Source organism: Equus caballus, chromosome 22 (assembly GCF_041296265.1).
Source record: "Equus caballus isolate H_3958 breed thoroughbred chromosome 22, TB-T2T, whole genome shotgun sequence".
Classification (NCBI taxonomy): Eukaryota; Metazoa; Chordata; class Mammalia; order Perissodactyla; family Equidae; genus Equus; species Equus caballus.
In genome coordinates, this window is record NC_091705.1 from 49,101,256 (window position 1) to 49,574,252 (window position 472,997).

The 472,997-nt window shown below is 58.4% G+C and overlaps 12 protein-coding genes, 3 long non-coding RNA genes and 2 other non-coding genes across 71 annotated transcripts; 9 read left to right on the forward strand and 8 right to left on the reverse strand.

The window, feature by feature from the left end:
- Positions 1-1,467: 1,467 nt before the first annotated feature.
- On the reverse strand, positions 1,468-8,743 carry LOC138920171 (uncharacterized). 3 transcript variants are annotated; one of them, XR_011430900.1, is made up of 5 exons: positions 8,546-8,743; positions 4,337-4,391; positions 3,250-3,336; positions 2,030-2,121; positions 1,468-1,851 (listed from the first exon to the last, which is right to left on the reverse strand). It is a non-coding gene; the product is annotated as an uncharacterized lncRNA (long non-coding RNA). The 3 variants fall into 3 exon arrangements; XR_011430901.1 differs by having other exon boundaries at positions 3,250-3,333; positions 8,546-8,699; XR_011430902.1 differs by lacking the exon at positions 8,546-8,743 and adding an exon at positions 5,245-5,296.
- On the forward strand, positions 8,318-20,034 carry LSM14B (LSM family member 14B). 4 transcript variants are annotated; one of them, XM_023626854.2, is made up of 10 exons: positions 8,331-8,645; positions 10,187-10,350; positions 11,527-11,662; positions 12,470-12,586; positions 14,692-14,859; positions 15,074-15,151; positions 15,363-15,524; positions 15,877-16,027; positions 17,966-18,151; positions 18,828-20,034. In XM_023626854.2, exons 1-9 carry the CDS (start codon positions 8,519-8,521, stop codon positions 18,135-18,137), a joined length of 1,275 nt encoding a protein of 424 aa, XP_023482622.1. In that variant the 5' UTR covers positions 8,331-8,518; the 3' UTR covers positions 18,138-18,151; positions 18,828-20,034. The 4 variants fall into 4 exon arrangements, with proteins under 4 accessions (XP_023482623.1, XP_023482622.1, XP_023482624.1 ...); XM_023626855.2 differs by lacking the exon at positions 15,074-15,151 and having other exon boundaries at positions 8,318-8,645; XM_023626856.2 differs by lacking the exon at positions 12,470-12,586 and having other exon boundaries at positions 8,377-8,645.
- Positions 20,035-21,809: 1,775 nt separating this feature from the next.
- Positions 21,810-30,630, reverse strand: PSMA7 (proteasome 20S subunit alpha 7). The gene is made up of 7 exons (XM_023626859.2): positions 30,356-30,630; positions 27,543-27,669; positions 26,732-26,856; positions 25,952-26,074; positions 23,283-23,402; positions 22,484-22,546; positions 21,810-22,033 (listed from the first exon to the last, which is right to left on the reverse strand). Exons 1-7 carry the CDS (start codon positions 30,449-30,451, stop codon positions 21,941-21,943), a joined length of 747 nt encoding a protein of 248 aa, XP_023482627.1. The 5' UTR covers positions 30,452-30,630; the 3' UTR covers positions 21,810-21,940.
- Positions 30,631-30,824: 194 nt separating this feature from the next.
- Positions 30,825-63,629, forward strand: SS18L1 (SS18L1 subunit of BAF chromatin remodeling complex). Of its 5 annotated transcripts, XM_070247486.1 has the most exons (14): positions 30,888-31,020; positions 35,737-38,686; positions 41,196-41,428; positions 41,530-41,903; positions 44,957-45,033; positions 45,765-45,849; positions 47,198-47,342; positions 47,924-48,121; positions 49,236-49,400; positions 49,730-49,831; positions 50,801-50,893; positions 56,623-56,742; positions 59,894-60,021; positions 60,709-63,629. In XM_070247486.1, exons 5-14 carry the CDS (start codon positions 44,957-44,959, stop codon positions 60,733-60,735), a joined length of 1,140 nt encoding a protein of 379 aa, XP_070103587.1. In that variant the 5' UTR covers positions 30,888-31,020; positions 35,737-38,686; positions 41,196-41,428; positions 41,530-41,903; the 3' UTR covers positions 60,736-63,629. The 5 variants fall into 5 exon arrangements, with proteins under 5 accessions (XP_023482632.1, XP_023482628.1, XP_070103587.1 ...); XM_023626861.2 differs by lacking the exons at positions 41,196-41,428; positions 41,530-41,903; XM_070247485.1 differs by lacking the exon at positions 30,888-31,020 and having other exon boundaries at positions 38,159-38,686; positions 41,196-41,903.
- A 1,176-nt stretch (positions 63,630-64,805) lies between these two features.
- On the forward strand, positions 64,806-84,932 carry MTG2 (mitochondrial ribosome associated GTPase 2). Of its 13 annotated transcripts, none has more exons than XR_011430907.1 (9): positions 64,806-64,859; positions 67,463-67,562; positions 74,064-74,270; positions 75,872-76,019; positions 77,264-77,379; positions 78,212-78,430; positions 78,660-78,798; positions 79,559-82,686; positions 82,821-84,932. XR_011430907.1 is itself a non-coding variant. In XM_070247491.1 (9 exons), exons 3-9 carry the CDS (start codon positions 68,690-68,692, stop codon positions 79,951-79,953), a joined length of 1,272 nt encoding a protein of 423 aa, XP_070103592.1. In that variant the 5' UTR covers positions 64,833-64,859; positions 67,463-67,562; positions 68,674-68,689; the 3' UTR covers positions 79,954-84,932. The 13 variants fall into 13 exon arrangements, 11 of the variants coding, with proteins under 11 accessions (XP_023482634.2, XP_070103592.1, XP_005604896.2 ...); XR_011430906.1 differs by having other exon boundaries at positions 79,559-81,371; positions 82,563-84,932; XM_070247491.1 differs by adding an exon at positions 68,674-68,737 and having other exon boundaries at positions 64,833-64,859; positions 79,559-84,932.
- A 7,517-nt stretch (positions 84,933-92,449) lies between these two features.
- HRH3 (histamine receptor H3) lies at positions 92,450-96,913 on the reverse strand. Of its 4 annotated transcripts, none has more exons than XM_070247495.1 (4): positions 96,528-96,913; positions 95,319-95,485; positions 93,406-94,175; positions 92,450-92,609 (listed from the first exon to the last, which is right to left on the reverse strand). In XM_070247495.1, the coding sequence occupies exons 1-4, from the start codon at positions 96,769-96,771 to the stop codon at positions 92,588-92,590; spliced, it is 1,203 nt and encodes a 400-aa protein (XP_070103596.1). In that variant the 5' UTR covers positions 96,772-96,913; the 3' UTR covers positions 92,450-92,587. The 4 variants fall into 4 exon arrangements, with proteins under 4 accessions (XP_070103596.1, XP_070103595.1, XP_070103597.1 ...); XM_070247494.1 differs by having other exon boundaries at positions 93,250-94,175; positions 96,528-96,912; XM_070247496.1 differs by lacking the exon at positions 96,528-96,913 and adding an exon at positions 95,789-95,993 and having other exon boundaries at positions 93,250-94,175.
- Positions 96,914-109,471: 12,558 nt separating this feature from the next.
- OSBPL2 (oxysterol binding protein like 2) lies at positions 109,472-164,225 on the forward strand. 12 transcript variants are annotated; one of them, XR_011430563.1, is made up of 15 exons: positions 113,411-113,536; positions 133,726-133,891; positions 138,360-138,504; positions 141,092-141,167; positions 145,641-145,775; positions 146,341-146,438; positions 150,389-150,571; positions 152,631-152,738; positions 153,448-153,537; positions 155,337-155,463; positions 157,342-157,470; positions 159,160-159,283; positions 160,236-160,326; positions 162,860-163,190; positions 163,861-164,225. XR_011430563.1 is itself a non-coding variant. In XM_070246848.1 (15 exons), exons 3-15 carry the CDS (start codon positions 133,855-133,857, stop codon positions 162,960-162,962), a joined length of 1,410 nt encoding a protein of 469 aa, XP_070102949.1. In that variant the 5' UTR covers positions 115,827-116,479; positions 117,099-117,175; positions 133,726-133,854; the 3' UTR covers positions 162,963-164,225.
- Positions 164,226-167,891: 3,666 nt separating this feature from the next.
- On the reverse strand, positions 167,892-171,316 carry LOC138920176 (uncharacterized). Its single transcript, XR_011430920.1, has 2 exons — positions 170,693-171,316; positions 167,892-170,362 (listed from the first exon to the last, which is right to left on the reverse strand). It is a non-coding gene; the product is annotated as an uncharacterized lncRNA (long non-coding RNA).
- ADRM1 (ADRM1 26S proteasome ubiquitin receptor) lies at positions 171,210-178,201 on the forward strand. 6 transcript variants are annotated; one of them, XM_070246858.1, is made up of 10 exons: positions 171,210-171,656; positions 172,466-172,679; positions 173,383-173,499; positions 175,273-175,396; positions 175,843-175,929; positions 176,573-176,654; positions 176,878-176,999; positions 177,365-177,522; positions 177,692-177,794; positions 177,967-178,199. In XM_070246858.1, exons 2-10 carry the CDS (start codon positions 172,467-172,469, stop codon positions 178,071-178,073), a joined length of 1,113 nt encoding a protein of 370 aa, XP_070102959.1. In that variant the 5' UTR covers positions 171,210-171,656; position 172,466; the 3' UTR covers positions 178,074-178,199.
- A 216-nt stretch (positions 178,202-178,417) lies between these two features.
- LAMA5 (laminin subunit alpha 5) lies at positions 178,418-230,234 on the reverse strand. Of its 2 annotated transcripts, none has more exons than XR_002802991.2 (80): positions 229,835-230,234; positions 225,049-225,201; positions 215,147-215,264; positions 214,167-214,285; positions 213,899-214,069; positions 213,565-213,662; positions 209,105-209,220; positions 208,562-208,680; positions 208,306-208,396; positions 207,847-207,981; positions 207,602-207,661; positions 205,310-205,450; positions 205,090-205,227; positions 204,860-204,994; positions 204,642-204,776; positions 204,431-204,568; positions 203,853-203,896; positions 203,523-203,628; positions 203,331-203,383; positions 203,134-203,239; positions 202,549-202,648; positions 202,238-202,394; positions 201,974-202,112; positions 201,631-201,773; positions 201,440-201,546; positions 201,189-201,342; positions 200,498-200,658; positions 200,301-200,409; positions 198,417-198,514; positions 198,132-198,333; positions 197,845-197,971; positions 197,085-197,224; positions 196,270-196,385; positions 195,976-196,187; positions 195,363-195,567; positions 195,037-195,181; positions 194,683-194,823; positions 194,377-194,538; positions 194,010-194,111; positions 193,824-193,907; positions 192,495-192,725; positions 191,726-191,839; positions 191,362-191,489; positions 191,050-191,130; positions 190,753-190,967; positions 190,259-190,359; positions 189,927-190,107; positions 189,693-189,842; positions 189,026-189,177; positions 188,848-188,958; positions 188,488-188,599; positions 187,676-187,846; positions 187,303-187,499; positions 187,001-187,117; positions 186,705-186,859; positions 186,272-186,413; positions 186,070-186,172; positions 185,341-185,451; positions 184,274-184,453; positions 184,022-184,170; positions 183,773-183,943; positions 183,540-183,676; positions 183,296-183,449; positions 183,007-183,140; positions 182,768-182,930; positions 182,310-182,443; positions 182,083-182,231; positions 181,881-182,013; positions 181,662-181,805; positions 181,436-181,566; positions 181,134-181,304; positions 180,915-181,053; positions 180,680-180,825; positions 180,419-180,611; positions 180,179-180,343; positions 179,894-180,056; positions 179,641-179,774; positions 179,466-179,559; positions 179,137-179,256; positions 178,418-178,962 (listed from the first exon to the last, which is right to left on the reverse strand). XR_002802991.2 is itself a non-coding variant. In XM_023626870.2 (80 exons), the coding sequence occupies exons 1-80, from the start codon at positions 230,138-230,140 to the stop codon at positions 178,823-178,825; spliced, it is 11,091 nt and encodes a 3,696-aa protein (XP_023482638.2). In that variant the 5' UTR covers positions 230,141-230,230; the 3' UTR covers positions 178,418-178,822. The 2 variants fall into 2 exon arrangements, 1 of the variants encoding a protein (XP_023482638.2); XM_023626870.2 differs by having other exon boundaries at positions 182,321-182,443; positions 229,835-230,230.
- A 6,182-nt stretch (positions 230,235-236,416) lies between these two features.
- Positions 236,417-243,474, forward strand: LOC106782451 (uncharacterized). 2 transcript variants are annotated; one of them, XR_011430918.1, is made up of 5 exons: positions 236,417-236,750; positions 237,518-237,641; positions 240,452-240,544; positions 241,715-241,875; positions 242,495-243,474. It is a non-coding gene; the product is annotated as an uncharacterized lncRNA (long non-coding RNA). The 2 variants fall into 2 exon arrangements; XR_011430919.1 differs by lacking the exon at positions 241,715-241,875 and having other exon boundaries at positions 236,489-236,750; positions 242,495-243,428.
- A 4,641-nt stretch (positions 243,475-248,115) lies between these two features.
- On the forward strand, positions 248,116-249,452 carry RPS21 (ribosomal protein S21). Its single transcript, XM_023626888.2, has 6 exons — positions 248,116-248,344; positions 248,501-248,563; positions 248,646-248,709; positions 248,859-248,930; positions 249,248-249,303; positions 249,389-249,452. Exons 2-6 carry the CDS (start codon positions 248,514-248,516, stop codon positions 249,396-249,398), a joined length of 252 nt encoding a protein of 83 aa, XP_023482656.1. The 5' UTR covers positions 248,116-248,344; positions 248,501-248,513; the 3' UTR covers positions 249,399-249,452.
- A 122-nt stretch (positions 249,453-249,574) lies between these two features.
- Positions 249,575-266,162, reverse strand: CABLES2 (Cdk5 and Abl enzyme substrate 2). Of its 3 annotated transcripts, none has more exons than XM_070247506.1 (10): positions 265,701-266,162; positions 256,404-256,475; positions 256,230-256,295; positions 255,618-255,695; positions 254,839-254,947; positions 254,137-254,302; positions 253,577-253,680; positions 253,110-253,216; positions 252,113-252,317; positions 249,575-251,900 (listed from the first exon to the last, which is right to left on the reverse strand). In XM_070247506.1, exons 1-10 carry the CDS (start codon positions 266,141-266,143, stop codon positions 251,760-251,762), a joined length of 1,491 nt encoding a protein of 496 aa, XP_070103607.1. In that variant the 5' UTR covers positions 266,144-266,162; the 3' UTR covers positions 249,575-251,759. The 3 variants fall into 3 exon arrangements, with proteins under 3 accessions (XP_070103607.1, XP_070103606.1, XP_070103609.1); XM_070247505.1 differs by having other exon boundaries at positions 256,230-256,322; XM_070247508.1 differs by lacking the exon at positions 256,230-256,295.
- A 2,073-nt stretch (positions 266,163-268,235) lies between these two features.
- On the reverse strand, positions 268,236-286,716 carry RBBP8NL (RBBP8 N-terminal like). 8 transcript variants are annotated; one of them, XR_011430909.1, is made up of 15 exons: positions 286,579-286,716; positions 278,504-278,648; positions 277,409-277,451; positions 276,691-276,786; positions 275,941-276,053; positions 275,302-275,374; positions 274,645-274,775; positions 274,409-274,491; positions 273,961-274,136; positions 272,634-273,354; positions 272,238-272,370; positions 271,691-271,761; positions 271,450-271,594; positions 269,523-269,705; positions 268,236-269,458 (listed from the first exon to the last, which is right to left on the reverse strand). XR_011430909.1 is itself a non-coding variant. In XM_014735320.3 (14 exons), exons 2-14 carry the CDS (start codon positions 278,562-278,564, stop codon positions 269,575-269,577), a joined length of 1,977 nt encoding a protein of 658 aa, XP_014590806.1. In that variant the 5' UTR covers positions 278,565-278,648; positions 286,579-286,716; the 3' UTR covers positions 268,236-269,574. The 8 variants fall into 8 exon arrangements, 4 of the variants coding, with proteins under 4 accessions (XP_014590806.1, XP_014590807.1, XP_014590805.1 ...); XR_011430910.1 differs by adding an exon at positions 271,034-271,275 and having other exon boundaries at positions 268,236-269,705; XR_011430911.1 differs by lacking the exon at positions 271,450-271,594.
- Positions 286,717-320,951: 34,235 nt separating this feature from the next.
- GATA5 (GATA binding protein 5) lies at positions 320,952-333,430 on the reverse strand. 4 transcript variants are annotated; one of them, XM_070247500.1, is made up of 7 exons: positions 333,063-333,430; positions 332,099-332,663; positions 330,309-330,484; positions 323,182-323,307; positions 322,569-322,986; positions 322,119-322,246; positions 320,952-321,797 (listed from the first exon to the last, which is right to left on the reverse strand). In XM_070247500.1, the coding sequence occupies exons 2-7, from the start codon at positions 332,640-332,642 to the stop codon at positions 321,642-321,644; spliced, it is 1,548 nt and encodes a 515-aa protein (XP_070103601.1). In that variant the 5' UTR covers positions 332,643-332,663; positions 333,063-333,430; the 3' UTR covers positions 320,952-321,641. The 4 variants fall into 4 exon arrangements, with proteins under 4 accessions (XP_070103601.1, XP_023482653.1, XP_023482655.1 ...); XM_023626885.2 differs by having other exon boundaries at positions 322,569-322,656; positions 332,891-333,207; XM_023626887.2 differs by having other exon boundaries at positions 322,569-322,656; positions 333,063-333,206.
- A 71,267-nt stretch (positions 333,431-404,697) lies between these two features.
- MIR1-2 (microRNA mir-1-2) lies at positions 404,698-404,773 on the forward strand. The gene has a single exon (NR_032981.1). It is a non-coding gene; the product is annotated as a microRNA mir-1-2 (primary transcript).
- A 10,684-nt stretch (positions 404,774-415,457) lies between these two features.
- Positions 415,458-415,525, forward strand: MIR133A-2 (microRNA mir-133a-2). The gene has a single exon (NR_032984.1). It is a non-coding gene; the product is annotated as a microRNA mir-133a-2 (primary transcript).
- Positions 415,526-472,997: the final 57,472 nt, after the last annotated feature.

Consider the following 472,997-nt stretch of genomic DNA (forward strand, 5'->3'; position numbering starts at 1 on the left):
TAACTATAGAACCCACTTCAGAGGGCCGCTGGGAGAATCAGACAGGCCTGCGAGCCGCTTCGCACAATGCCCAGCACACGCTCAGCAACTCTGTATTTCAACTGCTGTTATTTTCCTTGGAACACTCACTTCGAGGTGTTTGCTGAATGGACCTTATTTTTCTTCTCAGAAATTAGAATGTGTGGGCTGCGAGTATGAGGGCAGGGACGGGAGCAGCAGGCCTGAAGACTGGGACTGGTAGGACCTGGGGGTTCTGGGCTGCATGCCAGCGTCCCAGGGGCCAGGGACTGGCTAAGATAAAAGGCGGGCTGCGGGTGCGGCAAGCCAAGCACAGCTTTTCCCAGGAGGGGGCTGCCAGCCCTGTCCCAGTGCCTATCAGGAAAGAATGCTCTATCTGCTCTGCTCATCTGAGCAGGAAAGTCTGCCCCAAGGGCAACTGCCGACAGAGATGGACACTTGGTGCTGAGGCACTCATCTGAGCAGGGAAATGACTCTCCTCCCTGAACGAGGGTCAGCACTGCTGAGCCACCCATGCCCTGTCCCCAGGTAACATCAAAGCAGGACTGGGCTCCCCTCACACGTTGCTGTGGGAATATAAAGTGGGGCAGCCACCTTGGAAAACAGTCTGGTAGCCTGTCACAAGTTAAACACAGAGGCACCACGTGAGCAAACAATCCTACTCCGCGGTATAAACCTGGAACAAATGAAAACAAATGTCCACACAAGCCCTCGTACACAAACGTGTACAGCATGATTCAGAGGAGCTGAAGAGTGGAACCCACGCAAACGTCCATCAACTGAGGAATACCTAAGCAACATCATACCACAGGATGTCATTCAGCCATAAAAAGAAACGAAGACACTGGGGCTGGCCTGGTGACGCAGTGGTTAAGTTTGCACACTCCACTTTGGTGGCCCAGGGTTCGTGGGTTTGGATCCTGGGCACAGACCTACACACTGCTCATCAAGCCATGCTGTGGCAGCATCCCAGATAGAAAATAGAGGAAGACGGGCACAGATGCTAGCTCAGGGACAATCTTCCTCAAGCAAAAAGAGGAAGATTGGCAACAGATGTTAGCTCAGGGACAATCTTCCTCAAGTAAAAAGAGGAAGATTGGCAACAGATGTTAGCTCAGGGACAATCTTCCTCACCAAAAAAAATAAAAATAAGAAAGAAAGAAAAAAAAGGAAACAAAGTACTGGTACGTGCTACAATGTGGACGAGCCTTGAAAACAGTTATAAACATATACTAAGTGAAAGAAGCCAGGCCCAAAAGACAACAGAGTGTCAGATTCCCTTGACATGAAATATCCACAACAGGAAAATCCATGGTGGTTGCCTAGGTCTCAGGGGAGACGCGGGTGCGGAGTGACTGCTAATGGGTACAGGGTTTTTGGGAGGGTGAGGAAAACGTTCTGGAATTACACAGTGGTGATGGTTGCACAACTTTGTGACTATACTGAACATCACTGAACGGTACACTTTATTTTCTTTTAATTTTGATCTGTACACTTTAAATGGGTAAATATTATGGTATGTGAGTAATACCTCAATAATGTTCTAAACAAACAAGGAGATTCAAGGCCCGAGTTCCGGTCCAGCGCAGCATGGAAAGAGGCAGACTCCGGAATGCTCCCCCGAGGTTCCGAGGTGCGGTGAAGGCCGTCTGAAAATGCTGCCCCAAACCCAGCTAGATTCCCAAGGCAAGTGTGGTTCTCACGGTCCAGTGCTTGGAAAGACAAATACGCACTCCTGTACGTCTGCGACTGCTTGTATGAACAACACTAGCCCCGGGACAGGTGTTTCAGGCGCCGTCCTCCCCATCCAGCTGCTGGGACCTGCTGGAAAAGCTGGAGGCAACCCTGGACTGGGAAACCGTCTTCTTGTAGGACAGCCCTCTTGTCAGCAACCCCACACGCTGCCCCTTCTGCTACACACGCCCCCGCCCGCCCGGCCTCTGTCATGGGCATGGCGGCAAATGTCTGCCTGGGACGTGTGAGGTGCTGGCAGGCTCCTAGTGCACATTACCTCTTGCCACCTGGTGACTTAATCCAGGCTTTGCCTTCAGGGTGGTTAGGGCAGCCACGGAAGCGAAAGTTTCTGGCATGAACAAGTCAGACCTTAACAAGAGAAAAAATACCCCTGTGTTTGAAAAGTGTACATGATAAGGCTGGGAGAATGCTTTTCATCTGCGCACCCCAGCCCTTTGCTGGGCGGTGAAAGTGTCTTAGCACACAGATGAGGAGCCCTGAAGTTGGCTCATGGAGGACTGTCAGGTAAGGAGAGGCTTTGGGAGCCTGCACTGTCTCTCCCGGCCTCGGCCACCACTTCTTTATTTATGTGACTTCATCCCTGGGGCTGTGGTTCTGCCAGGCCAGCACTCGTGTAGCATCAGGCAGGTGCCAAGACAAGTGCCCAGCCTTGGAGTTGACCTGGAGTTCACATCCTAGGATGCTCCCCAAGTAGGCCTCTGGGTTACCATGTCAACTCCTTAGGACGCATTCTGCGTCTTTTTGCATGGAGTCAAGAGAGGACAGAATGCAAGAGAGCCTTGAAGACGTAACTGCTTCCAACCCCCCCCCCCCACCGCCCCCACACCACCCCCGGTGCCAAGCCCCAGCCTCAGGACAGTTTACATCTGGGGACCTGCAGGGCATGCATTCCTTGAGTGCAGAACTCACTTCTGCTCTCTGTCTCCCAGGGCTGAGCAACGAGGGCCACAAGGCAGGGCGTCCAGGTCAGCAGCTGGCAGGCTTAGATCAGAACTGCAGCCCTGCCACTGGCTGGCGGTGTGACCCTGGCCGAGCACCTAGCCTGGGAGGGTCTCCTCACCTCTGAAGGTGTAGCATCACACTCCCAGGGCTGGGGAGGGAGGTTACGGAGAACGCATGGCCGGGCAGGCACTGGGGCTGGCACAGAGTGGGGCTCAGTAAACACTGGCCGCGGTGGCCACTTAGTAAGAGCATGATGAATTGGTCTCAGTGTTTACTTTCTATTCAAGTGTAACATACATGTGCACAAAAGTGCTCAGGTCACAAGTGTTCAGCCCAGGTAATTTTCACAAATGGAATGCATCTGTGTAGCCAACACCCATGGCTGGCCCCTGAAAGCCCCCAGGCCTCTTCCAGCCATCAGGCCCTGGGGGACCACCATCCTGATGTCTAACAGCCTGCGTGTGTTTTGCCTGTCTGTGACTCTCTGTGTCTCTTTCTCTCACCACCCTGTCTGTGCAGCCACAGTCTACTCACACGTGGTGTCCCAGAATCTTCCATCACGGCATATGCCTCCATGAGTGATCCATCTCCTGCAAGCAGTCATGGGGGTTTCCGATTCTGCTGTGAAAACGTTCCAGTACCGGTGAACAGATATACACATCGCCACTTGGTTCTTAGAACTCTCTTTTATTGATAGATGAAAACAGACCCAATGGAGCAAGGTGGTGCACTCAGGGGAATCACAGGACCCTACATCCCTCTTCCCCTTGCCCATGGCCTTGGTGACTTCCATTGTTTCCCTTCTCCCCTGGGGAACTGCCAGGAGGCAAGGCCCAGGTGGCCGGTAGATCGGCTGGGCAGACCCCCTGCCTGAGGTTCTGGCGGCTGCTGCAAGCTGTGCAGGACAAAGGATGTTGGTGTGCTCCCTGCCTGCAGGTTCTGTGCTATAACCCGAGGCCAGTGGTGGAAGAGCTCTTAGGATGAAGGGGGGCGGGGGGAAGCACCCCAGCTGCTGGCCTCCCCATCACTGTTGCCAACGGCACCCTGCCCCGGGAGAAGCCTGGTGGCACTGCTGGCAGTCCCATTCCACAGTGGCTGGAAGCACTGAGGGACTCACGGCCCAGGGTGGAGGGAACCAGGAGTAGCCCACGAGGTGTGCCTCTAGGCCGTCTGCTTCCCCATTCGATCCTCGCCTCCCCACGGCAACCTGCCTGCGCTGCCTCCCTCCCACCCCTGCTCTCAGCAGCCCACCCCTGCTGGTGTGGGGTGGGAGCCAACCCCAGTGCACCACCCCCACCAGAGGCAACTGGTCTGTGAAGCTGCTCCTTCCGTCAATCTCTCCAGCCTGGACACCTCTTCTTCCCTAAATGAAGGGGTGAGGGAGCCCCAGGCAGAGGGAAGAGGTGGGGAGGGCCTCCTGGGTTGGGTGAGGGTGGCCTTGTTTGTGGTCCTGAGGGCAGGGGACCCATAAGCTTTCTCAGTCCTTCCTGGTCCCTAACTCCCTTTTGGCTCTGTGAATGGCTCGCACACACTGGCTCTCGGCGAGCAGACGTTGCGATCCAGGATAAGACATAAAGTGGGTTCTTCCCATGCACTGGTCTGTCTGGCACAAGCCACTCACCTGCACTTTCCATCTTCATAGCATCTCTCTGAGGCAGGATCTTCATGCTAGAAAGCTAAGGTCAGAAAAGTGAGGAGAGGCCACAACCAGGAGGCACTGGGCCAGGATTCCAGCCAGGCCTGCTGGACCAGCCATGGGTGGTCAGCGAAGGCTAAGGGCCCTGGGAACGTGTCCTGCCAAGATGTTTACGAACTCTCAAAGCCCTGGGTAGCAGACGCCTAATTGTAACCAGGAGAGCAAACCAGCCTGTATGACGGCGAATTTTTCTGTTTCCAGGGCCTCTAAGCGTTTTCACTCTGCATTTCTGAGGGGTGGCTCCCGGGCCAGCCCTGTTAGAATCTGACACTTGGGGACCCAATGTCTGGGTCTGCCAGATTCCCACCCACTCTGCTCAGCTTTCCCATCTACCTAGACCTGGAAAGGTGGACTGAGGCTGCTTTATTGGGTCTGGATCCGAACACACTTCTCTTTTACTCCCCACAGCATGTCCCCATCACTCCACAGCTCCCCCAAACCTGAAAGCTTGTCTAGGGGGAGGGGAGAAGGGGCGGAGGAAGAGGCAGAGAGGAGGTGGAGACAGAAGAGGAAAGAAGGGGTGAAGATGCATGAAGTCACATGAGCACCCACTGATGCTCCCAGAGCCTCCAGGGAAAACAGCCCTGAAGGGCCCTGGGGGAGAGGAAATGGATTTCAACAGGATTCACAGAAAGCAGGTCAGACCTCGGGGAGAATTCCTGGCTGTGCAAGATCAACTCAGCTCTCCTTCCTGTCTTTGCTTCCTGGCCACACGTGTGGGTCAAGGGCCCTGAACACACCCTCCCTGGGCCTCCCAGCCTCTGTCCCTGCCTGGAAGACGTCCTAGTAAGTGACACCTTCAAAGCCAGCCCTGACCTCCCCACCCAGCCCACCTGCAATGCCTCAGCTCTCTCCTGGCTGCTCGCCCTCTGTAGGTGGGCGAGGGCTCTCTCCCAGTGGGGTGAGCATCTGGCCCTCTTGTGTGCCAGGTCCTGAAGGAGAGGAGAGGACAGGCACGTTCCCACACTTCAGACCACTCGATTTCTGCTTTATCTGTGGACCAGCTATCTACCATTAACACGTCTTTGAATCAACTCACCTGCTCTACTTAGTTCCTACTAAGCAGCGATGCCTGTGAAATCAACAGTCGTGCCAGTCACTCTCTCTCAGATGCACATTAGAGTCACCAAATTATTTTCTGTGGCAAGGTGCTCCTTACCTGCTGCAGGACACTGGCTGTGCGACCCCAGCTAGACTGGAGATGGAACCCAGGGCAGGGTCCCGTGTCCACATTTTCACACCTAGCCTTATTAGGGACTGCTTCACTATCCTTCATACACACTGAAGGCGCCTAGTAAGTGATCAGGGCTGCAGTGGAAACTTCACCAGCTGCCTCTGTGGTCCTCTGCACACCCAGTCTCCCATGCGTGGGCCCCTCTCAAAGCCCTTCTCAGGCATTGTCTTCTGGGGTCCTCATGCCCACCAGTGAGATGGGCAGGGTAGCCATAATCACCATTTGGCAAACAGAGAAACTGAGGCAGGGAGTCTGACCTGCCCAGGGTTTTCTAGCTTCTCAGCTCCTCTCTCCATATTCCTCAGCTCAAAAGTCTAAGGCTCAGTGGTTGCCGAGTGGGTGGGCACTATGAAGAGCTGTTTAGGGAGGTGCTGGATGGCTGCGCCCCTGGCTGGAAAACAAGCCACACCAATGGATGCCTGGGTCAAGTTTAGGTCCCACACAACCGCTCCCCTTCTCAGACCTTTCGCAAGCACCCTCCACTTCAGGCAGGACACCAAGGAATGAATGGCAGGGCCAGCATTCCTGGACCTGTGCACTGAGGGTATTTTTAGCCTTTGCCCTGCCTGGGCATTTGCACTGTGTCTAATGTTCTCAGGAAACCACCCAAATGCACACCCAGGAGCCTGGCGGGCTCTTAGAGTCTCTGGGAACTGCACCCTGCCCTGATCCTGCGGCTCAGGATCCAGCTCCCCCTTCCAAGATAGAATCAGCTCCTATTAGTGAAGAATGCATCCCCACCCACAACACACACAAAGGCTTGTGGCTCAGAAACCAGGAGGTGTGAGGCATAGAACCTGTGACCTTGGGGAATCACAGTCTGGACCTGGAAAGTCAGGGGAAGACCTCAGCTGTGCCAGGGGGACCATCAGGCCAGACGGTTGCTGAGGTGCTCAGGAGAGGTGGGGCAGCATCTACTCCAGACAGGTGCGCCCCTGGGGAAGGTGTGCTGTGCTAAGGGAGAGTCCTATTTCACTTCTAGGGGCAAGATGCCGCATCTTGGAGATCTCTCTTACTGGGGCTGGGCTAACTCTGGCTGTGCTGTCCCTGTTCTCCTCACCAGCGCGGTTTTCCAGGAGCCAAGAAGCAATTCTGGAATGTACAGGTAAATCTTCACAGGTAAAGTATAAAGGCTTTTCCATCTTCTCTTCTGCTTCTTCTTTGCTCCCTTTTCTCGAACTCATTACTCTTCTCTTCCTGGATGTTGCGGGGTGCTGGTGGGACCAGGGGGTTTCACAAAGGGCAGGAGCCTGCCACGTGCCTGGGGGGCACTGTCCTGTGCTGGGTCTCAGTTTCCTCCTTTGTGAGGCTGGGAGTCGCGACGCCTATCTTGCATGGCAGGTAGGTTGCTCTCCGCAGGGACTGTCACTTTTTTGTCTGGCACTCACGGTCAGAAATACATTTTACATATTGACCAAGTGCCCGCGTAAATAAATACACACGTGAAATAAATGCTTCACAGAGCGACACTTACTCACTGCATGGAATGATCTCTGGTATTTCCTATCTAATTGTTTCACTTTCGTCAAGTGCTAGTCCCCACCACGTTTTTTTCAGGACGCGGTATTGGTCCCTGATCTGATGTGCACGGTCAAGAGGGAGAGACAGAAAAAAAGCAAGCGCACAGGCGCACACATGATCACTACCGGAGCGAAGCGCGAAGCGCGGCGCAGGGAAGAGCGGGGTCTGAGCCAAGGGGAGAGGGGCGGGCCCATTTCTGCACTTCACAGCGAGGCCTCGGGCAAGGCGGCAGGCAGGCCAGGTCAGACCCGGCTTTGAGGCTCTGGTGGCGGGCTGGGATTTATTTTAAGGGACATGGAACGCCACCGCAGGTTTGGGGGAGGGGCAGGATTAAAGGAGAAGATGCGCTCAGCACGTTATATTTAGTGGCTGACGCGCCGGAAGGGCTCGTTACCCGCAGCTACCACTGCGCCCCACGCCCGGAGCGCGGCCCCAGCTTCGCCCCCCGGGGCAGGGATCCCCGGTCCCCGCCTTCACCACCTGGGGCAGGGACCCCAGTCCCTTTATCCCATCTTCACTCCTCGGAGCAGGGATCCCCGGTCCCCGCCTTCACCACCTGGGGCAGGAACCCCAGTCCCCCTATCCTGTCTTCACTCCTCGGGGCAGCGACCCCGGCCTCCGCCTTCGTCCCCCGGGGCAGGGACCCACGGTCCCCGCCTTCGCCCCGCGAGCAAGGATCCCAACCCGCCGGTGCTGGAGACGAAGAGAGTGAGGGCGGAACCTGGCCCGGCGGCCTCCCAGCCAGGGTGGACAAAGCTGTCCCGGAACGCTTCGGCAGAGGGGAAACTGAGGCCAGGGGACTGCGTCCGCAGGCTCGCAGAGCGGGGGCCTGGGGCGGGGCCGGCACGCGCGGCGGGCGGGGCCTGGCGCCCCGCCCCCTCCCGGCGCACGCGCCTCCCGCCCCGCCCCTCTGCTTTCTGGCCCCTCCCAGCCGGCGCACGCGCGCTCCGCCCCGCCCGCTTCCCACCCCTCCCCCAGGCCCGCCCGCCGGGTCTCGTGCTCCCAGCCCGCGCGGGGCCCGCCGGGAGCCGGCCGAGCAGAGGGGCGGAGGGCTGGGGAGGGCCTGCCCGGGCCGGCGGCGCGGCCATATTTAAAGGGAGGCCGGCGCGGCGAGCCAATGGGCGGCGAGCGTGCGGGGGCGGGGCGTGCGGCGGGAGGCCCCGGATGTGGCTGCGGCGGCCCCTCCTCCCCCGCGCTCCCCTCAGAGCCCCCGGCCGCGCGCCGCCGCCGCTCGCTTGCCGGTCCGCGCAGGCCTTCCGTCGGGCGGCGGTGAGGAGGCGCCGAGGCGGCGGGGCGGGCGGCGAGGCGACCGCGCGGAGGCGAGCGGGCGGGCCCGGCGGGCGGCCGCCGCCATGAGCGGCTCCTCGGGCACCCCGTACCTGGGCAGCAAGATCAGCCTCATCTCCAAGGCGCAGATCCGCTACGAGGGCATCCTCTACACCATCGACACGGACAACTCCACCGTGGCGCTCGCCAAAGGTAGCGGCCAACCGCCCGGCCCGGCGCCGCGCCCCGCCCGGCCCCAGCCCCGCGGGGGTCCGCCGGGCCGCGGCGGCGGTATTGTGCGCGGCCGGCCCGCCCAGCCGGGGGTGGGGGCGGGCCCGGCCCCCGCGGCGCCGCCCCTGCAGGTGGGGCCGGGGTCCCCGAGGGCGGCGGGCCGGCGGGAGGGGGGCGGCGCGGCGGGCCGGGCCCGGGGCTCCGGCAGGCGGGGGGCGAGCGCACGCGCCTCCCGCGCGCCCCTCTGGAGCCCATTAGGCAGCCGGGGCCGCCCCGCGCCTCCGCGCAGCCCGCCCTCCCCTCGGTCGGCGGCGGGCCCGCTCCGAGCGCCCGCTGCCCCGTCCGGATGCCCCGTCCGTGGGCTCGCCCTTTGGGGACAGGCGCTCCCCGTCGGCGCCGGCGCCCCCTTGAAGCCTCCGGGAGACTCCGAGGGAGACGGCGAGACGAGCCTCGCCTTTCTGAGCTTGTTGAGGCGGGAGGTGGCCCCAAAGTTTCTTTGTCTCCCTGCTCCTGGAAGATGGCGAGTGCGGTTCCCCGCCTCTGGGAAGGGGGTGCTCGGCGCGGCGGGGTCTGCAGGCGCCTGTGTGCGGGCCGGGCCTCGGTGGGCTGGGGGCGCCGCTCCCGCGCCCGATGTCAGGGGCCCAGGCCTTCGGGACAGGCATCCCAAATTCTGGAAGCAGCTGCTTTTAGAGCCTAGTGCTCCCGTAGTCGGGTGGACGGACCGCCCGGCCCCGGGAGACGGCTCAGCGTCGTGAGGTCTCGCGTTCACTTGTTCTCTTGGCACTTGACTCTTTGGCGTGAGATCCCAGTTGGAGAAACTGAGGCCCAGAGTCGTCCCTGGTTCTCAGCAGCAGCTGTGCTCAGATCAGCTGGAGGTTGCTTTAAGCCCAGCTCTGTCCCAGAGACTTAAGAAGGAGAGGCTTGGTTGGGCTCCTTGAACCCTGCCGGTCGGGGTTAGTTAGGGCCCCAAGCAGTTTCTGAGGTGGACACAGAAGCGGGTGGTGTGGGTCCAGGTTCGGGCCTCTTCTCCCATTGTTTCTGTAACGCTCCTCCCAGCCCGGTTGTGGGCAGGAGGGTGGGGATAACACAACCTATGGGCGTCTTTCCTACGAAAACGGGCTCCCCAGGGGTGATGTGTGGTGAGGTTTCAGCCGTAGGGCGGCTGTCGGGCTCTGATCTGCGGGTCGGATGCGAGGGGGGTTCTGCAGAGCAGAGCTTGGCCGCTGAGAGCGCCAGGCCTTCTGTGCTCGCACTTGAGAAGGTTGAGCTTCACGAGACTGCTGGCTCTGAAGCTGGCCCTTGTCGTCTTTGTGCCCTGGTACTTTTAGAAGCTTTGCCGACTGGGGTCTTTGGGTATTGTCCACTGACAATCAGGGGGTGGAGTAGTTGCTGAGATGTGGAACCGGGATGCTTTGCTGCGGGGCGCCTGTCTTGGAAGGCTTGGGAGCTGCCGCGCACGAGGACTGATGGAGTGCACTTGGCTGAGGATGGCAACTTAACGCCTCTTTTTCTCAACTTCTAAGTGAGGTCCTTTGGCACTGAAGACCGTCCCACCGATAGGCCTGCCCCCCCGAGAGAGGAAATTTATGAGTACATCATTTTCCGGGGAAGTGATATCAAAGATATTACTGTGTGTGAACCTCCGAAGGCTCAGCACACGCTCCCTCAGGACCCTGCTATCGTTCAAGTAAGTGCGTCGCTCCGCTGCTGTGTGGGCACTGTTTCTAAGAGCTGCTGTTTCCGAATGGAACTTGGTGTCCTCTGTTTGGCCAGAGTGCTCACCTCGAGGAATAGCCGTCTAGTGAAAAGTGGTTTAATTTTTGTCTAGGCTGTTGGTATTCTGTGAAAGGTCTTAGCTCCTGCAGCATGCAGTAGGGTGTGCTGTAGAGTGGGATTTGCCGTGTGTGTGTGTGTGTGTGTGTGTGTGTGTGTGTGTGTGTGTGAGAGAGAGAGAGAGAGAGAGAGAGAACGGGGTGGGTGCTTTTAGTCTTGCCAGGACCTGGGGTGCTTGGGGAGTCGTATTTGTCCTTAGTTTCTGCTTGGGTAAATCTGAAGCCCCAGTGACCTGGTGTGAGTGGCATAAAATGCTAGCAGGGACGGCAGGACTTGCTCTCAACACTGTCCAGGTGTTAAATTCCAGTGTTGGGGTCCACTAAATTTACAAGGCTTATGCTGCGTGCCTGCCTGCTGCGTCAGGGCATATATTGCCCAGGATTACCAAGGAGCCCAGGTTCACGTTTTCTTGATTTGTGAATTTAAATATTCACTGGCTCCTTTAGGGCTCCTACTGCAGGAGGCTCTGGGACTGAGCTCACTCCCAGGAAGGTAGGAGCATGCACAGTGGACTCTAGGGGCACAGAAGACCCCGGCCAGACTTCTGGAAGGTTGGGAGGGAGGGTCCTGGGATTCAGAAGAGGAAAGTACCTGAGCCAGGCCTTGAGAGACAAAGAGGCTTTTCAGGAGCACAGGGCCACAGAGAAGATGGGCGTCTGGGGAACTGTAAATAGTTCCACAGCCACACAGCTAGGCTTCTGCGCATTAGGGCCAAATCGAGGATGGCATTTCCATCCTCTCACAGAGCCTAGTTAGACTACCTGATGGCGGCAGTGGGGAGCCGTTAGCGGGTTAATTGAGTTGAGAGAGATTCGTTAGAATTACCTGGACAGGTGGAACTGGGAGAGAAATGTGGAAAAGGCAGCTTTGAGCTCCGTCAGACTTTCCTGGAGTCTTACCCCTCAGCGCCACCCACGCCTCCAGGAATACAGACGGAAAGGTCAGGCTGCCTTCCCTGAGTGAACAGGGCTCTCCAGGCAGGGTGACAGGGGACCTTGCCCCGCTCTCACCTGTGTGTTTCATTGCTCAGTCCTCCCTGGGCTCGGGGTCAGCGTCCTCCTTCCAGCCACACGTGCCTTACAGCCCCTTCAGAGGGATGCCGCCCTACAGCCAGCTGGCCGCCAGCTCCCTGCTTAGCCAGCAGTACGCCGCCTCCTTGGGTCTAGGTGAGTAACTGTTTCTGCCTGGTCAACTGCCTGTGCCGGGATCTCCCGGAAGTGGGCCAGAGACCCTGGTGGTGGGGACACTGTGCTTTTGTCATGTTTAGCTTGCAGCGCACCCTTAGTACATTACTCAGTGCAACTTTAACTCGTTAGAACGCTTAGTAACTACTTGATTGGGAGCGAGAGAGCAACGGTCTGAGTGTTGGAACAGATGAATCAAATCACAATTCATTTGAAGTGTCAGTCTGGGTCTGGGTGGAAATTGTGGTATTTCTACTTTAAAGAAGAAATAACTGATGTGTAATTACAGATGAGTTGTAACTGTTTTGCTCATTTGTAAGTCTGTAAATATAAAAGTTAAATAGAACACCCACATATTATATCCTTTACCATTCTGCTGTCGATGCCTTGCTCAAAAATTAAGTTTCCCCCAAGGTTGACTAACCCTGGAATAAGAGTCTCTTCTACATGAGTTAGAGTGAGAGGCTACTGGCCCTGGTCGCCGCTCTGCGATGTGTTCAAACTGTGGAGTTGGCAGGCGTCGCCTCCCTGCTCATGCTCCAGCTGTGGGCTGTGATCAGCCTGGACTGGTGCTGTGGGTCACTTCTAAAAATCATGTCATCTTGGTTGCTGCTCCTACTGTGGTGGTGCCCTTCTCAGCCTGCCTCCCTGTGTTTCTAGAATAGGTTTGTGTGAGCAAAGTGTTCTACAAGAGATTGCTTGGCTCTTTCCAAGCTTGCTAGACGCGAGTTTCTCATTACTCATTTGTGTACTTTTCTCTTTTGCTCTTTCTCCTTTGTCTTCCTTTAGAGAAGTTGGTAAGCCCTCCAGCCTCAGCCGCAGCTTCCAGCCCTAGCTCTTCTCCATCTCCACAGCCTGGCTCAGAGCTTGACATGTCCTCAGAGCCACACCAGCTCACTTCCAAGGGTAACAGCAGTCTGGAGAACTGCATGCTGTGTCGCAAGCCATCCTAAGAGCGAGGGGGTAAACCAGTAGACCAGAGTGATAGTAGCTGTAGCACATAATTTACGAAACCCGTGGATCAGTTAAGCTGCTGCTTTTTGGTTAAGCGTATAGTCTTACTAACTCCCACAGTTTTAAAGAAGGGATTAGGGAAAACCGACAGAGCACTTTGTTTATTCTCCCGGGGTTCGGGGTCTGTTTTGACTTGTACTGAGACAAGCACACGTGGGAAATGTCTCTGTGCAGAAAGCCATTTCCCTAGGGTTTCTGCTGGTATTAATGTGTTCTAGATTGCTGGGTAAGACTGCAGGGGAACACCCCTAAGTAACTCACTTGCTGCTCTGGGATCTGTGTGGCACATTCCTCACCCATCCAGGGTATTCAGAGTCAGAGATGTCAGGTATCTTCATAAAATGAAGCCCCTTTAAAATTGGGTGACTAGCCCGAGCTGTTGACCAGGTGAACAGTGTGGGCCTGATGACTGGCTTGTTAATACTGGGGCACCACTTCTCTGTCGGGCGGCAGCACCTGTGGGATTTCTTGACCTTCCATGCTGCTCTTCTTGTTTCACCAGAGGTCGGAAATTCAGCTGCATGAGTGAGGTAGAGCGCTGTGTGCTCCGCCCTCAGCATTGCAGAGACTCCGTCCAAGATAGTACCTGGGGCTTTCGTTATGGCCACACCTGTCAGGCTGTTACATTGCATGTGTTGCTTTCTGAATCTTCCATGGATGCCAGTGCAACCAAGTTGTAGAAGTAGCCATGTGTCTTCCCTACTTAAAAATTACACTAGATAGTTCGTCGTTCTTAGGACCATTTACATACAGTTGCTCGTAGGGCCAGATAGTTTCTTTTAACTGGTCTGAGTTTATAAACAGCAGATGAGCTAAAGATTCTCGCCCCATCCAGTTACAGTGTGAGCAGGAGGCACTCAGGAGTTGTCTTGCTCAGGAAGGGCGTGCTCGATGAAGTGATGGGCCAGAGAAGGTGGTCTAGGTCAGCACCCAGCGTAGAGGACGCTGGCAAGTACTAGCGTGCGAGGCCGTTCCGGTCGGCCCTGGGAGTATTTCTTTTGTTCTGATTACAAGGAATTTTTCACGGTAGTTTCTCCAATTTCTGTACCGTGTGAAAAAGGTGAAATAGCCCATCTTCATTTGTATTGGGCTGCCCCTCTGATAATAGTTACCCCATGGTTAGGGCTCATTTTTTCTGTCTCAGACCTCCGTGCACCTCACACCCGCTCCCAATTGCTCTTTTTAAACAGCACCCCAGATCCGGGAGAGTGGGAGAGGGGAGGGAGGGCAGGGACTGATACGCATGGCACAGCCCTCTTTCTCTTCCTGCTTCGGAGGACCATCTCGTGGGCCAGGACCTCCACTGAGGCCCGGTTTCTGAGCGTTCGTCTTCTCGCTCAGGGCTGGGCATGCAGTATTGTAGGAACAGACTTCAGCAGAACCCCATTCCCAAGGGCAGTCTGGGAGGCCTTCGTTTCTTTATGATGAGCTTTTACTCTTGAGAGGAGTACAGACTGTCATTTCTCTGTAGTTAGCTCTTATTCCTTCATCCTTTTTGGTTTTATTATGCCTTAGCAAAAATGACAGTGTTCTAGAATTTAACTTCAAAGACCCACCACTGCATTTTCTGGAAGATCCCTGACTGGGATGGTTCTTGTCCAGCAAGTACCAGAATGAAACAAATTCTCAGACTGAATTCACCAGCATCTTGGACCGTTGAGCCCCTTCGGGGTTAGAGCTTGTGTGGTTTTCGGAAAGCCATTTCTAGACCGCCTGGGAGGTGCTCCTTTGTAGCGGGGTGTTTTTCCCTCCTTGGGGTTCCCTTAGTCAAGGAGCCTGGGGCTCAGGGTTCCCTGAACTGAGTGGGCCTTGTTCCTGCCTGGACTAGCCACAGAAGGGATGGCCTAGGGTGGGGGGGCTTTGCCTGGGTTTGTGGACCCTCTCTAGGCAGTTACCTTCCTCTCCTGCTCTGATATGCCAACCAGAAGAGAAGTGTCTGGAGGGGTGAAGGCTTTCTCCTTTTTTCTGTTTAAATCCTCCTCCCCTCCCCAACTCAGGAACTGGTTTTCCGTCCGTCCCAGTTGGCAAGAGCCCCATGGTGGAGCAGGCTGTCCAGACTGGTTCTCTTGATAACTTGAACGCCAAAAAGCTGTTACCCGGCAAGGGCACCGCGGGGATGCAGCTCAACGGGCGCCCGGCCCAGCCAAGCAGCAAGACGGCCAGCGGTACTTACGCACTCGGTCCCCTGGAGTTGGCTCCATGTGCACACAGTGGCACACTGCTTTCTGGGGTTCTCTCGTTAATAAAAACCACCCCCAAACCCCATGTGCTTTTGCAGGGCTGGCCTGTGCCGCATGCCCCTGTGGTGGTGCTGCCCTGCTGCCGCCGCTGGGTTCTGCTTTGCAGGCGCTTGCCTCACTCTTCCCTTTTGCGCCTTAGATGTAGTTCAGCCGGCAGCTGTGCAAGCTCCAGGGCAGGTGAACGACGAGAACAGAAGACCTCAGAGGAGGCGATCAGGTAACAGCTGTTGCCAATGAGTTCTGGGGCCGGGACCCACGCAGGTGCGCACTGCTTGCTCCTCCCGCCTGCTTCTCCCTGGTGACGGGTTTCGGGGGGTGCTGGGCTCGGTGGCTGCCTGAGTGTGCTCTGTCTTCTCTTTGCTGTCTGTCTGCCCCAAGCCACGTCTGGTTGGTGGCTTACCAGCCATGGCTGTCCTCCCTCTCCGCAGGGAATAGACGCACGAGGAATCGCTCCAGAGGGCAAAACCGCCCGACTAACGCCAAGGAAAACACAATCAAGTTTGAAGGCGACTTTGATTTTGAGAGTGCAAATGCCCAGTTTAACCGAGAGGAGCTGGACAAAGAATTTAAGAAGAAACTGAATTTTAAAGGTCTGAGTTGTTTGTGAAAATTGCCCTCCCCCAAAAGGAGTATTCATAGAAGGAGGCAAGAAAGGACAGCTGGAGCATATGGGGGGCGTGGGGGTGTTGGCGAGTGTGGAAACCGCGGCATCTAGGGAATTACCACAATGAGGAGGAGTCTGGGGCTGTTGTGAAAACAGTGCTCGGGGAATGAGGAGCAGACGGCATGGCCCAGGGGTGGATGAGACTAGCAGTCGGAGTTAGAGGAGATTTCCCCTCAGCACAGAGCACCCCGGTGTGTTCCAGCAAGGCCTGAGGGCGCCCGGGTGGAGGGGCCCTTTCTTTCTGTCCTGGCACCTCAGTGTGTGCTGCTTCTCTGCAGATGACAGAGCTGAGAAAGGGGAGGAGAAGGACCCGGCAGTGGTGACCCAGAGTGACGAGGCCCCTGCTGAGGAAGACCACCTGGGGCCCAACTGCTACTATGACAAATCCAAGTCCTTCTTTGACAACATCTCCTCTGAACTCAAGACCAGGTCAGGGGCCCAGGGGGCTGGGCGCAGGCCTAGATGAGCTGGCAGGAAGACACCCACTCCGCCTTGGCACTCCAGGACTGGGGCGTGCTCTCTGGAGGAACGAACCTACATGTTAAGTTCAGGCCGAGTCTCTTAGGATCCTGCTTGGGTTTTTGCCATAATGGATACATCAGTCCTGGTGGCACCAGCAGTCGGTGACGACCTGGGAAGCTCTGGCAGTCACAGGCACCTGGGGGTTCTGACCAAGGTCCAGCCCCACTTTGCTCTTTGCTGCCACCTTCCTCTTTACGGCTGGGCTTGGCACCGCCCTCTCTAGCTGGTTGACTGTGTCAGCACTCACTTCTACACCACCTACCTCGGCCTGCTTCCTGGTCCCCAGCTGACCCTGGTGGCCTCAGGCCTTGCTACCTGAGGCACCTAGCCAGACCATTCTACTGCGGTGTTCTTTCCCCTGATTGCTTGAGGCTGGGGACCCTGTCGTGTGCTTGGTTTTTAGTACGCAACAGCTGGTGCTCAGATGTGAACAAGCTAGACAGTAAATGACATCTATGTTAACAGGGATGTATGGGAACTCAGATCCGCTTATTAAGCAAATGGAGGGCCAGATGTACAGAGCTGGGCATTTAGGAGACCGCAGAAAGGCTGGCAGATCCCTACTCTCCATGCTTACATTCTGGCAGGGGGAGATAGATCATGAAAAGACACATACATATATAAGATAAAAATGCATTGGGGAAGAGCAACCAGTGACGGGTGTGGGTGTGAGGGTAAGAGAGTGCTGAGGTCTTAGACGTGGTGGCGTTCAGATGACAGGGGCTAGATGAGAGGCTTTCCCAGACGGTGCTGGGGCGGAGGCAGGCAGTGTATCTGCCGTGAGACTGGAGCAGAGTCAACTGTGAGGCAGGGCGGAGTGATGAAAGTAAGGTGGGTCCCTGCAGGGTATTGTAGGTTACGGTGACAACTGGTTTTTATTCTGTGCGCTGGGGAGCTGTCAGAGGTTCGGAGCCGAGGAGTGACACTGTTTGACGTTTCTCCGCATCTCTGTTGACGGGGCTGAGAGTCGGCAAGCGGGGGAGCTGTGTGGCCACTTGGGAGGCTTTTGCAGTAGTGTGGCTGTCTTGGAGTGGGTGGGGGAGGGTGGTGGTGAAGGAGGGCAGCCTGGCTTCTGACCGTGCTTTAAAGGCGGAGCTGGCAGGGTTTGTGACTTGTGACAGGGTGTGAGGAGAGCCAGAACGACCGCCCAGGTTGGCCCGGACAGCGGAAGGGTGCAGTTTGTTTCTTTAAATGAGGGGGCCCATAGGGGCAGCAGAGCAGGAGCTCAGTGCTGGGTGTGTCGCATCTGAGCTGCCTGTGAACAACCCGCTAGCTGTGCCAGGCACACAGTTGGACACGGGGGTCCCCACTGCAGATAGAAGAGTGGGTGTCAGCAGCATGTTCGGGTAGCAGGAAGGCTGCTGGGCAGTGTGGAGTGTGGGTACTATGTCCCCACCCCCCAGAAAATGGGCATCATGTTCTTGGGGACCCGGTTCCATCTAGAGCCCAGTCCTCTCCTCACCTAGTAGAAACTTGTCTAGGATCATCTATGATCTGGCCACATCTTGGAACCTTCATAGGTGCTGGGGGCAGCAAGGGCTTCTGTTGTGGCACACTAGTGTCGTGCGTCACCATAGGTGACAAAGGCATGAGAGATGTATACTGAGCAGCCCAGTCTGGTGACAAGCACACCTGGTTGGAAATGTGGCTGGGCACACCTGCAGTCTGGGTCTCAGGCCCCAGCGTCCTCGCTGGGTCACCCCCTCTAATGGCTCCAGTAACACAGTAACCAACCGTCCCTCTTTCCGTCCTTCCTCCCGGGCTGTAGGAGGCTGAGGCCGGGCTCAGGAAGCTGAGAGTCAGTGCTTGCTGCAGTCAGTCTCACGCACCTTGTCTGTGGTTCAGTTCCAGGCGGACCACGTGGGCTGAAGAGAGGAAGCTCAACACGGAGACCTTTGGGGTGTCAGGAAGGTTTCTTCGTGGCCGTAGTTTCCGGGGTGGATTTCGAGGGGGCAGGGGCAATGGTACTACCCGTCGCAACCCAACTTCCCACAGAGCTGGGACTGGCAGGGTGTGAGGATGCAGCCAAAGGTGAGTGGGGAAGCTTCTGGATCCCTTGGTGGGAGGTCACTGGGACAGGAGCACCTGGGTAGGAAGCCTCTTCAGAAAGAACTTAGGAGTCAGGCAGTGGCTGGGTCTGGCTTCAGGAAGAGACGCCTCGAGGCATCAAGGCCAAACTGAGGCCTTGACCCTCTGAATCACCGGGGGCTCTTAGGGATGGCGGGACCAGAGCCAGCCCCAACCCAGGCCAACTGACCCTGAATCTCTGGGGAGGGGCCCAGCCCCAGGGTTGTCACAGTGAGGTTCTAGGTGCAGGAGGGCTGGGTGCTTGCAGTCAGCAAGTGGGGGATCGTGCGTGACAAGCCAGGGGCACGGCTCTGCGCTGACTCAGTCTGCATTTTTAACAAGGACCCTGGTGACTTGTGTGCCCATCAGGCTCTGGATGGTGTGCCCAGTGTTATGGGTGTGCCCAATGCCGACCTGCCCCTAGCCTGGTGGGTGGGACCTGGAGCTGCCTCCCTGTCCCCATTGTGGATTGTGATGGGAAAGTCTGGGAAGCCCTGGCCTGACATGGGGGTGGTGCAGAGGTCTAGCCACTTCTGTTCTTCAGCAGAGTCCACAGAGCCTGGCCTCTGCTGGGAATGAACTTAGGCCTAAACAAAACGTGCTGACTGCATTCACTTGGTGTCACGTCGTCTTCTCACAGGCTCCTGCTTGAAGCAGCACAGAAACGAAGCTGTGTCTACAAGGACATTGGAAAAGCTGCACTTCCTGGGGGAGACGTGGGTCACTGTTTACTGAATTTGGAAAATCCCATACTACTACTAATGTTTTGGACTTAACAGAACTTGGACCTGGTCTGAGTTAGAACCACTTGTTTTGGGGGAAGTATTCATGGGTAACCTCTCTGAGGTATCTTGGCCTATCTTTCCTCTTTAGTTGCGCACAGCCTAATTCTAAGGTTTTGGTATTTGGCAGAAAAGTTTCTAGAGAGAAAGCTTGATCCTCCCTTTGTGACTTTTTTTTGACAGCTTTGACTTTTAAAGTGGAACCAAATCTCATTTGGCAAATGCGGCAGCCCAGCATATCTCTGTAACCCAGCTGGCCCCTTGTGCTGCTGGCCTGGCACCCCCGCTGTTGCAGGTGGGGTCTCAGGAGCTGGGCAGAGCCAGCATGGTGGTGTGTGGGGGCGGGTGGGGATAGGGCAGGGAAAGTGGGGTGTCCCACAGATCATGTTGTATAAGCAAACCAGACAACCCTGACGTCCGGAGTCCAGAGTGGCAAGGTCAAGGTTGGGGGCTGGCGGGGTGGGGGGACACCTGGAGGCAGGGGAAGGGGCCCTGAACATGAACTAGGAGCTGTCACTTGGAGCCTGGCTTCCATAGGAATTAGGGTTGGGGGTCCAAGGCCAGGACAAGCTCCCCTGTGGCATCCGTCATTCCTTCTCTGTCCCTGCCAGCCCCAGACCCTGGCCAGTCAGTGTTGGACTCTGGCCGAACACTGTTCTGTTCGGTGTCTCATCCACTTGGAAATGAGCCAGTCTTTTTTGCAAGGTCTGTTGACCGAGAGCGTATTTCCTCTCAATTGTAAATAGTTCTGTGTTTTTGTTTTACAGGTGGGTGGAGGGAGGGTGGGGAATATAAATTGGTTGCATGAGTCAATAGGTCAGACCTTTAGTATAAGCATGCGTCCCTCTGATTGACAGGGCATTGTGTTGAACATAAGCACCTTGGTAACTAAACCCCTTCCAACAGCTATAAAGGTCTTAGTTCTGTATTGATTAAGTTACTGTAAAAGCTTGGGTTTATTTTTGTAGGACTTAATGGCTAAGAATTAGAACATAGCAGTGGGGCTGCTCTGTTGGAGTAATGTAAATTGGAATTATAAATAAACATGCAAACCTTTAAAACTTTCTTATCCGCTCTGAAAGTAAATAGTCCTGTTGATTTTGCTGGCAAATCACATCCTGTCTAACGTGCCCATCTGAAGGGGGCTGGGAGGACCTGGGGAACGTTTGGTGCTCTTCAGTGAGACTGACCTGGCTGGTCTGCGTAAAGGGCAGGGAGCCAGGCCTAAGTGTACCGTGGGCCACCCTCCTCGGATGAGTGGCCCTGCTTTCCAGACACTTTGGACACAAACTAGTTTTAAAAACTCAGTTCACAGATAAATGTGCTTTAGAAGTGGCCCCTTTGCTGCCTTAGTGCAGCTTCCAAGCTCCCCAGAACTCCCATGTTCTCAGTGCCTTCGAACCTGTTATGGGGCTGGACCCTAGGACCATGTGGAAAAGCAAGACCTGGTTGCTTTCAGACTTGAAGTGTCATTTCACTGTAATGGATTTCCAGGTGCCTTTTTTGTGCTGAGGAAGATTAGCCCTGAGCTAACATCTGTGCCAGTCTTCCTCCTTTTTTATGTGGGACACTGCCACAGCATAGCTGACAAGTGGTGTAAGTCCATGCCTAGGATCCAAACCCATGACCCAGGGCTGCCGAAGTGGAGTGTGCCTAACTTAACCACCATGCTACGGGCCCGGCCTCTCCACATCACTTTTTAAAAGCAGTCTCAGAGGATAAGGCCCCTCCAGTCAGCTGTTGTCACTTCTCCCTTCACTCAGGCCCAGAGCAGGACTGGGCAGCAGGCAGTCAGCCTGTAATGCTCGGCCCAGCCATCAGTTTCAGAACCCCAACAAATTCCTGGTAACCTTCCATCTTTTTGCAACTAATGTCCTTGACCAAAAAAAACTCTTGCATAGTGTACACACTGGGTGCAGGTAGCCAGGGCAGACTCTAAACTCGTTAGGTAACTTAGCAAACGTATTTTCTGCTAGAGAATCTACTCCGGTCAGTCTACCACCTGTGACTAACCTTGCTTTGAAAGTTTTATGCTGACAACCATCCTTACAATTAGACATTTTATGCTGAGGTTAAAATATATCTGGGCCTCTTTACTCCTTTTTTAGAGGAAAAATGTCTATGTGCCATTAAACAAGAGCTCAGAGCAAGAGAGGCTGCAGACAGGCAGAGAACAGAGCCTGGAGTCCTGATAGTTGGCAGGAGCAGCCAGCCCGAGGACCCAAAACCCTTTGTAAAACTGTGCAGGGAAAGGGGGTGGTGAGGACTTTTCTGTAAAGACAAACCTTAGGACAGTGACTTAAACTGCGGCTGGCCTGGAAGCTAACAGCACTCTTTCTGGCTAAAACACAAGAGCGGGGGGAGTGGCCGCCACCAAGTCTTAACGTTTTCATGTATTCTACCTTAAGTCTTAATCTACTAAATCCAGGAATATAGCTGCTGTTCTGCAAAATTCTGAGTTCAGGGCTTAAACTGAGTGCTGTCTGTGCTTGTGTCCTTCACATCATGTTAGACGACTTGAATGGGTGGCTGAGGAGCGAAAGTCAGTCCATCTGTTTAGAACCCCTAAAGGAAAGAACCCGAGTTTATACACCCATTTTGAGTGCCTGTCCACTGCAGCCGTGCACAGCACCCGTCGCACTTCGCACACTGCTTGGACTTGAAAGTCCTTCCACAAACGCCAAGGGAGGACTCCCTCCTCAGTTTGTGGCTTCTTGTCCTAGAGCCTGGCAATGAGCAGCAGAACGGAAGGCTCACACCAAGGAGAGCACCAGAGACCAGAAGTGAGGGAAGTTCTAAAGAGCTATCGTAATTACACCTAAAAGACGCACACACTTAAAAAAGTTAAAAAATATGGTAGTTTATTGTAGGACACTTGGACAGTACGGATAATGGAATGGAAATGCCTACACGTCATTTTGAAAATCATCCATGATTTGAATTAAAAATCAATACAAGCAAGATTTCGTTATCATGATGCTTTCTTTTGTTTCTTCTTTTCGTTTTCCTCTTTTTCTTTTTCAATTTCAGCAACATATTTCTCAATTTCTTCAGGATTTAAAATCTACCAAAGAAAAAGAATTTATGGTTAGTCCCCAAGCCAAACAAGGTGCCCAGAGCACCAGCACCCCATGTGGGGAGGGGAGCTCTTGGACTCTGGCCAGACTGCACCTCAGAGCGGCCGCTACAGTAAACAAGGCCACGTGTGCCTGATCCAGTTAACAACAGCCAGAGCCTATTAAAAAGCAGATTATCAAATCACTAAGTTTTCATAGGCGATTATTAAAAAGCAGAAGCAAATCTGCAGTTGCTGACAGCCCTTCAGTGTGTCGGGAGCACGCGTGAGCACCATCTTTAGCCATGGAGACGACACTGGAATGCTTTCCTTTTGGCTCATTTGTGGAGAGCCTCCTTCCCAGTGCTGAACCACAGCAGAAGGCCCCTAAGCTTGTACTGCCCCTGCTGATCGGGGAACTCTCCACAGGTAAAGACAGCAAACAGACTTGGCGATTACCTTGAGGGGTTGATCTCGCCTCATGACAGCAAGTTCGATGTTTTTGCCGCCGGACTGAACCACCTTGGAGGGAAGAGGAGAACATTAGATGCCTCTCCCACCTCGGGACCAAACAGGTCTCCAAGCACCACTCACGACAGTGTGTGCACCCGAGCCCAGCACTGCCACACGAGGAGAGGGGGCGAGAAGTCCCAGCACCCAAAGCTTTTGTCCTAACTGCACGTCATGTGCAGTCATCTGGGACACCTGCACCCCCTGCCTGTCTCCTGGCAGTCAGACTTGGGCCGAATCGCTGGTCCTTCTTGCACAGTAGCCGTGCTCACAACTCTCCCCTTTCCCACCACTGAGCTCCAACCTCTGGACTCCGGCCTGGCCCCCCAACTACCCCCTCAGCCTCTGGGGCTTCACCTGCAAGCACCTCCGTGGTCTTGACAAAGCCCAAGCCCTCGCCACTCCCGAGCATTACTCCCAGTTTTCTTTCCATCTCCCTGACTCCAGCAGCAGCTCGAGCCGCAGCCAGGTTGAGTGGTGGCTGTGAGCTGTTTGCTCTTGGGCAGCCGCTTATGCCTCTTGGTGCCTTGACTGCCTCAGTCGTATAAGGGAGCTGACAAAGTGCCGAGCGGTGCCCAGCACAGCAAGCCCTCAGGTATCCCAGCATTACTGTTGGTGCCCTTGCTCCCTCCTTCCTTGTTGCCCACACATCAGTCACCCAGTTCTGTGCTGTCCATTTTGCCGAGCCCAAGAACCACCACTCAGATGTGACTTCACCATCTTGCCCAGATTTCAAATGCAAACTTACTTCCAGAAGGGCCTTGATAACCAGCTTAATGGTCAGATCGTCTGTTTCAATGGCTTCGTCAGTATAATTCTTCTCCAGAAATTCACGCACTGACTTGGCACCCCGGCCTATGGCATTGGCCTGAAACAGAAACGTGTGTTACACAGTGCAGGGCATGACGATCCAGAGCCAGCCTGAGAAGACAGCCACCCATGCAGGCCAGCCAGCCACTGCCCCAGCCGCTCTCCCATGTGCAGTAGCAAGAGGCAGTCTGGAGGGAAGTGGGCCTGGGCCCCAGCCCTGCTCAATGGCTTGCTTTCACAAAGGGCTACTTGGAGTTGGTGTGATTCTTACCAAGGATGGGATTCTACTTGTATTTCATTATTGAAAGACACACAGGTAGTTTTACTTTAGGCCGTGTATCCTTTTTTTTTTTTTATTGAGTTATTGATAGGTTACAATCTTGTGAAATTTCAGTTGTACATTAATGTTTGTCAGTCATGTTGTAGGTGCACCACTTCACCCTTTGTGCCCACCCCCCACCCCACCTTTCCCCTGGTATCCACTAAACTCTTCTTAGTCCATAATTTTAAATTCCTCATATGAGTGGAGTCATACACAGATTATCCTTCTCTCGCTGGCTTATTTCACTGAACATAATTCCCTCAAGGTCCATCCATGTTATTGCAAATGGAATGATTTTGTTGTTTTGCAGCTGAGTAGTATTCCATTGTATATATGTACCACATCTTCTTTATCCATTCGTCTGTTGCTGGACACTTAGGTTGCTTCCACGTCTTGGCTATTGTAAATAATGCTGCAGTGAACATTGGGGTGCATAGGACTTCTGGGATTGCTGACTTCAAGCTCTTTGGATAAATACCCAGTAGTGGGATGGCTGGATCGTATGGTAGTTCTATTATTAATTTTTTGAGGAATCTCCATACTGTTTTCCATAGTGGCTGCACCAGTTTGCATTCCCACCAGCAGTGTATGAGGGTTCTTTTTTCTTCATAACCTCTCCAACATTTGTTGCTATTAGTTTTAGATATTTTTGTCATTCTAACGGGTGTAAGGTGATATCTTAGTGTAGTTTTGATTTGCATTTCCCTGATGATCAGGGATGATGAGCATCTTTTCATGTGCCTATTGGCCATCAGTATATCTTCTTTGGAGAAATGTCTGTTCATGTCTCCTGCCCGTTTTTTGATTGGGTTGTTTGATGTTTTGTTGTTGAGTTGCGAGAGTTCTTTATATATTATGGATATTAAGCCTTTGTCAGATATATGACTTGCAAATATTTTTTCCCAGTTAGTGGGTTGTTTTTTTGTTTCAATCCTGTTTTCATTTGCCTTGAAGAAGCTCTTTAATGTGATGAAGTCCCATTTGTTTATTCTTTCTATTGTTTCCCTTCTCTGAGAAGGCACGGTGTCCGAAAAGATCCTTTTAATACTGATGTCAAAGAGTGTACTGCCTATGTTTTCTTCCATGGTTTCAGGTCTCACCTTTAGGTCTTTAATCCATTTTGAGTTTATTCTGGTGAATGGTGAAAAAGAATGGTCAATTTTCATTGTTTTACATGTGGCTTTCCAGTTTTCCCAGCACCATTTGTTGAAAAGACTTTCTTTTCTCCATTGTATGCCCTCAGCTCCTTTGTCAAAGATAAGCTGTCCACAGATGTGTGGTTTTATTTCTGGGCTTTCAATTCTGTTCCATTGATCTGTGCATCTGTTTTTGTACCAGTACCATGCTGTTTTGATTACTGTAGCTTTGTAGTATGTTTTGAAGTCAGGGATTGTGATGCCTCCCGTTTTGTTCTTTTTTCTCAGGATTGCTTTAGAAATTCGGGGTCTTTTGTTGCCCCATACGAATTTTAGGGTTCTTTGTTCTAATTCTGTAAAGAATGTCATTGGGATTCTGATTGGGATGGCGTTGAATCTGTAGATTGCTTTAGGTAGAACGGACATTTTAACTATGTTTATTCTTCCAATCCATGTACATGGAATGTCTTTCCATCTTCTTATGTTGTCATCCAATTCTCTCAGAAAGGCCTTGTAATTTTCATTATATTGGTCCTTCACTTCCTTAGTTAAATTTGTTGCGATTGTGAATGGTATTGTATTCTTGAGTTCTTTTTCTGTTGGTTCATTACTGGAGTATAGAAATGCTACTGATTTATGCAAATTGATTTTATACCCTGCAACTTTGCTGTAGTTGTTGATTACTTCTAACAGTTTTCCAATGGATTCTTTGGGGTTTTCTATATCTAAGATCATGTCGTCTGCAAACAGCGAGAGTTTCACTTCTTCCCTCCCTATTTGGATTCCTTTTATTCCTTTTTCTGGCCTGATTGCTCTGGCCAGGACCTCCAGTACTATGTTAAATAAGAGTGGTGATAGAGGGCATCCTTGTCTCGTTCCTGTTTTCAGGGGGATGGGGTTCAGTTTTTGTCCATTGAGTATGATGTTGGCTATGGGTTTGTCGTATATGTAGGCCGTGTATTCTTACACCTCACTGTCCTTTGACTTTCTCCCAAACAGCAATGTTTAATGACTTCTTTGTGTCCATGTCAGCAGGAGCGTTGTGGAAGAAACAGGTGGTGTGTGTGTGCACGTGCATCTATAAGACTAGGCCCCAGTTCCTCCCAGTGGCCTCTAAAGCCCCAAGCCCCTCTGTTTTGTCAGACTCACCTTCCAAGCATGGTATGTGCCCGAGGGATCAGTCTGATAGAGTCTGGGGGTGCCATCAAAGTCAAAACCCACAATGAGGGCGGAGATGCCAAACGGCCTGCGCCCATTGCTCTGCGTGTAGCGCTGGCGGAAAAAGAAACACGTTAACACTGTCTTCGTAGCCCCAAAGGCCCCACAGAACCCACACTAAGTTACATCCATGTGACATTCTGAGCTCTGCTTTGAGTGGATGGATGAAAAGAAACTACTAAGACCACTCGCAGTTATTTTCAATTCAAATGATAAATGAAATCAGCCAATAGTTTTCAGCATTCCTCCTTTCTTTTCTGTATTTTCATTCTTGGAAAAAGACACTCCTATGACCAGAATTGCACCATGGAGCCCAAGTGAGGCTATGTGGAATTATTTTGATGACATATACACATTCTGGCTACAGTTGGGTTTAAAGACAACTAGCATCTCACTGGGGGACGGGGTTCAGCCCCCTTTCAACTGCTTGGTGGTGGCAAGATAAAAACTCTATCATTGCCCTCTAGAAACAGGAATTTGGACTGCGCCATGTCACCAAATGAGAACAGAACAATGCCGCCAAAATGGACAAGCTATAGTAAATTATACACGTCCAAGTAAGGATGGGACCGTGCACGGAACAGGTGCAGTTTTCTGAGTCCCCTAGTGACGCGGGCTAACATCCACGCGCAGTACCGTAGTAGGACACCTTCCGTGACAAAGCAGTGACTGCTCCTAGCAAGAGGTGGTCACGGGCAGGTGGGCACCCACCTGCTTCAGACTGGCAATGTAGCGGGTGATGTACTCCACGGTGACTGGGTCCTCCACAGTCAGCCGGTGGCTCTGGCACTCCACCCGGGCCCTGTTGATGACTATCCTCGCGTCGGCAGTGAGGCCTGCAACAATGGCAAAGAGGATCCCACCTGAGCCACACCTCATCCAGTCTAATCGCAGACAGCAGTACCCTTTGGCAAAGATTCCAAAACCAGTCCTGTGAAACCCAGCACTGAGGTCATTCTGAGTGACAACGGGGGAACGATCAGCTTCTGTGAGCTTCTCAGAGAAAGCTGGGTGTACAAGGAACAGCGTGTGTTGGACCGTATTTAAACACACTAATCCTTTGACAACGCAAGTGAATCTCCAGTTTAGGTGAAATGGGATCTTCCTAAACTGGACCTACCGAGGGAGGCAGCAGGTAAACCACGCGAGTGCTGAAGACACTGCACGCCCTGACAGCAGGCGCTGTCCAGCTCCCTCCACACCCTGGGCACAGTTAGCTGCTGAGAGCCGTACCCTTCTCTGGACTGACTACAGCCAGAGGCAACAACACAGCCCCCTCAACCTGGGGGTGTCTATTCATTTAGCCCCTGTGCTAATGATAGCACATGGGGAGCCACCTGGGGAGGAGAGACCCTCCCCACCAAACCATTGCCAAACCTTTTCTTAAAGGCCCCAATCTCTTCTTTTAAATGATTTCAGCTCACCCAGTTCACATGTCTCTCAATAACCCACCCATTAGGCTAACCTCCAAAGCTCAGGTCTTTGCCGAGCCACGGAGGGACAGCACCGGCCCCAGGCTCACCTGCGAATGCCATGCACACATTGTCATCCAGAGCACAGATCTTCCGCACGGTTCTTTCATCCTGCAGTTTGGCCACTGACTTCTTCTCCACACCAAGAACAACAATGTCTTTTCCTCGAACGCCAACCTTCAATAAAAATCAACAGCACTTAAAAAAGTGACATTAGGGGCCGGCCCAGTGGCGCAGCGGTTAAGTGCATACATTCCGCTTCAGCGGCCCGGGGTTCACCGGTTTGGACCCCAGGTGCTGACATGGTACCGCTTGGCAAGCCATGCTGTGGCAGGCGTCCCACATATAAAGTAGAGGAAGATAAGCATGGATGTTAGCTCAGGGCCAGTCTTCCTCAGCAAAAAGAGGAGGACTGGCAGCAGATGTTAGCTCAGGCCTAATATTCCTCAAAAAAAAAAAAGTGGCATTAGGGGCCAGCACAGTGGCGTAGTGGTTAATTTCACACCCTCCACTTCGGCCACAGAGGGTTCATGGGTTCAGATCCAGGGTGTGGACCTACGCACTGCTCATCAAGCCATGCTGTGGCCACATCTCACATATAAAACAGAGGAAGACTGGTATAGATGTTAGCTCAGCAACAATCTTCCTCAGGGCCAATCTTTCTCACCCCCCCCAGAGGGGTGCTCACCAGTCACAGAGCACTAAGAGCAGACATGAATACCCTAGGGATAGCAGTCCCCACACATCCCTCCCCCCACTCCTCAGACCACTGCTGTGGGCACCACACCCTGCAAACCATGGGTATTGACAGCAGAGCTAGCTCAGGTATCGTGACCTAGGTGCCTAGTCATGTGGCTTAAAATACTGATAGGTAGTTCCAATTATAATACAACTAAAAATTAACTACCATATAGTAAACGTGTATATGTATATTTATCAATCCAACCCAGTAAATCCAAGAGTCCAATGGATGGCGCCTTTAAGCCTGAGAGCCCAACATTCAAGCAGCGTTTCTGTAGTGGTGAAATTACACTACACCCTGCCCCGCTCTCTCCTGCACTATCGCACACCAGTGTGCACAGCTGTGGAGAAGGCCTGATTTGCCACCAGGTGGACAACTGTGTCAAGTATTACAGGTGTGAACTGCTCTCTGTTTATGGCTGACACCGTAGAGGCCCGAGGGATGTATTAGAAACAGGGAAAAATCACTAATGGCCAGTGAACTCCACAATCACGGCGGGAGCAGACAAATGGGACAATCGTTTGGAAAACCAACATCCCCTCTTTGTCTACAGCAGTTTCTCAGCCTCAGCACGGTGGCCACTCGGGCCTGCGAATTCTTTGATTAGAGTCAAAGAGGGCTGTGCCAAGCACTGTAAGGCGTTTAACGTCACCCCGGCCTCCAGCCCCAGCTGCCAGTAGTGCCTCTCCCCCATCCTGGACAAGGAAACATGTCTGCACACGTTGCCAACTGCCCCCTGGGGTGCACAATCACCCGGGGTTAAGAAGCGCTGGTCTGCAGTGTTTCAGATTTCAAGGAGCTTTCTCATATGCTGTCATACGTCATCTTCAAAATTCCCCGAGGGAAAGGCAGCCAGGCCCAGGGGTGCAAGGCAAAGCCAGCCACCCGGGCTGTCCCACGGTAGTCCTGCGGGTGGGAGGAGGGGGGCCAACGACCCTTCCAGTCTCTTTAAGCTGAGTTAGGGCACACGATGGATTTGGGGCCTTCGTTTCAAAACAGATCAAGAAAATGAGAAACAGTTCAAAATTCACAGAATCTTGTGTGCCTTCTCTCTGCCTGTCATACCTCTGAAATACCAGAAGATAAAAATTAAAACTATCGTACAGTGTGACCAACAAGCAAACTGACAGTGTCTCAAAGACACCATGAATTTAAATTTCAACCGGTGGTCGAAATGAGAGGTACAGGCGCCCAGGCAAGGGGACGATGGGACGGCGCACTGCCCAACGCAGTGGAGCGCTCAGAGCAGCGAGGCCCAGGAGGGAGCCCGTCAGCAGCCGCCCGCCCTGGGAGCGGCAGGCCGACACCGAGAACCTGCCCCGCTTTGTTCTCGAAGCCCACCTGACCTCGAGGACAGCCGCTCTCCCTGGTGGGGGACGGCCCCTAACCCGGAGCTGTCCGGGCGCAGTTCACCTAAGTCACGTGCTTGCTTAACATTCGCAGCCAGAGCAGCCAGCCGGGCCGCCCGGCGCCGCGCCCGCACCTCCGTTCGCCCGGGGCGCCTGAGCGCGGCCGCACCGAGCTCCCGGGGCCGGGGCAAAGGTGGCCCGCCAAGATGGCCGTCATCCCGGGCGCTCACACGCTCCGGAGACGCTGAAAGAAAGGAAGCTGGCTCTCTGATGCACCGCGGACGCAGGCCTCGCTGGTCTTCAAAGCACCCGGCACGAATCACCAGCAAACAGAGCCCACGCTCGCCCTGCGCGAAAACCCGTGTGACGAGCGCAAGCAGGCGCCAACACCCGTTCCCAAACGAGCCCGCTCCCTGTCTCCTCTAGGAACACCAACGCCCCGACCTCTCTGCGCTCAACTGGCGCCCCGGGGCGAACCCCGAAAGGCCAATCCAAGCAAAGCCGCCCCACAGCCCGGAGGAGGCCGTCCGCGCAGCCACTCGGGGGAAGCTCGCCGGCAAGGCGCACCCGGGCCCAGCCCGCCGGGAGCGAGGGCCACGCCAAGCCCCCCGACACCCCACTCTGTCCACAGCCGCGCCCACGACCGCTCAGGCCGTGCCCCGCGTCCCGGCCTCCCCCAGCTGAGACCCCGGCCGCCCCAGCCAGGCCCCCGGCAGGCCCGCTTCCGCCAGCCTCCGCGGGGGCGCGCAGGCCGGGCCGGCGGGCCGCTCACCGCGGTCGAGCCCTTCTTCACGGCCTCCTGCGCGTACTCCACTTGAAAGAGGTGGCCGTCGGGCGAGAAGACGGTGATGGCGCGGTCGTAGCTCATGCCGGCGGAGCGAGCGGCGCGGCGCGGCCGGACCGGGAAAAGCGCACACTCACCGCCGGCGCGGCCCGCGATTCACGACGCCGCTGCGCCCGCGCCGCGCGCCCGCCCGTCCCCGGCGCCGCCAATTGCGCCGCTGGCGTATGGCGGCGTCGGCGCGTCAGGCGGCGTCGGGCGGACGTGCGCGCGCCGGGGCGGGGCTAGGCCGAACCAACGGCGGCCGGACGCGGGGGGGAGGCGCGGCGGCGGCGGGCCGGGCGCGGGGCGCGGGGCGGCCGCTCGGGGGCGCCGCGCGAGGCTGCTCCTGGGGGGCGGGGGTCGCGCGGCGCAGCGGCGCGGCGGGACCGGGGGCGGCGTGTCGGCGGAGGGGCGGACGAGCCCACGGCGCGGCACCCCCCGCGCCCCCCGCCCCCCAGCGACTGCGGAGAATGAGCACCTCGGGCCGCGGAGCGCAGCCGGAGAAGGAACCCCGATGATCTCGGGCTGAGCCCGGGCCCGTGACCATGTCGGTGGCCTTCGCGTCCGCACGGCCGAGAGGCAAAGGGGAGGTCACACAGCAAACCATCCAGAAGGTGGGCCGGGGGCGCGGGCCGGGGCCGGGGGCCGCGTGGTGCGGGCGGGCGCGCGGGGCCGGGGCGCGGGCAGCCGGCGGGCGCGGGACGCGAACAAAGCCGGGGCGCCGCCGCCGACCGCGACCCCGGCGGGGCCCCGCGCGCGCTCTGCGGCCAGCCTGCGCCAGCTTGGTCGGGGGCGCGCGGGGGCCGCGGGCAGGGGCGCAGGGCGGCGGGGCCGGACGCCCGCGGGATGGTGTCCGAGAGGTGGTGTCCGCCGGGTGGTGTCCACGGGGTGGTGTTTGCTGAGTGGTGTCCGCGGGATGGTGCCCGAGCCGTGGTGTCCGCGGGGCCAGGCAGAGAACAGTCCCGGGCCGTGCCGGGCGCATTGGGGACCCACAGCCTTTGAGGCCGGGGGCGGCGGGATCAGGTGGCTGCGGGGACCCGCCTGGTTGGCGAAGGCGAAGGCGGTGGCGCAGCGCGGCGGGCGGCCCCTGGCCCCTGTGTGCAGCGCGGCGAGTGGAGGGAGCGCCGGGCGCACGGAGCGCCCGGGCCCTGGCTCAGCAGCCGGCCACGCCTGTCGCCTTGCTAAGGTGCTGGCACTCTAAGGCACCAAAGGGCGCGTCCCAAGTGTGGGACGGCGTTCCAGCAGCCCTGCAGCCCTTTAGGGAGCGCGCACCCCCTCGGGCTTGACCTGCTGGCCAAGCTTCCAGGCTCTTGTGCGCGAGCGAAGTTGCTTTTCCGCGTGACACCGGGCGGCCGCCTCCTCACCTAGCAGCAACTTTACAGCTTCTCTTTCCAGCCTTTCCCCGAGTTCTCTAAGTTTGGCCTTGTGGTTTTCTAGAGATAACTTTTACTTGGGTTTGGGGACACCTTTAACAAAAGTCTTAAGTTTGGGAATTGAGATTTTAAGTTTCCTGTGGTTTCTCTTTAGAAGACAAGTTCAGAAGAAGATCAGTGTTAGCCCGTCCCGTTTGAATTTTCTCGACGTGTTTGATAGCTGCGGTGATTTCTTTTCTAACCTCCGGATTCCTGGGGGGCTTGCCCTGGTTCCTATGAGCCTGTTTCCCCAGGGGCGTTCACTGTGACGACCTGCCTTGTGCTCGGCTCCTGTCTGTTCCGAGACTGCCTTTGCTGTGGCTGGTTTTGACACATGAGGTGTCTCAGGAAACTCAACAGGAAAGAGATGATTTGAGGAGCAGCAGACGTAGAGACTTAAAAGTGGGACCTTTTTTTGTTTAGTAAACATCATGTGGTGCTTACTGCATACCAGGTTCTGTTCTAAGGGCTTTGCAGATGTTAACTCATTTAATTCCTCGTGGTAGTTACTGTCGTCCCCATTGTGTAGATAAGGAAACTGAGGCACAGGGAGGCTGAGTGCCTTGCTGGTAAGTGGTGGTACCTGGAGTTAACCCAGACATCAGCTCCAGAGTCTGCTGTAAGCATGACACCTGGTTTGGGGACACCGGGCTAGGCTGAGCGTCAGGCGCTTGGTTCAGAGGCATTGGTGGGCCGTCCGAGGGGTCTCTTGGCACCGGGCCCTTTGGAGCTTAGGTGTGATGAGCACATCACTGTTCCCGAAGCCGCCTTTGGCTTCACGGTTATCCAGTTATTTGCACTTTGCACCCAGCCCCTACTAAAGCTCCCCAAATGTTAGAACATTGCCCCCAAACATCAGATCAGAAAGAGGGAGACCTGCGGCCGGCACCCCAGGGCAGAACACTGGCCTGCTGACCCTTCACAGCCGGTCGGTCCTCAGTTTAGCTGTCATCTGGTTTGATCTGGTGGGGCCAGCACTCCATGGACACGTCCTACTGTTCTCACAGTGAATACGCGTACTGAGGGCTCTTTTACTGGCGGTTTGAGAAGGGCGCGAGCTGTGTTGCACAGCCTGTGCTCGTGCTCAGAGCGTTGAGAAAAGCCAGGGGTGCCTCAGAAGCCTGCTTGATAGTGAGAGCAGGAAAGGTACACTGAGTCCTTAGAGTGTATCTAGGTAGGAATTTGTCAGACAAACGCCTACTCAGCCTTCGAGCCTCCGCTCGGATGTGCCCTCCTTCGTGCTCTCGGTGGCCATGCGGTGAGCGTAGCACCTTGATGCATTGCTTGGGCTCCCAAGTTTGCATGCCACTGATTTATTCTTTGCTGTGTCTCCAGCCTGGCACAATGCTCGGCTCAGTTAGTGCCCAGTACATCCTGGGGCCTCTGTGATGCTGGGTCTGTCAGGGGCAGTGTTTGGGAGAGGCAGATGGGTTCATTTCCTGGGGCTGTCGTAACAGATTACCCCGAACTGGGTGTTTTAAAATAGCAGAAATTTATTTTCTCACAGTTCTGGAGGCCAGAAGTCCAAAATCAAGGTGCTGTCAGGTTGGATGCTTCCTGGGGTTGTGGGGGAGGGTGTGTTCTGTGCTTTCTCCGAGACTCTAGTGGTCTGGCAGTCCCTGGTGTTGCTTGTCTTTTAGACGCATCACCCCAGTCTCTGCCCCTGTCTTCGTGTGTCTTCTCCTCTGTGCCTGTCTCTGTGTCCAAGTTTCCCTCTTGTCATAAGGACACCAGTCATAGGATGTAAGGCCCACCCTAACCCTGTATGACCTCATCTGAACCTGGTTCCATTTGCAAAGATCCTATTTCCAAATAAGGTCACATTGACAGGTACTGGGGTTAGGACTTGAACATACCGTTTTGAGGGACACAATTCAACCTGTGACAGAGGATGCATGGGGAGGGGTATTCCAGACAAGGAGAACCAAGGAGCAGAGGTGGGAAGGGTCTGGAAGAAGGAGGGAGTCACCGGTGGTCCTGCCTGTGGTCTGCATGGAGCAGGTACGGGGACCAGTGCTGGGAGGGCAGGGAGAGCCGGCCTGCCCTGGGAGCCTGGGCCGCATGCTGGGCGGTGGAGCCTGCGGTGGCCAAGCACAGTTTTAGTGTGGGCTGAGGCAGAGGTGGAACTGCACTTTGCTGAGACCCACAGGGGACGTGACTGTGCTGGGGACTCTGAGGTGGAGGTGGGTAGTGTGCCAGCAGAATCCAGTGGCCCTTGTACCTGGCTAGCTGGCCTGCAGGCTGCAACCTGCCGCGTGCCGCTGTCCCCTGGTTTGGGACCAGGGAATCCTGGCCACCCAGCTCTGTGCTCCCAACACCATTGGTGGGGGGGGGGGGGGGCGCTGCGGCCATCTCCGTGGACCGTGAGGCTGCGCTTGGGTACATTGGAGGGAGTCCCTGGGTGTTGGCTTTGGCTGGCGTGCTGTTGGTTCCTTGCTGCTTGGCACATTGTAGTTGCTTAATAAATGTAAGTTCTGTTGTTACTGTTTGTTGTTGGTATTCTTAATTTGCTTCCTTGGGTGGAGGGTGGGAATGGCGTCTCGTCCCTCTTACCCCCAGTACTTTGTGCCAGGAAGACGAGCTCGGTGGGAGTGGGCGGAGCTGATAGGCAGGTGGGCATCTGCGTGTAGTTTAGGAAAGTGAGACCAGTGAGGGTGGGTGCCGTGCTGGGTCCGAGAGCCAGGGAGTGGCCGAAGCCGGACCAGCCTCGCCGCACTGTCCTCCATGCCCAGGGGCAGGAGGGTGAGGAGCACAGGGGTGGGGGCTGGCCATCTGGGTGGGGGGTGGGTGCCCTCTTCTCTCTCAGGCCTGGAGCTCCTTGTCTTAAAGAACGTGGGCTGATTTGGGAAGGAAGGCAAATTGGCCATTTTAAAATTAAAGCTGTCTCTGCCACTGCAAATGGTTTGGGGGCCACTTGATCCTTTTAGGCAGTTATTACTGAAGGCGCCTTCTCCCCAGTGAGCAGAGGCCCCGGGGAAGGATCCCTAGGGATGGGAAGGGGCCGTGTACCCTCACTCCGGTCCTGGGGGCCAGCCCTGGGGAGGGGTGAGGACAGGCCCCCGCAGAGCGGCAGGAGACGCTGGGGCTGGGGTGCTGTGTGCCAGCTCTTGGTGGCTTCTTTGTCGACTTGTGTGTCTTGAAATGCTGACCAGTGAGGGCACCGCTCCGCAAGTCACTGGAGTGCCCTCGGACCTGAGCACTGCAGAGGCTCCAGCTGCAGCCCCTGCGGGCAGGGCAGCACGTCCTCCAGGAGGGAACAGCCACACCCAGGCCTCTGTCCCCTCTGCCCAGTAAAACCTGGCAAGAGCCCTCCTGCTGGACACTCCAAAGAAGGTGTGCTGCCTGCCTGCTGCCCAGCCCTCAGGAGCCCCTCCAGCCTGGAGGACCAGGAAGCTCTGGATAAGGCGTGGTGGCCACCCCGCATCCCTCTTACCCCTCTCCGTTCTAAAGCGGTCGCCTGCCTCGTCCAGCACCTGCGTCTGTCTTCCATGCAGTAGCTGTGTGTGTGGTCTGGTGGCAGGGAGAGGGGCAGCACTTGCTAACAGGGGTCCCCGTTGGTTCTCTCCTCTTGGCTCTGGCCCTATGCCCCCAACCTGTTCCCCGGCCAGGGGGTCAGGGCCTGGGCACCTGCTCCTCTGTGCTTGGAGTCAGAGACAGCTTCCCTGGGCCCCCGTGGCTGCGAGTGAAGAACTGCCATGCCCAACCGCACAGATGCAGGAGTGCGGGGGGCCTAGCACTGATGTCCCTAAGTCCTGCAGGACCCGGAGGGAGGGTGGGCTAGTCTTGACTGCCTGATCCATGCGTGCACCTCAAGCGCACCCTGCCGTGTGAATGGGACAAGAGTCAAGAGGGAGAAGGTACTAGATGTCTGTGCAGAGAGGGCTCCTGTAACGAGGTCTCCTTCTCCTTGGCCAACAGGTGGTTCCTGTGCAGAGTGCCAGTTGCTGTGGGCTCCTCATGTTTCTCTTCAGTTGGAGATCGCTGTGGGGTCAGGGGCCCTGGGGTCAAGGATGGGGACTCCATGGAGCTGGGGGGCTTCCTGGGCTCAAATTCTTGTTCTGCTGATAGCCAAGCGTAGCCTTCTGCGCCTCAGCTTCCTTGTTTTAAATGAGGGTGACGTGTGAGCTCACAGGTCATCTTCTGGTTAGACGATGTCGCCTGGCACAGGAAGGTGCTCAGCATTGTAACTGATCGTCTTCAGCCTCTGGATCAGACGTTTGGCCAGAATTTGTCAGTAGCATTCTGAAAGGGAGGTGAGGGTTCCATTCTGAGCTGCAGGAAGCCGTCTCCAGGTCCACAGTTGTGTGAAGCAGACAGTGTAGCTGTCTGGGTCCAGCCGTGGCGGGTTTAATGCAGTGCGCACCTCCCTCTCCAGTGCAGGAGCTCTCACAGGCGCAGAGTGGTTTTGCTGTGCTGTGGTCACACGTTTGTAAGTATCCCCAACACTGAAGACGAGAAATGACTCCTGCATGGCCTGAGGAAGATGAAAGTGTGTTTCCTGTTGCAGTAACGTTAAGTATGTTTCACAGTGTCCTGAGAGTTTTTTGGAAGTTGGATATGTGTGTCAAACACAGAGGTTGGACCATAGGCAGGCCCAGCTCCTCCCAAGGACACTGCATGTGTGTAAGGTTTGGGTTTTTGAAACCCACACACCTAATTCACATACTCTGCAGTTGGGTACATGCTCAGAGGGGTCGTTGGCTTCCATCAGCGCTTCTGGGCACTGGCTCAGCCTCTGGTGAAGCTTAACCAGCTGCCCAGGTAGCCAGGGCTCATCCCTCTGCACCTCAGGCTGCTCCCAGGAGTTCATCTGGCACCTGCGTCTGCCCCTGTGTGGGGCATGCATCGCGGCCACCTTGCAGAAGTGGAAGATGGGAGACCAACCGAATACCATATGGGATTTCTCTGGAGCTGAGGAAGCAGTGAGGTGGGATCTTTATGCACCCATACAGGACCATCTCCAAGACATCAGAGAGGAAAGGGCATGACGTAGACCAGTGGGAAGGGAACGTCTCCATGTGTTTGCACAGTGAGGGGGGATGCGTCCAGAAGGAGCAGGGGTTGGCTAGCTCTGGTGGCCTCGGGTGGGCGGCACGAGGCCCACCGCTCACTTGGGGCTACCTGAACTTCAGCACGCCCGTGAGCCTCTTCCCCTTTAGACAGAAAGCAACAAATCTTTGTTAATTAAAAGAACAGCCACAAGGCCATTGTGACGGATCTTTCTGCCCTGCCCATTGTGGGGTGACCTGAGCCCCCCGTGAGCAGTGATCCTCGAACTCCCAGATCTCTCTGTGCCCCCCTTCCAGGGCCACACCCGGCTTGTCATGGGGTCTGCTCACTCTTCAGAGATCCTCACCCACCTTTACCCAGTGGCCCCAGCCCCTGTCCCCTACTCTCTTTGTGGGCTCTGGGACCCCCAGTCCCTCCCCTTTCCCAGTCTCTGTCGTCCTTCCCCACCCAGTCAGGACTGCCCGTGTGGCCTGAGCAGTTCCAGGCCTGTCCCCTGTGCCAGCCCTGCCTCCTGGCCTACGTGTTCTCACTGTGGGATGTCCGTGGGAAGCGTGCCCCGGCCCTCCAAGCCTGTTGCTCGTCGATTCCCTCACAGCCAATCCCAAGCCTTTGTAAAGCCTGCGTGGTAGCTTGTTACGGAGACGGGAGTGACATCTCTCACCTCTGTGCCCCGTGTTCCTGCTCCCACGTGGACACTGGGCTTGGCCTCGTGACACTCTGACCACTGGGACATCAGCCAGCGTGACACAACAGAGGCTTGATAAGTGCTTGTGCACGGGGGCTGCCCCCTGGGAGCCCTGAGACCACCAGGATGACCACATGGAGAAAGAGGCACAGGCCCCCCAGCTTTCCCACAAGGTCAGCACCCCACCGACTCCAGTGGTGAGCCCACGTGAGACCAGCAGCAGACGCGCCCAGACAGCCCAGGATCATGAGAACTAGGAAATGGTTGTTTTAACCACAGCGTGTGGGCAGCTTTGTCATGCAGCAGCGTGAAACAGACGTGCCCACGTGCATCGTGACCTTGGTCCCGTCAGCCTCTGCAGTCAGCCCAGGCTGTGGTTGAGAAAGTCCCCCTCACTTCACTGGGCACAGGACTGCCATCTCCAGCTACCCCACGGTCGTCCGCTCTGGCACTCCACAGCCTCGTCTCCAGCTCCCGGCACTTGTCTCCGTTCCTGGTCGTGCCCTGCTCCACCATGCCTTTGCATGCACTGCGCCCTCTACCTGGGCTGCCCTTTCTCCCATCTTCACCTGTGCGCTTCTGGGCAGCTTTCGAGCTCCAGCTCGCATGTCATCTCCAGGTGCCTCCCAGGGCGCCTGCTGCCGAGATCACATTTGACACACTGCTGCCATATGGCGCCAAGCAGATGTGTGCTCACATTGGTCTCTGCCCAGCTCTGACCAACTGCTGCCACTCCACTGTGAGCAAGAGCGTGGTCTCGCCTGCTCCCTGTCATGCCCACCAAGGCCTCAGACGGGCCTTCAGAGGTGGGGAGCTCACTTCCACTCGCCAGCATGGCCCTTGATGCCCGCCTCTGGTTCCTCCAGGTGGTGGTGCCACCTTCACAGTTCTCTGTCCCCAGCGTCCTCTCCTCGGGAGGCCATGGGCCACACCTGGCATGTGGGTTTCAGCCCGCACACTTCACCAGTCTCAAACTCCCTTCTCTGTGACGTTTGCCTGCACGAGTCACCCCTGAACCTGTAGAAAACCAGTCTTCCCAAGAGAGCCGAGTGTGAGGGGCGTGCCTTCTGATGCAGGAAAATGCAAAACTGCTGGTGAGAAAGCCTAGGAGCCCGGTGTCGAGAGAAGACAGCAGTAGACACGGAGAACGAGATCTTTAATCCTCCAGTCGGCGTAAGTGGTTTCTTTATTTTTCAACTTTGTGTTACGGGCACGTTTTTAGACACACTCTAGGTAGAGAAGAGTCAGATGAGGCCTGGACCTGCCCAACTCAGGCACTCCCTGACTCCCTTCAGGCATCTTTAAAATCACTTTTTTGAACAATGACATGCCTATCTTAGAAATTGTCATAAATGCAAATGCGTAAAGGAAGTGAATTCTCTATCCATAATCTCTGACCTAGGGAGAGCCAGCGTTTCTCTCCTGTCACTTGGCTTCTTGTTGTTAGGTTAGATTTTATACTCCTCAAAGCCACGCTGCGCGTAGTCAGTTCTGTGGGGCTTGTGTTAAAAATGAGGAGTAATTCTTTCAGCCCACGCTCTGTTTCCTACTTCCCAGCAGCACCCTCATTACTAAACCAAGTGGCTGCTTCTTGAGCATTTTTAGTTTTACGCATTGTCTGTTTTCTTAGCTCCAGCTGCTGTAACGAAATATCATAGACTGCGGGGCTTAAACACACAGATTTATTTCTCACAGTTCTGGAAGCTGAAAGTCCGAGATCAAGGTACCAGGAGGTTCGATTCTTGGTGAGGACCTGCTTCTGGCTTGCAGGTGGCCACCTTCTCACTGTGACCTTCCATGGTGGAGAGGGGGAGAGGGCTCTGGTGTCTTCCTCTTCCTGTAAGGACACTGATCCCATCATGGGCGCTCCACCCTCCTGACCTCATCTAACCCTAATTACCTCCCAAAGGGCCCAGCTCCTAATGCCATCGTAGTGGAAGTTAGGCCTTCAACATAGGACTTTGGTGGGGGACACACATATTCAGGCTGGAACATGTGTTGGTCTCACCTGATGACCATGGAAAATGGGGATTTCACTCTTTCACACACCCTTCCTCACCACACGCCTGCACTCCCTGCTCCCTGTTCCCCCAGAGTGGCTTCCTCCTGCTTGGAATTAGATCCACATCTGGTGTTGACGTTGTCGTGCCTGTATAAATGGCCTTCCACGCAGGATCATATGGTCACTTTTCCTGCCCCGCCCTTTGTTTTCCCTGGAGTTGGTAATCTCTCCTTCTTTTTAATCACTTTTCACTGGTTTATCCCAGACTCTGTTCCAACCATGGAAACCGCCTCAGCACAGGTGTTCTGTCAGGTTCATTGTCTTGCGGCCACTCTTTTTGGGCCTCCTTAGTTCTCCCTCCACCATTGTCCCAGATTTTTTGGCTTCTCCTGTGTTGGGTCTCAGGTTTTCCCATTTTGATATTTGCTCCCTTGTTTTGGTGGACTGCATCCTTTTGTAAAGCTTCCTGAGAAAAGGTGTATGGGATGTGAAGCTTTAAAAAAATTCCCATATTCTCTTCATCCCGATTCCCCAAATTTTAACATATTGCCTCATTTGCTCTCTTCTCCTCTCCCGCCCCCCTGCCCTCTGCCTACGTCTTATCATGGCCTGAACCATTTGAGAGTGAGTTGCAGATATAATACCCCTTTACTCTCAAATACTCAAGCATGACTTTCCTTACAACAAAGACATTATAACCACAGTACAACGATTGAAATCAGGGAGCTGATATTGATACAGTACTGTTACCTGACCTGCAGACCTAATTTCGATTACCCATTTTGTCAATGTGTACTTTATAGCAAAAGAAATCTCCAAGTCACATAGGTTTAGTTTCCCATGTAAGGAACGGTTCTTTTGTCTTCTTTTTCTTTAAGATTTTGACATTTTTGAAGAATGTGGGTCATCTGGGTGGCAGACGCATTTTCCTAAATTGTGTTCAGCATGTATGTTCGTTTTACCCTCACATTTAGTCTGTGTTTTGGCTGACGAGAATTTGGGAGAGAAGTCTCCCTCGAGATCAGGTTATTGCACCTCAGGATGTCTCCTTCAGGGGTGGGTCATCTCTACTGAGGAATTCTCTCCCTCAGGATCGGATTATCTCCCCTATAGAAGACTCCCCTCAGGATCAAGTCATCATTCCACAGGAAGTCTCTCTCAGGATCAGATTCGCTCTCCTCAGGAAGTTTACCTTATGATCAGGTCATTGTTCCTACAGTCTCCCCTCAGAAGGTCTTCCCTTGGGCCAGCCCAGTGGCATAGCTGTTAAGTTTGCGCGCTGTGCCTCAGTAACCTGGGGTTTGCCATTTGAGATCCCAGGCGCAGGCCCATGCACACTTTTCAAGCCATGCTGTGGCGGAAGTCCCACATATAAAATAGAGGAAGATGGGCACAGATGTTAGCTCAGGGCCAGTCTTACTCAGCAAAAAAGGAGGGTTGGCGGCTGATGTTAGCTCAGGGCTAATCTTCAAAAAAGAAAGTCTTCCCTTGGTATTGGTCACCTTCTCACAAAGTCTACCTTGAGATATGGTCATGTTTCCTCTGGAAGTCTCCCTCAGGATCAAGTGATTGTATACACAGAAGACTCCTTTAGGATAAGATAATCTCTAGAAGTCTCCCTCAGGGCCAGGTCATCTCTCTTTAGGAAGTCTCCCTTGAGACCAGATCATTTCTCCACAGGAAGTCTCCCTTCAGGATCAGGTCATCACTCCTCAGGTGGTCTCCCTCAGGATCAAGTCATCTCTCCTCAGAAAGTCTCCCTTGAGATCCAGACATTTCTCCTGTGGAAGTTTCCCTCAGGATCGGGTCATCTCTCTTAAGGAAGTCTCCTCTCAGGATCGAGTCATATCTCTTCAGGAAGTTTCCCATCAGGATCAGATCTTCACTCCTGAGGAAGTTTCCCTCAGCATCAGGTCCTCTCTCCTCGGGAAGTCTCCCTCAGGACCAGGTCATTTCTCCTTAGGAAGTCTCCCCTCAGAATCAGTTCATTTCTCTACAGGAAGTCTTCCCTCAGGATCAGGTCATCACTCCTCAGGTGGTCTCCCTCAGGATCAAGTCATCTCTCCTCAAGAAGTCTCCCTTGAGATCAGGTCATCGCTCCTCAAGAAGTCTTTCCTCAGAATCAATCTTCTCTCCTCAGGAAGTCTCTCCTCAAGATCAGATCATATCTTATCAGGAAGTCTCTCCTGAGGATCAAGTCATCTCTCTTCAGGAAGTCTCCCTCAGGATTGAGTCATCTCTCGGGAAGTCCCTCTCAGGATCGGGTCATCACTCCTTAGGAAGTCTCCCCTCAGGATCTCTCCTCAAGAAGTCTCCCCTGAAGATCAGGTCATCTCTCCTCAGGAAGTCTCCCAGGATTGGGTCATCTCTCCTCAAGATTAGGATTAGGTAATTGCTCCACAGGAAGTCTCCTCTCAGGATCAAATTCTCTCTCCTCAGGAAGTCTCCCTCAGGATTGGGTCATTTGTCCTCAGGTGGTCTCCCTCAGGATCACGTCGTCTCTCCTCAGGTAGTCCTCCTCAGATCAGGTCGTCTCTCCTCAGGTAGTCCTCCTCAGATCAGGTCGTCTCTCCTCAGGAAGTCTCCCTTGAGATTAGGTTATTTTTCCTCTAGAAGTCTACCCTTGGGATCAGGTAACTGCTCCAGAGGAAGTCTCCCCTCAGCATTGGGTCAGCACTCCTCAGGAAGTCTCCCTCAGGATTGGGTCATTTGTCCTCAGGTGGTCTCCCTCAGGATCACGTCGTCTCTCCTCAGGTAGTCCTCCTCAGATCAGGTCATCTCTCTTCAGGAATGATTTTCTCCCTGTGTTTTCTATCTTTCTGGAAGTTATGGAAGAACTGTTTTTGGCCACTTGGATCGTTCTTCTAATTTCATTATGTTTTTTTCTACCTTGATCTTTCTGATATGCTTTCTAGGAATTTTCTTTAACTTTGTATTTCAACACTTCTGTTGTTTTTTTGCTTTGGTCAGTATATTGTAACTATCCAAGAGCTCTTTTTTGTTGTTGTTTTTAATAGCACCCTTTTTCTATGGATACGATAATGTATTATCTTTTGAAGATATTAGTAATAGTTGTGGGTTTTTTCTTCTTGTTTTTTAAGTTTCCTTCTTGCATAATGCTCATCTCCTCCAGCTTTCGGCCTCTGAGGCTGGTTTTGGTCTGTCTCAATTACAGGCTTCCCACGAACACTGGTGCGGCTCAGCTGTGCCCTCGTGTTTAGGACTAGGACACCGAGGGTAGGGGACACCGGGTGATGGGCCAACTTGGTCTTTGTCTTCACCTGAAGGTGTTCTCCTGCCTTCAGTGTTCTAGCGCTTTCCTCCCAGGCTGGTTGTTTTCCGTCGAGCCACCTTGCCCCTCTGCCCCGCGCCCCCTTCCCTGTCCCCGGCCAGGTAGCCGTGGGGAGGGCCCGGGATCTCAGCCTTCCCGAGCCCTGTGGGCTCTCGAGTGCGGCTCAGTGCCACATCCAGCCCCCTGGCGTCTGCCAGTTCAGTTCTCACTCATCCATTTGCTTTGCACTTCTAGAATCCAGCTGCTGCTGCTGCGCTCCATCGGTCACCACCTGCCGGGCCTGTGAGGGCTCGGAGCGCGGCACGCTTCCCGTCCGCCATCTTTCACCTGATGGGTCCTGGCCTGTTTTCTGCGTGCTTTAACTTAACTGAGATGATACTCTGTACCCTGCTTTTAAAAAAGCCTCCATCCTAACAGTGTAACATCTCATGCTTATAAAAACTACGAAAACGTTTCTATGGGCTGGCTGACATCTCACCAAACGGTCCCACCGTAATTTGCTTAATCCTGTCATTGACTGCTTAGCTTGCCCCCGTCTTTGAGCTGTTGTGAACAGTACTGAGACGGACATCTGTGTATAAAACGTTTTAGTGTGCAGCGTGTGTCCTTGGGAGAGAATTCTTGCCGTGGACTTCCAAGTCCAGGAGTTGAAGCCGTAAAGCCTTATATAAGGGTGGCTCTCGGAGGGATAGGGGGACCGTCGTTTGCAGTTGTTTCCTTTCTTAATTCATCTGGAGAAAGTCTCGATGTGCCAGTGGCACGAATGCCGGGTCCTGGTGTGTTGAATCGCCCTCATGCCCCGAGGTGAGCTCCAGGGGCAGCTCCTGGCCCACAGCGCCCCCTGGTGGTTTCCCCGTCCAGGGCCGGCTCCATGGCCAGGGTGAGAATTGCTGAACTTGGGGCGTCGTCTCCACAGTGGGGAGAAACGGGAAAGCATAGAGAGGAGGAAGCTGTAACGTAGAAACTGAGCAGGAGAAACCAACCCTGAAGTCGCAGAGGCCAGGCCGAGGGTGAAGCTGAGCCAGGGCAGTGGCTCTGCAGGGCTCGGGGTGGACTCCGCCCTGCCGTGTGGTGTGGCCCCACCCTCTGTGCCTTCCTCTCCTCTCTGTGGCCGAGTTTGGGCCCAGGGCTCCGAAGGAGTGGCACCCTGAGGTCAGAGCACCGTTACGGGCCCTCAGGGCAGTGTGCTGGGTCACCTGCACAGTGGCAGGTGGGTGGGCCCCTCCGCCTTCTTGGGGGCCTGCAGAGCTGAACCTGCCCGGGGGAACCTCCTGGGCCCAGATGAGTGGGCACAATTTGGTGGAGCCGAAAAGCACAGATTTTTCCTTTGGTAAGAGTTTCTGAGGAAAGGCCTTTTTATGGAAAGCAGCATTTGCGGTGGGCCCAATTCTGCCCCTCCCTGCAAAGCGGGGCGCTGCCCACATGGACAGGCAGTGCATGAGCCGGACGCTTCTCCACCTCTTCACGTCCACGTGGGGAATGGCTCACACTGTGTCCCCCTAGCCGTCCCCTGCTGACCAGACCCTGGGCCCACTGGGTAGGCCGGCCACGGCTGCCTGGTCTTGTGCTGTGTGCTGCCGGCGTGGCTTCTGCCGCAGCTCTCCTCGCAAGCCTTCCTGTGCTCCCGTCGGGCCTCCTCTCTCCTGCTTCTTCCATCACCTCATCCTGGGTCTCCCCTGGCCATCCCAGGTGGCCGTCCCAAAGAGGTGGCTCTCCAGGGATGTGAGCTGCCTCCCCCAAGAGTGCCCGTGATTGCGGATCTCACACCCTCCAGACCAGGGCTCGGGGTCCCGGCGTCCCTGCTGTCGACTCTTGGCTCCCCCTAGCTGGACAGATACACTGTGGTCAAGGGGCCAGAAAATTGGGTCCTGCAGGCTGTGGGTTTTCATTTGTGGGGTGAGAGAGGCTGGGAGCTGCCTGCGGGGTTGGAGTATTGACCCTGGCCCCCGAGGGCTGTGTGCTTAGCACAGTAGTGTGGAAAGTGCCTGGTCCCACTGGCTGAGGTTGCATGTGAGAGTGACAGTTTGTACATAGAGAGTGACAGGTACTGTCACACGGCTGGTGAGTGCCTCGAGCAGGTGCCCTCTGACCCCAGCAGGACTCTGGCAGGCGCGTGCGTGCCCCGCATTCACGTCTGCTTCTCCTGCAGATGCTGGACGAGAACCACCATCTGATCCAGTGCATCCTGGACCACCAGAGCAAGGGCAAGACAGCCGAGTGTGCCCAGTACGTGTCCCCACCCCCACCCCCAGTCTCCTTGGGTGGCGCTGAGTGGCTTCAGCGAGTCCAGCTGCAGAGGTCATCTAGGCCACTAAGAGTCACCCTTTGGAGGGTGGCCTACTCCCCCCAGGTCACTCCCCAAGGAGACGGGAAAGTTTGGGGGGCAGTGGAAGTGTGGGAGGAGAGGCCTGCTGGGGAAGCCAGAAGGCCCAGGCCAGACCGTGGTTGTGGATGCACCAGGGGGACAGAGAGCTCCTCTAGGTAGGACCTCATGTGACGCCTCCCAGGGCCAGACAGATAGGAGGTGCTCGAGCTGGCCGCCACCCCTCCCAGAGGTGTTCCTGTGTTAAACTGAGCTTTCCCATGTCCTGCGAGCACCTCTTCATGGGGCTGGGGTATCAAGTTATCTTGGTGTCAGAGTGAGCCTGAGGAGGGCTGGTCCCCTGGCATCCCCTCCTGCATCCCCCTCAGGCCCCTGCCTCCTCGTGACCCACCCCCACCTCCATTCTCTGAACAGATTGGGTGGCACCTCCCCCTTGGCTGCCACCTTGGGGTCTTTCCAGCATTTTGTCATCGAACGGGATCCCACTCCCTGCCTAGCCCCGTCCTGGCCCACAGGGTGCTCTGCTGCCTTCACAGTCCCCGGGGCTTGGCTGCGGGGCAAGGCTGTCCAGATAAACTACTGCTTCGGATGGGCCGCGGGCTCCACCGCCTCACTGTGTGCCCCTTGCCCGCAGGTACCAGCAGATCCTGCACCGGAACCTGGTCTACCTGGCCACGATCGCAGACTCCAACCAGAACATGCAGTCCCTGCTCCCCGCCGTGAGTGTCTGCGCGTGGGGGGACTCCCCACCATTGCCCACCACAGTCAGGCACAGCCTCAGACGGCCGGTGCAGGGAGCAGAGGGGACAGGAGCCTGAGACCGGGGCGGGGCGGGTCCTCACATCAGGTCAGGCGGACGTTTCTGAAGTGGACTGGCCAGAATCATGCCGTTGGCTTCTTTAGCAAAGGGAGATGAGTGACCCCAGAGGAGCCAGACCTAGAAATGGTGGGAAGCTGATCTGGGGACAAGGGGAAGTGGCACGGGGGTTTCTTGCTTTTCATTCTCAGCCCTTCTGAGTGATTTGAAAAGTTATGACCCATGAGCTTGCGCTACTTTGGTCCAACAACAAAACTTAAAAAAACTGCTTCAAATATTAATACAAACATTTTCTATTTGACTTTAAAACGCATTCTCCTCAAATTAAATTACTGCTGCAAAGGCAAGACCCGCGGCAGCCTCGGCCTCCTTCGAGGTGAGGGGCAGGCGCAGCCTCGAGGTGGACTGGTCTGTGTTGACCCTGCTAGGCGGGCAGTTTCCAGGCCTAACATGACGCAGGAAGGCTCACTTCCCAAGGCCCCTTGGTCCCCATCTTGAACACCAGGATGTGTTTTGCTAGTAAAAATGTTAAGCCAACTTTGATTGGGCTATCGAATTGGGTTCCTCACCCTTGAGGTACAGCAGATCCTGCTGGAAAGATCCTTTTCTTGGCCAGATGTTAACAGCGTCTGTGTCTAGACCTTCGGAGCTGCTGTTTGGCCTCGATCTGGGAGACGGGGATGCTGGGAGGGTACTTGCAGTCCCTGTGTCCCTGATATGTCCTGTGATGAGGGGTGGACGTAGGGGTGGACAGGAGAGGAGGGTGAGGACCCACACAGGAGGAGTGCCTGGGAATGCAGTACTGAGGCACAGGACCACCTGTGCAAAGGCCCTGGGGCTTTGGGAGCGGAGGGACACAGAGACGCCTGGCCAGCTGAGTTCGAGAGGGGTAGGGAGTGGTGTGGAGCAATGAGGTGGCTGCCGCCTTGTGGGCTGGTGAAGCAGTTCCCTGAATCCCAGGGAAGGGGGCCCAGCTTTGAAGCTCCAAGTGTATCTTGATAAGCTCGGTACTTGTTTAAGTTCTGAATGTTTACGCAGAACGCTTGGCGTAGCGTCTCTGTCTTGGCTTGAGCTACTTGGCCCGGTTGTCCTCGGTCACCCGGCCACGTGAGAGTGCCGTTGGTTAGACATCTGCCAGGCGGCTGTGAGATTCCCCACTACGTCCCTTTCCTGGCGAATCCTGTCTCGTGGCTTCTGCTGGTTGTTCTCTGTGTTAACCATGCTCCCCGTAACCTTCCTATCACCCGCAGCCGCCAACCCAGAACATGAACCTGGGCCCCGGAGCGCTGTCCCAGAGCGGCTCCAGCCAGGGCCTGCACTCCCAGGGCAGCCTCAGCGACGCCATCGGCACAGGCCTGCCCGCATCCTCCCTCTTGCAGGGCCAGATCGGCAATGGTGAGTGACCCTGAGCTCTTGCGGGCTGGGCCTTGGGTTTGGGGTTGGTTCTTGGCAATAAGGTCACCAGTGCAGGCTCCCGAGTGGGTGGCTGCCTCGTGAGGTACCCCGCGCCCTCAGGGCTCAGCTTGGGAGACCCCTCTCCTCCCAGGGGTCCTGGCCCCAGGTCGGCTGCCATGCCCAGGCGCACATGCACGGGGGTAACGTGCAGAGAGAATGACGCCCTCCTTCCGGATCTTTACTCTGCTTTGACACTAAGTATGGCCACTTCAGATCAAGGGGCGGGGATCCACATGGATTTTTGAACAGGAAAGGAAATGCTCTTGTCTTTGCATGAGAACTATTAATAGCCGTTGGGAACTGTTAGTAACAATATAACAATGAGTACATGACTCACCTTCTGCACTGTCAGCCTGTGTGTCTATTTCTTTATTAATCACTCCATCCGTAGGGGTATCAGCGTGGTCGGCCTCCCTCCCCACGATCACTTGCAGGAAACTCGTGTCCAGCAGCAAGGCCAGGCCTGCTGTCACTGGTGGTCTTAGAAGGGCTTAAGGCCCCTCTCCCCGTCCCTCCCACAGGTCCGAACCACGTGTCCATGCAGCAGACGGCACAGAGCACTCTGCCTACCACCTCCATGAGCATGTCGGGCAGCGGCCATGGCACGGGGCCTGGCTACAGTCACTCAGGACCCGCCTCGCAGAGTGTGCCCCTGCAGGGGCAAGGCGCCATTGGCAACTATGTGTCTCGGGCCAACATCAACATGCAGTCCAACCCAGGTACCTCCCCGCTGGGACCTGGGAGGCCCCCGCCCGACCCTGGGCCCGATAATGCATGTGGTCCTGAGGGGCTGCCCTCCTACTGGGCCCCGGGACACCCTCGCCCAACCCCGGGCCCGGGAATGCTCCTGCCCCTGGGACCCTCGGAGACGCGTGTGGGCTGTGCACACGGTCCTGAGGGGCTGCCCTCCCGCTGGGCCCTGGGCTGTGCTGGGGGGGAGAGGGCAAGTCCCAAGGGCTGCCCTCCTCCAGGAGCTTCCTGAAGGGAGGTCCGGCTTTGGGGGCTGCGCTGCCCCCTGTGGCCGCTTCGAGAAGGCTCTGAGGAGGGGCCGCACATGCCCTGCTCAGGGGACAGGATGGGGCTCCCACAGGTAGGGGGCTGCGTGGCCAGAGGCACAGACGTGGGAAGGATGAGGGGCCAGGACACTCGGTGGGCCAGCAGGAGCCCCAAGAGCTGGGCTTCCACTGCAGGGCCTGGGCCCTGGGCAGCTTCGGGTCCAGCTTGAGATGTCCCACGAGTGTCAGACACGCTGGTTTAGAACAGGAAAAGGGGACGTAACGTATCTTCTTGGTTTTCCTTATATTAATTACATACTGAAAATGATCATATTTTGGATATGTTGAGTCAAATAAAATGTATTACTAAAATAGATTTCACCTGTTTCTTTTTACTTTGCTGACTGGCTCACATCTCACCCTGTTGGGGGCCACTGCTCTAGAGGGTTCTGAGCAGGGGCGACCTGAGTGGACAGCAGGAGACCACGACCTGGCCTCAGAGGCCCGGGTCTCAGGGCAGGCAAGGGTAATGGGCTCCTCTGGGACCAGCCTGCGGAGTCAGGGATGGGGAGGAGAGGACCCTGTTCCTGCGTGCAGCGCCCTGCCCGGTGGTGCCTGCCAGCGTCTCCTGAATGTCGCACACTTTTAAGGAGTTAGCAGAAAGCTTCGCTGGTAGGAGGTGTGATGAGGCATCAAGGGGATGATCTCGTCGGGGAGCCGCAGGGGAACAGCGATGGCTCAGCCTGGGAGAGGGGTGCAGCCAGGGTCCGGGGTGGGGAGCGAGGATGCCCGCTCTGGGAGCTTCTTGGGGTTATTCGGGGTCTGTCATGTCGCCCAGTGTCCATGATGCACCAGCAGGCAGCCTCATCCCACTACAACTCGGCACAGGGCGGGAGCCAGCACTACCAGGGCCAGTCGTCCATCGCCATGATGGGCCAGAGCGGCCAGGGCAGCAGCATGATGGGGCAGCGGCCCATGGCACCCTACCGGCCCTCGCAGCAAGGTAACGCCCGTGCTGCCCTCCGAGCACACTTCTCCGCCGGGAATGGGGGTGCGAGGCCTCACACGCTCGTCCGGACTGAGCGAGGACCTCGGGGGTCCGGAGCCGGTGAGGGACTCGGGGAGTGAAGTGCGAGAACCATTGTGGCTCCCACAGGAGGCCGAGGGGGCAGTCGGCGCAGGCCTGGGGTGGGCTGTGGGGGCATGCCCCACCTCCTCGGGGAGGCGCGAGGGGTGTCTGAGTCGGTTTCCATTGAGGTTCTTGGGTCGGGGGGTCCTGACTGAAGTCAGACCGGCTCGGGCCCTGAGCTGACCCACGCGTGTCGTCCGCAGGCTCGTCCCAGCAGTACCTGGGCCAGGAGGAGTACTACGGCGAGCAGTACGGCCACGGCCAGGCTGCCGCGGAGCCCATGGGCCAGCAGTACTACCCCGACGGTGAGGGCAACGCTCACTGTGCCCCGGGCCCTCCCGGTTCAGACCTGTTGCCCCTGACGTCTGCCAGCCGGGCACCCAAAGCCCCCTTGCCTGAGCACGTGTGGGGGTGGGCGTGAGGGCTCGTCTCTGCTGAGAGAAGCTTCCAGCACACAGGGCCACTCACCTCCTCGGACCTCCTCGTCTCCGTTCTCGAGAGGCAACGGGTTTGAGGCTGGGGTGTGCATAGATGATGTTAACGTTCGAAAATATGGACACAAGGTTCCTCATGAAACTCCCCAGAAAGCGACAGCCCTGATCTGACTGTTCCCGTCTTGTAATGCTTGGTTATAATCGCTGCAGGTTGTTTTCCTTTGAATTGTCACCTTTCATTAAGTATGTTCACGTTGTGCAGCCGCCACCACCGTCTCTAAGTAGTCCCACGGTTTGTGGAGGTGGCATGTAAAGTGGTCATACAGGATGGGTGGGGTTTGGGGAGGAGGACACCCAGGCAGGGGACCCGTGTGAGCGAGGGCAAGTCAGGAGTGCATGACCAGGGCAGGAGGCTGGTGCTGGAGAGGCGGCCAAGACCAGTGCAGGGCAGGCCGTGCCCCACACCTGACAGTGACGGGGCATCGTGATGGTCACGTGCTCCCGATGGGGAACCTCTGCAGTGGGCAGCAGGATGGCATTCACGCAGCAACCTTGACAGCTCATGGCCACTCGTGCTTGTTGCGTACTGAGCACTGTGTGTCCTCTGTCGTCTGTCAGCCATCACTTAATCCTCGCACTCACCCCATGGAGCAGGTGGCGTCTGCATTCTAAAGGACAGAAACCGCTGTGCAGAGCTGGGAGCGAGCTCCTCCGCGGGCCTCGCGCTCAGCTGTTGGCTCTGCTGGCCCGGCGGTGTCACCATGCAGCTCATGCACTCTCTCCTGGGAGCTTGGTGGTCAGGGCTTCAGCTGACCGCAGGCCATCTCCGTCTGCTCACAGGGCATGGTGATTACGCCTACCAGCAGTCGTCCTACACGGAGCAGAGCTACGACCGGTCGTTCGAGGAGTCCACACAGCACTACTATGAGAGCGGTAAGAAGCAGGTGCTGCACGCTGCTCCATCAGCTCCCCTGGCTCTAGACTCTCGCTGTTGTCCGCGGGCACCGGTGCCTGCAGGTGTGAGTAGCGTGCGTGTGGGAGGTTGGAAGGATTGGGGCTGATGAGGGGAAGACATGCCCAGGCCAGGCAGCAGCACCTGACCGGCTTCATTGGGTGGGGCTGGGACATCTGTGAGGGGAGCCCTTCCCAGAGGGAGGCCATGCAGAACGAGGCTGCGGCCGGGGGCCACCATCCAGAGGGGATGTCCCAGGAAGAGGGGCTCACGTGTCCAGGTGACGTCACCCAGCAGCACAGCTCCCAGCCCTGCCCTGTCAGTAGGCCGCAGCTGCCAGTGAGGTTTCACCAGGTACCCCAAGCCAGCAGGCTCCAAGTGGCTAACACTCGGCTTGTTTGGTCCATTTGAAAAACAGCTGAACGGGTGAAAATTAGAGTTTGGCTCTGGCCAGCATTTGAGCTGCTAGGTCTCAGCCTGCCGCACAGAGAGGTAAGCCACCGTGGGGCCAGCACACGGGGCCACGTGGGGCTCCTCCACCAGCCCCGCTCCCCGCCACCTCCTGGGCCCCTGGGCAGCCTTCTCCACCAGAGGAGCTCTGCTCCCACCAGCAGTGCTGTGTCCGCGCGAGTCCTCGCGGGAAAGATGGCCCCAGGACTAGCTCGGGACGTGCTGTCAGCCATCTGCAGTTTGAAGTGCATGTTTTTGGACCCCTGTTTTGGGTTACGTATTCTTGCCTTCCATAGTTGATGAGAAGTTAGCTAACGCATTCAGTACCACTTGTTAAGGCAAACGTGGCAGATGGCACGTTTCTTCCTGGATCTGGAAGCATTTTGCTCCACCCTCATGTTAATTGATCCCCATGTGTGACTGCACATGTGTGTTACAGGGTGCAGGTCACCCCACAGCCGAGGGCATTGCCAGGTCTTGTATGGGCTGAGTGGCAGAGGGTGCTGTGCTTTGAGGAGCCTGGGGGCCATGTCATAAGTGGGCTGTGGCCCCAAGAGGATGAGGGTATTGAGTAGAAGAGATCAAGAGGTAGATTGAAGCCAATATAAAGAACTTTCCAGTAATTATCCCACGGGGGGATGAGGAACCTTGTGGGGCACAGGTGGCTGGTCCTGGGGTTGTTAATGGGAGGCATCTGGCAGGAGCTCTGTGGGGTCCATAGAATGAGAGTGCACTAACGTACAGAGGACCAGTGCCAGAAAAGGATCAGGGCATGGCCGACTGAGCCGGGGGTACACCAGGATGTGGGGCCCACAGAAGCAGGGGACACCGGTTCCCGTCTGGGCCCCTGTGGAGTGCTCCATGGAAGCCTCGCAGTCCTGTTCGCCGTGTTCGTCCTGCGTTTCCTCACTGTGAGGTTTGCAGTAGCAGACTAGACAGAGCTAGTGTCCGCTGTGACGTGTCCCAGGGGCACCGCGGCTGTGAAAGCAGCGGTGCTCCCTGGGGGCTGCTGTGGCAGATGCTCGCGGGTCATACCCAGTGCCAAGGCCAAATGCAGGGGATCCGAGTATCTGGGGTGCCGCCTTCCATGGAAAAGCAGAGGGAAACCAAGGCCGTGCTCGCATTTGCATGCACACGCACCGTAAACAAGCTCCGGGAGAACACCCTGCACACCGACAGGAGTGGCCGTGGGTGGGGAAGAGGCTGGGAAGGTGGTCCGCGCAGGTGTGGAGGTGGCTCCTTCCCCGACCCTCAAAGGTGGGCTGGTTTTCACGTTTCTGAAACACGTGAGCGCATCTGCCCATGCACGAGTTAAATCTAAGAGCATTACACGCGATTGGCTGTCATTTGAAATGAAAGAGCACCCTGAGCCTGTGGCCACCCAGGCCACAGCGCCACCTGCCGTCTTGGGCGTTTCTCAGGGTTTCGCCCGGTGGTCACCAGTGCGCCCGCCTGTGGGTGGGTGCTGGGAGCCGCAGGAGGGCTCCTCCGAAGACGGCCTCCTGGTGTCCTTGAGGCGCGTCGCTGCTCGACCGCTGTCGTTTCCGTGGACCACGTCGGAATCCATCGTCTGTTTGTCCCTCGTGGCCTTTTTGCAACCACGTTCTTGCCACATGTAAATAAGTAGAGCGGATTTACTGACCCAAACGCTGGCCCCTTCTTTCACAAATAGTTTCCTTCTTCATGGCCCCGTCACAGAATGTTGCAAGATTCTTCAAGAGATAGCTGAAAAGAAATGAAAAGGAAAAAAAATAGTAGTTGTATTTACTGGAAGTGGAGGGAAGGCCCTGCCGTCTGCCCTGTCGCTCTTCCGTGCCGTTCTGGAAAGAGCAGGGTCTGGGCTGTCCCGCTCTGCTGGTTCCCGGAATCCTCCTGAGGCTCGTTCAGCCTCTTCAGTGGAAGTCCTGCCGCCCTCCTCTCAGGCTTGGCCAAACAGGCCCCTTTTCACGGGGATTTGACGCGGTCGAGTGAACGATTTTCTGGGTGTGTGAGAGCTGAGGTCTGGTTCTCAGAGGTGTCCCCCTGACATTTATTACACACCTGCCGTGTGCCCTGTCATAGTCAGCCAGTGGCATATGAATTAGCTCCTTTAACTCTTGTCATATAAGGAGTAAAAAAGGCCATAAAAACACAAGAACATGCAGACTGACCAAAAACCCCGACACCCTGGAGAAAGCCCACCACATGTCTGATGGGTTTCTCTGGTGAGGTGAGCACAGTGCACGGAGCCTGCATCAGCCGGTGCCCCGTCTGCATCCTTGGGGCTGGGATGGCCCAGTGTGAGGAGGGAGCAGAAGTCAGAGCTCGCAGCCTTACCTTGGATGGTGAATGACTGGGAAGACCACCGGGTTTTCAGAGCCCACCTCAGAGAGGACTGCACATGGAGCTAAGGCACGTGCCGGTGCTCCGTGCTTTCTAACTGCACACTGAGTTCCCCAGCAGGGCTTCAAGCCTCTCCAGTGTGAACCAGCTCTCGGGAAAGCTGTTATTTTAAAAAATGCTGCCAGGATCCAGCTTTTAAATGCTTAGATTTTACAGCTCCTGGAAAAGTTATTTGTAACCAGAAAAATAAAGTAGAAATTGGGTCCTTTGGATACCAGTTCTCATAATCTGGCCTCTCATTGTCGCGCCTCTGCTTTCTTTTGTGTGTGTGTGTGTGTGTGTGTGTGAGTGTGTGAGGAAGGTTGGCCCTGAGCTAACATCTGTTGCCAATCTTCCTCTTTTCTCTTGAAGAAGATTGTTGCTGAGCTAACATCTATGCTGGTCTTCTTCTATTTTGTATGTGGCACGCCACCATAGCGTGGCTTCATGAGCGGTGTGTAGGTCAATGTCTGGGATCTGAACCCATGAACCGTGTGCCACCAAAGCGGAGCATGTGAACTTAACCACTACACCACCAGGCCAGCCTCGGCACCTCTGCTTTCTTATTTCTGGGACATGTTTTGGTGAAAACAGAACTACAGGGGTTGGCCCGTGGCCGAGTGGTTGAGTTCGCGTGCTCTGCTGCAGGCGGCCCAGTGTTTCGTTGGTTCGAATCCTGGGCGCAGACATGGCACTGCTCATCAAACCACGCTGAGGCAGCGTCCCACTAGAAGGACCCACAACGAAGAATATACAACTATGTACCGAGGGGCTTTGGGGAGAAAAAGGAAAAAAATAAAATCTTTAAAAAAAAACAAACAAAACAGAACTACAACTCTCTTTTGGGGGCCGAGCCGTTCACCTGCTGTCCAGTGAAGTAAATGCGGAGAAGCAAGCTCTCTGGGGCCCCACCTGCTGCTCCTGCTCTCCCTCTGCTGGAGGGTCAGGTCTGGGGCTGTGTCAGGACCCGGCACACTGCAAATGAAAGGCTGTGCACTTTGCATGGTTTTGAAGAGCAAAGCCCTGTTCAAAGGAACACGATGAAACTAGACTTAAATTGATCTTCTTATCAAGGTGTTTTGAAAACCATGAATGGAGTTTAATGTCCACATGAATCTAAAATGGTGTCTCCTGAGACCTCTGTTAGGAAGACTTTGTAGGAAGATTTCTGAGTGGTTAAGACCCCTTCTTAACTCCCGGTAATTATTTGGTAATACACTTATTGCTCTCCTAAATTGTTTTTCTTACAGTAAGCTCTCTTCCAAAATGAGGCTTTTAGCATGGGTGCTGGCTGGCTAGTTAGATTTTTAAAAATAAGAATTAAGGCATTTTCTCTGGAAAAATAAGTATAAATGTCCCTTGGAATTTACCACCATATAGATAAACAACAACATTTAGGTAACTAGCTGCTTTTTTTTTAATCCTCTGTGGCACTAGTTTCATAAAGTCAAAGGAAAGAGCCATTACGGGTCTGAGCTGGAACCGCCAACCCTGGCTTGCACATTTGCCAGTAAAATGAAGGCTCCTGGAAACTTCTGGGGTCCTTCAAACTGTGGGAAGATGTGGTCTTAGAGTCACCTGTCTCCTGGGAGCTCTGCGCTGAGTGCGAGGAGCGTCCTGTGGCGGGTGCTCACGAGCTGGCGGCCTCACTCGGCCTCACCTCTGTGTTGCCACACATGTCGCTGACAGGACTCCAAGGCCTTTCTCCGTGTCTCATGTCCGTAGCCTGGACACCCTCACACCAGCTCCGGGGCCCCCGACTCCCTGGGTTTGAGTCCTGGCTCCTGCGCTCCTGGTGCTGCGTAAATGGGAGTGTGGTGGTGCCTCTCACTGTCCAGCAAGTAGCGGAGTGTAAGCTGCTGGGGACGCACTGGCCTGTCGGAAGGTTCTAGATGTCACAGCTGAGTTCTCCCTGATAAGTGAGAAAATGCTTCTCAGTAATTGACCTACTTGGATATCCTCGAAATAGAGTTGTCGGAGTAAGTACCAAGAGGGGTGTGTGTGTGAGAAAACATACAGACATATAATTAATCTGTGCCGACTCTCAGTCCAAAACGTCCTCTGTGCCGCGCCTGCCTGTTGCCTCAGCTTCCACTAAAATGTTTGCAGCTGCCTGTGCACGTTCTCGTACCTTGTTCTTTTCCGTCACAACTGAAGCCACAGGTGACCAGCCACCTGAATGCGCTGCCTTCAGAGTCGCTGCCTCCGCGTGCTCCGTGGCTGCACTCGCCTCCCAGGGCTGTCGTAACGAGAGCCACGGGCAGGAGGCTTAGAGGAACAGAGATTCGTCCTCTGAGTTCTGGAGGCCAGAGCTCCAAAATCGGGTCGGCAGGGTCGGTTCCCCTGGAGCTCTGAGGGCGGATCTGTCCCAGGCCTCCTGCAGCTCTGGTGGCTCCAGCACCCTTGGTGTCCATGGCCTCTTTCATCCCATGGCCTTCTCCCCATGTCCGTGTCCAAACTTCCATCATCTTTGAAGGACACCTGTCACAGGACTAGGCCCACCATGATCCCGTACGACCTCCTCTTAACTCGTCAGCTAGGGCCCCCCACGGTCCCATATGACCTCTCCTTAACTCGTCACATCTGCCAAGACCTTATTTCCAAGCGAGGCCACGTGTAGGTCCCTGGGGTTAGGACTTCAACATCTCTTTTTGGGGGACGCAGTTCAACCTACAATACTGGTATTAGTCTTTGTCTTAGTTGTATTAACTGTTTCATTTGGTTATATATTTGTATTTTTATAAAATAAGAGAAAGTATAACAAAACACTTGAATTGTGAAAAAACAAAGATCTGAAGCAATGGCTTGTTCGAGGATTCCCAAGTGACCCGGGTCGTGCGTGACAGAACGTGCCGCCCTTGCTCTCTGGCAATGAGCTCACGACTCCTTCCCTCTGCAGGAAACTCCCAGTACAGCCAGCAGCAGGCGGGGTACCAGCAGGGCGCGGCGCAGCAGCAGACCTACCCCCAGCAGCAGTACCCCAGCCAGCAGGGCTACCCTGGGCAGCAGCAAGGATACGGTAAGGGCCCGCAGACCCCGCGCACCGTGGCGCTGTCGTGCAGCACGTAAGGCACTTGTGATTTTGGAGTAGTTTTAGATTTCCAGAAAAGCCGAGAGGGCAGTACAGACAGCTCCCCTGTTGTTAACCTCGTCCGTCGCTGTGGGACAATTGTCACAGTTCAGAAGCCAACACTGGGGCAGGCCGAGTGGTTAAGTTTGCGTGCTCCACTTTGGTGGCCCTGGGTTCACCTGTTCTGATCCTGGGCGCGGACATGGCACCACTCATCAGGCCATGCTGAGGCGGCCTCCCACACAGAGAAACTAGAATGACTTACAACTAGGATATACAACTATGTGCTGGGGCTTCAGGGAAACCAACAAGAGGGGAAGATTGGCAACAGATGTTAGCTCAGGACCAATCTTCTTGTAAAGAAGAGGGAAAAAAAAAAGAAACCAACGCTATACATTGCTGTGGTCTGAATTCAGTTTATTGAGGTCTCACTAGTTTTCCCCAAATGTCCTTTCCTCTCCCCAGCCCTGTCTGGGATCCTGCATGACATTTGGTCTCACATCTCCTTAGGCTCCCCTGGGCTGTGGCAGCTTCCTGGAAGTCCGTGTCTGTCTTGACCTTGACAGTTGGGAGGAGGGCCAGGCAGAGACTTTGTAGGGCGTCCCTCAGGTTGTGTTTGTCTCATGTTCTTCCTGGGGTGACGCTGGGTTTTGGAAAGAAGACCACAGAGTGAATCGCCCTTCTCATCACCTTGTGTCACATGACTTGCCTCTGGTGTTGACCTCGGACACTTGGGCAGGGGGGCACCTGCCAGCTCTCCCCACTGTCGAGTCACCTTCCCCGTTCTTTTTTATCTTTAAAGATTTTATTTTTTTCCTTTTTCTCCCCAAAACCCCCCGGTACCTAGTTGTATATTCTTCGTTGTGGGTCCTTCTAGTTGTGGCATGTGGGACACTGCCTCAGCATGGTTTGATGAGCAGTGCTGTGTCTGTGCCCAGGATTCGAACCAACGAAACACTGGGCCGCCTGCAGCGGAGCGCACGAACTTAACCACTGGGCCGGAGCCAGCCCCGCCTTCCCCCTTCTTTAATCTTCGGGAAGGCGCCACTGAATCCAGCCCACACTCGGGGCCGGGGGGGAGGTATCTACATAGACTGGAATTCTTCTGTAGGGAAGATCTGTCTCTTCTCCCCCTTTTATTTAGTTATTAATCATTTATTTATAGGAGTGTGTACTCATGGGTATTAATTTTATACATTGGATTCTAATCCAATATGAATTTATTTTGTTTTTCAAATTGTCCCGGCTTTGCCTCTTGGGAGCTCTTTCACTTGGCTCCTGTGTCCCTCCGACACACCCCCGTCCTTTTGTTTTTGAGCATTTCCTTATTTTCTGGGACCACAGTCTTTTCTCTGCCCGAGCCCTAGAAGCACCACTTCTCCAAGGAGCCCCGGTTCCTTTTATTGGAGAGTGAGCATATTAGAAACCGAGATCTGGGTGCAGGTGAGTATTTTCTGAGCCCGGTTTTACTTTACTTTGACCTGAGACTGTCCACGTGTGGGTCAGTCTGGCAGCAACGTCCAGAAGTGCTCACCCATCCGTCAGCTTTTGTTCACCCTGTGAGGATTGGCTAAAGTGAAGGGCCCAGCGGGTCTGCCATAGACCCAGCCTGTCAACAAGCATTGCTCTCAGGGCCCCTCGGACATCCCCCACGTGGGCATCCCAGGGGGAGCTTTGCAAGCATCGGTGGCAACAAAGGGAGAAATCCTGTCCGCTAGAGAAGATTAGCCAGCTGCAGACTCAGGCTTGCTGAGGTCGGGCTGCCCCCGCAGCGCAGAAGGCCCTGCCAGGATTGGAACCCTCGGATCTGCCCTGTCCTCTGGGGCCCTCGTCCCCCTGGGCAGGTCTCCCTGAGAGGGCGGGGCCCCAGCCCCTGGCCTGCAGGTTGTCTGCTGAGAGCCCAAGGCCCAGGCGGCTCTCCCCGAGTCCTGACCCACTCCGGAGACGACCCTAGGTGGCACTTCCAGGACCCAGGGTGCTTTCTGTGACACTGCTGTCACCCTGGGATGGCCTCACAAACTGTTACCATTTAAGATACCCAGTAAAAGGCGTCCTACCTGATGCGACCTGAACGAAGAGGCGATTAGGTTGTCCCAAGGGTGCGTGCAGCAAGGAGGCTGAAACCCATCCGTCCAGGCCTGGGACATCTCATTTTAACTTAAACACGAGCCTGCGTTCACCGCCCACCTGGAGCCAGGCTTCACCCTTCCACAAACCGCACACCCCTCGAAGTGCCCTGTCCAGCTTCGGCCTCCGAGGAAGCTCGTCCAAGCGTGTGGGTCTCTGCCTTCACTGTACCTCAGAACCACCTGGAAGCTTTTGAAAAGTAAGGTGCCAGGTGGGCCCACACATGACGGGGAGGTGGGGGTGGGTTTCTTATTAAGCTCACAGGTGATTCTGATACACAGTAAAGAAGGAAGACCACAAAGATTTTGTTCAACCTTTTACAACCATGACTAATTAAATAGCATTTTTTTTTTAAAGATTTTATTTTTTTCCTTTTTCTCCCCAAAGCCCCCTGGTACATAGTTGTATATTCTTAGTTGTGGGTCCTTCTAGTTGTGGCATGTGGGATGCCGCCTCAGCATGGTTTGATGAGCAGTGCCATGTCCGCGCCCAGGATTCGAACGGACGAGACACTGGGCCGCCTGCAGCGGAGCACGAGAACTCAACCACTCGGCCACGGGGCCGGCCCCTTAAATAGCATTTTTTGAAAAATTCCTCGGCTTTTAGCAATTCTTTTCCAAGCCTCCAGCTTTGTTTTCATAGGAATGATCACTGTCTCTCTTCGGCATTCGAGTTTTCACCAGTCGCTGTGACGTTTAACTCAGGTGTTGACAGCGCCCACTGTAACTGACGTAAACTGCTTCCAGGAAGCAGGCTCAGAGGTGCTGGAGGGCCGCCTCGAGCCTGGCGCGGTCGGGGTGCCGGCATGGCCTGCAGCCACACAGGACGGAGGTGGCAGTCGCTCGTGGTACTCGGTTGAGCACTTTCGCTGTACGGATTTCATGTTGCGGAAGAACAGGTGCTGTTGTTTCGGAGACTTGAGAGGATGGGGGCGTGTTGTGTTGGTCTCACGGTGCCTGCTGTGTGTTCTCAGGGCCTGCCCAGGGAGCCCCCTCCCAGTACTCCAGCTACCAGCAAGGACAGAGCCAGCAGTATGGAAGCTACAGAGCGTCTCAGACGGGCCCGTCCGCCCAGCAGCAGCGGCCTTACGGCTATGAGCAGGCAAGCTTTCTGGATGTTTCCAGATGCGCTGACCTGCCATGTCTGTTGAAACATAATGACGGTTTCTCTGATGGTCACGAGGAATAATGAGATGAAATAATTGGCTTCCAGGGTCCCTTCCAGAATGCTAATTCTCTGAGCCTGTAAAGTTTTTAAAAATTATCTCCACGTATCTTCTCACCTTGGTCAGACACAGCTGGCTGAGTGACTCTTCATTGGATCAGATGATCGACTCAGTGGCCCAGGGACCCCTCCCATCCTGCGGCCTGGCTGGACACGTTTTTTAATTCTGTCTTGAGATTTGTATTGCCTGCAGTTTATTACCTTGTCATCCCCCACGTGGGCAGTGACGCGAAGCCGTCAGCCTGTGTTGCATCTAACCCTGTTGTCAACCAGTCACCTCTGGGAGCTCGGTCCCCTGGGGGGACTGACGGGGTGGGGGTGGTCGTGGGCCTCGCAGACCCTCTGATCTAAATCACCAGCCACAAGCTTGGACAGATGGCTTTCAGAAAGCCAGTGACCTCCTGCTGTGTAGATGTGGTTGGAGGCTGTTTGCTTGCTTGCTTTTTATGCCCCTTCCAGCTCTTAGCCTGCGTGTTGGCCGGGGGTGGGGGTATGTCTTACCTTTGGGTGTGGACCCCTTTATCGTGACTGTCGAGGTATAATCTGTGTCTTGGTCTCTTGCAGGGCCAGTATGGAAATTACCAGCAGTAAGGGACAAGCATTCTTCTTGGAGCCTTGTGGTGGCCTGTCCATCCAGGGGTGGATGGGCCGGTGGCAGTTCTCATGAACTGTAACCCGTTGGTTGCCCCTCGTCCCACGCAGTGTCTGCACGTAAAGCGTGCACATGGCATGCTGGGTGTGATGCTGAGCGTGCACTGCTGGCGGGAGACAGCGCTTTGATGGTGTGACATATTTGGTGCTGTGTATAGTATTGTATGTCCATACAATGGAGAGCTTGTCCCTTTTTTGTCCCCCTGTTGATGTTTCTAGCTAACTTTAGGGGTTCTTTGGTCATCAGAGTGTTCTGTGCCCAGTGATGGGGCATATCTACAAGACGCCATTGTCCGTGTATTCATACAAACAGACCTTAGGTCTGACTCTCCTCGTGCAGTTGTAATGTGGGTCGTAACTTTATCTTTCACTGGCTACATCGCAGCTGGACCTGCGCGCACAGCCCCAGAGCGGCGGCCTTTCCTGGGCTCGATGGGGCTCTGGGAGGCATCTTCTGTGGTGCAGGTCAGTTTCTGTTACACACTGGAAAGGAAAAATGTGCTTCATTGGGAACGGCTGTGAACCGTCATTTCTGGAGCTCGCTCGTTGCCTGTGTTGCTCACCAGTTCTGTTTATCCAAAAGGTTGTGTGATTTTGTATTAAAAAGTAAAGAGGGATCAATGACTATGTTCCAAATAGGTATGAACCCAAGAAGGCAGTGTGATGAGCCTGACCCGGGAGAGCGGCACGACTGCGGGAAGGAGAGGGGGGCCTCTGAAATTGCTATGGCTTTGGCCCTGGTATATCTGACAGTCATTTCTGGGATCTGAATATTTAATGTGCCCAATTCGAAATTTATAATTTAAAATATTGTCCACATACTTGTCCAATACCAAATTGTCCAAACAGGACCTTTTGTTTATATTCTTTCTTCTAGGACCTATGTGTTCGGGATTCCAAGCAAGTGTTCCTTTTCTTTTAGGGACATCTGAAATTCACATCTCATTTTTGAAAAGGACCCCACTAACTTTACTGTGTTCTTCCTAATGAAAAGGAAAGGTTTTATATAGAGATTTGAATAATTTTTACATTCCTAGGACATTAAATCCCATTTAAATTCTGTGCAAACATTAAAGACAGCTCACTTGGAAAAGTACGGTCCAAGGAAAAATCCTACATTTCACCAATAAGTAATATGGACATTTTATCAACCTTGGATAATAATATCCATATTTACTATGAATCCTTTAAAAACATCTCTGGATAAATGGTGGCATATTTCCAAGACCAACCGAGAACATACAAAAAATATCCAATTCTTGATATATCAGGTCTACTGAAGATTATATATTTGTTTTGTTTAAAAAATTTAAAGTTCTTTATCCAGTGTTGAATGCTGTACAGTTTACAAGGCATTTTAATGGTTTTTTTTTTTTTTTTTTTTTTCTTAAATGAGTCCTAACAATCCACCCTGAGAAATTGGAGGCAAGTACTGTTCCCTTGTTACAGAGGAAGAACCGGGGCTCAGGCTGGAGGGCTGCCAGTTGAGGGCAGTCTCCCCTCTTCTGTGGAGACAGTCACACACACACTGGATAAAAGCATTTATTTTCTAAGCGTATGGGTTTTAAAAACCTTAACACTGGTAAAAGCTTAAAAATACCTATCTATATTAAATTACTGCGATGAGAGTTGTTAGTTGCTGAATGACACACAGTAGCAATTTCATTTAGGGAGTTGTCGCCCTTGGTTTTGTTCTCTTCTGTCCTGACAATTTCCATAAAACTAATTGCAAACTCATTCGGGGACTAAAATTTCCCACTGAAAACGTTAAACATTTTAGGTCACTGTGACAATGGTTGATTTTTATCCCTTGCCAGTCTGGGAATATGCCTTTTATGTGTTTTTTTTTAAGTGCTGTATCAATACTTTTCGAAAAAAAGGACACTTAAAAAACTTATCCCGAAACTTCAATCTGAAATGTCTTACATTAAGAATTTCTTGAATGTTGTGTATATATTTTAAAAAGCACTTTGTGAAATAGTTTGTACATTGATTTCCTAATTTATACATGATTTTTGGTGTTAATATATTTAATGATCGATAACAGAATGTTTATTTAATGTTGTCCATTTTTCTGTAATATTGTGGGGAAGAAGTGATGCCAACAGTCCTTTTTCACTAACTGTATTATATGTGCTCTTCTGTGATATGAATGTTTGCAGAAGCTTAGGCGAAAACGAATTGTTTGTGCAGTGTGGTGGGTGGCGCTTTGTTTTTATGACCACTTCTACAGAAGTCCAGTAAAGAGGCAAAGGAAGACTTGGAAATAGACGCTCAGCCTTCTTCCTATTGTCCCCGACACCCAGCAGGTTGTGAATCTGAAAAACGATGACCACAATTTTCAGAAGTGCTGACAAGTTCATATTGGTATGCGAAAGCTCATCACCCATTAGGGTTTATTGTTGAACCAACGGTATCTGTGGACTCAGCTGTTAAAAGTACTTAGAACTCACACTGAGAGTGAGAATGGATGGCGTTGAGACGGACAAGGTCTCCAGGACCTCGAGGGGAGCCTTAATATGCTCTTGCAGTTGGAGCCTAAGTGAGCCCCTGATTTTATCAGAGGTTTTGTGTATATAGGTCTGAATATCGGGCATCCATTCAAAGTTGCACAAAGAGGAAGACTGTTTCCGTTTCCGTTTGAAATGTTTGAGTCAAACTTCATTTCTATTTATTGAACAGGTCAAATTTGTCTTATTTGTGAGCACAGTACATTTTTTGAAAAACATCTTTATTGGTTCATTTTTTTTTTAAGTCAGAGTTTGGCGTCTAAATTGTTTATGCTTTTGGTGTAATCTATTAATAAACTGGTTCTTCAGAAATCATCCTAAAAAGAGAGTTTTTGTGAAGTGAATGACACACAGCCTGATTTGTACTTGGACCCTGCTGGCTGGCCTGCAGGCGCCGTGGACTCGGGTTGCAGGGAGCCTGATTCCTGGGCAGAGCGCAGCTGGTGGCGGGGGCCTGCGGGGGCTGTCCTGTGAGGACTGACGGCGACCCCGGCCTGGGACACTGTCGCAGTCACACCGTCGTGTCCCACGCGGACTCCCTCGGGCAGGACGCTGACCCCGGGACTGCCACACTGTCTCCTGTCCCACGCGGACTCCCTCGGGCAGGACGCTGACCCCCACCCCGGGACACTGCCACACTGTCCCCTGTCCCACGCGGACTCCCTCGGGCAGGACGCTGACCCCCACCCCGGGACACTGCCACACTGTCCCGTCCCACGCGGACTCCCTCGGACAGGACGCTGACCCCGGGACTGCCACACTGTCCCCTGTCCCACGGGGACTCCCTCGGGCAGGACGCTGACCCCCACCCCGGGACACTGCCACACTGTCCCCTGTCCCACGCGGACTCCCTCGGACAGGACGCTGACCCCGGGACTGCCACACTGTCCCCTGTCCCACGTGGACTCCCTCGGGCAGGACGCTGACCCCCACCCCGGGACACTGCCACACTGTCTCCTGTCCCACGCGGACTCCCTCGGACAGGACGCTGACCCCGGGACTGCCACACTGTCCCCTGTCCCACGTGGACTCCCTCGGGCAGGACGCTGACCCCCACCCCGGGACACTGCCACACTGTCCCCTGTCCCACGGGGACTCCCTCGGGCAGGACGCTGACCCCCACCCCGGGACACTGCCACACTGTCCCCTGTCCCACGCGGACTCCCTCGGGCGCCCCTCAGACGGCACCCCTGGGCGCGGACCCGCGGGGAGGCAGGAGGAGGGCTGGCGGAACCCGGGTCCTGAGGAGGCGGTGGACGGAGGCTGGAGCGGCCCCGCCGCCCGTCGCGCAGCCCGGCCCCGCGCTAGGTCTCTCCGTCTCGGCCTCAGCCCCGGCCCCCGCCCCCCGGAGGCGTCGTCAGCCCCCAGCCCCTCCCTCCAGAGAAGGCGCGCCCTCCCGGGGGCCAGCGGCACACCTCAGCCCGCGGCGGAGCCGGGACACTTTCTGCGCATGCGCGCTGGGGGTACCCTGCGCAGGCGCCGCCGGGACCGGTACCGGAAGTACTCCGCCCCGGGCGAGCCCGAGGTCCCGGAAGTGATGTGCCCCTGGAACAGGTTGAGTTAGGGAGTCGGGGCCGCGGCCTCGACGGACGGCCGAGGGGTGTCGGGTGCCTCTGCGGGGCTGAGCGTGCCGGGAGGAGGAGGGGCCCGGAAGCCGGCGGCAGCGGCGCCGACCGGGCGAGCCTGCGTCCTCCCGGTAGCGGGGGACGGGCGCTCGCCGGCTCCGCCGTGCGCGCTGCTCCGGGGGCCTCGGCGTGACCCGGGCGGTCCGCCGTCGGGTGCCCGGCGGAACCTTCCCGGAGCCGGGGGCGGGGCGGCGTGCGCGCTCCACCCGGGGCGTGCGGGGAGTCCTGCGACCGCGGTCGGTGCGCGCGTTGCGCCCTTCCGCGGGCCCGCCTTCACGGTGGCGGGAGCGGCGGCAGTGAGCCGCGAGCGTGTGCGCCTTCTGAGCAGCGTCCCGCCGAGCAGAGAGCCCGTCGTCGGCGCAGCTTTCGGGAGCCGCGCTGCCCCGCGGCCGCGTCGCCGGCCTGGGGCGAGTGTGCTGCGCGAGGCCGGGTCGCTGTCGCTTCCGCTGCTGCTCTGCGTCTGTGGCTGCGGACCCCGGGGACCTTGTTCGCAGGCCCGTGGTGACAGTGCAGGCGTGTGCTTTTCGCCGCGTCCCTGGAGCGCGTCCTCCTTCTGAGAAGGAGAGGGCCCTTCGTCCAAGAGGAACGGGCGAGGAGAAGTGCTTTTAATGCAAGTTCGGTGTCGGGCAGATACGTTTTAGCAGAGAGCATGTGGGTAGTTAAGCAGCAGAAGATCGATTCCTTTGAAAGTACCCTTGCCCTGGTTCCCTCGGAAGGTCGTGGCGAGCAGGCCTCAGTTTGGAGACCCCGCGGTAGAGCACAGATGCAGCCGTGTGCCCGAGGCCAGAGGACACTGTGACTTCGGGCAGGGGCCTTATCACCTCCCTGAGGCTCAGCCTCTGCTGCTTTTCGTAGACTTGAAAACCGGGAGGGCCAGGAGTCCGAGCCCTTATCGTGAGGGTGGTCTAAGGAGGGTTCGAAAGGCGCTGTGTAAAGGGGGCGCTAGGGAACCCACAGTGTTGGCCCTGTAACCTGGAGCTAGGGACGGTGGAGTTGCTTCTACCCCTAGACCCAGAGGATAAGGACAGGGGGCAGTTACCAGAACCAGAGGAGAGCAGTGTAGACAGGGCCTCCTTGACTGGAGGGGTGACCTTCCGTCTAGGGAACAGAGGAGAGCGGGGACATCAGCATCCCGCCTGCCTGCTCCTGCCAGTCTCTGCCAGAGGGCAGGGTAGCCAAGGGTAGTCACGCAGGGCAGGCTTTTGAAATGGCTGGATGGAATGTGGGTCTAGAAAAGCAAACAGAAGACATCCAACCTGCGGCACTGCCCCCTCATAGGTTTGTAAGGAATACACTTAAAAATGTCTGTAGGAGGTTGTTAACCTAAAAATAAAGAGCCAGAATGCGAGGCTGAGAGGCGTTTATTTCCAGATCAAAGAAGTGCAGTTAGGGTAGAAACCCAAATAGTGTCCTGATTACAGGAGACGGCCTCAGGGTTTCCATGGGAAAAGAAAGGAAGGTGAGGTGAGTTGTGTTAAGGAAGCGTTCACTGGTCCTGGACGAGGTCAGGCGGGGTTTGTACTTCACAGATGGGCTTGAGCTTGGGCATCAGGCAAAAGGCTAGACTTGTACCCCATTGGCTGGTTATCGATCCGGTCATCAACAAAGTCTGGTTTCATCGGTCCTTACAAACAGGATATTCTTGTCTTTACTGACTTCTTGGAATGTTTGGTCCAGTTTGGAAGATAAAGGAAACAAGGTGTGCGAGGCAGTTCCTCTGAAATGGCTGCTCTCTTTTAATATGGCTCCACTCATGTCATCTTTCACAAGGTTTAGAAGAGGTTCCTGGCAAATAACAACACAGACCAGTAGAACTGAGCTTAACGACAAAGTAATATTGTCTAGAGTGGAGGGAGCCCTTGGCTGTGTATTGAGCGCCTGTCCAGCATTTTTAAAGCCCAGTCCTTTAATCATAAAGTCCGTCCAACTTCGGACCCTAGGCTCTCACCACTGTCTGGCCTTTTGTGCTCTGCTAAGCTGGGCCCGGTAAATGGATGCTCCTAGGAGGACTATGAGTTCACTTTTCTGAGTTCCCGCTGCACCCTATAGACCAGAGCTGTAATAGAACTTTCTGTAATGCTGAAAATTTTCTAATCTGTGCTGTGTAATATAGTGCCCACTGGCCACATGTGGCTGTGAGCACTTGAAAGGTGGGTTAAGTGACTGAGAAACTGAAGTTTTACATTTAAAGAATGTTGAATAATGTAAGTTTATGTTATATAATTACATGCTACATTATTTAAGAGCAAGTTAAACAATAACCACATGTGGCTGGTGGTTACCATATTGGACAGCACAGGTGGAGCATTGGAAGGAGAATAAAAACCAGATAGGTGTGTGAAACACGGTTGAATTTGTTTGCCGGGCAAGAGAGATCTGCATTGCTCAGGTGCGTATTCAGGGGGTCTTTCCAAAGAAATTGAAAGGGCAGAAAGAGGAAGTCCTCCACATTAGGCAGAGTTCAGAGTTCAGAGTTCAGGTCTCTGGTTGGCTTTGCAGTTGATCCCCTTCTCTGCACTTGATCTCCTCCAGGTTGTGTGTCCCCACTGCCAACAAGCCTGGTTCCCATCGCCAGAGGGTGGATGGCATCACTCTCCAGCGGGCTTGGCCTTGGGTGTGCTTCTATGGATTGGTGAGTTGGTTTTTTCCCCTTTAACAACAAGTTTTCACACTCTGCTCCTACCCCTCCCATCTAATACCTCTGTGACCTTTCGTATTTCACTTCACCACTCTTTGCCTCAGTTTCCTCTTCTGGAAAGTGAAGATAACAAAAGTACTTTCTTTACAGAGTTGTTATAAGGACTAAGTGAGTGAATACTTGAAAAATACTTATCTTGCCAGGAGTGACATAGAGGTGTTAAATGTTTATTGTTTTTGTTTTTTTGGGGTTTTTTTAAAGATTTTATTTTTCCTTTTTCTCCCAAAGCCCCCCAGTACATAATTGTATGTTTTTGGTTGTGGGTCCTTCTAGTTGTGGCATGTGGGATGCCGCCTCAGCGTGGCCTGATGAGCGGTGCCACGTCCGCGCCCAGGATCTGAACTGACGAAACCCTGGACCGCTGAAGTGGAGCACAAACTTAACCACTCGGCCACAGGCCCAGCTCCTGGGCTGTCATTTTCTGTTTTTGTAAGGTCAGGGTTTGGTACTCAGGTTTCAGTGGCCTCATAATATGAGTTGAGTAATGACCGCACTTCTGTTTTCTGAAAAAGTTCATGTAGGATTGCTGTTATTTCTTCCTTGATTGTTTGATAGAATTTACCAGTAAAACAGTCTGAGTCTGGAGTCATCTTTTGAGGAATACTCTTTTGTAACAAGTTCGACTTCTTTAGTAGATACAGGGCTATTTGGATTTTCTGTTTCTTCTTGTGTTTCTTTGGTAAGTTGCGTTTTCAAGAAATTTGTCCATTTCACATAAGTTGTTAAAGTTTTTGGCAAAAACTTGTTCATGGTGTTCTCTTACCCTTTTAATGTCTATAGGATTTGTATTGATAACCTTTAAAATTCCTGACATTGATGATTTGTGTTCTCTTATTTTCTTGATCAGTCTGGCTAGAGGGTTGTCAATTCTGTTCGTCTTTTTAATGGGCCAGTTTTTTGGCTGTGGGATTTTTTCTATGGTCTGTCAGTTTTCTATTTTGTTAATTGCTGCTATTATTTCTTTTCTTCCACTTGCTTTGCTTTTCTGGCTTCTTGATTTGGAGCCTGAGGTCACTGATCTTGGATCTTTCTTCTTTACTGACAGAAGCACTTGGAGCTGTATGGGCCCCTGCTTTGCGGCTCTGCTTTGGCTGCACCCCGTAGGTTTGGTATGTTGTACTTTCATTATCATTCAGTTCAAAATATTTTCTGATTTCTCTTTTGATCTCGTTCTACCTATTGGATTATTTAGAAGAGTGTTGTTTCATTTCCAGATATTTGGGGTTTTCCTAGATATTTTCTGTTTATTGACTTCAATTCTGTTGTGGTTAGGGAATACACTCTATTTGATTTCTGTCCTTTGAAAGTTATTGAGATTTCTTTTATGACTCATGATGTGGTCTATCTTAGTGAACATTCCACGAGCACCTGACAATAATGTACGGTCTACAGTCGTCGGATGTACTGTTCTATAAATGTCAATTAGACCAATATTGTTGATAGTGTTTTCCAGGTTTTCTACATCTTTACAGTTTTTGATTGTTTTGTTTTCAAGTACTTGTTTTATTGCTTCCTGAGAGAATGGTATTAAAATGTCCTGCCGTCATTGTGGAATGGTCTGTTTCCCCCTTTCATTATGTCAAATTTTGCTTTATGTATTGGAAGCTCTTTTAGCCTCCTGCACACTCTGAGCTGTCAGGTGTTCCCGATGAACTATTCTTTTGTCCCTGGGAAGCGTCTTTCTCCGTCTTAGGTAACGCTCTTTTTCTGGAAGCGTCTTTCTCCGTCTTAGGTAACGCTCTTTTTCTGGAAGCGTCTTTCTCCGTCTTAGGTAACGCTCTTTTCTGGAAGCGTCTTTCTTCGTCTTAGGTAACGCTCTTTTTCTGGAAGCGTCTTTCTCCGTCTTAGGTAACGCTCTTTTTCTGGAAGCGTCTTTCTTCGTCTTAGGTAACGCTCTTTTTCTGGAAGCGTCTTTCTCCGTCTTAGGTAATGCTCTTTTTCTGGAAGCGTCTTTCTTCGTCTTAGGTAACGCTCTTTTTCTGGAAGCGTCTTTCTCCGTCTTAGGTAACGCTCTTTTCTGGAAGCGTCTTTCTTCGTCTTAGGTAACGCTCTTTTTCTGGAAGCGTCTTTCTCCGTCTTAGGTAACGCTCTTTTCTGGAAGCGTCTTTCTCCGTCTTAGGTAACGCTCTTTTTCTGGAAGCGTCTTTCTCCGTCTTAGGTAACGCTCTTTTCTGGAAGCGTCTTTCTTCGTCTTAGGTAATGCTCTTTTTCTGGAAGCGTCTTTCTCCGTCTTAGGTAACGCTCTTTTCTGGAAGCGTCTTTCTTCGTCTTAGGCAACGCTCTTTTTCTGGAAGCGTCTTTCTTCGTCTTAGGCAACGCTCTTTTTCTGGAAGCGTCTTTCTTCGTCTTAGGCAACGCTCTTTTTCTGGAAGCGTCTTTCTTCGTCTTAGGCAACGCTCTTTTTCTGGAAGCGTCTTTCTTCGTCTTAGGCAACGCTCTTTTTCTGGAAGCGTCTTTCTTCGTCTTAGGCAACGCTCTTTTTCTGGAAGCGTCTTTCTTCGTCTTAGGCAACGCTCTTTTTCTGGAAGCGTCTTTCTTCGTCTTAGGCAACGCTCTTTTTCTGGAAGCGTCTTTCTTCGTCTTAGGCAACGCTCTTTTTCTGGAAGCGTCTTTCTTCGTCTTAGGCAACGCTCTTTTTCTGGAAGCGTCTTTCTTCGTCTTAGGTAACGCTCTTTTTCTGGAAGTGTGTTTTATCTGAGTTATGTGTACGGTTAGGTTTAGGTACACTGTTTTATTGTTGGTTTTCTGTTCGTCCCTCTTTTTTGTTCTGTTTCCCCTTTTCTTTTGAATTGTTGGGGCAGGTTGTAGCAGTCCATTTCATCTACCTGTTGGCCGTTTGGCCGCACCTCTGTGTGGTGTCTTAGCGGTTGCTCTGGAGGTTACACTGCGCATACCCAGCTTTTCACAGTCAGCTTAGAGTTAGGGCTGTGCCCCATCGCAGAGACATGGAAACCTTGGGGTCGTGCAGGTCCTTTTAATCCCCTCCCTTCTCTGCTTTTTATGTTTTCATGAGTTGTACCTCTGCGTGCATGGAAACCCACTGGACAATATTATAAATAAGTTTTTCTTTCTACAATCATACATATTTAAAAACTCTTACAAGGAAAAAGATAGTCTTTTATAAAAATTTACCATTTCTGTTGTTCTCTCTTCATTCCTAAAGATGTGGGTTTCATCTGGTGTCATTTTCCTTCACCTCAAGAACATTCTTGAACATTTCTTGTAGAGCAGGTATATTGGTGACCAAGACTCCTCGTTTTCCACCATCGAGCATATCTTATTTCACCTGCCTTCCTGAAGGACGTTTTCACTGGGTGTGTTGCTTGGTGGGCAATTCTTTTCTTTCAGCACTTTAAAAATACCATTCCAAGGAGGCTGGCCCCGTGGCCGAGTGGTTAAGTTCCCGCACTCCGCTGCAGGCGGCCCACTGTTTCATTGGTTCGAATCCTGGGCGCGGACATGGCACTGCTCATCAAACCACGCTGAGGCGGCGTCCCACGTGCCACAACTAGAAGGACCCACAACGAAGAATATACAACTATGTACTGGGGGGCTTTGGGGAGAAAAAGGAAAAAAATAAAATCTTAAAAAAAAAAATAATACCATTCCAGGATGGCTTAATGCAGAGTGAGATCCTGGAACAGAAAAGGATATTCATGGGGAAACTGGTGAAATCTGAATGCCATCTGGGGTTTAATTAATAATAACGCACTAATGTTGGTTTCATGGTTTTGACACATGTACTTCAGTCACATAAAATGCTAATACAACGTTGGGGGGCTGGGTAAGAGGTGTATGGGAGCGTCTTTCACCTGTTCTGTGAATCGAAAATCATTCCAAAATAAAGGTTTATTTAAAAAATACATTTTGGGAAGATGACAAGAGGAGGGTGTCCTCATGGTGGGGCAGCCCAGCATGGGGAGGGGAGAGCACCTGTGTGGAGGGAGCGGGGATTTGGTTACTGTGGGCGCTGAGGAAATGAACAGATAAACATATTGAGGATAGTGGAAGGCAGGATTCTGGCAGTCAGAGAATGGGGTTGCAAAGACAGACAGAATTAGACTGAACCTCGTGGTGTTGACGGGATTGGACACATACATGTGAACTCATGGTTTGCTGCAGATGCTGCTCCGTCGCTAGGGGTGGACGGGGGTAGCAGTGACTACAGATGTGTCGTCTTTTCCCCAGCACTGTGCACTGAGGGAATCTATGAGCAGGGGCACCACAGTAGCCGTGAGCAAGCCCAGCGTGTAGACGGGCTTCTAATGCCGTTCTCCACTGAAAGGAACCAGGGCTCTTGGAGTAAAGGCTGATTTCAGGGTTGGCCAGGGAAAGTTCTAGGTGAGCCTGGAATATTTTGTGCCAGGAAACAGGAAGTGCTCAAAGGTCGAAGGGCACATGTCAAAAGAACAGTGAAGCCAGCTTGATGGGCTTCCACTGGCCAAACTGGAGACAATTTGAGCATCAAAGTAAATGATAGTAAGAGAATGTAGCTCATTGAATAGAATAGGAAACCATGAGCCCATAGAAATGAATAAACGGAAAGTTTGTGAGAAAGGGGATACGCACACAGTTTCAGAGCATCTTCCCCGAGGTCCTCACTGACCACAGTGGGGAAGGAGCGCCCTGTCGGTAGGGACACTGGCCAGGGACCTCCGGGGCTGGAGCTCAGAGCGCGTGTCAGTAAGGGACCCAGGAAACCCAGGCCTGTGGGAGGGGCGGGTGAGGCTGCAGCACTCTGTGACATTCCTGCCAATGATGCATCGCCCAAGTCTCGTCACGAGGGGACGGCAGTCAGACAGAAATTGAGGACATGCTTCAGAACACCTGGGCTGTGACCTTGCAAGGGTCAAGGGCACGAGAGTGAAGGAAAGGTTGAGGAACGTCCCAGGCCTAAGGAGGCTGGAGAGAGACGACAGCGAAACGCAGCACGTGATTCTGAAGTGGGCCCTTTTGCCGTGGAAGACGCTGTTGGACAGTTAGCTAAACTTGGGAGGTGTGAGCCTGGTGGTCGTGCAGCGTGGTTTCAGAGGTGGCCCTGGTTCTGTGGGGGCTGCCCTTGCCCACAGGGCGCGTGCTGGAGTGTTCCGGGTGTAGGTGTCAGGGCCGCAGCTTGTGCTTGAGTGATTCAGGAAGGAGAAGTCCTTGATACCGTGCTCCAGCTTTTCAGAGAGTTTTTGTGTTGCTGAGAGAGTGAGTCCCACCAAGAAAGTGTGTGTTCTGCAGGAGGAGGGAGGGGTGTGAGTGGGAGGCGCGCTTGAGGGACTTCTGAGGAGAAGGCAGGTTCTGTTTCCTCACCTGCTGTGTCAGGCGCATGCTGGCTTTGTCATTATTTCTTAAACGATACGTGTACATTTATGTCTCCTTCTCTGTGTATCTTTCGTACTTAAAAATGGGAGGAAAGCCTCATGAGTTACCTTTTAGGTGGCACACGTGTGCCCGCAGAGCAGGGATGTCTGGGAGTGGTGGCCATTTGGTCTCGCAGTGAAGGGCAGGGGTGTCACTCCTGGAGGGCCAGCTCTGACACTTCTTTCCCTTGACCCTCGGCACCTGCAGGGTGCGTGGTAGTCGCAGGCTGTTTCATGAACGAGTAGTGGCATAAACAGCCCATAGTGAAATGTAGCTCACGCTTCTGAGTCCGCACGTGGACCGCTGTTGTGTGTGCACGTGAAGTAACTCTCCCCATCCTCCCAACCCTGTCCATTTTCAGATGAGGAGACAGAGGTTGCACACGTTGGTGAAAGTTCCTGGGCGACACTGGGGACGAGGGGCAGGGGTGGCAGTTTGTTTCCAGAGTCTGCATGCCCTCCACGTTTAATATTCTCACCATGTTCCAGCTTGACCATTTTAAACTGCACAAGAGAACAAAATAGCATTTGAATAAATGGGTGTTTTTATTTTTAAGAAATTTTGATTTGAGACTTAGAGTTCCTTTTTAGTATTTTCGTTTAGCAGATATGGATGTCCTCCACGTTTTGAAAGTTTGCTGTATGCCACTTCGCTTTTACGAAAGCCCCATATCAGTATCTGTTTTCCTTAAGTGAAAGAAATCCAAAGAGGATTTTTGCTTTTACGATAGAAGGTGAAAAGCAAGAATAGCGTTTTCTCTTTCTGGCGTTTGGCTCACGAAAGGTCTCACAGGGACGCCTGTACTCCATGCGCCATGGAGGCGTCCATCCACTGTTGCAGGACATATAATGACCTAAGTCCTTTGCACACACATCTTGTCCCCGGGGAGTAAATAGGCTGACGAGGCAGATGAGCCTTCCTAACTTGGGGTGGAAAGTGGTGAATGACAAGAGTCATATTCCTCAGTTCATTTATTTGTTTCAAAAACATACACTGCGATTCCACCGTGTGCCAGGCACTGTTCTCTAGTTCCGGTGTGATGTTCTGGTTAAACCAGGTGTCTTACTTTGCCCATTTGACTTTTAGGGAGCCATGATTCCTTCGAGGCTTTTCTCAGCAAGACTGAGGTTGTTGGAGGGCATGGGGCGCTGGACTCCATCCACGCAAGCGGTCCTTGGGCCTGGCTGGCTCCTTCCACAGCATGCTTCTCCCCGGCTGCTCTCGGTCAGCTGTGCAGACGGTGCCAAGCATCAGGAACCCCGCAGAAAGAAACTGCTCTCTGAGAAGCAACTGGTGAGGCCCGTAAACCGAAGGAACTGCCTGCAGTGCCCTCTCACGAGGTAGAGGGCGCTCTTTGAGTTCTTATCCTTGTCTCTCTTTATCCTGATGGTGTCACTGGAGGGACGCTCAGAACATCCTGAGAGTGAGTAAGTGAGGTGAAGGCCTGTGTGCCTGATGTGTGCTGTCGTAAACGCTGCCCCGACCAGGCACGTAGCCCGGGTGCCCAGAGTGTTGACAGTGTTCTTCCCTTTGCCCGGAACGGGTGCGTGGTGCTTGTCGTTAGCCTGTGTGTCTGATGCCTGTAGCACGTAATTCTTAAGTATGTGTGAACATTTCTTAATTTAAAACATCTCAGGGGGAAATAGACCTTTAATTTTACAGTTCTTTAAGCCTTACAGGTTTTTTTATTTTCTGTTTATCAAAACCTTCTATTTAAAATATGAATGATCTTTAATTAAATTCAAAAAAATACGTGTTTATGACACACTTCATTTCCTCCTAAATGAGGGCTCCAGATAAACGTTGTTAGGCAAGCAGTGCTTCCTGTGGGAAGATGACTTGGGCAGTCTCTGTGCGCTGGGATGTCTCAGGCTTCCTCAGGGCTCGCTCTCCTCCCCAGACTGTGAGAACTGAGTCTCGGTTTATCTTCCTTACACTGCTCAGCACTTGTGTTTTTTTCCACCAAGTTGATTCTGATTATGCTGGCATACAGTGACATTGTACATTGAGTTTTTGAAATAGTAATTCATGATTTTTCCATGTGGTGGTGCCAGAGAATCTTAAAATATTTGTGTATTTTCTTAAAAAAAAAAAAAAAGATCTGCTAATGGAGTAGCGGATGGAGATGCAGCTGCTGGGCCCCGGCGGAGAGCCCGTGTGCACAGCACGGCTGTCCCGGCGCCCGGGCCGCAGCGGGGGGCTCCTCAGGGGGACCACTGGGCTCCGGTGGCACGCGGTCCTGCGCCCTGGCACCTGGAGAGCCGACCTTCGTGAAGTGTGAGCGAATGTGTGTCAAATGCTAACCCAGCTGGTTCTAATTCTTTAGCTGGATTGTACCTCTGTTGGGCACCTGGAGAAAACCTTCTCTGACATAAGGGGCTCTGTCTGCATCACTCCCTTTAAAATTTGAGCCCTGTGCAGTCAGCCTGCAGAAAACGCCCTTTCTCCGCAGTTGGAAGCCTGATAGTGGACCCTGGACTCTAACTCACTTTCATTCTTGCATCCTAAGGAACTAGAACTTTCCCTCAGTAAAGACCTGTTATTTCAATAATGTGTTTCTATTTGAAGAAAGCTGGAAGGACACTTTATTTAAGGAATATTGTCTAAATCACCCTTGTTTCCTTTAGGTTGGAAACGTTGCGTTCGTTGTCGAGCGTGTGTTCCACACTGACCGTCTTTTATGTCTGCGTGGTTCGCTCACCTTCGCCTACAGATAGCAGGGACTCGTGGGACCTGTTTCTTGTATTTGCATTTTAGGAGAGATTAGCAATGTTAAAATCATTAACTTTTCATTTTAAAGCCTGTTGTGTAGAAAAGTACATTTCAAAGGGCTGTTTGGTCCTTGAAGGGACTGCAGAGTTAATAACAACCCGGGCACACTGTGCTCTCTACAGAAAAGGCATTTTGTGGACCATCGCCGAGTGCTTGTCCGAGGGGGACGCGGAGGTGACGGGGTGAGCTGCTTCCACAGTGAGCCCCGGAAGGAGTTTGGAGGCCCCGATGGTGGCGACGGAGGCAACGGTGGCCACGTCATCCTGAGAGGCACGTGCCCGGGGAAGATGGCTGTGTCCACATGTCTTTGGGGCAGAAAGTTTCCACCTTCTTATCCTAACGGGAATTTAAATTCAAAAATTGATGTGTGGAAACCATTTTTATTAAATTATGTGGATGTTCACGTTTAAATCATACACCAAAACTCAACTTTGATAGTGTTTTTTCTTTAAATTTCAGGAACACAAAGATAGCTTAGGATCAGAGAGGCTCACAAGACAGTGCGATACGTGAGAGGGCACAGTCTGGCCACTGTCACAGTGAGTGCTGTGCTGTTGGTCACCTTCAAGTGCTCAGTAAACTGGTACTTAGCGAACATCCACACCATAATAGAGTAGCTGGTTATAAATTGATGATTGGCATTATGGGTAATTTTGAAGTTTTCAGAATAAGATTTTAGCTTTTACAAAAATCATGTTGTGTGGGGCTGCCCCAGTGGCATGGTGGTTAAATTCAGGCACTCTGGTTTGAAGGCCCGGGGTTCTCAGGGTCGGATCCCAGGCATGGACCTACACACTGCTTGTCAAGCCATGCTGTGGCAGCATCCCACATAAAATAGAGGAAGATGGGCACAGATGTTAGCTCAGGGCCAATCTTCCTCAGCAAAAAAAAAAAAAAAAAAAAATCATGTTGCTAGTTTAGTAACTCCTGCAACTTCATTCCATATTTCCGTATGCTTTTTTTTTTTTAATGAGGAAGATTGGCCCTGAGCTAACATCTGTTGCTAGCTTCCTCTATTTTATATCTAGGTTGCTGCCACAGCATGGCTTGACGAGTGGTATGTAGGTCCGCGCCCAGGATCCAAACCTGCAAACCCTGGACCACCGAAGCTGAGTGTGCAAAAGTAACCACTACACCACTGGGCCAGCCCCTTCATGTGCATTCTTTTTTTTTTTTTAAAGATTGGCACCTGAGCTAACAACTGTTCCCAATCTTCCCCCCCCACCCCCGAATCCCCCAGTACATAGTTGTCTATTTTAGTTGTGGGTCCTTCTAGTTGTGGCATGTGGGATGCTGCCTCAGCATGGCTTGATAAACGGTGCCATGTCCGCACCCAGGATCCAAACCAGGGAAACCTGGGCTGCCTAAGCGGAGTGCGTAAACTTAACCACTCGGCCACAGCGCCGGCCCCTCCATGTGCATCTTAATGTTCTTAAACTGAACAAAAGACAGCTAACAGTATGCAGGTGGGTCTGCTGCTAACACAAAGGAAGGTGAATTTCTTGCTCTCTTAGTTGACCAGCAAGTCAAGTCGCTGGCATCAGTCCTGTCGCGGTATCAGGGTTTTGATGGAGAAGACGGTGGCAGGAAAAACTGCTTTGGGCGAAACGGCGCTCTCCTCTACATCCGGGTAAGCTGAGGCTGAGAGCCTGCCCTGTCCCCCTTCTAGAACATCAGGCTCCTCAGGGCCTTGGTGTGGGCCAGAGGGGCCCCTCGCCTTGAAACGCACAGCCGTCCACCACGAAGCGGACCCGCGGACTGGGCCTGTCCTCATTCATACCATGTGCCTAGGTGGCCTGTCCAAAAATCATGAAATAATTATATTTCATTTATTTATTTATTTATTTTTAAGATTTTATTTTTTTTCCTTTTTCTCCCCAAAGCCCCCCGGTACATAGTTGTATATTCTTAGTTGTGGGTCCTTCTAGTTGTGGCATGTGGGACACCGCCTCAGCATGGTTTGATGAGCAGTGCCATGTCCGCGCCCAGGATTCGAACTGATGAAACACTGGGCCGCCTGCAGCGGAGCGCATGAACTTAACCACTCGGCCACGGGGCCGGCCCCAATAATTATATTTTGAAAAGACGGACCCCACAGGGTCCACTGTTCCTCTCGTCTCCAGACCCCAAGCCGCCCTCTGCACTGACCCTCTTGGGGCCTCTCCTCCGTGAGTGGAGTTGACTCTCCTTAGATTGTCTCCGCACTTTCCAGATACTTCAGTTCGCCCTCAGCGTTGAGAAACGCTGTTGGAAAAAGCTGTTTAGGTCGTTTGCAGGCAGTGTACCCAGCTGCATGGAATCCCTGTGAGGGCCGGGCCTCTCTGCTCCTGAGGAGCTCCACAAAGGGGGCTCTCGGCTGTGCCCCCCCACGCACCCCCCTTGAAAAGTAGATAAATACACGAGGTCCAGTCTGCTCCCCTCTTGTCTCTCTCTAAGCCTATAAATGCGTTGTTGTTTTCCAGGTCCCCCTGGGCACTTTAGTGAAGGAGGGACACGAAGTTGTGGCGGACCTGTCGCACCCGGGTGATGAGTACGTCGCCGCTCTTGGGGGAGCAGGAGGGAAGGGCAACCGCTTTTTCCTGGCCAACGATAACCGCGCCCCTGTGACTTGTACCCCTGGACAGCCCGGTCAGGAGCGAGTCCTCTTCCTGGAGCTCAAGACAGTGGCCCACGCTGGGATGGTGGGTGTCACCTGAAGTCCCAGGCTGGAGGAGGTGGCATTTTACACACACTGATTACAGAAAACCTGCTGTCCCTGATGGTGAAACATGCCACAGGCTAGTCAGTCAGCGTCCTCTTGACCCCCAGGAGCCTGTGCTCCCACTTGTCGTTGATTCCCAGTCCTGAAACTTCCTGGTCTTGGTCAGTTACAGACTCCGAGATGATGATAGAGGGTCTTCTTTCTTCCAGGTGGGATTCCCCAACGCAGGCAAGTCCTCGCTCCTCCGGGCCATTTCAAACGCGAAACCCACCGTGGCTTCCTACCCATTCACTACCTTAAACCCCCACGTTGGGATTGTTCACTATGAAGACCACCAACAAATAGCAGGTAGAACTTCCAGAATTCTCTCAAAGGCTTAGGTTTAAATGATATAATTCAGAACATTAATTATGTAACAAACATAGCTTCCTGTCTAAAATGTAGCATTGTTTTTCCTAATTTAAAGCTTCGTGGCTCTCTATCCAAAGTAGGCTTTAGGCCTGCGTCCCACCCTGTCCCAGGCGTCCGTGAGCAACATTGCAGGAATTTGAGTTTAAATTTCAAACCTAAGGAAATTACTCCTTCTCACGGTCTTCATTTCTCTTTCTTCCATGAGGAACTCGGCAGCCTCAGTCATGTAGACAGCATGTGATTTTAAAAGCTTTCCCTGTACCATTTTGAGAGAAGAAAACTTTTTTCCGGAAGATAATGTGCCCATTAAAAATAGTAAGCCTGCTGGTAATGTTATTTGTATAGCACTTTATATTACTGAGTACTCTATAATAATTTCTATTGGTAATCACATTATTAGTATATTACAGGAAGCCACTTTCCCATTTTTTTAATCACTTTTGAATCCAGAAAGACTGGAATGTGTTAAATATTCCTTATTAGATTGATCATCCTCATGCCTGTCACCCACATATTTCAAAGCATTTTGTGAACTGAAAGCTGCAGAGCCTTGGCTGGCAGTTGGCCTGAGGCGTCTCCAGGCAGTAAATTGAATGACTTCAGTTCCAAGGGGTTCCTTTAAGGAAGGTCTGAGAAGCAGGACATCAGGCCAGGCGGTAGGCCAGGCTCCCCACACCATGTGCTCTGTCTCCTGCAGTGGCCGACATCCCGGGCCTCGTGCGGGGCGCGCACCGGAACCGGGGCCTGGGCTGCGCCTTCCTCAGGCACGTCGAGCGCTGCCGCTTCCTCCTGTTCGTGGTGGATCTTTCGGTGCCAGAGCCCTGGACTCAGGTTGAGGACCTGAAATATGAGCTGGAGAAATACGAAGAAGGCCTGTCTGCGAGGCCCCACGCCATCGTCGCAAACAAGGTTGATCTCCCTGAGGCGAGAGCCCGTCTGCCCCGGCTGCAGGCTCGCCTGGGCCAGAAGGCCATCGCTCTGTCGGCCGCGACCGGGGAGAACCTGGAGGAGCTGCTGCTGCGCCTGAAGGGCCTCCACGAGGAGCACGCGGCCAACGAGCTGGCGCGCGGCCGGCAGCCGCTCAGGTGGTAGCGGTGCGCTGCTGCCCAGCAAAGACCTGACTCGGCGCCAAGAACGCAGCTTCCGCAGAGCTGGAGGTGTTCGTGCACCTGCCCTCCCCAGTCATCCCGGGCCCCCCCTCTGATGCGCCCCCTGCTCCTGGGGCCCCTTCAGTGGCGGACACTCGTGCCACCTGACAGTCTGCTCCCCAGTGCTTCCCACCCCCCGCAGCGGCATGCTGTTGCTGAGATGGGCTCGTTTGTGTTCATGAGTGCCCCTAGTTAGCAGGGCCCACGCTGCTGGCTGGCGTTATCAGATGCTGCGGAGCGTGCTCAGAGGACACATGGCAGCCGGCGCCCCAGGTGTGCTCTCGGGCTCCTGGGCACTAACCCACCCATGTCTGCGGCTGTCGCAGAGGTAGGCTCCGATCCAGAGCTGTCGCCACCCTGCAGAGCGGCTGTTCCTGTGGGGACGTGCTGTGCTGCGGGAGGGTGAGGGGACAGGAAGGCTTTGCAGGCACCGAGCCGTGGAAGGATGCCGGTGCAAAGCTCCTCTGGGTGCATTGCCGCCGTCAGGAAGGCGGTGAGGGCCGTGCCCCCTGTTCCAGACGCCGCGCCCTGCTCCCTCGGAGCCGAGGGCCGGGGGAGAGCCACGCCATTCGCGTCACGGCTGAGTGCACCCAATATCCAACCCCAGGATGCGCTGCCTGCCTCAGTCTGTGTGCAAGGGCGTTAGTAACTATGGCGGCGGGGCCCAGGTAGCTGTCCCCCACAGGTGGCCCGAGTGTAGAGAGAAAATGGCGGCGACATCTCCCGGGCGGCGGGCTGGATCTCCCCTCTCCTCCCGGTGGCAATCTGAGAGCACACGGGCCCTGGGCCAGCCTCTTACCATCCTGGCTGGCCCCTGGCAGTCAGTTCAGAGAGCCCTGTGGGACCGACTCCAGCACTCCTCAGGGGATGGCAGCCAGAGGACTGCCGTGCTGGGGAAGCCACCTCTTCGCTGTCATGTGGCTCAAGTCTTTGTGCTCAAGTGTTCCTTGGGAGCCGCACCCCCGCTCCTGGCATCCAGTGGCTGCAGATGGACCCCGTGAGGACAGCTCCACTGCTGCCAACTGGCTCATCCAACAAAATACTGTAGAACTTTGGTATCCCGCAAATAAAGGCTGATGCCTCTGACACGTCCCTGAGGGCCCTTAAGGGATGAAGTGGTCCCCAGGAGAAGGCCCTGGGCCCTTGGGGATCAGCCATGGGGTCCTGGGGTGGCCTGCCTGCTGGTGCGCTCAGGTTTCCTTTCTGCACGCGGGTCTGGGCGGAGCACAAGCCAGGCCCGAGCTTCGGGGAGCAGTTCAGTTCTGATCTCACTTCAAGTCTGCGGCTAGACTGGGAGTCCGTCCCTGAAGCTTTGTCCTAATGTCTCGGAGTCTAAGAGGCCCTTGCATCCTGGAACCAGAGGTGGGTCCTGCGTCCGTTGGCTCGCTCTTGGGCCACCCACTGTGTTCGTAGAGTAACGCCGGGTCTGAGCAGCATTAATTATCCATGGTCTTTCATCTTTGTCTCCCGGTGCTCTGTGGAGTGGACGCTCCAGATGCCTCCCTGAGGCTGACCCCATCACGGAACACTCGGATGGCAAGAGAGCTCTGGAGGCCAGTGTGTCTGTGCTATTCCCAGCTCTGACCCAGAGGAGGCTCCCAGTAGGTATTTGTGGAATGAATGAATGAGTGGAGGCTGATAGTTAGGTTTCTGGTTGGTTGAAAATGTTTCTGAAAGGTGAGTGGTGGGTGCTCAGACTCGCACTGAGAAGCAGCAGGGCCTGCCCTACCTCCCTCAGATCGCAGCTAACGCCAGGCTGCTGCTGCTTACCGTGCCCTCGAGAGCTGGTCTCTAAAAACTTCAGCTCTTTGGGGGCACCACCTGTTGATAGCGGCCCTGAGGACAGGACTTGGCTTTCTCACGTCCCCCTCCCTGCCACTGTCTGCCATGGCCATCCTGAGTGATCTAGGAACCGTATTGGGCCGCGGAGCATTTACTGTGGGGCAAGCCGCACAACTGTCCCTGCCTAGCCCTCATTTTTTGGGAAGACGACATCCGCCTCATTCACTTGCCTCGTTTTCTATTTCTGGATATTGTTTCTGTCCCCCCATCATTGGTTCCATCTCCCAGATGCTCCTGTGAGCCAGCTTCCTTTCTCCCTGGAGATTCCCTCTCTGGTGTCCCCCGGCCTCCTGTTCCCATGTGGACAGTGGGCTCAGTACCCTACAGGGACCCCGGGTGGGTGTGGGCCCTTCCCTCTGCTCCTCTCCCCTCTGCCTTTACTCTTGTTGATGGAGTCACTCTCTAGAGGCTCCCTCTGAGCATCTGCCTCTGGCTGTTCCCTGGCTACTGACGGCCTTTCTGGAAGCATTTGTGAAGATGGGGGCGCCTCAGCTTCCAGATGCAGACTTTCCTGAATTCCCCAGTGTTCAGCCCTAAGGCCTGGCCGCCTGAGTTCCAGAGCGCCTGTGTCCACTTGCTCCGGAGAGCAAACCTCCGGGCTCCTGCAGGGGTCCCAGAGGCACAGGAGGGGCCTGGAGTGCCTCACCCGCCCTCCCCTCGGCCACCCCACCGGCCTCTGGAAAGTTCTCTCTGCCCTCCCTTGTCTTTTAGAGGCTAATCCTTGGGCAGGAGAAAGTGGATGCTTACCTGTTTCCAGATGTGGTAAAGGCCTGAGAAACCGACGGGGACAGACATGCTCACTCTCCAAATCAGAAGCCCAGCTTAGAAAGCACGTGTGAGCAAGTGCAAGCTTGGACAGCCCAGTTGCATGATCGCAAATGGCCACAGTTCTGCGCTGCCTGTCCCCTGAGAGGTGGGTCTGTCCCCACCTTCAGCCTGGGGTAACCTGTGACCTGTCCTGACCTCTAGGATGCCTGGAAGGGTCTGCGTGGCCCCCGATGAGGCCTCGGATCCTGCCAGCACCCAGCATGTGACCAAGCCTGGGCTGGTCTGCTGACAAGTGACAGGCCCTGCTGAGGCAAAGACGACCTGTCCACTGCCCACCCACAGAATCAATAGCCACACCGTAGTTGCTTCCAGCCAGGTGTGTGGAATGGCTTGTGGGACTGGAGTTTGCGTTGTTATGCAGCTTAGGTGCAGAACGAGTCCTGGGGCTGGAGCTTCTCCATCCAGGTGCCTTGAGACACTGATCCCTCCAAGTGGCCTGGTTGGGTCTGGACCCCCTGGTACCCCCGCCTCAGCCCTCTCTGGACTTGATGGCCTTGGGCTCCTTGGCAGGCAGCCCTGGTGGAGTGGGGCCTAGGGGCCCACCCTGAGGCCCTGCAGCCCTCGAGTCCTCTTCAGAAGCCCAGCTCCATCTTGGCAAAGGGCCGGTGGTGCTGTGGGAGGAGCTAAGACGTCCACTTCAGTTTCATCGAATCTCTGTTAGTCTGCCCAGGCTACCGTAACAAAGTTCCACAAACTGGGGGGCTTAAAACAGGAGAACTTTATTCTCTCCCAGCCCTGGAGACCAGAAGGCCAACATCAACGTGTCCTGGGGTTGGATCCTTTCTGCTTCTTGCAGCTTCTGGTGTCCCTTGGCTTGTGGCTACATCACTCCAGTCTCTACCTGTTGTCACGTGGCTTCTCCTCTGTGTCCTTTCATCTTGTAGGACGCTGGTCATTGGGTTTAGGGTCCACCCGAAACCCAGGATGACCTCATTTTGAGATTTTTTTTTTCCTCCCCAAAGCCCCTGTCTCAGTTGCCATGCTGTGGTAGCAGCTCACGTAGAAGGATCTACAACTAGATGCATACAACTATGTGTGTGTCTAGTATGTGTCTAGGTAGTGTGGTTCCGTGATGGGAAGTGAACCCAGGCCAAAGCCGTGAGAGCGCCAAACTTTAACCTCTGGGCCATCGGGGCTGGCACTTGAGATCTTTAATTAATTCCATCAGCAAAGACTTTATTTCCAAATAAGGTCGTGGTCTGAGGTTCTGCTCTATGTGAATTTGGGGGGACACTTCAAATCAGTGCAGCACCCTTTTTCATTTTGATGATGTGTACACATTAGAAGCTGCCCAGGCATCTTCGTCTCTGCCACGTGACAGCCCACGTGGCTGATCCCTGTGCATCGTGGATCCTTCCTGCGTGCCCTCTGGGCCGCCCTCCCTGGGAGCAGAGCCCCTGGGCCTCACACAGCCTGGCCTGCTCGCCTGCTGCCCTCCCTCTCCCCCTGCCTCTACCTCTGCTCCAGCTGTTTCTTGGCCACAGTAAGGATACTCTCGGACTCCGAGCTTTTGTGCTGCTGCTCCCTGTGACCCAAATGCCCCTCACCAGGTACCTCATGAGACGCCCTCCAGTTGGGGGGCGCGTCTCTGACCACCCGGTCAAAGACAGTCCCATCCACGCGGGGCCCACCCTCGGCCTTGCCAGCCCCGTCTCACAGCTCATGTGGCCTCCTGGTGTGCATCGACTCCTGCTCCCACGTGGCCCCTCATTGGTCTGGGCTGTGTCCCAAGGCCAGGACGGCACCAGCACATGAGGCATAAGGACATATATCCTGGGTAGATGGTAGTTCAGATAAATACATATACATATGTTGGAATACATGCCAAAATATTTACTAATGGGGCACAACCAAACCCCGCTGAATGGAGAGCTCTGCTCAGCAGCAAAAAGGGGCAGACTGCTGAGAGCACCGCCGCAGGTCAGCACCGGGCCTCCATGCAGGTGGTGGTGTAGAGACGGGTGGGGTGGAGAAGAGAGCGGCGCTGGTCAGGGCTGGGCGGTGGGGAGGTGGCTGTGGCTCTGAAGGGCGGCCTGAGGGGTCATTGTGATGGAACTATGTGTCCTGACTGTCGCCACGTGAAGCTACATGTGATAAAATCTCACAGAACTTGGTGTTTAATAAGTAGTGAATTTCAGTTTGGGAAGATGAAGTTCTGGAGATGGATGGTGGTGATGGGTGCAAAACAGTGTGAATGTGCTTAATGCCACTGAGCTGTGCACTTAAAAATGATTAAAAGCTAAATTTTATGTACATTTGACCACACTAAAAAAAATTAATAGAACTAAACGCACACACACTCAAATGCGCGTACACATGCATGTCCACACACATGAGTGCAGCTGAGGTGGGAAGCCTGAGGTCCATGGCCTGCACAGAGGTCAACGTCTGGCGTGATCCTGCACGACAGTTCTGCAACTGTGCCCACTGGGGACACTGGTGATGGGCACGTGGGCTCTGTTATTTCCTACAACTGCATGTGAACCCACAGCAGTCTCAGAAGGAAAAGGGAAGCGAAGACACTGGTGAGGCCGCTGTTCTCTGACAAGCCCCGTGGAGACCCAGGGAACAGGCTGGCATCGTCCCCTCCACGTCCCCAGAGCTGTGCCTGGCACTCTTGATTACCGTTTATTGAAAGAATGCACACATGAGGTTAGATGAACACATAAACAAGTCCGTGTGCGGCCCACACACCCCTCGGCGTTAGGCCTCTGCAGAGAATGTCCTTCCCAGAAGCCAGGGTGTCCCGTCCGTGGGCCCCACGAGGGTCAACGAGTCCACGCTGAGTGGCCTGGGAGTGGGCCAGAACTGTCTGCCATTAATGTTCATGTTCGCATTCTCGTTGTCCGGCTGCCTCTGATGGTCTCACCCAAGGCCTCCTCCGAAACAGGCCGCACTGGTGTTCGAGAAAGGCTCAACTGGGCAGAGGGGACCTCGGGCCGCCTGGCTCAGCGTAGACTGAGGGCAACACAGGCTGGGGGGAGTCTGGGTGACCTCACTACCATGCACGCCTGGAGACCCCACGGTCCACAGGCTCCCAAACTTGTGGGTGCCAGGGATGGGGGCGTCTGGGTGGTCTCTTTCTGTCTTGCAATCATTTAGTTCCTTACAGAAAGAATCTTCCTTTACAAAAAGTCCATGGGCACCGGGCGGGTCGATATTTTCCACAGTGCCAGGAAACACTGATTTCTGCAATGGCCCTGGTTCAGGCAGGTCGCCCAACCCAGGCCACTATACCTTCCATTCAGCACTGGGGTACTGGCAGCAGTGCCCACGGTGCGGGGGGGTGGGGGCTGTGTCCTCGCTCCTGGTTTCCCTCATCTGTACAGTGGGCCAGGCCACAGGCAGCTGCCCCTGCAGCCCCCCACCCACCTGCCCAGTCCTAGTCATTCTGGTCCTTTCCAAAGAGATAGGTGGCTCCCTGGAGCTGAGCCCCTCTCCCACCACCCCTCCCCCGCAGTGTCCTTGTCTGGAAGAAGGACAGGGAGGGTCATGAGATCTGCTGATTTGAATCTCAGACTCAACAAAGAATGCAGCACAGGAACCCACTTACACTGAAACTGTTTCTGTGCCTCTGACAGCCAGATTGCTCGGGGCTCCTGTCTTCATCTGACGGCCCCAAGTGGAGGGCTGAAGCCAGGTGAAGGTTGTGGAGACACAAAGCTGGGTGGAATTAATTATCTTCCGTGATGCGCAGCCTGGAGGGAGGGCTGGGGCGCTGGGCCAGTGCGGGGAGAGGAGGTCCAGGGCTGGAGGGCAGGATGGGCACCCCCACCTCCCTGACAAAGGATCCTGCCTTCTTCCATCCCCTGGAGGGCAGCCCTGGCGGGCAGGGGCCTCACCCTCCTTGGGGTCAACCCTGGGGAAGGGGGGCTTCTGGCCAATAGTAGCAAGGGCTGTGGCAGGGCTGCCTGCTGGGACAGCCTGAAGGTGGCACTCACCTGCCCAGACCCTGGCCTCCGTGCTGCCCGCCCTGGCCCGGGCCTGTCAAGCTCGCACTCCATCGTCCAGCCGTGGGCGGGGGAAGGCTCCCTCCATGTCCCTCAGCGAGGTCCCCTCCAGCCTGAGGGACAGTCCCACAGCTCACGAAGGCCGGGGAGGCCCCAAGGCAGGGAGGGGTGGTCAGAAAGCTCCCCCAGTAGCCCGCACCCCACCCCAAAAGCATGTACTCTGAGACACTTCCCCACCCCACCTAGGCCAGGGCAGCCCCAGGCTGGTCACTGCCGACCACCTGCCTCCTGGTGTACTTGGGGTGGCCCCAGCAGCAGCTACCCCCTCCCTAAGACAGCGGAGGCCTTCCCAAGTGACTCTGAGGAGCCTCCCTGGGCCTGCCCCAGTGCCACTGGCTCACTGGGACACTGAGGGGTGTCTGGGGTCCGTAGCTGATTAAAGGTAGCATCTTGAAGGGCATAGTTCTGGTCCCAGGAAACATCTGTGTGGCCCCAATAGGTCCCCATGGCCCAGTGGCCCTCAGAGCTGCTGTCCCACCACGGGGGCTCCATGCAGGAGATCAGACCAAGGGGCTCCGACCTCCAGCTGGGCAGACCTGGAATCCTTGATGAAGCCCTCGTCTGGCTCAGTGTCCAGCAGGTAGCAGGAGCTCCAGAAAGTTTGCTGACACCATCCATCCCCAGGCCTCCACCCACCCAGTGTGTCTTCCTATCTGAAATGCCTGCATTAGAATTTGACTTGTTTGAACTTAAAGATTGTCACGTGTTAAAATGTAAATGTCCACCTCTCCCTGTGACAGTCAGTCCATCACACTTTAGTATGAATTAATGGATTGGAGGGACTGGGATGAAGGGCAGATGATTTCTAGGACAGAGCAGGACAGAACAGAACCTCAGCTGACAAAGGAAGCTGGTAGGCCCTGAGGGGCACCAGGGAGGGGCCAGTGAGGAAACAGCCCGCCTACCTGCCCGCCTCGTGGATTCTCAGAAATCTGTGGTTCTGCCAAGCCGGGGGACCAGCCCAGGAAGGAGAGAAGAGGGCAGGCTCTTCCCTATCCACTGAGCCGCCCCAACGTCTACACCTCAGCTCCGAACCAGAGTTTGCTGGACTCTTTAAAGATCAGCCAGCATTTAAAGTGGAAACATTTAAAGATCATCAAATTTGTCATGGTTGAATTTGGAGACTGGTGTGACTTTGGAGTGTCACAGATGCGTTTTTAGCCCAGTGCAGTTCCCACGGCGTCCCCCACCCTCCTCCTCTCACTACATCTGAGGCCGTCTCCTCCTTCCTCCCTTCTCCGCTTTCTCTCTCCTCTCTCTTTTGAAGGACATCTTTGTGGCCCTCCGAGATTTGTGTCTGACGAACTTCAGCACGCCACCTCTGGACACAACGCCTGCTTCCCTGGGGGCAGGATGCTGAGTGCTGCCAGCAACACCTGGTTTAATGGATAGAGAATCTAAGGCCAGGGGCCGGCCCCGCGGTGGAGTGGTTGAGTTCAGTGCACTTCAGTGCGCTTCGGTGGCCCAGGTTCACAGGTTCCAATCCTGGGCACAGACCTACACCACTGCCATGCTGTGGGGACGTCCTACGTGTGAAGTGGAGGAGGATTGGCACAGATGTTAGCTCAGGGCTGATCTTCCTCAGCACAAAAAAGGAAAAAGAAAAAAAGAATATAAGGCCAAAGCAGAGTGCCTAGTTGAGGTCCCCACCTGACGCCCTGTGGGGACAGGAAGGATGTTACAGGCACATGGGTTCGGCCTCCTGACCTTTCTACCATCAGATCCAGATGTGTTAAAAGATTGCTTTTCTACCAAAAACCATTACAAACAACTAATTATTATTTCCTAAATAATTAACTCACTTCCCTGTTTTTTGTGCATCAAAGAGAGACCTCCCATGGGCAGGAGTGATCTGTTGCCCCCCCAAAGACAGAGGGATGTCAGCTTGGGCCAAGTATTGCTGGGCAGGACGTTTCCTATCACATTACAAAACCTCATCTTGTACCAACTTTAGGAAGGAAGGGGTATTTGGTGACTCATGAAACACAAAGGTCTGGGGCTAGCTTCAGGCAAGGCTGGATCCAGGTATTCAGACAATGGCTCCAGGAAGCTGTCAGTGTGGCTTGGCTTTGCCTTGGCTGCACCAGGGGTGCTCCCTCCACAGAGCAGCCTTGGTGAGGACAGTGTTGGAGGCCACCAGGCCCGCCACCCCAGCTGAAGGGGAACATCTGTGTCCCAAGGTCTCAGCCAAAGTCCCAGGACTGCGGCTTTCTGGCTGGGCTGGGGACATGCACCACCCCAATACTCCTGACTCAGCAGAGGCAACTTTTCCCAACTCCTTGTGCATGGCACAGGGGAGAAGGTACAGTCGGTGCTCAATATGAGCTTCGTGTTAAGATCAACAGAGCCGAGATCGGGCTCTGAGGCTCAGAGGAGCTCTTCCCAATGCGCCCCCAGGACAGATCTCCCCACTGTGCTCTCCATCCTGGGGGCACAGACATGGTCCCCTAGGAAGGGTGGTGGGGACCAGCTCACGCATGGCTGTCCCCCATGGGGCCCAGGGGAGAACCCAGTGGCCTGAGAAGATGGAGTCCTGGCCCCACTGACAGCTGAGTGTGGGATGTGGGTCGAGTCATCCAGCCTCTGGAGCCCCGGTTCTCATGTCTGCAGGATGGAGAGTGTGAGCATCCCTGTGGGGTGGCTATGAGGACATAGGAGCTCCAGGAAATGTTGGTGGGAGGGTTCTTTGCGCCCCAAGCCCAGCCGCGAGTGTCAGGATGGCACGGGGAGGTAATGGCCAGACGGCCTCGTGCCTCCCCCACATCTTGAGGCTCCAGAAGATGGAGCCATCCTTGTCCTGGCCCGGGCTCCCCAAAGGAAGCGTTGAATAACTTGGCCTTTTGCAGAAGGATGAGGAGCTGCCCGCTGGGCACCCTGAGAATGTAGGGCCTTCATCCCAGGTTGAGAAGGACCCTCACTCAGCATGTGCCCAGAACCTGTTCCTAGTGGGCACCTCCAGGGCCAGCACCGGGGCAGGCAGGGCGGCTGGACACACACACAGCCAGTGCCAGCCTGAGGGGCCCAGTTGAGAGGACCCTGTGGGCCCCTGCTGACCTTGAGACCCTATTTCTTGAGGGCTGGGCCTCAGTCCCGCCACACAGGAGGGCTGACAGGTGGCCCTGATGGGAGCCAGGCTGTCCACGTGCACCCAGGGCAGAACCCTACATCCCGGGCATTGCCGAGGTCCTGAGGGACACCTCCTCCCCAACCTGGTGCCCCTGCAGCCTCTGCACCTTTCCCAGCACCCACTGTTAGGTCCGGGCCAACCGCACAGCCCAGCTGGACCAACACTTATAGGCAGGCTGCCCAGACTACGCCCGTCCTGGGGCCTAGGGCTCCCTCCCTCCATGCCTCATTGTCCTCAGAAGCAGGGCCCCAGGGGCATCCCCTGCCCACCCCTAACCCTCCCTGCCTTGGGGCTCTGCCCCTCTGCCCCCTTCGCCATGTGATCTTCCTCCAGTCCCCCCCCGGCGTGGCCCCTACAGCCTCTCGGGGTGCCCCGCCACCAGGCTCAATGAATGTTTGTAGAATGAATGAATGAATGAAATGCCACCTCCTCAGACAAGCCGGTCTCCTGGCTTATGAGCCGGCTACCCCCTCCCCTGGGTCCTCTGCCCATTGACCTGCCCCGCAGTCTCAGCCCCTTTGGGAATGGCCCTGCTCATCGTCAGTCATTTGTTTATCTGCCTCCCGGCAGACCTGCACCGAGCACAGCACCTGGCACACAGTAGGTGCTCAATAAACCGCCGCGGCTATGGGTGTGGGTGAACGTCTCGGGGGGCGGCGGCTGCCAGCTTTGTCTCTCCTCCCGGCGTGTCTGCTTCTAGGAGAAAGGCCCCTTGGCGTGTTTGTTTGCTGCAGGACGCGGCCCAATAGACTCCGTGTCTTTCTTCTCTCCTCCTCCATCCCCTGAGCAGGAGCTCGGAGAGCAGCCGTTTCCAGAGATTGAAGGCAAAATTGCTTGGAAGCCTGCGTTTTTATCCCCCAATTTGTAGCCATTTAGCAGGGCCGGGCGGAGGGGCAGCGGGGGCCCCGGCTGTGCTGTAGGCACGGAGGCGCCGCTGAGCCCCGATGGCTGTTTGTCCTTCCCCAGCCAGCTCCGTGCTGCGGGGACAGACGTGCTGGGGGGCCAGGCAGGGCTGCGCGGGCAGCACCCTGGGGCCTCCAGGGCCTCGAGCTCTGGGCCCCGCAGACAATGGTGTCTGCTGTCCCTGCCACCACCTTCCCCTGCTGTCCCTACTCCAACCTCTGCTTGTGACAGCACCCAGCTCCTGGGGGGGAGCCCCCAGGGCCGGGAAGAGAGTCCTGCTTGACCAGAGGGGTGCCTGGTAGCGGGAGAGAGCGGAGGGGAAGGGCTGCCCGCCTAGGACCCTGGAGGAAGCTGTCTGGGCGCCTGGGGAAAGGAGGGGCAGGGACAGCTGCGGGGCGAGCGGTCTGCGGGAGAGTGGTTTCAACACTGCTGTGAACAGCTTCTCCCTCGGCAGTGGTGATCTGAGTCGGCGCTGACCTCGTCTCGCTGCTGCCGACCAGACCCACGGCACCGGGCCATACGAGGGGGACAGGGGACCGGCAAGGGTCTCTCTCTGCCCTGGGAAGAGAGGCTGTGGTCAGAAGGACTGCGGAAGTGGGGCCAACACGGTGGGGAGAGAATGAGAGGCTGTGTCCATGAGGTCAGGAAGGAGGGCCCTCGTGGCTGGAAAGGAGGGGAGGCTTCCTGGAGGAGGCAGCATTTGACCCACCTGAGTTTGTATCTACCCTAAATTGGGGTGGTCTTGCCCCGTGCTGAGTGGACTCTGAGTCCCTGGAGTGAGGGCCAGGGTCTGCCCTGTGCGTGGAGCCCTGAGGCCTGATTGCTCATTGGGCCCATGCTCACCTGGCATCATCCTCGTCTGCTCCTTCTCCTCGTCCCCATCTGTCCCCCTCAGTCCTGCCTCCAGGCCTTTGCCCAGGACAGTTCCTCTACCAGAGGTGCCTCCCCTCCCTCAGACATGCCCTCCCTTCCACCCCTGGAGTTCAGCTCCAGCACCCACGCCCCCTGGAAGCTCCCCAGGTGGAAGATCGCGGCCAAGAAAGACAAGAACCCCTGTCCCGGGTGAGGAGGCTGCATCAGGTGGGGGCTGTGGGTCGTATTCTCAAGGCTTGAGTGAGCCCCTTCTCAGCACCATGCCAGCCTCCTGAGCAGGTGGCACATGGGTCCCGTGGGTGGGGGCACCGCTGGGACACATGTCCCTTTTGGGATTAAACCCTGGTATATGGGAGGGTGGGTCCTGCCTCCCCACCACAGTCCCTCCACTGGAAGGGAGAACTGAGGCCGGCGGAGGGGCAGGCTTGCCCCTCACACCCATCTGGGTGGTCCCGTGTCTCCCTGGGGCCCCAACTGATGCACCAGAGCTCGGCCCATCCACCACGAAATCCTCAGGAATCAGCACCAATAAAAAAATACACTTTACTGTGGACCTCAGTGTCTGCAGGGGCCGCGCAGCAGGCGCGCAAGGAGCAGAGCATGCAGAGCGCCAGCCAGGTGCACAGGACGTGGCGAAGCGGCCCCTCCACTCGGAGGCCCCAGCCCCTGATCTCCTTTGACCTCTCCTTCAAGCCTCAGGACCCTCAGGGCACAGCTGGCTCCCTCCTACCCGTCAACCCCAGGGAACTCTGGGTGAGCAGACAGACGGGAGGGGCAGCCTTCTGGGGGAGCAGGCGTCCGGCGCTCCGGCGGTTCTCAGAGCTGCCAGTCAGGGCCCAGCAGCCCGAGCCCGGGGGCGGGGTGGGCAGAAGCAGCTGGCGCAGCTCAGCCGGAAGCGGGAGGAAGGAGGGCGTGGGAGCCCACACCTGCCAATCCAGCCCTGAGCTCCTCAGCAATTTTGTCTCTCTTGATTAAACATCCAAGGAACATCGAGTTCACGGATGTGTTGTCTTCTTCCTGAAACACCCAGAATGGAAAAGCAGAGAACGGCTGCGAGGTTCCTGGGGCACTTGGCACTTTGGGGCAGAGAGAGTTGGAGGGAAGCGGGATGAAGGAGCTGGGCCCCTGGGTTAAGCAGGGGACAGGTAGCAGCAAAGCCTGCGGCCCAGGCTTGTCTGGGCAGGTGGATGGTGGGCAGGTGTGTGCACGTGCAGGGGCAAACCACTGGAGCAGGAGGCCTGGAGCACACCACGCGCTTGCTTTGGGAAGAACATCGGGCAGTAATTGTGCGAAGGGTGGACACCACTGGCCATCGCACTGTCTGTATGGGGTGGACAACGTGGCTGGGGCCCCTGGATTGTCCCTCCTGGGGTGGAGCTAGGATTTGGGTGGCAGGACCAGCCACCCATGTTTTGGTTCAGGAAGTGAGGGCCCCTCTGGCCAGCCTGCCAGGCAGCCTCCATTGCAGGCAGCTGGTCTAAGAGAGGTTGCCATGGCATTTAGGATGGACCCAAGACAAGGCGTGCCTCACACCTGGGGGGCAGCCAGGTGAGGGCAGCGTGGCCTGGCTGCCTAGGAAACAAAGGCCTCGAGGGGGAGTGGCAGTGGGTGGGCCCTGCCCCAAGATGTCCCAGGTGCCCGCAAAGGGCCAGCTCACTTCCAGCAGTGCTCCAGAGAGCTGTGGGGCTGGATCTTGAGCTTCTGGGGGCAGAGCAGCTTGGTGAAAGCTCGGCGGAAGCTGTAGTGGCACAGCGGGTAGAGGACAGGGTTGACGGCCGAGTTGGCCCATAGCAGCCAGAAGGACGTCTCGTACCAGTAGTCAGGGATGCAGTGGCCATGGCAGGCGGCCCGGATGATCATGAGGAGTGTGTACGGGGCCCAGCAGAGCCCGAAGATGCTCACAATGACGGCCAGTGACTTGGCCACCTTCTTGTCCCTCGACAGCCGGAAGCGCTGGGTGATGCTCTGGGACACCATCTTCATGCGCTTCTCCAGCGACGCTGAGGACGCCGAGGGCTTGGAGCCCCTCTTGAGCGAGCGTGGCCGCTCGGTGCCTCGCGAGGAGCTGCCCGAGCTGGAGGTGGGCGAGGCCGCGGCACCCCCACCGCTGCCACCCCCGAGGGCCATCTCCCCAGCCTCGGCGCCAGGGGCCGCCTCGCCAACCCCCACCCCGTACCTGTGCAGCGGCAGGGCCTCCCCACGCCCCTTCTGCCAGCAGCCCCAGCAGCCTGGCACCGCCGGCGGTGGGGAGGGCTGGGCCTCGGGAGGGGGCTCCGGGCCGGCTGCCTCGCGGGCCCCGTCCAGCCGGACGCGGGTACGCCTCTGGATGTTCAGGTAGATGCTGAGGTTAAAGAAGGTAACGCTGAGGAAGGGTGTGAAGAACTCGAGGGTGGAGGCCGTGATGAGGAAGTACCAGTTGTAGAAGAACTCGGCATAGCAGTGGCCCTCGGGGATGGAGCTGCCACCGGACAGATACTCCCAGCTCAGGATGGCCGGCCCGTACAGCAGGAAGGCCAGCACCCACACCAGCACCATTTTCTGCACCGCCCGCCGCGTGTCGCCCTGCTGGGCCCGATAGGAGACCTGCGGTGAGAGACGCTGGGTCAGGAGGGAAGGGACTGAGCCCAGGCCAGTGGGGTGCTGCCAGTGTAGTAGAATATTGGCCTGGGAGCTCCCCTGCAGCCTCTAGGCCTCTGTGCATGGCCTTCTTTCCCAGTGATGCTTTTTGCTTCTCCTCCCCACCGCCCCCTTCCCTCTGCCCCACACATCCTGGCCTGGCTGATGTCCTGTCACATTCTCTTATAGCCTCGGAACCTCCTCCAGACCAATCTGAAGGCTAACTTGTGCCAGGCTGCCTGTTTAGCACTGCCACCAGCTGTGCGCTCCCGGGGGGGTCTTGTCATGGTTCCCCATCTGCTGAGTATCTGCCATGTGCCAGGCCCTGTGCTTGGCACCTTTTGGATATCATCTCACTTAATCCTCACAACAGCTCCATCATTATCCTCACTTTCCCTATGGCTCAGGGAGGGAGGGAGAGACCACAGGAGGATCCATTCAAGGCAGCAGAGCTGGGGTTTGGCCCAGGTCTGTCTGACCCTGAATTTATGCTCTCTGCATTCTGTGCCACAGCCCCTCTAGACTGGGACACATGTGCACCCCCACCAGAGGTCCCTGGAGTGCCCGATAAGCCATCAAAGAGAAGATGAGAATACAAAGGAGAGACCTCTGCTCCAGTGCAGCCAGCGTGTGCCTGCACGGCACTGACGCAGGAAGCTCAGGCAGTCCAGGGTCCCTAACTCATGGTGGCCACTCACAGCAAGGGAAGCTTGTGAAGCCAAGCACCAAGGGCTGTCTTCCCGGGGTCCACACATGAGCACACACACACACACACCCCTGTAGGGGCTACCATCAAGGGCCTCTGACCCAGATCCTCCCTCAGCTCCAGGGACTTCGGACATGCCCCAGCACGGAGCCTGAAGTGACCCCCACCTTCCTTTAGGAACATCTGATGCCGGGTCCAGACTGCGCAGACAGTGCGTCCCAGGAACAAATGGCTACCGAATGGGCAGCTGGCCATAGAGTGCCTGGGGTGTCCGGTATGAGGCCACCCGGGACCAAGCCCACTCGGCACTGCCCACAACCAGGAAGGGGCCAACCTCTTCCTGGTGCCTCCTGTGGCCCTCCTTCCCCGAGGAGTGAACGCGGGCACCCACACCCCGGACTCACGGCACGAGTGACTGACAGGAAGCGATCATAGCTGATCAGCACGATGTTGAAGACGGAGGAGGTGCAGAGCAGGTAGTCCACTACCAGCCACAGCTTGCAGAGGCCCCGGCCAAAGGGCCAGCGGCCTGTCAGCACATAGGGCACGTAGAGCGGGATGCAGAAGGCTCCTGAGGCAGAGAAGGGCATGGTGGGCCATGGCCGGAAAGGGGCGTGGGGTCAGATCCACCACAGTGGGGAGACGAGCAGGACCCGGGAGTCACACCGTGGCCACCTTCCTGGGGCCAGCAGCCCTCACCTTACCCACCCCTCCACCCCATCTCCTAGGCACACCCTCTACCCTGCAGCTGGCCTTCAACCCCTGCCAAGCCCCTAGCCCCATTGGTATCCCCTGGACTTGGGGGCAAGGGGGAAGGTCCAGTCATGAGCACCTCTGGGCACAATGACGGAGACCCTGAGCCTTGATTCAGTACCTTCCAGGCTCTGTTCAGCCTTCCCAGCCCCAAAAGGGCAGATGAAGGAGAATCGCCTCCCCTCCTGCAGCATGCTGGACCCCAGCCCCTCTCCTGGCCTTTGGACAGCTCTTCCTCGTCAGCTCAGAAAGGGAGAAAGCTTTTCTCCTGACTCAAAAGCTGCCTGGCCACCGCTTGCCAGCCACTCCCACCGCCAACCCCGGCTCCAAGAGCGGGCAGACGCACCTCGCAGCCCCAACAGGTGTCTGGCGCTCCAGCCCCCTCCGCGCCCCGCCCCCCAGCTGGCCCCAGCGCACGGACACGTGAGAGCGCGCTCCTAGAAGCGTCTCCCCACGCTCTCGCCGTCTTCTCCCCGTCCCCTCCCCCAAACACGGCTCTAAAACCCCCCTCCGCCTCCTCTCCCCCAAACCTCCCCCCAGCGCCCTCTGCGCGTCCTGAGTCCCCGCCGCCTTTGTTTGGCTACAACGCAGGAGCCAGCGCTGCACCCGGAGCCGCTGCGCCTTCCGCCTCGCCGAGCGCCCGCCAGCTTGGGCCCCTTTCCTGGGGCATCCCTCCCCAGTCCCAGGCCCATGGCCAGGGAGGCAAAGAACTTCGCCCGCGCCCACCGGCGCCTCCTCCCCAGGCCAGGCCCCCTGGCGGGGCGTGTGCCCCAGCAAAAGGCACCCTAGGTCCGCGCTCCAATCCCCACTGGCTGGACCAGTGGGCGCTCCTGGCTCAGGGAGGGCCTGGGGGGCTTTACCCACGAGAAAGTCGGAGATGGCGAGGTTGAGCAGAAAGAAGTTGTTCTGGGTGCGGAGGCTCGAGTCAGCCACGAAGGCGAGCATGACCAGCGCGTTGCCCAGCACCGTGGCCACGATGAGCAGCGCCATGAGCGCGGCCAGCACCGCGGTCCAGGCGGCGGAGAAGCCGCGCGCCCCGCCCGCCGCCTCTCCCGCCAGCGCCCCCGACGCGTTCAGCGGCCCGTCGGGCGGCGAGCGCTCCATGGCCCCGCCGGCTCACGCGGCGCCGGAGCGCGGCGTAGGGCGCGGACCGCCAGCCAGGCGGCCGGGAGGGGCCCCGGCTCGGGAGCCTGGTCTTTGCGGGCTCTCAGCCCGGCCGGGTTCCCCGGAGGGTGCCCAGCGCATGGTCCGCGGGCGCGGAGGCCGGGGCCGGGGCCGGGGCGGGCGGCGCCGAGGCGGCCCGGGCCGGTATCCGAGCCGAATGGGGCCAGAGGCACGACCGCTGCAGCCCGAGCGGACCCGGAGCGGAGCCCGAGCCCTTGCTGCCGCCAGAGCGTCGGTGCGCCCCGAAAGCAGCGCGTAGCCGAGTGCGCCCGCCGCCCAGCCCGCCGCCCCCCGCGCCCCGCGCAGCGCCCCCGCCATTGGCTGCCGCCCTCGCCCCGCCCCCGCCCCGCCCGGCGCCGGCAGCACCACGGACAGCGCCGCGTGCCCGCCCGGCCGCTGGAGCTCCAGCCCGGTGCGCACGGCGGCTGGCGGGCAGCCCGGCCCGGGCGGGGCGGGCGCCGGGGCTGGGGGCTCGCCCGCGGTCGGCGGCGCCCACACACAGGAGCGGGCCTCTGGGTCGCTCGGCTTGTCCGGTGCCCTCGGGCCCGGTGACCCCTGGCAGGCCCTCGTCGGGAGCCAGGGCGCCTCTGAGACTCGGAGTGGGGGTGGGAGGAAACACCTGCACCTGCGCTCAGGGAACTTGCCCCGCTGGACCCCTCCTAGTCTTATGTTTCGGGCAAGCAGGTCTTGGGGGGAAGGAACGTCACAAGAAGAAAGGATGGGAGGGGTCTCCCAGAGCGAGTGCGCTGGCCAGGGGCCCACTCCATCCCCCATATGCGTGGGATTCTGGGTCTCAGTCTCCCCGTGGGCAAGGCCCAGCGCAGGGGCCAGGGTGACCTGCAAGGCACAGGCAGATGTGGAGTTACATAAGGGAAGATGGGGAGCCAGCAGACCCAGCTAGGAGGGGAGCACGCCCACCGGGGGCTCAGGCGGCTCCAGGTTGAGGAGGGAGCAGGCAACGGCTCAGAGCCTGGCCATGAGTCCCCCCCAGCGGACAGCATGGTGGGGCAGTCGCTCCTGCAGGGACAGACGAGGTCACTGTGCTCGAGGCACAGCCCAGGTGGCAGCAGCAGTGTTAGTGCCTGAGGGAAGGTATGGAGGAGATGAGGTGGGGGAGGGAGAGCCCCCTCCCCCAGACGCGTGCGCAGGTAGACAGGGTCAAGGACAGATTCAGCTGGAGACACTCACAGCAAGACAGACAGACACACCCACACACAGACACACAGACACCTACAGACCAGGGAAACAGCCACCCAGCGGCAGGCTGGGGATCCACACACGGCAGTTAGACACACACATCAGACAGCAGACAGGGAGGGAACAATGCCCGAGGGAGAGGGAAGCAGTGGCTCTCTGCCCTGTCGCCAGTAGCCCACATCTGCAGAAGCCTCAGAGGGAACAGGAATGTGCGCGTCTGCATGTGGGGGTGGGGGCTGCGAGGCTGTCCTAGGGGAGGGGAGGGGTCACAGGTGGCCCCCCAGGCAGTGGCATGCACGAGCGCCCCCACACTTACAGCAGCTGTCTGATCATGCCAGGACCCACCCCTGCCCCTAGCCACAAGAGGTGCTGCGCAAACTTTGGGGAGTGGGGGCTGGGCGCCCTCTACCCCCTCCTCAGGTTTGGCTGCAGGGAGGAGACCCTGGGGCCTGCCCCAGCAGACCTACTCTTCTTGGCTTCTCACAGCCTGTGCTGAGGAGGGTGTGGGGCTCCAGCTCACCCTCCCTGCAGCTCTTTCTGAGCGCCTGCTACACTCCTCCCCTCAGTCAGTAAGCCCTGCTCCTCTTGCTGGCTCCCCAGCTTCCCCTCACTGCACCCAACGTGCCCGGTGGGCAGGGCTGTGCCAGGACCAGGCAGCTACCTGATGATGAGGCAAGCTGAGGTGGAGAGTTCCCAGAGGGGCAGCGCGATGCTACTCCCATTGACCCAGCTTTCCTGTGCCTTTGGTGCTGGGTCAGGACTCATTGACCCTGTGCCTAGCCAGCAGCTCCCTGTTGAGCGACCCCACCAGGCCCAGCTCCTCCTCAACCACCCTGAGGCCAGCTCTGGCCAGACAGTGCTGTGCAGGTGCCCCCCTGGCCCAGGCCTTGGGAGATGGAGCAGATGGTGGTTCAGAGGTGGGCTCTGACTCTTTCACTCTCTGACTGGGAGCCCTCTCCCCAGCCTCGGTATCCCCACCTTGGATTGGAGACTATGTGCTCACAGTTGTCCTTGTGGCTATCAGTGATCCGGGGGTTTCCCCTGTGGTCTCTCGCCCCACAGCTGGAGGGAGAGATGGACTCAGTTTGGACCTGGGCACAAGGGGCCCAGCTGTGCGACTCAGAGGAGTGACCGAGTTTCTCTGAGTGTGGAGGTCTTCCTCTGTGAATGGAGGCCACCAAGAGAGGGAGGGCCAGGACTGGCCCAGAGGTTTGAAGATGACCATGGCCAAGGCTGGTGAGCACCTGCTATCTGCACTTACCTGCATGACCACATCAGCCCCCTCCATGGCCCCTACAAGGAGGGCAGGACCAGTAGCGCCTGTCCAGAGCGGAGAGGCCACCTACCTGCCCCAGGTCATACAAGGCCAGATGCCCCTCTCTCTCTGTTTTTTTTTTTTTAGGAAGATTAACCCTGAGTTAACTGCTGCCAAGCCTCCTCTTTTTGCTGAGGAAGACTGGCCCTGAGCCAACATCCGTGCCCATCTTCCTCTACTTTGTATGTGGGACACCTGCCACAGCATGGCTTGCCAAGTGGTGCCATGTCTGCACCCAGGATCCGAACAACGGGCCGCCAAAGCGGAACGTGTGCACTTAACTGCTGCACCACTGGGCTGGCCCCAAGGCCCCTCTCTTAATGTCCACACTCCTGGTCCCGAGGTCAAGGGCCCTGAAGCCAGTAAGCGTACTAACCCTTGGAGTCTTGACCTTGGCTAGACAGGAGCCTGGTGTCCTCTGGGATGGACCTAACTTGGCAAGGCAATTCAGAGTGAATGAGGCAGGTCCCCATATGACAGTCCACAGGGCATCTTGCCTGAGGGTTCTGACCCAAAGAGAGGGTATCTAGGCCCAAGGATGGCCAGGAACCCTCCAAGACCCTGGGAAAGGCTAGCTAAGGGTTGGGGGACAAGGTCAAGCTCCTACTCTTCGCTCACCCGGACCCCCTCAGAGAGAGTGGCCTGGGACTCTGGTTTCTCCATTTGTCAAAACAGCCAGCAGCTGGGGTGCAAGATGTCTAGTCCAACAAGGAGGCCACTGGGCAAGTGCCCCATTCATACAAACCCTAGCCAGATTCACAAACCCACAACCCCTGCAAACCCCTCCCCTAGGAGATGGCTCACCCACTGCCAGATGGATGGATTGGTTCATTCATCCGCCTAGCAAGGTTTTAGTGAGCACACAAATTCAGGTACTCCACTAAGTCGTTCTAACGGAGGGAGGCAAGCATAATGTGGAAAGTAAGTAACGCATATGTCAGAGGTTACAAGTGCTCGGTAGACAAACGAAGCAAGGCGGGGACGGAGAGGGCCAGGGCCCCGGCCAGGGGGCCGTGGGGTGTGAGTGGGGGCGCTGAGTGACAGCCCCGGTGGCAGTGCCTTTGGGGTCTGCTGCTGTGTTGGAGCTGAGATGAGGGCCACATCTTCCTGATGGGCAGAGCTTCAAGCACCTGATTGTGCCCTTCGTGTGGACGGGAAAGTGGCCCAGTTGAGAATATCTGAAGATTCAGGGGCAGTGGCCAATGTCCTGGTGGTCTGGAAGGAACAAGACTGGATGTGGAGACAAGGGGCTCCGGGCTGGACCATATGGATGGACATGTGACTGTGGCACCATCATGAAGGGTTTGTATCACACACAGACACCCACCAGGAAGCACCCACTAGAAAGAAGTGACAGCAAGCCCCTGTCGTGGGCCCCCCAGAACTGGCATGACAGCACAGATGAAGTGGTCTCTCTAGAGGCCATGCGTGGACCAAGAGCATGGACCCACCTGCCAACGCCGATCTGGCTACTGCCACCTCTGAGGTCTGACCCGCCACCAAGAGAGGCCAACACTGAGCACCCAACATGGCACATTCCCCGAGGAGAACAGATCGCCACCTGGTGGTGAGTTGACCACCTTGGGCCCTGTCCTTACTGGAGGGTCCTCACACACCTGCTCAGGTGTGGGCTTCCCTTCTCTGCCCACAGAGCCTGCACCACAATCCGGGGCCCCATGGAGGCCTGCTCCAGGGGCGTGGAATCCTGCACAGCACACCACTCAACCAGAGGCCCGCTTCCCGAGACGGACCTTCTAATTGCACTGCCCGCCACACCATCCCAGAGCGGCTTGCGTCACAGGCTGCAGGAACAGCCTTCCAAAGGGACACTCGTGTGGGATGCTGCCTGGGAGGAAGGGTGCCATCCTACGAGTTGCAGTATCTGAATCAGAGACCTTATATGACACTGCATTCCCAAAAAGAACAGCAGTCCGGGATCCCAGGTGGAGGCTGGCGTGGCCCCACTGGCACCCCTCCCAGTGACCCACTGGGGAATTTGAGCCTCTGCCACCCTGGGCTCTGCAGGGTTAGAGGTTCCCCTCCTCAAGGGACACTCTTACCAGGGGACATGGGGAGGGTCCTGGTGAGCTCGGCTACAGCTGCCTCCCGAGCACCGCACTGTGAGCCACTTGGGCCCAGGGAGCAGCAGGAGGAGGACAAGGAATGGTCCCCTCAGGGCCAATGGCCTGATCAGGGGAGGAGGTGGGGCTGCTGGCACTCAAAGTGCAGGGGACACAGTTGGAATTCACGGCCCTCTTGGTGCCACGGTGCCCCCTGCAGGACTGGGACCGTGAACGGACAGTGCAGCTACCCCAGCCCAAGAAGGAACAGGAATGGGGGCTCAGACCCTCATGCCCCCAGGAAGGCCCCCAAGACCTGCAGGGGCGACAGCAGAGGTGGGTGTAGGCTGGAGAGTGGAGGAGGGAGGGGCTGAGCGCCCGCTGAGGCCCCGAGATCAGCAGCAGCCACGGGGCTCATCTGCCTGCCCCCCACTAAGTCTCCCCCGGAAGAGAAGCCAGAGGGAGGAGCCCCCACGTTCACGGGGGAGAGAACCTGCTGCACCAGGAGGTGTGCTGCTCAGGGGTCCCTCGGAGAGGACTTGCCGTGAGGAGGGCAGCGTGAGAGCCCCTAGCTGCCGTGCCGCTGCAGTGCAGCTGCTCTGCAGGCCTCTCCCACCGTGGCTGAGCGAGGTCTCGGCCCTGCCATCGCCATCCTGTGGGACTCCCCAGCGAGGTCTCTGCTCTGGGGCTCCTGTGGGGCGGCTGAGATGTTCTCAGTGGTGCACTGCAGTCTGCACCCCTTCCTTCCTCCTCTCCCTGTACAGGGGTCAGACCTGCACCTCAGTCTGAAGGCTCTTCACCTGCTCTCTCTCCCTTTATCTTTCACAAGAGTCCCCAGTAAGCTCTTGACCTTGAACACTGTCTTGGCATCTGTTTCCTGGAGAACACAAGCTGACACAGGCCAGGTTCCGATTTTGAAAGGGCAGACAGGAAGTCTCCACTGAGAAGAGGACACTTTTGTTTCTTTTCTCCCCAAAGCCCCCCAGGTCATAGTTGTATATTCTAGCTGTAGGTCCTTCTGGCTCTGCTGTGTGGGACGCTGCCTCAGCACAGCCTGATGAGCAGTGCTAGGTCCACGCCCAGGATCCAAACCAGCAAAACCCTGGGCTGCCAAGGGGAGTACCCGAACTTAACCACTTGGCCATGGGGCTGGTCCCAGAAGAGGACTCTTGAGCCAAGACCTACAGAAGGGAGGAGCGGGGAGGCAGCCAGTGGGTGTCTGGAGGGAACAGCATTCTAGGCAGAGGGGACCACAGGGGCAGAGGACAGGAGGGGAGAGCGTATCTGTGGCTGGAGCACAGAGAGGGGAGGGGAGGGTGTTGGGAGAGGACAGAAGTGATCCTCTCACCATGGCAAGGATGCTGAGAGGGAGCCCCAGGAGGGTCCTGAGAGGTGCTGTGATAGGACCCCTGGCTTCACTGCAGAGTGGTCTCCGGCAGGGTGAGGGCAGAGCCAGGAGACCAGTGGCGAGGCGTTTGCAATGCCCCAGGGGAGGGTGATGGTGGCTGAGCGGTGGCAGGGCCTGGTGGGAGACTTGGCCAGATTGCGGGTGTCTTTCAAAGATGACATGAAGTGTGTGAGACAGACAGATGTCCAGGCTGGCTACAGGGTTTTGGCTCAAACATCTCGGAGGATGGCGTGACACGAATGAGCCGGAGGTCTGCGGGAGGAGCGAGTTGGGGAAGGGGGGACACTCTGATTTCAGTGCGTTGAGGCTGAACTGCCATTGGACGTTCTGGAGCCCGAAGGCCCCGCCCCAGCCCGCCCACCTCCCTCTGGGTCTGGGGCCAGAGGAGCTCTGGGCTGGAGAGACAAAATCGGTGTCGCCAGCGTCGGACCAGCAGGACACATCCCGTGTGCCCTGTGCTGTCACGGGGCAGCAGGCTCTGCCTCCAGCCGCCCTAAACTGTCCTAGAAAAATCTTTCTACTTCAACCAACCGCCTGCCCAGCGCTGTCGCCCGCAGAGCTCTGCCCTGCTGTGCAGGGACCTGGCCCACTAACGAGAAATGATGAGGGGAGCGGGGCTGCCGTGGGCCAGCTGCAGGGCAATTGTCCTGCTAGTTACGCCAAGGCCATTTGCCAGAGCGCTTGTCGGGATTTTGGGTTCGGAGCTGTGACTCCTCTTCAGAGGAGCTGCTGTTTGCTTTCTTTCTTCCTGCAGGCGCTCATTTGAATATGGGAACGCAGACTTTCTTTTTTTGTTCCTTGCCTTTTTTTTCCTGGTGACATTCTGAGCCAGTTCTGGGTGCGTCCTGATGAGCTCGGGGCCTGGGTAGGATCAGAATGGCTCCCGAGGCCCCTGATTTGGAATAAAAGCTGAGTCTGATTTCCCTGCCTTTAGGGACAGAGCTGATTTGGGCCCAGGGCCCAGGTGGCAGGAAGGAGAGAGGGGACAGGAGAACCAGAGATATAGTTGCTGTAGTTTGGCTGCAAATGACAAAAAAACTCAAAAAGCCCTAAAGAAAAGGAGTATTTATTGTTGCTCATGGCTGAAAAGTCCAGGGGGTGGGTTTCAGACACAGCTGCATCCAGGAGCTCAAAGAACGGCTACTTCTTTCCATCTGTCTTTTCCTCGCGTCCACCTCATTCCCAGCAGGGAATGTCTCCCTAATATCTCTCCCTGCAGCTCTAGGCTGCTCTCCTATGCTCTCATCTACCCCCCTACTCCCTAGGAGGAAGAGGGGCTGCCATCAAACCCCAGAACTAACCCCATTGGGTCTGACACCGACAGCAGTGCCTGAGCTTGCAGCAGCGAGGGCCTACATCATTCAGACCCCACCCCGTGGAGGGTAGAGGTGAATGGAGGGGCAAGAGTAGCGGGCAGGCAAAGCCACAGTCATCACCTGCAGCTGCCCCTGGGGGTCCCATGGGGTCCTCTGTCCCTTCCCCCAACAGTGCTTTGTGGACAGTGCCCAAGGAGCCCAGGCACGCTGGGGGGACAGCGGGCCTGGGCACAGAGAGCTTGGCGGGATGACCCCTGAGAGGAAGCCTGTGGGTGGGGGTCAGTCGGGAGCAGCTGGGACTGTAGAGATGGCCTTCTCCTTGGGCATCTGTGTGTCCCACTGCCTGGTGCTGGGAGCACAGGGCGCAGAGTGAGAAGTGAGGTTGAGTGGAGCGAGCAAGAGCACGAGGGAGTGAGGGGGCGACTGTCCCCACTTCAGACCCACAGACCATGGAGAGCCTGGGCAAGAGGCTCTGGAGGCCACCCCAGGGCCGGCCTGTAACAAGGAGGCCCGCAGCCTGCCTAGCCTGCACCCTGCTCGCCTGGAGCCAGCGCAGCCTACGTGGGGCAGGGCTGCCCCATCCCACGGCCTGGGCAGTGGCCTCTGGGCGTCAGCCCCTCCTGCCTCGTCCTTGCTGGGAGACTCCCCCTGGGGCCTTGGTCTCCACGCAAGGGGAGGCGAGAGGCTCAGGGCAGGGAACAGCATGTGCAAAGGCTCAGAGGCTGGAGAGAGCACAGAGCGTTTGTAGAGCTCCCAGGATCGGCCAATACGTATTTGCTGAAATGAATCTGTGCAGGTTCTCTCCATGTGAAAAAAACGAATCAGCAAGAGAGAAAACAGAAAAGGGGGGAGAAAGGGGGACTTTCTCTGCTGGATCTTCCCCAGAATGCTGGGGGCGGGCTGGTGGGGGATCTCAGGGTGGCTAGAGGGTTCTGAAGCCAAATCCAAGGGTGCTTGGCGGGCCTCCCGTGCTGTGACCCAGCAGTGCCACATGTCAGCGGGGCCTGCACACTCCGTGACCCCCAGCCAGTGCTGCTCCGGGGCCTTCGGACCAGGGCTCACCCCAAGCAGACCCTGGACAGCAACTGTCAGAACCCTGGCCGTCGTTGGGCCTGGCCAGATATGGGCAGACGGCGTGCTGACCGAGGACCCAGCCCTGGGGCTTGTGGCGGGGGGCAAGGAGGGAGAGCACGGGCCCAGTGTGTGGCGGAGGGGCTGGTGCCCAGCTCTGCCCAGCCCAGCCCTCCCCCAGAGCTGCAGCTGTGCCCTGGCTGGAGCTCCCTGCCGCGGCCTCGACCCCTCCCTGCCCTCAGCCTTGGCTGCGGGGCAGGGGCCTGAGCCGTGCCTTTGTCTGGACTCCTGGCTGCAGCTGGCCCATTGCTGGCTGCCATCCACCTGCCTGTGGAGGTCCCCCAGTGGGACGAGTCCCTGTTCTTCACCATCTGCCCAGCAGCGCCACCATCACAGCACGTTGGAGCCTGAACGCAGCATCTCGGCTGACCGTCTCCCAGCCTCCTCCTCCCTTTGGGGTTCCTGCTCCCTGCTGGGACTTTCCCGCGGTGACCAGGTTGGGTGGCTGCAGGATGAACTGGGCCTGGTGATCCCATTCCACAGATCCCAGGGGGTTGAAGGCTGGGCTGGCCAGGCTGCGGGCAGCGGACTCCACACTTGGGCTAGTTTGCCTGCCCTGTGGACAGCGCAGCCAAGGTCAGCACAGGGCCCATAGGGTGTTCTGTCTGGGGCAGGGAACAGGGTGGCCATGCAGGTCTGACTGCTGCGCAGGCCACTCCCCCTGTTCCCCCTGCTGCCCTGCTGTGCTCTGGAGATGAGGCTGAGAGGCCCACAGCCCCCACCCCGGCCCTCGTTAGGGCCCCCAAGGCTCAGCCTCGGCCCTGGAACCACAGCCCTGCCCACCTCCTTCTCGTCCCAGGCACACGCCCCTCACCCCCACGCCCCTGCCCTCTCCCTTCATGCTCAGCCCCATCGGGCACCTTCCCCGTGTCCTGCACACCACCCTCACCTCCCAGAAGTCCTCAGGGTGAGTCCGGGTCTCCTTGACCTTGCCTGTGCTGGTCTCAGAGCCACCAACACAGGGACGAGGAGGGTGCATGCATGTGCGTGTGCATGGGCGTGTGTCACAGTCCCCGGGGAAATGAGCAACGCCCTGACCCTGCGGAGCCCTGGGCCCCTGCTCCTCCCGAGGCAGCCTGCAGGGGAGTGCAGGGGGGCCAGGAGGAGGGTTCAGGCTGGGAGCTGCTTCCTGCACCAGGAGACAGCACCGGGCCTCTGTTTAATCCCAGAGTCCCCCGGGGCCAGGGCGGCTCCTCAGGGAGCCGGAGCCTGTGAGGAAAATAATGAAGAGCCAACTGTCTCAGTGCTGGGACCCTGGACCAATTAATGAACGCGTCCCCGAGGCCTTGAGGGAGGAAAGAGTGGGCCTGGGGCGACTCCCAGGAGCAGGGCGAGTTGTACATGTGTGTATGTTTACGTACGAGTGTGTCTGCCTGTGTGTGTGTCTGTGAATATGTATGTGCATGTCTATGTGTGCGTGTGTGCACGTAGGTCTGACCCTGCATCTGAGTGTCCTTATGTCTGTGGGTCTGCGTGTGTGTGTGTGTCCGGTTGCATGTGTATGTGTCTGTAGGCGTGTTTCTGACTCCAGCCAAGGGGAGAAATGTCCCCTCCCTCCGCAGGTGGCCCTGACTGTAGGACCAGGTCCTGGGCCAGGACAGGCATCAAGAGATTGCTCTAGAGTCAGCCCTCCCTTAGGTCTGGGCACGAGTCTTGGTCACTCATGGCCACTCACTGGCCGCACACTCTCACACGCAGCCTGGAAACAAGCTGTCCCTCCCTGGCAGCCCCCTGGCTGTGTGGGTGCCACCAGGGTGGGGAGGGGTGGGGAGCTCTGCAGGTGGAAAGGCCAGTGGGCGGGGCTGGGGTAGCTTGGACGTGGCACCTCCTCCGTCTTGCCCTGGGGGCTGAGGAGGCCACGTAGCTTTCCTTAGGACCCCCAGGGCCAGGAGGCTTGACGGCTACGCATCTACAGCTGGGAAACTGGCTTGACCAGGGGCTTGATCAAGGCTGGGAGCAGAAAGTGGCAGCCCTGGGTTTTGACTAAGGACGATGGAATCCCAGCCCCAGCCCCAGCCCCAGCCCAGAGCCCTGACTTCTGCAGGGGCACAGAGGGGCCACCTGGGTCTCCCCACGGCCCTGGGGGAAGGGGTGCTTGCCAACCCAGTGGAGCCCTCTGCCCTCTCCCAGCCCCTGCCCTTCCCCCTCCCCCGCCCTTTCCCTCACACCCTGCCAGACCTCAGTTGGTTCACCTCTTCTTGGCATTGCATAATCCTCTCGCATTTTCTAAATTTGCTCAGCTGATTCATGCAGAGCTGGAAACGCCCATGTGACAAGTAATGAGGTCACTGGAGGCTCTCCCGTCCCTGGGCTCAATTTTCCCATCTGTACAGTGGTGAAATCCTGGATAAGCCAGCAGCTAAAAGCTCTCTGGAGGAAACATCTGAGGCTCCTTGGAGTCTGTTCTTGAGTGACTCACCTGTGCGCCATCCAGAAGCGGGGGTCCCAGCCTGTGATGGCCTGGTGGAGAGAGGAAGAGTCCAGAGGCCTGTCCTGACAGGTGGCTGTCCTCCCCACACGTGGAGAAGTGGGCATGGAAACCTTGGCTCAGCAGGGCATGGATCTGACAGTCTGCTGGCAGTGTATCTCCTTCAGGCTTGGCTGGATCCAGGACCCCGACTGCTCTCGTCAGAGCCTGTGTCTCCCAGCCCTGCTCTCCTCTCAGGCAGCCACTCCGCTTGGCATGGTACCTCCAGACTGACATCCCACAGCTCACAGCCTCAAGAGCAGATGCAGGGCTCAAGCCCACAGCCTGACTGATTATCCCAAAGTGATGCGGTGATGTCCCAGTTTCCAGTCACATGCTGCTGAGGGCTAGAGGTGGGGTCAGCCTGTGGGTAGAAGGCCCCACAGGAGGATTCTGGACTGTTCCTAGAAGATGGGGTGGATGCTGGGCAGAGCACGAGATGCTCATCGCAGGGGCCAGGCCTGTGCCCTCCCGCCTCCAAGCCCATCCCACAGGGCCCCCCTCCAAGCTGCGTTCATACACCTCGCCTTCTCTGGGCTCACCAAGCCCTGGAGAAACTGAGGCTCGGAGACACCCTCCTTTAGCAAGTGGCAGGTCCTGGACTTGTGTGGGGCTGCAGGCTCCATCCCACCCCAGCTATCTGCCCAGACCATGCCCCCACCCCCACCAGAATCCAGGGGCGTTTATGGAGCATCTACTACATGCAGTGTGGCCAGGAGCCCAGATGGCAGCGCTGTTCCTGAGGTCAGGGAGCAGGAGGAGGTGCCAGGCTGGCTTTGTCTCCAGGGGTGCCTCAGGGAGGACTGGCCCCGAGCGTCCCCCGAGCCCTGGGCCATGGGACTTTTGGGCAGACTTCCAGGCCTGGGGCCTCTGATCACCCCTTCTTCTCTTCTCCAGAACAAACCTGGCAGGCTCACCCAGCCTGCCACCCTGCCCGGAGGGGATGGGGCTACCCAGACGGTGCTGGCGACTCCTGAAGCCCTGGAACTGGAGAGGCCGCACCCTTGGGCCCCGAGTCCTGTACTGAACTCTCCTCAGTCAGGTCAGCTCAGAATTTGTGAGTCCCAGTGCAAAATGAAAACATGCACCCCCTCCCCTGAAATTGGGGATTTCAAGACGGCAGCAGCGGAGCAGTAGGTGCAGCAGGGAGCCCCATGCGACTGCACAGGTTGCACACCTGCGAGCGCGGAGCACGCTCCAGCCTGTGGGGGCCAACTCGCACCCCCACCGCTGTGAGCCATGAGGGCAGGCCTGGGGTGTGCCTGGCCCACTGCTGTGACCTGGGGCCTGGCACAAGATTGCTAGCTGTCCTTTCTTCTCCCTTCCCCTGCCCTCCTCTCCCGAGGATGGAATGCGGGGAGCACACCTATCCCCAGAAGAACCCCAGACGCCCGTCTGTCTCCTACCCAAGCCCCCCAACCCCACCTGCAGGAGCAGGAGTGCTGTTGCCAGGAACGGGGGCAGGGCTGCTGCGGCCAGCCCCGTCCTCGCTCGCCTTGGCTGCTCCCGGGAAGAGGAAGGGATCACACTGCCCCCAGCCGCCCCATCCCTACTCCCCAGGCATGTTTAAACTTTGCGCCCCCCACCCCCGTGCCTGGCAGCTCCCCGGCACCGCAGCCTGGCCAGCGGCTCCGGCAAGTTAAATTTAACGCAGCCCAAGCTGTCTTTCCTCTCGAGTGCACCCGCCCCACTGGTCCCCTGCGCACAGATGCGCCTACATCTCTCCCGCCCCACGTGAGCCCCTGGAAAGTGGGGGGTGGAGTGGGGTGCGTGGAGAAGGACCAGAGCTCTCTCCCCACTTTCCCTGGGGTCCCCGTGGCCCCCTGGGCCCATGCTGCTCACGGCGGCACCCCAGCGCCTGGCACTGGACCAGCAGGGCAGCAGATGCCCAGGAGGTGCTGTGGGAAGAAACCACCGGCCAGCAGCCAGGGCACAGCCCGGAAGAGAGAACGCACAGCGCCCCAGCATCCAGGAACAGGACGCTGAGGCTGCCCGGCCCTGTGATGGGGCACGTAGTGGGGGCACAGGCCGTAGGGGGCAGGGGGCAGGGACTGTGAGCTGAGCTCTGCCTCATGTCTGCCACTGCCCCCTCCTCCCAGGCAGCACTGTGAGCCCTCACGTCATGAGGTGTCCATGTCGCTGGGCCTGCCCTGGCCAAAGCTAGAGGAGACCTGAGGGCCACAGGCAGCCTGGCCACAAGGCTCCGGGTGGTCTCAGCCGTCTCTCTCTGGAAAGGCCAGCAGACACGTCCTCTGACCAGTGGCCACCCGTCATCTTCTCCCCTGAGTCATCTGTTCTTTTTTTTTTTTTCAGGAAGATTAGCCCTGAGCTAACTACTGCCAGTCCTCCTCTTTTTTGCTGAAGAAGCCTGGCCCTGAGCTAACACCGTGCCCATCTTCCTCTGCTTTATACATGGGACGCCTACCATAGCATGGCGTGCCAAGTGGTGCCATGTCTGCACCTGGGATCCAAACCGGCGAACCCCGGGCCCCCGAGAAGTGGAACGTGTGAACTTAACCGCTGCACCACCGGGCTGCCCCAAGTCATCTGTTCTATTCAGACTGGCCATCCACTCAGCTAAGATGCTGCTGTGCCCCCGAGAGTGGCCTGGGGTGAAGTTCTGGCCAGTGCGACGTGGGTAGAAGTGCCTGGTGCATCTCAGGGCCAGATCCTCAGCGGGAGACGACTTACCTGTGGGCCAGCGCGTCTGCCTTTCCTGTTTCCTTTCTTCCTTCCTCCTGGTCGAATATGATTGGCGTGCCAGCAGCCATCTTGGGCCAAGAGGTGACACTGAGGATGGCAGCCAGCACTAGAAAAGTGATACAATAAGGTAGGAACTGGGTCGCTGAGGATGCTGGTGCCCTGCCAGCCCTGGCGAGCCTGGGCTTGTGTCACAGGAGAGAGAAGAACATTTCCATGTTGTTGATACCTCTGTTATTCTGGGTTTTCTCATAGAAGTAGCTCTAATAGTCCTGAAGGGCAGAGCCAAGTTGGCCCAAAGTCCCCCCAGGAGGTAGGATGCCATGCCAGGGCCCTACGGGACATCCCATAGAGGAAGGTCCCCAGTCCCAATAAATCCTGCATCTGCCCCGGCCCCGTCCGTACCCTGGGGCCCCACGTGGACCAGAAGGGACAGGGCCCTGGGAAGCCTGCATTGGAAAGGACACTCGTTGGCTTTGTTTAAACAGCTCTCCCAAACCCACTTGATGTGGAACCGCTTCCTTCAGAAACACCTAATAACAGCCAGAAAGACCTTGGGATTCGACGGCACCTGGTTTGGGAAACTCTTCAGTTAAACTCTTGGGACATTTAACAGAGACAATGACGGTGCAGAGCATACAGCAAGGGCTCTGTAAATGCTGCTGAAGCTGGACATGGGCCCTGTCGCCTCTGTGAGCGTCCAGGGCTGCCTCCCGCACCACCCATTCTGCCTGCCCTTCCTCTCTGCTCCTGTGGGTCAGCTTGCTCCTGCCTGCTCCTTCACTGGGCAGATGACATCCTCCGGCAGGGCGTGGGGCAGGGCTGGGGCAGGGGTGGGGGGCTGTGAGTCAAGCGGAGGCGACCCCAGAAGAGCTGGCTGGGAAAGCTTCAGGAGTGAGGAAGCCACAGGGTAAAAAGTTTATAAGAGGAATACATTTTTTCCTTTCGGCAGAATTTAACGGGTGCAGATTGCTCAGGTCCCAAAGCCACAGGAAAAAAAAAGAAAAAGCCCTTTGCCGCTGCTATTGATAACTTGTCTCTCTTCACGTGGTGGGTTCAAAACTAAAAATACTCTCTCCGAAGACGGGGAAGCCGAGCGCTGTCACGTTGCAGGGGAGATCTGCCAGTTGCGTGGGGAAGGATCAGCTGGGCCATGTGCGGGCCAGGGTCGGCCTTGGAGGCCAGCTGCCCTCTGGCTGCCCAAGCTGCACCCAGATAGAAGATTCCCCAGCATCCTAAGAAGGGAGCAGAGAAACACCTCTCCAAAGGCCTGAGGGGCATCAGGGAAAGGAATGTGCCTCAGGTGGGCCTGCCCCGGGGTAAAGGTCAGGTCGGCAAGACTGGGCACGAAGCATTCTTGGATGCCAGCCCTGTTGGAGCTAAGGAGGCTGCTCTGGCCGCAGACAGAGATGGCGACATCAGCCCAGGCCCAGAAACCCACTGAGCAGGTAAGGGTGAATTTGGGGAAAGAGAAGTGGGCTGTGGGCAGGGCTGGTGCCACTGTGCAGTGTGGCCCTGGGCAAGCTGCTCTGCTTTCTGAGCCTCAGTTTCCCCATCTGAAGGGGGAGCAATAGTCTCTGTTCCTCCTTCTCATGGTGACATGGAAGGAAGGAGGGTGATGCACGTGAATGTGCTTCCTGAGGGCAAAGCAAGGGCACATGTTTGCACGCTGCTGGGACCTCCAGACCCCAGCACACCAGGCTTCGTGCCCACAGGGTCTGCTGGCTGCTGATGGGAGGCAGGGCCGCCCGGGAGGCTCCTGGGCCATCATATCAACAGATTCTGACTCAGAAGGAGTTGGGACCCCAATCATCCTGGCTTCGGGTAGGGGGAAGGTCACAGATAGATGTGACTGTGGGGTTCACTCTTGGGGTCAGCCTGATCTGAGAGCAGTTCCAGTGGGGGCAGACACCCTGAAAGCTATTTACTAGCCCAGCACTTCTCAAACTCTACAAAAGCACACACAGATGGAGCCCTGGGGTCCTGAGAACCAAGCCAGGCCTGAGTGCCCAGGATGCAGGGAGGACCCTATGATGGCCCCCCACCATGGGGCGGGAGGTCTGGGCAGGGCTCTGCCTTCCTGACAAGCTCCTAGGCTGTGCCAGGCTGCTGGTCTGCAAGCCCGCACTGTGCCTGGGCCCTTCCTTGCTGCAGGCCCAGGCCGAGACTCTTCACCTGCCTGAGGCTCAGTCTGCTCATCTGTAAAGTGGGAATGATGACACATGGTATCTACTTGATTGGCTGTTGCAAACACGAAACTGAATGAAGCATGTAAACCACAGGTCACTAGATAATGTCAGCTGTCACCATCATCGCCAGCATTATTGCGTGGCCCCAAACCCTCTTTTTCTCCTTTTCTGCGCCCATCTTCCATCCCATTCCTGGAGACTTTTGCCTCTGGAATTGGCCTCCTGACCAAGATAAGATCATGAAAAATGCTTCTGAGCTGGTCGCAAGGCACCCTGATTCCAGCCACCAGCAGAGGGGGGATTCCTGCCCAATCCCACCCATGGGGACCAGGAAGGAGGAAGCAGCAGCTGACTCTTGGAGCCCAGTTTACTGCATCTGTTAAAAGGGGTAAATGGACATCCCGGCTGCAGGGCTCATCCAGGATCAGATCCCACTCCCAAGGCCAAGGCAGAGATGGCCACACTCAGCCCTGGGGTGGTCCGTGGGCAGACGGGAGGCTCATTTGACACCAGCCTCTATTCTGGCCCGAGCTCTCTGATGCTGCAATCACCCCCAGAGTTCATGGTCAAGGACTGGTGGGTAGGTTAAACCCCTCAGGGGTGTGTCCTTTGCCTGGTGGTCAGTCTTAGAGACTTGGCAGGGAAGGTGGTGGGTTTCTGTCCTGTGCTGGACTCTGGCAAGGTCCAAAGGGAAGCTTCAGAGCGTCTCCGTAGCAACTAGTCTGGTCCTTGTCCTGGCTTGGGGGCCTGCATTCCACACCATCCCTTGCCCGCTGGAGAACCCGTCTTCTGAAGTAACCATGGCAACCCCTTTGTTTCTGAGGTCTGGCCCCGCCTCCCTCCTGACTTTTCTCTCCAGCAGAGGCTGGGAGGCCTCCTCGGTCCCTGCACATCTCCGTGCCAGCTGGCAGTGGGCCCACCAGTGAGTTGGGGCCAGCCCCTGACATGGGGGACGACCGGCTTTCTGGGCCCAGAAATGCAGCCTGGGCCCCACCCCCACCACAGAGGCCCCATCCACTCACTCATGCCCCCATATTTACGGGGGCACGAGGGTCTGTATGGGGGCTACAGAGGCAGCTAAGGCCTACCCCTGCCATCAAAGCACCTGTAGTAGTCCCCCTGGGGCAACCTGTGTGTCAGTCCCTCCAACCCTTTCTGGAAATGGGGAAACATGTTCTGAGGAGGGAGTGCAGAGGCTCAAGTGAGTCTGGCTTTGTGGAAGAGGTGGCAATGAGCGGGACCTGCAGAATGCACCCTATAGACGCTGGTAATTTATTCTTTTGGTTCCACTGCAAACTGGCCTAAGCAGAAAAAAAAATTACAGTAGCTCATATAACCGAAAAGTTTAGGATAGAGCTTGCTTAAGGTTCAGCTGGTTCCAGGTGACCCAGGAGTATTTTCTCTTGCTTTCCTCTGGATTGGCTTCATTCCCAGGTGCCCCCTCTCCTCATGGTGGCAAGATGCCCACCAGTAGCCCCAGACTGACATCTCTCTGTCACCCAGCCCAGTTCTGGGGAGGTCTGTAGGCAGATGGGAGAGTCATTTGACCTCAGCCTTTCCTCTGGTCTGAGTTCTCTGACTTTGGCCCAGCAGAAGTCCCAGGGCTGACCCTCACTGGCCAGGACAGTGTCACCTGCTCACGCCTGAACCAATCACTGTGACTCGGAGCAGCCAGCCTGGTTAAGTTACTCTACCCACCCCAAACCAGACCCGTGATTCAAATGAGACGAAGGTGGGAGAAACCTGGTTTGCAAAGGAAAATCTGGGTGCTCATAGGCTCAGAGAGGTTAGTTAACTTGCCCAGGGCCACAGACCTGGTAAGGATGCAAGCTCCAGGTCTGACGCCAGAGCTTCTGGGTTTAACCATGGCGTCACTACAGGTCAGTGGGAGCCCCCAAGGGTTTTAAACAGCAGATCGAACAGTCAGGGATGCAGCCGCGCGGGTTTTGTTGAGCAGGGAAGAGCATGCCAAGGAGGAGGGGGAGCGCCCTACAAGATATCTGAGCTGAGGGGGGCAGCTTTGGGAGGACGACTTCCGCCTGCGCTGGTCCAAAGGGGCTGGGAGCAGCGAGCGCAGAGCCAGCAGCCCGCGACCGGCGGCGCCAGGACCACCTGACTCGGTGTTTGTAAACTCAGCTCGCCCAGCCACGCCCCTTCCTCTCTCCTGTCTGCTCCTCCAGGGTCGATATCTGCATAACCCCGCCTCCATTATTCGATTGGCCATTGGAGTTGTCACTCCCAAGTGTGGGCGGGACTCCAGAGGGGCGGAGGAAAGTACAGCTCCGGCGACGTGATTAGCATAGTCCCGCCTCCCGGGGCGGCCCTCGGGACGGGCGCTGATTGGGCGGGCGGAGACCGACGAGGCGGCGCGGGGCGCGGTGAGTGGCGGGCCCCGGCTGTCAGTCGGCAGCGCGGCCGGCCGCACTTCCGCCTCGGTGTCAGTGGGTCGCGGGCCTGCGGGGCGGGGGCGGGGCGGTCAGCGAGCCTCGGCCGGCGCCGGTGGGACCGCGGTCAGGTGAGTGACCCCGGCCCGGCCCGGCCCCCGCGTCGCCGGGGAGCGGCGGCCGGCTTCAGGCAGGCGGGAGGGACGGCGGGCGGGCTTGGGCCGCGGGCGGGCCGGGAGGCCGGGCCGGGGGGAGCCGGAGCCGGAGCCCCGCGCCCACCGCCCGCCGGCTAGGCCCCACCGGGCCCCGACCCCCGGCCCGGCCCGGCCCCGATCCCCGGCCCGGCCCAGGCCGCGTCCCGGGCCCGCGGAAACTTGGGAGGAAAGTTGGCGGCCGGCGGCGGGGAGGCGGGATGGCGGGCCCGGGTCCAGGCGGCCGCCGAGACCCCGCGTCGCCGGGCAACTGCGGCCCCGGCCTGCCGGCCCCAGCCTGTGCCCGGAAGTAGGTTTGCGTGACCTCGGAGGCGGGGCGGCCCGCCACCCCTCTGAGCGGTCAGGGGCCGGCGAGGGTGGGCTCGATGGGCGGGGGGCGTGCGGACCCCTGGCTTCTCCTGTGAGTTTAGGGTCGCCGGCCCGCGTCAGCCGGGAAGAAAGGGCCTGGTGTGAAAAGTCAGTCTCCCACTCGTGGTCCAGCCCCTCCCCTGCCAGAGGTGACCACCTGTGGGTTTATCCCGTCCTGGGAGGGTTTGTGCGGGTGTGCACCCCCCCACCCCTGCTTTGTTTTTAATTTGTCAGCCTTAGCTGACTGCGCTGCTGTTGAGAGCTCTTTACCAAACACCTGTGTTGGCCACATCGATGTGTAATCTGATTTAAAAGGTGCCTTCTTTCTCCACGGGAGTCAGTGTTAGACTTTTGTAACTTTCTAAGCCCAGATCCAGACTGTTGGGTAATCACAAATCACAGAGTCTTCCCACTTGATGCTGGAGGAGAGCCTGGGGTGGGAGGATGCTCCTGGCACTCCTGGGTGGGAGGGTCGCCCCAAGAGCTGTGCTTATGTCCGCGGGGTTTTTATCCTGAACATCTGTGTGGGACAAGCTCTGGACTGGGAGCCAGCAGCCTTTGCATTCGTCCCTTTTCTGGGACTGCCCTTGCGTCTCGAGATGTGGTCCCCCGCAGCTGGGTTCAGCAGACATCTCTGGGATGCCCACTCTGTGCCTGGCTGAGAGCTGCATGGCCTCTCTAACCGCCTGGAGGTGTTGAGCAGACGCAGCTCAAGAGTGGCCGTGTCCTGGGGCCCGGGCAGCGCCCGCCGTGCGTGAAGCTGAGGGCCCTTCCTGCTGTCGGGGGCTGGGCGCGGTTCTGCCTCTCTCCTAGTCTCCATTCTTCCTCCGGGACGTGTCCGGTTACCTGGCAGGGCCGATCAGAGGAGCAGATGAAACGATTGTCTCCAGCAGTCCCTGGCGCGTAGTAGGTGCCTCAATGGTTAGTTCCTTTTCCCCTTGTTGAGGACAGGAACCTCATCGGCTGCACTTCCTCCTTGTCCGACAGTGTGTAGCATGGTGGTGTTATTTAAAACGTGACGATGAGTAAATGGATGACTGAATCTCCTTAGTAGGATTTACCTTGCCTGTTTGCCTCAGGTGTCCTGTTAATAACAGCTCTTACCTAAAGTGATGATAGTATGTAACAATTGTTGTTCCAGGACTGCGATAAGTGCATGATATTCACTTTATTCATGTGCTCCTCAAGAACCTGCGAGGCTGGTACTAACATTGTCCTTACTTATTCATGAGGAAGTTGAGGAACAGAGAGGCTAAGTAACTTACTCTGAATCACACAGTAGTGAGTTTTAGAGCAGGGATTTGAGCCCAGGCAGTCTGGTTCTGGAGTTCACACCCTTGAACACCTCCCCTTACTATCTGTCAACCCAGCATGTTTGTTTACAGTGTCCCCGTAGCATGTTTCTCTAGAACATTGTAATTGTGCTGCATTACTGTGTGTCAGAACTTTGTTTCTCACAGCATATATAACTAATAGATTTTCATTTTTTGTGAGCACAAGTGTTTATAAAGCCATTTTATTTCTTCTAAAATAAACTAAGTTTCCATCTGGCTATCTGAGATTTTGCCACCTGCCGCCCAGTTCCTTGGGGACGTCGATGTTCGCTGTGTGAAAAGGGTGAGTTGGAGGAGCAGATGACGATGGATCACAGAGCTTCAAGTACCAGGTTGTACTGTTTTTTTTGAGGAAGATTAGCCCTGAGCTAACATCTGCCATCAGTCGTCCTCTTTTTGCTGAGGAAGATTGTCCCTGCTCTAATATGTGTGCCCATCTTCCTCTACTTTATGTGTAGGACACTGCCTCAGCATGGCTTGAAGAGCGGTACCATGTCCGCACCTGGGATCTGAACTGGCGAACCTCGGGCTGCCAAAGTGGAATGTGCGAGCTTAACCCCTGCGCCACTGGGCTGGCCTCTGGGTTGTAGGTTTTTTTTGTTGTTGTTTTGTCTTTTTTTTTTTTGAGGAAGATTAGCCCTGAGCTAACATCTGCAGCCAGTCCTGCTCTTTTTGCTGAGGAAGACTGGCCCTGAGCTAACATCCCTGCCCATCTTCCTCCATTTTATATGTGGGACGCCTACCACAGCATGGCTTGATATGCGGTGCCGTGTCCGCACCCGGGATCCGAACTGGTGAACCCCGGGCTGCTCAAGCGGAACTTGCACACTTACCCCCTGCGCCACCAGGCCGGCCCCCGGGTTGTAGTTTTGAATTCAGTTCTGAGCAAACCTACTGCAGGTGGCTGTGCAGGGCGCTTAGGGCGTCCCTTTCCTCCTCCAGTGCCGTCAGAGGGGTCAGACTCTTGTTTTGTGTAACATTTTGATGAGTGTTATTTTAATGTTTAAAAAGTGCCACTTGACTTTCCTCCTAGTGTCTCTGATCCGTGCTCTCCAGGAAATGCCAGCGAATGAGTCTTGGATGTGTACTTAAAACTTGCTTGACTCTAACAATTTTATTACATTCAGCTTATTACAAAAGTGACATTTCTTTTTTTGGTGGGGGAACTTTTTGAAACATTTTATGCAGTCTTCTCCTGTCTTCACGGCAGGAGTTAGCTGTCTCTTGCAAATGGTTTCTTAGGATTCCTGTGAGAAGCCCAGGCCTCCTTTTCTCCTAGGAGTTTGGCTGTGGCAGACGTAGGGCTTACGTCTTTGAGCAGAAGCGGTGGTGATGATCTTCAAGGTGGCTAAGTGTTCCGCTGAGAAGCTTTCTGAAGGCGGCCTGGCCTGGGAGTTTGTGGGGGAAGCACAGGCTGAGACCATTCAGGTTCTGGCCCTGTCACTCTCGAACTCTGATGGGAGGAAAGTTACTTGTCCGCTCTTGCCTCCAGGGTCTTTGCCTGTAAAATGGGTCATTGTGAGGAGTATATGTGACACTGTGGCGGAGAGTGTCTGGCGCTGTGATAGGTGCTCAGTACACATTCGGTCTCCAACCTGAGAGCATTGAAATTGACCCCAGCTGACGGTGACAGACACACACAAATGCAGTTTAGAGCTAGTGAAGCCAGGGGAACTTGGTTGGACAGATTTGCCTTCTATTGAAATGAGTTACAGTAACGCTTTTAAATTATGACTATTCACGTGATGTTTCGCTCAGTGATGGACCACATATACGACGCTGGTCCCGTAAGGTTGGTACCGTCCAGCCTAGGCGTGTAGTAGGCTGTACCATCTAAGTTTGTGGAAGTCACTCTATTTCAGAAACAGGGAGTTTTGGAGACTTTCTCCTGATGTTTGTGTGTCTTTCTCTTTTTGTCAGTGGAACACTCGCGGGCTTTATTTTGAGAAGCAAACTGCGGGCTCGGTGCTGCCTTAGCTCGTCCCTGGCTCTGTAGCCTTGGGGCCTGAAGAATGGGGGGCAGCGGGAAGGGCACGCACCTGTTGAGGGCTTACAGAGCCTGGCACTCTCTCCTGGGCATCATGCCCCCATGCCTCCCCGCCTGTTCAGGAAACCCCCGAGTCCCTGGGTGCTGGGCTTCATGTCAGCAGTGGCAGTGGTCTGGGCTGCTCTTGTTTGGGCAGACCTGTCTGACCCCTGAGCTCATGCCTTTACCAGAGGGGCAGGGACCACCAGCCTTGAAAGGTGCCCAGAGAATCGCTTGTTCCAGGCTGGTGCTGGGGAGTTCTTAGGGGAGAGCATGGCGTGAGAACCATCTGTAGGGAAGTCGTGCTGAATCCAGATTCTAGAAAGGATGGTGAGAGCTGTCAGCCGAGGGAAAGCTGTGTGTTTTCCTAGCAAAGGAAGGCTGATTGGAGGCTGGAGGTGAGAAAAGATCACCCGTAATCTGACACCTCATGCCTCTGAGCTTGGCTGGAAAGTGACTATTGCCTTAAAGCCAGTTTGACTATGATTTGATGTCTAAACCGGGAAACTGGAGAGTGAAAAGGAGCACCATGAAGAATGGCAGCAGGGGCAGACGTAAACGGGGCACGGAGTCACCCTGTCGGCCACTGCGAGGGAGGAGAAGCTCCAGAGCCATTCTGCTCCTGTAAGGCAGGCGCCGAGGAGCCTGTGGGAAATGCAACAGGAGAGGGAGCGGGGCAGGGGTGAGGAGGGAGAGGGTAGGAGGGCTCCCTGTGCCGGGGATGGGTCGGCTCCCTTAGCGTTGTAGCTTCTGTCTCTGAGGTAGCATGCTTTGGGTTGAATGCTGGTGCTTGTCAGGGTAGAAGGCTCCTTGATTAACGTCACAGGGTTTTCAAACCTGGCTCCTCTTCAGGAAAACCTGGGAACTTTGTAAAAAGTGCAGGTTTAAGGCCCAGGCTGAGATCTGCCGGATCCGGGCTTCCAGGAGAGGGGCCCTGGGACGCTCCCGTGATTCCAGTGTGGCTGGTGTGCTTGCCAGCTTTTGAGACCCACTGTGGGGTCATAACCCTGTTTTGGATCAAGGACCTCTTTGAGAACTTAATGAAGAGTCTGAGTCATCTTCCTGGGGACAAATAATGAGCGCAAACAGAATTTTGCAATTTTTTCCTTTCTATTTCTTTTTCTCTTTTTATTGAGGGGAGGATTAGAAATTCGTGAATTTCCCTGACCTTGGTTTAAACACCCACTCCCATTAGTGCCTAGGAAGTATAGTTGGGAGTGACCAGGGCAGACCTGATGATAGATTTCTCAGCAAGTGAAACCAGTTAGGGGCTGAGTAGGTCACACCTGGGCAAGAGATGACAAGGAAGGACCTGGAATGGGAGAGGGAAGCAGGTGAGAGGGCGAGAATGACAAACTGGACTCTGCACAGTGATGGAGATGGCATCTGAAGCATCCTGCCCAACTGCATAGACGCCTCAGGTGGGGCGCTGTGGGGGGGCAGCAGACCTCCTCCGAGGTGGTGGGGGTGGGGGACGCCCTGCAGGACGGCAGCAGTCTCCCTTCCCTGCTTGCTGCTCCTCCGCCATCCCCAGTCCTTCCTAGGCCGCAGGTGCCCCCGTGCCGTCCTGGGCCCTGGCTTCTGCTCGTTGGAGGTGGACGAGCAGCAGGGGGCGGCCCTGCCAATCCCTGCCTTCCCGCTGCCGCTCACGGCACGCTGCGAGGTGCCTCCCTTGTGGCCGTGGCTGCTGGTGGTTTTCTGTGAGCTTGGGCCATACACAGCACCCTGTCCAGAGCTTTCTCACCCCTTCTCTCTGGCTGCACTTGAACTGCTTTTTGCTGTGTCACAGAATGATGAGGTTGATAAGCGCAGGCATGTTTGTATGAAAGAGCTGACATGCATCTTGTGTCTGTTTGGAAATACTCTGTGCTGGATTATGAGATCATGTTCTTCAAAGTGTGTGATATATTTTTGGCACTCACTATTGAATAATCAGTTTGATCAAGTGGAGGCAAGGGACTAGAGGGAGTTTGTCATGGACTGTGGGGCTCTAGGCTCCCACTTGCCGAGGCGTGGCCTGAGTCCCCACAGGAAGTGCGGCTCCACAGTTGCTCCTGGGGCCAGGCTGGTTTACCCTCTGCTGCCTTTCACGGCCACCCTGTTGACTTGGAGAGTGGTAAACAGTCAGCGATTAATGCAGTTGTTTACGTAGCAGGATAGGTTGGTTTATCTTTCTCAAGTCTAGAAGCTTTCTGTTTCTGGTGTGAACTCCTAACGCAAATGCAGTCCTTGTGTGACGACCAGTAAGCTGGCTTGGCTGGTGTGGGTGTAACGCCGGGCCTTGAAGGTCAGGGCTGCCGCCTGCGTGCTGCCGGTTTATTAGGATGAAGAGTTACGAAGTTCTGCATAGTATCAAGTAGCTGATTTTGTGATGCAGCCCAAACTAAGGAAAAGCACGCAGACCTGGAGAAGGAGCCGAGACGCCGTCAGAGCTACGCAGGCGGAAACACGCAGCTTTCTCGTTTTGCCTTCAAGACAGCGCTCTACTGGAACTTCCAGTGCAGCTGGACTTAGCTGTGTTCTGCTCAAGTCTAAGGAACTAGTGTCCCAAAGGTCACTCTCAGTTCCTTTCCATTGTCACTGAGGCACGGAGGTGTCTGCAGACGGCGGGCTGGAGACGGACGGCGAGCACACTGACCTTTCTAGAAGGCTTTGTGGATAGAATAGGACTTGTCTGATTCTGCCACTGAGCTTTTACACTTACAGGAACATTAAGGCTTGATCTTTCCTCACCAATTAGCAAAAACCATGTTTCTGTGAGTACGAGCTGAGAAATCCAAGGTGGTTTTGGAAATAAGAATAAAGAGCAGGCTTGGCCTGACGATCTTGACTGTGTTGCGTGCAGCGGGTTGGTTTTTGGAAGGCAGCTGTGGGTCGGGCCAGCTCTGCTGCTCCCGCCCCTCCTCGCCTACGCCTGGATTTGTGAATGGAGACCCGGAACACCTGCCTGCTCTGACTCCTGCTGCCTTTCCGCGTCCTCCTTCTGTTTGGCGGGGCCATCGGAGCTTTCTAGGGCCACCGGGTGGTCAGTGTGCAGGCGCCCTGTGGTGTCTCAGCCCAGCGAGGCCCTGGAATGCCCTGTCCTGGATGGACGCCACCCGCCCCATGCGCTGGTTTAAGTGGAAGGGGCGCAGTTAGTTAGCATTATGTAAGAGTGGGCCTTCACCTGCTCTCGCACGCTAGCCGCATTCCAGGTGCTGAGGCCTGCGGCCGGTGGCTGCTGTGCTGGACAGGGCCCCGCAGAGCGAGCATTTCTGATGTGGCTGGAGGCTCTGGAGCCTGCCCGGGGTGAACCTTTGTTTCCATTAGTTTTTGTTTTTTACAAAAGAAAGAAACTGAGAACAGTGGCATAGTGGGCGTCAGTAGGGCCAGGGTCTTTAGGCGTCCAGGTGACAGGTGGGCTTCCTTTGCAAAGTGAACATCTGAAGACTAAAACGCTAGAAGATCAGTGACCACAAAGGCATCGTGGCCAGCACAGTGGCTTTGCTGCAGTGGAGACGGGTGAGGTCTCCAGAGGCCCAAGGACTAGGTGGCTCTGGGCTCGCCTCAATCCAGGGTTTTCCTTAGGGTGCGTTAACATCACCAAGCAGCCTTGCCTTTACTGTACCCTATTTAATTTTCCCATCTCCGTCCTCTGTTCTTTAATTCCTGGTAGTGGCTAATTGTGTCCATCATGTGTTAAACTTCACGGCTTTCTCGCTCAGAAGGGACACTTGTTAACCATGCTTGGTGGGCACCCCAGGGAACAGCCCGTGTGCTCTGGTGGCATTTAAGCATCACTGTAGTGTCTTTCCAGGGGTCTGACAGGCCAGCCTTGGAGGATGCGGCCAGGCTGCTCCCTTGCCAGGCTGCTCCTGAGGGAGAGGCCCCGTGGGGACATGACAGTGCTTCGGTTTGCTCTGTCATTGGCCTTAGGCTCACTGCTGTTCTCTGCACTGTGGACGGGCTTCCTGGATGTGTGTGGCCTTGACCCTAAGGGTTGCAGGGCAGTGCAAGCCTTACAGGTGAACCGTGCTCTTGAAGGGTGCGGTGGTGGTGTGCCCGGCATGCCGCAATCACGACACGCCTACTTTGCCGTGTGGCCGCTGCTCTCTCCGTTATGTTTCTGACTTGTTCTTGAAGGAAACCCAATTTTACGCATCCAGTGGCTTGAGCCGGAGTCCAATTAGTGAAGCTCGCCTCTCAGCTTAGGCCCTCACGAGGTCTGCGGTTCGTCTGGGGACGCCTGCTCTGTGTTCACCCTCTGAGTGTGACCACTTTTGGGGAGGACCAGGCCTCATGGAATCCTTTCCCTGTGGATTTCCCTGGTCAGTTCTTCCTCAGCCCCTGCCTCAGTTTCCAAATCCGTTTCCTTCCCTGAGCCGCTGCCCCTCGTAGCTCTGCAGTTCCCTGATCTCACCTGCCACGTTGCCTTTCCCTGTGGGAATGAGCTACAGAGTTGATGCTGCATTAATTGGAACTGTCAGGAGGAGAAACATTCTCCAAAGCTGCAGTGTTCGATGGGCTTTTGGGGTCCTTTCTAAGAAAGAATCCTATCTTTGGTAATAATGAGAACTTGACTGTTGCAGCGTAATGCTACTTAAGCTTAGCACCTAGTGCATTTGAGCTCTGTGCATAATTGTTTACTTCTTGTTTGTACTGCTTGCTAACGTAGTTTTTCCAATTCAAAAAACTGTGGTAAAATATACATATCATAAAATTTACCATCTTAACGACTTTTTCTTTTGCTGAGGAAGATTAGCCCTAAGCTAACATCTGTTACCAATCTTCCTCTTTTTTTGCTTGAGGAAGATTAGCTTTGAGGTAATATTTGTGCCAGTCCTCCACTTTATAGGTGGGTCACTCCCACAGCATGGCTGATGAGTGCTGTAGGTCCGTGCTAAAGATCAGACCCGTGAACTGGGGCCACCAAAGTGGAGTGCACTGAAAACCACTACGCCACAGGGTCAGCCCCCATCTTAACCGTTTTCAAGTATGCAGTTCAGTGTATTAAATACGTTGACAGTGTTGTGCACCCATCACCACCGTCTGCCTCCAGAACTCTTCTCATCTTTCCAAACGGAAACTCTGGCCCCAATAAACACTAACTCTCCCCTGCCCCAGCCCTGGCACCCACTGTTCTGCTTTCTGTCTCTGTGAATCTGACTTCTCTAGGGACCTCCTGTGAGTGGATTCACACAGCATTTGTCTTTTTGTGACTGGCTTATTTCATGGAGCATACTGTCCTCAAGTTTCATCCGTGTTTTAGCAGTTGTCAGAATTTCCTTCCTTTTTAAGGCTGAGTAATACTCCATCGTATGGATGGACCACATTTGGCTTATCCATTCATCTGTCAGCGGACACTTGGGCTGCTTCCGTGATTCAGCTGTTGTGAATGATGCTGCTGTGAACATGGGTGCACAAATGTCTCTTCAAGATCTTCCTTTCAGGTTTTTGGGTATATACCCAGAAGTAGAATTGCTGGATCATATGGTGATTCTATTTTTTTTGTTTTGTTTTGTTTTGTTTTGTTTTTGGAGGAAGATTAGCCCTCAGCTAACTACTGCCAGTCCTCCTCTTTTTGCTGAGGAAGCCTGGCTCTGAGCTAACATCCGTGCCCATCTTCCTCTAGTTTATACGTGGGATGCCTACCACAGCATGGCTGCCAAGCAGTGCCATGTCCGCACCCGGGATCCGAACCAGCGAACCCCGGGCCGCTGAGAAGCGGAACGTGCGAACTTAACCGCTGCGCCACCGGGCCGGCCCCTGGTGATTCTATTTTTAATTTTTAACACCATACTGTTTTCTGCAGTAGCTGCAGCATTTCGCATTCTTATCAACAGTACAGAGGTCCCTGTTTCTCCACATCCTCGCTGATGCTTGTTTGCTTTTTTGATAGGAGCCATCCTAATGGGTGTGAGGTGGTATCTCGTTGTAGCTTTGATTTTCTTTTCCTTGATGATTAATGATGTTGAGCATCTTTTTATGTGCTTATCGGCTATTTGTATATCTTCTTTGGAGAAATGTCTATTCAAGTCTTTTTCCTATTTTTGAATCAGGTTCCTTGTTTTTTTATGTTGTTGAGTTTTAGAAGTTCTCTATATATTCTGGATATTAATGCCATATCAGATGTATGGTTTGCAAATATTTTCTCCCATTCTATGGGTTGCCTTTTTAGTCTGTGGATAGTGTGTTTTGAGTTACAAATTTTTAAAATTTTCATAAAGTCCAGTATGTCTAATTTTTTCTTTTGCTGCTTGTACCTTTGATGATGTATCCAAGAAATAATTGCCAAATCCAGAGTCGTGAGGCATTTGCCCTGTGTTTTCTTCTAAGAGTGTTAGTTTTAGGTCTTACATTTAGGTCCTTGATCCATTTTGAGTTAATTCTTGTAGTAGATGATGTGAGGTAAGGGTCCAAATTCATTTGCATGTGGATGTCCAGTTTTCCCAGCACCATTTGTTGCAAAGATAGTCCTTTGTCCCTTGAGTGATCTTGACATTTTGGTCAAAAATCATTTGACCATATATGCGAGGGTTTGTCCCTGGGCTCTCTCTTCTGTCCGTTGGTCTCTGTGTCTTTGTGCCGTCACCACAGTGTTTTCATTCCTGTGGCTTTGTAGTAAGTTTTGAAATCAGGAAGTGTGAGCCCTCCAGCTTAGTTCTCCTTTGTCAAGATTGTTTTGGTTATTCGGGGTCCCTTGAGATTCCATATGAATTTTAGCATGGAGTTTTCTATTTGTGCAAAAAACGTCATTGGGATTTTGATAGGGATTGTATTGAATCTGTAGATCGCTTTGGGTAATATTGACATCTTAACAATATTGATCTTCCAATCCATGAACATGGGATGTGTTTCCATTTATTATGTCTTGTTTACTTTCTTTCAGCAGTTTTTAGTTTTCATAGTACAAGTCTCTGACCTCCTTGGTTAATTCCTAGATTTTTTATTCTTTTTATTTTTTATTTTTTTATTTTTTTCCTTTCCAATTTTTTTTTTAATTTTTTTAATTTTTTTTAAAGATTTTATTTTTTCCTTTTTCTCCCCAAAGCCCCCCGGTACATAGTTGTGTATTCTTCGTTGTGGGTCCTTCTAGTTGTGGCATGTGGGACGCTGCCTCAGCGTGGTCTGACGAGCAGTGCCATGTCCGCGCCCAGGATTCGAACCGACGAAACACTGGGCCGCCTGCAGCGGAGCGCGTGAACTTAACCACTCGGCCACGGGGCCAGCCCCTCTTTTTATTTTTTTTTAAATACTTTTTTGGTGAGGAAGAGTGGCCCTCAGCTAACATCTGTTGTCAGTTATCCTCTTTTTCGTCCTCAAAGCCCCAGCACATAGTTGTATATCCTAGTTGTAAGTCATTCTAGTTCTTCTAGTGGGACGCCACCACAGCATGGCTTGGGGAGTGGTCTGTAGGTCCGTGCCCAGGATCTGAACCAGCAAATCTTGTGCCACCGAAGCTGAGTGTGGTACACAAACTTAAGCACTCAGCCGTGGAGCTGGCCCTGAGTATTTTATTCTTTTTGATGCTATTGTAAATGGAATTGTTTTCAGATTGTTTATTGTGAACGTATAGAAATGCAACTGATTTTTGTTTGTTGAGTTTGTATTCTGCTACCTTGCTGAATTTGTTAGTTCTAACAGTTTTTTTTGTGGAATCTTTAGGGTTTTCTCTGTATAAGATCATATCATCTACAAACATAATTTTACTTCTTTTCCAATTTGGATGCCTTTTCTTTCTTTCTGTCTTTTTTTTTTTTTTTTTTTTGCCTAATTACCCTGGCTAGAACTTCCAGTACTATAATGAATAAAATTGATGAAAGTGGGCATCCTTGCCCTGCTCCTGATCTTAGAGCAAAAGCTTTCAGTCTTTAACCATTGAGCATGATATTCCCTGTGGGTTTTTCATATATGGCTCTTATTATGTCGTGGTAGTGTCCTTCTATTGCTAGTCTGTCAAGTGTTTTTATCATAAAATTGTGTTGAGTTTTGTCACACGATTTTTCTGCATCAATTGAGATGACCTGTGTGTTTTTTTTCCTTCATTCCATTAATGTGATATATTACATTGATCGGTTTTTGTATGTTGAACCATCTTTGCATTCTAGGAATAAATCCCATTTGGTCATGGTGTATAATCCTTTTAATGTGTTGCTGAATGTGTTTTAATGTGTTTGATTTGCTAGTGTTTTGTTGACGGTTTTTGCATCAGCGTTCGTAAGGGATGTTGCTCTGTCGTTTCTTTCCTTGTAGTGTCTTTGTTTAGCCTTGGTATCAGGATCATGATGGCTTCACAGAATGAGGTAGGAAGTGTTCTCTCCTCTTCAAGTTTTTGGAAAAGTTTGAGAAGAATTGTTGTTAGTTCTTCTTTAAGTGTTTGGTAGAATTCACCAGAGAAACCATCATCAGGTCCTGGGCTTTTCTTTGTCAAGAGGTTTTTTTTATTTTATTTTATTTTTTTTATTAACCATGTTTCTGTGTTGTATTTATTTTATTTATTTTTTCAGTTTTTTAAATTGAGATCATAATAGTTTATAACGTTGTGAGATTTCACTTGTGCATTATTATTTGTCAGTTGCTTTGTGAATGTGCCCCTTTACCCCTCTGCTCACTGTCAACCCCCTTCCCCCTGGTAACCTCTAATCTGTTCTCTTTGTCCATGTGTTTGTTCATCTTCCACATATGAGTGAAATCATATGGTGTTTGTCTTTCTCTGTCTAGCTTATTTCACTTAACAGAATACCCTCAAGGTCCATCCATGTGGTTGTGAATGGGATAATTTTGCCTTTTTTATGGCTGAGTAGTATTCCATTGTATACATATATCACATCTTCTTTTGTCTGTTCATCCGTAGAAGGGCACTTGAGCTGCCTCCACACCTTGGCTATTGTGAATGATGCTGTGATGAACACAGTGGGGCATGAGTCTCTGTGAAGTGCTGATCTCAGGTTCTTTGGATGAATACCCAGTTGTGGGATCATAGCTGGGTCGTATGGTATTTGTATTTTTAGTTTTTTGAGAAATCTCCATACCGTTTTCCATAGTAGCTTCACCAGTTTGCATTCCCACCAGCAGTGGATGAGGGTTCCCTTTTCTCCACATCCTCTCCAACGTTTGTAATTTTTTTGTCTTGTTGATTATAGCCATTCTGACGGGTGTGAGGTGATATTGTTGAGAGGTTTTTGGTTACTGATTCAACCTCCGTACTTGTGTTGGTCTGTTCAGATTTTCTATTTTTTTGTGATTTACTCTTGGGAAGTTTTGTGTTTTAGGAATTTGTTTCATTTCCTCCAGGTTATCCAGTATTTTGATGTACAGATGTTCATAGTACTGTCTCATAATCCTTTTTATTTCTGTGGAATCAGTAGTAATGTCTCCACTTTCATTTTTGATTTTAGTAATTTGAATATTCTCTTTTGTCTTAGTCCATTTAGGTAAAGATTAGTCAATTTTATTGTTCTTTTCAAAGAACTAGCTTTTGGCTTCATTGATTTTTCTCTCTTTTTCTATTCTCTATTTCATTTATCTCTGCTCTATTCTTTATCCTTTCCTTCCTTCTACTAGCTGTGGTATTTGTTTGTTTTCTTTTTCCACTTCCTTAAATTGTAAAGTCAGGTTGTTGATATGAGATCTTTCTTATTTTTTAATGTAAATGTTGGTAGCTATCAATTTCCCGCTTAGCGTGGCTTTCACTGCATCCTCTAAGTTTTGTTATGTTGTGTTTTCATTCATTTCTAAGTGTTTTCTAATTTCCCTTGTGATTTTTTTTGTTGATTGATTGGTTAAGAGCCTATTATTTAATTTCCACAATTTTGTGAATTTCCCAGTTTCACTTCTGTTACTGGTTTCTAACTCATCCCCTTGTGGTCAGAGAAGATGCTTTGTATGACATCTGTCTTTTTAAATCTATTGAGACATAATTTGTGGCCTAACATGTGATCTATCCTGGAGAATGTCCCACGTGCCCTTGAGAAGAACGTATGTGCTGTGGTTGTTGAGTGTGTTCTGTGTGTGTTTGTTAGACCCACTGGTGGTGTGTGTGGTTCGAATCCTCTGTTTCCTTACTTATCTTCTGTCTGCTTGTGGTTTGCTAATGTACTTTTAAATTATTAAATAGAATTTATATTGTTTTGAGCAGTTTAAATTCAGAATTGATATTTAACCTCCAAAGTGGGTTTAGGATTTTCATATTATTAGTGAACTTTTCATACTTTATGAAGATCACATCTAGGCTGTTTTGCCCAGTTTTTATAGAGAAGAGATATAACACACAATTTGACCCTTTAGCAAGTTGACGATGCAGGTTAACCCCCTGGTGCCCAGGCTTTTAGCCAGTCACTTATTCCTAAATGACTAGATCTGTTTTTTTAAAGAAAGATGTAAAGACGGATTTGTAAGACTTGAGTGCAAGTACTCATACAAGTGGTGGGGGGCATTTTGCGTTTTCAGCCAAGGTCCTGGAAGTATGGGATGACTCAGAGTGGGCACCTTAAAGAGAGCTGGATGGGGCTCTTTTCAAGGGAGTGGGCATTTTGTGGGAAACAAGAAGGAACAGTGGGTGTCCTGGGCTGGTGTCCCCCTGAAGAGTCTGGGAGCGAGCATTCACTGCAGCCTCCAGGGGGCTCCTGTAGCAATGGTACCCTGCTGGGAGGAGGAAACCCCATACGGAGGGAGTAAGCCCCCTGTCTCCCTCACCCCTTCCCTGGGTGGGGCTGGCTCAGCCCCTTGGAGTTGCCCCCGGGACCAAAGGTGGTGGAGAAGGACAGCAAGGGGACAGGAGGCAAGTGACCATGTCCAGCACAAGCTCCATTTTCTGGGTAAAAAAATCTCTAGTTAGAAAAGGGAGCAGTTGACCAGAAAGAGCTAATTAAAAAGAAGAAAAGAAGGCCTTTGCTGAAATACTGTCTTCATGGATTGTTTTCTGATTGCGCAATAAAATCTACATGAAGAAGAGCATGTTCGGGAAATCCTAAATGCTGCCTTTTGGTGGATGCTGTTTGCCACTTGGCCTGTGCATTCCTCCACTGTGGTGGAGTGCTGAACGACGAAGCCTGATGCTCCCTCACTGTCGCGGCCTGCTTCCCCGGGAGGGCTGTCCGCACCCGCCCTGCGTGCCCCTCTGAGGGGTGTGTTGGCTGGGCTTGGGCGTGGGCACCTGCTGTCCAGGGTCGGAGATGACTCAGCCCGTGGGCTGACCATGAAGGTGCTGCAGAGCTTCTGGGCAGATGGGGTCCCCGTGTCGGGGAGAGGTCAAGTGGATGGGCAGACATGAGGAAGGACTGAGGACCCGTCCAGGGCTGGGCACTCCTCAACCACATGGGCACCTCCACTGCCGGTGAGCCTGAGGCCCAGCTGTGGCCTAGCTCCAGGGTCACTCCCTTGGGGATCCACCCCCTGAGGCCTGGCACCCGGTGGCTCTTGGCAGATGTTTGCTGAATGAATGAATGAGAGCACTGTTGTTTTGTGTTGATAGTCTGTAGCAGCGGGTAGTTTTTACTTAGTCGAATGAAGAAGATAAAATGCGTGGTGGCTGTTATGGCAGTTTTTTGAGGAATCACCGTGAGATCGTGTTAGATTTGATTATTGAACTTGCAAAATGTGAGCAAGTCTGATGGCTGCTGTGAAAGTGTCGGCGGTGACCTCGTGGAGCGCTTGCGTGGTGTTTGTGGGAAGGGCCTCCCCAGGCGGGGCTCCGGTCCTGAGTGGGGTGGTTGGACCACACTGTCCATGTGGCCGGAGTGCAGCGCTGCTGGTCACATCACTGTCACCATTGTCAGCCAAGCCTGTGTCTTCAGTGTTTGTCCAACGTAACCTCTTAAACCTTCATTTTAAAGACTTTCATACGTTTTGATTGATTGCCTATTAACATTAGGACATTTCTTATGGGTGATAAAGCATATAAAAAGGGAGACCGCCATGGCTTTTAGCACGCCTGTCATTATGGGAGGTTTTAAATGTACAGAAAGCAGACAGAATAGCATAAGGATCCCCTGTGTGCCCAAGCCCAGCTTCAAAAGTTTACCAGCTGACAGCCCGTCTTGTACCAGGAATTACCCTCACCCACTCCTCCCAGCTTATTTTGAAGAAAATCCCAGACATGACGTCATTTCATCCCTGCATATTTCAATGTGTAACTCTAAAAGATAAGACATCTTTTAAAAAATGCTATTATGACACCTATACCTTTTTTCGTTTTTTTGGTGAGGAAGTTTTGCCCTGAGCTAACATCTGTTGCCAATCTTCCTCATTTTTTTTTTTTTTTTTTATGGTGAGGAAGTTTCTCCCTGAGCTAACATCTGTGCTAGTCTTCCTCTATTTTGTATGTGGGATGCCGCCACAGCATGGCTGATGAGTGGAATAGGTCTGTGCCTGGATCTGAACCTGTGAACCTGGGCCACTGAAGTGGAACAGATGGAACTTTTAACCACTTAGCCACAAGGCTGTCCCCCACCTATATCTTTTTTGAGGAATAGTTGACATACAATAAATTGCACATATTTAAAGTGTACAATAAGTTTTGACATATGTATATACCCATGAAACTCAGTCAAGATATTTAAATATCCCTTCACCTCTCTGTCACTCTCTTTTTTTCTTTCTAATTTATTCGTTGAAGAAACCAGGTTTATCCTGTCTGGATTCCGCTGATTGTCCCCAGAAGTCATTTGACTTATAGTTCACATGACTGTGTGTACCACTCGTGAAACCGCCAGCTCGGCCCACGTCGTGACTGCTTCCACCTCCCCAGCACTCTTTCTTTTTCTCTCCTTTTGTGATTTATTGGTCGAAGAAACTAGATTTGTCCTGTAGACTCTCCCAGAGTCCCCATGGTGGAATTTAGCATGTTCCTCTGTTTCTTTTTTTTTTTTTTTTAGGAAGATTAGCCCTGAGTTAACATCTGCTGCCAATCCTCCTCTTTTTGCTGAGGAAGACTGGCCCTGAGCTAACATCTGTGCCCATCTTCCTCTACTTTATATGTGGGACGCCTGCCACAGCATGGCTTGACAAGTGGTGCCATGTTCGCACCCGGGATCCGAACTGGTGAACCCTGGGCCGCCAAAGTGGAACGTGCGAACTTAACTGCTGTGCCACTGGGCCGGCCCCTGTTCTCTCTTTCTTAAGTTGGTAGTTAAAGCTGGAGGCTGGGCCGGATTTTGCCTTGCTGTTCTTGGCAAGACCGCTTGTGAGGTGGTGGCATGCTCCTCCTCTGGGAGGCACGTGACGTGTCTGGTTCTAGGATGGTGGCAGCCGTTGGGGGTCGGTGCGCAGACGCAGGAGCTCCTCCGTGCGCAGCGATGCTTCCTCACCGACTGCTGGAGTCTTGCTTGAAGTGACACCCCACGCCTCTGCCATTTGGCCGCACAGTGCTGCAGAGAGCCTGCGTGGGAAAGGCAGGATGAAGCCTTCGTGCTTTCCCCTGGTTTACTAGTTTTAAAAGAGTGTGTTGGCATCATCCAGTGGCGAGCAGTTAATTTATTTTTCAGCATCTTTATGAACTTGAGGACTTATATGTTGGGTGTGTGCACTCTATTGCAGTTTATTGGTGCTCAGATTGTCCCATTGTTGCAGTGGGAGCTGTGTGGGTTCATCCTGAGTCTTTGACATGACTCAGTGGTCATTCTGCTTGTAGAGGGGTCCCAGTCCTGATTCAGCCATTTCTCCTCCAGGGAACTCTGGTTCCCCGATGTTGCAGATGGGACCTGTAGTATCAGAGAAGAATTAGAAGTATATAATAACAACTTCTCTGACTTACAAAGGAAAACAAATCATGGACTAGTGAGTGAGGCTTTGTATGGGTGTTTCCAGAAGCTGCACAGGTGCCCGGTTCTGCCGGGCTGCTTGGGAAGGTGGGAAAGATAGAGGAAACTCTGCAAGGACCTTTCAGGGAAGGAGGGATGGTATAACCTGATGCCAGTTTGTTTTCTAATTAGAAGCTCATGTCTGCACAGGACAGAGCCCAGACATGAGCCATGTTGGAGGGGTCACCAAGCACCTTACAGCCGTTCTGAGGACAGAGGGCGTGCCCCTCCCTTGGGACCGCCTGCTCCCTCATTGCTCTCAGAACTAGGAGGCGAGCTGGACCCATCTTTCCATTACTAGCACAGTTAAACACAGGACTCTGCTCATTGTCAGAAAAAGTCCAACCTTTTGGGACAAAGCTGACCTTTTTCTTGGCTCTCTTGCCATTTATGAAATACTGCTCTTCATGATGGGAGAAGTTAATATGCACAAATTCTACTCAGATGTTGAGCTAAAATGGTTTTGAGAGAATCGAAGTCGATTTGAGTCGATGCTGGTGGCAGCCAGCTTATGCGGCAGTCTTAGTGCCGTAGAATTGGAAATGGGCTCAGGTTGATGGGAAACAAACGTTTTCTTGCAATCTTGCGTTTATTTATAACCACTTGTTCTAGCTTCTGATAAAGATTTGCAGTGACCTTTGGCAAAACGTCCTGAGATGTCTTTGAGCCCCTGGTGTGTGAACCACCTCACTGAAGCTAACCTGCCTCTCGAACTGTCCACATGACTTTCCCCAAATTAACCATTTTGTCATTTTCTTATTCAGCTGTAGATAATGATTTTTAAAAATAACTCTTCAAATAATGATTACTTATTGATCTGTTATTCATTGATGGACATTTATATTATGAATGTTTTTTCTCATTTATATTTTTAGAAATCATGCATTTGTTTGGAGATCATTTATTTTATTTCTTTACTTAGATGTAATTGAGATTGATTTCAAGAGTGGTGAGTATTTAAAAAATATCTCTAAACGGTAAAACTTTTGAAAGCTAATAAGTATGCCAAAATGTTTTTTGTCCCTTTAGATCTCCAGTGCCTGTTGGATTTTTACCAGAAAGTTCCTAGAGTGAGGTTGCTTACGCTGCCGATGTAGACGCGGTACAATGATTCAGTAGAGGCCGCGATCAGGCGCGAGGGAGCCTGGCTGCTGAAGGATGAACGGTGAGGAGGAGTTCTTTGATGCCGTCACAGGTGAGTGGAAAGAGAGGTGGTTCAGAGGCTGTGATGTGAGCGCGGGACCCACGGATGCAGGCGTCGCATTCAGCCTTTGGGTTGTGAGGATGGCTCAGGAAAGCCACGCAGGAGAGAGACACGACATGTTCCCAGGCCCTGACTTTTAGTAGATTTGGGGACAAACTCAGCTTTGGACCACAGGAGATAACAAGAAAGAACAACTGGGTTTTTAGTCTTTTTTCAAAAGAGTTGCCCTGGGTGTAAATATTTTTATTTGCATCCTAAGTGACATAGTCAGTATTCTTATATTATTTATACCCAATGATCAAAAAATTATTGTCTTATCACTATATCTTGTTTTGCGTTGTTTAATGTATACCAAAAAATAGGCAATTTATTTGCTTTTATAACACCTTTTACTGTCTTAAAGTTCAGTTATTTTTCGCTCTCACATGGCCACTTTAAGCCGTGGTGCACAGCCTCTAGTTGGAGAGACGAAGCGCGTGTTGTTGGGCGTGTGTGTATACAGGGTGGGGGCAGGCTGGGGGAGGGTGGGCTTGGCGGGGTCGGTGCACGTCTGCTTAGAGCAGCCCCTCCTCCCCCGCCCTGGGAGGGAGCCCCGAGCCCCGGAAGGAGCAGCGTAAGAACCACAGGAGGCCCGGAAATTCTTGAAGTTCAAGATGGCCATTCCTTCTCTGCCCTCCATCCCTCCTCGGCAACATTTGGAATATCATATTTTTACCCGTTGAGGACTATTATTGGTGGAAAGGATCTTCAAGAGACTAATCTAGTCCATCCTCTCCTTCTTAGGTATAGGAATATAAAAATAACTTTGAGGGGCTGGCCCCGTGGCCGAGTGGTTAAGTTCGCGCGCTCCGCTCCAGGCGGCCCAGTGTTTCGTTGGTTCGAATCCTGGGCGCGGCCATGGCACTGCTCATCAAACCACGCTGAGGCAGCATCCCACATGCCACAACTAGAAGGACCCACAATGAAGAATATACAACTATATACCGGGGGGCTTTGGGGAGAAAAAGGAAAAAAATAAAATCTTAAAAAAAAAATAATAATTTTGAAATATTCCTACGGGCAAGGTTTTTAGTGATGATCTTTCCAAGTGCAGTCAGAGGGGCCACTTCTGTAGTTATTGCCAAAATGACATGGTGCCCAACATGATGAAGGGTCTTTCCTGATGGCTGTAACTATCCCCCTGGACAGGCTTTGCTGTCCCTGTTAGAACTCCGCCTCACGGCCCCGTCTGAGCGCTCTCAGAGGCAGTCATCCTCCACCAGCCGTGCTGTCCTCCCCAGCGGAGAGGCCTAGCAGGCTGGTGGACTGGCAGCCCAAGACTGTTGACTCACTCTTGCCCAAACCCGTGGAGGAGGAGGCACCCTGCTCCTTACGGTTTTCAAAGGCTGACGTGTTGAGTTGCCTCCACAGTTCAGAGCTCCTGTCATCCTGGAGATGAGCTCCTCGGAGACACATCGGTGTTTGTCCACCTGCACACGTGTCAGTAATCGTTTGCAGGTGAATTCCCACTGAGTGGAGTGGTTGTCAAGAATCACGCCCTCGGGCCACCTGGCCCTTGCAGAGTGACCACTCCTGTCACCAAGAGAGCCTGGCCTCAGAGTGTCCGTCCCTTCTAGGAGTCTTGTGTGAAGTTCCCTTTCCCCTGGAACCAGTGTAGCTGACATTCCTGAACATTCTGAACTTTCCCAGAGATGTTTGCCCAGAGAGGACTTGAGCTCTAGGTGGAGCAGTGCTGCTGGACTCCGTCTCCGCCTCTTGGCCCAGCAGCACTTCTCTGCATGTCCCTGATGTGGAGGTGGAAGAGGCGGGTGGCTAGGTGAAAATAAGTTCTCACCTCAGTCCTTTGGTTCCAAAACAAAGAATAGAGAGAAGAAAAATGTTGTCTCCCAATGCAGTGATATACCCATGTAAGATGCAAAATCCTGACTACTTCCCTGTCTGTACCGTTGATCTTACTTTGTAACTCAAATTTGAAAAGTATTCAAACCCAGCAGTTATCACCTGCATGGCTTCAACAGGCAATTACTTCCTCCAAGAAACAGTGCCATTAAGGTGAAAGGTTGTAAAGTACATGAAAAATATGTGCAGGTTAAGAACCTCAAAAAGTCACAGACTGACCTGTTAAAAGTAGGTATCTCTGAGAGACCAGGTTACAGGTGATTTCAAGTTTCCCCTTTGCATCTCTGTATTTTCTCTTTCCCCAGTGAGTACTCTTTGTACATTAAAATGTTTAACCTGTTTATAGAGCACTGGCTCACTTGAGACAAGCCTGCAGTGATGGGTTGCCTTGTTTTCCTGGACACCCGTTCAGGTTCTCATTTACGTGAATGTTCTACTTAGTGCTGTAGGCCTGCAGTCTCAGCCTTGCGGGGGTCCCTGGAGACAGGGCGCCAGCACAGGGCCTGCAGGACAGAGTTTCCTCAAGGAGGGAATACTTCCAAGCTACCTTTAACTGGGGATTAAGCAGGTGTTGCTTTTGGGGGAGATAGCAAGAATTAGAGGTGACAGGCTATTTCAGAAAATATTGGTCATGTAAGATATTCATTTTTTTTAATTGAGTTCATAATAGTTTACATCATTGTGAGATTTCAGTTGTACATTACTTCTTGTCTGTCACCACGTAAGTGCTCCCCTTCACTCCCTATACCCTCCCCCTAGTTCCCTTCCCCTGTTCACCACTGAACTGCTTTCTTTGTCCATGTGTTTGTTCATGTTCCATATATGAGTGAAATCATATGATGTTTGTCTTTCTCAGTCTGGCTTATTTCACTTAGCATAATTCCCTCCAGGTGCATCCATGTTGTTGCAAATGGGATGAATTTGTCTTTTTTATGGCTGAGTAGTATTCCATTGTGTATATAAACCATATCATCTTTATCCAATCATCAGTCGATGGGCACTTGGGCTGCTTCCATGACTTGGCTATTGTGAATAGTGCTGCAATGAACATAGGGGTGCATATGTTACTTTGGATCGTTGATTTCAGGTTGTTTGGATAGATACCCAGTAGTGGGATGGCTGGGTCATATGGCAGTTCTGTTTTTAGTTTTTCAAGGAGTCTTCATACTGTTTTCCATAGTGGCTGCACCAGTTTGCATTCCCACCAGCAGTGTATGAGGGTTCCCTTCTCTCCACACCCTCTCCAACATTTGTTAGTTTTAGTCTTAGTGATTATAGCCATTTTAATGGGTGTAAGATGGTATCTCAGTGTAGTTTTGATATGCATGTCCCTGATGATTAGTGATTTTGAACATCTTTTCATGTGTTTATTGGCCATCTGTATATCTTCTTTGGAAAAGTGTTCATAGAAGAGGTTCATTTTTAATATATCCTTTCAAAATTGCTGTGTAATAAATCTCAATACTACATTTTGTGACTCTCATCAATATAGAAGAAGATGAGTGAAGATATTTTTGCTTATTCTCAGGGAAGTTTAGCAGCAGATTTGTTTACGTTTTGGGTGTGACAACAATTACCTGTCTAGCCTTACACCCTGGGCCTCCCCTTCCTCTCTGTGAAATGAGGGGCTGTTGTGGGACCCTAAGCTCCTTGTGAGCACTGTGTCCTCCCTGAAATGGTCAGGGTCATCGCCGCGTGCCAGCAGTCCAGGAAACCCCTCCCCTGGCTGCGCGGACTCAGCCTGCAGCTGCAGCTGCTGCTCTAGCTTGCTCTGGGGCAGGACTTGAGTATTTCAGTGATTGTGCTGGCTGAAGTGAAAGGACACATGTTTTCTTTTTTTCCCCAGTCTCATGGTCCTTCGGGAGAAGGCCCATCTGGTGGAGAAGGGTCACAGCCCAATGTGGTTTGACTCTTCTTCGGGGAACTGAGTGGACCAAGAGAACATACACCTGTCTTTCACACAAGCCCTAAATTTCTGTGCAGTTTTCCGTTTCCGTGGGGTGGTCTCTAAGTTCGCAGTGGTCGTTGGCTGTCTCAGTCGCCGTCCGTTGCTTCAGTAGATTGGGGCGGCGCGTCTGCGTGCTGCAGTGGTCTCGTTCCTTAGAAACTCCAGCGGCGGGTTGTACTTTGGAACAAAACGCAGAGCATGACCACAGACCTTGTGCAAAGACGGAACACACTGCGGCTTTGAGATGGGTTTGAAAGTTGTAGAGGTGGCCCGCTCAAAGGGTAGGAGTCGTGACTAACATGGTAAACAGGTGTCTTCTGGTGCCTAAAGCTGACCCTCAGGTCAGCACACAGGCTACACCAGGCGTGTGAGGAACCTGGGATGTTTGAAATTCACGTCCCAGTGGCTGTTGTCACCGGGGAAGCACCCAGAGTGTTCCTGCCTCCTCTGCCTCCACCTTCAGTCTTGAGAAGCAGAGTTAATGATCCCGAAACATCGCGGTCAGAGTCGCTTTAGAGCTTCAGGGGTGGTGCTCGCGCTGTCGGGAGTCTGGGAGAAGGCTTTTGGGTGCTCACATCCTGTGAAGATCACCATTCTGCTTGTCTTGTGCAGGCTTTGATTCTGATAACTCTTCTGGGGAATTTTCAGAGGCAAATCAGAGAGTCACTGGAGTGATTCATGTGGACACCAGCAAAAGTAATGGCATTGGAAAAGTTGGGGAGAGACCCCCTCAAGAGAATGGACTTCAAAAGCACAGGTATGTTTTCCCACATACATATTTTAGAATCTCCCGGGGTGTCTGTGGTCACCCCTAAGTCTGCTGCAGGGCACCCATTCAGCTCTCACGCGTCCTGAGCTGGGGGAGCATCCCTCCCGTTGTCACCTGGCCTGGCTCCTCATCAGGCACTCATCCAGTGCCCTGCTCCGCCAAAGCTTTCAGACTCAAGGCGTCTCTCCTTGGCTCCTGGAGCTCAGAGATGGCACTTCTTCGACTGCTAATTCCTGTCATCTGTAAAATGACAAGGATAGTCGTCCCTGCCCCAGTGTGGCTGGGAGGACTGAGCATGAGGGGCCACTGAGCACTGTGCACAGGACCCAGAGGGGTCGCTTCACTGTCAGACCCTCCTGATTCCTCGCTGACCTGCCTGCATTCTGTAGCGACATGTTGACCTCTCACCCCTGTGAATTTAGGGTTGTCTAGTGCAGCAAGACCACATTCCATTCTCTTCCCACCAACATTTCATTGTCATGCAGGTAGCTTCTGGTGACAGTGACCTAAGTCCTCACCAACAGAGGTGAGGACACAGGCAGAACAAGCCGTGAGTGGGGAGAGGCCCTGTGCGATGGTGGCAGTGGGCAGGCAGGCCTCTGGTCCCCCATGCTGATGTGCGTGTTGGTACAGGGAGCCCTCCGGCTGCCCCCTAGACCTCTGCTCCAGGCTCTAGACCCAGATGCCTCCCTGCTGTCTCCACCTGGAGGATTCAGGGCCCCACGCCCACCTGTGTGTGTTCGCCCGTTTGCTCGGCAGGTGTCGGAGCACCCCCTGTGTGGTCAGACAGCCTGTCCAGGAGCAGGTCGGGCTGCCCCTGACCAGACCTCTGCCGCCATCCCCTCCTCAGCTCTGACACGCTGGCCTCTTGAAACATCTCGGACCCCTTCAGCCCCCCAGCCTTCTGCCACATCCCAGTCCGGCCCACCACCGTTTCTTCTGTGCCCCCTGCAGTTGCCTCTGCACTGCCTCTGCATCCCCCCTACTTTTCCTCATGCTGTGGGCAGAGTTGGTTTTTCAAAGGACAGATCTGATCAGGCCCCCTCCACCCCAGCTTAAATGTCCACGTGGTCCTGAGGAATTGCTGATCCCATGCCCCTTTCCTCTCAGAGCCATCACCGTTTGGTCAATGAACATAAGGTCACCCTTCTCTTAGGATGAGGGCCAGCATCCTCAGCTCTTGCCTCAGGGCCGGGTCCTGCTTATTCCTCCCGCTCCAGCTCCCTCTCCCCATTGTCTCCGGTCGCAGCCACAGGGGCCTCTTTTGGGCCCTCAGGTGTACCCAGCCTTCCCCATGCGAGGGCACTGTCTGCCCTGCTTCCCGGGCCTGGGGCCCTCTCCTCTGCCTTTATCTCTTTAGTTCCTACTATTCCCTTCTACCTCCGTGTGAGGTCATCCTTGGGGCTCTTTCCTGACCTGCCATGGAGCCATGCTCCCGCCTCGCAGTATGTGCCTGCCACGCCGTGGCCGCTGACCGAGTTCTCTGGACGCCCACATGAGAGCTAGTGGGGTGGGCCGAATGGGAGCTGCTGGCTGCCTGGCATGTGGTGCTCGTAAATGTTAGTTTTCTTTCCCATTTTGTCTCCAGCTGCCATGTTCTCCACTCTCTCTTGCCGCCTTAAATAAACAGTATGCCCTGACCCAGCTCCCCTAACATGACATCCTTGAGGGAGAGCCCAGGGTCCTGACTGGGCAAGAACACGCGCTGTCATCGTTCCAAAGACCGGGTACCAGAGTGGAGGTGGCAGGTCAAGGCTGTCTGTTGCGAGTGCAGAAACTCCCAGAGCAGCTTACACAGACCGGACTCAGGGCAGAGCGCTGGCGTGTCTTCCGAGGGCCCGGGCAGCGCCACCCCACAGTCCCCACACCGCAGCCCCTTGCCCACGTGCTGTGTCTTCAGTGTGCATGCGTCCAACATGCTCCCCCCAAATCTGGGTTTACATCCTGCTCAGGCGCCCCTCCCTCCCGGGTGGAGACAGTGTCTCATCCCAGCCCCAGATTCCCAGGGGGAGACCAAGGGCCCCCGCTCCGGGGTCCCTGTCCATTCAGCTGTGAATAGGGTCACATTGCAGACATGACTGCCCGGGGCTCCCCATGGAGCTGGCGGGAAGACAGCCTGCAGAGGAATGTACTTCAGGAAAACACACGCATGTTTAAAAGGGGCTTGACAGCTGGTTCCTGAGAAGGTTTTCTTAATCTGGTCCTCTCTTGGTGGCCTCGTGGCCGGGCTCTGTCCGTGGTTCTGCTGTGGCTCTTGGCAGTAGGCCCCAGCTGCCCTCGGGGCGTGGTGACCGTTCTCCTCCTCTGGCACCCGATCTTTGGCTCTGTGGAAGGAAAGTCGGCCATGCGGTTATGCTGGTTTCCCAGGAGACCCTCCAAAAAAATCCATGTGGAAACCTTTCTTTGGGACTTAAACAGCAATCTAGTCTTTTTTATTCCCAGGCATGCCAGAATAGAGAAATGCTAATGTTTTGGTAGAAAATTAAAGAAAAAATGGTCATTGAGCAGAATCATCAGTCATGAGTGAATCTCCTGTTGTGAGTAAACACATGTTACTCTGGTTGCCTCCTTACAGGACGTCATTACCTGCCCCAATGTTTACCAGAAGCGACTTCAGTGTGTGGAGCATATTAAAAAAATGCATTGGCTTGGTAAGTTCAGATGGACTCATTTTGAAGCATGGAACTTAAACATTTTTAATTCCTGTGAATTTATTGCACTGCTGGTCGTTTAAGAAAATGCACTCTGCATATTTATAAACATAAGAAAGATAATAAAACAAGAAAGGAACAAATATGTATAGGGAAGAGGTGAAAAAAAGTTGAATTATTTATAGACAGTAGAAAAACAATTCTAGAGGTTAAACTCTTGACATAAGAAATGTCACATGGGGCCAGCCCCATGGCTGAGTGGTTAAGTTGACATGCTCCACTTTGGTGGCCTGGGGTTTACCAATTTGGATCCTGGGTGCAGACCTATGCACCGCTCGTCAAGCCATGTTGTGGTGGCATCCCACATAGAAGAATTAAGATGACTACAACTAGGATATACAACTATGTATTGGGGCTTTGGGGAGGGGAAAAAAGGAAGATTGGCAACAGATGTTAGCTCAGGGCCAATCTTCCTCACCAAAAAAAAAAGAAATGTCACATGGGCTTACATTTACCTTGGTGTTCTATGATATGCTCATGGTTAGTTGGCTTGAAATCATCTACGTGAATTGGGGGGGCCTTCATTCAGTGAGGTTCCTGGCTGCACGCTGACAGTGAGTCACGGGCAGGCCTGCAGGAGCCAAGGCTCCATCTTCCCAGCCCACCCACTCTGGGCTGCAGGCAGAGCTCAGGTGCCCAGAATTTGTAACACAAAAAATAGTTGGGTAATTAGTGTCCAGAAGCCATAGGTGTTCCCTTTTCTGGTCTTTCTTGACCGTGAGAATCCTAGCCGCGCCTTCTCAGGAGGGTGGAGCGCTCCCAGGAGCAGTCTGGTGCGCGCTCGCTCAGACTCAAGCGAAATGATCTGAAAAGTGCCCTCCACTGTTGCTCAGATGTTCTTCACCCGCGTCCTTCCAACGCCGTTTATTTTTCGCCCTTATCCATTTCAGTCCTTTTTTCCAGAGGAAACTCCATCTGTTTTTCAACTTTTTGTTCTGAAGTAATTTCAGAGTATAGAAAGTTGCAGCACAGTCTGTGCGTCCTATCTTCCCTTCTCCAGCTTCCGTGATCGGCATCTCACACAGTAGCCCAAGTGCAGTGCTCGGCGTGGAACCCGTGGGACACTGCTCTCAGCTGAGCCACGCCTGACTTGGCTTCCCCAGGTTTTCGGCTGAGGTCCTCTCCTGGGAGGGCAGCACTTAGAACTAAGACCTGGGCACTAGACACCCTCATTGCTGTGGGGTGTCACTGCTCCAGGCCTCGCAGGCAGAGGCCCGTGCTGACCCTGCTTGCACACATGCAGGCTTCTGCACATGTCTCTCTGGTACCTTTTAAAATAATATGTTTGGGATTGTTTTCCTTTAGCAGTGTTATCTCCTACTTTTTTGTGAGCAGTTCAGGTCTGGACAAAAGTGTGTTCCTGGGGATATATGATGAACTTCACAAACTACTTGATCTTGACACTTCAGAAGTCTAATGCCAAAACCGTCCATCCAACAAAGTGACATCATTACATTGCATTCCCTAAAGAATTGACTGTAGGATGGATTCAGCTTAAAGCTGGATAGAAACTCAGGGTTGGCGTGTTCTCCAAACCGCTGGGCGGAAGGTCATCCTGGGTCACTCTGCACCACTTCACAGCTTTGCCTCTTGAAATCCACTCTCTTTAGACTCACCTCCAGAGACGTGACACACCTCTCCTTTTACTACTTCTTAGCTCACTAAAACAACAGCAACAAACTGGTTAGCATGGACAATTCAGACACATACAGAAGCAGACAGAAGTGTGTAATGACACCGCCCCACCCCCCGCACCCACAGTGCCAGTCAGGGCTGCTTGTGTCTCCTCTGCACCTCTACTCCTTCCCTCCTCCCCTGGTATCTTGAAGCAAATTCCAGACGTCTTTTCCTTTGTAAATATTTCTTATATATCATTAAAAGATAGACTCTTTTTAGCACACCACGATACTGTTATCTTACTTTTAAAATAACGTAATTCTTTAGTATCATCAAACATCCACTCTGTGTTCAAATTTCCAGTCATTGTCTTGTTTGTGTTTTGTGGTCTCTGTGTGTACCCTTCCATCAGGAGACCTTTTTGTTGCTTTGCTTGTGCATTTAGGAGCTTGATGCTCAGTGTCCACGTCCATTCATTCATTAGGAGCTGCAGACTGGAGCCAGGCCAGGACTTTCCCTCTTCCTTTATGGCCTGGGACGTTCCCTTCCGCTGCCGTGAGTGCAGTTTGTGTAAGAAAGTCAGGGTCAGTGAGTGATTCTTTCTCTTTATCAAAGTTTCAAATAGTGTATTTGGTTCACTAGCATCACCTAGCATGACCAGGATGACCAACTAGCTTTTTTTTTTTTTTAACTCATGGAGTTAACCCATTTGACTTGTTTCGGTCCACAAGTTGTTCCATCTTTGACTGGTGATGGCCTCTTCAAGTTGGCCCTTAATCCTTTACAAAAGATGCTTCCAGTTCATCTCATCTTGGCCACTTGTCCTGGGAGAGAGAGCTCAGGCCATGGTTGGGTCCCAGAGGAGCTACCAGATTGGTCTTGCTAGGTCTTTCCAGGGGAGAGTTAGGAACTGTGTTTTTGTTTGTTTCAATGACGCTTCATATTTGGGATGACAGGATTTATCTAACCTCTTCTATCTTATGTCTGTGTCTCTTTTTCTCCCACACCAACAATCTCAGTTTTTAACAACACTGGAGGCGATCGATTTAGGCTAGCATGTAATTAATGACTCACTTGCCTTATCTCACATACCAGTGGTTCTGGAGAACAGGATCAGCTCCGCTGCCAGCGGCAGGGTTGCTGGAACAGTACCAGTTTGCTGGCTCTCAGTCTTTTTGTGCTTAGGGCGTATTTCAAATCACTGTGTTTTAAAACCACTTGGAGAGGTTCTTCTCTGTGATGTGCCCCAAGGGGGTCGTGTGGGTTCATTTGTTTCGTTGTTTTGATGTTTGGAGATTGCTTTTCTAAATTTAATTCTGTTTTAAAATTGTAAGTCCGAAGTCACATCTCTCAAGGTATATTCCAAGAATTCAGTTCCTGTCCCTGTCCCCTCCCTGCAGCTCCCTTTCCCTGGAGGTGACCATTACAAATGTCCTGGTCTTTCCGCGTGTTCTCAAGGTGACTGCACTGTCTCCTCCCCATCTCTTTAGATGAGCGATCTGAAGGCTTTTCTCCTCGGTTTGTGCTCCACAATGCAGCCGGAGCGCCTGCAGACAGTGTCCATAGAGCCCTGCTCGCTCTCTGGTCGCTGCTCTGTGCCGCCTCCCGTGGCTGCCCGCCGTCTACTAACTAGGGCCCTGTGGGGCGCCGGTGGCTCATTTCTGGCCTTCCACTGTGTGTTTGCTGGAGGACTATGGGTAGACTCCTGGAACGGCACTGCTGACTGAAGGATAAGTGTGTGTGCGGTTTTGCTAATGGGGCCAAACCCCCGCTAGGGCTGCGCCATTTTGCATTCCCACTGCAGGAGTGGGGACCTGTCTCCCCACAGCCTCTCCGAGAGGTGAGTGTCAAAGCTTTAGAGTTTCCTCACTTGAGCAGGTGAGCAGTGGAATCGCCACATAGTTTTATTTCCTTTCTCCTGACATGAGCAAGGCCAGCACCTTTCGTTCTTTCCCTCCTCTCCCCTCCTCCCCTCCCTCTGGCCCACCTCCCCCGCCTCACGCCCCTTCCTCTCCTCTGCTGCTCTAGGCCCCTCACACTCTGGTTCTTCCCGTCCTGCCCTGCTCAGCTGTACTTCTTCCTGGAAGGGCCCCTGCCTTATCTAAGTGTCAGAATCTCCTCCCTAGACACCAGCTCACAGAGTGCCCTTGCGGGCACTTGGCCCTTAGTGTCCCTCTTAGCATCTTGCTGGCTTCTCCCCACTGCACTGTGAGCTGCGCTGCTCACTGTGCCCATGCAGTGCCTGAGAGCGGGCGCCTGAGGCTCTTTTGCTGATTTGAAAGGCCTTTGAGCAAAGCCACACAGAGCCACGGTGTGGGAGATCTCACCTGTCAGGCTGAGGAGTTTCACGCTACCTTGGAGGTGATTGGAAGCAGTGACTATTTTGAATGATGCTTTGGGGCCACGGATCTGGAAGTTGCGTGAAGGGCGGGCACACTGGAGTTGGGGGTGGGCCCTTGAGGTGGCCAGTCTGGGAGCTCCTCTTGCAATCCTTGCTGTCTCCGTGTGCAATATGGGTCCAGAATGGGGCAATGGGCATGGAGAAGTAGAGGGACTCGGGGACCATCGTGTGGGAAGGCCTGTCCAGGCTCGTGACGGAAGTGGAGCTTGCTGGGTGCGGTGGGAGGGCCAGGTGGCTTTACTTTCCAGGCCACAGCTTGCCCATGGGGCGTTTAAAGATCTTGTCCAGCGCAGGTGACTGAGGCTCCAAGAAGTGGTCCTCAGAGCAGGGGCAGTGTGGGGCTCTGGTTTCTGGGGGAAGCCTACCAGTAAGGTAACGAGTCTGGCTCCCCCTAGGAGCTGTCCAAGATCACGATGCCCATTGCCTTCAACGAGCCTCTGAGTTTCCTGCAGCGGATCACGGAGTACATGGAGCATGTGTACCTCATTCACAAAGCCTCCCGCCAGCCCCAGCCCCTGGAGAGGATGCAGGTGGGTGGTGGGCTCCTTTCACGGGGCGCCAGGCCCCACGCTTGGTTGGGTGCCAGGCCATAGTTTTTAATGAATGTGACACCATTTGACTGGCCACGTCATGGTGGGGACCTGGCATCTTACCGGTGGGACATCTGGGAGAAGGGCCAGCACAGCTCACACTGGCTTTCGGGTGCTGTCCAGCCCAGTAGCTGAGCCCTTTGTCCTGGGCATGTTCACACCGGTGTGTGACATCGGGAGTCGCAGCCGCTCCGTCCACTGCCGTGTGTGTGTGTGTGTGTGTGTGTGTGTGTGTGTGTGTGTTGGAGAGAAAGCGTGAGTGTGACAGACCGACAGACCGACCTTGCCACAGAGCCTGCAAGGAGGGCCCAGGCGGGGGGCAGCAAGCAGCACAGAGTTCCTGCTTTCTGTGGCTTTGGGGAAGTGGTGGGGTGATGAATGGCATTTCTCCGGAAGTTCTGTAATCTCAAAACATGTTACAAGTGGCAGACTGAAATGTCACCCAGGAGTAAATAATGATGCAGAGGAGCTGAGCACCGGCTCACCGCCCTCTGCCTGTTTCTAGTCCGTAGCTGCCTTTGCGGTTTCAGCTGTGGCTTCCCAGTGGGAGAGGACCGGCAAGCCATTCAATCCACTCTTGGGAGAGACGTACGAATTGATCAGGTAGGGGACAAGGCCTTTGTAAGTATCTTGTATGTGGGAGTCTTCTGGTGAGCTTGGTTCTTTCATGGTGTCGATTTCTCCACTCTGAGAAGGGGCCATTTGAATAGGACTTGACTGAAGGGCTTGGGATACTGTAGGTGAGAAGATATTTCTCATACGAGGGATGTCGTGTTAATAACATAACAAACCCTAATGTTGTAAAACAGTTGAAAATAGAATAATGTACTCGATTCGGGAACAGAGATACAATGTATGTGAAAGTGCTGTGCAGAAGGGTAGGATTGTTGGTTTTGAACTAAAATGGAAATAGGCACCAAGTAAAACTAGCTCATTTTACCAGAGCATCTTAGTGAATGTTATGTGGAGAGCAGAGAAATCTAAAGGGAAGAGCAACTGCCAAGAGGGCTTTTCGTCTGCAGCCGCCCACTGACCACTGCACAGCCTCGTGCAGGGTCTTAGGAGTGGCCGATGGTGCTGGAGATGGAGAGTGGGCCAGAGCACAGCTTCTTTTAAATGTGACTGGAATTCCTTCTGCTGGAGTTTCTTCTAGGCAGCCTCAGCAGTGCCTCCTGCTCCCCTGTCCTGCCCCCCAGCTTCCCTCCTGGTCCTTGAGCCCAGCACAGACACTTGAGGCTGGACCAGAGGGGAGGCCACCTTCCGCTGGTTCTGGTGGGGGCCCTGGGAGGGCTAGGCGGGGCCCTCGTGGCGTTCTCTCCATGGAGCTCAGTGCCTCCGGGGCTGTGCAGTTGTTCAGAGGACGTATCTCTGGGCCAGTCCACCCAGACCGACAAGTGAGGGTCAGGAGACAGCAGCACTGTACTTTCTCAGTCATCAGATCAGCCACGCTGCAGGAGTGGAGTACCCAGCTTGGGCCAGGGTGCCAGGAGCATAAATGTGCGTGGCACCTCTGTGGGGCCACTTGGTGACTTCTAGAATAACTTTTTTTTCTGGTGAGGAAGATTGGTCCTGAGCTAACATCTGTTGCCAATCTTCCTCTTTTTGCTTGAGAGAGATGGTCCCTGAGCTAACGTCTGTGCCTATCTTCCTCTATTTTGTATGTGGGACACCACCACAGCATGGCTGACAAGCAGTGTCTAGGTCCATGCCTGGGATCCGAACCTGAGAACCCTGGGCTGCTGAAGCAGAGTGCACGAACTTAACCACTACACCACCGGGCCGGCCCCAAGAATAACTTATTCCACCTACCCTTGGGTCCTGTTGAGAGTCTATTGGAATATTTTATTAAATAAAATTTGTTTTTAATTGCAAGAGCATTCTCTTTTTAGAAAATGTATGTAAAATTGAGAAAAGTGAAAGAGACAAGTCCGACATAATCTCGTAAAAGACAATCAGTGTTAACATTTTGGTAGATTTCCTTGTGTGAGTGTGTGTGTGTTTACATAATGTGATAATGTTAATTTGTATCCTTTTTCATTTAATATTATGCCATATTTCTCCATGATATTACAGACATTTTCTAAATTACAGTATTTCCATTGATGCTGAGACACACTTCTCATGTTTTACATTTCTGCATGTCATAGTTTAATTTACAGCATTTTTTCTTTCATAAAATAAAATAATGGCGTATCGTGTGATCAGTGGCATCTTGGATTCAAAGAAGTATAGTTTCTTTGAAATATCAGATTTAGTTCTCGGGCCCTTTATTACATATGCATTATTAATGATTAAGAGTTTTTTCAATGGTGAGTAAATGATTGTGGGATTTGGGATGTTGATCGGCTTAAAATAGGCACTGTTCAGATGTGTGAAGAGTTTAAAATGTATGTGCCAGTGGATGTGTGTGTCAGCACTGGTTTCAGACTATTTGGGGAGGAAATGTCATCTTTAGTAATGCAGGCAGGCCTGCACCTCTGCCTATAAATCACTTGTTGTAGTTGAAAAGCCACATAAATGTCCCAGTTTCCAAGTGTCATCTGTTTCTGCCTGGTCCTGGACGGTTCAGGCAGGTGTGGGGCACCATCCTGATGTTTAGTGTGGCTTTGGTGTGCCTGGCACTGAGTGGTTGAGCCGCGGTTCTGCAATCTCATTACCTCCAAGAGAGCTGCAGGAGTCAGGGGACAGCGTGATGTGTGCTGCCGTGGGCTTCTTGTAGATGACAGAGGGGTCAGCAGGTGACCTTGGGTTATGGTGTATCACAGCAGGAGGGACTGCTTCTCCAATTTAGAAATGAGGAAACTGAGGCCCAGATGAGAGAAAGTCTTGCCTGGAGAGTCACTCTTAAGGGAGTGTTTTGTTTTGAATTCCTGTAGAGTATTCTTCCTTTTCTAGATTTCTCTTTAGGAATAGTTTCCTCCCTCCAGTCAGCATGTTTTGGTGTCAGTGTTCGAAGTTCTAACCTTATCTAGCTGTTAGATTATTATTGGCATTTTAGTTTATTAAAAAGCACCATTAAACTATCTTGAAAAGATGGGGCCGGCCCCGTGGCCGAGTGGTTAAGTTCGTGCGCTCCCCTTGGCAGCCCAGGGTTTCTCTGGTTTGGATCCTGGGCGCGGACACGGCACTGCTCATCAGGCTGTGCTGAGGCAGCGTCCCAAATAGCACAGCCAGAGGCACTCACAACTAGAATGTACAACTATGCACTGGGGGGCTTTGGGGGGAAGAAGAAGAAGAAGAAGGAAAAAAAAGATTGTCAACAGATGTTAGCTCAGGTGCCAGTCTTTAAAAAACAAAACAACAACAAAAAATATCTTGAAAAGAGAAATCAAAGCATAATATGAAAAGAGTTCTAGACAATGGGAAATGAGCAATATGGATTAAGAGAATACGAACAACCCAAGATGCTGAATACAGTGTGACACACCTAATTGTTAGTCTTTTTCAGGAACTTAATTCAGGGGTTGTACTAAAGTTTCTTAGACTGATAGAAAAAACTAACATTCTTTCTAAACTTCAACATACTTGGTTTGTCATATCTCAATTTCCAGGTCGTACTTCTGCCGGTGTCTGCTGTATGCGATGCAGCTAAGACCTGAGCACTCTCCTGCTTGAGGAGCAAAAAACTAAACCAAGTCATTCACCAGTGTCTTTTCATCCTTACAGATTGCTCTTGGATAGCTAAAAATAACACTTTCTTTTCTTAGACAAGTATTCATTTTCTAAATTACATACTTTGGTAGGCAACCTTTTAAAATCTAATTTTTCAGCTTTCCTTCCTCTGTAATGATTGGAAATTCTGATTTCAGTTAAGTTAGTAATTATGTGGTTTAGCTTTTATAATTTTTAGTGACTACAACTGTAGGTGTATTCACAGTTCCGGAACAATTAAAAACTGACGTTTTTTTATTGAAAAAGAGAATGTACTAAAAATCCTATTTCCTGGCCAGGAATATCTTGGGGCGTAAGACATTCCATCACAAAAATTCCAGGAGTCTTAGAAGAAGGCTAGAAAGGAACGCCCTTTGGAAAGGCTATAAAGTTATCATTCTTGGTTCTGGGCACTGGGCGTCTCTCAAGGACTAAGATGACAGCTTGGTATCAGGGGCCTCTAAGTCACTGGTTGTAAGAGATGCTTTGAGACCTGTGTGTGCTCTGGGTGGTCCTTTGGAGGGTGTGAGCAGAGGGTTAGGGTGGAAGGCTTCTCCACTGTTACTTGTTCTGTGTGGTGTTCAGATTTGCCCTGGAGACACAATTTTTGTGTCTGTGTGTCTGTGTGGTCAGTGTTAGGCCAAGTGTGACATCAGAGCAAGTATTGGATATTTCTGCCCCATGTGGCAGCATGGAGCGGCTCCCATTTCCCAACCCCTCACCCGGACAGGAAGGCAGGATCGGCCCTACAGCTCCTCCAGGCGTGGGAGCACTGTCACCTGCAGAGCTGTGGGCTCCACCGAGAGGGCTGTTGAGCCGACTGTTACTGCGTTTTGCTGTCACTAATGTGGCCTTTCTCCGTCCCCTGCTCCCCTTCTTTTCTCTTTTGTCTTTGTACCTAGGGAAGATTTAGGATTCAGATTTATATCGGAGCAGGTCAGCCACCACCCCCCCATTAGTGCGTTTTATTCCGAAGGCCTCAGTCAGGACTTCCTGTTTCATGGCTCCATCTACCCGAAGCTGAAGTTCTGGGGGAAGAGCGTGGAGGCTGAGCCACGGGGCACCATCACGCTGGAGCTTCTCAAGTAAGTGGAGGAGTCTCGCCCGAGCCCTGCCTCTGAAAAACCCAAGTGAGTGCTGCTTATCTGAAAGGAAATCCATCTTTGTTAGGTGGGAACAATATGATCTTCCTCCTAGTGGAAGGGTCAGGCCCTTTTCTACTAAGTCAGGCAGACTTTCCAACAGCAGAAACTTCTTCACTTAAGAGCTCCCAACTCCCGAGACCCCTTGGACGCCTCACCCGGGCTGGGGCGTCACTTGGAAGAGTGCATCTCCTTGCTGTTGGAGCTCCCCATTTCTTCCCACGTGATCCTGATGTGCTTTGGTCACTGATGGTAGTGGTTATCTCTTGCTGTGTAACAGCCCCAAACTTAGCAGCTTAAGACAACTGCTGTTTGCTTTCTTGCGTAGTTTCTGCGGGCTGGGAATCGAGAGCTGTATTGCTGGTGGTTCTGGCTCAGGGCCCCATGAGATTGTAGGCAGGCTGTGGGCCAGGCTGCGTCCCGAAGGCGGCTGGGGCGGAGCATCTGCCACCAAACTCGCGTCCCTGGCACTTGGGAGGAGGCCTCAGTTCCTTGCCACTCGGCCCCTCCAAAAGGCTGCTCACAACATGGCGCTGGCATCCCTCAGAGCCAGGGACCCACAGGGAGAGAGCCACCAAGACAAAAGCCAGTGTCTTTTATGACCTAATCTCAGAAGTGACCCCTTGGGGCCGGCCCCATGGCCGAGTGGTTGGGTTCATGCGCTCCGCTGCGGCGGCCCAGGGTTTCACTGGTTCGAATCCTGTGTGTGGACGTGTCACCATTCACCAAGCCATGCTGAGGTGGCATCCCACATGCCACAACTAGAAGGACCCACAACTAAAAATACACAACTATGTACCGGGGGACTTTGGGGAGAAAAAAAGGAAAAATAAAATCTTTAAAAGAAAAAAAAGAAGTGACCCCTACCTTACCCCCGACACACATGTGCCGTTGGTCACACAGCCCGGCCCTGGCTGAGTGTGGGAGAGGGTGATATAGGATTTGAATTCCAGGAGGTGAGGAACATTGAGGGGGCCGTCTGTGAGGCTATCCACCCACCTGTTGAATGTAAATCTAGTGCTCCCCAATGTGGTGTTGATGGGAGACACCTCAGAGCACAGACTGAGTCCTAGCAAACCCGCGGTAACCGGCGTCCAGGCTGTGGCATGCCGCCGCGCGTCTGAGCTCTGAGTCTTGCTGACTGCAGCCTGCTGTAGCGAAGCATTGGATGCAATGTTTGCTTCTCGTTGGCCCAGCCTGGCTGGTTGCCAGAGAACCATGAGGACCTGGAGGAGTATACGCCCCCGCCCCCCCCCCCCCCCCCCACTGCATCTTGGGGCTGACGAGGCCACCAGGCCCAGTGAGGGCAACCCCTTTCTGGGAAACGTGCCTGTCTTGCAGTGATCTTGCTTTCTTGGGGCGAGGCGTGTAGAATTGAAAAGTTGCAAACCTTGTTAATTAATGCGTTTGGGTTTCACCTGGGAAATTCCAGGAATTCCAAATATTTGTCATGAGCTACTTCTGCATTGTGCTGCTTTTTGCCCTTAACTGTGGTTCTTGATGCAGCCTCCCTTGAGACGCAGGTCTGGCCGCAGGTCTGGCCGTCTGATGCCTTCACGTTTCTGAAGGTTCTTTTCCTCTTTGATAAGGCCATTTGGGGAGGATGAGGCATAAAAGGAAAGGTGTTTGGAGTGTTGTTCTGGGCCGCTCCCCAGCCCACCAGGGCCTCCTGCTCAGGAGCGCGCAGTTCCCTCAGGCTGTTTGCTGGAATGGCTTTTCTATTGACAGCTTCACAGGAAAGCCGTTTCTCTTTGTCTCAGTCTTCTTTTATTGCTTATTAACTTGTCTTGACATTTAAGTAGAAAGCTTTGTTGATGCTACAAAGGAAAGAAGAAATAAATTTCAAACGAATGCTAAATAGCCATGTTCAAGGGAGTTCAAAGCACTCTTGTACTCGTGTACGAGTTTTAAGGCAATTAGGGTTAATTCTGTCTGGTGGTGTGCGTTTGGGGCTGCGCCGTGTCTTGTTGGCCTCTGACTTCTTGTTTCTGGCATCTCGCAGACATGACGAAGCTTACACCTGGACCAACCCTACCTGCTGCGTCCACAACGTGATTATTGGGAAGCTCTGGATAGAGCAGTACGGAACGGTGGAAATTTTAAACCACAGGTAGCAGCACCTGATGTTTGTGTGACAGTCAGAGACTGGGGGTGGCGGACAAGACAAACCATGCGGGGTCCGGAAGCGCTCACTGCGTGCCTCCGGGCCTGGTCTCCCTCTGCTGTTGAGTTTCTGAGGGTTTGCCCTGCGCCCCCTTCCTAGTCCCTCCTTCCCTTGGCTTTCAGACAGGCCTCACTGACGGGAGACCCCATGCCCAGTGGTGGTTGGATCTGATTCTGGTCAGCGTTGAAGTCATGGTTAATGCTCCGTGTTGATACTGCTTTTGTCTTTAGTTACAATAGTTTATTTTGAAATGTTAAACTACACCAAAGACAGGTGTGATTCCGAGGTGGAAATGTAGCGGCCATCCTCAAACTCTGTCCACTGTCCAGTCTGTCCTGCCTCATTCCTGGAAGTTCATGGCTGACTGGCTCTGTTAACATTTTGTTGAGATATAATTTGCATATTATAAAATCCACCATTTAAAGTGGACGCTTAATGATTTTTAGTAAATTTGCTAAATGGTGCAATCATCGCCACAAGGCAGCGTTCGAACATTTCCATCAGCCCAGAAAGCCCCCTCCGTGCCATTTGTAGTCACTCCCTGAGGCCGCCCCCAGCCCCGGGCAGCGTCTAGTCCGTTTTCTCTGTCTCTCCATTTGCCTTTTCTGGACATTTTGTGTCATACAACACGAGCCTGTGTTTGTTTTTCCTGCAGAACTGGAGATAAGTGTGTGCTTCACTTCAGACCATGTGGATTGTTTGGAAAAGAACTTCACAAAGTGGAAGGGCACATTCAAGACAGAAGGTAGATCCACGGACGATGTGTTCATGGTGCGCCCATACGGCCTGTGCCTTGCCAGAAATGTTGTTATGCCAGTGACATCTGTTCACAGTAGAAAAATTATGACTCTCTTGTTTAGAAAAAACATTTTGTTATTGAGCATAAAAGGAGATAAATGCTGTGTTTTCAGTGTAATTTCTAGGGTGGAGAGTGAGTGGAGCCCATCTCACCCTCTCCTGAGGGTAGAAGATCTGGTCTGTTTTCCTTTAATACAATGGACATGAGGAAATTAGGCACTTTCGCTGAGAGAGGGTACTGCAGTTTTACAGAGATAACTGAGATTTTAAACATTTACACGTGTATCTCCTCTCTCCCGGCAGCCACTGCATGTTGTCAGGCAGAAGTTGAACATCAGCTTGTATGAGCATCCTCATCGTGTGACTGGCTCATTCCAGTCTACACATTAGGGACTTTGAAAGTTTTTGTGACCAGAGATGTGGTCAGTAGTGTTTTAACAAGTTTTCTGGGTTCTTTTCCGCCTTGGGATTAGTTACCTTACATTTTGGGTCTCAAATGTCTTGTTTGTTTTTCTTTCAGTAAGGAATTTGGGTATATAATGTCAAGAGAGTCCTTCCAACCCCTAAAATCCGTACATTTTCAAGTGGAAACACGTTGCCGGGGTAAAGCACTGGGTGCTTTTGCTGCATCCCACGCTGTTGGGTACCTGGCTACTCCCACCACTTTGCCTGTTGGAATAAGTTGGGGCTCAGCGTGCGGCTTTGCCGGACAGCAGTCCTCTTACCGGGAGGGCGTTGGCCCGCGCCGTGAGCAGCCTCTGCCTGGCGGAAACAACCCAGAGCGAGAGAGACCGTGGTCGGCTCGTTTACAGAAACAGGCTGTAGGAGTGGAGTCCGAGCCACATGACACCGAGGCCACACTCACCAGCTCTCAGTGAGCACGAGCAAACCCTCTTCTGATGTTTGTGGCTTTCCATCCCAAATTCAAGTGAGCTCTTTCCTGATGCTCTGCCGCTTGGAGACAGAGTGTGTCTGTCAAGCTGTCTCTGCTGAGTGAGGACTGGCTGTGTCCCCCAGCTGGTCCCTGCCTGCCAGCTCGCCAGGCTGAGCCTCTAACACACAGGTGCCCTCCCGGGATGTCACATGCCTGGCAGAGCAGCACTTCCAGGGAGGGTGTGGCCACTGTGTGTGCTCTCCTCCCAAGGAAGATGCAAAAAAAAAACGGCCTGGCACTGTTGGCATTGTTCCTTTTGGAATCAGGCAGAGAGCTCTGGTGGATGACTGGAAAGATCTCCAGAGGTTATTAAATGAAAAATGCAGGTGGTTAATGATACGGGGTGTCCGATTTATGGTTATAAAGAAAAAGCAAACAGTATTCCCCGAATGTGGGAAGGGTTGTTCATGTAATTATGGAAAAAGGGCTGAAGGACCTTCAGTACATAAAAACTGAACGTATTTAAGGAACAGTAATCAGATAGGCACGTAGGGTTTTAAATTTAAATATACATACACTCTTTTTCTTTGCTTCTTGTCTCCCACTGCCCTGTCGTCCACCCTTAGGTTTTGTATCTTCGTTTTCTCTGCGGTTGTGGTATAAGGAGTATGAATAGTCTCAAGTGGCATGAGGAGAGATCCTAAAATGCACATTTTCATCTTTGGATTTATATCTGGAGATATCCTAAAATTTGTAAGAAGATGTGCCAGAACAGGAATTTATTCCATAGTCAAAATTAAGGTGCTGCATGTTTGAATGGATGGTTTATAATTGCTATTAACTTGGTTTTTAAAAATTCCCTTTGACTGCAGCAAAAAGAAGCTCTTTATGATCTACGGCAAATGGACGGAGTGTCTGTGGGGCATAGACCCTGTTGCGTATGAGTCCTTCAAGAAGCAGGAGAGGAGAGGTGACCACCTGAGAAAGGGGAGGCCCATGGTAAGGTGCTGCCCGCATGGGCACCCTGGGGGCAGAGCCCTGATGGTGCGCTGGCTCCAGCCCTGCTGGAGATGAGCTCAGGGCATGAGCTGGCCTCCCGCTCGCCTGTGGGTGCTGTGGGCCTTCGTGGCCCAGCTGGAAAAGATGAATGTGCAGAATCCATCAACATGAAGCTGCTCGTGTGGCTGGCGTCTGCATTGCTGGGGGAGTTTACTGCTTTCCAGTTGGGCGGAGGCTGCTGTGATGGACCGCGGGCTCCAGGATTCCTGCTCCTGTGGCATCCAGCACCTACCCTGAGCCTGGCAGAATCAGGGCGCACCTCCATTTCTTCCTGGAAACGCCACGTTCTGGATGCTTCTTAATAAATCTCCTGTCTCCCTGCGCCTTGTTAGCTGAGACCTAGTGAAACAAGTGAGCGCCATTCCCGCATCTTCAGCTCTGGGTACCAGACGATGTACTCAACAGCAGGAGAGGCTGAGGAAGGATGCGCTCCTCTGGAGCTTTGGAGTGCTGACTATCTTAGGACTAGTTGTTCTTGTTTTTGTAATCGAGGTGACATTGGTTTATAACATTACATGGGAATAGTTATTCTTGAGCTTAAAACTAGAAGTGGTAGTTCAAAAGAGGTATCGTATTTTTCTAGATAATAAACTAGAATATACCAAGCCTGAGCTGTTCAATATTTAACAAAAGTGTTCAGCCTCCTCTAGGACTTTTTAGTGTTTTTATATTGTGATATTTCATGTATGCTGTTAGACATCTTTTCTAATAATGCTCTTTTACTTAAAAAAAAGTAAAGTTCCACTTGAAGACCGTACAGACTTAGAATGCTAAACCCAGGGGCCGGCCCGGTGGCGCAGCGGTTAAGTGCGCATGTTCCACTTTGACAGCCCAGGGTTCGCCGGTTCGGATCCCGAGTGCAGACATGGTAACCGGTTGGCAAGCCATGCTGTGGTAGGCGTCCCACATATAAAGTAGAGGAAGACGGACACGAATGTTAGCTCAGGGCCAGGCTTCCTCAGCAAAAAGAGGAGGATTGGCAGCAGATGTTGGCTCAGGGCTAATCGTCCTCAAAAACAAAAAAAAAAGTTAAATCCATTTAGTGATGTCTTTAATGTGTTAGCTTAGCTTTGTTGTTCCTTGCGAGAGAGTTTTATATGACTAGTTATCCCCGAGCTGTGTCTTTATTTAGCTTCTGGCACCAAACCATGGAGCCTACAGCCGGCGCTAATGAGCCCTGGTGTGGTCTAGTGAAGGAATCTTCACACCGTGTTTGTCATATTTTAAGTGAATAACCACTTTCTGCTTTCTCCAGGTCCCACTGATTTTGGAAAATAAGTGTGGCAGTTGTATCTTTTTATTAAGATGTGATGTTCAGTTGGAGTTTAGTCTAGAAATGCTCAGATACCATGAAGTCACCAGATGTGAAGCACTTGATGGCCAGCAGAAATGCGGCACGTGGGAAGGTCTCTCATCCAGAAGTACGCCAGTTAGGAGAGTCCCCCTTACCTTGAACGGCTCGCGCTGTTTTAGAAGGTTGCCACATCTAATTGTGATCAGACTCAGGAGAGCATCTTCTTCTGCTGTGTTGCTTCTTCCCAAAGGAAAGCAATGCCATGCTGCTGACTTCCCACCCTCTCTTTGGGGAGCCCCAGTGCAGGGAGCCCCTGCAAAGAGAAGGCGAACACTCTGGAAGCAGGAGACCCGATCCTCGCCTTAAACTGAGGGAGGGCCAGATCGTAGACTGGGGAGGAGGTGGTATCTTCTCCTTTGCTAGAGAGGCCATCTCGCTCAGCTCAGGGGCTCAGCAGCTGGTCTGACAGGTGCTCTGAGAGCAGCTCTCGCTCTGGGCTGACCGTCAGGTGTTCTGTGTTTCAGGACAACGGCTCTGAGAAGGCTGATGGCGACGTGGTGGATGCCGTGCCTGAGGTTCAGGAGACGGTGCAGGTCATTCCAGGCAGCAAACTGCTCTGGAGGGTCAACACCCGGCCCCCCAACTCTGCCCAGGTCCGTGCTCCCCCACCCCGACACCCACCTCTTCACAAATCTGGGTTTCTCTGCAGCCCCTGCCCCTGGCCAGGCCACCCAGCTGTTCCCTGGCCCTGAGTCCACACCAGCTGCCTCAGTCCATTGTCCCAAAGCAGATGGAGGGATCCTCTGTTGCTTAATCGGACTGTGCTTCTGCAGCATGAGCCCCTGAGGGCTTCCTGCCCCCCGAGCCACATCCAGTGTAGCCTCAAAGCTCTCCAGCCACTGCAGCTTACTGAAGGGATTTCCAAACCAGTTCAAAGAGGTTATTTTTCAGACTTGTGAATTTAGATGCTTAAATGCATTTTGATATTTATTGTTGAAAATTGCACTTACAATTTGTATTACATATAATTTTATTATATTACTTACAATAATGTATAATATATAAAACAGTTACATAATAACGTAATATATTTAATCTATTCAAAGTATTTATATATAAAATATACAACATATTGTAAAATTTTTATTATATTATCATACCCTATAAACATAGCAGAACATGTGTCAAATAAAGAAACATTCGCAAATAAGTACCTTACCTCAACACAGCCGCTATTATCATTTTAGTAGAGTGTAAAATAGTATAATGTAATAGGAAAAAAAGCGTATGTTTTTTTCATGGAATTCCTTTTAAAAAGAACACTTGTTCCTCCATGCTTCGGTCAGTGAGTATTTATTGAGTTCCCTGGCCTACCAGGCCTCGGGTGGGCCTAGGTCACTCGGTGGAGCAGAGATCAGGGTAGGCAGGACCCCTGGCCCGCAGGGAGGCCGCAGCTGGCAGTGGCTGCACACCCGCATGACATGTGTGCGTTCAGAGGTGCTGGGGAAACTGGGCAGCGCAAGGGGACTCGGGGTGCTGGCATCGGCGTGATGAGGGTGTGAGTGGGGCTCCTTGGGATGGGGAGATGTTCAAGCAGGGACCTGAGGGAGACGGGGTTGAGCTGTGTGGCATGTGGGGCCATGTTCAGGCAGAGGGAACAGCCAGGGAAGGGCCCCCAGGGGCAGGCTGGCATGAGGGCAGCCAGGCCCAGGGGGCTGTGGGAGTGAGGGTAGAGGAGTAGGGGGCCAGGGCAGGAGTGCCAATGACCCCACTTTTACCATGTGTGACATAGGACACCATGGGGACTGGGTAGGCCTCTATGGCTGCTTGTTGAGGTAGGTGGTGGCTGGGCAAGAGCAGAAGAGGGGGCCTGGTAGGCAAGTCCTGAGGTCCAGGCTGCCGGGGAGGCAGCGGGGAGGCAGGAGGGAAGGCAGGGCTGCAGAGGCCCAGGAGGCTATGGGTGCAGCAGACGTGGACAGCAGACCCGGCGACCGTCTCAGATGTGCTAAGTTTGAAATTTCTCTCAGACATCCCAGAGTTGTTGAGTAGACAGATGTGCAAGTCGGAAGTCAGGGTGAGGGGAGAGTGCCCAGGACTGAGGCCTGGGGTGGCCCCCATAGGGGTGGGGAGGAGGAGCCCCAGGGGACACAGCGGGAAGTGTGCCTTAGGGCAGGGAAGGAGCCCCCTGCCCCTGGGTGACCTTGACGGGAGCATCTCCAGTGAGCAGGTGACACTCAGTTGCCTTGAACGGGTTTAGAGGGAGCATCTGTGGCTTCAAGTTCTGACTGGTGTACAGAAAAGAATGCCATTTATAGTAACATTTTCCGTGCCTGTTGTTCCAGATGTATAATTTCACCAGTTTTACGGTTAGTCTCAATGAGCTGGAGACGGGCATGGAGAAGATCCTGGCTCCCACGGACTGCCGCCTGCGCCCGGACATCCGAGGCATGGAGAACGGCAACATGGGTGCGTGCCTCTGCGAGCCTGGGCGGGGCCTTAGGCCAGGTGCCGAGCCCTGGCTCATGGAATGCTGTCCCCTTTAAGTAAAGAAGTGTTAGATCTTCTAGAACAGTGCTTCTCAAACTTTGTGGTGAAAGATTTCTTAAAATTTCAAGCCTGTTGCAGACCAGTCCTTTTGCAAATACTACAAAAATTAAAACACTAGAAAAATGAAATGAAAAAGAACACATACAAAATACATATCCCCAACTTTTAAATTATTAGGCTCAACAGACAATAGGTTACATTTCAAACACCGGATGTGTTCATTAACAGTCCTCACGTCAGTGTGGGGAGCCGCGCATCCTCGGCTGGAGGGGCTGAGGCCCAGGCTCCGTGCCGGAGTGCGCACGCCGTGGACTAGCGTGGTGCAGAGCAGCGCTAAGGTTGCAGTGGGCAGTGGGCCTGCTTCCTGCCCTTTCACTTACTGCCCTAGGTCAAGTGAAAGACGTAACATGTGCCGCTGCCTCCCGCTGTCCCTGGGCTCTGTTTCAGTGGTGTTTGATAGAGAAAGCCCTCGGAGGAGGGCCGACAGCAGGGTGGGGTGGGGAGGGCCGCACGAGCTTCACGCTTGCGCTCCACTGGTGCTGTTCTAGAACACCGCTGCTGCGCCCCTGCCCTGCCGCGCTCCTCTGCGTGGCCAGGTAGACGCGTCCTGCCTCCCGCCCGTGGCCATGCTGAGGTCTGGGCATTGCTGTGCGCTTGGCAGCCGAGCCTCAGCTCTCATGACTGGTTTGGTTTCCTGATAATGAGATTTACTGTCCGTGATTTTCTAACCAAAGTGTGACTTCTCACCTCAGATTGGGGTGCAAGGGGTGTTCCAGCCTCTGCTTTCTGTAGCCCTCCCCTCTACTTGACATAAACTGGAAGCTTCAGTGTCAGCTCTGATTCCTTACCCAGCCCTCTCTGCTTGGCCTAGACCTGGCGAGCCAGGAGAAGGAGCGGCTGGAGGAGAAGCAGAGGGAAGCCCGGAGGGAGCGAGCCAAAGAGGAGGCGGAGTGGCAGACGAGGTGGGACCCTGCGGCGGCTGAGGGGACAGCGGGGAGGGCCACACACACCAGGAACAGTGAGGAGAGTCCACACACACCTGGAGACAGGGAGGAGGGCCACACACACACCTGGAGACAGCGAGGAGGGCCCCACACACACCTGGGGACAGCGAGGAGGGCCACACACACACCTGGGGACAGGGGGGAGGGCCACACACACACCTGGGGACAGCGAGGAGGGCCACACACACACACCTGGGGACAGCGAGGAGGGTCACACACACACCTGGGGACAGCGAGGAGGGCCACACACACACCTGGGGACAGGGGGGAGGGCCACACACACACCTGGGGACAGCGAGGAGGGTCACACACACACCTGGGGACAGCGAGGAGGGCCACACACACACCTGGGGACAGGGGGGAGGGCCACACACACACCTGGGGACAGCGAGGAGGGCCACACACACACCTGGGGACAGGGGGGAGGGCCACACACACACCTGGGGACAGGGAGGAGGGTCACACGCACACCTGGGGGACAGTGAGGAGGGCCACACACACACCTGGGGACAGGGAGGAGGGTCACACGCACACCTGGGGACAGGGAGGAGGGTCACACACACACCTGGGGGACAGCGAGGAGGGCCACACACACATCTGGGGACGGGGGGAGGGCCACACACAAACCTGGGGACAGCGAGGAGGGCCACACACAAACCTGGGGACAGCGAGGAGGGCCACACACACACCTGGGGACAGGGGGGAGGGCCACACACACCTGGAGACAGGGAGGAGGGCCACACACACTGGGGGACGGTGAGGAGGGCCCCACACGTGTAGCCTAAATGAAGCCATTACTGAAGGAATGACATCGCTCACAAGGGCGATGCTGTGTGAGAAGGGGGCGTTGGGAGCCACCCTGGGCACGCACTGCTGCCTGCCTCCTGCCCTCCTCCGTCATGCTCCGCGTGTCGAAGCGGGGCCCGAGAGGCCGTGGGCCGGCCACGTTGGGAAGAGAGCCGCCCGTACCTCTTCTCCCCATACCCTGCAAGAGGGCTCAGCATGAGAATGGGGAGTTGCAGCACTGTGTGAGGGGGGTGCACACGCGTGTGTTTGCACACACCTCACCCAGACCGAGCAGAATCTAAGAGAGGAATTAGAGGACACCGGCTGTGAGGCCCTAGTCCTCTTTTCTTACTGAAGCGTCTTTTAAATTAGTCGTCGTTTGTATGTTCTTCCATATCATATGTGAAAGTAATCCATTTAGTAAGGAGTCAATTAGGTAGTGTAATACTTAAGCTATACTATAATTTAAAAATATATATGTAGGGGGCCAGCCTGGTGGCACAGCGGTTAAGTGCGCACGTTCTGCTTCTCAGCAGCCCGGGGTTCACTGGTTCGGAATCCGGATGCGGACATGGCACCGCTTGGCAGCCATGCTGGTAGGCGTCCCACATGTAAAGTAGAAGAAGATGGGCAAGGATGTTAGCTCAGGGCCAGTCTTCCTCAGCAAAAAGAGGAGAATTGGCAGTAGTTAGCTCAGGGCTAATCTTCCTCAAAAAAAAAAAAAGAAAGAAAGAAATATTTATATAAGTTAAACTTTTAGTCTTACAAAACTTTTTTGGTGGTTTTGAGCTGTTTAATCAGCATATTTTTCCTCTCAAGCTGGACACTTTATAGTGATGGTTTCCAAAGCCTAGTGACAGTCGCCTCTCATGACTATGTGACTGATGTTTTAAAACCAATTCTTGATGCTTGGGCCTCCAATTTCACTTGATATTATACTTTTAATAATGTGATATTTAGAATTTGCTTTATTCCATCAAAAGACAGAGTAAAAATAGTTAACATTCTTTCATTTCTTTTTTTAAAGTAGTCAATTTTGAAAATAAGATTATGTTCTGAGAAGATAATTACTTCTTTTTGAGTTCCCCAAAATACGCTCCATGGTGAATTGCAAGGGTCCTCAGTCGTTTCATGTCATAAAACAGAAATGCTCCTGTCGCTGTTCAGAGTGAAGCCGCAGGTAGCAGCAGGCGCTCCGGGCGTTCGGGGAGCCAGGGGGACCTGGTGAGCAGGGACCGCCTTCAGCTTACAGGCCCAGTGGCTGAAATGTGCTGCAGGTGGAGGCCACCGTTAGCTTCCCTTTGCCCATAATCTCTCCCCTCTTTCCCAGTTAAACTAACAAGCAAACCTGGTCTGCTTTACAAGGAAGAAAATGAGAGCAGTGTGACTGTCCTGGCCCTCAGAGGCGCAGGGGTTCAGGACACAGTGGCTGGCCTCAGGTAGAGGCCCAGCATGAGTGTGTGCTGTTAAATCCTTGAGGTTTTGTTGGGAAGTGAAGCTGACATCGGTGGATGTTTGTAGGCGAGAGCGTTTGAGTTAAATGTGATTAATAGTTCTCAATTGAAGGTGTTTCCCTGAGCTGCATTTTCAAACCACGTGTTGACGTGGTGATGCCTGGTGAGAGGGACACATCCTGAGCCAAGGAAAGGGCGACAGCTGTGCTGTGTGTCCGTGTCCAGCGCCCCTGACCCCCTCTGTGTTACAGGTGGTTTCACCAGGGCAGTAACCCCTACACGGGGACCCCCGACTGGTTATACACAGGGGGCTACTTTGAGCGGGACTTCTCAGGCTGCCCAGATATCTACTGAGGGACCGGTTTGGCCCCAGGACCTGGAGACCGAGAGGCTGGACGCCGTCAAGTGGCTGCTTGGAGCTTCAGTCTTGGCAGAAACCAGCTTTTCGAAGGACCCTGTTCATGGAGACGGCACCATCCCCGGTCGAGGACTTAGTTCTAATTAACGTTTGATTGCCAAACATTTTACTACTGTTGCAGTCTCTTCACAAGGCTTCGCTTGGAATCATCATGTTTCCTTCAGGTTTGAAAAGGAAAATTCTTTACAGTTCCCTTTTATGTGATGGAAATTAGCTGGGGCTTCTTTAGCTTATAGCACCCCCTTAATTACAAAACTTATAACTAAAGGAAGTAACAGAAAAGGTCTGTATTCCTCCTTATAATGCAGTGGCAAAGGGTCTGAAAGCATTTTAAATTTGAACCAGTAACAGGAAAAGATGGATCTTGAAAACAGTCCTGCAAAGAGCTTTATACAGGCCAGGAATTGCTGTCTAAATTATGGTAATAAAAAGTGAAGATTCGCAAAGCATCCGATTGAATGAAAGGAGGAGTTGTCAGATTCTGTGTTTTTTACCAATCTTCAATAATGTAAAGGTTACTTTTAAAATATTTAAGTTAAAACTACTTGAATAGTATTTTGCTGAAGAGCAAGATATGCATTAATCACCAATTGTATTCTGTCCAAAATGAAGCGTTACCATGACAACCCAGGGTGGCCAGAAATGTTGAGAGTTGCTGACAGAAAGTCCCCAACTGCTCCCAACCTTGAAGGGAACTCCACCTCTGGCCATCTGCTCTTCTTGTCACCAGGGCTTCATTGTCACTGCGGGCCAAGCCCATGTCACAAAGTGAGAGTCATTTCTTAAAATATTTCACCTGTACCCACAGCACTCCTGTGTTTTTGTTTTTCCCAGCATGCATGTTTAAAATACAAGTGAATCTCATCGGTGTGCACTGTGGGAGGAGCAGAAGCAGAATCTACTTACAGTGATGTAATTAAAGTTATTTAACAAAAAAATAGGTGTATGTCCATCTCAACATACATCTTTATCAAGTGATTCTTTTCTTTCTGTAGAAATGTCAACCCATAGATCATGCTAGAGCTCTTTGGATCAAAGACAGTCTGCTGTGCGTGCACGCACACATGCGCACGCACACTCATGCACACACGCGCGCACACACAATTGTATGGAGTGGTGGGTTCTCGATGAGAGGGTGTCGTCATTGTGTGTCTGCGCTACAAAAATCACATTTGTAATTAAAACACTTTTAAAAGCGACTGCTTGTTTCGAAGGCTTGATTTTGTAGCTTTGGAAACTGGAAGCCATGGTGTCATGGTCGAATCCAAGAGTGTCTGCTTGACAGAGTCCTGAACGGAGCCACCAGCGGCATGCGGAGGCATTGAAGACCGAGGATTTGACCTTATGCAGCAGGAGACCTTGAACTATCTGATGGGTGGGATGGAGACTGCGCGTGCCTCTGGCGGAGGGCCCTGGGCACCAGGCTCGGCTGTGAGGGCACGTTCTCCAGGAAGTGGGTGGGCTGAGAATGTGGGAAGAGGAGACTCTAGGACACACTTGGACTGTGTTCAGGGCGGTTTAACAGCTTCTCAGGGGTGGGTCTGCCTCTCACCGCCTCCTGGTTGGCCAACAAGGTTTGCGTTTGTAAGCCTTCTGAGGTCAGGTCTCAGGGGCTCCTCTACCCCGCGGTGTGGCCCCCTGCCAGCTGGTTCCTGTGCGTGTGCACCCAGTTCAGGAATTGAAGGGACAGGACGGCTGACCCCACGGCACAGCAAGTTTACAAGGTGATTTTCATTTTGCTTACAATTTTTTAACTGCTCTGCTTGCAAATGCTAACACTTAAGAAAGCTACCGCCTCAGCTTTCACCCTGATACTGTCAAGTGTTGGATGTTTGTCTCAAATAGGGAGTGTTCAGACCAGTGTGTTTGACCCCTGTGGCCCGAGGTGGCTTCTCAGTGGTTGAACATTTGTGTGATTGTGGCTTTAACGTAAGGACCCAGGTGCTTTTTAGAGTAATCTTGTAACTTAGAATATCCTTATGGAAGGAGAGTAGAGCACACTTTCCCCAAAGAACCATATGTTTTGATTTTGCTCCCCTTTAAAGTTAGGGTTCAGTGACGTGTCCATTGACTGAGTGCATGTTTATCGAGAGCCGTGGGAGGTTAGCCATGAGCAGACAGACCAACATCTCAGAGCATGTTTTATGTCAAATATAGATGAGTGGTATGGGCACACTGGTGCTGACTAGATTTACAGGCCGCCTAGAGTTGGGGATGGATGGTCATGTCTGGGTCACTGTCAGTCAGCACACGTCTGTCCTGGGATTGGCCCTGCTCTCCCAGGTGGGGTCAAGGGTCAGGGCACTGCCAGCTCCCACAGGCTTCTCGCCTGGGTGTGGTTCCTGGTCATGAGAAGGTAGTAGAGAACAAGGTCCTGGTCCCTTCTGAGCACCCCAGCATTTTGCCACTTGAGGCTGCCACAAGTCAGAGCCCCCCGAGTACTGCTTGTCTCCTTAAGGGTGTAAATGAAATGAAAATGCCAAAAGGCACCTCTGCCTCTTTATAGACACATATGCTCTCAGCAGGCAAGGGACCTCGTGTCATCATAGCCCTCCACGGTGAAATGGAAAGCCGAAGTGGCCTCAGGCAGGGCCCCTCTGAGGAGCAGCTCTGATGGTTTTCTTGGCCACCGTCTCCCTTTCACACTCTATCCCCAAAGCTCAGAGTCCTGTGCTCATGGAAGGATCAGCCTACGAATCTGCCAGACTCACAGTCTGGTGCAGGGAAGTGACTGGAGAAGCCCCAAGTGCAGCCCTCGTGGCCTCTGGGCGCCCTGGGAGGCCCAGGGCTGATGCGCTGCCCCTCGCTCAGATGAGCTTAGAGCTTTCTGAGGAGGAGGTGTTTACTTTGAATGCGGAGGACATGCCATCTGCTTGCTGTGTCCTTGTCGGAACACAAGGTCAGGAAATCAGAACAGGACAAGAGAGACACAAGGAGGCTCCCCAAGAGCCAGGCAGCCCTAAAAAGGAGGTTCCTCTCAGGACACCTGCTCTTGGGGAAAAAGTGCTCCCCAATGGACTTAGAGGTGACTTAGAGGTTTTACCAGTGTCACGTGTCCATGAGGAACGATGAAATGGAGACAGAGTTAGAAATGCTAATAAGCTTCCAAAATCCAGAAGCCCCAGGGGCTCTGATCCTGTTGACCTTGGTTAGAAGTTCGGGGTGGGGGGGAGGTGGAGAGTTGCATCCCACGTGGAACAATGGGACTCAGAGGAGCGTTCAGTCAGTGGAAAGTTCTCACAACTCCTGGCTCCTCCTGTCTCGACGTTGAGACTTTCAGACGTCTTCCAGAGGACTTTCCTGTGTCCAAAGTGGGTGCAAAGATTGGGCTCCCCGACAAAAGAGACATGCAGACGTGCAGCACGCCAAGTGGCTTCCCTCACTGCCGTCTGCCTTTCAGTTTATGTTCTCAGAGGGTTGTGCATTTCAGGTGTCTCTTGGTATGAGTTCCCTGGGCAGCCAGTCCTTCCCTCGATACACTGCTCCTCTGCCTCTGAGAACCAAGCTGTCCTGGGCCACATGTTTAGTGAAGGGGTGCTTGGTCCCTGCAGAAGGTGACAGCACAGGCCCGGCTCCTTCCTCCATCACTGGCTGGTCTTCAACACTGTTCATCCTGTGAGTGTACAAAACCATCAGGCCAGACAACACGCTAGTGAGGTGGGTTTATTTTTATAATATGTAATAACTGTCAATACCCATCTATATAAACAGAAGCAACTATTTTTGGATTTTTTTTGGAGAACTGGTACAGATCTCTGAAGATAAATATTAAACCCTAGCTCTGAATAAAGATTCTTTGAAAGTGGGTGTAGTTGACATTTGTTTTGCACTGAACAATTTTTCACTGTCTCAGCTGCTCTGGCCTCTCTGGAAAGGGCTGCAGATCAGCTCCAGATGAGTCCTCGTGCCCGGCTGTCAGATGTTGGGACTGTGTGTTGTGTAGGATTGACCCAGCAAATGGATTGTTTCAGAAAACTGCTTGTCATAGCAGGAGGGGCATTCAGGGACACCTGTGACGCCACTGGATGGGCACACTTGATGGAGGAAGGGGTCTGGGTTCTCTCAGCAGCGGGGAGCTTTGGTTCACCGTCTCTCTTCTCTCTTGGGGATTGGAGCCCATTGCTGGAAGCAAAAAATGCCCAGAACACAGTGTTAGTTTGACTCAAGGGTCCCTGCTGCCCACCCGCTGCCCTAGGTGCGTTCCAGGAGGGCGAGCTCAGGGGAGGCAGTGTCCCAGCAGCCACAGCGGCCCTGGGCAGAGGGACAGATGGCCCGCCCACGAGATTTTAATGCTCTTGGAATGCCCAGGTGCATGGATGTGGGGCTCCACCATGGGCCACCATGTCTGATGATGGGGACCAGAGAGCCCTCAGCCCTGCGAAAGCCCAGGCCTGGTGTCGGAGGTGCTTAAGCCCCATGATTACCATCCAGTCCAACCCACAAGGAGGAGAAGAAGGTTCAGGAAGGTGGGCTTGCCCAAGGTTTCCCTTCACAGCAGGAAGTGAAGGAAGTGGGGTTTGAATCCTTCCCTACAGTGTGGTTCACCCTTGTGTGCAGCTGACAGATACATACTGTCATGTCACCACCAACACAATCAACATAATATAGCCAAGTGATAAGGGTACCAAGACCATTCAGTGGTGCCGGGAGAACTGGAAACCCACGTGCAAAAGAGTGAAGTTGGACCCTTACCTCATACCACATACAAAAATTAACTCAAAATGGATCAAGGACCCAAATGTAAGGCCTAAAACTATAAACTCATAGACGAAAACATAGGACAAAAGCTTCACCACAATGGGTTTGGCACTTGTTTCTTGGATGTGTCACCAAAGACTCAGGCAACAAAAGAAAAAACAGACAAATTGGACTTCATGAAAATTTTAAAATTTTGTGCATCAGACAGTATCATCAGTAAAAAGGCAACCCACAGAATGCGAGAAAATACTTGCAAATCATACATCTGATTAAGATTAATATCCAAAAAACAGCAAAAAGAAGCAACCTGATCCAAGAATAGGCAAAAGGCTTGAATAGACATTTCTCCAAAGAAGATAAACAAATGCCCAATAAGCACGTGAAAAGATGCTCAGCATCACTAAACATCAGGGAAATGCAAAGCAAAGCTACGAGAGACCACCTCACACCCATTAGGATGGCTCCTATCAAAAGAACAGAAAATAGCAAGTGTTGGTGAGGATGTGGAGAAGTTGGAACCCTTGTGCACTGTTGGTGGGAATGTAAAATGGTACAGCCACTGTGGAAAACAGTGTGGCACTTCCTCAAAAAAATTAAAAGTAGAATTACCATAGGATCCAGCAATTCCATTTCTGTATATTTACCCAAAAGAAAGCAGTGTCTCAAAGAAATATTATGTACGTGTTCAGAGCAGCATCATTCACAATAGCTGAATCATTGAAGCAGCCCAAGTGTCCGCTGACAGATGAATGGATAAGCCAAATGTGGTCCATCCATACGATGGAGTATTACTCAGTCATAAAAAGGAAATTCTGACACTTGCTACAACATGGATGAACCTTGAGGACGTTATGCTCAGTGAAATAAGCCAGACACAAAAGGAGAAATACTGTATGATTCCACTTACATGAGGTCTCTAGAGGAGTCAAATTCATAGAGACAGGAAGTAGAATGGTGGGGGCCGAGGCTGGGGGCTGGGGAGTTGGTGTTTAATGGGGACAAGTTTCAGTTTTACAAAATAAAAAGTCTGAAGATGGATGGTGGGGATGGTTTTACAACATTATAAATGCATTTACTGCCACTGAACTCTACACTTAAAAAATGATTAAGATGGTAAATATTATGTGTATTTTACCAGAATTTTAAAAAATGGAAAAACAGTTATCATTGGTTGCCAGAGGTTAAGGAAGAGGGAGGGATGACCAGGCAGAGCAGAGGGTTTTTAGGGCAGTGAAACGGCTCTGTGTGATGCTCTAATGATGGACCCATGTCATTAGGTGTCGTCCAACACCAGCAGTGAACCCTAAGGTCAGTGTGGACTCTGGGTGATATGATGTGTCCCTGTAGCTCATGGGGTGTAACAAACGCACAACTGGTGTGTGTGGAGGGGTATGTGGAAGCTCTCTGTACTTCCTGCTCAGTTTTGGTGTGAACTTAAAATTGCTCTAAAAAGAGAAAGTCTAGGGGCCAGCCCGGTGGTGTAGTGGTGAAGTTTGTGCATTTGCTTCGGCAGCCTGGGGTTCACAGGTTCAGATCCTGGGTGCAGACCTACACACCACTCATGAAGCCATGCTGTGGTGGCGTCCCACGTACAGAGTAGAGGAAGATGGGCACAGATGTTAGCTCAGGGCCAATCTTCCTCACCAAAAACAACAACAACAAAGGACAGTCTATTATTTTTAAAAAAGAAAGAAAACAAGAAAAACCACCTGCCAAACCGTTTTCTCAGATGGCTGTGCCAATTTGTATTCTCCACCTCAAGGACGCCCCAGCACTCAGTATTGTCAAGTGTTCTTGGAGAAAGGAGAAAACCTTTTTTTACCCATTCTAATCGAAGTGTTTTATTTGCATTTCCCTTATGAATAGTGATGTGGACCATCTTTTCCTGTATGTCTTGCCATCTGTATGCCTCTTTGGTGAAATGTCTGGGTGCGTCCTTCGCCCACTTTCTTGTTGCACCCGCCCTTGGGCCCTGCAGTCGCTGCACGCCCCTGCCTTTCACCGAGGCCTCAAGGCTCAGCAAGAGCTGCTGGGCTTGCTTTTCCTGCTGGGGCGTGTGGCTGTCAGGTGCACTTCTGCCAGTGAGGGCTGGCAGGTCCCCCACAGCTGCCCCTCGCAGCGCGTGCAGCACATTCAGCATCCACGTGGCCCACAGCTGCGGCGGGCATGCGGAGTGGCCTCCACGGTGCCCGGCCACCTGTAGCTTGTTTCCTCACTGTAGGTTTTTCACAGAAAGTATTGAAAGTGTAAAGCTTTCTCTGAGCCATCCCAGGACACAGGCTGTCTGGCTGCAGGAGAGGAGGCGCTGGGTGGGGCCCGGTGAGGCTGCTGCCTGAGGCAAGCGCCGCTTTCAGGTTCTGGAAAGTTGGTTTCCCTGTGCAGTCTGGGGGCAGCTTGTGGCCTTTTCACGACTGAACGAGTGTCACCTGCCTGCTGGCCCCTCTGCAGGGAGCCAGATTGGATTTTCTCTCCGTTTTCTCTCCTGGTTTCCCAGAGCAGTGGTCGGCCAGGCTGTGGTGACACCGTCACGGTGACGACAGTGCTTCATGTCCGCTGTCCTCACCTCTGGTCTTGGGGCCCTGTGGACTCTCAGCAGTGACCGAGGACCCCCTAGAGCTTTTGTGTACGTGGGTTCTATCTGTTCATATTTACCGTATGAGAAATTAAAATGAAATTACAAATACTTATTAACTAATTAGAAAATAGCAAACCTATTACTTATTAACATAACATTTTAAATGAAAAACAGCTATATTTTCGGAAACAAAAAAATTAGGGAATCTTTAGATCACAAGACAATGGATACAGAAGTTGTATTTTCATACATAAGAATATTGTACAGGGGCTAAAATGAAGGGCCTAAAGCTACGTGTATCGACATGAATCTTTAAAACAACGTTCAATAAAAAACACTTGTCATTTTTATACTTTCTATAGAAAGCTTAAATCAGATTTTACATGCGCATACAAAGGTCGTAACACATCAGGCGGGCGTGGAGGTGGCACCGCGATTCCGGCGATTCCGACGATTCCGACGGCCTTGCCTTTGGAGGGTCCCCGGGCGCCTTGGCTGCCGAGCCCGGAGCGTCGGTGGCCGCGCAGGGAGGGCGGTGGAGGCTCCTTCTCGGGCCTGCGACGGCTGCTCTGGCTCCGGGGGCAGCTGCCTTCACTGACCGCGCACGCCAGCCTCTGCCAACTCCACGCACACGGAGTGGGGGCGACCATCTTGGCACTGTTCTCAGGAGGGGTCCGGGGACCCCTAGCAGGACCACTACCCAAGCCCCCGCGCTGTGCGCTGCAGGCGTCCCCAGGACACCACCGCCGTCCGGCGGGCGCCGCGGCCCACGCACCGTGTCCCGGGCTGTGGTCGGTCGCGTTCTCTCCACTCGGGGACGCGCAGCCGACCCTCCCCCGCGTCGGCCTCCTAAGAGGCCCCTCCCCGCCCGGTGACTGTTTCCCCTACGTCTCGGGACCTGGCGTCCCGCACTGACAGGGAACCTGAGGGACCCTGCCTCGCGCCCCGCAGGTGTCCCCGCCCGGCCCGGCCCGGCCCGGCCCGGCCCGGCCCGCTGTCCCGCGCTGTCGGGGGCCCAACGTCCGCCGCCAGGCCCGCCGTTTCCGGTCCCGCCGCCAGGGGCCGCCGCCGCGCCCCTATGACACAGCAACAATAGGGGCCGCTCTGGCCCGCGCGCCGGCCGGCGCTTCCGCCGGAACAGAGCCGCCGGCGCGGGGGCGGGCGCAGCGGGCGATGGACGGCCGCACTCTCCAGTCGCTCCCCGGCCAGCGGCGGACCTGTGCGTGACGGCGCCCAATCGGCGGCGAGAGCGGCGGGTGGGGCGGGGCGAGCGGGGCTTCCGGCGGGGCCCGGCAGGCGCCGAGGAGGAAGAGCGAGTCCGGACGGCGCTTCTCGGCCGAGTCTCGGCGCGGGCCAGGTGCGCGGGCCTCCGGGGGCGGGGACGGCCGCGGGGGGCGCCGGGGGCGGGGCCTGCGCCGTCGGCAGCCCCCGAGCCGGGCGCCAGGTCCGCGGAGCCGGCGGCTGGAGGGGCCGGGGGACCGGGGGGCCGTGCGCGGGGCGGGGGCCTTCGGGGCGCTGGGGGCCGTGCGCGGTGTCTGTCGGCTCCCCCGGCCGCAGCCCGGGCCTCGGCCCAGCGCGAAGCGGAGGGCGCTGGGCTGGAAGGCCTGCGAGGCGGAGGCCGGGCCGCCCCGCGCAGAGGGTCCTGGGGCGGCCGGGGGCTGGCCGCGGCTGCCCGGGCTCGGTTTGCGTTTCGAGGGCGCACACCTGCCGGGCGTGCCCGGCGGGAACTAGGTATCATGCCCAAGACTCGTCTCCCGTCTGGCGTGTGAGCGACGGCTCCGCCCAGCGCAAGTTTTTAAGTTCTTGGGAGCCCCAGACTGAAAAACAGTTTGTGAGTCCAGAAGGTGGTGTGGCCGGGGTACGAGCCGTGTGCGGTGGTGCGGTGTGGATGCAGAGCTTGATTTCGTTCTTGAAGGAACTTGAGAAGCAGCCGCAGGGCGGCCCTCGGGGCCGGCTCCGTGCGCGGGTGCCGTCGGGCGCCGAGGCCTGGCCCGAGCGGTTTTCGCAGCGGGCCTGGCAGCCTCCGCGCGGCTCCCTGGCTCCCGGCGCACCCGGGGCCCGGAGGTTCAGAGAGCGGAGCCTTGGCTCTGTCGGGGCCGGCCCGGCATCTGAGGAGGGGGTTCGGATCCCCACCGTGGTGACTGGGTCTGCCTGTCCCTCTTTCAGGATGACGACTTCGGGCGCTCTGTTTCCAAGCCTCGTCCCAGGCTCCCGTGGGTCCTCCAACAAGTATTTGGTGGAGTTTCGGGCGGGAAAAATGTCATTAAAAGGAACTACCGTCACCCCAGATAAGCGGAAAGGGCTCGTGTACATTCAGCAGACGGATGACTCCCTCATCCACTTCTGCTGGAAAGACAGGACATCTGGGAACGTGGAAGACGTAAGTGTGTTAGCGCCGCACCTCGAGGACGCCCGCCTGGCCATCACAGCAGTGCGACCTTAGGGAATGCCCAGCTGCCAGCACTGCCCTCTGGGCAGACAGCAGCTGGTGCCCAGTTCGGAGTGCGTTGGTGGGATATGTGGGAATCTCTGGTTTGGAGCCCTCATCAGCTGTTTTGCTTTGCTTATGGGTCTTCCTGGTCTCAACAACCGCATAGATTTCTCCTGTCGCTGTATATACTTTCAACTTTGAGGATTAGCTGCCTAGAATTGGGGAAGCCGTGTAAAACTCCTGAGCTTTATCACAGTCCTCCAGAAAGCTTTCCTAGCCGTCATTTCGTTTAGTGTTCTTTGTTAGGTTTGAGAGCAGGTCCAAGTTGACTTTTTAGTCATCTTGGAATGTTGTTCGCAAAACATCTTTTTTAAAAAACTAACTCCTTCAAGAGCTGAAAGCCCGCCTTCCCTGTTGAGCGCCGAGCCCCTGTCCCGGCCCTCACGCCCTTCCTGGAGTGCCTCTGACCTGGCTTATCCACCCTGCGCAGAGCCTGCTGGGGAGGGTGTGGTGACTTGCTGGTCTGTGTCCTGTGTCCTCTCGGCCCCGCCCCCACTGACACAGGGTCCAGCGTGTGTCCGGGGGGGGGGTCCCGGGACTGCGAGTGTGTATTTCTGTGAAGCTGACTCTGTTCTTCCGTGGCTCCCTGTAGGACCTGATTATCTTCCCCGACGACTGTGAGTTCAAGCGTGTGCCGCAGTGCCCCAGCGGGAGGGTCTACGTGCTCAAGTTTAAGGCGGGCTCCAAACGGCTCTTCTTTTGGATGCAGGTGCGTGGAGGCTTTGCACCTCTTCGTTTCTCACTGTCATCCAATTAAGGTTAGAAACTTGCCTGACGGATGGTAGAATTCGCTTTCACGGACCCGCTGATGCTGACCACACGTGCTTGTCATGGCACCCAGGCTTCCAGGGCATTGCTGTTCGGTGGGGGCCTTGGGAGGAGGGGCCTCTTCCGGAGGCTGTGTGCTCGCGGCTCGGCTCCGGGGCCCTTTTGAGGTGTGGAGTTCCCCGGCAGACAAATGAGTGATTTCCAGGCTGGGCCCCGGCTCTGTGCATTGACGGGCACATGGCCTCAGGTTTGCTTGTCTCCCAGTGCCCCCTCAAGCGTCACAGGGACCCCCGAGCAGAAGCACGGGTGACCATGTGTAGTCTCCCTATGGTGTTTTCACAGAAGTGGAGTGTCCTCGCCAAGGCCTTCTGAGCCTTTGCCTGCATTGTGTGCTTGGGGGGGTCTCTGGTTGTTGGCGCCCTGAGCTTTCTCATCCCTCAGTGCACCCGAGTCAGGAAGCTGCCATTCCTTCCTCGTTTTGCCATTGGCCTCGTTTCTGTCTCCTCTGTCACAGGCAGTATTGTAAAGAATGACCTTATGCCAAGCCTCTTTCCAGTGTGTGTGAGGATAACCGTATCTTCACATCCACATGTGGGAGGCCAGCCCCGTGGCCGAGTGGTTAAGTTCACGCACGCCGCTTCAGTGGCCCAGGGTTTTGCTGCTTCGGATCCTGGGCAGGGACCTAGCACTACGTGCCCCAACCCGAGGGACCCACAGCTGGAATATGCAACTGTGTACTGGGGGCCTTTGGGGAGAAGGAAAAAAAACGCACATGTGGACTTGCTCCTGCGGTGGTATGCATGCGTTTGCAGTGTGACATGTCTCTGTGTCTGGCCCCCGGAGGCTGAGCCTGCCTCCCCCGGCCGCCCCTCAGCACTTGCTAGGACAGGGCAGGAAGGCTGTCTTCTTGGTGACGGATGGCCTGGATCGCAGCGGCTTACCTCTGCCGAGTGGGGTGAAAGCGGCGTGGACGATGAGTGAGTGACTGTTGCGGCTGTGTTCCAGGACTTTATTTGCAGACCGGGGTCGGGGGCTGTGGTTTGCCAACCGCTGGCGTAGAGCTTGTTGCTACACTGTTTTACCGGGAAATGTCAGACTTTCACCACACACTGCCCTTTCTGTTCCTCCTGAGTTTGCTCATCTAACGGCTTTCCTCCCTCTGCCCTGAGGTGGGCCTGTGTGTCTTGTCCGCCTGCAGGCCCACAGCGCATGCTAGGTGACTGTTGGATGAATGAGTCGTGGGTGCCTTCTCTCGCGGTTCTAGGGGTGCTTACCGAGTGATGCTGCCTGATGACCCCTCCACACCCAGGTGCTCATTGTCCGGTGCTGCCATGGGCTTTATCACGTTCCTGACAAACACCAGAGGGCTGTGGGCCAGGGCTGGTCCCGGGCAGTGCGGTGGTAGAAGGCTTATCTCATTGCATTCTGCGCGTTGAAGGAAGGCTCTGGGCTCGTAGGCTGCTGAGTGAAGACGCAGGCCCTGGAGGACCGCAGGCGACCCCTGTGTGTGTTGAGTGTCCTTAGTGCTTCCGTTTCCCCGCCTGTGAAACGGACATCGTTGCGTGTCAGACTTCTGTCGACCCTGCTGGGTCCTCTCCATGGTGCTGTGTGACTGTGGACAGGTGACTTCACCTGTCTGGGCCTCAGGTCCCTCGTCTGTAAGCAGGTCAGTGGGCGGGCTGCTGAGCTGTGGCTGTTGTATCCTCCCCTACAGGAGCCCAAAACGGATCAGGATGAGGAGCATTGCCGGAAAGTCAACGAGTATCTGAACAACCCCCCGATGCCCGGAGCGCTGGGGGCGAGTGGGAGTGGAGGCCACGAGCTCTCTGCACTGGGCGGTAATGGTCACCTTCTGGGCTGTGCTCTGAGGTCAGCGGAGACGCCCGTGATTTGGACCCCTGGTGGTGCAGGCAGCTTGTTCTTAAGTGGAGATGGCAGGTTCCAAGTTAGAAGACCCTCCACTCCCGTCTTCACCTGATGAGACGGTGTAGGCTCCACCCCACGGGCCCGTATCAGACGACACTGACTACAGTCCAGGGGCACTTGAGCTGGGGGCTAGCCCCCCAGGGCTGTCGCAGTGGGGGAGTCAGCGTGCACGCTCTTTCTCAGCTGGAGGCCCTCCCAAGGCCCTTGAGCAGTGGGGGCCGTCTGAGAGCGCCTTCTACGGCGCTGTGGGTCTTGCCCAGGCCACAGGCGCACCCTGTGTCTGAGCGCTTTCCATGGCGCTAGGGTTCTCAGCCAGGCCGCAGGCGCGCCCCGTGTCTGAGCGCCTTCTGTCTTCCAGGTGAGGGCGGCCTGCAGAGCCTGCTGGGGAACATGAGCCACAGCCAGCTCATGCAGCTCATCGGACCCGCCGGCCTCGGAGGACTGGGTAATGCCCGCTGGCCCTGCGGCCTCGAGTATACGTTGGACAGCCCTCAGCTTGTTTCCTTTAAGCTTCTACCTGACCTTGTCTGAGTGACGTCCGTGGATGTGTGTTCTCTGTGCCTGCTTCCCTGGGGAAGGGCCTGTTTCCCTTATAGTTTGAGCTGGGAGCAAGGTGGGCAAGGCCTTCCAGGGCCCCAGGGAGGACCCAGCTCCATACCTTAGGGGAGCACCGCTGGCTGAGGAGTGGGGCCTGAGAACGTGCACTCGGGGCTCCTGCCTAGGGTTCCCTGGTCCCCCTTTGGTCAGTGTGCCCGCTGCCATCTCCTGCCGGGCTCTGGTAGGTGTGTTTCTTAGACAGAGGAAACACTGGCTACCTTGAACTGCATTTGGATTGCGTGTTAGCTGGAACCTAAGTGTGCTGATAGTGGAATGGAATGGAACAGAAGTGATCTGACTTGATGGGATAAGCTTCCAGAATCCTCCAGCCTGAGTGTTTGCTCCCCCTCAGCCCCCAGGCCTGCTGCGGTCATCATCTTCCCTAGCTTGTCCCTTGGCTTTAGTGCAGGACGTTTCTGCTCCTTAGGAGGGGGAGGTGGGCTCTCCAGGTGGGCATGGTGCCTGAGCTCCTGTCTCCTTGCTCCTCGTAGGTGGGCTGGGGGCCCTGACTGGGCCAGGCCTGGCCAGCTTGCTGGGGAGCGGAGGGCCTCCGGCGAGCAGCTCTTCATCCAGGTGAGCCTCAGCCCTGCCCCCAGAGCACACTCGGGCCCCAGCACCATGTCTGCTCCTTCAAGGAGCCTGGATGGAGGAGGTGCAGGACACAGTAGGCACCCAGGGAGGGTCCTTGTCATGGTCCAGACTCTTCCCGGGTTCTTGGCAGTGCAAGGACCTGGGCAGAACCAACCAGTGTGTCGTGGGCGTGTGGCCACTCCAGTGCTGCCCTCACTCTTCCCAGCTCCCGGAGCCAGTCAGCAGCGGTCACCCCATCCTCCACCGCCTCTTCCGCTCGCGCCACCCCAGCCCCTTCTGCTCCAGCAGCTGCCTCGGTGACCAGCCCAAGTCCCGCGCCCAGTTCAGGTAATGGAACCAGCACCGCAGCCAGCCCAACCCAGCCCATCCAGCTGAGCGACCTCCAGAGCATTCTAGCCACTATGAACGTGCCGGCCGGGCCAGGAGGTGGCCAGCAAGGTAACGGTGCTCCTCGGCTCCAGGCTGGGGGGTGAAGGTGCCTGCTGCCCCCTGCCCACTCACTCACTGCCTTTCCGAGGCACGGGGCTGAGCACATCCCTTCGCCGAGCTGCTGCTTTGCGCGTGCGTCACCTCTGCCCCCTCACCTCGCCACGCCCAGCAGTCTCACGCTCGGAGCGTCACTTGTCACTCTTCCCACGTGGGCGTCTGGGCCGGCCCCAAGCCGCTGATGGCCACGTGCTTGTCTACCCTAGTTGACCTGGCCAGTGTGCTGACACCTGAGATCATGGCACCTATCCTCGCCAACGCGGACGTCCAGGAGCGCCTGCTGCCCTACCTGCCCTCTGGGGAGTCGCTGCCGCAGACCGCAGAGGAGATCCAGAACACGCTGACCTCGCCCCAGTTCCAGCAGGTAGATTCTGGCCTGGGTGCCCCTGCCGTGTGCCCAGCAGAGGGTGCTCTGCCTGCCCTCCTCGGCTGTCCCCATGCATCCCTGCACCTGCCGCTGGCCCTGGCGCTCCCCCCAGTGCCCCCTGTGCCTCCGCTGTGCCTGTGCTCAGACCTCTGGCCCTTCCTTTCAGGCTCTGGGCATGTTCAGTGCAGCCTTGGCCTCAGGGCAGCTGGGTCCCCTCATGTGCCAGTTTGGCCTCCCTGCGGAGGCTGTGGAGGCAGCCAACAAGGGTGGTAAGTACCTGCTGCTCTGCCTCTTGGCCAGAGTTCATTGTCCTCCTTGTAGTTAAGAGGAAAAGCTCCCCGTTAGCAGAGCTCGGGCTGGTTTTCATTTCCCATCCCCTCTGGTCAGCAGTCCTGGGCCAGCGTCTAGGAAGGTGGCCTCATGCTTTTAAATGCATTTTAGATGTGGAAGCATTTGCCAAAGCTATGCAGAACAGTGCCAGATCCGAGCAGAAGGAGGGCGACGGGGAGGACAAGAAGGACGAAGAGGAAGACATGAGCTTAGACTAAATTATTTGCTGTCTTTTAAGGGGTCGGGGCTCTTGGCTGTGCGATTTCAGTAGTGGCGTTTGTGATCTGTCACGCACCCTCACACCTCTGTTCCAACTTGCTGAGAAATAAAAGGCTTTTCTTCTATACGCCAGCTCTGGTTTTTCTTGTGGGCCCAGGACCAAGTGTCATGGCCCCACCCCTTGTTCTGGCTGGATGGGAGCTGCCCCTCTGCGGGACATTCTAGGGAGGTGACACACCAGGGGCTGTTCCGCCTGAGAGCTGCGCTCTGCCCGGGCCGCCATAGCCAGTTGTAGACCCGTCTCAACCGCTTTAATCTTTTCAAATTTAAAGTCGACACTCAATTGAACAGAAGTTACTTTTTTAATTTTTGTTTTAAGCAGTAGGGACCAGCGATTTACAGATCTCCCGTGCTATTAAAAATGGGTGGAAGGGAAATCTCATAATTAAGCTGAAAGATAAAAAGTATAAAAACCCCATTTTACCCTTTCATTTGAAAAGTCAGGCATAACTTAAACCATGTCCAGAAAAAAGATTTAAAACCCGTAGACTTTAGGACCTAGATAAATATACACGAACTTCCTCTGTGAAACGGGCTGAGGGCAGTGTTGTCAGTAAGCTGCGTGGAGGGGCCTGGGGGTCTGAGAGGCAGGACCCTGCCTGCCCATGGGCTCCAGGCCTGGGGGCCCTTGGAGACCCTCCTGCGTGGCTGCTGGAGCTGTGGCCAGGGTCCTAGAGAGGCAGCTGTGCTATGTGGCTGGGCAGCCGCTCGCCCCCACTACCCCCTGGACACCAGCAGAGTGAGGCAAAGTGACGGGGGCCCGGTTCACCACCAGATTCCTCATGCAGCCACGGTAGGCGGGCAGCCCAGCGTGTGCGTCCATAGGCTCTGGGGGCCAGGGGAAGAGGGAGGGAAGACAGGTTGGAGCAGAGACCGATGTCCCACTGGCACCCTCCCCCAGCTGTCCCAACTCTGGAGGGTATGATGAGAGCAGGGTGACCCCAGTGCCTGGTCCCCGAGCAGCAGTTTCCTCCTGCACCCCAAGGCGGCGGCCATGCTCACCAGGCAGACCCCCAAGGTGCAGAGGTGCCAGGGCGTCAGCCGAGGTTGCCAGCATGGGGCCCAGGGTGTGGTTGCTCTGCCTGTCCACCTCCAGCCGGAGCATGTTCCCATCTTTGGTCACTGTGGGGCACAGGCTCCTTGTGGCCGGGCTTGGAGAGGCCCCTCTCAACAGCCACGGGGCCAGGGCTGTTCATGTTGCTTGGCCTCTCTCAAGTTCCCCTGCCCAGGGGTCTGCAGCTGCCCCCTCCTGAGACCCTCCCAGGCACTCTGCTCTGCAGGAGGAGGAACTCGGGAGTGTCTCTGGCTGTGGGAGACGGGGCACAGCTCACCTGCCAGTCGGTGCCACTGCCCGTCACACACCACGGCTGGGTGTGTCACCACTGTGGAGAACTCGCCTGCACCATCGTCCGCCCGCAGCAGGACCTGGGGGGAGGCGGGGGCCAGGTCAGGAGGGCCCTTCCAACCCGAATCCCGCCCTGTGGCTGCAGCCCCTACTCAGCTTACCTGCTTCTCCAACACCTGCAGCTGCAGGTAGGGGGGCGCCTGCACCTGGCCCAGGTGGAAGACGAGGCCGCTAGCCGCCTGCGGCCGCACCTCCAGCTCCAGGCCCACATTGGGCAGTGTGGCCCCCAGGGTGTCTGCGGGGAAGGGCTGTGAGGGGAGGAAGGCCCAGCCCCAGGCTCCTCCTTCCTGGGTGTCACTTCCACCCACCCCGACCTGGGACACGTGGGAGTAGGGACACCAGCGCCTGACAGACCTAGAGTGACGACTCCCCCACTTCCTGCGAAGAACAGGCCCTTCTCCAGGGGGCCCGAGAAGCAGGGCGTGACTCCCACCATCTGTGTGGGGGCCCCCAGAGGCTGCCCGTCCAACTTCAGTCCCTTCACACAACCGCTGAACCTGGAGCTGATGATGGCCACCTGTGGAGATGCAGATGGGGGGACGTGGGCTCAGGTCTTGGGTGCCGAGGAGAGCGGACAGCTTCCAGCTGGGCAGGGGGCTGGAGATGGGGTCAGAAAGGCCAGGGCGAGGTGGTTCTCACTGGAAGTTTGCGGCTGCGGCCGCCATCAGGGAGGCCGCCCACGAACAGAGTGTGGGGCCGGGGGCCCTCTACACCCTGATGCTGCTGGCTGGGCCCCTCCTGGCCCTGGGCCCGGACCCTGTCTGTCACCAGCTGAATCCGAGTCTTCTCCCATCGCACGGACACCTAGGGGTGCAAAGAGCCAGGTGAGGGCGGAAGCTCCTGGGGCCCTGTCTGTGTCCTCTCCCCTCAGCCCCTCACCTTGTGCCACCGGCCAGCCCGTGAACGCTGGCGGCTCTGGACACGGAGCCGGGGCCCAGGGCCTTCCGTCTGAGCAACAAAGTGTCCGTGGCTCAGGAAGAGAGCCAGGGAGGGGCTACTGGCCGTCAGGGGGGCAGCGAAGAGCAGGAGCCCTTGGGGAGTGTGAGGGCGGACAAGCATCCTGAGGTGGGACCTGGAAACAGAGTAGGGATGTCAGCCTGGGCGCCCCCTCCACACCCACCCCACCCGGCCCGGCCTTACCAGTCCCCGGGAGGTGCCGGGACGTGTGCAAACTCCAGGTAACTGAGCAGAGGACCCCCAAACTGGTAGGCATCTCGGATGGTCCTGAAGGGCCCAGGTGGCATACAGGCAAGGTCCTGGGTGGGCTGCCGGCTGCGGCGGGAGGCCTAGGGGTGGGATGGGGATGCAGGAATGCTTTGGGGCCGCCTTCTACCTGCCCCAGTTCCGCCCACACACCACCCCTCAGGCACCCCACCTTCCGAGCTGCTGCAGCCCGCAGTCCTCGCGGTGCCTGCCTCCAGGTCTGGGTGTGAGGGGCTGGGGCGCAGCCTGAGCTCACGTTGACGCCACCCACGTTCTCCTGCAGGTCAAACACACGCTGTGGCCCCAGGAGCCTGCAAAGGGCCACAGTGGGCAGTCAGCTGGATGCATGGTGGCGGGTCAGCACCAGCCCCACAACACCTGCCCTGCTCACCGCTGCACAAAAACGTTGCTGATGCAGCCGCTGAAGTTTTGGATGGTGTCAGACTCTGGCAAGCCTCCCAGGAGGAGCCGAGGGGGCCCCTCAGGCTGGGGATGGGGCCGGGGCAGTGGCCCACGGTGGGGCTTCATCTGCTGAAGCTGATCGTCCACATAGAGCCAGACCCTGGAGAGCAGAGCAGTGTTTCCTCCGCCTGCCCTCACGCACCTGCTGCAAGGCACCCCCCAAGGGCCCCCGCTCTGCTGCAAACCCCATTCCTGGAGACAGCAGTGAGAGGCCAGGCAGGTTGGACTCACCCTGTGGTGTTGCTGTAGAAAGCTACGTAATGGGGGGCACCATTGGCAAAGCGCCCTCGTGTTTTCACCTCGGTCCTCATAAGCCGGAGTGTCACGTGGCCCTGCTGCAGGGACACCTCGCACGGCCCATCCTGGGGACAGGTGGGAGGTCAGGGGGCGGGCAGGTGGCTAGACTCGGGAGGGACAAGTGGGATGGACAGTCAGACTCGGGGCGGGGCAGACACACCGGGGACGCTCGATGGTAGAGCAGACCGCTGTCCCTGGTGCTGCGGAAGCCAAAGCCGGAGTAGACATCACCCGTGAGGGGCGAGACATCGGGGAGCGCCAGGGGCAGGAAGCCGTGGCCATGGAGAGTCACAGCCCGTTCCACCTGCAGGGAGGGTGCCCATGAGGACCCACAGCACCAGCCCGGCGAGGGCACTGCGGGCCGGGGGTGGGGGCTTACCAGCAGGTCTGTTGTGCAGCCGGAGCTGACGCCCGTCGTGTTCAGCCTCTTGAGATCCACGTACTTGCCCAGAGCTTTGATGCCCTTGACACAGCCACGGATGGAGCCTCCGGAAGGGAACAGCAGCTGCAGGCTGCAGGGACAAACGTCAGGGGGCTGCCTCCTCCAAGCCCCTCGCCCACGCCCAGCCCCACCTGCTCACCTTGGGGGTAGCTGGTCGGGTGGCACACCCCCCAGGTAGTAGGCGTCGGCCAGCTCCAGCACGTTCTCCTGCTCCACGCTGAACACGGTAGCCCTCTCCACGCGCACCAGCACGCGCTTGCGGCTGCCCCCGAGCAGGAACACCTGGATCTGGAAGGCACCGGCGTGGGGGCTGCAGGGTAAGCCATGTCCCTGCCAGCTGTCCCCGACCCCAAGACCCTCCTCGACCTGGGCCTTACTGCCTTGCTGGCTGTGGTCAGGGGCGGTGGGGGTTGCAGCGGGACAGCCTCCTTCAGGCCTGTGCCAAAGTCATAGAGGAGCAGGAGGCTGCCTTCCCTCACAGCCAGGCACAGGAACTGGTCCTGGGGGGGGCAGGGTCAGCACAGGGTCAGGGACGGGGTGGGAGGGGTGGGGGTATGGGTAGATGGTGGGGCAGCGGGCAGGCAGGTGGGGTGGGGGCGTTGGGCAGGTGGGTGGTGGTGGGGATGCAGGCAGATGGGAGGCAGCGGGCAGGTAAGTGGGGGTGGCAGGGAGGCGGGTGGGAGTGGCACTGGTGGGCAGGTGGGTGGTGGGGGGGATGCAGGCAGATGGGAGGCAGCGGGCAGGTAAGTGGGGGTGGCAGGGAGGCGGGTGGGGGTGGCACTGGTGGGAAGGTGGGGGCGGGGGGCGGCTGCGGGCAGGCATGCCTGGTGCTGCAGGAAGAAGATGATGCCGCTGGAGGACACGAGCCGCAGCTCCTGGTCAAAGCGCTTGGTGTGGCTGATCTGACTCTCCACGCTGATGCGGGCAAAGCCAGAGCCGTCCAGGTAGGAGCCGTCTGTGAGCCACGGGTCCCCAGTTGACTTGGAGCTGCCGGTCAGAGGTCACGGGGTCAGCTGAGGGCAAGGTGAGTTGGGGCAAGGGTCGGGCCCCAGGCTGCGCGTACCGGGCACAGGGCTTATCCACAGCTGTGTCGAGCCGGAAGGTCTTCTCGAAGTTGTAGAGACTGACCACCTCCTCGTTGAGTGTGTCCATCTCAATGCAGCCCCGGTAGCCAGGGAGGCGCAGGGGTCCGGGGGGCTGTGGGCACAGCACAGTCAGGGCACCTTTCCACCCAGGACAGACCCAAGGGGAAGAACTCAGACTGCAGTGGGACGGACTGAAGCCAGACACCAAGCAGGACTTGCTGGGACAATAGCATGGGGCAGCTGCTGCGCAGGCCAGGGCAGGCTCACCGTGAAGTTGCTGGGGTAGCCCCCCACGTAGAAGACAAAGTCGTCAGGCTGCAGGCTGAGCAGCCCCTCGGCCCCAGGGGCCACTGTGTCACCCTTGGTCTCATGGACCATCTGATTCTCCACTGTGACAGACATGTGGCCAAACTGGAGGGTCCTGAGGGCAGAGGCAAGGGCGTGAGAAATGGACATGGGGCCACACCAGGCCCACCAGGGGGGCACAGCGCACGGGGGCTGGGCCACCCACCTGTCGATGCTGACAGCTGCAAACTGCTCCCCAATGTCCTCGTCGATGCTGAGGGCTGCAGGGCCTGCCCCCCCCAGGCGGTACACCCAGTGCACCTTCTGGTCACGCAGAGCCACACCCATGTAGTCACCTGCAGCCTGTGGCAGTGGGACACTCGGTGGGACAGGGACCAGCATGGCCCACCCCCTCCAACCTGCTGCCCGCTCCACCCACCCACCAAGCCTGCCTGGTACCTGGCGGCTGCCCATGTACAGCACAAAGTGGTCCCCAGCGGCCTGGCCACGCGCTGGCTCCGGGCTCTGCAGATAGAACTTGAGGGAGGTATAGGCAGCGAGGTCTGAGAGGTCCCGGGGGGTACGCAGCTGCACCCCCGAGCGCCCGTTGAACTTCATGGACACTTTGACCTGCGTGGGGTGCACAGTCCATCAGCGTCTATCACGTGGTCTCCCAGCCACCTACCTGCCCCTGGCACTCGTACCCACCTTGCTGGCAGCTCCTCGGGCCTGAGCAATGAGCTCCCGCACACGGCCGATGCTGGCAGACAGGGCCAAGCTGGCATTGTGCGTCCCACGGTTTTCCAGGAGGCTCAGCTTGGCCAGCAGCTGTGGCAACGTCTTCTCCAGGGTGGTCACTGCAGGGAGGGGAATGGAAGAGAGGAGGTGACCCTGAGAGCCTTGTCTCCCCTGCCCCTGGCCTCCCCCCGCCATCAGGGGCACCGTGCCCTAGGGGCCCACCTGAGCGGCCTGCGTCAAGCACCGCCTGGCCCAGGTCCTGGCTCTGCAGGCCTCCAAACTGGCCCTGCCACTGCTCCAGGGTCTGCTGCATGTCCCGAAGCCGGGACTGCACGCGGGCCGCCGTGTCCTGGGCTTCGAAGGCCACAGCCTTGGCATTGGCAATCTTCTTGCTGGTCTCATCTGTGGCGGGGAGTGCACAGGCTCAGTGAGGGGCAGGTGAGGACCATCCTGGCCTCAGCTCCCATCTGGGGAGCCCACTAAGTCCCCCATAGCCAGGACCAGCAACAGCGACACCACCCCCCACGGTTCTTGTGAGAACCTCGGAGCAGTGGACACCCACCCTCCATCCCTTGCTGATGGCCCCTCCTGTGTGTAGCCTATTGGGCCAGAGCCTGGTCACCCTGACACCTCCCCATGTCAGCTCAGCCCCATCTCCCCACAGCCACCCCTACCCTGGGCCACCATCTCTTGTGGGACCCTGCCCAAATCCCTGGGCCCCACGTCCAGGCTGGGATGCTCTACTCTCAAGGGGTCGTCGGGCAGCCACACAGATGCCTGCAAAGCTGGCTCAGATGCCTCCCCCTCCCCCGGGGTCCCCCTGCTCCCCAAGGCCGTCCCCTGAGCCCTTGGCTCCAGCCACACTGGCCTCTTTGCTCCCACCTTCACCTCTGCGCTCACCCACCAATTGTACCTTCCCCCGGACACCCCCAATGTCCCCAACCTCTGGGGTAAAACATCCCCCAACACGCTCCCATGCCAGCCCCTGGTTATTTCTCTCCAGAGCACTTCCTGTCCCTTGCAATTTTTACTTGCCACTTGGGGCTACTTTGTGTGGTGTCTGTCTCCTGACCAGAAGCAGGTCCCCAAGGCCAGGGCCGCCCACTATGGGAGCCCCCTCAACCACCCTGGCCACCATTCTGGATGGTACAGGTGTGAAGATGTCCCTGCTCACAGAGCACAACGGGACAGCACTGACTGTAGTGATGTCTGCATGGGGCAGGTGTCCATTCACTCTGAGGAATGTGAGATAGCAGTGAGGCTCAGGGCAGGCACAAGGCCTGACCTACCCGTGTCCATGGCCAGCATGGCCTGCACCTCCTGGATCTGGGCTACCAGCTGCTCCTTTTTGGCCTGGGCGTCGCGGAGCTGGGTCCCGGTGCCGTGGAGGGTGGCCTGCGCTGTGGGGGAGGCAGCCTCAGCCCCAAGGAGCCCCCGCCCTCATCACACAGGTGCAGCCCACTTTGGCCCTCCTGACCACGGAGGACCAAGGCTGACTTGCACACAGACAGACGGAGACATCCAGACACGAGGGCCCTCGGCTCGGGGAAGCATGGGAACACCCCGAGTCTTGAGGCAGCCTCCCAGTCCCACAGCAAATGTAGTTATTCCCATCTCATGGATGAAACGATGGAGGCTCAGAAAAGCCAAGCCATTGCCACGGCCTGCCAGTGCTCCAAGGTCCTAGTGGCAGAAGGTGCACGCCCACCACCTCCCCCTGCTTTCTCACGCTCACCACCCTCCAGCCAGGACAGCAGGAAAACTGTCAGCTGGTCCCATGTTCTCTTCCCTGGGGGACCTCCACAGTCCCAGGGCCCTGTCACAAGGCCAGGGTGAGTGGTGGGCCTTTCTTTGCAGGGCTCCCAGGGGGTGGACACGCCAAGGTGGTGGGAAGCAGGATTTCCACACGGGGCAGCCGCTACCCTGACTCACAACGTGACAACTCACAAACCCCCACACACATGGCTGGAGGCTGAGGACCCCGCAGAGCCCGGACACCAGACGGACCCGGCACTCACCGCGGCCCAGCCTCCACTGCTCCCTGAGGACGGCCTCCTCCAGGGCACTGCTATTGGCCCGCAGCTGCTGGGCACGGGGCGCCAGGCCCTGCTGCACCACCATCTGCAGACACCAGGACAGGAGGCAGTTCACACCCACCCGGAAGGAGCTGTAGGGGGTCAGGGGCTCCTGGCAGGGCCTCAGGGAAAGTCAGGGCCTCACCGCCCACGTGTGGCTCGATTGCTGCAGCGCCTGGCCGGCGGCACCCTCGGCAGCCTGCACGGCTTGCAGGATGCTGCTGTAGGCGTTGGCGGCCTCGATGGCTCGCTGGATGAAGCCGTCCTGGTTGACTCCGCGGATGATGCTGTCGGGGGAGGCAGGGGAGAATCAAAGGGCATGTGGGGGCCAGACATCCTCAGGCCAGCACGCGGGCCTCCTGCCATCACAGCTGCTCGGCCAGCCTGCCTGCTGGCTCCAGCCTCCTGCCTTTTCCCTGCCGTCTGTGGCATGTGCCTTCCCTGCTCCCTGCCTCCAGTCTGAGCCTGGGCTCCTCTCTCTGGGAGCCCTCCCAGACCAGCTGTGCCCCTCCAGACCCTGACTGCCCCGGCAGGGACCTGGGCTGTGTCCCTAGGGCACTCCTCTTTGGGCCCCACACCTGGACAGGTTGAGCGCCAGTTGGTCCAGCTGCCACGCGTGGGCCTCGGCGGCTTCCACCAGAGCCACCTTGCTGCTCGCCGGAGAGAAGGCCTGCATCTTCTCAAGCAGCGGGGTCCAGGCCCCGTCCAGTCCGGCAGCGAGGTGCTCGCACTCCTGGCGGGGGATGGGCTTAGGTGGGACCCTCCTCCCGATGCCCTCCTCACTCCCCCTGATCCGGGACCCCAGGCACCATGCTCTGCACGCAGTGGAGTGTCCATACCTGCCTGGTGTGCGGTCCTGGGAGGGGGTACTTACCTCCTTGGCCTGGTCTATGCCATGCAGAAGCTCAGAGAGCCGGGCCAGGGTGTCACGGGCAGCCTGCAGAGTGGCCCTCAGGGTGGCACTGTCCTGGGACAGCTCCTGTTTCCGTTGCTGGAGGTGATGGGGATTGAGGAGGGGGTGAGAGAAACAAAGAGGTCTGACAGGGTAAAGATGGAGTGCAGGGTTGCCGGAGAGGAGTATGAAAGAGAAGGGGAGAGGTGGGAAAGAAGGAGGGGAAGGGAGAGGTGGGAAAGGGGGAGGGAAGGGGAGGGGACGGGAGGGGTGGGACTCCTTACCAGGGCCTCCTCCAGGCGTTCCTGGTTGCGGCTGTTGAGCTCCTCAGCCTCCCGTGTGGTGCCCACGGCCCGGTTCAGGGCCTCTCGCAGGTCCATGAGGCCGGCCTCATGCTGGGCCAGCTGGTCTTGGGTGCGTGCAGCCAGCGCCTGGTTCCCCTCCCAGAGGCTGGTCAGCTGCTCCTGCACGCGGGCCAGCACTGGCCAAAACCCAGTATGGGGACAGTTGCTTGGGCAGTGACCCTGGTGCTCGCCTGGCCCCCATCTACCCCCCAAAGCTGATGTGACACAACTCCATGCTGACCTCAGCCCCAGGGCTCCCAGCCGAGTCACCACTCCTCCCTGTCCCTGCCCTGCTGGGGCTGACACCACTCACATCTCTGGGCCTCGCCCAGCTCGGCCTCAGCTGCTGCCCGAGGGGCCCCCAGGTCTCGGGCCCGCATCTCCCGGAGCAGCCGCTCCACCTCGGCCACTGTCCGGCGCAGCTGCTCACCCGACGGGGCCGAGTCGTTGGCTGGTGACAGTCGAGCCGTCTGGGACTCGAGCTCTGTGGGGGTGGGGGTTGTCAGGGCCGGGCAGACCTCTGCCCACTAGCTCCCAAGCCCAAGACCCCCACCCAAGCATCTCCAGACCACCAGTACATAACCCAGCATGCCCTGGATGCCTCCCAGAGCCCCGGGCTCAAGGCCACAGCTGTGCTCGGCCTCCAGCCTGGCTCGGCCCTCTCGCCCACAGCCCCCCACTTCCCACAGGCCCACTGCCGTCTGCTGCCTGCTCCCTTGGCCTCCTTGCCTGGCCAACCCCTCCTCCTAGCCCAGTGCTCAGTTGAAATTTCACTTCTTCCCAGACCCCTGGGCTGGGCCAGGTGCCCCCTTCTTGCTAACACATCTTAGTTTGTAATTAAGGTGTTCACCAGTTGGTTTTCCCAGGAGGTGAGGTGCCCGCGAGGGGATCGCTGGCCTGTCTCACAGAGCCACCTACTCTCTTGCTCTGGCCACACCTGCCACCTCTCTTACCTCCCCACTCTGCCCTGCTGTTGACTCAGCCGAGGCCATACCTCCCTCTCTAAACGTCCACACCCTGCCAATTCTTCAAGGCCAAGCCCCCCGGAGGCAGCCCCCCTACTCTAAGCCCCGAACGCCATTTTGCTCGGCCCCTATCCCCCTGCCTGGCTGAGCCAGCCCCTACCTCTCAGGGCGCTGTCCACAGCCCGGATGGCCGCCAGCAGGGTCTGCACCCGGCCCAGCGAGGCCTCAGTGCTGTCCAGCAGTTGGCTGGCCCGAGCCTGGGCCCCTGTGGCCTGTGGACGCAGTGCCCCATCAGCCCACAGCCTCTGATGATGAGAGGAAGGCCGGGGGCATGGGGAGGGGCCTCGGGCCTGAGCTGAGGGTCAGGGGTGACAGTGGGTGGTCTGGAGCCCAGGAAGAGGGGCCTCAGGAGGTGGAGTCTACCAAGGGGGAGAGGCCCAGGGGGAGGGGTTTGCTTGAGAACCATCCCAGGGGGCTCTGGGGGAGGAGACTCCAGGGCAGGGGTCCCCAGTGGTCCTGCCTGGCCGTCCAGCCTCTGTGTGTCCTGCCCAAGGCTTGAGCTCTGTCGCTCCAGCGCCTCCAGCCTCTGCGTTGTCTCATGGCGGGGGCCCAGGGGGCTCTGCAGCTGGCTCTGTGGGGAGGGGAAGGTGAGGGCCTGTAACTGGGGAGAGAGGCTGGGGGGCCGGGCCGAGAGGTACCTGCAGGTCAGCGATGGAGGCGTTCAGCCTGTGCAGCCGGGCCCAGGCCGCAGAGCTGGCATTGACCCCGTGCAGCTGCTCCCGGATGGCAGGGAGGAGGGCACCGGCCCGCTCCAGGTCGTCCAGGAGCAGGACCACACAGTGGTCACACACTGCAGACAGCACAGGTGGGTCAGTGCAGGGTGTGGGGTGGGCGTCGGGTGGGCATGGGACCAGGGAGGGAGTCGTGGGATCCACACAGTGGGGATAGGTCTGCCAGGGGTCATGGGGCTGACATGGGGGTTCTGCACTGGGCTGAAGGTGACAAGGTTGGTGGGAGTCAGAGGTCAGTGTGGGGATCAGGAGGTTAACAGGGAACTGGGCAGGTGCCAGGAGGTCAGCACAAGGTCGAGGTGAATACACAGTTGGGTAGGGTCCAGAGTGGTGGGTGTCAGAGAGTGGGAGTGAGGTCAGCACGGAGTCTTGGGGTCAATGTAAAGGCAGATGTAGGGTCCCTTGGAAAACTGAAAGAGTTGGGATCACAGGGCTCCCCTGGAAGTCAGGGTTAACGTGGGGGTCACCAGCGCAGTGCAGGCTGGCACTCGCACTCCCTCACAGGGAGTTGGGAGAGCTGGGGTGAGACGGGGGTGGTCAGCTGGGGCACAGGTGGGGTGGAGTGGGGGCCTACCTTCACAGTGGACACCATGGCCCCCAGGCCTGCCTGGCACAGGCACCTGGTGCTGGTGGCTACAAGTGTCACAGCGCTCGCCACTGAGCCCTGGGGGGCACGTGCAGCGACCAGTGTGCAGGTCACAGTGGCCCCCTCGGCACTGGCAGCCTGGGGTGGGAGGGGTGGGGTGAGTGGCTGGCGGTGGGCCCCAGGTGCCTGCCATCCCGCAGTGCCCCACCTGCCCACACTCACGCCTGCAGCCTTGCTCGGGGAGCCCCCAGTGGCCAGGGGCACACTCGCGGCACTGGAGACCCCCAGTCCCTGGTCGGCAGTGACACTGTCCACTCTGGGGGTGGCACTCGGAGCCCTCGGCGGCTGGTCCACAGGCGCACGGGCGGCAGCCCCTGCAGCCCGCAAAGCCGAAGTGTCCTTCCTGCCAGTACATGCTGCAATCACAGCTCTGCCCAGCCTGGAGGCTCTGCCCCAACACATCAAGGCCCCGCCACACAGCGAGGCCCCAACCCCTCCAGCCTGGAGGCCCCGCCCCCACACAGCGAGGCCCCGCCCCTCCCAAGCAGCCCTACCTGACAGCGGTCACAGCTTGGCCCTGTCACACCTGCCTTGCACAGGCACTGCCCGCTTTGGGGGTCGCAGGCCTCAGTCCCACATGGGGAACAGTCACACCCTATAGAAAAGGGACTGTGACAATAGTCCTGACCCCCATTTCGGCCTCTTCCCCCTCCCCAAAGAAGTCCTTACTGAGCTCACACTCCGCAGGGATCTCCATCCTGCCCCAAAGAAGCCCCAGCCCCTCACTTTGCACCACCTCCCCAGGTTCACCCCTGTCCAGACCACACAGCGGCCTGTGCACTGTCCCACCTTGCCCTCCTCCCCTGCAGCCCACACTCGGCCAGAGGGGCCTGCCAGAGTCCTCCCTCAGGGGAAGCCAGACTCCCAAAGTGGCCCTTGGCCTGACCACGGTGTCCCTGCTGGGCCGGGTAGGGAACACAGCCTCATCCCAGAGGACAACAGCAGCCCCCACTGGTCAACCCGCCCCTCAAACCGCCCCGCTGCCTACGGCTGCAGTTGCCGGGCAGCAAGGCGTTGCCGTAGAAGCCAGGGGCGCAGCTCTCGCAGCGGGGCCCAGTGGTGTGGCGGAGGCAGCCGCGGCAGGTGCCCGTCAAGGGGTCACAGTCGCTGAAGAGCATGTTGGGGTCACCGTTGCCGCTGCAGTCACAGGGCTGGCATGAGCTGCCCAGCACCAGTGGGTTCCCAAAGAAGCCGGGTGCGCACCTGGGGCGAGAGCAGGGTCAGTGATCTGTGCCCACACACACATTCTCTGCAGGCCCAAGCTCTCAGCACCCCGCCTGCTCACCGCTCACAGGAAGCCCCCGCATAGCCGGGTTTGCAGAGACACTGGGTGCGGCCGCCTCGCAGGATGCAGCCCACGGCAAAACTGCAAAGTTGGAGGCAGGCATTACACACCTGCGTGATCTGGCTGAGCAGCCTGTGTACTCAGCCTGGGCCAGGTGTCAGGGGTCCCCACCTCGTGGGCCCACCCCAGGTGCCCTGGCCTCCACAGAAGGCACTGCTGACCCAACCAGGTAGGGGATGGGGGCGTTCTAAAACAGGGCTGTCAGGGCGTGTGGCCACCAGTTGGGACCCTGGAGGAGCTGGCCCAGCTTACTTGTTGGAAGGCACTGACAGGGGGCAGGGGCAGCTGACACAGGGGGCTGCAGGGTCCTCTGACCCACTGCGCACAAAGCCAGCCTGGCACTGCTCACAGTGGTCACCTTCAGTGTTGTGCTGGCAGCCCTGGGGCAAGGGGACAAATCAGCAAGGATGGTGGAGGCCCCACTCCCCACCAGCAGGGTACACTCAGCTGCCCCCAACCCTGCCAGGGACTCTATGCGCAAGGCTGGCTGGGGCCCCGCCCAGGGCACCTCCCTTCCCCCAGACCTCAGCGTAACAGAACTACTGACCCAAAGGCCCCGGTCTTCCCTAGTTTGTGCCTTTGGCGGCTGCCCTCCCCCGACCAGGGCCCCACTCACCACGCAGACGCCCGAGCCAGGAAGGCAACGGTCTGAGTGGCCATGGCATTGACAAGGGACACAGCGACCCAAGAAGAGACCTTTGACGTCCCGATAATAGCCGGGGGCACATTCCTGTGGGACAGCATGGGACATCAGCGCTCAGGAAGGAGGCAGGGCCAGCCCGACGTGGGGGCAGAACAAGAACCATGCTCACAGATCAGACCCTCAGGGATCCTGGCCCTGGCCCTGACCGCTTGGAGGCACGAAGTCACAGCCTGTAAAACCACACAGACGCCCTGGCTCAGGGGACACCCCCCTCCTAAGTGGGCCGGGGCCTTCTTTTTCCTCCGAACACCCCTTCCAAGTGGGTGGGTGTGCAACCACAAGCTGCCTCGGACAGGTTAGCAGGTGGACGGATGCCCAACGGGCGAATGCTCAGCGGAGGGTGGTGTGGTGGACGAGGCCTGGGTGGACCAGGAGACGGGGCAGACTGGAGAGTGAGTGGATAAAGAGCAGCTGCATGCACAGACGGCTGGGCACCGAGACGGCGTGACAGCGGATTAGTGGCCAGATGAGCAAGGGGGCTGGCGCGGCCTGCGGCAGGAAGGCAGGGCTGCTGGGAAGGCGATGCCAGCGGTTAGGATCCGAGATGGAGGCGAGGGAGATGCGGAGAGAGGACAAGAGCAGACGCTGGGCTCTGAGCACGGCCGGGCCAGGCGTGCGTGGGTGGGGGCAGGCTGGCTGGTGGGCAGCAGCCCCATGGCCGGTCCCTGTGCCCATGCCTCACCTGGCAGGAGTCCCCACGGTAGCTGGCAGGGCACATGCACAGCTCCACGTTGCTGGCTGGAGGCCCCCCGCCCAGCTCGCTGGCCACCTCGAGCGCCACCCTGCGCAGGGAGACGGCCGAGGAGATCTGTGAGAAGAGGGCACGGATCTGCAGCTGCTCCAGGCCGGCCAGCACCATCATGAGCTCCTCGCGCGACACGGCACTGTGGGTCTCCGCATGCCGGAAGTTCCCCTGCGGGGCACGGCAAGACCTCAGCGGGCCGCACGCAACAGGGCAAAGCAGGAGCCCGGAGGAGGCCTCCCCTCCTGCAGCGGCGGGGCACTCAGATCACGGGGCAGGAAGGGTGGCACGCAGAGCTAGAAAACCCGTCACCATGGGGACACCAGGACCTGGACCCTCCCTCACGCCATGTACAAACCCAGATATGGCAAGAGTTCAAACACACAAGGAAGACAGTTGAAGCTTTGAGAAAAAAAGTATACGTGAGTATTCCTGATCTCGGAGAGGCAGATACTTTTTTAAACAAGACACAAACACACTAACTGTGAAGGAAGGATTGATAAATCTGAGTGTGTCAAATTTAAGAGCTTCCATTCATCAGAAGACGTCTTAGAGAAAGATAGACATGAGCCACAAACGCAGGGGAAGACATTGCCACTCTGATGTTGGACACAGGGTGAGTGTCAAGAATAACACAGAACTGAGGCTGGCCCGGTGGCATGGTCGTTGGGTTTGCACACTCCACTTTGGCGCCCTGGGGTTCACCAGTTTGGATCCCAGGAGTGGACATACACACCACTCAACAAGCCATGCTGAGGTGGTATCCCACACATAAAATAGAGGAAGATGGGCACGGACGTTAGCTCAGGGCCAGTCTTCTATAAGCAAAAAGAGGGAGACTGGTAACAGATGTTAGCTCAGGGCCAATCTTCCTCACCAAAAAAACAAAAAAGAAAAGAATAACACAGAACTACCCTAAAAAGATGAGAAAAGACCACAGCCAAAAGAGAAACCGGCAAAAGACATGAACAGGCAGCTCAGAGGGAACCACAGTCCTCTGAGCATCCAAGGGGCTGCTCACCCACTGGGGATCAGGGTTCCCAAGCCAGCACGTGGCCCGGGAGCATTGTGCCTGGGAGCATTTCCCCCAGTAGCCAGGAAGAAGGTGCCACGATTCAAGCGTGGGAGAGGAGTGCCCTGCCCCATCCCGCTCCCAGGCCCCACTCTCCACCAGGGAGAGCAGGCACAGCAGCCCGGCGCCCCTTCTGGCCTTCCCTGCACCATGCAGGGTCCAGGAGGGACCTGGGCACCCAGGCCAGCCCTACTCACCTCCACCAGCTGCAGCTGCCCACGGTGAACGTGGCCGGGCGCCGGGTACACCGGCTCCAGGAATGTGATGCTCATCTGGTTGCCCTGGGGAGGCACATGGCCAGGTGAGCGCCAGCAACCAGGCTGCCCACTGTGCAGGCTCGACTGTGCCCGCCTGCCCCCTGCAGTGACCCCCCCGTCCACCACCTGCAGCAGCACATCCGGCCTGCTCTCCGTGGGGATGAACACGTCCCCCCGCTGGGTCTCCGAGTGCACTTCATAGCGGAGGATCCCGCCGTAGGATGACACCTGCAGGTCACACAAAGGATGAGGCCTGGCCAGACCCTGTCCACAGGCCCAGAGCTGACGACAGTGGTCTTAGGCACCCCTGGGGCACGGGGCTGGGCCTGGGCACTTTCTCTGGCTGCCTCCACCACCACAGGCCTCTAGGGGGCCCTGGACACCCTCAGGGAGCCCCCATCCCTCCCTGGACAGAGGCAACCTCACTGCCACCCTCCCAGGCCTCCGGGAGGTCCCAGACACCTCGCAGTGGGGGCCCAATGGGCATGCTCACCCGGTCCCCGAGGTAGGAGGGTGGGGCCTGCCAGTACAGCTCGGGGAAGGCCTCAGGCACGTGCCGCAGGTCAGCGTGGAGCAGTTCCGCCTCTGCCCGCAGCTCGTGGGGCACTACCTGCCGGTCAGTGCTCAGCAGCGCCCAGCCCTCCATGTCCACGTACTGTGGGGCACCCACGTAGGGCAGGTGGATGAGTACCCTTCCACATCACGAGGCCCTCTCCCACATCCCAGACACGCTGGCTGGGGAGCATGATGTCCTCTCCCCAAGGCGCTGCCCTCAGTCCCAGGCCCCCTGCCTGCACACCTCCCAGCGGCCGTGGGCCGAGCTCCTGCAGCGCTCCGTGGCCCCAAAGCAGAAGCAGCGGGTGCAACCTTTGGGGTTGGCGGCATCGAGGGAGAAGGTCCCAAGGCGGCACTGGTCACACCTCGGGCCCTGCACGTTCTCCTAGGGGCAGGAGGGCAGGGCAGGTCATTCGGCCAGGTGCTGGGGCCCCTGATCCCCCTTGGCTCCCTGTGACCCCCAGCTCGCTGACGGACTGACTCTCCCAAAAGCTCCTAGGAAGCCCCAACCGCCCCGAGGAGATGAATTCCAGGTGACGAGCCAGGAGGAGAGGGAGGGTGGGGGTGGCAGGTCCCTGGCCCCCTGTGGGCCCCTCACCTTGCAGTAGCACTGGCCTGTGAGGGGGTCGCACACGCCAGGGGCAGAGCCTGCTGTGTGGCAGTCACAAGGGTGGCAGGCGGGGTAGCCGTGGAAGCCGGGGGCACAAGTGTCACAGCGGCGCCCGGCCACGTTGGGTCTGCACCTGCCAGTGGGTGTTCAGGAGCTGGCTGGGCCTCCCCTCCTCCCCAGCCCCCGTGTTGAATGAGAGACCCCCAAGATCTGAAGGAGTGGGCACTGCTGGACCCGAGGAGCCTGGTGGGGGCCATGTGGCTCAGGACCTGGGACTGCCCCACAGCCATGGGGACACCCGCCCAGGCTCTCACTTGCACTGGCCGCTGTCCGTGTCACAGGTGGGGTCCGTGAGCTCCTGGACGCCAGGCCCCGAGCAGTTACACTCCTCACAGCCGACCAGGGGGTGGCAGCCGAAGGTCTGGGGCTGGCAGATGATGCAGTCGGGTGGGACGGTGCGGGGAGGGCAGGTGCACTGGCCTGTGAGCTCGTCACAGAGGCGGCCGCTGCAGTCGCAGGCTGTGGGGAACATGCACAGGGCTGGCAGACCCCTCTGCCCAGCTGGGTGGCCCCGGCCTGCAACCCTGGGGGTGTGGCACCAGGGGGCGAAGCCAGGGACGCTCCACCCCACCCCCTACCCAGTTCCACCCACCTCCAAGTCCCGGGCCTCAGGCGGCTCCTCTGAGAAGGGGTCAGCCACCCAGAATTGCCATCTAGTCCCTAGAACGTTCCGGACAACCCTGCAAAGCCCAGGCCACAAGCTGCCCAAGTCCCACAGTTAGGAGGCGAAAAGCTGGCCTGCCAGGCTCCAGAATGTTCTCTGGACCACTGTGCCCACGCTTCTTGGTGAGCCCCCCTCCACCAGGAAGCCCCCTCAGCCTCGGGCACTACGCCCCTCGCTGGCACTCCCATGGATGCGCTACTCACGCCTGCAGTTGGGGAAGCCCCAGTAGCCAGTGGCGCAGCGGGAGCAGTCGCGGCCGATGACGTAGGCGCGGCAAGGACACTGGCCCCCGAAGGGCTCACACGTGGGGCTCGTGGCACCCACTTCGTGGCAGCCACAGGGCCGAGCCCCGTTGTTGTAGAAGAGAGAGAGCGAGGTGGCGGCGTTGCGGCAGAACGGGGACGAGCTGGTGGGGCTGCAGCAAGGGGCAGTGGTGAGGCCGGCTCCCGGTCCGGGCTCCCAGCCCTGCCCTCGGCCTTGCCCCGAGCCCGGCCCACCTGATGTGGTAACCGTGGATGGCACAGTGGCTGATGAAGTCGTAGGATTTGTCCAGGGGCTCCTCCCGGAGGTAGCTGGGGCTGTAGGCGTCCTCAGGGACCACTAACACGTACTCCTAGGGCATCAAGGCCTGGTCACCTCCCCGTAGCCCCGAAGAGGGCACGTGACGGGGAGCATGCCAGAGCCTGCTGTAGGAGCACAGCACCAGAGGGTCCCTGTGACTGGCCAGGGTCTGGCCGGGCAGCTCGGACAGTGGCGCAGCATCCCAGCCAGGCCCAGAGCACACCCGGACCGCTCAGAAAGGAGGTCACCTCCACAGCCTGACAGAAGCTCGGGAGCGTGAGGAGGCAGTACCAACAAGGAGGTGCCCGGCCTCCTGGGGTCCCTCTCAACCCTGCCTCCTGGACCCACTTTTGCCCTCCCTCGCCCTCCTTCAGGCCCTCTCTCCTCCACAAAGGCTACCCTGGCCAGCAGGACCCTAGGGAGCTGGTGGGCAACATCTCGGCTCTTGGGCTCTCTCTGGAGCTTCAGGTGGTAGGCCTAGAAGTCCCCAGAGGTTGCTGTCCCCTAGCACTGGCATGGGGCTGGGCCGAGGCAGGCAGGGGACATACCCTGGCTGAGTGACCAACGGTGGTGTGACAGGTGTGAGGACGGCTGGTCCCGGAGCAGGTTCAGGACATTCCCACGCAGGGACACCAGCCCCACGCTGGGTCCCGGAATGTCCACATGCAGGGACACCAGCCCCACACAGAACATCAGCCCCATGCCAGGCCCTGGGATGTCCCCACAAAGAGATACCAGCCTCAGGACTCACCAGCCAGAGCCACCGGCCCTCGGGCACACGCACAGTCACAGTGAGCTCACTGTCGGTCACATCCAGGACAGCCTGGTCCTCACACACCACCAGGGTGCGGCAGCCGTAGCCATGCGGGCAGAAGCTGGCGTTGGCATGGCCTGGAGCAGGAAGAAAAGGCAGGTCAGCACCCCCACCTACCACCCCTGGCCCATGGCTTCATCCCGGCCCTGGGCACTCCTGGAACCACCAGAAGGAGGGGGTGCCCATGGGGCAGAGCCCTCCCCACCAAGGAGCGTACACCTGTGACACGTGACACGGACATATGACTCGCCTGCAGAGGCCCGCCTGGCTGGGCCCACTAAACACAGGCCCCTGAGCTTGGCTGAGCAGGAACAAAACAGACACACACGTAGGAACGCGCGTGCCATCAACCAGTGGTCCCTAGCAAACCCTCAATCGCCCGTGCGTGTGATGGGCGAATCCTGATTCAGGTACGAGGAGCAGAACCTGAGGGGGCAGGGAGGCTGGGGCTGCCGCCTGCAGGGGACCCCGGGGCACCTCATTGGAGAACTGACGGCAGGATGGGGATGTGTGGACCTGTCATTCACAGCCAGGTAATGGGCACTGTGCTGTGACCCACGCAGGCCACGCATGGAACCAGCACACTATCTGTCCATGTCGTGTGTGGTGACCACACAATGGGGCCATGTGGATAAGACCCCCAACAGTCTCCTTGTCTGGGGGTCTGTCCCCTCCACCACCCGCCACAGCCACTCACCCTGCCAGACACGGCCCCCGTTGATGAGGACCTCCACGGCGAAGGTGGGATGGGCCGGCTGGTAGCCGTGCAACAGGAAGGCATAGCGGCCCAGGGCGGGCACCTGGGTGGTGAAGACCACCGTGCCCTGCAGGTAGAGGCTCCAGTGAGTGTGGTGTGGGGACGCTGCAGGGGGAGCTGAGCCAGCCCCCACTGCCACCTGGACCGCCTGCCAAGGGCAGCCAACAGCAGGGGGCCTGAGTGCCGGCCTGGCCCACAGCCCCATCCCTCGTGGCCCGGGCCCTCACCTGAGGGTGGCGCAGCAGGGTGGGCTCCACATCGGGGTCCACGGCGGTGGGGGGTCGAGGCTGGGGCCCAGACGGGGGTGCACCTGGTGTGAGCTCCTGCGAGCGGGTCAGCGGGAGGCCGGGAGGCAGTGGCAGCACCTGGCAGTCCCTGAGGACGATGGGCTGGGGCGGCTTCGGGAAGCGGGAGGGCAGGCAGGCAACACTGGCAAGGGAGCACAGGGGAGAGTCCTGGTGATCCGGCCAGTGTGCCCTGCCGGCCCCCCCGCCCCCTCCCAGCCCCACTACCTGCTGGGGCCGAAGGTGCCGTGGCTGCTGACGCAGTGGACCCGGGGCTCCAGGAACTCCAAGGTGAACGCCTGCACAGGCACCAGGGTGACGCTGTGCTGCGGGCAGAGGGCAGGGGTGGACGTGGAGGTGCTGGTGGAGCCCCATCCACGCCCCGGCGAACACCGAGTCCTGCTCTTTGCATCAAGTCCCTGTCCCCACTCTGGCAGCCCCTCCTCTGTCTGCATAAACCCCAGCCCTCAACCGCGGCTTCTGGGGCTCAGAGCACTTCCTGCGCGGCTCTCGCCCTGGCTGCCCCACCTCTCCGCTGTCCACCCCCTTGCTGTCTGCAGTCATTCAAGTGCACGTTGACTGCCTGCCTCCCCACAGCTCCAGGGATGGGACCCGGCAAAGGCCAGCACTCAGTAAGCCCAGTTCACCGGCAGGCGTCTCTGCCCCAGGCTGTCCACTGCGGTGTAGGTACACATGTGACAAATACAACACAACACGAGACATCGCAGCGCGTCTAGAAAACCCTACAGCGAAGACAAGAAACACTGCACAGACTCAGTGACCCCACAGATCCATCTCCAACACGGAGTTGGCGAAAGACGCAGCACAAAAGAGGAACCCAGGTGTCCCAGTTACAGAAAGTTCCGGAGCAAGCAAACTAAGCAGTGTGGTCAGCGCGGGGAGGTGTGACCCCAGGGGCCTGAGGGCCGTCGGTGGGCAGTGTTGCTTCCTGGCTTGGGTGCTGGGGCCGGGAGAAATGCGCTGGCCTGTGTGCTGTGGGTCCTTTCCCATGTACACGAAACAGCAAGTTTAAAACACCCTTGTCCCCAGTGGCAGAGCCGTGGGCGAGGGCAGACTGTGGTGTCATGCATCGACCACTCAGGAGAAAGCAACGTGGTCCATGCTATTAGCAACATGGCAGAAACACTGACTCTGGAGAGTGGAGTTGGAAAGATGTGGGGACAGGAAGGGGGTTGGGAGGTGGGCCAAGGGGTAAAGGGCACATGTATGTGGTGATGGGTGAAAGCCAGACTGTTGGTGGTGAACACGACGCAGTCTATGCAGAAGCTGATAAATAACAATGTGCACCTGAAATCACACAATATATAAACCATTACGCCCTCAATAAAATGATTGAAAAAAACATCAAAAAAAGAGAAAAAGGAAAATGCAGGATGAGGGGGTGACTGTATTACAAGCCTCTCATTGATGATTGATACTTCAGTAAAAATGCGTGCGTGTATTACCCACGTGAACTTTTCAAAGGCCAAGGGAAACGTAATGACTGTAAGAGGTTCTGTGAGAGCAGACATCATCCGTTCTGTTACTTGCAGAATAAATTTTTACGCTTGGTTCTGTGCATCAGAATAACGACGACTATTGCACAGGATTTAGTGATTACAAAACAGGTTTGCAGGTATCTGGTCTGTGATTTACTGCTCACAACTCCGTGAGGTTGGTACAGAAGCAAATCACCATGACGCTGGTGAACTTAAGCTTCAGGACCCGGTGAGCAGGCTCCCTCCTAACCCAGGGGAGGGGTGCTGTTCACATACGGACATGTTTTTGCAAATTATACCAAAAAAGCGGTCTTTGGTTAAGGTCACTTTCATTCCACTCCAGCTCCAGTGCATCGTACTTCCCCTTCCACGGCTGCCATGGCTGTGAGCACTACTTCTAAATAAATAGACATTTTGTGCTCACAGGGAAAAAACCCTGCAGGTAAGGGGTGTTCTAGAAAACTCAGGACCAGGAGCTGTGGGTGGGGCTGGTGACGGGGACCTGGGCTCCCTGCACTCTTCTCCCTACCTCTGAACGTGCTTAAGATCAGATAGGAGACCTGACCCCACGGGAGGTCGTGGGGACCGTGCAGGTCAAGGGGCAGGACCTTACCAGGAAGAAGCGCGCCTGCTCAGCTGTGAGCCGGATGCTGGCCTCTGTGTCCAGATGGAAGAACACCAGGTGGTGCTGGGCGTCCAGGACAGCACCTCGGCACAGGGTGCTGGGGCCGGGCAGGGGTGGTCAGTGGGTGGGGCAGCCCTGGGGCCCAAGCCCTCCTCTCCAGCCCCCTAGCCCCCGACCCCATGCACCTGTATGGACAGGGGTGGAGGGTGAGTGCCCCCTGCTGAGGGGCCCGCTGGGGAGTGTGCACCGCCACGCCCACCTCCTGGCGGGTGTCTTCATTGGCGTAGTCCACCACCAGGGCATAGTCGCCTGGCTGCGGCACCACCACCTGCAGCTGGACATCCACCTGGGGGGACAGGACAGTCAGAGGCCCCGCCCCAGCCCCCACCTGGAGAACAGGACTCCATGTGCTCCCTGGACATGGCTCTTCCCACTGTCCTCCCTCAGAGCCTCCTCCCGCTGGTCTGAGGGCCTGTGCACCTGCTGTCCCGGCTGCCTGGGCCACTCCTCCCAGGACACTGCCTCAGCCGCCACCTTGCAACCTCTGCTCACTCCGAGCCTCCCCTGCCCACCTGAGGCCCACTGGCCTCACCGCTGCTGAGTGCCCAGAGGTCTGGCCCGAGTCTTGGAGTGAATAAAAGACCCAACACCTGTTTGTGATCAGCAGAGGGCTGGAGCCGTCAATACCATTTACAGACAAGGCCCGAGGGTGTCCTGACTCCCGGTCAAACCCACGGCCTCGCCCGCATCTCTCTTGCCCTGCACCTGTGTCCTGTCACTGCAACACGGACCCCTATTTCCCAGGCCAAGGGTACACCTCCCCACAGGTCTTGACCCCACTCGGCCGCCCCTCTGTGGGGCCCCAGAGACACTCACGTCACTGCCTAGGCAGGCGGCCAGCAGCGGGTGGGAGGGGCTGAGCTGCTCCGTGGGGCAGGGCCGAGGAAGGCTGTTGTCATGACGACAGAGGGCTTCGGGCCCAGCGGCCGAGGGGAAGCCGTCCAGGGGCAGGTGGGTGTACAGGAGGCAGCTGCCAAGGGGGACATGGTCTGTGGTCAGCAGGGGCAGGCGGCCTGAGCACAGTGAGGGTCGGGCCCCACGCCCCCGCCCATCGGGCCGACCCTCACTTCTCTGCAGAGCGCTGGTCAGTGGGCCGGAACGTGCAGGCCTCGGTCACCCGCAGCTGCAGGAGGGCCGCCTCGTAGTACGCGCTAGGCAGCAGGACCACATAGTCCTGGGGCAGAGCGGGCAGTGGGTACCATGGCCCTAACCACCGCCCCGCCCCGCCCCACCCCGCCCTGCTCAGCCCCTGCCTCACCAGGAGCACCCCTGTGGCCTCCACGAGCAGGGCCCAGGTGCCAGGGTTCAGCACAAAGGGCTCCCCAAAGCCTCTCCGGGGCACGGTGACGAAGGCAGGCTCCGTGCTGGGCGGGAAGGCCACCGGCTGGCTCTGCTCTGTGCCTGGGAGCAAGGACGGTGAGACTCCCGGACACAGCCCACCAGCCAGCCCAGGCCGCACGTTGCCCAGGGCCAGCGGACAGGCTAACCTCCCCACCCTCGTGCGGGCCCAGGGCAGGGCTGGGGCTGGGTGGGATTGAGGCGTGAGTGGGGGCAGGGGGAGGGCGGGCGGGAGGGGCAGGGGCACCCCCGCCAACACTCACAGTTGGTGCAGGTGGCAAACTTGCCCTCCTCTTGCACAGACACCCGCCCACTCACACTTGTGGGCCCACGGTTGACGTATCGGAAGACCAGCCGGAAGAGGTCAGGGGAGCTCACGTTCAGCCTCGCCACGATCCTGGGCTGTGGGGAGGTGTGGAAAATCAGGGTCTCCCCTCCCTGGCCATTCTCAGCCTGGTCCTGGGACCGCAGGGGCCTGCCCACCAGCTCAAGCCCCGAGCCGGGGGCTGGGGCTGTGCCACACCCACCTGGATGGGCGTCATCTGCGCATAGCCCCTCCAGCTGAAGTTCTCGAACTCCAGGGGGTTGAAGCCGAAGCGTATGGCGTGGCCCTCAGGCGTGGCTGCCTCCTCCAGCTCCAGGCGCAGGTGGTGCAGGTCGGGGAGGTAGTGGTCCCGCGCTGGCCTGGCCACAGCAGGGGTGGTCAGGGGCAGCCGCCATCCTGGCTGGGCAGGGCAGGCACTGGCCCTGCACAGCCCACCATGGTCCCCAGGGAGCAGCCCAGTGGACAAGCCGCCTCCCCGAGCCCCTTGCCCCTGCCTTGTCGGGGGGCACCCACTCGCTGCAGGTGAGGCCCTGGGTGTTGGGGCGACACCGGCAGGCGCCTGTCCTCGGTTCACAGCCCTGGCCCAGCGCACCACCAACATCACAGCGGCAGCCTGCAGTGGGAGGGAGTGAGGTCAACGCGGCCCAGCCCCCTTGCCTTAGTGCTCCTCCCACAGCCCCCTGGCTCAGGAGCCTGCTCCGGCCTCAGAGACAGGCCCCTGGGGCTCTGTCCACCCTCTGCCGAGAGCAACCGGGCCTGAGAAGGCACCTTCTGTCTAGCACTCGAGGCTGCCTGGGGCTCTGGACACCAGAGGCTCTGAGTCCAGGCTCGGGGGCAAGGGACCTGGGATTGACTAGCGACGTCCACCAGGGGTGCGGGTTGGAGGGCAGGAGGATTGAGGGCAGAGATGGTAGTGCCCCCTCTCTCCCACACCCCGCACAGGCCTGGCCAGGCATCCAGAAGCAGCTCAATGAGTGACAGTCCAACATCTGGGCCTCCCCGTGCCCAGGCCCTGGCTGGGGCCCTCGCCCCACCGGTCCCATCCTGGCTCAGCCTCCTCCGCGACACAGTCAGAGGCGCGAGTGAGCAAGGACCTACTGCGGCAGCCGAAGTAGTCAGCCCGGTCCAGCCCGAAGAAGCCATCCTTGCACGCCGCGCAGGTCTGGCCACACACGTGGGGCTTGCAGAAGCACTGGCCGCTGCCCTGGGGACCGAGGGAGAAGGTGGGACCAGGCAGGGGAGGGTCTCGACACGCCGGCCCCCACAGCCCCCAGCACCTCGGCCCTCAGACTCACCAGCTGGCACTCGGCAACTCCACCCAGTGTGCCCCTGGGGTCACAGCTGCAGCCTGGGGGGACGGGGGCAGGGCAAGCTTGAGATGGGGGAGGGGCAGGAGGGCCTGGACTCCATCCTGCTCAGGATTGTGAGGCCAGCCCTCACCTCCCAGGGCCCCCAGCACCCCCAATACCCACTCCAGGCACACTCACGGGTACAGCCTTCAGGGGTGCTTGGACTCAGCCCCCAGAACCCGGGTTTACAGCGATCGCAGCTTGGTCCCTCCACATGAGCCCGGCACATACAGGGGGCCTGTGCCTGGGAGAAGATGAGACTGAGGGTCAGAGTGGGTCCCTGTCCTCTTGCCCACAACCCTAAGCCCTGGAGCCCTGCCCTGTCTCTGGCATGCTCCTGGAGTACGGACAGAGGACTACTGGGGAGGAGGTGGGCCCTGAGGCTGCTGTGACAACTGAGCAGCAGAAGGAAGCAATGGTCTCACTGGGCCGCACCCATCCCCCCAGCGAGGGCTGACCAGGGCTTACCTCAGGAACGGCTGGGGCCAGGCCAGCAGGGTGGCAGGAGCCAGCTGTGGAGACACCCGGACCATGGTCATTCCTTGGTCCCCGACCCCAATGGCCAGCGGCTTGCCCAGGACCAGCCAGGACTCACAGCTCCATGGGAGCCAGCACACACACCTCCCACACATATGAACAAGCGTGAAAACCTGTGCTTCTGTGCTGTGGTCCCCACAACATGGGTTATGAACATGCAACCAGCACACAGAGCATGTGAACACGTGTGAACATGCACCATGACGAACAGCCACACAAGCACATGTGTGCACAAAGCACGTGAACACACGGATACACGTATAGCACGTGAACACAAATAAGTGAACACACACATCCAAGAACACCCACATAAAAATGTGCGTGGACACTCACGCAGCACACGAACACACACACACACACACACATTCACAGACTGCAGCGTGTGAAGCACCACATGAGCACACGTGTGGGCAAGCAGAGCACGCGAACAGTCACGGGAACACCCAGCACACAAAAGTGCGCATGTGAACAACACACCCAGCACACGACACATGCTGCACCAGCCTCACCTTCACAGTAGGGGAAGTTGTAAGCACCGGGCACACATGTGTCACACCGCAGCCCCGTCACACGGGGCCGGCAGCTGCACTGCCCGCTGCGAGGGTCGCAGGATGCATGTAGGGAGCCGTCGGCATTGCAGTGGCAGGCTGGGGAGGAGGATGGGTGTGGGCACATGGTGCGGACACAGCCGCCCTCCCGGCCTCCCACAAGGGCACTCACGGGCACAGTCGGGGAAGCCGTGGAAGCCGGGGCTGCACTCCTGGCAGGTGGTCCCCATATAGCCAGGGCGGCAGTGGCATACGCCACCCACTCCACAGAGCTGGTCCAGGGCACCCCGGGGGTCACAGGCACAGGCTGCAGGGGACACAGAGTCAGGCTCTGGATGCCTACGGGTGGCCTCCTGCCCCACTTAGGCTCCACCTGGGCCCTTTGCTCACCACGGCAGTCGGGGTAGCCATGGTGGCCAGGCCGGCAGCGGTCACAGTGAGGGCCATCAAACTCAGGTCGGCATAGGCAGCGGCCAGCCTCGTCACAGCCCTCGGGCAGGGTCCCTGAAGGGCTGCAGCCGCACACTGTGGAGTGGAAAAGTGCCCAGGGGGCCCTGAGCTGGGCAGCCCAAGCCTGGGCCCCACACCCAGCTGTGCCCACTGGGGGAGGCCTCACTCACACCGGCAGAGAGGGAAGTGGAAGTAGCCGGGGGCACAGCGGTCACAGGCAGCCCCTTCGAAGCCAGTCCGGCACTGGCACTGGCCCGAGTCGCGGTCACAGTCACCATCTGCCACACCGGGGCTGGAACACCGGCATGCTGCAGGGAGGGGTGGCATACTTGTCAGAGAGGGGCCAGGCTCTCAGTGTCCATGCAAGGACAGGGACAGGGCTGGACTCACGCTGGCAGCCCGGGCCGTAGAACCCTGGGGCACAGAGCTCGCAGTGGGTGCCCTGGAAGTTGGGTTTGCATACACAGCGTCCCACCCTTGGGTCCTTCCGGCAGGCATTGCCCTGGGTCCCGGCGGCACTGCAGTCACAGTCTGAAGTGGGGGAAGAGGAGGGGAGTCTCAGATGCCCTGCAGACCCGAGCCCTCCCTGCTGGGAAACCTCCTCAAACTCATCTCCTTACACTTATACTATGTTCCTACAAAACTGAAAGACAGTAGAAATCCCAAGAAGGGAGAGCCGACGCTTTGAGAAAACAGTGGTGTGCGTGAAATCAGGACAACTGTAAACACATATGACTAGTTGTTTATAACATTGATACCAAGTCAACTGCAGGCATTAACACAACCAGAGAAAAACGTAAGAACAAAACATAACAAGGCAAAGAGAAAACTCTAGTCTTTATAAATAATTCTGGGGGTCGGGAAGAAGGAAGAAAAAGTGTGCTAAATGTCTTAACTTATGCATGAAAACAGGGTCATAAATGCTATGCAATTTTTGTAACTGATACAATATGATGACTTGATATTTATCAAAAATGTAAGAATAACCATGGGACTGACCAGAAGATAGAAACAGAACTTGCAAACCCCGAGGAGGAAACGCAAACCAACCAACCCAAGCACCTTTTGTTGCTCAATCTGGCAACAGGCTGGAAGGGAAAAATGTACAGGAAGGGAGAAATGATACAATAAAGGCAGGAGCAAGCCCTACCGACAGCAGCCATAGTCTCTGTCCCTTTCATGAGATAAAACCCAAAGGTGTCAGTTTCACTCTAGAAGGAAAACCCAGAAATTATCAGACTACTAAATCTGAGCAAGATGCAATAAAACTAGGACTGAACCATCAAAAAAAGGACAGAAAGGAAATCTAACCACCCGGAGTTAGGAACACTCTTCTAAATAACTCGGGTGGAAAGGAACATGGAAACTGAAATGACACATTGTTTAGAAAGGAACAGTAATGACAACTCAGCATATCAACCCTATGGGGCCCCCCTAGCCAAAGCTACACCCTGAGGCAGATTAAGAGCTTTTTAACTCAGTGTTTCTCAACCTCGGCACCACTGACATTCTGGGCTGGGTAACTCTTTATTGTGGGGGTGGGGGCTATCCTGTGCACTGCAGGATGTTTAACAGTATCCCTGACCTGGCCCCGCTAGAAAAACACAAAATATCCCGAATAGCCAAAGCAATCCTGAGAAAAAAAGAACCAAGCTGGAGGCATCACACTCCCTGACTTCTAAATATACTGCAAAGCTACAGTAGTCAAAACAGCACAGTACTGGCAGAAGAACAGACACACAGACCAATGGAACAGAACTGAGAGCCCAGAAATGAAACCACACAGCTACAAACAACGAAATACCAAATGCACTCAGACCTCCACCACCACCAATTAGAAAGCACACCATTATTTTATGTCCTGTGATGAAAGGAAAACACCTGCCAATCAGACTATGATGTGCCACCAACCAAAAGATACATCCCAACCCCAGAAGCAGGCAAAAGGGAGAAATGCATCTCTGAACCGAGGAGAGTATCTTTAGCCAATCAAGCTGACGATAAGAATAAACGTTACTTCCTAGGGACAACAATGACCTGACTGATGTGTGTGAATGCTGCTAAGGTAACTCCAGGCTGGTAGAGTACTTTATTTTAAGGGAGCTACTTGGTGAGCTACAGACAAATGCCCCAGACGTGCACATCTAGCCTGGGCAGAACCTTCTAGGAAATTGTCCTACGGAAATAATTAAGAATTTATGGAAAGCTTTAGCCGCAAGGATGTTTATGTAGCACTATCTAGAAAAAAATCTGGAAAGAACCTAAATTTCCAACAACTGGGGGTTGGTTAAGTAACAGCTACATCTGTCCGAGCCACAGAGACCAGGAAATGACATGTTTACAGGACTGTGGTGGGTGAAGACGCAAGTACAAAACAGTGTGCACAGTAAACGTCAATGTTGGTCATGGCCAAGTGTGCACGCGCATGGCGAGGCTCCCGCGGTGGGCAGAGGGACTATCTGGAAGCGGGATGATTCTGGATAACTTTTTCTTCAACCTTATGCTTACTTATATTTTTGAAGGTTTTTTAGCTTGAATATGAACTATTTGCATAAAAATAAAAGAACCCAAAATAAGGTAAGATGAAAATCCTCCCTCTCTGCAGGGCCTTCGTGGGGCCCCCTCCTGCCCCACTGCTTCACTGGGGCCCAGGGCAGGGCGGGGGCCTTGGGGGCCACTTACTCACGATCTGTCCGGCCGGCAGCACCTGTTCCCCGGTGTCGTTGGGGAAGGAGGCCACCGCTGAGGGGAGGAGACACACGCGTCAGCCAGGCCGGGCCACCCTGGGTGTCTCCGACAGCTGGAGATGCAGACCCGACAAAAGGCCCCCCCTGGGGTCCCCCCACCCCAGGGTTCCGGGGCCCAGCAGGCAGTGATGCTCGGGCGCTCGGAGCCCCAGGCCCCCGCCCCCAGGCCGGCGTCCTCACGGTGGCAGAGCGGGAAGCCGGTGAAGCCCTCGGCACACGCGTCGCACCGCTCCCCCGTGAAGTTCGGCCGGCAGTAGCAGCGGCCCGTCAGGTCCTCACACGTCCCATCGGTGAAGTCCGACTCGCAGTTGCAGCCTGGGTGGGGCGGAAGCGGGAGGTCCTGAGACCCCAAGCCCAGGGCTCTCAGGCCCCGGGGGGGCTGGTCTAGGAAGGGGCAGTCTTTGCCTACCAGTCTGAGTAGGGGGATGAGAGCTGTGGCCAGGACTCCCAAAGCAGTGCAAGGGCCCCGGGGCCACAGGGAGCCTGAGGCCCTGGGACACCCCTACCTGCACAGACCCTGTTCCCAGGATGTCCCTGCCTGGGCAGAACCCCAAGACCTAGGATGTCCCTGCCCTAGGACACCCCTACCCGGGCAGACCTTGCTCCCCTGGAAACCCCACCCAGGCCGATCGCACTCACGGCGGCAGGCGTATGGTGAGTCAAGGGGCTGGTCTGGGGCGCGGTAGAAGCCGGGCAGGCAGCGTTCACAGTTGATGCCGGTGGTGTGATGCTGGGGGTGCAGGGCCGCTGAGTCCAGGGACACTCCACCCCCGGCCCCAGGTGACCCAACCGCACCCTCAGCCCCACGCCTGCCCTCCTGCACAGGGCCCCACCCACGCCGAGCGCCTCAGTCTCCCGAGCCCCCAATGCAGGCCTGGCAGCAGCCCGGCCCCACCTGGCAGTCGATGCACACGCCCCCACCCTGGTAGACGTTGTCCTGGTTCTGGCTGGCATTGCGCCGGTCCACCTCGGGGTCGTAGTAGCAGTCGTGGGCATGGCTGTGGCAGTTGCAGGCTGGAGAGAAGGGGGATTAGCTGTCAGACGGCCCTCCATCACCCGGCCTGGCTGGGACTGCTGGGACCCCCAGGGCACGTCCCACAAATCAAAGATGACCCCAGGTGTGGCCTGGCTCAGACAGCAGAACGTGCCATGTTGCCTCAGTGTGCCAACAACACACACGTGCATAAGTGTGTATACACGTGTGTGTCAGTGTGTGAGTGAGTGCATTGTGAGCACTGTGCAAGTGTGTGTGTGAACACATGCGGGGGCATGCGTTGTGCATGCATATGCATTTGAGTGTACATGTGAACATGTGGGTGAGCATTGTGTGTGCATGTGAGTGCTGTCAGCGTTAGGTAAGCACCTGCGCATGTGAGTGCATGTGAGAATGTTGTGCAAGAGTGTGTGTGTGAGAGTGTGTACGTGGGGGGACACTCACACTGGCACTCGTTGGCATTGTCAGTGGTGGCAGGCTTCCATGGCTGCTGGTTGAAGCCAGGGCAGCAGCGGTCACAGGAGCCCCCACATGTGTTGTGCTGGCAGGCGCACTGCAGCCTGTGGGGGACACAGGGCACAAGAAGGGCTCAGCCCCACGGTGGACCCAGAGGGACCCAAGGAAGCAGAGGCAGTAGGGGCTAGGTAGGGCCTTTGTGGAGGATGGGAGCTGGGGAAGGGGTATGTGTTGGTGGGTGGGGCCTGGGGCAGGGTAGTGAGTGGTCAGTAGTCCCTGCCTGCAGGTCAGCCTGGAGCCCTGGGTCCTTCGAGATCAAGCTATGCCCTCCCCACCAGGGCTAGGACCCACGGCCAAGCTCACAGCCTTCATGGGCCAGCTCTGAGGTTCAGGTCTCGCCCAGCAGGCAGCCCTGAGCTCAGCCAGACGCCCCCATACGTCCAGGGCACCTCCCAGAGGCAAGTGGCCAAGAATTGCTTCCTCTTCCAGCCATGGGTGGACACGAGTCAGAGGGCTGGAACCCTGCCTGCTGTCCTGGAGAGCAGCTCCTGTTGGCTCAGTGGGCAGGGGGACAGCTGGTCACAGCTGAGGACTGAGCCACCTACCGCACAGGACAACCGTGCCAAAGCCCCACCTCTCGGCACACACCTCCACAACTCAGCTGAGGTGGGGCAGGGATCACAGCCCCGTCCCGGGCTGTTTGCTCCGTGGCCCAGGCCAGCGCCACGGCTGCAGCGCTGCGCGTGTCCTGAGCAGCACCCCAGATGCCAGTCCAGGAAGACAAGACCCGAACTTCAAATCATGTGAGCCCAGCCCGTCCCCCACGAGGGTCCACAAGGCCTTGGAGTCACCCCGGTGCCTGACAGAGTCCAGGGACATGTAGGGTCCTCAGGAGGAGAGGACACAGGAACAGCCTGCCACGGCAGGTAACTGCGGGAAGCCCGTCTGCATTCACCCGGCTCCGAGGACCTGCAGCCAGGGGCCTGTGTTTGATTTTTCAATAATCTACATGGTCAAGGCACCTCTAAACCAAGAAAGTAACATAAAGAGCGGTGCCGGGCTAGAGATGCCCGGGGGTGTTTGGTGAAAGCCATCACAAAACCAATCTGGAGGGAGTCTTCCCAAGGCAGGGCCCACGGCACCGCACGGATGACGCCCAGCCGAAGAACTCGCAGGGGAACAGCACAGGAGCGTCAGCCAGCGCGGCCACAGCAAGACTCGACCCCAGAACTTCCCTTAACGGAGCAATCACATAGAAACCAGAAAAGAAGGCTGTGTAAAGATTGTAACTGAAGGAATCTGAAACAAAACAACGCAATGCTATGAAAAATAGGCACATGTTGACCAAAGACCAATCAAAATTTCTGTAAAGGAAAATAAAATCATTGAAACGAAAGACCGAATAGAAGGGCTACAGAGAAGGTCAGACACAGCTGAAGAGAGGGTCGGTGAGCCGGAGGGACCGTCCCGAAAGCAGCTCAGAAGAGAGGACGGAATACGAGAAGTTCTGAGACAGAAGGAAACCTTGAGAAGGTCCCGTCTGTGTAAGGAGAATTCCAGAAAGAGAAAAGAGGCAGGTGGCGGGACAGCCAACAGTCAGAGAGCCAAGGGCCAAGAACGGTCTTGAGTTAATGAAGACACCTATTCTCAGATTCAAACAGCTTGAGTCCTGAGCAACAGAATGCATGTCCACTCCTTGACACCAGAGTGAATCTGCAGAGAATCAAGAGAAGATCATGGAAACATCCAGAAGAGGCAGACACTGGTGCAGGTGACGGTGGCCTCTCCCAACCATCAAGAGACGCCAGAGACAGTGAGATGAGCTCTCCAAAGTGCTGAGAGACACGGCGCCAACCAGGAATTCTGCAGTCAGCTCCATTATCACCCCAGAGGAAGCGAAACGGCCATTTCCAGACGACGACTAACAGACTCCCGTGGAAAGAACAGCTGAAGATGCATTTCAGGAGAAGGAAACCGAGTTCCTGGGTGCAAAGAGAACACGGGACTGGGGAGACAAGTGGGCAGCTCCACAGGCAGTGGCGATGGAGCTCCGCTGGGCAGAACCCCGCGTGGGGCCAGGGCACTCGGGCCATGTCATCAGGGAGATGGCAGAAGAGCTGGTTAACTCTGGATTCAGTTAAGTCAGGTATGCCTGACAGTAAACAGGAGGAGGAAAGGAATGCAACAGGGTCACCAACTGAATGTCCCCCCCAAAGTTACATGTGAAACCTACCCCCCAGGTGACGGTCGCTGTGTGGAGGTGGGGCCTTTGGGAGGTGATTAGGTGATGGGGTGGAGCCTCATGAACACTATTAGTGTCCTTATACAGGGACCCCAGAGAGCTTTCTTCCCCCCTCCGCCACGTGAGGACACAGCAAGAAGCTGTCATCTGTGAACCAGGGAGCAGGTCCTCACCAGCCTCCAGAACTGTGAGAAGGAAATGTCCGTTTATAAGCCATCCATGCTACGGAACGGACTCAGGTACCAACAGAAACAAAACGTGTAACTTTCAAATCAAGGGAAAGGGTGAGAATGAACGAGAGGTTCAGTACAGAGCCGGGCAGGTTGTCAGCACTCAAAATGATGGGGTTGATAATGGAGGTGGGAGAGAGGGTACAGGTGGGGTTGGAAGCACAGCTGACGGTGGAGGAGGTGATGGTGATGGTAGGAGTGGTGACAGTGCTACAGGTAGGGGTGTTGGAGCTGGTGGTGATGGTGGTGGAGGTTGAGGTGAGGGTGATGATAGTGGAGGTAAAGGGGCAGAGACAAGCCAGCTGGAGGGGCAGAGGTAGTGGGAGATGGGTGCAGTGAGAACCTGGCAGGTTGATTATTTCGGGACATTGGTGTGTGAGAGCGTTGGTGCTGTGGTTCTGGGGAAGATGCCCAGTCCACATCATCACTCGTGCCCTGCAGGGTGAGCTGAGCTCATTCCACCCCCACGTGCAGGTGAGTCAGGTGGACGCGACGCCTTCCCAGCAGGTGAGGGCAGGCCCGCTTCTCCTCCGAGGCCAATCTGGCTGCCTAGCAGGCTCCCCTCCCAGCTCTCACGAGTTCCCACTTGGCACTTAATTTCCCAGAGCAATCAGCGGCCCCTGAGCTCGGCGCCTGATGCTGTGGGCAGGAGCCTGGCCCGGGCTGCACTGAGGCTGGAGGGCCAGGTGGGTCCTGAGGGCCTGCGGGAGGGAAGCAGCCGGCCTGAGCCCCCCAGCTAGGGGGACTGCACCCCTCCCTCCTTCAGACCCACTGGCCACACCTGAAGAGGTCTGGGTTTGCCTCTTGGTGCAGCTTTGACCGTGAGAACAGGGGTGAGCTTCTGTGCTGTCTGGGCTTCACTTGCCTCCCCTATAAACTGGGGTGTGGACAGAGCGATAAAACCCCAGCGGAAGGCACGGAGCAGGTCCAAAATCCAAGCGCATGAAGTGGGGGGCTGCACAATTTCAAGGTGATGGAAGTAGCTGGGGGAGATTGCCAGCTCCCCGCTGGGGGTGCCCAGGAACCTTGTCCCGGGCTCCCCATGGCAGGTCCTGCTGTGCCTCTCTCTGTGCACCCCCGTACCTGCTTCATGAGCCCACAGCACTCAGCCCTGTAGGACCACTGCGCTGGATACAGGTCTGCAAGCTCCCTGTCTTCCCAGAACAGGTGCTCCTGGGTGGGACCGTGTCCCCAGTGCAGGAGCAGAGCCCAGCATATGTTAGCTGAACACACAGTTGCTGACAGAAGGTAGGAAGGAGGAACGAATGAAGGAAGGAACCACCGCCAGGGCTGGTGCAAGGCAGGAAGAGGACAGCCCTGGCCTAGTGCCAGGCTCCAGCTGTTAATTTGGTGAACACTCATGGCCGAATTAGGGTGCCTGGAGCCACTCAGGCACACAACATCTACAGGCAGCCTGTTACAGATGCAGACTCCTGGGATCTGGACCCTCTCTGGAGGCCTCAGCTGCCCCGAGCTGGGTGAGCACAGCGCATGTCAGACAGGGCTCTCTGGGTGACTCCTTGTCCTGGGCTGTGGCCCCTGACTACAGTGGAGGGCAAAGGTCGGGGGGGGGGTGGGCAGCAGGGACTGTGTCGTTGTGGCCTGAGGGCAGGTGGGGGAGCACCCCACCCACCCCAGAGGACAGAGACAGGCAGCCTCAGGCCCATCACCTCCCTCTCTCACTCCCCTCCATAGGGCCCTGGGCTTCTCCTGAGGCGAGAGGGGCAGCTGGTTCAGGGGTCCAAACAAGAACCCCACCTCTGCTGGCAGCAGGACAAACAGGCCCAACCTAGGCACAGGGCACCTCAGGGAGGCTCCCCATGGCACTGCCTTCCCCTCACTGTGCACATGGGGAAACTGAGGCCACAAGTGGTAGCTGGTGCAGGACACACGGGGACAGGGACATGGTGGGCAATGGAACTCCTCCCTGGGTTGGGCAAGGGATGAGGGGGATGGGCAGGGACCGACGGCCTCACCTGAAGGGGTCTGTGGGGTCTTTGGCATCACAGACATCTGCGTGACCATGGCAGACACAGCGGCCGCCGATGCTGATGTCCTTGATGCTGTAATAGTACTGTACCCACGGCATGAGCACCGTGGCCCACCACACCAGCCCGGCCCAGCACCTGGCCCGCCCACGCCACCCAGACCACCCCACGCTGCCCACACCAGCCCACCCACGCTGCCTGGACCACCCCACCCCAGCGGCCCAGACCACCCCACGCTGCCCACACCAGCCCGGCCTAGCCGCCTGGCCCACCCACACTGCCCACACCAGCCTGGCCTGGCCCACCCAGCCCGCGTGCTCACCCGGCGGGTCACGGTGGGGTCGCGCAGCGCCTTGCCCATGAGGTGGCCCAGCAGCGTGTTGGTGCGCAGGAAGCGCAGGCGGATGTTGGTGGCTTTGGTGAAGTCGCGCAGCAGGGGTGAGTAGGAGAAGTTGGTGGCTCCCGGCCGCCCGTTCACTAGGGACACTACGATCTGCAGACAAGGCGGAGGGTCAGGCCGGGGCCTGGTCGCCACGATCAGACCGGCCAGGACCCCGCGGGCTGCCCCCCAGCCCCACTCTGGGGCCCACCTCGCCGTTCTCCAGTGGCACTATCCGGGAGTACTCCGTGGTGCAGATGACATCGTCGTCCCGCGTGACACGCTCCAGCGTCCGCGGCCCGAATCGCTCCAGGCAGTCCCTCTTGGAGGCTGCAGGAAGTGGACCAGAAGGTGAGGGCACGGGCCCCCAGGAAAGCCCTGGGACCCCGGGCCCGACGGCCATGCCCCTGCGTGTCTGGACTTCCTGAGCCTCACGGCCTCGCTGTGGGGCAGGAAGGCTGCGCCCACCTCGATGGCCACCGCCAGCCCCACACGGTTCTGCCAAAGAGTGGTGCTCTGGCTGACCGAGGAGCCTTCTTGGGAGGGCTTGGTGGGGACCCACACCGGCCTCTGCCCCTGCCCCAAGCCCAGGGGCTCTGAATTCGCCCACTGTGCGACCTGACCCCTCCGGGCCTTTGCTGTGCCTGTCCCTCTCTCTGTAGTGAATGTCCCCCTGGATGGCCCCCCCATCCCTGTCCTCAGGGTTCCGTTCTAGGCTGTCCTTTAGAGGACTACCATGTCCCCACTTTAGGGCCATGGAGTTTTGGGGGGACATGTGACCCATGCCTGCCCAATCGGAGCATCCCCACCAACATGACTGGTTGGGGTGGCACATGACATGGCCGGCCGGTGAGCATGGGTGCAGGGCCCCCATGCTCTCCTGACCAGGAAGCTAAACAGGCCGCCTTTGTCACCTCAGGAGCTGCTGGAGCATGAAGCCAGTCCAGAGGGAGCCGAGAGATGGCACGAAGGATTCCTGGCACCACCAGCCCCTGGACTCAGCTGTGGCCCATGTCAGGGGTGGGAGCCACTAAACCCCACCTGCCTTCAGGAACCTGCACCCAACAGGCCTGATGCATGCAGGAGCCAGGTGTGAGGGCAGGCCTGCTTTCCAGAGACCTTGAGAGAGCATGAAATGGCAGCCCACCCCAGGGGACACTCCTGGCAAGCCCCTGGCTCTGGGAGACTCACAGGCAAAGAACTGCCACGGCTGGTAGGTGTGGCCGAAGTCCGTGGACCGCTCCAGCACCCAGAGGTCTGGCCGAGGGGAGTTGGCAAACTTGATGAGCACATACGCCACATGGAAAACCTGTGGGGCAGCGAGGGTATTGACGCCCGAGGCCCTTCATGCTGCTTGGGCCTGGGCACACACACCCGGAGGGCCACCCTACCCTGGGAGATGGGGCTCCCTTTTCTCACAGTGGACACCTGTGGGTTTGCCTGCAAGGGCCAGATGCACCCGGGCGACAGGGCCAGCTGGCCCAGGGAGCAGCCTCTGGGCTTGCAGACCAGCCTGTGGCCACTTAGGCCTGACCGGGGACACAGAGATGAATGGTGGGAAGCCGTGGTTTCTGAAGGGCTCCCCTCCTGGGCCTGGGAGCTCAGGCCACCTGCCTGCCCATCCCTGCCCCAGGAGGTCAGAGAGCCACACTGGTCCTGTGGGCTCTGAGGCTGTAGTCAGGCTGGGTGGGGACTGGGGCCAGATGGGGCACACAGTAGGGGACAGCCTGTTTACAGGGCCCAGGCAGTGGGGCTGGGCAAGGTGAAGACCAGACCTCATCCTACCGTCCCCAAAGCTCTGGTGGTCGGCCTGGACAGGTGGCTAGACAGCGTCCCTAGCTCCCAAGTGAGCCTGGCCTCCTCACACAGCTGGCAGGTGAACCCCCTCCTGGGACAGGGGACCTTGTCTCTTCACCCTTGTCACTCCCTCATCATTCTCAGAGCCAACTCAGGACCTGCCCCCTTCGCCTGCTGACCAGTGCATGGCCAGTGAAGACCCCGGGGGCAGGTGGCATGGAGCAGCTTGGGCCTAGCCCCTGCCATTGTCAGGAGGCCCCAACAGGGGAGACAGATTGGAATGCGGGCCCTCTCTGGGCCGGGCTGAGGAGACCCTGCCAGCTCAGGAGTTGGAGGCTGGAACTTCGCTGGGCCCTGAGTGTGTCAGGGCAGCACCTGGCCAGGGGGAGGGTGAAGCTGCTCCTCCAGTGGCACCCAGAACCCCCAACCCCCTGCCAGGAGGCCCAGGCCCGCCTCTCCTGCTCTCTTCTGTGTCTTGGCCGGACCTCACTCCCAGGGAGGTGCCCACGCTTCGCTTCTCATCTCTTCCTAGCCAGAGGTCAGCATCTGTGGATGTCCCCATGTCCTGGACCCCTGGGGGCTTGGTGGGGCACCTCCCTGGCTGTCTGCCCTCCTGCCCTGCAGCCTTGGGCCCCTAGCCCCACCTGGGACATCCCAAACAGGGCACTTTAGACACCTCCTCGGGGAAGCCCTCCTGCCTGCAGCCCATCCTTACTGGCCCAAGGGCCCCGGACATGCAGAAACGTGGGAGGGTAGTTAGGTACCCCTTTTAAAAGGCAATTGTTGCGCGGACGCTGGAGGGCTCTCCTAGGCTGGGGAGCTGGGGTCTCACTGCCAAAGCTATTCCTCATACAGCTTGAGACAGACGTCCCCGTGTCAGTGCCTGGAACCCCTACCCCAGGCCATAGCCCCCAGGAAAGGGCTCTGGGTCCACTGAGAACAGCCCACAGGCTCAGGCAGAAGCAGCTGCCCAGCCCGTGGCCTCAGTGATGAGACTGGGCCACCGAGACCCCCGAGAGGGTGGGCACCTCAGCAGGCTCCACTCTTACACACACCTGAGAGTAACCCTGCCCACACACCTCTGGGGGCAAGCCCCTGGCGCCCACCCCAGCCTTGGTCACCCCTACATGCTGACCATAGTTTCCAGGCCTCACAGCTCTGAGGCCACTGAGCCCTTCCCTTCCCCCTCCCCGTGCTCGGCCTGAGGCCAAGGGAACGACAAAGCCAGACGACCATTTACCAGGCTGGGCTCTGTGTGGGGTATGTTTGGACTCCAAGGAGACCTGGGCAGGGCAGGCGGGGGGACAGGGACACCCCAGTCTGCACAGGAGGGCCAGCCACTCAAGAGGAGTTGGGGGCCTGAGACGAAGGGCAGAGACACACTAGTGAACATGCCACACGTGGAGGGTGCCATGCCCGACTCGAGGGCCTGGGATGAGCCCACTCCCCCCACCCCAGGCCCACTCGGGGGGGTGCCCCCAGGTGAGCTTTGAACTGCCCACTGGCCTTGAGGGTGATGTCATAGCCCAGGCCACCCACTGCACCCTCAGCGGGACCTTGCCCAGCCCAAGGGAGCAGGTCCCCTTCCAGCGTTGGGTGCTCTGGATTTCTGCCCCAGACCAGCAGGGCTCCTGCCGGCCAGCTAGGCCCTGGAGACTACGGGCGCTACAGGGGAGAGCGGGAGTCCCCTCCAGGGCTGCATGAGGCACAGTCACCCGCTAGCCCTTGTCAGCCTGAAGCTGCTGTGGTGACCCCACAGAAGGATGAAGGAGGGACCGTGGACCCCTTGTGGCCCCAGCTCTCAGGAGGCACAGGTTGCTAAGAATCCAGGCAGGGGGTAGGGTCCCAGGACCCCGAGACACACCCATTCTGAGTCCTGCCCTTCCCAGAAGGCCTGGCGTTTGTAGGGACAGGCCCAAGTGAAGCCAGGAGAGGCCTTTCCCGGGGGTTGGGGGGGGGCACAGGCCTATTCACTCACTGCCAGGCTCTGAGGTCATCTTGCATCTCACTCCGCCCAGTCGAGGGAGGGGCTCAAGCCTCTGGGGGGATGGATGTACACCCAGCCTGGCACCTTGGCCAACCCTCAGGCATTCCCGGAACCCTGGTGGGGCAGGGGGAGCCTGGGCGGCCTGGGTGTGCATGAGACACAAACGCAGGCTGCTCTTGGGGGCCAGCAGCACGGCCCTTACCAAAGGCCCCCGAGATTAAAATCTCCCGGCAAGTCCCCGGGGACCCACCCCCGCCTTTCCCTGAGCGAGGCCACCAGGCTGCACCCTCCGCTGGCCAGCTCTGTCCCTCCCCCAGGTCGGCGGGCCGGTCGCATTTTTCCCAGCTGAGAGCACTTGCACAAATATTGACTTCGACGACACTGATCAGGCAGGACAAGGGCAGCATGAGACTTCCACCCCCACACCCGGCACGCTGGGATGCGCTAATGAAAGACCCTGCCTCTGTCTGTCTGTCCACCTGGTCATCCGTCTGTCATACGGGCCCCAGACAGCTGTCCCTGAGGCCCTGGCCCAGGCTGGCGAGGAAGGAAGGTGTGTGCTCAGCGCTCCCCATCTACCCTCAATCTGGTCCCAGCTCCCAGGGCCACACAGCTGCCCTGGGCACGACCCGGGGTGGGTGCAGACCCCTGCCCTCGCTGGACACAGCCTTCCCCCAGCCCCACCCACTCTGCTCCACTGCCAAGTTGGGCTGACCTTTCCTGCTGCTACAGAGTCTGTGCAGAAGGAAAAAAATGTCTTTTAAAGCAAAAGCCACAAAGGCCTCGGAGCTATTTTTAACAATCTGGCTATTTTGGGGCCGGCACGTCTCCAGGACAGCAGCCGGACCTGCCTCTTGGCCACCGCCCCCGGCCCCCACACCCAGCCTGACCGGAGGGCCAGGGCTCCCCAGGAGGGGACGTGCCCCCATGATCAGTCTGCCAGGGTGCCAAGAGCCCAGAGAGCACGGGTCGGGCAGGAGCCCAGGGGGGGTTCCAGGCTCCAGGAGCCGTGTGGCCCTGGGTGGTCACTTCCCCTCCCTGGGCACAGGGCAGTGGGAAGATAAACAGCATAGGTGTGGGTGACTTGGTGCCTTTCAAGATGGTGCGATGGTTCTGAGAGCCCTGGAAGCAGCAAGCAGAAGCTAGCAGCCACCGGGCAGGGACGCTGCAGAGGGCACCAACACCACACCACACACCCTGATGTCCACAGGCAGAGTCGGGAGGGGAGGGCACAGGGGACAGGGCTGCGGTCTAGACAGCAGGAGGACAGCTCGAGAGGAAAACTGGTGTTCAGACCCCCCGGGGTCTCTGTAGCCCCTGACATGGGGGAAGAGGGTGACTCCTGGGCTCAGGCACCCACGTCACTAAGACAGGGCCACAGCTGGAACCCCCGGGAGTACACGGTGGTCAGGGCCAGCATACCAACCTCTGCCCAGGCCCTTCTCAGGCCCCTGGCCTGGGGGAGGAGGGGGCCCAGCCCCCACCCTCTCGGCCTGGCAGTGTGAATCACCGGGCAGTCTCTGACTCAGCCCTGGCCCCACAGGAAGCAAGACCCATGCCGATTCCTGGGGACGGGCCCGGGGCCCAGGCTGTGGCTGGGTGGAGGCAGGAAGCCCCTCCTAGACCAGGCATCCGGGCTAGCTCCCTGACCATTCCCCTTGGAGCGAGCCCCGGGGCACCCAGACCTCCTGGACCCCCCAGACTGCTGGGCCGGCCTTCGGGGCCATTGCACTAAATCTGCCTGGCCCAGCCCCCCCAGGTTTGCCCTCTCCTCAATGTGCCCACCCTCTCGGCAGAGACCCCATCTGGAAACCTCCATAAAGACAATCACCCCAGCAGGGGCTGGCTGGGCCAGGCCAGGGCAGGGCAGGTGTGTCTACTCAGGCCCCCAACTGAGCAAATAAACACAGGCATCCACACAACGAGATCAGGGATGCTGAAAACAGGCCACAAGTGGACCCGGCTCCCAGAGAGACAGCGAATGGAAAAGCCACTGCTGGAAAAAAGAAAGCATGGCAATGCAGAGAGAACAGGCAGAGGCCCCAGCGACCCCACTCTGCTGGGCGGGGTGCCCAACTGCAGAGCAGAGTGGCGGGACTCACAGGGAATGGGTAGGGGTAGAAGGGCCCCTGCCAGGTGTGCAGGAGCTCACCAACCAGAGTGGAGGGCAAATGCCTCGTGTGGCCCAGACCCTCGACAGAGCCGGGTCTGGGAGGGATTCCGAGGCCCCAACCACCCAGGGGCAATCTTGGTCCCCCTGCCTTGAAGGGGGGTTTCCAGGTTCTGCCCAGCGCTCCCTGGCCCTGTCCCCCCACCCCTACAGCCCAGCCCAGGTCAGGCCAGATGGTCTGGGCCCTGGGCCACAGGAAGTAGAGTTTTATCCCAAGGGGACCCCGAAACCCAAACAGTTTAGTCTCCAGTGAGCGGTACTGCAGGAGGCCAACGCTGTGCAGTTTGTTTAAAAACAGATGGAAAACAGGAGCCTCCAGGGCCTGAGGGGTCCAGTGTGAGGTGGCGGGGGTATCTGTGTGTGCCCAGAGACAAGTGTGCCAGGATGGCCACGAGCAGCCACTGAGGGCAAGGATGGCAGTGGCAGGATGCACAGGGCTGAGGATGGGCAGCCCCTCTGAGCAAAAGACCAGCAGAGGGAGGGTCTCGTCAGTTCTCGTGAGGAGAGCCGGGCCTGTATGGCAGGAGGGGGCCTACCCCAGGGATGCCACCAGGACCCTCACGCTGTCCTCCCCCCCCCGCACCTGTCCTGGCCACTGGGCTCTGTAACCTGAGCCTGGCCAGCCTCAGCCCCATTTCCTGCCGCTTCCCTCAAACAACCCCGCTGACCCGCACGGACGCTGGCCACATGGCTGGGCGCCCAGTCGGGCCTAGAGAGCCAGGCCAGCAGCACGGCCTCGTAACCCAGCAGGCCAGTGTGCACGTCAGGACCAGAAGGCCTGCCCAGAGAGCCCCGAGCCGGCCAGCCTCCGAGGGCGTGCCGCCCGGCACTGGGGTAGGCAGAGCTGCACAGGGAGCCCAACAGCCAAGGCAGCCGGGATGTCCTGGGGCCCTTCCAAGGCACAGGCGCTCGCACCCCCATGGACACAGGAGGAAACTGAGCCTGGGAGGCATGGGAGGCAGACGGCCCAGCCATGTCCAAGCCCAGCGTCTCCTTCAGATACCAGCACCAGGGCCTGGTCACTCCACACGGTGCTGTTTCCCCATGTGCCCGGGGAGGACTCACCTCCAAGGGTCAGTGTTTTACTGGGGCTTTGCTCCTTGGCACCCCCATCTTGGGGGGGAGCTGGCAGCCTCCCTACCTCTCCCCTGTCCCCCAGGGAGGGCACAGACGCCTCACCCTGGCACTTCGAGGCCCCCAATCAACACTTTTGGCCTCACACACAACCACCTCAGCCTACACCCCGACGCCAGCCCCTGGTCCCCCTCTGCACCCCCCACCTGGCCCTCTAGTCTGCTCTCCTCCAGCCCTGGGCCTCTCAGGACTGGGACAAAGGGCCAACCTGCCCCACCACAGGGCACATGACGAGAAAACAGCCAGGAGGGGATCAGCATTCCCCACCTGAAGCCGCCTGTGGGGAATGTGGGCCAGGCGGGCAGGTAAAGGGAGGGGTCTGCTGGGGAGAGGCCCTCCCCCAGGGCCAGGCCACCAGGGAGATGTCTGAGAGGGAGGGGGACATCTGGCCAGCCCCAACGCACCCTGCCCAGCTCCCTAAGGCCAGTGGGCTAATGTGGGACAGGGCCTGCGACCCTGTGGCAGAGCCCCTGGTGGGGCAGGGCACTTCAGTCAGGACCCACCCTGCCGCGTGGTCTGAGCTGGGGTGGTGAGAAACCAAGCCCACCCTGCCCTGGGTGCGGGGAAGGGGAAGCCCGAGGCCGGCAGGAAGCCCCTGGGGAAGACAGGAGATAAACAAGAACCCCATGGCCCTGGGGAGGACCCCTGGGCGGGTCACCAGTGGGACTCAGTCACCAGCTGTGGAGTCTTCCCGTGCCCCAGCCCGAAGAGAAGCCCCTCCGAGGTCGGCACCCACCAAGGCCCAGACCAATGAGTTGGTCCTCTCAGGTCTGAGGATTCCTGGCCGAGGCCCACACAGAAAGCAGGGCAGGGAGCCAAGGCCTGGCCTCTCCGTGCCCTTCCCAGCCAGGCCTTTGCTCCTGGAGCCTTGGTTTCTCCATCTGAAAAATGGGAAGGGAGAGGGTCCAATGGCCCCCCACCTTACCCTGGGATGGGAAAGATCAGAACAAGATGAGGTGTGGCCTGAGGAAAGGAAGAGCTGGCTCATGGAGGACCCACAGGGCTCGATGGCCCCCAGACGGACAGATGGACACACACTGCAGGGAGCAGGCCCACTAGCCCTAGCTCCCCCCGCCAGGCGCGAGATGGAGGCTGTGATGCAGCCCACCCGCCCCCTTTCTCAGTCCTCCCGGGGCAGGAAGGCCTCCTGTGCCCAGTGCCAGCTGCCCCCACCCCTCTTCCCAGGGCATCCGCTCCAGATCCCAGAACAAAGGCCACTGGCAGCTCGCGCAGGGGGAGTGCCCAGACCCATGGCTTCAGCTGGGCTTCCTGACAGAAGCCCCAGCCCCACCCCAGGATGCACGCCTCGAAGGACTGCCGGGCCCCAACGTGGGAGAGCCCCAGTCGGGATCCCAGCCTCCTGCTTGGCCCATCCCCCCATCTGCACCGGGGAGGGTGCGCGGAGGGTCCTGTCCTGGGGACATCCCGGTCTGACTGTGTGCAGCCGCTCCTGTCACCAGAGCTGGGGGGACTTGAGGGCCAGACCCCAGGGTCCCTGCGAGGGCCAGTCAGACATACTCCAGGCCCACTCCTCCCAATGCTTCTCCCTAGGGGTCCGGCCCTGGCCACTGCCCCTCCAGAGTCCTCACCTTCCTCTTTCCACCCTACATAGGGCTCCTCCACCCCAAGACTGGGCACTGATGGCAGGACCCAGTCTCTGTCCCTGACCCCACAGGCAGCGGCACCCAAGGGACCCTGGGCCTGCCGGGCACCTCAGGGAGGAAGGGGCAGTGTGCTTCCTTTTTCTGAAAGATGAGGCGGTGAACTCGGTAATTTCCTCTGGAGTTCTGCTGAGGCTCATCCCCGGGAGAGAGACTCCTCTCACCCACAGAGCTGGAAACCCGCCCCCTGCCCCGACTCCAGAGCACATGGGTAGGCAGTCCCTGTCCTCCCCCGCCCCCCACAACCAGAGCTGGCAGCCCCTTCGCCTGAACCAAGACAGGGGCTTGGTGGATTCATCTGCTGAAGGGAGGAAGGAGGGAGAGAGTGGGGAGGGAGAAAAGGAAGGAGAGAGCCAGGGAGGAGGAGGAGGAGGGAGAGAGGGAAAGGCAGACGGGCAGAGGGAAGGGCAGGTGGGTGGGTCAGCCTGCCCCAGGCAGCTGGAAATGGCCCCTTTCCCCGTTGTGTCATTTTACAGTTGGGGAAACCGAGGCTTGGAGAGGCAAGATGTGCGTGGTGAAACCCTCTGCCTGGCCCGGGACTGGCTACAGAGCAGACGCGCTGCTGCCTGATGTCTCCAGCCTGTTTCACAGACAGAGAAACTGAGGCTCAGGGGGCAACAGAGCCAGGAGTGGGCAGAGCCACAGGGCATGGGGCGGAGTGACATCCAAGTGCCTCCCTGGCCCCACCCAGTGCACCTTGAGCGGGCACCGTGCCCATCTGCTCTGCGGCCCCCTGGGGTTGCCAGGGAGACTGGGCCATTGTGTGTCCACTTAGGGCCCTTGCTCCTCCCCCAGACTGCCCAGGCCTGTCCCTGGGAGGGAGGAGGAGGAGGGGGAGGGGGAAGAAAGAACCCACCAGCTCTGCACAAGTTCTCGCTGACCGACCCCAGGCGGGGCTGGGCTCCACTTCCCCTCCCACCTTCCTGTGGGCACCCCTACGCCGGTGCCCGAGAGAGGGGTCCCCAGGGTCACTTAGGGTCTCGGAGGTCCCTCCCACTCCCAGGTACAGGAGAGCAGAGACATGGTGAAAACCCAGGGAGGGGAGGGAAATGGGCTGAGCCCCACCCACACCTGGGCCAGGTGACTACCAGCCCTGACTCTCAGGCAGGGAGCCCATGGTGGGCAGCCTGCTCCCCAGCCCACCCCTCCCCTGCCCCTCCCCCCTACTCTGGCTGCTTCTCCCTAGGGCATAACAGCTAATCCAGGCCCGGAAATTCCGGGCCACTTGTTGGGACTTGAACCCACTCCCTCACAGCCCACCCACCCACTGGGCCAAGCCTGCGGGCCTCCAGGCCAGGGGCAGGAGGTGCTGGACACTGTACCCCGAACCTGTCCCCAGCACCCACCCTTCCAGCCAGGCTCACAGGAGACACTTCTCCCTGTCTCTTCTAACAGCCTCAGGATTGGAGGGCAGGAGGCTCAGCAAGGAGTAGAGACCCACCGGGTCACAGCCTGAGATGGTGGCCAAGCCGCCTGGACTCAGACCTCTGGACTCACAGTCCCGTGCTCCGTCCTCGCCCCTGCCAACAGCGTAGGGGTCTGACAGGATCGCCTCTAGCCCCAGCTCTCAGGCAGACCCACGGCTGGCTGCTTCCAGGCTCAGCCTCATCTACCTGCCCCCTCCCCGCCCCATCCCAGGAGGCAATGGGACCGTGGGCCTGTTTCACAGGCCAGGACACCAAGGCCAGGCGCCTGGGCGGTCACACCAGGAGTGGGACACAGCTTGAGTTGGACCCAGCCCAGCTCCACCGAGGGGGCTCACTTGTCACTGGGAAACGTCCGCCCCTCCACCCCCCAAAGACCTGCACAGCAGCCTCGAAGGCCAAGGTGAGCCCTGAGCCAGGGCCTGAGTGCTCAGGCACACCTGACCCCGAGGTGGCCTCCACTGCAGCACAGGTATCCCAGGAATGTCCACTTCCTGGCCTCCTCCACATTCCTGGGGCCCCTCCCACAGCCGCTAGCCAGAGCCTGGCTCCCTGCGGAGGAATTCCTCTGAGTAAACACCAGGCCGTGGCCGGGGCGCAGCATCTCAGGCCTGAGGGGCACGCAGCATCTCAAGCCCACCTCCATGCTGCCCTCTCAGCACCCTCACCCAACTCCCCCTGTCACCTTTGTGAGCCCCCACGCCCCCTGGCGCTCTTTCCCCGTGCGCCAGGGGTACCGGAAGAACAAAGAGAAGGGCCCGCTGCCATGTCCGTGCTGGGCCCGCCACCAGCAGCCCATGTGCGCCCAGCCTCCCGGCCCCGCGCCCACTCCGGCTGAGACCTCACGGTCTGTGCCCCGGGGTGGGCTCTCTCCAGAGACACAGGGGTGGGGGCTGCAGCGGGCCAGAGAAGGACCCTACCTGGCCCAGGTCCAAGGTGACGTTGACCTCATTGTACTCCAGGCCGCGGGACAGTGGCGGGCTCTGCCACCAGCGCTCCGTGCCGTCGATGGCGTTGCTCACGGGGTGTGCCCTGTTGCTGTTTGCAGCTGTGCAGATGTCGCAGTACTGGCCCTGCGGCAGAGGGGGCAGTCAGACGGCCAAGAAGTACTGGGACCTCTGGACCCTCCAGTCACCCTCTCACCCCATTGCACCGGCCTCCACCCCCAACCTGTGGGCCCTCGTCCACCATTCACTCATTCAATGGGCAAACACCCACTGAGCACCTTGACTCAGGGGAAATGGCTCTTGTGAGAGATGGTCACACACCCATCACAGAGGCCACAGGAGAGCAGGGAGGGAGAGAGGCACCCGCTTCCGGTAGGGAAATCAAGGCGGGCCTCTCTAGGGAAGTGGCATCTGAGGCCTACACTGTAAGAGGGGTATGCTCCAGACAGAGGGGCTGCCTGTGTAAAGGCCCTGGGGCAGGAAGAGCCAAGGAGTAAACAACAAGAGTTGAGGGGGAAAAGGGTCCAGTGGAGGGACAAGTCACATACCCCTTATAGACGGAAGCCCTGGGATCATCTGGAGGCGAGGGGTCTAAGTGGCCAGGATGATCAGGAGAACCAGTTCCCTCCCTGCCTGCACCAGCCTGTTCCCCACTCTCCCCCTGCCAGACTCTCGTGCAGAGCTGTCAGGATTAGGGTCTCCAGAGAGACGGAATTAAGCCATTCCGGCGTCCTGAGGGGACAGGCCCCAGTGGAGGCATGTGGGCAGCTGGCAGGCGAGGCCTGGGCCTTCTGGCTCTGCCACTTCCGAGCCCTGGGACCAAGCCAAGCCCCGGCAGCCGCTGAGCCTCACTGTCCCCATCCGAAGAGTGGGGGTAACGCTGGCACCTGCCTCAGCCGCCGAAGGATTAACGGATCCCACATGGGGCCCGGCAGCTGCTTCTGTCACGGTCCAGCCACCTGCCGGGGGCCTGTCCTCTGGGGGGCAAGGGAGGCCCCTGGCAAGGGCCTGGCCCGCTGTCCATTGGAGAGGAGCAGGTGCTGGGAGCTGGGGGTGGGGCTGGGGACAGAGCTGGGCCCTGGCAGAGTGCAGGCCCAGCCCCCCACCCCGAGGAAACCAGACCTGCTGTCCCGCCACACAAAGGCAGCCCTCTGGGACTTGGCATTGATTGAGGCCTGGAGGCCGCGTCTGGGAAATGTGGCCGCCCCCCCCACCCCAGCCTCCCAGGGGGCCAGACCTCCTCCTAGGAGTTGGAGGTGGGAGCGTGGGAGCTTCCCTGCCCCTACTCCCAGGCTGGGCAGCATAGAGAGCCCCCAGGCCTCCACGGACACATGGCGTGCCCCTGCCACCCCTGGACGCATCTGTCCCAGGCTTCCACCATGCGCTCAGAGGGTGAGATCAGCAGGCAGAACACCCGGGCACCCGGCCAGGGGCCCCCAGGACCCTTGTGCTGGGTGCTCCAGGTCACCCCATCTCAGGCCTTGTTCCCACTTGGGGCCTTTGCACCCTCATCTCTTGTGCTGTCTCAGCTAAGCTGTCACCTCCTCAGCAGGGCCCACAAGCCCCAGACCACCCAAGACGCTGACCTGACAACCTGCCCATGCATCACCCTGCTTTATTTATCCTGCGTGAGACTGGGAACTGTCTGCCTTGTTTGCTGCCCCCCTGGCGGAGGGCTCAGCGGTGGGGGCGCCACACCTGCCTTGCTCTTAACTGCAGTCCCGGAGCCCACCACCCAGGGCCACCATAGGCTGGAGGCAAGGAGGACACCCAGAAAAAGCGGCATGATCTGTGGGCCATACTGCCAAGCTCAAATGGTGACCCCCAAACTGGAACCTGGGGCTCTGGCTGCCTGGTCCTGCGGGAGCTCCTGGCGAGTGACAGAGGCAGGGGCTCAGGGAGGTCACTGAAGTCACCGTGCACGTGGGTGCAGCTCATCAGGGGCCTGGCACAGTGGGGGTGGCCACGAAGCTTCCCAGAGGAGGTGAGCAAGACCATCTGGCTGGGTGGCAGGCCTTCTAGAGAAGGCTGCCCGTGGTCAAGACCCTCCCAGGGCCAGGAGCACCATGGGGATGCTGGGTCAAGGGTTGAGGGAGCCCAGGGAAGTTTCTGCTCAGCCCACCCAGAGAGGCAAGGAGAGGCGATTCTTGTCCCCACGTGGCCACCGTGGGGGCCACTCAGTGACCCAGCCTCTCAGCCTGGCTCTGGCTCGCAGTGGACGGGGCTGGGGAAACCAGGCGCCCTCCACCCCTCCGCTCAGAGGGTCCTGCCAGGAACAGAGCGAGGAAGCAGGGAGCCGTGATAAGGACTTCCCCTCCCAGTGAGTCACCACGGCGCAGCCGAGCCCCCAGCTTCCCTTGCAGAGTCAGGGCCAGCCCCGAGTTCCGCTGATGGCCACCTGGGGCTGTGAGGGCCCGGGGCCCAAGACGCCCTCTGCCTGCTCCCACTGCCCACACAGCTGCCTTGCCCGGGCCCAGCTGGGACGCCCCGGGCCAGCTTCTGTCCATCTCCTCCAGCGGCCCCTGGGAGCTGCGGCCTGCAGCCATGGCCCGTGTCCTCTGTGAGCCGCCCCCTATGCTGGCACGAGACGAGGCTCTTGGGATGGAGAGAAGGGGGGCTTCATCTCCTTGGCATCTCCTCCACCTGTCCGCTCAGCTCCAGACAGGGCCACGGGCCAGGCCAGGGAGAACAGACCTTGGCCTGAGCAGAGGCCGGCACTCCTGCAGGTCCCGGGCCCAGGTGATAAGTGCCAGAGGCCCTCAGAGGGAAGCTCTCGCCTCTCTCCTCTGAAACAGTGAGCTGGGCGAGCAGGTGACCGTGCTCATTCCTGGCCGCTGCCTCGCACACAATGTCCTGGCCACTGCCATTGCCAAGCGGTCACTGTGTTTAGCACAGCTTCCCAGGCTCCTCGAGCCAAGCTCCTAACTTCAGGGGAGGCGGGCCCTCACACCGTGCCCGTTTTCCAGACAAGGAGCCTGAGGCTGCAGGGAAGCCACACAGCACGGAGAGGCAGCAGAGAGGGGTTTGCAGGCCATGGTTCCCAGGCCGCTCCTTTAGCACCACGAGGGGTGATACACGGCCCCTCCCTGCAGGGGTCCAGGCAGCTGCCCCTCCCCAAGGGCCTGGGGTCCTGGGCCAGGCAGCACGGGTGGGCCACAAGGAGGAGTGGTCCGAGGCGTGGAGGTGGTCTGGAGCCTCTTCTGCCCACAGGGCGGAATCCCAACTGAGCAGTGAGGAGGGGTGGCGGGGGCTCAGCCAGGCCCTCGGGGCAGCTTTGGAGACCCCCATTCAGGCTCCTTGCCTCAACCCCGCCCCTTTGACATCAACCGGATGCATCGAACCCAGCCGGTAGCAGGGACCCTGGTTCCCACCCTCACCCCAGCCATAGCCTGGTCTGGCTGTGCACCTTTCCAGGCCTTAATTTCCCCATCTGAAATGCTGGCTGGAGCTCCTGTCTCAGCTGTGCTGGGCTTAGAGGAGGGCCTTCAGGAGAGCCCAGGAGCCCGAGGGACACCTCTGTCCCAGGATGGCTGCTGCACCACGGATCCCTCTCAGCTCTTCCCTCCACTGCACGGCCAAGGAGCCAGGTGGGCAGGCAGTGAAGGGGGCCCAGCTGAGGCTCCTTCATTCTTCACCCACCCCAGCTAACCCAGTCTCCAACTACCCTCCTCCCCTCCCCCAGCTTCTCCTACCAGGAAGGTGGCAAGTCCCTGGAGGAGGCAGCTCAAATTACAGCGGCCTTGGGGCCCCCAGACTCTCCCTAAGGTTTAGCAGGGGTGGGAAGATGGGCCTAGCATGGGGTGTCAGGGAGCACCTGGAGAAGACCTCACCTGCCTACCCCCCCAACCCACAACTGACCCCAGGAGGCCTTGCCCACCAAGGAGCCTCACTGGACCCCAGCCCCCAAACTAAGTCCCACAATCTCAACCGCCAGCTTCCTTGGTCAGGTGTCCATGCGTGAGGCCACCTAACCCACTCCCCGCCTACAGGCTCATGGCTCAGGAGGGCATGCCTGCCAGAGGGTCTTCCGGGACAGAAGCCACATCTCTCCAGGGAGACTGAAGGCCACGGACCCCACCTACTGTGGTGCAGAGACACTGCCCCAGATTGCAGCTCGGTGTGCCCATCCCCAGTTAAAGATCCGCTTTGCCGCCCCCTCCTTGAGGGTCCCACTGAGTCCCTAGACCCTCTTTGCCGCGGGCAGCGAGAGCCTCCTCTGTTTGGCTCCAAACGCGAGGACCCCAGGTTCCTCTCGCCCCATCCCCGTCCCATCCCGACGCCAGCAGGTTCCAGCCTGTCCCGGGGGGAGGCGGAGCGGTCCGCCCCCTCCCCACAGGCAGCAGGCGGCGGAGGCCAAGCCCCGCCCTTGCCGGGATCCCGGGACTTGGAGCCGCCAGGGATTGGGCACCCGCCCCCCTCCCGCCCCCCTCCCGCCCCGCCACCGCCGCCGAACTCGACCGGCGCCCGGCCGCCCCCGGGTCCATGCCGGGGATGCCGCGTCCCGCCTTCCCGCAGAGACGCGCAGGTATCTGTCCGAGCCAGAGTAGCCAAGTTGGGGTCCCTTCCTCCCCCAAAATGCGGAACCCGGGCGCGCGGAGCTCCGGCCCGCACCTGGGCTTTCCCGGCCCGTGGCGCTCCCCGCCGAGTCGGGCTGGGGTCCCTGAGTCCGAGCTCGATCCGTCCCCGGCGCCGGCGTCCTCGGGAGTGTCCCCCCTACCCCCCCAGCCCGGCGGCGACCCTGCCCCCGGCCCGCGCTCACCTGGATGGTCTGGTTGGGATCCCCGCCGGCCACGGGGCCCCCCACCAGCTTGCAGTAGAGGTCCTCGGTGGGGCGCGGGACCCCGCGCGCCGGGGCCTCCTCGCCGCAGGTGGCCGAGGCGGCGATGCGGGCGCCCTCGGCCAGGTTGAAGTAGGGCGGGTGCAGGCTGAAGCCGTCGCCCGCCGTCTCCTGCGCCCGCGCCGCGCCCAGCAGCGCCAGCCCGGCCAGCAGCAGCCGCGCGGGGCCCCGGGGGCCGCCCGCGCACCGTGCGCTCCCCGCGAAGTGCCGCGCGCCCGGCTTCGCCATCGTCCAGCTCGGGCCGCGCTCCCGGCGCTCCAGGGACGGCAGGCGCGGCGGGAGCCCGGCGGGTGTGCTGCTCGGCGGCGGCCCGGCTCGCTCCGCCCGCGAACGTCAGGCCCCGCCCCGGCCCGCCCGGGCGCCCGAGCCCCGCGCCCCGGGGAGGGCAGGGGGGAGGGCGGGGGAAGGGCGGCCGGCGGCCTTAACCCTTCGGACCCCGGCTCGGCCGGCCTCCCGGAAGGGGCACCTGCTGGCCCTGGGCCAGGCCGTGGGAACGCGGCGCCGCCAGGCGCCCCATGGCGTGGCTCCTAGTCCCGGGGGCACCGTCGCGCCTCCCGGAGCCCCTGGCCCCTGGCGCCCCGGGCCAGTTCTTCCCAAACGGCTCCGCTCTTTGTTTCCCTAACTTCGGGCACCTCTCGGCGGCCGAGCGCCCCCGGCGGCTCGGGCGCAGGCGCAGCGGCCAAAGTCGGGCACGCTCGCCCCGGGTCCAACCCAGGCATCTTTCCCATCAACCGGCCAGCCCGTGCCTCCTCGCAATCCCAGGAGCAGATCGGCGTCCCCAACGACCGCTGCTGGGGATCCTGGACACTTGGGTCCCCCGGGCTTGAGGGAGTTACCTCTGGAGACCCAGCGCAGCCTCACCCTGTCTCCCCTGCCGGTTTTGGGTTTTTCTCACCTCATATTGCCCCTCATCTGCCCCATCCCACAGATGTGCCAGAAAGTACACTCTGCCAACAGTGAGTGGGTGGTCGTGGGTGGGGGCCCTGGAGGGAATCAGACCAGCAGAGGGACAGGGAGACCCCGACTGGGGACCCCAGGCTTCCCTGGGGCAACCGGGCATGTCAACCCCTCCTAGCTCCTGCCTGCCCATGTTTGGTTTAAAAATCCTGTAAAATAGGGAAACCCATCAGGAGGGACTGGCTCCCGGTGCCCACTCATGGGGCTCTGTATGGCAAGGGGAGGGTGCTCACAGCCCCATGGGTGCCAGGAGGATTGGTGTGACAGAGGAGGTCAGCTGGGGGTGGGGGGTGGCAGGTGTGAGCCTGCCCCAGTGCCAGGGGCTGCCCCGCTTTGGGCACTATGGTCCAGCAACTTCATCTGCCGCGGAAACCCTCCCGCTCAGGTCCCCTCCCCGGTGCAGCGCAGGGACTCGAGGCCACCGGGAAATAGGACAGGACCTAGAGGCCTGAGCTCAGGGTTGTGTCCCAGCTGTTTCTGCATTTGGGTGGCTGTGGCCACTGGGCCTCCTCCCTCCCGCTCCTGGCCCACATCAGCCTCCAGGGAAGCCCTGAAGCACTGGGGGTGGGGCCGCAGCTGCCGGGCTGGCAGATCCCTCATTGTCTGAGCCAGGCCAGCCGGGGTGTCTGTCCCACGTGGGACCCCCTGGACAGTCCTGGGGTGCCGAGTTAAGTGCGTGGAGCCACAGCCAGCTGGTCCTGGCCGGGGTCCTTCACCAGCAGCTGTTCCCAGAAGGTTTCACGACAGTCCACATCTTCCAGGCTGCCCCTGGCCTCCTGCAAATCCTGGATCCCAAGGGGCTGGGCGGCCCCTTCTCTTCGGGTTGGGAAATAAGCAGGGGGGATGACCCTTCCTTCCCTCCTCCCCAGTTCTGTAACTTCACTTAGTTCTTCCACCTGGGGAGGGTGAGAAGAGGCGTTCCCTCTGCAGGAGATCTGAGTGGGGGAGGGGCCAGCCCAGAGGGTGGGCGGGAACCAGGACGATCCTGAGAACCAGTGCAGACAGGCGAGCTGCCGAGTTAATTTATGAGCCCTTGCTAGGGACAGCTGGAGAGCCGCCTGTGGGCAGTAGCAGGGCTCCCAGGTGGGAGATCTGACCTGCCCTGCCCCGCCCTCCCTCCTGCCCAGAGGTCCCCACATCACACACATCACAGGGCTGCACGCTGGCCCCTGGCAGCCTAGGGGCAGGGGACCGGGAACCTGCCCACCACCCCAAAGTTCTGCTTCCGGATATCCCTGGAGGGGCCCACAGGCAGAGGTCGGGGGAGCCCTCAGAGCCCCCTAGCGGCCAGGCCTCTGCTGACCGAGGGCACAGAGCAGGCGAGTGGGGAGGGGCGGCTCTCCAAGAATGCGCTGAGTCAGCCGAAGCACCCAGTACAGGGAGGGTTAATCCGGGCTAGCTGCTTCCCGGCAGACAGCTGCCCCAGGACAGGACAACTGGTGGCCAGGAGGGGGCAGGGCGAAGTGGGCAGAGGAGAATGTGGTGAAAGGAGCTGGGTGAGGTGCCCACTGACCCTACCCTGTGCCGGCTCGGGCTGGGGCAGGAGCTGGGGCAGCAGGGAGGATGGAGGGCTTGTCCCAGCCAGGCAACACACAGGCCTCTTGAGGGGCTCCAGGGGAGAGGGGCAGGGCAGGGGAGGGAGGCCCGTCTCTGCCCCCTCCACTCCTGCTGCCCATGCCATATAGCCAGCAAGTCATCCCCAATCAGACTGGCAAGTGTGTCTCCCAAGGCCACCCAGCCACCTTTCCTACTTACAAATGGGGAAACTGAGGCCAAAAGGTCCCGGGGTCAGTCGAGCACACAGTTAGCAAGGGGGAGGGGGCTGGTCAGTCATTCACTTCCTCCCCCACATTCACTGGGCACCAGTCCCTAATGCTGTGCCCCCTTTCTGGTTTGTCAGGCCACCCCAGGTTCTGTCCTGAATCCACAGGGGAGGGACACCCAGTCCTGGGCGGTGCCCATGGAAGGAGTCAGCTCCCTGAGGGAGGGACCTATCCTCGGTCCTACCAGACTCTGCCCAGCCCCCACAGGACGACCCCAGATCCAGAGCCCGTCTTCACCCAGCCGCAGGCAATGGGAGCTCTGGGACCTGGGAGATCGCAGACAGTGGGCAGCCGGAGCCGGGGAGGGGTGTTCCTGGCCCTGGTCAGGAGGCCGGCAGACTCCCCCTCAGCCCTGGGACGTGGCCCTTAGCACAGCCCTCCCCCCCTCCAGCATTCTCAGGAGCCCCCGCTCAGCCCATCCGTGGGGCAGCTGTGGGGACCAACAGGCCAGGCCCCGGGCGCACCTGCCTCAGCCGGAGCCTGCCTCTCTGGGAAGCAGCTGCACGGGGCGCCCACTGGCTCCACACTCGGGCCTCGTCATCGCGGTCACAATCAGTAACAGATGATTGTGCTGGACGTCCTGTCCCCAGAGCCCAGCTCTCCTGCTGAGCCCTGCACCCTTGGGAGAAGCTGCACATTGGGGCAGGAGCCGTGCAGCCTGTGTGAGGAGGAGGGGCCCTGCTGCTCCAGTCGGGCGGGCGGAGAGGCGCGTGGCTTTGGGCTCCGTTACAGAGAATGTTTGTTTCGGCAGGAAGAGGGTTTGGGGAGAGGCTGGCACGGTGGGTTGGAATAGTGGAGGCCACATTCCCTTCCTCGGGGCTGCCCTGATGCCCTTCCAGGGAACCCAGCTGGCGAGAACGTCTACCCTGGCCGTGGGGCAGAGGGGTCGGGAGCAGGCGGCAGGCCTGATTCTGGTGGCCGCTGTCAGCCACGGTGGAGCCCAGTTTTGTGGGAGGAAGATGCAGACCAGCTGGGCGCCCTGAGGACTCACAGCTGGGAGAAGGCGTCACTGGGAGGTGGTGAGCCCAGCAGGACAGGGGAGAGGTCCTGGCCTCTCTTGTCACTGCTTGGAGTACCTGAGAGCTTGGGGGGCTGGAGACCAGTGGGCAGAGGACAGCCGTCAAGGAATGGGGGCCCAGGGCCCGAGGACTGGCAGGGGACCCAGAGCAGCAGCTGGACCCCTCCCCTAGGCCAGGAGTACCTCTTTCTGCTTCCTCCAACCCCCAAGGGCTGTGGGCTACTACCCTCAGAAGGATGGGGCCAGGGGAGAGTCCCGGCATCTCTGGCTGGAGGAGAGTCTGGGGACAGGCCCCTTGTTGTTGCTCTGAAAGGAGTGGTCCCTTCTTCTCCACGCCTGTGGCTCCAGCTGGACCACCACTGGGCTCTTCCCGGCCTCCAGGACACATGGCTCTGGGAAACTTCTGAGGCCGCCAGACTCTGCATTGACCCCAACCAGCAACAGATGGTTTGACCCACGCACTGCCCAGCCAAGCACCTCCTCTGGGAGCCTTCTGAGCCTGGAGTTGCAGGAGGGTCCCCATCTGGCTGCTGTATGCCCAGCTCAACGGCTGTGCCTACCACACTCCTGACCATCGGGTGGCCTGATGGGGGGTGGTCCACACACCAAAGAGGGTGCAGACAGGCTTAGGTGTGCCCAGGTGCCAGGAGACCTGGGCAGGCCAGCCCCTCAGGTCCTGGGCTCTCCCCAGAGGTCTCCCCCACTTGGCTTGCCTTCTTCACAACTAATGCCCTGGACAGGCAGGCCTGGCCCTATGAAAAACACATGAACCCAGGATGCTCAGAAATGTGGGACTCCGGGGCTAGCCTGCTGGCGTAGTGGTTAAGTTTGTGCACTCCGCTTCAGTGGACCGAGGTTCACAGGTTCGGATCCCAGGTGTGGACCTACATATCACTCATCAAGCCGTGCTGTCGCGGTGTCCCACATACAAAACTAGAGGAAGATTGGCACAGATGTTAGCTCAAGGTCAATCATCCTTACCAAAAAACCAAAACCAAAAACAAAAAAAACAGGGCTTCGTCATGCTGCAAGGGGTGGTCAGCGTGACGTCAATGGGTGCAGCATCTCCAGCTGAGTGTAGGGGGGCCTCCTCCGCAGGCTGACATTGGGACACCTGGCTTTGTGAAGTGCACCATGAGCTGGAAGGAATCGGAAGGGTCACCATTGTCAGAGGCTGTCCCTTGTGGGCAAGAACCCTTATGATAACAGCTCTAGGTGCCGAGTGCCTGCTGGGTGCTGGGTGCTGGGCCCTGGGCCAGCACACGAGCCTCAGACAGGGGTTCTGCTTGTCTTGGGATAAAAGCCAGACCCCTCACTGCAGCCTGGCAGGCCCTGCGGAGCCAGGCGCCTCCAGCTGTGCCATCTGTCTGGTCAGTCCATGCCCAGCAGGTCCTGCAGCCTTCCCCTCTCTCTCACTCGGGACTTCGGCCTTGTTGCTTCAACCCTGGACACAATAGAGTCCCTGCCCCTCTGTCTGACCACCTCCCTCCCGCCCCGGGAGGGCCCCCCAGCCACCACCCCAGAGAACCAGCAGGTGTTCCCCTGTCTGATTTCATTTTGTTAAATTAAATCCGAGCTGTGTCCTGCCTGGCCGCCCTGCCGTGTCTCCAGGCCTGGCAAAAAGTGGGTGCCCAGAGTGTGCCTGCTGCATGAAGGAATGGCCTCTCCATGTACCTCCGCGAGCCCAGCCAGGCTGTGACTTTGGGGGCATTCAGAGGAAGCCCAAGGTTCCCAGGAAGAACTCGTCATTGCTGTGCCCCAGTGGCCCGTTCCTGTCCCCTCCTGCACCCTGTCCGGCCTGGGTCCTGTGAGCGGAAGGAGGGGCTCGCCTGGGAGAAGCAGCCCCTGCTGTGGGGAGTGAAGGGAGGGGCTGCTGTCCGGTCCAGCCCAGGTATCTGCATCCTTGAAAGACATCGTCCCCCCCCCCGGCTCACTTGAGGCCCCTCCCTGGACCCAGCCTTTGGCCTGAGGACAAGATTCTGCAATGAATGGCCAGCCCCAGCCTCAGAGGAGGGACTGGACAGGGCAGAGACCCTGGGAACTGGGGAGGGGCCGGGACCTCCCTGGAGATCCAGCCATCTCCAGCGTCATCATCATTGTCATCGTCATAGTGTGGGAGAGCAGAGGATGGGGCTGCTCCAGTAATGAGGTTCCTCTTAGGACCCCAGCCCCAGATACCTCCCTCCAGAGGGGGCCCCATTAGGGCCCCCCCAGCACCTTGCTGGGTGTGAAGTTGGGGATCTAGAGCTCCTGATCCCATATCTGTGGGGAGCACATGGGATGTCCTCAGAAGGAGGTGACGACCAAGTTGATGTGTCCACCGCACCTCACGGTCACCCTAGGTGCTGGCATCTCTGTAGGGTCATTCTTTATCCTATTTGACCTTTGCCTGCCGGGGCTCCCCCACCCCCATCCTCACCACCTCCCGGCTCCATGCCCCAGACTGGGCAGCCCTGGGGGAAACAGGTGAGAGGTAGGGGCTCCCCAGCACAAAGGGAGGGACCCCAGCCCCAGCCCTGGGGTTCTGGCTTGCCCCTGCCCTCCCCCCTCCAGGACGAGGCTCCAGCAGGCCCCTTCCCCCTCTCCGTCCTTGGGGGCCTGGCCAAGCTCTGGTTCCCATGGGGGCGGGGCAGGGGTGAGGGCTCTGCAGCTTCTCCAAGAGGTGCCCACAGACGGCCTTATATGGCCAGGAGGCCTCGCAGCCGAGGAGGAATCTGATCCCCTGGGCAGGGACCCGGGGCTGTGCCCTGGGCAGGGCCAGAGCTGCCGTGAGCTGACAGCCTCCCATGGCCCCTAAACCCCAGCCTTCTGGGCCCACGGTCCCTTAAAGGGAGCCAGCTTAGCTAGCCCCCCTTGGCAACTTTGGGACATGTGGCTGGGGACCCTGTGACGAAGGGATTCACCTGCCATTCCCCACGGGTCCCCTCACCGCAGTGGGATGGGCAGGCCCCCTGAACCCTGCTGGGTCTGCCTCGGGGGAAGAGCAGCCGTTTGAGGTCAGCCTTCCCCTCCCAGCACCACATGGACAGACACTCATCAGGTGTGGCCCTCTCCCTGCCCAGACGGGCCGAGTCCCACAGCCCTGCCCTGTGCCTTGACCAGCAAGACCACTGGCCCTCAGCAAGTCGCCTCCCCTCCTGGGCCAGCTCGGCCCCCACCTTGGAGCAGCACCCGGTCCCCAAGCCAGGCCTGGGGGTGTGACCTGGCCCTGGGCTCTTACTGGGTCTTGACCCCCCAGCCCCCGCCTCACCCTCCTAAGCTATCATGGCCCCACTGCTCTCTCTTCTGACTCCCTCCCTCTTTGGGTTTCTCATTTTCTGAATGTTCCCTCTCTGTGTGTGTTTCTCTTTGTCTCTATCCCTTTGTCTCTCACTGTCTCTCTGTCTCTTTGTCTATCTGTCTCTCTGCATCTCTATCTCTGTCTCCCCCCCACCGCAGCCCTAGGTCTGCCAAGCTCAGCTACTAGGGCAGCCTGAGCCCTCCCGCCCCCACGTCCGGCTTCAGAGTGCCACTATCTTTGGGGGCCTGTGGAGAAGGGATTTGTTTCTGACAAGGGGCAGCAGTGGTGGTGACAGGGCCACTTCCTGCCCGCCTGCCTGGGAAGCTCTAGCTGCAGGGTCTGGGTGGCCCTTGCAGGCTGGCTGGGGATAGGCCGGCTGGCAAGGACGCAGCTCCCCTGGGGCCCCTGAGCTGACAGACCCTCAGCCCTGTGGTCACCACATGCCCTGGGACACAGTGGTATCCACCTCATCCAGGGGCAAGGAAGTGCCGTATCCCACCCTCACGTGCAAGCCCACCTTCCGGCAGGTTGGGGCGCCCTGGGCCGAGGGCAGAGGAAGACAAGAGGTGACAGACCCACTATGCGCTTGGGCACAGCCACTCCTCAAGCCAGCTATGAGAGGCGGGGACTCCTGTCACTCCCACTGTCCAGGTGAGTAGACTGAGGGGAGACACACAGCGACTGTGCCGCCCTCTGTGCCTACCCTGAACGCCAGGTTCCACGTGCTCAGCCCGCATGTCCCAAGGACGCTGTGGGGGCTCCTGGCCCTGCCACGTGTCTGCGCTTTGCAGGTGGGCTCTCACATGACTTCAGGGAATCATTGTTCCCGTTTCACAGAGGGGAAACTGAGGCTCGGGGAGGTGCTGTGACCCAGGAAGGGGCCAGTGAGGCGCGTGCCTGCAGCGTTGACAACTGTCTGTCCAGGACGTGCTCTGAAGGGGATGCAGTGGGAGGGCGAGGGCTGCCAGGCTGACCGGACCCTAGTCCGTCCCACTGTGGTTCAGACCAGCATGTCCTCTGGGCTGGCAGGAGCTGCCGCCTCTCCCCCAGCACCGAGCAGGAAGGGACTGGGCAGGGTGTGCGGGGAGCCCTGGTCCAGACGAGGCCCAGGGCCCGAGCCCCCCTGCCCTGTGGCCCCTGGCTGTGACAAGGGGGCCCTCCTCTGCCGCACGGCCTGTTGTCTCAGGTGGTTTTCACAGACAAGTCACCGTGTGGCCCCTGCTGGAAACCCTTCAGCCCTTCCCTCTACCGGGAAGCTCTGGCTCTCCCGCAGCCTCCAAGGCCCTCGGCCTGCCCCTGCCTCACGGCCCCGCCTCGAGCCGCCCCTCGGAGCCCCCAGGGCTCCAGCCTCACTGGCCTCCTTACAAAACGCTAAGAGCCGCCTGCGCAGCCCCACTGGGCCTTTGCACAAGCCACACCTCCCACCAAGAATGCTTCTCCTACCCGCTTGCAGCCTGCCCTTCCCATCCCAGCTCCAGGGGCTCCCTAGGCCCCCAGTCTGCTGTATATTCTTCCTCCATTTATTCAACAGCTATTTAAAAATTTTATTTATTTCATTTACTTTTATTATTTTATTATTTATTTTGCATCCAGAGCCCTGTGCTGAGCAGGTGCTGGATGATAGTGGCTGGATGCCGGGACACCTGTGCCCCATCACCTTCACACTGGCCTGGAGGCCCCGTGGGAGGCGGGGGCGTAGGCCAAGGGAGTGGGGGCTCGGCGCCCGACCGGGTGCTCCTCTCATGTGGCCTGAGGTCCCTGGTGCAGTCCTTGCCCTGCAGTCACTGAGCAGAAGAAAAACACCAGACACTAACAAGTGGGCGAGGCTGCGGGGAAGTTGGGGCCTCCTGTGCTCCTAGTGGGGTGCAAATGGCAGAGTCATGTGGACGCCAGCATGACGCTTCCTCAAAGATTAAACAGAGTCACCATGTGACCAGTACTTCCACTCCTGCGAACATGCCCAAGAGAGATGTAAACACATGCCCACACACGAAACCTTCCACACGAGCATTCCTGGCAGCACTATTCAGAACACCCAAAGGTGTAGACAGCCCCCTGTCATCGGTGGGTGAGTGGGCGGGTGAGTGTGGTGGGTCCAGCCACATAGTGGAATATTAGTTAGCCATAAACAGGCCCGGGTCTGGATTCGAGCCTTGGGGGGCGGCCCCCTTAAGGAGGCTGCCCAGGGACCAGGAGCGGGCAGCATGGGGTGCGCCTCAGTTACTGGCCCTGGGTGTTGTGAGGGAGGCTCAGCTGGGCCCAGAGCGACGTTGGCAGGGTCGTGGACACAGAGCGGGGCCACGGAGGCTCAGCTTAGGTGGGCGTGGGTGCCTGCCGGGCATCAGGTGGAGACGGTGGAGGCAGGGTTAGCTCAGGGCGCTGTGGACCACCCACCCAGCCCCCTGACACCGCCAGCTGGTCCCGTGCTTCGGGTGACTGGGAGGCATGGGCTGCAGTAAACCCAAGATACCCAACCCTAAACAGGAGACTGACTCAGCCTGGAGCCAAGAGCCACAGGGCCCTGACTGCGGAGAGGAAGACGGCGGGCCTCTCCCGCCCTGTCTTCATCACCATGTGGGTCAGCCTGCAGGCCTGCCCCTCTGAGCCCTGGCTGTGAAATCCACCCGGGCACGGGCCTCATCCCTGCCCGTCCCACAGGTGCCTGATTGGGGCCTTCCCCAGGGTCACCATTGCTTCAGATGCAAGTGACATCCCAGCCCCTCCCATCCTGTCGCCCCAATTTCTAAAAGGAGGGCTCAGGAGTACCAAAAAGCAGAGGGGAAGGCCTGTGGGGATTCCACCCCCGCGCCCCGCTGGGCCCCTCTCCTGCTGGGCCCGGAAGCCTCCAGCTCATCTGGTTGTCTGGGAAGTGAGGGGTGGGCCGCCCTGCAGGATGAGGTAGGGGTGGTGGGTGGGCTCAGCTCCAGGCCTCTGTGTGCCTCAAGCTTCAACACGTCCAAAACACTAGTCCTGCAGCTGTTCTGCGGAGACCATTGCTGGGGGCTGTTAACCCAGAGACTGGGGAGCCTCCCGCCAGGCCACTGTTGGCAGCATCTACCGGGAGCACAGTCTCCTTCTCCAAAGGGGTCTGGGGGTCTGTACCTGGTCCCCTCCAGGTCTCCCGCTCAGATCCTGGGGAGTGGTAGAGAGGGAGGCGAGACTGGGAGTTGAGAGCTGCCTCCGCTCCCACCTCCATCCATCCCTGGCTTGCTGTGTGACCTCAGGTCAGGGCCACAACCTGCCTGGATCCCTGAGCAAATGGCTGATTGTGTTCCCTGCCTTGTCTCCACTATCTGACCTGGACCCTTTGGCCCCAGCCGCTCTGCGCCGCCATGCCACCCTGTGCCACACACCCAGGGGGTCATTGGAGGGCTGCCGTTTCTGGTGCCCTGGTGCCTGGTGCTGGGCAAGCGCCTAAGCTGCTTTGCCTAATGTGATGCTCAAGAAACCCCATTTTACAGATGGGGAGACCGAGGATCAGAGGGGCTGTGTGTGACTCTGCGTTTCCTGGCTCTATGACCACGAGGCACTGGGGATACCGCCCACGCCGGCTGGTGAGTCCTGACTGCCTCTGCAAGGTGCTCAGAAGGGTTGCTCCTGGCTGGATGTGCGCCCACATGCTCTCTAGCAAAGCCGACCCGAGCGTCCTCAGCAAGGCCCCATGGCCCAGCCCCAGGGAGCCAATCGGGACAGAGCCTGCACAGAGGTTATCTGGGTCCCGCAGGAGGCTGGCGCAGACTGCCTTCCGGGCCTCCCCTATCTCCAGCAGGAATGCACCGAGCCCCCCACCCCCTGCCCACCCAGGGGGAGGAATGTGGCAGAGGCTGCTGGGAGCTGGGAGTCTGGGAGGAGGAGCGAGTCGGGAGGCCTCTGCCTTCTGGAATTCCCCAGGCCTGGCACCAGATCCCTGCCTGCCTCTCCCTGCCCCCCCAGGGCCTGGCGCTCTCCACCTCCTCTCCTAGGGCTGCAGGGGCACTGGATGACTGGGGTGAGGGATGGCACCTCTCAGGGCTAGTTACTGCATGACAATGTCCCCTCCTCGGAGAGGCCTTCCCTGACCACCCAACCTACACAGCCCCTTCAGCTGGGCCATTGCCCTTCAGAACTCTAGACCAGGCACCGTTGGCATTTGGGGCTGGATGTCTCCCCGCGGGGCTCTCCTGGGCACTGTGGGGGTGTTGAGCAGCATCCCTGGCCTCCACTCATCAGCAGCCAGTAGCACCCTCCCCTCCCCCAGTTGTGACAGCCCGGCATCACTGCGTGCCCCGGGGGGAACCGCCCCTGCGTGAGACCCATTGCCCTAGAGCCTCCTGAGATGAGATGCTCATTGTCCTCTTCCCAGGCCGTAAGCTCCCTGGGGACAGGGGCCATCTGTCTGGCACACTGCAGGTCCCAGTGCCCACTCTGGGGCCCAGGAGAGCCTCTGGCCCCACACAGCACCTGCCCACAGCCACCTGCATGAGGTCATAGCAGGCGGAGGGGCGCTGGCACCTCCTGGCCAGGCCATGCTGGACATCCCAGGTTTCAGAGTGCCAGAGCGCCTGCAGAGCCTGCCGGGGAGGGGAAAAGCTGCCCAGAGCTGAGAGGAGCTTGAGGGCTGGGCCAGGCTGAGCGAGACAAGCCCAGCCAGGCCCACTCACCTGGGGCAGGAATTTGGATTCCATCACTTTCCACCTAGGCTTTCACGGCCAAACAAACCTTTGCCTCCGGGCATGTTTCTGCAGCTGCTGACACGCCCAGGTGGCCTCGTTCTCAGACAGCCAGGTGGGGCCCAGAGAGCAGGCCCTGCTACCGCCCAAGAGTCCTGGTCCATCCCAGGCCCCCAGCTGGGCATCACCAGGGCACAGACGGCAGATGAGGGACCCGCAGACTGCTGCTTCCGCAGGTGCCTGTGTCTGAAATCCCACCTTTAACCCTCCTCAGGCTCAGCACCGGGGGCTCCTCTCCTCCAGCACAAAGGCCCCGTCCTGGCCGTGCTGTGTCTCACCCCTCCACCCCTGGCGCCCTAGTTCCGTGACTCTGGGGGAGGGACTTTTTCTCCCTCGGCCTTGGTTTCCTGCTCTGTAAAATGGGCTCATAACTGTACCTCCTCACAGTGCTGCTATGGGGTCTCTGTAGGGCCTCAGCCAGGCTCCAGGCTGGTGGTCACGACCCTCCTGGGGAGGCTGTGGCTCTCAGGCTCAGTTCACAGGCAGGAAGAGCGAGCCGGCTGAAGAAGCGCCAAGCTGGGACCTCTGTGGCTCCTTGCTCATGGCTGTGCGGCTGGCCCTGGGGATGCCGGTTCCTGTGGAGATCTGTGTTGGGGGGCTCCATCACGGTGCCAGTGGCTGCTTGCTGACCCACACATGCTGCCCATTCCTCCAAGGGCAGGAAGAGCCGGGGTCTGAGAACCGGTCCAAGGTCTCCTCCCAGACAGACAGGCAGACAGATGGACCGTCAGCCTTGTTTCCACTGGGAAGAAAAGCAGCCGAGGGGTGGGTGTAAGAGCGGTCTTTTCTCCCCAGGTGGTCTGCCCGCCCCAGGTGTGGACTCCATGTGCCTTTCTTACAAGGCTCCTCGCTGACCCTCGTCTGCTGAACCCTCACCTCCTCCCAAGGAGTCAGGGAGACTGGTGTGAACCTCCTGATGGGGAAACTGAGGCTCTGAGAGGCAAAGGGTCAGGGAGTGGAGGGTGTGCTGGAAAACAGGCCTGTCTCGTTTCCAGGTCCTTGCCTTAATACCGTGTTGTCCTACCTGGAGATGGAGGGGCCTGGGGTCAGAGGGCAGCTTGGGGACCTGGCCCTGGGGGTGGAGGGGCCTGCTGCCTGTGCTCTGCAGCCCTCGCCCTTTGAGCCTGGACGGCACCCGGTTTGGCTGGAATGTGCTGGCCTCTGGCCAGCATGGCAAGCTCTCGATGTGTCCGCTAGGACACACCAGCTGGATGCTGTGTGCGCCTGGAATGGAAGTGCCTCCTTTCCTGTCACTTGGCTTGGTCTTCTGTAGCCATTCCCCACGGGAGGGGTGGGGCCAGAAGAGGGGACGTTCTTAGGTTTCTGACCTCTTGGTGTTTCTCTGCCGGTATGGCCGGGCGGAGGAGTCACTGTCACTCGGCCCTCCAGGTGGACTCGGTGCACAGGCCAGGCCCTGAGTGCCTGGTTCAGGCCCCTGCCCCGGCTCCAGGGCACCTTCGCCTGTTACCTGGGAAGGGGTCTGCAGGAGCCTACTGGGAGCCAGCTGGGAAGGGGCCTGGCCCACCTGGATTCTGTCCAGGGCAGCGTGGTCAGCAGGAGCCTGCCCGCCTGGGTGAAGACAGACGTAAAATCCAGGGGGTGGAACACTTAGGGCTTGTGCTCTTATCACGTGTGGGTTAGATCTCAAGGAAAAAAATCTAACAAAATAAAATAAAGTAAAATATCTGATAAAGTAAAATAAGATGAAATAAAGTGAAATAAATAAAAATAGTAAAGTAATACGAAATAAAGTAAAATAAAATGAAATAAACACAATGGCACGGGATGCTGGCCCTGCGCCCCCAGGCTCCCCCAGGCTCCCTGGGGCTACCACAGCCTGTGAGCAATGAGGCCAAAGGACCCACGCTCCGCTCAGTTAGGCCTGACCTACATGTCGGGGCTGCATGCCTGCCGTGACCTCCCTTGATCCTCGCTGAGACCGAGGAGGGCCAGTGACTGCCACTGTCCCTCTGAGACTGGAGGGTGATCCCGAGTCACGCTGGGAGCTGGTGGCCAGGACCTGCTCGGTGGCTCCCTGAAGCCTGCGAGCTCCCCCCACCCACAAACTCCTCTGAGGCAAGGATTCTGTCATGAGCCAGGACATCTCCCAAGAATGAAAGGCCAGCAAGAGAGGCCGTGGCCACAGCTTCTGGCCAGGTCTGCCTCGGGAGAAGGCCTGTCCCTTGGCCCTGACCTGCAGCTCACCCCAGGACCCCGCCCAGGCTCGGAAGGAGGGTTTCCTGGTTCGAGGCTGGTTCCCTTTCATACACAATACATTTCAGGCTGGTCTGGCCCAGAAACAGCTGCTCTGGGAGGAAGGGGTGGCTCCCTGAAGGCCACACTGTACCAGCCCAGGAATCAAATCTAGCCACGTGACCTGGGCCACAACATAATAACAACGATAATGACGGTGATAATGGCGATGATGATGATGGTGGTGGGGATGATAACGAAGGTGATGATGATGATGGTGATGAAGGTGATGATGGTGTAATGATGATGAAGATGACGATGGTTTGAGTGAAGGTGATGATGGTGGTGGTGGAGATGATGATGATGGTGATGGTGGAGATGATGGTGGTGGTGATGGTGGAGATGATGATGGTGATGGTGGAGATGATGATGATGGTGATGGTGGAGATGATGATGATGATGATGGTGGAGATGATGATGGTGGTGATGGTGGAGATGATGATGGTGGTGATGGTGGAGATGATGATGGTGGTGATGGAGATAATGACAGTGATGGTGATGACGATGACAAAAGTGATAATGATAAGGACGGGGGTGTAAGGATGATGAAGTTGAAGGTGATGGTGATGGTGGTGGTGGTGGTGAGCACTGGCATGCTGAGGGCCCCCTGAGTGCCACACCCACTCTGAGCACTACATATGTTAACTCGTTGAAGGCATACAACCCCCGCCCGGTGGGGTGGCTCTATTACCATTGTCCCCACTTTACAGCCAGGAGGAGGAAGCAGCTAAGTAATGTGTCCAAGGTCACACAGCCAAGAGGCAGAGAGAGACTGCAAACTTGGCCATAATCCTGATGTGATATTGGCCGTGAAGGTTACCCAGAGCACTTGGGGATGGAGTGGGGGCAGGAACAGTAAACACTAGGGCACTCAGGGACCTGACGGACCACTCTGCTGAACAGCTGCTGCTCTGTTGAACAGCCCGGGGGTGGCCCTGAGATCTGCACAAAGGACTCAGCATGACAGTGTCTTCAAGTGCCACCTCCTCCTGCTCCCCTCCATTCGTCCCTCCCCCCCTCTGGCCCTGTCCCAACCTGAAGACTCCACAGGAAGCTCAGTAAACAATTTACCCCATAGGCGAGGGGCTAGGGGTCTGAGAGAGGTGTCTCAGACCCCTTCAGCCAGCAGGGAAGCGGGCAGGGAGCAGACAGGTGAGCCAGGCCCCTCGCAGGGCTGCCTGCAGGGCCAGGCATGGCTCTCGGGCACCTCACAGTGGCTGCTAGGGACAGTGCAAGCAGAATGTAGGCACATCTCCCCCGCCAGCTCCTGAAATCTGGTAGCCTGCCACCCCAGCCTGAGCGGCCGTCCCCTCCCTACAAATGCCAGGAGGCCCCGCTGATGAGAGGCCCACCTCAGCCCCCTTCAGGGGCCACTCGCTCCTGTTGGTGGGATCTGAGACTTTGGACAGCAGGATTTCTTAAAGAGAGGTTCATCCAGATTTCCTGGGCCCAAGGGTGAAGGGCACTGAGTTTCCTTTTGAAGAACTTGGCCTTGGGACCCGGCCCCAAGGGAGAGGAGACTGTGACACCTTGTGTGTTCATGTGTGTGCCTACATGTGCGCATGTCTTCTAGTCTTAACTTTCTCTGTGTGGTAAGCCATTTCTAGGTGTACAGTTTGGTGGTGTTAAAGACGTTAATTACATCCTACCATCACTGCCATCCATCTCCAGAACCTTTCCATCTTGTAAAACGGAAGCTCTATGCCCACTAAACACTAACTCCCCCGCCCCCTCCCCAAGACAATGGCAACCACCATTCTACTCTCTGATTTTGGTTACTCCAGGTACTGCAGATAAGTGGAATTAGAAAGTGTTTGTGTTTTTGTGATTGGTTTATTTCACTCAGCATAATGTCCTCAAGGTTTATCCATATCGTAGCATGTGTCAGGATTTCTTTCCTTTTTAAGGCTGAATAACACTCCATTGTATGTACATGCCACATTTTGTTTATTTGTTCATCCATCCACGGACACTTGGGTTGCTTCCACCACTTGGCTATTGTGAATAATGGAGCAATGAACCCAGGTGTGTAGATGTCTCTTTCAGACTCTGCTTTCAATTTTCCTGGGCATATACCCAGAAGTGGAATTGCTGGATCATATAGCAATTCTATTAACTTTTTGAGGAAGCACCATAATGTTTTCCACAGTGGCTGTACCATCTAACTCCCCGACAGCGCACAAGGATTCTGATTTCTGCACATCCTCACCAACACTTATTTTCTGTTTTTCTGATGGGTGTGAGGTGGCCTCATTGCAGCTTTGACTTGCATTTCCCTGATGATCACTGATGCTGAGCATCTTCTCATGTGCATACTGGCCATTTGTTTACCTTTGGAGAAACGTCTGTTCAAGTTCTTTGCTTGCTTTTAAATCAAGTTGCTTGTTTTTTTGTTGTTGTTGACTTTTAGAAGTTTTCTGCACATTCTCGATATTAACCCCTTGTTAAATGTATGACTTGAAAAATTCTTTCCCATTCTGTGGGTTGCCTTTTTACTCTGTGGATAGTGTCTTTTGATTCACAAATTTTAAAAATTTTCATGAAGTCCCACTTATCTCTTTTTGTTGTCCTTGCATGTATCTTTGGTCTCATATCAAAGAAATCGTTGCCAAATCCAATGTTATGAAGCTTTAGTCCTATGTTTTCTTCTAAGAGTTCTATAGTTTTAGGTTCTACGGTTAGGTCTTTGATCCATTTTGAGTAAGTTTTTGTCTATGGTGTGAGGTAAGTGTCCAGGTTCATTCTTTTGCATGTGTGTATCCAGTTTTCCCAGCACTATTTGTTGAAGACAATCCTTTCTCCCTTAAACGGTCTTGACACCCTGTCAACAATCACTTGACCATATACACAAAGGTTTATTTCTGGGCTCTCTTCTCTGCTGACTTCTCCAAGAAGACCCTCTGCAGACCTCTTTGCCACTGTCTCCTTTCTGGTACTCTAGTGGCCTCTATCTCCTGCCCTCCAGCTACAGAGACTCTTGATGACCAGGCCCAGCTGGGCTGACTCACACAGAGATGCAGACAGGCCAGCTGTGCAGATCCCCAACCACAAACATAAACACATCATGTCTGTGCACATGCTGCGGGTCCTGGAAAGAGCACGCACCTCTCAGGGCCTGCACGAACACTGAGTGACCTTCTTGTGAGGCGCTGGCCTCAGTGACCTCATTCCTAATGCCCCGCTGCTGGAGACCTGTGGAAGCAAGAGCAGACACGCTGCCCACATGAACACTGGCCTCCAGGCACAAGGGGATCTGCAGCCTAGCTCCCACCAGGCCCAGGCATTACACCCTCCCAGAGCTGTAACGAGGTTGGCAGCGACTCAAACAGGGTGCTGTGCAGCCCCCACAGGGCGAGTAGACACAGCTGGGAAGAGCCCTCAACTGTGCGGCCTGACATAGACCTGGGTCAGGGAAGCGGGGTGGAGCCAACGCTTGGAGTAAAGGGGTGGTCGAATCTCCGAGGCTCTGGCCTCTGGGGCTCAGCTTCAGGCAGCCCCTATGGAGGAGGCGCGGTGTACGCGGTCTCCAGCCATCCTGGAGGGGTCTTCCGTCTCATCGGGGAGACGCAGTCCCGGGCGGATGTTCTGGCGGAGGGACCGCGGGGCAGGGGCTCCCGGAGCAGCCCTGCAGCCGGGTTTGTTTCCCGCTAGCGGACCCTTGCAGCAGGAGGGGCCCGGCACAGCCCTTCTCAGTGGCAGCGGCCTGCGGAGCGATGGAGTGGGGTGACTGCGAGAGCGGCGAGAGGGGTCCCCGGGAGGGTCGAATGGGGCAGGGCTCGGGGTGCGGCCCGGTTCTGCCACCACCGGGGGCTGGCGTCGCGCACCGCCCGCCGCGGCTGCCTCCCCCGCGCTCTCGCGGCCAACGACGGCCTTTCGTGCTCGTCTCCGCGTCACCCCGCGCCCCCCGGGTGCGTCCCGGGAGCGTGGGCACCGCTGCCATCGGAAACAACCGCTGTCACCGCTCCGAGAGGCGGCCCGGGACTGACGGGGGAGAGGGGACCCAGCGGCGGTCCCCGCACCGCGGGGACGTCACGAGCAGGCGCAGGAGCGCAGGGGTCGCTGCCCGGGGCTGAGCGGGGGCGCGGGCAGCGGCCGTGCGGGGGGACGCGGCCCACGGGGCCCTCCCGAGAGCGCGCCGCCCGCCACCCCATCTGGGACCGTCACCCTGGGGCCCTGGGCGCGACCCCGGGCAGCGAGCGCACGCGGCACGCAGGCCCCGCCCCCGCACGCCGGAAGCGGAAGTGCGCCACGGCGCCCCGAGCTCTCTGCGCAGACTCGTCGCGGCGCCCCGGGACCCGGAAACACTCGCCGAGGCCCCGCCCCGCCCGCCAATAGCGCTGCCGGGGCCGCGGCGTTTCCTTTCTGCGCTCGCGCTCGGCGTGGTGGCACCAGGTTGGGGCGCGGGCGGGCGCGAGGCGGGATCGGGGCGGGGTCGGGGGTCTGGGCGCGCGGGGCTGGGGTCGGGGGCCGAGGTCGGGTCTGAGGTCCGGGGTCCGGGCCCGGGCGCACGGACACCCCGTCCTCACGGCGCCCCGCGGGCTCCCGCAGACGCGCCCTCGACATGCAGAACGACGCCGGCGAGTTCGTGGACCTGTACGTGCCGCGGAAATGGTGAGGCCCCCGCCCGCGCTCGCCACCCGCGACCCCGTCCTCCCCCCAGCCCCCCGCCCCGCTCACTGCGCTCCCCCCGCAGCTCCGCCAGCAACCGCATCATCGGCGCCAAGGACCACGCGTCCATCCAGATGAACGTGGCCGAGGTGAGCCGGGGAGGCCGTCCAGGGGGAGGAGGCTCCGCGCGGAGGGAGCGAGGTCGGGGCAGCCCGGGATGGGCGGATGGTTCCCTAACGCTGGGTTTAAGGCTGCAGGCGCTCGGGTGCCATCTTTGTGACCCCCGTTCTGTTTATAGGTTGACAAGGTGACAGGCAGGTTCAACGGTCAGTTTAAGACCTACGCCATCTGCGGGGCCATCCGCAGGATGGTGAGTGTGGCCTGGCTTTGCTCTGGGGGCCTGCGAGTGGGGAGTGGAGGGGCGTCATCCTCCTGGTCCTCAGGCCCTCAGGCCCGAGCGTTTGTGGGCAGGTAGACTGCTGGCCGCCTCCTCCTCCGGGGGCGGGGGAAGGGCGCTGGGGCCTCTACCTGGGGGCTTCCCAGTTATCACGGCCCCGTGTCCAGTCAGGCTCAGGCCGTGGGGCTGGGCGAGGCTGCCCGCGCTGTGCTGTCAGCCCACTTGTTCAGTCGGGATGGCGATGTGGCTGGACAGTGCAGGGGAGATAGTCCCAACCTCCGTTTTTCTAGGGCGAGTCAGATGACTCCATTCTCCGACTGGCCAAGGCCGACGGCATCGTCTCAAAGTAAGAAGAGGGCTCCCCGTGTGGACACAGAGGCCTAGGGCTTTCCAGAGGGAAGGGTTTCCCATTGTCTTTCCTTTTGTTCTAGGAACTTCTGACTGGAGAGGATCACGCATGTGGAATACTTGTCATAAATAAACAGTGAAAACCCACCCGTGTTGGTTCGTTCTCTGCCTGAAGGCATGCGTCCCTGGGCTCTGGAGGGTCAGGGCCCACACTGTGCTGTGTGTGGTTGATGAGGGGCTGGTCAGTTGAAAGGAAACAACTTACGAAGTATGTTGCAAAACCACATTTTACTTCAAAGCACAAATCCGTTACCATTTGCAAACACATTGGTGACACGTGACTGGACGGTAAGGTCAGATAGTCGCTTAACACACGTTTACATCCAGAGCTACTGGGTGCTGAGAGAGTGGCACCAGACCCTTGAACACACCTCAGAGCTCTGGGCTTGTAGAGGATGCCGGGTCAGGCTGAAGTTTGCCTTAAATACTAGCTTTGCTGCAGTGACTTGAGTACCACACAGTGGCAGCTCTTGGCGTTAAAAAGGACACACTGAGGGGAGGGTACAGATGAGTTTGGTAAACAACTAAATCTTACCACATAAATATGCAAACTTAAATTACCGTATCAGCCGTTCTTCTAACGTCCGTATATAGAAATTCCCACGGAGATGTGCCCTTCGAGGCTAAGTTGTAAACCAGAACATAGACTTTGGAAGTCAGTGCCTTACAGGGCTTGTGATGGGGGTATCCTTGAGATGCTGGGCTGGCAGGACAGGGTGCTTCCCAGAGGAAAGCTGCCCGGGGCTAGCAGCTTCCAGCCCCCTCCCACGGCGGGGGGGCGGCGGGCAGGTGGGGTCAGGGCCATCTTGGAGAGGACGGGGAGGCACTGCAATAAATAAGGTAGGAATGTGGACTTGGGCTTCGACCTCCATCCTGCAGTCTCCCGCAGCCTGGGCAAGTGGACAAGGGAGAAGGAGCAGCACGCGGGTGCGGGGAGCAGGCCTGCAGGTGGCACGCCTCCAGGGGGCCCAGGCTGAGTGCTGGTGGTCGACGGCTGTGACGGGCAAAACTGGCCTTCCTGCAAAGCACCAGTCCACACGGACAGACTACGGGCTGGGGCTATCCCCAGCCCCTCCAGTGATGGGTTAAAGGACAGCAGTAGGGAAGCAGCGTAATGGCCAGCCAACATGGTCACTTTTGAGACCAGCTGACCCATGAAGGAAAAAACAGTCCTCTGTTCTCCAGTGCTGCTGCTGGGGCCGCAAGTGGAGAACTGGACACAGACCTGGGAGAGGTGAGAAGGGGCCTGCTGACACCGGGCACAGAGCTGCACAAAAAGACCATGACTGCTCCTTGGGGTCTGCTCAGTGGGACTGGCTGCAGGGCAGGACAGCTGCTACCTCCTGCCAGGAAGAAAAAGGCATCAACGCTGACCCTTTGAGGGGCGGGGCTGTGGAGTGGTCTCCCCGCTTGAGGATCACGTGTGGTTTCAAGTCACAACTTCAGCAGACCCCGTTCAGCCAATTTTTGTTCCTTCAAAATAAAAACAACTCACAGGACCAAATCCTAAACAACAATGAATACACTGTTTTCCCCCATCACACTTGCTCAGGAAGATCAAGAGCCAAGAGCCAGTGGTCATCCTGAAGGTCTAGTGTCACAGGCAAGCAGACTTTTCCTGGTGAGCGGGCAAGCATGGGCCCCCGGGGGTGGGCTTGTGTCTGGGCCGAGGCCGGTGGGGTGCGACACTCGTGCACCCGGACTTCACAGTGACGTGATGCTTGGAAGAACAGAGGTCCGAGAGTGAAAATGGACATCAAACCAACCATGAGTCTGCCCTTGCTGGCTTAACCTGAGGCCAGAGCTCTGCTTGTGGACGTGGGGTCGAGTGGAAAACCCGGAGGGGCTCTGCTGGGCTGGGAGGGAGCCAGGCCATGGGGGTGGGGTGTGCCCCACAGCGCTGCGTTTGCACATCCAAAATCCGAAACAGCCCAGGTGAACCTTCAGTGCGTCCACTTCCGTGGCCTCGGTGTGTTCACTGAGCTCTGGAAGCCGTCCCTGCTGTGGCGCCAGTGCAGTGGCTGCAAGGCTGCACAAACCAGGTGATGCCAGGAGAGAGGCCAGTCAGGGCTCACCCCCACGCTTTCAAGTCACAGGTCCTCTGGCCACAGCAGGCTCAGGCACGTGAGAAGGAAGAAACAGGAACAAAACCCCACAGCTGCTTCATGAAATGCAGGAAGGTTCTCAGAATACCGTGGCGGCATGGTGCCTTCTGGAATGAAAGCAGGATCCCTCCAGGGGAGCGAGGGTGTGAGGGCTGCACAGCAGCCTCACTAGGCGGGTGCAGCAAGGGGGCCGGGACACGCATTCAGGGGCTGGGATACCCCCTGGCCCACAAACGCACACGGGGCCGCCGTGGCTTGGAGCGCGTCCCCTGAGCGGCGACCGCTGCGGCTAGAACTGCTGCGTGAGGCGTCTGTAGTGAGGTAACACCTGGTTTTCTGGGAGATAGAGAGCGAGCTCCAAGGCCACAAGCACCGTGAACTCGAAGCCAATGAGATCCCGTCTGTTGAAGCGAAACCTTTCTTCTAACTTCTGTGTTGAGGAAGAGAGAGAAGTTAAGCACAGCCCTCCTCCACTCCCACCTAGGTGAGCAGCTAGGGCGTGGGCAGCAGGCCCCGCTCCAGCTTAGCTGGCAGTTGGATGACCACCCTCCCCTCGGGGGTGCCCAGCCTAGGGCCAGGGGTTCCCGGAGCCAACGGGGCACTGTGGTCAGGCAGGGAGGCCGGGCGGAACCACGGACTCACGTCGATGAGCTGCTTCACTTCGTTCTTGCGGAGGTCGCTGCTGATCTTGGCGGCGAGCAGCACGCACGCCCCCGCGCACAGCTTGCGGTTCTGCTTGTTGAGCTTGCCCTGCAGGACGAGCTTCTCAAAGTACACATAGGCCATGGACACCGTCACAGGCTCCAGGCTGCACTCCTCGGAGAGGTTCCGCATCTCCCGTTTCAAACTGCGGGTTTACACGGAAGCCAAATGCTCGTGGGCTGGGGAAGCAGCCACCCTCTCCCTGCCCTAGAGGTGTGCCTTTGGGCCATTAGAAAAGCACCATTTCCTCCAGGCTGGCGCAGCCCAGCACTAGGGCCCACAGCATGGTGGGCCAGCAGCAGGCTGGTCTTGGCGTCCACTAGCCCCTTGGTGGGGGCTCTGTAGCACCCCTCAACTGTACCAGGTGGCCCACAGAGTGCCTACTCTCCTGTGGCACCCAGGTTTGGGAGGAAACATCCAGTCCAAAGGCCCTGAGGCAGGAGCATGCTGAGGCGGTGTTTGGACTGTCAGATAAGCCCCCATTGCTGCTGGGGGATGGTTAGTGGCAGGGGATAGACAGGACCCCAGCAAAGAGCAGTGATGGGGAGCCCCAGCTGGGACCAGCTGCCTGGGCTCAGGGCAGCTCCACCACTTACCTGCCCCAGGACCCTGGGCAAGCCACCTCGGCCCTCGACTTCCTCACCTATTGAAGGGGATGCCTGCAGTGCCCGCCTCACGGGCTGCCTCAGCATAGTGATGAGGCTCAGCGGGCATGACAAGTGCAGGCCTGACCCATGGTGGGGGAGCTGGCTGCTGGTAGTGGTCACATGGCAGGAAGTGGGTGGGCTCGGGGGGGCGCACCTGGACTTGTCAAGCTTAGGAATCTACCAGAAACAGGAGAGGAGAGACCAACAGGGCCTCACAAGATGACACACGTCAGCAGTGGGCTTAGGAAGACCCCGTGGCAGCCCAGAGACATCGCCCGGGCCCTCCTCACCTCCTAATTTTGCTCAGCGTCAGCTTGATGTGCGGGAACTTCTCCCGGAAGGTCTCATTCATGTCCTTCTTGAGGTCAGAGGGCTTCACGTACTCTATCACCGTGGTCTGCAACAGAGAAGGGCGGCAGGTGGGACATTTCACACTGGGTCTGCAGATGTGAGTGCCTAGTGGCTTCAGAGACGCTGGGTCTGTGCAAACGGCACACCTCAGGATAAGGGCACCAGAGCCGGGGACGTGGGTCGGGAGACCCAGGCTGCCAAGCCCGTGGGCCGAGGGCCAGCGCTGACCCCTGGCAGTGTGGCTGGCGCTGCTCCCTGGCCTGCCGCATGTCCCCCACCTCCCCTGAGGGGCTGCTGGTGTCCCGGGGGTGGGGGTGGCAGCCCTGCCCCGGGCTTGCCCACAGCCCCACCCAAGCCCCGAGAGGCAGGACCATGTGGGCGTGTCGCCCGCGTGGCCACTCCATACCATGTACGACGCGAAGATGAGGACCCGCTTGTGCTTGCCGCAGGGCCACTGCGGGTCGTCCAGGAGGTTGGGGTTGTACTCCAGAGCATCCCCCACGTCGGCCCCTGCAGGCAGAGGCAGCGCAGACGCCGTGAGCCCCGGCTCTGGTCAGCCGGCCCCTGCCAACCTGAGCCTCGGTCAGAAGGCGCCTGGCACCGGGCGCATCATCATGAAACAAGGTGGGTGACACTCCTGGGGTCCAGGAGGGGCTCTGGTCATGGGTCCTGTCCCCGAAGGCTGGGTGGGAGGAAGGATGTCCTGACAAGGAGGCCCTCTGCCCCTGGAGCCATCTGTGGACATGAGTTCTCTCCACCACCCGCTCAGGCGGAGCGCTGGTGCCTGCTTCATCACGAGTCCCTCGTCTCCCTCGAGGCCGCGCCCTGCCCCACCCCCCACGCCCGGCCCCCTGGACTGAGGCCTGCGGGCTTGAACGTGACTCATTGGTCTGCCTGCCACATAGTGTCCCTGGCCCAGCCGGGGTGGCCGCCTGCTCTGCACCTGCTTAGGGCACGTGGGGTTACCTAGTTCCGGGCCGGCTGCTGCTGCCTTGGCAGGGGCAGGTTTGTATCTTGACCCAGGCAGAGCCCGGGGGACGCTGGGCCGGGACTGGGGCAGCAGGCCATGGCCATCAGTCTTGTGTGTGACCAGGGCATTGGTGGGGTACAGGAACTTGGCATAAGACACAACCTGGAAAGACAAGCGCGTCAGGGCTCAGGCCTGCTTGTTTCCAGGCCCCACAGCCCTGTCCCTCTGCTTTACCCCTTCCTGCTGCTGGAGCATTGCACACAAATGCTCCCCTTACGTGGACACAAAGGGACGAAGGAACCGCACAGCTCAAGCTGCTGAGGGATAATGCTCCAGGGGAGCCCTAGCTGGGTGCTGCTCACTCACTTGAAGTTAGTGTTCTCAGTAACAGGAACATTTTGGAACTCTGTCCTCGCCATCCCTTACTTGGGATATGCAGGACAGGACCTTTCTTCCTGCCTCTGAAGCCCCCTGGCCTCTGACCACCAGTGCAGAAGGCACCCAGGACACCCCCACAACTCAGGTCGTTCCTTGTTTCCCGGGGCTGAGCGAGACCCTCGGGCCCATTCTCACAGGGCTGTGTGGCCTTGCACCTTGCACTTTATAAGATGAAAGTGAAACACGACTTCATGTCTATTTCCTTCATCAATGCGAGTTCTGTGCCCCCAGCCCCGACCGTGTGTGGCACCGACTCTTGCCTTTCCATCTGCTCCCAGCTCAACACCTTCCAGCTCAAAGACCATCTCAGAAGGAACGGAAACGCCGCCAGACGGATGCCTCTGCTTCTGGCTGTCCACCCTCAGGTCACTGCAGCACACGGATGGGAGAAAGCTGCTGGGCCCTCGGCCTGCCCCTCCTGCAGGAGGGGAGCAGAGCCTCCGGGCTGGCAGCTCGCCCCCTCGGCACCTGCCATGGCCCGAGGCTGAGGACATGTGCTGTGGCTGGGAGGACAGCAGCGCCAGCATCACAGAGGACGCGGTGACGACTCCTGTGCTAAGGACCGTCTGGTCTCGCTCCTTCCTAGTCCCAGACACTTCCCGTTGAAACGCCCTGGTGGCCGGCAGCGATGTGGCCCCACAGCATGGACCCAGGCTCTGCCTCAAGCCTGCCTTCTGGCCGTGTGCCCTCTGCCTGACGGTCAACCCTTGGCCGGCTTTCCCTACACCATCTGATGTCAGGTCACACGGCACCGACCCTGCCCTCCTTCTTCCCAGAGGGACACACGGGACACAGCTGCCTGGACTGGTCACAAGGACGCAGAGCAGTGTTCCCACGAGGACAAATGTCCCAGGCACCTACATTTAGGCAGCTCAAACAAAATGACGGTGTGGACACACTCCCTCTGGAGAACCAGGACCGGAAGGGCCTTCAGAGCTCGTGAGAAGCTTCAGTGGAAGCTGCTGACCGCTGTGAGGCTGCCAAGCCGGGGAAGGCCAGCCCACACCTCCCTGCACCGGGCGTGGACCAGGTCACTCACCTGACCCGCAGGCCTTCTCCATAGGGCAGGACCGAGAAGGCTGCACACAGGGACCGCTTGGCACAGATCAGGACAATCCTGCGAGGAGGGCAGGGGGTCAAAACAGGGTGACAGTGTTTCCAGGGAAGACCCCTTCCTGCCTGGACCCAGGTGAAGGGAACTGCCCCAGGTGTCCAGGGGACTCTCAGGGCAAGGGGCCCCGTGCCACAGTCAGTCAGCCTGGCCACCCCAGCTCTCATTGGTTCCCTCCAGGTGCTTAATAAGGGAGTCCTGTTGGCGAGCCTGTCCCCTCCACGTGATGGGTGCACGGGAAGGGTCTGGCCTGCTCCATGCAGGCAGGGTGGAGGCCAGAGCTGGGGGTCATAGTTCACCCAGGAGAGGCCAGGCTTTGGAGGGCACCGGAGGCAGAGGCACGTGCCCAGAGGACTGTCTCATTCAGAGGGCGCATCCTCTGCCATCCTGGAGGGGTGGGAGTCTAATGGCATCAGAAAGTACCCAGTTACACACTGTGAGACAAAGAGACCTGGGAGGTGCCTCGCGTGGGAGCAGCAGGAAGGACAGCCGTCCTCCCGTCGGGGCGGTCCCGCGCCTGCGGCCGCCGCCCACTGATACCTGCTATTCCTGGTGTCATACTGCCTCATGTTCTTGATGAAGTGAGTCTTCTTCAGGCCTTTGTGTCTGGGGGACCCAGATATGTGTTTGGTTCTGCAAGGTGACAAACAGGTCACTCCTCCCTCCCCAGGACCCTCTCTGCCCCCCAGGCGAGTGGTGGCCAGGGACCCGTACCTTTGGACGGAGGCACATCCCACTGCATCTTCCAGAAACTCAAGGGAGCAGCGCTGGGAGGCAACTCTCCTTCTGTGAAGGAGACAGCGCGGGGCTCAGAACACAGCCGGGGGAGGCTACCTTTGAGGGCGCTGCCCAGGGCTGGAGCAGCGCTGCTGTGGGGAAGGGCCCCTCATGGACCCAGGGCTGCGCTCGGTCACTCCTGCTGCTTGGGCACTGTGCTCCTCTCCTCTCTTCTCCCCCTAGGCCACGGGCCGGGCCCTGGGCTGAGCTTTGGCAGGGCCACCCAAGGACCAGAGCTTGCCAGAAGAAAATGAGGGGCACCGTGCTGGGAGGGGTGGCCGGCCACACCCTGGTCTGCCTGCTGCCTGGGGGAGCTCAGCCCGGTGGTGCTAAGAGCCCTCTCAGGCCCAGGATCGGTGGGGTGGCCCGGCTCACCTGTGGCGGGCTGCAGGCAGAAAGAGGTCCTCTGCAGGTTTGAGGGACCTGGCGGAAGCCCCTGGAAGGGGGTGTGGTGGACTGGACTGGGGTCCCTTTGTGGCTCTGCAGGGCAGCTCCTCGGACAGGCACGAGTCCTGCCAACCCTACCCATGACCTCACGGCGCTGCGGCCGTGGGAGGTACCCTGCCTGGTGCTATTGCCAGTGCTGACAGACCGGTCCGCATGCCCACATGGGCCCCGTGCACCCCGATGGCACCCTGCCCCTCCCCCAGCAGGAGCAGGCAGAGGGGGCGTCCTGGGGACACGCGGGAGCACTCAGAGCGCGACTCAGGCCTCTCACTTGTGCCTGGCTGCTGTGCTGCCTGCCTGCACACGAGCTCCTGCCTCCCGCCACAGGGCCCTTGCAGGGCTGCTCCCTGTCTGGAACACTCTTTTCCCGGCTTTTCTGGTGGTACCTCCTCCTCAACTTCAAGCTCAGCTCACTCTCTCTGGGGCAGCCGCAGCCCTGGTGCCCATCCGCTACCCTCTGACCGCGTGTCAGGGCAGTGCCTGTCACCCAGCAGGGAAGACAGCACATTGGAGTGCTCGCTTGGCACTCAGCACCCCTGTGAGCATCCAGCTGAGGGATTTGCCAGACCCCTTACACCGAAGCCCCTCCTCTGGACAGTCCCAGGTCTGGCGGCCAGATTCTCCTTGGAGCAAAGCCCTGTCCAGTGACAGGGAGAAGAAGCTTTCTGGACCCGCTGCTTAGTGCCAAGCACGTCTACTAGGCCTGACTGGTCCGGCATCAGCGCCGAGGAGGGTGTGAATAAACGGCGATCTCCCTACAGAAGCTGGCGGTAGGAGGGCCATGAGCCCGCTGGGCCCAAGCAGCAGGCCCCACGGGGCTGGGGAGATGGAGTCAGACTCCTCAGGAGGCACACACGTGGCCTCGGGTCAGGCCTGCGGCTGGAGCCCAGAGGCCCTCAGACTTTCTGGGCGGTCAGGGAGCAGTGGAGCTCAACCTGCCAGATAGGAGTGGGTTCTCAGTGACCGCAGGTGACCAATGATCAGTGCTTGATGACAATAGTCTTCTGAGTGTGACGATGGCACTGTGGTTGTTCTAGAGACACACACGGAGGTGTTTACAGAGAAGACGACCTGTTTGGGTCTGGGTGAAACCCACCCTGAGTGGGGGCCTCAGCAGTACCCAGCATGTACTGGGGAGCTCGGGAAGGCAGCTTCCCATCCCGAGTTGGGGCCTTCCCAAGCGTGAGGGCTCAGAGACCCTGCGTGGGCTGCACCCCCACCCCCAGGTCAGGCTCACGGACCCAGGTTATTGGCACCAGGGCCACCACTGTGGTCACTGGTCGACCTCCTAGTCGTCACGAGGGTTGATGTTTACATTTCACCAATAAGAACCTCATGACAAAGCCACGGCGGCGGGGCTGCCGTCCCTACACCTGCCCAACAGGGAGGCTCCAGAGGGCAGGTCCTGCGCTCAGATGGGCTGGGCATGCACCAAGTGCCTCGCATGTCAACAGCAGCCGTTTCATTAAGAGAGAGAGAGCCGAGTCTGGCTCCTGGGGAGGGGCGGAGAGGAGGGCTCGTCCCCAGAAGGCCACTTTTGGGAGCTGCTGCCTGCCTGGGCACAACATTTTCCTCGTGGCATCTCAAGGGATCCCCTCCCAGCAGGAGCCCTGGTTACGGATGAGGCCTGGCACCTCCCTGGGTGGGGCCAGCCTGGAGTCCAGGTCACTAAGATCAGTGCATCCTCCAGGAGCTGGGGCGAGGGACAAAGTCACTGTCACATGGGGGGACAACTGTGCCAGCGAAGGTGTTGCAGCTACCACCTCACGCCAACACACAACTAAAAATGGCAGCACAGAGAGGCTCGGCACCTGCTTGAGGTGACATAGCCAGGGAAGTCCTGGGGGGGGTCCCAAGGCTGTCACCTTGATGCCAGAGTCCATATTCCCTTTTTTCTTATTTTTTTTAAAGATTGGCACCTGAGCTAACAACTGTTGCCAATCTTCTTCTCTTTTTTCTTTCCTGCTTTTTTCTCCCCAAATCCCCCCAGTATATAGTTGTATATTTTAGTTGTGGGTCCTTCTAGTTGTGGCACGTGGGACGCCACCTCAACATGGCCTAATGAGCGATGCCATGTCCACACCCAGGATCCGAACCCTGGGCCGCCAAAGCGGAGTGTGCGAACTTAACCACTCGGCCACGGGGCCGGCCCCAGAGTCCACATGCTATTTAAGTCTTTTACAAGACAAAGGCAACAGGAGCTTGTTGAAAAGAAACTGGAATTGAACACTGAAGTCTAGTAAAATCCTGGGTGCCCCACAGCGGCCATCTCCAGAGAGGCATGCCCACCTGCCCCCTGCTTGTGACGGGCCAGAGGGGAGCACCCGGGGGTGAATGTGCAGGACGAATCAGCTAAGGGGCCAGGCTGGGACAACAGGGCGGGAAGGGCTGCGGGGAGGAGGGCACCAGGGCCTCTGTAGGCAGGCGTGCTGCCTGCTCAAGGGGCAGGAGGAGGGGCGAGTGGGCAGACACCCAGCATTCTCAGAGGCCTGGAGGGGGGGCCAGGTGAGTGCTGACCCTGTGGTGGGGGATGAGGCTGGCCCTGCCTGTCCAGTGAGGATGCACAGCAGGATCCATGCCGGGAAAGCAGCCAGCCCAGGTTGAGACAGGACCGTCCCTGGAAAGCTGTCTGTTCTGTTGCAGAGAGCTGGCTCAGAGGCCCCACGGAGCAGCCCCATGTGGCTCTCTCCAGCTCATTTCCTCAGGTAATTTCCCTGGTGAGGCTGTGGCTCCCGCAAGCTGTGAGCTCATTCACAGGGCTCAGGCCAGCAGCAGTTTCCACGAGGCTCCTGGCCCTGGGGCAACAGCAACATGCTACCAACCAGCCTGGCCTCGGAGCAGCACCCAGCGGAGTCCAGCTCGTTCCTCCCGCTAGTGCCGGGTTCCTGCGGGAACCGTGCCGTCCATCTCATACTTTAAAATCTGTTCCTGTCGGGTTTCACAGAGCCGGGTCTCCGTGGTTTTCTTCTCTTTCCTTTGTCGGAGGCATTTTACATTGAACTCAACCCTCACAACAACTCAACAAGATGGGCAGTATTACCACCCTCAGTTCATAGGTGGGGAAACTGAGGCACAGATCTGGCGAGCAACTTGCCTGAGATCACACAGCTGGGACGAGGTGGAGCTGAGACCTGACCCCGGCCAACGGCCTGCGTGCTAACCTGCTGCAGCCCTGCCTTTGCCCAGGTTCTGCCGCCTGCCCTGGTGCCACCCCCGCCCCACCCGTCAGGTGAGCTGGCATCCAGGCCCCTTCCGCGCGCTTTCCTCAGTGCTCCTCTGCTCCGTGGAAGTCTGGCCTCCACAGGGCACGTGCCAGAGACGAGTGTGCTGGCTGCTCCCCAGCTCGGGCAGAGTTGTGGGCTGGCGGCTGTGGGCACTCTGGGAATGAGAGCTGACGGACAGGAGAGGGGCAGTCTGCGGCACTCCCTGGGTGCTGAGGTGACCGAGCCTCAGGCATGCCCCCAGCGGCCAGTCTGCACATTTCCCAGAAAGCAAAGCAAACAGAAAAGCCAGCCATCGAGCACGAGGCCTAGGGCCCCAACCATCGGGCAGGGCCTGCCCTTCCCAGGACACGGACCAGCGCCCAGCACCCCGTTCAAGAGAAACTGCGGCCACTTGTGCCCTGGCAGCGGCTTCCTCGCGAGGCACGTGGAGGCCGGCAGCCCCAAGGTGAGGCCCCCACAGCCTCGCACACGGCCCAGCAGGACAGCACCACCAGGCATGGACCTGCTCTGGGCTCCCATCCCGAGCTGCTCGGGACCACGGAGAGAAGTCGGAACCTTGTGTCGGGGGAACTGGCTGAGGAGCCCCTCTCGGGGTGCGGATGCGCTGTCCCCGAGCTGTGGTGGGTCCCTGGCGTGTGTTCCTGAGTAAATGCAGCCACTGTGCTTCACACATGCATTTCACACCTCCATCCAAAAACTGCTAAAGGCAAACAAACTGCCAAGAATGAGTCTGGGCTCTCTGCTCCCTCGGCTGATGCCCTGCCCGGGACGCTGATGTTCGGGCAAACATGAGACACCCCCGAGCCCAGGAAGCCCTCCCTGCTTGGCCGCCTTCAAGTCACACAGGATGGCATCCACTCGTGCGTCGTGCCCCCACAAGTGGCAGCAACTGGCCCCAGGTTGCCTGCATTTGACTCTTTTGAGAAGAAGGGGTCCGGGGCATGGGGGGCTGCCCAGAGGGCAGAGGCGACTGCCGCATTTAGCAGGGGCCTGCTCGCCCCTCCGGCTCACTTTCAGAATTGCCTCTTTACCAAGAGGTGGCCAACACCTGCCCCCAGACACCTGCTAGGCAGGAAGAGAAATTCTATTTATCACACAGGGTTTCTAGCATCTGATAAACTTCCTTTACTTTGTAACTAAGAAACGTCCAGCCAGGAAAGGGCTCCTGTCTGAGGTCTGAAGACCACTCAGCAGGGGCCATGTGAAGGGGCTGCTGTCCGTGGGACCAGACGGTCTGTCTGAGAACAGGCCAGGCCCCCTGAAGAGGCCACTCTTCTAAGTCCAGCGGCCAACAGGTGCCAGCACCAGCCACTTTGACACTTTGGCCCCAGGACAGCGAGGGCCAGTCCACGGCTCCACCCACGCCTGAATGCAGCACTTGGCACCCCGAAGGCCCTCAGTGCATACCTGCCCGACAGAGTGGCCAGCCCTGGGTACCCTATCTCACCAAGTCCCTGCCAGGCCAAGCAAAACTCCCAAATTCCAGCCAACCCCTCAGCGAGACCCACAGCTTCCCCAAGTGATGGGACCCGACATGGCGGCCCTGGGGCCAGGCCTCGGTCTTGGCAAGGCCTCTGGGCTGCCACAGGGCCACGTGCCTCCAGGCTCCAACCTCGGCGACCACCTCCAGCTGTTTTCCAGCCAGAGAACAAGAAACCCCAAAATCAGAGATGTAAACAAATTGCCAGATGCTACACTGAAATTGGTTTAATTTGGACAGATGCTTGGCAGCTTCCTGCCAAGATGGCAACTAAAATCCCAGCCCCTTTCTCAGAACCATCCTGAGCGAACGCTCCAGAATCGTGAGGGTTTCTGCTCCCAGCTCACCTTCCTCCTCATCGGTACCGTGAACACTAACGAGGGCTGCTGTGGGGTGAACTGTGTGCCCCAAAAAGATATTTTGAAGTCCTAACCCGACACCTGTGACTACGACCGTACTTGGAAATAGGGTTTTTGCAGATGTGATCAAGAAGGTGAGGCCTTTAGGGTGGGCCCTAACCCAGTGCTCCTATAAGGGTCCTTATAGGAGATGAAAACCCTGGGTGAAGACAGAGACACACGGAGGAGCAGTCACAGGAAGACGGAGGCAGAGACTGGAGTGATGATGTGGCCACAAGCTCAGGGGGCCTGGGGCCACCAGAAGCTGGGAGAGGCGGGACGGATCCTCTCCTGGCCCCCGAGAGCACGGCCCTGCCCACACCCTGACCTCAGGCTTGTCCCCTCTGAGACGGCGAGGAAGCCCGCTGCTGTGCCGCTGCCCAGGTGGTGGTGCTTTGATACAGCAGCCCTGGGCCTCGGAGGAGTGAGGAGAGGAGCACCAGGTGGCAGTGAGGGTGCTGCTCCCGGCCCAGCTAGAGAAGCCGAGGCCGGCCTGCTCGTGAGTGTTAAGTGAGCACAGTGTTGAAATGAAAAGAGAACTGGGTTAGAACTTCCACGAGGAAAATAAAGATTCTGATGATTCGCTCGCTGGCTTAGCAGAAAAAGCCACATCAGACTGAGCCCCGAGTATGAACCACCATTCCCCGCCGTGGGCTGAGCCACGAGGAGCCCTGCCAACCTGGCTGGAACAAGAGTCCCCGCTCGCCTGGCCCTGGCCAGCGCTACACCATGCTGAGCCCTCGACATTCATCTGACCTCACAACAGCCCCTCGGGCAGGGAGTGCTGAACGCAAACCTGTCTCACAGGGGAGCAAACTGAGGCTTAGAGAGGCCCGGGCACCTGCTCAAAGTCACCGTGCTCCTGAGTGGTGGAGCTAGGATTCCAACCAGACCTGTTCCCAGAGCACGGCTCAAAGACCCCACCCAGGAAGCCGACACTGGGGAGAGAGCCTCAGAACTTCAACTCCTAAAATCAAACAGCCCTCAGAGCCCAAAGCCCGCAGCCGGCAGCCCCTCTGCCAGGCCAGCCTCGCCGCAGGCACTCAGCAGCGACTCTGCAGCCCTGTCTCCAGGCCTGGGGAGCACAGAGGGAAAGGGACGGTCCTCATCCTGGGGGCTTGCTGTGGGCCCCCATCTGTCAGGGAGTGGCAGTGACTCCCAGACACAAGGGCAGGGCCCTGAGCGCAGAGCTCGCCTCCAGGAGGGACAGCTTCTGCACGGGCAGGTGTGGCCCTGAAGGGCGGGAAGGACATCTCAACGGGGACTTGCAGGCCAAGTAGGAGGGAGGGGCAGAAGAGGGCCTGGCATGGGCCAGGGAAGGGTGGAGGGACACAGGGCCGTGGTGGGTGCAGCAGGAAGGGCAAAGGGCACCCTGACTCACATCGCACCCCACGCTGTCCCAGCGCCCTCCCCCTTCAGAAACAGACAGCTCGGAGCATCACTGAGCACCGTGCCATGCTGGACTCCTGCTTACAGGGGCTCCCCTGCAGCATCCACGCTCTGGAAGTCCTCCCGCTAGCACAGCTCGGCGGGCAGGCTGCTGGCCTGTCCTGTTCACAGGGTCTGGCCCACAACAGGGGCGCCTGAACCGTTTGCTGAAGGCACAGCCTAAAACAACACGTGGTCTGCCCAGGACTCACACATGCAGCCGGACAGAAGATGGAGACTCCGCGTCAGACTGCAGGACCAGGACCACGAGAGGAGAGCAAAGCCACACCCACAAAGCACGGGCCTGGCTGCAGGTGAGCCGCCTTTCCTCTGAGCCCTGTCGAGACCCCACGAGTCCTTGCACACAGAGGGGCCTTGCCACTCCACCCTGGAGAGTCATGGAATGACTGAACAAGACCCAGTGTGACCCGGGACGTCCTCGGGGCTGACTGCCGCCAGGAGACACGACCACTTCACGGGAGAGTCTGCCAGCCAAGGACAAGCAGGCTTTAGGGCTCTGTTTTTAAAATGGGCTGATTTCCACGAAGAAAATAGTTTTTTCTTAACATTACTCTCCTCTTGGATAAGCAGTTCCACCTGCCCAGGCGTGCCGGGGGCACGGTGTCCAGCTGCCACATTCAGGCCAAACTATCCTCTGCCCCACTCAGCCCCCTAACGGTTCCCAGAGCCTTGTCCAGGCTTGTTTGTGGAAGGGGTCAGGTCCACAGGCCTCCTCTGGGCCAGCCTGGGAAGCAGCCGCCTCCCTACGGCTGGAAACACCTGCATCTATGGAGAGTGACAGCCAACCTTGGGCCACTCAGAACTCGGAACATAAAGTCAAACCCGGACAACAAAGCGCTGTAATCTGGACTCAACCCTCGCAACCAAAGACCCGCAGAAGAACTTCGACACCTTGACCCGCCTGAAGGCCGGGGCGTGAGGTGACTACGTCTGCGCAGCCGTGATGGCCTTCAGGTAAGGAGAGTCACCTCTGGACACGAGGGATCAGCGGCCGGCTTCAGCCTTGGCCCCCCATGCAGGGCACGGAGCCACAGGCTCTGCCCTCAGCCCCTTCCGCACACCTCCAGGGCCGGCCTCAGTGCACGCGCCCCGCGGCTCTGTCCTGCAGACAAAGGGCTAAGCAGTGGCCTTTGACAAGGGACTTCCAGGAGCAGCCAGTCCTGGCTCCCGGGCCCAGGAACCAGTTGCTCCTCAGGGTGAGGGTGGGGGCTAGCCCCAGGGTCTGAAGGGAGGGGCCAAGGAGGCAGGGTCACCTGGGAGCCAGCGCTCAAGAATACGGAAGCTGCCGCTCTGCAGGTGGATGTGGAAGGGTCTCTGGGAGAAGAAAGTGGGGCATCTGGCAGCCAGCAGCTATCTGGGCAGGGGGCACAGCCTGGAGGGCAGAGCTCAGCGGTGGGGGACTGCTCTGAGGGGCTGAGGGATTCCCAGAAGTGGAATCAGGGCAGGGGAGAAACCGCAATCGGGGACGGGACAGGCTGACAGACATGGACGCTGAGCTCAGAGGGGAGCGGGGGCCAGCAAGGAGGTAATGGGGGGACCAGTGACCAGCAGCTGCGGTGTAATGGGCTGGGAGGTCCAGTCTGGTGCAGAAAACTCTGAGACTAGATGTCACAGTGCAGGGAAGACCCCTGGCCCACACAGAGGCGTCATCCAGCTCAGCAAATACAGGGGGACATTTAAGAGATGTTTGGGAGTCCTTGCGTCCAGGGGACTGAAATAAAGCAGGCTGGGGAGGGGGTGTGTCTAGAGCTGACAGGGCTGTGTCTGGGGGCTGACAGGGGCTGAGGGAACCCTGAAACCCACATTCAGGAGACTGATAAGGTTGAGAGGACCCTGATCCCATACCCAGGGGCTGGCAGAATTAAGGGGACCATGACCCCTATATCTGGGGACCCACAGGGCCTGAAGAAACCCTAACATCAACGTCCAGGGGGTTGAAAGCCCCAGACAACCCCTGACCCCGACATCTTAGGCTGATGGGACCCAGGCACGACTCCCCTCCCTGGGCTGGCAGGGTCCAGGACACTCCAGCGCTGTGTCTGGGGCTCCCAGGCGACCAGCGTCAGCCCCCGATCCCCAAGTCCTGCGCTCACCGGCCGCTGCAGCGCTGTGTCATGTGGGGCCCCAGGGCCCCCCGATGCCCAAGCCCTGTGCAGATGGGCCGGGCCGCCCGCCCCGGCCCGCGCTGCGGCTCCCAGGTCACCCGCCCCCGCGCTGCCCGGCCGGCCGCACTCACCTCTGGCGCTGCCCGTCCAGGCCCAGGCCCAGGCCGAGGCCCAGGCCGGCGGGGGGCGCGGGCGCGGGGCTGAGCAGGCCCTGGGGCGCCGACGGCCGGCCCGCGGGCGCGGGCAGCACGGCGGGCGGCGGGGCGCCGCGGGCGGGCGTGGGCTCGGGGCCCGCGGGCGGCGGCGGCGGCGCGGGCGGCTCGCGGGCCTCGGCGGGCGGCGGCGGCGGCGGGGGCTTCTCGCCGCCCGGGCCCAGGCTCGGGGGCCGCCCGTCCAGGGAGATGTTGTTGAGGAAGAAGAGCGCGGCCTGGCGTCGCCGCGAGTCCCCGCGCCTCCGCAGCGCCTGCGGCGGGGCCCTGGCGGCGGGGCCGGGGCCGGGGCCGGCGGGCGGCGGGGCCCTGGCGGCGGCGCCGGGGGCCGGGCCCGGGGCTCCACCCGCCGCGGCCGCGGCCATCCTCCGACTGCGCCGCCGGTCCCGCCGCCGCCGCCGCCCGCGCGCGCGCCCGCGCCCGCGCCCGCTGCCCATTGGCCGAGGCGCGCACACATGCAAATACATCGCCGTCGCGCTCGCCCGTTGGCCAGAGCCGCGCCGCGGGCGGGCGGGGCGCGGGGGTGGCTCTGCTGGGTCCTAGAGGCGGTCCCGAGGGAGCCCTTGGCCGGCCGCCCGCCCGCCCTCCCGCCCACTGGGGCGCCCCGCGAGGCCCGGCCTGGGGCGGGCGATGGCGGCGCCGTGGTTCGAGTCCCTGCCTCGGAAGCCGCAGCCGCGGGGTGCCGGCGCCTTGTTCCCCTTGCTGGGCTGCGGCGTTCGTGCTCAGCCTCGGTGGAGCCTGCTTCCCTCTCGGGGGGGTGTGTCTGTGGGGGGGTTGGTGCAGGGGCTGAAGCTGGGCCGGCTGCCGTCTAGTGCCTGCCCCCCGAGAGCCCCACGGCTCCCCGGCATGGCCAGCGGTGCCACCTGGTCTCCCTCATTGACTGAAGGAGGGACGGAGGGTCTGAGGGGAGCAGGCACCTGTCTGCTGTTGGGGGCGGTCCGGGCCTTCAGCCCCAGGCAGAGTCTTGCACTTCCCTCAGCAGCAAAGTGACCTTGAGCCTGGTGGTGTGTGGGCCTCATTTTCTCTTCTGCACCCGGGTGACTTCACAGCCAGTGTCATGCTCAGGTGCTGCCTTCTGGAGCGCCCAGGAGCCCGCCTGTGTCTTGGGAGGCAGGGTCCTGCAGCCACCTCTGTGCCACTCACCTGCTCTGTCCAACTTTCTGCCTGGGTTTATTTGTCCTTAAGGTGGTGACAGTGGTTTTGACCTCAGGGTATTGTCAGGTTAAGGGGCTCCAGGTGCTTGCCGTTTGGTTAGCCCATAGGGCTCAGTAAATGCACCTGAGTGTATCACGCATGGCACATTTTTCCAGCGTTTCTTCTGTGCCAGGTGCTGGGCTGGGGTTGGTGGAAGTGGACACAGCCCTGGCCGGCAGGCAGAGCTCCTCTTTGAGCTGAGGAGGTGGGCATCGACGTGCATCAAGGAAATGGGTGAGAGTTTCTGGTCTCAGGTGGCATGAAGACAGTCATCATTGTGATGTCCGTTAGGCCCTCATGCATGGCCCGTTCCCCGTGCAGGCCCCTTACCCATCTCCCACCTTGGCCGTGTTTCCTCCTACCAACCTTTGTTTGCCACCACGGGTAGGCTGTCCAATGCCCAGTCTGTCCTCTTTCCTTTTCCCTCTGCCCTTCCAAAGTGGCCTTCACAACCTCTCCCTCACCTGGGAGGGAAAGTGGGCAGTTTTCTGTTGGGTAGAATGTGGGGTTTGACCAAGTGTGTGATGGGGACTGAGTGTGCACCGTCAGGTGTTCCTGGGGAGTGGCATTTCTGAGAAATGGAAGGAAAACTACGCATTGAAGGCCCCTCTCAGGGAGTCCTGGTGCCCGCTGATGCTGGGGGTGGGGTGGGTGGGGGTGCTGGGACTGGAGTAGCTAAGAGTGTGGGCTCCAGATTCAGGCTCCTCTGCCACCTGCCAGCTGGGTGACCTCGGGTGAGTTACTTACCCTCCCTGAGCTTCAGGTTCTCTGCCTGTACAGTGGGGGTGCTAACCGTGTGCTTCGTGAGTTTCCTGTAAGGGAGGAGTCTGACCAGGACTACAAGTGCTGAGCATGGCATGGGGCACGATGGGCCCTCCGTCCTGGCCAGCTGTGACTGTTAGAAGGACCCCCGACAGGTGAGGGGAGACTGACAAACTGGGAGCTAACAGTTAAGCTGATGTCAGATGGGGAAAATAAAAAGGGAGCAATGGGAGGATGGAGTGATGGAGGGATGTTACCCCTTTAATTGCCCCTCAGCTCCAAATCCGTGCTTGTCTGCTGTGCCGTGATGGAGCTGGCCCTGTAGATGATTCTCTTTTGCCACCTGGCACTCTGTTCAGCTTTGAGGGTGCTGAAGGGACTCTGGGAGGAACGCGGTCTCCTTCCAGGTCCTGTTGCACTCTCTCCTGGGCTCTGCCCTGTGTGGATTCTCCTCCACCCAGGGTGCCCATGAGCCACCCTCAGCCTGCAAGTCAATGTGAATGCAGTACACAGGTTCTGTTTTATTTGATTTCAGAAAAATCAAAGCAACTGTTAACAGCTGGGAAGTTTTACATGCACACACACCCCTACACTTATCTCTTGGGAATTTAGTCCCTCTGGCCCCTCGAGCCAGCAGGCAGACAGGCTGCAGTGAGCAAGCGGGGGAGCATTGCTCTCCTTAGTCAGGCCTGCACTCCCAGTTTGCTCCAGGCCTCACCCAGCCCAGTCATTGCCCCATGTCCTACCTTTGCCCTGCAAGGGGCAGTTCTCAAACTTCATGTCCAGGGGAATTGCCCCTGGGAGCTTCTTAAAATACAGATTCCCAGGCTCAAGTGGGTCTGGGGTGGGGTCCAGGAACCTGTTTACATTCCTCCCACGGAGGCACTTGAGACATGCCCTCCTAAAGTGTCAGAATATCCCCAAGTGCTGAGGGTAGATTCTGGGTGAGCTGCCATGTGGTCATGCAGATGGCTAACTGGTCAGTGGCAGACGTGCGGCTGAGGACTCAGGAGTGTCAGTGAGGAGGGGGCTCTGTGTGTGGTCCCATGTGCTGGTGCTCATTTTCTGTTCTGTTGCCCCCCCAAGTCCCTCCTCGGGGGCACCCTGGTCCCTGTAACTCTGCAAATGGGGCTGGTTTTGATCCTGTCCTCCTGCAACGGAGTGACCTCCCCGTCTCTGGACGCATTCAAGAGCCTCTCGAGTTACCTGCCCAGGCAGGTGGAGGCCCGGCTGACCCCCGACCCTGCCAACTGCATACGCCATCCTTCTTTACAGCTTTGTCTCCTGAGCACCCTGGGGACCCTCTCCACTGCACCACTGCCCTCCAGCCTCCCCTGCACTTGCCACCCAGTGCCTGTGTGTGGGATTCCACGAGGGGGCGCCCGAGACTGCCTCTCGGAGCTCCATGCCCCATTAGGAAAGGGGGGGCCAGGCGTGCAGGGCCCGGGGAGTCTGCGATGCCAGAGGAAACTGGGGCAGTAGGAGTTAGGGGGCACAGCCTGGGAGGGGCTGCCTGTGCACAGCGGAGGTGAGGGCTGGGCTGGAGCCTGAGCGATTTCTGCCTCCCATGCCTCCCGGACCCCCACTCTCCCCAAGGGAGCAGATGTTGGGGTGAGGGTAGGACGGCAGGGTTATTTCTGAGGTGGATTAAGATGGAGGGGTTTGAAAGACAAGACAAAGACCCCCTCTCGGCCTTCCCAGCCCCTCTGCACATGGGCCAGGACCTAGTCCCCTCGCCTGTGCTAGGCTGCTGCTGAGCTGGTGGTGTGGGCTGTCCTGGCCATGGGCAGTCAGGTGGGGAGTGCATTTGGGCAGGCTGTGGTACCCCGGGCACAGCCTGCTAGGTCTCCTCCCAGCTGCTGTTGCTGGGTGAGGGGCTGCTGTCCTCTGGGTCCCTCAGGCCCCTGGGCTCCTCGGCCGCCATCAGGGGCTCCCCTGGGTTCCTTCTCCCTCGGGACAGCTTCTTGGAGGCTGTGGGAAGCAGACAGAGGTTAGGCTGGGAGGCACAGCAGTGGCCTTCTGTATCCTCCCTTGCAGTGACACTGGGTTCCCCTACTCCCCAGGGCCTCGTGGACAGTCTCTGGGCATGGGCAGTTGTCACTCAGAGCCCACACTGGCAGAATCCACTTGTTCCTGACAGAAGCAGACAGCAGAGCAGTGGTGGCCTGACGGAGGGTGAGCCGTGGGAACTTGGTGGAAGGGTGGACCCACCCCCCAGGGTGTGACCCTGGAGGTGGCCTGGCCCTAGTGTCTCCTTCACTGGCTTGCAGAGGGCCTGGGACATTCTGGATAAACTGAACTTCTGGTGAAATGCTCTCAGAATCCCTGAGACACTGGCTGGGTGCCCCCAGGAGACTAGCCTTGGGCTGGGGCCACAAGGGAGGGGCATCCGGTCCCTGGGACCTGCCAAGATACTGGGCCCCAGGTCTGTCTCTGATGCAGAACGAGCTCTGGTTCTGGGTCAGACAGGTCAGCTTGGAGTCCTGACCCCATGTACCAGCTCTGTGACCTTGGGCAAGTTACCTCACCTCTCTGCATCTCAGTTCCCCGTCTCTGAAACAGAGACGATGCATCATTGGGCAGGGGCAGGAGGCCCAAAGGCAGTAACGACTGGATGCCACCTGGCACTTCTCCGGGGGGCACAAGACACAAGGGTGCTGTCCCTGGCGCTGAGCCGAGGGCACCCTCTCTGGCACATAGCGGTGCTGGCCACAAGCTGAGCAAGGGCCTCATGCTCACTGATCACCAGTGTGGGTGTTGCTGGGTGTGGGTGCCTGCTGCGGAGCCCCTGTCCTGGCCTGGTGGGAGGCTCGGGGGGTGGGCCCTGCTCAGGGTGGAGGGTGGGAGCAGACACCCATGCACCCCTACGGACTGTGCCCACCAGGACAGGTTCTGAATGTGCCCAGCAGGAAGTGCCTGGCAATCAGACAGGTATGCAGGCCTCCACCACTCCCCAGAGCAAACAGGGGCCGCTGTCACCTTCCCAGCAACAATGGCACATTGTGGTGCTCACAGCCCAGCCCACCGCATCGTGAGCCTGCTTGGACAAACACCAGGGCAGCAGCCATTATTAGCTCAGGCGTTCGAAAGCTCTCGCGGGCATCTGGAGGCCCCGCGGAGCTGCCTGTGTGGCCAGAGCAGGAAGTGGGAGGTCATCCTGACACCCTCAGTCTGGGGTCCACTGCTCTGCTGGCCCTGTTGGGAGGAGCCACAGCTCCACCCTTGGCAAACACTGAGCAGCTCCCAATTCCCCTGGGGAACAACCCCCCCCCCCCCAACACACACACAGAGGGCTGCACCCTCTACCGCTGCTCCTCATTGAAGGTGGATGAGAGGGTCCAGGAGTCGCTGCCCGGGTGGGCCCGGGAGAGGAGTGGGGCTCAGGACGGCCAGGCCTGGGGCTGCTTGTGGCCAGGATGCCCTTCTCCTCCGTGAGGACGAAGACCGTGGTCATGACTTTGTCCCACTGGACTCTCGTACTAGCTCTGGTATCGCCCCCTCCTTTCCGGGGGAAACTGAGGCTCAGGTTGAAGGCACCAGCCTGGCTATGCAGTGAGGAGGGAGTGGACTCAGGATCCACACAGGCCCGACCCTGGGGCCCTCCGCTTAGGGGGCCTGCTCTGGGAGAGGTTCAGGGGCTGGTTTCTCGCTTCCAAGTGGCTAGAAAGGTGGGGTGGGGTGTTGGTGCTGTGCCCCCCGCCCCCAGCTGCTGTACCTTCGCCCCACAGGTCTGCTGGGTCTGAGTCCAGGGCCTGCTTCCTCTTCTGCTGCAGGCCCTGCCTGCGTTCCTTGGAGCAGAAGCACATGGGGCCTTCCTCTGGCATGCTCGGCGTGGCCCCCCCCTCGGAGCTCAGGCCCACCTCGGGGAGCAGGGACATGGTCAGTGCCAGGACCCTCCCTCCAAGCCTGGGTAGCCCTCTAGACGGCCCCACCCGAACATGTGGCCGGGGACCCACCTCTCTGTCTGAGGTGTCTGGCTTATCCTGGTCGTCTGCCTCTGGCCGCTGTGCTTCAGCCTGGCTGAGCCCTGCGGGACGCAGGGTACAAGGCAGGTCAGGCTGGGGGCCCAGGAGTCTAGCGGAAGCACAGGCCTCTCTAGCCTGCCACACTAGGACAAGTGGCAACAACTCTGAAGACGAGGAAACTGAGGTACAGAGGGACCGAGTAACCCACCCTAGGGTCGAACCCGGGTCCAGTGTCTCCAGTGCCTGGTACAATGACCCCACCAGCAGGGTGTCTCCTGGCTTGGTTGCTGTGTGACGGGGAGCTCACTACCCGCCCTGAAGCCCTAATTGCTAGGATGCTGTTCCCTTCACTGCCTATGGTCAGCAACGTGCCCACCCTGGGCCCTCAAGTCCGTTCTGGGTCTGCAGGGTATGACCAGTGAGGCCCATGGGCTGAGCTGGACCCTGGGACAGGTCCCCCCCCAGCTGACGTTGACCACTGCACCTCCCTCCCCACTACGGCACCACTTCCTGGGTTCTCGTGACCTGGGGCACTCACCTTTATCTGGGTGGCCATCAGCATCAGGCGTCTGCAGGCAGGAGGGCAGTTTTAGCCTCCCTCTGGCCTCATCTCCCATCCGGCCTGAAGAGGGCAGGCTGGGCTGGGGCCCTGGGAGAGGATGTGGGGGGTCCTGGGGGCAGCAAGCAAGTGGCTGGAGTTCATTTGAGGTGACTGCCCTGCCCCCCAACCCAGCCTGGGGCAAAGTCTGTGGGACTCTGGCTGGGGCCGCAGCTGGAGGGTCAGCCAACTCCTCTCTAGTGTGAATCAGGCAGCCAGGCTTTGTCACTGGGAACTGGCTTGGTGGAGCAGAGGGAAGAGGGCAGCCTGGGACCTGGCTGGATGCTGGCCTGGGGTGGGGGCTCATGGAGGCCAAGAAGAGGGTCGGGCCCTTACCAAGGGTGTGGGGTGCTCTCCTGGGTCTGGTGCTCTGGGTTCCTTAGTGCCATTGCTGAGTCCCTGGGGCCCAGACTGGACAGGTGGCTCCGCTCCCTGGGGCAGCGTGGGGCTGGGCGTGTGGGCAGTTGGGCTGAGCGACCCCAGCTGGCCAGTGGGTTTGGAGGCATCCCTGCCCCGGCCCCTCTCTGAGAGGTCCAGGGGCTTGTCTGGGACATAGTCCTGTGGGGCTATGGCGTCCTTCCTCCTAGGACTGCCCGGGGCTGTGGGCTGTGTGTGCTGCCCTCTGAGCAGGGCTGCCCCAGCTGCCTTGCCCTCAGGGCCCTGGGGGACCTCGGAGTCAGAGCCCGCTGATGGGGAAGGTGGTGTCCTGCCTGGGGTGCGCAGGCCCCTCAGCCTGGCACCACCCACCCGCCCCCGTGCCCGCAACTGCTGGGCCAGGAGCAGATGCAGTGCCCCCTCTAGCCGCGGGTCCCTGACATCCACCAGGGTGCCCGGCAGGCCCAGGAGGCTGGCCGGCTCCTCCCAGGCCTCTGCCTCCCCGGCCTTCAGGCCTTGGGGCCAGGGTCCACCGGGGGCTGTGGCAGAGGCCTGGGGGCTGCTGTGGGGCCTCCGAAGGTGCAGGGACAGGTGGTGGTTCAGGAGGCAGAGGCGGTCAGCCTGGAGGCAGCGCTTCAGGGACTCATAGGTCATGGTGGAGGGCTGGGAAGCCCGCAGGAGGCTGTGAGGGGAGGAGAAGCCCAGTGGCCATGGCCCGTTTCCTGTTAGCCCCATTTCACTTGTGGGGAGCGGGGCCCAGAGAGTTGAGGGGAGCAGCCCTGGGTCACAGGGTGGGTAGAGGAGAGGGGTGGGCTCTGGGACCCCAGCTCTGGAGGCCAAGCCGTGTGGGTAGTCGTGGACCTGATCAGAGGTGACCTGGAGCACCGAGAAGGGTCCTGCACAGTGAGGCCTCTCCCCCTTCTGGGCATCAGCTACCTGCCCCATCACCTTGAGCCACCTGGCCCAACTGTGTGTCCACCTCAACCCCACCCACGCTCCTCTCAGACACCCAAAGTGGTCTTACACCACCATGAGAGGCTTGGTGTGGGGCCCATCTCCTTCCCCCATGTCCCTCCACCCAGTCCTGGCCATTCAGGAGATGTCCACCTGGGAACTTTGCTCTGGGCAGGGTGTCCGGGAGAGTGAAGCCAAGGAAGGTCAGGGGCTGCTGGTGGGAGAATCAGAGGGGCTCCCTGGGCCACGAATCCTTCCCGAAAGGTGGGACAGAGTTGGAGACTGGGTGCTCAGCTGAGGTCCCTCCTGGTGGTGGCAGTGGGCGGGGCCTCACCTGTCCAGGGGGAGGCTGTTCTCGTAAGGTGGGCAAGGTGGGCTGGGTGGGCTACATCTGGCAGGTGGCAGTGGGGGTGTCTCGTTGGCAGAGCCCTGGTCAGCAGAGCAGGCCCGGGACCCCGGCCGCACCACGGCAATGGTCCCATGCAGCTGGTTGGAGATGCGCTGGGGGCTCTGCACAGAGTGGATGGGTCAGCCTGGGTGAGGCCAGCTGCTGCCCTCTGCCCTGGCTCTCTGTGCAACCTTGGGCAGGTCACCCACCCACTCTGAGCCTCGCCTCCACCCATGTTGAATGGAGCTCAGTGGTCCCTGCCTGGCATAGAGGACAGGCACATGCCATGTGGGGCTGGCAGGCAGTGCCTGGCACACAGCAGGGCTGGCAGCTGCCAGCTTCCTGCCCAGAGCTGCCTGGTAGAGAGGAGTGGGTTTGGGTCCCTCGCCCTCACCATGTCTGGGGCCCGTGGCTCAGGCAGGTTGGCCCCCGGGGAGATTTTGGCCACTGGAGACGTCCCGTACCCCAGAGACTTTTCTGTGGGAGGAGAAGCAGTGGGCAGGACAGGTTGGGAGGCGCTCCGAGGGGTGGGCAGCTCCGCCCCACGGCCACAGACCCCACCGTCCTGTGGTGCCCGGGCCTCCTGGCTTCTCCCGTCCCCTGTGGCACCTTTTCCCCATGGACCCAGACCTAGGTGGTCGTCCTCGGCCTCCTTGTGGCCTCCTGGTGGCTTCTCAGTGACGGCCTTCTGGGTGCCCAGGGAGGGGAGCCGCAGGGGTGAGGGGGGATCCGAGGCGCCTTCCGTGCCCTGGGATTTGGGCCTGTCTCCGGAAAGGAGGCAAAGGCAGGGAGGGTGAGGGAGGGTAGTGCCCCCAGAGATGATCAGAGAGGCCCGGGCGCCCTTCTGGGGGCCAAGCCACCTCTCTGGAGACGTCCGGGTGACCTGGAAGGACAGCTCTCCTGACGCTGCCTGCAGTTGCTCCACCTCACAGTGCAGGGTGGAGCAGATCCCCGCTGGCTCCTCTCACAGAGGTGTCTCCAGCAGAGCCTCAAGGTTGGAGCCGCAGTGCGTGCTGGGGACCCGCTCCATTTCTAGGGTGTCCCCTGGGGCTCCTGTCCGTGTACAGGGTGGCTGTGCTTACAGACCATGGGAGGTTGGAATTCTGTTCTGTGGTGACGGCCTGTGGGACCCCTACCCCAGTGCTGGGCCTGGGTCCGGCACGGTGTTCCTCGCCCCTCCCTCTTGCGCTGTGTGCCCTGGTGTCCTGCAGACTGTGCTGGGCGCCTGCTGAGGGCAGGGTATTGGGGATCGCGGGTGTTCCGCCCCCTGGTGCCTTCCCCACTCACCCAGGGCCCTGGAGCCGCTTCACCTCCTCCTTCAAGGCCTCATTCTCCTCCTGCAGCCGGCTCAGCTCGTTGGCTGCAAAAGGCACTGATGAGCGAAGGGCCAGGGAGGGGAGACACAGCCCCAGGGAAGCCCCCTCCCTGTCCTCCCCAGCGGTGACATGGGCACTGGCGCCAGCCTGGCACACAGTAGGTGCCCCGTGAAGCTCCGCGTGAGCAGACGACTAGATGTTATTGAGTGAACAGCGCCAGCCTTGAGGCTGTGAAAAGTGATGGGACCCCCCAAGCTTGTCCCTGGGCATCCCCCAAGGGAAGGGGGCTTGTCCTCCTCCTTAGTAGGACCAGTAGGACCTCAGGACTCTGCGGGACCCCTCCTCATCACAGAGAGGAGGGAGCTGAGGCCCTGAGAGGGCAGGGACACCTCCACCCAGGTGACTGGGAGTAGGGACATGCATGGGTCAGCTGGGGGCCTTGTACCATTTGTCTGTAAATTGGGGTGTGGGGTTGCCCCCCAGATGGCCTAGGCCGGGATTGCCTTCTCCCCTTTCCCTGCAACCCCATGTCAGCCTGAGCAGGCTCTGGGGGTCACTGGTCCTCCACAGGAGGGGACACTGAGGCGCCGGGGGCCCAGGGAGGGCTCACTGAGGATGAAGACATGCTGCAGGTTCTGGAGAAGTGAGTTCTCAAACTCCTGCTGCTTCTTCCTAGCCAGCTCCTGGGTGACCATGCAGCGGTCGCACAGGCCGGCCCGCAGCCTGCAGGGCAGGGGGCAAGAGGCCACTCTGAGGAGGCGGGTGGAGGCCCACAGGGGGCTGGGACCCTCATCGCCTCGCTCCTAGGATGTCCCCTGCCTTTCCCAATCTGTGTTCCGTGGGAGCCCTGCCACATCCCCTGCCCTGCCGGCTAAGCATTCCATGTTTTCTTGGGTTCGGGAAGGAACCTTGAAAATGCAGTTTACTTAAGGCTCTGAGAGGTCCTGCAGTGAAGAAACCTCCCTGGGTTAGTTACCCCAGAGCTTCCCAAACTCATTCTTCATGGAATCCTTCTCATCTTTGCTTCCCCCTGCCGCCCCATCACGAGCGGGGCTGTTAGGGGGCCCTCTCCTGGCTCACCTGTTCCCCTGCCCCCATCACGAGCGGGGCTGTTTGGTGGCCCTCTTCCTGCTCACCTGTTCCCCTGCCCCCATCACGAGCGGGGCTGTTTGGTGGCCCTCTCCCTGCTCACCTGTTCCCCTGCCCCCATCACGAGCGGGGCTGTTTGGTGGCCCTCTCCCTGCTCACCTGTTCCCCTGCCCCCATCACGAGCGGGGCTGTTTGGTGGCCCTCTCCCTGCTCACCCGTTCCCCTGCCCCCATCACGAGCGGGGCTGTTTGGTGGCCCTCTCCCTGCTCACCTGTTCTCCAGCACCCGCACGTTCTCCTTCAGTGCCTTCTGCTGCTCCCTGAGCTGGTGGTTCTTGGCACAGAGCTCCTCCACCCTCTGGGCGTCCCTGTGGGGGAAAACAGTCGAGGGGGCGTCCTGCTCTGCCTGGGGAGCCCCATGTTGCCCGCGCCCCAGTGGCCTCTCCCACTGCCCTGGCATTGTCCTGGGCTGGGTCTTCTGGGTGCGCCCTGCTGCGGGACCGCCTTATAAAGTGGGGCCTCCCGAGGGCAGTGCTGAACCCGGCGCGCCCAAGTGCAGGTGCTTGTGGCCACCTTGGGGACTTCTGTCCTGTCCAGGTGCCACTTGTAGCGCTACAGAACTGAAGCCCCGTGTGTGACATGGGGACGCAGGGAGCCCACCCCTTGGGTCTTGAGGGCTCAGATGAGGTTCCTGTCTGTGATCACAGGTCCCGGAGGGTCCTGGAGTGGACATGGGTTGCCCAGCCCCCGTGAGGCTCCCTGTGCCCTCAGGTGGGCCTGGAGCTTCCAGTTCCAGCTCCAGCAGCTACTCGAGGCATGACTGTGGACCAGTAACTGCCCCCAATGCCCTGCCCACGCTGAGCCTCAGTTTCCCCTTCTGCATCACGGACAGTGGCAGTGCCCTGGGCTGCGGGGGCCTGAAGTGAGTGACTAGGGAGCCGCAGTCCTTTTCATCTGTTTCCTGCTGGGTTAGAGCCCGGCCTGACTCACCGGCACCTCTCTGAGTTCAGTTCCAGAAGCTTGTTCTGCAGGCCTGGAGGAGCGAGGAAGCGAGGGGAGGGTCAGGCCCAGACACTGCCCCCTCCTTCAGCAGAGCCCAGGGCACCTCCTGTCCCTGGGTGTCAAACAGGGACCTCTCCAGACCCCCACGCCTGCCCAGGTCCCCTCACTGACTCCCCTGAGGCCGCCCCACATGGTGGGTTCCCGGTCTGTGCTCGCTGTCATCTTCTGCCAGTCTCGTGGCTGCCTGGGACCCCTGGTCCGGGCCCAGTGTCTCCCTCCCCTGGGGTCTCTGGCTCTAGGGTCTGTCTGGAGGTTGGTAGGGACCCTGATACTGGCAATGACCAGCCACCTGGCCAAGTACCAGGAGGGGCGTTTTTTGGGGGGGATGCAACTAGTGTTGAAATAGAACAGGCTCTTGGGGGGAGAGCCCAGCAGACCCCCTCCTTGCTACCTCACCGTGGTCCATCTTGGCCTGCTATCCCAAGAGCCCCCACCTCTGGGTTGCTGGGGAGGTGACCCAGGCCCTCTGGGCCCTCAGGGTGTGTGTGAGTGCTCATTACACACACGGGAAAGGTCACAGAAGTGCAGAGGAGCACGGGACAGCCCTGTCGCCAGTGTGGGAATGGGACAGGTGTGCAGGCTGGGGCGACCTTGGCCTGGGTGTCCTGGGGGAAGCAAGGGGATTTCAGCTCAGTGCCCTGGAATGCTCCATACAGGCTCCCCAAGCCACAAGTTCCCATTCCTGGAGGCGGGCGACCTCCCTTCTGGGGATGCCGAGGCCCCCGTGGGCAAGGGCCCGTCTGGACCAGAGCCCCTCGGCTTTCTGCGGTCTGGTCCAGCTTTGTATATCTGCTCTGCCGTGGGCCTCCCTTTGGGAGGACCCCTCTCTGGGGCCACGCCTGGGGTGCTGGTCTGCAGCCAGGCACCTGGGCACTTTCAGCTTTGGGCTCTGGGTTGAGACTCCCCTGCTGGGCCTGGAAGGGGCGGTCCCCAGGTTTGGCAGGATTGGAGGCAGCCTGCGGGAGTGCCTGGCCAGGCCCTTAGACCCGCCGTCGATGGAGACTGTGCAGACCCCGCACTCACCCAGGACCTCGTTCTCATGGATGTCCCTCAGCCTGTTTAGAGACTCCACGAAGCTCTCCATGGCTCCCCAGGGCCCCGGCCCAGGCTCCTCTCTGCTCAGGGTGTGGGACAGCCCCTCGGCCTCTACCAGCCCTCTGCTTCTAGCCTGTGGAGGAGGAAGGCGGGAGAGGGTCACGCTGGCTCAGGAAGGGCCTGGAGGCTGCAGGGTCCAGTCAGGGGCCACTGCCCAGAGAGGAGGTGAGCGCCTGTCCCCGTGGGTGTGGGAGCAGAACCACCGCCATGGTGGGGCAGAGTCCCGTCCTCTGGGCCACCCCATGCCACCCCCACTGGGTCACGTCCACGCCGGAGGGGAACTTGGTGGGGGACAGCAGGGATGGGGCATTTTCTCTCAATCTCAATTCCCTAATCCAGTTCTCCCAGCAGAGCAGGTCCCCAAAGGCGCCGGCTCTTGCTTGGTGCTGGTGTCATGACGGCACAAGGCATGCGTGTTCACGAGGCCCCAGACTGGAGACACTCAGGCCACCCATGGCGGCAGGTCAGTAAGCCATGGCACATTCACCCATGGGAAGGACCGGGTACATGAATGGGTACATGGTGGGGGCCGGAGGCCAGAGGGTCTCTCCCATCCAGGAGCTGGCGACCACGCGCACTGCCTCGGTGGAAACTCACCCAGTCGCCCCTCATGGTCTGGGCCCTTTTCTGTGCCTCCCACAGAATGTTTTCTAAAATGAACAATGTGGGGCTGAGAGCCCAAGCTGGGTGCTGGATAGACCTTGCCTGCCGTGTGCCCTGTGAGTGCTAGCCTCTCTGAGCTGCTCTTGCTTCCTTTGGGTGGCGGCCAAGGCACCCGTGTCTGGGCACCTGTGAGCATCCTGTGGGGTCCTGCAGGGTCCAGCTTGGAGCCAGGTATGAGGCTGGGGCTCCGCCCAGCAGCAGCTTCCTCACCGTGGTGCCAGGTGCCAGCCTCTGCCAGGCAAGAGCCCCTCAATCCTTGCGTCAGACCCCTGTGGCAGCCATGAACAGGCAGCGAGGCCACCAGTGCCCACCGCCCATCCGCCTTGTGGGAACTTCTGTTACCATCCTTGCTGGAGAGGCAGGATGCAGAGTTCGGGGTGGATGGTGCCCACCCACTGGCGGAGCTGAGGGTGGGACCCGCACCTCGCAGAGCCAGGTCATCACCTAGTCTCCCGCCATCATCGCCATCACGGTGCTCCTCTCTCCAGGACCCTCCTTACAGAGGTCCCGCCCTGATGCAGCCCTGGTCCCTTCACACAGGTCAGAATTAAAGGGACAGGGCCTGGGGCCCAGGCACTCTCGTCCTCACACCCTTCCAGGCCTCTCTGAGCCCCCACCAGCCTGGAGAGGTCCCGGGCTGGGAGCAGCAAGCTCATGGGGCTGTGGCTGCCTCCTCCCCTTTCCCCTATCCCTCATTCCCCCTCCTCCCTCTCTCCTTCCTCCACTCCTCTTCCTTCCCCTCCCTCTGTGGTCACAGATTGGCCCCAGGCCTGGGAGGCTGGGCAGCAGGTCGGGAGGCTTGGCCAGGCCTGGCCTGCAGTGGCTCTGGGTGCACATTACACGCTCTGTGAACCCATTAGCCGGTTGCAACACACAGAGCCCTTCTGGGGAAGTCTCTTCCAGCTCCTTCTGTGAGGGGAGGGGCACTGTGAGCAGAGGCTGCCCAGCTGCTGGACCAAGCTCTGGCCTCCACAGCTCAGACCTCTGCACGGGGCTCCCATTCACTCTGTCAGGCTGTGCCCTCTCTCGGGCTGGGCAGTGTGCATGTGTGCGTGCATAAGCGTGCTGGGTGCATGTGTGTGAGCACTGTGCGTACATGTGGTGCATGTGTGCTGTGTGTGCTTCATGTGCATGTGTGCAGTGTGCTATGTGTGCACTGCATGTGCAGTGTGTGTGTGCTGTGTGTGTGGTGCAGGTGTGCTGTGTGTGCTTCATGTGCATGTGTGCAGTGTGTGTGTGCTATGTGTGCACTGCATGTGCAGTGTGTGTGTGCTATGTGTAAGTGTGTGTGCTGTGTGTGTGGTGCAGCTCTGTGTGTGTGCACTGAATGTGCAGTGTGTGTGTGCTGTGTGTGCATGTGTGCTCTGTGTGCACTGCATGTGCAGTGTGCGCTGTGTGTGCATGTGTGCTGTGTGTATGTGTGTGTACTGTGTGTGCCTGTATGCTCTGTGTGCACTGCATGTACAGTGTGTGTGCTGTGTGTGCATGTGTGCTGTGTGTATGTGTGTGTGCTGGGGGTACTGAAGCCCCAGCTCCTTGTCCCTGGCCCACCTCAGGTCTGAGAAATCATGTGTGTTCATTTTGACTCTGGCTTGCATTTACTGAGGCTGAGCCCAGCCCATCCATCACCAGCCCAGGGTGCTGCCAGCCCTGTCGTACATATGAGGGGACCCATGCTCTGAGCATCAGCTCTGCACCCTGAATCTCATACAGAAGAGACTGGTTCCGTCCCCATCCACTTGGGGCCAGAGCCATCCTCTTTCCCTCAGGGTCTCACCTCCGAGCCAGGGGGCAGTGGCCTCTCCTGGTCCTCAGCCCGAGGATCCCGGGGCCTGCTGGACTCCAAAAACAGACAGCCGGGCTCCTGGCACTCGCGACTTTTCTCTGGCATCGCACTCTGACCCGTCAGCAGCAACTTAGCTTTGCTTTTTCATACGGCCAGAATCTCACCTTTCCTCCTCCACCATGCCCCTGGGCCCAAGCCACCACTGGACCGCTGGTGCATCACCTGGGCTACTGCATCAGGCTCCCTGCCACCACCCTGCCCCACCAGGAGGCATTTCTCTGGGCCCTTGATACCTCTGCTCAAAACCCGCCCTCGGCCCCATCACACGAGGCTCCTGCCTTATCCTCAGCACGGACTCACGAAGGGGAGACAGTGTCATTTGCATTTCAAAGGTTGCCCTGAGGACACACTCGGGAATGTTCACAGCAACGATCAACCTGGAAGCCCCCAAATGCTGGCTGCCAAGTGTTCCAAGGCAGGAGGAATGACTGCTCCTGCCATTGCAGTGTGATGCCGCACAGCGGGAGCCAGGCTGTTGCAGGCTTCGAGCACGGTGAGCGCAGAAGAGGCGCAACTGCTCTGAGCTCTCGGAAGGTGGGGTGGTGGGCTCTGGGAGGGGCATCTCTGACTGAGGGGAGCAGGCCCTGTGACCCAAGAGAAGCCAGGGGCCAGAGCAAGCACATCGCTGGAGCTGTCCAAAGGGAGACTAACAGTGGAGCTTGGCTCTCAGCCGGCTCCTTGCACCTGGGGTCAAGCATCAGAGCACCGGAGAAGCTGAGACTTCTGGATGTGGGACTGGGCCTGGCTGGAGGAGAGCGTGGTCCTGTGTCCCGCGGTGGCCCTGGGAGCCGGTGGGCAGGGCCAGCTGGGGTGTGGTGGAGGGTGGACCCATGAGAAGGTGGGGCTCTTCAAACTTGTTTCGCAGACCTGCTTGGGCTCCGGGACACCCCCAGTGCTGGCCGGGGGTGTGGGGGTGACTGCTTTGGCTCTGTGTCAGGTGAGAGGGCTCTGGGAACGAAGGGGGCTTGGGAGGATCCCCCACCTCACAGCCGGAAGCAGAAGCTCACCCGATGAGGGATGTCCTTGCAGTTTGGAGACAAGACGCCGAATTCCAGTCACTTTCACGACAGCCCGCACCACACTGCAAGGAGCCCACTCTCCAGATGGGGAAACTGAGGCCCAGAGAGATGGTGTCCTCTGCCCTGGCCACCCAGTGGGAAGTGGGAGTTGGTCTTTGAACTCGCTCAGGAGCAGCAGATGCTGCGTCCTCGCCCTGCGTGGACCAGGGATGAGCTCACCAGTGGCCCTGCTATGCTGGCTTTGCCGATCCTTATCTTGCAGCAGGGGCCCTGGGAGGTGAGAGGGTGAGCTGGGGCCTCTGGGGGCTCAGGCCACTGGCCGGTCCAGTAAGGAGGGCTGGGGAGGGGCGGAGCCACAGCACCTGAAATTCCACCCAGACTCGCCTGACAGGTAGCTCCTCTCCCCACAGCACCTGCCGTGGGCCTTGGGCTGGGCTGACGCCCATAAAGGAGCCACCCAACGGAGGCTGGGCTGCCCGTGGGCCCAGGAGAGGCCTGTGAGTGCTCTGGGTCCCGGCGAGAGGCAGACACCGTTCTGGATGACGTCACTGTGGTTAGCAGGGGCCAGGGGCTCCCTCCGCTGGGCCCTGTGCTTCCCACCCCCACCCCCGCCCCCAGGGTCCTCTCTGTGCCCCAAACTGCCCCACAGGCCCTGACTGGTTATTCTTCTCAGGGTCCCTGGATGACAGCAGGAGACACCCTCTCCTGCTGGGCAGGAGGGACAGCACGGATCCAGGCCCTGGGGCAGGACCGTGCGGGTGACTGGAAGCAGAACTGGGAGGGCTGCGTCCTGCAGGGAGCCCCCTGTTTCCTGCGGAGGCCCGGGGCCACCCAGCCCATGGGTGACAGTGCTGTGGGGATGGTGTGACGTCCCAGGGTGAGCAGGTGACAGAAATGCTTTTGGACAAGACAAAGCAGACAGAGTCTGCCTCCTGGGGCAGACCCTGTCCCAGCCTCCAGCCTCCTGGAGTGTAGGGAGGGTCTGGGGGAGGCGGGGGAGGTGGAGGCAAGCAGGTCCCCACCCAGGGTGAAGTCTGAAAGCTCTGGGGCTTTTGGGAAGAAGTTGGTGGCTATGAGTGGAATGAAGCGGGATGAACCCGGGACGTAAAGGGTTTACGGCCTCCTGCCGGGGGGTCAGAGGGCCTGCCCTCCCCAGGAGGCCAGGTCTGCTTTTGCCAGGAGTGCCGAGGGCAGCTGGGGGGCTGAGGGTTCAGGGAATTCTGAAGGTGGGATGGGCTGTCCTCAGGCCTGGGTGCTTCCGGGCACAGCTGCCAGGGCTGAGGTGGGGGCTGCAGTGGGGCTGGGATGGAGGAGCAAGTCTGTGGGGTCAGGGGCTGGGCGGCTGCTGCGGGACCTTGGGGGGGGCCTGTGCACAGGAGAGGGTGGCCTGAGGTGCCTGTGAGGGAGGGGCGGGAGCAGAGACCCTTGGCTCCTTAGGGCCCCAGGCAGGCCCAGGGGCTCCCCACCCCACCCACTCTGGAGGCCCAGGCCTGAAGGTCTCTGCTGGAGCTGAGCCCCTGGAAGGAGCAGGTGGGAGGGAAGGGCAGGTGGGTCAGCCCTGCCGATGACCGTCTGCCTGCCACTCACACTGGGCAGGGAGTCAGCCTGGGCAGAGGGCTGAAGGCATGGGTGTCCGAGCCCACAGCCCCGGTGTTCGTCCTGTCTTCCCTTTACCTTCTGTGCAACCTTGGGCAAGTTGCTTCACCTCTCTGAGCCTCAGTTTCCTCATCTGTGGGGTAATACTACCCACCCCCCATGTCAGGTTGTTGTGAGGCTGCTACCAAGTAACAAGCGACGCCTGACTGGGTGATGCCTGTCCGGGTGACACATGTCCAGGTGATGCCTGTCGAGGTGATGCATGTTTGGGTGACACATGTCCAGGTGATGCCTGTCCTCATGATGCCTGTCCGGGTGACATCTGTCCGAGTGACACCTGTCCGGGTGATGCCTGTCTGCATGATGCCTATTCAGATGACGCATGTCCGGGTAACACAAATGCATCTCTGGGTAATGCATGCCCAGGTGACGTCTGTCTGGGTGCTGCACCCTCAGCCCAGAACCTGGCCGCTTGAGTGCTCAGTTAGCTGCAGATGGAGATCCATTGCCTGCAGTCCGCCTCCTAGTGCCTCCCTCACAAGAGACCCCCAGGGGGCTAGCAGTGCTGCTTACAGGAGCCTTTCCTCTCTTGGACAAATTCAGGTCCCCTTGTCACAAAGACCCTTTGCAGGAGGATAAGAACCTCCAACCCCCAACCCAAGTTTAGGGCAGTGGTCTCGGCTCCCAACAGTGATGGCACATATTAGCATCTTTGTACAGTTGTTCACTGTGTGGACACTTCGAGTCCACTGAGTCTTGGTGGCTGTGCCCAGGGCAGATGCCATCCAGCCCCTATGCACAGGGAGGTCACCCAGGCCCCAGCTGTGGTCTCCGGCCTGGGCTGGGCACCATCTGGCTGAGCAGCAGACTGCAGTGGTGTGGCTTCTTGCTCTGCTCCTGGGCTCCTCTGGTGCCTAAGCATGTGGCAGTGGGCGTAGGGCTCCTCACCCCTGACCACGTTCCCTTGTTGAGGCCACCCCTGCTCCAGCAGGCCCCTCGGGCGCGGGAATTCTGAGCTTGACCCTGACTTTGCTCCTTCTCTGCCATCAGTCTGTCTGTCTATCCACCTACCCACTAAACACTAATGACGACACGGCAGTAACAATAGCAGCGGCTGCTACTTCCCATGTGACCGCTCTGCTCCAAGCACCGCGCCAGGCCCTGTGCACTTGCAGGGGCATAGCATCAACTGCAGGGGCACCACCCCGATCCCAAAGCTTCTCTGAGGAAGCTGCACAAGGACAGGTTGCCTGCACCTCACCCTGCCGTTCCCCAAGGGACCCGCCGCCTCCTGCCTCCTGCCCGGCCTGCACAGGTCCAGGTGCACCATCAGAGCCCATAAAATGTTCTCAGCACGAGTGTTTACGGAACACCTACTGAGTGCCCAGGCTTGGCGCGCACATGTGACTGGAGCCCGCGCGGCCCTCCGAGGAGGTGCTGACTGTCCCATCCACAGATGCAGGCATTGAGGCTCGGAGCAGAGAAGGGGCCCCAGTGTCCCTAACCCCTCTGTGCGGCCTCTGTGGTGCTGGGCAGAGCCTTGGTGTCCCTGTCCATAATGTAGATGTGGGCGGTGTGCCCTGACCCCGGCTCCTGGAGGCAGGGGGCTCTGTGCCTCCTTGGGCTGTCGGGACTCCTCGGATGTGGTGGGTACTCCAGTGACCTATCGACAGGTGGTCAGGGGCCAGCCTGTGAGGCCCCACGTGCCAGGCACCCAAGGGGAGCCTCACATGCAGTGACTCACTGGGCCTCACGCTCGCCATGGAACGGCCACAGTGACCCCTACTTGATGGATGAGGAACCTGGGGCTCAGAGTGATGTCATCTGTCCACGATCACCAGCTCACGAGGGGCACAGCCAGGGCAGAAACTAGGGACCTCCTGGGCCAGTTCATGGTGGCCGGTTGCATCTAGAGAGGTGTCACTGCCAGGGAGGTTGCTAACATCCGCCAGCCACATAGACCTATAATACACGTGCACACATGTGTGATGCCCACACTCACATATGGACGCAGCAGTACCCCAACAACATCCTAACACACGTTAGTGCACACTCCAACACACAAACACCAGACGCACGCCACCCTCAGCCAGCTCCCCTGCTGTGCACACGGCACCGCACCAGCTCAGGGAGACCTGCACATGCATGTGCACGCATTCACATGTGCACACATAGTTGTGTATCCCACGTGGACACATGCACAGAGGAACAGGCAGGCGCTTGCTCGCTTGCTCGCTGGGCGGGCTGAGGTGTCGCATTGCGGCTCAGGTAACAGTGGACCCTGCAACACGACTCCTTGAGGACGGGGCGGCCACTGCAGCCCGCTGTACCTTCCCTGGCTGCTGGCTGCCTCCCTGAGGCCTGTCTGGGGGAGGCCGAGCAGGTCCTGTGTCCTCCAGGAGCTGTTTGTCACTGCCTCCCAGGGGACACTGAGCCAGGGGCAGTGGAGTGTCCCACAGCACCCAGCACCCAGCTGTGGGCGGCGGCGCTGTGCACTGCTCCTCACCCCCCGGCTGCCCCCCTCTACCCTGTGAGGATCGAGGCAGGTCCAGGATGGAGTGCCTGGCCACCAGCCCATTCCTGGCGCCCCCAGATCCTCACCAGACGACGCAGACTTCCTGGTGCAGTGGTGCCAGGCCCAGCCTTGCCTCTGCGCCCAGCCCCTCTGCCCAGAATGCCCACTGAGCCCCCTCCCCCGCTCGGCCCCGGATCAGGAGCCCCAGAGCAGGTGGCTGCACTCCTCACGCCGGCCCCACCGGCCCCCTCCTCCTGCCCAGCAAGCAGGGGCTGGGCCTCTGGCTGCCATGGCAAGCACCCCCACAGTGACCCCAGCCTCCAGAGGACAGCTGAGGCTCCCAGCCCGGTCCCCGGGTACTCACATGGCCCCTCACCCGCGTCGACCTCCACGACCTCCGTGCTGAGCCAGACGCTCCTGCTCGCCCAAGAGAGATAGAAGCCAGCAGTGTGTGAACTTGCAGAGGCAACAAGACACAATTTTAGCCAAACCTGCTTGACAGGTTTTCGATTCTCCCAGCCAGGAGCAGAAAGGAGGCAGAGACTGCCCAAAGCTGCCCAGCGGGTTCTGCCATTGCACAGAAAGTGGCAAAACGGGTTGGGTCTGAACCCACATAGACAGGGGATTGTTTCCCCCGTAATTACCTCGTGGCCTGTGCCTCTGGCTGGAGCTGGGCAGTGAACAAGGAGAAGCCAGGGCCTCGGACATGAAGGACCTGGCAGAGGGCTGCGGGGGTGTGGGGACATGAAGGGCGTGGGCAAGAGCGAGCAGACCTGCTGGTCTTGTCACCTTGGGGCAGAGGTGGCAGCAGGGGCCCCTGGCCCAGAGCATCCCCTCCTGCCTCATGTCCAGGCTCACCACGGGCTGACCTTTCTGGCCTCGGGGTCCCTGTCTGTAAACTGGGCATCATGAGTGCGGGCCTGTCTCTATCAGAGCTCAGTAGACGGAAATCCAGAATTGAGGTTGGAGGTGGGGTCTGGGAGACACCCTGCCCAGGACTCCCCCCTCCGCCCCTCCTGGAGTAGAGCGGGGTGGGGGGCAGCCCAGGTGGGCGGACATCTCCCTGTCTCAGAGGAGGCTGGGGGTGCCCAGGGGGCTGGACCTAGGGGTGCTGCTGAGGGTGCGGGAGGAGCCAGGTGCTGTGGTTTCCGTGTCTGTCCTCTGCACGGCCACAGTGGCTGCACTCATGCAGAAAAGAGCTGGCCTCTGAGGGCTGCAGCTGCCCCACAGACCCCTCCACACGCGCCCCACCCTGTGCTGCCCTGCCCTGACCGCCCCACGCCCCCTCACCCCGACCCCCTAAGCATCCCACCCCACGCCCCCTCCCCACATCTCCTTCCTCAGTTCTGCAGAGGAGCGCTGGGCCTCCGGGGAGTCCACGAGGCTCTCCCCCAAGGGCGCCCAGGGGAACCTGAGGGAATGCTCAGGACTCAGAGGAGAGGACCTGGGCTCCAGGCCAGCAGCCCTGGTGGTGAGGTCCCAGGAGGCACTTCCTGCTCCCTGCTGGACTGGCCCTGGGCTCTCGGGAGGGGGTAGCGGTCAGCCAAGGCCACCCCAGGTCCGGCCAGGCCCTAGAGCTTTGTGGTTGCCTCCTGCGCGAGGCCCGCTGCCGGCCCCTCCTCTCTGGGCCCTTGGTGAGGAGTCTGTGTGCTGTCGGGTGTGTGTTTGCATGTGTACCGTGTGAGGGAGTGGACGCAGCGAGGGCAGGCACAGTGTGATGTGTGGGGACCGTGTGTGTGTGTGTGACTTTGAATGCAGGTCCGTGGATTGCCTCTCAGCTTGTGTGTGTTCACCTGCATGTGTGCCCATGATTGGGCGTGTTTTTGTTGTGTGTGGCTGGGTGTACCGTGGGCATGATGGGAGTCAGAGATACGTGTATGCACTGTTGTGGCTTTGCATGTGTGTGTCAACAGGTGTCCCATGGGAGGGCAGAAGCAGGGGCAGCGTCAGACCCTCCCCCCAGCAGTGCTGACCCTCAAACCGGCCAGGACTGGCCTACCTGTGTCCTGCTCCCCCTCCCCCCACCTCAGCCAGGTTGGAATCCTGACTCTGCCCCTTGAGAGCTGGGCCACCTTGGGCCAGTCACCCAACCTCTCTGTGCCAGGGCCTCATCTGTAAAGTGGGCTTTGTGACAGCAGCTGGGCCAGCGTCTGCCCCAGGAGGTGCCCACAGTGTTGGTCAGCTGACAGTCAGGGTCTCTGACTGGATCCTGTTAGAAATTGAACAAAACCTGTAAGCTTCTTAAGGGTAAATGTCTCTGCCCCACAGCCCAGCAACCCCGCGATGCTCACAGCGCTGCCTTCACACTCGCCTGGCCCGTGCCTGGGTGGGTGAGTGGATCAACAATGGGGGGCCACCCACCTTGGTGGTCAGGAGGAGATCTCCTCACCTGTGGGGTGAGGGCACCGCTCAGCGGGGGACACTGGCCGACTCCACAGACAGGACATGGGAAGGACTGTCTGGCCCACGACAGCCAGAGGCAGGTCAGAGGTTGCCTGGGTCTGGGATAGGGGTGGACAGATGGGCAGAAGAAACTTTCTGGGGCAACAGCAAGTTCTCTTTTTTTAAGATTTTATTTTTTTCCTTTTTCTCCCCAAAGCCCCCCGGTACATAGTTGTATATTCTTCGTTGTGGGTCCTTCTAGTTGTGGCATGTGGGACGCTGCCTCAGCGTGGTTTGATGAGCAGTGCCATGTCCGTGCCCAGGATTCGAACCAATGAAACACTGGGCCTCCTGCAGCAGAGCGCGTGAACTTAACCACTTAAGCCACAGGGCCTGCCCCGCAACAGCAAGTTCTATATCTTGGTTGTGGTGGTTGTTACAGGGGAGTTCTAACTTGGCAAAGCTCATCAACTGTACACGTGAAAAACATAAGCTTTGTTTTATGCAAACTATACCGCAATAGAGTTGTTTTTTAACTTGGTAGCTTTGTTAGAGCAGTTTTAGGTTCACAGCAAATTTTAGAGGGAGGCACAGAGATTTCCCATTACCCTCTGCCCTCCATAGGCACAACCTCCCCGTTATCAACACCCCCACCAGGCAGGTGCATCTGTCACAACTGATGAAGTCGGACTCCATCGTGGGGCAGAGGGGGTGAAGCCACAAGGCTGGAGAGTGTGTGCAGGGGCGGGGTGGCCCATGAGGTCAGAACAGGAACTGGGCAGTCAGGGAGGGTGACATGGCCCCTTCCAAGCCCACATCTCCCCCACTCCATTGGACTGGGTGTCGGGAGCCCTGGATCCTGAGCTCAGCTGCTTCTGATCCACTGAGAGACTCTGGTTCGGGCCTCAGTTTCCCCAGCCATCTGACTGGCCATCACCAAGGTCCTGCCCTAGAAGCCTGGATTCCCTCAGCTGACACGAATGTCCCAGCCACCCAAAGACGCAGAAAACGCCCTGTGGAATGGCACAGCTGAGCTGGGCATTCCCGTGATGTCTGGGGGTGCACTTCCTGGTGTGCTGGTTGGAGGGGCCAGCATGAGAGCCGGAGCTGGCCAGGAGCTGGAGGCCTGGGCAGGTGGGCCACGGTGCAGGCTGTGCCTGTGGCCGGGTCTGGGGACAGGTGGCACCACTGGCCCAGCCATCAGCTTCAAGGAACACCAGGCAAAGATTCCCTGGCTCTGGGAGCTGTGGGCGGAAGGCGAGAGGAAAGAGAAGGTCAAGTGCAGCTCCCCTTTGTGCCTCCAGCCTCCGCGGCCCTCTTGCCTGGCCCTTCATGTCTGAGGCCCCAGATTCTCCTTGTTAGCTGGCCGGCTCCAGCCAGAGGCAGAGGCCACGAGGTAATTATGGGGAAACAATCCCCTGTCTATGTGCTTTCAGACCCCACCCCAGGGGAGGGTCTGGGGTGTGGTTGGTTCCCCAGGCGAGGGTCTGGGGTGCAGCGGGTTCCCCAGGAGAGAGGCTGGGGTGCGGTGGTGGGCCCTCCTGTTTAGGAGACTTGGCTGTCAGAATCAGGCACACAGCAGGTGGTCTCGTGCCTTAGTTTACTCATCTGTAACCCAAAGACAAAGACGTGAGGACTGAATGAGATTATATTTTGGCATCATGCATTCATTCATTCGCTCCACGTTTGTCGAAGTCTCTCGGAGCAGGTGCTGGAGATGCAACGTACTAAACAGACAGCCCCGCCCCTCAGGCTCACAGTAAACACGCTGAACGACACCACAGACCCTCACGTCAGCACCCAGCAAACCAGGGCCAGGTTTCAGAGCTCAGGGCTGCTCCACGGCCCCTGTTCCTCAGTTGGAGACGGAGGCCAGAGTGGGCGGGGCGGCCCCTGCCGGGGGCTGCAGAGCATCGGGGCAGCTCCCAGAGCCCAGCCCACCGGGCCCCCAGCCTGCTTCCCGGACAGCTGGAGCAGAATGCCAGCGGGGCGAGGCAGCTCCTGGGCTTTTATCGGGGTGCTGGCAGGGCTGGGAGATAAGGCTTCAAAGGCATCTGCAAAGCACCTTTGGAAGCCGGCCGTCCCGCCTGCTGTTTGTGTCACTGGACTGATACATGGGGGTGTGGGCAGCGGCCAGGCCAGGCCAGCACTGCAGCCCCGGCCCCTAGATAAATGGGTCACCTATTAATATGGCCCTGTGTGGGGGGCTCTGCAGGGGCTGGGCTGCCTTCTGTGATGTCCGGGGCCCCTGTCCCCACCCGCCCTGCAGATAGGCTCCTGATGAGACGGCTGGGGGAGGGAGCTTCCTGGTGGCAGTGGGCTGTGTGCCAGCCTGGACCAATGGTGGCTGGCAGGGAGGGGAGCAGCTACGGGCCTGGCCTGGGCAGCTGGGAATGGGCGGCACCCACAACACCCCCTCCATGTGGCCTCAACACTTGGCGCCCTATGTTTAGAATTACTTTTTGATAACACAAGAACTGCAAGGATGACCCCCCTTGCAAAGCACTAAACATTACAAATAAGGCCAAAGTCTCGTTTTATTGTCACCTCCCACCCCTCCCCATGGGAGTCTCTGCTGGGCTGTGTTCCTGCCAGATCTTTCTCTGTGTAACCACCAACTGCGCATTTTAACTGTCTTAAAGTGTACAGTTTGGTTGCATTTGGTACATTCACAAATTTGTGCAATGATGACTGCTGATTCCAGAACATTTCATCACCCTGAAAGGAAACCCCCTGTTATTAGCTGTGGCTCCCTCAGCCCCCGGAACAGCTAAACTGCTTCCTCTCTCTATGGATTTGCCTGTTCTGGACGTTTCATATAAGTGGGATCCTTCAATATGTAATCTTTTGTGTCTGGCTTTGTTCACTGAGCGTAGTATGTTTGAGGTTCATCCATGTTGCAGCCTGTGTCAGTGCTTGATTTCTTTTGAAGGCTGAGTACTATTCCGTTGCATGGATAGACCACACTGTGTTTATCCTTCATCTGTCAGTGGTCATTTGAATTGTTTCCACCTTCTGGCTACTGTGAATAGTGCTGCTATGAACATTTATGTACAAGATTTTGGTTGAACATCTATTTTCAGTTCTCTTGGGTATATACCTAGGGGTGGAAATGACGGGTCATATGGTAACTCTATGTTTAACTTTTTAAGAAACTGCCAAAGGCTTCAGGATTAAAAAAAACTCTTCAGGTGATTTAGTTGTGCAGCTAATGAGAACCACTGACAGTCTTCAGCTCAGCACGTCCTGCACACCCTCGCGGTGGAGGCGTCTGGAGTCCTTGCTAAAAACAATCATTCAGGTATCTATTGTAGTGTCAAGGAATGAAAGATGATAGGTAGACAGATAGATGGATAGATGGATAGCTGGGTAGACAGGTAGATAGGTAGGTGGATGGATAGATGGATGGAGAGATAGATGGATAGGTAGATAGATGGCTAGATGGATGGATGGATGGATGGATGGATGGATAGATAGACAGGTAGATAGATAGATAGATAGATAGATAGATAGATAGATAGATAGATAGATAGATAGATAGATAGATAGTTAATTAGATAGATGGGTGGGTAGATAGATGAATAGATAGATGAGTGGATTGACCAACGTCCAGGCCCTGCCCTGGAGACTAGGGGTCAGCAAGTCGGAGGTGAAGCTTGGGAATCTACTGTGAGCAAGCTCTCAGGCAGGGTACCATCAGGCTGGTCTTAGAAGCCCTGTCCTGCTCATTCCTTTGACAGCTCCACGGCATCTCTCAGTATGGACAGCCTCGCTGTCCTTGGCCATTCCCCGCCCACAGACGTTCAAGCTGCTTCCATTTCTGGTTTTGGTTTTTGCCTACGACAAACTGCTGCAGGGCCATCCTCCTTGAGCATGGGCACAACTGATTCTTGCAGAAAGATGAGAAGTGGAATTGCTGAGGAGGACTCCACGCTGGCATGCTCCCCAGGCCTAGCAGGCCTGCGTGCCCAGCTCTGAGCTGGGCTGTGGGGGAGACCGAGGCAAACGCGCCAGCCTGGCCTGCAGGGGTCTGGAGGGGAGAGAGCAAGGGGCTGGGTCAGGAGGAGAGGAGGGTCTCTACCAGGTTTGGGATCGGGGCGAGGATAGAGGGCGCAAAATTTAAGATGGCACCAAAAACTCAGTAATCGAGAGAAATAACGTCTATTTTCAGGTTTTACTTTAATTGAAATTTTAACTGAGATAATTGTAGAATCACATGCAGCTGTGAGAAAAAATACTGGGAGATCCCGTGTGCCCTTTACACAAAGATGTCACCCCATCCCGTGGTGGCATGTTACCTGCTCTTGTATTTGTGTGTGTTTGTGTGTGTGTGCATGTGTGTGCGTGCGCACGCTAAGTTCTACACAAGTTGGTTTTATCTCCTCTGTGGGTTCCGGGACCCCTCACCAAAGGCGAGATGGAGAATGTTCCCATCATCCTTCTCTGAGCTTTCTCGTGTTCTTTTAGAACCGCACCCCCCTCTCCAGCCCCCTCCCTGAGCCCCGGCATCTGCTGACCTGTTCTCCATTTCTAAAATGTGTCATTCCAAAAGGACTCTGTGCGTGGGGTCATATGGCACGTGAACTTTAGGATTGGCTTTTTACTCAGCGTGACGCCCTGAGGTGTTCCCACATTGCCGCGTGTTCGTTCAATAGTTTCTTCCTTTTCATGGCTGAGCAGGGCTCCACGGTGTGGACGGGCTGCAGTGCGTCTGTTTGTCCCCTGGAGGATGTCCCGGCAGATGCTGGCTTTGGGTGACCACACACTAAATGGCGGCCAGTGTTTGGGTACAGGTCTCTGCGAACACAGTCTTCGTTTCTCTGGGATAAACGCCCCACATGCAATTGCTGGGTCACATGGTGGCGGCATGTTTAGTTTTTAAAGAAATTGCCAATATTTTAACGCAGCATTTTAAAGGATCAAAATTAATAAAAAGAAATCATGATGAACAAAATATCAATGTTTTAAATAAAGACGGGCCTCGGGTGAGGGGAGCGAGGCACTCGCTCTCGGGGTTGCGTGTGCAAGGGGTGGAGCCCTGAGGCAGGCCCGGGCAGCGAGGCCATGGGCACAGGCCTGTTTCCTAATCTGTGGAGGGGGCCGACCGTCTCCCCACCTCGTCAGATGCTCTAAAGATGGAGTATCTTAGAGACACGGCCAAGGACAGGGCCGGGGGGTGGTCCTCTCAATGGGACCTTCACTGTCCTCTGCCTGCCGTCAACGGCTCCCTGGGCCAACCTTCTGCTTTTCCAGCCCGATCAGCCAGTGGCCTCCTTGGAGCCTTGGGGTCTGATTCCTCCTGAATGGGCCCACTGCTGCCCACCCAATGGGAACTCTCTGAGGCCAGCTTTCCCCCTTCATCTAGCCAACTCCCAGACATCCTTGAGGTCTTGGCCCAATCATCACCTCCTCAGGGCAGCCTCCCTTGACTGCAGATCAGATCAGGCCCTTCTCCCACATGCTTGCCTGGTGCAGGTCTCCGTAGCGACTGCCTATTGGTTATTGGGGTAACTTCAGAATGACGTCTCTTAGTCCTGCACCTGGCATGTGGTGGGTGCTCCACAAACATTTCTTAAGTGAATGTGTGAACAGGAGGATCCCGAGGACATTCCAACCCCAGCAGATTTTGTCTGCTATTGAAGAAAAAATATAAGAAAATCGGAAGGACAAGCGGACAGGACACATGCATCCATAAGGAAAGGACCCTGAGGACCCAGCGCGGTGAAATGGGTAAAGCCCCACATCCGGGCATCTCGGGGCAACGTTTCCAAGCACCTGGAATCAGGAGGCAATTCTGGAAGCTTCCAGAAAGAAAGGAAAAGTTCCTAGGCGGGGGCTCAAGACTCAGCATACCTTCAGTCTCCTCAGTGACTCTGGAGGCGGCGGGCAGCAGAGCAGTCTTTGCATTCCCAGGACCACGATTTCCACCCAGAAGTATCTACCCAGTGGCTCATCGGTCAGGCATGAGGAGGGAACCAATGCACAAGGCAACCTTCCTGTGTTCTAGCAAGTGGGGCGTCAGCCAAGAGAGTGCACGGCAGGGCTGCAGGAGAGAGGGGTCCCCACCTAGGACAGAGGCAAAGGTGTAGGGAGATGGTGCCCAGGTATGGGGGCCAGCAGGTGCCGGGGGGGCAGCCAGGTGGCCCAGGGGTGGTCTCCAAGATGGACTCAAATGGATTGAGAAGAGATGTATAAAATTGCTGGCAGTTTTGGGAATTATTTGCTGGTAAGAAGATAGAAAGAAAAAAAAAGACAAACATTAACTCCAGGGTGTTCAAAAAGTTGTGAACAAAGGGGAAAAAAATCTTAGTACATTACAGAGATCATCTCTGAACAGTGCTGGTATTGGTTTTTAGAAAGACTTCATTCTTTTAGAGTAGTTTTGGGTTTACAAAGGAAGAGGAAGGTAGAGAGACTTCCCATATATTCCTGCCCCCACACATGCAGAGTCTCCCCATTATCAACATCACTCACCAGAGTGGTTCATTTTTTACCAAGGGTGAACCTGCACTGACACATCACAATTGCCCCAAGTCCACAGCTTCCCTTAGGGTTCACTCCTGGTGGTGTACATTCTGCGGGCGTGGACGAACGTAGGATGGCAGGTGTCCACCATCACAGTGTCACACAGAATCGGTTCATTGCCCTGAAAATCCTCTGTGCACTTATTCATTCCTCCCTCCCAATCCTCGGAACCACTAATCCTTTCACTGTCTCTGTAGTTTTGCCTTTTCCAGAATGTCCTGTAGTTGGAATCATACCACGTGTAGCCTTTCCCATTAACTTCTTTCACTTAGTAACAGGCATTGAGTTTCCTCCTTGTCTTTCACGGCCTGACTACTCATTTCTTTTCAGCACTAAGTAATATTCCACTGTCTGGATGGACCACAGTTTATTTATCCATTCACCTACTGAAGCATGTCTTGGTTGTTCCTGAGTTTTGGCGACCAGGAATAAAGCTACTGTAAACATTTGTGTGCAGGTTTTGTGTGGACATAAGTTTTCAACTCCTTTGGGTAAATACCAAGGAGCATGATTGCTGGGTTGTATGGTAAGAGTATGTTCAGTTTTGTCAGAAACCACCAAACCATCTTCCAAGCTGCTGCACCGTTTTGCGTTTCATCCAGCCATGAGTGAGATCTCCTGTTGCTCCACGTCCCCACCAGCATTTGGTGTTGTCAGGGTTTTGGGTTTTGGTCCTTCTAATAGGTGTGCAGTCGTGTCTCATTGTTTTAGTTTGTGCTTCCCTGATGACGTATGGTGTGGAGCATCTTTTCATATGCTTATTTGCCATCTGTCTTTCTTCTTTGGTGAGGTGTCTGTTAAGGTCGTTGACCCATTTTTTAATCAGGTTGTTTGTTTTCTTATTGTTGAGTTTTAAGAGTTCTTTATATATTTTGGATAACAATCCTTTATCAGATATTTCTTTTGCAAATATTTTCTCCCAGTCTGCGGCTTGTCTTCTCATTCTCTTGACAATGTCTTTTGTAGAGCAAAAAGTTTTTAATTTTACTGAAGTCCAGCTTATCAATTATTTCTCTCATGGATTGTGTCTTTGGTGTTGTACCTAGAAAATCATCGCCAAACCCCAGGTCATGTAGGTTTTCTCCTATGTTATCCTCTAGGAGTTTTATAGTTTTCATTTTGTGCTTAGGTCCGTGACCCATTTTGAGTTAATTTTTGCAAAGGGTGTGGGTCTGGGCCTAGGTTCAATCTTTTGCGTGCGTGTCCAGTTGTCCCAGCACCACTTCTTGAAGAGACTGTCTTTGCCCCATTGTATTGCCTTTGCTCCTTTCTCAAAGGTCAGCTGACTGTATTTATGGGGCTCTGTCTCTGGACCTCCTTTTCTGTTGCGTTAATCTGTCTCTTCTTTCACCAGTACCACTCTGTCTTGATTACGTGCTTTACGGAGAGTCTTGAAGTCGGGGAGCGTCAGTGCTCCGACATTGTCTTTCCCCTTCAGTGTTGTGTGGGCTCTTCTGGGTCTTTTGGCTCTCCACATGAACTTTAGAGTCAATTTGTCCATATCCAGAAAATAGCTTGCTGGGGTCTTGATTGGGACTGCACTGGGTCTCCCACACCTTCCGGAAACAGCCTTCGCTGGCTCTGGGGTGGGCCCTGGGGAGGGGAAGAGGGGCCTGGGGCTGTCTCCCACCTCTGCAGTCTCAGCTTCCTTTTTGCAGTGATGGAGGCTACCGGGGTGTGGGGAGTAGATGAGAGAACTGCCGTGGGGTACGCCTGGGACGAGCCGGGCCGCCTGAGTCCTCCCGGCACACTCTTTATTTTATCTTATTTTTAAAAATTTTTATTTATTCATTTTTTGGTGAGGAAGACTGTCACTGAGCTAACATCTGTGCCAATCATCCTCTATTTTACGTGGGGTGCTGCCACAGCGTGGCTTAATGAGCAGTGCTGGGTCTGTGCCCAGCATGTGAACCTGTGAACCCCTGACTGCTGAAGCCGAGCCTTTGGACTTAGCCACTGCGCCACCGGCCGGCTCCCAATGGGTTCTCGAGACTGTTTTCTTTGTTGCCATTTTGGGATCAGTGGTGGGGGAGGGCCAGGCCTGTCAGCCTGCCTGCCAGGCGGGATGTGGGCTTAGGGGTGTGGGGCTGTCAGCAAAGGCTGTTTCGCCCCTGGGCACGGTGTCCTGGTCACTTGGGCAGGGACACTCACCTCGAGACACCTCCCAGAGCCAGGCCAGCAGTTCTGAGCCTCCTCGCCGGACTCCAGGAAGCTGAAAACTTGTTTTTCTGCTTACTTGTCCCGGACATAAGCAGCCCGGATGGACGGTGGCAGCGCTCCCAGACCCTGCGTGTCTGCGAGGAATGGCCTCCGGCTTCCTCGAGCTGTGGGGAATTCATACGAGTGTGTAATGGGGGCTGTAAATTGCTGCCAGTGGGGATAACGCGATCCATGATGTTAGGAGAGGAGGACGGCAGGGAGGTGTCCGTGACGGGGTGACCAAGCCCTGAGCTGGGCTGTCTGTTGGCACATCACAGATAATAAAGCTGCATCTTCCTTGGGCGCACGGGAGAGACTGTCAAACCAAGACGTTGTAAGTGATGCCTCGTGGCCAGGAGTGCGATGTCGGAAAGCAACAGTCCATACACCACGGATCCCGCACACATCATAAAGATACAGTAATGGTACATGAGTCTTTAACGAAATACTAATATTGTTGTTTCATGAGAAACAAGAGTTGAAAATATTAAAAGACAGAATTTGATGGCCTGAAAAAAAGTTAAATAATGAGGACCTGGGAAGAGATATTGGAATGTCTGCCATTGCTGGTCTCAGCGTCCTGGAGGGACAACGTGGGGAGGTGGCCGCCTGCTTTTTGTTGATGCGGCTGGCTGCTGGCAGCCCCTCTGTGAGTCTGCGGGCAGCTAGGAGCCTCCTCCTCGGGGAGGGGCTAGAAGGCAGAGTTACAAGAAGAGGGGCATTGGGGTAGTCTGAACAGTCGCAGGCTCAGGAGTGGGGGCTTTGCAGCGCGTCCTGGGCCGGGGGCACAGCAGCAGCAAGCTGGCCTCCAACAAGCCCGGGTCCTCCTGCTCCAGGATGGGCTGGATGCTCTGAAGATTTGCTTTCATCCCAGTCTTTGCAGGAAGTCTAGAAATTCTTCTGGCTACTGCGTGCTCCTGGTCAGATGATGATGCACTGTGGTGCAAGATTTAAATCTTCATTTTATCGATTGAACATCTTGAATGGCCCATTGAAAATGAGCAAATTAAGGGGCCACAGAAGGTACTATGGATGCCTAGGGGGCCAAGGCGGCCTTCCTGGCAGTCCCCCAGCCCTTGGCTGGGATCTTGTTCACCCTGGGGCTACCTGTGGTGGGCGCTGAAGAGCGCTGGAGGACCACTGATGGGGTTTGTCTGAGTGAGTTGTCTCCTTGTCTGGCTGTGGCTGTCTCTCCATGGCTTTGCTCCACACCAGGGCCTGCCGGTGGATGGAGTGCGTGAGGTCTGTTTGCAGCTCTCTGGGCCACGGGGAAGGCTGTCCTCGTGTGTGCCCGGGGACACTGCACATCCAGGGTTAGGATCTTCCAAATCTTTCCTCAGTTTTAAAAATTTATTTTCATTATTTTAAAATGCTTTTTCTTAAGGAGAAATTCTCATGATCTAAAATTAACCATTTTAAAGTGAACAATTCAGTGACATTTAGTACATTCGCAATGTTTTGAACTACCACTCCTACGTAGTTCCAAGATATTTCTGTCACCCCACCACCTGTCTGCTTTCTGTCTCTGTGGATTCACCTGTTCGGGCATCTCACGCGATGGAGCCCTGCAGTGTGCGGTCTTTCTGTCTGCCTGCTTTCACTTGGCGTGTTTTCGAGGTTCACCCGCGTTGTGGGGTCAGCGCTTCACTCCTTTTAATGGCTGAGTCATACCCACTGTGTGGATGGACCACAGACGGCTTATTCGTGCATCTGTCGGTGGACACGGGGCCGGCCCACCTTACGGCCGTGGTGAGTGCTCAGAAGCTCGTGTCTGAGTTCCTCGTTGCAATTCTTCTGAGTACTTTGCTCACATGGAGACACGGTTCTCCCCAGTTGCTGGACGTCTTGCTGAATAATAACTTTCGTCGAGCGTTGACCTCGCGACGGGTGTTTTGCTCAACATTCACGTGATTGCACATGGTCTGAAGCCTTTGGCTTGACGAGTTTTGATGAATGTGTACAGCCGTGTGACTCCCCGGTCACCGTATAGGACGACCCCCTAACCTGGCAGCCTCCGTCCTGCCTCCTTCTGGGGCATCTTACCCTCTCCTGTCCCTAGACGCTGTTACTGCTCTGCTGTGTGTCCTGCCTCGAGGGGTGAATGTGGTCTCACAGCGTTCCATACGGAGGGAGCCACGCGGAGCCTCTTCAGGTCAGAGCAATGTGTTTGAGGCCCATCCATGCTGTTGCTTTCCCAGCCTTCGTTCCTTCTTCTCGCTGAGCAGAATTCCCTCGTGCGGATGGACCACACTTGTTCGTCCTCTCACCTGGCTGCACCCACCTCAGCCTTTGGGAGCAGCGGGTCTTGGCCCCTGCGCCCTCCTTGGCATTTGCGCAATGAGTAATGCATTTGAAATGACGGCAAGTGGTGTTGACACCTTTCCGTCCAGTTGAAAAGGGTGACCAGGGAGGGCAGAAACCATGGTGGTCTTCTTGCCCTAGATGCCTTTCCTGAGCTGTGCCTGGCCTCTGATCCGGGAGCTGGCACCTGGTGGGGGAGGAGGCACCTGGTGGGGGAGCAGGCACCTGGTGGGGGAGCAGGCGCCTGGTGGGGGAGCAGGCACCTGGTGGGGGAGGAGGCACCTGGTGGGGGAGCAGGCACCTGGTGGGGGAGCAGGCACCTGGTGGGGGAGCAGGCACCTGGCAGCAGCAGGGAAGCAGGCGGGAACTGAGGGACCTTACTGGCACCACCAGCTGGACCCCTTGCCCTCCAGGCCTGAGCTCACTCTCCAGGGAGAGTCTCCACCAGGCTCAGCACTTATCACGAGCACTGGGGAGGAAGCCAGGGGTCCACCTCATCCAGTGGGATTATAGGTGGGCTCTTCAAAGTCCAGGGAGATAAGGTACCCCCTCCGAGACTGGGGCGGGGGCCAGCCCAGTGGCAGAGGCCCTGTGACCCTTCAGTGACGACCCCGCCCTGCAGGGTGGAAGGGCCCCCTGGCCTTCGGCTTTATCAGAGGAGGAGGGTGGACGCCTCCCTCCTTGAGCTTGACGCTGGCGGGTCGCGAGGTGGTCTGGGAGACAGTTCCCGGTCCTTGAGAGACTGTGGGAGCCCCCAGAGCAGGGGTGGGCCGTCTGCTGCCCAGCGGGCTGGGGAGGCGTGGGCCGCGCTCTGGGACCCTCCCTTGTGGGGAGGCGCGGCCTGGGCTGATTCCCGAGGCCTGTGTGGTCCCTTACATCCTATGTTGCTTTCCCAAACACGCACAGCTACATAAACGGTGATAACACTTCATAAACATTTTTCTAACATGCGGAATGTTTGACATGAATTTCAGCTATTTTAGAACTAATAAACAATTGTCAATGTCATGGCCGACACGGAGCAGAAGCCGCAGCGCTTTATGGAAGATCAAAGACACGGGCAAAGATCTTCAGAGAAAAAAGAGGACAGGGAAGAAACCATCCTGGGTCTTCTGAGCGAGCTCCAGGCTCGGGGAGTCTGCAGGAGGCACTGGGCTGGCCGGGCGGGAAGGGGCCCTCGGAGTCCAGCAGCACAGGGCCCCTTCCTGCGGCATGGGATCCCTCGGGCCTAGCGGACATGGCTCTTGGCTCGGCGGAGATGTTTCTTGGGACTCGCAGCTGGCGTCTGTGTCTGTCCCAGCAAGGGCCACCTGGGGCAGGGTCTGTGTCAGTCTCTGAGCACCAGCAAGCTGCCAGGAGCCTTGCCAGGTGCCTGCCCGGCCTTGGAGCTCATGGCTGGCACCAGGGAGCTGGCCAGTGGAGGCCGTGCCCCTGCCCCAGAGTGCCAGACCACGTGCCTCAGAAGATGTGTGTCGTCCACAGTCCTAGACATTGGGACACCTGAGTGCTCGTCCCAATCGGCCACCAGCCCAGCGGATCTGGGGCTGCCTGCTCTGGGTCTTCCTGTGTGTCACTCATCACTGACGCTGCCCTGGGACTGGGAGCTGGTGGGGGAGCTGTCAGTGATGCCCAGAGGACCCTGGACCAGCATGAGGCCCCTGCAGGGCAGCCACATCCCTGGAGCTCAGAGCCCAGGCACATGAAGGGGCACGTGGAACATGCAGGAGCGGGCACTTGGGGGGTGCCCAGGAACATGGAGACCCCACATTTATGGGGGCGACACAATAGAGACAGGTATATTCCCCATTTTCATGTGAGCCCTGGGGAGATGGCGCCAGACCTCTCTCACCCTCTACGCCCGCGCAGCCCAGGGCTGGGAGGAACGAATGAATGAATTTATGAATGAATGCACAAATGAGGGCAGGAGGCCTTGGCTCTGCCACCTGGCCGCTGGTCCTCAGCCACTCCGCTGACCACCGCTCTCCCTGCAGAGCAGCGGGTTCAGAGGGGCATCCCCTACCGTGGGCCTCAGAAACGCGTCATTGCCCCAAATGTTCACCCACACCGCCCGTGGCCAGCCCTGGGCTGAGTCCTTCCAGCTCGGTGCGCTGCTTCAATCCTGTCTCTGTTGTAGTTCTCAGCGGCCAGTGAGAGGAAGTCTTGGTGTCACAGCCACCCACCATGTGCACAGCTTGTCTCCCTGCAGTCCGTTCCAGCACCGCAGCAGAAGACCACGGCCCTTGTCTGCCCGAATCCTGCCGGGCTGCGCTTCACCCAGAGAAGAAGCGGGTCCCTGCCTTGGCCCCTCAGCCTCTGTGCTCTCCTGTCCCCCTCTCCTCTCGCTCCCTCCTTGACAGGCAGGCTGCTGCCTTAGGGTCTTTGTACCTGCTGATCTGCTTTTCTCCACATCTCCCTTCGTTGTGCATTTTCTGTCCTGCCCCAGCTCGAATATCTCTCCAGGAGGGGAGCGGCTCTGCCTCTGCAAAACCCAACGGGACTGCATCTGTCGTGGAGTGAACTGTGTCCCCTGAAGGAAACACTGAAGCCCTGACCCCAGACTGCGAGTGTGGCCTCAGATGCGGTCACTGGGTTGGGCCCTGGTCCAATGGCTGGTGTGCTTATAGGACGATGCGCATGTGAAGACCGGCTCAGGAGGAGGCCATGTGATGGTGGAGGAAGAGACTAGGGTGAGGTGTCTGCAAGCCAAGGATTGCCCGCAACGCCCGATGCTGGAAGAGGCAGGAGAGACCCTCCTCCGGAGCCTTCAGAGGGAGCCTGGCCCTGTCCACACCCTGATCTCAGACTTCTGGCCTCCAGACTGTGGGAGGCTAGATCTCTGGGGTTGCAGTCCCCCGTTGGTGGTACTTTGTCACAGCTGCCCCAGGACCTGATACAATTAGTAAATATCTCTGAGCGAAGGAACAACTGAGGAAAGGCAGAATTCCTCTAATGTGCTTTCAGCGACGGTCTGCCAGCGACGGTCCAGGGGCTTCCCATGTCTTATTCCCTCTACACAGATTGTGTGTCCCCAACGCCTGGCTGGGTCCCCCGACCCCCAGTCCTACAGACCACAGACTCCTTGGGCCATGCCGACTCAGGGCAGCCAGGGCTTCCTAGGCTGCACAGCCCAGGCCCTTTGACCCTCCCCTCCCGGAGAAGGGGGTCTCTGCTGCTCCCCTCTAGCCCGGGGCAGGTGAACCAAGGGGCAGGTGGGGTGAGGATGGAGGGGGGAGCCAGCTGGACCATTGCCAGAATTCAGCGGCTGGGGCTGAGGCACAGACCCTCAGATCCAGCGTTCATGATTACCAGGAGGGTGACAAACCCAGTGTGGCTCGGAGGTTTCAGAGAGAATGTTCTGGTAAGTGCATCCTCTTCTTTGGCCTTCTGGCAGCAGCTGTCCCTGTGACTGGGTGGGGGAGCCTGGCTAGTCATCCCTGGCCCAGTCCTGCTGGCTGGCTGGTGGTCCCTGAGAGTCTGGGAGCCGGGCTGGCAGAGGCCCAGAAGGGAGGCACTGGGCTACTGGGAGGGGCTGGGCCCCCCCAAGGCTCACCTTCCTCTCCATGGCCCCCCAGATTCAGTAACCCCCAGGGGAAGTAACAGAGGCCGATGCAGCCTACACACACTGCATACGCGCCTGCTGTATGCAGCGCTTTACCTGGAGGAGAGTGGAGAGCGAGGTAGGGGTGAGCCCTGTGGACGGTGGTCAGGGGTACGCTGTGGTGCGGGGGCCTTGGGCACATCGCTCCCAGCCCTGGGCCTCTGTGCCATGTGTGTGGAATGGGGCTGCTGGGATGTCGATGGGAAACCTGGGGTCGCAGGCCCGTGCCACCACCATCAACTCCCCCCTCCACGACCTCCTCTGCACGTCAGCCCCTCAGCCCCAGAACGCAGACCTGGGAAGCAGTGCTGGGACAAAGGCCTCACTTAGCACCTTGGTTTTTGACATGAAGGCTTGAGAGCCCTAGGGGGGTTCTGAACTCTGCGGTAACCAGCAGCACTGTAATAATTGGAGGCACAGAGAGGTTAAGTGACTTGCCCAAGGCCACACAGCTAGGATGTGCAGAGCAGCAGCCGGGGGTGGGGGACTCAGATTTTCCGATGAGAACACTAGATCCAGGGCTGTTGGGAGGCCCGGCTGGTAAGGGGAGGGGGACCCTTACCCCCTCCTGGGTCTGCCTCTTTGAGGGGTGGTCAGCCGGCCATGGTGGGGAGAGGAAGAGGAGAACGTGCTGGGGAGCTTCCGGCCAGGAGCCAGTTCAATGTGTTCCCGTCTGGTATGGCTTAGGTCCTTGCTCCTGACCAGCCTGCCCCTCCCTCCCTGATGACATGTTACGTGTAGGTGAGGGGTCTGTCCATCTGGGTCTCTCCCTTGGTTGTTTGAGGGATCCGTGGGGCCAGGGCCGGTGGTCTGTGCTCAGACTGTCCAGTTGTGGGCCCTGTTGGCAAGGCCCGCGCTGGGCCCTGGATGGCAGGACGTGTGGACTGAACGTGGGGACAGAGCAGGTGCTTCTCGGGGTTGCCAGGGGCCCTCCCGTGTTCCTCCTTCGACGTGGCTCGGGCACCCTGCATGGCCCATCGTCAGCCCAGCGTGGGTGGTGAAAACAGGCTGAGGAACCCCTGGCCTACTTCCTGGAGGGCACTACCCCCTCCATTCAGAGGGAACATGTTGAACTGGCTCCTGGCCGGAAGCTCCCCGGCACGTTCTCCTCCTCCTCTCCCCACCATGGCCGGCTGACCACCCCTCAAAGAGGCAGACCCAGGAGGGGGTAAGGGCCCCCCTCTCCTTACCAGCCGGGCCTCCCAACAGCCCTGGATCTAGTGTTCTCATCGGAAAATCTGAGTCCCCCGCCCCCCGCTGCTGGCTCCCGACCAGGCCCCTTCCTTGCCCAGGGGCATCAGCTGACACCTCTGCCTGGTGGCAGAGCCTGGCACGACCCCCACCCTGCCTGGGTGGCTGGACCGCTCTAGGGCTGCCAGGAGGCAGATGGAAAACCCACCCCATCTGTCACTGATGGGGGGCTGTGTCTGTGGGCCTGGGGGTTCTGTATGCGAAGGCCTCATCTCCAAATACTGGCTCAACCTTCCTCTTTGGGGTGGAAACTAAGCACAGGAGGCTGGCTGGGGTTTGGGATCAGCAAGGTCACTGTCCCACCTCCCCACTGAGTGTCAAGGAGGGGACCAAGTGGGGGCCCCAGGCTCACCCCTCCCCTCCTCCTCTTCCATACCTCCAGGAAGGGGGGCAGGAGGAGGCGGCTCCCTGCCCACAGGTCTTGTCCCACCTGCACCTTGGAGCCAGGTGTGGCCCACACGCCCCTAACCACACCCTGCCCTCCCACACAGGCACGGACCATGGCCTGAGGCCAGCTTGGGTCACTGCATGTGCAGCCACGTGGTCACTCATTTGTTTAGCAAATACATACAGGTGTCCACAGTGTGCCTCACCCTCTCTTTGGTTTGAGGATGAAAATAGGGAATAAGAGTGACTGGGGGGCTGGCCCGGTGATACAATGGTTAATTTGCACGTTCTGCTTCAGCAGCCCAGGGTTCACCGGTTCCAACTCTGGGTAAGGACCTACGCACTGCTTGTCAAGCTATACTGTGGCAGGCGTCCTACATATAAAGTAGAGGAAGATGGGCATGGATGTTAGCTCAGGGCCAGTCTTCCTCAGCAAAAAAGAGGAGGATGGTTGGCAGATGTTAGCTCAGGGCTAGTTTTCCTCAAAAAAAAAGAAAAAAAAGAGTGACGGGACCCAGCCCTGTGGAACCATCTGTACCTGTGCTGTCCAGCACGGTGGCCCCGAGTCAAACGTGGCTGCTGAGGACGGGTTCAGTCGAGCTGCACAGTCCGTGTGAATCCATACCAGGTTGCTGAGACCCAGCTCGAGCACAAGGACGGGAAGGCTGTGTTCGTGCGTCCTGTGGCGAGAACGTGCGGACACGACGACATTTTGGACCCCTCGGGTAGAATGTATTATTGAGATAAATTGCACCTCTTTCTTTCTTTTTTCTTGATGGGGCCACGAGCACCTGCAAACCACACATGTGGCTCGAGTTATATTTCTACTGGACAGCGCCGGCCTGGATGGCAGGCAGACACGCAGCAAGGAGACATGTGACGAGGGCACTTCAGATGCCAGTGATGGCCTGACGGACGTCAGCAGGTGAGGCCCTGGGAGTGCCGCTCCTGTTCCTCAGACGCAGAGCGGGGCCTGCAGCTCTGCCCCACACACCCTGCCCGGCCTGCACCAACCCCCTCGACGGGTGGGCAGAGCCCTGGACCCACCTCCCCCGAGTGCGGGACCACTGCCTTCCAGTCTCTGGGCCTCGGTTTCCTTGTCTGTGGGGTGGGGACAAAGACACTGTCTGGCCCCCTCACTGCCTGCCGTGCAGCGCAGGAGGCCACGGTTGTGAGGTTCATGTGTTTCGCTGCTGTGGCAGGGCGAGGTCCTCTCTCCCGGGTGGACGCCCGGGGCGGGGGGTGGAGCGGGAAGGTGCAGAGAGGCCTGGTGTGAGGGTGGGTGTGAGCGTCCCGGGGCAGCCTCGGCAGCACACGGATGGGGCTTAAACAAGAGGAATTTGCTCTCCCCAAGTTCTGGAGGCCAGAAGTCCGAGACCAGGCTGTCGGCAGGGTCGGATGCTTCTGAGGGCCGTGGGGGAGACTCTGCCCGGCCTGTCTCCAGCTTCTGCCGACTTCTGCTCCCATCTTCACATGGCCTCTCCCTGTGAGTGCGTCTGTGTCCCAGTGTCCCTTTCTTATAAGGACATCGGTCATACTGATGAGGGTCCACCCTAAAGATCTCACCTGAACCAATTACATCTGCAAAACCTTATTTCCAACAAAGTTGACATTCTGAGATACTGAAGTTAGGACTCCAATGTAAATTTTAGGGGGCCCCATTCAGTCCACACACCTGGTGTCGGGGGAGGAATTAGCAGCCCCCAGCTCTGGACCTGGTGTGCAGGCAGCCCTGAACCTGACTAGTGCCGGAGGCTGGTAAAGAAAGGGGCTGGGAGCCCCAGGGTCAGGAGGACTCTGTGCTGGGGACACCTGGTCCTGAACAATCTTTTATGCCCTTGGTTCCCACAGGCTTTACTCCAAGTCCCTGGGAGCCTGTCAGGTCAGCTTCCTGGAAGCAGAGCTGAGCTGGGACCCCTGTGCATGACCCACTGGGAGGGGTCTCAGGAGAAGGGCTGGTGGGATGAAGGATGGGGCAGGGGAAGCCGAGCAAGGAGGTGGTCCCTGCTGGAGACAGGCCTCAGCCTGACCCTGGGGGTGGGGGCTCTGGATCAGGAAGTGGTCCACCCCACCCACTGACAAGGGGCAAGTGCCCTGTGCCCCGCGTCCCGCCTGTCATTGGCTGTGACTGCGTTGGCTATGTGCACATAGGTTAGCATCCCCTGCAGACGGTTTTCCACCGGGCCCAGTGTTCCCACCTGGTGCCCGCCTGCCTGAGCCCAGTGGCCTTGGCAAATCCCAGCACCCACCATCTCCTGCCACTGGGTGCCAGCTGCAGCCTGAGCCCTCCTTTCAGCAGAATGCTGCCCTTTGGTTTATGGCTGTTTTTCTTTTTTCTGGGACCTTTGCACTGGGATCCCCATGCACCTCACATGTGACAGACATCCCCAGGGCCATTAACCCCTGGCTGTCCCACCCAGGGCGCTGGGATGTAGGCCACCACCTCTTGACCACTCGACTGCTCTTAACTGACCCCCCCCAAGGCTTGGCCTACAGGGCTGGGTCCTGGGTCTTGGGGCAAGACTGAGACCCCCACGTGGGGATCCTTTCTCAGTCTGTGTAGACAACTCGGGGTGGAAATGAGCTGTTAGCTGGGATGGTGGGGACTGGCCTGTGAGCAGGCACTGCCTGGGCGGGGCAACACTCCAGGGCCCCAGCTGTGGTATGTCCCAGCATCGTGGAGGGCAGCCTGCTCTGGAGGGTGGGCCTATGTGGTCTAGACCCTGCAGCCCCCATGGCTCCTGAGGTGACCCCAACCACCATCCCAGGCCAGTCAGCTGGACGAGGCCGGAGTGTGCCCAAGGAGGCAGGTGGCCTCCGAATTCCCGCGGCTGGGCTGCTGCACAAGCTAACGTGGGCCTGTGGGACTGAGCACGCCTGATTTTGTGCTGGGCCGTGGGGTGCAGGGCGGCCAAGCCAGCAGCCTACAGGAGCCCAGTGGGGACAATCTGAGTTGGGGGCAGCCTGCCCAGTCCCACTGCAGACACTGTGTGCAACCTCTCCCCTGTCCCAGGGCGCCTCCCACCCAGGGTCGCTTGCACCCACTTCTCCCTGAGGCTTCGTCCTGGGAGGAGCTATGGACTCCTGACCGCGAGGACAGCGGCCCCATCCCCACTAGGGGGTTAAGGGGACAGACTGCCCTGGGAGGGACCCAGTGACCCCAAGGTCAGTCCTGAGCCCGACTGGCCTGGTCACTGCTTCAGTGACCTCCTTCCAAACCTGAGGTCAACAGTGGGCCCTGCCCAGGCAGCTGAGGGCTGAGACCTCTGTCGGGAGACCTCCCTGGGGCTGTTGCTGAAGCTAATGCCTTGCTCCTGCCGGGGGCAAGTTGCTCCCGTTCTGAGATGGGGACGGCCCTCCTCAGCGTTTTGTGGTCTCTGAGACTCTGAGATGCTGCTGTGTAGACCTTCCTGCCGCCCCTGCCAGCGCCACCTTCCACCAAGTCCATCCCCCAGGAACGCCAGGGCGTGGGGCACTCGAGGCCTTGCTCTTCCCGCCCGGGACCCAGGGCATTCTGCGTGGCTGAGGTCGGGGCCCCATTTGGCTGGCGCCATCCTGGGTGCACACTCCCTGTCCAGGGGGCACCCGGGATCCACTGGTGGACCTGGGACGTGTCTCACCTGGGCCGCGGGGGCCTGGGTGGTGATATTCTGAGCAGGGGCCAGTGGGGGCAGCAGGACTCTCCCAGGCTCCCCAGAGTCCTCGTAGCCTCCCTGAGGACTGCCACGGGGCCCCGACCTTCCACCCTGCAGAGAAAACGCTGGGGGCCACGTTTGGGGAAGGCGGCCTTCCTGTGCTGGGACCCCATCATTCAGGATCTGCCGTGAAACAGGAGAGACAGAGACAGGCAGAGATAGACAGAGAGAGAAAGAGAGAGATTGGGAGAGATACAGAGATAGAGAGACAAGGACAGAGACAGAGAAAGAGAGAGTCACACAGAGAGACAGAGACAGAGATAGACAGAGAGAAAGAACGAGAGAGAGAGAGAGATACAGACAGAGATAGACGAGGACAGAGACAGAGAAAGAGAGACACAGAGAGAGACAGAGATAGAGATAGACAGAAACAATGAGAGAGAGAGAGACAGACACACAGAGAGAGATAAGGACAGAGAGAGACAGGCAGAGATAGACAGAAACAGAGAGAGAGACAGAAAGAGAGAATGAGAGAGATACAGGGTTAGGGAGACAAGGGCAGAGACAGAGAAAGAGAGAGAGACACAGAGAGACAGAGACAGAGACAGGAGAGAGAGAGGAGCAGAGACCTGAGCTCCTTTGGGGAACAGAGGTGCAGATTAATTTGCCCCATAATTGTGCCCCTCTGGGTGCCCCAGTGAGAAAGCAGAGTGGGTCCTAACCCAGCGTGTCAGCCCCGGGATGTTTCCTGGGGCTTAGAATCCCCAGCCCCCCTCCCCACTCCCCTGGCTGTCTCAGAAGCCCCTCTCCAAGGCCCTTACCATGCCTGGAGCAGGAGAAGGGGGAAGCTGCCCGGGCCTCCATCTAATTTCACCCTTACTGCTGCCATCTGGGGGTTGACCTCTTATACCTCCACTTTTCAAAGAAGAAAACTGAGGCTCAGAGAGGTTCAGTGACTTGCCTGAGGTCACACAGCATTTACTGGCAGGGCAGGACACTGGGCGGAGCCTCTATCCCAAATTGCCTGCTTGGGATGCCCACTTGTGTCCACGAGCCAGGCTCCTTGCTCTGGTCTCTTGTTCAATGGAGGGCTCTCGGGAGGGGTGGGAGCTGGGGGTCACGGGACCATTCTCCAAGGCAAAGGACCTCCTCCAAGCAGCGGTCATTGTCAGGGAGAGCCTGGCCTGACCTCTTGGGCGTGGGAAAGGCAGCGAGGGAGGCGGGCTGGGCAGGAAGGCCCCTTGCAGTGGTGCCTTCCGGGCAGATCTGGATGTGGCAGTGGCTGCAGAGGCTGCTGGGAGACCCCCAGCCTGCAGCCAGGAGCGGGCAGGGAGCCTCTTAATTGCTTTGATTGCTCCTCAGAGGCAGAGCTGCAACCTTTCACCTTTCTCTGTGGTCAGCCGGGTGGTCAGGTCACCCGCTGGCTGCACTCACCCCTCCAGGGCAGTCCGGTGCCATGGGCAGTGACCACAGGGCCTCACGGGCACCTGGCTTCCGCCTGGCTGCCCGTCACTGGACAGGCACCCTTGATGGTGCCTGAGGACACTCCAGAGGGGACTTCACTGTCCCAACGCCCCAATGGCATCCTCTTGAGCCCCTGCGCTGTTCCAGGCCCTGTGCGGGGCCTGTAGGGCCGTGACGAACACAGGACTCATGGGACCCATCTCGGGGCTGGGACTTGGGACGGCCACAAACTACATGATGCAAATAACCAGGTGGTTGTGAGCGAGAGCAGCTCTGGGAGAGACACGGGGGCCCGGGCAGATGCACAACAACCTGGGCCTGGAGGCGACGGATGGGCCGCGGGGTGAGGGTGAAAGCCAGGTGAGAGAGGTGCGGAGCAGACAGGAGCCAGGTGGGAGTGTGGGGCGGGAGGTGGGTGACGAAGCCTGATGGGGGACTGCGTGGGAGCAGGCAGGCAGAGCCTGGAGGGGGGTGAATGTGAACCTTGCTGAGACCCCAGCAAGCCACAGGGCCCTTGCACGGAGGGATGGGGCTGGGGTCAGGGCAGAGGCCAGAGTGGGTCATGAAGGTGAGAGGAGGCTGCAGCTGCACGGTCACCAGTGGCCAGAGGGGACCACTGGAACCCCAATTAGGAGACAGACCCAGGACCCCCTGAGGTTGTTTGGGGACGTTAAGGATGACCCTGAGATCCCAGGGAAGCACATGGTGGTCCTGCTGCCTGATTCGGGGCTGGCGATGGGGGAAGTCTGGGGCACGATGGCAGTGGCTGTCCATGGCCTCGTGGCCAGGATGCCGGTGGTCCAGGCATCGTCCAGCCGGCTGCTGACCCCGGACCCCCCCCCCCCCCCGCCCCCCAAGGGCTCTGGGGAGAGACTGCTTTTTTCATTTTTCCTTTTTTTGGCTGTAGCTAGATTTAACTGTAAAGAGCAATAAATTACAAATCTGGAAAAACATCCCTTGTCCCCACAAAGGACACGGCTGTGAGCAGATGACTAACGGCTCTGAATTAACATCATTTAGTATTTATAACTTCCGCCGGACAGAACTTACAGATGTTCCTGGGAAATCCTGCCTGCCCACGGGGTATTTTTAGAGCCCATTGTCTGTCCTGACAGGTTCTTCCAGAGGTGTCTCGGCTGAGGAGGGGGCGTGCGATTCGTCTGGGTCTCAAGGGATGCTGGGGCGCCAGCGCGCTCTCTGCAGGACTGGAGTGGGCCCTGGGCCCCAGGGCGCTGGTACTTCCATCCGTCGAAGCCCATCCACGATTCCACCCAGGACTGGTTCTTGGTGGAACGCCTGCTGTGCCCATCCCTGAGCTGGGTGGGGTGGAGACGGGCGTGGGGGCAGGTTCGAGGAGCCCCTGCCTTGTCGGGGAGCCAACACGTGTGTGAGCACCCTGGGGAGGCCGGGGAGCAGCTGAGGCTCCAGGAGGGGCTGGGCAGGTGAGGTGGGGGTGAGAACGGAGGAGAGGGGCAGCACGGGGGCGATGGAGCAGGCCAGGGGTCCCGAGGATCTGTGAGCAGCCTCCCCTCCTCCTAGATCCCTTTGGGGGTCAGCAGGGAGGATGCAGGAAAGGCTCCTTCTCCTCTGCCCTGGGGCCGGGCCACAACCGAGCTGTTCTCCCTGCTGGCGTCGGCCGGCCCCTGGGTGGGAGAGAAAGCTGGGAGAAGGCTGTGGGTTTTGGCCTGTGTCTTCTCCGGTGGCAGAGCCACTGCGTGGTCCTTGTAAAACCCTTCAAGGACACGGGGAGGATAAAGAGGAAAGGTGGCTGAGGCTCTCTGGGGCCAGACGGATGGCATGAGCATGGCTACCACGGGCCCTCACAGCCAGCACACGAGCTCCCTGCAGACGGGAGGCTGAGTGCTCGCTCGCCCCACCCCTGGCCCCTCAACCCCTTTAGGGGCAGCTGGGACTCCACGAGGCCCCAGTGACTCCTGAACCAGAGTCATGAAGCCCCAGGTGCCCGGCCTCCGCCTCGATGGCTGTCGCCTGTCCTGGCTGCCAGCTCCGCCCCTGAGCTGCAGATCACTGTGTGGTCACGAGTCACAGGTTTGCGGAGCCGGCTCCTGGCCACCCTCCAGGCACGGTTCTGAATTCTCTACAGGCCCCACAAAGGGGCCGGGCACCCTAAGAGTCTCTTGGCCTTGGATGCATAGACCACTTTGTGTGAGTGTTTTATGTCCTCTCGTTCATAAAATAAACAGGAGATTGATCTGCAAGTGGCTGTGAACTCTTGCAGGCGCTCTGCAGAGTTCTGGGACCACGGCGCAGGAAATGCTCACTCGGAACCCGACTGAGGGCAGCTGCTGTCGAGGGATGCGCAGGCAGGAAGCGCAGGGTCCTCATATTTTAGTTAGGAAGCTCAGCGGGGCTAGGCCGAGCGCCTTGAATCTTCCACCAGAAAATCCTGGCGGAGCTTTGGAAGAGGCTGCTCGCCCGGTTGGAGGAGCTGCCATTCGTCAGCGGATGGCACATGCTCCTCAGAGTGCTGTTGATTTAAGGGCCTCGGTATTAAGGGTTTTCTGTGTTTAGTTTAACAGCTTCAGAGAAACTCATTACACTCTCCCTGACCGCCGGGCGGTGATTTCAGGAAGCAGCGACTCTCGGCTCTCGGCTCTGGGCTCTGTGCTGGGGACTCGGGGGCTCATGGTGGGGGCCACTGTCACCGCAGCCCCCGCCCCTATCCTTCTGGAACCCAGGCTGAGGGTTACTGAAGGAAGGGCCCCCAAAGCCATTGATCTCGCCCAATCCTACTCCCCCGTGTCTGGGATGGACTTCCCAGGCTTGGCTGAGAAAATCATGCCTCTCATCACGACGCCAGCCCAGGGTCAGGCTGCCCCATGGCCCCCAGACCACCTTTGTCCCTTTCCCCCGAGGGTGGGAGGTGGGCCAGTGGGCACCAGGTTCGGTCTGAGGACCATTGCCCATCCTCCAGGGGGACGCCACCCCAAATCATCTAAGCCCAGTTCCACGGTTTCTTAGGCGGGTCAAGGCAGCGCTTGGTCCCAGGGCTGACAGGACACATTTCGCCAGCCTCAAGCTGGCCAGGGGCCTCGGGTGACCTTTGAGCTCTTCCTGGGCATCAGGGGCTAGGAGATAGCCCCCCTCCCTGAGGGTGGCACATCCATCAGGGCCCGGTGGGGAGGTTGGGGGTTCCGGGCTGGCCAGTCCCTGCACTGCGGGGCCCCTCCCTCACTCCTCCCACCACCAGCATCCCCTGGTTTTGAATCGCTGGAGGGAGACTCCTGTTTGAGGAATGTGGCGGGTCCAGCCCGGGTCAGCCGTCCTGACCTACCCAGCATGAAGGTGTTTCAGTGTTTCCTTCAAAATCTTTAGAGAAACTCCTTCCCTGCCTTCCCTGCCGCCTGGGACAGACTGCGAGGGACCCTCCTCCTGCCACCTGCCTGTCCGTCTTCCACTGTGAGGACCAACCAAGCCAGCCCCACGTGCCGCCGGAGGGGTGGGTACCCTTCACTCTGTCCCAATGTCACCCCTAGGGCCTGTCTGGGGGCTTGGTCCAGCAAGTATCACAGGGTGGGAAGGGACACAAGGCCTAGGACAGGCCACCAGGACAGGGAGGGCTGTGGCTGTCAGACATGGGGGGGTGTGAGGTCAGGGGTCGAAGTCACTATTTGACCTCTCTCTGTCTCTCTGAGTCTGTGTCCATCCCTGTCTCTCTCGGTCTCTGTCCCTCCGTGTCTGTATCCATCCCTGTCTCTCTTGGTTTCTGTCTCTCTGAGTCTGTGTCCATCCCTGTCTCTCTTGGTTTCTGTCTCTCTGAGTCTGTGTCTATCCCTGTCTCTCTTGGTCTCTGTCTCTGTGTCCATCTCTGTCTCTCTTGGTCTCTGTGTCTCCATGTCTGTGTCCATCCCTGTTTCTCTTGGTCTCTCTGTGTCTGTGTCCATCCCTGTCTCTCTCGGTCTCTGTCCCTCCGTGTCTGTATCCATCCCTGTCTCTCTTGGTTTCTGTCTCTCTGTCTCCATCTGTCTTGGTCTCTCCACCCCCTGCCTACCCCACTCATGGCCTCTTCCCTGCCTCCCTGCACTGACAGAAGGCCTCACCCTCCCTGTTCACGCACACTGCCTTCTGTGGGTTCAACTTGACCTGCCCTATTCCTGGCCACTAGCTTCTATCCAAGGTCAAGATCAATGGGCCTTGCCCATGGCTGTTCTGAAGTCCTCTGCATATTAAAAATCAAAGAAATACCAGAACAGGGCTTGAAAATTGTGTAATCTCTAAAATGTTTATGTTGAACAACTTGGCACATCTTACACACACGAGACACGACTTAGAAATAATGAGTTCAGGGGTCAGAAACGAAGCCCTGGGAGAGCATTAGGGCCTCCTGCCCCTCCCCCTCCCAGAGTCATTTCCAAATTTCTGGGAACCAGAATCCTGCGGACTTAGCCTGGCCAGTGTCCACCGGCCTTCTCCGGGGAGGCCTGCATTGCTGCGTGGCCACACTGGGCGTGCACAGCTCTGAAGGCCCCTCGAGTGGCCCCCAGCTCCTGCACATGGGTGTCCAGGTGTGGGAACAGCCAGTGGCGCAGCAGCGCCTCCAGCCCCGCCTGGCCCCAGACCCAGGGCAGGCGCTAGGCGCTCGGCTGGTGGACCTGGGGGGGGGCCTCAGAGGGAGGAGGCAGGTGTCTGGGGGGAGGAGGCAGCAGCCACATGCCCCGAGCCCACTACTGCGTGGTGCCCACCGTAAGGGCAGGCAGACCCTTGGGCTCCTGCACGCACAGGGTCACGCTGCTGTGGAGGGCGAAAGCTGACGGCCACGCCCTGGCCCAGGATAGCCTCAGAGCCGGACCTCAGGCGCGCTCCTGTGGGGTGGGGCAGGGCTGGGACCCGCCTGAGATGGCACCGGCTGCTTCCTCCTCTCCCGGCTCCCTCCTGACATCTAGGAGCATGGCCTCCATGAATCACCCACACAATGCCTCCTCGGGAACGTGCTTCTGGGGACCATATCTCACCCAGGCCCCTCTGGGGACCCCACCTCACCCAGGCCCCCCTGGGACCCCACCTCACTCAGGTCCCCCTGGGATCCCACCCAACCAAGCTGGCCCTGGGGGCCCTACCTCACTCAGGACCCCCTGGAGACCCCACCTCACCCAGGACCCCCTGGAGACCCCACCTCACCCAGGCCCCCTTGAGGACTCACCTCATCCCCTTTGTCCGCATCCCTGGCTGTCCTCAGCAGGACTGAGAGCACCACAGTGTGGCAAAGGACAGACAGAAGCCCACCGCGCCACACTGGAAGGACGGCCTTCAGAGGGATGGGCAGTCCTGGGAGGGCTGGTCAGCCCGCCCTCCGTAAGCCAGCAGGGCCAGGTGCGTGGTGCATTCGTGGATCGATCCCCGAATGCTGAGTGTTGGCCGGGCACTCAGCTCATTGCTGGGACACGTGGTGAGCGGGACGGACGAGGACCCTGCACTCAGGGGACTTGTTTCTAGTGGGCGAGGCAGAAGGAACAAGGGAACCTCCAGTCCTGTGGTTATAGGTGGTCGAAGGCAACAGGACTCTGGACAGAAGCACGGGGGGGCTTGCCGGGAGCCGGGGACCGGGGCCAGGGCCTCTCCCAGTGGGGCCTTCAAGCTGAGGCAGACAGAGGAGAAGTGACCAGCTGGCAGAAGAGGCGCTGCTGCCCCAGGGGGAGGGCAGAAGCCCGGGGCGCGGGCCTGGCTGGGCCCCGCCTGCCGCCCCGCCTCTCCGAGGCAAGCAGCAGGGACAGTGAGCTGCATCTGCCTCACCGGAGGCCCCGGGGAGGGACTGTGTGGGTTCTGGCCTGGCCTCCAGGGTGGCCAGGTCTTCCAGGGGGCCCCAGGTGGTCCCCACCTGTCCTGGAGCCCCCCAACTCCTCCTCCCACTCAGCCTCCTGTCAGGCTCCCTCAAGGCCCACCCTGTGTGAGGAGGCAGTGCCGCTGGTGGGCAGAGCTGGCAGTGGAGGCCCCGTGGTGGGTGCCTTTGTCATCTCCTGCCCGGTTATAAAAGCTGACTCAGGGAAGGTTTAGGGAAAACAATCTCAGAACAGGTTGTAATCATCAAACACGCTTAGGAACGCTGGTCTTTGAAAGCTCCTACACACTTTCTGTCAGTCGCTTAACTGATCCCCTCCCGTTGGGCATCTAGGTTGTTTCCATGGTGCGAGGGCAGCTGGGCAGCCGTGATGGCTCTGCCTGAGGGAGACCTGTGGATTTCAACCTCCTAGCACTGCCAGAGGAAGGCAGTGTGGGGGAGGCGGCATCAGAGGGCCTTCACCCTTGAGTACCACATCACCCATTAGGTGCACAGGAGGAAGGGCATTGCACTCAGAGGGAACAGCACATGCAAAGACCCAGAGGTGCAATGCGCTGGATATTGGCAAGTGTTCCCTGTACCCAAGAGTGGATGTAGGTGCTGGCGAAGGGGCGCCCTGAGGCCACGGGGCGATCATGGCGGGGGGGAGCTGCGCAGCTGTGGGGTGGTACCTGGACCGGAATGTTTGGAAGCAAAGGAGAAACAGGCCCAGTTCTGAATCATGGAAAGTCCGAGCTCCGGGCCAAGTTGGGGGAGGGGTGTGTGTGTGGGGGGGCTGTGGCAGCAATGGGAGGGGGTGGGTGTAGAGGAGGGCCCCAACTGAGGCTTTTCCAGGGACCAGGGGGAGCAGGGCCTTGCAGCAAGGGGGCAAAGTTCTCGGGGGTGTGGCATCCAGGCAGGGAGGCCCCGGCGATGCTCTGAGCAGGAGCCAAGCTTCACCTTGGCCTGCTGGCTGGTTGGGTAGCAGGGAAGGAAGGCCGTTGGCCAGGGAAGGAAAAGTCCAGATTCCTCAGCGCGTCCTGCCCCAGAGTCCAGTGCGGAGGCCTAGTCTGGCCTCCCACCCCCTCAACCCTCCTCCCTCCCCCAGTCCCCGGCGCGGCCAGACGCCGTCCACCAGTGGTGCCGAGAGCCCTTTATCAGATAATAAATAAGGCGGCTGGAGCCGTCCGTGTCAACATGTTGGCGGGCTCGCAGGGCATTGCAAGGGGGGCTGCCCACCAGGGTCCACGTGGCCGTCGAGGGCCAGCCGCCCCCACCCCGGCACCAGTGGGACTATGGGCTCAGCTGGCCCCCTCCTCTCTGGGGCTGGTGCAGCCCCACCGAGGTGCACGTAGGGGAGGAGGGCAGCCCGGGGCCCACAGCCACACAGCCCCAGTCTGTCTGGCCTCTCGTCTGCCAAAGGGGGTCCACACGGGGGCCGGGCCCCGCGGGAGCCTCACCACCCCCTTCCTGAGGGCCTGTCCACATGCTCTGGAGAATGGGACCCTGTGAACAGTTGGCGGGCTTATGGCAAAGTCGGGTGGGGAGGGGCTGTGAAGACCTCACCCCTCCCAAGACGGCCGCCTCCTGTGTTTGGTGGCAGAATGGCCTGTCTTTGATGATGGTGACAGCAGCAGCTGGTCTTCTCTAAGGAGTGTCCTTTTTTGGTCAAATAAAAAATTGGGACCCAGTGAGGCTTCCCCCAGGGAGCAATTTTCCTTCTTAATAAGCACCTTACTTTTCCAGAGGACCGCCTCAGGGCATTTGCACTCGTTTTGCAAGAGCCATCCTTGGAGGCAGCAGAGGGGAAACTAACTCTTAGCCCCAGCCCCACCCTGGAAGCTCCCAGGTCCCGGAGTGGCTGCATGCGGTGGCCCTAGGCTGCCCCGTCCCGTTGAGCTGGTACGGGTGGCTCGTGGAGCCAGTGGCAGTGACGTTCCACCGAAGGGGCCCCAGGGGATCAGTGTGCTCCCTGGGGTGTGCAGCGAACGCCCCCTGACTGCGGGGTGAGCCGGAGCCCCCGGTGTCACTGACTCTGACTCGTCCTTGGGGACGCACGTTGGGGCTGGCTTCTGCTTCAAGGAGCAAGCCCTGCAGGACTGTCCTGGGGATGCTTCCGGCCTCACGGCTCTGCCTGGAGCGAAGCAGCGAATTAAGGGCTTTAGGGAGGCGGGAGAAGGGTGCTCTGTAAACTGTTCTGGTTCAAGAAACCCCCACTGCGGGGACCCTGGGCGGCTCCCCTTTTCCTATGCCCCGTGTGCTTAATTTTCGTCTTCCCTGGCTGGGGCTTCTCCCTTCCCCAGGCGCCCAGGAGGGAGCCGGGCCGGGCGCAGTGGACAGTTTCTGTGGGCGGAGGGGACAGTGTGGATCGAGGTTCCCCCCTCGTGCTCTGCTGTAGGTGCGCACAGCCTGGCAGTGCAGACCAAGTGGCCATTCTTTCTGTTCTGTCGTCCTGATAAGTGGCCTGGGGCTGCCCACGCCTGCCAGGTTCCCCGGAGCATCCGGCTGTTGACCGGGCAGAGCTGCGGGGCAAGCTGGCGGGAGGAAGAGCTGCAGGAAGGGGGGTGCCGGAGGCTATATTAAGGCTCTGGATCCTGACAGCTTCCGGGCCCCAAAGGGGCACTCGGGGAGACGGCCTTAAATAGCAGCAAGGCCCCTGCCCAGAGGAGGGGCCCCCGGACTCCCTCATCCTGGGCGCGTCCTTCAAAGAGACTGAGGGAAGAGATCACTTCTTCCTTCCCTTTTTGACAAATCCCCCCTTTCCCTCGGTGACCCCTCTTCATGGACAGGGCACCAGCCCCTCCTCTCCATCCATGGGGACCCAGCCCGTCCTGCCCATCCCACTGTCGACACCTCCGGGAAGCCTCCTTGGGTTGGTCATGGCCGAGACCACCTCCACATACTGGGGACTCCCAGGGCCCAGGCCACTGCACATGGTGTGGATTATAGACTTGGCCACAGGCCCGTGGCACCCTTCCTCACCTACAGATGGGGAAACTGAGGCAAAGACAGCAGCTCCTGGGCTCCCAGTTGCCAGCGCTGCAATGAGCGGCTCTGCTGTCCCCTCCACGCCTGGGCCCCCACCTGGGCCCCACTGTGGCCTGGTGCCTTGTGTCACCTCTCTGAGCCTCGTGTCACCTCTCAGTGCCTTGGTTTCTCTCGTCAGGCAAGAAGAAGAATGGTGCCCGACCCCTAAGAGGGGGAGGTCAAGGGTCATGCTAGGCAGCGCAGAGCACAGTGCCTGGCCCGGAGGAGTGGTCTCCTGCTGCGACCACGACATCCCTGTGTGGCCTGTGGTCCTCGCCGAGGCTGTCTGCTGCCTCCTCCCGTCGGGCTGCTGCCCCTTGCGCCCTTGCCAGAGCCGGGGCGGGGGGGGGGGGAAGGCGGCAGGGGGGAAGGCGGGGGGGGGCGCCTCGACACTCATTTCTCCCACTTTCATGACTTGGGTCTCCCACTTGGGGACCCGACACTCTGTCATGAGCCCTGAGCGGGGAGAGGAGGCTGGAAAGGAGGTGGGAAGGGAATGCCATCCTCTCCAGCTGGGCGACCCCTTAACCTCTCTGTGCCTGTTTCCTCCCCTGTGAATGTGCTCCCGGGAAAGGCAGCCCGAGGCCTGTGGGCATGGAGATGAGACGGCACAAGCCCTTCCCCATGACAGCCGGCTCATGCTCGGGCCACGCCCTGGCCTGCCAGGTGCGTCCACCCACGGACACAGTCCCTCGGGTGCTGCCATTCTGTTCCCATTTCTCTCGCTCCAGTCTACTTGTTGAAAGTGCTGGTTGTGACCTGCCAGACAGTCCCTGGTCCCCAGCGGTTTCCTCTGCAGCCTGACCCAGTGATGTGGTTCCCGATGTGGCCTCCGCAGGGACCCCTGGATGCTGGTGAGCATGCAGGTTCTGGGGCCCCAGCCCAGTCACTGATCTGGCCCCAGGCCTGAGACTGCTTTTTAACTGGCCCCTGGGAACCCCCAGATCGGGGCAGTCCCTGCTGCAGCCCTCTGTGTGGGAGAGTGGGGACCCCCGTTTCACAGATGGGGACCAAGGCACTGAGGCTGGTGACTTCCTGTGGACACCCAGATGGTGAGAGCCGGCAGCACCTGGCCTGCCCGGGGGGCCTGATTCATACCTCATGCCCCTGCATCCCCGGGGTTCACCCCAACGCTGCCCGGATGCCTGCTGTGCCCCAGTCAGAAGTTTGAGACCCACACAGGGACACAGGAGCTGCCATTGCTCCAAACCTCGGCTCACTCCATCCCTCCACCCTAGGCCAGAGGGGCAGTAAGTGGCAGGGCAGGGACTCAAACCCCAGTCCGCCTGATCCCGAAGCAACGACTTCTCAGTGTGGGCGCCCACGCTGACCCTCGCCCTGCCGCACCCAGTGTGCCTCTCCCTGCTCACAGGTGACCTCGAAGGCACTCAGTGTTTACGGGCCTCATTAAGTCCTACAGATGCCCTTGAGGGCTCCCGATGTGACTCAGAGCTGCCAGCAAGGCCCAGGAGACCAGCCCCCGGGGAACAGGTCTCTGAAAGGAGACAGCCTGGATGATGTCGGCCTGGCAGGCAGGGGCGGGGCTGGGAAACCCCGCAGGAGATGGGGGAGAGGGAAGCAGCATCAAGGTCTTTAGTTTACCTTCTCTCTTACGGTGTCATCTATGTTTAAAAAAAGACATGACAGCATCTCATGTAAACTGGGCTGGTTAGACCTTGAGGTACAACTTCAGAATGAATGGACACATCCCGGCAGAAGCGTTAAACAGGGTGGTGTGACGGTGGCCGGCTCACGTTGGCTCACGATATTTAACAGACTTCTGAATCAAACCGGGAGTTAGCTGGGGGCGGCAGAGGGCAGGGGGCTTTCAATCGGAAGTCTTCACACTGGAAAAATTTTTTTTTCCAGGTTTCTGGCTTCCTTGGAAAAATCAGGTCTTGTTAGTGAAAGGCAGGGCATGCCCCAATCCCCTCCACTCCCTATCGCTTCCCTGACCATTCAGGTCCCTTGGGCAGAGCTGCCTCCAGCTACAATGACCAACTAATTTATCATCCAACCTGTAAGCGGAGGACTTTCGTAAAAGAAAGAAGGTGTCATTAATAATTCTGCTGGGACAACAGACCAGACTGCGATGGTCCTAGGTAAGCCAGGACACGTGGCCACCCCAACATCAGCCACCATGCGGGCCTGATGCTTTACTCTGCCCAAGAAAAACGGTCACAATACACAGATTCACTTAGAACAAGGCCCTTTACTGCCCCCTCTGGGAAAACCGTCCAAATAAATACACAAGTCCACGATGACTATGATGTGACCGGCTTCCCCTTGGGCTGGCGTCCTGGTACAGTGCATGACCTGCACATCTGTCCCTGGTATCCTGTGCTCCGAGAAGGGCAAGTTCTCCGAGCCATGGTTCTATCCATCAAATGTGGGAAGTGAAGGACAGACCCCGAGGCCTCAGGAGGTCCCACATCCGGCTGCTCCCCTCATTCTGTTGCCTGCCCGGCCTCAGTCATTTCACTTGTGATCCTGGTTTCACAAAAGGAGGCTGGGTTTTTTTCCAACTGCTGCATCTGTAAACGTGACGATGGGCTGTGCTGACAACAGAATTCAAGTTGGCGGTGGGTGCCCTGGGTCAGCCTTGGCTGGAGGGGCCAGAGTGGCTCAGAGCCTCGGACAGCGTTTGGGGGGGTCCCTTGCTGTCTGAGGGTGGGGGGTGCTCGAGCGCTTTCCCCACCAGCCTTCCTCCTGCTCCGGGGCCCAACTGCCCTCTGCACAGAAGGCCTCCCGGCCGCCGTGTGCAGAGACGCCCAGCACCTCGACGTCCCGCTGGCTCCAGTCTCTTCTGGCAGGTGGGCCTGGTGGTCTCTGCTGCGCTGGAGCAGAGCAGGCAGCGAGGCGGTCCGAGGGGGCCTGGGGACCTAGGCCAAGGCCAGCGCACACCAGGCCTCCTGGCGCAGGGCCCCGCCGAGGCTGGCCTGGGGGCCCAGGGCTGCCGAAGGGAAGGCAAAGTCCTCGGGCTCAAACTTGAACTCCAAGTGGCTGGGGGCCAGGGGGTCGTCCGCCTGGCTGGGGGCCTGCAGGGAGGACAGGGCTGCGTGAGGACGTGGGAGTGGCCGGCGGCCTCGCTGGAGCTCGGGAGCCTCATGACTAGGTGCCCTGTCTGAAGGGGCCTCCCCAGCCTCTGCAACGGCGGGGGGACCCTTCGTGAGGCCTGATGTGATGACGCACGCACAGCTTCTGCCACAGGTCAGCTCTAGGCACCAACGACCAGAGTGCCCAGCCCGGAGCTCCTGGGACAGGCCTGCGGGGGCTCTGACCTGGCTTGGGGGTCAGGGTTCCCCGAGGAGGTGCCAGGAGCCAGCTCTGGCCATCCCAGCCCACCCCATCTGCCTTACCTGGGAGGCGACGCTGGGCCCAGGGCATGAAGGGGACGCCAGGCTGGGCTCAGGTTTCAAAGTGGCCGCTGAGCTCTCAGGGTCAGGGACAGAGGACAGCGGGGAGGATGTGGTGTTCCCTGTGGACCCTGAGAGGGAAGGTGGGGTGTTACAGAAGTTTCCAGATCTGGCCACACAGGTCGCACAGCGAGTAAGGGGGGCTAGGTGTGGCCTCCTCGACTGGACCTCCTGCCCCACGTTGGGTGAGCTTGCCCCACCCCCGCCCCGCCCCAACCAGAGCCACCCAGGGCACAGTCGGGGTGTTTGTACTTCGGGAGAACAACGCTTGAGCCAGTCACGTAAATCTCTAATGGTGGAACATGACACACTCGCAGTGACTTCACAGGGAGCATGTGCGCCCCACGCGCGGGGCTGGGCTCCCTCCCGCGTCCTGGCGGGTCTGCCGTGCACCTGCGGAGCCCTTGGTCTTGGCCACGTTCTTAGGCCTCCGTTTCCGCGTCTGGATGCTTTCCTTCTTCATCGCCAGGGGCCGCGGCACCTGGCAGGGGTGGCAGGGGTGGGTGGCTGGTCCCTGTCCTCGCTCACGACGGGGCCTCTGCACAGCCACCTGCCCTGATCTGAGCCCTGCTGAGCCAGTCGCTCCTGCAGCCGACCGCGTCTTCACTGCCCTGTTTGGTGAGCTGCCCACCCACTTGGTGCTTTCCTCCAGGAGGGGCGGGGAGCAGCTGTCCAGCCCAATCTCCCACTGACCCAGTGGGGCCAGGAGGGCTCTGGGGGTGCACACAGCCAAGACCAGGGTGTCCAGCCTCTGCCCCCAGCCGAAGCACTGTGAGCGAGCCGCAGCGACGCTGTGAGCCTCTGTACCCATCTGCACGACGGGTGCGACAGTGACAGCAGGGGTTCGGTCCCACCATCAGTGAGGCCCCGGGTGACACATTCAGCCCAGGGCCAGCCCCAATGCCATCCCTGCTTCACTCCTCCCAGACCCCTGGTCTCTCAAGGTAGGGAGGCCATCAAGGGACCCCAAACAGAGGGCAGCCCCCCACCCTGCCCGCGCACTCACCCCGTGCAGCTTCATGTAGAGGCCGCAGGCGTTGCACACCGGCTCGCCGTCGGCGTTGCGCCGCCACAGTGTGGTGGTGGTCGTGTGGCAGTTGGTGCAGCAGAGGCCGGCCCGGCGGGAGGAGGACTGCGGGCGGGAGGCGGGTGTGAGCCTTGGGCTGGGGCTGGGGCCCTGGGGCTGCTCGGCCCGGCGCAGTTAGCGCCAGTGGAGCGGGAGGGACGGAAGCTGGAAACTGGACTGATGGGCGGCCAGGTCCCCGACCTCGTGGGGCTGGTGAGAAGCTGTTGGGGTGCTAGGCCGTGAGGCCTGCCCGAGACAGCGACAGCCTTGGTTCCTCGGAGCTTTGGCTCAACGCCCAGGAACCCTGATGCAGGTAGCTTCATCTTTCTAAGAAGGGCCTCGGTTTTCCCATCAGGAAAATGGGGATGATGACAGACCCACCACAGGCCTCTTGTGGGGTCAGGATCACATGAAAGCCCAGCACAGAAATGCAGCTGTTTTTTTTCTGTCATCTCTTTTTAGCCACCAACGCTGAGCCTTAACCCCATCCTTCTATGGTGCAGCAGAACTCACAGGGGCCACAGGGCCCCCCTCCGGAGGTCGGGCCCCAGGCTGAAGGTTCAGGGGCCTGCTGGTCCCTCTGGGCATGTGCTCGGCTCAACAACTCTCCATGGCTCCCCATTGCCCACTGGACTGAGAGTACCCACAACTCCCCTTGCTGCTCACTGCACCTCAGGTCAGAGCAAGACTGGACCCATCCAGAACCCTCCAGAGGCCCCGACATTCCAGAGGCCTGCCTCCCTCTCAGGCCTCCCAGCTGAGCTGATCTCAGGTTCATATCCGACCGGGGACCCCAAACCTCCCTGCACTTGGGGGCCTGGCGTGGCCCAGACACGTGAGCTCCAGGGATCCTGAGAGTGGGTCGTCTGAGGCTCAGGAATCTGGACCAGGTTAGGGCGCTGGAGGGGTTCCGCCGAGCTGGCTGGTTGGGGAGTCACTGTTGAAGGCCTGGTGGGGGCCCTTCCACCCACTCAGGAGCCCTTCCACCCGCTCAGGGGCCCAGTGCCTCTCTGTCAGGCACAGGTTCTGCTGACTCACATGTCAGTGTTTGGATGGGGTCCTGGTCACGTGCAGGCTGGGAGCCCCCGCTCTATGCTGGGCACAGGCCCCCAGGCCCCTGGACCCAAAGCCCTCCCCTGCAGTACAGCCTGCTGGGGCGGTCCCTCCCCGGCCCTGCTCCCGGGCCGCGGCCTTGGGGTGCTGCTCCCTCCTCACCCCCAGCCCCTGCCCCCAGACGCCGCTGAACCTGTCCAGACCTTTCCTCCGTGTGCACAGTCCCTGCCTGGTCCAGGTCCCCGGACCCCTCGCCCGGGCCACAGTGATGCAGGGTCACTAACCCATCCTGCCCACCGTAGCCAGGGTCACACCAAGTCACATTTGCTACGGTGTTCCAGCGCTGCCTCCGACAACGAGGACAGAAGGCCACAAAGACGCCATGCTCAAACTCATCCCAAGGACGCCTGTTCTCTCGTCAGTCTCCTCCAGCCCAGGACTGAGCTACAGGGCGACCAAAATGGAGACAGCCAAACGGAGCTGCCAAAGGAGCCCATCCTGCATTACAGGTGGGCAGATGGGACCTGCCTCAGTTTCCCCATCTGTCAGCGGCCTCTAGGGTCCTTTCTGCTGGGGTGACCAAGTGTGGCCAGCCTTGCCGACTGTCTCCTGCCCGCCCCCTTTCCCCAGGCTGTGGTGAGCCGGTCAAGGGCACAGGCCTGCCCCCTGAGAATGGCTTGGGAGGGGGGCCTGTCTGAAGCCCTCTGCACCAGCCCTTCCTGTGAAAACTCCAGAAGTGGAAGCCTGCCACCCTCCCCTCCCCCAGGCTGCAGGCACTGACAGGCTGCAGAGAATTCTGCCCTGTTTAATCTAAGGCTCGGCCTTGTCTCCAGGCAGGACTCTGCCCCAGACTTGGGACAAAAGGACCAAAGACAAGGGAGGGACGAGGGCGTGGAGGCTCCAGAGGGAAGCAGGGCCCGACTCTGGCCCAGCTGGGGAGACCCATCCTTGGGAGGATGGCTGCCAGGCTGTGCTGGGCCTGCGGTCCAGCCTCTCAGGAATCTCAGCGGTCTCCCTGGGGGCGCCTGGGGGTGGGACTGATGCACTGGCTGGAGTGGAGAGAGCTGGTGCGAGGCCCCAGCAGACCCGGAAGGAAGTGGTGGCTGCAGCCCTGGGGCAGATGGCGGGGCATGCTCTGAGGAGGAACACTGGACCTGGAGTCAATCAGGACCCCAGCCTGAGTCTCTCCCCAGGAAGCCCGTGGCGACATCCTGACCTTGTCGAAGAAGCAGCTGCTTTTGCCCGCCAGACAAGATTTGAGTCTCCCCTCCTTCCCTCCTATCTGCCTCTTGAGTGCCAGGAGCTGTGCGCACAGCCGGTGCCCCTTGCCTCCCTGAGCCCATGGTCCAGCGTGAGGCAGGTCTCCTCCCAGCCCTGCCACCTGTCCTGGCCCAGGACCCCTGAGTCCCCCAGGCCATCCACCTTCCTAAGGTGGGAGGAGGCCTTGGGATCCTCGCCAGGCCGGCCAGGTTTAGGAACAAGCCAGGGTGTCCAGCCAGATGTGAGCTTTGGGTAAGCAACAAACACTGTGTGTCAGCATGCCCCACGCGACGTGTGGGACAGACTTATATTAACATGCTATTTGCTGTTGACCTGAAATTCACATTTAACCATGCGTCTTGTATTTCATCGGGTGACCCTAACCTACCCTCCACCATGGTCCTCACCTCCCACTGTGTCTTCAGACTAAGGGGGGGCCCATGGCCTGAGCCCCCTCGCCTCCCAGACCCAGCCGGGGCCTTCAGGAGCTTTTACCAACCTTCGCTCCCTTAGAGTTTACATTGCCATCCCATGTTCCAGAAGAACTTCAGCATCATTGAACTGCAGGACTCAGACAAGAGCATGCCAGCTCCTCGGGCCTCCAGGCCACTTCCTACTGCAGGAGCCCCTCCTACAGAAACAGTCCCGTGAGGCAGAAAGACACCCTCGCAACGACACGAACGTCGGCGTTTTTTCAACAGCACGCCTGGGGGGGTGCACACACATGGGCACGCCGGCAGACACATGCACACCCCCAAACGCCCCCCTAGTCGCCTGTGCATTGCGGAACCCCCAGAGCTGTGCACACGGACAGTGCAGCCGCCTTGGAGACGTGGTTGCCGAGAGAGACGGCAGCAGGTGCAACCTGTGCAGAATACATGTGTGTGAGAAACAGGCCCCAGGAGTGCAAGGGAAGAATCTGGAAGCCACGTTTGAATCTTTTTACAGTGAGCATAAATTAAAATTAAGAAATTGGAGGGGGCTGGCTCCGTGGCCCAGCAGTTAAGTTTAGGGCACCTGGCTTTGGTGGCCTGGGTTCGGTTCTGGGCGTGGACCTATACCACTCGTTGGTGGCCATGCTGTGGCCACACAAAATACAAAATAGAGGAGGATTGGGGGCCGGCCCCATGGTCCAGTGGTTAAATTCCCGAGCTCCGCTTCAGCGGCCCAGGGTTTCACCGTTTTCACTGGGCAGGGACATGACACCGCTCAGCAGGCCATGCTGAGGGGGCGTCCCACATGCCACAACTAGAAGGACCCACAACTAAAAATGTACAACTATGTACAGAGGGCTTTGGGGACAAAAAGGAAAAATAAAATCTTTAAAAACAACAACAAAGCAAAATAGAGGCGGAGTGGCACAGATGTTAGCTCAGGGTGAATCTTCCGCAGCAAAAAAAAAAAAAAAAAAAGGGAAATTAAAATTAAGAAAATGTACAAAAAAGAATGACGGTAAAACACTTCCACACTGCTCGCCCATTACCTTCTCCTGTCCCCTCATGAGAATGCATTTTACACACGGGACAGCGAGGCTCAGAGTTGCTGAGGGGCAGAGGGCCAGTGGTGGTCCAGGGGTGGACAGAACTGCCACCCTCAGCTGAAGGCACTTTGGGGACACGTCCCCAGTGCTGCCCACACCCCCGCGGATGCCCAGAGCCTCCATCTGTGGTTCCTCACTGTCCAGACAAGGAGCCAGGCCCGGCCACTCTGAGGCCCCTCGCCACCAGGCCTCTCTGGCTGCATTCTGTTTTTCTTTTTTGGTCTGTCCTTTTCAAAAGAAGTTAAACTTCAAAGGCTGCTCTGGCAGCAGAGCAGCCCTGAGCTCCAGGCCCTGAGAGCATCTGAGAGATCCAAAGGAATCCGGGAAGGCTGCGGTGGGCAGCAGGGAGCCTGGGGCGCGCTGGCAGGGAGAGGGGAAGGGAGCGGGGCAGGGCCGCACACCCCAGACACTGGGAGAGAGCACTGCCGTTGGGCAGAGCAGTGAGAAACGGCTCTGATTTCAAAGGGGTCCTCCGGAGAGGCTCTTGGAAGTGGAGACAAGGGGACAGTTAACCTGATAATGCCCGAGTATCCCTTGCTGCTCAGGACAAACTGAGATGGGAGAGTCCGTGAGGCAGGGTTGTGCCGGAAGGAACACCCGGGGTCTGTGAGTGCTCCAAACCTCCGTCAAGGCCCCCTCTGCTTGGTGAAGGACGCTGGGCCCCACATGGCACTGGCCACTTCCCGGAGCTGGCGCCAGAGCCAGCTTCTGCCAAAGGGCTTTTGGTCTGCTGACCTTGGCCACTGGGCTCTGATATTTGGGGGCCAGGCCATGTGGGGCTCGAAGAGCATCTGGCCGTAAGAGATGGCCGAGGAGCAGGCACACAGACACCACTGAACCACCAGGATTATCCACCGGCTCGGCCACACTGCCGGCACTCAGCTCAAAGGTGCAGCTCCCTAGGCCTGTGACTAACGGCGCACTCGAGCTGCAAAGGGCCACAAAGGGCAGCATGGGCACCTGTTACTGTCACATTCCTGTACTCTGGGTGACAAGCTTCTAGCATTTGATAATCATTTAAAAGAAGGTTCCTCCTGGGGAGGCCTCCTGGGCCATCAGTTCTGGCCACACACGAGGGAGAGTGGGGCAAGTCTGGGCAACGGGCCTCGCTCCCCCATGGCGGGGAAGCCTGTGAGCTGAGCTCTGGGGGCAGGACTCAGAATCCCGGGGTTTCCACAGACAGCCTGGCTCTGCCAGGACGGGCAAAGGGCAAGCGGTGGGGCTGCCCTCCCTGAGTGCCAGGCGGGAACCCCCAAGCAAGTCAGAGGAGACACCAAGGGTCCTGCTCGAGGAGAGACAGGGAGTGGAGGGGCCCTGTGAACACCCCTGACCCCAGTCCCACGCGGCATACACTCCTGGGTGTGTTCCATACTCAGGTCTGCATGCATCTGGACATGGGGTGACCAGGCTGTCCGCCCTCTGGGGCCTGTGGCCCTGGGGAGATGAACAGGCACACAGGGAGCCCTCACCCTGCAAGGCAACCTCAAAGCTACTTGTCCCCCAGACCAGGAAACGGAGGCCTCTCCAGGCCAAGCGCCATCCACAGAGCTGGCCGAGGCCAGTCAAGCACTATGTACGAGCTTCTAACTCGATCTGTACAACACGGCATGAGGAAAGTTCCGGAATTCATCTCGCAGAAGACCCCGGACAGGGGCAGAGGGCTCAGCGTGAGTGGGGAGCACATGGGAGCCTGAGGGGGACAGTTCTGGTCGCAATGCGGGGTCGCCACCTGTAGGCTGTGAGCCCAGGGAAGTTGCTCAGCGTCTCTGAGCCCCAGATGGTCATCTGGCTGTTGTGAAGGTAAACATGGTGGCCCCTGCCTGCCCACCCCCCAAGTCAGGAATTTCCTGCTGGGAGGTGAGCCCAGCAAGGCGAGCGGTGGGGGACAGAGGCAGGGAGATTCCACACCTCCCTCTCCTGTTCAGCAGTGTGCCCTGTTCAGTAGTCATCACAGGGGCAGAGAGGACACTGGGGGAGACCATGTGGACTGTGAGGGTCCCTCTCCTTGAGAGGCACGGTGTGGGTGCAGCGAGCTTGAGGGGCCTTCAGAGCCCTAAATTCCAGGCCAGATCAGAGGAGGAAACACAGCAGCTGCTCTCAAACTGCCGGACGGGGTCAGTCCGCTTCCACCTGGCCAGTCTGGGGCCTCAGAGGGTAGGGCCCAGGTGCTGCCACAGCCGGGCTTCAGGTTTGGAGGGAAGACCTGCAGCGGGGCGCCCGGCTGCCCAAAACAGCAACCTTGGCAAGTGCTGGGCCACCCCACAGCGTCAGCCAGGGACCAGCCCGCGCCCAGGGCCAGATGCATCAGAAAGGGCCAGAACCAGCCAGCTGGCCCTGACAGGACTCACTCATCCCAGCTGTAGACTAGGGAGCTCTGAACCCCCAGAAACACACCGCTGCCCAGACCCCGACCTGGGAGCCACTGCGGCCTCGTTAACTTTATTCTGCTGGCAGAGCATCAGGCCTACCTCTTGTTTACAAAATTACTCAAACATCAGCGTTCGGCTGTGAAACGGTATACAGCAAAGTCACTTTAAACCTTTTACGCAGCTTTTGGGGGCTCTGCCTGCACCGGCGGGGGTCCGGCTCCCAGGCCCCACTCCCTACCCAGCCACAGCCAGAAGGAACCAAAAGTGAAAACAAGTTTTGCCCTGGAACAGCCACAGACCTGGTTTGGTCTCCGTCCCCACCTCCCAGTGGAAAGTGTAGAAACTGCTCTGCCAAGGGCAGTGGGCCCAGAGCCCCTCCACTGCAGGATTTCAACAACCTCCAGCCAAGCGGCCACGGCCACGCTGCAGCCGCCTCCCAGCCGCCTTCCCCTCCAGCACCAGCCCGGGGGCCGCGTCACCTCCCGACCCGCCACCCAGCCAGGCAGAAGCCCTGGTCACCCTCGGAGCCGCAGAGCTGAGCCCCGGCGGGCCGTGGACCCCCACGGTCACGTCCTGCCCAACCGGGTCCCAGCAGAGCTCGCTGGGCAGCAGAGCCCTTCCCGGGAGACCCCCGCACACCCCGCGGCCGCGCAGCTCCCAGAGCGGCGAGCCGGCAGCGGCGGGGAGGGCGCTGTCACCGGGGCCCGGCCTTCCCAGCTCCCCAGAGGGCTCCGGGCTGCGAGGGGCTGCGGCCGGCAGGCCCCTGCGCGTCCCCCGCCTCCCCGCCGCGCGCGCCGCCAGCCTGGCCCGACCCACCGGACCGGACCCGGCGCGGCCGCACTCACCAGGCGCTTCTGGGGGCGCACGAGCGGCCGGTTGACGCCGTTCATCTTGTGGTAGAGGCCGCAGGCGTTGCACAGGTAGTGGCCGGTGCCGTCGCGGCGCCACAGCGGCGTGGACAGCGCCCCGCAGTTGACGCACTCGCGACCCTCGCCGGGGAACTCCTCCAGGAAGTCGGACACTGCGGGGACACGCAGTTCGTGGGCCGAGGCTCTGCCCTCCTGGCTGGCAGGCGGGCGGCCGCTGCGGGCTTTCCTTTTTTTTTTGGTACCTTAAATTTGTTTTAAAATGTATTTTATCTAATTTTATTTTTAATTTTTTTTAAGACTTTACTTTTGTTTTTTCTCCCCAAAGCCCCCAGTACATAGTTATCTATTTTTAGTTGCGGGTTCTTCTAGTTGTGGCGTGGGGGAGGCCGCCTCGGCAGGGCCTGATGAGCTGTGCCATGTCCGCGCCCAGGATTCGAACTGGCGAAACCCTGCGCCGCCCCGAAGCAGAGCGCGCGAACTTAACCGCTCCGCCACGGGCCGAGCCCCCTGTTTTTAATTTTAAATTTACATTAAGTTCGTGCCGGACTTAAGACACTCGTCAGAGCTGCTTTCATAAGGTGGCGGGAGGGTTAGTAAACAAATCTCAGGGCGACAACAGGGACTCGCCCTCCTCTGAACCGGGTCCAGCACTGGCGTCCGTAATTTTGATCTCTGGGAGGCAGGGGCGTCCACGCCGGCAGAGGGAGGGGGCCGAAGGGCCTTGTCCTCTGCAAAGCGGGACTGTCCGGAGGGGCGACAGTGGTGAGGCTGAAACGGATCCTACAAGGACTATGGGGCCTGGCCCGTCAGCTTTGCTGCGGTCATACGTAACCTTCCTCCTCCCTCGGAAGGCAGCGCACTTCGGCCTCCACCGAGCCCTGGGCCGGCGCGCACGGGGGCGCGCGGCGGGCGAGGTCCCCTGGTGCCCTCCAGGCTGGGCCAGGCGCCGGCGACGCGCAGGCGGCCCGGGCGCCGGGTTGGGGCGGGGCGGGGATCAATCATCGCCCGGCCGGGGGCGGGCGCCAGGCGCGGGGTTGCCCTGGGCGGCCGGGGCCAAGGGGACCCCGCTTCCTGCGCCGAGGAGCCGGCGAAGGCCAAAAGGCCGCTCCGGAGCGGCGGCGACGCCTCCACCCGCCCAGGAGAGATGGCCCGAGGGCGTCTCTGCGGGCCCCAAACACAGAGCCGTGGCCCTCGGCTTTGGGCCGCCGGGTGAGAACGCGTCCGACTACTCAGAAAGCGGGCAGAGCGAATCGCCGCTTTACAGGCCTGGAATCCGATTATCCAAACTGAAACCCCGGGGAGCGACTGAAACCAGGTCTCAAATTAGAATATGTAAACATTCTAGAACAGAGATCAATGTGGCAGCTTACTTAAATAAACCAGTATTTTGAAATTCATAAAAATCATTTCCAAAACTTTCATAAAAACGTTTAAGAAGTAGGCTCTAAATTGGCAAGATCCAGAATGTCGGGTTCGGATGAATGAAAGGGCGAAGTGCACACACCTTCTTAGCAACGTGTAAAAAAGAATTTAGGCCCCAGTGTTTTTCACCCGGGGCGGCTGGGGTTGTGGCAGACGCCGTATTCCGCCCAGGTGAACGAGTCCCCAGGCTTCTGGGCCTGCCTCACGCTGGTGGCCGATCTGGCCGGGAAAGCTCTGACGTTTGGGGGAGAGGGGGAGCATTTCGTACAGCGCGGGTTCGCACCTGGGTACAGCCAGCACCCAGGACCCAAGTCCGTGGAGACACCTCCCAGCCCTGCACTCACCGAAGGTGGCTCTGCGGCCCGCAAGGCCAGCCGGGCGGCCCGGGAGGCCGTGCAGAACGCTGCTGTCGAAGGGTCCGGAGGTCCAGGACGGGGCGACCTCGGTGCTCACGTACGCCGGGTACGCGGTGGGGTACGCGGCGCCCACGGGCCGCCCGAGCGGGGCCGGATACTGCTCTCGAGCCAGCACTGCGCCCTGGTAGGCGCTGCTGTCCCGGCTCCCGACGCCGCCACCGCCGCCAGGGCCCGGCGGGCTGTGCGTGAAAGGGAACGTGGTGGCCCCGGGAGGCTGAGCGGCCGGCGGGTGCGGGCTGCCGGAGCCGAAGGCTGACGAGTCTGCCGCGGCCGCCTGCGCCCAGTTGGGGTGCGCGGCGAGCGCCGGGGGCTGCGGGCCCGGCTCACACGCCGGCAGGTAAGGCAGCATGGAGGGGACGCGCGCCGGCGGCACGAACACCGGGGAGCCGGCGCCCGGTGCGTGCAGAAAGGCGCCCGAGTCGGCGTAGGCGGCCTGGCCGGGGCTCGGGGCCAGCGCCAGGCTCTGGTACATCTTCCCGGGCGCGGCCTTGACCTGCAGGAAAGGGGGACCGGCGTCGAGGTCACCGCGGCTGTGCGCCCCGGCCAGCGCCCGCGCTCGTGCCCGGCAGGTGCTGCCGCTCGGTCCGCGCGCCCCATTCCCCAACCGGGTTGTTCTTGGGGCGGGTCCTGGAACCCGCCGGGGCAGAACGGCGCGGGGCGGGGGCGGCCTCGAGCGGCCCGTGGGGCATCCCCCGCGCAGCCGCAACTCGGAGAACTCACCTTCTCCACTGCCCCGGCGTCGGAGGTGCCCGGGTGGGCTCGGCGGGGGCTGAGAAGGAGCGGCCTAGCACGTCCGCAGGGCGCAGGGCCTGGGCGCGGGGGCGCGCCGCGCTGGGAGAAGGCGCCGGGCCGGGGAGGGGCGCGCGGCGACAGGCGCAACTGGGGCACTCACCGGCTGGTCGTCAGGACCGGAGGGCGCAGCGGTCGCGGGGGGCCGGCGACAGCCGACAGTCGGGAGGGAGACTGGGAGCCGGGGGCCGCGCTGTTCCTCAGGGAACCCCGGGCGCTGCGGCAGCCCCTCCGCGCCGCCCCGCCCCGCCCCGGCCCGCCCCGCCGCGCCGCCCCTTCCCTCCCGGCGCCCTCCCTTCCCTCCCCGCGGGGTCAGCGCTGGGGCTGCGGCCGTGGCGCCACGTGACCCGAGCAGGCCCGGCTCGCGGGGCTCGGCGGGAAAGGCAACGGGGATGCAAGGCTTGGGGCACCAGGAGCTGAGTACCGGCCGGCGCTCGGTGGGGCCCCGGGTTACTCGGGGCTTAGAGGCTTTTTAAAATTTGTTCGTGGGATTCGAGGATTCCCACCCCTCCCTCTTCACCAGCCCCGGGCTCCCGCCAAGGCTGGCCTAGAGTCCTGTTCCGTGTCTGAGGCCGAGTCCGAGACCCCGGCCGCTCCCCTCACGGACACGCCGTGGTGAGGCCCCCTCATTGCGCCCCTGGACTCGAGGCTCAGCGCAGGGTTCCGTCTTCCATGGGGATCCCAGAGTCCGTGTCCCTGGACTCGAACCGGGTGTACGACGGCCACTGCATGCGCGAAGTCCAGCGGGAGTCCCACAGTTTCCTGCATTTCTGACCAAGCAGGGCAACTTCGGCGCGCGTTCCCAGCTGGGGGGCGCGGGCGCGATAGGCAGGCGCCTTCTGGATGCATTCCCCTTCCGTACGCAAGGCCCCAGCCCAGCTCCTCGCCCCCACCCCGAGGTGGGACTTTCACTTCGCCCTGGGGGACCGTTGAAGAGTCCCCTCCTGGCACCAGAAATGCAGGATGGGTGGGAGGCTACCTGGGTCATAGAGGTTTCCCCTGGCACTCCCTGGGTGGACCCGTTGGCGGCAGCGCTGGGGTAGGGCAGGCCTCCGGCTCAGCTTGGCTGACGGACGAGGGCGGTCGGTCCAAGCCTCCCGCTAGGGCCGCGCTCTCCCAGGGGACAGCTCAGAGCAGGCGCCGAGCGAGCGACACTGGCTGGGCGGCAGCTGGGCTCACCAGACGGCCTTTAGGACCATGAATGTTTTTCTTTGCAGAACAGAGCCCTCCGCTCGCCTCGGTCGGCCCAGGGTGCAGAGGGCACTGACTGGGGCCAGGGGCCCTCCGCGGTGGACTGCGCTTTTAGCCTGCAGTGGCGCGGCCTGGCACTCACTTCTCTCCATGCGCTCTCCTCCTCCCGCCTGCGAAGGGGATTCCAGGTGTACACCGAGGCACCCAGGCTTGACCTGGCCGGACTGCCCAGGGAAGAATGTCCTGGAAGGTAGCAGCATGGTCCCCCTCACGGCCCTGGGCCGGGGACCCCATAGAAAGTCCCCAAAACGGGCTCTGGACTCTTCACCAGCCTTGGCACAGCAGAAGGCTGCGACCGGGAAGCGTGCGCCATTGGGAGGGGAGAAGGCGGCCTTCAGTGCCCGCTTTACCCTCCGCCCTCCCCCCATCCCATGCCCCACACTCGCCCACCACCCCCACCGCATCCGCTCCCACCCGCAGGGCCCCGGGTCCACGCTGCCAGGGTGGGGTCCGGTGGTTCCACTCTCCCCTGACGCGGCTACCCTGGGGATCCGAACCCGGCCCCTCCTCTCCCCACCCCCCTGTCCAGACTCGCCAGTGGATCTCGGTCTCTCTCCTCTTTGCCAGTGGGCCCCATGAGAGCGGGGAGGAGACCCCGTGCCGGTTCGGGTCGTGGAAACTCTCTGTGCCGGGGGCCATGCGCTGCGCTAGGTCCACCTCGGCTGCGCAGAGGGCAGGAAAGCGAAGCTGGTTGAACCCGCGGCCCTGTGACCCTCAGAGGCTAGAAAGTTTGATGATTCTGGGAAAATGCCCCACCAGCACTGGGGATGGAGAGAGTGAAAAAGGGGACACTTTACTTGCTGGGGGTTGAGATCTCTCCCCCCGCCAAATAGATCCAGAGAAAAGGAAAGATCCACTGCAAACCCGGGATCCTGCTGGGGCCGTGGGGGGCCGGGGGGGTGGGGGGAGGACTTGTATTTTTTATTTGGAATAAAAATCCAGTCCAGTCCTTGTGCAGCAAACACCAACATGGGGGTGGGGGGGAAGGTAGTGCTGTGTGTTCCCTTTGACGTTTCCATTTAATTCTCACACCAATCTTATGAGATAGATGATATTATTTTTATTACCATTACAAATGGGGAAACAAGGCACAGAGAGGTTAGCTCTCTTGCCAAAAGTCACACAGCTAGTAATTAAACAAGGTAATTAAAACAGCGAAGAATGCAAAATATACATAAGGAGGCAATCCCTGGTCACTTTTTCTGTATTAACAAACCCCTAAAGCAGACATGGTTATTTTTACAATTGAAAAGCTAAGACCGTTTCCCAAGGAGAATGTTGGAGTGGGGTGGGGGCTGGCAGAAGCTGCCTCTGAGACCCTGGACTCTGGAAAGAAGCAGCGTGACTTGACTCTTTAAAGGCTCCTCCGAGGCTGGAGCCCATGCTGGGTGGTCCCATGTGACTCCCTCCCCCATCCCCTGGCTGTGCCGCCCCTCGCTGCCCCCTCTGAGCTCGTCGCCCTGGCGCAGTAGAGGCAGAGGTCCCAGCCCGTCAGGCTGACACCCTGCTGGCCCTCTGCAGCCTGGGCACAGTGATGGGTGGGGGGGCTCCGGGCGTCTGTGCCAGCCTCTGCGCCCTCCTCACTGGTCCCTTTTACTTGAACCAAAAAGAGAGGTGTCTCAGCCCAAATGACAAAGCTGAGGTCCCCTCCCCCACCTTGCCTAGCCTCCCCTGCCCCCGCGAGTCACCTCTGATGCTAAAGGACCCTCTCGTCCTTCTGTGCAGCTGTCCCTGCCAGGCTCCCAGGGTCCCTCGGGAAGGAGCCAGGTGCCCCAGCCCACCAGAGCCTCACTCCCCCACTAGTCCATCAGCCGCAGGCTGGCCTCTCCCCCAGGCCTTTCCCATGCTGCTCCCCAGCGTGGGGGCCCTTCCTTTGCCCTCTTTTCTACCTGCTGAACTCCTACACATCCCTCAAGGTCCAGCTTTCAAGTCCCCTTCTGTCTGTGGCCTTCCCTGATAAGTTGCTGTCTCCCTTCCCTTGTACCTCCTCGTGTTTTGTGGTCAGATGGCCGTGTGTCCTGTTCCGCCCCTCAGCATACTTGGAGCCCCGAGGAAAGCTGTGGGGGCGGCAGGTCAGAGCGTGAACCTGAAGCAGTCAGACTTTCTTCTGGGTGCCGCTTTGCCTTCTCGAGGCTGTGTGACCTTGGGTGAGTCACTTTTCTCTCTGTGCCTCGGCTCACCTGTAAAGTGGGGGTGACATTGGTGCCTGACCCTCACAGTGGCTTTTGGGAGGAATTAGTGGGACCAGATACTGCAGCATCCGCCCAGGGACGGGCACAGAGCGGGCACTTGACAGGCGTTGGACAAACGCTTCAGGGAAACCAGCTGAGGGGAGCCGAGCGCTGGGCCCAGGGGCTCAGCTGCAGCTGTGTGGAGGCTGTGGAGTTGTTTGCGGGGCCCTGGGAGGCATGGGAGGGATCTCTGTCCCAGAGGTCAGCCCTGGGTGACTCCCTGCCCTGGTCCCCAGGTGTACCTCTCTGGGGACTTGGCCAGGGCTGGCCAGGGGGTCGCAGCTCCAAAGTGGGGACCCCACCTGCAGTGAGATGAGAGGGTTGGCCTTTGAACCTCCGGTGACCAGGCAGAGCTGAGTTACACAGTTCCAGGAATGAGGGGCTGCAGGCTGGGGCCTTGGGGAAGGGGATGTCCAGGGCCTGAGTGGCCAGGGGCTGGGGACCAGGGTGGGGGCCTCCAGCAGGGCTCTGGGTTCACTGGTCCAGCAGCCGCCTTGTCCCAGCCCCAGAGCTTGGGAACTGCTAACTCAGACACATTATCAATGGAAAAGAAAACAGTCTCCATTGTTTGAGGGGAGATGGGGAGTCAGGGCCTCGGACCAGCTCCCAGGAGGGACCCAGGCCTCTCCTCGGGCGCCTCAGGTGCAGCCCCAGGGGTGTCAGCCCGCTCCCAGGGATCGCCCCAGGCAGGGTCCTTGCCATGCACGCAGCTACTTGTGGTCCACTTGGGGCTCCCTTCTCTGGTTGAGGCAGTCACGTGTCCAGCCTGGGAGAGGGGTGGGTGCCAGGAAGTAGCCCCTCAGGACAGGGTCACCGGAAGGAGTGGGCCTGGGCCAGGCCCTCCCCACTCCCCCGGGGACCTGCCCCTCCTGCAAGTGTGGGGGCTCAGGGAATGAGGCCTGGATGGGGCCTCCGGACGGGGAGGGGCTGAGAGGTCAGACCCGCTGCTGGGGCCCCTGTGGAGGTCTGCGTCCTCCCCAGTTATTCAGGTAAGCCCCACGCCCCCTCCCCAGGGTGGGGAAGGTCAGTTCAAAGTCCCCTTTCGTGCTGCCACCCAAGGCCCCTCTTCCCCCAGGCTCCACCAGGGCAGGGCTGTGCCCTGTCTTTGCTGACCCCGAGCCTTGGAGCATCTTCAAGACCTGCTGCCCCTCAGGGGGATGAGTCCGTGTGGAGGATTCTTCTCCAACACGGATGACTCTGAGCACCTGAAGTTCCAGAACTGCAGAGCTCCCCCGTAGCAAGGGAGGTCAGGAGGTGAGACTCTTCAGGTATGCCTGGGAGGGGCTTGGGGAGCCTGGGTGCTGCATCTGGGGGTGCCGCAGGTGTCACAGTCCGTCAAGGACACATCTGGGGTGTTGTGTGCGCCCTCTCTTGCAGGTACCGTCAAGCTTGAGCCTGATGCTGGCCTCAGGCCGCCTGTCCCTGTGGCCCAAGCTATCCAGCTGAGCCCAGAGCCGGAGCAAGGCACAGCGACTGCCCAGGGGGCAGGGGCCGCAGGGCCGGTCACCATGCCATATCTGTGCCTTGGCCCACCACCCCCCCGGGTTGTGGTTGCTTTTGTTACCGTCATCGTCACCACCCTTGTTTGGCGTTTCCCGAGTGTCCCCCATGTGTCTGGCTGGGCCTGGGGACGTGTGTGTTTTAGCTCCTTTAAAGCTCACAGCCAGCTAGTGAGGTGGGGCGGCCCTCATGCCCATTTCACAGGGGGCAGAACCAAGGCCTGGACAGAAGGGACTTGTCCGAGGGCCGGGGCCAGGCACAGGCTGAGGCAGGATTTGAACCCAGCTCCCGACAACTCTCGGGCCGTGCTCTGCTCCCTCTGCCGGCCCCTGCTGTCCATGGGTCCTTGCCCCCGCCCAGCCCAAAACTGGGCTCTTCCCCTCCCAGCACCAGCAACCCTTAGAGATCAGCTTAGGTGGGCTTCACATCAGCAGTGACACAAGCTCCTGTGGACCAGGGGACGCCGGGCCTTGTAAACAGCCTGCACTGGGGATGACCCAGCGGGGCCGAGTCGGCTGCGGGGACGAGGGGAGCCGGAAGTGGGAAGAGAGCTCCCCGGCCACCGGATCACGTTTGTAACCCAATCTGGTTTCAAAGCCCCTTCCTGAGGTCTCTCTGCATTAAACTTGGCAGGCACTGGCCGGCCAGGTCACCAGACGGCCCACTCAGAGAGGGGTCCTCTGGGGAAGGACTCAGGGCAAGTTTGTTTTTGGGGAGTCGTAATCATGCTCCAGGCGCGTCAATCTGTCCTGTCGGCGGGAGCGAGCAGTGTGACTGCAGCCTTGGCAGATGTCCTGTCACGTGATGGGGTATTTATGACCGACTTCCAGGCCAAGGACATCCCCCAAAAGGCGCGTCCGCAGGGATGGCGTGCTGGAGCAGCGGTGCCGGAGCGGGGAGAGGGGGCCGGTGGGGCGGGAGGCTGCACAGCACCTGGCTGATCACGGGGGAGGGAGAGGGATGCAGGGTCTCCAGCTCCCCCCTAGCCTGAGCTTGAGTAGGATGGACAGATGGACGGATGGATGGCTGCACAAGGCAGCCCCTCGTGTCTATAAGCTGTAAATTACTTCACCGCGCATGACATCAGGCTGGATGTCTGGTAACAGGGCTGAGCCTCAGGTAATAAACCAGCCTGACACTGATGCTGGCCTGCGTGATGGGGCTGCCCCGTCAGATCATGAACGAAATCATGTGGCTCCTGGGCCCTCTGTGGCTGCGGGTCCCTGACTTTGCCAGAGAAGATAAAAATGAAAACCGCATGTCACTCCGTAGAAGTACAGTGCTCAAGTTGGAGCGGTGGCCCCGTGGCTCCCCAGCCAGAGGGCTTCCCCACCTGCAGAAAACGTCTCTCACTGGTCCTTCCCTGGATCATGGTTTTGTCCCCAAGCAGCTCAGGATGCAGGGTGGCTGTTGACTCCCCTGCCTCGTTTTTTGTATGAAGTCCCCCTAAAGGCTCATCCCCTCTTGGGGGGCAGGACCGCAGACGCTCCCCTCCACGTGGCTGCCCGACGGCACTGGAAATGACAGAGCGTTGACAGCACACACTTAGGAAGAAAGCATCCAGGGTGGTTGGAGCCTCAGGAATTCTGTCTGTAAGACACTAACCCGCACGTCTGTCGGTCTAAGTGCAGTCGCTCGGTTGCTCCTCCCTGACGGTTTCCTGTGGGCCCGTGAGTGAGGCCCAGCCCGGATGAGGGATGTATGGCCCTTGCCTGCCCTGTGCAGCCCACAGTGGTGGTGAGTGGGCTCTGTGTGACACCCATTGGTGACACGGACAGTCTTGGTCTGTGAGGGTGGCCAGGAAACTGGTGCACTCCACTTCTTGGGGAAGGTCCTTTGCAGCAGCCCCTGGGCCATAGATGGGGTTTCCTGGGAAACAGGAGGCCTGCACCGTGTTCCTGCAGGCACGTGAGGTCCAGTGTGGACCGTGGGTGCCACAGGGCTGGTGTCCACGCCACGGCGCCCTTTGCTGGTGTGCTCAGCCGGCGCCTGGAGCCCTCACTCCCTTCCGCAGGCTCAGAGGCTCAGAGTAGGGCACTAACGGGCCTCACCAAGGCTGCACGGTGGGAGGTGCCAGGGTCGAGGCCTCACGGCGTCCCTGCAAAAGACCACCACCCATCAGCTCTGGTGAAGGCTCCTGTGTGCCAGGTGCTGCGGCCACCTGGAGGGCCAGGGCTGTGCGTGTGTGCACGGCCACCTGGAGGGCCGGGGCTGTGCGTGTGTGCACGGCCACCTGGAGGGCCGGGGTTGTGCGTGTGTGCACAGAGTGTGTTGCTGTGGCCACCTGGAGGGTCAGGGTTGTGCGTGTGTGCACAGAGTGTGTTGCTGCGGCCACCTGGAGGGCCAGGGTTGTGCGTGTGTGCACGGCCACCTGGAGGGCCAGGGTTGTGCGTGTGTGCACAGAGTGTGTTGCTGCGGCCACCTGGAGGGTCAGGGTTGTGCGTGTGTGCACAGCCACCTGGAGGGCCAGGGTTGTGCGTGTGTGCACAGAGTGTGTTGCTGCAGCCACCTGGAGGGTCAGGGCTATGCGTGTGTGCACAGAGTGTGTTGCGGCCACCTGGAGGGCCAGGGTTGTGCGTGTGTGCACAGAGTGTGTTGCTGCGGCCACCTGGAGGGTCAGGGTTCTGCGTGTGTGCACAGCCACCTGGAGGGCCAGGGTTGTGCGTGTGTGCACAGAGTGTGTTGCTGCGGCCACCTGGAGGGCCAGGGTTGTGCGTGTGTGCACAGAGTGTGTTGCTGCGGCCACCTGGAGGGCCAGGGTTGTGCGTGTGTGCACAGAGTGTGTTGCTGCGGCCACCTGGAGGGCCAGGGTTGTGCGTGTGTGCACAGAGTGTGTTGCTGCGGCCACCTGGAGGGCCAGGGTTGTGCGTGTGTGCACAGAGTGTGTTGCTGCGGCCACCTGGAGGGTCAGGGTTGTGCGTGTGTGCACAGAGTGTGTTCCTGGGGAGATGGCCGCCACCTCCCGAAAGGTGGAGTCTGCAGGAGGCCTCAGGAAAAGGCCCAGGGTGGGGAGCCCCTGCCCCAGCTGCTGCGTGGTGATGCCCTCAACAAGCCCCCAAACAGAAACATGCTTGCACATACAGGCACACATGCTCACACTGTGCACACTCATGTACACTTGCACAGGTAGGCACACGTGCTCACACTGTGTGCACTCACATACTTGCACATGCAGGCATACTTGCACACCTCACACACACACACATGCACATGCAGGCACACCTGTGCACACTCACTCACACACACGTGCTTGCGTATTTCCTTCTTTGTTGGCCGAAAGCCTTTTATGGCGACCCCAGGAGATGCGACAACCTCCAGACACAGAAACCACCTCGCTTGTCCCCCCATCTTTTCCTTCCCCCCCATCCCTTCCTTCCCACTCCCTCCCGTTTCCAAAGTGACGTCAGCTGGGGGGCCTGGAAAAATCCACATGTGGTCCTTTATCCCCGCCAGTGGGCCAGTGGGACCTGCTCTTGGGGTGAGAAAGCCCATTGTCTCCATTTCCTACTTAGTTAACATCCCGATAGCACTGCTGCTCAGGGGCCGCTGGAGGAGACCTCGGCCCAGAAGCTTGTGACCGACAGTGACAAGGGCCGGAGCACCTCCCCCTCCTGCCGCCAGCCTGGCGGGTGGAAGGACCTTCGGGGAGGGGCAGAGTGTGTGGGGATGGCTCCCAGGGAGGATGGGAGGGGCCACCGTTTTCTCTCCCCTGTCCCCTGCCCCTCCTGCCTGGTCCACCTCATCACACCCCAGGCGAGGCAGCTCCCCCCAAGCATTCCTGGGGGCTGAGCTCTCCCCATCTCACCTCATTCCACCCTCAGCCCGACCCTGCAAGAGGGCAACCGGAGGTCTGTTGCTGGAACTTCCCTCCACGGGAGAGAACTGTGGTGTATCCAGCAGCATGGAGGGTGTTGAGGGAGAGAGCAGAGCCTTCCCAGGGTCAGCTACCCCAGGGTCGAGGCCGCATAGCCAGGAGGGTGTACAACCCAGGGCTCCTCCCAAGAGGATGCCCAGCTCCTCCTGCCCCCTTCCGAGGAGTGACCAGCCGCCCCACTGGGGGCCCGAGGAGGGGCTGCCTCCAGCCTTGGCCTTGCTCCCCTCCTGGTCCCTATGGGACAGGGGATCAGCCCGTGCTTGCCCCCTGGCTCTGCCTCCTGGACAGCAGCAAAGACACAGGAACCCCTGCTCGATGGATCGACAGCTCAGAGCTGGCTGGATGGAGAGAAAGCCATGGACTGGGTGCTGGACTGAGGGAAAGGCAGCTCCCAGGACACAGCAGCCCTCAAGCCCCTGGGGGTCCCAGTGAGAAGGCATTGTGGGGGCTGGTGGGGAGGCCCCCAAATGGGAAACAGAGCAAAGATGGCCAGGGTAACAAATGGAAATACAGGCCCCCCAGTTAAGCCTGAACATCGGATAAGCAACAAGAATGTTTCATATTGGTCTGTCTCCTGCAGTATCTGGGCACACTTATGCTAAGAACATACTCATGGTTCATCGGAAGCTCACCTTCAAGTGGGTGGCCTGTGTTCTGTTTGGCAACCCTAAGAAGTTGGGGGCCCCAGCACAGAAGGCTCTACCCCTCCGAGGCCAGGATGGCTGGGGGTCCCTTGGGCCACCTCCTCCTTGGCCTTCAGGGTATAAATTACCACTCCCTCCCAGTTGATCCAGGCAGACGAGAGGTGGGTTGGGCCCTGGGGTCCTGCCATCCATCCTTACAGGCAGATGAGAGGTGGGGTGAGCCCCGGGTCCTGCCATCTGTCTTTACAGGCAGACGAGAGGTGGGGTGGCCCTGGGTCCTGCCATCCGTCCTTACAGAAGCGCTGCCACGGTGGTGGGGAGATGGATGGGTGGGGGTGGTGGGGGGGGGTGCCAAGTCTGGATCAGGCTGCGCCCCATAAATTACCCCTCTCGAAGCTTGAAGCTGCTCCAGCCTCAGCTCCCAGTGCAGGACCAAGGCCCCCGATTGGTCTGTGCCCCACAGTGGGGAGTCCTGGCCGCATTGGAGGCAGTCCGAGGGCTCAATTCAGATCACGCTGGGGATGGGTCGGTGAGAAACCCACCACTGGGTGCACACGATCTGTTTTGCTAGTTTGCAGTTTGCCACTGTCCATCTGAATGAAGTTTCCAGAATATCCCCATCAATATCCCTTCTTAGATAGGAGCAGGTTGGGCTGGTAGGGCCTCGAGCCAAAGGGCCTTCTGGCTCTCTCGGTGAGCTGCCTGGTGCCACACTCCCCCGGCCGCACCCCAGTCCGTGACTTCATCCACTTGCACCCCCCGGGGGTCCGAGAGGACAGACTCACCTGAGGATGCAGACAGGGCTGGGGGGTGACCCTTGGCCCCAGATGTAACTAGATGCCGCTGATTTATTGTGGGACCTGGACTTATTTCTCACTTTCGACTCCAGGTGCTGGGGGCTGAGGGGGTCAGCTGGGCAGGACAGGGCTGGGCAGGGCAGGACTAGACCCTATGTGACCCGGCCTGGCTGCTCAGGTGGGGGCCACCTCCTCAGGGTCTCAGGGCAGGCTCCCTGTGGAGGCCCCTGCAGTGGAGAGCAGGGGGCCCCCCGCACGGCAGTGCAATCCCGGGAGGCAGCACAGGGCCTGGTCTGCGCCTGGGGCACCCGGCCCTCTCTCTCTTGCCCCATCTCCCTGGAGCGCTTTCTGTGCGTGCTCTCATCTTCAAAAAATCCCCTTTCTTTTTTTCTCTCCTTCCCTCTCTCTCGCCGCCCCCCCCACCCCCACCCCCATCACTCTTTTGGCCCCAGCTCCTTCACTGCTTCTCTCTGCTCCTGACCCTTCAGCAGTGGCCCTAGATGGACCCTGGGGAGCGTGTGCCTCCTGCCCTGGCCCTCCACTCTCCGCTCCTGTCTCCCCGTTGTCCTCCTGAGGAGGCCCCCCGTGAGGTGTCTGGTCACCCCATCGCAGGGTCTGACCTGGGCTGGGGGTCTCTGGGGCTGTGAGGATGCAGTGCTAGGTCTGCCTCGGGCTCTTCCTACCGCCCAGGAGTCGCGCTCCTGCTCCCCCCCCACCCCCCACTGTCCCAGGAGCGACCCTCCCACTCCTCTGTCAGCAGGATGGCAGGACGATGGGGCTTCCAGGCCAAGAGCAGAACTTTATCGAGTTCCAATTGCATCTGCTCAATGTACAGACTTCAGGGTGTGTCAAAAGCCATCAGCCCCACTCCTGCTGGCGGGAGAGGACGGCGATGAGGATCCAGGGACCTTAAAAGCGTTCTGAAAGCGCCGAAAAGTCTGGATAGAAAAAGGGTGATTGACAGGCTGGGACCATACACGCCTTTTATCTTCATCTTTCAAGTTTTCCGCATTTGCCATGTTTTCCACAATGAACAAGCAGGTAAATATAAATGCAACGGGAAATAAGTAACACCTTATGGAGTTTTCCTGAAGATGCTCCAGTGATTACAGGAAGACACGTTTGGGGAGAGCGAGTGCAGGGTGCTGAGCCAGGCTAGCTCCGATCTCGGGGTTTGCAGGAACGACACGTGAGCTCCACCTCAGCGGAGAGGGGCCCTCTGCTCCCCGAGACGGTGGCTGGAGAGGAGCCCCATGCTCTCCTCAGTGACCCTGTCTGAGCACTGTCGCTTGAGGCCCAGGCGTGGGTGCACTTCTGAGGGTCTGTGCAGTTCTTGCCACAGCCCTGGGGTCCGGGAGCAAGGGTGCAAAGGGCCGAGCTTATGCGCGCACACACTCGCTCACAGCACACACACGCACACCCGCATGTACACCTGCAATGTGTGTGCACACAGATGCCCTGAAGGCAAGCGCTTCTTTCTTCCTCTCTGCTTGGCCACCCACCCCTGGCTGGAAGCAGCTGAGCTGGTCCCAAGTCCTCTGATCCAGTCTGGCTGGTCCTTTCTCAGTCAGGCACGGCCAGGCCCAGAGCAGGAGGAGGCAAGTGGCCTGGAGAGCCCGTCACCCCTAGGCAGGCAGTCTGCTGGGACACTGACCTCCAGATGGGCCACCTGGACCCACTTGAGCTCTCTGACTCGGCCCCGGAGGAGGCTCCTGGGCTGCGAGAGGACTTAAGCAGTAGGTGGGTCTGGCTTTAGCAGAAACCTCCCTCCTGGCAGGTGGAGGCCCTGCATTCTCCCATGACCTGGAGCCGGGGCCAGGCCTACTGGCACCTCTGAGGGGCCTCATGCAGCACCAGCCATGTCCCGCCGGTCCAGGGGCTTGGTGGGCAGCAGTGGGGGTACAAGCAGGCTCCCACCTGGGACTTTGGAGCAGTAGTGAGCCGCGCCCTTCCTGCCAGGGGCCCGGCCTGCAAATAGCACTTCCCAGAGCCCCAGGAGACTTGCCTGTGTGTGGCTGTGTTTGGGGGATGCTGCAGGGCACAGTTTCCAGATGGGAGTTGTGTATCACCTTGGAGGGGCGCCTCTGTGCCTTGAGTCCTGTTCCTGGGAAGAGGGGCAGTTTTGTCTCAGGGTTGGGGTCCCAGGATACCTCCTCCTGAGAGCTGGGTTAGTGGATGGCCTCCTGGGGCAGCTCTGGGACCTGGAGGCCGGCTGGTCTATCCTGGAATGTAGAGTCACAGCTGGCTCTGTCACTTATGGGCTGCGTCCCCTTTGTCAGGTTGTGGGGTTTCTGAGCCTCAGTTTCCTGATCTGCAGTGGGGGCGTTGTCAGAAAATGGGACAATGCCCACCAGGAGCACTGGCCAGCATGGAAGGGAGCTAGGAAGTGACACCACTGTTTGAAAAGTCCCCAGCCCTGGCTGGCTTGCTCTTACTGCTGTCCTGGCCACCAGAGCGGGAGGGAGGCCTCACAGATCAGCAGTGCCCCGTCGACTCCCCCGATGAGACCCAGTTCCTGGGTCCGACGCTGCCCAGGGCTCACCGGGGAGGCACCCAGCTGGGCTGGGCTGTCCGACCTCAGCTAATGACCCCTCAGTCAGGAGGGCGGGGCCTGCAGGCTGATGGACACCCCTCCAGGCTGACCCCAGGACGGCCGCCCGGCAGGCTGCCCGGCTCCAGCCCCGACTCAAGCCCGTCCCAGGCTGCGCCTGCCTCCGAGCCGCCCGCCCAGAGATCGCCAGCCCCATTCCTCATGTGCAAAGAATTTCCCTTGCCGACGCCGCTGCAGCTGGAACATTTCTCCAGATGGATGTTCCAGGGAAACCAGCGTCTCCCGTCTCCTGCAGCAGACGCGTCTGGCGTCCTGGGCCCCGGAACCCCCTGCCCTGGCTTGGCTTCCTTTGGAGAGAAGATAAGGGGCTGCTGGCATCTGTGGGCTGGCGGACCCGCCCAGCAATGCTGACAGGGAGGCGCCAGAGGCAGCTGGCCGCAGACCCCGGGGCAGCTCCCACCCCTCCTCCTCCCCCAGAGGCTGCAGAGAGAAGCCCCGGGGGCCAAGGCCTGCATCTGGCGGGAGCCTGGGGCTGTCTGTACCTGGTGGCCGGCTCCAGCCAGCCCAGGGGCCAAGTGCTGGGAGGGGTGCCTGGCACATAGGTGCACTCATTCCTGGGGGGCCACCTTCATTCCTCAGAGGCCATACTTATTCCTGGGGGGCCACTTTGATTCCTGGGGCCTCCCTCTTTCCTGGGGAGATTCATTCATTCCTGGGGGGCTACCTTCGTTCTGGGGGAGCCACACTCTTTCCTGGGGGGCCGCACTCATTCCTGGGGGGTCACCCTCATTCCTGGGGGCCACCGTCTCCTGGTCAGAGCCTGCTGGAGCTGGACATGGCCAAGGAGGAGCAGGTGTGTTGTCTCCCATCTCCTTCACCAAGTTTGCGATGGGCCAGGCCTGGGGACACAGCAGTGAGCTGGCAGACATGGCGCGCCCTCCTGAGTGTGTGGGGGGCAGACACGGAAAAGCAGCCGGTGATGTGGGTGCTCCCACCAGGGTGGGGCCGTGCACAGAGGTCCAGGGAGTGCCGACAGAGGCTGGAGAGGAGCCCCCCTGCCCGGCACCTCTGGGCACAGCTGTGCATGCTATCCGGGACTCCTTCCTGTCTGAGAACATCGAGAACAGAGGCTGCAAACGGGCAGCCATGTGGGCTTGCCCACCATGTTTTAAAAACGTGAAAAATTTATATAAAAACACAGATTTTTTTCTCTTGAAAAAAAATCACAGCCTGCTGTGACCATGCTGGGCACGTTTCCACCAGGCAACACTCCTCCTTTAGAAAAGGCAGGGGTCTTGCCAGCTGCCGCAGACTGCAACTCTCCCTATTATCTCTCCAGTTCCCTGCATGGTCCCTTTGTGGCCAGCCCCTGGCTCAGCATTATCTCACTGAAGGACCAGGAAGCTCACTCAACACAGACCCGGGAGACTGGACGCTCGTCACTGACTTGCTGATTGGTCTGAACAGGACCCTGGACCTCCCCCAGCCTTGGTTTCTGCATCTGTAGGAGGCATGAATACCTGTGTCAAGGGGGGTTTCTGAAGCTCTCGGAAAACAGCAGCCTTGCCAGTGCTCAGTCCCTGGGGCTCACAGCCAGGCATGAGTCCCTGTGTGCACCCAGCTGCCCCTCGGACGGAGAGTTGTGCCACGTCGCTCCTTTCCTTCTGTGCTGCTACAGGGACGGGCACGACACACCCCGTCTGAGAGTGCCCAGGTCAGCGTGACCTTGGACCTTGCAGCGTTTTCTCAATCAGCATTTGCCCAGAGCAGAGCCTCTCTCGTGGTGGAGAGGGGTTCGTGGGAGCTTCTATACCAAGAGGCTGTCCCAAACTTGGCAGGCTTAGGGTCGACTTGGAGAGCCCTTGGACTTGAGGGGACAGATCTTGGGGTCACCCTCTCTGGGCCTTAAAAGGTTTGGACGTATGGAAGATGTGGAGCAGGTTTCTCAGAGCAAGATGGTGGGGCTTCACAGGCACCCTTGAGAAGGGCTCTGGGGTTAAAAGAGCCAGGATGAAGTGAAGATAAAAGGGCTTGAAAAGATGACATTTGGGAGGACTTCCTCCCCTTATCCTTCGTATGCTAATGAGCATTGTGATGGACCTGAGAGAGAGCTTGAAGATGGCACTGTCCAGAGGTCCTGACCAGGGGACCCTCTTTAAGGAGTATTTCCCAGGATTAATGTTCCCCAAATGCTCCTTCAGCAATGCTGGACTAAGCAATAAGACACGTGCAACACTCCTGCTGTCACTCACCTCGAGCATGGCTGCAACACCCACTGTGGGGGGACCAGACCTCATCTCTCTGTCTTCTCTGTGGGTCCCTCAGGGGAGATGGGAAGACGTGCTCACTTAGGCAGCAGCCCCACAGGGACCTGCCCTGGCTGAGGAGGTTGTGTCTCACAGCAGGAGGGTGGAAGGAGCGGGGTCCCTCACCTCTGGCACCTTTTCTGGGTGGGGCAGGGCCTGCCACTGGCCTCAGGTGGAAGGATGTGCTGGGTCTCTGTGTTTGGCCTCGGGGCAGCTCCTTCTGGTTTCTCCCCAAAGGCTTTCACACGTTCCCCACTTACGGGGCTGATAAGTCACGCACCACAGCTGGCAGGGAGGCAAATATCTTTCCTGGAGATAAGCCTGTGGAGTCAGGGACAAGGAGCAGCAAAGGCTGAGGGGCCGCACAGCACGGAGGGCGGGGGGGGGGGGGGGGTGTGCCCAGCCCTGCTGCGGCATTTTCCTCTGTTGGTTCTGCCTGGCGTCTGATAAACGTGCTTGCTCTGGCCGGAGCCTTCCCGGGGGGCTTATCTGGCTGAGTGATCCTCTGACCTTGGCTGGAGAACACCAGCACCTCCCTCTCCACCCCCAGCCGGGCCCCCGTGGGCAGTTGGGGAGGAGGTGGAAGGAGATGGGGGTGGAGCAAATTCCCCTCTTTCCCCTGTCACCTTTGTCAACTGAAGTTGGGATCAGAGGGGGCTGAGGAGGCCCCTCTGGGAAGAGACATTTTGCCTGGGGGCACCGGTCCTGTCCACACTGGTCCCCCAGCTCCCTGCTCCCAACTCACTACAACCTCACTGCTGGGGACACCCCCCCCTCCCGCCCCGTGGCTGCAGAACCTCATCTCCAGCTGTCCCCAAGCTCCAGACTGGGGTCTGGAGCTCCTTTGCTTCTGGGAAGGGGTCAGCCTGCCTGGATCCACAGAAGGACAAGCTGGTATGCCTCCTATGTCACGGATAGGGAAACTGAGTCCAGAGAGGGGATGGACTGGCCCCAGTTTGCATGAGGAGGTACAGCTGTCTCCAGCCTCCTGACCCCCGGCCTTGAGCTCTGTCCCCTGCACCACCCGGGGCCTTACCAGGGGTGTCCCAGGGTCAGCGCCAGGCTGGCCCTCCCTTCTCAGAACTGAGAATGAGGTGGAAGTCGCAGCCCTGGGAGAAGTAAAACACAAGCTTGGGCCGAGGGACACTGCTCCACAGATGCCTTCCTCCCGCCCTCGGGGGCAGGGGACATCCTGTCGCTGTCCACTTCCCGGCTGTGTCCCTGACCTGCACTGCCCCTGTGGCCACTGACCAGTTGACCAGGAGACTTTGAGGTCATCAGGCAATGAGTCTGGGACTGCAGCCCACTGTTTAGAGCATACATATGCTGTTTCCAGTCTCAAAAAGGGGCCACCTGTTTGTCCAGGGCCGGTCAGGGCACCCCATGAGCCTTAGTGTCCTCATCTAAGAAGCAGGGGTGATGAGGCCCACCTCACAGGGAGCTGGGGCAGATGAGCTCAATTGTCCTGGCTCCTCCCCCTCGTCATCATCATCGTCATTATCATCAAACCCTGAGAGTCCAATGGGCACAGCTCCCTCGTCAGTCCTGGAAACACCCCTGCCCAGAGGCCCTATTTCCCCGTTGTACAGCCGGAGGCCAATATAGGGTTCAGCCGGGTCGGCTTGACCCCCAGCCAGGAGCTTGTCCACTGTAGAAATATATCTATTGGCCTTGAAGCAGAGAGGGCATTTGGGCAGGGCTTTGAGATATAAATAGGAGTTTACTGAATGAGGTGAGAGGAAAGGGCTTTCAGTGCAGAGGGAACAGATGGGGGTGGTAGGAAGGGTCTTGAGGCACATGGAGAGAGACTGCTATAAGTGAATGGCTGGGACTGGGGTGGGGCGGTGGGAGGGAACCTGGAGGTGGGGCGGGCCAGGCGGAGGAATTGTGATGTAACTGGAAGATGGCAGGAGCCAAAGCAGGAAGAATCAGTTCTTTTTTTAAAATTTATTTATTTTTTGGTCAAAGCACAGCCGTCCCCGGGATTTCCTTCTGGCCTTTCTTTCTGAATTGCAAAGTAACTCGTGTTCACAGCCACGGTTTAGACAGTGCAGCGTTTCTGGAAGAAAAGCCATGATCTTTCATCTCCTGCCGCCTCCCAGGCCCCAGAAACCCCAGGGTCCGCTCTCCCTCCGGACTTGCCCGCCCTTTATGCAAAAGCACACAGACGGCAGTCTTTAGAAAGGTGCTCATCTGATTGGTTTCGAACAAATCTGAGATTTTCCTTCTGTTAGTTTCGTTTTTTTTCCTGAACAATATATGTGGACGCTTCCACGTGAGCATGTGGTTTTTAACAGCTGACAGTATTGGGGTGGACCGTGAGACGGCGTGTCCAGGTTTCTTCCTCTGTCCGTGTAAGCTGCTGTGCCGAGCAGCCTGCTGGCATCAACTTGGGGACCTTGTAAACACCCAGAAGTGGGCTCGCTGGGACGGCTCTGAGGACGTGCTATTTTAATAAATGCCGCCGGGTCCCAATCCAGAAGTGCTGAAGGACGTGGCGGCCTTGCTCCTGAGGGCCTGTCGCTCCGCTTGCCACCCGCAAGTCCAGGGGAACTCCCTGCCTCCGGGGTGGGTGCAGAGGCGACTTCGGACTGTTCTCCTTTCATCTCCCGACCATGAGGGATGGAGCTGGGCGTCTCTCACAGTCCCGGCCCATGGGGTTCACCTGGGCCTTTCTGGATGCCGAGCCCCGGGCTCTGCCCAGCGTGGGTGGTGGGCTTCCGGCCCCACCAGCCCCACTGAGCACCTAGGGCAGATGCCCTGGCCCAGCGAGCAAGCAGGTCTGGACTTTGAGCCGGGCCTGTGGCGCCTGGGACAGGGCGTTGCCCGGCCCCGACCTTCGGCAGCACCCCGGCCTGCACAGGGGGCAGAGGGCTTCCTTGGCGGTTGGGGCGCCCCGGGCGGTGGTGCATGGCACGGCCTGTCACCGCCAGTGACTCACGGCTCACCCAGCCATAAAGTCGGGATGACGGGCTCAGCTGTGCTCCCTGGAGTCCTTGCACCATCGCGCCCCCTTCTCCTTGCAGCCCCAGGCAGCCGAGCTCCTTCCCTGCAGGGCGCCTGGGACCATCACACGGACCCACTCATCCTCCTGGTTGCCACCACTGGGGAAACTGAGGCCCAGGGTGGGGAGCAGTGTGGCATGAGGAACTGACGTGGTTGAGGTGTCCCCATTTCACAGGGTGGGGGCAGGAGGGGAGCCCAGTGTGGGGTGCCGAGCTCAGGGCCAGACATCCAGCCCACCGGTGCTTCTCCTGGAGGGAACGGCTCTCTCTGCTGCAGCCAGGGCCCTGGGTCCCACTCCAGATCCCCCTCCACACTCCTGGGGGCCGAGGGGACAGAGCCCAGAATGTGGATTGGGAACTAGTGACCAACACCAGTCACTTCCTCCTGCTGGCCGCTCAGCTGCTCTGTGCCTCAGTTTCCTCTTCTGCAGGTGGGGCTTCTAGTAGTGTCTTGCTCATTGGCCTGTGGGTCAAGCGGTGTGATAGGATCATTATTTATGGGGTGCCTGTGTGACACCCTGGGGACCCCAGTCCTGGGCTGACGTCGGGGTCTTCTGGGCCCAGGCAGCGGGTGATGCGAGCTGCCCGCCATGTGGAGCCTTTGCAGGACCCCTCCATGCCCTTCCCGGGGTCTGAATTGGGCTGAGGGCTGAGCATCCTTGGGGTTCAGAGTTGGCCTGGCCCGGCGAGGCATGAGGGATACACGAACCCGCCCACCTGCCGGTCCAGTCCGCAGTCACGTGGGCAGGTGGTGCCCCCTGCCGGCCACTCCCCCTTCCCCACCCAGCTCTCTGCTCCGCCCTCCTGAGGGGCGATTTGAATGCATCCGCCCTCCCCTCTCTCTGTCCTTCTTTCCCTCTCTCTCTTCCTTCCTCGAATGTCACTCTAATCTTTGCCAGGCGTCCTCAAGGCCTTGTCTCCCCCTTTTCTCTGTGCTGGCCCTTCTGAGCGTTCCTTCCTTCAGGAAGTGCTCCTGGGGCCTTTCCTCCCTCTGAGCTCCACCCACAGGAGCCTCTGCTCTGGCTCCACCCCAGGCACCTGTGAGGGGTCTTGCTGAGGTGTGGGTGGGAGTTCTCTCCCCGCATGACCTTGACCCTGAGGCTGGAGCTCTGAGCTGGTTCCCTTCCTTGGCAAATGTGAGTGTGTCAACCAGACGGGCTTCCCAGGGCAGTGGGCTTCCGGGCCAGACCCCACAAGGCCCTGCAGACCCCAGGAAGGAGTGGGAGGCCCTGGCCTCCTCTGCCCAGGTTGTCCACGCAGCCTGGGAGCTTCTCCTTGGCGCCTGTGAAGGCCAGTGCAGCCCTGGAGCCACACGGGGCCAGACAGACCAGAGCCCCTGCCCGCCCGCCTTCCCGCAGTGCCAGCCCAGCTGCGTCTGCTGGGAGATCCCAGGCCCGGATGGTTTACAGCTGTCGTGGGAGGTCGTCCAGGAGCTGCTGATTGCAGGAGTGTGGGGCTCAGGGGGGCAAGCTGAGGGTGGCGTCTCCCCTGCCCCCAGAGAGGCCCAGCCAGGCCCACATCCCAGCTTCCTGGGGGGACTGATGCGGCCTGGAGGGTCCACAGCAGTGAGGGTTTGGGGGGGTGCGGAGCCCCTGCCTGTTCTGGCAGGACGGTAATGGGATGCCTGGTCCGGGGCCCAGTGGAGAGTCTGGCTTCTTAAGAAGCGGCTGCTGCATGGTCTTGATGCGACTCCTGAAGCCCACATGCCTGGGCCCGGGGAGGGGGTTGGAGGGACAGCCCTTCGCCAGGCTCCACAGACCCCGCGAGCCTGCCACCTCGCCCACTGCTTCCTGCGGCAACTCCCCAGATTCCCTCCTCAGCTCTGGGCTTCCTGTGCCTTTGCCGATGGGATCCCTGGGCAGGGTCCGGGCTGGTCCCCCTGGGTGCGATGCCCAGTGCTTAGCACACAGCAGGTGCTCAGTAAGTGCACGCTGAATAAGAGGCGTTCCTATGGAGGGAGGCCTCCTCAAGGAGCCTCCATGGCAGCTTTGCCCGGCCCAGCCCTATGCCTCCTCCAGGCAGGCTTCTGTGACTGCTCTCACTCCAGCTCCCAGTGGCCAGGGACACTGCCTCTCGAAGGCTGGGGCGGCCCCTCCCTGCCCCTTGCCCACAGCAGGTGCCCGCTGAGCCTGGTCGAGAAGGACAAGGACATCCTGGGAGCAGAGCTCCTCAGCCCCCAGCAGCCCAGCACAGAGCTGACTAGGCCACGGATCCTCTGCAGGGGACCCCAGGAGGCTGAGGCCTTGGGGAGGGCCCGTGTCTCTGAGGTGGACGGGGGGAGTGGGTTGTGTGAGGACCCCTGAGAGCTCAGGCCAGGACTCCGCACATGGTGGGAGCTCGAGGAACGTGAGCTGTTGCGGCTGCACTGGAACCCGGCCCAGCTCTCCGGATCCTCTCTGCAGGCTTTACAGACGGGGAAACTGAGGCCTGGGGGGCAAGCACCCAGGCTCACGGCTGGTGGAGGCCAGCGTGGGGGCAGAAGTCCAGGCCCGCTCTTGGCTCGCCCCCCCGCACTTCCCTGCTAGGGCCCCGGCCTGTTCAGCTCCCCCCACCCCAGGACTTTGGTGTCAGGACTGGGCTGCAGAGACAGGGAGGGGCAGCGGCCTGGCGTCTGGAGCTTACCGAGGGCCCTGTGGGTGCTGGTCAGACACAGCATCAAGGAGCCGCTGGGGCCGCCCCAAACACCCAGCCCCCTTGATTCGGTGCTGAGGGGGCCGCAGAGACATGGGTGCCAGCCTCCCAGGGGCGAACATGTTGGGGGCCGGTGGGCGGCAGTCTGGATGGGCGTGTTAGTGTCCACCTCACAGACAGGGAAACGGAGGACACACCAGTTCTCCAGTGTGGCCCTGGCTCTGGCCTTCGGTGCGGATGAAGAGTCAGGGTGGGGCCTGGTCCTCCTGCAGGCTAGGGAGATGCGGCCAGCGTGCAAACCGCCTGGCTAAATATAGCTGTGGAACTTCCCGGAAGAGAGTATTCCAAGTGTCCCACAGTTAATGCCCGACAGCGCACAGGGTCTGCTGAGAAGGCGAGCCTGCCCTGTGGGTCCAGCCGGGAGGGCAGGAGGGTTGCTGCCCGGCTGCGGAGGGCTCAGCCACAAGCCCCGCCCCAGGGTGGTCCGAGGTGGGGCGGTGGTGTGGGGTACGCACTCGGGTTCCTGGTGGATGTGCAGAGAGGAGAGAAGCCAGCGAGCATGTCCTCGGTCCCCGTAGGTGGCCAGACCATGGCTGAGGTTGGGGTGGATATGGGATTCCCATGCTCTGGAATCTTCTGCAGCCCCTGCAGAGAGTGCTGTGGCCTCTTTGTGCTGGTAGAGCTGTCTGTGCCAGGTGTTGCCTCCTCCCGGAAGCCCTCCTTGTCTATGCTGGCCTGGATAGCCCCCTCCTAGCCCTGGCCAATCTGTCAGGAGAAGGGACCTTGCCATTTCCCGAGCAGACGGTGCACCGCCGAGGGCAGGCCCCTTTCCGCCTCCTCCTGCCTGCCCCGGAGAGGCCCTGGATGTGTGCTGACTACCTGATGGGTGGCACATGGACAGGAGCCTCTGGGAGATGGGGTGGCTGTGCAGGGACCACTGATAGCGACCAGCGAGGCTTCCGGTCCAGCTCAGGCCTGGGGGTCCCCCAGCCCCTCAGGAGGTGATTCTCGCCTCTGCCCACGAAGGCCACTGGTCCTGCCTGATGCTCCTCTCTCCCAGGTGGGCAGGCTGCTCCACCCCCTCTCATCCAAGGTCCGGGGCAGTGGGGCCCCTGCGTCCTGGGGCTGCCCGTCCTCTGCTCACTCCCCTCCCACCTGCAGGAGGGCGTGGTGACAGGTGTCTCCATGGCCCGGCCTCTGTCCTGTGGCTGTGGGAATGACGTCGGTCAGCAGCCATGATTTCTGTAAATGGGGGCTGAATGGACACGGCCGGACCGGCTCGGGGACGCAGAGGCGCCCTGCACATCTGAAGGGCTGCGGCTGGCCCGAGGCTTGGCCCATCCCTGGGAGCAGGCCTTCCTCAGGAGGGCAGTGAATCCCCTGCTACACCTGCGCTCTGGGCGCCCACCGTGATGGTGGCCTCGCCGGGCTGGAGGCTCAGGGACGGACTGGCTGAGTGGCCGACCCCCTCAGGTTCAAAACCAAGGAGATTTGCCCCAGTTCTGGATGACCCCACCCAGCACCCTATTCCTGCGGGCCCCAGGTCTGTCCTGGCTGGGAGTGTCCCCCTGAAGCCGGAGGTCCCGCGGGCAGGCGGGTGGCAGGCGCCCCCTGGTGGCCGCACAGGGCAGGGGTGTGGCTGGGAGGCCCAGCGTCGCCAGCCCCAGGGGCCGGGAGGGACTCCAGCCTCAAGCAAACCCGAGCTGGAACCACCTCACTGGACGCGCACCAGCACCCAGACCCGCAAAGATGCAGCTTCTTCGTCGTCGTCTTCTTTGTTTTAAGGAAGATTAGCCCTGAGCTAACATCTGCTGCCAATCCTCCTCTTTGTGCTGAGGAAGACTGGCCCTGAGCTCACATCCTTGCCCATCTTCCTCTACTTTATACGTGGGACTCCTACCACAGCATGGCTTTTGCCACGTAGAGCCATGTCCGCACCCGGGATCCGAACTGGAGAACCCCAGGCAGCCGAAGCGGAACGTGTGCACTTAACCGCTGCGCCACTGGCCCGGCCCCAGCAGCTTCTTCTGAAGTGTGTTCAGAAAATGGATGGGCCCCGCAATTCTCATTTCTTGCTGCAGAATTAAATCCAGGCAAAACCACAGCATGTGTAGACACAAACGTCCATTTACTTTACAGGAAACAGGGAGTAGAAATTGTGGGTGCAGCTACCTCGGTGAGGGGTGGGGGCACTCAGGGAGGAGGGCTAGAGCTGCCCCACTGCCTCGCTCCTGCTGCCTCTGCTGCCTTGGGGGGATGGTGGGTCCTGGGCCCCCCCTCAGTGTGAGAGCAGGGGTTTGCTGAGGGGCCTGCAGGCTCCGTGCCTGGTTCCTGCAGTTGATGCTGAGCCCTGCCTCTGCGGAAGTGTTTGCAAGGCTAGGCCCCTGGGACGAGCAGCCTGTGCTGCCCGCTGCGGGTCCCGAGGAGGACCTTGTAGGATTCAATACTTGGGGAATGGGCCTGCCAGACAGCGGAACTGACCTGAAGTCACAGTCGCTGAGACAGTTGGGTATAGAATTGGGAGGCTCAACAGAATGGAAAGAGAGAGCCCCAGCCACTCGCCCGACACGGGGCAACAGTGGGACTCAAGAGACACGCCGAATGTGGACCAAAGTGCATGAGAAATAACGACGTGCGTGGGAGCCCCTCCTGGGCCCATCACCCTCTCTCTCATTGGTGCCGCTCTGTCCTGAAGTTCCAGCCTGGGGGACAGTCCTGGGCTGTAAGGACAGCATGGAGGGGTCCCGCGCACCGCTCACCCAGCCTCCCCCTGTGGCCACACCCTCTGTAACTGTGGTGCACAAGCACCGGGAGCCAGCCCGGCACGCACGTGTGCCCAGTTTGCTGCCATTTATCCCACATGTGGCTTCGTGTAACCGCGCTCAGGATCCAGGACTGTCTGGGGCCACAAAGGTCTCCCTTGCACCACCCTGGTTGTCATGCCCGCCTCCCTCCCTGCCATCCGGCCTTGGCCACCGCCGAGCTGTTCTCCATCTCCGCAGCCTTGCCCTCTCAGCGCCTCCAGGAGCAGGGGTGAGTCAGTCACCAAGGCATCTCCACCACCCTGGGCCTCAGAGCGGGACCCCCAGACAGAGCCGGGCACTGCGGGCCTGAGGCCTGGGAGCTCTGCTGCAAAGCTGGGCACAGGGCTCCTGGGCACGACCCCCCGCCCCTTGCCACATGTGGAGAAAAGCCATGGATGTTGCTCAGGGCCGCAGGGCTGGGGAAGCGCCCCATCAGGGGTCCGAGGGCAGCTTCATCTTTATCCCACTGCAGGGGCGGGAGGACGGTGCTGGCAGGCTAGCCCCTGCTCTGGTGACTGGGCAAGGACAGGCTCTGCAAGGAACTTGCCGACAGAGCTGGGACGTCCTGTACGAAGGGTCAGCCTGGCCTGGGGTCAGTGGGTCCCATCCCAGGGCTAGGGCTGCCCACATAGCCTTGCTGGGGGCAACGGGAAGGCCACCTCCTCCCCCAGTGCTCAGGGCCTGGGAGGTCTTATGCAGCCTGCATTCCGATTTTCAGAGACCTAAATGCCAGGCAAGGAGTGACAGGCCAGGATGGGGGCAGGCTCCTGTGGCCTCAAAGCCATGCTGTTCCACCTGCTGGGTCAGCCCTGCTCCCCTGGGGTGATCCCACCCAAGGTCGACCCTCCGCCGTGGCTGTTAGGATCACAGGAATCCCCGAGGGGCCAGGGCCCAGGACCCTGAATTCGGCATGAGCTGTGTATATGAGGTGGGGGCTCTCCGAGGGGTCAGCCTTTGCTGGCCACTTTCCTGATGTCCCCTCGAAAATCTGCTGTGTGGTCTTGGGCAGGGCCTCAAATTCTCATCCACAGAATGGAGAGACGGTCGGGACAAAGAAATGGGTCACATGTGGTCCCCGCGCCCCAGGGGAGAGGTGTCCACCAGAGCTGTGATGAGTGATGGGGAGGAGAGCACGTACCTTTGTTCATTCATTCATTCATTCATTCACTCCACAAGCGTTCCCTGAGCTCTTACCACGAGGTGGGCACAGGCCAGAGCTTGGGGATAGAAGATGACCTGTCCACAGGGCCAGCCACAGCCCGATGGGCAAGACGCCATGTGTAGACACAAATGCACGTCTCGCTCAAGCCGAGATAAGCTCTGAAGGCAGGAGGTGAGTCCCCAGGCTGACGGAGGAGAGCTGAGCAGGAGTGAGCTGGGAAGAGGAGGAACAGCATTGGGCAGAGGGAACAGCACATGAGCTGCTCAGAGTGGCCGGCACAGTGCCCTGCAGAGAGTGGGGGGTCCCAGCAGCGAGGGAAGGAACCCCAGAGCCTGCCCTCCTGGCCTGGTGCCCATCATACCGAGTGCCCCTCATTGTCCTCCTCACCCAAGGGCCCACCGTCCCCTGCTTGACCCAACTATTCCACACTGACCGCCCACGCCTGCCTCCTGCTGTTTCTCCTGAGACACATGCGGGGGCACCGGAGAGGAACTGTTTCTTTCAGCAAGGTATTTTTGTGGGATACGTAAATTCATCTCATGGTGAGAATGAAGGGAGAAAGGGCGTGGAAACCCGTGGCCGGGAGGTGTGTGTCCCTTCCTGGGCCTGACGTGAGTGCCATCTGTCTCCCCGCGGGAGGTGGCGGCCCTGCGCTGGAAGCCAGGATCCGGGGGAAGTGACAGGGCTGTTTGTCTGGATGCCCAAACCAGCTTTGAAACACACTTTATCTCTGTTTAAGGCAATGAGACTAGAATTGTGGATTATCAGTTGCTGTTGGCCCAGGGGACACAAGGGGTGGTGTCCGAGGACAGTTGGGGTCGACAGGGGGAGGGACCGGGGCCTCAGGGAAGAGGCTGGGGGCCCAGGGTCCCTGTCTCCAGCCGGGCTCCAGGGGGCTGCGTGTTCTCAGATGTGGCCTCTCCTCCCCTGGGAACGGGATTTGCTGGCACAAAACCATTTTGAGTTTTTCCTTCCATCTCTGCGGAATGTTCCAGGCACTGCCACCCATGCAAAATCCCACTGCATGTGTCCCATTAAAGCCACCTGGGGACCCTTGGGGAGATTTGGGGACATAGGTTCACGCTAAGCTGCCCAGGTCAGGCCCAGAGGACAGAGCACCTCACAGCACTTCTCAGCAACAGCACTGGGGCGAGCCCACACACTGTGATGGCCCCGATGAGGCCCTGCATGTAGATTTTGGCCGTGATGGCCTCTGGGCAGTGGGCGTCCTCCTCGTCCCCTGCGAGCTCCCGGTACGAGGGGTGAGCTGGTGTCAGCTTCCAGGACAAGGGGTCCTGGGGATGCCCGGCTTGTGCAAAGGCCCTGGGGAGGAGGGGTCCAGAGGAGGGACATGGTGCTGAGGGGTGGGTGAGAGGGCACAGGGCCAGAGGTGGGGCCAGCCGGGGGCTACTGGTGTGACCTTGGGAGTAGCCGCAGTGGCCACGGCAGCATGTCTCCCATCCCATGTCCCATGACTGGGGACCACCTCTGAGCCCTCTGCCTTCTCCTGGGTCCGGACAGTCTCCACAGCCCCTGCCCCCCGACCCCTCCTCCTCTCGTGATATCCAGGAAGGGTCTGAAAGTTGCCCCAACCCTAGTCCCTGCCACCTGGGTCACTGCCCCGGCACGCAGCCCCTGCCTGGGGGTGGACCCAGGTGAGGGGGCAGAAGGCCCCGGGTGCTGCCAGGAGGGGTGGGGGGTCCAGGACAGATGGAGCTGGGCGGTCTTGGGAGAAGGAAGGGAAGGGCAGGTGTTGGGGGGGGCGTCCTGGTCTCCCCTCCCCCATGTCCTTTCACCTCTCCAAGTGTGTTCGGGGACCCATCATGAGTCAGGCAGGTGGAGCAGGGGGCAGGAATCTGCACCGTCGTCACGCTCTGAGTATATTGATGCGGCCCAGGGCTGAGACCCCTGCCTCGGCCACAGGGCACCAACGAGGAGTACACACTGCCCCCCAGCTCCCCACTGAGCAGCCCCTGAGAATCAAGGAGACCCACATGAAGGCTGAGGTGACCTCTATCCCCTCGGGATGCAGCCATTGAGGACGCTCTGCTGGCAGATGAGGACTCCAGACCCTTAGGCCACAAACGGAAGGGAGGGATGTGGAGGGCTTTGGGTGCCCCCACCCCAGGAAGAGACCTCTAGATCACCAGAGGGGAGTTTTCTGGAAGCCAAGGAACAGCCCTGCAATGTCTGCCCCATGGGGGGAGGCAGGGCAGTGGCCTGGGCGTCCCAGGGCTGTATGTGCAGACGTGGCCCAGAGCACCGGACCCTCGTGCATGCGGGACCCAGACAGGCTGTGAGGGGTGGGCTTGGCAGGCAGGGGGCCTGGTGCTGTCTCGAGGCTCGAGGTCCACAGAGCAGGGAGAGGTGAGGAGAGGCGGCTGCCTCAGGACCTCCAGGAAGGCGGATCTATAATTTTCAGTCAATTATCAAGACAACCCCAGGCAGGGAGAGCATCTCTTCAAGAAGCGGTGGGCTGGGGTCCTTCAGGGGTTGGACACATCCCCCTGCAGCTCCAACTCTGGGGTTGGGGGCTCCAACACTTTCTAAGCCTCGCTCATCTCCGTAGAGACAAGGGGCCCCCCGACCTGTTGGGTACACCGATTTATTTTTTTCGTCACCCCGTATTGGTGGCAGGTGACACTGGTCTGCCTCTTGTGGCCGTGATATTAATTTACCTTTAAAAATAGATTTATTTAAGGATGCAGAAGAAACTGGGGTCGGCGGCCGCCCCTGGGAGCTTGGTGCTGCTGACGCCTCTGCAGATTGCCAGATTTATGCCGTGCGCATGGGCCGCCTGGTCAAGAGCAGAGGGCTGAGAACGAAACCCGATCAAAACTGATGGTGAGAAACGCGTTCGTCCCAGTGAGAACGGAGGTTGATTTAGAGAAAAATGCTAAGTGAGCAGGAGCACAGGGCACTCAGCTGGGCCGGGGCATGGAGGTGGCGCAGAGACGGACTTGGGGGACCTGGGCTGACAGTTGATTGGGACGGTCCGGCCCGGCACCAAGGCCGGCCCACCCCTCCATCGAGGCCCAGACTCGGAGGGTCAGCGGGCGGGGCAGCATCTCCACTTTACAAGGACGTTCTTGGGAAAATAAATTTAAGTGATTCCGGTATTCTCATGTTAACATGATTTAAGAGTGTTTTATGGGAGAAAACACTGTTTTGTTCATGCAGATGACATCTGGGTTTGTCCGGAGGCCTGGGAGGGGGTCAAGTTCAGAGTCAGGTCACACTGGCACTCCCGCAGTGAGTGACCTCGAGCTCCAGTGTTGACCCACATTTGATCTCTGGTCTGGAGCCTGCGGCTGGCCTGTCATTTCCTTGAGAAAACGTCCCTGCCACCTGGTGGGGTCCTCTCCGCGGGGACCGTGGTGCGGGACTGTGCCACAAGGGGGCGCCCCGAGGTCTTGTCTCTGATGCAGGTGTGCGAGCGTGAGTGTGTGGGCGTGTCTGTGAGTGTGAGAGTGTGCATCTGCACGTGGCCGTGTGTGTCCATGTGTGTGCATGTGCGTGAGCAGGTGTCTGCATGTGGATGTGTGTTCACGTGCATGTGAGTGATTGTGTGTCTGTGTCTGGACATGTGTGTCCACACGCGTGTGTGTGTGCATTCTGAACCCCTGCCTGCCCCATCACCACACATCCCTATCCTCCACCTCCTCTGCGCTGCTGTTGGGACCCCCAGGGCAGCCCCGCATGATTCCTGTCTGCCCTCTGGGTGGCGGCTCCCTGGGCAGGGGCCCGAATCTTTCCCGCCAGGCAGTCGCTGCCATTTCCCAACCCTCCAAGCTTGGTGGGGTTGGGCCCCTCCTGCACCCCTAATTCGCCCTCCGAGGGGCACGTGGGCACTTGGGCTCGGGCCTGCCTGTCTTGGTGGGACGTGGTGGGCCCTGCTCTGAGCCAGTGTGTGCCGCAGGGTCGTCCCTGAGCACCTGCCGGGCGTGTGCTGTCACCGGCCAAGGCTCATGGCCCAGGGCACACAGCCTTGACCCCAGGCCCCCAAGGAGGTGAAGCTAACACTCATTCCCGAGCCAAGAGGGAGGCCTGAGGCACCTCGGCAGAGGCATGCGGGGGCTGGGGGTCAGTACCTGTGGTCTTCAAGCTCGGGAGCATGCTTGTTGCGTGGACTTCACGGACCTACTTGGAGTGACCCAGAGGGCAACGCTGGGCAGCCCTTGAGGGCGGGGGAGGGCGATTCAGGTGGATCGTTTTCAGGGAGGCAGAGCACACGCTGGAACATTCCAGCAAAGGTCGAGAGGCTGCTCCTGGTGGGTGGCTCCCAAGTCTCTGAGCCCTCTGCCCCTCCCTGGGGCACGCATGGGGCTTGCAGAGCGCACGGCCCCCACAGAGCCTCAAGGGGCCGCTGGGCCATGCTGGTGGCCGCTACGGACATGGCCCTGCCAAGTTGCATGGGAACTTCTTGACGCAGTGATTCTGTCCGAGTCTGGTGCTGCTGTGTCCGAGGCTCCACGCAGATGGCCCGACTCTGTCCTCCACATGCTCCTTGGGGCGGACCATCTGCTGGCCGAGGTCACCTCCCGTGCGAATCTTCCTCCGCTGGCCCCTGGATATCAGATTTGCTGAGAGCTGGGGCTGGACCACCTGTGCCCTGCAGAAAATGGGCTGGAAGTGGACAAGTTCTGAACTGGTCACTGTGTCCCCCCACGTGCTCCGAACAGGCCTGGAGATGAGAGCTGGACTCACCCCAGGGCAGACGCAGGACAAGGGGCACAGCTGGCCGATGAGGCTGGTGGCAGCGCTGGCTCCTGCCTGTCCCTCCACCTGACCTGGTCCAGAGGAGCCACTGGGCAGGGAGATGCCCTGGTCCCCAAGCTGGCCCTGACAGCTCCTCCATTGCCCCATTTCACGTGGATTTGGCTTCAGGTTGGACCCCCCGGGGACACAGTCTTCAGAGAACGCTGTCCAAACAGTGGCCGATTCCAAGGGTCTCAGAGGCTCCCAAATAGCACCCATGGGGGTCCAGGGTCCTAGGGTGGCCTAGGAGGTACCTGGGCCCGTGAGGACTGGCTGCCCCTCACATGGGCCCAGTGGGCTACTGGCCGCCCACAGACAGGTGGGTCTCAGTTTTGGGTCTGCCAGCAGCATGCTTGCCCACCTGCTCGCCCGCCCAGGAGTGGATGGATCTACACGGCCTCTGTGATCAGAATGATGGGAGCTCCACCTGGGGCCACCAGGCAGGGTTTGAGTCCTGTCCCTGTGGTCATGCACTGTGACCGTGGTGGCCCGCTGGCCTCACTCACTGCCCCGGCGGAGACCCGTGGGCCAGCCAGCCTGGAGGGGTGCTTGCCTGGGAGCCTGTGGTGCCGAGGAATGCTGGAGAGGCCAGGACTGGATTTAGACTCGGAGGTGGGACTCCTGCCTCATGGTAGGAAGGAACAAATCGGAGAAATCACACCGCACGTCCTTTTTTTCCTACATTAAACTTTTTGTTTGCTTTTTAAAAGAAATGTAGTTCAGACCAGCCCTGATGGCCTAATAGTTAAGTTTGGTGCGCTCTGCTTCGGTGGCCCGGGTTTGGCTCCTGGGTGCAGACCTGCACCACTCGTCCGTTGGTGGCCATGCTGTGGAGGCAGCCCACCTACAGAAAGAGGAAGATTGGCAGCTCACAGCGAATAGTCCTCAGAGGGGAAAAAAAATAAAGAAAGGTAGTTAACTTGAAAATTTATGACTGGTGATTTTTAAAAGTCGGCGGAGGAGCCATTCTTGCTGCCAAGCAGGCTGCTGGGACAAGCAGACTGCAAATCTCCATGATCCCGCCTGGCATCCGTCCCTCTGGGGGAGATGCCTGCCATCGGGGTGCAGGGAAGCGGGCATGGGGAGCCCCCTCCCCTCCGGTCTCTGGACCCTCCAGGCCTCAGTTTTACCATCTGTCCTGTGGGAGGGGGGTGAGTGTAGAGGCCGTCAACCCGGTGCCTGGGGGAGCTGGACTGACTGCAGCTGCACGACTGGAGGGGAGCACCACAGGGGGGTGGGGGCCATGTGGGCTGGGAAGGGCTCCCCTGGGAACGCGGCCACCGAGAGGCAGCTGACACTCGTCTGGACCCGGTGTGGCCGTCTCCTGGGCTTTCAAGAGAGGCCAGAAATCCAGGTCTTTATGCTCAATCTCCTAACTTTTTAAATTGCCAACTAAGATAATTTAAGAACACTATTTACAGTACACAAAACGTGTGGAAGGGGGTCGAGCAGGTGGTGTTAAAATCAACGTCTTGCGTTGGTACGTACGTTGTTAGGGTAAGTGAGCTGCCGTGGGTGAGCTCTTACGTGGAAGCCCACAGCTGATTCAGAGTCCTCAGTCCTTCCCCAGGCCCTTTGCCATCCCAGGATCCCGTCCAGGATGCCGTCCAGGATCCCACGTGGCATCAGGATCCTTTCCCTGTCTTGGAGGCCGTAGACGGCTGTGAGAGGACTGGCCGGGCATTGGGAAAGGGTCCCTCCATCTGGGCTGGTCGGGTGGCATCCTATGCTTCGACTTGGGTGATGGGTCTTTGGGGGAGACTGCAGAGGTGAGGTGCCCTTCGCAGCCAGCCCATCACGGGGGGGTCCTGCTGTCGACACGATGCATTCCTGTGGATGCTGACCTTGGCCCCCGGCCGAGGTCGTGGTTGTCGGGCTGCTCCCCTGGAATTCCTCTCCCCTCTGCGTCCTATGACCTTGGGCAGGCAGCCACTCTGCCCGGCCCTCCCAGGGGAGCGAGCGGCAGGTCATCTACAGCCTCAGAAGGGAGTCGATTAATGTTTTCCAATATGGCTGCATGGATGGGTCCTGGGTCATCCTTGACCCTTGGGGAAGATGCGGGGGGTGAGACCAGGCGAGTGGGTCCTGTCCTCATTCCTCTGCACCAGCTGCTAGTCACACTCCGCTTGTTCCTGCCTTTGTTTGTGTGTTTGCTTTTGTACAAACGCCCGAAGAAGGCTCCCAGGCCATGGCACGTGCCTGGCACGGTGCCTCTCTCTGCCCTGCTCTGAGTGGGGGGTCAAGGCCATGCTCTGGGGCTGGGGTTCCAGCAGATCGCTGTGTTGGCCCCTCCCTGGACGGCATATTCTGACGCCCTTCACGCCGTCCGGTCTATTGAGAGCCACTGAGATGTGACGGGAGAAGGCGAGGGGACGTGGATGGGCAAGCGTTAAACTGAGGGACTGGTTCTCAGCCAGTCAGTGGAGAAGCAGAAAAACAGCGTGGGAGCAGGGTGTGCGACCCCAGATGGAATGAAGACAAAGCCACTGTAAACCGAGGGTGCTGTTTGCCCGAGGAAGGGCCTCTGTCTGCTGAGCTTCAGACGGGAGGCGGAGGAAAAGTCCTCGCCTCCAGGGCCTCGTAGCACCGTAACACTCCTGCAGCTGAGAGTTGCAATTCAAGTCAGGGAGGAAGGACCTGCTGGAGAGGAGGTGGCTAGCGGCAGCACTCATGCCCCGCTGGCCTCCTGCACCCTCGTCAGACATCACTAATCAATCACCACTCTCGGCTGCTGAGCCCAGACACAGCCACAGAGCCCTGCTGGACACAAGCCCCTGAGCAAAGTCTGGGGACATTGAAGTGTGTCCTTGGCCTGGTGCCTCCCACCGCAGGGCACCTCCCTGCTCCCGCCTAGTGGGGAGGCCGTGTGGGGGCCTGGTGACAAGAGAGAGGCTGGCTAAGACCAGAGCTGGCCCTGCAGGGTTGGGCGGGATGGCAGGGCTCGCCTGGCCAGGTGCACAGGTTGGACACACTTGTCTGGGAGCTGGTGGGGGAGTGAGTTGGTGCTGTGGTGGCCAGGTGCCCTCTGGGATCTGCCGCCATGGCGCCACCCTGCCCCTCCTGTGGCCTCTCGTCCACCTTCCTTCCTGCCCTCCAGCCTCGACTTTGCACTCCCTTCTTTGAGAGCGTCCTCAGTTTCTGCTTCCAGTGCGTCCAGCGGGATTTCCATTCCCCTGGCGTTCTCGTTCCCTCTCTCAGGGAGGGTGCTGGGGGCTCGTCTCTGACTTAGCGGGTCATGCACTAATCTGAGGGCTGCCGGCAAGTCGTGGGGCAGCTCCACTGGCAGGGATCCCGCCAGCCCCCGCTTCTCTGCAGGCCTCTGATTGGCTCTCCCTCCTCAGGGGACTCCCTCTGTGCACAGCCCCATTCCTGCCCTCTCCCCTCCGCACCCCGAGCCCCCTCAGAGGGGAACATAGACTCTTGCCTCAGTTTCCCTGGAATGCCTGTGGGGTGCAGCCCATTTCTACAGAGGTTTGGGGTGTATGCAGAGGATGACCTCTCAGGCCAGCTTGATGGTGTGGTTAGTGACAGGGACACTGGATGTGCGTCTTACTCATCTTTGCATCATGGCAGTTCTGGTCTTTTCCAGCTTCACCGGGGCCCAGGCCCTCTGCGTGTCCCCCTGGTCCTCTCCCCTCCAGCTGCTGGTGGTCCTCGGCCCCTCCCAGCCGCCCCCTCCGTCTCCGGGCTGCCCTCACAGCAGAAGCTGCCTCACTTGCTCATCACAGTCCCTTTCCCCTAGAAAACAGCACTGCTGCTGGCCCTTCTAACCATCCACCCGCCCCTTACACGAGAGCATGCAGTGGGGGTCTGCAGCTTGCACGGCCGACAGAGGCTGCCGTGAAGGCTCTTGTGTGTGCACGTGTGCCCTGGGTCGCTGTCTTTGAGGAGATGCTGGGGGACAGGCGTGCACAGGTGTGCACTCACCTGCTTTCCTGGAGGGTGGTGACCACAGGCCCTGCCTCCAGCAGGGACTCCCTGGGACTCTGCGTGCTGTTTGCTGTCTGCAGCAGCCGGGCGAGGGACTCTGTGCAATGAGGCAAAGAGCCAATTGATGCCCAGCTGTCCCCGCTGTTCCCTCCCCAGCTATGGGGGGACTAGGCCACAGGGGAGGAGTCCCAGGATCGGGTCCTGCCCTGCCCCCATCTGCCCGGTGACCTTGGGCACATCTTTTCCCTCCCTGGCCGGGCTATGACCCCCATGAAATGTGGGGGCTCCCTTGCCCTATCCCAGCTGCCTCTGGGCTCCAACCAGGCCCAGGCTGGTGGTTGCCCCTGGCTTTTGGGGGCCGTGTGCCCTGGTCGTGCTGGGGTGCTGCCATCTGTGTCTAGCCGGTGGTGCCTGCCCCAGGGGTCTGGCATTGTCATTGCACTGTGGTGGAGCAGGCCGGCACTCCCCCAACCCCCGCCCCCACAGTCCTCTCATCCTCCTCACTTGCACTCCCAGCTCCCACGCCCACGTCTCCTTTCTTCCTTTTTTCTTTCTCCTGCTGACTTTCTCTTTCTTCTCCCCATCTGGCTGGCTTTGTGTCCTCTATTCTCTGCTTGTCACTTTGCCCCTTGTTCTTTCATCCAAGTATGGCCCCTTTAACCCCCTCCGTGGAAACAGTTGGCCCCCCGCCTCCCTCCAGGGTGGCTGGCTGTGGGTGCCGTGCCCCCTCAGAGCTCAGAGGTGACAGGGTGGCTTCCTGGTGCTCTCAGGGGTCAGGGGGCCCCAGAGTCACCTGCCCTCCCTTCTCCATCCCCTCCCCACACTGGCCACCTGGCCTGCAGGTCCAGCCCTAGCACATCCCTTCCTGGACGATCTCAGACTGATGACAGCGGAACGGGAGGTGCAGGTGCAGCTGGAGCTGCAATGCAGGGTGCGTGGAGGACACGTGGAGGCTGTAGTGGCCCCCGCTGGGGACAGCAGGACTGGCCGGCCTCAGGTGCTCGGGTCTGTGCGGGCTGCTCCACACACAGCCAGGGACGTGCCATGGAGGAGGGGTGGGGGATCTGCCAGGACCCCTGTCCCGCCCTCTTGGGCACGGGGGCTCCCAGGGTGGGCCCTGCCTGCGTGAGGAGTGTGGAAGTTACTTAACGGTAGGCAGCTTCTGGGGACACGTGGGGGAGTGGGCCACAACTCGCTCCGGCCGGGCTTTGGGTGAGATGAACAATGTGGACGCAAAGCCCCAGCCCTGCCCATTATATACCTGGGGGGTGACGGCCTCTGAACGCCAGCCTGGTCCCTGCATTCAATTAGCTTCAGAAATGGAACCATTGGGGCGAGAGGCACAAAGCAACTTCCACTTTGCCTAAGGAGCCAGCTGCAAACACAGGCTCGTGTGTTTCCAGGACTCTGCCAGGGACGTGCTCTCACCTGTCCGGCAGGAGCTGGTCTGGTTGTAGAGACCTCTCCACCGTGGTTCTGCTCCACCCCACCCCACTCCCGGAGGACCCCCTTGGGGCAAGGGGTGCTTTCCCAGCCACCTCCCACACTGCAGGATGACAGCCGTCACTAGCAGATGCTGGTGGAGACTTGCTGTGTGCTCGGTCACTACTGCTGAGCCCAGGTGCCGAACACCCTGGGGTGGGGGTGCTGGGTGTGGCCCTCAGCTTCTTCCCCTGCCCCAGCTTGACCTGGCCCGAGTCAGGGCCTAGAGTGGGTCTGGGGAGCCGATGGAGTTAGGGCTGGGGGCAAAGGTGAGGCCAACAGTGCCCGGGCAGGGTCACCTCCCTTCAGCCTCTCTGTTCCCTCTCCCAACTCCCCTCCCAGCCGTCCCCTCCCTTCCCAGCTGCCCTTTCTGGAGAGTGAGGGGTGTTAGCAGTCCTTTACACTTTAGTGAGACTTAAGGCAGCCTGCCCTGTCTTTCCAGGGGCCTTGCAATAGCCACTGTTTGTGGTGTGCCTATTGGGCTCCAGCCCTGGGCTGCACGCCAGGTGTGCCACGTCCCCCATTTTAAAGATGAGGAGACTGAGGCTCAGATAAACACACTTGCCCAGAGTCGTACTTCGAGTGATGTGGGGCTCTGACCTGAGCCGGGAGGGTCTGTGTCGACCTCTGACCACCTCTAACCATGATGCTGATGGTTATTTAGTGGAAAGGCTAAAATCCACTTAGGAATGAATAAAACGCTCGGTTCCTGTTGTGGGCATTCCCGACAACCTCAGGGAGCAAGTCTTTCTGGCTTTTTCATGGGCCCAGTGAACTGCTGCGGGGCCTCCAGACACCTAGGCCAGCGCAGGCAAAGGCCTGACGCGGCTTCCTGTGCAGGCACTGACCCGGGAAGGGACAGCTGTCCTGGCTGCAGCCCCCAGCCTGTCTGGACCCGGCCTGGGGCGTTCTCACAGGCAGCATGGAGCTGCCGCTCTTCCTGCCACAGCACGTGGCAGGACCACTCAGTCGCCAGCTTGGGGCGTGTAGAGGGGTGTCCAGGGACCTCTGGGCTGCCTTCTGCCCCAGGCCGGGAGCCTCACAGACCAGTCCTCCCCTGAGTCTGGCTCAGCCCCCCTCCCTCCCTGCACCTGTCCATTCCTGGCCCTAAATAGCTGTGACTAGGCTCTCTGCTTCTCCATCCTCTGCAGGGCCAGCACACACGGCACAGACTTCCCGGAAAAGCTGCCCCTTCCCACTGCCCATGGGAAGACTGACCAGCCCCAGGGCACAGCAGGAAAATAGCCAGAGGACATTCCAGGTTGGTTGGCTGGAGAGCCAGGAAGCCTGGGTTCCAGGCCACACAGGCCTCTCTCTTGCTGTGACTTTGAGGAGGACAGAGAGGCAGGGCCTGTGTGGCTCCCACAGCAGTGGGGTGGCCCGTCCACGATGCCTGGGAGGGGGTCCTGCCTGATTGGCTGCCCCCTGCCCCTCCCAGGCTGTGGCCACTTAAGCCCCTTTTGTGCACAGGCCGGTGGTGGTGCGGCTGCAGAGCCCTGGTTGGGACGTGTCCTGGACTGTCTCCTGCTTCTGGTCCCATCTGGGTGTGGGAGGAGGCTGTGCCGCCCAGTGAGGCCTGTCAGGCGGAGTCATTCCCCCTGGTTCTCCCTGAGCCACAGCAGAGATGCTGAGAGCCGCTCTCCAGCTGAGGCACCTCGATGCTCCTGCTCATGGCTATTTTTAACCCACGTGTGGCTATAGGAAAACCGCTCTCCTGATCAATCCTTGCAGCTGCCCGCGAGCTCACACACAGCCTGGCCTCCGGGGCTGTAACTGGAGCCCGTCAGCTGACCGGTCAGGATAAATCGGGCTCCTCGACAACTGTGTCCTGCTGGTCTTATCTGGTTACGACGCCCATCCCTACACCGCTGCTGTTCCTTAATATAACTCTGAAATGGCCCAGGCACTGGGGGCACGGCTGGGCGGAGGGCTCGGGGCCTGGGTCCCCCCGCGGCTGGCAGGGGACGGTGGCCGGAGGGAAACCCACTTGCTGGAGTGTGGCACCCAGGACTCGCTCTCGGTGCTGAGAGACTTGTCCTCATCGCCGGCCCCATGAGGCTGCAGGAGAGGGTGCCAGGCTGGAGCTGGGCTTGTTGAGGGGCCGTGGTCCCCCTCAAGTCATCCAAGCCCAGGGGTGATTCTGGGGAGAGAACTAGAGCGTTCATCAGACCCTTCAAGAGACCCTAGAGGTTAAGAGGTCCGGTCAGAGGGGCCGCCTGCCTCCCTTGCCCCCAAAGGCTTCCCGGACCCCCTTTTAAGAACAACACTCCCACCCGGGCATTCTCGCCCTTCCTTTTGTCCTCATTTTCCATCGTAGATCGCCATCAGGTGTGATTTATCTTCACCGGCATATTGGCTTGTGGCTGGCCTCCTCTCCACGGAACGTGAGCCCCACTGGGGCAGGGACCTCGTCACTTGTTCATGCAGGTGGCCGCAGTGCAGGGAGCAGTGCCGAGTACAGAGCAGCAGCTCAACAAATATTTGCAGAATGTTCCAGAAGGAGGAGTGCTGGGTTAGGTATCAGGAACAAATGCGCCTGCCCCCTATCTTAGTGGCCTCAGATGACAAAGGTCTATTTTTTCGGAGCCTTGGTGGTCCCTGTGGCCGGGAAGGGTGTGCTGTTTAAGTCTTCTGCACAGGAGCTGCACACGTCACTCAGGCCCTTGGACGGCTCACTGGTCCCACCAGGGCCCGCGGCCAGGAGGCGAGTATGGGATGCTCGTGGTGGGAAGGAGGAGAGCTGGAGATCCTGGGTCAAGGAGGAAGCGCTTTCCAGACTCTGGGTGGGAGTCGTGAAGGGGCGCATCGGGGAGCCTGTGAGCCCTTGCTCCTCAGCGTAGTGTGATGGGTGCTCTGCGGAGGCAGGCGGCCTGTGGAGGAAGGAGACCACAGAGCCTGGGGAGGGAGCTCTGTCCCTGCCAATCCCAGCCTGTGTCCCCACGTGTCCCCCTGAGGCTCCGTGGAGGAGCCGACTGGGCAGGTGTATGGCTGTGGCCTTCTGCGTATGACTGTGACATTCGACGCCGCTGTGTGTGGCAGCTTCCTTGGCATCTTTGCTGTCCAGTGAGGAGGAACTTAGAGGCTCAACTAGTTTTGCTGGGAAGGCAGACGTCTTCTGATCTCCCGTGCGGAGGCACGTCCAGTTTGCGACATCACTTTTTTAAACAGAGTCTGAGCCACCCCAGGGCTGGGGCTTCCTGGGTAGTGGTGGGTGTCCCTTGCTGGGATGGGAAGCAGAGAGGAGGGGACCTGTCCGTTGCGGGTGCAGCGGCCATGGGGGCGACACAGCCAGGGGCTCTGGGAGAGGCTGGTCCAGCAGGGCTGCGGGGGAGGTGCCCGGGGGCCTCGGGGCTGGAAGGCAGACTCTTGGTTTGTGCCGTGGCCTTCGGCAATGTTAGATGAAAACCAAACAGAACAGCATGGGTACTGTCTTTGGAGAAGATGAAAATGAAAACCCAATAAACACAACGATGGCATTAATAATAATAGTAACAGAGCCCTGGGAGCCCGTGGAGGGATGTGGCCCACCTCCTGCAGAGGCCAGCCTCCCCCGGGCCAGGGTCTCCCATCCCTCCCCAGCCCTCTCCTGGCACCCCAGCTCTTCCCACACTCCTCCTATTGGAGGTCCCGGTCCAGGTCTCTCTCTACTGGGGGCCTTAGGCTAACCCAGCACTATGACCCCCGACCTGTGCCTCTGGCTAGAGGCCTCAGGCCACAGAGGGCACTTCGCTGGGAGCGGGCCAGGTCGTGGAAGGGGGCACTTCTATAGCCCCTGCCTGGGGTCCTGAGCACTGGGCAGTGGCTCCGGAGCCCCGCTGCCTGCCCGAGGGGGTGCAGACACGTGCCCCACATGGGGAGCAGGGTGTGCAAGCGTCAGAGGCAGGGACGACGCCCGGCAGAGTTCCAGATGTGACATGCTTTCACGTGTCCGCAGTCACCCCTGCAGAAGTGGCAAAGCTGGGGCTCGACGGGCCTGCTGACCTCAAGCTGTGTCACTGGCCACTCCCCTGGGATGATGTCCCGCAGGGAGACGTTTGTTTGGAGGGGATTCCCCCCGCCGGCCCCACGGTCACAATCCCCTAGGTGGGCAGGCAGGGCCTGGCCTTCCAGAAGCATCCGTGTCTACACGACCACCTCTCCGCCCAGTCGGGCTCTCGTTCCCTCTACATCCAGAACACACGTCAGCGAGAGGAGGAGGGGGAAACACATCGGTGTGAGCCAGAGGGAAATAAGCAAAAACGCGCAGGGCCACAGAAAACATTCACTCTCTATGAGCTCGCAAGGCAGCCCCTGAGTGGGCTTGGGGCAATGCCAGCGCAGGCGGATGCTGTGGGCTGCATGGCTGAGCCGCCCCAGCCTGCTGCCGGGTGACCGGAAACGAGCAAGCCCCAGCCCAGTGGCTGACGTGCTGTCCCCGGTCAGTAGGCCCCGCTCGGGCTCCCGGGCCTGGCCTCTCGGGGTCTGCCGTGCCGCCTCCACACAGAGTCAGATGGGAATAAAAGGCACAGTTTAGGGCGATCTATTAAACAGGAAACCCCATAAAAGCCAGGATTTCTTATGCTGTGAACCCAGTCATTTACGTCAAAGGTGTTGTGTTAATGTCGCCTGCGGCATAAAATTTTTAGTGGGCATTAATTGAGCCAATGATATAATTACAGCCGTAAATTGGAACTCCTCTGGTCCCCGAACTTAAGAGTAAATCTCTAAATATTTATCTTATTGCTGCAAAGGGAAAAACGTTCCAAATGAGCTAATCAATACTCCCAGATTTGCCCGTCCTGGAGGCAGGTCCCTCTGCAGACCGTCAGGCCGGGCACCGGCAGCTTCCCCCTGTGGGCTTGTGAACCCCACGTAAGTGATGCCCCTCCGGGCAGAAGGCAAGCACGACGCTGCCCCAAGTGAGTTTGGGGCATCCACGTGACCCGTTCCATCTCGGGCCTGTGTCCCCAGCACGGGCATCCAGGTGGGCTGGTTAGAGTTGGGTGTGCATAGAGGGGGCAAGTTCTCAGCCCCGCCTCCAGCCCCCACCCAGATGGCCAGACTGAGGGGCCTGTCACACCCCACACCAGGCCCCCCTGAGTCCCCACTGCGCTACAGGCCCTGGCCTGGGCCCCAAGTCAGACACTGCCGATGCCAAAGGCCAGAGGCTGGCCAGCGTGAACAAGTGAGTGGGCTGGTGTGAGGCGTCAGGGAGTGGTGGAGCCTGTGGGGAACTGGGAGCATCTGCCCAACTGGGGACAATGGCCCCTTGGATCTTGCACATTGATGCCCCTGAGGGGGTCCTGGGAGCTCAGGGCCTTGGACCTGTGCAGGCCAGAGCAGGCATATCCACAGACTGGCTTCGCCATGGGCTTCCAGTTTGGGAGCCTGTCAGACTGGCAGCTGCTGTGAGACAGGAAAAGCCCACACCACAGGGCCCAGCACACAGCAGACACTTAAACATGTTTGTTGAGTGACTGACTGAGCCATAGACAAAGTGGGAGGCTGGGTGGAGGGAATGGATGGATGGGTAGATGAGCGAATGAGTGATTCGAGGCAGCCAAGGGGGGTTCGTGGTGGACAGGGAAACCAGCCCACTCTGCTCTGGCCCCTTCCCCACTCTTAGCTCTGAGAAGGCATAAAGAGGGTCGTGAGAGACCCTCCTCGCGGGGACAGCACCCCACCAGGGCCTGGCAACCGCTCAGTTGTAGGTGATTGGCGGGAGGGATGGGTTTGAGAAGTGGGGAGGGGGAGGCACGGGGGAGCTGGAGTCTGGAGGTGACTGTGTGTCAGGGACTGGGGGTGGGGCGTCCAGGAGAAGGGGAAAGAGCGCTGGGCGGTGTGTGTGTGTGGGGGGTCCTTCTCTTCCACCTTCCTGAGTGGTCTGGGCCTCGGAGGCCACCAATCTGTGCCTGGGTGCTGCAGTGGGGCTGCCCCGGGGGAGCTTCACCATGGCAGCTAGAGCCCCTGGAGCCCCCGGGGTCTCACTGACCCTCAGGAGCCATCCCCAGGCCCCTCCACTGCGGGATCCCTGCCTGCCCTCCAGCTGCCGTCTGCCCATCACCCCCAGGTCCTTGTCCTCCCTGTCCCCCACCCCCACCCGGCCTGGAGCATCTCCCTGTCTGCCACCCTTCCCCTTGCAGATGGCGGCCTATCTGTTGTAACCCACCCGGTGTTGGGTGCAGGGCCCCCTTGAGGCTCCCACGGCTGGGCTCCCTGTTTGTCCCCCCGTCCCAAAGGCAGCCCTCCATGCCTGGGTCTCAGCCGCGCCCCATGGCTGGGCAGAGCCGGTGCAGTGATGTTTGCTGAATGGAAGGGCCCTTGTTGGTCCCTGAGCAGCCCTCCCCCCAGCCCCTAGGAGGAGGAGCAGTTACAGTGAGGTGCCCTCCTGAGGGAGGTCTCAGAGGTGTGGGACGTCTGTGTCCTGTGAGGCCACCCCCAGCACGGCACACAAGAGCTCTAGGGTGGCTGCCGGCCCAGCTGTCGGGGCGACAGGGCAGCTGGGAGGACACTGTGATCCAGGGACAGGCAGGCCTTAGGGACTGGACCCCCGGCCCTGCTTGGGAAGGCCAGACACCCCCTCAGATGGGACCCCTGCAGCTGCACCCAAGGCTCCACGGATACCAAGGCGAGTGGCCAGGCCACCCCACCGCACCCCACACACCCCACCCCACTCCTGACATTGTGGGGACGTGTCCAGGGGACTGGAGTGTGGGCGGGGGCTCTCTGTCGCTAGTTCTGAGCTGTAGACCAGGAAGGGGTCTGGGCCGGAGCCGGGCTGCGTGGGGCTGGGCTGGGTGGGCAGCACCCTGCTCCCACCCTCCAACCAGCCTGGCGCCGCTGGTGCTCCTGCGTCACCTCCGGCCAGTTACCGTAGCTCGGCCATGTTTTAGGTTCCACCCAGTAACGACTCCATGGTGACCAACGCCCCTGTGCCAGGCCGAGCCCACCCCCAAAATTCAGAAACCCATTCCATCCTCACAAGACCCCACGAGGCGGGGACGCTGACTCGAGATGAGTGAGCAGATTCATCAAATACCATCTCCCCTTCAAAATAAGAGCCACCATCTAGGTGTGAGGACATGAGGCCCTTTTGTGGCTGGTTAACCTCCCAAAGGGACACACCTTAGGGACCCACCCCCACCCCGACGGACCCTCCCTCTCAGCCTCCAGGCCTCGCTTTGTGACTCGACCACAGGAAGGTCCCAGACCTGCAGCCTGTGGTCAGTCTCAGGGTTTTACTGTCCTGGGTGCAGTTGGGTGCCCTGACTGTTGGCCTCGGGGGGCCAGAAGGGCTGTCTGTGCTCCTGCAAGTGCCCGGGCCAGCCCATCGAGGCGCTCAGGAGCATTCGTCGAACACAGGAGCCCCCAGGAGCACGTGTCCTCTGTGTGTCTTGGGAGGCCGTGTCCCCTCTGTTCCTGGCAGTCCTGGCAAAGATCAAACATTCCAAAAATATAGTGGGGAAAGGAAAGCACGCACGCCTCGCCAGTCAGGCCCTGGGGGGCACGGTCAGGCGACCTGGGGAGACAGGGCTGGGCCACGGGGGCCAGGTCCCTCGAGGGACCATGTGGTTCTGTCTGTAGACTTGAGGCCTCTGGGGAGCCCCAGATTCTGGTTAGGGTGGGACTGGACCCAGGGGTTCTCTGCGCCCCAGAGGGAAGCAGGGCCCTCTGGGCATGGGAGACGGATGAAGGGCAGGACTCCCTCGAGGGCTGAATGCATACCGCTTACTCTGAACAAGATGCTGGGGTCTCACTTGAGGCCGCCGGTCTGTTCCCAGAGCCTCATGGGCGTGTCGAATGCTGGCTCCAGGACAGGCCCTCTATGGGACACAGGTGCTGCGGTGGCCCCGTCCCAGGGCCACTGTGAGGGAGCGGGAAGGGTGGGGCCATGTGTGGGCCCACCTGCTGCGGCAGCTCAAATGCTGTTGAGGTCAAGCGCCTAAGATAGCTGTTCTGGCTGATCCCCGCGGGAGCGCCCTGTCGGCGGTGCTGGGAGGCTCCCTAATCCTCCTTGGGGTGGGGAGCCCGGGGCCTGCAAATGCCCGTGAGTCACCCAGTGGGAGCACGCCCTCCCTGCCCTCCACAGCAGGCAGCCGGCTTCGCCTTGTAGGGCTCAGCGCATCCGGACACCTCCAGCCTAGCGCGGACAGCGGGCCCTGAACTCCCGCATGTGTTTGTTCACTGGGCAGATGTTCAGTGACCACCCACCTCGTGCTGGCCCTCCTGGGCGCTGGGGAGAGGAGGCTGGGAAAAACCGGACCCTTGCTGTCCTCCTGGGGCACACAATCTAGGGAAGTGGGCCAGCACAGGACACATGACCACATGGAGAAACCTAGCATGACAAGACCCCAGAAACACTTAAGAGAAGGCCAGGGTGCGGGCCGGCCTGGTGGCACGGTGGTTAAGTTCACACATTCCACTTTGGTAGCCTGGGGTTCAATGGTTCGGATCCCAGGAGCGGACCTATGTACCGCTTGTCAGGTGGTGCTATGGCAGGCGTCCCACATGTAAAATAGAGGAAGACGGGCATGGGTGTTAGCTCAGGGCCAGTCTTCCTCAGCAAAAAGAGGAGGGTTGGTGGTAGATGTTAGCTCAGGGTTAATCTTCCTCAAAACGAAAAAAAGGAGGACAGGGTGCTGACAGACCCACAATGGAGGAGGCAGCCAGTCTGGGGTGATGGAAGCTTCCTGGTGGAGGAGCCATCTAAAGGGGGAGGAGGGGCTTGGAGGGGAGGACGGTTACTGAGGGGCGGGCAGGGGCACATCCACGCTAGGCCTGGCCTCTCTGGAGTCACTGTCTCCCCACACTCGGGGGGCTCCTTGGAGCCCCAGGGAAGCCCGCCGGAGTTCTGCTGGTGCTCCTAGCCCTGCTCCTCCTCACGCAGGCCCACGAATAGGCAGCCAGCTCTGGGCGTCACGGCCAGGTGCTGCACAGCCGCGGTCACCCTGTGCTCAGGGACGTCTGGGGACTGCAGCATGCGGACCTGTCCCGAAACCAGCCGTCAGCATCACTCCCCCGGGTCACGGTGGTGCACCGCCAACCGAGCCCCGGGCAAGAAGGGGGTTGTCTGGGAGGGGTGGGTGCGGGCTGGGCCTCCAGGCTTTTATCAATTTTTCTCCATCACATTTAAATTTTTTAAATTAGAACTATGGTCTTCTGGATTCCAAACCATGCACCCATGAGGAGCTCAAATGTATACAATATGTCAGTACAGAAGATAGTATGAAAACGGCTACTACAGCAGGGGATTTTTTTTTTTTGCTTTTTAATAAAATTAATAGACTTTATATTTTTTATTTTTTAGATCTGAACTAACTGGAGATTTAGTTAATATTGTCTCCAAATTTTTTTTATTGAGTTTATGATAGTTTACAATCTTGTGGAATTTCAGCTGTACCTTATTGTCTGTCAGTCGTGTTGTAGGTGCACCCCTTCACCCTTTGTGCCCACCCCCCACGCCCCCAGACTTTATATTTTTTAGCAGTTTTAGGTTTACAGAAAAATTTAGTGTAAAATACAGAAAGTTCCCACATTTCTCTCCCACGTTATCAACATCCCCCACCAGATGGTACATTTGTTATAATCAGTGAACCCACGCTGACACATCGTACCACCCAGAGTCCACAGTTTAATTCAGCGCGCATCCTGGGGTTTACGGTCTACGGGTTTGGACAAATGTCTAATGACCCGTGCCCACCATACAGCATCACACAGAGTGGTTTCCCTGCCCGAAAAGTCCCCCGTGCCCACCTGTTCATCCCCCCCACGACCCCTGGAACCACCTGTTCATCCCCCAACCCCTGGAACCACTGATCCTTCCACTGTCTCCGGAGTTTTGCCTTTTCCAGAGTGTCACAGAGTTGGAGTCAGACGGTGTGTACCCTTTTCACATTGGCTTCTTGCACTTAGCGATACACATTTAAGGTTCCTCCACGTCTTTTCATGGCTTGATGGCTCATTTGTTTTTATCGCTGAATACTATTCCACTGTCCGGATGGACCACAGTTTATTTATCCATTCACCTACTGAAGCACGTCTTGGTTGCTCCCGAGTTTTGGTGACCAGGAATAAAGCTGCTGTAAACATTTGTGTGCAGGTTCTGTGTGGACATAAGTTTTCAGCTCCTTTGGGTAAATACCAAGGAGCGTGATTGCTGGGTCGTTGGTAAGAGTATGTTCAGTTTTGTCAGAAACCACCAAACCATCTTCCAAGCGGCTGCACCGTTTTGCGTCCCCCAGCCGTGCACGAGCGTCCCTGTTGCTCCACATCCTCGCCTGCGTTTGCTGTGGTCAGGGTTCCCGTTTTTGGCCATTCTAATAGGTGTGCAGTGGCATCTCGTTGTTGTTTTAAGTTGCGTGTCCCTGATGACATACGATGTGGGGCATCTTTCCTCTGCTTTCTTGCCATCTGTCTGTCTCTGTGGTGAGCGATGGGTTCAGGTCTTCAGCCCATTTTAAAATTGGCTTGTCTCTTTTCTTGTTGTTGAGTGTAAAGAATTCTTTGCATATTTTGGATGACAGTCCTCATCAGGTGTATGTTTTGCAAATATTTCCTCCCAGTCTGTAGCTCATCTTTTCATTCTGTTAATAGTGTCCTTCACAGAGCAGAATTTTTAAATCGCAACAAAGTTCAATTTATCAATTTTTCTTTCATGGACCCGCTGTTGGTCTTGTGTCTAAAAGTCATCCCCAAGGGCCGGCCCCATGGCCCAGTGGTTAAGTTTGCGCGCTCCACTTTGACTGCCCGGGGTTTTGCTGGTTTGCATCCTGGGCACAGACACGGCACCGCTCGTCAGGCCACGCTGAGGTGGCGTCCCACATGCCACAACCAGAAGGACCTACAACTAAAAATATATACAGCTGTGTACTGGGGGGCTTTGGGGAGAAGAAGAAGAAAAAAAAGAAGAGGATTGGCAACAGATGTTAGCTCAGGCGCCCATCTTTAAGAAAAGTCGTCACCAAATCCACGGCCCCTGGGTTGGAAGGTAGCTCTTCTTTAAGAGGCAGAAGCCCTGAGCAGTTTGCAGTCGTTTGCTCCCCGGGTTTGTTTAGATTTACTTTTTTAAAAGCTGCAGTGCTCCCTGCTAAATCGCCAAGGGGAGGTGTGAGCCAATTACACACTGACCCGGGCAGGAAACGTCGGTAGAAGTGAAGTTTCCGCCTAGCAACTTCCAGCCAAAACTGCGCTGGGCATGAGAGGATGTGGTGCTCTTTGCTTAACGTCACGCTGGCAATTTCCCGCTCTGCGTGCTGCGGGCACACGAAGCAGGGCGGGGTCAGCGTCACCTCGCTCTGTCGGGGCTGGGGACGGTCCCCTACCTCTAGCGGGAGCCTGTGGAGCAGGGGCCTCAGAGACTGGGGCCTTATTACAGCACAATCTGGTGAAAGCAGAGAGAACGCAGCCCAGGCTGGTGCAGGAATGGGCCCACAGCCAGATGGGAGTCCCGGCTTACCTGGGGCTCCTGAGGGGCCGCCCCTCGAGCTTGCCAGAGGGGTCTCTTGCTGCATTTCCTTCCCTGTCCAGTGGGCTGATCCCATCCAGCTCAAGGGGACTGTTATGGACTGAATGTTTGTGTGCACCCCAAATTCCTGTGTTGAAACCTGCCCCCCAGTGTGGTGGCATAGGAGGTGGGGAGCTTGGGAGGTGATTAGGCCATGAGGGCAGAGCCCCCGTGAGTGAGATTAGTGCCCTTATAAAAGGGACCCTGGAGAGCACCCTCTCGCCCTCTGCTCTGTGAGGATGCAGCGAGATTGGTGTCTGCCACCTGGAAGAGGCCTCGCCAGGACCCCACCACGCCGACACCCTGATCTTGACCTCGAGCCCCCAGAGCTATGAGAAATAAACGTCCGATGTGTATGAGCCCCAGTCTGCGGTATTTTGTTACCGCAGCCGAGCTGCCCGAGACGGGGATGCCGTGTGAGGTGGCGCGGACCAGCCTGGTCGGGCTCAGGTGGAGATGAAGAGGGGCTGACGGAGAAGAGGGGTGTCAACGGGCCCCGGCACCCGCCACCCAGCGCCATCCACCAGCTGCTGCCGGGGCCCAGGTGGCAGCGTCTGTGTCACCTCTGACACGAAAGGAAGGGGGACGGGACACCTGCCCCAGAGCCCATCTGTGACGGGAAGAAGCAAGTCTCTGCAGAAGCTGAAACATTGTTCCCATGGGGCCGTCCCTGGGCACGCTGGCCACCCAGCATCCCTCTATCAACTGGGCATGGATGGTGGTCCTAGTGGTGACCGGCCAGGCAGGATAGCGCTCGTCTCTCATTGGCACCAACGGTCAATTCACAAGGTGTACTGTCTCCTGCTGCTGCCCAGACAAATCGCCACAAATCCAGTGGCTTAAAGCAGCTCAGAGTAGTTGTCTCTCAGCTCTGGAGATCAGGAGTCCACACGGCCTGAGTCTGAGATTGAAGTGTGGGTGGGGCAGGTCCTTCTGGAGTCTCCTAGAGCTGCCTGTGCTGGGGGCCCCTCCTCCACCTTCAAAGCCAGCAGCGGCACCTTCCCGTCTCTCTCTGCTCCGCGTCACATCTCCCTGTCCGCCTGTTTTAAGGACCTTTGTGATCCTGCACTGGGACCACCCGGATGATCCAGGATCATCCCCTGTCTCAGGGTCCTTAATTGAATCCAACCTGTAAAGTCCCTTTTGCCTGCGAGGTGACATATTCACAGGTTCTGGGGATCAGGACGTGGGGTCTTGGGGGCCATGACTCTCCCTCCCACACGGGGATGCAGTGACCTGTGACTTGCAGGTGGACCAGCCAGGAGGGGCGTTTCCCCTCTGGAGCGTGGCCCTGACCACACCGTGCTATGATCCTGAGCCTCAACGGGCTTTCCGCAAACCTCGGCGTCCTCGTGTCTACCCTCCTGGGAAGACTCAGCAGAGCAGCCACATCTCTTTGGAATGTCTTCAAATCAGATCACTTTGCTTGGGCCCAAGATCCCCTGCCAACTGGGAGGCGGCGTGGTGAATGGCCACCCCGGGGGCCCGATGCCTAGATGCCACCCGTCTGCTGGTTGCCACCACGGCCTCCCTCCCCAGCAGGCTGGGGAGGAGGTGCAGGCAAGGAGGGCTGTGGGGGCAGCCGCAGAGGCCCAGTTCTCCTAAATGTCCACCCTGAGCGGGTCCCTGCGCCTCCCCCCGAGCTTCCCTGTGGATGACACCGACCTACTTTCCTTCTCCTTGGGGCAACGGCTGACCAAGCCTGTGTCCACGTCCCGTCCTCACCTCTCGGTGGCCCTGAGCTCCAGGCTCAGTTCACTGCCCGTGGCCCCACCCCCCCCAGAGTCAGCCAAGCACAGCTCCCCAGGGGACAGGAAGAGTCACCGTCACCCTGATTACTGATTAGAGGTCGGGAGGGCACAGTTAGGAGCAAATGTGGTCCTATTTCCAGGATCCCTCTGGGGAACTTTTAAAAAAAATTAACAGACTTTCTTTTAACAGCAGTTTTAGTTTTATAGAAGGATTGTGCAGAAAGTAAGAGATTTCCCATATGCCCCCTGTTCCGGCACGTGCACAGCTTCCCATTATCAACATCCCCAGCAGATGGTGCGTTTGTTACAATTGATGGACGTGTGTGGACACGTCGTATCACCCAGAGTCCGTAGCTTACACTGGGCTCACTCGGTGCTGTACGTCCCATGGGTTTAGACAAGTGTACAATGACGTGTCCATCGTTACGTCACCGTCCAGACTCATTTCACTGCCCTAAAAATCCCCTGTGCTCCATCTATTCAACTCTCCCTCCCCCAACCCTGACAGCCGCAGGTGTTTTTACTGTCACCACTGTTCTGCGTCTCCCCGTGTGTCAGAGCTGCGGAATCGTGCAACCTTTCAGATTGGCTCCTTCGCTTAATAACGTGAAGGCTCCTCCGTGTCTTTTTGTGGCCTGACAGCTCATTTCTTCTTTGCTGTGCATAAGATCCCACTGTCCCGATGGACCACAGCTTCTTTGTCCCTTTACCTTGAAGCACGTCTTGGTTGCTCCCCAGTTTCGGCAGTCCCGACTAAAGCTGCCGTCAACAGCCGGGGCAGGTTTCGTGCGGCAGCAAACTTTCCTTTAGCTGGGCGGCACTCGCAGTCCTAGTGCTGTGGGGGGAATTGTGTCCCCTAAAAATTTCATATGTTGAAGCTTGAGCCCCTAGGACCTCAGAACGTGACCCTACTTGGAAACAGGGTCATTGCAGACTTAACTAGTTCAAATGAGGTCATACTGGGGTGGGGTGGCCCCTGATCCAACATGACTGGTGTCCTCACTAGAAGGGGACGTGGGGACACAGACACACGGAGAACACTATGTGAAGATGGAGGTGGAGATCGAGGGGTGCGTCTACAAGCCCAGGAACGGCTGGAGAGAGGCCTGGGAGATCCTCCCTCAGAAGGAAGCAGCCTTGCCAACGCGTTGATCTTGGACTCGCGGCCTCCAGAACCGGGAGATGATCAGTTTCTGCTGTTTGAGCCCCATGGTCTGTGGGGCTTTGCGACGGCGGCCCAACGACACGCACACACCTGGTGAGCACTTGCTTGTTCCGGGCAGCACATGGAGTGCCCGCACACCCTGTCCTATTGCAGCCGTGGACAGCCTGCGTGGGTGCTGTCCTGCTGCTACATTTGCAGCTGCGGACACGGGCACAGGGGGCCACCCCGGCCTGCGGCCCCAGCGTCGGCTTCTCCACCCCATTCTCCACTGGCTCCCAGCTGTCTGTGCTCAAGTTGTGGAGAGCAAGAGAAGCTGGTGCTCTAGAGCGGGAGGCCGACGCTAGCTCCTGACTGTCGCCTGCCAGTGAGTTAAGGGGAGCCCTGAGCAGACCCCACGTCCCAGCTCCCCAGGCCTCTTCGGGATTCGGAGTCCCAGGTGGCTTTGCAAGCTTGCCCCCCAGCCTTGCAGCCAGCCAGCCCCCCGCTGGGACAGTTTGCAGCTGACGAGGCAGCAGCAGTTATTTCTGCAAGAAAAGCAGCTTTGGTTCCCTCTTCATTCCTTCAATTATGCAGCCAGGTCTCTGAAACCCCATTAGTCAGAGCCGTGGGCCGAGGAGGGACCGTGGTGGACAGAAAGGCTGTGGCCAGCCCTGGGATGACCTTGGCCGCGGGAAATGCCCTTTGTGATGTCAGAGTTAATTATTTCTGGGGGAAATGTCAGTCGGGCCCTAACGAGTTGGGGACGTGCAGGCAGAGCTCCTCCCTGCCACACGGCACCCTGGGGGCAATGCTGAGCATGGGGGGCGGGGGGGCACCTTCCCGGCCTCAGTCCTGGCCCCTCTGCAGGCCATTTCGGGGTCTGAAGCTCCCCCTCCGGCCCTGGTGAGTGGGGGCAGGGAGGCAGTTGGGGGGCAAAGGGCCAAGAAGTGCAGCGAAGGCTTCCCCCACCTCCACCTCCCGGGGGCTCCCCTCCTAGACCCTCACTCTCTCCCCTGGAAACCCCAGGGGCCCCCACACCCTCAGAATGGGATCAAAGTTCTCCTCCTGGCCTGCACCCCGACCTGGTCCCCCACCACGATGGCGCCCCTCCTGTCGCTTGTTCTCTCAGCTTCTGGTAGTTTCTGCCCTGTTTCGCTGTTTGGATGGGTCTTCCCGGCTCCCTGGGCTACAGGCCTTGGGAGAGGGGGGCTCGCCGGAGCCTGGACCGCCCTACTCCCGGAGGCTCTCAATGCGCTTGGAATTACTAGGTGTTACAGCAGATGGAAACCCCGACCTGCCAGGACCCTGGGGACCGCAGAGCGAGGGCTGACCTCCGACTCCGAGGATCTTAACGCGCGGACCACACGCATCAGAAGTGCATGCAGCAGCTCAGCGTTTCCGTAACAGAACCCACCCGGGGGGCTGGTGGTGTTTCCCTCCACACATCCTGAGGAACATGAAAACACGTTCTTAAAGACGTTTGTGGATTTCATTGGAAGTTTCCTTTAAAGTAACGGCCGCCCTTAAGTGCACCAACACCCTGAGCCAGAAGCTCCGCGGGGCGATGACGCAGTAACTCAACCAGACCGAACCTCATCTGTGGTCGGCATTTTATTTTATAGATGGGGAAACTGAGGCACAGAGGGCCTAAGCAACTTGCCTAGGTCTCCTGGCAGAAAATGCAGAGCTAGGAGCAAACATCGGGATTCAGAGCTGGCACCACTTCCTGCAGCTGCCTCGGGGCCCGAGTCCCACGCCTGCCACACTGACCAGGGCCCTGAGGAAAAACCCCCGGCGCTGGCCCTGGCCTCCTGCAGGCCCCGGCCAGGGCACTGGGTGATGTGGGGCTCCCACCCCTAGCCCTCCCTGCACCGGCCCTGTGGTTGTGGACGGATCCAAGCCCCCCACCTCCTGTCCGCCCCCTGCTTCCTGGGAGGCGACCAGAGACTAGCTGCCTAAACAATTAAAAGTCCTGTTTCCCGGCAATGGGGCCATTTCAGGTTTCACCTTTCAGCCAATCAATGCCAGTCTGTGCTCGGTCGATACCAAGCTCTCTGGTGCTCAGGAAGCAAGCAGGGAGGGCCCACTTGGGGGGCTCTGGGAGGGGGCGGTGGGGGTACTGATGAGCCCTGGGAGCCACCGCGAGAGCCCCTCAGTCCTTGTCAGGAGTTGGCGTGTGGCCCTGCCCACTGGCCTCAGCCCCCATGCTGCCGCCTCGGGACTAAAACCAGACCCGGGTCTCTGGCTTGTTGTGAAGATGCTGTGCGGTGCTGAATACGAGATGCTCTGTATACAGCAAGCGCTCAATAGGTGTCTGCTGCACCCTTGGTGAGAGCCACCGCCTGCCCGCTTCGGCTTGCTTGTGGCTCAGAAGAGTGGTGGAGTCTGGGCGCCTGAGTGGCTCTGGGCCCAGGCCCTCCCCAGGGCCGTGCTGGGGGCAGGGAGGGGGCTTCGCTGACACTGGAGCCTCTCCCCTCAGGCGAGGGACCAGGCAGGGAGGGGGCTGAGGGCAGGTGGGGGATGCCCCGCCCCCAGGGCGAGTGAGACGTCCTCTCCAAGGAGCTGAGCATGCCTAGGACCCCGCTCATGGCTGGGGCTGAGGTGACCCACATGCAGGGGACCTGGGCTTCGGGCAGCTGCTCGGGGAAGGTGCCTGAGGCCACCGGGGAGAGAGTGGTGGGGGCGCTGCAGAAAGACAAGGACGGGGCATCTGAGCACCGCCTGCTGCTGGGAGGGACCCGAGCCGCCAGGCTCCTCCGTCGCTGCATCCATTCCTTCTCTTGCTGTCCACCCGCTCCACACCCACCGAGAGCCTGTCTCACGTCTGCTCCAGCTGGAAGGCTCGGGGTGCACTGCCCTGTGCTGCCTCACCTCGCACAGCACCCGGATGTGGATGTGGGTGGCCATGGCCCTCCACCCTCAGCCCCTGCCAAGCTGCCTTGTTCCCACCCAGCGGGGCCTCCCTGTCCCGCTCTGACCCCTCTGCCCCTCCACGCAGCCACCAAACCACCTGCTAGATCACCAGTCATCCCGGCCTTGCATCCGCAGCCAGTGGGGTCCTGGCGGGGGCCACGAGCGCCTCGGCGAGACTCTGCAGCCTGTTCTCAGTGGGCTTCTGTGGGTGGGGTTCCCCTGGAGATGTTCCTGGGGCGTCTTTGGGTGGGGGTTCTGCCGGGGGGCAGTCCACGGGTGGTGTTCCTCAGTGGGTCCCACGCTTCCACCATGGGGTTCTGTGGGTGGGGGTTCCTTGGTGGGATTCTGGACAGAGATTCCCATGGGCAAAGTGTGGGGGCTCTACTGCGCCCCAGGCAGATGGCCCAGGGAACCGAGAGCACTCTCCCGTCCTTGCCAGGCTGGGTGCTGACACTGCCACGGGGAGGGAGGGTCTGGTCCTGAGCCCCTTGCCAGGATGGAGGGGGAAGGAGTGATGGCTGGGAGGAGGAAGCTGAGAACAGGCAATGGGCCTGAGACGGCTGCCCTCTCCTGCTCAGACCTAGCCCAAGGGCCATCGGGCTCACATGGAGTCTCGTGTGTGCAGGTCCAGGGAAGGGCTGGGGACGGGGTCCAGTCTGGAAAGGTGTGGGCTGTGGCTGGAGAGGATGGCTGTGTCGGAGATGGGGCCTGGGCGTGGTTGGGAGTCGCTCAGACTGAGGACAGCAGGAGCATCACCTCAACAGGGTCCAGCGGGGTGTGAATCCGGCACCAGGCGAGGCTCCGGGGAGAAGAGGGGGGGCTTCCGGACCCTCCCAGGAGGTAGAGGGCTCTCAAACTACTTCAGGTCAGAATGGCTTCCCCAGGGACCCCCACCTCCCATCCACCCAGACAGCAGGGGCTAGAAAGGCAGGATGAACACGTTCTTGCTCTGAACAGGAAATTCTGCGTCTTGTCTTCTGTCTGACCCTGTGCTGGCCCGTGGGAGCGGCTGCTGTCCGCTGAGAGCCGGGGCGAAGCCGGCTGCAAGCTCTGAGAGGCTGGGTGCCCTCCCGACGACCCGAGGCCTCACACAGCAGGAGAGAGGACCCTCCTCCTGGACAGCAGGGCGCCCCCCTGACACATGAGATGGAGCTGAGGGGCCAAAACAAAGCAGACGTCGGCTGCCCAGCAGGTGGGGTTTGTGGCCCTACCCCCCATCTTCTGGGCCCCAGAGGAGCCAGGAGGGCCAGGGCTCGGCCTGAGCTGATGCGGACACGGATGCTTTCAGCCTGCCGGCCATGGCTCCCATCTCCCCACCTTCCTGGGTGAAGACGGGCCCAGTGGCCATCATGGTCACGGGCCTCGCAGGGCTGAGTGGTCACACGCCGGGCCAGGCAGCGGCCTGCTCCGCGTTGGGTACAGCCGTTGGCGTTAGAAGTTAGAGGCCGCAGTGCCTGGTCTTCAAGCCCCCGTTTACTTGGTCCCTGGGATTGGTCTTGGGAGACAGGCACTTCTGGGGCTAATTAACGATCTCGACCTGATCCTGGGGGCTGGGAGGAGGCCGTGGGCCGCCCTATTTAACTCCACCTCTAGAAGTCACAAGCTTCTGACTAGAAATTACCAGAAAAGTGGTCCTGCCAGCTGGGGAGGAGGTGGCTGGCCCTTGGGTGAATCCTGGGTCCCTCACAGGGGTGTACCCCCGGAGCAGCGGGGCTCCCCAGGCCCTGCCAGGCTGTCACCCCAAGGGAGGACCCACCTCCTCAGGGGGCCTCCAGCCCTGGGAAGGCTCCTTCCTCCTTTGTCTCCTGCCTGGAGAGAGGCCTGAGGGAGCTTGTGGGGCCAGGCTCAAGGAAGGGGGTCTTTGGGTGCAGGTGGGAGAAGGGGGTGGGGTGGGAGGAAAAGCCCCTGGTCCAGGGAAGCCGGGGCCGGGAGCTGGTGTCTGTGGCCTCGGTGACGTTTCTCTCTCAACATCCCTTACAGGGACTGTGAAGATCTCCTGAGACCTACTGTGTGCTGGGAGGGGGCTTGTCCTGGGGTGCATTGGTCTCCATCCTGGTGTGGGTCAGGCACACACCAGGAGTGGCCCCGGGGTGCTACGGGCTCTGGGAGGCGGGTCCTAGATGCTCTGACAGCTGACCCATCGCCATGTAGGCGGCCAAGGGCCTCATAAGTCACATGCTTTTCAAAGTGCTGTCCTGCTCATCTGCTGGAGCCTCACTGCTAGGTCACCACCCCCAGGAGGCAGAAAGCCTGGGTGGGGAACCCTCCTCCTCCTCCTCCCCTTCCTCCTCTGTTTCCAGGTGAGGGAGTGGAGGCCACTGCCCTCGGCCATTCAGTCATTCAGAGTGGTGGCGGGGCTGGGCTCCCCCACCCACGGCCTAAGGGGAGAGGGAGTCCGGCGGCCCCCTGCTCCCCAGAACCTCCAATTGTCCAACTCAACTTGGCTTCTTGGAAAAGGCTATTCTTGGCTCTGCCCAACAGGTGCCCAGTGTGGAGCTTAAGTCCACGCTGATGTCAGCCTCCCAAAGTGTCCTGGTCAGGCGCCGAGGCCGCCACCGCCCCCAGCTGGACAGGTGCCCCCTGGACCCGATGAGGACCGGGTTAATCCCGGGCTGGCTCTGCAGGGAGAGCTCCTGGTTCCTGACACAATCAGGCCTCACCCAGGCACTAGACAGAGGGCCTGAGACCCTAACATGGGGATGGATGCCACCTCTTCCAGGACGTTCTCCCAGCCCGTGCCCCATCCCATTATCACGTCAGTGCCAGTTTTAAGCTGGGTTCTCTGGAAGGGGAGGCCAGGGCTGTGTCTGAGCTGGCGTTTGCCTCCAATTCCGTGCCAATCCTGTGCTAGGCCCCTTCTGCAAGGGCTGGGCGCCGTGATCACTCAGTGCACAGAAGGGAGTCAGAGGCCCTGGAGGCTGGCTGCTCGTCCCAGCGCTCAGCAGGCAGGGCAGTTGGCATTGGTTCAGCAAATGTCTCCCCAGAGAATGAACGAGGGGACGAACATGCACCCACCTCAGTCTGCACAAAGGGAGCATGATGGACCCCTTTCAAGGAGACTGGTGCTGGGAGCCCCTGATTCCCGGCAAGGAGCCCAGGTTTCAAAGGGCGCAGCCCCCAGCCCAAGCCAGCCCTGTGCCTGCTCCCTTGGCTCCCTGGGGCTGGAACCCATCCCAGAGCCAGGCCCACCCCCTTGTCCCCTGGCCCCTGACCTTGAGAAAGAGTCTCGGTGCCTGGAGGCAGCCCAGCCCAGTGGCTGTGCCCCACTAATTAACAAAAGCACAGGGAAGGGACCAGAACGGAGGCTGGCGTGGAGGCAGTGGGGTCATGATGGACGGAAGGAAATTTCTGTTTTTTGGCATCTGACTGCCTCTGCAATGACATAATCAGAAGGTTTTTACTGACTGGGCAGTAAAATTGCTCATAACTGTGGATGCGCGACGCTCCAGCAGAGCTGGCTGCAGGCTGCGCAGCCTTGCTGAAGGTCACTCCAGGGCTCAGAGAGGCTGCCTCGGTGGTGACGGCCCCCCCGGGAGGCTGAGCCCCAAACACAGGCAGGGCCCGGATAGGGGGGCTGCAGTTAGTCCTAGGTCAAGCTCCATGCAGAGATCCCCCCAGCTGTGTAAGAGCCCCCAGCCCCTCCCAGCTGCCATGCTCCTTTGCATGGACCCGGCCTCACCCTCTCTGGTCCTGGGAATGTTGCCCTGTCAGGCACTTACCCCAAGCAGAGCATGAGGTAGTTGGTTGACAATCTGGCTTCCTCAGATCTGGGTGGGATTAGCTTCGTGGGGGGCTGGGGAGTCTCTGTGGGGCAGGGGTGGGGGTGATGCAGGAGAAGCATCTTGAGGGAGGAGAAGCAGGGGACCAGGAGGACTGCAGAGGCGCGAGGCCCGTGGGTGCCAGAGTCGGGGGAGGGGAACGGGGGCTCCCCGTCTGGCCCTGGATGGAATCACCAGCGGCTGCGATTCCTGGCTTTGTTGTCTGTGGAGCAGGATGCTCACGGCTGCCCGGACCAGGATGCAGGGCGTGATGGCATTATCTATCATCTCAAAGAGGAAGGCAGGTGACATGGGGTGCGAGGTGGGGAAGGAGCACCTGTGGGGCCATCTCCCCAGCAGGCTGATATGAAGCCTTCGGTCGAGCCCGAGCCTGCACATATGGCCCATGTGCCACACTCCCCAGCTGCCATCCAGGGACATCGCCGCCCCATGATGGTGCCATTCCCATGGACCCAGGGGCAAGCTCAGAATCCTTCTCATCGCTCCCCCAACCCCCGAAGCCACATGGAGATGGGAGGGGGCGGGGGTCCCAGTCGATGCCCCTTGAAGTTTTCTGATATTTCACAGTTCGAATTTCAGTTTTGTGTTAGTTTCCTGTTCTGTGTAACAAGTGGCCACACGTTTAGACACTTAGAACACCACCCACTTATTATCTCACGGTTCTGTGGCTCGGAAGTCCTGCATGGCACGCTGGTTCCTCTGCTCAGGGTCCCGCTGGGCTGAAATCAAGGGTGTGGGGCTGGGGTCTCTTCAGAGGCTTGGGGCTTCTCCCAGACTTGTTCACAAAGTTGGCAGGATTCAGTCCCTTGTGGTTGTACATGAGGTCCCCGCTGTCTGTGGCTCTGGGCCAGAGGCTGCCTGCAGATCCTTGACATGTGGCCCCCATGCAGAGGTCACGACCTGGCTGTCAGCCTCCTTCTTTGAGGCCAGCAGGATGGTGTCTTTCTCATGCTTCTCCTTCTGAAGGATTTGCCTGATTAGGCCAGGCCCACCCAGCAGAATCTTCTTTTTTATTAACGGCAGTTGATTGATTAGCACCCTAATCTTGGGAGAGGTTTTCCGTCCCATTCGCTGACCCTGCCCAGGCTCAAGGAGAGGGACGATCTGGCAGCATCCAGGGGCAGGGATTCCCCCTCCCGAAGGTTGGTTTGCAGAGGAAGTTGGGGACTTTGAGCCCCCCATTCCCTGGGGATGGTCCTCAGGGGCCTGAGGGATGGCTGGCCAGCAGAATGCCCAGACTCTGGGCTGCGGGGTAGGGAGGGTCCCACAGGCCACCCTGGGGGACCCCTCAGGCTTTGCTGCCCTCTGACCTGGGATTCTGGACTCCCAGCCTGAGTTCTCAGAAGCGCATTTCTAGTGGGAACCTTGACCCACAGCAGGCAAGGCCCCTGGATCCACGGGACAGGCTGCGTTGCAGGCCCACCTGTGAAAGGTACAGGAGGACTCGGATTCAATAATTTATCAGGTCACATAATAAATTCAAGGAATATCTCCAAGGTTTTGAGAACCCGAATTTGACTTCCTCTGGAGTTTTACGATCAGGCGAAGACATCCATCAGCACCGTAGGGAGTGCCATTTGTTACGTGGGGCGGCTCCCTCAGGCAGGCACTCCTCGACGTCCACACACCCGGCGTCAGGAGCATCCGAGTCGTCAGGAAGGCAAAACGTCCTCCAGGGACGTGGGGGTAGCACCCCCAGGCCTGGAGCTCTGTCGCTGCAGAAGATTAGAATCCTGGCTGGGGCGGAGGTGACTGGCGTGTTCCAGGGGGAGGAGGGGAAGGGCGACAAGGCGGCGGATTCGGCATGTGACACACGGGGCGCGTGGAGGAAGGAGGATTCTCAGCCAGGGCTGCTGCCCGAGGACACGCTCAGGGCGGTGCTTGTGGATTCCACACTTGCCAGGTCCTCTTCTGGGGCACCAGGCTGGCGGGAACCCTGACCCTCCGTGGAAGGTGTGAATGGGTGGCCCCAGCGCCCTTCCAGCCGGCAGTGGGCTGTGCCGCCCCTGGAGGAATGTTGGGATTAGGTCCTCAAGCAACAGCTGCGGTGTCCTCGCTCTGAACATCTCGTCCCTGTCCCTGGAGCCGGCTCGAGATGGCCTGCAGGGTCAGCGGCATTAGTGAGGAGCAGAGGCGAGCTGGGCCGGGCAAGGCAGCCTCAGGACAGGCGAACCAGGCCTGTTGCCCGTCACTGTCACCGTCAGTCTGCCTGTGGTCCACCCTGAGCACGTCGGGGGCCTGAGGCAGTTCGTGGGGTGCTCAATGAGCCGGGATCTGTGAGGAGCGGGGCCGGGGCCGGGCCAGGACCCCTCAGCCCACGGCCCTTGTGTGAGTGGGGCAGCCTCTCAAACCCCACTGAAAACGTCCCTGAAATGGGCGTGAGGGGAGGAGTCAGTTTCCTGACAGCAAGGGGGGCCACCGAGGGAGATATGGGGGCTCCTAGGGGTCCACGAGGAAACACAGACAGGGACGACCCAGCAGGCATGGGGACCCTCCCGAGCCGGGGCCCTCGCCCGAGTTCCCGAGGCCCTGGCTCTCATATGGCCTGGGGTGGGGGTGCAGCTACATCAGAAGGCCACCTGGGGGGCCCCACTGGCGACAGGGAGGAGGCGAACAGGTGGTTCCTTGGGACTTGGTGGTCTAGACCCACTGGCTGGAGCGTTGACCCCCCATGTCTGCAGCACGTCTGTCAAGTGACTTCACAGCCGTCACCTCTGAGTCTCTGACAGCGTTGGGCCCCCGGGAAGCGTGTTGAAACGCAGGCTCCCAGGAGCATCCGTAGTCCTCTGATCCAGAGGGAGATTCTGAAGTGGGGTGGGGAATTCATGTGTAGACGCCCCTCGCTGGGACTCTGGGGCCACCGTCAGAACCCGACACGAGACCCGAGACTTTACGCTGGACGAGCGCGAGCCTGTCGCCTGCACCGACACCCCTTGACCGCCGTCAGCGACCGAGGCAGAGGTGGTGGGACCACCACCCCACTGAGCCCCAGACTTCTCGCTGGGGCCGAGCTGGGCACGGTGCGTGTCGGTCCAGGATTGGCCTTCCATGGATGTGTCTGATGTGGCCCAGGGAGGGGCCTGAGGGCAGAGCAGCTGCTGTGCCAGGAAGGAGGAGGCACGAGAGGGGAGGGGTCGCCAGAGCGTCCCTGGGTCAGGTCAGGGTCACACCCCCGGGGTCTCCATCTGCAGGGCCGGTAGCTCCTTCAGCAGAGGCTTTGCTCGGGCCGGCTGTTGGGGCGAGGGGGAAATCGAGTCCGTGTGTGGTCGGAAAGCCTCCTTCAGGGCCTGGTGTCCACCTGGCTTCCACAGCCTGACCAACGGTCAACATTGTTGCTGTGTGACCACGGCTGTCCCCTCTCGGCTTCCATGAGGCTGAGTACCACCTCTGAGGAGCGGAGGGTGTCCCTGGGGTAGGGAGCCCCAGCACCAGAAGCCTTGAACAGGAGCGTCCAGCCACCTGCAACAGGAAGGCCAACCAGATGGCCTCCAGCTCCGCCCCAGATCCAAGCCTGGTGCCTCCTTCAGGCATAGATGGCCCAGGCATGTCCTGCTCACCAAGGCTGGGACGCTGATCAAGGGCCACACCACAACAGGCTGGTGAAACCAGGTGGGAGCTCAGCCCCCTCAGGGTACAGAAGTGGAGGCTCAGGGAGGTTCGTCTTCAGAGCGAACCTCCCAGCAGAGGCAGGAACAGCGCGAGGGGTGCCCCTGGGCAGCCGTCACACCTTCCCCACGGCTATAGGACCTAGCCACTCTCCCGGAGGACACCGCCCCCATGCACGGCCCATCCCCAGCATGCTGTGACATTTCTAGATGTCACCTGCAGGGAACAAAAAAACCCGTCCCAAATTAAAGAAAACCCCCCGAGAGCATGGCATGGGCCCCTGAGAGGAAGTCAATCCTCGTGGGCACTTTCTCACCCCGTCAACAATGGGATTCAGCGTGGCGGCCTGTGCTTTGGCAGCTGTTCAGGTCCTTACTCCAAATGAGTTTGGCTTTTCTTTTTTTTTAAAGCAGCTTTATAACAATCCCAGAATGAATATTTATAGGGCAGGGATGAGGGAAGTGGCTAATTGTGGCTGAGATCCTGTTGGATCAACACTTCTTGGCTCCCAGAGGACCACGTCGAAGGAGATAAAGCCGCTCCCTCCATCCCAGGCTCCCGGCTGGGCCCCCAGTGGAGGGAGGGGAGGAGGGGACCCCAGAGAGAAACCTCTAGCCCAGCTGCTGATGATCAAGGAGAACTGGGCATTCTGAGGATGCTCTTGGGCAGGGGCCCTCGGGGAGGCCATGGGAGGCCATGTGCCCTCGTGTGCTGCCTGCCCTGGGCGCTGAGTTCCCCTCTTCCTCAGGGCGATGACCAGGAGTCGGGGCCTGCTGGGCCCTGCGGGCGTTCATCGGGGCAGCTGGAGCTGTGCGGCCTGGACCCCTTGGTCTGCCTCTGAGAGGAGAAGTTCTCTGAGGAGTTCCGCCTCCACTCCCTTCAGCTGGACCCCAGGGAGGGGGACGAATGGGGGGCAGGTGCCCCTCAGCGAGTGCCCCCTCTCTTTGCCCAGAGCGGGAATGGCTCTGCCGGCAGCGTCTCGGCGTTGGACACAAGGAGTCCACTTTGCAAAACACGCACTCTGCACAATTTCTCCAGAGTCTGTGCACGAGTAAAGTGATGCTCGCTCAGCTGGACAGAAATTCTCCCAACAATGTCAAGGGGTAACATTTGGGGGCTAAATGGGCTGAAGGTCTTGGTCCCATCACTTCTCGGCGCTCCGTGGACTCCAAAGCCAGTGCTCCTTTTTCAAGTAGAGAACGGGGAGCTCCGCTCAGCTCAGAATGAAAAGGAAAGTGTGAACCGTGGCAAGAAGGGCTTCCCTGCCAGTGGAGAGCCAGACCAGGAGGTCCTGCCTGATTGTCTGTGTCCATACCTGGCCCGCTCGGGCCCCCCTCCTGGCAGAGGAGGTGGTGCCAGCAGAGCTGGGCTGGGGGGCCCCTCACAGAGGATGGACACCGAGTCGGCTGTGCCTGTGAACGTGAGATGGACGTGGTCTCTAGAACCCTTCACCTCCTCCCAGCACAGCCCGCAGGGGGCGAAACAGCCCTTCCGCTGGAGCCCTCCTGTGCAGAGCCTGTCCCCCACGTCCCTAGGCCCCCTGGACACCACGGCCACCCACTCTGGGCCATCCCTAAACTCCTGGAAGAGCAGGCCAGGCCCCCGCCAGGGCTCCCACGGCCCGCAGAGGTGGCTGAAGAGCGACTGGGACAACCAAGGAATGACCGTGGCCGGGCGAGGAGCCCACAGAAGTGGCAAGGCATCCACAGACCAGGCAGGGAGCCACCGTGCAGGGGCAGCAGGGCCACCAGCCACCCAGTCCCCAGCCCTGCTGGGCGTCAGGGTCGGCCTGGGGAGCCACGATCCTCTCAGTTTCACGGTTTGTTCTGACTGCTGCACCTCTGCAGGAGCCCCGAAAGCTTCCTGCTGCGATAAGTTTTTACATTTAAGGCAGGATTTCTTAAAATGCAGCCAGAAGTGGCCCCTGAACCTCCCTGCTCTGTCCGATCTCCAGCATTTTACCATCAGCAGCTTCATTTTCCTGAAGTGGGAACCTGTCTCTTGACCCAGAAAAATCCTCTCGCAGGGGCCAGCGGGCCCAGTGGGGTGAGGAGCCGGCCCCCGTCCTTGCCTTCTGCCCCTCACTCCCTGCCGGACTAGCTGCGGGTCCGGAGGCTGGAGTGCCAGCCTTGCCCTCAGGGGCGATGCTGGGGTGGGGGCAGGGACAGTGGTGGGATGAGGGTCCCTCTGTGGGTGTGCCTGCAGGGAGGGGGCAAGGGGTACGGGGGCAAGGTCAGAGGAGCCCAGCCTGGTCTGACTCCCCTCGTTCTTCAGAGATGAGCCCAGTGAGTCCTGCACAGGGCAGAGGCCTGGGGACAGGACTGAGGTGGGGGGTAGAGAGGAGAGGGTGGGAGCGGGAGGAAGAAGTCAGACAGAAGCCTGGACTCAACCTGGGCCCTCAGCACCCCTCTGTCCTGGCCTGCCCTCCCCTCTGGTGCCCCTGCCCTTGGCACCTCCTCCTCCCCCAGGAGCTCTGGGGTGGTGGGGGCTCCTTGTGGGGCAGGTCTGAGGCTGCCCTGCCTGGACTCAAAGCTGCATGGACCTCTTGGGAGGCTCCAAGTGGTGCCATGTGGGTCAGGCCCCCGGAAGTGTCCCGTGTCTCCACGACAGTAAAGCTGTCACCATTCCGGGTGGGACGCCTCTGGAAACAAATCGCTGTCTGCTGACATCATGGCAATGAAATATAACTTTCTTTACGAGCTGTCAGGGAGGTGTTCCCACTGCATTACGGTAATGCAGGCACATTTGTTTTGCTATGTGTGCATGTGCATGTGTGTGCGTGTGTGCCTGTGTGTGTTTGAACACTGAGGTCTGGCAGCAGGTGACCTCCCAGGCCCGGAGTCGGGTGGAGGTCGTAGTCCTGTTGCGTAGTGGTGTGCCTCGTTCCGTGGGCCTCTCATACCTGGCTCTGCTCCACAGGCCTCAGGGGTGTGCACGGCCTCCCCTGAGCCCCCCTGTGTGGGCTGGGGTGGTGAGGCTGTGAGGTGGACGGCGGGGTGGTCAGCCGAGGCTGGGCTGCTGGGGACTCGAAGTGCCCACTGGCCTAATGAAGGCTCTGAGAAGTCCTGCAGGCGGAGGTGCTCTCTACCCACTGAATGCAGATTTCCACCAGTGCACGTCGCTTTTGGGGCCACTCTATGTCTTAGGGTTTGTGGTCCCACCATCCAAGAAGAAGAGAAGCTGCCTATCGGTCAGAGCCCAGACTTCCTGGTGTTTGGTGGCCAGGGCTGGGCAGAGCCCTGGATGCCTCAGCCAGGCCTTGGTGGGGGGTCCTGGGCCAGCCCAGGGACGGTGGTCTACGGCTCTCACCCTCACTGCTCCTGATTCTGGGCCCAGGCCCGCTGTGGACTTGCCCACATCGGCCGGGGCACAAGCTAGGCCAGCATGGAGAGGTCAGCCCACTGGAAGCCGCTGGAAGCTGGGCAGGGCGTCCTCTGGTGGCCTCACCTTTCTCAGGAGCTGGATTGAGCCTTTCCCAGGCTGTCCCCTCTTCTGCTGACCAGGCACCCCTCCCCAGCCCAAGGATTTCCCCTTACCACAGCAGCTGGCCCTACTCTCTGGGAGCACAGCGTGGGCATCCCTTTGGGGAGGCGCCCCAGGAGTGCCTCCAGCTCTGCTTGCCCTCGATGCTGGTTCCATCCTCGTGTGTGGGGCGGAGTCTCACTGGGGTTTTGATCTGCGTTTCCCCAATGACTGGGCATCTTTTTGTGGCTTTTGGGCCACTGTGTGGCTTCTCTGGAGAAAGTCTAAGTCCTCTGCCCACTGTTTTCCTGGGTAAGCTGGGCTTGTCGGGACCGAGAGGCCGAGGCAGAGGATGTATTCACTCTTGTCTGAAAGTACAACCCAATTAAAAAAATAAAACCTAGGTTTGGTTTTGTTTTATTTAAAGATTCAAGGAAGAGCGAAGTGACCGAAAGTGGAATCTTGTCGTCAGAGGGGATGGCTGCTGACCAGGGACTAGTGCTCCAAAATGGCCCTGGACGCCTCCTGGGGAGGTAGGCACCAGGCAGGGGTGAGGGCCTGACCCTCCAAGGGCATTAGCCCTGCCTTGCACCCCTACTCCGAATAAGACCCCAGCCTCACTTCCACCCCCAAAGCTGAGCACATTAACATGGTCCCAGCCATGCTCCCCCATCCTCACCAGCAGCTATCCACCACCCAGCTGTCTAGTGGTCAACTGATCAACGGACCTGTTGATTGAGTCATTCATTCATTCACTCATTCATTCATTTGATCCTCTGCATCATGAAAGACTGGAAGATGAGTGACCCTATCTGGGGCCTTCCCCAAACTGTCACCACCACACTACCCCCACTGAGGCTGTGGTCAGGGGCTCTGCTCTGTCCACCCCTCAGCCCAGCCTCATCACCGCCCAGGACAGGCCATGGCCCCACTGTACGGACAAGGAAGCTGAGGCTCAGAGAGTTTGCAGAGTCGCCTCCCTCTGCCCCTGGAGCACCCAGACCAGGGTCTCCGAAGGGCCCCCCTGCTCCACCGCGACTCTGGGCTCGGACTCCCGCAGGGTCAACCAGTGAGGCCAGAACCAGGCTGTGGTGCGGCCTTCCAGGCACCTAACCCTCTCTTCCAGGGTGAAAGATGTGGTGGATGCACACGAGGGCTGCCGCCCCGCCCTGTGCCCCCAGGGACAGCGCTGCAGGAAATGCGCTCAGCCAGAAGCCACTGCTCCCGGGGGTTTGCTCCCGGCTCCATTACTGTCCTCGGCTTCCAGGAAATGCTCTCTCCAGTGGCCGCTCCGCCCGCCGCTTGGCTCAAGGGGTGAGGGGCGAGGGGTCCGCCTGAGCGAGGTGCCCTGCAACCCAGAAACCGCATGTGCCTCCACTTGCCTGAATTCCAGAGGCCCCCACAAAGCCCCCCCAGGCCGATCCCTGGGGATGCCCCTCTGGGATTTGCAACAGGCTCTGAGCAGGGAAGTCCCCCCACACCTGCTCAGGTTCCTCCTGCTCCAGGAGAAGCACCCTTCCTTCTGCTTTGCAAAATCTCCCCCTCCCCGCCCCACTTCTCCTTCACAGAAGCATCCTGTTCCCCTGGGGTCCACCTCACCGACTCTCCTCTTTCTCTGTAACCACCTCACTCGGTCAGCAGATCTGTGGGCAAACCCTCAAAGGCCTGCCAGACTGGTGCCCCTCCCCACTGCACACGGCCGGCCGCTGGTTCCAGCTGTCAGCCCTGTGCCCTGGAGCTCCTGACAGCTCAGCCAGCTCTACCCTCACCCCTGCAGCTGTCCCACCAGAGCGGCTATGCCCCTGCCCAGCCCTGGCCATGAGTCCGGCAGCCCTTGCTGCAGCCCCCTGGCCTCCTTGCTCCGTGCTGCCCCTGGGCAGACTAGATGCTCCCACCCCTCTGGCCCCCCCCCCCCCCAACCCCCAGGGCCTCGGCCTGCCTTCTCCTCCCAGAGGCCTGCCTGCTGCCCCGCCCACATCACTTGGGCCCTTCATCCCCTACAGAGGCCTCCCCTGACCTCTGACCTGCAATGCCACCCAGGCCCCGCCCATCTCTTCCCCGAAGCGCTCCTCACTGCGGGGCATCAGGACCTCCCTGTCTAATCTTACACAGTCTCTCCCAGGGAGAACACAGCTGCTGCTTACACGTGGCGATTGAAACTAAAATTGATCAAATTAAACCGAGTCAAAACTTCAGGTCGGCAGTCACCCCAGCCCTGTTTTGAGACCTCAGCAGCCACATGTGACCGTGGGGGGCTTGTCGTGAGCGCAGCACAGTCCCGCCACAGTGGGACCTTCCACCAGACAGCCAATGGCCAGCCCCACGTGGCCTGGACGGGCAGGCGGGTGTGCGACTGTCCTTGCTGGTGAACAAATGAGGGAAGGTGGACTTCAGGGTTCACCAGCCGTGCTTTATTTATCTGCACACGTGAAACTGTGTCACATCAGCTGCCACCTTTCTGAGGACACCCAGGAGGAAGGCCCGTGGGGCCCTGGTCGTCTCCCATGCCTCTCTAACACTTGGCAGTCTCTCTGGGGCGGGCGGTTTCATGAGCATCCAAGGCAGGGGACACTGGGTCTGTGTGAGGGTGAGGGGACTCTGGAAGGCAACAGGGCCTGAGCAGCCCCCAGACCACTGGCCGCTGCCCAGGTCCGCCCCTGCCTGGCAACCTCGGGCAAGTCAGCTGCTCCCTGAGCCCCACTCTTCCTGGGTGGAGCGGGGATAACACGACATCCCCCTCTCAGGGATGCTTTGAAGATCAACAGATAATCCACATAGAAGCTTCTGGAATACCCGTAAATGTTAATGTTGTGGATAAGTGAATGGAGTGCTCTGTCATCTGGCTTTATCCTCGGGACCTTGGGGACCCATGGGGACTGGCCATCCACACCAGGCTCCCCCTAGGAAGATGGCCCTGTGCCCACCCTGTCTGTGAGTGTGGGGCTTCCATCACCTGGGGTGATTATCCCGGTGATTTATGGCAGCACCTGCTCCCCCACCACCTCGGAGCCAGTCTGCGGGACAGCCAGCCACACTCCGGCCACTCTCCCCGGGGCTTCTGCCCCTCCCCTGCCCACCTGCAGGCTCAGCAGAGGGGTTGGCTCCCCTGAGCCTCCCTGCCCAACCTCTGTGACTTCCTCCCCTCCTGCCCCCTGCCCAGAGAGGGAAGGCAAGGAGGAGAGGAGGAAGGGGAGCAGGGACCAGGGGCCAGTGGCTGCAGGGGGCACAGGGGCTGGGGCTGCAGGGGGCACAGGGGCTGGGGGCTGGGGACTGCAGGGGGCACAGGGGCTGGGGGCTGTAGCGGGCACAGGGGATGGGGCACGTGCAGAGGGAGTTTGGATGCTGCCCTCACATGAGTTGCTCTCCCAGTGTCAGCTGGAGGCCAAGTGGCTATTTGGTTTCCAGAAAAGTGCTTGGACAGAGGGCAGCTTGAAACATCCCAGGGTTCCCGCCTCCCTGGGGTGAATGGAGGGCCCCTTGGCTGGGCCTGTGGCCTGGGAGCAGCCCTGACCCCTGGTCAGCGTCCCGGCCACTCAGAGCTTACCGAGAGCACTAGCCCTGCTCCTCCCACAGCCGTGGTCTTGTTCCAGGGCCTTCTCCAGGAAGCACCTGGAGCTCCAGCAGGTGCAGAGGACCCTCCACTTCGCTCCCCGCTCTCCTGGGCCTGCTCGGGCCCTGCTTCCTGTGCTTCCATCCTTCCCTCTCCTGTGTGGGGGGTGGGCCGGATCCCAGGGGGCGATCCACAGAGAGTCCCCCTAGCATACCCCGTGACCCAAGGCTTGGACCCTGCACCTCCGGGGCCTGAGCTGGGGCGTCATGGGGGGACCAGGCACGGGGAGCTTGATCCGAGAGCATGGACGCCTGTCCCACAGCAGGCTGGGCCAGGCCTGTAGGCACGGCGGTGCCGAGGTTTGTGAGTGGCTTTCCCGAACAACAGGGCTTCTGGCTGCCTATACTCTGGACAGGACTTGACACAGTGAAGCTGGCTGCCTCCCACCCCGTGTGGGCCCCACGCCTGGCCTTCAGGGAAGGGGGTCCACCCCACGTCCTAGCCCACGTCCTAGGGGACCCCAGAGAGGCGAGGAGACCTTCCTAGCTCACAGTTGTGGGGAACATTTGGCCTCCACATCCAGGCCCTGCAAGGACAGGCCCCTGCAGGCCGTGCCCGGCACACGCCCATGACGTCATTCAAGCGTGAACCTAGGATGGGGGCGCTCCGAGTGGAACCAGCACGTGGACTCGGGGTCTCCCCCTCACGCGTACCCCTGGCTGCAGGACTAGGTAGAGTGTGGCAAGCACAGGGACTGGCTCGCTGTCCAAGGTGACCTGCATCGCCGTTACTCCGGGCTGGCACGGGGGCCCCCAGAAACCAAATCATCACCCCCTGATCTGGGCCCCGAATCTGGGCAAAAGGGCAAAGCGGGGGTCCCCCAGTGGGGCTCTGGGAGGCCTGGGTGGGGCCCGGCCCGCTGGGGGCCAAGAGCAGGGAGGGGGCAGCCCTTCTCCCTGCCCGGCCTGCGCGCTGGGAGCCACCCAGGCCTCCCCAGGGCACCCCTAGGAACTGGCTGCACGGCCTGAGAGGTTGCTGCCCGGCTGCTGGGAGGCGCCTGTGTACCGGGCTGGGCTAAAAATAGCAGGGGGACGGCAGGGCAGGGACAGCCGGTGGGAGGCCCGTGGGGAGGGGCCCGGAGGGGGCAGCGGACGACAGCCTGGGCCCAGGACCGGCCGTCAATGGCGCTGGCGCTCCCACCCTGTTCCCGGTGGCCGGCCAGCCTCGGCCCAGCTGACAGGCTATTTTTTCCCTGCTTGACTAAATATGGTCAGGGAGCACAGCCCGAGGGGCCACTTGGCCCGGCCGCGTGTTTGGGATGCTTGGCGGGGTATATAAGGACTGTAAAGTTGAGGCCGGCTCCTGATCCGAGGGGGGCCCCCACGCCTGCTCCGGCCCCTCGGGTCAGCCCTCCCCTCCCCTCCCCTGCCCTCCCCCTGCCTGCGTGTGTCTTTGAGCCGGGTTGTGTGCATTTGTGAGCCTGCACACCCCAGGGACCCTCCCCTCTCCTTCCACCCTGACCTCTACCTTGCGCTGACCCCGGCTGGGGGTGCAGGAGCGTCCTGCAGACACAGCCCAGGGCAGGGAGGGGCTCAAGGTGTGCGGGCTGCGAGGTCGCTTCTCCTTAACTCTGCATCGCCCTCACTCCTGCGTCTCTCTGTCTCTCCTCTCTCTCTCTCTTTCTCTCTCTCTCTCTCCTCTCTCTCCCTCCCTGCTAAGTCTGCGCTGCTGCAGGAGGGCTGGGGGAAGGGCAGGGGTGCGGAGAGGGGGTGCCTGGTGTCTTCTTTCTCTCTGCCTCCCCCCCCACCAAGTGCGGACGCATCAGGAGCTCTGGCCTCCCCCACCCCTGCATTCGCGATTGGCTCCCGGAGAAGGTGGATGGCGCTGCCGCGGCTGCAGCATCTCCCTGGGAGCCGCACAGGGCGCATCGTACCCGGGAGCCGCGACCCTGCGCCCGCCGCCACTGTCGCCAGCCTGGCTGGAGGGGCTCCCCGGTGAGTCCTTCTCAGCCTCCCCAGCCGGCCCCCGAAAACTTGCCGGCCGCAGCGGTGGGGGTGTGCCTGCCGGCACAGTGGGAGCCGTGGTACCGGCACCGCGTGGCTCCGGCGGGGGGTGCTTTGGAGTTTTCTCCCAGCTCGTGGCATCGTCCGCATTTGGAAAACTGCAGAGCCAGCAGCCAGCAGGGCCGGGAGGGCGCGTCCAGCTGGGATGCACGAACTTTGACGATCGGGCATTTTGCAAGGATTCGGCCCCCTCCAGACGCCGCGGGGCAAGGGTCGTGGTGCCGGGGTGGGGGCCGCGGGCGCAATTAACCTGCACCCCCTGCAACAGAGCACAGAGCGGATGGGAATGTGGCTAAACTTACCGGGGAACTTGCAGTACTACCGGCAGAGGTGTGGGGCTGGGATCTCCGCAGCGAGGCTGCCCCAGCCTGGGACTCTGGACTTCTGCGGCTCTTGCAGCCCTGTCAGCGACGGGAGGGTCCCCGCGCTGGGCGTGCACAGCGGGGGCGCACGTGGGTGGGGACTGGGGGCTTGAGCGGGGAGCGGCCTGGTGGTCTCTGCAAGGGAGTATGACCCCCACAGGACTGCAGGGCTGGGGAGAGATCCAGCCAAAGGGCACTGGATGAGCGAGGCCCAGGGCACGGCGCCAGCTCCTGCCCGCTGTGGGGTCCCCTTGGAGGTGGCTGGTGCTTCTTTCCTGTCAAGGCAGGAAACTTTTTGAGAAGTGGCTGTGGTTCATTTGTGAGTGGACAGAAGCTCACAGGGGCTCTGGCTGGCCCTGAGGTGACTCTCCTGCCCTTTGGGGCCCCCAGCTTTCCCCTGACCTGTAGACACCATCCAGATGAATGGGAGGCAGGGGCCTGAGCAGTGGCCGTCATACAGCCTCTGAGGTCTCGTTTGTCAGAGGGCAGCGGGAAATTTAGACGTCATACTCCCATCACTGCACGAGGTTCCCGCGGAGGGCACACTCCAGGGATGAGGAGAAGTGGGGCCGAGCTGCCATCTCGCTGCCCTTTTTTATCCTTGGCCACACGAAGATGATAAAGAACGGCAGCCACAGGGAAATGGGACATGGCTCCTCGGTATCTTTCTGTGGGCAGCTCTTTCCTTTCAGAGGGAGGGGTCCGTCTCCAAGCCCTGATTCTGCCCTCCCCCATGGAAAGCTCTGGCCCAGCCCTGCCCGGCACGGATGCCACAGCCCACAGACTTGAGAAATTGCTTAGTTGCCTCGGCACAATGCAGGCTCTGCAGGGACACTGCCCTGCCCTGGGGGACGGTAGTGTCCAGACACCCTCTCTGGGCCCATCTGCGTGGGGACAGGCAAGCTGCCCGCTGGGGAGGGGCGGGCAGGGTCACCTGGATGTCGTCTTGCTGATGGAGGGAGAACTGGACGTGTGTTCAGGCCCGGGACCTCGTGCCCAGGCCAGGGTCAGCTCCCAGCCACCCCGGGAACCAGGGCCCAGCCGGCAGACTCTCTGTGTCTGCACCCCCCGGCTCCCCACCCCCAGTGAGTGTCTCCCCTGCTCTCTCCCGCTGCAGGCAGCCTGCCACAGTGGCACCCTCCTGCCAGTCCCACCACCTCACCTGCTGGCCTCATCTTGGCGAAGGTGAGGCCTCCATCCCAGGCTGCTCCTGGCACCCTGTGGGTTTCTGTCTCCTCCCAGTGCCGGGCTGGGCTGGGGTGGCTTCCCTTCCTTCGGTGGGGACCTGACCTGGAGGTTCCATGCCTCTCCTTGGGATTCTCTGTAGTTTTCAAACTCCCGGCTTCATGGTGGCCACTGAAGTTGATGGGAAAGAGGGACCTCTACTTCTCCATCACAGAGAAATTTTGAAATGCGGTGGAAAAATATCGATACAATTAAGTATTCCAAAGTGCTTAGTTTGCCGCTTGCTAAGTTTACTTAAACCCTCTTTAACGGGTTCATTAGAAGCTGGTGAGCACAGGGGAAATTCATTAACAGGAAGGCGGCCCCTGCGTTTGACTGTAAATTGGTATTGATCGGGCCTGGTGGACGCTGGGTGCAGGCCACAAAGAGCCAGGTGAGGACTGGCCACCCTGGGTGCCTCAGCTGCGTCGCCAAGTCGGCGGCAGTGTCCTGCTGGCCCCTGGGCGCCTGTGTGAACTGCCTGCTCGCGCAAGCATCGTTTTTAGTCAGGCCGAGGCAGAAGCGGTGACGTGTCAGGAGTGGAGAAGGGGAGAGAGAGGGTGAAGAAGAGAGGGAGGGGGGAGGAATGGAGGTAGCCAGAGAGGAGGCAGCCAGAGGGGGGAAGCAGGAGCCGGCTCCAGTCCCTCGCTGGGCTGGGCATCCGCTCTGTGGCCAGGCTAAGGCGCCGAGGGAGCTGGCCGCGGCATGGGCCACCTCCCAGCAGCTCCCCGCTGCCCTGTAGGGATGCAGGGTCCACCTGCAACTGTCCTTCTCATGCACATCTTCAAAGACAGAGGCTCCGAGCCCTGTCCTGAGGATGCAGGTTTCTGAGATGCAGAATCACCAGGAAGCTACCTGGGATGCTGCCCCGCTGCCCAGGTAAGGCCTGCCCATTTCTTGTGTCTCCTGGCGCTGCCTTCCCAGTCCGGGCCTGCGGTGAGGGGTGCCAGGCTCCTGCTGGTTCTGGCACCCTGCTCCCTGACCACTTATAGTGGGGGTCCTCCCTAGCTGCTCTCTCTTTGCTCAGCCCTCCCTGTACACTGGGCTGGGATGACGATGCCCAGAGGGAGAGGGAGGGTGCCGGCTGAGGGTCGGATACCGTCTGAGAGGGAACGGCGCATCCCTTCTCTGGGGCAAGGATGGGAGGTAGCAGCCTGGATCCCTTATGGTTCCATTGATGCAAAACTGCATGACTGTTGGGGCGAGTGAAGGGCTTCTTGAGACTTTCCGGAGCACAATGCCTGCCTCTGTCCTTCCTGACTCTGTGTGTGTGTGTGTGTGTGTGTGAGACAGAGAGTGGGGTGTCGAGGTCACAAGGGGGCAGAGGCCGCGGAGCCCCGATAATGGTCAGAGCTGGAGGACAGGGTGTGCTGGCCCCAAGCACAAGGAAGGCTCCAGGCTGTGGATCCGGGTAGAAATCCCATGGCCTCAGTGGGCCCCTTCTGTGAGCCCACAGAGCTGCGTACAGAACTACCTGCTTGGGAAACATACTTCTTTATATGCCCATATGGACCTGCTAAGCTATGGAATGTAAAGAAGTATGTATTTCAGGTCGGGAACTCTCTCGCTGGAGTAAGGGGGCAGTCTGCACCCACGGGGCCACCCAGGGGCACAGAGAGACAGACGGGCAGCTGTGGCTGGGGTGAGGCCTGGGTGGCAGGCTGCCTGGGTGTCGGTGGATGGCCCTGTCCCCTGCTGGTATTGTTCTGTCACTTTGCCTGTGTCAGCAGGTGGAAGCGTTCATCAGACATTAAATATTCAACGTGCTGACTGCGGCAGAGGGCAGGCGGCCCTGTGGCGGCCGTGGGGTCCGGTGAGGGGCGTGGGGGCCTTGGCTTGGGCACGCAGGGTGGCCGTGGCTCTGGGGGTGTCACTTCTTGCCCCCCCTAAAGGGGTCATTGCCAGCAGAAAGGGCTGTTTGCGTGACGAGGCAGAAATTGCTCAGAGAAAAGCAGCATGTTCCCCAAAAGGGCGGCCAGCTGGCCAAGGGAGGGAAAGAGGCAGGGACCCTGTGGCCACGTGTGAAATGATTTTTGAGGGAAAGATGCCTCTCTGGCTTTCGCCTTTGCTGTCCGTGGCCGCACTGCGAGGCTGAGGCAAGAGTACCATGTGGCTCGGCCTCCTGGGGGTCAGGCCGAGGGCGGCAGCCCCCCTGCAGGGCAGAGGCACCTGCAGGCCCAGAACCCGCTCCCTCCTCTGAGACGCCTGAGCCCAGTACTCCGAGGGCAGCTCGGGCGTCTATGATGATTGAGACAAAAGGGCTGAGCCCAGCGGCCCTGAGCCCACCTGGGGGCCTGTGGGGTTTCGCCACGTCTCCCTGCTCGTCCTGCCAAGGCCCCAACGCTGCTGGCCTCTGTTTACACTGACTCCAGCCAAAGCACTTTCACTGTGAAGGATGGTGACGGCTGCTGGCCAGCTTGGTGTGGACATCAGCACCTGTGACCAGGGCCCCCTCCTCCTGCTTTGCTGCCAGCCTGGTCCTGGTCAGGAAAGGGGCTGGAGTGTCATCCTGTGGGTCCCATGGCTGGGCTGTGACTGCCCAGGAGATGAGGACAGATGCTGCATGGGGCTGTGATGCCCGTCTCCGCTGCGATGGCCCTTCTCCAGGGAGGCGAATCACAGAGGGTTCCGGGGGCTGTGGGAGGGGTGTCACCCGGGTGCAGGTTCCGGCTCCCAGACTGGAGGCGTCTGCAGCCTGGGGTGAGGCCAGCGTCCCTGCCCAGGGCACGTCCTCCATGGGCTCAGGGCTATTTTTCAATGAGTGTGTCATCTCTGCTTTTCCAGTGTCCCTGGGATTGCTGCCCGGGACCTGTGGCAGGTGCCCCAGCCCCTCCCGCGCCGTGACCTTTGGCAGGAATTTGGTTCTTGGGTGGGGGGGTGGGACAGGGAGAGGTGAGTGAGCAGGCCCCCTCCTCCAGCTGCTGGAAGTGTTGGGTCTGGGGGCAGCCAGGTCCCCTGAGCCACTGAGGCCCTGCCAGGGAGCCTGGGGACAAGGAGACGTGGGCAGCTCCCAGCTCGCACGTGGCTCTCGCTTCCCAGGAGTCGACTGCAGTGGAGGCTCGAGGTGGGCTCGGCAGTCCAGGCTCCTTCCCAATTTTCAAGGCTCACAGCCTCTGGCTCCGCCGGCATCCACCCTGGGAGGCAGGGTCGTCCTTGGGCACTGCCGTCCTGCTAGCCACCAGGCCTGGAGGGGTCAGTGTCCAGAGTCCCTGGGAAGGTCATCTCCGCCCTGCTTGCTTCCAGCTCCGGCCGCAGGGAGGGAAGTAGCTGGGCGAGTGGCCACCGAGGCGGCCGCAGACACGCCGCCCTCCCCCTGGACGCGTCCCACCGTCCATTAGGGCTTTATTGCAGGATGTGGTGTTTAAATAAAAGCATTGGTGTTTTGGAATTAGGTTTGACTGAGCAGTGAAACTAGAGAGTTCGCAGGGAGAGAGCCGCGGCCTCCTGGCTGTAAATCTCCTTGGGGTCCGTGATCTGCCCAGTTAAGATCGGGCACCATGGAGGTGCCTCCCCGCAGGAGCCAGAGCCCCTTCCTTGTGTGCACCCCTTGGCCTGCTGCTTCCCAGAGATGCTCTCTGAGGGGTCTTTGGGAGGGGAGGGGCAGGTGGGCAGTGACAGCTCTGCCCAGAGGGGCTTTTATGGATGGTGCTACCCATGTCCTGCTGGGGGCTCGGGGAACCCCCCCCCCCCAAGAGGGAAAGGAGCCTTGGGTGTGCCCGGTGGGGTCAAACGGCATCTGCCCCACCCTCTTGGGGCTTGCTGGCCAACTCAGGGACCCAGGTGGTTTGGTTTTGGTGTGGCTGCGAGGAGAACCTCAGGTCTGGCAAGGCGGCCAGTGCCCCTTTCTCTGAGCTCTCGAAGTGGGGCGGCCCCATGGGAGGCTCCTGGGGTTCCCAGAACACCCCACAGCAGTCTGAGGGCAGGCCCCAGGTTCCGCTGGCGGAGACCGTAGCTCCGAGAATTGAGCTCATAAATTCAGTGGGCCAAATTAGTTAAATTTTTCTAGGCTGCAGCTCACAAAATCTAGTGACGCTTCGAACGAAACTTCTGCACTGGAGGGCACCCGGCTCTGAGAGGGAGTGGGGTCAGGAGGGGGTGGCTCCGCCGTGCTGCATGTGTGTGCGTCTGTGCAGACGGCAGTGGTTCTTTATTTCTGTGGCTATTGTGTCCCCTGCTTCCACAGCGGGCTGCTTGTGACTTGGGTTGGATGGTGCCTTCATCAAGTGCACAGAAGCATTTATTGCACAGGCGTTTCAAAGCGGGAGAGGGGCGCTGGAGAAAGCATCTTTGAGGGGGCATTAGCAATCTCTTTTAAAACTGTCGACCTCACGTGACAAATGTTGCATCGAAGAACAAGCTGCTGTTAAGTGTGATTAGATTGACCCGCAGGAGGGATGTTTTAACTGGTGCAGCTGAGTCAATCAAAGTGAACATCGCTTCAATTGCAAATTTTTACCCCCGAAAATGCCCTAGTTGAAAATGAAGGAACCCCGGGAACCTTTAGGGCCAGGGCTTGGCTGGGAAGACGGGGCGGGGAGGGGTTTGTGGGGCAGAGGGTGGGGCCGTGGGCAGGGCCAGTGGGGCAAGTGGGCGGGGCCACATGTTGCCTTGCTTGCTGCCCCTTAGCTAAAGGGCAACCGCGTCCTCGGTCTGAGGAGCTTCATGCTGACTCAGCCCTGCTCAGCTGGCCGGCTGGCCGCGCATCCGCTTGCAGACAGCCTCCCCACTCACTGCAGCCCTGCTCCCTGCCTTTGATGTCCACTGATCCCTGGGGTGGCCAGGCCTGGGTGCAGTGTGGCCCCCAGAGAGAGGCTTGGGGCGGGAGCACGTGGCTTTCTGAGGGACGCTGGCCGGCCTTGCCCACCGTCCTTGGCCCTCCAGCAGCCGGCCTCCTGGGTGGGAAGAGGCCGGTGGGACTTTGTGGAAGGCACGGGGCCTGCAGCACCGTGTCAACAGCTCCCAGAAGCTCCTGCTGTCTGCTTCACCTGTGTCCTGCTCTGGGCCTCTTCTACTGCCCTGCAAAACCCTGGACCCAGCTGGCCAGGGTGTGGAGCTGCCCCTGGGCTGTGTTCCTGGGTGCCCGATGGGCACCGCCTTGAGTACTCAGAGTTCCAGGCCGGCTCTGACCCCGGGAAGGCCTAGCTGCCGAGCGGGAGGGGCTGCGGCTGCAGCAGAGGGTGGGGAGCTGTGCAGGCTGCTGCAGAGCTGCTGCTGGGGCCTGCAGTGCAGGCACAGCGCAGGCAGCATGTAGGCAGTGCATCTCAAGGGCAGGGACGAGAGGGCCACCCTGACAGCCCAGCAGCTGCTCCCTAGGCGAAGACACTCAGGGTGGCGGGTCCTGCAAAGGCGCCGGCTCCCCGGGGTGCTGGGGATCGGTCATCCGCCCAGATTTTCAGAGGCCCAACTAAGTCCCAGGCAGGTCTGCTTCCTGCGCTAAGGGGGCAGTCAACTGGGTGCCTGTGACCGGGAGGGCCAGTGACATGGGCACAGAGGCACCTTCCAGGCCCCCGTGTCCAGCCCAGGAGGAAAAGGAGAGAAGGCCCCGTTGTGCATGTGCTGGGAAGAGGGCCCTGGCTTTTCCCCACCCGGGGTGGTGCCCAGAGGCCCTGGTGGTTGACAGGCTGGTGTCCCCCCATAGGGTCAAACCTCTAGCATGGAGGGAGCCAGTGACGATGGCTGGAGTGGAGGCAGGCGTGTGCGTGTGTGTGTGCCGGTGTGGGGAGGACGGTTGTGGGATGGGAGGGACAGGGACCCAGAGTATTTTTAACAGCAGAGAGGGGAGAAGGCAGCTGTCCCTGGAACCTGTCACGGGGGGGCTCAGAGGGGACCTTTGGAGCTGAAGGACACCCAGGACAGACGCCCTGTTTTGGGCCCGTGTCCCCCTGGCAGGCCTGCGCAATGTTGGTCATGCCCACATATGGCGACGGGGCTGCGTGTCTCCCCAGCTGCCCGCCCGCCCCGGCCGGTATAAATAGTCCACATTCTCAGCTGTCCTCTTGGAGAGGCTGAACTCAGATGACTCCTGCCTGGGGGAGGCCCAGGGGCGGCCCCCTCGCACCCCGCCCACCACTGGAGTGCCCACGACTGTGGCTCCGATGGCAACGACAGGGCAGCCGGGAGGCTCTGAGCTCCATGTACCTCCTTGCTGTCCCCTCCGTGGGGCTCAGATCCAGGCAGGACCTGGAGGCCTCCTGTTGTCCATTTCCAAGGGCAAGGCAGGGCCTTTGCCCACCATGGGGGTGAAGAGGGCCAGGCCCCCAACCCCAGGCTGGGGGCTGTGTGTGCAGTGGTGGTGGGGATCTGCCTGGTCCTGCCCCCACAGCCTCAGTCCTGCAGCAGGGGGAGGCCATGACTGGGGCTCCTGGCCCCCACTCCCTTCAATAGCTCCTCATCTGCCCCTGGCCATTCCCTCCTGTGCTGGACACAGCAACACTCCCCAGAGTCCTCACAGCTCACGGGCCAGGAGCTTGCCACACACCTTCCCAGGGGAACGTGCTTTCCCTGCACCTTTAACCCAAGAAGTGAATCTCTAGTGGTGGAATTTCAAACTGCCCCCCGCACCTGTGGAGATGACCTCGAGCGAGGGGATGAAAGGGCCTGCTGACGACCCCTCAAAGCAGAGCATGCCCGTCCAGTGGCTGGAGGCAGGCAGCTGCACTTCCCATGTCTCCTGCTACTGGAAGGTCTCGCCACACTGGCTGAGAGCAGAGAGCTCTGGCGGAATTTAGGGGCAGGCACGCACGGTCTGTGCGTGTGCAGCTCGGGCCTGCCTCGGGTGTCCAGGTCTGTGGGTGGCCACACTGGTTTCTCCCGCTGGCTTATCTGGCACGGTGACGTGGCCATCCCTGTGCTCCGAGCTCTGCGGCTGCTGGGATCCATTTCTGCAGGTGGGTGGCGTGCGGCGGGGGCCCCAGCGAGGCCCTGTGGCCCGAGTGGCTTTTTCTTACCTTGGGACATGTCGGCCTGCCCTGCCCTGACCTCTAGGCTCTCTGGGCTCATTCTCAGCCGGCAGCTTTCTTTCCTCAAATTACACCAGCGTCTACTGCGGCCCTATCTTTGAGATAATAAGACACAAAAACCTACCTTGCCATTTTTGCAAACAACAGCAAAACCATGGTGCACCTCCCCCCCACCCCGTCCCGCCCCCCTGCTCTTTGGGTCTATTTGAGGCAAAATTTATCTCTAGGAGTGGGCCCATCGATTTGCCTTGCTCTTTTGTTGACAAGTTTATTAAAAACCCGGCAACTCTGTATTAAACTTTTATCAGTGTTGAGAAAAAATACTTTTTTTGAACAGACAGAAAAGTTACGGGGCTGGGCTTGGAGGTCTTGCGCGGCATCTGGCTGAGTCAGCGCTGGCGATGATAAGAAATGGGGCTGTTCTGAGGGCCAGGCCTTCCTTTTGCCTTTGAACCGAGGGTCTCTCCCGAGACTCCCCAGAACAGAACCCCCGAGAGGCTCCTTCTGCGCAGCCGGCCGGGCTGCTCACTCTGCCGGGGCTAACCGTAACTCTTCACTATTTATTTTAATAATTAACCAAAATCTGGAATTAAAAATTAATTTAGTGGTGAATTTGAGTGCTGATAGGTAATGTTGCTGCCGGAGAAATACTAGGTTCTTGATGTTTAAATTGTAAAACCTCCGTAGTAGAAAATGCAGAGTGAGTCCAGATTCGAGTTGGTGACACCCTCCCTCCCGGGACAGGAGGGGAGGGGAGGCTGCCACCGCTGCAGGGAGGTGTCAGGCCGGAGCTGTCCCTGGGTGGGTGCGAATGGGGCTGGGTGGGAGGTGAGGCTCGGCCCACCTGGTGCCCTGCCTGTCTTGGGCGCCGTCCCTGGGTCTCTGTGGCAACTCTGGGGGGTGCAGCTTTGTCTCCGCCCCCCGGCCTCCTAGGGCAGCGTCTTCGGCTGCAGGTGCGTCTGGGCTGTTGGTGGTCCTCAAACAGAAGTTGGTACCGCATCTTCCCTGAGGATGCTGGTCATGGCACCCCGGTGCTGGCGCAGCGTCAGCTTCCTTGGGGGGTGTGTGTGTGGTCTCTGCCCGAAGTGGGCGCTGTTCCCTGAGGTCCTGGGCCAGGAGCTGTGAGGCAGCACAGGAGAGACACTGCCGCAAGTGGCCAGTGCCCCCTCTGAGCTGTGACGCTGGTGACAGGGGCATAGAGTGACAATGACTAGGGGCTGCATAGAGCTGGGGCTTCCACATGGGGAAACTGAGGCTCAGAGAGGCCCAGGATGCCCCCCAAGGGCTCCTAGCTTGTTGTGCAGCGCTCTTGTACCCAAAGTCACTGTTTGCTCCACCAAAGGTCAGACCTGGGGACGGCCAGGGGTGCAGGGCTGGCCTGGGGTAGGGGTCACCTGGTGAGGCTGTGTCAGGTTTAGGGCCTGCTCATTGTGCGCATTTGGGTCTGGGGCCTCAGCAAGTGCAGGGCGGCTTCCTGGATGAGGTGGCAGCTGCTCTCGGGCCCTCAGGGCACTTGGGGGCAGCACCAGCAGCACCTCAGCCTTCTGGTCCCTGGTGTCAATGCTGTCACCACCACACTGAAACCTCTCCGGGGGAGGTGGCCAGAGCTTCCTGCAGGTGGCAGGTCCGTGTGACAGCACCGTGCTCCGGCCGTCGTCTACGCCACTGTTTGCTCCATTTATGACTAATTGGACACATATTGCGTTTTCATAGCGTCTCATTTTCTATTGATTTTAACGGGGCTGCTGGTGTTTTCACCAGTGATTCCTCGCATCTCGTATCAGTCGCTGCTTAAAAATGCTGAGTGTACGTCCCCGTGTGTGATGATTCTATCAGCAGATGTTTTAAAACCTGCTTAATTGTTTGGTTCATAAAACGCACAAACTGTATTAACTGCAGCCTTGTTCTCTTTCGAACCCCAGTAGGAAGAGAGGCAGAAGGGGCCAGCGAGGGGTAGGGGTGTTCCTCTGAAACTACTGTCTGGCTCCGGCCACGGCCCCACTGTCCTGGCAAATGGTAAATTCACCAGAACATGGGGCCGTCCCTCTGCCTGGCCCTGCAGCCGGGGCCCAGGACGCAGTCCCTGCCCTGGGCAAGCCCACCTTCCGGCGGGAGGCCTTGCTCATGGAAATGCAGGCAAGCCCCGGTGAGGGCTGGGCAGTGGCCCTATCTGCTCTCTCTGGGGTCCTCTGGTCTCAGCCCCATTTGCACTTCCTTCTGTCCCTGGCGTCAGAGGCCCCGCAGCAGGCAGCGTGGCCCACGTAGGAGAGACTGAGGGGCTGCTTGGGAGATGGCAGGCAGGATGACCTGAGGCCGTGTGGCAGAGGTAGGTGCAGGGCCTGAGAACGTGGAGCGGGGGCTCCTGGGAGGGGTGAGCTCCTGCAGCAGCTGGCCTTTGAGCTCCAGGGCACACAGCAGACCTTGTGGCTTGTGGGACATCAGCATCTTGGCTTTTTTCAGAGAGAAAAAATAATACTTTTGAGGAGGTTGGGAGCCCCCGATGGTGAGTGAGACCCCAGGATACAGAGGGGAAGGGAAGTGGAAATAGCTGCCAAATTGAGTTGACACAACCGATTGGGGCGACTGAGCCAGAGACGAAGGCACGGTCACCCAAGGTTGCAGGGCTCCCCACACCGTGGACCCCGCTGTGAGCACAGCTCTGTATGCCCCTCAAACTCACAGTCAAGTGTGATAGTCACTCATTCAGAGAAGGATTACTGGAACCTTCTCCAGACAACGTCCTGTGGGGGCGAGGGGAGTGAGAGGCTGGCCATCCATCCCCCTGGGAGTGGGGCAGGCGACACCACCCCGAGCCCCAGTTCCCTCTTAAGCAGGATGACATGGGATGGCAGGAGATGACGTCCTAAGGGCTTAGACTCCTCCTGGTGCACAGGGGGCTCAGTGCATGCTCACTGAAACAGCCATGGCACGGAGCCACCTGCCATTGTCCAAGGCCACGTGGCCACATTTTGGGGGTTTTGCAGCCAACCTGGTGGCCCGGGCATCGGAGGGTGGAATGGCCTAATTTATGTCTGCTGTGCTCATTGGTGAATGCGAATCTCCCAGCTCCTCACAGGAACCATCCGTGGCCCTGGACGCGAGCCCTCCTGGCTTTCTGGCTTCTTTGCTTTGGTTTCCAAATAGCCTTGAGCAGGGACCTGGCCAGGCTGAAGGTGGACCAAAACGTCCGAGGGGTGTGTTGGGACAGCCTCGGGCAGGAGAGTAGCAGTTCTGGTGTGGAAGCAAAGGTCTGTAATTTGGGGGAAAATCCTGCAGACTTGGAGGCAAGTGGACAGAAGTCAAAGAGCAGTGAGGGGTCGGAGGGAGGTGCCACCAGTGTGAGTCGTGGGGCTGCCCCGGGGTGGCGTTGGGGCCGTGGCTTCTTGTCTGAGGTTGGATTTGGGGATGATGTGTCCCAGGGTGGTGGGATGGGGGTGCAGCCGCCCAGCATTCTTCCTTGGTCCCCGATGGCAGCGAGGGCTCGGGGCGAGTTTCCATGAGAGGCAATCCGTTGCTTGTGGAATCTCCCACTTCGTCAGGACCGTCAGCAGCTCTGGTGGTCAAGGCCGGCGGGCGCTCGGTCTGCAAAAGGGAGAGGAGTTTGCAGAGCCGGGTGCAGCCACCCCTCTGTCCTCCAGGGCTGGGCTCTGCCGAGGACCTCTCGTCTGGTGGTAGATTCGAGGCCGAGAGGGCCAGAGCCCACCCCTGGGTTCCCGGGAACTCTGGGGAGCTGGTCTTGAGGTGAAGGGCCAAGGGCGTCCTCAGAGGAGGGACCCTGTGGCACAGCTCAGCTCAGCTCTCAGCGGGGCACTGCGGCAGGGATAGGAGGGGGCTGAGGTCCAGGGGCCCTCTGGCTCCGCTGTGCCCAGAGCAGCTCTGGAGGGTGAGCACGGTGCTGTGCAGACGGTCCCCACTGCCCGGGCGTGGGTCCCCACAGCATCAGGACCCAGGAGGAGGGACAGAGAGAAGGAGGGGCTCAGAGAAGAGGCGGCTGGGCAGAACCGAGGGCAGTGGTGGCGGGGGGGCGACCCTGCCCAGAGAGTGTGGCCCCACTCTGCTGCCTGACAGGGCAAGTGTCACACGCGGCCACCGCTGCGGGTCAGGCTTTTCTGTGTTCCCAGATGGGAGTCCACGCACACGGGACGTCGTGTCCCTGGCACTGCTGAGGCTGCTGTCCCCCTTGTCATCGCTCCTGATGGATTGCATATTGGCAGGAAAACTAATTTTCTGAAAAGAACTTGCTCCCTCTGAGTCCCCGAGGGTGATCGAGCGGATGCAGCCACAGCTGGCTCTGTGCTGTCCTCACACTGACCACAGGGTCACTCCCAGGAGCCAAGGGAACCATCCTCACATCCCCGAGAGCCTGCAGGTTTAGGGGACAGGGTCCCAGGCCCTGACAGGATCAGCGTGTGGGTGCCCGTGTCCTGCTTCGCCTCCCACAGCCACACAAGCGGGGCTTCCCAGAATATTCTGGCCCCTGCCCACCCAGAGCCAACGCAGCGTGTCAGAGTCCACCTACCCCTCCCAGGCCAGGTTGGGCTGAGGCCACTGCTGGCTGGCCCCGTGGTCAGCCAGCGTCTTCCGTGGGGCTCCGGGGGCCTGTCTGGCCTCATCTCCAGCTGAGAATGTGATCCAAGGATAAGGGCCCAGAGCTGCAGGGCCCCCACCCCCCCAGGACCTATGCCCCACAAGGGCAGGGCCCCCGTGGTCTGGCTGTGTCCCAGGGCTGAGACTAGTGGTGGGGGCAGTGGGCACCTGATGAAAGGCAGGACTGTGAGGAGTCAGTGAGTGGACAGTGGAGGGACGAGGGGAAGCAGAGTGCAGGCGGGTGTCAATGCAGACGTGGCCCCTGCCTCCCGCCTCCCTAGGCACCCCGTGGTCCTGACAGGTGAGTCCCTGTGGGGAGTAGGGAGGACTGTGAGTGTGTGTCTGTGCATATGAGTGTGGGTGTGTCTGTGTGGGTGTGTCTCTGTGTGCATCTGCATGTGTGTGCCTGTGCATATCTATGTGCATGTGTGTCTGTGCGTGTTTCTGTGAGTGTGTGCCCGTGCATGTGTTTCTGGGGGGGTTGACCCCTCACACACCCACTGTAAGCACCCCCCCTCACACCCAGTTCCTGCAGAGCTGGAGGGTCCCTCAGCCAAGGTGGGCTCTGTAAGGAAGGGTAGGGTGCAGAGCCTGGGTGCCCCATGCAACCCCCTCAGCCAGACGTCGCACCGGGAGCCGCCTTCGTCATGGACGTCGCTGTTTCCCGAGGATCCGGGAGCCAAATGCTTTGCTAAAGCTGGTAAAATGGAACCAAATCAACTGTTCAATGGATTTGGTCCCCTTCAACCAGCTGTAGCTGTGCATTGATCGCACCGTCGGCCCGGCTGGAGGACACGGTTGGTCCAGGCGGACGCCCAGCATGGCCCGTGGTCAGCTCCAAGTAAGCGAACCTCTGCCCAGGCCCTGATCTGCCTCAGGGTGGAATCTCCGGGCCACCCCACCTGAGGCTGGTGGCTGCAGGAACCGGGACGCCCCAACTCCCGCGAGTGTGGGCTCCTCAGAGATGCCCTCCCGGCAGCCGGCCAGGGGTCAGCAGAGCTGTGGCTGCCCCCGTCCCCAACAATCCTTGCCAGGTCACTGTGAAAATAAAGGTTCATTCTCACACCAGAGCCTTACTTGAAAATGTGTGTTCTGGAGCCTGCGCGGTGCAGGTCCTGGGAGGGGCCTCTGCTCTGCCCGGTCCCACGAAGGCTGACCCATAGCTTCTGCTCTGCTTTCTCCTTCAAAGTGACCTTGGCCCCAGGAGGCCCTCTGCAGTGGAGGGCAGCGACGTTGTGCTGACGACCTGAGGGAGGTCAGGGGTCTCCATGTGGTGGTTGGGGCAGGCCCAGGTGGGCGGCCCGCACATCCCAGTGTCATTTCCACCACCCCAGCTTCTGGGACGGCCAGCTGGTGGTCCACTGGCCCCTGCAGGCCTCCCACGATGGACGGGAGGAGCGAGGCCAGGGCCTCTCCTGCGCCCTCTGAAGAGCCCACGCAGGTGAGGCCAGGGCGGCTCTGAGGGACCAGCCGTGCATAAGTGGTCCTGAGAAGACCACAGGGAAAATGGGCCTCACAGAGGGCGAGGCAGCACCTCTCTCTCAGTTTTGGGGTGCTGGGCTCCTGGGAGACCCCTGTGAGGTCCATTGAACAGGACTCCTCGCTGTGCTCCTCTCTGGAAGGCTCCTGGGAAGCCCACTGTGCCCCAGGCTCCCGTCCCCAGCAGAGGCAGGGACCACCACATGGCCGGCACAGGCACCAGCGAGCATGTCTGCCATCAGCTGAGGTTTATGGGGCCAGCTGTAGGCACGGGCCAGTGGCATTTAAACCCTGTAAGCAGGGACCTCCCGACTCACTCGCCCCTTTTCGGGCAGAGCCTGGCACTGGGGGGTAGCAGGCCTGAGGCCTAGGTGGGCTCATGGGGCTCCCGACAGGCAGCCTCTAGGCTCAGGGGTCCGAGGTCTGCCGGGAGTAAACGCTGACTTCTTCCCAGAGTGGCAGGGACCGAGGTGCCTCGCCTCTGGGACCACCGGCTGTCACCCCCTCCCTGCTGTGCTTCCCCGAGCCCCGGGGGAGGGGGAGCCACTGTCTGCCCTTAGGTCTGCTGCAGGGGTGGGCCTGGGCCTGTCCCGGGAGGAGGACTTTGGAAATTCCCCCAAACTGAGGAGGGAGGGGTGGGGCGAGGCCAGGTCTGCCCAAGCCTCCCACCTCCTTCCCGCCCGAAGCAGCTCTCCGTCCAGTGTGAAACGCTGCACCTGGCTGAGGACTCTGGGCCGCCCCACGCTCCTCAGGGAAGGAAACCGGCCCCTCTGCTGTCTGCCACGGCCCAGCACAGATGCTCGGCCCCAGGGAGAAGCAGCCAGTCGGCTTTTCATCTGATTAGATACAGTAATGTCCATCTCCCACGGTGGCCAGAGCCATCAGCAGCCGGGAACTGAGGATCTATCCCTGGGGGGCGCTTTTATTTGAGGAAGATTAGCCCTGAGCTAACTGCTGCCAATCCTCCTCTTTTTGCTGAGGAAGACTGGCCCTGAGCTAACACTCGTGCCCATCCTCCTCTACTTTATATGTGGAACGCCTGCCACAGCATGGCTTGCCAAGCAGTGCATATGTCAGCACCTGGAATCCAAACCGCTGAACCGTGGGCCTCTGACGTGGAACATGCGAACTTAACCGCTGTGCCACTGGGCTGGCCCCCCAGGCGAGGCTTTTCGTGCCAACGCTGTGCTAGGACGAGGGGCCAGTTCTGACTGGGCATCTGCTCAGGAAGCCCTGAGACGGGCAGACGCCCTTTGAGCTTTTGGTTCCAGTCAGGACACGACCCCAGCTGTGGGTGGGACCACCTGCCCACGGCCCATCCCCTGCTCTCACAGTGCTGGGAGCAGGGCAGAGAGACCTGGCTCCCTGGCAGGTGTCCAAAATGAGTGGGACCCAGCTGGCGGTGGGGCTGAACCGAGTTCTCCGTGGAGTGGAGTGGCTCTGTCCTGGGCCTTGCTGAGGGCTGCGTCCCGATGTGTAGGGTGGGCTGTCTCAGCTCCCCCCTCCCGGGCAGCCTGCCTGGCACAGGCCCAATGTGCCCCCCAAGCCAGTGCCCATCTCTAGAGCAGGTCCACTGGGATCAGGGCCCAGAAGTGGGGACAGTGCAGGGACACAGGCCCATCCTGAGGGCAACACCTCTTCCTGCCTCACACCCCGCCTGCTCATCACAGTCCTAGGGTCCGTGCCCACCCAGGGGCCGGGAGGGCTCCAGTGGAGCACCTGGGACCTTGTTAGGGCCGCCCGAAGGGCTCACGCACCGCAGCTCCCCAGTGGGCCTTCGACTGGAAGGGAAAGCCTGGCGCCACATGGACAGCAGGTCCTCCCACAGCTGTAACTCGCTTTTCTCTTGGGGAACAGAAACCAGGTTGGGTGTGAGTCTGTAGTTTTAGTACTGACAGTAGCTTTTAGTTAGTTCTGTAGAGACCCCCAGGAGGACATTCTGAGACTGGTGCCGGGGGCTGTGCGCCTCCCAGGATGAGGGGCAGACGTCTGACTCCAGCCGGCGCTTTCCGAGGAGGGTGGCCGGGAACGTGGGGCGGGACCTTCGACAGACGTCTGTGCCTGAGTGCGTGGGTTTTCTCCGCGTGTAAGTGAGGCCGCATCGGCAGGCTCACCAGGAGACAGCGGGATGGGTGCTCCGACTCAAAATCGGAATGCGGAGCAGAACGACAGGTCACAAGGCATTTCCCATCATGCAAAGCTGGATGTATTTCCTGGCCCTCCCACTGGAAATGGGCTCCTGGGGGAGCAAGGCCGATCCTGCAGAAGTTTCTAGATGAAGAGTCTCTGTGTCTTCCAGCACCAACCGGTGGACCCGATAGCTGATGGAATAATTTGCGTCTTTTCAATGTGAACTGACGTCGCCGCAGAGCCCTGACGATGAAGCTCAGAGGTCTGCTCATCCCTCTTTTTGCTAAGTGGCCCCGTCACGCATAAAAATATCAAATCGACAGCGAGACACTCTCCCCAGATGGTGGGAACTGCAGCTTCCGTGACCCCCTTGCTGTCCGGTTGGGTCCTTTCCTTCTTCCCACCTGCCTTCCTGCTGCGACTGGGGCAGGCTCTGGCGAGTCCTGGGAGAGCCCACCCACCAGCCCTTCTGGCGTCTCTCTGGAGGACCCCAGGGGCTGGGCCGAAGGGGGCTGTTCCTGAAGCTGTGTGGGGTTACCCCTGCCCCCCCAGGCTCTGGGCTCCATCACCCCGACCTCTTGGGGTAGCGGGTGCTCAGCCAAAGTGGGCTGCCTAGGCCCGCACGAATCACTCTGCCCTTTGCCTAGACCTTTTCTGGGTGGCCTACAGCCCTTGTTTGGCCTCGGGATGCAGCCGGGGCGACCCCTCGCTGGTCTCTCAGAGGCAAGGGGTTCGGGGTGAGGGCTGACGGTTCTAGGAGGTCACGACCTCACAGGGCGGCCTTTGGACGAAGTTCACCCAGTAAACACTCCTTCCTGGGGAGGAGGTTTTACAGTAGCCTCATTTCCCAGGAAATTGTTCCAACCTGGTGTCTCCACTGCCAGGCCCCCTCCCCTGAGGGCGGCTGTGGAGCACGGAGGTCAGGCGAGGCCACGCCCCAAGATGGTCAATCCAACACGAGAAGGGAATTGAGGCAGAAGGATCCCAACTCTGCTTGAGGACGTGTTGAGGGTGGGGCTGGGGAATCCCAGGACAGAAGCTCCCCTCCTTCAAGGTGGGGAGGGGGGCTCTGGCCAGCATGGAGGAGAAGGAAGGCCCAGTGAGGACTCCAGCCTGGACCCCCAGACCGTCTTTCGCCCCCTTCATTTGTGGGACACACCAAAGACACAAGGGTGGGCTGACGCCACCAGCAGTGGTGGCAGGGCCATGGGAGAGCCAGGCTGGTGTCTGCTGGGAGAAATGAGTGCCAGGAACACCTGACATTTGTCACAAAACTGAGTGGAGGCTACCGGGTCCCTGGCTTGGTTTTTGTCAGAGAAGCTGGCTATTCTCAGGGTTGCCCATGCAGCAAATCCCAGTATCCCCTCGGAGTGAATTCCTGGCACCAAGAATGCGGGAAATTGTCCCAAGGAGAGAGTTCTTGTGTCCTCATTTGTTTATGCCACTGTCGGTCTCAGATAGTAGAGATCACTCTCTGTTGTGAATTGGACAAACAGGAGCGTGAGAGCTCTTGGGGAGGGAGGACTGAAACCCACTGCCCACCTTGTCCACGCTGCTAGCTGCAGGCTGGACCCCACTGGTGCAGCCGCTGCCCCACTGGGAGGTGAGACCCTTGGGGGAGACGGGGTTAGGAGAGCAGGGGTGGGGCTGCACCCACTGGGTGGCCAGGAGAGGCCTCTTATGTGAGTGTCATGCAGAGTCGGCCCCTTCACAGTGCTTGTTGAATAAAACTAAGACTTGAGGACAGCACTGTGAGCCCGCCTGGCCAGAGCCCTCAAGGGAGGCCCTGTGCTGCCGTGAAGCCACCCTTGGCCAGAGAAGGCCTCTGGCGAAGTCCTGCTCTGCGACCTTGGGGAGACGTCCCCAAGCCTGTTCTCGTCTGGAAATTGGGTCTCTCCTGCAAACCTCCTCACGGGAGGTGCAGCCCCCTGGGTACACAGCCCACATGGGTCTCATCTCCCTCACCGGGGTACACAGCCCACACGGGTCGCATCTCCCTCCCCGGGGTACACAGCCTGCATGGGGCACACCTCCATCCCATCCCTGTTCCATCTCACGCAGCCTGACATGCAGTACTCGTCCACGGGGAGTCTGGGGCCAAGGGATTTAGGGAGCCTCTTGGAGTGCAGCCTGTGCTCTCCCACACATCCAGATTCCCCTCGGGACCCCAGTCCCAAGGAGCTCGGTCCTCTCACTGCTGGAACAGTGATGGTGGGCTCCTGAGCGAGCCTTGCCCCTGCCTGCCTGGGGGCCACCTAAGCTTTAGCATCCATAGCTGACCCCCCCAACCCCCCAATAATGCCAGCTGTCACCAGGAAGCCCCCTCCCACACCCACAGCACTGACCTTCTGGCCACTCTCCGTGAAGGTCACGTCAGCTCTTATTTGGCACCGTTTCTAATCAATCCTGTCTGTCATAATAACAACATAATAATAAAAATAGCTGCTGAGTTTATACATCATGTGTATCCTCAACCCCCAAACGGAAAGTCCCCCCACCCCATGCCAGGAGCTCCTGGCTTGAGGAGAGAGAGCTCACAGCACTGGACGGGGCCCTGGTGAAGGCTGGGGACAGGAAGCCTGGTGACCTGTTTCAGGACCAGCCAGTGGTTCACTGAAAACCCTGGGTGCATAATTTGCGCTCTGCACCTGTGCAAATCCTGGCAGGGAGGCCAGCCCCTTCAGGCTGGGGAGTGGGCCCAGCTGTGACGGAACAGAGCAGCAAGAATGCAGCCGCGAGGCCGCATCTTCAGCACCCGCTCGCGGACAGCTCCACAGGCCGCCCTCACTGCCTGTCGCTGCGACTGTGGGCGGGCGGCAGGTGGACAGAGGGGCAGGGACGGTCCGTGCGCACACCCGGGAGGCAGCCTTGAAGGAGCCCCAACCCCCACTGGGTGGCAACAGGACGGCTCCCCTTGCTGTGTCCCCGAGGCCCAGGAACTGAGCCTCCGGCCAGAGGAGGACAAGATCAGCTGCAGCCAACAAACCCTCCAAACCCTCGAGCTGGAAGATGAGGGCCATTAATTTGAGTCTCGGCAAGTTAATTAAAATGCTTGCTTGCTAATGGCTCCCGGGCACAACTTGGAGTGAGGGTGTTAACACAGAGACTCCATATATTTGGGGACTCCCTGGTCTGAAAACAGGCACGCCAAGCTTCTAATACGCCCTCCACGTGAATTATTAATGCGGCGCTGTGTTAATTGTATCGATATATTAATAATTAATAACGACATGCTAATAACTGCCGTCCTGGCTAGTCTATGCTGCTCCCTCACATCCTCCCTGTGAAGTCCTGCCCTGGGATGAGGAAAGTACACTCCAAGGGGCCAACAGCTCACCCAAGGGGAGTTGGGGGGCAGGGGGCCAATCGCTGAATAGGGGCCCTCACGCCGTGGGAGGAGGTGCAGGAGAAGGTGGCACCAAATTGCATCTCGGTGCAGGTTCTCCTCCAGGTGCATCTGGGAGGGAGCCCAAGGGCACAGCCAGGCATCTCGTTGAGCAGAGACGGGAGCTGCAAAGACCATTTGCCGAGGTGTCCACACCTCCGGCTGAAAGCTCCTGCCGCTGCCCTGGCAGGATGTGCAGGGACGTGGGCTCCAGGCCAGCCTGGGTTCCAGCCCCGCTCCTCTCCTGGTGTGAGGCCTGGGCAGGTCTCTTCAGCTCTCCAGGCTCCGTTTTACTGTCTGCAGAATGGACACAGCCGTCGTATCACCTTCCGGAGGGTTCAGACCTGGCAGGCACATGGTACTTGGCAAAAGCAGACCCTTGGAGGAGGTGGTATCAGCCCTCTGAGAATTTTCCTACTTTATTTCCTTGGAAAGCATTGGAGTAAATTCTAGAAATTGCCATGTTCCCTAGCGTGAGTTCCCCCTGCCCGGCAGGAAAAGGAAGGCAGGCGTAGGCTTGTTCTAAAGATAAAGGTCTGGGCGGTTGGTGTTTGGAAAACATGGTGACAGCCCCCTGGAAACGGGCCATAAATGTCATGGTGCCCACAGTGCAGGCCCAGGCCAGCACCAGGAGCCCTCCCGATGCGCATGACCTCCGTCCACCTTCTTGACGACACTTTGACCCCGATCACGGTTTTTAGCCCCATTTTACGAGGGGGCGGAGAGGGAGGCTCCAGCAACATAAGTGCCTCACCAAGGTCACTGCCCGCGGAATGGCCCAGCTGGGCTTCACACACAGGCGGAAGTTTCCAGAACCAGAGAGCACAGCCAGCAGGTGCCCCGCCTCCCATCCAACAGTTGGAGAGGCCGGCACAATGCGCCTCCCAGATGCCGCCCTCCCCCCAGCACGTTCCTGCACCTGGCCCCCCTCCCTTCCCCTCCCCTTCCCCTTTCTCTCCTCCTCCTCCTCTTCTCTCTCTGTCTCTGTGTGTGTCTCTCTCCTTCTCTCCCCTGTGTAATGATGGCTCCAACATGGTTATCAGGAGGGGCCCCTGAGCATATGCAGCCTGTCCCTGACTGGGGCACATATGGGATGATGTCCCCAAGCACACACGGGGACACTCGGCAGCCCCCACAGCTGCCTGTCTGTGCTCATGTCCTTGACCTTCAGGGCTGGCTCCTCCAGGGCGGTGAGACTTAGAGCAGAGCTGGGAACTATGAAGGAAAGCCCTGGAACTTGCTTCTATTCTCTTTTGACAACTTACCCGAACAGGCCTCTCACTCCTGAGCAAAGTGTCTCCTCCACCTCTTGGCAAGATTCCGAGGCCCAGAGGGACCCCCATGAGCCTTCATCCCATGGTGTTTCCTAGGGGAGGGGCAGGCTCATCAAGGTCACCATGAGGACGTGGGACCTGGGCTCCTTTAGAGAAAAATGACTTCTCCCCGGTGGAGGCTGGCTCTCATCTCAGCCAGGGAATTGGGGAGGGTTTCCTCTGCAGAGCCCACACCAGGGCAGGGCTCTGTCCAGAGCGGCCTGGGGAAGGGCCCACCGGGCAGTGTTGTTTCCTCCCAGTGCTCCCCAGACCCCCACGTGCCTGCCACTGGGATGTGGGGGCAGGAGGCCTTCCAGGAAAAGCAGAGGCACAGAGTCGGTGTGATGGGGCTGAGGCTGCTGGGTGACCTTGAGCAAATGGCAGCACGTCCCCGCCCTTCAGTGTCCTAGGCCACGAGTGTTCCGGGTGGTCAGGGGTTGAGGGAGGACAGGTGCTCAGCTCCTTGCAGCAGGGGAACTGGTGGGCTGGCAGGGAAGACAGCCCCTCGCAGCCCCTGGACCCAGAGGCCTGTGGCACCCCCTCCACAGAGACCCCACCTTTGCAGGCCTGGCCCCCCTCTCCGAGGTGCTGTCTCTGCCCTTGAGGCAGGAGGAGGCCCCTGATGCCATGTGACAACATTAGGGACCTGGTGAACAAGGCCTCCAGCAACTGCCAAATCGCGGCGGGCCTGCGGGCACCGAGACGAGCTCGCGAGAGGCTGTGTGGTCATGGGAGGCCACGTGGCATGGCGGTGCTGGGACAATGGCTGCCAAGCCTCTGCACGTGCAGGGGGCTTTGAACATAAGGCTGCCCTGGAGAAACTGCTGGGCAGAGATTTGGGGCCGGGGCTGGGGCCGGGGCCGGGCAGACAGGAGCAAGGCCTTGAAGGAACAGCAATGGGAGGGACTGCAGGGAATCCTGGGAAATTCCAGTCTTGGGATGAGGTCTGTGATCCTGGACAAAGGGGCGGGCTCCACCTTTAGGGGCTGTTTGCTGTTCTAAGCTGGACGTTAAACAAGGCCATGTCTGCTGGGCCTCTGGGTCCCCATCCCTGAGGACAGGGTGGGGCGAGATGGGCTCTGCCTTTGAGCCAGTTCTCAGCTCTTTTCCTCCCTCCAGATTTCTGTGGGGCTTCCTGGGACCCGAGGAAACTGAGATCTGGAGGGCAGCACAGCCTTTGTGTCTCCCTGTATCAGTCAAGGCTCTCAGGAGAAACAGAGGGATGGGTCTGTGTCCACATCTACATCCATGTCCATATCCTATCTATGTCTGTCGATCTGTCTGTCTATCTGTCTATCCAGCTGTCTATCTAGAATGAGAGAGAGAGATGTCTTGCAAGGAACTGGCTCATGCACTGTGGGGACCAGCCAGTGTAGGTGTGGAGGCCGGCCGGCAGGCTGAACGTTCAGGTGAGAGTGGCTGTTTCAGTCTGGAAACAGGCAGGGTCTCCATGTTGCCACCTGGAGGAGGATTCCTTCTCCTTCCAGAAACCTCAGTCTTTGCTCTTAAGGCCTCAGCTGCTTGGGTGAAGCCCACTCTCATTACGGGTGGTCCTCTGCTTTACTCAAAGTTGGTTGTTTTAAGTGTTGATCACTCTGAAAATGCCTTCCCGGCAACATATGGAACGCTGTTTGACCAAACAACTGGGTGCTGAGGCCCAGCTGAGTCAGCACCTGAGATCAACCATCACCCCCCGACCCCCGCAATGGGGGTTCTTCCAAACCCCACCGCAGGAGACACGGGGGGCTTTGGCATTCATGGGAATTAGGTCAGACTTTCTACCCGACTTTCAGAGGAGGCCCCACGATCAGGTGACGTGGGTCCCAGATGGATTTGTGGCCCCCTGGCCCCCGGGAGCCCACCAGGGTGGTCACCGCCGAGCTCTGCCCCCATCCCGCATTCCTTCACCTGTCCGGGAAATACTCACAGGGAGGACTTCTGCTGCCTGGGGCTCACAGTCTGGTGGGGTCAAGACACGTGGGGGCCCACGGAAGGGCCCACACCTCAAACACACACATGTCCCCTGTAGGTGATGGGTCAGCCACTCCGACAAGGTGGCTAGCTGTCCAGTCAGAATTGGCTGCGGGCAGCTCTGGTGCAATGTTGATGTAACCACAGCCTGTGGGCATCCAGAATGTTCCCTGCCCAGGGTGGCCACCAGGTGGCCTGCCCAGAGCTGTGTCTCCCAGCCAGCCACACCCCTCGGTGCAGCTCAGCCAGACATGCAAAGGCAGAGCGGGAGGAGTGGTCTGGGGACTCAGGCTGACACTGCTTGGACCATGTGACCCAGCAAGTCGCTGCCTCTCTCCTGGCCTCGGTTTCTTCATCTGTAAAGTGGGGGCGGCAGAGAACCGGTGGGACACGTTGGAGCCAGAGAATCGCTTGGCAGCCGAGAGCTCCGTGGGAACAGCCGGCTGAGGTTCCTCCCTGGGTGAAGAGATGCTGAGGCTGGTGGTGCCCCGGATCCCACCCCACCCTGGGCCTGGCGATCTCAGCAGGGCCTGGCAACACTCACGCAGCTCGTCCTTGCAGCCGACACTTACTGGGCTGCCAGGGGCTCTGCACCATTGGCTCTGGAAACGTAAGCAAGGAAGACACGTCATTCCTGCTCCCAGGATTTCACAGATGTGGGGACTACGTGATCCTGAGACCAAGTGTGGAAATTGAATTTGGTGACTTTGCACTGTTTAAATGCACTGAGGAGATCCTCCTGTGAGAGCCCATCTGATCACTCTCTCGCTCAGCTGCCAGCTACCAGGAAGCAGATCTCAGCACACAGGCCCTGGATGCCCAGGTTCCAGGTGATGAGTTGACAGATGGCAGCAGAAATAAGGTTCCTGGTGTGGTTGTCCAGAGTATGAACTCTGACCATAGAGTTCTTAGAGCATCTGGTGGGACCAAGTGTCCTGGGGACACACTCCCGAAAGAGCTACTTCGACCAGACTTTCTTCCCAGCATAGCTGGGGTTGGGTCCCCACCGGCACGGCCAGCACTGCCCTGGGGACTGTGAGGCCAGAAGGCAGAGGAAGGGACTCTCCTGAAAGAAAAATGCGGGTGTGACGTGAGCCCCAAAGCCAGCCCTGGTCTGGGCATCGAGGTTGTGACAAGTGCAGTGTTCATTTGGGTTCTCTGAAGCAGACCCTGGACAAAGGTTAAGGGCATGTGGTTTGTATGGAGGTGATGCACAAGCAGGGTGAGGAGTCAGGAGGTGAGACCAGGAGGGCGGGAGAGACAACAAAGGCCGAGTGAGTGAGAGGTGGCCCTCGTGGCTGGGGCAGTTCTCCTGAGCACCCTCCCATGCACAGTTGAGCCTGTGCAGAGCTGCCCCGAGTGGGGGCTGCTGGCCACCTATCCAACATCATCCTTCCTGGTTGCAGTCTCTCCTGGGGGCATGGACTCCCACGCTGTCAGCCTGCCACCCTCATGCCTTCCACTCTGGGCCAGAGATGACCTCAGGAGGAGATGTCTGTGGTGGCCTCCAGGGTGGGTGCAGGGACCCCCACAGCCTCTGCTGTGCGGCTCCCTTTCAGCACCGCGGACAGCGGCCACTGGGCTCCAAGGACCGGGTGTCCACGTGCGCTGGGCCTGGGCTGGTCCCTGCTGGGGTCTGTGTTCGTCCTGGAAACCACACGCTCGGCAGGCAGCGGGCTGGCTCGCCTGGGTTTGTAAATCACTTGGAAGGCAGAATTCTGTGCTGCTGGCCTGCCAAGGCGGAAAATGCTGCAGCCGCTGAGGGCAACAGCTTCTCACACGGTGACTTATGTTGGGGCAAGATTTACTCTTTCATTTTGGGCATGAATAACCAATTTCCTACAAATCTGCCAGGGCTTTTGGTTCAGGTTTCCCACTAAGACTGACCAAATCAATCCATCTTCTGGGGCGTTTATGGGGACCCTCAGTTCCTGTTAGCTGTGTGGGGTTCACATGCAGCAGGACCCGAGTGGACTCGCTGGAGCTGGCGGAGGGAGGCTGAGCCCAGGACAAGGCTCCCACCCCCGTGAGCTGCCACGTGGTCACCAGGCTGTTTCCCGGACCCCCGCCCAGGCAGCTCAAACACTGGAGCCCTCCCCCAGCGTGCCTCAGTGTCCCTATCGCCAGAAACGGTGGAGAAGTGCATCCGCAGAGGTCAGCGTGGCGACCTTGGTGGAGGGATGGGGCTGAGGACGGTTTCTGCCATGCACATGGCGGGGCTTGGGCTCTTCCTGGCACCTGTTTGCTGGAGAATGGGGGGGTCTGGGACCAAAGGATGGGCTTTTAGGGGTCTGGTTCTCCCTGCTGCCCCGAGTGCCCTCCCTGCCCCCTCCCCCACACACCCTCTCTCCTCTTATCAAAATTGGCTTGTTCCTCAACGTCGCGCTCAAGGTCACCTCCTCCATGAAGCCTTCCATATTGAACGGCAGCTCCTTGGTTGCTTCACGAAATGGCTGGCAGCTCAGTTCAGCTCTCGTGGCTGGCTGTTTGCGCATCAGCTTCCCACCAAACAGCTTAGGGTTCTGGCTCTGCTAGCGGAGAGGTGACCCCAAACCTGGCATGCACCAATGGTCACCTCACTTCATCCTCACTGTGGCTCAGAGGTGGGGTCTTTTTCCCAAACCACAGAGGGAACTAAGGGCTCAGAGAGACCAGGCAGCTTCCCAAGGCCACATAGCACCTCAGAGGCAGAGCTGGGGTTTGAACTTCGGCCTACGGGTCCCACACGGAGTGGCCTTGCGATGTCAGGAGCCCCAGGCGGGGGCTTCAGAGGGCCAGAGGTCACTGGGCAGGTTTGCGAATGGTCCTGGCAGGGTGTCTGCTGTGCATTGTCCAGCCCTGTTCTCAGCTCCCTGCCCCCCTCACTCTATCTCAGCACACGCCTCTGGGCGGGCTCCCCGACACCCCAGCCCACAGATGAGGGGACTCAGGCAGAGGGAGGGGAGGTGACTGGAGTCGGCTGCCAGGCAGTGAGTGAAGGGGTGGGATTCGTGCCCCGGCTGCCAGGCTCTGTCCGCACTCTCAGCGCTCAAGCAGCCACCTCTGTCCCAGCCAGGGCCCTGGGGTGGGGGCAGCAATCAGCTGCTCAAGTGACCATTTGAGTTTTATGGTCAGCATCCACCATCCACAGTGGGAGAGTGGATCTTGGTGCAGATGATTTTCTGGCCCCGACTCTCACGGGTGGACCGCGGAGAGCCAGCTCCCCTGGGTGACCCGAGACCACTGGGATCAGCGCTGATAGGGTCCTGAGCAAGTCCAGCTGCGGGAAAATGGCCAGTGGCTCAGGGGCCATCTGAGGGAGCATTTGCCACATCCGGTGCCTGGGATGGCTGGTTGGTGTGGACATGGCCAGGATTCAGGCCCTGCGCAGCACCTGCCCCACCCATGTAGGAGCTGTCGCGGGGGGGTTCTGGGACCCCATCTGGCCACCTTGCCCTGGCCCTAAGCTCTTCCAGCTGCAGCCTCCTGCACGGCTGAGAGAGGCCCGGGAGGCTGGCAGCATCTCCTCTCATGTCTGTTCTGCTCTTCCTCGCTCTGTTTGAGGAAACCCCAGTCGCAGGCGGGGAGGGACATTCCCCTGCAGAGCTTCAACTCCTCAAGGGCATCCAAGAGGGGTTTCCTTTCACAGAACATGAGTGATCAGTAGAGGAGGCCGAGCCGTGTGCCTAGGTGGAGATGGCCCCAGGCTGGGAGGTGGGGGGCCTGGTGCCGCAGACCCTGAAACTGGGCTCTCCTTCTGGTGGCCGGGGTCCTGACCCCACGGACCAAGCGCTGTTACACGTCCACCTAGAGTCCCCTCGTCCAGCCTTCCTGCCTTCCTGAGACGTGCCTGGGAGAGGCCTCCCTGCCCACACCCACAGGAACGTGGCCCCGCCTGGGAGGGGCGAGCTCTCCCCTGAGGGCCTCCAGGAGGACCATGGCCCTCTAGGCAGACAAACCCTCTCCTTCTCCCTCTTCCAGCCCAGCCTGCACTTAAGGGGGAGTGGGTGTGCAGTGGGCTGAAGTCTGGGGGCCTGGGCCAGTACCCCATACCCGCCATACACGGTACTTGGACAACCTTAGGGCAAGACAGGCTGGCACGGGCCTGGAGATGTCTGGGGCCCTTCTCTCAGCAGAGCTGGTGCCAAAGGTTTACAGGGACCCAGATATGGGGGTGGGGAGATTCTGGCTAAACCAGCAGGAAATGGCAAATGAAGATAAGCCCCACACCGGCTTGGGGCCTGGTACAGTGAGCTGGGCCTCAGAGAAGGGAGGGGCTGGGCCTGGCTGTGGCGGCCCACCAGGGAGGTGGCCTGCGCTGCGGTTCCATTAACAGTGCGGACGGAGGCTCCAAGCTGGAGCCAGAGATGACTAAGAGAGAGCTGGAGGGATGGGACGCGGTCCAGGAGAGAGCTCACCCTGCCTCGTCCTGCCAGGGCCTGCCCCGTGTCCAGTGAATAATTCAGCAGGCCGACCCAGACAGGAAGCAGGCGGGGTGGGCTCCAGGCTGGCGGCGAAGGGCAAGCAGGACACGAGTGGGAGGGGCACCTCTGCTCTGTAGGTCCCACGGCACCCCCGTGCCCCTGGAGAGGGCTGGGACACTGAGGCATAGAGACCTCCCCTGTACACTCCTGGGCTGGCTCCCCCACACCAGCAGGGCCTGCTCTCAGGGAGCCAAGCAAACGCCTAGTGGGGCTATGTGGGCTGCACTGCGGTGGCATCGGGTCCTAGGGCCTCCAGGAGCAGAGAGGGAGGAGCAGCAGAGCCCCTGGCCGGGTCACTGTGGGGGTGTCTGTGTTTAAGCAGAGCTCTCCCGGCTCAGGACGGAGGGGAGGACTTGGGGCACCGTGTGTGCAGCATGGCCCAGCACACAGCAAGCGCTCAATTAGTAGGTTATTATTACTTGGCATGAAGGTCCCTGGTCAAGAGACAACGGACCTCACCTGTCTGAGTCTATTCCTAGTGTCAGTTGAGGTCACTGTCTATGCCTGGACCTTCTCTATGGCAAGAGCGCCATCGTTGCCGTGGTTCCCTCTTGTCATCTGCAGAGGGAAACTGAGGCTCAGGGTTACACAGGGATTTTATGGAGCTGTGCCAGAGCCCAAGTAGATCTTCGCTCACCTCCTGGGTTCTCTCCCTGGGAGGCTGGGGGCTCCCATACCCCTAGCTTGCTAACCCTGAGACCCTGGGGGTCCTGAACCCCCTCCTCATCCACGAACCAGAAGCTTGGGTTCCTGAGATCTCCAAACTCCACTACCTCAAGGTGGACCCAAACCTAGGTTAGTGAGGTGTAAAGAGGACCTTTGAATGAGAAGGTGGGACGTGCACGGTGGTCTGTATGCAAGCAATTACCTGCTAATGCCTGAACCCACCCCGCGCACCCCCGGAACCTGGTCTTCCCAGTCACGCTGCTCCGCACACTCTCTTCTGAGGCAGCGTCGGTTCCTACAAATGCCCAGTTAGTGGGGTTCGAGTGAACAGGGCAGGACCAGGAGGATGTCTCACTGCCTGCAGAATGCTGTCCCTGGAAACTGCGGGGTGGGGGGTGGGGCTGCAGGCTTCAGCCCCATCCGATCTGCACGGGGGAGAAAGCCTGATAGGTTTACACCTCCGAGGCCGGGGAGCGGGGTGCAAGTGCTGTAACTGTGACCGTGTGAGGAGCGCAGCCCCGGATGGCAAGGCCCCAGAGGCCAGTGGAGATGGAGGCTGGGGCTGTGCCTGCCCGCCGCCCTGGGGAGGGACGTGGTTAATCGGCTGCAGTGGTTCTCAGACTTGAGCTGTATCTGGAGGGCTTGTCAAAACCCAGAGCGCGGGGTCCCCAGAGTCTCTGACTCGGCAGGTCTGGGGCACCAGCAGTGTGCATTTCCATGAAGCAGCCGGTCTGGGGACCCTGCTTTGAGAACCACTGAGTTGGGGGTTCCTACCCCGCATGCATGTTAAATCACCTGCAGAGCTTTAAAAACGGAGCCTGGCTGCACCTCAGACCCATAATCTCAAAACCCAGAGAGAAAAGAAAGATGGGGGTGGGAAACAGCGAGAGAGTCCTTCAAAGTTCTCCAAACGGTTCCACTGTGGGGCGGGTGAGGCGCACAGGTGACATTGGACATGGCTGTGTGTGTTTCCAACACCACGCAGCCACTGGTAGGGAGGAGCTGGGTTGGTGCCCCCAACTGCTGAGAACAGACGCTGAGACCTCTGCCTGGAGCCCCAGGGATGGCCTGGGGTCGGGGCTGCGGACAGCATCCTCGGGGGCTCCTCGGGATGGCGAGTTCAGGCAACACAGGGGCAGATCTGGGGGTAAGCTCCGAGACTAGAGTGCAATGAGAAACGCAGGCAGCCGAACAGTGCCACAGCCTGACGGCGCCGTGCAGACACGCGGAGACGACGCAGACACACACAGAAACGCCTCCCCCCAGATGCCCACCTACCTGCGTGCAGGTGAGGGAGCTGGGGGAGCTGGCGTGATGGGAGGCGCCAGGGGCGGGGGCGGGGCTGTACCGAGGGGCAGCTTTTTCATCACTTCACCCAGAGCCACCTCTCTGGAGATCATGAAAAGCAGATCAGCTTTTATTTGGGTTCGTTAGTGTTTTTAAATTCTCTACAGACAGCACTGCCCATGCTGGGAGGACCGTGCCCCCTCCCCAAGCCCGGGTCATTAACAATCAATTAAAAACCCAGCCGAGCGGGAGGCCAGGAGAGGGGAGGCTGGCGACGTTGCAATGGCGTGTCCATGTCCGCGTCAGGCTCCTGGAGCCCCTTCCGGGAGGAGGCTCAGGTCCGAGTCAAAGGGCCCAGCCGCCCCTTTGGGCCCTGCTGGTCCCAGGACAATGACCCGACTTGTCGACCGTCCTGACATTGGGCAGACAGTGTGCTCAAAGCCAGCCGGTGCCCATTGGTGCTGAGTGAGATGGAGGTTTGGCAGATGACCAAAGCCCAGTGACAGACACAGCATGGTCCCACACTGAGCAGGCTGTGCCGTGCCAGCTCTCAGTGGTGCCCTGGAGCGGGTCCTGGCCTCCAAGCGGAGCCCCGTGTGGGGCCGGCCTCCCCAGGCTGCAGCAGCACCAGGCAGCGGGGGCCTCCATCAGTCCTCCTCACCCTCAAAACCCCCCACACCTCCCGTGGAGGCATCAAGACAGGCGGCAGAAGTGTGGGGCAGCTGGGGGCCTGCAGAGGGACAAGAGCCTGGAGATGGGGACACTGGCCCCTCACGCCTTGCCCTAACCTGCTTGCTGCCATCACAGCCACCAGCCCACCTACGGAGAGGTCCCCCGGGGACACCGCATGCTGGGTCCTTGCCAGTGCTGGCGGGAGGGAGGGTCCACTTAGCATCTACCCCATGCCACCCTCTCTGTGACCACAGGGCAGGCATAGCAGGCCCCTTATTCAGACGAGGAGACTGAGGCTCCCACAGGTCAGAGGGAACCAGGCAGGTGGAGGTGAGGTCAGTGTGACAACTGATCTGACAAGTCACCCTCCTCACCCAGTACGTGGCAGGACATGACCTCCACCCCAGCCCCACCCACTCCCAGCACCCAAATCCAGTGGAGATGAGCCCCTGAAGTCATGTCAGTGGGGCAATGACAGTGACCCTGCAACAGCTAGGAGGGGAGATTGGCCTGGGGATCGGCCTGTGAGCACCCACTCCCCACGAGCCCCCACTTGGCCTGAGGGAGGAAGGGTGGACTGTGGGGGTTGCTCAGCTCACGTCCACATGTCTGGAGAGCCACCGGGGGCTCTGGCCATGTTGGCCTTGTTCTGGTCGGACGTGAGCCCTGGAGAAACAGCCCCAGTGGCCTGGGTTTCACCTGGACAGCCTGAAGGGGAGCATGAACGTAATGCTGCCTTAGCCAGCTCAGGCTGCCGTGACAAAATGCCACAGACTGGGCGATTTAAACAACAGAAATCCATTTTCTCACGGTTCTGGAGGCTGGAAGTCGGAGACCAGGGAGCCAGCACAAGCTGGTTCCTGGAGAGGGCTCTCTTCCCGGCCTGCAGACTGCTGCCTCCTCTCGGTGTCCTCACGTGGCCTCTCCTTGGTGCCCACGTGGAGAGAGTGGCCCTGCTTGTGGGGCCACTCATCCCATCGTGAGGGCCCCGTCCTCACGACCTGCTCTAACTCTGATAATCTCCTAAAGGCCCCATTGCACTGGGGTCAGAGCCTCAACACATGGATTTGGGGCAAATTTAGGGGGACACAAACATTCAGTCCATAGCAGATGCAAAAGTCCCCAACAAGCACTAGGAAACTGAATCCAGGAAAATAATAAGAAATCTGTCATGACCGAGTGGCGTTACCCCTGGAATGCGCAGCAGGTGCAGAGCTCAGGATTGTGGCCACAGAGTCAACAGACTGTCAAGCAAAAGCCATACGAACATCTCAACAGAGGCTGTAAGAACACTGAAAAAATCCAACCTCCGTTCATGATAAAAACCCTCAGCACACTAGGTGTGGAAGGGAACTTCTTCACTCTGATTAAAGGCACCTACAAAACCCCACAAAAAAAATAAACAAAAAGCCTCTAGCTAACGTCATTTTTAATGAGGAAAGATCTAGGCAGTGTAATAAGACAATAAACAGACCAATGATGCGCTGTTTGGAAGCAAAGAAATAAGACTGTCTCTACCCTCACATAGCGTGATGGTCTGTATAGAACGTCCCAAAGAACTGACAAGAAAGCCACAAGAACTAATAAGTGCGTTTTACAAAGTGATTAGATACAAAGTCACTATATAAAAACCAGTCATGTTTCTATATACTAGCAATGAGTAATTGCAAACTCAAGTCTGAAAACAGTACTGTTCACAATGGCACCAAAAAGCATATGAAATACTTAGACATAAATCTAACGAAATATAAGTTCTGTGAGCTGAAAACTACAAAACACATATCAAAGAAATCAGCAAAAATGCAAATACATGGGAGATAAACCATCTTCATGGATTGTTAACATGTCAGTTTCCCCCAAAGTGGTCTGTAAGATCCAACACAATTCCAGAAAAATCCAGCGGAATTTTTTTGGTAGGAATTAGAAAACTGACTTTAAAATTTATGTGGAAAAGCAAAGGAGGTAGAATCACCAAGACGATTTGGAAAAAGAGCTAAGCTGGAGGAGTCGCACCCCCTGAACTCAAGTCTGACTGCAAAGCTACAGGAGTGAAGGCAGTGTGGCACCTGTGAGAGGGTGGACATACAGATCCACAGAACAGAATGGAGACTCCGGAAGTAGACCCACATGTGGACGGACAATTGTTTTCAGAGAAGGTCCAATGGCGGTGTGACGGGGAGAGGAGAGTCCAGTCAAGGAACCGTGCTGGAACACAGCCACATGCGGACCCGCACACTGCAGCATATACGAAAATTAATGCAAAATGGTTCATAGACCTAAACATAAAATCTAAAACCACAAAACTTCTAGAAGATGATATAAAAGGAAATTTTTGTGGCGTTGAGTTGGGCAAAGATCTTAGATACGACACTAAAAGCATTTATCCATAAAAGAACAAATTTGTAAATTGGACTTCATCAAAATTAAGAACTTCAGCTCTTTCAACAACAGTTAAGAGAATGGAAAGAGAAGCTACAGACTGGGAGAAAATATTTGCAAGTCACGTTATCTGATAAAGAACTTATATTCAGAACAGACAAAGAACTCTCAAGACTCGATAATAAACAGCCCAATTTTTAAATTAAGCAAAAGTTTTGAGCAGATACTTCATCAAAGAACATATATGGATGGCAAATAAGCACACGAAAAGATTTTCAAGATCCTTAATTATTAGGCAAATGTAAGTTAAAACCATAGCAGAGATGCCAGCGCACACTTATTAGAATGGCTAAATGTTTAAAAATCTGACAATGCCAAGTGCTGACAAGCACGTGGAGCGACGGGAACCTCATTCACTGCTGGTGGGAATGCAAAAATGGTACAGCCACTTTGGAAAACAGTTTGGCAGCTTCTTATAAAGTTAAGCCTACACTTACTATGCCACCCCAAAATCCCGCTCCTGGTTATTTACTCAAGTGAATGAAAATATGTTCACACAAATACTCATATGTGGATGCGTACAGTGGATTTATTCATAATAACCCCAAACTGTAAACACCCTAAATGTCTTTCTGCGAGCAAATGGACAGACTGTGGCGCAAGCACACAATGGACAACAGAAGGAACGGACGCCAAGACACAACGATGCCGACAAACCTCGAAAGCATCGTGCTGAGTGAAAGAGGCCAGACCTCAAGGCCACGTACAAAATGACTCCACTTACAGGACATTTCGGAAAAGGCAAACCACAGTGACAGACAACAGAGCAGTGCACGCCCGGCCTCGGGGGAAGGAGGGATTAACCACAGAGGGCTTCTGTGGAATTTGGGACAATGGATCTGTTTCATTTCTTAATTATAGATATACGAGCATAGATATTTGTCAAAACTCACAGAACTATATGTTTGCAGGTGTGTTTGTCAAAACTCAGAACTGTACACTTTTACTGTATATGCGTATATTACCCATTAATTAAAAATGAAAAACTAGGGGCCGGCCTGGTGGTGTAGTGGTTAAGTTCACATGCTCCACTTCAGTGGCCTGGAGTTTGCAGGTTTGGATCTGAGGCATGGACCCAGCACTGCTCGTCAAGCCACACTGTGGCAGCATCCCACATAAAATAGAGGAAGATTGGCACAGACATTAGCTCAGCAATAATCTTCCTCAAGCAAAAAGAGGAAGACTGGCAACAGATGTTAGCTCAGGGCCAATCTGCCTCACAAAAAAATATATATATAATAAAGAAAAATAGCCACTCCAGGCTTCTTATGCTTACCGTTTGCACTGAATAATTGAGCATCTTTTTCCATTCATTTAGTTTTGTCTCCCTGTGTGTACATATAAAGTGTGTCTGTTGTAGTCGGTGCATAGTAGGATCTGGCTTTTTTGTACCCACTCTGTCAATCACTGCCTTTTAATTGGATTACTTAAAACATTAACATTTGATGTAATTATCCATATGTGTGATTCAGGTGTATCATTTTATATTTCGTTTTCTATTTGTCTCCTCTGGGTTTCTTTAAATTTATATCTTTTAATGAATTTTTTTTAGTACTCCATTTTAACACATGTATTGGCCTTTTGGCTATCTCTTCTTGTATTATTTTTTTAGTGGTTGCTGTAGGGATTTCAATATGTATCTTAATCTTTTACCATCTACTTAGAGTTAATATTTTATCCTTTCCCATAAAGTAAAGAAAGCTTGCAACCGTGTAGGTGCACTCCCCCCCCTGACCCCCCAGTGACCTTTATATTACAGTTCTCATATCTATTACATCTGCAGATCTTGGAAATCCCACCGGGCAGTATTACCACTTTGTTTTAAATAGTCATATATGTTTTAAAGAACTTACCGGGAAGAAAAGCAATCTTTTGTATTTACTCAGAGAATCACCACTCCTGCTGCTTTTCCCATTTCTGAAGCTCTGCTTCCTTCTGTGCAATCTCCCTTCAGCCTCTAGCATTTCTGGTCCAGGAGGTCTGTTGGTGATATATTCTCCAAATTTTCCTTCATCTACAAATATCTTTATTTTACCTTCATTCCTGGAAGATATATTCACTGGAAACAGAATTGCGGGCCGAGAGCTTATCTTTCAGACTTTGAAGACGTTGTTGCACTGCCTTCCAGCCTCCACGGTTTCTGACAAGAGATTTCAGTTGTTTGAATTATAGTCTCTGTGGGTAACGTGTTGTTTCTCTAGCTGCCTTCAAGACATTTTCTTTGGTCTTCAGCAATTTGATTATATGTTTGTAGGTGCAGTTTTCCTTGAGTTTATCCTCTTTGGAATTCTCTGAGTTTCTCAAATGTTTAAGTTTGTGTCTCTCACCAAATTTGGGATGTTTCAGCCATTATCACTTCAAATAACTTTTCTACCCCAACCTCCTTCTCCTCTCTTTCTTGAATTCCAAATGTATTCCGGAACTTTTCATATTGTCCTCACTGGTCCTTGAGCCTCTGTTCAGTTTTTTCGTTTTATCTCTTTTCTTCAGATCGGATGTTTCTATTTATCTATCTTCAAGTTCACTGACTTTCCTCTTACATCATTCTGCTGTTAAGTCCAACAGTGAATTTTTTATTTCAGATATCATATTTTTCAGTTCTAAAATACTCATTTGTTTATTTCTTAAATTTCCTGCTTCTCTACTGAGAATTCTTATTATTCATTTCACGTCATATTCACTTCAGGTGTTTGTGTGAGAGAGCTCACAAAACACAGTTATAATACCTGCTAAAAGCCCCTAGGTCACCCGGGGTTGGCATCTGATCACTGTCTTTCCTCTTGAGGGTTGGCCATTTTCCTGGTTGTCTGTTGAGCAATTTCATTTTACATCTTATGTTGCATAGAATCTGGGTTCTGCTTTAATCCTCTGGAGATGCTGACATTGTGTTGTAGCAGGCAGGTCTAGCTTTCCATCTGTGGGTGGGGCTTCACGCACCTCCTTTGCTGGTTTGGGTCTGTCCCACTGCCCACCCCCTTGGGTTGTTCTGAGACTTGTGCAGATTCATACACAGAATTAGAAGGTCCCCTCCTCCGGCTCTCTTCCAGGATCCCCTACTCTCTTGCCTGCAGGGGTTCCTTTTTGTGGTTCCTCTGGCTGGAAAGGTGGGGTTTCTATCAGAGTTTTAGCCTCTTGTGTGGCCATGCTGGTTTGAGACTGGGGCTTGCCCTTCAGGCAGAGCCCCAGGAAAACCCAGGAACCCAGTGCAGGTCACTTTTCCACATTTCACCCCCTCCACAGTCTGCCTCCTCCACCGAGTCCTCAGTAGTTGCTGTTTGCGTTTTGTCCAGATTTCAGGCGTAATTAGTGGAGGGATGAGCATAGACAAATCAGTGCCTGGGCTGTGTATGAGCTGTCACCTCCCTTGTTACTTTCAAGGGTTTCCTGACAGCGAAGCTTGGCGGAGAGGTGTTGATGAGCCTAAAGGTGCATGTGGGCACCTGGCTGCGTACTGGGCACCTGGGCAATGCCATTAGCTCGGGGAGGTGGTGAGGACTCTGCAAACGTCTCTTTATCTGGAGCACCAACTGCAGCCTGCCTGCCTCTGGCAGGGGAGGCCACGGCCAGAAGCCAGGTCACTGGAGTGGGGAGTGATGTCAGCATGTTGACACATCTTCCTTTTCTGCGTCAAAGTATAACTAACAACCTCAGACGCAGGCAGCAGCTGGAACAGCCTGTCCACCCGCCCATGACTGGGAAGACAGGGGCGGGGGCGGGGCAGGGCTGGACTCTGAGCTGGAGGCCTCAGGACCACGCCACCCACCCACCATCACAAAGAGGCAGCACCAGTGGCTGCACATGAGTTGGGGGCAGAGGGGCTGGAGCCCCTATCCCATAGTCTTTGAGTTACTCCAGCTGCCTCAGGTGGCAAAGTCCTTGTCAGACCCGAGTTTCCTTGGCCCCATGCCCCAGCTCCAGGGTAAATAATTGATGGCCAGGCCGATGAGCTCAGAGCTGGCGGGGCGGTCTGGCTGCTCAGCAGTGACTAAGTAGGGAGGAAGGGGCGGGAAGCAGAGGCATCACGCACGCCCAGCACATTGGCAACAGCAGGAAGGGGGCATGAGACATATGGGCCGTGACAGCTTAATGGCCTTTGGTTACAGCACCCCCTGAATGTGATGGTGCTGGGAGAGCCTCTGAGCCCAGATGCACTCCAATCACAGTCACTCAGTGGCCGGGCTGGAGGGAGCAGTGGAGGCAGGCACGTGTACAAGTGGCACTTCCCACCGCAGGACCTGCGCAGCCTCAGAGGGATGGAGGGCGAGCTGGGGAGGAGGGCGTATCATGGCATGTGCACCACCTGGCCACACCAGATGGGGAAGCATCTGGGCCAGCCCGGGGTGGGGGGCCCTCCTGCCTCTTGGCTATGATCCCACCTCCCCTGGGGGACCCGCCTGGGACCCACAGCAGGAGCTGGAGACATGGGGCAGTGAGGACCGGAGGGCCCCGAACCACACACTCACCCTCCAGGAGCTGAAGCCTGGGCCACACCAAGTCCCTCCAGATCCAGCGTCCCTTGGTTTTGGGAGAAGGGTGAGGTCAGAGAGGACTTGGACATGTCTCCCAAAGAGCCCAGAATAAGACCAGGATAAGGCTGGAATCACCAGCCCAGCTCTTCTGGGCAGCAAGAGCTCCTCTCAAGGATGGGGGAGCAGGGACGGTGGGGGGGGGGGGTGAGCAGGGACGGGGTGGGGGAGGAGGGATGGGGTGGGGGAGCAGGGATGGGGTGGGGGAGCAGGGACGGGGCGGGAGAGAAGGGACAGGGCGGGAGAGAAGGGATGGGGTGGGGGACCACAAGTGGGGTGGGTCTGCTCACAGCTGCAGCCCCGTCAGCTCTCCATGAGCAGCTGCCACCACCTGTCCACTGGGTTCTCAGCTCCGCCCTCCTGTCTCTGAGCTCAAGGCCTGAGCATCCAGCTTCTACTGACCACTCCACTGGCGATCTCAGGGGCCCCCCAAACACACGACCTAGCCCCACCCAGCCCCACCCATTCCCACCCATTCCAGGCTCAGTAAGCAGCTGCTTCAGCCAGACCCGCTCCTGTCTCTATGTTCTTGCCACCCCCAGCCCACATGGATCTCCTGTGGGGTGACAGCACCTCCACAGCCCAACCGCCCTCCTCTTCACTGTCCCCACAGCAGCCCGGCCATCTCTTCTCAGGGACAGTCCAGCATACGTACCCCAGATCTGGTTAGAGCCCTCACATTAGCCCAAACGAGATCGCCGGGGTGTGGGGTGGGGGGGAGCATGTGCTGACCTCCTGGCTGGCTCTCCCAGCTAAGAGCCCTTGCCCCCTCGCCCCCTGCCCCCTTAGCTGTTTGGGGTCCACACTGACGACCTCCCCTAACAGGCAGGCCTAGTGCCCAGCTGGCTTGCGTGGACCTGCTGTGCTCGACCCTCCGTGAACTTGGCCAGCCTCCCAGGCTGGGCAGACCTGCAGGTCACAGACTTCCTGTCCCAGCCCAGCCCGGAGATCCACCGGCTTCCCCTAGAAGTCAGCTTTTTCACGGCATCCCTCTCTGGCTGACGGGATGAGAGGCGGATGAAGGGGTGGGGAGCTCAGGCCCGCTCAGCCTATGTTCACTCCAGGGAAACTGTCCCTGCTTCCCATGGGGGCAGCTGAGAGAGGGGGATGCCGGCCTCCCCTGGCCTGGGTGCCTCAGTGAGGCCGGGGCAAGGGGGAAAGTCCCCGCTGGCTCTGTCCCTGGGAGACAGCAGCCCCGGCAGTGATTCAGCGCGTGCAGGCGGGTGGCTGAGCCCCCAGGGCCCTCCTGGACCCCCGGCCCTGCTCTCTCATTTCCAGTCAGTGAGGGCCTTTGCTAAGGGTGCCTCCAGGCCGGGTGAGCTCAGAGCCCCTCCCCCCTCCCCCCTCAGTGGGCTCTGCACTTGTGGGGCGCACACCCACCTTGGGCGGTCTATGCAGACCCAGCATCTGCGCAAATAGTGCTGTGTCTGAAGCAGACCCAGTGCAGCCAGCTCCAGGCAGTGAGTCTCGACTGTGTCTGGAGATGGTGACTTCTGTGGGGGGCTCCGGCCCACCGAGCGTGGTGGGGGGCAGCAGGGGAGTGGCGAGGCAGGATGGGCAGAGGTGGAGCAGGAAGGGTCCTGAGTGGGAAGATGGGGCTTTCTGGACCACTCCTCGGCCCCAGACATCCTACAGCTCCTTGAGCTCCCACCTGGGACCCTTTCCTCGCCGGGACCCTTCAGTGTCTCTCAGAGAGGGCCTGTCGTTCCCTGCTGGAGCTGGTGGTGCCCAGGTCGCCTGGGACGGAGGGAGGAGGGCTGCCCTGCAGGCCTGTCCTCTGGGACAGCTCCCAGCAGCTTCACCAAGCTCAGTGCCACACCCAGGGGCCTGCAGGGGGCCCGTCAGCGGCGTCCTTGTGCCATGTATGGGTGGTCATGCTGAATATGCGTGAGCCACTGTGGCGACCACGTGGACAGTATCAATAATGTTATCCTGTTATTGATCACCAACTCTTCTCTGACGTCACTCTGTGGCTTGATTAATAATCGGGCTGGGCATCCCAGAGAAGGTTAAGCTCGTCCACTTTTGGGAATTGCAGTGAAAGTGCCCTCGTCCGGAGGGATCCTCCCCATACTGTTCGTGATCTGTCTGGACTTTCTAAAATCACCGTCATTTCATCAATAAGGAATGGAGCACTCACAGGAGACGCCTGTGTTTAAGTGTCATGATTAACTCATTTGGCTTTAATGCAAGTGGGAGACATCATCTGAGATTCCACAAGGAGAATGAGACGCTGCAGGGTCAGAGAGAGAAGAGAGAGCAGGGCCTGAAGCTGGTGAAATTCCTGCCATCAAGAAAAATCTCTCGCTGGAGAGAGAATATAGCATAAAAATAGCCAACCGCTATCGCATGGCTAAATGGACCTCACTCTGGGCGAGGCGAGGCAAGGCAGTTGGGCGATGCCGGCTCCTCCTGCTCTCCCGGGACCCTCACGCTGACCCTGCACTGGGCAGTGCTGGGCTGGGGGCCAGCGGAGCACTCTCGGTGGAGAGCAGGCACATTGTTAACTCGTGTTATTCATTAGCAGTTTTACTCAGCGGGCTGGCAGAGCCCCAGCCCCACGCTGCCTGCAGGGCGGGAGGGAGGCGGGACTCTGCGGAATGCCCCTCAGGGCCGGGCAGGGTGCACCAGGCACACCCCATCTCTCTCGCTACTCTCTGGGGGGCTACCCGGGGGACTGCACACCCCCAGAGCTCACACTGCAGCTCCCCAGGCCCTGCCCAAGGCAAACGTCCCCCGGAAGCTGGCCGCTAGCCCTCGCTGTCCAAGAATTTGGAGCCTCAGACAGGAGACGAGGCTGAGAAGTGGTTAAATCATACTCGAGACCGCTTCAAACATCAGAAATCCCCCTACAGAAGTTGCTGACCCTAAGCACGTCCTCCACTGTGGGTGACCCACGTCCCAGCAAAGCCACGCTGGAGGCTCTGGCCCTGGAAACCTCTTGACCATGTCGCCACTATGAGCATATTCTCTGAGCTGAGCCCCAGCCCCAATCTCAGCTCGTTTCAGCTTGGTATTCACATGCCGAAGACTGCCAGGGCCCGCGCTGCGTCCATCATGGTCCACACTAATGTTAGGTAATTTGGTTTCCTCCTAAAACAGCATTCAAGGGAGACAGCAAACTGTCCCCCCGCAAACAAGTTCCTGATGGATTAAAATGGGCCTCAGATGGAGCACACTCTGGACGATCCTTGCCCATATTGCAAGCTAAACTCTTTAGGTGCTCTGTGTCCTGCGGCCCCTGAATACAGGGCCTGCCTTAAGACCAAAGCGACAAGGCCTATGTTTAAAACCCACTTTGCTTTATTGTCTCTGGCCTGGAAAATTATTGCAGGGGTGCAAACACTACATTTCACGCCATATAATCATCTGAGACCAGGCTAATAAAATGACTCATAAACCTAAGAAAGATGCTCCAATAATGCCTCTTCCTTTCTGGCCTTCAGGGCGGAGTTCTGGAACTCCAGGGCCAGCAAGGGGATGCTGTCTGCTGGGAATTCCTTCCCCTCTGCGAGGACATTTGTGGAGGGACCCCCTTCTTGGTGGTCCTTCTCGGTGGTGGGCTCAGTTTTGCCTTGGGGATCCACCCCTGCTCCATTCCAGCCCTTGTGTTTCAGGCGAGGCTGGCTGGCTACAGTCCAGGTTTGGGCTCATGACCCAGGTGAGGTCAATGGGAGTCAATTCCAGGAGAGGTAGTGTGGAGGGCGAGTTCTATCTTTGCTGCCAGGCCTAGAGTCCTGCTGCTTCCATCTTGGGACTAGGTGAGGTGGGCCTATGAGGACAGAGGCAACGTGGACAGGACACACAAAGGAGCAGCCTTGTGTTGGCAACACTGTTTAACAACTTGATCAATCCATACCTGAAACCAGGCCTGCCCTGCCTTTCCAGGTAGTGAGTCCCCAGGTTCCCCTTTGCTCAGACCAGTTTGGGCTGGGTTTTCAGTCTCTTGCAACTGAAGGAGGCCTACCTGTGTTCAAGCCAAAGTTCCAGGCTGGGACAGTGTAGCATTATGTGGCACAGGTCTCGCTCGACCCACACCAGGCAGCAGAGAAGATACCACAGCCCCAGTCTCACCCGAGGAAAACCTCAGACAAGCCCAGATGGAGGACGTTCTACAGAGCTTCTGGTCAGAGCTCCTCACAGCTCTCGGGTCACCAGAAACAAGGGGAGGCTGAGGAACTGTCCCAGCCACAGGGAGCCTGAGGAGAGGTGACAACTGAATGTCACATGGGTCCTGGATGGGTCCCGGGATGGAAAGGGACACTAGGAAGGGGGGGTGGCCTGGGGATGGTGCGCAGTCCGCTCCTGGTCCTGGGCCTGCCGCTCCTTCCTCGTGACGAATGTACCATCATGATTTGAAGTGTCAGCAGTGGGGCCAGCGGTGTGGGTGCGTGGGGGCTCCACTCTCTGCAACGTCCCTGTGAATCTGGGACTGTTCTAAGATTTGGAAGTGTATTTGAAAAAGGAAGGAGGGAAATAAACACAATTCAAACATTCACTGAGGAAAACTGTGGTTTTCCAGAGACCAGGAAGCCTCCAGTTTATTTGGGGTTCACAGACTTCAGTCCAAACTCAGAAGGCGAGCAGGAGGGTGTGCTCGAGCGACGTGCCCGCTGCGCCAGGTCTGCCGTTTTGCGATGCTCCAGGAGCCACTGGCAGCAGCGAGATCCCAGTGACGGACACCGGTTCCCGGGCTGCCCCCGCTAGTTGGATGGCGGGAGTGGTGAGTGGATGTCGGTGTCTCAGATGTGCAGTGAGGGTTGAGAAGCCCTGATTTAAGACCCGTTGGCTGCGACAGAGACGAGGTGTACAAATCAATGGGCTGCTGCGCAGAGAAGGGCCTGGGAGGGGGAGGCGGGTGATGCTGGGGTCGCCCACTGCTGGCTAGGCTGGGGCAGTGGAGAGGGGGGTGGGAGAAGACGCCGGCTGCAGCACTGGGGCTGGGGGAGGGAGGCCGAGGGCCAAGGGACCCCCCGACTGGACAGTGGACCCCTTCCCCGCGGGCAGTGTCCTTGTGGGTGGGCCTGCCTGGTCTGGAGGAATCAAAAGAGTGTGTGGCACAGGAAGGAAAGGAAAGGCCAGCACAGAGAGCACCCGAGGGCACCCAGGGGACTGAGTGCAGGACGGGCCTGGGAAGGGCTGGCTCCCCTCACCACTCGGAGGCTGGGTGACACTGGGAGCCTCTCAAGGTGACATTGAGAGGCCTCTCCAGGTAAACAAGAGCTGGACCAACATGCACGCCCAGCTCAGCCCTTCCCTCAGCCGCCGTGGGGATGGGCCCTGCTGGTGAGGGCCCCGGTGCCGGCTGGCCTGGGAGCTCCTGCCCGCGAGGGTCTGTGTGGAGAGAGCTGGCACCCCTCTGCTCCTCATCACTCAGGACACCAGGGAAGATCAGGGACCAGCGGAACCACAGGATTAAGTGCTGTGAGGGCTGCCCGTCCCCGTTCCCACTGGAAGAAGGGCTCAGGCCATGGTCAGCCGTCCAGGAACACCGCCCACAAGCCCTGCTGGAAGAGCGAGGGCTTGGGTGTGGCCACACCCTATGCGGCTGAAGCCAGCAGGGCTGCTGGTGTTTTCTCTAGCTCCTCCGTCAGGCAGGGCCCTGGGGGTGCAAGGTGAGGGGTTCAGGGCATTGTGTCCCACAGACCCCCAGCATTATTGGCACTCTCAATCAGGGGCAGATCAAGGCTGTTCGAGGCCCCCAGGGTGGTGGTGGGACCTTCTCTGTGCTCCGAGGATTGTCGCGTTCTGAACTGTCCATCTGTTCAGCACATCTCCACTGAGTGCTGACTCTGGGCCAGGCCTGGCTGGGTATGGGGACTTGATGAACAGAATGGGCAGGGTCCTCACTCACGGGCCCACTGTCCAGTGGGAGACCCCAGCTTTAGCCAAATGGTCACCTGCTTTAACGTGGCATGCAACTGTGGTACATGCTTTGAGAAAATATGACACAGAGGCCAGGCCTAACCAGAGGGCTTCCTGGAGGAGGCAAAATTTTAGGTGAGAATGGAAGGATGGGATTAACTGGGAGGGAGGAGTGTGGCTCAGTCTAGGAAGTCTGGAGAGAAGGCTGGAGGGGAGCAGGGCCAGGCCGCTGGGAGGTGTCTAGTCTGTTTCTAAGAGCAATAGAGGGCTGCCAGCAGGCTTTAAACTCGGGGGCAGATATAATCAGCTTGTGCTTGTCCAATGACACTGTTGTGGAGGCGGGATTGGAGGAGGGCAGGCAAGGGAGGGGGCAGGGAGACCAGGGGCTGTTATGTGTCAGGTGACAAAAGGTGATGGCTTGTCCCAGGAAGGGGGGAAGGAGACGGAGCGCAGTGGACAGACACCAAAGACGTTTAGGAGCTAAATGAGTAGGATGAGTGCCAGCCCCTCCTCAGTAGGTCACTGCATCCCTGAGGTGCTGGGTGACAGCCGGCGTGTCCTCTCATCGCCAGGTCTGTGGGCTGGTTGGGCTGCTGCAGCTGATTCCGGGCCCTGGGCTGGGCTCAGCTCTCCTAATGGTGTTTCCTATACTTCTGGGACAGCAGGCTATGGGGCCAGTCCCCCCAGTGCTGGCAGCAGCAGGAGAACACAGGCCAGCCACTCCGCACAATTCAGGCCTTTGCTGTGTCCGATTCACCCGAATCCCATTGGCCAACGGAAGTCACGTGGCCAAGCTCCCACGGTGAGGTCCCCTTGGAAGCCGTGGGATTATGAGGCTGTCCCCCAGGGGAGGGGGCGGAGTAGTGGGCCATCCCAGGGCCTCTGACGGGGGCATCCACTTCCTGGTCATTCCAGAGGGCTCTGCAGGAGGGAACGACTGACGGTTATTGCAGGAAAAGGAAAGTTTCCCAACGTGCAGGAATTGGCACCAAACCGTCTCATGGGGGAAATGTTCATTAGGAAAATAAATCGTGGTAAAAGGCCCCATTCCCCCCGGTATACCCAGCGCCAGTGCAAACCTGGGCCAAATGAACTAAGAAATCCTGGCGAGAACGACTGAGCCGCTGGCCCTCTGAGGCCGTTCGTGTGGAGAACACGCCGGATGAGTGGGACTCCAGCTAAGAGGCTGCCTCAGCTCTCTCCCTGAGGGGCCGGGAAAGGACCAAGGATTCCCTTTGGCCAAGATTTTAGGAGCAGAGCAGAGCCAGGGGGCGGTGCCAATGCCAGTCCCAGAGTGCCCTCCCTCTGCGCCTCCCTCTGCGCCTGACCCGCCAGGCTTGCAGCGGCCACGGCCTTACAGGAACCGCCCGATGATGCTCAACACAAAGAGATTGCTTTCCGGGAAAACTGCTGACACGCGGGACTCTGGCAAAGAGAGAGCTTGAGCAAGAGGGGCCTCCCGGATCCAAGCGGCACGTGATGGCTCAGACTGTAATCAATTCCCAACTCTTGAAACGAAAATAGTCTTGATTTATGAAATTCCACAAGTCAGGTCTTTTCTTTGTTGCCCGGTGTTACAAGCAGAGACGTCTTCCCAGGCAGCTCGCCTGGCACAGGGGTGGCCTCAGACAGTCGGATCCCAGACCCTCCTAGGCACCCGCACACCCCAGCCCCTCGACCCTGACCTGCAAACACAACGAAAGCCACTCAAGCATTGGTGTCCCCATGGGAACCCAACCACAGCCACACGCTGCATTTTGGGGACACCGTTTCTGTGTTTTTCGTCACTTAGCTCACCTCTTGAGACCTTGCATGTGCACACGGGGTAGACATTGGCTTTGAGACTGACCCTGACCTCAGGGGGTCGCTGCCTGGCACATGAAAACATGCCCGATTAACAGAGAACAATTGTCTCCACTCCACTGACCGGGACAAACAAGTTTGTATTCGGGGATTTGATGAAGATCAATAAGAAACATCGGCTTCTACCCATTTTAAAACCATATAATGACGTCGCCTGTGCAATCACTGGTCAATAATGTGAGCTCCTCAGCTAATTATTTAAATCAGCTAATTGAAGCAAAGTTTAGAAGCCTTATGTCACCACATATCCAGATCCACTGGACAGATAAAGTAATGGGAATACAGATGGGTCATTTTATTACTCCGGGGTGGCGAGGCCTGTCTGAGCACCACAGGAAAAGACTGATATATTTGACGGCAGGAAAATGGAAAACATCCGTATGTTTAAAGATACCAGAAACCAAAATGAAAAGCAAATGGCAAACCGGAGAAAGTGTTTCAATGTGTAGAAATGGCTAACAGTGCTCTCACGAAGCAACTGCTTTGAAGGGGAATGCACCCACAGAAAAAGGCACGGAAGACTCGAACAGGCGTCTCACCAAGTGCACAACGGCCGGTCAGCTTGTGACAAATGCTTGACTTCACTTGAGTCAAAGAAACAAACGAAAGCACCCATGACATTCCATTTATCTTCTGTCAAACTGGCAAATAATGTTTTAAACTGGAAAACCAATTCTGGCCAGAGAACAAAGAAAAGATGCCCTCAGGCTCCGCCCGTAGAAGTATAAATTGGTGTGGTTTTCTTGGAGAGTGGGGAGATGGGGCAATGGGCGTTTTTGCACAGTGTACCCAAATCCCAATGAAAGTCATAGAAATATGTCCTAAGGAAATAAGTTTCTGCATGAAGATTTTTAGGCAAGAACACTCGTTATATGTAGTACCCAAAACTGGAAACAATTCGCACAGGTTGAATAAGTTATGGTAGGATGGTAGGCAGCCACTGAAAATGCTGTTGGAGACTATTCACTGACATGGAATGGTACCCACGATGGACTGCGAGGTGGGCGGTAGGAGAGTTACAAAAGCAGTGGGCGTCACATGCACGCTGTTCGATAAGAGGTGCGAGTAATCGCATAAAGAGATCATCAAGGGCCTGTGGACACTGGTCATCCCTGGGAATGTGCTCCGGTGACCAAGGGACTCTCATAAACTCTCTTGCTGCAAATCAGAAGAAATTACAAGACAAGCTGGTCAGTTTCCTGGCTGACATGCTGACAAATCATCTTTCTGTTCCCATTGATTTTGTTCTATGAATCACTTTCAGTTGAGCGATTTGGAATCAGAATGCAGGGAGGCATGCACTTGACCTGGACGCAAACACTGATGAGAAAGACAGCACCTGCCTCTCAGCCGGCACTGGGTCCAGCAAGTCCATTACTGTAATGAAAGAGGGGGAGCTAGCAGGGGAGCAGGGGCGGCACCACTGTCACCATATTTTCCCTGCAATTAAAACTATTTTTTTAAGGTAGTGCAAGTGATGGAGAGGTGTGAGCGCAGCCTGCCTCTGCCTGCCTTTCAGATGTCAACGAAGTCTGTGCACACCTGAGCGCCCGGGCTCAAATTCCAGCTCTGTGCTCACGAGCAGTGGGACCCTGGGCAAGCCACTTAACCTCATTGTTTTACCCTGATCTGTACCATTGGGGAAATAATCACGTCTGCCCCACAGGTGAGTTATCACAGGGTTAGAATCCACTTTGCAAAGATTGGATAAACACTTGTGGCTACTGTTCACCTCGGTGTTGTTACTATGTTTATTCAAGCACGACACAACCTCTTTCCAAAGGAATTTTGCTTGGATAAGGATTATAAAAATCCAGTTAAGTCATGTGCATACCCCGGACCCATCCACTCTGCTGCACCGCACGCACCCATCAGAAGCGCACAGAGGTTCACCAGTGCGTGCACTCCAGCATGTGTGGCAGAACTGTTCACAACAGCCCCAATCTGGAAACAGCCCAAATGCCTATGAACAACTGAATGCATCAACTCTCACGTGTCTGTACAATGGCACACAATACAGCAAAGCAAATAAACAGCCTTCAACTGTATGCAACGTCCTGGATAGATCTTGCATGAAAGAAGCCAGACACACAGTGTGAATACTGAGTGATTCCACTGAGATAAAGCATGAAACAGGCAAAGCTGGAAAACAATGGTGGTTCCTCAAAAAACTAAGCATAGAATTATCCTATGATCCAGCTATTCCGCTTCTGAGTGTTTACCCAAAAGAATGAAAGCGGGGGCTCAAAGGGGTATCTGCACACCCATGTTCATTGTGGCATCATTCACAAGAGGTGGGAGCAACCTAGTGTCCATCAACAGACGAACAGATAAACAAAATGTGGTATATTCATACAATGGGATATAATCTTGCCTTCAAAAGGAAGGAAATTCTGATATGTGCTACAACATGGATGAACCTTGACGACATCATGCTCAGTGGAATTAGCCAAACACAAAAAGTCAAATACTGTTGATTCCAGGGTTACAAAGCAAGGCACTTGCTGCACAGAGCTCTCGGCTGATGCCTCGCCGTCAGAGCTTCTTGAGCTCAGCAGAGTGCAGGACCAGCCGTGAGCGAGACCCCTCTGGGCTTCTGATCAGGGACTTTCCTCTGGGTCCCGGGCCCTGACCAGGTGCTTGCCTCTCCCCTTACTGACCTGCCCCCTACTCCACGCCTGCAGACACCAGCAAAGAGGCTCCACTGTCTGGTGGCTGCTGGAGCCAGGGTGGCCAGGGCAGGACCGAGGCCTGGGCAGTGTTTCTTGACAGGCTCCGAGGTGCAGGGCGGCTGGCGTGCCCCTGAGCCGAGGGCACAGAGAAGCTGCTCCTACCCCACCAGCACCTTCTTCTTCCTCCTCAGAGCCCCTCCTCAAAGGGCAGGCACCTTCTTCTTCCTCCTCAGAGCCCCTCCTCAAAGGGCAGGCTTCCTTCTCGGCCACACCTCCTTGGCCTTTTTCAGGGACAGGGAAGGAGAGGAGGAGGGCCCCAGGCAGCCAGACAGTTTCCTCGCTCTCCTGGGCATCGTCTGCCTTCTCAGGCTTCTCTGAGCACTTGTGCTGTCAGCTCTGGGGGAGAGGCACACTGCACAGAAACGCAGACAAAGTTTTCAGGGATTCTGCTGACTTGGGCCAACAGAGAAAGAAAAAGAGCTCAGAATTGAGGGCGGGCAGCAGGATGCAGAGAGCTGGTGGCCCCGAAGAGACAGCAAGGCTTCACTCCACACAGCAGGTGGACACGGAGGTCGCTCCTCCCTATGCCCCAGCATCCCGGGGTCTCTGGGCCCACCCATCCAGGTGCTGCTGCCCCTGCTCAGGCTGCAGCCAGGCCCTGGAGGCCACAGCAGATCCAAGACCTCCCCCTCCTCCAGAGAGATGCCGGGTGCAGGGGGAGTCCCCGGAAGGCTCCTGGCAGGCGCCCAAGGACCTGTGCACAGCAGCAGACATGTGCCTGCTCCTCTGGGTGGCTGGGCTTGTCTGGGGTATGGCTGCCCTCTCCTGGCTCAGCGGGGCAGTGACCAGAGGGGCTCAGGGACAGGGTCACTGCTGGGTCCTCTGTGCCCCTGGGACCCCATATTCCTATGACATAAGAGTGATGGGGCTTTAGGGTCCAGCTTCCTTGTTTTCAAGATGAGGAAACTGAAGCTAGAGGAACGAGGCACTCCAGCAAGGGCTAACGTGAGGTTCTGGAGCTGCGGACACGCTGTGGGAGGAGAAGAACACGACTTGCGGTCAGGGCAGGGCGCCAAGCCTTCAGTTTGCACTCACCCGAGGGCACCTGACTGGAGGAACCCAGCCCGGGGCCAGCCAGCCGAGGGTCCGGACTGCATCCACATCACTCCACCAGCCAGCCCTACGCTGGGTCCTGGACACAACCTGGCCGCACCCCCTTAGGGTCGTGTGGAGCAGGGGCCTCAAAACCCCCTGGCCGTGTGAAACGTGCATGTTCCCAGGTCCAGGGACTGGCATTTTACCGACTGCTCTGCCTTCCCTGCATTCAGGACCCAGCAGCCCCCATGCAGCACGCCCCAGGCTATGTCTGCAGAGATGGGACCCCAGAGGCCAGAACCAGAGGGCTCCCCCCAGGGGGCTGTTTCTCCTTTGGCGCCTTCGTCCCTGGGCTGTGGTGTGAAGCGCTTGCCCACTGGGAAACAGGCAGCGACTCCCCCCATGGGTGTCCCGACCCCAGGACTCCTGTTACTGCCAGGATGGTTGTTGTGTCACAGACATGCAGCCTGCCTGGCGCCCCACTCCGGACCTCTCCCTCAGGGCAGAGAAAGCCCCCGGTTTGCCTTCTGGGATGTCTGGCACAGGTGGGCAGCACCCCCACAGCCCGCCCAGGGAGGCAGCTTCGCGGTTCCGGGTCCTCCATCAACGACATTAGGATTCCAGGCACAGGCGACCACAGCCCGTCTGCGCCCTGAGGCTCGCCACGGCCTCTGTAACGGACGGGCGTGGCATCAGCGCAGGTTCCCCTTGGCCCAGGCATCTGCGCTCGCCCTGTGCCTGCACTTCCCTGTGGCAGCTGACTTGTGGAGTACGGGACCCATCGATGCGGCTCCCAGAATCTCCACTGTCTCCTGAACCGCCGAGGGCTCGCACACCGACCCGGCCCTCCAGTGCCGCTCTCAGGAGCAAGGCCTGCGAAGCCGGGCGCTGGGCCTCCCTGGAGAAGCAGCGCAGCCTTGTTGCGGCCACACCATTCGATCTTCATGTTATCAATAAATGATGCTCGGGCCAGACTCCAGCACGGCCGGGATGTCCACACAATTCTGGATCAAACGGGGCAGCTCAGTTCCCGAGTGCACAACATTCAGGGAGAGGGAGGTGTTGGGTCTCAGATTTGCTGGGTTTAGACCCATTAGAAGAGGAAAGAGGTGTCTTTTGATAGACTCTCGAAACATCAGCTCCTGCAGCTGCCGCTGTGCCTTCCAACGGGAGAACACACTCCTTTCCTCCAGAGGGACGGAAAGCTGCTTAAAAGGAGATGCTGTTTCAGTGGATCCAAACTGAACCAAGTTACTGAGACGTCTGTCCCGGGGGCTGGGCCTGCACAGGGCCTTCCCTCCAACGTGGCGTGGCTGCCACTGGGGTCCCCTGCTGGTTCTCCCGCCAGCCTGCTGGTCAGCAGGGCGTTGCTCAAGGCGCCTCCGTATCCTGCCTTGACAGCGGGCCGTGGCCTTCTGCTCCTTGGCCAGAGGGCAGCCTGGGTGGGCCGGCTGGTCCCCCTCTTTGCTCTTCCCGGCCCCTCCCTTCCGCACAGCAGGATGTGCATTACGTAACCTAATGGCCTGGGAAATGCCCGGACTTGTTTACAAAGCAGGTGCAAATAGCGGGAGGCAGCTGAGGGCCAGGCTAAGGTTCCAACATCCTTTAATTCTTTCTTAGATTGTCAAACGTGTGACGTCCATATACACCTAAGAATGCTGCAACTGGTGCCTAAGCTCCAAGCACACGCTGTGATCAGCCCAGTGGGGGGTGGGCCTGGGCAGGGCGGGACAGTGGGGTGAGAAGGACAGTCTGTTGGGAACCCCCCAGGGCCACCTGGAGGCCCAGCCTAGCCCGGAGTCTGGACAGGGGTTCCACGTCTCCCCAACAGCCCAACAGAGTGAGCAGCAGGGAGCCAGCAGGAGCCCGGGGAAGGGAGGAAGAGGCCGGAGCAGAGCCGGTGTGAGCAGCAGGGAAGTGACCCACCAAGCTCAGCACCGCCCCTGATGTGAGACCCACCTGCGCTCGCGGTGACAACCACAGACTGAAATGAAAGCTAACTGGTCGATGTAGCAGATGCCAGGACACTGACTCACAGTTTCTTCTTTTTAAAAAAGAGGCAGGGGCTGGCCCTGTGGCCGAGTAGTTTAGTTCTCGCGCTCCGCTGCAGGCAGCCCAGTGTTTCGTTGGTTCGAATCCTGGGCGCGGACATGGCACTGCTCATCAAACCACGCTGAGGCGGCGTCCCACATGCCACAACTAGAAGGACCCACAACAAAGAATATACAATTATGTACCGGGGGGCTTTGGGGAGAAAAAGGAAAAAAATAAAACCTTTAAAAAAGAGGCAGAAGTGAAGCATTTGTGTGGCCTTTCCTGTATGAACTGTCGGCCGGGGCAGCAGGGAGGTGGGGGGGGGCAGCAGGGAGGTGGGGGGTGGGCAGCCTCTCTCCATGGAAGAATTCAGCTGATAGAAGGAGGGGCTGAGCCGCCCCCACTCTCTCAGCTCCCAGGGAGTGAGGCAGCCAGACGCTGCGCCTGCCCCCAGAGTACACCCATTCACGTGGTGCACGTTATCCTGTGCAGAGGGGACTGGAGCCCCCATAGGCCACAGTGTGGACGGACCTCGGAAATGCGATGCTGTGTGAAGGAAGCCAGACGCAACGGCCACAGAGCGCGGCTCCTTTTATGTGAAACGTCTGGAACAGGCGAATTCATGGAGACAGAGAGTAGCTTAGTGGTGCCAGGGGCTGGAGACCAGGATTCTTTCCTGGGGTGATGGAATGTTCTGGAACTAGATAAGGGAGAGGTGATGATTATATGACACTGTGAAGGTGCTAAACGCCACTGAACTGTACTCTTTAAAATGGTAGATTTTGTGCTGTGGATATTTACCACAGGGAAAAGGTCAACCGATCAACAAATGAAAGGGCGCCAGGCTCTGATCCTGTGAGGTCCAACTCCTGCCCTGGAGGAGAGCGGGTTCCCACGGCAGGGGGGACGTGGTCCTGATGGGAAAGTCGAGTCGGGACTCTGACTCAGTTTCTTCAGCCAAAAACAGTGCCAGGGAAAAAGGAAGGCGAGACAGTGACGACAGGGGAACCTAGAGGCCAGGCTGAGAGACGGGAGCAGCCGCGACCAGCCGCGACGGACGCGGTCCCAACCCAGAGACACCGAGGGAGCAGTGGCCACACGCACTGCGGAGGCGGCGGGACGCGCGCCCTGCCCTGTGACTCCTCCCTGGTGTCGGGGAGCCACGGACGCTGGCGTGCTCGGAGAGCCGCACGTCTACAGGACCGCAGGGAAAGAGGCTCAGAAAATCCCAGACTTGCTTCCTAGTGGTGAGCGGGGGCGGGGGCGGGGGCGGGCCTGGGGCCAGGATGGGGCCCGGGCGGGGACGGCTGCGCGGGTGGGAGGGGAGTGGGGGGCCCAGCGAGGCAGCTGCTGCAGAGGGTCATGGATACATCAGCTCATGGGCCTCTTCTCTCTATTTTCGTATGTGTTTAAATTTTTCCAGAAGAAAAGGTTGTAAAGTGAGAAGGGCAGACACAGCATTGAACAGACAGGAGGTCCCCAGACTGGGGCCCCTTCTCCACACCGGCCAGCTCCTGCCTGTGCAGGGTCAGCAAGTTGCGAAGGGCTCAGCTCAGCGGCGCTGGTGACCCCCGTGTGTGGCTCACATCCTTCCACACATACAAACCTTATATTTTTGACGGTATAAGAAACACAAAAGGAAAACTCAGGTGACTGTAAACCCCGCAGGCGCGGGGGTGGGTGGCCCTGGCGGACCAGCTATATTTGTGCACCTCATAAGCAACCACAGGCCGCTGTCCAGGCGCCCGGGTTTCATGGCACTCGGCCGGCTGCCCAGAGCGAGGTGCCAGGAGAGACCATGCATGTGCACTTTCTTCTTTCTAGTCATGTAGTCCCATGCCGCTCACCCTCGGTGGCTGGCTGCCTGGGGCCTCCTGAGGCCCTCCTAGCCATGCTGGTGACCTCCAGGGAGACAAAAGGGAAGGGACCCGGGTCCATCCAGCAGAGCCAGGACACAGAATAGACGTCCTGCACCAGAACTTTCCCTCGGCTTATCTCTAGGGCGAGGCTCTGCCCTCCCAGGGTCCCGGCTCTGGGAGGGTCCCTGTCCCCTAGCCCTGTTCGTGGTGGCTCCCCTGCTTCTCTCCTCAGGTGGGACTTTTCCACGGAGGCCATGAGCCTTCATGGGAGGGGCGAGAAAACGGTGCTGCTGCCACCAAGACCCCCTGTTCCACCCTCTCTGGGCAGACGGCCTTGCCCTCCACACCGTTCAAAGCTTGGGGCTCCAAACCACTGCACCAGTGGGCCCCACAAGCCTCAGGGGCTGGGGTTACACGCCTGAGCGTCAGTCTCCCCATGGCCACCTTGGCCACCAGGGAGCTGGAGGGGTTGGTGGGCCCACTTCACGGACGGCAAACGAAGGGCAGAGACCCACGGTGCTTGTCCAGGCTTGACTCCTCACTGGCGTCCAGCCCCACCCCCCCAACCCCTGCTGTGCCCTGAGAACCACACATAAGACCCAACTGTTTGGTGGGTTTCCCAGAGAAAGAATGATAGCTTATCAAATGTTTCCATTCTGCTCCTGATGACACATCGCTGTGAAACCCCGGTGACCCTACATGATCCGCCACTTCCTGGCCACAGAGGCGCTGCCTCTGAGCAATTCTGGGGCCACAGAGTCTGAGGAAGTGGCTTTGATGTGAGGGTGACAGGGCCGAGAGCAGTTAGAGACCGCGGAAATCTCCCCACCCAGGGACGGCCCCTCAAGTGGACGAGCCCTCCCGCCCAAGCCCTGCAGGAGCCCAGCCTCCTTAGACCCTTGGGGGTCTGGGGCCGCCAGGACCTCCCCACAGGCCTGGAGAGCCTCTGTACAGTCCAGACAAGGGGCTTGAGGAGGACGCTTCCAGGCCGGGCCACGCTCCCTGAGAGCCCAAGGCAGGGCCCCCGTTTCAGGATGGAGACCAGCTTCTCCCCTCAGGCCCCAGCTGGTGAGTGCTCCTCCGCAAAGGAGGGTCAGTGGGGCGTCCACTCTGTCCCCACTGTGGCCCAGCAGCACCAGCCTTGCTGTTTCCTGGAATTCTCCTTGGGGTGGCAGGAAAGGCCTCTGGCCACCATCCCGGGCACTGCTGCCCAGAGTGGCCCTCTCTGAGGCAGAGACCACGTGCTTCTCACCCAGTACCCAGTGCCACAACCCTTCATACACACACACATGCGCACTGGCACGCCTTCACACACCCGCACGCTCACGCACGCTCATTCTCTTGCAGTAGCTGAGTTCCACAGCCGAGCCGCCCTTTCCCAGTTTCCACCAGATGGAGCATTAAGACCTTCCGGTTTTGATTTTTAAAGTTTTGTGGCTCTAGACCAGCACAGTCCCGTAACATATAATGGGGCCATGTGTGTAAGTCTACATGAAACAGGGGAAAGTAATTTTAATACCTTTGAATTTAATCTAATATACCAAAAAAATCATTTCAACATGAAATTGATATAAGGAGTTATTCATGAGAAATTTCACTTTCCCTTTTTCTACTGTCTTCAAAACCAATGTGTGTTTCACTCCTCAGCACATCTAAATTCAGATACTAAATTGTTATCAGAAATTGTCGATCATACTTAAATTTCATAACATTTATAGTAAAAAATGTAAGTTGTCCCAAACATACTTGAAAGTTTTCAGTAACTGGAATTGAGCATCGGTTTAAAATTTTATATTGAACTTAAAGTTGAATCCAAGTGCTCTGTGACCGTCACGTGGGACTGAGTTTCAAAGGCCGCGTCACCACCCCCACCTGCAGGCAGCCCACCTGGGTTACTAGCCACGAGATGACATTATCAGCAAGGACTCAGAGGCCAGACAGGCTGGGGCACCAGGTGGGCCCAGCCACCCTTGGAGGTCTGTACTGATGGGGACCTGGGGAGTCATGCAGCGAGGGGCCTGGCCCCCCGAAAACCTAGCTGGCCCCAAATCTTTCTTCCCCGGGAGCCCTGTGATGCCGTGGGGACCCAGAGTTCGGCTCTTCTTTCATCACCTCCTCTTCCTCTTCCACCACAGAGATCACCTGTGACAGCCGGGCCCCGGCTTTGCGTCCCCCACCGCCAGGCCCAGTCTTCGTGTTGGCACTGGATGACCCATATAAAACCCCATGACTACGACCCCATCCGTGGCCTAGGGAGTGGGAGGAGGGGCAGGGGCCCTCTGAAAACTGCAGGTCAGATCCCTCCCACCTCCCACACCTCCCCCTGCACGAGGATAATGGCCTGGAGGGAGCCATGTGCCCCAAACCTGGCACCGTCCCCTCCACTGGGTTCCAGCCCACTGCCTTCTCTCATCCCAGCTCCTTCTAGGACCTTTGCATGGGCTGCTCGCCCACCCTCATCCTCAGACCCCGGGCCAGGTGAGGGCCTGGGACGGGTGAGCACGTAGCTCCTTGTCACTCCTAAACGTACGCTATCATGGCTTGTGACCGTGGTTAAATCTCAGGGGCAGCCGTCTCACCCAGTGGCACCTGCCTCTCCAGGAGGGACCTCTGGCTTTGTTCTCCACCGCATCCGGGCGCTAGGATGGGGGAGGAGTCGGAGAAGCACTAGAACGAATCAGTGGACAGAGATTTTGACAGAAGCTCTGAAACCCCTCCCCTGGGACCGCAGCCATCACCCTGGGGGGTGTAATGCTGCCATGCCCGCCGAGCTGGGTGGGAGAGACCGACACAGGCCCCGCACAGGCTCCCACACCCACTCCACTCCTCGCAGCTGGAGGTGGGCACACCCCAGCTGGGGGTCTTTACGCCGTGCAAGGAGCTCAGAGGTCCAGGCAGGAACTCAGGGCCCAAGGAACCTGGGCGAGGACTTTGCTCTGCTTGCTGACAGGTGTCCTGCTTCTCAGGCGTGTTGGGTCTGTGTAATGGGCTGAAATGCCCTTCTGTCCCACTGTCCTGAGTGTCTCCCAGGTCCTTCATCCGTTTGTCCAAAACAGTGTGTGAATCTGACGAGTATTGGGACTGGTGGGCACAGGGGTGGCCCTTGGGGACAGAAGAAGACGCATCCCTGGTCAGCACGGCACTCTCAGCAAAGTGCCCCAAACAGCAGAGAAGCTGCAGTGACCAGGAGCTAGCAGGGGAGCCGGGGCCAGCCCCACCCCTGGAGAAGGGATGCCCACCGAGACCCCAGAGTGGGAGGGCAGCCAGGCTGAGGGGTGGAAGGCCCCGGAGCAGACGCAGAGGGAGGGAGGACAGCAAGGCGGCCAGGAGAGAGAGGGTGCCTGAGCGAGCGGCCGAGTGACCGCAGATTGTACAGACCCTCCGTGGTGGGTAGAATAGTGGCCCCAACGAGACCCACGTCCCAGTCCTCAAAACCTTTCGCCTTACCTGGCAAAGGCTGTGAACCTGAGACAGGAGTTGATCCCGATGATCTGAGTGGGCCCATGAATCTCAAGGGTCCTGAGTGGAAGCAGGCAGGAGGGTCAGAGCCAGAGAAGACGTGAGAAGGGAAGCACATGTCAGGGTTTTGGGAGGAAGGGCCGTGAGCCGAGGAATCTGGCGGCCCCTGAGAGCTGGAACAGGCAGGACTCCCCCTGGAGCCTCCAGAAGGAACTTCATCCCGTGGACACCTGGAGCCCACTGGGACCTGGTGGGACTTGGGTTCTCCAGGGCTGTACCACGGTGACCGTGTGCTGTTCCAGCCCCGGGCTCGGGTGATTTGTCACAGCAGCAGCAGGAGACGCACCCCACCTTCAGGGACGGGTTCTCTAGGGCTATAAGCAGGACAGTGATCAGCCTAATCGGTGTTTCCTAAATGGGAGTGAGTGATGGGTCGGTGACCCCAGGGCCAGCGTTATTGATGGCTCACAGTGTCCTGGCACCCTGTGGTGTTGTCTCATTGACCCTCACTACAGCCCTGCTGGGTACCCGCCTTACAGAGAGACAAACTGAGGCCCAGGGCGCTCCCTGCATGCTGGCCCTCATGGCGGGCACTGGATCTCGGAGAAGCCTGGGTGGGTGGGTGCCGTCCGCAGGCATGCTCATGTGCCTTGTGTGGCTTTGTCAACAGGCTCTCTCCTTTAGTCCCAAGTGTGGCTGGGAATCCCCTCGCTCTGGAAGCCTGTCGCTGGTCAGGCTGGTCGGGCTGTCCCCGCTTCCATCTGTCCAGTTCAGGGGCTCCGTCCAGGCTGAGCCATGGGCAGCTTCCCAAGTGGCTTCTCTGGAGCATTTAGGAACCTTTCCTGGGACTGACGGAGCTTGACCGTGGGTGCTGGTGGGACGCCCACACAGGAGGGACAAACGCCCCAACCAGCAACAGAGGGAGCTGGGAGTGGAGTTGCATTTTCTGCTCCATCAGAGAGGAGGAAGGGGGGGTGACACAAGTATTCAGATCATCAGTGTCCACAGACACAAATGTCATCACACACGTGCATTAGGGATGGTGGTGTCACCTGTGCAGGTTGGGGAGCTCTGTGACTTCTGGACCTGCCCCTCCTGGGACTTCCAGGCTGGTTGGCAATTGTATTTTCTGCTCTAATGATGTAACTGATCCTGTTCCGGTAATTTTCCAGAGCTGAAACTTTCCTCTCAGGGCAGGAAGGACATTCAGTCACTGACAGCTCAACCAGAAACATTTCTACCCGACCAGAAGTCACAGCTGCCCAGAGCGGATCCAGGACGTGACTCAGCCCCACAAGGAAAGCAGGCAGCTCCTGGCAAGTCAGGGACATCAGCTGCTGCGGGGCTGCCATCGCAGGACCCCTCCGGAGCCAGGGAAGGTGGCCTGCTGGGCGGTCTGTCCGCGCCCCACCCTTCAGACCACATGCCTCTCTGGCGTTGATGGGGTACGGAACATTCCAGGGAAGGAGGCTCAAGTGGGCAAGCCCTCAAGACCCTGGCCGAAGGTGGGCGAGACGGCCGCTTAGGTAACCCGCTCCCAGTTCCCCTTAGGGGGGACGTTGGGGGAAACAGAAGTGCCCGACGACGCAGGCTTCTCTCAGCCCGGAGTCTCCGGGCTCGACTCTCTGCAGGCTGACAGTGGCTGTGTGTCCAGCTTCCCCCAAAATGACCCTGAGCCAGACCAAAACGAAAGAGAAGTGAAGTGTTACGCTGAACCTACGTCCAGGATGTCCACCCTCAGAGCACATAGCAGGGGGTCCCCTCCGTGCCCCCTGCCCTAGGGGCAGGAGGGCCCACATGGAAAGCGACAGGAAGTGACAGTCCCACGTTCCAGTGGGAGCCCGCAGGACCCAGCCTTCCTGCTCCTCTTTCCCTGACCTGATAGCTGACACCTCAGCTTCTGCCTGGCACCCACGGGGACCTCCCGGCCAGGAAGCCCCTGGGAGATCTGGCCTGCTCCCGGGCTGGCTTGTTACGGCCACATAACGGAGTCTGTTCCTCTTTCGAGCACTTTCCGGGCAATTCAGTATTTGGATATTTTTAAGGGAAGTTCTTTATTATTATCCAAATATGTCACTATCAAAAAAGGGAAACGCCATCCAGACCACATTCCTGCCAGTTTCACCGGAAAGAGCAGATTATGCCGGCACTTGATGTGCAGACTCGGACGGGCCTCCGGCCCAGAGAGAGGAGCAGAACATCCTCCTGCCCATGGAGGGAGGCGCCCTGACTGTCTCCAGCCCCGATTCCTCACCAGGAGCACCAACAAGTGGGAACAATGCAGGCTCTGTCCCCAAGTCCCCACCTCCCCACGTCCCTCTGTCCCTGCCAGCCGCTGAAAGTCACCAGTGGTCTGAACAGACTCCACGGAGTCCACGCAGGTCAGCAGCCCAGGTGCGCCCCCCGAACCCCCCGCAGAGGCCTAGCCGTGCTCTCCTCCCCAGAAACGTGGGTAAAGATTTAGCCACTGGGACCCACCAGCGTCTTCCTTGGTGGGCTCATCCTAGGCACTCAGTCTGCCATGCAACAGGAAAATCCCACTGCTTTTCATCCTTCAGTGTACAACTTAACTAAGACAAATAGACAATGCGAAGCCAGTCCGGGGCGGGCCGCCGTGCCCAGGACAACAGCGGCTGGAATGCAATTTCCTGGTTGGGCCTGGTCCTGCCGAGGGTGTGGTTGGCTCCGGAAGGCAGTGCCAAGAGCCTGGAGGCCGGCCAGCCTGCCTTGAGGGGTCGAGACACCAATGTGAAGCCGAAGCTGGAACTCAGAAGCGACAAGAAAGATGCATCTCTGTGAAATGGGAGCAGCCTCAATGCAACGCACCTGCAAGAGGCAGGTGTGGAGCAGTGCTTGGAGGCCCGACCAACCGCCCCAAGCCTGCACCCCTCCCCCAACCCGCCCTGAGCCAGACGGGGCTTTGTGCAAAGCAGCAGCTAGCTGAGCGTGGGCTGTGCCAGGCTGCTCAGGGATGGTTCCAGGGTGCTCGGTCAGAGTGAGGAGCCTGGGGAGGACAAGGGTGACAGAGAGTGGCACAGTGAACAGCAGGGCAGGCCCTCCTCCCCTGCAGCCTGGCCCTTTCTGGGTGTCCTTCCATCACAGAGCCTTCCTTCCTCATTCCAGACACCTCAGGGCCCACCGAGGCCTCAGACCAGGAGGTAGGGGGTCCTGCAGCCTAGGGCATGTCTGAGGGGTCAGGGGGAGGGCTGGCACGGGAGGTAAAGGTCCCATCCCTGCGTCCTCCACATCAGCTCTGCCTGAATCTGTCTTATTGATCTGGGTTCTGTGTGAGAGTTCAGTTCCGTCAGTTTACAGGTGGGGAAACTGAGGCCCTGAGGAGGCTTATGACTCACCCAGGGCCCCTTAAAGAGCAGGGACTGGGACATTCACAGCTTGGCGTTTAGGCCTCTTCCTAAGGGACCTGCCAGCTGGTGCTGTGTGGCCTGCTCCCAGACTCCAGCCAGCCCCCGAGCCCCAGTCCTGGTGTGTGGAGGAGGAAGCCTTCCATCCACTCCAGCCGCTACTGCTGGGTCACCCTCATGCCTGGGCCAAGCTGTCCTTCCAGGAAGCCCTCCGGATGATGGGACCCAGGAACTTCCTCCTGACTCTGGGCATGAGTTAACCGCCACCCCCCCGCCCGGCCCAGGTAGAAGGACACCTGGGGAGAGGTCAGCAGCCTTGGCCCATCTTCTTGGGTGCTGCTGACAGCTGCCAGGATCGGAGGGACTATGCTGATGCTCACCCTGTCCCTCATGTCCCGGACGCCCTCTCCTTCACTGGCAGCTCCTTCCCTGTCTCGTCCCACCCAGAGGGCCCTCGGCCTTGGTCCTGGATGTATGCCACCCAATTGCCAGAGGTGACATCCCACTTCTCACCTCTGGGCCTGACTGTCCCTGAAACCCAGAGCTGAGTGCCCATCATCACCTCTGGGTGTCCAGCAGATACCTCAGAGCTGCCTAACCCAGAAACTGGGACTTCCTCCCAGATCTGCGCTCCCCTTGTTCCCCTCATCTCATGGACGACCCTCTCACCTTCACGCCCAGCCCAACGTCTGCTCCAAGAGTCCTGGGCCCCACCTCTGAAACAGCCCTCCAGTCTGCTGCCTCCTCTCCACCCCACCTACCCGCGCCACCTCTTGCCTGATCTCCCTGCATCCACTCTGGTCCTCTGCCCCCACCAGTCTGACTCCATACCGTGACATCTCCTAAGAACACACTTCAAGTCATGTCACAACGCAGTTAAAACATTTCGGTGACTCTCCAGTGTTCTCCAGATAACGTTTGAGCTCTTTACCATGCTGTGGGAGGAGAGCTGGCATAAGGGAGACCTCCATACATCATTGTCACCGTGATCATCATCATTGTCACCATCACCACCACCACCATCCACATCATCACCACCATCACCACAGTTTGCCCACAAAGCAAGGGAGAGTCTCCCTAGAAGTGGGACCCAGGAGACGGACGCCTCTAGACAGCTCTTCTGTCACTGTGAGCAAGGCCTGGGCAGAAGGAAATTAACACCTCCCGGGCCACATAGAGACATACTGATGAAGGTTATGAGGAAAATATTTATTAGCACTCTGGGGGTTTTTCCATTTCTCTAATCTGAGGCAACCGGCTGTGAGTCACTCGTCACCAGAAGTTGAGTTCAGCAGGCCAGGCAGCCCCCACCTTGCTCAACCAAGAGTGAAGCCTGCCGTCTGGAGCCCCGACCGGCGCAACTGCCTTCTGCCGGCTCATTAAGCCTGACTGGTATCCCTTTGTGTGGACAGACATGTTGTTTGTCCATTCGTCCTGCGATGGGCACTTTCAGGTGGCTTCTGCCTCTTGGCTGTTGTGAACAGCGCTGCTGTGAACACAGGTGTGCAAATGTCTTTTCAATCCCTGCGTTCCATTCTTTTGGGGTTATAGCCAGAAGCGGAATTGTCAGATTATATGGGAACTCTGTTTTTAGTTTTCTGAGGACGCATCAGACTGTTTTCCACAGGGGCTGCACTGTTGTCTGTTCCCATCAGCAGGTGTACTTTTTTTTTTTTTTTTGAGGAAGATTAGCTCTGAGCTAACATCTGCTGCCAATCCTCCTCTTTTTGCTGAGGAAGACTGGCCCTGAGCTAACATCCCTGCCCATCTTCCTCCATTTTATATGTGGGACGCCTACCACAGCATGGCTTGATAAACAGTACCATGTCCGCACCTGGGATCCGAACTGGTGAACCCCGGGCCACCAAAGCAGAACATGCAAACTTAACCACTGCACCAGCCAGCCGGTCCCATAGGTATACTTTTAAGAATTCCCCAGAGGGTAGAGAGGGGGGATGCGCTCTTGAGGAATGCTGACAGAATGCCCTGGAAAACGAAGTCCTAGGTGAGACCGAGCCTCCCTGAGTGGCTCCAGCCATCGCAGGAGCCAGGCTCCCGTGTCACCTGCTGACGTGGAGGGGACTGAGCGCTAAGGGCGGGAGGCAGGGGGCAGACCGGGATTGCGTCTTGGTGGAGGAGGGACTTCCAGATAAAGGGTTTCTCCGAGCTCTCCTGAAGCAGCCAGGACTTCTCTGGGACAGCCTCCCAGGACAGCGTCCAGCCAGGGGCCGGGACGCCCGGTGGGCTGGTGTCAGCTTCTCCGGTCTCCCACCCTGAGAGCCACAGCTCCCAGCGCGTCAGCTGATTCTCTCCCTAAGACGTTCTCTGGGTCACGTGGCTTGGCCGGCCATGCCTGCCCGGGGCAGCCCCCTCTCCTGGGAGTTGCGCCCCCACCCATCCAGAATCTCCCAGGGCCTCCCACAGCGGGTGGGGTAGGGTGGAGACACCTGCTCTGGGGGTCCTAGGCTTGGGATTTGGGGAGGGGAGGAGCATCCTCCTGCAGATATAAGGGGGCACGAGTGGAGCCTGGACTGGGGCTGGAGAGGCGGCGTGAACACGTTGGAGGCCATGGCCGCAGGAGATGGGGACTCCTGAACTCAGACAGGTCAGGGGTGGAGAAGTGGGGGAAGCAAGATCACCCCTGGGCAGAGCCCAAGTGACGTGTTGGATGGTGACACCACTGGGCAAGGAGGGAGGTAGGGAGAGGAGGAGGGAGAGACAGAGGGAGGAAGGGCGAGGGAGGAGCAGGAGGGAGGGCTGCAGGTTTGAGGAGGAGGGGCTGGAAGGAGGGAGCCCACCCACGCTTCCCTGAGCGGGCGGCGCATTGGCTGACGACAACGCCGGGAGATGCTCAGCGCCCGAGGCTGGGCCTGGCTCAGGACAGGGATGTGCGTGGGAGGTGATGGCGGTGGTAATTGTTGGGTGCAAGAGGCCACCCAGGGAGCTGGTGCCACAGTGGAGAAATATCCTCTGCCTCGGGACAGGAGCCCATCCTCAGAAATGTGGAGTCCTGGGCCCGGGCTGCAGGCCCTCCAGGCTTGGCTGTGTGTAGAGAAGTCCCTCCTCCTGGTGCTTCCGGTGTGCTGAGCTGGGGGCATGTGGCTTCTAGGGTGCCTGGGCCCTCTGAGGATTCCTTAGGACAAAGGAACATGTGCCCTGTGGGCCTAGTGAGGGGCATGGAGGAAAAGTCGGCACTGCCACGTGGCGGGGCGCAGTGGCTGGGCACCTCGCTCTTGGAGGCATCAGTGCGGCACAGACGCGCCTCCTTCCGCAAGGAGGCCCTCGCGCCGCGTAAGGGCTGCCGGGTGCTCCTGTGCCAGTCTCCCACCATGTGTCCTCTTCTCCCGGCACGCAGACCAGGCGGCGTGCGGTGTGCTGCGTCAGGGGTGCCCTGCAGTCCTCGTTTTGGTAAGGCCTGCCAGGTTAGGTCCCCGAAGGCTGAGGTGGGTTAACCTACAAGCAGTCCTCATCGATGTCACCTGTGCCGGGTCCTTCAGGGACCTCTGAAACATTTTCCCCAGACCACAAGGAACAAGGCAAAGTGTGAGCACGTGCCAGCTCTGCGCTGACCAGCCAGGGAAGGGGGCACCCGCCGGAGTCCAAGTGGGGCTGTGGCCGTCAACGTGAGGGTGGTGACGGCACTGCTGATGAGGGTGTCACGACATGGACAATGTGGGCACAGAGTGTCAGGGAGAGGTCATCTCCCGAGCTGTGTGTGGCAAACGTGGACGGTGTGCCAAGACCAGGGGAAAATGTGAAAAGGAGGGAAGTAGGTGCTGTAAGTGCCCAAGTGGCTGGCTTGGGCCAGGAGTGAAATTTTCTCCTTAAAAATTTCCCTTAACGCTGTTAGGGATGTTGCTTTTGCAATAAATAAAATTCCTGGGACAAAAAGAGGAGGCAGAGAGAGAGAGACAAATGAGAAAGAGTGAGGCAGAGAGAGACAGACAGAGAGACGATGACACAGACAGGGCAGAAGAAAGCCTGACGGGGGAGGAAGCTCAGCTGGGCCAGGAGGGGGAATATGAGGCTGGGCCTGAGGAGGGGTCTGGGGTCTCTGCGGAGCCCTGGGGTGGGACGCTGGGGAGGGGCACAGATGTGACAGTGAGCGAGGGGTGGACCATGTGCTGAAGAGCAGCCTCGGTCTGTTCCCCTGGCCGGCTGACAATTCTTTATGAAATGCTAAAGGAGCGCAGGGGGGCACTGGTACTGGCCCCCGGCACAGCCCCCTGGAGCTCACATCCAGGGGGTCTGGTGTTGCACAAATACACACAGATCTGGCCAGGGGACCAGCGGGGACAGTGGCAGGCAGAGGAGACAGTGGAGAGAGGAGAACGGGAAAAGTGAGTGACTTTGGAAGGACTGGATGTGGGCAGACGGGGAGATCAGCAGCTCCAGGGTTCTCTCCTGAGCGGTCGCTGAGGAAGACGGGGACAGTGGGAGGGAGCAGGTTGGGACCGAGGAGCAGGCCCTGGGCCAGGACTGGGGTCTGGGAGACAACTGGAGAGGCGGCAGGGGACACGTGGAGGAGGCCAGCCGCAGGTCTCCGAGGGTGGAAGGCAGAGGATGCCTGGTGCGGACACCGGTTGGGGGCGTGTGGACAGAGAACAGCCAGCCTGGGCCCCAGTAATGCCCACCTCAAAGGTCGAGGGGACAGGAGGCCGCAGAGAAGGATGCCGGGCACGGGAGGGCTTGAAGGGCAGGCAGGCGAGTTCCGGGGAGGTGGCTGCTGTCCTAGGAAAGCGGGGCCTCAGTGGGGATCAGCAGGAGAGGGTGAAGGGCGGGCCCCCACGGCGTGACGCGAGTGAATGGCCCGGGGAAGGGCTCTGGTAGGGGTGCGGCTGTCTTACGAGGCAGAGGTGGAGTCTGCACAGAAGGAGGATATGGGGGGACCAGCCACAGTGACCGGGGTGCCCAGGTTTGGAGGTGACCTCAGCGGGTGTGCTGGCCCAGCTGGGGGAATCTGGAAGCGTTTACGGGAAGCATTTCCGGGGGAAGCAAGCCGTGTGACAGCAGAGAGGGGTCCAGCGGCCCTGGCCCAGCCCAGGTGTGAGGGGGAGCTGCTGGGGAGGAGGCGGGACAGCAAGGCAGGGCTGTCTCTGAAGGCCTTGCTGAGGAGGCCGGCCGGCACCTTCGGGTCCCGCAAAGCCACAAGTCACCCCGCTTCCTGTGATGGAATGGGCCATCTGGGATCCGGAAATTGAGCCGACTCTTCCAATGCCCTCCAGGTCTCCATGTTCCTGGGGTTGAATAGAACATTCAGGCCTCTCAGTGAGCCGGAAAATCACATTTCTACCCTGGGATGGGAACATGAAAATTCTCACCAGTGGGAAAGTGCCCAGCTGCTCCGCAGGGCGCTGGCCACAGGCCACGGCCCAATGGAGAGTTTTGAAAAGATTTCCTCACCACCAAGTGGGCTTAGATGCTGCCATTAACCCTCTCTGAGAACTCACCTGAGCCTGCCGGGCCCACTGGACTAGGACGTTTGGGGCAGAGCAAGTCGGCTCAAGCTGCACAGGGTCCCAGTGGCTGCCACGGTTCCCAGGCCCTGTGGACAGCAGATGTTTCTCGGGAAGGAACCTCAGGATCAGAGGGCACGCCTCTTCTGTGCCCCTGGCTCTCTCCTGACCTCTGCGGAGGGGGCTTTCGGTGGCCTCGGCCAGGAAAGGTTGGAGAGGGCCAGATCGGTCACTCTGCCCCGAGGCGAGGCTCTTCAGGGACACATACACCCTCTAGCAAAGTCCCACAGTCTCAGCTGGTCCCACGAGGGTCATCCTGGGCCTGAGGACCTCCGTCGGGGTCTCCTTCTGCCCGACGTGAGCTGACAAGTGCCTTTTGTCCTCTGGACTCGGTGGACCCTCCGAGGAGACAGGCCCGGCTGTGGATCTGCAGGTCCTCCACCCTTCATCCTCAGTGCCCACCGACTCTCATGGGCACTGCAGGGCCCTCCCAGACGTGCCATCTCCCTCCCAGCTATCTCCCAGTGCTTACTGAGCGCTGCCGGACAGAGCGGCCGCTGACTTGTCACAGCTCCGTCACTGGGTTAGAAGCCCTGGGGCTCGGTCTCCTGGTTGAGAATTTGTCCCTCCTTTTCCAGGAAGGCAGGCAGCTGGCAGATCACCCCAGAGGGGCTCTCAGGCCCCTGCAGCTCGTCAGCCAGTGTGGAGCCAGGTTGTCCAGGATGCCTGGCCACAGCTGCCCCTCTGAAGGTTGAAAAAGTCATGAGTTGGGAAGGAAGTGGACCAAGGGCTCAGGCCACTGACAGACCTGGCTGAGCCAGACCCATGGCTCTGTGAGCATGGCTGGCAGGAAAGGGCCATCCCAGGTAGCAGTTCGGGGACCGTGATAAGGCCAGTCTGAGCAGAGGGGACATTGGAGGCCAGTTCCAGGTTGTGGATGTCCAGGACGTCTCCCAGGGCTGGGGAAACTGAGGCAGCCCCTTGCAATCATGTCTTGTGAAGGTGCACCCCCTCCTTCCCAACCCCATGGTCTCGCCAGGTGTCAGACACTGGACCACCAGCTTGCTAGAAGGTTCTCCAGGGAGCATGCAGCATGACAGGGGTCACGGCAAGGCCTATGCCCATGAAATGGTAAAGAACTACAGAGCCCAGTGATCTGGCTTCTAGGCGTGGAGGAGACATGATTCTGGAGGACTTCCTGGAAGAGGCAGGATGGAGATTTGCTAGTCAGCAAAGGAGGATATTATCACGAAGAACACAGGGAGCAAGAGCAGAGGCAAGGTGTGGGGCAGGGGGACAAGCTGAGAGTGTCTGTGGTACAGGGAGGGTCCTGGCTGGAGTGGAGAGAGCAGTGGAGCCCCCAGGAGGACAAGGCCAGCAGGGCCGGCCTGGAAGGGAGCCAAGAGCCAGGCGCGGGTGTGAGCTCCAGCCCCGGGCCAGTAGGGGACACAGGACAAGGACACTGAACAAGGGCCGGCGGGGCCCGGGGCATCCAGAGGCCAGGCGCAGGATGGACCACGCCGGCTCCGCGGGAGAAGCAGATGCTGCCTGCCTCTCTGTATCCAGCTCTGCCCCTTCCTTGGGCCTTTTGCTCCTTTTTGTTGATTGCCACGAGTAGCAGCCAGGACACTTGGCTCCTGAGGAGGTGGCAGCTTGGGGGAGAATATGCTGAGGGCAGGGCCGTGGCAGCCCCCACAGTTTGCTGCAGTTCCCAACAAAATAAAACATGACGAAGTGCCCAAGCAGGGCTGCAAACAAGTGTCGATAATCTGAATGTTTGCGTTTAATGTTTTTAATTCAAAAATACGCTCCATGCAACATAATCTTGCTGGTCACAAGGCAGTTACCGCGTTCGCGGATAGTACGGTGCATCACAGGCGGGCGGGCTGGGCGGGAGAGCCAGGAGGAGGGTGTGATGGCCTGTCCCAGCAGGGCCGGCAGCCTCACGCCGAGCTGTGTTTGAAACTGACGTAAGCACTCACCCACTGTGAGGTCCTTCCGGAAGGTGAGGTCTCCGCCAAATGGGCCTTCTGACCTCCCTCCACCCCCAGACCGGCAGGGCAGGCGCTGGGCAGGCCTGGGCACTTCCGAATGCCCTCTGTCTGGTGAAGACATTTGCCTCTTTATAGAAGCGAACGCAGAAAGACCACACAAGTGGATTCACAATTAAATTCAAATGATCCTTATAGGGAAATGCTGGGCAGCCGAGGCCCTGGGTCTGGACAAGGGCTGGCTCTACGGGCCCTGGAGCCTGGCACAGCTCTTCCCATCGCTCCCACAGAGCCCGTGCCACCAAGCCACCCGCACCCAGCTGAGCTTCTCCCCACTCCACTGAATCTGCCTTTCCCAGAACTTAGGGTGCCCCAGGTGCTCTTGAATGGTACCCTCAGAGCTCGATGCTGTCTGGCCAGGCAGAGAAGGCCAGACTCCCTCTTTCTGCACCCAAAACCTAATCTCTAACTCCAGGATCTCTGAGCAAGGACCAGTCAGTTGGTGGCCTAAAGAGAACATGATGCTGCATCTGCTGCCCAGACACCAAAGCCTGAGCTGTCATCGGTGGAATAAGCCAGATCCAGAAGCTTGTGGTTGAGGGTCTCTGTTCACCCAGGCCCAGAGCTCCCATCACCACCCAGAGAAGGGCAGCCTACGCTGGCTTCTTCAACGCATGTTATTTCCAAGTGACTTCTCCATGCATCTGTAACCCCAGGAAGAGTCTGCGCAGTCCACCAGTGCTTTGGAAGAAGGCCCGGGACCCGAGCAACAGAATCAGATTCCCCAGCACTGCTAATTTTTTTTTGTCTTTTTCAAGAATTGAAACCTTGCCTCCCAAGAGTCATCTTGCTGTGGGAGACACAGAGACGGAGGGACAGTAGGGTTGTTTGTGGCCCAGTGTCAGCTACTCACAATTTGCCAGGTGGCTGTCACCCAGACAAGTCAACAGGCATTTGTAGAGAGCTGGCCAGAGTCCCGGCCTGGTGAGGCCAGCATCTCAGTTCACATCAGGTGAGCAAAGCAGCACAGAGTGGAACATGGAGATTGCTGCTAGTGACCGTGACAGCTCGCACGGAGGGCTTATGCACAAGCGTCACCAGCACAGTGCCAAGAACTGTGGGGGTGGGGGGGAAACTGAGGCCCAGGGAAGCTAATAAAGTGTCCCAGGCAAAGGTCAGCAAAGTGGCCATAGAGGGTTCCAGGGCCCTCTGGCCACACCCTGCTCTGAAGGGGCTCTCCCCTCCTGCGATGGAACTACAACTTTGAGGGCAGAAAGTGCTATTTACCATCAGTGGACTCTTGCTAACAAAGACCCTCCCAGTGGCCCATGCCCTCCCCTTGCCTGACAATCTTAATCCTGCCATGAAACTCCACCTTCCAGGAAGTTTGGAAAACTCCGGGCTGAGTCTCTTCCTGGGACCACTCTGACCTCATGCTTCTCTTCGTTATAAGCCATGTACCATCTGTTAGCCCACACCCGGACTGCGCCTCACCTAAACATAGCATCTAGTAGATGGAGAGAGCTCACACACCTGTACTCTGTACCTGAGGACACAAAGCTGTGTTTTGCCTTGAGCCAGATCAATCCCCTTATCCTTCAGCAAAATCCTCTTTCTCATGCAAAACAGTGAAATCAAAACCTTAAGTATTTTTTAAACTTTCTCCAGAACCTCCACTGCACAGTCACAGCCTCGACTTTGCTGCAACGTGTCTTCATCGTTTGTGAGATTTGGTGTCGATTGTAATTAGGTCGAAAGGCCATGTTGGGAAATCAAAAAGGGAAGAACATTGGCAGTTTCATGTGATTCAACTAATACATATGCAAAACTCACCAAAACAGAAATGACCACGAAACAGCACGTTAACATGAGATTTTAAGTATTCTTCAATAAAGCATTCCTAGCTGAGCTGGTCACTTTTGGACTCCATGCCTGGTGTCCCATTTTTCAGGCCAGACCCCCGGACAAGGGCGTCAAGGGTCAGGGGGCACTTCTGGTTTGGCCATTAACCCGTCCCACGCCCTGGAGAAAGTCTTTCTCTCTCTCTTCACTTCTCTTCCCGTCTGAGGAGGGGATGCGCTCCCCGGAAGCTCGATGCCCTTAGAGCCGGCCGCAGGTCCGGGGGAGAGGGCTGTGTCAGTACCAGCTTGCACACTTCAGCTCTTTGGGGTGCCTCCAAAGATGATGTCAGAGAGCAGTGACTGACCACAAACACGTAAAGCGGCCATTCGAGCCTCCTAGAGATTCCCCGACCGGCAGCAGAGCGTCCCCGGCAGGACCATGGAGGCGGGGGGGTGGGGGGGGAGTGGGGGTGGGGGAGGAAGCAGTGGGACTTGGGTTCTTTCCTTCTTTTCTTTTAATTATTTTCTCGGCAGACAGAACCCTGCCGGGATAGAACTTACTGAGTTCGGAATGTTCCAGGGCACGTTCTCAGGCTGCCCTTGTGCTCAGAGTCTGCTGTGCTCTGTGGGTGACCTCTCGGGCTCCTCCCTGCCTCTCCTAATTCCTCCGAGGGGAGGAAGACAGGGAGAGAGCTCTTTTGTCCCCCTTCGCAGCCCAGGGCACGACTGTGCGACTGTGCGGGCTGCAGGGGACGTGGTCTCAGGGCACACAGGCGCTCCCGGGGACCCTGGACGTGCCTGGGCACCGGGGGCCTTTGAAGGTGGAAAGTCTGCGTTTTGCATTAACGTGCCTCAAATGCTTGCTCCCGATTTACCTTTCAAATCATTCCTGTGGACCCCTGGTAGGGAGACTGTCCAACGTGACGGCCAGTTTGGTGGGGCCCACGGGGAAGGGCCACAGGCCCAGGCTCCTTAGGGGCCTCAGGGCCAGCATTTCCCGGAGGTGGACAAGGACCCCTGTGGCATGTGGGGGAAGGGGCGGTGCCCAGACAGCCCTGCCAACAACAGCGAGTCACAGTGGGAGCTGGGTTCTTTCCTCCCTTTTCATTCCACCGAGCTGATCACATCCAGGAGAAAGTCTCCGTGAGTGACAGGCCATCCTTAACACCTGTCTGGCACTGGCCAATGCCCTTTTGCAAACAAACAGGGAGCAGGTCTGAGGCTCACAGCCCTTAGTACACAGCTGTATGTGGCTAGGATTTAATACCACTTTCTGTTTTTTCTTATCTATTTGTATGGTAACCTCTCTATGGTAATGACACAGATTTACCTTTTTCAAAATAAACCTACCCTTTTAGTAAAATACATGTGTTGTTCAAAGGAAAAACACTGTGAAATAATGGTTTCAAGGAATATGATCCAAAATGAAACCTGGAAACACTGAGTCAAATCCTGCTTCCGACATTTGAAATGCTTTCACAGCATCCCCATCAGAAGGTCAACTGTCTCTGCTCACATGCTTCTCCTGACAGGGAGCTCACTACTTATCAAAGTCATCTCTGGTCAGCTCCACTGGGCATTCCTGCTCCCGGCAGGTTCCCCCCTGAGGCCAGGTCTGCAGGGCAGCCAGAGGCCCTCTCCTCACAGGGCAGTCTCTGCAGAGCCTGCGCCACCTCCTCCCGGCGCCCTCTTCCTCCCGGTCCCCTTGCAGTTCCTCTTCCTCTTGGAGGAAACTTCTTCCTCTTGGAGCAACAGCTGATGTTTTCTTCTCTTAAAGGGAGGTTCCAGGAATAGAGGCCAATATTCCAGGAGCAGCCACACCTCGCCCCGGTTTCCGGGAATGGAGGCTCACGTGGAGACAGCCTAGAGCCCCGAGGACATCACCAGGGACGCCCAGGACCAGACTGAATGGGCACAAGCCCCACTTGGAAGGAACGGCATTTCATAAATAGCTGTGGGCACGTGGGCGTGCTCCCATGAGCCCCAGCACCTCCTCCCCAGGCTGTGCCTCTCCTCCGCTCCTCCCCTCCCACCCCACAGGAAGAGGCCGGCCCCTGCAGCTCCTCTGTGGTCCCAGGGGTAGCAGCCTGCTGTCACACTTGGGTCATTTCTCCCTTGCCCAACTTATCTCAGGATTCAAACACACACACAGTTAACTTTTGTAGACTTCTTTTAAGATAAATTCACTTTATGGAAACTAAATAGAAAATAAATTGTGGAATGGTATTGTGATCAGCTGTTGATACGTTAACTTGATGACCCTGATGAGCCCTTATCTGCAGCAACCTCATCCCGGTTTCATTTCATTTAATGTTTTCAACAGCCCTTTGAGGAAGCCCTATCATCACCCCAGCCTCCCCGGTTCTACCGGGGGAGGAAACAGGCTGAGAGAGAGCAAGCAA

Excerpts from the sequence above, each read along its gene's own strand:
- LSM14B (XM_023626854.2), top strand. The coding sequence starts at position 8,519 with ATGAGCGGCTCCTCGGGCACCCCGTACCTGGGCAGCAAGATCAGCCTC. Across the intron at positions 11,663-12,469 it reads CGCCGCCTCCTTGGGTCTAG|AGAAGTTGGTAAGCCCTCCA; the intron begins GTGAGTAACTGT and ends GTCTTCCTTTAG. Across the intron at positions 15,525-15,876 it reads GAAGAAACTGAATTTTAAAG|ATGACAGAGCTGAGAAAGGG; the intron begins GTCTGAGTTGTT and ends GCTTCTCTGCAG.
- PSMA7 (XM_023626859.2), bottom strand. The coding sequence starts at position 30,451 with ATGAGCTACGACCGCGCCATCACCGTCTTCTCGCCCGACGGCCACCTC. Across the intron at positions 26,857-27,542 it reads TGTGTGCATGGCATTCGCAG|GCCTCACTGCCGACGCGAGG; the intron begins GTGAGCCTGGGG and ends CCATTGTTGCAG. Across the intron at positions 23,403-25,951 it reads GCACATACCATGCTTGGAAG|GCCAATGCCATAGGCCGGGG; the intron begins GTGAGTCTGACA and ends TTTCTGTTTCAG.
- SS18L1 (XM_023626860.2), top strand. The coding sequence starts at position 30,952 with ATGTCGGTGGCCTTCGCGTCCGCACGGCCGAGAGGCAAAGGGGAGGTC. Across the intron at positions 31,021-44,956 it reads CACAGCAAACCATCCAGAAG|ATGCTGGACGAGAACCACCA; the intron begins GTGGGCCGGGGG and ends CTTCTCCTGCAG. Across the intron at positions 49,401-49,729 it reads CTACCGGCCCTCGCAGCAAG|GCTCGTCCCAGCAGTACCTG; the intron begins GTAACGCCCGTG and ends TGTCGTCCGCAG.
- MTG2 (XM_005604836.3), top strand. The coding sequence starts at position 66,138 with ATGGCTGGATGGAATGTGGGTCTAGAAAAGCAAACAGAAGACATCCAA. Across the intron at positions 66,209-67,462 it reads GCGGCACTGCCCCCTCATAG|GTTGTGTGTCCCCACTGCCA; the intron begins GTTTGTAAGGAA and ends GATCTCCTCCAG. Across the intron at positions 74,271-75,871 it reads TGCTCTCTGAGAAGCAACTG|AAAAGGCATTTTGTGGACCA; the intron begins GTGAGGCCCGTA and ends TGCTCTCTACAG.
- HRH3 (XM_070247494.1), bottom strand. The coding sequence starts at position 96,771 with ATGGAGCGCTCGCCGCCCGACGGGCCGCTGAACGCGTCGGGGGCGCTG. Across the intron at positions 95,486-96,527 it reads CATCTCCGACTTTCTCGTGG|GAGCCTTCTGCATCCCGCTC; the intron begins GTAAAGCCCCCC and ends TCTCTGCCTCAG. Across the intron at positions 92,610-93,249 it reads TCTCTGGAGCACTGCTGGAA|GAAGAAGACAACACATCCGT; the intron begins GTGAGCTGGCCC and ends TGGGTGTTTCAG.
- OSBPL2 (XM_070246846.1), top strand. The coding sequence starts at position 133,855 with ATGAACGGTGAGGAGGAGTTCTTTGATGCCGTCACAG. Across the intron at positions 138,505-141,091 it reads AATGGACTTCAAAAGCACAG|GACGTCATTACCTGCCCCAA; the intron begins GTATGTTTTCCC and ends GCCTCCTTACAG. Across the intron at positions 160,327-162,859 it reads GAGGCGGAGTGGCAGACGAG|GTGGTTTCACCAGGGCAGTA; the intron begins GTGGGACCCTGC and ends TCTGTGTTACAG.
- ADRM1 (XM_070246856.1), top strand. The coding sequence starts at position 172,467 with ATGACGACTTCGGGCGCTCTGTTTCCAAGCCTCGTCCCAGGCTCCCGT. Across the intron at positions 172,680-173,382 it reads CATCTGGGAACGTGGAAGAC|GACCTGATTATCTTCCCCGA; the intron begins GTAAGTGTGTTA and ends GGCTCCCTGTAG. Across the intron at positions 173,500-175,272 it reads GGCTCTTCTTTTGGATGCAG|GAGCCCAAAACGGATCAGGA; the intron begins GTGCGTGGAGGC and ends CCTCCCCTACAG.
- LAMA5 (XM_023626870.2), bottom strand. The coding sequence starts at position 230,140 with ATGGCGAAGCCGGGCGCGCGGCACTTCGCGGGGAGCGCACGGTGCGCG. Across the intron at positions 203,240-203,330 it reads GAGTTGCCGAGTGCCAGCTG|GGCAGCGGCCAGTGCTTCTG; the intron begins GTGAGTCTGAGG and ends CTCGGTCCCCAG. Across the intron at positions 189,843-189,926 it reads CCCCGAGCAAGGCTGCAGGC|GCTGCCAGTGCCGAGGGGGC; the intron begins GTGAGTGTGGGC and ends CTCCCACCCCAG.
- RPS21 (XM_023626888.2), top strand. The coding sequence starts at position 248,514 with ATGCAGAACGACGCCGGCGAGTTCGTGGACCTGTACGTGCCGCGGAAA. Across the intron at positions 248,564-248,645 it reads CTGTACGTGCCGCGGAAATG|CTCCGCCAGCAACCGCATCA; the intron begins GTGAGGCCCCCG and ends CTCCCCCCGCAG. Across the intron at positions 248,710-248,858 it reads TCCAGATGAACGTGGCCGAG|GTTGACAAGGTGACAGGCAG; the intron begins GTGAGCCGGGGA and ends TTCTGTTTATAG.
- CABLES2 (XM_070247505.1), bottom strand. The coding sequence starts at position 266,143 with ATGGCCGCGGCCGCGGCGGGTGGAGCCCCGGGCCCGGCCCCCGGCGCC. Across the intron at positions 256,476-265,700 it reads CTGGACGGGCAGCGCCAGAG|AAGGAGAGTTGCCTCCCAGC; the intron begins GTGAGTGCGGCC and ends TCTCCTTCACAG. Across the intron at positions 253,681-254,136 it reads AGCAGCCGGCCCGGAACTAG|GGGCCGACGTGGGGGATGCT; the intron begins GTAACCCCACGT and ends CTCTGCCTGCAG.
- RBBP8NL (XM_014735319.3), bottom strand. The coding sequence starts at position 278,564 with ATGGAGAGCTTCGTGGAGTCTCTAAACAGGCTGAGGGACATCCATGAG. Across the intron at positions 274,776-275,301 it reads AAGCGGCTCCAGGGCCCTGG|GCCCAAATCCCAGGGCACGG; the intron begins GTGAGTGGGGAA and ends TTCCGGAGACAG. Across the intron at positions 269,706-271,449 it reads AGCAGACCTGTGGGGCGAAG|CCTCCAAGAAGCTGTCCCGA; the intron begins GTACAGCAGCTG and ends TGCTTCCCACAG.
- GATA5 (XM_070247500.1), bottom strand. The coding sequence starts at position 332,642 with ATGTACCAGAGCCTGGCGCTGGCCCCGAGCCCCGGCCAGGCCGCCTAC. Across the intron at positions 323,308-330,308 it reads TGCGCCCCCAGAAGCGCCTG|TCCTCCTCCCGCCGGGCCGG; the intron begins GTGAGTGCGGCC and ends TCCCGCCCGCAG. Across the intron at positions 322,247-322,568 it reads CAAGACCAAGGGCTCCGCAG|GGTCCACAGGGAACACCACA; the intron begins GTGCACGGCAGA and ends CTTCCCTCTCAG.